Genomic DNA, 576,716 nt, shown 5'->3' on the forward strand with positions numbered 1-576,716 from the left:
AATGATAATGCTATGAATGTTTTTTTTTTTACAGATGGCAGTTGTGTTCCTATATGTTTCTTTTAATAAGGATCCAGATCTTACTGTCATCCACATTTATAAATCATGAGAATGGCTACGTCGTTTGCAATAACATCTAGACTAAGGGAATACATTTCACTGACACTGAACAAAAACGCAGAGTAGTACCTACTTTCATAATTCAATTTTAAAATGACCACTAGTTTCACCATCACTTTCAGTATGCTTATATGTTATCCATCAGTATTATTTCAAATATTTGCTTCAATACTTTTCTTTATTATTTTCAGTACACATTCAGTTAGTAGACACAAAGTTGGTAGATCTCCCATGTCTTATCTAAAAACATAGCAGAGTTATGCCAGCCATACACGGTTCGAATTTAAAAAGAATTTTCAAAAATCGTATCTAAGAATTTTCGTATGAATTTTGCACCATTAGTGGGCTGCAGCAACAGTCGATTTTTGTGTGGCAATCAAATTTGAGGAATCGGATATGTTGGAAATTTTTTGAAAAACTAATGATTTTCTAATCAATGATGGGAGAATTGTATGAGAAATGTGCAAGAAAAGAAAATTTACAGAGAAAAGAAGAGGTGAAATTGAAGGCTTGGTCGTCCGAATTTCGAAAATCAATGGTGGCATCATCGGATCACAAAAAAAAAAAACTTTCTGATTTTGAAAAGAAAATTTGTTCAGAAGTTGACCATGTATGGCCTGCATAACTGTAGAAAAAGATCAAGTGGTCCATCAAGTCTGCCCTGCTTCCCATTTTTTAAATTGTCAATTATCTCTACCAGAAAAGGAGAAGCTGTTAGTAGATATGTCTTACAAATAAGTGAAAAAATGTATATATTGTTTTAATATAAACATATAAACAATACATGATGTGTAGTTTTTTATTTATTTTAAGTTACCTTACCTTTTTACTTATTTTTAATTAGGTAATATTACATTATTTTATATAAATATTTCATAATTACCACTTGTAGCTAGCTAATGGAGCTTTGAGTCAGACCAAGGGCCTAACTAACAAAGTATTACAGTTTGCCAGAAAGATGAAGTTGTGGCTTAACATATTTAAAAGCCAAACATTCATAGCAAACAGCAAGTTCATGATGTATCATTTAAAAAACACGAATTTGTAACATAATGGTTTGGAAAAATAATTACACAGCTTGTTTTAATGAATCTTCTGGGTAACTGGAGCAGTGCAGACTTTTGGATGGGGTAATTGTCTTCCTGTCACTCTACAAATTACCGTATATACTCGAGTATAGGCCGACCCGAATATAAGCCGAGGCCCCCAATTTACCCCCAAAAAAACTGGCAAACTTATTGACTCGTGTATAAGCCGAGGGTGAGACATGCCTGTCCATCCCTGTGTGTGTGTCCGTCCATCCCTGTGTGTCCGTCCATCCCTGTGTGTCCGTCCATCCCTGTGTGTCCGTCCATCCCTGTGTGTCCATCCATCCATCCCTGTGTGTGTGTGTGTCCATCCATCCATCCATCCCTGTGTGTGTGTGTGTCCATCCATCCATCCATCCCTGTGTGTGTGTGTCTCCATCCATCCATCCATCCCTGTGTGTGTGTGTCTCCATCCATCCATCCATCCCTGTGTGTGTGTGTCTCCATCCATCCATCCATCCCTGTGTGTGTGTGTCTCCATCCATCCATCCCTGTGTGTGTGTGTCTCCATCCATCCATCCCTGTGTGTGTGTGTATCCATCCCTGTGTGTGTGTGTCTCCATCCATCCATCCTTGTGTGTGTGTGTCCATGTGTGTGTGTGTGTGTGTGTGTGTGTGTGTCCAGCCTACCTGTGTCCCGAGCCTGTGTCCCGAGCCTCCGTCCCGTGCCTTGCCTCCTTGCCTCCGTCCCGTGCCGTGCCTTGCCTCCTTGCCTCCGTCCCGTGCCGTGCCTTGCCTCCGTCCCGTCCCGTGCCGTGCCTTGCCTTGCCTCCGTCCCGTGCCTTGCCAGGATCGCCGCTCTTCGTCGGCGCCTCGGCGGCCATTCTAAAATTCAAAAGCCGCGCCTCCGCCTTCGCCTGTGATAGGCGGAACACTGAATTTCCCAGCAGCCTGTGTTCCGCCTATCACGGACATCGTCTCATCCTCGTCCGTAGTACGAGGATGAGCGGATGTCCGTGATAGGCGGAACACTGACTGCTGGGAAATTAAGTGTTCCGCCTATCACAGGCGGAGGCGGAGGCGGAGGCGCGGCTTTCGAATTGTAGTATGTCCGCCGTCTGTCTGCTCGATACGCTGATCGAGCAGTCAGACGGCGATGACTCGAGTATAAGCCGAGGGGGGCACTTTCAGCCTCAAAAAAGAGGCTGAAAATCTCGGCTTATACTCGAGTATATACGGTAGTAAATTTATGTAAGTCTGGCTTATATGGATCAGTTTACTCATTTGTATAGCCCTGGGTACTTTAAGGTTGACTAATGCTATTGTGCAAAACATTTTCATACCTCACAGTATACAGTTACTTTACTGTGTTAGAAAAATATCTAAAGAGAATACTGTATGCCCAGATGAACACAAGACATAATTATGGCCTTTTGTGTATCAACTAGGTTGTCTGGATTCTACCTTGGATATATTGTAATTTGACAGAACACATTTTTCAGTTTTATTATGTAAATGGTCATGAATTTTAGTCTAGACATTACAATAAAAAGCATAAGCAAGATAAAGGTATTTATATAAGATATAGTTTTATGTAACTATTATTTGGACTACTGATTACCATCTTTATTTTCTTTCTAGTTTATATAACTTTACATTTATTTGTGTTATTAAACTTTATAAATATGACTTGCTTAAACAATTCTATTTTTATTGTTTCATATAGTTATTTTATTTAAATATTGTAATTAGTTGTCATTTAAATATATTTAAAATGTGTTTTGATTGTAATTGTCTATCTATCTATCTATCTATCTATCTATCTATCTATCTATCTATCTATCTATCTATCTATCTATCTATGATAACTTTTGATTTATATATCTTTGTAGTTAGCTAGCTATTGCTTTATTGTCTTCTTTTTTATGTTCTATTTGTTTATGGGTTTTTTATGATACATTAACAGATCTATGCTGGTCAATGTAAAACATGAATTCTGAATCATTAATAGTAAAATCATTTTTTACTGGTTCATTTAACAACCTTAAGAATGTATCCCTAATTTACATTCTATGCTTCACAAATATGTGCTCTCTTTGTTTACTGCAGTGCATAAAAGTACCAATAGAAATGTTTGATTGTAAAAAAAATAAGATAACATAAACAAACAAAGTAAATATGTTTCTGAAAATATTTTAAAAGACAAAAAAATAAAAATCAATATACAAAGTTAAGATCCACTTAACAATTAAATAGGGGAATAAAAAATAAAATTAGCTGTGTATGTTGTAAAATAGTTTGTATCATGGGGCGTACACTGTTTTTATAGGCCTTACAGTCATTTGCTATCTTACGTTGTTGCAACTCTATGCAAGATATTTTGTTTTGATTCCGTTAAAATTTTTACAAATACATTTTAATTAATTTAAAGCTATTCTTTAAAACGATCCTCTGTAACCCCCTTCAGCTGTAGGAACCCTGCAAAATTCTGGAAAAGGTGGGTGGGTCACTTTGCTGGAGCTCGGTGGGCGGGGTCATGACATGACTTCAGAATGCCCAATATTGCTGACGTGTGGAACAGCCAATCCTGGGAGAGCTTGAGAAGAAAGGAGGAAGAATGTGAAGCTGGAATATTTCTCTCTGTCTCTGCTCTCATGCTAGCGCATGAGATAAAGAAATCAGATGTCAGTCACAGCAGTGGGGGATGTGGCGACACAAACTTATCTGTTTGTCGTTTTTTTATCTTAGATAAAAAAGACAAGAGGATTGTTCAGAGCTGAATTAACTTTTTGTGGCAAGACTGGGCTCAGAGGACTTGACATGCTGTACTGTATCAGGTAGAAGTCTTCATTTAAAAAAAAAAAATCAGGTTTACATCCACTTTAAGTGTCGACAGGTTCATAAATTAAGACACTGAGATTAAGGGATATTATTATTTTTAAATTATATATTATATATAGTTAATAGTTATATAGTTATAGTTATATTCATTTTAACAATAGATTTATTTGTAAACAATTGGTAGTAAAACAAGTAAAAAATCCCTTTCAATCAGTTGACTTAAAAACAAATACAAATGTACTTCATTTATATGCTTTTATTGCGAAGGACAAACTTTTCTTTCTTTCTTCAGTTTTACAGCTTACACTAGTTCAATGAACCAGTGATTGTTTTAAACATCCATTATGGTCATGGAAAAATGTATTTCTTTCAGCGTCTTTTAACGTGATTGTATATTTGAGATGCATATGGTTAGCTAGTGTAAAATGATTCCTTTAAGAAAGCATACCCTATATATTTAAATAATTCATGTAATTAAGAGATTAATATAGTCACATAAAAAGTTAGGTATACCGTTTTAAAAAGTACAGCTTAAATTGCAGATATCTCACTGTCTCTTTGAAATGATAAGGCCATTATCAAAATAAAAAAAAATGAGTTATAGACCATGTATGATAATTCAGTTCAAACAAGGACAACAGCACGTATTCATGTTTTTTTCTGAATATTTTTTTTTTATTCATCAGGAAAAAAAAGGAAAACCAAATTGTAGCCTTTTAAAAACATTGTGCACATATTTTCATTGTGAACATGTTGCAGTTTAAAATTCAGACACTAGATGACACTGTACACTAACTTATGGGATCAGTTTAAAGAATGAATAGCTGTATTTGTTAATACCAACTGTGTTTCTTGAAGCTGGGGTTTCGGCCATGATAGATTTCCTTTTCCTTATTGTGAAAATCAATTGAGAGTGCATGCCTTTGTACAAGGGAAATTATCATCTCCAGTCTGGGAATTTAAGAAATGTTTAATCCAAATCTGGATTACCAAGCAAAAAATAGGTTTATTCGTTTCTTTTTGCTACAAATGTCATGGGATATCATCTTGAGTCAGCTGCATTACATCATCCCAGAGGAATCCAAGCACGGAACGTTTGTTGGAAGAATTGCTCTGGATCTGGGACTGGACATAGGTGAGATTAATTCCAGAATGTTACGTGTTATCTCGGTGGATGAAAAAGAATATTTCCAAGTTAATCTACAGAATGGAATATTGTTTATTAAGGAGACAATAGACAGAGAGCTGCTGTGTCCAGAAACACCCTTCTGTATTATTCCTCTGCAGGTTATTGTAGACAAGCCTGTACAGATGTATCGTGTAGATGTTGAAATAGAAGACATTAATGACAATAGTCCAGCCTTCACTTCCATAATTTATAATCTAATCATTTCAGAACTCAGACCTACAGGATCTCATTTCCCATTAAAGGCTGCAGCTGATCCAGACCTTGGAACAAATTCTATTACAAATTATGAGCTCAGTGCTAATGATTATTTTGCATTAGATTTTCAGAAATACATGAACCAGATTAGGTCTTTAGAGCTTGTGCTAAAGAAACCTCTTGACAGAGAAAAGCAGTCTGTTCACAATTTGACAATGATAGCCTATGATGGGGGAAGACCACGATTAAGTGGTACGACACAAATAGTAATTAACATTGAAGATGTTAATGATAATGCCCCCTCATTTGATCAACCATTTTACCAGTGTAGTGTGGTTGAAAATACACCAAAGGGATCTCTGGTGTTTAAATTAAATGCTACAGATCTAGATCAGGGACAGAATGGTGAAATAGTTTATGAATTTAATAGTGTGGAGAAAATGAGCACAGTTTTTAGTCTTAATAAACATTCAGGCGAAATTCTGGTGAAAGGCGAAATAGACTTTGAAAAGATCAAAATGTATGAAATTCAAATTGATGCAATTGATAATGGGGATCATCCAATGATTGGACACTGTAAAATCTTAGTGAGTGTTATAGATGTCAATGACAATCCCCCTGAGATGACAGTGACATCACTTTCTGTTCCTGTTCCTGAAAATTCACCTCTAGGAACAACTGTTGCAATTATCACAGTACGGGACAAAGACTCAGGGTCAAATGGAAAAGTAAATTGTCAGATTTCTGTTGATGTACCCTTTAAAATCAATTCAGCATACACAGGTGACTTTTCACTGACATTAAATCACCCATTAGATCGAGAAAGTAAACATGAATATGAAGTTGTAATTATTGCAAGAGATGAAGGTTTCCCATCTCTATCAATTTCAAAAACTATAAAAGTTCCTATTAGTGATGTAAATGACAATGCACCCCAATTTCACCAGCTTGTTGACGTAATATTTATCAAAGAAAATAACCCACCAGGATCTCATGTTTATACAGCCTCAGCCTCTGACCCAGATATTGCACAGAATTCTTTTATCACATATTCAGTCAATGATGGCACCATTGATGGAATTCCCATCTCTTCCTACATCTCTGTCAATCCAGAAAATGGAAAGATATTCACTTTGGTATCATTTGATCATGAACAACTCAGTTACTTCCAGTGTCACATAACAGCTACTGATGTCGGTCTGCCTCCACTCAGTTCTACTCTAACACTAAACATTTTTATTGAAGATATTAATGACAATGCGCCTACATTTCCTGCATCTTATTCTGCCATGACAATTAAGACTCCTAAATCAGCCCACCCCGGAAACCTAATAACCAAGGTTAGAGCTATTGATATGGATTCTGGTTACAATGCCTGGGTGTCATATACTTTTAAGGATTTATCAGTCAAAGTGCCATTTATTATTTCTGAAAAAACAGGAGAAATTTGTCTTAAACGGCCATTATCAGATTCAGATATTGAAGAATACAGACTAGTCATAGTCGCACAGGACCATGGAAACCCAGTGATGACAAGTCTAACGGAAATCTTTATCTCCTTAGTGGAATCAAATGAAGAAATCAGCACAATTGATAATAGGGAGTCAAAAAGCAATAAGGAGGAATCTTCTGACACTAACATATACTTAGTTGTTGCTATTTGCATAATATCAAGCATATTTCTCATTACCTTAATCACCTTTACTGTTTTAAGATGGCAAAAGTACAAAGAGGAGATCAATGATTTAAAAGACAGTTACAAAATATGTTCGAATACTGGAGGCAGTTGGATGTATTCACAGCATACCCAGTATCGGGTTTGCTCAAACTCACTTCAAGGCAAAAATGACTTAATTGTTTTCACACCAAATATCTCTCAAAACCCAAGTAATGAAGAACATCAAAATCAAGAAAGTGTCAGACCAGCTTCTTTCTATCAGGTAAATGATTTCCTTATTATTACAGTATGTGTATTTTTAAATAATTTTCTCATGACCTCAAAAGCTTTAAACCTGAATAGCATGCAACTATCTAAATACTTAGTTGAAATGCCTACTGTACATAGGAACGCTTTAGCTGTCTTAGGATTTTTATTTTTAACCAGTCAGTTTTGTGATTTATATATGTTCAAACCAAAAGATGCACCAAAAACACACAATAATCTAAGGGGTTGATTTACTAAAACTGGAAAGTGCAAAATTTGATGCAGCTCTGCATAAAACCCAATCAGTTTTCAGTTTTTTTTGTCAAAGCTTAATTGAACAAGCTGAAGTTGGAAGCTGATTGGTTACCACAGGTGCACCAGATTTTACACTCTGCAGTTTTAGTAAATTAACCCCCTAAGTGTGTACTTTAATGATCCACAAATGGCAATTGTATCGCTACAATAATTCAATGCATTTTGTCAGCCTAAAAAAATCTACATTTATCAGGGCTTTAATATCTATCAGAGTGTCTACTGGACTCAAGCAATGGCAACTTGGGTATATCAAATTAGAGCAAAGGAGATCTCTGTTACAGTTGCAAGGTTGTGTAATGCTGGCACTTGTGCAATAGAGATTTGTTTGGTTTTAACTTATTCATAAACGTGTGTGAGGGGGTGAATTGCAAATTTCACCAGAAGAAATGCAATCTTTAATGTTTCCTCTATACAACATTATTTAATTTGATATATAACTGCACTTGTAATAGCATGGAGTTTAAATATGATATTAGTAAAAAAATAACAATTTTTTTGTATATTTTCTTGAAGAAATTAAGTGCTGTGTTACAAAAAAGATTTAGCAATGTGTGTTGAGGCACAAACGATAAAAAATCTTGACCATATTTTGTGCTAGAATACTTATATACTGTAATTCTTTAAGATAGAGTTGACACATTTTCTTGTCACAGGATACCTAATTTAACTAAGAAAACGTAACAATATCAGCAGAGATCATCTTTAACAATAATTGCTCTGTAGAGTAAATATAAACATATTTTAGCATTCAGGGATCCACTGCCCAACTAGTATTGGGAGAATCAGAGGTAATAGTCCCCACTATCTCCAGTAGCAGTCCCATTTAGCTCACCAAACTGTATCCCTTATCACCAGCATATATATATGCATATATATAAGGTGCACTTAACAAAGTAAGTAAAAGTCTGGTACTGCTCATTCTGCAGTTAAGCTTTGTGAGCTGGGCCCTGTTTGTATGATGTGCATACATAGAGTGATGTTACTCATTGCTAGAGCATTCAGACAAGCAGACTTCAATGGAGCCTTTGCATCTTTCTCCATGCTAACTGGTGAACAATGAACCAGCATTTAAAAAATTTAAACATTTTGGCACAAGAAGTGTTTTTCTTGTTTCCCGTGCTTATTTGGTGAAGTTTCATGTATTTTATGGTTTCCTGCAGTAGAAAAAGCTCTAAAGATAATTCTGAGGACAAACATTTAGTGAACTGATGAAGTGTTGGTCAGGGTGTAGCTTTAAGTAAACAAAAAAAATGTGTGGTGTCTGAAATATTATTCCATGAAGATCAACTATATATAGATAACATATATTTGACTTAGTTTATATCTTGACACATAATATGTTTTGTGCGCTTTAGATATATTTTGGAAAGTATGAATTGAACTGCTAAAGACAGAAATCAAACCTGATTCCCATTTAACGTTTTTTACTGTTGCATTTGCTGGAAACTTTTTTTTTATTTTCTAGGAAAAATGTTAGACTGCTCACTAAAAAGAAAAAAACTGTGTAATATGACATAAAAATCTTTAACTACCACTGAATAGTAGCTCCTAGCTACTGCTAAACCAGTGATTTGAAGGTGTAATTAGATGCATATTTTCATATATTTTAATGGTCTTAATATAAATATACTTTGTTGCTTATATTTTATCACTTTTCAATTTCACGGGGGCACTCTTTGCCAAGGGGGCACTCTTTACGTCTAGAGGAAAAGAGATTGCATTCTGCTGGGCTTTTTTGCCTTCCTCTGGATCAACTGTGGGTATAAAATTGGGTATATTGGATTGTACGATATTTTTTATTTTGTTTATTTATTGTTTTTATAGTTGAACTGGATGAACTTATGTCTTTTTTTCAACCTAACTATGTAATACATTCAAAATGGGAATATATAGGAGAAAATGTAAAAGGGCTACCTTGATAATATTTTGCTTTGGATTTATTCTTGTCAGAAACCATGAATCAGACTGAGACAGTCAAATCACACTTGTTTAATAATAATAATAATAAAAAGGTAAACAGAGTAAACTTGGTCAAAACATAGCCAGAGTTCAGGAACTGGATTGGATAGTCAGACAAGCCAAAACATCAGGGAGCCAGAGATGCACGTAGTAGAACAGCAAGCAGGATGTAGAGCCAGAAGGAATGTCAGCCAAGCAAGTCTTTAACAGGAACACAGGAGAGCATCTCTAGAGATGTGACCAAGGCGAAGACAGAAATCATCTGGGCTGGATGGCTTAAGTAGGCAGGACTGATGAGCAGGATATCATCAACAGGTGGGTCACTGTGGAGAGAAAGGAGCTGGCAATTAGCCGACAGCTCAGAGGACCACCAAGCATGAGGGGAAAATGTCTATGGAAATAACAAAGGGGAAAAGGGCCATGTATGTCCGAGGATAAGACCCAAGAGCGCTCCTCCAGACCATACCATTTGCAATGCACCAGATACTGTATGCGCCCATAGAACCAACGGAAGACAACAATGGACTGTACTTCATACTCCTCATAGTTCTCAACCTGTACAGGGTGAGGATGAGGCACAGAGGTGGTAAAGCTGCAGACCAAATGTTTTAATAAGGAGACATGAAATACATGTGAGATTTGCATATTATAAGGAAGGTCTAATGTGTAAGCCACTGGGTTAATCCTGTGAAGAATATGGAAAGGCCCAATAAACGGAGGTGCAAACTTCAGAGAGGGACCAAGAAGTCAGAGGTTGCGAGATGACAGCCAGATCCTGTCCGCAACCTGATAGGATGGCACAGACAGGCGCCTACGGTCAGCATGGAGTCTGCACATATCATTAGCCTGTTACAAAGCCTCCTGGACTTGTGCCCAAGTGGAATAAAGACCAAGGAGATGCTCCTCTAACGCAGCAATACTTTACGGAACAAACGAGTCAGGCAACATGGAAGGTTGGAAGCCATAGTTTGCCATAAACGAGGACAATCGGGAAGCAGAATTCAAGGCACTATTGTGAGCAAACTCCGCCCACAGTAAGAGGTCTGACCAGTTGGTATGATAGTCAGAAATATAGCAATGTAGGAATTGCTCCAAGGACTGATTGACTCGTTCTGTGGCTCCATTAGACTGCAGGTGATACACAGAGGAGAAAGCAAGCTGAATTCCCAACTGTGCGCAAAAGGCTTGTGAAAAACAGGACACCAACTGACTACCCCTGTCCAAGAAAATCACCTTGGGTAGCCCATGTAAGCGAAAAATCTCCAAAGCAAAAATGGGAGCCAGTTCCTTATAAGTGTGCAACTTCTTAAGTGGAATACTATGGGACATTTTCTAGAACCACCATAAGGATAACTGTGTTGCCCTGGGATTTAGGTAACTCCACAATGAAATCCATAGACAGGCGGGTCCAGGGCCTCTCTCCATTGGTTATGGGTTGTAGGAGGCCCACTGGAAGTTGCTGTGGAGTCTTAGTCTGAGAACACGCACGGAACAGGCAGCTACAAAGGCGGCTACATGGCTCAAAAGAGTTGATTCTTCCCAGGGTGGCCAGCAGCCTTGGGAGAATGGTAAGTCTGGAGCAGTACGGAGACTCTCTGGGACAAAGCAGTGGTCACAAGGTTTCTTAGGAGGAGCATGGACCTGAGTGACAATAATTTTGTCCCCCAAATGAGAAGTGAGACTGGTGTGAACCGTAGCCAGAATACGATCAGTAGGAATCACAGGAACCGGAACCGACTCCATCTTGGAAGTGGAGGAAAATTTTTGTGACAAAATTTCAGCCCTTACATTCTTTGTATCAGGTAAGAATGAGACAATGTGATTGAAACTAGACAAGAAAAGAGGCCATCACAGCTTTCTGGGAGAGAGACATTTAGCCTCACACAAGAATGTGAGATTCTTATGGTCAGTAAGAATGAGAACCTGCACAGTGGTACCTTCGAAAATTCTCTATTCTTTCAGGGCTAAAATGATCGCTAACAGCTCTCTGTCACCAATCTTGTAATTGCACTTCACAGGTGACAATTTCTTGGAAAAGTAGCCACAAGGACCTCTCAGAGGTAGAATGTTGAGACAGAAGGGCATCAACTTCAGTCTCAGAAGCATCAACCTCAAGGATAAAAGATAACATAAAATCAGGATGTGTCAAAACAGGAGCAGAAACAAAGGCAGCCTTGAGACTCTTAAAGGCCTTAATGGACTCCAGAGACCAACTCTGTGGGTTACCGTCCTTTATGGTCATATCAGTCAGGGGCTTGAACAGAGACGAGAAGTTACAAATAAACAAATAGTTGTCAAAACCAAGAAAACGCTGCAGAGGATGTAAATCCATGGGTTGGGGCCACTGTAGGAATGCTGAAAGTTTCTCTGGGTCCATCAAAAAACCAGCAGTGGAAATGACATAACCCAGTAATTTATCCTGTTTCACGATGGAATTCGCACTTTTACAATTTACAATACAGAATGTTTTCTCTTAGTTTATGAAGCATACAGCAAACATCTGTGTGGTGGCTCTCCAGGGACTTGGAAAATATGAGGATATTGTAGAGATAAACCACCAGACATAATTGCAACAAATCTCAGAGGACATCGTTAATAAATTCCTGGAAAACTTCCGGGGCGTTACAAAGGCCAAAGGGCTTTATAAGGTACTCATAATGGCCTGTTCTGGTATTAAATGCAGTTTTTCACTCGTCACCCTCCTTAATCCTCATGAGATTATATGCCCCTCTCAAATCAAGCTTTGTGTAGACCGTTGCTCTCTTGAAGCAGTCAAATAACTCCGTAATCAACAGAATCTCATAGACATTCTTAATCATGAAACACTGGAGACCCCTATGATCAATACAAGGTTTTGGTTCACCACCCTTCTTCACAAAGAAGAAACCAGCAACATACTACTCCATGGCCCTATCCTCCAAGACCATCAAGAGGTCAACTACGAGGGGGTATGGCACCAGGTTTAAGGTCAATTGTGCAATCATACGACTGGTGTGGAGGCAAACTACCGGCTTGACTTTTGTCAAAGACTTTTGTCAAAGACATTGCTATTCTTCCAGCAGGGAGGAGAGTGAAGAGGTGCACAGGACCTTGTCTACCTTCTGGAAGCATGTCTTACTGCATTGTGGCGACCAGGAGAGAAACTCAGCATGTAGCTAATCAAAAGAGGGGTTGTGCCTCTGTAACCAAGGATAACCAATAACCAGCAGAAACTTAGAGGAGGAAATAACTTGGAACTGGATTATATCATGAGCCCCTACGGCCATGGACAGTGGAACAGTATCATGAGTCACATGGCAGGCTGTAGGGGTCTCCCATCAAGAGCCTCAATAGCAAGTGGAGTGTCACGCAGCTGCAGTGGAATCAAGTGCTTTGATACAAAGGCAGCATCAATGAAGAGGCCTGCAGTCCCAGAGTCAATTAGAGCCTGTATCTTGATGAACGACTCAGCCCAAGCAAGGGTAACCAAAACCAGGGGCATATCCTTCTGGATAACTGGGGACAAAACAACGCCACCTAAGGGCTGGATGGGTAGGACAAGACTTATATAATGACCTGCCTGGCCACAATAAAGGCACAATCCCTTTCTCCTCCTAAGGGTTTTCTCATCCACAGAGAGATGTGTGAAGCCCGAGTGCATGGGTTCATCTTCACAGACCGACTCGGTACCCGAAGGCATGGGAGGTGAGGGAGGCAAGGGTGGGACAAATTTGCAGACAAATGTACAGGAGGCTTCCGCAAGTGCTCCTTAAAAGGAAGTCTTTCTCTGAGTCTGGGGTCAATGAGGAAGGCAAACGTGATCAACTTCTCCAGCTCAACGTGATAAACGTCTTCGGGCAGCTATCTCATCCTTGACAGTATCCAAGTGACAATGAGAAAAAGCAGCCACAAGGGCCTCATTGTTCCAGCAACCTCTGCTGCCAGAGTATGGAATTCATTGGCAAAACAGTTCTCATACACTGTTTTATGGACATGAAGTAGTTGGCAGCAGAAGCGGAGCATGCGGGAACATCAAATACCATTTTAAAAGAAGCCACAAACTCTGGGTAACTCAAGACAACAGGTTTTTGCATCTCTCATAGAGGGTTTGCCCGGGCCAAGGCTCTCTTGGAAAGCAAAGAGATCACAAAATCTACTTTGCTTCTGTCCATGGGAAATGCCTGGGGCAGCATCTCAAAGTATATCTCAACCTGGTTGAAAAACCCTCTGCATTGGACTGGATTGCCCCCAAATCGCTTGGGAAGTGGAGAAGAATCACACATACCTCTTATAGAGGTAATACATTAGGTGGGCGCCTGCACAGAGACTGGAGCAGCAACAGGGATGGCCTGCACAGGTTGTACCGGAGAAGCCACAGTAGGAGATTCCAGGTGAGCCGTGTGACTCAGGAGCATTTGTAATGCTATGGCAAACTGATCTATGTGGTGATTCTGCTCATCCAATCTGGAAAAAATATTACCAACAAGTGGATCCACTGCATCTTCTGAATTCATGGCCTTCGCCTACTGTCAGAAACCCCAAATCAGACTGAGACAGAAGTACAGTTAAATCACACTTGTTTAATAATAATAATAAAAAAGTAAACAGAGTTAGATAGACAGGATAGTCAGACAAGCCAAAATGTCAGGGAGACAGAGATGAGCATAGTAGACCAGAAAGCAGCAACTGGAGCCAGAAGGAATGTGAGCCAAGCAAGTCTTTAACAGGATTACAGGAGAGCGTCTCTAGAGATATGACCAAAGTGAAGGCAGAAATCATCTGGGCCGGACGGCTTAAGTAGACAGGACTGATAAGCAGGATATCAAGAACAGTTAGGTCACTGTGGAGAGAAAGGAGGTGGCAATTAGCTGACAGCTAAGCAGCCAACTTTGAGAAGGAAGGACTGAGCCTAGCCCTTACAATTCTGCTCTGTTCTTTGAAAACAACCACCTGACAACCACCTGAATCAGTGCACACCATGTAATCTTTCAAATCCCTTTTATGTTTATCAGGGATATATTGACACGGATTAGTTTATCTGTGCATAATTTATAGAATAAAATAACAAAATGAGAGACTAAATCAAATAACTAACTTGAACCCATGAAAATAACATATTAAGAATGTTTTGATAAATAAAATACCCAGTCATTAAAATACATTCTGCTAGATCTTTTTGTGATATCACAAAATCCAAGCAGGTTAATAACAATTATAATATATGAGAAGTCACATCCACTCCATTAAATGTTCACACCAGTGAGCTGGTGCACACACAGTACCTAGTTATGTAATGACACATTTTACATCTTTGAGAAGTCCTACCTTAAACTGCAAAATGGTTACTGGCATGAAAGTTTTTCTTGAACAGAGCTGTTCTCTTTTTCTTGCCATGATTTCCATAAAACATGTTTCATCAAAATTGCGACATCTTATTAAATACATATGCACCACATATTGCACCTATATCCCTTGCAATATTCTCGACAGTTTAAAATGTAAAATTGTTTTAAATATGGCACTAAAAGTTATTGGGAAACATTTTCTTTTCATGCAATATCAAACAATAGGCACTAGATGGCATTCTATACCAACTTATTGCAGCAGGGTAATGTGAATTTGTAGCATCATTGCAGTCTGCTGAACATTTTGCTGTTAAGGGTTTCGGCCATGACAGATTTTTATTACCATTTTGTGGATATTTTCTGGGAGTGAATGCCTTCTTTGTGGAAAAATTACTAACACCATCATTTTTGGATTCAAGAGATGCTCAGAAAACAGAGCTATGAATCAAGAAGCAGGTTGGTCCATTACATTTTGTTGCAAATGTCTTGGGAAGTGGTTCTCAGTCAGCTGCATTATATCATTCCGGAGGAATCCAAACACGGCACCTTTGTAGGAAGAATTGCTCAGGATCTGGGACTGGGTTTAGGTGAGATTAATTCCAGAATGTTACGTGTTGTCTCTAGAGATGAGAAGGAATATTTCCAGGTGAATCTGCAGAATGGAATTATGTTTGTTAAAGAGACAATAGACAGAGAGCTGATGTGCCCTGATACACCATTCTGCATCATTCCTCTGCAGGTTATTGTAGATAAGCCTGTGCAAATGTATCGTGTAGATGTTGAAATAGAAGATATAAATGACAATAGCCCAACATTCTCTTCCTCTGTGACTAATTTATTGATTTCAGAAGTCAGACCTGCAGGATCTCATTTTCTACTGAAAGGTGCTGTTGATCCAGATCTAGGAACAAATTCCATTACCAATTATGAGCTTAGTGCCAGTGATTATTTTACATTAGATTTTCAGAAATATATGAACCAAATCAGATCTTTGGAGCTTGTACTAAAGAAATCCCTAGACAGAGAAAAACAGTCAGTTCACAATCTGACACTCACAGCCTTTGATGAAGGCAAACCAAGATTAAGTGGTACAACTCAAATAATAATTAATGTTGAAGATTTTAATGACAATGCTCCCTTCTTTGATCAACCATTTTATCAGTGCAATGTGATTGAAAATATTCATATAGGATTCCTAGTGTTTAAACTGAATGCTACAGATTTAGACCAAGGAAAAAATGCTGAAATAGTATATGAATTTGGTAACATGGCAATGGAAGAAGTGAGGAAGATTTTCAGCTTAGACAAATATACTGGAGAAATAAGAGTAACTAGTGAAATAGACTTTGAAAAGACAAAAATTTATGAAATTCAAGTTGATGCTATTGATAAAGGAGAACACCCAATGGTTGGACACTGTAAAGTTCTAGTAACTGTTGTTGATGTTAATGACAATCCTCCTGAAATGACAGTGACATCATTATCTGTTCCTGTTCCTGAAGATTCCCCACAAGGGACAACAGTTGCTATAATTAGTGTGCATGACAGAGATTCTGGATTCAATGGCAAAGTCCAGTGCCACCTTTCTGATCATTCCCCCTTTAAAATAAATCCAGCATTCATGGGAGATTTTTCATTGACTGTGAATCAACCACTGGATAGAGAAAAAAAGAGTGAATATGAAGTTTTAATAACAGCAAGAGATGAAGGTTCTCCGTCTCTTTCAGTTTCAAAAACTATAAATGTTTCTATAAGCGATGTTAATGATAATGCCCCCAAGTTTCAACAGCCTGCTGATACTATCTTCATCAAGGAAAATAATCCTCCGGGGTCTCATATTTACACAGTATCAGCCTATGATCCAGATGTTGGCCAGAATTCTTTTATCATGTATTCAATAATGGATAACACCATTGATCGGATCCCCATATCTTCCTACATTTCTATCAATCCAGAAAATGGGAAAGTATTTGCATTAGTGTCATTTGACCATGAACAAATCACATATTTTCAGTGCCATATAAAGGCCTCAGATGCTGGTCTACCACCACTAAGCTCAAATTTAACACTGAATATTTTTATTGAAGATATAAATGACAACGCACCAACCTTTCCATTATCTTATTCCCCAATGTCAATTAAAACTCCAAAATCAGCACAACCCGGACAACTGGTTACAAAAGTGAGAGCTATGGACATAGATTCTGGATATAATGCCTGGATATCTTACAATTTTAAGGAGCCATTAGTAAAAACACCCTTTGTAATTTCTGAAACAACTGGAGATATTAGTCTAAAACGTGCATTGTCAGATTCAGATATTGATGAATACCATTTAGTTGTAGTTGCTCAAGATCATGGAGACCCAGTCATGACTTCAGTTACACAAATTGCAATATTTTTCATAGAAGTTGGTGAAGAAATCAAACTTATTGATAATCATTCAAAAACCAGTGATGAAGAATTTTCTGAGGCAAACATTTACTTAGTTGTTGCCATATGCATAATATCAAGCATATTTCTCATTACAATAATTGCCTTCACTGTTCTTAGATGGCAAAAATATAGGGATGAAGTTAATGACCTTAAGGAAAGTTACAAGATTTGTTCCAACACCGGGGGTAGTTGGATGTATTCACAACACACTCAATATCGAGTATATTCAAACCCACAACAGGGAAAGAATGACTTAATTGTCTTTACACCAAATGGTTCTCAACAAGCAAATAATGAAGATGCAATTCCACAATATCAAAGGCCAAATTCTTCATATCAGGTAAGGTAACACTTAAATGACTTATAATTGATCAAGCTCAACATACAATGCTCCTTCTTAGCCACAGCTAAAAGCAAAAAAATGTGTTTGGTTATAAAAAGTTTAATGCAAAGTTATAAACTATTCATTTTTAAATGTGACTTGAGTAGAGAAGCTCCTTATTGCCAGCTCAAATGTAATGGTTGTATGCATGGCACCATTAAAAATAGATTCTTGTTGATCCATCCTGCATTTTTCTGTAATGGTTTTAAAGTGATTGTGAATGTGAAGGATATATATAACAGCAGGGACCTCATAAACATGTACAACATCATACTACTGCACATGTGTAGGCTGACTCTATAGCGTCCATAGTGTCTGATAGAAAAAAGTGGATAATTCCTGAGGTGCCTTGCTGCCCTCTAGGACTGGGGTAGTCCTGACCATGCTGAAAGAATAAAAGAAAGAAGAGGGCACACTGGCCTAGTGCATTATCCAACAGATTTATTAAAATATATATGATAAAACCATAAAGATGTCTACTCACAGACATATGCGTCAAAACTCACACAGTAGTCCACGTGAGTGGCTAATCTCTCACACAATGCTTAGACTGCCTGGCCAAAAGAGGGAGTTCTGGATAGGACCCAGCTAGCTGATGCATTTTGAAGGTCCAACCTTCTCATAAACATGCTTTTATTGTACTTAATTGTTTCTGTTTACTTGGAAATGAAAAAGCTAGCAGTTTGCTGAAAACAGTTTTAAACATGATAATTGGATCAATGCTTTGCATCATGAATATGTGTATGATTCCCGATATCCACAGTTTATCAAGGTCAAAGTCAAGTAAAACATTTTTTGTTTGCATGTACTATAAATGGAGGTGATCAAGGTTCTCTAACCTGAAATAAATTGTGTTTATTTTATCAAATAATATATTTCTATTTAACAGACAAAATTCATATTCAAAATTATTTCAATTTTGCAAGTGTTTCTTTTTAATTTATACATTTTTCCTCATACAATATTATTTTGTTTCTGCCTGGAATGGTTCGATTGTTTTGTTTTGTAACTCTGTGCAGTCAGTCTTGTGGTATCAGCCAGTACCCCCAGATTCTTGGCCTTCAAAGTTTATTAAGTAACACACTGCAGCCTGCTAATAGGATAATTAGGGTGCAGCTACATACCTATGAGGTCATCCCCCTGTTGCTCTTGCTTTGACATGTTTGTTATAATAATCTGTATACTGCAGCAGAACCTTATTAGTCTTATTTCTGGGTAACCTTTCCATCTAAGTGCTGTTATACAGAAGATTGCAGGAGGCTTGTACCAAAAAAAAAATTCTGGTACTTACATTTGTGTCATTTAATAATATATTTAATGTTTGTTTTAAAGAATACATAACTGCATTAACTGTTTTTATCTCTGTCAGCCATTCAACTTTAAGGTGCTTAGTAGTCATTAATTGTCCTGCATTTTTTGTGGGTAAACGTGTCCATATACAGATAAGTATACAATATTGTATCTTAGTAACCAATAAATAAAGATGAGCAAAACCAGAATGTATTTCCTAATCGTATTGCTCAGGATAGGCCAATAATATTTATTGACCTTTTTAAAGTATAGTTAGGTCTACTAAACTGCACATACAAACCATGAGATAACATAAAAATACAGCAAGGAGATAAGGGTGCTCTGGTGGGGGTGGATAGCTGGTCAGAGGGATGATAATGATGAGATGGCACTTCTGGCAGCACTTTGGTTAGAGGAAAAGCTTCAGTCAGGTATTAAACAGAGAGGAGATAAGGGTGCTCTGGTGGAGGTGGATAGCTGGTCAAAGGGATGAAGGTGATGAGATGGCATCTCATCAACTCTCTACAACATGTATGAGAGCGCTTTACTGCTGCTGGACTACACTGCTCTCTACCACCATGTTGAGGGTGGACATATGCCACAGATGAGGACTCCTGATTAAATCATGTCTTTTAACACTCCAACAATCTTGTAAGTGCTTTTAACCCTTTGTGCACTTTATTAAATTTTGCATACTGCACTTAGAGGCACCTTTCTTTTCCTTTTTTAACATAAATACGTCCATAGTTAAAATTGACCCCAGCATTGCTGCAAGAATGCAAGACACTGAACACACAAAAATGGTTAATTTACTAAAGGCAAATAGGTATTACACTTTGCAAAACAAGTTGCATTTTTCAAAGGTATTTGCCCCTAAGCTTAATAAATGTGGTGAAAAATCACTTTACAAACGATGTCTAATCATATTTAAGGAAAATATATGCAGGATTTGAAAGTAAAGCTTACTTTACTTACAACTATGGGTATACCCTTTCTGACTCTGCTAAGATCTTCATTGTTTAGCCTGTTGGGCACCTGGCAGCCTCTTTACATATATATTCACTTTTGGTCCAGCTCTTCCCATGCATGCATGCTATGTTCTGCATTCATTCCCTTAGAAATATAATTTGAGCATTGGGGTGCACATGCTTTTCAACATACACTATTTAGTTCCTTTATTAATCAATGCAACATGCAAAGATACCTGAATTTCTGATTACCAGGTGAATGTTGCTATGTGGATTTTATGTTGACCTTACTAAAAGATACTTTTTAAATATTTAATACTATGCCATCTAGATGTAAAACAGTATACTATTTGTGCATGTAATGCACTTTAAAGTTGGGTTTTATATGATTATATGATATGATAAATTTGTATGATGTGGACACATATGCAGTAACTCCAAGTAAGGAATCAGCAAAATGTCACCATGGAACCCATGATAATATAATGCTTGACAGCTGATGGGTACAATCATAAAGCTGCTATTTATAGGGATTCTGCAGTATCCGGAGATACCCTCTTGTTGGCTGATTTAAAAGGATGAACCAAGATAGCCAAGGTAGATTTTTTTTTAGGCCACATACTATTTTTTCCATCAAGCTAACATAGCATTATGCATATACATGCACATTTGGCTAATGCAAGTTTAGGAAAGAAAAATATTTTGTGAAAAAGATTGTTTGGAAGAAAAATTGCCTGAATGCCTTTGTACGTAAATAACAGATAGTGTAACATGGATGGTGGTCTTTTCTGCCAGTGGAAATATAGTAGTGATGTGGTTTATAAATATTGAAAAGCTTACATTCCTACTTGGTAAATCTATTTAGTTTTATTACCACTTTCTAAACTAGTATATGTGGGCTAGTAATGAAATATTTGTTATGGTTCTACTGTTCATTTTTGTACAAAAAAAGTTATAAATGTGCCTAATTATCCTAAGTAAACTGTACATATTTTCTACTAATAAGATTGTTTTATGAAATAAATTACATTTAATGGGGGCATGGCCTGGCCGAGCACGTGTGAGAGAACCGCTCCTACAGCTGACTCTCTTTTATCAGCTTTATCGGTGAGATCCAGCAGTGAATATCGGCCAAAAAGATGGGGACAGCGTAACGCCTCGACATCAAGATCCCGGTCACCTCGAGGACATTCAGGAGGAAACACTCAAAATATCCCCGAAATGTTCCGTTCACAGAGAGGTAACATGGCACCTTCCCGCCACGTCCACCCTCAACCAGCTACACCACCACGATTGGATGCCATCCTAGTTTCGCGGGAGACTTCCCAGAAATCAATGTAAACCGAGAGTTGTCCCCACAACAACCGGTCAGCATACAAGATCTGAGGTGCATAGCGGCAGATATAAAGGACACATTGTCGGCCGCCATAGCAGACCTACGAGTCGACATCCATGCGCTCACGGACAGAGTCCTGGAGGTAGAGAAAATCTCCGCACAACATGACAATGTGCTTCGCAAAGCCACTAGAAAGATCGATCACCACACGCTTCAGCTGCGGGAGACACAACGCCACATCGAGGACCTTGATAATCGTGGCCGTCGCCACAACATAAGAATCAGAGGGTTGCCAGAAAGCATTGAACCGGATATCTTGGAACAAGAGGTAACGGCTCTCTGCAACTCCCTTCTGATCAGGCCTAGAGAAACTCGTATCGAAATGGAGAGAATTCACAGGGCCTTACGCCCCAAAGGCAAGGAGACTGACCCTCCTAGAGATATCATCTGCTGTATCGTAGACTACAGGCTTAAAGAGGAGATCCTACGACAAGCAAGGAGCCAACAACAGCTACAACACGGAGGTGTATCTATCCAAATATTTCAAGATTTGTCGTCCATCACGTTACAAAACCGCAGAGACCTGAAACCCTTGTTGGAAGTTTTACGTACACATGGCATACAGTACAGATGGAAATTTCCCTTTGGACTCTCTGCCACACATAGGGGGAAATCAGCAATGCTAAGATTGCCCGAAGACTTACGACACTTCTGTCGAACACTCGACATCCCGCTAGTGGAAGTGCCTAATTGGTACGCAGACTTCCGCACCTATTCGACAAGATGATCACCTCCGCCGCCCGAAGAACAAATGGAAGTGCAGGAACCGAGATCCCGTAGGCGGCGATCAATTTCTGGTAACAGATTACGCTGCTCTCGTCACGGGGATAGACCCGGTTACAGTCCAGAAGAATCCCCACGCTCTCGAAGAGCTCGCAGAGACTACTGATCTGGAGATGGGTGACATTTACTCCAGCAGTGAGATTGGGACTCACCTTACTCTGTACTATCGACTGGAGCTTTCAGGTACTCTTTGTTTGACACAAGGTTGCTTTGCTCGTTTGGAGCGGGAATGTTCTACTTCATTCGGTTTGTTTGATTGCCTACAGTTAATGAGACAAAAAAAGAAAATAAATTTACTCGACCTTCGGAAATGACTACGCATCAGAGTTTACTGCCTGTCGATCACCACAACAATATGACAGCGGGTTTATCGTCCCAAGGTGGCCCTACTCCTACTTACGTGAATAACTTCCTGAACATCTTACCATGAACACACGGACGATAATTTGAACACTGAAATGGTCCACAGATACCCAGCATATATGGATTTGAACTATACGGGTGGGACATAGATTTACCAGCGGTCTACACACGGATTGAAGAGACTTACCTTCCGTCCCACTCCCAAGAGGTTCAGAAACTGTGCATCATCTGAGCAAATGTTTGAGAAGCCTTTCCGAAGTCGACCATATATCACCCGGTTTGTCGATACGTTTATTATTGTCAGCATCCCTTCTCTATTGACCATTTTCATAGGTTATTACTAGACCTTACAGGTATATATATTATATATGCTCAGCTATTTTATAGGAAGCCGTTCCACGTTGCTAATTGCAAGAGACTATAGGATGGTAACTGGCAGATAGATCATAGCGTTCCTCGAGCGCGTATGCTGTTTTGAAAATAGATGGTAACTCACTAATATGGAGATTCTGTTTGGCCAACGATGCACTTCGAGTGAGGTAACTCGAAATGATTTTTACGACGATTTTGTTATCGGACTGCGATCTTAACTGGCCACCTTTAGAACCAACCCTAACTTACCCATCTTAACAGAGTCGATGGCCAAATTAGAATCTCCAGACCAAGCTCCAGCTATCATATAAGTAAATAATCTAGTTGAATGTTGTTTTACAATAGCTTATAACCTTTGTTGTTAAACTGGACTATGTCGCTTACACTTAGTAACTCAATTGGGTCTTAGATCCAAATGGGGATTTAGATTCGAGGCTACTGGCTATAGGTTGGGTCGATGGGTCTATACATCGGAGATAGAGATTCATCTTACATTATCAATAGGAAAGGGAGTACGCTTCCGATTCGGATTCGGCCGGTAAACGAATGGCTTGGCTTTCAATTGCTAATATACAGCGAAGCGGTCCCCTTATCACACGAAATTGGATTAATCTCATCTCCGATACCTACCCCCATCGACATCTGTAAATGTGATTGTGAATGTGACTGGTGCTATTTCTCCGATATCTTTCGAAGGGTCTATAATCTTAGACTGGATTTATGTGTGCCCCTACACGATTCGCACCCTTTCAGGATATAGCCGCTGTTACACAATTGTTACACAATTGTTACACAATCTCCCCATAAAATGTAGTGTTCGAGAGTTCAGCGGTAGTTTCACTGACTTTGAGATCAGAATATAGGTGTAAGGCCTTGGTCGACCCCCCAATGGTGCCGTGAGTGGATTCGTATATCTATTTACGGGTACGGATCCAGATCGCGTCACTGTAATTTTCTGGCCTATACTGACATAGTGTAGGTTAGCATAATATTCCTCACTTTTACAACCTTTAACACAGTCCTATTATCTCCAAATTGAATTTTCACCTCACAGCCTATACATACACACTTGTTTTATAGATCAAATTTTGCTATCAGTGTCCTAGTTTACGGACGGTAACTTAACCTCCTCGGCTCAAACCCCTATTGCTCATCCGGCGACAGCAACGCCAGATCGAGATCTACAAATTAACTTTACATCGCTCAATGTTTGAGGACTGAACATCCCCCAAAAACGGTCGCAATTACTATACACCCTTAAAAAAACATAAACAGCATATTGTATTTTTGCAAGAAACTCACTTCAGAACAAACAACATTCCCAAACTTTACAACCGACACTATCCCACAATTTATCATGCTACGACAGACGATTCCAAATCTAAAGGAGTTGCGATACTGATTTCCAAACACTGCCCCCTGACAGTAACGGATATCAAAAAGGATACACAGGGAAGATATCTTTTCATTAAAGGTACCGTACACAACAGACAGATTACCTTAGCGAATCCATATGCCCCGAACAAGAGACAAGTCAAGTTTTTTCGAGAGACACTTCATATCTTCACTGAATTTCAAGCTGGAATGCTCATAGTAGGGGGAGATTTCAATGTGACTTTAAATCCAACCCAAGACTCATCCAACGGAACGTCATCCCTTCCGTATAGAGCATTATGGGCCATTAAAACACAACTGCAAGAACTAACATTACATGACACTTGGCGTACACTCCACCCAAATGGTAGAGATTTCACCTTATACTCAACCCCACACGACAAATACTTCCGTCTAGATTATTTTTTCATTTACCAAAACGATTTGACGCTTGTTACCCACACATCCATAGAACCACTGATTATTTCGGACCACAATCCTATAGCCATGACATTAACCCTACCTTTCTCACAGACCCCGAGCCCGATTTGGCGACTGGACATCTCACTACTAACTGACATAGACATAACACAGAAAATAGCCTCCCGTCTGTCGCAATATTTCCAAGAAAACACTGTAGGGGAAACTAAGCAGTCGAGCATCTGGGCGCCACATAAATGTGTCTTGTGAGGGGAATTTATATCCGTAGATGCACACAGACACAAACAAAAAAACACATGCAAGAACTGTACGACAAGGTTTATAAACTAGAACGAATGCACAAGGCATCGATGGCACATAATACGCTTTCGGATCTACTGCGGGCGAGGGACGAACTCCGACAGGAGTTGATTAAAAGACTACAGCGGAAATATGTTCTCACGCAGAAGCTATTTTGCGAATTTAATAAGAAATCGGGTAAACTACTGGCAAAAGCAATACAACGTAAGAAAGCAGCGGCAACTATACATAAAATCATAGATCCTCAGGGCAAGACACATGTAACATCTGATAGAATTGCCAAGCAATTCGTAAAATATTTTTCTAAACTTTACAATTTGTCCCCAGAAGTCTCGACGGCTCAGGCTACCGACAGACAAAAATTAATATTTGACTTTCTCAACAAATACGGGACTCCCCAGATAGAGATAGACGATGTACAGACTTTAGACGGACAGATTACCATCGAAGAACTCAACTTAGCATTGAAACAATTAAAACCGGGCAAAAGTCCGGGTCCAGACGGCCTGACTGTCGGCTATTACAAAACTTTTCAGGAGATACTTTCCCCACACCTTCTTAACACGTTTAATTCTCTTTCCCCCGCAGACCCAGTTAATAAAGATTTACTTGAAGCTCAAATAACGTTGATTCCTAAACCCGGTAAAGATGACACCATTGTTTCGAATTATAGGCCCATCTCGCTCTTAAACGTAGATGTGAAATGATATGCCAAAATTCTAGCCAACCGACTCCTCAGGATTCTCCCACAAATAATCTCCCTGGACCAAGTTGGCTTTGTCCCTGGAAGAGAGGCTAGGGACAATACTATAAAAGCACTACATATTCAACACTGGCTTACCAATAATACACAACAAAAAGGTTTTTTTCTATCGTTGGACGTGGAGAAGGCATTCGACAGGGTGGCCTGGGACTATTTATCCGCTACATTACAAATGTTGGGGCTACCAACACACTTCCAACAGATGGTAGCGACACTATATTCCTTCCCCACAGCTAGAGTAAGGATTAATGGTTGCCTGTCGGACGCCTTCTCCGTGTCGAACGGAACTCGTCAGGGATGCCCACTATCGCCGCTAATTTTCATTCTTACCCTCGAACTCCTCCTACGAAAACTTAGAGAGAATGCTGATATAAAAGGCATCGATATCGGACATAAACAATATAAAATAGCAGCATATGCTGATGATATTCTCCTGTTCCTCTCAGACCCGTTAATTACATTACCGAACATATTAAAAGATTTCAAGCTTTTCAACAAATTGTCCAATTTGCAAATTAACTTTTCAAAATCAAAAGCTCTTAACATTTCTCTCCCTTTGTCCACAGTAGATCTATGTAAACTAAACTTCCCATTTAGCTGGGAACCCAAAGCCCTCACATACCTAGGAATCCAACTGCCTACCTCTTTAGACAACCTTTACGACTTAAACTACAAACCGTTCCTACAGTCCCTACAAAGCGACCTTAACAACTGGACGAATGGCAAGTACTCTTGATTTGGCCGTATAGCCATCATAAAAATGAACATTCTACCCTGCATTTTATACATAATGCAGACTGCCGATTAAACTTCCTGCATTATTTTTCACAACATACAAAAGGTTATGCAGAAATTTTATTTGGGACTCAAAATCTCCAAGAATAAGTTGGGATACAATGGCAATACCTAAAGCTTTAGGGGGTCTTAGTTTACCAGACATTCGTAGATATCACTCAGCATGCCACCTGACAAGAATCATCGACTGGCGCGTACACAAAGATACAAAAGATTGGATAAATATAGAGGACTCATTCGACCCCATTCCCGTAATGCACTTACCATGGATCTCAGAGGGGAACACGCCAAAAGTTTATACCACACACCCACTCACAGGAGCATCTTTGCGAGTGTTTAGGGACATAGCCACGCAATTACGTTGGACTCCATCTCAGGGTCCGATGACTCCTTTAACTAACAATCCAGATTTCCCCCCGGGAATATCCGTACGAGATACGGCGGGAGATTCTAATAGGCAGATTCTGAGAGCCTCACAACTAGTTTTCAATGGCACTATCCTCTCATTTCGAGAGATGTGTTCGTCCCTCCCCGACTATGATATTCCATTCTTTAAATTTTTACAACTCAGACACTTCCTCCAAAGTACCGTTCACATATCACACTGGAGTAGAAATCTGAACCCGTTCGAAACTTTGTGTGTGGGTACACCACCTCTCAGGCACCTCATTTCAGAGGTATACTCACTACTGTTCAGAGACCACAACTCCAAAGACATGCTAGCAGTGCGCAACTGGGAGAGAGACCTAAACTTAGATCTCACGATCGGGGAATGGGAATTGATCTTTCGTAACATTCATAAGAGCTCGGTTAACGTATCTACTCAAGAAAACTCATATAAAATTTTCGCGAGATGGTACCGAACACCGGACATTCTACATAAGTTCTTTCCCTCTGTTTCTCCATTATGCTGGCGATGCGGCCAAGAAACAGGAACTATACTACACATCTGGTGTGAGTGTACGCTAATTAAATCCTTTTGGGAAAAAAATTCACAAAATAATCGCAGAAATCTCATCGAGAACGCTCAACTTCACGCCGATGCAATTTCTGCTAAATTATGCTTCCACTCCACACATAAGTCTCAAGAACTCAATCATACCGCATCTGATAAATGCAGCTAAACAATGTGTCCCTCTTATCTGGAGGACTACAACACCTCCAACGGTGGCAGACTGGACTACAAGGGTTGAAAAAATTTCTGAGATGGAACAGTTAATCCATCAAGCTCATGACACCCCTTCTAAATATACTACATTATGGATGTGTTGGATAAACTATAGAACCTCCCCGCAATTCGGCGACCATAGTCGAATACCTTAAGCCCCCCAAAACATTATCCTCCTATTGGAGTAGTACTTTCCAGCACATGGAAATAAATACAATAGGAAATATATTTGTGGTTATTAGTACAAGTCGACATTTATTTGGGTCTGAATGAATCTATCCAAGAGTCTAGGGGAACATATATGTAAGGTGAATGCTATGAATTGAAAAAGTGTGTGACATCACCACTTAGGAGCACTTAGGAAAGCTTACCATAACTTGGACTACCACATACTACTCGAACGGATGTTTCCCTGCTCCCTCTGTACAGCAAGCTCCCGTAAGGGGTGCAGAGGTTGAGTCGGGAATATCTAATGGCATACATTTCCATAGGCAGTCTCGCATAATACAGATATAATACTCATTCCCAGCAGAATTAGATCTTGGCCTTACACATATCTTAATGAGCCTCTATCATCATCGGTAGGAAGATTGTAATATGGTTTAAGAGGACGATGTAATAGGACTTACACTGAATTCTTCTCCTTACTTCACGCTACTAAACTGTATAAAAGGATATGATGACTATATACAGAATGCTTTTGTAATATGTTCACTGTATGTAAAAATTGTATTCTCATACTGTGTTTATTGTAATGCTTTTCGCTTTTGACATTACTTAATAAAAATTATATTGGAAAAAAAAATTACATTTAATGAATAAAAGAACTTACTCAAAATGCTATTACATTTTTTATAACATTCCAATAGCTTATATAATATCTGAACATATATGAACATACTGTAAATTAAAACATTTTGTTTTACACACACGTATTACATGATATACATTTTGGTTGACAGACAATTGAATATTGGTTTGCTAAACACACGTTTACTCTTGTTAGATGCAGTATGAAAATCAGGCAGTAGATGTCACTCTATACCAATTAATTGCACCAGGACAAAGACAACATACTGTATTTTACCATTTTTGCCAGCTGGAAAATTTACTGTAGGGGTTTCGGCCATGATAGATGTTTTTTCCTGTGATGTGGATATTCTCACAGAGTGAATGCCTTATTTACCATCTTCATCAGTGATTTCAAGTCATGCTAAAGGAAAAGGATTTAAAAGCAAAATGCAGGCTTCTTCATTTGTTACTACTACACATGTTTTTGGATGTAGCTCTGAGTCAGCTACATTATATCATCCCAGAGGAATCCAAACACGGTACCTTTGTTGGAAGAATTGCACAGGATCTGGGATTGGACATAGGTGAGATTAATTTCAGAATGTTACATGTTGTCACTAGAGATAATAAGGAATATTTCCAGGTGAATCTGCAAAATGGAATCCTGTTTGTTAAAGAGACTATAGACAGGGAGATGCTGTGTCAAAATACACCATTCTGTACCATTCCTCTGCAGGTTATTTTAGATAAGCCTGTGCAGATGTATCGTGTAGAAGTTGAAATAGAAGATATTAATGATAATAGTCCAACATTTTCTTCCATTATGAATAATTTACTAATATCTGAGCTGATTCCTGCAGGATCTCGCTTTCCACTGAAAACTGCCATTGATCCAGATCTTGGAACAAACTCTATTACTAATTACGAGCTCAGTCCCAGTGATTATTTTGCATTAGATTTTCAGAAATATATGAACCAAATCAGATCATTAGAACTTGTACTTAAGAAATCTCTAGACAGAGAAAAGCAGTCTTTTCACAATTTGATACTCACAGCCTATGATGGAGGCAATCCTAGACTGAGTGGTACAACCGAAATCATAATTAATGTTGAAGATCTTAACGATAATGCTCCTTTATTTGATAAGCCATTTTACCAGTGCAGCGTAACTGAAAATGCTTCTAAAGGAAGCTTAGTCTTTAAACTGAATGCTACCGATTTGGACCAAGGAAAGAATGGGGAAATATCATATGAATTTGGGGACATGGTAATGGAAGAAGTGACTAGAGTTTTTAGTCTTGATAAACATACAGGAGAAATAAGAGTGAAAGGTGAAATTGATTTTGAAAAGACTAATATGTATGAAATTCAAGTTGATGCAATTGACAATGGGGATAATCCAATGGTTGGACATTGTAAAGTTCTAGTGACTGTTGTGGATGTCAACGACAATCCTCCTGAGATGACGATTACATCATTATCAGTTCCTGTTGCAGAGGACTCTCCACAAGGGACAACTGTTGCAATTATCAGTATACACGACAGAGACTCGGGATCAAATGGAAAAGTTCAATGTCACATTTCTGAACAAGTACCATTTAAGGTAAATCCTGCGTTTATGGGGGATTTTTCAGTGACAGTAAATGGACCCTTAGATCGGGAAAAAAAAGATGATTATGAAATTACAATTACTGCAAGAGATGAAGGCTCTCCACCTCTATCAGTTTCAAAAAGTGTAAGAGTTATAATAAGTGATGTAAACGACAATGCACCGCAGTTTATTCAACCTAGTGATACAATTTTCATCAAGGAAAACAATGCACCAGGTTTGTATGTTTACACAGCTTCAGCATATGATCCAGACATAGGCCAGAATTCCTTCATCACATATTCAATTGCAGAGGGTAACATTGATGGAATTCCCCTTTCTTCGTATATCTCCATCAATCCAGAGAATGGGAAGGTTTTTGCTTTAGTGTCTTTTGATCATGAGCAAATCAAATATTTCCAGTGCCACATAAGAGCAACTGATGCTGGTCTATCCCCACTCAGCTCTAACCAAACTTTAAATATCTTCACTGTGGATATTAATGACAATGCTCCAATGTTTTCTCCTCTTTATTCTCCAGCTACCATTATGACTCCAAAGTCTGCTCAAGCTGGATATCTGGTAGCTAAAATCAGAGCAGTGGACCTAGATTCAGGATACAATGCTTTGATGTCTTACAATTTTAGAGATCCAGGAAAAGATCCATTTATTATTTCTCAACTAACTGGGGAAATCATTTTAAAGCGTTCATTTGTGGAGTCAGATAATGATGAATATAGTTTGCAAGTGGTTGCTAAGGACCACGGTGAACCAGTCATGACAGCGCTCACACAAGTAATTATTTCTTTGGTGGAACCAGTAGAAGGAGTGAATTTTGGTAATCTTGATTTACAGAGCAACAATGATGACTTTTCTACCACAAATATTTATTTGGTTGTTGCAATCTGCATAATCTCAAGTATATTTCTCATCACATTAATTGCCTTCACTGTTTTACGATGGCAAAAATACAGAGAAGAGGTCAATGATTTGAAAGAAAGTTACAAGATTTGTTCCAATACTGGAGGCAGTTGGATGTACTCTCAACATACTCAGTACAGAGTGTGTTCAAACTCACACCAAACTAAAAATGACCTGATTGTATTCACTCCAAATAGTTCTCAGGCTCCAAGCAATGAAGAGAACGTGAACCGACAAAGTGCCATAATATATTCCTCAAGTAAGGTAAGGTCATTGTAGCTACATACAATTATATATACTATATATATATATATATATATATATATACATATACATGTATAAATACAGTACATAATAGAGCCTACGTATGTGTTTGCTATTTTTTTGGTAGAATATATTTAATAAAATAATAAACACTACAAAAAATATGTAAGCATATAGTGATATTTATATGGGATCTGTTGGAATCAAATGAGTAACATTCAAGGAATTTTTGTAAATTGAACAGACGTCCAAAGAACAAAGATGTTTTTTCTGAAGACTTTTGGGCAGAGCACCCCCACCCAAACCTAGAAAGAAAGCATGGTTGTGAAAAGGTAATAAAGCCTTACAAGTTAATGTGATTATTTCCCAGAAGTCATCAATTTTAGAACAAAGCCAAAATGTTAAAAATAATTCCCATTGAGGCAAGATATGGGCAAGATATATCTAACATGTTTTAAGAAAATTTTACTGAAGGTAAACTATAATGATTTAGAGTCAGTTTTACTGTTTTACAGTTTTATTTTATACAGGATACTCCAACAGCATTTAAAATATTTCTACTATGTTACAAAATAGAACAACATGTTTGTTGGCAATTTAATTGGTTGAGTTTTCCACACATTGTATGTTACACTTACGCTATCCTTTGCACACAGGGACGAATTCCAGTTGTGAGGTGTTTTATAAAAGCTTTTTGAAGGCTTGTAACAAATTACACTGCATGTTGTGGGTTTATGTTTGTTGCAGTATGAATCATTTGAGGGTTTTGATGCCTTCATTTATTTTTTTTTGAGACCTCTTAGCCCTTGTACACACGGTCGGACATTCCGACGGCAAATGTCCGATCAGACCGCGTTGTCGGATAATGCCACTGTGTGTGGGCTCCATCGGACTGTTTCTGCCGGAATATCCGACGGACAAAGTTTTAGAGCTGGGCTATAAAACTTTCAGACAACATGATCCGATCTGACTTTGCCCGATTGTGTGTAGATAATTCCGATCGGACAACTTGCCACGCATGCTCAGATCAAATTCCTAGACCAAAGCTATTGACTACTAGCCTGAACGTAGTTCTGTCATAATGAAATAACATCATCACGTTACATACGATCGGATTTTCCGACAACTTTGTCCGACCGTGTGTATGCAACACAAGTTTCGAACAAAATCCGTTAGACAAAATCTGACGGATTTTGTTTTTGGAATGTCCGACCGTGTGTACAAGGACTAAGTCTTGTACAATGAAAAGAAGTGTTGTTGGCTAGGATTATTCCAGAGTAATTTATACAGTGACTTTTACAGCAATTAAGGGGTATCTATAGAGTCAAGTTACAAGATTTAATAGTGGCAGATTAAAAGAGGGCATGTTTATTTTTTAGGTGTGATTATAACCATACACATTTTGGTGAGAAGGTAAAAGGAACAGAAAGAAACAAAAAGCCCTCCAAACAAATCAGCGCATAACTCAGGAAAACCTTCTTAAAATAGAGCAGGGCTATGTAATTCATTCCTTTATGCCCCATCATCAAAATGCACATCAAGAACCTCTGTTGTGTAGTACAAATATAGCCTAATATATACCCATTTCTTTCCAACCAAATCACTGGGAATACATGCAGTAACTTCTGTTCTAAGAACGCTTTACTATGATATACACATATTCATTTAATGTTTTTTTTTTTTTTTAGTTTATTTTATTACCTCTATGGGTATACAGTCTCATTGAGTCCCAAACATTACTTTAAAGGATCCATGGTTTCCCTACAATGCATTGACAATGGCCATAGAACCTGAAACTGCTGTATGCACTTTGGAATGAACAGATCTATAATATGTGACAATATTGCACTATACACTAGCAGTTTAGAATGTCAATTTGGCTTATGGAGCATAAAGAAATAATTTACAGTATCTCAAAAAAGTGAGTACACCCCTCACATTTTATGTAAATATTTTATTATATATTTTCATGTGACAACACTGAAGAAATTACACTTTGCTACAATGTAAAGTAGTGAGTGTACAGCTTGTATAGCAGTGTAAATGTGCTGTCCCCTCAAACTAACTCAACACACAGCCATTAATGTCTAAACCACTGGCAACAAAAGTGAGTACACTTCTAAGTGAAAATGTCCAAATTGGGTCCAGTTCGCCATTTGCCCTCTCCGGTGTCATGTGACTCATTGGTGTTACAGGGTCTCAGGTGTGAATAGGGAGCAGGTGTGGTAAATTTGGTGTTATCTCTCTTACTCTCTCATACTGGTCACTGGAAGTTCAACATAGCACCTAATGGCAAATAACTCTCTGAGGATATTAAAAAAAGAATTGTTGCTCTACATGAAGATGGCCTAGGCTATAAGAAGATTTCCAAGACCCCGAAACTGAGCTGCAGTGATTTAACAGGACAGGTTCCACTCAGAACAGGCCTCGCCATGGTCGACCAAATAAGTTGAGTGCCTGTGCTCAGCGTCTTGTCCAGAGGTTGTCTTTGGGAAATAGACATATGAGTGCTGCCAGCATTGCAACAGAGGTTGAAGGGGTGGGGGGGTCAGCTTGTCAGTGGTCAGACCAAACGTCGCACACTGCATCAAATTGGTCTCCTTGGCTGTTGTCCCAGAAGGAAGCCTCTTCTAAAGATCATGCACAACAAAGCACGCAAACAGTTTGCTGAAGACAAGCAGACTAAGGACATGGATTACTGGAACCGTGTCCTGTGGTCTGATGAGACCAAGATAAACTTATTTGGTTCAGATGGTGTCAACCAGGTGAGGAGTACAAAGACAAGTATGTCTTGCCAACAGTCAAGCATGGAGATGGGAGTGTCATGGTCTGGGTCTGCATGAGTGCTGCCGGCACTGGGGAGCTACAGTTCATTGAGGGAACCATGAATGCCAACATACTGAAGCAGAGAATGATCCCGTCCCTAGAGAGACTGGGTCGCAGGGCGGTATTCAAAGACAACCACTGCCTTGCTAAAGAAGCTGAGGGTAAAGGTGATGGACTGGCCAAGCATGTCTCCAGACCTAAACCCCATTGAGCATCTGTGGGGCATCCTCAAATGGAAGGTGGAGGAGCGCAAGGTCTCTAACATCCACCAGCTCCATGATGTCATCATGGAGGAGTAGAAGAGGACTCCAGTGGCAACCTGTGAAGCTCTGGTGAAGTTCATGTCCAAGAAGGTTAAGGCAGTGCTGGAAAATAATGGTGGCCACACAGACTTTTGACACTTTGGGCCCAATTTGGACATTTTCACTTAGGGGTGTACTCACTTTTGTTGCCAGCAGTTTATACATTAATGGCTGGGGGGTGAGTTATTTATAGACACTGTTACACAATCTGTACACGTGCATACTTTACATTGTAGCAAAGTGTAATTTCCTCAGTGTTGTCACATGAAAAGATATAATAAAATATTTACAAAAATGTGAGGGGTGTAACCACTTTTGTGAGGTACTGTGTAAGGTGTCTACCACTATCCTGAAGAATAATCCTCTTATTTTTAGGATATGTGATGGAACTAGATTTAAAATTTTTAACCCCTTCACCGCCAGGTCTGAACGTCGTGCGGACCTGACAGCGAGGGGTGTTACACACAATCCTCTGGTTGCAGCCACCTGGATTCTGTGTGAAAATGACTGGCAGACTCATGTCTTTCAGGTGAGAGCATTCATGTGGCTCCACTGCTGCCCAATCTCTCGCCACCCCCCGCCGAGCTCCATCATGCTTACCAGGCTCCACTTGCCAAGTCTCTCTGACTAGCTCAGCCGGGAAATAATGTTTTGCAATGCGATCTGCATTGCAAAAACATTTAGTGGAGTACAGGGGAGACCATATCTCAATAAAGAGAACCTGTCACCAAAAAAAGTAAACAATTATTTACTATTATGATTTACTATTTTTTTTTTGCAAAAAAAGAAAGTTACACCCAAGCACAAAAACGTCTTGACATTCACAACCTCAAGAGTATTCAGCTGCAATTTTCATAGAATACACAAGGTTTAAAAAGTGTGCAATTTTTTTTTAGTAAAAAAAACGATATTAGCTACTAGAAGGTGCTAAGTACTCCTAGAGAACTCCTATGAAAAACATTTGACCAGCACAGGAAATGGGCCATTAACTTTGTTTCTTTTTGCCCCAGTCACACAGAATGGATGTGCATGCACTTTAAGTAAAATACAATGTGAGTCATTTAAAAATACATACCATGGTGTGACTATGGTTTTATTGAAAGTAAAAAAAAGAAAAATACATTTGAATAAAAATATAATTACATTTGGTTTAGGGCAATTGTTGTATTATTATTTAATAAGTAATGCACTAATCACATGTTGGTTAAAGGGTGTCTTGCACTTGCATCCAATTTGCACTATTAATTGCAGTAAATTGAAGTGCCATATTTATTGGCGTATAACCCGCACCTTTTTCCCCTGAAAACAGAGGGTAAACAGTGCCTGCGTGTTATCTGCCGATAATATGTTTTACCAACAGGGGATGGGATCAGATGGTCTGCCCTGGGAGCCACCCATTGGGTGTCAGGCCGGCCACCCCACCTCTCCTGGCCCTGGCACAGTGCTGGCTGCATAGTCTAAAGTTTAGAGAAAAATCACTTGCCAGCCCCTTCTCCTACACTGCTCCTCCTGTGTCAGTGTAAAACAAAGCTTCTAAATATCTCGATAGCTCAATTTTTTCTGCCTGCTCTCCTCCTCCAGCTCCTCCTCCTCTGAGTGTAGCTTTAGATTGGAGGAGGAGAGCGACCACATGACCATCTATGTAATGTAAGAGGAGAGCAGTCATGTGACCAGGTCAGGTGAAAAAACTGAGCTAACGAGGTATATGGAGGCTTTTTTTTTACAAAGAGTGACACAGGAGGAGCAGTGTAGAAGGGACTGACAGTGATTTTTTCTTAAATGTAGAGTATGCTGACAGTGCTGTCCCAGGAGACTGCAGGGACAGCAGTCTCCTGGGGGAATGCGGGGGGGGGGGGCTGTATACTGGATGGAGGCTCTCAACTGTGCAGGGGGCTGTATACTGGATAGGGGCACTGTATTGTGCAGGGGGCTGTGTATTGTGCAAGGGGCTGTATAATGGATGGGGCTGTGTACTGGATGGGGGGCTATGTATTGTGCAGGGGGCTGTATACTGGGTGAGGGGCTGTGTATTGTGCTGGGGCTGTATACTGGATGGGCGGCTGTGTATTGTACAGGGGGCTGTATACTGGATGGGGGCTGTGTATTGTGCAGGGGGCTGTATACTGGATGAGGGCTGTGTATTGTGCTGGGGGCTTTGTACTGGATGGGGGGCTGTGTATTATACAGAGGGCTGTATACTGGATGGGGGCTGTGTATTATGCAGGGGGCTGTGCACTGGATGGGGCTGTATATTGTACAGGCGTCAGTATACTGGATGGGGGCTGTGTATTGTACAGGGGGCTGTATACTGGATGGGGGCTGTGTATTGTGCAAGGGGCTGTGTACTGGGTGAGGGGCTGTGTATTGTGCAGGGGGCTGTATACTGGGTGAGGGGCTGTGTATTGTGCTGGGGCTGTATACTGGATGGGGGCTGTGTATTGTGCAGGGGGCTGTATAATGGATGGGGCTGTGTACTGGATGGGGGGCTATGTATTGTGCAGGGGGCTGTATACTGGGCAATAGGCTGTGGATTGTGCTGGGGCTGTATACTGGATGGGGGCTGTGTATTGTACAGGGGGCTGTATACTGGATGGGGGCTGTGTATTGTGCAGGGGGCTGTATACTGGATGAGGGCTGTGTATTGTGCTGGGGGCTTTATTCTGGATGGGGGGCTGTGTATTATACAGGGGGCTGTATACTGGATGGGGGCTGTGTATTGTGGAGGTGGCTGTTCACTGGATGGGGGCTGTATATTGTACAGGGGTCTGTATACTGGATGAGGGCTGTGTATTGTACAGGGGGCTGTATACTGGATGGGGGCTGTGTATTGTGCAAGGGGCTGTGTACTAGATGAGGGGATGTGTACGGATGGGGGCTGTGTATTGTGCAGGGGGCTGTATAGTGGATGGGGGGGCTATGTACTGGATGGGGGCTGTAAAAAAAATTTTCCTTAAACTTCCCTCCTAACATTAGGGTGCTTGTTACATACACCTGTGCGTGTTATACGCCGATAAATACAGGTAATTAAATATTAAAGTGATTGTAAAGTCTCTTTTTTTGTTTTATTAAATAACAAACATGTTTTACTTATCTGCTATATGTAGTTGATTTTGCACAGAGAAGCCTGGATCCTCCTCTTCTTGGGTCCCTCTACTGTGCTCCTGGCCCCTCCCTCCTGTTGAGTGCCCCCACAGCAAGCAGCTTGCTATGGGGGCACCTGAGCTGAGCCACAGTTACCTATGTCTATTCAGACAAGGAGCTGCGGCCTGGCCTCCGTCTGATTGACAGCAGCGAGAGCCAATCATGCCAATCTGCTGTCTCATCCAATTAGGAGGGGAGTCCTGGGCAGCTTAGACACTCTTGCAACATTGCTGGATAAAGATGGGCTCAGTCAAGTATTAGGGAGGCTGAAGGGGGCTGCTGCACACAGAAGTTTTTTTTTTAATCTTAATGCATAGAATGCATTAAGATAAAAAAAAAACTTCTGCCTTTACAATCCCTTTAAATCCTAGTATTTAGAGTTCATGATTGTAATATGTATTTTTAGGTTTTGATTCCTTAGCAACAAACCATTAGGGTCCGTTCACACAGGGGCAACACGACTTGTAGGCGACTTGAGTGAGGCAACTTGGACACGACTTGAGTTTAGATCACAGCGCGACTTGGGACGACTTCAACACGACTTGTGATGACTTCAACCTGACTTGGGACGACTTACAAGTCGCCCCAGGCCAGGCGACTTTTACCGTGGCCAATCAGAGAATGAGCTCTGAAGGGGGAACTCCACACCAAATTTCTGAAAAAAATTTGGCGTGGGTTCCCCCTCCGAGAGCATACCAGGCCCTTAGGTCTGGTATGGATTCCAAGGGGAACCCCCTACGCCGAAAAAACAGCGTGGGGGTCCCCCCAGATCCACACCAGACCCTTATCCGAGCACGCTACCCGGCCGGCCAGGAAAGGGGGTGGGGACGAGCGGGCGGCCCCCCCACCCCAAAGCACCTTGTCCCCATGTCGATGAGGACAAGGCCCTCTTCCCGACAACCCTGGCCGTTGGTTGTCGGGGTTTGCGGGCGGGGGGCTTATCGGAATCCGGGAGCCCTCTTTAATAAGGGGGCCCCCGGATACCGGCCCCCCACCCTATGTGAATGAGTATGGGGTACAATGTACCCCTACCCATTCACCTGTGAAAAAAAGTACAAAAAAAACACAACACAGGGTTAAAATATTTTATTGCACAGCTCCGGGGGTCTTCCGTCTTCGGGGGTCTTCTCGCCGGACTCCTCCGCTATCTTCTTGTAGCTCTTTTGCTAGCGGAGGAGTCCGGCTTTCTTCCTCGCCGCCGGCCTCTTCTCCCGACTTCGGGGGTCTTGTCCCCCTCTTCGGTTCTTCTGCCGGGCCACCGCGCCTTCTTATAGCTCTTTTACAGGCGGTGGCCCGGTCTTCTGTCGCCGCCGTCACCGCCGCCGCCTTCCGTTCTTCTCCTTCTTCTTCTCCTGGAGATGTTGACTCGACAAGCTCTCCGGCCGCAATGCCACATGGGTTGATGTCACATGGTGACCCCGCCCCCTTACGATGTCACAGTCCCGGAGGATGCTGGGACTGTCACCATGTGACATCAACCCATGTGACCAACCCATGTGACATCAACCCATGTGACACCGCCCCATTGTCCCTATATAAGTGGCAGCGCAGCGCGTCCCTGGCATTGCGGCCGGAGAGCTCGTCGAGTCAACATCTCCAGGAGAAGAAGAAGGAGAAGAACGGAAGGCGGCGGCGGTGACGGCGGTGACAGAAGACCGGGCCACCGCCTGTAAAAGAGCTATAAGAAGGCGCGGTGGCCCGGCAGAAGAACCGAAGAGGGGGACAAGACCCCCGAAGTCGGGAGAAGAGGCCGGCGGCGAGGAAGAAAGCCGGACTCCTCCGCTAGCAAAAGAGCTACAAGAAGATAGCGGAGGAGTCCGGCGAGAAGACCCCCGAAGACGGAAGACCCCCGGAGCTGTGCAATAAAATATTTTAACCCTGTGTTGTGTTTTTTTTGTACTTTTTTTCACAGGTGAATGGGTAGGGGTACATTGTACCCCATACTCATTCACATAGGGTGGGGGGCCGGTATCCGGGGGCCCCCTTATTAAAGGGGGCTCCTGGATTCCTATAAGCCCCCCGCCCGCAGACCCCGACAACCAACGGCCAGGGTTGTCGGGAAGAGGCCCTTGTCCTCATCGACATGGGGACAAGGTGCTTTGGGGTGGGGGGGCCGCACGCCCCCCCTCCCCCAAGGCACCCCCCATGTTGAGGGCACGCGGCCTGGTACGGCTCAGGAGGGGGGGCGCCCGCTCGTCCCCACCCCCTTTCCTGGCCGGCCGGGTAGCATGCTCGGATAAGGGTCTGCTGTGGATCTGGGGGGACCCCCACGCCGTTTTTTCGGCGCAGGGGGTTCCCCTTGGAATCCATACCAGACCTAAGGGCCTGGTATGCTCTCGGAGGGGGAACCCACGCCAAATTTTTTTCAGAAATTTGGCGTGGAGTTCCCCCTTCAGAGCTAATAATTCTGTCAAAGTCGCCTCCGTATAGACAGAAATCCGACTTGGAGGCGACCTCCATTGAAATCAATGGGTACCGGTCGCCTACAAGTCGGATTCAAGTAGTACAGGAACTTCTTTTGAAGTCGGAGCGACTTCAGTAGCGTGCATTAAGACAGCTCTCATTCACTTACATTGGTTTTTAAATGTTGTCCGACCTGAGGCGACTTGGGGCGACTTGAAGTCGGATCCCAAGTTGCCCCAGTGTGAACGGACTCTTAGTTTCTACCATCCATATTTTTAAAACATAAATCTGAAGCATTAATTAAATTTTCAGTGTTTTATGTTCCATATTTTGAAAGCAATTTTTTTGTGTATAGGATGTGTTTTGAACATGTGTTATACTCTACTTTATAAATCTCGTAATATATTACATTAAACAAATGCGTGCTATATTTACTAATATGCAACAGAAAAGTGAACAAATTAAAACTACACTATGCTTACATGTCCATGATATGCAGTATTGAAACCAAGCACTAGATGTCGCTGTCTACCAATATTTATATCAAATGAAAGGAAATTCATCTCTCTGTTGTAAGTAGCTCTATTTTTTGCTGTAAGAATATCGGCCATGATAGAATGTCCGTTCCGTAGCATGGATTTTCAATCAGTGTGAATGCCTTATTACCTGGAAAGGATTTTACCTTCAGCATCAGTGAATTTAGGAAATGATCGAAACAAACCTGGATTATCAAGCAGGAAGAAGATTTGTCATGTTCTTATTACTACAAATGTCTTGGGATGTGGCCCTGAGTCAGCTTCATTATATCATTCCAGAGGAATCAAAACACGGCACCTTTGTTGGAAGAATTGCACAGGATCTGGGACTGGATTTAGGTGAGATTAATTACAGAATGTTACATATTTCCTCTAGAAATGAGAAGGAATATTTCCAGGTGAATCTAAAGAATGGAATATTGTTTGTTAAAGAGACAATCGATAGGGAATTCTTATGTCCAAATACACCATTCTGTATTGTTTCCCTGCAGGTCTTTGTAGATAAGCCTGTGCAAATATATCATGTAGATGTAGAAATAGAAGATATAAATGACAATGGTCCAGTTTTTTCCTCCAGTGAATACAACCTTGTGATATCAGAGCTCAGACCTGTAGGATCTCATTTTCCACTAAAGAAAGCTGCAGATCCAGATCTTGGAACAAATTCTATTACAAACTATGAACTCAGTGCCAGTGACTGTTTTACATTAGATTTTCAAAAACACATGAACCAGATCAGATCGTTAGAGCTTGTACTAAAGAAATCTCTAGACAGAGAAAAGCAGTCTATTCACAATCTAACAGTTATAGCTTATGACGGTGGCAAGCCAAGATTAAGTGGTACAACCCAAGTAATCATTACTGTTGATGATGTTAATGATAATGCTCCTTCTTTTGATCAGCCGTTTTATCAGAGCAGTGTAACAGAAAATGTTGCAAAAGGATTTTTGGTGTTTAAATTAAATGCCACAGATTTGGATCAAGGAAAAAATGGAGAAATATTTTATGAATTTAGCAGCCTGGGAATGGAAGAAATTATAAGAATTTTTAGCGTAGATAAAAACACAGGGGAAATTAGAGTGAAAGGTGAGATTGACTTTGAAGCAGCAAATATGTACGAAATTCAGATTGATGCTATTGATAACGGGGAACACCCAATGATTGGACATTGCAAAGTTCTAGTGACTGTTATAGATGTTAATGACAATCCTCCAGAGATGGCAGTAACATCTTTATCAGTTCCAGTGCCAGAAGATTCTCCCCAAGGGACAACAGTCGCTATCATTAATATACATGATAGGGATTCAGGAGCCAATGGAAAAGTAAACTGCTATATTTCTGACAGCGCACCTTTTAAAATTAATCAAGCTATTTTGGGAGTATATGCTGTGACCGTGAATGGGGTCTTGGATCGTGAAAGGAAAGATGAATATGAAGTTGTCGTAACTGCAAGAGATGAAGGTTCTCCTTCGCTATCAGCTTCAAAAATTCTTAAAATTATTATAAGTGATGTGAATGACAATGCCCCCCGTTTTTTGCAGCCAGCTGACACAATTTTTATCAAGGAAAACAATCCACCAGGTACTCTAGTCTATACAGCAGCTGCCTCAGACCTGGATATAGAACAGAACTCTTTTATCACTTACTCAATTGTTGACAGCACAATTGATGGAATACCCATATCATCCTACATCTCCATGAATCCAGAGAATGGAAAGATATTTGCTTTAGTTTCATTTGATCATGAACAAATCCCATACTTCCAATGTCTCATTAAAGCAATTGAGGTTGGTTTACCTCCCCTCAATTCAAACCTTACATTAAATATTTTCATTGAAGATATAAATGATAATGTTCCTTTTTTCTCTCCACTTTATTCTGAAATGACAATTAAAACTCCAAAGTCAGCAAAACCCGGACATCTGGTAGCTAAAGTAAAAGCGTTAGATCTTGACTCTGGATACAATGCTTTGATATCATATAATTTTAAAGAGTTTACTGGAAAAACAGCATTTGTCATAGATAAAGAAACAGGAGAAATAAACTTAAAACGTGCATTAACAGATTTGGACAATGATGAATACAGGTTTCACATTGTGGCCCAGGACCATGGAGAGCCAGTTATGACAGCTGTGACACAAGTCATCATTATTTTTGTGGAATCCGGAGAGGAGGCTCACTTTGACAACCCTGAGTCCAAAGATAGTTTTGAGGAATTTTCTGATACAAATGTTTACCTTGTTGTTGCTATTTGCATAATCTCAAGTATATTCCTTATCACTTTAATCGCATTTACTGTGATAAGATGGCAAAAATACAGGGATGAAGTCAATGAACTGAAGGAAAATTACAGGATCTGTTCTAACACTGGAGGTAGTTGGGTATACTCACAGCAAACACAGTATAGAGTATGTTCAAATTCACTCCAAGGCAAGAATGACTTAATAGTGTTTACTCCAAATTCCTCTCAAACTCATGAAGAACAAGCAAATCAACATGGGGCTGTACTTAATTCCTCACATAAGGTAAGGCCTAATATTTATAAAAAGCAAATATTACAACACAAAGGGCAAACACAAAGTTATAGGTGTTTTTGCTAGTAACAAATAATCACAAAATGAGAGATTCACGACTACAAATTAGCAAATATAACAATAAACTGGTAGTAAACAGAAAAAAAACTTGTCTGTAAAAAATACGTATATATTTCACACTGATATTAAAATTCTGTAAACATTTGATCTAATAAAAAAAAAATCATCATCAATAATCTGTTAATCCAATAATTTACAGTATTTGTATTTCTTATATTAATGTATTTTTTTTTATATATGCCTCCAAATGCAAATGTTTAATGTGATATTAGTAGTAATAATAATAATTATAATTGAAGTGTACCACGAAAAGTCTGGTATACATAAATATGGCCAAATAACAAAAAAGACTATGTCTTCATCCTAAACAAGGAAAATGTTCTATGTAGTCTACAGCACACCTAGGTTACAAATATATGTGTATATATTAAATGTGTTTTGTGGTTAAAGATGAGAAGGAGAAAAATTGTATACATGCAGTGTATTTTACAATTAGCTACACATAGTATTCTGAATTCTTAAACACCTTTCTTAACCATTGACCACCTAATAGCTCACTATAATAATGCATGCATCTATTCAACTCAGTTTGTACTGATCAATAATGTTTTTAGACTTGATATTAATTTCCATTCCTTCATAATATTTTCCTGCTATAAAACAGCTGGCCACTTTCACCAAATTAGAAACATATATTAGAGAATGAGTTACATTTCGTACACAAACGCTATGTTCTGAATGTCACACTTTTGTTAAAAGGGGCATAAAATCTAATTATTTATTAAAAATTAAGTTAACCTAGAACTCTAGTGGAATATTACTATCTGAGTAATATTCCCAAGATTTTAAAATGAATACAAGTTTTGATGCAGCTCGATTTGTTGTAACTGTTGATGATGCTGTAAAATTTTACTTATATTTTATATAAATTATAATTTAGTAAGTGAAAAATCCATAAGATATTTTTTTCATAAGGATACATTGCTGACTTGTTTGATAGAAGAAGAGTTTTTTTCTCTAATATTGCATTTAAATGCAAAAATTTGACAGACATACACAATTGGTGTTTTTTGTACCTAATTTATTCCTTGTTACCCTTTTACATGTCTTGGCTATTTTGACTTAAATCATTCTGTTATTGAAGAATGTAAAAAATGATACAGTTTTGTAAAAAAAAAAAAAAAAATTTTTGTAACTTGCTATAATTTAAATACTTAATCACTAAGTGTTTATTTTTACCTTTTTAATATTGCTACTTTGCAGATCAACCTTCAAAATGCTCTAATCTTTGCTTTAAATTAGTTAAATGTAGCTTTAGTTCTTCAGTTCAGTTTTGCATTTGCTATTTTAGCTTAACATGTTATTTAAGCTATTCATATCTATCTACAATTAACAGCTATACTATATTAAAGTACAAAGCAAGGTCATAGTTTTGAGGAGCAAACTTTCAAAAATTGCTTTTACCTTTTAAATAACTTTGCAGGATATATATCAACTTTCATTCAAATCTATTACTATTTCTGAAATTGCATTTTACATTGCATGTTTAGAGAATCCTCTATAAGTAGTATTTACTATTATAATTTATAATACTCCTAGCATGTAGTACTATATTATAATAATTATAGATTTTTTTATAGAATAAGCAGTGGTTGGGTAATTGTTAAGTTGAGTTAATTGTCTATTTCAATCATGTTCAATAATTTTTTTTTTTTTAATTTTCTCTGAAAATGCAAAAATTGTCTTGAAAACTGATTTATTTAGCTACTTAAAAAAATGACTACGTTACTTGCTCACCTTTGAAAATTTGACATTTGTTACATGTTAAAAACTCCTTATTTTGTGCATATTTTCTATTGGTAATTATAATGTTCCAACAGTTTAGTTTACTAACTGTATTTGGAGCTTAAGTGATTATAAAGGTTTGTTTTTTTATTATTTTTTTTTAAATAACAAACATGTCATACTTACCTCCACTGTGCAGCTCGTTTTGCACAGAGTGGCCCTGAACATCCTCTTATGGGGTTCCGTGGCTCCTGCCCACATCAGATGACCCCCTAAGGGAAGCACTCTCTTGGGGGTTATCTTGTGGGCGAGCTCTCGAGTCCAGCATTTGCATCCATAGACACAAATGCTGGACTTGCCTCCCCAGCACCCACGTCATTGGATTTGATTGACAGCAGCAAGAGCCAATGGCTGCACTGCTATCAACCTATCCAAATAAGAGCCAAGAACCCCAGGCAGAGGAAGAGCGATTCTCTGGTGTGTGAAAATCCAGGGCTCAGGTAAGTAAAATGGGCGGGCTGGGGGGCCGGTCACTGCCAGGTGTTTTTTTCACCTTAATGCATAGGGTAAATTAAGGTTGTAAACCCCTGTAATATATATTTTTGTAATTTTGCAACTTAAGAAAAAATATAAACAATATATTATATTCTTTCAATCTATCTATCTATCTATCTATCTATCTATCTATCTATCTATCTATCTATATATATATATGGTTGTGCATTACTAAGATGATTATTATTATTATGTACTAAATGCTAAATGTCAGGATCACTAAAGTGCGCCTGCTCCTGATTCCACATCCGGGTTTTGGCTATTGCATTCACCCTGTCTGTGTCCACCTGCAAGATGATTGATATGGTCAGTCACCTGTTATAAGCAAGCCAAATGCTCTGTTCCTTGCTTGTGATAGAGACAGTGATACCTGCATTGTTCCTGTTCAAGCCCCCCATTTATCTGCCCTGCTTTGCTAGATTGGATTTCCCTTTGTATGACCTGGATCGGATATTGGACTATTCCCTGAACTCAGCCTACCTTTTACCTGGACTGTCATAAAACCACGCTATCTGTCTGCTAACTGCAAGTACAGGCATACCCCACTTTTAAGTACACAATGGGGTTTATTTACTAAAGCTAGAAAGTGCAAAATCATGCTCACTTCTGCATAGAAACCAATGAGCTTCTAATCCCAGCTTGTTCAATTAAACTTTGGTAATAAAACCTGGAAGCTCATTGGTTTCTATGCAGAAGTGAGATGGATTTTGCACTTTCTAGCTTTAGTAAATAAACCCCATTGTGTACTTAAAAGTGGGGTATGCCTGTAGTCTGTTTGCTCTGTTTGCATTAGCCCTGGCATGGTGGCCAGGCACTACAGCATTGTGTATAAGTCCTGGGGGCAACCAAGTACAGGTAGGCCTTCTTGCCTTAAGGGAAGTGCTTGTGCTTTGGGGCATGTTCTTTCTCTTTCTTATTATGTTTATATGAAAAATTTTATTTCATTTTGAATGAATCCAGAATAAGAGGAAGGGATTCAATATTTAACTGGCTTTGAAATGTATTGGTCTTTCTGGACTGCTATTTTCAGCCTGCTGCTCTTATTTCCTCCCTTTATGCAAGGAATTGACTTGAACATGCCCAAAACCTTTTTTATTTTATAAAATAACTATAATAGGATATACATTTACATGTCTGCTAATGATCAGGGTTTTTTCTCAGTAAATAAAAATTAACCTCTTTAGGGAACATACTTAACTCAAGATGTTTTGTGAGATCTTAATGCATGGTTACAAACAATTTTCTGGATTTTATGGAACAGAACAAAAAAAAACACTGCAACCATTGTAACTTGGTTGATTAAAGTTCAAGAAGGCAGTGGTCAATAGTCCCCAGAAGGCAATGAGAAATCCAACGGTCCCAGACTCACCTAAATTTTGATGTAGTGCCTTGCAATTTGGCTGTGACCATCAGGAGGAGATCATCTTATGGTGGCATCTCTTCATTCACAAGTTTGTCATAGTCATTTTTGTCATATACATTCCATGCCAATGTTTTTATTCATGTATGTTAAATAAAAGTATATTTTTACCTACTCTGCTACAATTATATATAGTGCATTAAAAGTTCTGCTCCCAGGGGAATGTTAATTTATATTCTCAAGTGTTAAGTATTTATTCCGTTCCTCATCTATGGCTCACTTGTTTATTGTTTGTTCCTATGTGGGGAATGGTTGGAATGCTTGTTTTTTTTTCTCTAGTCCCTTCCCTCCCCACTTTCTGAAAACAGCAAACAAACACTTTTCTGCATTAGTGTGATGTTCAGGTGATCTATTACTCGATGGATGATTTCTCTGGCCCTGCTGCCCTCCAGGATAGGGGATATCCAAATAATCACAGAAAAAATATAGAAGAAGGTGCATCGCCTTTTTTTCAGTACCTCACTCATAATGTTGTTTATATCTGGCCCTGGCTGAGAAAGCCGCACCATGTGTCTTCTACTTCCCCCCTTTAGGCTTGAAGGTATTATTTTTGCACTGCATTTTTGTAGTTTTGAATTGCTATATTATTTATGATATCCTGTGTTAGTTTGTCCTTTTTTAGAAAAGTGCACCAGTTTCTGGCATATACTATTGGAATGTGTTTATTCATGATTATTGTGACCTTCTAAGGTCTCCTTTCTCCAGAGCTGTTTTCTCCTCTCTCTCTTTTTCTTTCCCTATATGCTTTCATATGGGTAGGTCTGGTGCTCCCAATTAGGATCATTTTTGTTTATCCTTTTTCTCCCCTTGGCTAATATTCACTTGTCTTTCTTTTATTTTAACTGTAGAGGGTTTAATGTGTCTGAGAAGAGACGCCAACTTTTATACCACTTTCATAAACATAAAACTAAGATTTTATTTTTACATTTCCGTATTGGCTCAGTTACGGTACTTAATATCAAATACTACCTTATTGGTATCACAGCACTAATCCAGGTGCCAAATCCACAAGTCTTTCATCCCTGAGATTGTTGACTGGGTCGTTTCATCTTCCTAAAATTGAAATTCGCTAATGTCATTTACACTCTTGCTAATGTTTATTTCCCTAACCAGGACCAAGTCTGCTTCTTTACCACTGTTGTCATGAAGCTTGACACCTTTTATACTCACACCTTGTTCTGGGAGGAGAATTGAACATGGTTACTTGACTCGGTCTGTGTGACTGATATCGCCCAGGCAATTCTCACCTTTATGATCACTCACACTCAAGATGATACTCACCCATTGGTTGAGTGGGAGGCTTTAACGTGCACCCTCCTGGGGTTGCTTATCAAGCATGGGACACAACTCAAAAAATGTGCACATGACATATCCTCATTACTTTCTACCATTTCTCGCCTGTAATCCTTCCATAAAAGGGATTTACATGCCACTACGCTTCTAAAAATGTATAATACCCGGCATGAACTCCTTCATCTTCTTGAATAATATTCTCATGCGGCTAGGGAAAGGACATGTAAAACTTATTACGCTCTTGCTAATAAATGCAATAGACCTTTATTGAGGGTCTGACACCACAGACCGCCAGGACTTCTATTGCTTTCATTATGTCCTCTGCTAATGTCAAGCTTCATAGAATGTCTGCTCTATCTGAAGAATTCCGGCACTATTAATCTTCTCTATGTGAAATCAAAACACTATATTTGCAATCATCCCCACACATATGGAATGCGTTGTGGTGATCAGGCATGATATGTGTTTTTTTTTTCCTGGGGCGGGGTTCCTTGCCTCAGCTCTGGAACAGACAACCAGTTATGGGTTCCATCTTCCTCGGTGCTAGCCAAGCAGTGCTTTAGCTGCCCTTTGAGTATAGACCCCTTTCTCCCCAATGAGGTCTTTTCTCTCCATAGGGGTAGAATATATTAACGAATACTACATATCTATTTGTATTTACTTTTTTACTTGTTTCATACTATTGTCCTGAATAAATAATGTTTACCAACCACTCTACCTCCACAAGTCAATTGCCTCATTCAAAGTCGTCCCATATTTCTTTCTTGTTTACCTCTTTTCAATGAAGTACAAGAATTAATGAACATCTTAATAATATAAAGAAAGGGTTCCCCAGGCATAGGCTTTCAAACTACTTTAGGGTGCATCGCAATAAAGTTCAGAGTTTAACCACCTTCTTTGATATTGACAGGGTAGAACCACATTTGAGAGGGGGAAGCATGACCCAAAGATTATCTAGAAATGAAGCCGAATGGATTTTTAGATTAAATAAACTCAATCTTGCGGAACAGTAAACACCTTCTGTCTCCACTAGGTGTCGAATTCCATGTATATGTAATTTTTCTATATATGGCATTTTTAGTATATCAATTTAATTAAGTATGAATTAGTTGAGAATTGGGTCAAATAGTATATTACTCATTTAAATATAAGTAATTTGTTACTGAATTGAGAGGATTGAATTGGTTTGGAGATCCTTCATTGGGCAGCAGTATATATGTGTCTGGTTATGTGACCCTTGATGATGTCAGACGTGCTGACAAAACGCATTGGGTGTGGTCAAGCTCGACATGGCACTCCCGCCCACAGTGGAACAAAGGTGGAGCATATAACGTGCATCCCTGCATCCACTTGCTTCTTTTTAATTTTGTACACTTGTAAATCTTTAAAATTCACTACATGTCCAGGCCCTGATGGCTTTACTCCCTGATTTTATAACAATTTTGCTGATCTTCTTACCCCTATCATGGCTCAGACCTTAACATCTATTGACAATGTTTACTCTCTGTCCTCTCAATTACTGCTAATATAGCTCTCATTCCAAAGCCTGAGAAGCACCCCTCCAGATGTGGGAACTACAGGCCTATTTCTTTACTGAATGTGGTCCTGCAAATTTACTCTAAGATTTTGACATGTAGATTTATTGCCTCTAGTGCCTAATATTGTTCACAACAATCAGGTCAGATTTGTCCCTCGGTGTGAGACCATACAATCCAGAAACATAAGCTCCAATCATGTATCTTATCATTTGCACAGAAAAGGCATTTGATAGGGTTGGTTGGCCCTTTCTCTTTCTTTGGAACAAATTGGCCTGGGTTCTTATAACTAAAGTTATGGCTCTTTATACTGCTCCATCCATTGGCGTACGCTTGGAGCCCTTTTGAATTTCCAATGGAATCAGCCAGGGCTGTCATTTGTCTTTCATTCTTTTTATACTTGTAATAGAACATTTGGCTCAAGACATTAGACAGAATTAATTTGTTTTAGGTATACCTACATCTATGACCCATTATAAGCTCTCCCTCTCTGCTAATGATTTAATTGTATATATTCAGCAGCTTCATACCAGTCTGCCCTCTCTTTTTCACAAGTTCAAAGGATTCAGTGATCTTTCTAACTTTAAAACAAACATCTCTAAAATGAAAACTCTCAACATTTCACTTACACCTGACATTCTCCGACTCCTGCTCTCTAACTTCCCCTTTCAGTGGTTCCATACATTTTTAGGTAATATTTAGGTACCATAATCCCACCCCATTTATTGGACACATACTCACTTTTTGGCCCTCTCTTATTCAAAATACATAGAGACTTGGACGTTTGTCATGCCAAACCTATTATTTGGTTTGGAAGAATCAACACCTTAAAGATGGACATGCTTCAGAAGCTCATATCTTCCAAACCCTTCCAATTGTTCTTCCTTTTTTGCACTCTTCATTCACTTTCCTCCCAATTTATTTGGCATAAAAAAATCTCTAGACTTAAGGTACACAATCTCTATTTGCCTAAACTTGCCGATGGAGCAGGTTTACTGGATTTTGAATGTTATTACATTTCCGTGGTCTTTCCACACCTACCTGATTGGTTCTCATTCCCTTACTCTAAGGTCTGTTCTACCATTGAAAGAGAGATGTCCCCATATGACCTCCGAACTTTATTATGGGGTTATGAACATTCTTATTCATTGCTTTCCTCTCTCTCCCCTCTCACAGCGACTCCCTTATGTATATGGTACAAATACAGGTCCTCGTATGCTCTGTCTATGGACCCTAGTCCCTTATCCCCATGTTTGACAATCCTACCTTCCAAAGAGGTTATCATTTGCAAGCACTCTACATGGCCCCAGGCCATATCCTCTCTTCTACTGGTATGGGTATATCCTGGTCGGGGATGGATTGGTTGACGGCATATCAGTTTTTGGTTTTTCGTAAACAACTCTGTTCCTCGAACCTCTATTAGTCATTCTCTCACTGATTTTAAACAGCTGTGCTCTTTCAGAGCCCCTAGACACATATTATCTATGATCTACAAGATTCCCTAATCTTCTACTACACAATTCTCTCTTTTTTCCCTTGCAGCGTGGGTCTTGGGGCAGGAAGTAGACTTGATTTTCCACATAAATCCAGTATATTTTGTTACTCCCAAGAAAAATCTACAAGATACTTACCAGATTGTACAGAGACCTGTTCTCTCTCCATCTCCATAGACTATTTGCACAGGTCTCTGAGACATGCTGGCAGTGTAGTCACACTAGACTAGGCATATGCAATTAGCGGACCTCCAGCTGTTGCAAAACTACAAGTCCCACCATGCCTCTGACTCTGGGTGTCATGCTTGTGGCTGCCAGAGTCTTGCTATGCCTCATGGGACTTGTATTTCTGCAACAGCTGGAAGTCTGCTAATTGCATATCCCTGCACTAAACAAACTTGCCTGCACATCTGGTGGAATTATAGTAAGATGAAGCCATTATGGAATATAATCTTTGACATTCGTAATGATATCTATGGCAAGTCCCTCTTTCCTTCCCCCAAAAGTGCCCAGAGAGTAAGGAACACATGCTTCCCCCTGCCACTAGCATGTGTACCAGATCCTTAGTATGTAGGGCAATGATGACTGGTTTGTTATTTCTCTATTCCTTCTCCTCACCCCCACCTTGTGCTATTCATCTGTTTTGCATTCATAGCACCTTTGTAAAATTTGATGAGTATATGCACTTTTTTAATGCTGATAATATCATATATCATATATATATTTATAGCACTGCTTTTTGCTTTATATTCCTATAATTTCAGCAGTTGGTTCCAATTAACACAGAGTAATTATTTTGCTTTGATATGCTATGGTTGGTTAAATTGTACAGCCAGTGGGCTCTTTTGGGCTACAGTTATTTTATCCATAATGATTTGACATAGATAGATACATTAGATACGTTACAGAGGAAGCAAAGCTACATCCTACACCAAATCATGTTGACTATAATCTTCATCATAGTGTTACAGTGATATAATGGCCTTTTTTCAATTGGTCACTTAACCAGCTGGTTGTGGTGGCCTGCTCCCTTCCTTCTGGTGTGCACCCCAGCATGGAGCACACATTCGACATTGTGATGTCACTGTTTCTATTGTGAACCTATCTTCTTCCTCCCTGTGCACACAAGGTACCAAGCATGGGAATTTCCAGACATGGATTGGGGCAGGGAAGTCATAGAAGGCTCCACCACATCCACACCATGCCCAGGGAATAACACATTTAGACACCATTAAAGGTGCATATTATGGGGTTTCAAAACTCTGCAATACAGACCTATAATTCACAAAGCTTGATAGTAACATATTTTAAAAACATAATATACATCATACAATATCGAGTATACATTACATATGCAGATACATTGTTTGCCATGTAAATATATAAATAATGTAGTCTCTAAACATTTGAAGTATAATAAAGAAGGCTGACCGCATGGAGAGAGTGCAGGTATAGGTACAAGTTGCTCATTTATATATAATTCTGATTTTGAAGTCTCTTTTAAATTAGATCCATTTTGATTCAAATTGTATTTTTTTTTATCAGAATCCCTTCCTCTGGGGTACAGGTGCACCCTATCAAACACAATAAAAGAGAGGCCTTTGACTTTATATTTATCTCTCTTGGCAAAATACCTACCTGTGTGGGTCCAGCTTTGTATGCCATATACTGTATGTGACTTATTGGTCTTTCCAATATGGAAAGAACCATAGTTACACTTTAGAAGTTAAATCATTCCAATAGTACTCCAGTGCACAAGGTGCTTTAAAGCATGACCCATCCTTTTGTAAAAGTCACTGGATTGTTTATTTCCAAAAATTAGCAATAAGAACAGGAGACACATCCAAATAGTCCTTGAGCAATGATAAACAGGGGTCACCATTTTCCAAGAGTAGAAATGGCTGGAGACTAAATACTTATGTAATGGTGTATTACATTTAAATGTGATGCTTGCACGCTTCTGAATAAAGTTGTTTTTAATAAATTGTCCTTTGATAAGATGTGCCAATATTTTTGTGAAATGTCTTGGATTATGCCAGCCAGATTTATATATTGTGTAATTATGCAAACCTTATTAAATGCCCTTTGGAACTCACCTTTGGAGCATTAATATGCCCTTTTGAAACATTTTGAAACATATTTACTGAATCCCCTCCTGAGGAGACAACTTAAATTTCAAGCCTCAAATTTAAAATCTCATTAGTGAAATTGAATTTGATATGTATATATTGGCTGAAAGGAAGGAGGGGTGAAAATGAACTGCAATGAAAATGTTGTTGCTTGCTGTAGACTTTCTGAAAATTTAGGTACAGTAAGAAAGGTAATTGATGAGCTGTTGTACAACATTGGAAATGTAAACCGTTTGTTAACCCCCACCCAGATACTGTTCCTTTTAAGCATGTTATACAGCACAATGCTTGTGCTGTGTCATTTGGTCCTGGATGATCCTGCCTGGCTATACCCTCCCCCCCGCAAACAGACAATGATAATCATGGCTGCTAAGCCCCTGGCCTTTTTACATGATTCCGTCAGTCTGCAACTCTCCCTGTGTCTGTGTCCTCCACCCCCCCCTGCTCATACCCACGCCTGCCCCCCGCTCCTGCTCCTCTCTATCTACTATAAAATAATTTTATCTCATCTGTACCTTAATAATATGTGTCCCTGTGTCTGTTTAATGTGAACAATCCCCCGATCTGTACCTTGTATTTGCACGGCTCCAGGTGCTTAGCTTATTGTCAGCTCTCTGTCTCTTCTCTCCCCCTCCTCCCTGCTGATGTCAGTGGGATGTCTCGGCCCCGCCCACTGCAGCTGTGAGTTGGAGAGGAATCAGCTGTGCACCTGGAGCGCAGCTTATATCAGTACATATAGGCAGATTTTTTCCAGAACAAAGGCACAGGGACACATCTTATTAAGGTATAGAGGGGATAAGATGATTTTATAGACGTGGATTAACAACAACCACTTTTAGATTAAATTGTTAATTCTTGAGGTGGTCAAATAATTCTTGCAATAGGACCACTGGGTCCTATTTTTTGCCTTAGAATGCCATGTTCAAGCATTTGGTCAGTCTTTCTAAAAAATATATATAAAATAACTTCTACGTTCTGCTGAATATGCTAGTTCCTTTGCTACCATATTGATCCAATGGTTTCAGTGTTTCCTGGGTAGTTACCCTGAATGAAGGAAGCAGATGAGCAGTTCTAACTTTCATGTTACTTATTTGAAAAATATTGAAAAAAAAATACTTTTAAATAGAGTCAGTGGTGTGCTTAGAAATAACAGCCTGCATTTTTCTGTAAAAGCTTACCTAAAGAGCAATATTCTTAATTTGTGTCTGATTGGTCAGTCATTAGACAATAATACATTGCTAGGTTGCTGCATGTATTAAGAAAGTAAGGCAAATCAGGATAATTATAGTCTCTTTAGTTAATTAAAATGCTTTTTTGAGTATAATTGATGTAAAATAAATGGGGCTGTTCAAGTTTTGTAGGTCGAAGGCCTATAACTGGTGGACAGGAGAAGTAAAAAAAAAATGGCACTATTAGTTTCATAAAACACAACTTGTAGCACATATTATGAAGTAATAGATCTATTCTATGAATACGATTTGGCATGTTATTAAAGTTGATTTATACTTTAGAAATGGGATGAGTGGTCTTGTGTTTGGCTAAGCACAGAGATACAAGGCTTCACAATGTTTTGGATTGGTAATTGAAATAGAAAGGTAGTTTAGATTTTAGACCAAAATATAGACATGAAATGCAACCTCTTACTGAAATGTGGGGCTCTTCAATATCATAGATAAGGAAATTAAAATGCAAAAATGGGTATTTAAACTGTGTTTGAATTGCATAGTTTGATATAAAATATTATTTTTGTTATCAATATTTACAGTAATTTCAACCAGTCAGGTAACAAAGAAGTGAACGAATAAAGTAATACAGTGCAGCGCTGATGAAAAATGAAATAAACAATGAGATTATTTCCAAAAAAATGTATACAATATATAAATGTGCAGATAAATACACAACACATTAAGATTGCCCAACAATAATGAAAAATATAAGCAAAACAACAGTGTTAAAGTGCATATAGTCCATATAATGTGGCAAAGAATAATGTGACTGTGAATCTAGGTGAAATGGTTGTCTGTAGATAATCCACCACCGTAAGGAAAGAGGCTTACCAGACAGGTTGAACCCAGCTAGGCATATGTCTGATGGATCAACCAAGCTTTTGGTGAAACACACCCAAGGAAAGGTACAGTAACCACGACTTCCAATATAGAACAATCTGGTAGGATCCATTAGACATGTGCAAAAGGAAAAAATTCGTTTAGTTTCGTTTCGTTTTAATTCGTTAATTCATTAATTTCGTTTAGTTATATTCGTTAACTTCCTTAAATTCGTTTTCGGATTTCGTTTAGTTTTCTACCGAATTCGAAAAATCGGCCACATTCGAAAATATTTCAATGAAATTCAAAAATATTTCTACCGGATTCCCATTGTGTTTGCATACCAAATTTGGGGTTTCTAGCTATAAGTGACCACGAGATATGTGGCCCCAAAATCGGGTCGCAAAATGTCATTCTCTGCTCTAATAACTAATAACATTTTGCGACCCGATTTTGGGGCCAAATATCTCGGGGTCACTTATAGCTAGAAACCCCAAATTTGGTATGCAAACACAATAATACTAGCACTACAACATATCCAAATTTGAAGTGTCTAGCACCAAGTGACCCCGAGATACATGGCCCTAAATTCGGGTCAAAAATATTTTCGAATGCGGTTGAAATAATGTCGAATCATGTTGAAATCATTTCGAATGCAGTTGAAATAATGTCGAATCATGTTGAAATAATTTCAAATGCGGTTGAAATAATTTCGAATTATGTCAAATTCATTCGAATTCATTCGTTATATTTCTTTCATATTCGTTGTAATTTGGTATTTTTTTATTCGGACATTCGGATGCATCCGAATGTCCGAAAGATGCAAAATTCGGCCGAATTTCGATTCGTTACGAAACGAATTGCACAAGCCTAGGATCCATTAAAATAGTGACGTCAATAGGTATCCATTCATCCTAATAAGGCATCCAGAGGATCCAGTGAACGAAACGTCGGCACGGGCTCTTCTGATGCCACTGCGTTACTTGGTTTTATTCATATGTTTTTAATGTCTTCTCAAATGTGAGTGACTATTTTACCATTTTTTCAATAAATGTTTTACATTTAAAACGGAATCACACTATGTGACCCAATTTTTCTGCTTTTTCCATATGTCATATTGAGAGGAACCGCTTATGAATTTCGGTCATTATACCTATGGTGGATACCTATTGACGTCACTACTTTAACGGATCCCTACCAGATTGAGCTATACTGGAAGTTGTGGGGGCTGTACCTTTCCTTGGGTGTGTTACACCAAAAGCTTGGTTGACCCATCAGGCATACGCCTAGCTGGGTTCAACCTGTCTGGTAAGCCTCTTTCCTTACGGTGGTGGATTATCTACAGACAACCATTTCACCCAGATTCACAGTCACATTATTCTTTGCCACATTATATGGACTATATGCACTTTATATGCACTAACACTGTTGGTTTGCTTAAATTTTTCATTATTGTTGGGCAATCTTAATTTGTTGTGTATTTTTTCTGCACATTTATATATTGTATTAATTTTTTGGAAATAATCTCATTGTTTATTTCATTTTTCATCAACGCTGCACTATATTACTTTATTGGTTTAATTATCTACAGATTATCTGATGTGCTGGCAGCTATCACTATTTGTATAAGACAGCTCTGTTTTCCTGAAAGGCTCCATGGCAGCATACGTGTGGGTAGCCCCGCCTCCACGATTACCCAATAGGACCCAACTCCCATAAATCTTTGCTCCTGGCCACTATCAGTGTTCCTTTTTTGTCCTCCCCAGTAGGACCAGATGGTTTCTTTCCTGGAAATAAAACTTCACGACGATCGATTGGCTGATTGACTGAGAAATTTTCCTCCGATAGGCCCTGACTGTTAAGCAGGGTATGGAGAGTATTTGCAGAGTAGCGCTGAAGAAAGGATTTCCTACCTGAGTGCGCACGGTCTGTGTCCCGTTGTTATGGGTGACCATTATCTGCTGGAGGTATGGCGTGTGTGTTCCAGTCCGTTCGGCCAGGTGATCGTTGGTGGAGTGGTGAGCCTTTTATCTATCCATGGCAGCATTGTATTTGTGTGTATTTCTTTTGTTTGTCTTGCGGTCTCCTCCATGCCGTTTGCGTTCGCTTCCGCGTTCCAGCAAACCTCTCTCCTACTTCCGGGTTATGCAGGCGTTCTGCGCATGTGCGAACCCGGTATGAGACCGAGGCTTGGTTCCCGCGCATGCGCGCGAGCGCCTCGCGTCTGACGTCGGCGATGACGTCACGGGCGCCAAATTTAAAAGGCTTTGGAAGCTGTCAGAACCCTGGGAATGTTTGCAGTGGTCGCAGCGACTTCCCAGGGCTGTCAGCGCGGCGGTTTAAGGTAAGAGCGTGTCCCTTAGGCTGGGGAAATGCTTTTTAAAAAAAAAAAAAAAAAAATGTGTGTTTTATTTTTCTCTTTAGTTGCAGTGTTTCTTAAACTGTGGGTTTATTGTGAATATGGACGCCTTACTGCCTCCTAGTGGCCAGCCCGCTCATGTTAGGTAGGTCTTTAGTATTTATGCTTTTTATATATTGGAGAGAGTGTTTGGCATAGGTAGGATTGACTGTATATCCTTTTCTCTCTCTGTCTGTTTTACCCTTACAGCCCTTCTGGGTCTGATCCACAACCTAACACTTCTAGACGCAGTGGATCATCAAGATCACACCGCCATAAATCCTCCTCAAGATCTAGCCAGCATAGGTCAAGATCTGAACAGCATAATAAGAATTATTCTCACCCCCCTGCTGCTCACTCCAGCAAGCGTACGGAAAAATCATGCTGGGGGTGCAGGATGCCTGTTCCTTCGGACGTATCCTTATGCGATCATTGCTTCTCCAAAGCTGCAGATGAAAGGGATGATGCAGACCAGCGTTTGGAGTCAATAGTAAGACGGGTTGTGAAGGAGTCTCTGCAGGAGAGGGACGCTCTACAGCTGTGTGAATCCCCGTCAGAATTATTGGCTCCTCCACCTGGAGAGAACCCATTGCAGGAGACATGGGAATCCTCTCAGCCAAGCCGCCTATCTGCTCCCATCTCAGATAGTGAATCTGACTGTGAGGATCCTGGTTTAGGTTTTGACTATGGACTGGTGCCTTCATTGGTCAAAGCAGTGAGAGAGGCTCTGAAGTGGGAAGACCCTGTTACTTCCCCACCAAAGCAGAGAAAGTTCTTTAAACAGCTCAATAAGGAGCGACAATTTTTTCCCTTCCTTTCAGAGTTGGGTGACATTATTACAGAGGAATGGAGCAAGGTGGATAAAAAGGGTTCCATGCAGTCAAAAATCCTGAAATTATATCCCTTTAAAGAAGAGGATGTGAAGCACCTGGAGTCAGCACCACTGGTGGATGCAGCGCTCATGCGTTTGGTGAGATATGTAACCCTACCCTTAGAGGATACGGTATCCTTTAAAGATCCTTTGGAAAGGCGGATCGATTCAGACCTTAAGAGGATATATCTGACTTCTGGAATGGCTTGCAAACCAGTGCTTGCAATGGCAGCGGTATCCAAGGCCATAGAATCCTGGGCTGATTCTGTAGAGGAATTCCTGAGGGGTATTTCTATTGAATCAGCAAAAGACTCCCCTATTCAAGAAATCAGGATGGCGTCTGCCTTTTTGGGGGAGGCATCTATTGATGTTATCCGCCTGATATCTCGGGATATGTTAGCAGCAGTCTCAGCTCGCCGTGCGTTATGGCTCCGTCCATGGCTGGCGGATCCAGCATCCAAACAGGCCTGGTGCCGTATTCCCTTTGAGGGGTCATCTTTGTTTGGTAACAAGCTGGATACTGCCATATCCCGGGCTACAGGTGGGAAATCTGGGTTTCTTCCCCAGGACAGACGTCTTCAAAATCAAAGGCGTCCATTTCCTAGAAGACAAGGCCCTGATCGTGCCAGGGAGGCGCGGAGCTATAGACCTGGTCGAGAATTCTCAAGGTCATGGAGATCCAGGCAATCTTCTTTCAAAAATACCTCAAAAGGGGGTTCGTCCGGCAAGCAGGATTCCGCGAAATCCTTTTGAAATTGGGCCCGCTCAAACTTGTCAGGTGGGGGCTCGTCTTCTCCACTTCAGGCATGTTTGGGCGGCCTCAATTCGGGATTTTTGGACTGTAAAAACAATTTCCTCAGGTCACAAGTGGGGTTTTATCAGCACCCCAAAGCTAAGATTTATTCCCACAAATCTTCCAGAATCAAAAGAGAAGAAACAAGTCCTATTGACCTACGTGAACTCTTTACTGGATCAAGGCGCAGCCGTTCCCGTTCCAGAAGAAGAACGTGGAGAGGGCATGTATTCCCCTTTGTTTCTGGTTCAAAAGAAAAATGGCACATGGAGGCCGGTAATAGATTTGACCCATCTCAATTCCTTCATTCGCAAAGAGAAGTTCAAGATGGAATCTCTGCTTACCATCCAGCAGTCCGTGTATCTGGGGGACTGGATGATATCAGTCGATTTGAAGGATGCTTACTTCCATGTTCCCGTGGCAAAGGAGTTTCAACAATACCTCCGCTTTGCAGTAGGCATTCAACATCTTCAATTTACATGTCTTCCCTTTGGGTTAACAACGTCCCCACGGGTCTTCTCCAAAGTTCTTTTGGCAGTTGTGGCCTTTCTCAGAGTCAAAGGTGTTCGTCTCCATCACTATCTCGACGACCTTCTTCTGCTATCCTAGAACAAAGATCAGCTCTTGGAGCACAAAGACCTAGTCATCTCCACTCTACAGGAGTTCGGGTGGCTTCTGAACTTAGAAAAGAGTCACCTAGATCCAACTCAGTCTCTTGTTTTCCTAGGGGCGCAGTTCAACACAGCAGAAGGTACTATCGCCCTTCCAGAAGAGAAGGTTGGAGTCATACGAGACAGGATTCATGCAGCCCTTGCAGCATCCCATCTCTCGGCTCTCCAATGTCTGAGGGTGATTGGCACAATGTCAGCCACCATTCCCATGGTAAAGTGGGCCCAGTGGCACACTCGTCCCTTTCAGAAGGGGTTTCTACAACAGTGGGACTTATCCAGCCAGACACAGCGCATATTCCTCACTCCAGCCATGAGGACGTCTCTTCTTTGGTGGCTACAGGGGAAGAACCTGCGCAACCACCATTCAATCATTCCCATCTCATGGGTCACGGTAACTTCAGATGCCAGCAACCGAGGATGGGGCGCTCACTGCCTTTCGGAGGTCGCTCAGGGCAGGTGGACGTTTCCATCACAGAGAGTCGTCTCCAATGTTCTGGAGCTAAGAGCGGCCTTCCAGGCGCTTCGGTCATTCCATCATCTGACAGCGAATGCCTCGGTCATGCTAAGGTTGGACAACACAACCGCGGTGGCTTACGTAAAGAAGCAAGGGGGAACTCGCAGCTGGTCCCTGTTACAGGAGACGGAGCCAATAATGAATTGGGCTCAGAAGAATTTGTCCAACCTTTCTGCAGTCTACATCCCAGGGGTGCAGAATGTTCAGGCGGACTTCCTATCGCGTGTCGAGTTGGACAACAACGAGTGGTCTCTACACCGGGAAGTATTCGATTGGCTCCTGACCTTAGGATTGTCCCTGGAAGTCGACTTGTTCGCTTCCCCGTGCAATCGGAAGCTTCCGAAATATTACTCAAGGTTCAGGGATCCCCAGGCATATGGGATAGATGCCCTCACAGAACATTGGAAGTTTCAGACAGCTTACGCCTTCCCTCCAGTTCCGGTGATCCTGCAATTCCTTCGGAGACTCAGGTCAGAGAAGGCGGAGATTCTCGCAGTAATTCCTTTCTGGCCCAACAGACCTTGGTTCCCTCTACTGCTGCTCCTCAGTTATCAAGAGCCAGTTCCCCTGCCTCTCAGGTCGGATTTGCTATCTCAAGGCACAAGGTTACATCCATGCCCATCATGTCTGAACCTCAAGGTATGGTTTTTGAGAGGGAAAGGCTAGAAGCTCTTGGTTGTCCGGAAGAGGTCATCCCAACCCTTCTCAATTCCAGACGCGGGAGTACTAATAGGGTATATGAGCGTATATGGTCCAAGTTTTCGGCCCATATGTCCTCCAGAGAAAATTCTTGCAGTTCTCCAACAATACAAGACATACTAAGCTTTCTTCAAACAGGCCTTGATTTACCTCTAGCTATCAGTTCATTGAGAGTCCAAGTATCGGCTATTTCAGCCTTTACGGGTATTTCCTGGGCAAACCATGCACTGGTACAACAATTCTTCAAGGGAGCTACTAGGCTCAGACCCCAAAGAAAACCAAGGTTTCCTAAATGGGACCTCCCTTTAGTGCTGGATTTTCTCTCAAACCTTGGAAAGGATTCTACGGAGCCTCTGTCCATAAGGGATCTCACTCTCAAGACCATCTTCTTGGTAGCTATAACCTCAGCCAAGAGAGTTTCTGAGATTAGGAATCTAGGTTCGGAAGAACCCTTTCTGACTTTCTTTCCAGATAGGGCAGTATTGATTCCCATGTTGGGATCGCATCCCAAAGTAACCTCGGTCTTCCATGAGAATCAGGAAATTGTGCTTCCCACTTTCAAAAACTCAGAGAGTCAGGATGTTCATCCTCTGGACGTAGGACACGCGCTGAAACAATATTTGGAAGTCACAGCTCCCTTTAGACAAACGAAATTTCTTTTTGTTCTCCCTCATGGCAAGAATAAAGGATTGCAAGCTTCGGCTAGATCTATCTCTACCTGGATCATTCAGATCATTCAGAGGGCGTACAGAGCAAAGGGCTTGGCTCCTCCTGAGGCATTAACAGCTCATTCAACACGGAGTATTTCAACATCGTGGGCAGCTTCTCGCCATGTGGCGCCTGAAGTTATTTGCAGAGCGGCCTCTTGGTCTTCTATTAATACCTTTGTTTCTCATTACTGTGTAGAGCCAGCGGCTCTGTCTTCTGTTAATTTTGGTTTGCAAGTTTTGTCGGTTGACAATGCTAAATAAACTTTTGTTCTTTGCTCGACATTTTGCCCACCCGGGTGTGTTTGGCGAGTTATTTCCCACACGTATGCTGCCATGGAGCCTTTCAGGAAAACGGAAAATTTATATCAAATACTTACCGTAATTTTCCTTTCCTGATAGGCTCCATGGCAGCAGGAGTTCCCTCCCAAATGTCTGGAGTCGGCTAGTTACGGAACACTGATAGTGGCCAGGAGCAAAGATTTATGGGAGTTGGGTCCTATTGGGTAATCGTGGAGGCGGGGCTACCCACACGTATGCTGCCATGGAGCCTATCAGGAAAGGAAAATTACGGTAAGTATTTGATATAAATTTTCCGTTTTTTCCACATATTTTTTAGGTAACAAAGAAGTGTTCAAAAAATAAAATGTATGGGAACCTTAACAATGACCATTTCTTATTTGCTGCCCTTTGGTTGTTAAATATATCACTGCAATTGTTTTCTTATATCTGTTCGATAAATGCTCAGCCTGTTGACCATCACAAATTCCTTTATGCTGTGTTATGTCAAGGATTGTAAATAGCCATCACATTTTTTAATCTTGGATTACAGTTGTGTTTCTCTGATTAATTTTTATTCAGGAAAGCTTTTTATGTTGCATTCATAAACTTGTGACTGTGCATTCATTGCAAACATAAAAAATACAAACCTTAGTAAATATGTTTACACTGCTCGCTTCTGTATTTTTAGTAAACAGAGTCTGTTCATCAGCCAATGGGACCCACTCACAAGTCATGCCAGCTCAAATGCATGTTCATTCTGAAAATACACTACTACATCTGCTGGGGGCTCAGTAAGCTTGGCTTTCTGTAAACAGTGTACCAGGGTCCAACTATTGACAATAAACCTATTTAAAAAAATAAAATAAAAATAATATCTATAAAATGCTTGAAATGTGATGACTGATGTATTTGTATCTTTCTGTTCATGCTTTATTGTTTTATTTAAAAAAAACGGTGAAAAATATATTTACACAAAGCTTAACAGTATACTGCACTGTAAAGTAACTAAGAAAAGTTGTAAAGCATCATATCTCTTACATTTTTTTTATGATCTTTGGCATGCATTTTCAAAGAATATAGAATACATTTTATTTAAAATAAATGTACTCACAACTTAGTTGATCAGACAAGATGCAACATGAATATCAGGCACTAGATGTCGCTCTGCACCAACTTATAGGAGGAGGGTGAGGACTAAATACATTTTCCTGTTGATGATACTGAATATTTTACTGCATCGACATCGGCCATGCTGGAATTTTTTTCTCTGCTGTGGATCTTCAGTATTTGTTCATACCATCTTTACTGAAAAAAATTACAACATTCAGCCTCTGTTATTTTAAGAAATGTCCAGCACAAACTTGGATTCTCAATTAATAAACAGGATTGTCCATTTTTTGTTGCTTCAAATGTCTTGGGATGTGGTTCTGTGTCAGCTGCATTATAGCATCCCAGAGGAATCCAAACACGGCACCTTTGTTGGAAGAATTGCTCAAGATCTGGGACTGGATTTAGGTGAGATTAATTCAAGAATGTTACGTGTTGTCTCTAGAGATGAGAAGGAATATTTCCAGGTGAATCTGCAGAATGGAATTCTTTTTGTTAAAGAGATAATAGACAGAGAGCTGCTGTGCCCAGGCATGCAGTTGTGCATGATTCCTCTGCAGGTTATAGTGGATAAACCTGTACAGATGTATCTCGTAGATATAGAGATAGAGGATATAAATGACAATAGACCAGCTTTCCCATCCTCTGTGAGTAACCTTGTAATTTCTGAAGTAATGCCTGCAGGGGCTCGTTTCCATGTAGAGGGAGCAGCTGATCCAGATCTTGGGACAAATTCTGTTACAAATTATGAGCTCAGTGCTAGTGATTATTTTGCACTAGATTTTCAGAAATATATGAATCAGATCAGATCATTAGAACTTGTATTAAAAAAATATCTAGACAGAGAAAATCAGGCTGTTCACAATATTACCCTTACAGCTTATGATGGTGGCAAGCCAAGGTTAAGTGGTACATCTCAAATCATTATCACAGTGGAAGATCTTAATGATAATCCTCCAACATTCAGTCATCCATTTTATCAAGCCAATGTGGTTGAAAATGCTCCAAAAGGATCATTAGTACTAAAAGTAAACGCTACAGATTTAGACCAAGGCAAAAATGGTGAAATTGTATATTTATTTAGCAAAACAACAAAGGAAGATGTCAGCAAAATATTTAGCTTAGACAAGCATACAGGGGAAATAAAAGTGACTGGAGGAGTGGATTTTGAACAAGCACAGATGTATGAAATACAAATTGATGCTGTAGATAATGGGGATGTTCAATTAGTTGGACACTGTAAAGTTCTAGTGACTATTTTAGATGTCAATGACAATCCTCCTGAGATGACAGTAACTTCACTTGCTGTCTCTGTTCCTGAGGACTCTCCTCAAGGAACAACTGTAGCCATAATAAGTGTACATGACCAGGATTCAGGATTAAATGGACAAGTTAGCTGTAATATCATTGCTTCTTCACCCTTCAAAATACACCCAGCATTCAAGAGAGATTTCTCTTTAATTGTGAATGGGAAGTTGGATCGAGAAATTACATCTCAGTATGAAGTTGTAATAGTAGCAAGAGATGAGGGAACGCCACCACTGTCAGTTTCAAAGACTCTTAAAATTGATATTAGTGATATGAATGACAATGCCCCAATATTTCATAAAAATGTTGATACAATCTTTATTAAAGAAAACAATCCACCAGGGTCCCATGTGTATACAGCATCAGCATCTGACCCAGATGTGGGTCAGAATTCCTTCATCACATATTCAATTGGTGACAGCACTGTAGATAGGGTCCCCATATCTTCCTATATCTCTATCAATCCAGAGAATGGAAAAGTATTTGTTTTAGTTTCATTTGACCATGAAAAGGTGACTTATTTTCAGTGTCAAATAAAAGTTACTGATGCTGGTCTGCCACCACTTAATTCAAACCTCACTCTAAATATTTTTATTGAGGATATCAATGACAATGCTCCAACTTTCTTGCCACATTTTCCTGCCTTGGCAATAAGAACTCCAAAAACAATTCATCCTGGAAACGTAGTCACTAAAGTGAGAGCAATAGATATTGATTCAGGATATAATGCTCTGTTATCATATCATTTAAAGGATCTCTCAGGAAAAACACCATTTATTATAACCCAGCAAACAGGAGAAATTGGATTAAAACGGGCATTTACAGATTCAGATAATGAAGAATATAGACTAATGGTGGTGGCACGAGACCATGGAGAGCCAATCATGACAGCAGTAACAGAAATTGTCATCTCCTTGGTGGAATCTGGAGAGGAAATACTTTATGATAATCAGGAATCCAAAGGAATTACTGAAGAATTTACTGACACAAATATCTACTTGGTGGTTGCTATCTGTGTAATATCAAGCGTATTTCTCATTACATTAATTGCCTTTACTATTTTAAGATGGCAAAAATGCAGAGATGAAGTGAATGACCTGAAGGAAAATTCAAAGATCTGTTCGAACACCGGAGGTAGTTGGATGTACTCTCAACAAACTCAGTACAGAGTATGTTCAAACTTACTACAACAAAAGAGTGACCTAATAGTTTTCACTCCAAATAGCTCTCAAATGTCAAATAATGAAGAACATGCAAACCAACCAGGGGCCTTGCTAAATGCACCACATCAGGTAAGTTTTAACCAAAATATTTTTCTCTTTACAGTTTACAGAACAGAATCGCTATTTACTCTTTATTTTTGTTAATATGATACATCAAATACACATTCAATAAAATTAACTACAGAAGATAGTAACAATGAACTGTAAGTTGGGTACCCTATATATTTTTTAAAAAGATAATGCAGAGACCTAGTGTGCTAGGGTGCCATATAAAAGAAGTACATGCTACAAAAACACTTGTGGTTCATCACTGCTCATTGTAGAGCTAGCAGAGCTTAAATACCTCAAATTGCAATGCAAACACCTATGCGGTCGATTGGAATCTACTAATTTCTAAATTACTAATTTCTACTAAAGTCATGGATACCCATTAGATCCCATGAGATTGTTGTTGGAGAGGTTTTTTTCTATTCTTTTAAGAATTTTTAAGGGTTGAATTTGTTATATGTTTCTTTATTGCAGTTAACAAAAAAGTATTTAATTTGACCAGAAATGTAGCCTTGCAGTATCAAAGAAGACAATGATATGATAAAGCTAAGTTATAATGATCGATGCGTTTAAAAGTGTACATGCATTACTGTTTGTAATTATAACAATTTAGTATTTATTTTATTTTTGAAGAAATTGCTGTGAGTTTTAATGATCCAAAATAAAATGAAAAAATGTAATTCTCCTAGGGAAAACTGTCCTGATGATGCCATCAGTGTAACCTCATGATAGTAAGGAGTAGGTGAGATATGCTTCTGATGATGTAAAACTACTGCCTCCTGTTGATGTAGTGCAAACTACTGGTAATTAGGAATTATATGCAGGTACATCTGATTTACAAAATATTAAACAGTGAGAATAGTGTACAATAGTGTGTAATGAAAGATTAAAAAGTAGTTACTAAAATTATACTTTTTTACTTTTATGTCTATTTGTCAGTTTTTAATAAAATATAAACTGTATTTTAGTAACAGTGTAGCAAATGTCCTTAAACATGTTTAGGTAGGAAAGTTAGTCATAGAATTATTGTCAAGTTAACTAGTGCATTCAGGTTCTAGGATATTTGATCTGGGCAACTTGGGTTACCTCTGGTGAAGAGGTTGAGTTATATTTAGTATTGTATATTTGTAGTTGAACACTTTTCCTAGGAAGCAGTTAAGGTTGCAGCTAAACAAATTAGTTATATGTACACATTTGATCAGAATATCAAATTGGGTTGATTCTCTAAGCTAAGTCAATTGGTGCTTTGCAAAGTGTATTTTAATTTAAGGAGAAAGAAGTAAGATTGACTAACTTCAATCATCAATTCATCTTCGATCAAAAATCCTGTTTTGTTTTAATTTTCTGTACAAATGATTGGTTATTTTATGCAAAGTAAATGTTTACTTTTCATTTCATCTCATTCACTTTGCAAATTGAAAATGCACCTTCAAAGTGAGCATGCTCTACTCTTTAAGTAAATCAGAGGCATTAGCCTAGTTATTTGACTGGGCCTGATTTAATAATGGATATGCATGTAATCTGCAATCATGCACAAATAACCAAATTGTATCCTTGAAGTATTTGCTATGTATGCCCGCTGTGCGTGTGGCATGCATAGACTTCAGTGACTTCAGTTTGTGAGGGATGTTACAAGGAGGCAGAAAAACAAAGTAAAAAATTCTGTCATGCAAAGTAGGTTAAAGGGCCAATAAGTAGTGGGTTTGTATGGATGATTCCTGGAGAATAAGGCTATCACTTTAAATACCCAGTTATGTGAAAAGAAAATGATTAAACAGGAATTCGTTTTTTACATGATGATGAGATATTAAAATGAATATTTAATTATTTTAAGTGAAGATTCTTCTCAACTCCATAAGTAAGTCAGCCTCATTAAGCTTTCTTATTGCATTAACTAGAAATATTCTGATAAATCATTACCTGGAAATTAATTACACATGCATCAGGAAGGTTAACCTGTAGTGAATATTTTGTAATCAACAATTTACTGCTTTATAAATATGCCCCTTTGTAATTTACACCCTGGGAGGAGGTTTGGTTAATGCCCTTGGTTGTTCTTTACAACTTGGCCATAGATGCAATATTTTATCCATACATATATTTCTGTAACCATTTACAAATATTTACTGAAACACATTTTAGGTTATTGGTAAACCCCAGGGCCTATATATATATATATATATATATATATATATATATATATATTTATATATTATGTATCATGGAGAATGTTCCCCATTTTACTTCTTCACCTCCTCTTTCATATCCCAATGGTTTTCATGATCAGAAGTAGAAGTGTCCCTGGGGGAAAAAAAAGCAACTTTAGGAAGTTACTTATGTTTATTATCAGACAAAAAATGTTGTCATAATATCAAAATGCGATGACTACTGTTGTATATGCCTTTAACCTTTGAGTCCTGATATTCAATTATACTTATTTTAACTATTTATAACATACAGTATGAACAGTTAAGTCAAGATGCTTCTATGGCACACATGTTTAGCAGCATTATGAGTTTACTTACAATGGAGGACAGTAATAATTGCTTTAAAACTGTCTTTCTCAATGAAATTCATCATGAGGCCACACAGAGTACAACTTATATTACCTGGTAGGGCTATTAAAACAGCTACAGACATGGATAAGACAGGAAAGAACAGGAGGAGTGGAAAAGTACCTATTGGAAATACTCCAGGTAGAGCATTTAGTGTTAGGATTGGAGGCACAAACAGCGAGGTTACCTAAAATTAAGATCCCCATGTTTACAATGGCATGAGTGGTGTGGAAAGAAGCTAAGGAAATAGTAGGGTTTAGGGATATTCTCCAGGCAATTCCTATCTGGAATAATCCAGCATTTAAACAGCTGAGAGGAAATCCAGATGGAAACTTCTGGAAACAGAAAGGTTTGATTGTATTGGAGCAGTTGCATGATCACGTAACTATGCAAACATTTGAATACCTGAATAAACAACATGATATAACTCATAAACATTTTTATAAATATGTAAAAGTAAGACATGATTTGCAGGCACAATTTGGCAAGCAGAATCTTAAGATATCAAAATACCCCCTTATAGGAATTCTGAAGTCACAGGGGCCGAAGGAAATTATATCAATATTGTACTCATTTCTATTACAAGTTAAAATAGGTAGATAACCATTGAAAGTAAGAGACAAATGGCAGGTTTTGATTCCAGAAATGACAGATAAGAAATGGGAGGAGATAGGCTCCTTGCATTTATTGGTATAGATAATAAGAAGATGACACAGTTGTATATACTGCACCTGATGTATCTTAGCCCTATTAGACTGGGTAGAAGGTCAACATCAGAATGTTTGCAATGTCATAAACATGAAGCGGATTTCTGCCATTTGATTTCGTCATGTAGGGAGGTAATGGGGTATTGGAGTCAAATAATAAAAAAATGATCTGAAATGATTTAAAAAAGTGCCTTGTACCCCTTAAGTATGTTTGTTGGGGTGTTGACTGATGAAGAATGGTCAGGACATGTAAAGATATTTTTGTAAAAACACTTTTTCAGGCTCGAAAGCAAATTGATAAGAGATGGATGCAACTTCTAACTCCTTCTATCAGAGAATGAATGACTGCAGTTAACCATATCATAGAATATGAAAAAGTTATGTATAAAAGTAATGGAAACCAACAGAAATATCAGAAAATTTGGAGTAAATGGTGTAGTATGAAAGGAACTAGTGAGAGAGTAGAATGATTAATGTAGACATTTGTAAATGTAATTTTTATTACAGTGTATGTTTTTGGATATGCAATAAAGAGTATGAAAAAAAAGAAGACTATCCTTCCGAAAGCCCTATACTATTTTGGCACCCTACCAAATATATTTATCTTCTATGCTCCGCCCTGAATATATAGGGACCCCATTAATCTTTCTCCTACATCCAGAAATATTAATATGATCTTTTGGACTCTTTGGAATTGGAGGACTGAGAAAAAAATGGTCTAAAATAGTAAAGTGTGCTTTTAATACAAATATTTCAAAAGTAATGTATACGGTTTGCTTTCAGTGGTATTGGGTACCAGCTCACATATCTCATGCTATCATTAATTACAACCATAGTTGCTTTAGAAGTTGTGGCCAACACATAAATGTAAAACAAAGTGGGCAGTCCTGCCTAAAGCTGACCACATTTTAAACTCTGTTCCAAATTATTCTTCTTAAAGATGTAAGGATGGCCCTTCTATACAATGTGATTCTGGGCATTTTTTTCATACCAACAAGGAATTAGCCACATAGCAGGAGATTAAGGGGGGTATGATCAACATGTATAAATACATACGTGGTCCATATAGTGAACATGGTGTTGCGTTATTCACTTTAAGGTCATCAAAGAGGAGAAGGGGGCACTCTTTATGTCTAGAGGAAAAGAGATCTCCAAAACCAGCGCGTGCACCAGCACATGCACCAGCGTGTGTCAGGCGATTTCCACTGGTTTCCTTACATTGCCCTCCCTTAAGGGCAGCCTCCGGATGCCTACTATGGATTTCTTCTCAGGATGGAGGTGAAGATAGGCTTGAATCAATCATGGATCGTGCATGGAAGTTCCCATGAATTGTCTTCAGGGACACAGCCCTTCCATTTAATAAGGAACTGAGTTTGGCCCCTGCTCTTCCTGCAATCCAGGACAGCTTCCACTTCGAATTCCTCATTCCCTTTAACCAACAGAGGAGCAGGAGTCTCAGATTCTCAGTCAGGAAAGGGATTAGCCATGGATCGTTTCAAGAGGAACACGTGGAACACCAGATGAACTCTGGATTTTCTGGTAGATTTAACTCAAATGCAACAGCATTTTATATGGAATGGGCCAATGTATCTTGGTCCTAACTTCCTTGAAGGGAAGGCCAGCTTTATGTTTGTGGTAGCTAGCCACACCTCATCTTTGGATTTCAGATCCAGATTACCTCTTCTTCTTCTATCATGGAATCTCTTGTCATCTACTTGGGATGTAGAGATAGCTTCTCCAGGGTTAGGTTGTTAGTTCTCCATAACTCCAGATGATCCTGTACTGCTGGTACTGGGGATTCTTGGGGAACATTGGGCAAGAAGGATGGGTGAAACTCGTAGTTAGCAAAAAAAGGAGTTTGCTTGATAGAGGAGTGTATTGAATTATTGTAGATGAACTCTGCTAATGGCAAAAGAGATGCCCAGTGACCCTGTGCAAAAGAAGAGAAACATCAGATATTGCTCCAGAGTCTGGTTCATTCTCTCTGCTTGACCGTTCGTCTAGGGGTGGTAAGCAGATGTTAAGCAGAGTTTAATGCTCAAAACTTCACATAAAGATTTCCAAAATCTGAAAGTAAACTGTACTCCACGATCTGATGCGATGTTGATGGGGATACCATGTAGATGCACCCCTTCCTTGACAAAAGATGAGGCAGTCTCTGCAGTGGAAAGAGTACCTTTTAGGGGCACAAAATGGGCCATCTTGGATAAGCGATCCACTATGATGAAGCTGGTGGTGAATCCCTCGGATGGGGTAACTCGACAATAAAGTCCATTAAGATCATGCTCCATAATTTATCTGGTACAGGGAGAGGTTCCAGCAGACCCCAAGCCTTAGATCTCTCTGTCTTGCTCCATAAGCAATTGGTGCAAGATCTCACATAGTCTCTGCAATAATGTATTAAGTCTGGCCACTAGAAGGAGCGAAGGATTAGTTTTGAAGTTTTGTTTACTCTGAAATGCCCTGCCAGAGAATGATAGTGGCACATGTAAAAGACTGCTGTCCGTAACTGTTATGGAACAAAGATCTGTGCACCGTGGAAGTAAAGACCCTCTTTGGTAGACAGAAGGCACAAGTTTAATGGTTTCAGGGTCCATGTTGATGCAGAGGAGCAGTCCTTCAGGATTAGGTAGAGGAGGAATGCAGAATTCACTACAGTAATTGGAAGGAAAAGTCACTTCCCCTGTGACCCAGTTGATGAGAGGGTTATGTGCCTTCAACCAGGGCTGCCCAAGGATTTCAGGAAATAGGGGAGATGTAATGACATCTAAACATAGCAGCTCATGATGCCCAGAAGCTTTGAGAGATAGGATGGATTCAGTCTCTAGAGTGACAGGTCCTGATTTGATACCTGAACCATCCACCAGGTGGGGCCGTGAAGTTGTTTTTCTAGGCACACATGGGGAGTTCATGCATGGTTGCAAAGGCAGAGTCCACAAAACAGCTACAGGTCCCACAGTCCAGGGCAGAAACAGCAAGAGTCTTTCTGGTTAACTGAAGAGAGACTGGCAGCAGGGTGGGGTATTGACTGGAACTTAGTGTTGCAACTGTAGAGGATGGAGGGAAGGGTTTCCTACGATGTCTTCGGGAACAAGTCTGTAGGAAGTGCCCCTCATCGACACAGTAAAGACAGAGGTTATTGCAGTGACGTCGAGACTGCTATTGTTCGGTCAGGAGGCCTAGGAAAGTTGGCATGTGGAACCTTCATGACATCAGAAACATTTTTAGGCATTTCCACTCTAGTGAGTTCATTCTTGAGGGCTTCTGACAGGCCAAGACGAAATTGGAAATGTAATGCCGAATCATTCCACTAGGTATCAGTACTCCAAAAACGAAAGTCTGAGACATAGTGCTCCACAGGCCTAGAACCTTGTTGTAAATGGCTCAGTGAAGTTTCTGCTGTCTGGTGACAGAAAGGATTGGCATATAATTGGGCTATAGCAGTGAAAAATGAATTGACCGAAACCAGGCTAGGATCGTGTTGTTCCTGAAGCTGAAATGCCCAGGCCTGGGGTTCCTCCAGCAACAGAGAGATGAGAAAACCCACCTTCACTTCCTCGGTAGAGCATGTCAAGGTAGTAAGAAAAAATACAGTTCACAGGCATTCTGAAAAGTCCTGAATTTTCTACGGCCCCCAGAAAATCATTCGGGCAATGGTACCCTGGGTTCAGGAAAGTAATATAGTTCAGCTTGGGCAAAAGTCATTGAGCAGAGGAATCCTTGATTCTTGGATGCTCGGAGGTGGGGGTCAAGCTGGATGCATGCTGGAGTTGGTTATGGATGCGGGAAAAGTCCATATGCAACCCTTGCACCACATGGGAGAGTGTGGTAACAGTTTGACAGAGGGTTGACAGCAGAGACCTCACTTTTAGACTCCATCACTGGCTGACTGGTACTATTATGTACCAGAAGGGAGACTGAAATTATGAGGTTGGCATCTCTTGTATCTCCAGCCCAGGTCCCGCTGAGAGTGAAACAGAAGGAGCCGAAGGACAGGAGGCACACGTGTGCCTGCAGATGGAGACCCGGAAACCTGTAGCAAGAAGTGGCAGCTGGTCACAGGACTGTAGTTGCAGATACTCGGGTAGTAGTGCTAGGCCAAGCAGGGCACCAGAGCAAGGTCACAGGAATAGCCAGGTTCATCAATAGGCGGGCAGCAGAATGTCAGGCAGAGACAGGTCAGATGGGGAGCCGGACTCGTCAACAGGTGGGCAGCAGGGTACTGGAACATCAGGCAGAGATGGGTCAAATGTGAAGCCGGGATCAGGAACCAGAGATCAAGTATAGCAGAGTTCAGAGCAAGGTCAACAGGAGCCAAGGTCAGTAACAGGAATCAGACAGAATAAACACAGGTTTCAGGATATCAGTAACACAGCTGAAGACCAGTCAGCACCGATCGGTTGCTGGGGCCCCCTTTAAGTAGGCCATCTGGCGCCAACTGGTGCTAAGGGCATGCTCTTGCTCACTGTGCACACACATGTGCATAAGCACACACAGGCATCTGTAGTTGCCTGCACGTGCGTGCATGCGCACCAGCACACACCAGCCAATTTCCACTGGTTTTCTTACAAACTCCCTCAAGAGCTGGTTTTGACCAGCTCAGAAGACTGGTTTAAAATTTTGGATTATTTCCTAAATGTAAATAATATAACTTGATACTAGCATTTAAAGGTAAAGTTGATCGGGGGGCGTGGCCTAGCCGGGGACAGAGATGGACGCCTGAATCCATTCCTCCGGCAGACAGGGAGACTCAAAGACGCACACAGGGCTCAATCTTCTTCATCCAGCGATGGGAAAGGGAGATCGCACCGCCGCGGGCCACCGGGACCCCGCCGAGACAGGTCAGCCTCCGCAAACGAGCATCCCAGCGATGTTCCGCCCGAACCAGGGAGAAGGCCTCAAAGCCGCGGCCTTGCTTAAGCCGCCCGCCCCGCTCGGCACCTCCGGAGGTGCGGCGGCCGGCGCGAACGGCCCCCAGAGCCTTAACAAAGACTTTACCCTCTCAAATCCTCAGGCTGTTTCCCCCCAAGCCCCCTCAGCCTCACAAACATTAAGTTTGGCAGACCTACAAGCTGTGGCCCTGGACATTAAAGCCACACTAACAGCCACATTAACAGCAGCCATCACTGACCTAAAAGCAGATATACAGCACATGGCAGTGAGAGTAGGAGCAGCAGAACAAACAGCAGCACGTCATTCTGATGCCTTGAGACAAATACAGAAATCCTCTGATAACCACCTATGTCACCTAATAGAAATGCAACGCCATATCGAGGACCTCGATAATAGAGGAAGACGCCACAACATCAGAATACGTGGAGTCCCCGAGACAGCAGACCAGAACCCCGTAATACAAACGGCTACCGCCATATTTAATGATTTGCTGGAGAGACCCCCCGATTCTCCAATCGATTTTGAACGAATTCACCGAGCCCTCAGACCAAGCGGAAGAGACACAGACCCACCGAGAGACATTGTTTGTTGCTTGGTAAACTTCCCCTTAAAAGAAGCCATTCTTAAAAAAGCTAGAGAAAGGAACAGAGTGCTTTTCAATGGTCACGAAATCAAATTGTATCAAGATCTCTCCAACATCACTTTACAGCAACGCAGGGCCCTGCGCCCGCTGCTAGACCAACTCCGGACCAGAGGGATCCCATACAGATGGAAATTTCCATTTTGTCTGTCCGATACATGGAGAGGTCATACCGCTCTACTTCGCTCCCCGGACGATTTGCAATCATTCTGGGATTCGCTCAACCTTCCCTTAACAGAAGTGCCTGAATGGTACAACTCCTTCCAAATCCACGACAATTGGTTAGAAGTGACGAACAACATGACTCCCAGAACACAGAGAAACAGAGACCGCCACCGGAGATCTCCGTCTGCGCCCCACCATGGAAGGGGGGCTGAACAAGGAAGCCCAGGTATCTCCCCTCCCAGAAGAAGAGATCGGGTCTACAGGCAAGATTCTATGGACACCTAAATTTCAGGAAAACGCATCCCCATAGGGTGAACTCAGTGTTACTTGCACCGCAATTCATCCGTTCAATCTTTGTTGAACTTTTTTCTTCCTCACCCCACCACAGGTCTACCTTATTCTTCGTCCCCCCATAACCTGGCCTATTTTGGCCAGCCATCACCCCTTGTTAATCGTGTGATCGCTACAATTGCACCAACAACACTCCTGAACTTTACTGGGTAAGAATGTTTACTCCCAAGAGGTAAGCCCCTTATGGGGTTATATGTGTTATCTTTTGAAGCCCAGACTATAGTTGCTATACATAACAAAGCGCTAAAAAAAGTTCCCTGGAAGCGCGTGTTTTTGCGAATGCGCAACTTGTTGGACAACCATTACAAACATACTCACAAGGGGAAGACTGTTCTAGTTACCATACATTATAAGTTTTTTTCTCTTATTTAATTTTTTTTCTCACAGGTGGGCTCTAAAACATTGGCCATGTATTTCTCTTTTCCGCACCTATATTCGCTCTGCCGACGGGTCATTTGAGGGTAACGATGTGAACCCAATATTGTTATGTAATGTTATGTCATGCTTTTAACTGACAGTTACAGGGCGTGTAGAATGCATATATTGGCTTGCAAGCAAGCGAATCGAGTTATTTTCGCTAAAGGTTAAATTTTGCTAAGCGACCCAGGGAGGGTTTGTACCCCTCACCAGTTTTGTTGAAAATGTCTTCCTGTTCTGGTTATGTTATTTCTTATTTTTCTCCGGACGCTTTCTCTAATGTTGTTGCGTCCTTCTACTATACACAAACTAAATGTTCCTGACCGGTAATAGTTTACGGTAGCACTTTGGTAAGAGAGGTCCATATGGAGTAAAATGCTCTCAGAATGTCTCAGGCCGTTATTTAACCTTGTTTAAGTAAAAGTGATTAAGAATGGTCCTCGGCTGATTCTGTCCCCAGATAAATTTGACAAACATTGCACCTCAATAGCTATTATACTGAGGATGTGGGGACATCATCTCGGGGTCACATCATTACACACCCTAGACAAAACGCTCTAAATGTCTCTCTCTCAGCGGTTAAACGGGGAGGGAAACTTGCCTACACTACACGAGAGGTCATTGTTATACACATCATGTGTTTACAGCGTGATAAAATGATACCATTAACAGCTTGTACTAATAAGACGATACTTTGCTCCTTCTCACTTCCCCCTCTTCTTCTTCCCGACAGTGAATCCCTGTCCTTTATGCATTTATAATTCTCACATCTGCTCCCTGGATGCCGGATCCAAACACCACATATTTAAAACTTTATATAGTGGAAAATCATTTGTTAATTGATAGTCCCCCACTGGACCTCGATCCCGCACAAGGAGCGAACCCTTGTTTCGCTTCTTGACCCCACCGGCATATACATATAGGTTGGGTTAGCCGGTCTAATCTGTCCTCCGGTTTCAATACCCCTTACCTTTTTTAGGTATTACCTATACCCCCCTCAATCCCCTTCCCACCTCCATCCCCCCCCCCCCCCCTATATTTTATTTTTATTTTATTTATTTTTTTATTTTTTTTCTTTCATATAACTTTATCTAACACTTACGGCAGTTTGTCGAAATGCCGTCTCAGGGCCCAAAATCCACAAATCTTTCACTTAAACTTTTCTTGATTAATGCTAAAGGTCTCAACATTCCAACCAAACGTTCCAAATTTCTCTCTGATTTTCATAAACACAGGGCAAACATAGTCTGTATTCAGGAGACCCACTTCAAATCCAACAATGTTCCAAGTTTCTCTGATAAACGTTTTCCTACAGTATTCCACTCCACAAATCCGGAGGGAAAAACGAAAGGGGTTTCTATCCTTATTTCTAAAAATACCCCCCTACAGATACAGGATACATTGGTTGACCCGGAGGGGAGATACGTATTCCTGAAGGGCAGATTAGCCTCCTACCCAATCACGATAGCCAACATTTACGCTCCCAACTCGAAACAGGTACCCTTCTTTCGTAAAGTCAAAGACCTACTAACGAACTTCGCTTCAGGTGTTCTAATTTTAGGAGGGGACTTCAACGTCCCCCTTAACCCCATTGCTGACACATCAAACGGCTCCTCGAGCCTTCCTTACAGAGCCTTGAAACAAATTAAATTACAACTGCACTCACTGACTTTGCACGATGCGTGGAGAACTCTCAACCCTCAATCCAAAGATTTCACCTATTTCTCACCAATCCACCAAAAATATTCTAGGATAGATTACTTTTATATTACACAAGCAGATTTGCCACTCCTGAAAAATGCATCTATAGAACCTATGACCTTATCTGACCATCACCCAATTTCATTAACCCTGACTTTCCCGGAAAAAATTATTACAACTAAAACCTGGAGACTGAATACCACAATACTAAAGGACCCCATTGATATTCTCCATTTTAGAAACATACTCAACGACTATTTTGCTCGTAATGATAATACAGACACTTCTAGCATCATTCAATGGGAAGCACATAAAAGCGTCATTAGAGGCGAATTCATTAAAAAATTGACATTAATCAAAAGGGAAAAACAAGCTAGAATTAAAACTCTAATAGAACATATACACAAACTTGAACTCCAACATAAAAAAAATGTGGCTGCCTCCACGTTTGAGGAATTGACAAAAGCAAGAGATCTACTCACTGAGGAACTGAACCTTAAAACCAAAAGACAATATATACTGAGACATAAAATATATTACGAGCAAGGTAACAAAAGTGGAAAACTTCTAGCTAGAGCGGTTCAAAGCAAGAAAGCCGCCTCTACTATTCATCAAATAAAAGACAATCGAGGCGTGTCATATTCCTCGAACGAGGAGATAGCCACCCAGTTTGAAGTGTATTATCAATCATTATACAATATTCCTCCTAACCCCCAATATCCCTCTGATTCAGAGGCCAGAGCAAAACTCATTCATGACTATCTTGAGAACCACAGCCCCCCGAAAATAGCAAAAAATATAGCCCAGGAACTCGAATCCCCCATCAATGGAGAAGAATTTGACAGGGCCTTAAAGGATATGAAAATAGGCAAAGCCCCAGGTCCAGATGGCCTCCCCCTACAATATTACAAAACCTTTCTTGACATTCTAAAACACAAATTTTTGAAAACCTTCCAGTCACTACATTCCGAACAAAACCCACCAAAACAAGTCCTGGAAGCACACATAACTGTTATTCCTAAAGAAGGAAAAGACCCAACCCTTGTCACAAACTTTCGCCCAATTTCCTTAATAAACGTGGATATTAAAATATATTCTAAAATCCTGGCCAACAGATTATTACCCTTACTTCCATCTCTAATCTCTTTAGACCAAGTGGGGTTCATCCCCGGCAGAGAGGGTCGCGACAATACAATTAAAGCTCTAAACATAAATAATTGGCTAATTTCCAAAAAAAAACAGGGTTTCTTCCTTTCTCTTGACGCGGAGAAGGCATTCGACAGAGTGGCCTGGGACTACATCGACGCAGTACTTAAAAATATTGGCATAATGTCTCGGATGAGAGCCTACATTGCCGCATTGTATTCAAATCCAACTGCACGAGTCCGTGCAAATGGCCACCTGTCGAATGCCTTCAACTTAAGAAACGGCACGAGACAGGGATGCCCCTTGTCCCCGCTGCTTTTTGTTCTTACTTTGGAACCACTCCTGAACAAATTTAGATCCAATCCAGATATAAAAGGCATTGAAATACAAGATCACTCTTATAAAGTTGCTGCTTTCGCAGACGATATGCTACTATTTCTATCACAGCCACATGTATCATTGCCCAACATAATACGAGAACTTGAATCTTTCCAATTAATTTCCAACTTAAAAATTAACCATTCCAAATCTGTTGCGCTTAATATCTCGTTGCCCCCTAAAGAGGTTGATCTATGTAAGAAAAACTTCCCATTTACGTGGTCCACACAACACATTACCTACCTAGGGATAGAGATACCCTCAAATCTAAAAGACCTCTTCAAACTTAATTTCACACCCTTGTTAAAAGAAGCACAAGAAGACCTTAAGAGATGGAACTCTCTCAACATTTCATGGTTTGGCAGGGCCTCACTGATAAAGATGACTATCCTGCCTAGATTCCTTTATGCTATGCAAACGATCCCGATCAGAATACCTTCTTCTTTTTTTGCCTCCTTCCGCAGGGCGTGCTCCACCTTTATTTGGATAAGCAAACCTCCTAGAATCAAATTTGCTAGACTAACCCTTCCTAAAAATAAAGGCGGAATAGCCCTTCCGGACTTAAAAAAATATCACCAGGCTGCTATACTAACACGTATAGTTGATTGGAACATACACCAGTCAATCAAGGACTGGGTGTCACTAGAACAAGCCCAATTTACCTACCCCATCAATCACCTTCCATGGATAAATCCCAAGTTCCACCCAAAAGAGATCAAGTCTCACCCCCTAATTGGCCCCACACTAGCAATATTTTGTGACACATTTAGGAAAAGGGACCCCACCCCCTGGATCAGCCCCCTAACGCCCCTCAGAAAAAACCCGGATTTCCCTCCAGGAAATCAACAAAAATCTTTCCTAATTAATTGGCCTCACAAAGCAGTGTTAACTAAACATTTTTTCAGGAGTGGGAAATTTTTATCCTTTGAAGAAATAAATAAGGACAATGACCCTGGTCTAATATCACACTTTACTTATATCCAAATCAAACATTACCTTTCCACAGCGGACATGGCAAATCTAAGGTCCAAAACCCACACGACCCTAGAAATCTTATGCTCAGAAACGAGCCCACAAAGACATACTATTTCAACTCTATACAATTCTCTATTCGAGGAGGGCTTGGGGTTCTCCAACGCATCCTGTCTAGCATGGGAAAATGATCTCAATATATCGCTTTCCAAAGAAAATTGGGAAACCATTTTCACATACGCCCATAAAGGCTCACTTAACGTCGCTACTCAGGAATGCGGGTTTAAGATTTTAACAAGATGGTACAGAACACCTGACATCCTACACAAATTTTACCCCCAGATCTCCAACAGATGCTGGCGATGTAATGGTGAGGAGGGCTCGTTAATACATATCTGGTGGTCATGTCCGAATATTCAACCTTTCTGGAAAATGGTCCATGAAACCATCTCATCCATCACCCCAGAGAAGTTGAACCTTGACCCAGCCCACTTTCTATTACATCACAACAAAATCCCTAAAAAAAAATACTTGAAATCTCTGACCATGATCATGGTAAACGCCGCAAGACTTTGCATCCCCCGCCACTGGCGATCCACCTCACTTCCAACGAAAATAGAATGGTTTAGAAAAATTAACTCTATTGAAACCATTGAGGAACTAATAAGCATCTCACAGGAAAGAATGTCAAACTTTACCTCAACCTGGCTCAAATGGATAGAATACAAAGATACTCAGGAATACAAATCTTCCAATGTGTAACAGTTATTGTTGAATTTTTGTCAGATATTTCTTATATTGATCCTCAGATATTTAAAGAGCTCAGGCCCGCTATGTGAATACTTCATTGTCCACTCTTCCCAATTTTTTTCTTCCCCCCCTTCTTTTTTTTTTTTTTTTTTTCTTCTGTCCCTTTCCTTCCCTATCCCACTTCCTCCCCCTCTATTAATGGCAGCAAATTGAACTTAGCCTTATATGTGCTTAGATACTTTAAATGTCCGTTTTTTGGATAATTCAGTGTTCATACTTGATATGAAGAAGCTACATGTGGTATCTATTTATAATCTATCACTTGTTGTAACATTCGCTATGTTCCTTCTTTAACATGTAAAAATATGTTCAAATGAAAACGATTTTACACAATACATTGTTGTTTATAATGCTCTGTTCTCTTTCAATAAAAACTTTTGTGAAATAAAAAAAAAAAAAAGTTGATCCAGGGAATATCAGATTGCCATTCATTTATTTCATTATGCCCATATTATCTTCTTTCAAGAATTATAGACCTAAACAAGGGCCTAGACCACGGGCACCCATGTATAGGCCCATGTAGGGGCATGTATGTCATGTATTTATTTAGTCCTTAAAACGTAATTTAGATTTTTAAAAGGATGTATCTTCACCATTTTTCACTCTTATCAGATGTTTTAGCCCCTGTGCAGACATACTAGTTGATACTCTCCTCTGTAAAACAGATACAACTGATTGAAATAGAATTGTGAAGACTTGAATCATCTTACCAACAGGAGATACATTTATATAGATTTTTTATTGCCAGAGCTTAGACATAGCATTGTGTTTTACTTTTTGTATCTAATGAAAATCAGTTGTTACTGCACTTTAATGCACGGAATCAAATGGTAATTGTCTTACATTATTCTGTTAACATTTGGATGCAGACAGTAAAATAATAGCACATGTCAGCTAGAGATGGAAGAAGATATGGAAAATAAAACAGTTTTTAAATTGAAAAATATAAAATAAACATTCCTAACCTGACTAAAAATCATAAATTGAAAATGTTTACTTGACAAACTACATTTAAAAAGGAAATGAAAAACAATATATTTATTTTTATAATTAAGTATACCGTACGTAAATATTTTAGTGGCACTAACAATTATTTTTGTGAATCTTTTGGCCTTTGTTATTATATCACAATTCAAAAGATAAAGGTGTTTACCTAAATAGTGTAAAAATAGTCATCAAACATAAAAAAATATATATGTTTTAGTCTTTAAAAATGTTTTACTCAGGAAAATATGTGCAATAATAAAGTTAGGTTTTTTATTTATTCAACAAAAACCTACATTATCAAGGCAGATCCAGTTTTTGTCTCTTCAAATGTTTTTGGATGTGGTCTTGTGTCAGATGCATTATATCCTCCCAGAGGAATCCAATCTCAGTAGATTTTCAGAATGTTGCATGTTGTCTCTAAAGATGAGAAATATTACCAGGTGAATCTGCAGAATGGAATTCGGTTTGTTAATAAGACAATAGACAGGGAGCAATTGATCGAGATCTTGGAACAGCTCAGTGCTAGTGATTATTTTGCACTAGAGTTCCAAAATTCATGAATAAGATCAGATCATTAGAACTGCATTTTGAACAGGCACAAATGTATGAAATACAGCCAGATGCTGTTGATAAAAGATATATGCAATTGGTTTAACTTTGTAAGGCTCTGGTAAGGCTCTGGCGACTGTTGTAGATGTCAATGATAATCTCCTCTGAGATGGCAGTAACTTCATGTGCTGTGCCTGTTCCTGTGGACTCTCCACAAGAAACAACTTGTTGCCACCATGAGTGTTCATAATCAAGTTTTAAATTTAAATGGAAGAGGTAGCTATAACATTGATTCTGTACCCTTAAAAATACATCCAGCATTCAAAGAAGATTTTTCCTTTTATTGTTATGAGAAGTTGGATCAAGAAATAAAATCTCAGTTTGAAGTTGTGATAATAGGAAGAGATGATGGAACATCACCACTGTCAGTTTCAAAACTCTTAAAAATGGCATTAGTGATGTTAATTACAATGCCCCAATCTCATGTATAAACAGCATTAGCATCTGACCTAGATATTGGGTAGATTTCCTTCATCACATATTGTATTAGTGACAGCACTGTTGATTGTTGATGAGCTCTCCATATCTTCATACATCTCAATGTCCATAGAATGGAAAGTGTTTTCTTTTCACCATTAACAAGTTATTTATTACCAGTGTCATATAAAAGCAACTGATGTTAGTTTATCTCTACTTAGCTCAAATCTTTCACTGAATAAGTTCACAAAAGATATAAATGACAATTCCCTTGCTTTCATGCCACTTTTTCCTGCCTTGACAATAAAAAGCCAAGGAAAATTCAGCCTGGACTCTTAGGGGTTGATTTACTAAAATTGGAGAGTGCAGTGCTGCATAGAAACCAGCTTACAGTTTTTTTTTGTCAAAGCTTAATTAAACAAGCTTGAAGTTAGAAATTGATTGGCTACCATGCACAGCTGCAACATATTTTGCACTCTCCAAATTTAGTAACTCAACCTCTTAGTTACTAAGCCAAGCACAATATATTCATTCAAGATACAATGCTCTGTTGTCTTATTATTTTAAGAATCTCTCAGGAAAAAATAATTTTGTTCTCAGGAGAGATTAGATTAAAGAATATAGACTTGTGGTGGTGGTTCAATACCATGAAGAACCAGTTATGACAGCAGTAACCAAAATTGTCACCTCCTTGGTGGAATCCGAAAAGGAAATTATGTATGACATTTGAAAACTGATAGATAATTACAAGATCTGCTCAAACATTGTGGGTAGTTGGGTAAATTCTCAACAAACTTGGCACACTATGTTTAATGAGGATAAAAAGAAGAAAACATATTCCTGACTTATGCCACCTACACACGACCGGACTTTCTGTCAGAATAAACTCTGACGGTCTTCCTGACGGAGTTCTGATGGTGTTTCGACTGAACTGACTTGCCTACACACAATCACACCAAAGTCTGTTCATTTTGAACGCGATGACGTACGACGGGACTAGAAAAGAAAGTTCAATAGCCAGTAGTCAATAGCTGCCCTTGCGTCGTATTTGGTCTGTCGGAATAGCATACAGATGAACGATTTTCGCAATAGGAATTGATTCTGTTGGAAAGATTTAAAACATGTTCTATTTCTAGGTCCGTCAGAATTTTTGAAAAAAAAAAGTCAGATGAAGCCCACACATGATCAGAATATCCAATGAAATAATTCCGTCTGACCTTTTCTGCTGGAAAGTTCGATCATGGCATTAGAGTGGCAACTGTGGATCTATCCATAATTATAGTGAAGTACATGACATTACCACTCTAGGACAGGGAATATGTTTTTCAAAGGATTACAAGGTGAAAATAACATTTAAAAAAATGCCTGAAAAAAAGAAAAAGTACAGGAAAAGCTGCAATATATTATAGTTTTCTGGGGGTTTAAATACACTATAAGTGAATATCTAATATTTTTTCACTGGCTAAAATCTGCCATGTCAATTTTTTGCCAATGCATTGAACTTAGTGTTGCTCAGAAGTGTAAGGCCCCCACTGTGGTGACGTTTCAGTATTACAAATTATATATTTTAGATTTTGTATTCTACCCTAAAATATGCTATATCACTTTTTTTTAGGACAGTGTGAGTTTCATTTGGTAACACATTTGGATACATATACTTTATTTCCTTAGTATCTATTAAGAATAAATAGTAAAAAAATTGACAAAACTAAATTTTTATGTAGTTTTGCCAGTTTTGCAATGTTAACATAATTTGCTTTAAAATATAATCATAAAAGTTTGCTAAGGAAAATTATATCAGATTAGTGTGAAATGTAGCAGAATAGTAAACCTCAAAGTAAACATATGTGTTTTGTTCCTTTTAGGTGCTACCTTGCTATGTACACAGCCCAAAAAAAACTGTTTGCCTTAACGGTTAGTGTTAGCCCTTGTACACACGGTCGGACATTCCGACAACCAATTCCGTCAGATTTTGTCTGACGGATTTTGTCCGAAACTGTTGCATACACACAGTCGGACAAAGTTGTCAGAAAATCCGATCATACTTAATGTGATGACGTTATTTCGTTAGGACGGGACTAAGTTCAGGCTAGTAGCCAATAGCTTGTAGCCAATAGTAGCCAATAGCTAGGAATTTGATCTGAGCATGCGTGGCACTTTGTCCGATCGGAATTCTGTACACATGATCGGACAAAGTTCGATCGGATCATGTTGTCGGAAAATTTTATAGCCCAGCTGGAAAACTTGGTCCGTCGGATACTCCAACGGAAACAGTCCGATGGAGCCCACACACTGTCGGATTATCCGACAACACGGTCCTCTCGGACATTGTCCATCGGAATGTCCGACCGTGTATCCAAGGGCTAACATTGAGATAACATTAAATATGTCTATAGACAGTTTGAATCTCGGCTGGTTCATCGGAGGCCAGCCAAGGTTCAAACCATGTATGGGCAGGCTGAATGTACACAAGTTGATTGATCAAACAATTTGGGTATAACCAGCCCATCAGATTTTAAACGCGATTATTGCCAGCGACTATTAGCCTCTTGCAGTAATGTTCTCCTGGTGGGGACAGCTACCCCCCACACACAATGGCTCGGTGGCAAGGGATTTCCCCAGTCAGGATTTTTTTTCCTGCAACCTGTAGTTTGCCCGGCTTCAGTTGGGTTGAAGGCACAAATTACCCTGACCACAACTATTTTTACAGGTACTTTTACAGCGAACACAAAAGTCATCCAGATCACCCAATGTCATGGCTAAATTAAACTTAGGTTTCATTTAGATGGGTGCAGAGACCCATTCTGCATGCAGGCTCCCTTCATTTTTGTTCCTGCATCTGCCACCAAGTGAATATGTATATATATATATATATATATATATATATATATATATATATATATATATATATATATATATATATATATATATATATATATATATCTATCTATAGATATATAGATCTATATATATGTAGCGGCATGCTCCTGAAGAGCACGCGCTATGTTTTCAAAATTAAAGCTTTACACAAACCACAGTTTGGTTTGGGCCTATTTGACTAAATTTGGCTTCGGTGTCAGTCTGACTAGACTGTGAGATGGTTAGCCTGGCCACAGGGGGGGCGCTGTCTCTGGTGGGAAGCGTGGAACTATGGTCTGGTTAGGCGCTTGAATTATTCCCTCTCGAAGTCAGGTCAGTGGGAGTGGCCCTCCCACTGTGCCCTCTGGGAGAGGGTATTTAAGACACGGACATTACGTGGTTCTGGGTTCTGGTCCAGTATGCTGTGCTGAGTGTATGGTCCTGGTCCTCCTGACCACCCCCCAGGAAAGCTATGGCCTAGGGTGCAGTTCCACCCGATTTTGATGCCTCTGGGCTGGCTAGCCCAAGGCAGAGGAACTAAGGAAGGATTCTGAGGTGGATGCGTGCTGTCTCCGGTGTGGGAGAAACCCAGTGTACTTCGAGCATTCCAGGGAGGACTCTTTAGAAGAATGCCATGCGTGAGGTTGTTTTTTCTTAACAAGAGCCCGGAAGGGCTGAATTAACTGAGAGAATCCGGTCTTGGGGATATCATCAAGTGGGCTGAAAGATCCAGGTATCCTACAAGTGTTCTACAGCTTAGTTTCTTTAAGTGTTTTGCAACAACTACAGTGATAAAGACTTTGTTCTTGAGTAAGCACCTTGTTGGCTGCTAGGCCTTGTGAGAGAGGGACTGTCCAACCTGAGTGCTCATCCAGCTGTGAATGGCTATTCTCCAGATGCAGTCAAAGTAAGCAAGTTCCTTAACGTTTATAGACTTTGACATTGAGAGTACCTGAACTTTCCTTTCCAGCCCTCTGATCCCAAGTTAAAAAGACTGTTCAATGGTTGACATTTGCAAATAAAAATCCATTCAATTGGATCTATTGTCAGTTTCAAGTTACTGGGCCATCTACCATGGGACATCCCCTAGACGTGTCACGAGGAGAACGAAAGGTATAAAAATAACCAGCAGCTCCTTCGGAGATTAGTGCTACATTAGTGCTACATATATATATACATATATACATACTGTACATCCACACACACACACAGTTATTGGCTGCAGTATGTGGGCTGTGCAGAGTTATTAGGTGGGCAGTGACATCATTCAAGATGTGATCGTACACACTGTGTTTACCTTTGCTTTTACCAACTGCTCTTTTGGAGCACTCTCTGAAAACATCACAAGTCCAGGGTCTGATTGTTTCAGCTGTTGGACATAATGCTGGAGGCTGACTGGACACTAAAGGAGCCACTGTTGACCAATCTTTTTCCGAATAGTGCAATACATGTGCAGAATGCTAGCCATTGCACATTATCTATATAAAAAAAAATATTTATATAAACAAGAGATACATTAAATGATTTAAAAGAAAAAAAAATAATATTCAACAAACAGTCTTGGCATTTCCAAAAAAATATTACTTAAGAATGTATATGCACCATTAGAAACAATATTTTATATTGTATTCTAAACATGTCACATATTTTTAAAAGGCAAGCATGACCATGAATTAGAAAAAAAAATGTACAATCTAATTGATCACACAGGATGCAGCTTGAATATTAGGCACTAGATGTCGCTCTGCAACAACTTTTAGCAGGAAGCTGAGGACTGAATATGCTTTTCTGTTTCTGATGCTGTATATCATAGTGCAACATCGGCCATGCTGGATTTTTTATTCTCTGCAGTGGATCTTCAGTAAATGTTAATGCCATCCCTACTGCAAAAAATTACAACCTTTTGCTTCAGTGATTCTAAGATATGTCTAGCACCAATCTGCATTATAAAGGAAAAACCAGCTTGGTTCATTTTTTGATGCTCCAAATGTCTTTGGATGTGGTCCTGTGTCAGCTGCATTATAGCATCCCAGAGGAATCCAAACACGGCACCTTTGTTGGAAGAATTGCACAGGATCTGGGACTGGATTTAGGTGAGATTAATACTAGAATGTTACGTGTTGTCTCTAGAGATGAGAAAGAATATTTCCAGGTGAATCTGCAGAATGGAATTATGTTTGTGAAAGAGACAATAGACAGAGAGCTGTTGTGTCCAGGCATACAGTTGTGTATGATTCCTCTGCAGGTTATAGTGGATAAACCTGTACAGATGTATAGAGTGGCTATAGAGATAGAAGATATAAATGACAATAGACCAGCTTTCCCATCCTCTGTGAGTAACCTTGTCATTTCTGAAGTAATGCCTGCAGGGGCTCGTTTCCATGTTGAGGGAGCAGTGGATTCAGATCTTGGAACAAATGCTGTTACAAATTATGAGCTCAGTGCCAGTGATTATTTTGCACTGGATTTCCAGAAATATATGAATCAGATCAGATCATTAGAACTTGTATTAAAGAAATCTCTAGACAGAGAAAAGCAGTCTGTTCACAATCTCACACTTACAGCTTATGATGGTGGTAAGCCAAGATTGAGTGGTACATCTGAAATTATTATCACAGTGGAGGATTTTAATGATAATGCTCCAACATTTAATCAGCCATTTTATCAAGCTAGTGTGATTGAAAATGCTCCAAAAGGATCAATGGTAATAAAAGTAAATGCCACAGATTTAGACCAAGGGAAAAATGGTGACATTTTATATGCATTTAGTAAATCAGCAAAGGTAAATATCAGCAAAATGTTTACTTTAGACAAGCATACAGGGGAAATACGAGTGAATGGAGAAGTGGATTTTGAACAGGCACAGATGTATGAAATACAAATTGATGCTCTGGATAATGGGGATGTTCAGTTGGTTGGACATTGTAAAGTTCTTGTGACTGTTGTAGATGTCAATGACAATCCCCCTGAGATGACAGTAACTTCACTTGCTGTGTCTGTTCCTGAAGACTCTCCACAAGGAACAACTGTTGCCATCATCAGTATTCATGACCAAGATTCAGGATTAAATGGAAAAGTGAATTGTAACATCACTGATTCTTCACCCTTCAAAATACACCCAGCATTCCAAGGAGATTTTTCATTAATTGTAAATGGGAAGTTTGATCGGGAAAAAAAAAATAAGTATGAAGTTGTAATCATAGCAAGAGATGAAGGCTTGCCACCACTGTCAGTTTCAAAGACTCTTAAAATTGATATAAGTGATGTGAATGACAATGCCCCGTTATTTCAGAAAATGTATGATACAATCTTTATCAAAGAAAACAATCCACCAGGTTCTCATGTATATACTGCATCAGCATCCGATCCAGATATTGGGCAGAATTCCTTCATCACATATTCTATTAGTGATATCACTGTTGATGGGATCCCCATATCTTCCTATGTCTCTATCAATCCAGAAAATGGAAAAGTATTTGCTTTAGTTTCATTTGACCATGAACAAGTGCATTATTTCCAGTGTCACATAAAAGCAACTGATGCTGGTCTACCACCACTTGACTCAAATCTTACCCTGAATATTTTTATTGAGGATATCAATGACAATGCTCCTACATTTATGCCACTTTTTCCTGCTTTGGAAGTAAGAACTCCAAAAACAATTCAGCCTGGACACTTAGTTACTAAAATGAGAGCAATGGATATTGATTCAGGATACAATGCTCTGTTGTCTTATTATTTTAAGGATCTCTCAGGGAAAGCGCCGTTTGTTATAGCTCAGCAAACAGGAGAAATTAGATTAAAGCGGGCATTTGCAGATTCAGATAATGAAGAATATAGACTAATAGTGGTGGCACGAGACCATGGAGAGCCAGTCATGACAACGGTAACAGAAATTGTCATCTCCTTGGTGGAATCTGGAGAGGAAATTATTTATGTTAATCAGGAATCCAAAGGAATAACTGAAGAGTTTACAGAAGCAAATATCTACTTAGTTGTTGCCATCTGTGTAATATCAAGCGTATTTCTCATTACGCTAATTGCCTTTACAGTTTTAAGATGGCAAAAATGCAGAGATGAAGTGAATGACCTGAAAGAAAATTACAAGATCTGTTCAAACACTGGAGGTAGTTGGATGTACTCTCAGCAAACTCAGTACAGAGTATGTTCAAACTCATTACAACGAAAAAGTGACTTAATAGTTTTCACTCCAAATAGCTCTCAAATGCCAAATAATGAAGAACATGCAAACCAACCCGGGGTTCTACTAAATGCATCTTATCAGGTAAGTTTGAATCTAGTTTTACTGTTTAAACAGCAAAATCACGATTTACTCTTTATTTTTGCTAATATGATGCATCAAATACGCAACCACTGAAGTTTACTACAGTAACAACTTCACAAAAATGGAAAATGGAAAGATGAATTCTAGTAGTATCAAAGAAGACAGTGATAGTGAGCTGTAAGTTAGGTAACCAAAGTATTTTTTGAATAGCTATTGCAGAGGCCTTGGTTGAAAAAAAGAAATACATGCTCCAAAAAAAACACGTTTGGATCACCACTGCTCATAGAAGAGCTAGCAGAGCTTAAATGTCTCTAGTCATAAGGCAATAATCTATGTAGAAAATTGCCAAACTCTAAGTTAGTCACAGGTATCCAATAGGTCCCATGGGATTATCCTTGAAGATTTTTTTCCTTCTTTTTAAGGTTTCTTAAGGGTTGAATGTGTTATATGTTTGTTTAATATGGTCAACAAATCTTACATAAGGCAGAATTTACATGTGACAAATCTAACTAACATTTTAAAGTAGACATGCATACATGCTTGTGATTATAAACATGTAATTTATCCTATTTTTAAAGAGGTTGCAATGGGTTTTAGTAAGAAAAAAATCTAAACCTATCAACTGAATTGAATTCACAATTATGTAGTATGACATTCTAGATATAATTCATTTCTGGCATATTAGATCTGTACTATTAATTACATACACCCTGGCTCAATCAACCATTTTTATTAAACAGTGGAATTAATGTATATAACACTTACAGTGGACATTCTGTATCTTCTCTTTTGCCTCGAAAAACTGGCCTCTGATAATACCATCAATGTAATCTCATGATTAGAAGGAGGAATGGGTGGGATATTCCCCTTATATTCTACTAATAGGCTTCTGTGCCTAGGTGCCTAGTTTAATGTGCAAACTACTTGTAATTAAGAATGATATGCAGGTACACCTGATTGTTTTACCACATATTAAACAGTGAGAATAGAAGATAATACTGTATATTGTGTACTTTTATGTCTATTTGTCAGATTTTAATCAAATATAAACAGGATTTTTATAAACGGCATAGCAAATAGAGCCATATATGTCCTTGAAAATTGTTTTGGGTAGGAAAGTTAGTTATAGAATTATTGTTAAGTTAACTAATGTAGTCTGACACTACTATATTTGGTCTGGGTAACCTGGGTTATCTCTGGTTATGAAGAGATTGAGCAATATTTAGTATTGTTTATTTGTAGTTAAAAACTTTTCCTAGGAAGCAGTGAAGGTTGCAGTTAAAAAAATTACTTATTTTTAAGCATTCGACCTGAATATCAGATCATCACATTGGGGCTGCTAACTAGGTTAAGTGTATATAAGAGTATCTAAATATACACAAGCATTTCAAAGGATTTATGAACAAAGGTAGTTAGATCTGCAATATATGTTTATTGATAAGATTGCTCAATGTATACAAATTAAACACTGAACAGCATTTAGAAAACAATGTACAGTTTAACCACTTCCCTACTGACTTATTCTAAATTGATGCTGGCAGGAACCTCTCATCCCTCCGGGCGGGCATCATATGATGTCCGCTTGTTTTCTCACTTCTTGTGCGTGTCCCCAGGGTCCAATTACAGCTGGTCACAAATGTCAACAAACGGCTATAACTCACCAATACCTGGTTCTCCTCCTCAGTGTGTGAGGTGATACTGAGCCCTGATTGCCCCCAAAATAAAGAGTACCTGTCTATAAACCCATGAGAGTATCTGTCTGTAAGCCCATCAGAGTACCTGTCTGTAAGTCCATCAGAATACTCAAGTACCTGTCACCAGCCAATCAGAGTACCCGAGTACATGTCACCAGTCCATCAGAATACAAGATTACCTGTCACCAGCCCATCAGAGTACCTGGATACCCGTCACCAGCCTATCAGAGTACCAGAATACCTGTCGCCAGCCCATCAGAGTACCAGAGTAGCTGTCTGCAGCCCAGTGTACCCAAGTACCTATCTGCAGCCCAGAGTACCCGAGTACCTATCTGCAGCCCAGAGTGCCCAAGTACCTATATGCAGCCCATCAGAGTACCCATGTACCTGTCTCCAGGCCATTAGAGTACCCGAGTACCTGTCTTCAGCCCATCAGAGTATCTGTGTACATGTCTGGAGCCCATTAGAGTACCTATGTACCTATCTGCAGCCTATCAGAGTACCCAAGTATACAGTGTCTCACAAAAGTGAGTACACACCTCACATTTTTGTAAATATTTTGTTATATCTTTTCATGTGATAACACTAAAGAAATGACACTTTGCTATAATGTAAAGGAGTAAGTGTACAGCTTGTATAACAGTGTAAATTTGCTGTCCCTTCAAAATAATAACGCAACCCACAGCCACTAATGTCTAAACCACTGGCAACAAGAGTACACCCCTAAATGAAAATTTCCATATTGGTCCCAAAGTGTCAATATTTTGTGTGGCCACCATTATTTTCCAGCATTGCTTTAACCCTCTTGGCCATGAAGTTCACCAGAGCTTCACAGGTTGCCACTGGAGTCCTCTTCCACTCCTCCATAATGACATCACGGAGCTGGTGGATGTTAGAAACCTTGCGCTCCTCCACCTTCCGTTTGAGGATGCCCCACAGATACTGAATAGGGTTTAGGTCTGGAGACATGTTTGACCATCCCCTTTACCCCCAGCTTCTTTAGCAAGGCAGTGGTTATCTTGGAGGTGTTTGGGGTTGTTATCATGTTGGAATACTGCCCTGCGACCCAGTCTCCGAAGGGAGGGGATCATGCTCTGCTTCAGTATGTCGCAGTACATGTTGGCATTCATGGTTCCCTCAATGAACTGTAGCTCCCCAGTGTCAGCAGTACTCATGCAGCCCCAGACCATGACACTCCCATCACCATGCTTGACTGTAGGCAAGATGCACTTGTCTTTGTACTCCTCACCTGGTTGTCGCCACACACACTTGACACCATCTGAACAAAATACGTTTATCTTGGTCTCTTTAGACCATGGGACATGGTTCCAGTAATCCACTGTGAGGGGCGTACTCGCTTTTGTGAGATACTGTATATCTGCATCCCATCAGAGTACCAGAGTACCTGTCTCCATGCCATCAGAGTACCCGAGTACCTGTCTCCAGGCCATCAGAGTACCTATCTGCAGACCATCAGAGCACCCAAGTGCCTATCTGGATCCCATCAGAGTACCAGAGTACCTGTCTCCAGTCCATCAGAGTGCCCAAGTACCTGTCTCCAGCCCATCAGAGTACCCGAGTACATATCTGCACCCCATCAGAGTACCCAATTACCTGTCTCGTCGGGTCATTTTGTGGGCGTTTCCATTGTCCTGGTTTATGTCCCTATATCCCAAATCTCCTTTCTGAACAGCAGCTAGCACAATGCACCCTAATTGGTCTCTACACCTAGCAAATGTATATTGGGCACAGCCTGATTGGAAGATTCAAATAAAGCTTCTGTTTACAACCCAATTGAGATGTGATAAGGAAAGACAGTGGGAGTAGAAAACTATTTACAGTAACACCAACAAATGCTGAAAAACACTCATTGTTTTAAATATATTTCCATCTAACTAAAAGATATTTCTAATTACAATACTATTTAAACTATCTGTTTCATCACATAAAATCATTATCCAACAGATTAAAAAAGTGCATTTTGTCTTTGCAAAATAGATTTTTGGTTAACTTAGTAAATGGGCTAAAAGTGTATATATGTACAGTGAATATATGTTGATTTTATTGAAAAATGGGATTTGCAAAGGAATGAATCTCTAGTACCAAAATGAGCAGCAATGAAACCATGGTGTGTCTAAAATAAAAAAATAAAAATTCCAGGTGCATATGTAATTACAGTTTAAGATTTTAAAAATCACTAACTTTAAAAAAAAGTCTTGCAAAGTCTTTCTATATGCATGGGTAATTGTTAATTTACATATCTTTATGTGCATGTGTAGACGTTCACTCATAAAGCCATGTACACAATTTAATACCCTGTGGATTGGCATGGAGATTTCTAAGATAATATTCTATTGATATGCTAGATAGCATGGTGCATGCATTTTTTAGATCTGATTTATTTTAGGTAAAATGTTGACATGCCCATGCCTTACCACATTTTATTGGAACAGAAGACACAAAAGAAGCATTGTGTGAATTTTCAACACACACAGAAAATATCAACACACTGTACACATTGAACATCAGCATACAATCAGCTAGGTTCAGTGATCATGATCCCTGTGCACACATACATTTAGGTACTTAAATGGGTTTGTGCTATAAATGTTCAATAGAAACTCATCCCTACCTGTTTATTTAATTTGATTGTCATATATCTGAGTAAGATACCTGAAACTAAACTCTGGATTAAAAAATATATATATATACAGTATTTTATTCAAGTATGTATTCTTAACTCAAAAAACATACCTTCTATTGCTCTCTGCCTCCTTCACACCTTAAATTCCTTTTTTTTTTTGCTGCTGACAACTTCCTGTTAGAGGGCGGCTACATTTGTTCTTTATGGTCCCACTGTAAGTAGGAATGTAGTAATTCTCTCCTGCTTGCTCCTAAGGTGAACTATGGACTATGGCTTATGGACTATATGATTTGTAGTATGCATAGAGCACTACACATGACTGCAACTAACATGTACTGCTCATTTTAAAGGAAGTGAAGAGGGAAAGGAGGAGTAGTTTGTGTAGGACTTACAAGGAGGCAGAAAATCACAGTAAGAAATGATTTCATGCAAAATAGGTTACAGGGCCATTAAGTAATGAATTTGTATGTATGATTTTTGGAGCATAAAGATAAATAAAGTTTAATGTCACTTTAAATACCCAGTCGTGTGAAGATAATTAAACAGGAATTTGTTTTTTAACATGACTGAGTAGTTAAAGTGAATATTTACTTATGTTATTGAGTTAGGATTCTCAGCTCCATAAGTAAATCAGTCTCATTAAGCCCTGTTCAGTGAATTATCTAAAAATAATACGACTACTCATTCTCTATATATTAAAAAAAAATGCATCAGGAGAGTTAACCTGTAGTGAATATTTGGGGAATTTTAATTTGCTGCTTTATTATTATACCCATTTGTAATTTTACCATAGACGGTTTGGTTAACGTCTTTGGTTGTCAATTATCACTTGGTCATAGATGTTAGCATTTTTTAGTTATATAATAACTGGCTTTATTAGTGTCCTCCTGATCAAATTATATAGCAACCCAAAGAATGCTATTAATGCTAATAAGTCACACATATCTTCTAAAACATATATAGGTTCTTAGTGAACCTCAGGGTCTGTAATACATGGAAAATGATATCATATATATATATAGGGCCGTCTTTAAGGCAGGGCAAAAGGGGCATCTGCCCTGGGCCCCATCATTGTTGTGGGGCCCAAAGCAGCTGCCTCATACTTGCCAACTATCCCAGTTCAAATTTCCTTGTCCCTTGAGGTTTTAGTTCTATGCGGTGTCCCAATATCTCAGTGTGAAGTTGTACTAGAGTTGCACAGCTCTGTTTATTGCCGTGTGCAGAGAACTCACCTGCAGACCCTGTGTTTACATGTAAATAACCTGCATTGATATGTAAATAGCCGCTGACCAGGCTGCATTGATATGTAAATAGAGGTAGAATTTATATGTATATCATGCCCCCAAGGTCATATCCACCATTGCTTCTGCTGAATGCTGTCCATGGGGAGGTAAATGGGCATGTTTGAAAGTCGTGCCTACAATATTAGTCATTAAGCCTAACATCAGCCTGTTCTGAAAAGGTAAGCAAATTGGAGGTGGAACCCTTTTTCAAAATAAAATGGTGCCACAGCACCGTGAATTTTGGTACATGTAAATACGCACATCTCAGCAGATGCGTGAGGGTCTCATTAACAATTAATAGCACTGCTGTGTATCTGCTAAAAGGCAGCATGTCTCCGTGGTGTCAGGAAAGTGATTTTGCATGCGTTCCCAACACAGGGGTGGGGATTATGGTAGGGGTGGGGGGGATTATGGTGTGGGCTTGGCCTCTTAATTCCACTGAAGGGAACTCTTAAGGTGTCAGCATACCAAGACATTTTGGACAATTCATGCGCCCAAATTTGTGGAAACAGTTTGAATTTGGGGATGGTGCCTTCTTGTTCCAACATGACTGCGCACCAGCAGCATGGTCCAACAAAAAAGGCATGAACAAATTTGGGGTGGAGGAACTTGAATGGCCTGCACAGAGTCCTGACCTCAACCTGATAGAACACATTTGAGATGAATCAGAGTGGAGACTGTGAGCCAGGCCATCTGGTCCACATCTATGCCTAACCTCACAAACATTCCCATAGACACTATTAAATCTTGTGGATAGCCTTCCCAGAAGAGTTGAAGCTGTTATAGTTGCAAAGGGTGGGCCACTTCAATATCAAACCCTATGGATGTGTAAAGGCAGGTGTCCCAATACTTTTGGCAATATAGTGTATATATACAGTACTTCTAACTTGGAGAAAAGTTACCCATTATCCTTTTTCACCTTCTATTTCATAACCTAAAGTAGTACAGCTTTTAATGATCTTGAGTAAAAGTGTCCCTGGAAAGGAAAGTTATTTAATTGTAATAAACCTTAAAATGATATCAGGGCATGACAAAACAATTATCAATTTCCGTAAAGACAAGATGCATCTATGACACTGATGTTACACAGCATTAGGAGTTTACTTGCAACAGAGGGTAAAATCTGATCTGTTTTGAAAGAGTGGAGACTGTCTCATAGCTTTGCAAAGCAGCAGTGGACTGGGCCTTCCTGGGAACCAGCAAGGTCCACTATGGTATCGTCTTCACTCTTTCCAAACAGATTGATTTGCCAAGATTCATGATTCCATGTCTATCTAGACTCTTATAATGTGGATTCTAGAGTTCTGGCAGGAGCACATTTTTTATCAATTACGGTGAAGGTGCACTTGGTGAATGATCATTCATTTCCATTTGGACATGTTTTTAAAGACTTTATTTCCATATATATTGCATTTATTGTTCATTTTCACATGGAAACACAACACGGACTGTTGTTTGATATTTTACTTGTTTTTCACTATTTTTTGTTCAACTAGCGTGGCAATTCAGATTTTACACATTGTTACACAATTTGTTCTGTTGTGTTATTTCTAGCAACTTTTTTGTCATTTTTTGCATATTTATTTTTATCACCTGCGCACAGTAATTTCTCTACCCATACTTACAACAGAGGTCTTCTTTATGACTGTCTTACTAAATGAAAATGAGTGAAGCTACACAGAGTACAACAAAGGGGCTAGGATAACTCATGCCACTGACTTATTCAGCTATAAAAGTTGACTATTGAGCTCTCTAAACAACACTTTTACAAAAAAAAAGTTAAGATTATCCTGGCAAAGATGTGAAAATTAGTATAGAACTTCAACTGTTGTAGAAAAATGTAATTATGAAATATGTATACGCAGTTTTCTGTATTTATCTGACTAAACACATGAAAAAAATGTTTTAACATTTTATTTCGTAGGCCCGAATATAAAAACAACAAAATGTAAGTTAATATAACATAACATAACAAAACATATAAAATAATAAATAGATCAAATGTGAAGGCTTATCTTCACAAATACAATCTAATTTTCCCTACCATTGGATGACCTCAACACTAGATTATGTGGAAATTAAAGTAACCCTTCACAATGGTTTTCTGCTTTCTGTGAATTCGAATCTCTTATTAAGATCCCAATACACCCTCCGACAATCATTACAATTTCCATACCTGCCATGGATCAGTAATATTAATGAGATAAAATTGACAATCGTTCCCAAAGTCCTGTACAATTTTCATACCCTACCCATTATTATCCATAATTTTATCCATGGTTACCAACAATACAGATCCTCACTTTTATCTGACCTTACAGATGAACGAGGGTACCTTACTCTACTCTTTTTGTGCAAAGAATGCAGGGAGGTCTGGGAATTCTCAATATAGAAAAATTATAAAAATTCACACACATTTAAAAACTCCTTATTACATGTTAACAGAGATCTGCACCTTTATGTCTTTTTGGAGCTACCAAATTGTGATACTATCCCACTTACAGCCTTTTTCTGGCTTCCACGCAAAGCTTGCTCACTTATGTCACAAGGCTTAAAACTATGGGGTTCTGTCTGATATTGAAACAAGTTAATGTTCCCTTTTAAACCTTTACTACCAATCATTTATAATCCAGTATTTCCCCTGGGCATGGATCAGCCAAGATCTTTTGCTTGGTGGACTACTCATGGCTTTACTCATGTACCACATTTCTTAACACCATACTCCTTTCCATCCTGGGGAACCTTGCAAGAACACTACAAATCACCTAACACTGAATATTACTGCTACCTCCATATTCAACATTGGATCTCATCACAGGAAGAACACAGAATTTCCATATACAAAAATCAATCTTTGAACATATCTTTCTGCACTCACCAGCTTCCCCCAGATTTATTTATCTTCTATACTCCCCCCTGAATACATGGGGACCCCATTCATCTGCCTTGTGCATCCAGAGTTTCGACTGTGATCTTTTGGACTTTTTGGAAATGAAGGATTTAAGTAAAATGTGAAGTGTTACTTTAATGAAAATATTTTCTTTCGGTGGCATTAGGTACCTGCTTGCATATCTCATGCTATCATGAATTACAGTGATAGATGAGGACGTGGCCAACATGTGGATGTAATATATAGCTCATGTTCCCATACAATGCTGACCACATTTTGTCCAGAAAGTTTGGCCTCCTGCAAACTCTTCCATAATATTCCCCCTAAAGATGCAAGCATGGCCCTTCTATGCCATATGATTCTAGGCATTTTTTTTACACCAACAGAAATTAGCCACATTCCGGGCTGCATAACAAATGATGCAATGCTTGGAAGAAGCCTATAATCCACTTCCAAGAAGTAAAAGAGCGTTATTTTGCCAGAACTCCGATACAGCATTGTGTTTACCTTGAATATAATAAAAATACATTGTTACTGCAATTTTATGCTAAGATTCATATGAAATACATAATATATAAAGGTGCATACAAAACTAGTGCTAAAAATATAATTAACTAATTAGTTGCACGTGGCGCTGTTACCTGTGTGCCTTTCAGTCAACACTCCCTAATCTTCTAGAAAATCATATCCCACATCATACAAAATGTGATAAATAATAAACACTTAGGTAAATACCCAAATTTACATTTAGATTAAGTGTACAGTGACATAAATGAACAAACGTGAATATAGTCCATCCGCCAAATACCAAAAAAAAATCTAAAATGTATAGAAAAATATATTATCTATAAAAATAAACCAAAAAAAAATTATATATAATATCCAAATAATAGAGAGTCTTTTTATAAAAGCGTGAGCAAATCTCCAGTGTTTAAGTCTCCTTATACACGTGACTCCTTCACCACACCATCCGTGCTTAATGACCCCCCTTCGTGAAAAAACTCACCAAATGCTAAGCCTTACACTCTCGTGTGAGGCAAAAGGGCTTGCAACAGATCTCTCAAGATGTAATTTGGATATCAGCACATCCGATTTTATCTTCTCCAATTGCGTACTTCAATGTGTATATATGAATACCTCAAAGAAAAATCACAGAGGGAGACCCCAATAGTGTAATACTGCAATCACTCTTTAATGTAAAAAATCGCACTCTTTATGCACTCACATGAACTTAAAAGGGTAAAATCACTTCAAAAGGATAAAGAAACTTGCTTCACAAATCCACTCCACAACAGCATTCTGAATACGTCGGGGCATTGGTGGTCACAGCGGACTTATTAGATACGGTACTGGATCACTTAATCTCACCCCTCCTCGTGCGTCCCGCCTGGTCCCACACAGCAGGTCCGTTCGAAAAAGGCGCCTTCAGATCAGATGATTCAGTTCACTTAGTCCTGTACCTCCTTCCCAGCTCCGTGTATGTCAGCTCAATGTTCACCAGATAGCCACGCCACTGATCTTACCAGAAAATGGGCATTTTGCAAGTTTCAGCTCACATTGATTTCAGTGAGGTTCTGGTTTGGCTTCCGAACGACTTTGAAGTTCGCCGAATCAGTGGCGTGGCTATCTGGTGAACATTGAGCTGACATACACGGAGCTGGGAAGGAGGTACAGGACTAAGTGAACTGAATCATCTGATCTGAAGGCGCCTTTTTCGAACGGACCTGCTGTGTGGGACCAGGCGGGACGCACGAGGAGGGGTGAGATTAAGTGATCCAGTACCGTATCTAATAAGTCCGCTGTGACCACCAATGCCCCGACGTATTCAGAATGCTGTTGTGGAGTGGATTTGTGAAGCAAGTTTCTTTATCCTTTTGAAGTGATTTTACCCTTTTAAGTTCATGTGAGTGCATAAAGAGTGCGATTTTTTACATTAAAGAGTGATTGCAGTATTACACTATTGGGGTCTCCCTCTGTGATTTTTCTTTGAGGTATTCATATATACACATTGAAGTACGCAATTGGAGAAGATAAAATCGGATGTGCTGATATCCAAATTACATCTTGAGAGATCTGTTGCAAGCCCTTTTGCCTCACACGAGAGTGTAAGGCTTAGCATTTGGTGAGTTTTTTCACGAAGGGGGGTCATTAAGCACGGATGGTGTGGTGAAGGAGTCACGTGTATAAGGAGACTTAAACACTGGAGATTTGCTCACGCTTTTATAAAAAGACTCTCTATTATTTGGATATTATATATAATTTTTTTTTGGTTTATTTTTATAGATAATATATTTTTCTATACATTTTAGATTTTTTTTTGGTATTTGGCGGATGGACTATATTCACGTTTGTTCATTTATGTCACTGTACACTTAATCTAAATGTAAATTTGGGTATTTACCTAAGTGTTTATTATTTATCACATTTTGTATGATGTGGGATATGATTTTCTAGAAGATTAGGGAGTGTTGACTGAAAGGCACACAGGTAACAGCGCCACGTGCAACTAATTAGTTAATTATATTTTTAGCACTAGTTTTGTATGCACCTTTATATATTTTGACAGTTTGTAACAAGTGGCAGCTAAGGTGTAGAATTTGTGTCATTTAAGCGCTGTGGTGATACACTAGGTAAAGGGTTCGGTGTGTGTGTATCTTTAATAATTTATATTAAATACATAAGCAGGCATATGTCTATGACATTATTCCGCTAACATTTGGATGCACATAATTGTATTATATGACATTAATTACATTTTATATATGTTACTCAAGTAATTTTAACTATATATGTTAGTGACATTGTGCATTTTAAGTAATTTCTATACAATGTATTATACACATATTTGCAAAGGGTTATTCAACATATATTTGCTTAACCACTTAACGACTGCCGCATGCCATTGTACGTCATCACAATGGCATGTACAGGCACAAGCACGTACATGTACGTGCTTGCCTTCCAGCGGGTGGGGGGTCCGATCGGACCCCCTCCCGCTGGATGCGGCAGTCCGGTTCGCTTCAGGAGCGATCCGGGATGAGGGGATGGCCGTTGGTTTCTAGCCATCCCCTCTCGATCGCTCCTGGCGAATGAGAAGCTTCCTCCCACTGTGTATTGTATACACAGGCAGGGAGGAAGTGATGTCATTCTCCTCGGGGCGGTCTTATTGACCGGACTACGAGGAGAGGACACAGTAAGTCTGCACCAAACACTACACTGACACTAACTAACACACAGGCACACAAACCCCCCCCCCCCCCCGATCGTGAGGAGTGAAATCAAAAATTTGCACCCTTAGAAACCCTGAAGGCAGTGATTGGTTTTCGGGGTGCCGTACGCAGCTAGACTCCCAAAAAGTCCAACATATGTGGTATCCTCGTACTCAGGAGAAGCAGCAGAATATATTTTGGGGTGCAATTCCACATATAACTATGGCATGTGTGAGCAATATATCATTTAGTGACAACTTTTTGTAAACTTTTTTTTTTTTGTGTCATTATTCAATCACTTGGGACTAAAAAAATATTCAATGGGCTCAACATGCCCCTCAGCAATTTCCTTGGGGTGTCTACTTTCCAAAATGGGGTCATTTGGGGGGGTTTTGTGTTATTTTGGAATTTTATGGCCTTCGAAACTGTGATAGGTAGTGAGGAGTGAAATCAAAAATTTGCACCCTTAGAAATCCTGAAGGCAGTGATTGGATTTCGGGGTGCCGTACGCGGCTAGACTCCCAAAAAGTCCCACATATGTGGTATCCCCGTACTCAGGAGAAGCAGCAGAATATATTTTGGGGTGCAATTCCACATATAACTATGGCATGTGTTAGCAATATATCATTTAGTGACAACTTTTTGTAAACTTTTTTTTTTGTGTCATTATTCAATCACTTGGGACAAAAAAAAATATTCAGTGGGCCCAACATGCCTCTCAGCAATTTCCTTGGGGTGTCTACTTTCCAAAATGGGGTCATTTGGGGGGGTTTGTACTGCCCTGCCATTTTAGCACCTCAAGAAATGAGCAATCATAAATTAAAAGCTGTGTAAATTCCAGAAAATGTACTCTAGTTTGTAGACGCTATAACTTTTGCAAAAACCAATAAATATACGCTTATTGACATTTCTTTTACTAAAGACATGTGGCTGAATACATTTTGCCCTAAATTTATGACTAAAATTGAGTTTATTCGATTTTTCTTATAACAAAAAGTAGAAAATATATTTTTTTCTCAAAATTTTTGGTCTTTTTCCATTTATATCACAAAAAATAAAAATCGCAGAGGCAATCAAATACCATCAAAAGAAAGCTCTATTTGTGGGAAGAAAAGGATGCAAATTTCGTTTGGGTACAACATTGCATGACCGCGCAATTACCAGTTAAAGCAGTGCAGTGCAAAATTGTAAAAAGACCTCTGGTCCTTAGGCTGAAAATTGGTCCGGGGCTAAAGTGGTTAAGGTAACACGGTAGCACCTTTCAGCTAGAGATGGAAGAAAATATGTCAAATAAATCTGTTTTCACATTGCAAAATATATAATGCAAAATAAATATTTCTAACATAAAGAAAAATTATAAATAGGAAATGTTAACTCTACAAATCACATGTGGAAATAAAATAGCCAAACAATATTCAGAATTAACTATAGACAAATGTTTTAGTGACACCAGCAATTATTTCAGTGAACCTTTGGGCCTTTGTTATATCACAGATCATATGTGTGGATAGCAGGGGCGGATCGGGGGGCAACGGGGCAATTGATCCCTTTTAAGAAAATAGTGAGCAGGCGGGCGGATGAGTGGACAGGCAGGCCAGTGAGCAGGCTGGTGGGTGTCATAAACCAGATTTGACCAGAATTGTGTCACTGCGACAGAGTGAACCAAACTTAAGTAGGTGAAAGTAAGTACGTTTATTACGGTAGATGCATATAAATGTGAATAGACCACCAATACAAAACAGAGTGAGAAAACTAAACAATCAAACAGTGATAACAAACCAACCAGCATATATAGCAAAACGAAATACCAGAAGTGTAGTCAAGCCAGGCCAGGGTCATAAACAGGAGATCAGCAGATGGGGGCCAGGAGTAAACAGACAGGGGCAAGGTGGAAGGGATCAGGCTACAGGGCAAGGATGCAGAGATATAGGTACAGATACAAACAGGTACAGTATACAGGAATCAGGGATCAGGTTCAGGATAACAGGTAAACAGGATGCAGATCAGGGCACAAGGACAATACAAGGGCAAGGTGTGTATGTACTTGCCGGGTATTTATACTATTACCTGCTATCAAGCTCAGGTAATGCCTGACTGCAGAAGGTAATATCTGATCCACACTGCCAGGATCCATCCACTGGTGGACACCAGTACTGCAGCCCAAAGATGACATAACACCAGCAAGGGAAAGCTATCCTGACAGTTCCAAACTGCTAGGAGACACCTGCTGGTGGACCTCAGTACTGCACGCCAAATGATAGATATTACCAGTGGATGGAACCTTTCCTGACAGTACTCCCCCTCAAAGGAGTGACCTCCGGATGAGCCAACTAGCCATTGCTGGGGAAAGTCCATGGAATCAAGCCGGGCAGCGGGCAGAGTCACATCAAGTTGGGCATGAGAAAGGTCCATGGCTTTAAACCGAGCAAAGTTCAGCTCAAGCAGGGCAGTGGGTACAGACACATCAGGCTGGGCAATAAGTACATCAAGCTGGGTAACCGGCACAGGAACCTCAAACTGAGTAGCAGGCACATTGAGCTGGGCAGCAGGCACATCGAGTCGGGTGGCAGGCACATCGAACTGGGCAACAGGCACATCGAACTGAGCAACAGGCACATCGAACTGGACAACAGGCATGGGCAAATCAAGCTGGGCAGCAGGAAAATTGAGCTGGGCAGCAGGCATAGGCACAACAATCTGGGCAGCAGGCAGGGGCACAGCAAGCTGGGCAGCAGGCATGGCACATCAAGCTGGGCAGCAGGCATGGGTACATCAAGCTGGGCAGCAGGCATAGAGATTTCAAGCTGGGCAGCAGGCACGGGCACATCAAGCTGGGTAGAAGACAGGGGCAAATCAGGCTGGGCAGCAGACAGTGGCACATCAGGCTGGGCAACAGTCAGGGACTCATCAGGCTGGGCAGCAGACAGGAACACATCAGGCTGAGCAGCAGACAGGAACACATATCCGGCTGGGCAGCAGGCTCCAAAGGCCAGGAAACGAGCAATGCACCCTCAGACCGAGCAAACAGGCACTGTAACCTCAGACCGGGAAATGGGCACCGGAACATTAGACCGGAAAACAGGCACCAGAACCTCAGACCGGAAAACAGGCACCAGAACCTCAGATTGGGAAATGGGCACTGGAACTTCAGACCGGGAAACGGGCACTGGAACCTCAGACCAGGAAACAAGCACCGGAACCTCAGACCGGGAAAAAGGCAGCGGAACCCCAGACCGGGGAACAGGCACCAGAACCTCAGACCGGGAAACAGACACTGGAACCTCAGGCCGGCAACAGGCACCAGTACTTCAGGCTGGAACGCTGGCTCTGGCTCTTCAGGCTGGAACGCTGGCTCTGGCTCTTCAGGCTGGAATGCTGGCTTTGGGACTTCAGGCTGGAATGCTATCTCTGCCACTTCAGACTGGAATGCTGGCTCTGGCACTTCGGTCTAGAATACTGGCTCTGGCACTTCAGGCTGGAAGACTGGCTCTGGCACTTCAGGCTAGAAGACTGGCTCTGGCACTTCAGGCTGGAACGCTGGCTCTGGCACTTCAGGCTGGAATGCTAGCTCTGGCACTTCGGGCAGAAAGACTGGCTCTGGCACTTCAGGCAGAAAGACTGGCTCTGGCACTTCAGGCTGGAAGACTGACTGTGGCACTTAGGGCTGGAAAACTGACCCTGGCACTTCGGGCTGGAACACTGACACTTTGGGCTGGTGCACTGGAAATTCAGGCTGGAGCACTGGCACTGACATTTCAGGCTGGAATATTGGCACTGGAAATTCAGGCTGGGATACTGGGACCGGAACATCAGGCTGGAATACTGGCACTGGAACTTCAGGTTGGACAGCAAGCAGAAGGTTGTCACAGTCAGGTTCAGTATCATTCGAGGTAGACTGTAGCAACTTGGCTGGTGAGGATGCAGATTGGGTTACTGGCAGGATTGTGTGTGTTGGAAAGAACTTCAATTTCTTTATTAGCTTGGCTACTGAAGTTCTATAAGTAACTGCAGGACTGTAGGTATTGGATGAAGCAGACTGGAGAGGAGGGCTAGAGAGGAGGGCTAGAATATGGCAGGGAAGAGGGAACAGTGGTTAGGGGAAGTTGTTGTAGGCAACTGAGAAGAGGCAGGTGGGTTCAAGGTGCAGGGAGCAGAAACAGGATATGAGTATTTGGTTGGGGGTAGCATGTACTGGGCTGCGACTGAGGTTGTCATGGGTGATGGGGAAACATACATTTGAGTAGGCAGGTGTCTGATGGCAGAGGGGGTTTGTTTGGCTGGGGGTGGTTGCATCATGTCAGACCATGCCAAAAGTATAGGTTGTGCAATTTGTAGTGTTAAATCTCCCTGTCTAACAAAAGACTGAGCAGACACAATGCACTCAGCAATCACCTGTGGGGAACAGGCCGAGTAGTGCTCACAAAAATTGGCGGGATTATCTTCAAAAAGCCACACTAGGGATACAACCTGATTCACACTAAAAGGAGGGGAGAAATCATCCTGGCCCTCTGGAATGCAGGGCAGGGCCAACTCAGTACAGACCTTGATCAAAGGCTGCACCTCCCCAAACAGTATCTAACTCTGATAGACCTGGGAGTGAGCCAAATGGATAGTTTCAAACAACTGGTCACTAGACCATCCTTTCAAAGCCTGGTGGCAATATTCACCACTTTCAGATGGCAGCAGAGAAAAATAAATAACCTCATCGGCATTCATGTTTGCAAGCAAACTGAATCAACAACGTTTCCCCTGTGCAACCACTTCTGGTCAGCGATGGCCCTGATATTCTGTCATAAACCAGATGTGACCAGAAATGTGTGACTGCGACAGAGTGAACAAAACTTAAGTAGGTGAAAGTAAGAAAGTTTATTAAGGTAAATGCATATAAATGTGAATGCACCACCAATACAAAACAGAGTGAGAAAACCAAACAACCAAACAGTGATAACAAACCAACCAGCATATATAGCAAAAAGGAATACCAGAATTGTAGTCAAGCCAGGCCAGGGTCATAGACAGGAAATCAGCAGATGGGGGCCAGGAGTAAACAGACAGGGACACGGTGGAAGGGATCAGGCTGCAGGGCAAAGATCCAGGGATACAGGAACAGATACAAACAGGTGCAGGATACAGGAATCAGGGATCAGGATCAGGGTAAACAGGATGCAAGTCAGGGCACAAGGACAATACCAGGGTAAGGTGTGTGTGCACTTGCCAGGTATTTATACTATTGCCTGCTATCAATATTTAGGTGATGCCCAACTGCAGAAGGTAATATATGATCCATACTGCCAGGATCCATCCGCTGGTGGACAGTACTGTGGCCCAAAAAAGACATAACACCAGCAGGGAAAAGCTCTCCTGACAGTTCCAAACTGCTAGGAGACACCTGCTGGTGGACCTCAGTACTGCACACCCAATAATAGATATTACCAGTGTATGGAACCTTTCCTGACAGTGGGTGAGCCGAGCGGGCGGGTGGGCAGGCAGTCATGCCAGTAAGTGCCCGGTGGGTGAGCGAGAGGGCAGGACAGTGAGTGGGCGGGCAGACTAGCAAAGAGATGACGTTATCTTTCACTGCCCACCCTGCCTCACTGCAGTTCCACCCTCACTGTGCAGCTGCGGGCAGCAGAGAGATTACATCAGAAGCCTATTTCTCTGCTGTAGCTATTGTTGCAGGATAGTGACAATATGTATCTAGTGGCAGGCAACATGGCAAATGACAATCCGCATCTTGTGGCAAGTGACAATCCACATATTGTGGCAGGGGATATGGCAAGTGACAATCTGCATCTTGTGGTAGGTGACATGGCAAGTGATAATCTACATCTGTTGGCAGGTGACATGGCAAGTTCAATCCGCATCTGGTGACAGGGGATGTGGCAAGTGACATTCCGCATCTGGTGGCAGGTGACGTGGCAAGTGACAATACTCATTTGGTGGCAGGTGACATGGCAAGTGACAATCGGCATCTGGTGGCAGACAACATGGCAAGTGACAATCCACATCTGGTGGCAGGTGACGTGGCAAGTGACAATCCGCACCTGAAGGCAGATAACGTGGAAAGTGACAAGCTGCATCTGAAGGCAGGTGATGTGGAAAGTGACAAGCTGCATCTGGTGGCAGGCAATGTGGCAAGTGACAATCCACGTCTGGTGACAGGTGACGTGGCAAGGGACAAGCTGCATCTGGTGGCAGGTGATGGTGGCAAGTGACACACTCAGGGCTCCCACTGATTCTGCATTATGGTGAGTTGAACCATTTCATTTATATTGCAATGTAATAATTAGAAGGAATGCACTTTAATCATCCTGACACCATATCAATTATGGTGCCATGATGATTGAAGTGCCAACACCAGCCATTTCCCCGACAATTTGGCCAGAAAAAAATATTTTCTGGCAGTGCCCCTCCCAAGACTAGACTCTGGATCCACCCCTGGTGGATAGCTCTTCTAAATATATAGAAAAATACTGAGTTTTATACATTTTAGAAGAAAAAGTTATTCGACCTCAAAAATAAATAACGCCTTTGAATGTTACATGAATGAATGAATGAATGAAGTGATCAAAGCACATTTCTAAATGGTAAATGAGTACCAGGTACTAAGTGAAATCTATCCAATATATACATAAGTAGAGTGATCCAAAGAATGTACAAAACCACAAAATGAACTCTATCCAAAATAGATATTAAAGTCCAAAATATCCAAATAATGTTGATGATAATGGTGACAGTGAGTAATGTCCAAACAGATGAAAGCATAATAAATCTTTTATATAATAAACACAAATGTTTCTTAAATGTCAATCTTCATGACTATACAGCCACTTAGTGCTCACAGAGCCCTTACCTCCATATTGAGTATGTTAAGCCTCAAGGATATCCTGTGATGGAAGCAGGTACACAGCACACAAATCTCCAATTGGTGCCCGTATGGGGGATTCTGAGTGTGGATGATGATCTGTCAGGTTCTAGCTTCTCTCTGCTGTAGACCAAATTTACCTCCGGATCTCCCAGTGACACGGTTACCATCTGGTATCGACCATTAAAGAAAGCATAAAAGAGAGCACCACTTCCGGTTTGCGCGAACATCTGGCCATGCCCTACACATTATATCATGACACGTGACTTCATCAGACTTTACAATTTGAATGTAACATGTTGTCTCTGGAAATGAGAAGAAATATTTCCAGGGGAATCTGCAGAATGGAATTATTTTTGTTACAAGACAATAGACAGAAAGCTTCTAAGTCCAGGCATACAGTTGTACATTATTACTCTGCAGGTCTTAGTGGATAAGCATATACAGATTTATAGGGTGGATATAGAGACTATAAATGAAATATATAGAGGAAACAATTGATGCAGATCTTGGAATAAAAATGAGCTCAGTGCCAGTGGTTATTTTGCACTAGGTTTCCAAAAATATATGAATCAGATTGAATCATTAGAACTTGTATTAAAGAAAATGAAGTGCTACATCTAAAATCACAGTTGACGATTCTAATGATAATGCTTCAACATTCAGTCATCCATTTTACCAAGCTAGTGTGATCCAAAATGCTCCTAAAGGATCAATAGCAATAAAAGGAAATGCCAAAGATCAGACCAGGGAAAACATGGAGATGTATCATACATATTTGTTAAAAAAGCAAATGAATATATCACCAATGTTTAGTTTAGACAAGCAGCATACAGGGGAAATAAAAGTTATTGAGGAAGTCGATTTTGAACAGAAATACAAAATATAAATAGATGCTATGTATAATGGTTTGGACATTGTAAGGTTCAGGTGACTATAGATGTCAATGACAATTCCCCTAAAATGACAGTGACTTCACTTTATGAAAAGCAATCCAGTTGGTTCCCATGTGTATACAGCATATATGTGATTTTTTACATTTTGAGATATTCTGATCATGGTCCTTGTATAATACATGTGATGTCAGGTTTTATTATTAGAATATTTAACTGGTAATAATATTGTACCATTGATAAGGTAGTGTAATTGCACAAAGTTGAAACTGCAAAGAGACAGCTTTATTTATGCTTATCGTTATGGTACACATTATGACATTTATCCTCGACATGTTAATTGCTATGGTATAACTCTATTGGTCTACAAGAGCCTGGCCACCACTACTTAGACATTAAGTTAATCTAGTGAAAAAACTTGATAAATTCAGCGCCAACTATAAAATCAAGTGATATTAGTAACTAAATACAATAAATAAGCAGCTGTCCCTGCTGAAGTGAAAATGTTCACTTTAAAAAACAAAAGCTGACAAAAGGCATGACACTACTAATCACTCAAATTAGTCCAAATAAAGTGAAAAATTATGTTAAAAAAACAGAAAGACCAAAACACCAAAAAATGTTAAAAAAAAGTGAAAAAAGTTATTTCAAAAAGATCCTCCAATCACTGTGCTGTAAAGTGTTTATTGACTTCTTATCCTGTAAGTGTGCTCCACCACAGTGTGCTTAAAAATGCACACTCACAAACCATAAACATTTATAATGCCCCAAACATTTAAATTTGGATATTCAGATGGAATGTCTCAGATCATTCTCCAGATGGTTATATACATGGTGGAGTGATGGCTTCCAAGTGCACAGGCACTCTAGGTATAATCCTCTCACTTAGCCAGATAAATCATAAGGCCAAAGAAGATGATATGCAATATACTGTAATATATTTTTTTTAAAACCCGAGAAAGACACATTAAAAATACACTTACATTTCCAGGTGCTTCGGTCAGCACCAACACTTATAGCCTAAAAGGTAAAAGCCATTGCCTCCCTGCTAGTGAAGAGCTGACATGCGTTCCAGGGACCGGACGTGCAGGGTTCCTATAAAAAGTGACATCAGTCAGGAAGCTTCCTGATGATGAACTTCCTGCAAAATGCATGTGCCATACCCTTTTTCAGTTTTTATTAAGATAATCTATATGTCTATCGACTTCAACAAAATTACAGCTTTAGCATTATAATATGGATCTCCGAAAACATGGCTGTCAATGTTTATATGCCATGTCAATGTTTACATGTCATGTGAATAGGAAAATGGCCATTAGGTCAATTATGTGTTGACTTCAACAAAATGGCTACCGCCTAATAAACATTTACATGCATTATACAAGGCCTCTTCCCCCCTGAGGAAGTCACATGATTGGGTTTGATTTTTTTTTTATGTGAGTGTATTGAACATTGAATAAATGAGTGCTGGTTTTTAATACTACACTATGGGAGCCCTGTATCTTTGCTTCTTCTACTGAGAGTTATGCAGAATGACCACATGAATAAATAAGCAAATTTAAAGAATCCACATTCCCATTCTGTAGAACAAGGCAAAGTGATCCTAATGCCACGTACACACGTAGCCGACCATCCGGCGGACTTAGTCCGCCGGACTTCCCGCCGGACTGTCCGCCGGACTTTCCGAACGGACTACTTGCCCACACACAGCACTTTTTCAGCGGACTAATACGGCGTACTAAGTCCGCCGTACTATCCGCCGTACTTTTGAAATGAACGGACTCGCCCACACACGCGGAGGAAAGTCTGCTCATTTTGAGCACATCTCCAGGTAGGCGGGGCCCGCTAAGGAGACATCGCTAGCCCCGTCACCTGGTATGGACTTAAAGGGGAACCCCAATGCCGAAAAAATCGGCACGGGGTCCCCCCAGGTCCACATCAGACTCTTGTCCTAGCACGCTACCCGGCTGACCAGGAAAGGGGGGGATGAGCGAGCACCCCCCCCTCTTGAGCCTTACCAGGCCGCGTTCCCTCAACATGGGGGGTACCTTGGGGAAGGGGGGGCCGCGCTGCCCCCCCACCCCAAAGCACCTTGTCCCCATGTTGATGAGGACAAGGGCCTCTTCCCGACAATCCTGACCGTTGGTTGTCGGGGTCTGCAGGCGGGGGCTTATCGGAATCCGGGAGCCCCTTTAATAAGGGGGCCCCCGGATACCGGCCCCCCACCCTATGTGAATGAGTATGGGGTACAATGTACCCCTACCCATTCACCTGTAAAATAAAGTACAAAAAACACAACACACAAGGGTTAAAATAGTTTTCTCGCCGGACTCCTCCACTATCTTCTTCTAGCTCTTTTACTAGCGGAGGAGCCTGGCTTTCTTCCTCGCCGCCGCCCTCTTCTTCTGACTTCGGGGGTCTTGTCCCCCTCTTCCGTTCTTCTGCCGGGCCACCGCGCCTTCTTATAGCTCTTTTACAGGCGGTGGCCCGGTCTTCTGTCGCCGCTGTCGTCGATGTTGTCGCCGCCTTCTGTTCTTCTGTTCTTCTCTTCAGATGTTGCCTCGTCGCTCCCTCCGCTCACAATGACGGGGACTGGGCGCGCGGCGACTTATATAGGGACATCGCCGGATGTCCCCGCCTATTATGATGTCACAGTCCCAGCATCCTCTGGGACTGTGACACCATAATGGGCGGGGGCATCATCCGGTGATGTCCCTATATAAGTCGCCGTGCGTCACGTCAGAGCCATTGTGAGCGGAGGGAGCGACGAGGCAACATCTGAAGAGAAGAACAAAAGAACAGAAGGCGGCGACGACAGCGACGACAGCGGCGACAGAAGACCGGGCAACCGCCTGTAAAAGAGCTATAAGAAGGCGCGGTGGCCCGGCAGAAGAACCCGAAGAGGGGGACAAGACCCCCGAAGTCGGAAGAAGAGGGTGGCGGTGAGGAAGCAAGCTGGGCTCCTCCTCCAGGGGCAAACAAGGCTCTTAGGTCTGGTATGGATTTTAAGGGGAACCCCCTTACAGGAAAAAAAACGGCATGGGGTCCCCCAAAATCCATACCAAACCCCTATGTGAGCACGCAGCCTGGCCAGTCAGGAAATGGGGTGGGGAGGAGCAAGCGCCCCCTCCTCCTTAACCGTGCCAGGCCGCATGCCCTCAACATGGGTAGGTGGGTGCTTTGGGGAAGGGGGACGTCCTGCGGCCCCCTACCCCAAAGAACCTTGTCCCCATACAGTATGTGCTCATGCTACAAAAATGCTATTGAATAATGTGAACCAGTGTTCCATTAAGTTAAAAAAAATATTTCTGTGTACACATAATTGGTTGATTACAGTGAACACAGCCTCATACTAATCTCTAAGCTCAGTGAAAATTCACTTTGCAAAGTGAACGTAGGTATAATTAATGGTATTTTTTAACCACTTGCCTACTGGGCACTTTTACCCCATTCCTGCCCAGGCCAATTTTCAGCTTTCAACACTGTTGCACTTTGAATGACAATTGCACGGTCATGCAACACTATACCTAAGTGACATTTTTTTTTTCACACAAATAGAGCTTTCTTTTAGTGGTATTTAATCACAACTGAAGTTTTTATTTTTTGCTAAATAAACCAATTAAGACCAACAAATTTGAAAAAAACTAACGTTTTAATAGTTTGTTATATAATTTTGCAAACAGGTCATTTTTCTCTTTCACTGATGAGGCTGCACTGATGGGCACTGATAGGCTGCACTGATGGGCAATAATGAGGCTGCATTGATAGGTGGCACTGATGGGCACTAATAGGTGGCACTGCTGGGCACTGATAGGCAGCACTAATAGGCGGCACTGATGGACTCTGACAGGTGGCACTGATTGACACCGATGGGCACAGATGAGCTCTGATAGGCAGCAATGATAGGTGACACTGATGAGGAAGCACTAACGTGCAATGATTCACAGCATTGGTGGACACAGATTGGCAGCACTGGTGGGCACAGATTGGCAGCACTGGTGGGCACATTTGAGACTGCACTAATAAGCAGGACACTGATAATCAGTGTCCGGATTATCAGTGTAAATGTCCCTTTTAGAGAAGCTGGTTATCGGCTCTCTTCTCCTCTCCTCATGCTGTCAGCATGAGGAAAGGAGTGCCGATTACCAGTTTCTTTTTACATCCGTGAGAAGCTATGATTGGACACAGATGATTACATGGTAAAGAGCCACTTAATTGGCTCTTTATCTCAATCAGAGTGCGCCGCCTATACCCCGCAGCGGACATGCAGCAGACACGATCACAGGAAACCATCATTTGACAGCCTCCCAGAACTAGCCGGCCATGCTGTAGCCATCATTCGGCTATAGCACAGTCGGCAGTTTCTTAAAAAGGTTTTTGAGGGTTTTAGTCAAATTATAATTTGAAATTCATTGCATGATTAATTCTATTAATACTAATACTAATTCTAATACTAATGCAGCATTTTTTTTTTACATTTATTAGGCCAGTATATCTGTGAATTGAGAGAGGTATATATGTTCTGTCTACAACAATCAATTGTGATCAATTAGGAAATAAATAAAAGATAAAAACATATTTTTACGGTAGTGGCTATGGGGGTTATTTACTAAAGGAAAATCCACTTTGCATTGCAAGTGCACTTGGAATTAAAGTCGCTGTAGATCTGAGGGAGACATGCAAGGGAAAAAAAACAGCATTTTAACTTGCACATGATTGGATGATAAAATCAGCAGAGCTTCCACTCATTTCAGATCTACCCCTTAGATTTAGAGTTACTCCACTTCCAAGTGCACTTTCAAGTGCACTTGCAGTGCAAAACAAATTTGCCTTTTGTAAATAAACCCCTATATTTTTTTGAAATTGTTTCAATATAACAAACATTATACTTTAAATGTCACAGTATTTAAAAGGTTCTGTTTTGTTATGTTAGCTCTTTGAGGGCACTCAAGGGACTGTAGTGTTAATTTTAGCTTAAACAGATGTTGCTACATACTTTTGGATACACCCAGCTAGATATTTCAGTTTTGGTATGTTAAGTTATAAATATAGGAGTTGAAATTTTGTTTTTTAAAAATGTATTCCAGTGGCAGTCATGATTATTTTAGCTTAACTACTTAGAGTCAAAAAAACTAGCTAACATGCTTTATAGGGTTTACTGACATTTATATTCAAAGTTATGTGTTAGGTCTGCCAAAACGTTCTAATATATTATATTATATATTTACATTTTACATTTATTTTACAATATATTATTTATATAGAATATTATAATGTTATTTATTATCACTGCTATAACTGCTGCCAGTTCAAGTTCTTTCAGAATGTCATACTTTACCTTTTTACACTGTACACAACAAATTAAAAATATACACTTCTGTTCACATTTGGGTAGGAGTATTATATTATATGACATGCATTAATAATCAATAGGTACATATTTTATGAGATATTTTTGTGATATATATTTGTATCTTATGTTGCATAAAACATGTTGAGAAATTTCTATTAAAAATAGATTATACACATATTCTAAGCATATTTTTCAATACAAAATATATAAAACTTTCTAAAGGAAAGAATGAGCTTTCACCATATCTCAGTTTAAAACAAAACAAAGCAATTCAGTTATTATCTAAAATATACATATTCTTAATGCAACTGCAAATAGAATAATAAACATGTATTTTAAACATATCATATCTTTTTAAAAGGAGAGCACGCTAATGATTTAGAAAAAACTTACCATCTTTTTCATCACACAAGATGCAACTTGAATATTAGGCACTAGGTGTCACTCTCCACCAACTTATAGCAGGAAGGTGAGGACTGAATAGGTTTCTCTGTTTCTGATGCTGTGTATCCTAGTGCAACAACGCCGGCCATGCTGGATTTTTTATTCTCTGCTGTGGATCTTCAGTAAATGTTAATGCCATCCTTACTGGGAAAAGTACCATCTTAAGCTTCAGTGATTCTAAGATATGTCTAACACAAACCTGCATTATCAAGTAAAAGGCAGCTTGGTCCATTTTTTGTTGCTTCAAATGTCTTTGGATGTGGTTCATTGTCAGCTGCATTATAGCATCCAAGAGGAATCCAAACACGGCACCTTTGTTGGAAGAATTGCACAGGATCTGGGACTGGATTTAGGTGAGATTAATTCTAGAATGTTACGTGTTGTCTCTAGAGATGAGAAGGAATATTTCCAGGTGAATCTGCAGAATGGAATTATGTTTGTTAAAGAGACGATAGACAGAGAGCTGTTATGTCCAGGCATACAGCTGTGTATGATTCCTCTGCAGGTTATAGTGGATAAACCTGTACAGATGTATAGAGTGTCTATAGAGATAGAAGATATAAATGACAATAGACCAGTTTTTCCATCCTATGTGAAAAACCTTGTGATATCTGAACTAATGCCTGCAGGAGCTCGTTTTCATGTAGAGGGAGCAGTTGATCCAGACCTTGGAACAAATGCTGTTACAAATTATGAGCTCAGTGCCAGTGATTATTTTGCACTGGATTTCCAGAAATATATGAATCAGATCAGATCATTAGAACTTGTATTAAAGAAATCTCTAGACAGAGAAAAGCAGTCTGTTCATAATCTTACCCTTACAGCTTATGATGGGGGCAAGCCAAGGTTAAGTGGTACATCTCAAATCATTATCACAGTGGAAGATGTTAATGATAATGCTCCAGCATTCAATCAGCCATTTTATCAAGCTAGTGTTATTGAAAATGCTCCACAAGGATCATTAGTAATAAAAGTATTAGCCACAGATTTAGACCAAGGGAAAAATGGTGATGTTTTGTATACATTTAGTGAATCAGCAAAGGAAGATATTAGCAAAGTTTTTAGCTTAGACACGAATACTGGGGAAATACGAGTGATTGGAAAAGTGGATTTTGAACAGGCACAGATGTATGAAATCCAAATAGATGCTGTGGATAATGGAGATGTTCAGTTGGTTGGACATTGTAAAGTTCTAGTGACTGTTGTAGATGTCAATGACAATCCTCCTGAGATGACAGTGACTTCACTTACTGTGTCTGTTCCTGAAGACTCTCCACAAGGAACAACTGTTGCCATCATCAATATTCATGATCAAGATTCAGGATTAAATGGAAAAGTGAGTTGTAACATCACTAATTCTTCACCCTTCAAAATACACCCAGCATTCCAAGGAGATTTTTCTTTAATTGTAAATGGGAAGTTGGATCGAGAAAAATCATCAAATTATGAGGTTGTAATAGTAGCAAGAGATGAGGGCATACCACCGCTGTCAGTTTCAAAGACTCTTCAAATCGATATAAGTGATGTGAATGACAATGCCCCATTATTTCAGAAATCTTATGATACAGTCTTTATCAAAGAAAACAATCCACCAGGTACCCATGTATATACTGCATCAGCATCTGACCCGGATATTGGTCAGAATTCCTTCATTACATATTCTGTTAGTGAAAGCATTGTTGATGGGATCCCCATATCTTCCTATATCTCTATCAATCCAGAGAATGGAAAAGTATTTGCTTTAGTTTCATTTGACCATGAACAAGTAATTTACTTCCAGTGTCACATAAAAGTGACTGATGCTGGCTTACCTCCGCTTAACTCAAACCTTACCCTGAATATTTTTATTGAGGATATCAATGACAATGCTCCCACCTTCATGCCACTTTTTCCTGCATTGACAATAAGAACTCCAAAAACATTTCAACCTGGACACTTAATTAGTAAAATGAGAGCGATAGACATTGATTCAGGATACAATGCTCTATTGTCTTATCATTTTAAAGATCTCTCAGGAAAAGCCCCATTTGTTATATCTCAGCAAACAGGAGAAATTGGATTAAAGCGGGCATTTACAGATTCAGATCATGAAGAATATAGACTAATAGTGGTGGCTCGAGACCATGGAGAGCCAGTAATGACAGCAGTAACAGAAATTTTCATCTCCTTGGTGGAATCTGGAGAGGAAATTTTCTATGATAATCAGGAATCCAAAGGAATTACTGAAGAATTTACAGAAGCAAATATCTACTTAGTTGTTGCCATCTGTGTAATATCAAGTGTATTTCTCATTACACTAATTGCCTTCACGGTTTTAAGATGGCAAAAATGCAGAGATGAAGTGAATGACATGAAAGAAAATTACAAGATCTGTTCAAACACTGGAGGTAGTTGGATGTATTCCCAACAAACTCAGTACAGAGTATGTTCAAACTCATTACAACGAAAGAGTGACTTAATAGTTTTCACTCCAAATAGCTCTCAAACACCAAATAATGAAGATCATGCAAACCAACCCGGGGCTCTACTAAATGCATCATATCAGGTACGTTTAAATAAAAATATAGATTTTTTTACTGTTTAAACAGCAACATCACTATTTACTCTTTATTTTTGCTAACATGATGCATCAAATATGCAATCACTGAAATTTACTGTACTATGAAGATGAAGCCTAGAAGTATCAAACAAGGCAGTGATAGTGAGCTATAAGTTAAGTAGCCTATTTTTTAATAGTTACTGCAGAGGGTGCTAGGGTGCAACATAAAAAGGAGTACATGCCACAAAAAAAAAGTATTTAGCCCCTTGGCATTTTTCATGTTTTGTTGCCTCACAATCTGGAATTAAAATGGATTGTTTGAGGATTTGCATCATTTCATTTATAGAACATGCTCAATACTTTAAGGATGTTTTTTTTATTGTGAAGCAAACAACAAATAGGACAAAATAATAGAAAAAGTAAATGTGCATAACTATTCACCTCCCTAAAGTAAATTCTTTGTAGAGCCATCTTTTGGGGCAATTACAGCTCCAATCGCTTTGGATAGGTCTCCAGGAGCTTGCCATATCTTACCACTGGGATTTTTGCCCATTCCTCCTTGCAAAACTGCTCCAGCTCCTTCAAGTTGGATGATTTGTGATTGTGAACAGCAATCTTTAAGTCTGACCACAGATTTTCTATTGGATTGAGGCCTGGGCTTTGACTACACATTTACAAGTTTCCCCTTAAAACCACTCAAGTGTTGCTTTAGCAGTGTGTTTGGGGTCATTGTCCTGCTGGAAGATGAACCTCCATCTTAGCCTCAAATCACACAGAGTGGTACAGGTTTTGCTCAAAAAAATCCCTGTATTTAGCACCATACATCTTTCCCTCAACTCTGACCAGTTTCCCAGTCCCGACTGCTGAAAAACATCCCCACAGCATGATGCTGCCACCACATTTCACTGTGGGGATGGTGTTCTTTGGGTGATGTGATGTGTTTGCGCCAGACATAGCATTTTCTTCCATGGCCAAAAAGTGAAATTTTTGTCTCATCAGACCAGAGCACCTTCCTCCATACATTTTGGGAGTCTCCTACATGCCTTTTTGCAAACTCAATATGTGCCATTTTGTTTTTTTTCTGGAAGTAAGGGCTTTCTTCTGGCCACTCTGCCATAAATCCCAACTCTATAGAACATACGCTTATTGTCATCATATGTACAGAGACTCCAGTCTCTGCTGTGGAACTCTGAAGCTCCTCCAGGTTTACCTTAGGTCTATGTGCTGCCTCTCTGATTAAAGCCCTCCTTGCCCGGTCCATGAGTTTTGGTGTGCAGACGTCTCTTTCCAGGTTTGCTGTAATGCCATGTTCTTTCTATTTGGTTATAATAGATTTGATGGTGCTCCTAGACTCCTGACTTGTACTTCTCAACAAGATTTTCCCTTACTTGTTTGGAGAGTTCCTTGGTCTATATGGCAGTGTTTGGTTAGTGGTGCCTCTTGCTTAGGTGTTGCAGCCTCTGGGGCCTTTCAAAAAGGTGTGTATATGTAATGACAGATCCTGTGACACTTAGAGTACACACAGATGGACATCATTTTACTAATTATGTGACTTCTGAAGGTAATTGATTGCACTGGAGCTTTTTATGGGCTTCATAGGACATGCCAATTATCAGTTTTTAATTTCTGAAAAATAGTTTTGTATATATATTTTTCTAATTTTACTTCACCAACTTAGACTATTGTGTTCTGATCCATCACATTTTTATAATTCAGATTTAAAAAAAATTTAAGGCTGTAATGTAACAAAATAGGTAAAAAGCCAGGGGGGGAGAATACTTTCGCAAAGGCACTGTAGATGATTGCAAACTACTAAATTACTCATAGATACCCACTAGATTCTATGAGATTGATATTAAAGATGTTTCTAATATTTTTATATTTTTTAAGGGTTGAATTTGTTATGTTTGTTTAATGCAGATAATGAAGAATGAAGAAAAAGTCTTAAATTTGACCATATCTTACATGTTACAAAGCTAATGTATAATATTTGGTGAATTGAAAAGTAGGCATACATCACTGTTTGTTATATAATAATTTCAAATATATCTTCTTTTTGAAGATGTTTCAGCTAGTTTTTGTGAAAATCATAAATTCAGACCTATCAAACTAATTTAATTTAGAAATGTGTAGTATGACATTGTACGTGTATATAATTATTTTCTAGTATATTAGATCTGTACTACTAATTACAACCACCTTGACTCAGACAACCCTTTCCATCAAATGGTGGAAGACAAGCAGTTTGTGAATTATATAGCATTTACAGTAGGCATTCTGTACCTTATCTTTTGCCTAGGCCTAATGTACTCTAATTGTGTCATCAGTATATACCACAATTAGAAGGAGGAAAGGGTTGAACCTGCACCATATGCTGTAAAACTACAGATATCTAGTTAATTGTGCAGACTTAGGAATCATAAAATAAAGGCCATTTATTTAAATGCTTTACCACATATTAAATAGTAAGACCAATGTACAAATGTATTAGGTAGAAAAAAAAAGAATCTTATGCATAACATAAAACATATATATTTTTACATTTGTGTCTATTTATCAGTTTTTATAAAATGTAAACAGGATTTTTTATTAACAATGTAGCAAATAAAAGCCTAGGTAGGCAAGATCATGTCAAGTTAGCCAGTGCATTCTAAAGCTGCTATATTTGGTCTGGGTAACTTGGTTTATCTCTGGTTATGAAGAGGTTGAGCAATATTTAATATTGTTTATTTGTAAATTAACACTTTTCCTTGGAAGCAGTAAAGGTTACAGCTAAATAAATTATGTATTTTACCAGAATATCAAGGGTTTGACTCACAATTGGGACTTACTGCCTAAGCTAAGTGAATCCTGTTTTGTTTTAATTTTGCTTACAAATTTGTAATCTTTGCAAAGTGAATTTGACCTTTTTTTCACCTCACTTTACCAATGAAAATTTCACATTCAAGTTTAAACATGCGATACTCTTTATTTATTTGGTCTGGGTAACTTGGGTTATCTCTGGTTATGAAAAGGTTCGGCAATATCTAATATTGATTATTTGTAGTTTAACACTATTGCAGAAAAAATAAAATTTATGTAATTGTAAGAATGTGCCCTGAATATTGGACCATAACATTTGGGCTGACTCACTAAGCTTAGTGAGTTTTTTCTTTGCAAAGTGAAATTTCTCTAAACTTCTGTCTTCAATCATCTAATCAGGGGAAAATTCTATTTTGTTTTAATTTTGCTTACAAATTGTTATTCTTATCAAAGCACATTTTATCTTTATTTTTTATTCTCAATAAATGTTTATTGAAAATTTTTGTAAAATACAAAAAATTGGAGAAAACTTTGAGGTACATAAATGATATATATAAACAGTCAAATACAGAGAGTAGTAATTTCTCTTGTTTAAGGTTTCAAAACAGATATACGCTCAGTTACAGTGCAAAAGTACCTAGCAAAGCAAAGTGGAAAGAGTGGAAGAGGGTGCATGCCCACCCATGCACCCTGAACACCGCTACACTGTGCCCATTTTATCTTTATTTTACCTCACTTTACCAATTAACAATTCACCTTCAAGATTGAACATGCTGTACTCTTTAAGTAAATCAGGATCATTGTCTTACTGATTATGAATCACATGGCCAGATTTACTAATGGATATGCATGCATAAAAGGGCATCCATTATACACAAACAACTAAATTGTATCTTTGCAGTGTTTACATTGCACTCATTGTTTACATGAGCATTGGCACACATAGGTTTCAGTTAACATATGCTGAATACTGAAAAATTTGAGTTGCTATGGAATGTACTCAAAATCTGCACCAGCTAAGACATAATAAAATAAATGGTTTTTTTGAAGCATCCATCTAATTGCTAATTTAGTGTGCACTGCAATCATTAACCACTTTCAGACCGGACCATTTTGCTGGTAAATGACCAGAGGTCTTTTTACACTTTGGCACTGCGCTGCTTTAACTGGTAATTGCGCGGTCATGCAATGTTGTACCCAAACAAAATTTGCGTCCTTTTCTTCCCACAAATAGAGCTTTCTTTTGATGGTATTTGATTGCCTCTGCGATTTTTATTTTTTGCGATATAAACGTAAAAAGACCGCAAATTTTGAAAAAAAATGATATTTTCTACTTTTTGTTATTAGAAAAATCCAATAAACTCAATTTTAGTCATACATTTAGGACAAAATGTATTCAGCCACATGTCTTTGGTAAAAAAAAAGTCAATAATTGTATATTTATTGGTTTGCGCAAAAGTTGTCACATCTACAAACTAAGGTACGTTTTCTGGAATTTACGCAGCTTTTAGTTTACGACTGCCTATCTCATTTCTTGAGGTGCTAAAATGACAGGGCAGTACAAAACCCCCCCAAATGACCCCATTTTGGAAAGTAGACCCCCTAAGGAAATTGATAAGAGGCATGTTGAGCCCATTGAATATTTTATTTTTTTGCCTCAAGCGATTGAATAATGACAAAAAAAAATTTTTTTTTTTTTTTTTACACAAAGTTGTCACTAAATGATATATTGCTCACACATGCTATGGGCGTATGTGAAATGACACCCCAAAATAAATTCTGCTGCTTCTCCTGAGTACGGGGATACCACATATGTGGGACTTTTTGGGAGCCTAGCCGCGTACAGGGCCCCGAAAACCAAGCACCGCCTTCAGGCTTTCTAAGGGCGTCAATTTTTGATTTCACGCCTCACTACCTATTACAGTTTTGAAGGCCATAAAATGCCAAGATGGCACAAAACCCCCACAAATGACCCCATTTTAGAAAGTAGACACCCCAAGCTATTTGCTGAGAGGCATGTTGAGTCCATGGAATATTTTATATTTTGCCACAAGTTGCGGGAAAATTACAAACTTTTTTTTTTTTTTTTTTTTTTTCACAAAGTTGTCACTAAATGATATATTGCTCATGCATGCCATGGGCATATGTGAAATGACACCCCAAAATAAATTCTGCTGCTTCTCCTGAGTACGGGGATACCACATATGTGGGACTTTTTGGGAGCCTAGCCGCGTACGGGGCCCCGAAAACCAAGCACCGCCTTCAGGCTTTCTAAGGGCGTAATTTTTTGAGTTCACTTCTCACTACCTATTACAGTTTTGAAGGCCATAAAATGCCAAGATGGCACAAAACCCCCACAAATGACCCCATTTTAGAAAGTAGACACCCCAAGCTATTTGCTGAGAGGCATGTTGAGTCCATGGAATATTTTATATTTTGCCACAAGTTGCGGGAAAATTACAAACTTTTTTTTTTTTTCACAAAGTTGTCACTAAATGATATATTGCTCACGCATGCCATGGGCATATGTGAAATGACACCCCAAAATAAATTCTGCTGCTTCTCCTGAGTACGGGGATACCACATATGTGGGACTTTTTGGGAGCCTAGCCGCGTACGGGGCCCCAAAAACCAAGCACCGCCTTCAGGCTTTCTAAGGGCGTTACAGTTTTGAAGGCCATAAAATGCCAAGATGGCACAAACCCCCCCCCCCCAAATGACCCCATTTTAGAAAGTAGACACCCCTAAATTTAGGGGTACACTAGTGAGACTAGGTAATAAATGGCGGGTGCCCTGAAACTATAAAAAAATAACTAACCAACCAGCGTCACCTGTAACAGTTATATGGTGATCACTGGTGAAAGGGTTAACTAGGGGGCAATCAGGGGGCTTTATGCGGTAGTATATGGGGGTCCCTGGCGCTATAAAAAGCTGCGGCGAACCTAAATACCTACCTGCCTAACTAGCGTCACCTGTGACACTAATACAGCGATCAGAAAAACGATCGCTTATTAGGCTGGGTTCACACTGGAGCGATGCGGGAACGCCACGAATGCGCGGCGGGTTCCCGCATCGCATGCCTCCCGGCGGCAGTTCACACTGCCCTATGCGAACTGCTGGGAGTGTCAGTGAAATGTTAATGACACCCCCAGATCAGTTCGCATATCGCAGTGCGATCTGCAAACTTGGATCGCATGGTGTGAACACCCATGCGATCCGATTCTGCTGCGGACCAAAAAAAGGGTCCCGTGCGAGTTTGCGGCGGGTGCGACACGAATTCAGCCATACTATCTGTATAGCTGAACTCGAATCGCACAGAGATCGGATGTGATTTGCACTGCAGTGCGGTGCGAATCACATCCGTTCTCATAAACCGCTGCAATGTGAACCCAGCCTTAGTGACACTGGCGACGGGGGGTGATCACGGGGTTAAACCTTTATTGGGGGGGTTAGGGGGGTACCTTAGAACTAAAGGGGGCTAACCCTAACTGCCCTAACAGTTATTAGTCACAAATGACACCTGCCGGGTGATCAGGGGGTTAAACCTTTATTAGGTAATAAATGGCGGGTGCCCTGAAACTATAAAAAAATAACTAACCAACCAGCGTCACCTGTAACAGTTATATGGTGATCACTGGTGAAAGGGTTAACTAGGGGGCAATCAGGGGGCTTTATGCGGTAGTATATGGGGGTCCCTAGCGCTATAAAAAGCTGCGGCGAACCTAAATACCTACCTGCCTAACTAGCGTCACCTGTGACACTAATACGGCGATCAGAAAAATGATCGCTTATTAGGCTGGGTTCACACTGGAGCGATGCGGAAACGCCGCGAATCCGCGGCGGGTTCCCGCATCGCATGCCTCCCGGCGGCAGTTCACACTGCCCTATGCGAACTGCTGGGAGTGTCAGTGAAATGTTACTGACACCCCCAGATCAGTTCGCATATCGCAGTGCGATCTGCAAACTCGGATCGCATGGTGTGAACACCCATGCGATCCGATTCTGCTGCGGGCCAAAAAAAGGGTCCCGTGCGAATTTGCGGCGGGTGCGGCGGGTGTGGCGGGTGCGGCGGGTGCGGCAAATGGCTGAACTCGAATCGCACAGAGATCGGATGTGATTTGCACTGCAGTGCGGTGCGAATCACATTCGTTCTCATAAACCGCTGCAATGTGAACCCAGCCTTAGTGACACTGGCGACGGGGGGTGATCACGGGGTTAAACCTTTATTGGGGGGGTTAGGGGGGTACATTAGAACTAAAGGGGGCTAACCCTAACTGCCCTAACAGTTATTACAGTCACAAATGACACCAATGCAAAAAAAAAAAAAAAAAAAATGACATTGGTGTCACTGTGACTGGGGGGCAGGGGTAATTGGGGGGGTGATCGGGGGGTAAAGGGGGGGTGTGAGTGTGCCTGGCATGTTCTACTGTGTGTGGGATGTGTTGGTGCAACTCACTGATCCGCTCTCCTCCGTGTCGGAACGAAAAATACCGACACGGAGGAGAGAATACATCACTTCCTCTCCTGTGTTTACATTACAGGAGAGGAAGTGATGTCACCGGGGATTTCCATTCGTCGGGAGCGATCGCGAGGGGGTGGCCATGAATGAATGGCCGTCCCCTCGTCCGGGATCGCTCCCGAACGAAAACCGACCGCCGCAGGCACCGGGCGGGGGCCCGATCGGGCCCCCGACCCGCGGGAGGCAAAGGACGTACATATATGTGCTTATGCCTGCCCGTGCCATTCTGATGACGTAGATCGGCGTGAGGCGGTCGGCAAGTGGTTAAAGGAGATTGTAAAAAGAACATATTTTTAAAATGTCTTACATTCATTTATGTATCCTTATGTGCACATGCATACATTTATATACACAAAGTCATGTGCAAGATTTAATTCACTGCAGATTAGTATTAAGATTTCAATGGTAAAATCCTATGTACATGGTGGATAGCACTACAGATTTGTTTTTTAGACCTGATTTTATGGCCAGCACTTGCATTTTTTTATAGTTTTTTGAACTCCCAAATTAGTTTTTAAAACAATGTTTTTATTTTCAGGTAAAAGGATGACATGTATATTCCTTATTGCATTGTATGCAACAGAACGCACACAATAAGCATTATTTGAATGTTCAACACACATGGAATGCTAGAAACACATTGTACACATTGGACATTAGCATTCAATTTAGCTAGGTTCAGGGATCATGATCACTTTTTATGCATACATCCAGGTACTTATGCAGGCTTGCAATACATATATATGCATTTTTTTTAATTTATCAGGCTCAGTGATGACTCCCTATTGTCAAATATCCGAGTAGGGTAACCTGCTTGAGTCCATTTGCTAAAGTGAAATTTGATATCTAGTCATGTAAGTGGTCATTTTAAACAAATATCACAGGTATCAGTATTTAGCTAACACAAATTTTTTTTTGATATAATAAAAAAGAAGAAAAGCATCTCATTCCACGACTTTTAACCACTTCAGCCCCAGAAGATTTGGCTGCTCAATGAGGCAGTTTTTTGCAATACGACACTGCGTCGCTTAAACTGACAATTGCGTGGTCGTGTGACACTGTACCCAAACAAAATTGACGTCCTCTTTTTCCCACAAATATAGCTTTCTTTTGGTGGTATTTTATCACCTTTTTTGCTACAAACAAAAGAAGAGAAACAATTTTGAAAAAAACACAATGGGGGGTTATTTACGAAAGGCAAATCCACTTTGCACTGCAAGTGCACTTGAAAGTGCAGTCGCTCTAAATCTAAGGGGTAGATCTGAAATGAGTGGAAGTTCTGCTGATTTTATCATCCAAGCACATGCAAGCGAAAATGCTGTTTTTTATTTTCCTTGCATGTCCTCCTCGGACAGCGACTGCACTTTTAAGTGCACTTTCAGTGCAAATGGATTGTCCTTTAGTGAATAACCCCCAATATCTTTTACTTGTTACTATAAAAAATATTCCACATTTTTTTTTCCTCAGTTTAGGCCGATATGCATTCTTCTACATATTTTTGGTAAAAAAAATTGCAATAAGCGTATATTGGTTGGTTTGCACAAAAGTTATAGCATCTACAAAATAGGGGATAGATTTATGGCATTTTTATTATTAGAATTTTTTTTTACTATTAATGGCAGTGAATTGCATTTTTTTCATCGGGACTGTGATATTGCAGTGGACAAATTGGACACTTTTGACAATTTTTTGTGACCATTGACAATTATACAGTGATCACTGCTATAAAAATGCACTGATTACTGTATAAATGTCAGTGGCAGAGAAGGGGTTAACGGTGTTCCCTAGGTGTGTTCTAACTGTGGGGGGGTGGGACTGAATAGGGGAAGAGAGAGATTGGTGTTTATACTTAGTATGAACACATGATCTGTCTCCTCTCGCCTGAAAGAACCAGGATTTGTGTGTTTACCCACACAGATCCCAGTTCTCGCTCTGTCACGAGCGATCGCGGGTGTCTGGCGGGCATTGTGCCTGCCGGGCACTTGCATCGGCTCCAGGCACATTTTGCGGGTGAGCATGCACCTCCAGCGGTGTGGCCAAAAGGCGAAGCAACATAAGATAATGTCATTTCGCCCATCCATGCCATTATGCCACAGTAAAACTGCAGCGGCTGGTTGGCAAGCAGTTAACCGGTTATTGGATTGGTTTGCAACAATATGGGCTGAAACATGTTTAAATATAAGTAGTTGAAACTGATATGTTAAGATTGATTTACTAAAAGAATTAATAATACTTATTATCTAAATGCATAAATTGTACCTGTGTTCACTTTAAATATCTAGTCATGTGAAGATAAAATTCATAAACTAGAATTAGCTTTTTATGGATGGGATTAAATAATTGAAATTAATATTTTCTCATTTTATTGAGTGAAAATTGTCTCTGTAAGTAAATTATTTAAGTCTTGTTTATTAAATTATCTGGAAACTATGAATAATACATTTTTGAAAAAGCAGCATAGAATTAAATATTTTGTGTCAAAAAGCCTTTTCTCACAAGCATGCTCTTCTGACAAGGAAAGCCAGCAAGCTTACTAAAAACATTATTTAGATAACCCATTCTAATTAGTAAATGTGATCTTGAGACTAATTTAAAAGTTTAAGAAAACGGTACCAATATATTATCAACATCCTTGCATTGTTCTTTAAATCTCATATAATATAACTATACTTGGTAATAGGGAATTCACAAATATGTTGCAGATATACATCAAGTTGACTTTTATATACTTTAGGGCATATTTATAAAGCAGAGAATGTGACATTCACCAAACATTAACAGGTGGTTAATCATTAAATGTAAAGTAAAAACACATATATCAGGAAGGTTAACCTGCATTACAATTGGGTAAATATCACATTTACTGCTTTACAAATATGCTCTTTTTTATTATTTACCTTAAAAGGTTGGTTAATACATTTGCTTGTCCTTTATCACTTTAATTTAAAATTTCACTTCACTTCCTCTTTAATATCCAAAAGTCGTACTGGTTTTCATGATCCTGAGTATAAGTGCCCCGGAAAGCAAAGGTATTTAATAGCAATATGCCTTAGAATTGTATTAGGCTATGACAAAAAAAAATTACTGAATGAGTTGCATTATGTGTATTTAATATCAGACAAAAACCTTTTGTCATAATATAAGAAAGTTAGGAATACACAAATATCAATCTTAGAGGCCTACTGTTAGATACATATTTAATCTTTCATTTTTGATATTCAATTATATTTTATTTATAGGTATTTATTTATAGCACATTTCAGCTACAGCTGGAAAAGAAATGTCAAATAAAACTATTTTCACATTGTGAAATATAAATATTTCTAACATAACTAAAAATTATAAATTTTAAAGGTTTACTCTATATACTACATTTACAAAGAAAGTACAGAAATTATAATTATAATTAAGTATAGTCAAATGTTTTAGTGACACCAAGAAATATTTTAGTGAATCTTTTGGCCTTTGTTGTTATAAAATGTGCAAATCATATGTTTATTGAATTGTACACATTTAAAAGACAAAGGGGTATTACCTCAAGAATGTAATAAAACATAAACAACGTATCTATTAAATAGTAATTTGGCTTTTAAAAAATAAAAATGTTAAGGAAAATACCTGCAACAATAAAATCAAGATTTTTATTTTTTTTAGAATGTATAATAATTTACTTTTAATATTTATTTTTCAAAAGAAAAGCATGTTTTAAATTTAAATTTACAATTTAATTGTTCACACAGATGCAACTTGAATCTTAGACACTACATGTCACTCTGTACTAATTTATAGAAGGAAGGTGGGAACTGAATATGCATTTCTGCTGCTCATTCTGGATACCTTACTGCAACAATGCTGGCCATGCTGGATTTTTTATTCTCTGCTGGTGGATTTTCAGTAAATTTTAATGTCATCTTTACTGGGGAAATTACCATCTTCAGTTTCAGTGATTCTAAGATATGTCCAACACAAACTTGCATTATCAAGACAGAGTAGTCTATTTTTTATTGTTTCAAATGTCTTGGAATGTGGTCTTGTGTCAGCTGCATTATATTATCCCAGAATAATCCAAACACAGCACCTTTGTTGAAAGAATTGCACAGGATCTGGGACTGGATTTAGGTGAGATTAAGTCAAAAATGTTACATGTTGTCTCTAGAGGTGAGAAAGCATATTTCCAGGTAAATCTGTGGAATGGAATTATGATTGTTAAAGAGCCAATTGACAGATAGCTGTGTCCAGGCATACAGTTGTGCATTATTCCTCTGTAGGTTATAGTGGATACGCCTGTACAGATGTATCTTATAGACATTGAAATAGAAGATATAAATGACAATAGACCAGCCTTCCCATCCTCTGTGAGTAACCTTGTGATTTCTGAAGTAATGTCTGCAGGAGCTTGTTTCCATATAGAGGGAGCAATTGATCCAGATCTGGGAACAAATGCTGTTAAAAATTATGAGCTCAGTGCCAGTGATTATTTTGCACTAGATTTCCAAAAATACTTTAATCAAATCAACTCATTAGAGCTTGTATTAAAGAAATCTCTAGACTGAGAAAAGCAGTCTGTTCACAATCTCACAATTACAGCTTATGATGGTGTTAAGCCAAGATTAAGTGGTACATCTGAAATCATTATCACTGTGGAAGATTTTAATGACAATACTCCAACATTCAATCAGCCATTTTATCAAGCCGTTGTGATTGAAAATGCCAGGGATTTAGACCAGGGGGAAAAAATCGAGACCTCCCGTATACATTTAGTAAAAAAGCAAATGATGTCAGCAAAGTATTTACTATGGATAATAATACTGGGGAAATAAGAGTAATTGGAGAAGTGGATTTTGAACAGGCGAAAATGTATGAAATACAAATAGATGCTGTTGATAATGGGGATATCCAATTGGTTGGACATTGTAAAGTTCTAGTGACTGCTCTAGATGTAAATGACAATCCCCCTGAGATGACAGTAACTTCACTTACTGTGCCTCTTCCTGAAGACTCTCCACAAGGAACAACTGTTGCCATCATAAGTATACATGACAATGATTTAAGAATAAATGGAAAAGTGAACTGTAACATAATTGATTCAAAATACATCCAGCATTCAAGAAAGATTTTTCTTTAACTGTGAACGGATAGTTGGATCAAGAAATAATATCTCAGTATGAATTTGTTATAGTAGCAAGGGATGAGGGAACACCACCACTGTCGGTTTCAAAGACCCTAAAAATGTATATATATATATATATATATATATATATATATATATATATATAGAGAGAGAGAGAGCTTCAGCATCTGACCCAGATGCTGGGCAGAATTTCTTCTTCACGTATTCCATTGATGTCAATCAATCCAGAGAATGGAAAATGGTTTGCTTTAGTTTCATTTAACTATGAACAAGTGACTTATTTCCAGTGTCACATAAAATCAACTGATGCTGGTCTACCTTCACTTAACTCAAACCTTACATTAAATATTTTTATTGAGGATATCAATGACAATTCTCCCACTTTCATGCCATTTTTTCCTGCAATGGTAATAAAAATAGCAAAAACAATTTCACCTGGACATTTAATAACTAAATTGAGAGCAGTAAATATTGATTCAGGGTACAATGCTCTGTCATCTTATCATTTCAAGCATCTCTCAGGAAAAGCTCAATTTGTAATATCTCAGCAAACAGGAGAAATTGGAATAAAACAGCCATTTACAGATTCAGATAATGAAGAATATAGACTAATGGTGGTGGCTCAAGACCATGGTAAGCCAGTTGCTATGGCAGTTACAGAAATTGTCATCTCCTTTGTGGAATCTGAAGAAGAAATTCTTTATGATAATCAGGAATCCAAAGGAATTGCTAAATAATTGACTGACGCAAATATCCACTTAATTGTTGCCATCTGTGTAATATAAAGTGTATATCTCATTGCTCCAATTGCCTTTACTGTTATAAGATGGTAAACATGCAGAGATGAAGGGAATGACCTAAAGGAGAATTACAAGATCTGTTCAAACACCGGAGGTAGTTGGGTATACTCTCAACAAACTTAGTAGATTATGTTCAAACTCATTACAACAAAAGAGTTACTTAATAGTTTTCATTCCAAATGACTCTCAAATGTCAAATAATGTAGAGCATGCAAATCAAACTGGAGCTCTGCTAAGTGCATCATATCAGGCAAGTTTGAATAACATGTTTTCTCCCTTTAAAGTGGTTGTTAATCCAATTTCCCACAACTAATCAGGGATACATTACATGGTTCCCTAAGTAGTGCAGTGCTTTTTATTTTGAATTTTTTTGTGTAAATACCTTTTTTTTTAGCTATGTCACATTTCCTCTGTCACTGCTTGACCCCAGCTGAGGGAGCCGACTAGGAAGGACACAGATTCCTTCTGGCGTATGCAAGATACGTTAGAAGAGGAATCTGTGATCTTCCACCCTGTGGCTGTGCAACACCAATTGGTGATGCACTGGTCACATGACTATGAAAAAAATAAATAATTAAAAACAAAACAATAAATCAAAATCATGTTTAAATGCACCAGAAACATTGCAGACATTATATTTATCTTGTAAAAACAATAATTTGATTCCTGTAAAACTAATTTTGTGGGTGTGGCGGAGATACTGGTAATTGACAGTAATCAATTAAGTGTGTATGGAAATGAAAGGGATGGGGATCACTTTTCCAGCTCATGACTATGTGTTGAAAGGAAGAGGGAGGGGGAGATAAAGATGGCACAGTGAAGAACAGGAGAGCTGCGGATGACACAGACAGGCACTGACAACTATCTCTCAGCTCAGCAGACATGATAATCAGAGTTTGCACTTGGGGAGGGGAGTCAGGACCTGGCATTATCAAACAGTTATTGTAGGAGATACAGAGGGATAATTTAAAAAGCAAAAGCACCATGCTGCTAATTGCACATTAAAGGGACTTTTTTTTGTTGGGTTAACAAATTTTTTCATTATGTACATTATTATGATCAAACACACATTCAATGCAATTAACTACAGTAACAACTTCACAAAAAAGGAAACATGTAAGGATACAGGCTAAAAATATCATAGAAGACTATAAGTTAGGTGATCTAGTTTATTTTAAATAGATTTTGCAGAGGTCTAGGGTGCTAATGTGAAATATTACATTGCCTAGTATCAGGCAGGCCTTTCCCCCCCAAAAATAGAAATCAAGTCTGTTGTGAAAGATTATAGTATGTACAGTAACGTATAGGAATATTGTAGCTTCTCTTTTGCCTAAGCCCCTTACACAATTGTATGGTATGCGCCTGGTGATGATGTAAAACTACTATTAGGCTCCTGTGTCTATGCACTCGGTCACATGTGTTGACTACTTGTAACTGGGAATCATATGCTAAAGATAATGTTTTACTGATTGCTTTACCACATTTTAAACTGTAAGATCAGTGTACAATATAATGTGTAAAACAAGATTAAAAAGCGATTAAAGTTATTAAAATGCCTTGGATGCCCTTAAACATGATGTAGAAATTATTAGGTGGACAAGCGTGTCACTGCGTTATTGACACGGTAACCAGTGCCTACTGAAACTACTATATTTGGTTTGGATGACTTGGTCTCAGTGACCTCTGGTTATTAAGTGGTTGAGCAATATTTATTATTGTTTGAATTGACGTTAAATACTTTTCCTGCAAAACAGTAAAGGTTGCAGCTAAATAGATTGGTTATGTGTGAGGACCTGGTCAGAATATCAAATCATAGCATTGGAGCTGCATTACTAAACTAAGTGATTTTTTTTCTTTGCAAAGTGAATTTTCACTTAGGTAATGAGGTAAAATTGTGCTAACTTCAATCATTCAATCACATTTGGTAAAAATCCTATTTTGTTTTTACTTTCATTATAAGTGATTGTGTATTCTTTTCAAATACATTAATACATAGATGTGAAGAAGTTCATGCACAAGTTCATGTACAAAATTTCAAACACTATTGAGCAGTGTCCTGGAGCCACACACTACTTCCAAAGGGTAAAATGAACACATGCACACATACACCCATGGAGGACATGGAGTAAGAAAAGTTTTTTTTCTGTATATACAATCATTATGTAAATTATCCTTTAGTTCTAAAAGATATACTAATACAGTTCCCATAACTAAACATTTTATGATGTCCAAATACCCCCTTGCCCTCTTGCCACATTAATACCAACATGTTTCTTACAAATATTTTAAACCCTAAAACTTTAGCATTATTTTTACATAGCAAACCCCCAAACTTGTTTATGATATTTCAAAGCCATTTTCATCCCTTTTCATTTTTGCTTAACTTCTTTTTTTCAATATCAGAATTATCAATATCAGGGATATATCATACAGTAAATAAGGAATTTGTTAAAAATGAATCTAAAGAGCTATTTAGCATTGGTTTCTATGCAGAAGTGAGCCTGATTTTGCACTTTCTAGCTTTAGTAAATAAACCCCATTGTGTACTTAAAAGTGGGGTATGCCTGTATGTAATTATTACAGCCCACTTTAGTTTCATATCCTTCATATGTTTACCTTACAAGGTCAGGTTCATGCCATTAATTGCTGTACTACTTGAATGGAGCTTCTATTTAATATTTTTTTTATTGAACTATTCTTCAGAATGAATGGCAGCGCATTTTCACTGGTGTGGTTACAAGTGCAGGAATCACTGAGATCCCCGCACCCACAGCCAAGCGCATAGGTGTGAACCTAACGTTACAGCCTCTCCTTCAAGCTATATAACATCCCGAAGAATCCTTTTTTTCTTGGGTATGCAATTATTTTGTAATAGGTAACAGCAATCTACTAAAACAAATTTAGGGGCTTTTTTCTGCACCTTCAATGTACAGTCCTGGACCTGAAACAATACATTATTAGAATTGGTGTATATGTATATGGCATATGAGGAAGGTCCTTTACCTCAGTTCTTCACCTTCTCCTTCAAACCTAAGCCTTATTTTCTACTATTATTAGTATTTACGTAAAAAAATGGCAGCATGTTCCAGATGATTCATTTATTGCATTATACATAAATCACTTAAATTGATTTTTTTTCTTCAGAAATTGAATCTCTCTTTAATCTCTTTTTTTTTTCTTGACTGAGGGTGTTATAGGGTGCAATAATTTATATTATTAATTCAATATTTTTGGAGATTATACACTTTATCTAAATTATTTATTTTATATATTTAATCAAAACAAATGGCAGCCCTTTGTGTCTCCTAGGAGCAGCGCAATGTGTTTGCAATGTGTTTGCGGGTAGTTGTGGGTGCAGGAACAGATGCAAACCTAGCCTGTTAAAGGGGATATAATTATATATAATTAATTATATATTTTTAGAGATTACACACCTCATTTAAATGAATTATTTTAGATATTTTATCAGAATTAATGGCAGCCCCATGTGTTTCCTATTAATAGTGCAATTTGGCTGCGGGTGCGGACAGAGATGCAAACCTAGCCTTAATGTATTTATCCATTTTATTTAATTTAAAATATTCAAACACAAAAAATGTAAGCACCTCGAATTAGCATTTTACATGCATGCACCATTTCTTCACAATGAAGAATATTTGTATTGTAGTTCATTTTATATTTGTGAAATGCTAGAATGTTTTACAAAGTAATAGTGAAGACAAATACAATGGGAAGGAACATGTAGGGAATACATTTTGGCAAGTATACACTTCTATTTGAGCCTCCATCTCATTAAATTTAGATGAAATATATTTGGCTAAGTAATTTTGAGTGCTTCCATTGCCGATTTGCTCAGAATACAAATATGTGCATGCATATTCTGAGCTATTGACTCCACAAGTGTTTTAGCAAAGATGAGGAGGATGGTCCTTTAAAAGATCATGGCAGGTACAATATTTCTACCTTGACCAATTCATTTAAAGTAAAGACAAGTTTTGTATAGTTTTTATGTTCTTATACTGATATTTTAAATCTTTTTTTAGCTAGTGATAATTAACCACCCTGGCGGTATTCCCGAGTGCGACTTGGGGCAAATTTTCACTACCAAAAGTGGTAACCCCGATCCCTGAGATTGCCTCACAGAATCCATGTACAGCTTACTTACCTTGTCCCCAGGATCCTGCGATGTCCCCCGCTGTATTTTCCACCAGATCATCCGCCTGATTCATCATTGTTCCAGGCTCCATTCCCTGCAAGCGTAGATTACATTACTGTATTAAATCATGTCACCTCCCTTTTGTCCAGTGCCCTGCCTGCAGTTTTATATTATATATACTGTACTTTCTGCCTGTAAACTTGAGAATGTCCAGGGCATCCAAAAAATGTCCCTTTACGTCAAAAGTGTTTTTTGACCAGCTAGAAAACAGCGATAGTGAATTAGAATCACTTACAGAATTGAGTGATAGTGATTTGTGGGGAAATTTGTCACACTGAAAGTGACGATAGCGATAATTCTGCAGCTGAGATAAGGGGTTTTTGATTACATTATTGAACACAATTTATTATTATTATATATGAGCATTTGCTATTATTATTTATAGTCATTTATTATGCTATAATTTATGATTTTGTGTTTCAAATGTTATCATACCCAGGGTGTCTACTAGACTTTGATAATGTTGCACTGCAGTCAGAAGTCTATAAGTAAACTTTGCATGTCTTGCTAAAAAAAATAGTTACATTATTTAGAGTGTTATATTATTTGACATTTAACCACTTCAGGACCGCCGTATTGCCATTGTACGTCAGCACAATGGCACAGGCAGGCAGAATCACGTACATCTACGTGATTGCCTTCCAGCGGGTGGGGGGTCCCATCGGACCCCCTCCCGCTGGTTACGGCGGTCCGATTCGGTCCAGGAGCGCTCCGTGATGAGGGGATGGCCGTTCGTTTTCGGCCACCCCCTCTGGATCGCTCCTGGCCAATGAGAAGCTTCCTCCCCTGTGTATTGTTTACACAGGAAGGAGGAAGTGATGTCATTCTCCTCGGGGCGGTCTTTTTGACCGGACTACGAGGAGAAGAGTAAAAGTAAGTCTGCACGAACACTACACTGACATGTAGGTACACACAGGCACACAAACCCCCCCCGATCCCCCCCCCGATCGCCCCCCGATCCCCCCCCCCCGCCCCCCCTCCCCCCCCAGTCACAGTGTCACTGATTGCATTGATCATTTCTTTACTGATCAATGCATTCAGTGTCAGTTGTGACAGTAAAAACTGTCAGGACAGTTAGTGTTAGGTCCAGGGTAGCCCCCTATCACCCCCCAATAAAGATTTAACCCCCTGATTGCCCCTAGAGTTAACCCTTTCACCCCCTTTTGCCAGTGTCACTAAGCGATCATTTTTCTGATCGCTGCATGTGTCGCTAGTGTCGCTAGGTAGCTAGTTATTTTTTTAGGTTCACCGCCAGGTTTTTATATCGCTAGGTACCCCGATATACTACCCAATAATGTTTTTAACCCCCTGATTGCCGCTAGTTAACCCTTTCACCCCCTTTTGCCAGTGTCACTAAGCGATCGTTTTTCTGATCGCTGCATTAGTGTCGCTACAGTCGCTAGGTAGCTAGTTATTTTTTTAGGTTCACCGCCAGGTTTTTATAGTGCTAGGTACCCCGATATACTACCCAATAATGTTTTTAACCCCCTGATTGCCGCTAGTTAACCCTTTCACCCCCTTTTGCCAGTGTCACTAAGCGATCATTTTTCTGATCGCTGCATGTGTCGCTAGGTAGCTAGTTATTTTTTTAGGTTCACCGCCAGGTTTTTATATCGCTAGGTACCCCGATATACTACCCAATAATGTTTTTAACCCCCTGATTGCCGCTAGTTAACCCTTTCACCCCCTTTTGCCAGTGTCACTAAGCGATCGTTTTTCTGATCGCTGCATTAGTGTCGCTACAGTCGCTAGGTAGCTAGTTATTTTTTTAGGTTCACCGCCAGGTTTTTATAGCGCTAGGTACCCCGATATACTACCCAATAATGGTTTTAACCCCCTGATTTCCGCTAGTTAACCCTTTCACCCCCTTTTGCCAGTGTCACTAAGCGATAATTTTTCTGAACGCTGCATCAGTGTCGCTAGTGTCGCTAGGTAGCTAGTTAACTAGGCTCCCAAAAAGTCCCCCACATGTGGTATCCCCGTACTCGGGAGAAGCAGCAGAATTTATTTTGGGGTGTAATTTGACTTCTGCCCATAGCATGTGTGAGCAATATATCATTTAGTGACAACTTTGTGCAAAAAAAAAAAAAGTTTGTAATATTCCCGCAACTTTTGGCAAAATATAAAATATTCCATGAACTCAACATGCCTCTCAGTAAATAGCTTGGGGTGTCTACTTTCCAAAATGGGGTCATTTGGGGGGGTTTTGTGCTATTTTGGCATTTTATGGCCTTCGAAACTGTGATAGGTAGTGAGGAGTTAAATCAAAAATTTGCACCCTTAGAAATCCTGAAGGTGGTGATTGGTTTTCGGGGTGCCGTGCGCGACTAGACTCCCAAAAAGTCCCACACATGTGGTATCCCCGTACTCGGGAGAAGCAGCAGAATGTATTTTGGGGTGTCATTTCACATATAACCATGGCATGTGTGAGCAATATATCATTTAGTGACAACTTTTTGTAAAAAAAAATTTTTTATTTTTTTTTTGTCATTATTCAATCCCTTAGGACAAAAAAAATAAATATTCAATGGGCTCAACATACCCATCAGCAATTTCCTTGGGGTGTCTACTTTCCAAAATGGGGTCATTTGGGGGGGATTTGTACTGCCCTGCCATTTTAGCACCTCAAGAAGTGAGATCGGCAGTCATAAATTAAAAGCTGTGTAAATTCCAGAAAATGTACTCTAGTTTGTAGACGCTATAACTTTTGCGCAAACCAAAAAATATACGCTTATTGACATTTTTTTTACTAAAGACATGTGGCTGAATAAATTTTGCCCTCAATGTATGACTAAAATTTAGTTTATTCGATTTTTCTTATAACAAAAAGAAGAAAATATCTTTTTTTTTCAAAATTTTCGCTCTTTTTTCATTTATATCGCAAAAAAAAAAAATCGCAGAGGCAATCAAATACCATCAAAAGAAAGCTCTATTTGTGGGAAGAAAAGGACGCAAATTTCGTTTGGGTGCAATATTGCATGACCGCGCAATTACCAGTTAAAGCAGCGCAGTGCGAAATTGCAAAAAGACCTCTGGTCCTTAAGGTGTTTATTGGTCCGGAACTGAAGTGGTTAATAAAAATTGTAATTGTTTAATGCTACATTAGCAAGTAAGAGTATATGTAGTTTTTATATGTAGCTGTATGGCACGTTACACAAGTTCTATAAATGTGCTATATACTGTAAATATGTAAAAATGGTGTCTCGTCATATGTTTGCTTTTAAGAAATGCTGAAGCGCATTTGCGTAAATGGTTTTTAAAAGATCGTGCTTACTGCAGGTGAAACTGTCATTCACATGGCAAAATATAAACATTCATATTAAACCTAAAAAATACAAAATTGGAAATGTTTTATCACATTTATGTCTATTACATTTATATTTTGTAATATTTTCTAAGAAGCACAGATTCTGGTGACTGATATTTTGGTGCATCTTTTTGCCTGTTTCACAGTTTGTGAAATATGATACATTAGCTTTATGTAGCATACTCATACATTTGACCAAGGAACCTATTAAGCATTTAAAAAAAGATATTATAACTATATAATAATCTTTTTATACTTATCTACCTTTTGACTTTTAAAAGATACAACAATGTATATTGTTTTCTAAACATGCCAATATAAAAAAGAACATACCTTTAAATTAACTTACAAGTTAGCTATTACTCTAGGTGTAACTTGAATATTAGGCACTGGATGTCATTGTACACCAACTTATAGCAGGAAGGTGCGGACTAAATACATTTCTCTACTGCTGATGCTGAAAATCTTAGTGTAAAGAAATCGGCCATGCTGCATTCTTTATTCTCAGCTGTGGATCTTCAGTAATTGTTATTGCCATCCTTGCTAATATCTTCAGTTTCTGTGAATCTAAGATATGTCCAACACAATCCTGTGTTATCAAGAGAAAAACAAACTGATCCATTTTTTATTGCTCCAAATGTTTCTGGATGTGGTCCTGAGTCAGCTGCATTTTATCATCCCAGAAGAATCCAAACACGGCACCTTTGTTGGAAGAATTGTTGGTTGTCTCTAGAGATGAGAAGGAATATTTTCAGGTGAATCTGCAGAATGGAATCCTGTTTGTTAAATAGATTATAGACAGAGAGCAGCTTTATCCAGGCATACAGTTGTGCATTTTTACTCTGCAGGTTATAGTGGATAAACCTGTGAAGATGTATACAGTAGATATAGAGATAGAAGATATAAATTACGGGGGGAGAGGCGTGGCCAGACGTGAATGCAGAAGGTCAGGCTGTATCTGAGCTCCGCTGGCCGGAGCAAAATCCAGAGCCATCCTGCTCCAGTGGCCTGGATTTTTCCCGACAAATACCGCAGCCAGCTGTCCGAGCACCTCCTAATTCTTTGCCTGCTGGTTTGGAGATCAGGCCCAAGGCCGACGCCATCCACAGGATATCAGCCGCCATCTTGCAGGCTACAAGACCTCCGGATCCCCCGCTCTCGATTACCGCAGCTGGCGAGAAGAGCGGCAATCCATCCTGCACTCACCAGCAGCGAATCCCATGGCCTAGGGGCAGAGAGCAGACAGAGTCTGAAGAAAGCCGGCCACACACAACAGAGGAAAGTGCTCTGGGAGCAGAGGTAGGTGGCGGCCATCTTGGTACACCCAAACCTCTCTAGCAGGCCCCTCATCCCCCCAGAGCCAGATCCTAACCCCCCAGACCATAATAATACCCCACTTGGGGAAAGTGACCCTGAGGGAGCCAGCTCCCACATACAGAGGGCGGACAGAAGCACCTTAGGGGACCTAAGTGATATTTCCCCTAACATGGGAAAATCCAACAAGAGCGCATCAACACCCCGCACCCAAAAAGACCCGGGTACCCAATTGTCCGGAAACATCATGGAGCTATTTAGAACCCGCCAGGCAGCACATCACGAGGCGTCACAGGCATCACAAGCTGCACAAGCTGCATCCCCGGCCGTACATAGCTGCTCCACAGACTAGATTATGGACGGAGACGACAATGGACTCACTACCCCACACCCTAGCCTTCTGGACATCCAAAGAGACCTCCAAAAGGTAGTCTTGGACATTAAACACACATTGACAGAAGCTATATCCTACCTAAAAGCAGATATTCATGAAATGAACAACCCACTCACTGATGTGGAGGAGAACTCCCGGATGCAGGCCACAGCAATCAGGCAAGTCCAAAAAACTTATGACATACACCTGCCACACATGTTTGAGCTGCACAGGCAAGTAGAAGATCTGGACAATAGGGGACGTAGGCATAATGTGCAGGTAAGGGGAGTCCCAGAGGGAATAGACCAGGCCACATTACCACAAGCAGTCTGCTCTATTTTTAATGATATACTTGACCACCCCGCAGACTCCCCCATTGAGATGGAACGTTTACATTGGGCACTAAGACCTCCTCCCTGTGACTTGGAACCTCCCAGAGACATTGTCTGCTGCATAGTAAACTTCCCCCTTTGGAAGAAATCCTCAGGAAAGCAAGTGACAGAGGGCGCATACTATTCAATGGTGCTGAGATAAAACTTTTCCAAGACCTGTCTCAGATTACATTACTCCGTGTGTACTCTGTAAGAATTGAAACACACAATCCACTCCTGACCTAATATCCCACCCATCCCTCCCACCTCACCCACCCAAACACATAGTTCACAACCCACCCCCTTCTTCTTTTTCCCCCTATGACATCTAAACCAATTACGATGGCCAACATTTACTGCCCCAATGAACATCAGCTATCCTTCCTCAGAGCCGTATGTGATTTATTATTATTATCCTCCTTCCAAGAAGGCATTGTGATACTGGGGGGAGACTTCAACATTCCAATGAATCCTCTCCTAGACACCTCCACAGGGATGTCTTCACTCCCATACTGTGCTCTGCGCCAAATTAAAATACAAATTCAAACCCTGACCTTACACAACACCTGGCGTCCCCTATTCCCAACTGTCAAGGACTATACATTCTTCTCCTCACCACACCAAAAGTACTCTAGATTAGATTACTTCTTCCTGTCTCAACGTGACCTGACCTACCTCTCCCAAGTGTCCATAGAACCAATGTTTTTATCGGATCACCATCCCATCATAATGACTCTCACTTTCACGGAATCAACCCCCAAATCCAAAATGTGGAGACTGAATCCCTCCCTTCTAAAAGACCCGGCAATTCTGCAACAGATACGCTCTCAAATCCAACTATACTTCAAAGAAAATCTATCCCCTGACATGTCCCCCCTTACACTTTGGGAGGCCCATAAGTGTTTCATCAGAGGGAAACTAATCTCCCTAGCAACCGCCTCTAAAAAGAAAAGTCAAGAACAGATTAAAACCCTTATTGAACTAATCCACAGGCTGGAAAGGACACACAAACAGGCCACTTCCCTATCAACACTTCAGGATCTCACGCAAGCGCGTTCCACGCTTTTAGGCGAGCTAGGGAAACGCACCAGAAGACGATACATCCTGGGCCAAAAAATATTTTATGAGCACGGTAACAAAAGTGGGAGACTCCTAGCCCGCACTATACAGACGGCCAAATCCCAGACTACAATCCACAAGATACGAGACAGCAAGGGTAACCAACTTTCCAGAAACATGGACATTGCCAAACAATTTGAAACTTTTTACTCTAAACTCTACAATCGGGCACGAGACAAGACAGGGACACCTAAGATAGGCAACCGTAATGACAAAATAAAAGACTTCCTATCCCAATACTGCCCTAAACCAATCACACCTCAACAAGCGCAAGCCCTGGAGAACCCTCTCTCTCCAGAAGCCCAGGGCCGGATAGTCTTCCTCTTATGTACTACAAAACCTTTACAGACGAACTGACGCCTTCCCTAATACAGACATTTAACGCTCTAGCAAACACCTCTCCAGCTCATATGCTGGAAGCACACATAACAGTTATCCCCAAAACTGGCAAGGACCCAACGCAAGTATCCAACTATAGGCCCATATCCCTACTTAATGTAGATATTAAACTTTACGCAAAGATTCTCGCCAATAGACTGCTTCCTCTTATTCCTGACCTCATATTATCTGATCAAGTGGATTTCATCCCCGGTAGGGAAGCCAGGGATAACACTATTCGCACATTGAATCTACATCACTGGCTTACCTCAACACTGTCCTATGGGTTCTTTCAATCCCTCGATGCTGAGAAGGCGTTCGACAGGGTGGCCTGGGACTATATGCAGGCAGTGCTGAAAGGAGTGGTACTCCTCCCACGCATGTGCTCCCATATTAACGCCTTGTATGCAAACCCCTCATCTAAAGTAAAAGTCAATGGACTCCTGTCGGACGCTTCTCCATCAGCAATGGGATGCGGCAGGGCTGCCCCCTGTCGCCCTTAATCTTTGTTCTTACACTTGAACCCCTGCTAAGCAGATTAAGAGCCAACCCTGACATTAAAGGATGCTTTGTAGGTGATAGAGAGTTTAAGGTAGAAGCCTTTGCTGACAATATCTTGTTGTCACTATAATCCCTGCGAATTTACATGAGGAGGTGTTAGCCCACCACTTCTTCCACAAAGGTAGACCACGCTAATACGAAAACCCAGATGCACTCTCCCCGACCCAAACTTCCCTTTCTGGTCTTATAGGCAATTGAGACAATTCCTCGCCTCGGCAAACCCATCCACCAAATGGTGTAGACAACTTTTCCCATTTGAACGCCTATGTACAAGCAACACCTCTCTGCGACATTTAATTTTGAGCATATATGTACTACTTCAAGACGGGCCTGACCAGACACAGACGGTACCCACACTTAGCTCCTGGGAAAAAGACTTGCAGATCAACCTTACAAATGAACAGTGGGAAGACCTATTTACTTGCGCTCATAAAGGTTCGATGAATGTAGCAATTCAAGAAAATGGATATAAAATCACAACTAAATGTTACAGGACCCCTGCTAGGTTACATAAATTCTCCCCTGCAATTCCCAATGCATGCTGGAGATGCAAGACAGCAATAGGCTCTATGATTCATATCTGGTGGGAATGCCCCTTAATACAACCCTTCTGGCAGGAAGTTCATTCCATTATTTCACAGGTCACCACTTACACCTTAAACTATAACCCCGCACAATATCTCCTCCACCTTACGACTCTCCCTAAACAGACCTACCTGAAATCACTAGCCATGCATATGGTTAATGCAGCCAGGCTGTGTATCCCTACTCACTGGCGATCTACTGATGTTCCCTCCATTTGGGAATGGCTGACCAGAGTTGCTAAGATGGAGATGGAAGAGCTGATTTATATCACACAAGAATGTCTACAGAAATTCTCAACTATCTGGGCTTGCTGGAAAGACTTTCAAACCACAGACAAATATAAGCCATTCTTTCCCCCACTACGTAGGGATACTTTACTTAACTTATAAAACAAAGAGGTGCGATGTCGGCGGGGGAAGGGGGGGTGCCGGGAAGGGCACCCACCCCCTCTCTATTTTCCCCCTTATACCCCTAATTTCTATATCTTTTCACCCCCACCCCTCTCTCCTTTACCCCCTCCCACCTACCCAATTAAACATTGAATCCTCCCATAGAATGCTTAACCAACCATTAACCTTGTAGAGTTGCATCAAGGAAGCCCTTTGCATTCCCACCCTGTCATGAGTGTCAGGATTAACACCACTCTCAGAACCCAAGTTAGACCTGATGATAATGGGCTCACGGGTTCGGCACCTAGCACCACCTGTCATGACTCCAGTACACCTCTTCTAATAGATAATCATATTAGTTCTACATTTGTTGACAAGCTATGACTATCTCTGTATAGCACTGTTCTATTAACCACGGCCAACGCAGCATTGCTATAGTGACTTCTTTCCTGCGACTCGAAAGGGTCGTGGCAGCACTCTTTGTACTTGATGTTTACTTGTCTCGCATGTCTGTATGCTGTGAATCTTTCAATAAAATCTTTTATGGAAAAAAAAAAAAAGAAGATATAAATGACAATATTTAATTTCTGAACTAATGCCTGGAGGATCTCGTTTCCATATATAAGGAGCAGTTGATTCAGATCTTGGGACAAATGCTATTACAAATTATGAGCTCAGTGCCAGTGATTATTTTGCACTAGATTTTCAGAAATACATGGATCAGATCATTAGAAGTTGTATTAAAGAAATTTCTAGACAGAGAAAAGCAGTCTGTTCACAATCTCACACTTACAGCTTATGATGGTGGTAAGCCAAGATTAAGTGGCACATGTGAAATCATTATCACAGTGGAAGTGTCCATGATCAAGATTCAGATCTCAATGGAAAAGTTAGGTGTGACATTCTTGATTCTTCACTCTTCAAAATACACCCAGCATTCAAGGGAGATTTTTCCTTAATTGTTAATGGGAAGTTGGATAGAGAAATAAAATCTCAGCATGAAGTTGTAATAGTAGCAAGAGATGAGGGAACACCATCACTATCAGCTTGGAAGACTCTTAAAATTGATATTAGTAATGTTAATGACAATGCTCCATTGTTTCAAAAAACATATGATACAATTTTTATCACAGAAAACAATCCTCCAGATACTCATGTATACAAAGCATTAGCATCTAACCCAGATATCGGGCAGAATTCTTTTGTCACATATTCGGTTGGTGACAGAACTTGAAGCAATCCCCATAACTTCCTATATCTCAGTGAATCCAGAGAATGGAAAAGTATTTTCTTTAGTTTCATTTGACCATGAACAACTGACTTATTTCCAGTGTCACATAAAAGCGACTGATGCTGGTCTACCTCCACTTAATTCAAATCTTACTCTAAATATTTTTATTGAAAATATCAATGACAATGCTCCCTCCTTCATGCCACTTTCTCCTGCATTGGCATTAAAAACTCCAAAGACAATTCAGCCTGGACATTTGGTTACTAAAGTAAGAGAAGTAGATATTGATTCTGGATACAACGCTTTGTTACCCTACCACTTGAAGGATCTCTCAGGGAAAATTCCATTTGTTATAACTCAGCACACAGGAGAAATTGGTTTAAAACGTTCCTTTACAGATTCAGATAATGAAGAATATAGACTAATAGTGATGGCTCAGGACCATGGGGAGCCAGTCATGACAGCAGTTATAGAAATTGTCATCTCTTTGGTGGAGTCTGGAGAAGAAACTATGTATGATAATCAGGAATCCAAAGGAATTACTGAAGAATTTACTGAAGCAAATGTCTATTTAGTGGGTGCAATCTGTATAATAACAAGTGTATTTCTCATTAAATTAATTGTCTTCACTGTCTTAAGATGTCAAAATGCAGAGATGAAGTGAATGACCTAAAGGAAAATTACAAGATCTGCTCAAACACTGGAGGTAGTTGGATGTACACTGAACAAACTCAGTACAGAGTATGTTCAAATCCATTACAACGAAAGAGTGACTTAATAGTTTTCACTCCAAATAACTCTCAAACACCAAACAATGAAGAACATGTCAACCATACAAGGGCCCTGCTAAATGCATTATATCAGGTATATTTGTATGAAAATATTTCTCTTTCTACTGGTTATACAACAATAAAATTAGTATTTCATTTTTATTTTTCCTAATATGATGCATTGAATATACATCAATGAAAATTAACTGCACATTTTATCCCACAAAAAAGGCCCCCTACCTTCAGTACATTCCACTGCCTCTGTCAGACTCTTCAGCCTTCAACAGTTCGAACTTCTTTGACTCTTTTAAAAGAAATGCAATCAGAGAGATATAGGGTGCTGCAATGGGTCTGATGGATAGTGCCACTAGTATCAAGCTGGATGTTTCATAGGTCATCATACACACACCAAGCTGTTTGAACAAAGCAGTTATATAATTACATATAATTGGGAGACTCTTATAATTGAGGGACTCTTTCCTCAAGTATACATTAAAAACTTAGTACACCAAGTCCCCTAGGTGCTCCAAATCTTTGCTTATATGTGATCAATAAAAATTGCTGTGGACAGGCAGCTGGATGTACTCATAACAAGCTTTGCACGATATCACTACACAACACAACAGTGGCAAAGTTTTGAAATACTGAAATTGGCAGCTGGCAGGGTAGGAAATGCTGAAGAATCTGATGGAGGCTAATTTAGTAATATTGATCCTGTATACTATCTGAAATAATTTTAATGCATTCTTTTAATTGGTGGTTTGTGATCCACTCCAATCCTTGGCATTTTCTGTGCACTAACCTGTATAAAAGGATGCTTTTTAGTACAATGCATCACTATCTTTAAGACCATGGATGAACAAAGCGATTGGAATATCAATTTGCCATTAAACTACAGATTTTTTTGCCTTCAATTAAATATTGGTAAATCAGTGGTCAAATTGACTGAAATACTTTTTACTGAAATGCCTCAAGTGAAAACGTATCTCATCTTTATGCTTGGGACATTTTGATGAAAATATTAAGTCAAAGTTGTAATTTTGACTAAATGACCATAAAGGCTAAAATCACTCTACTTTTTACTAATGAAGACTAAGTGTTTTCAAAAGTATTAACAAAATTTATTCATTTCAGATTTTTATTTAACAATATTGTTGACAAATACAAGGATAGCCTTAACCATGATAGGGTCTGGTATTTTTGGTAAATATGGTATTTTTGGTAAACATGGTATTTTTGGGATTTTATCCATTTTCAACAGAAATATCCTTGTTGTTTCTGTTTCTCTACTTTGGTCAATATATATATATATATATATATATATATATATATATATATATATATATATATATATATACAATTTATAATCCATTAACAGTGAAAAATGTATGCAATGTTTCACATTATATTTGGTTTGTATGATTTATTTAAATAACTGGAAGCTATAAATATATAATTCCTCCATGACGAGTCAGTAAACTTACATTTATAGGTTACCACAAAGATCAAATAAAACATCCTTGTTAGTAAGTGTTATTTTGACAGTGATTTCATAGAAAAGTAAACTAGTTGTAATCAGTTTCCTGGCATTCCTTCAAACAATTGTTATGATAGGATTATATTCAGGGAATTAGAAATTCAGGTATATAGGAATATTGCAGATGTAACCATTTCAGGAAGCTTTAGTTTGATACCTTCTAAATTGTTACATCGAGAAGTGAAGTTTATGTCTTTGGTTGTTATGTGCTAAACTACCATATCTTATATGTAATATTTTTTGCTGTAGAACTAATCATTACATTTATTGGTGTTTTCTCCTTATGCTTAGGTTCTTTGTGATTTTCACCACAGTGCAAGGAAGATGAGGCAGTTCAATTGGGTTTATATGTATACAGAATGTAGAGAAGGTTTACCATTTTAGTGTACCACCTCCTCTTAATACGTAAATGTGCTTAGTTTCCTGTTTGGAAAGGATGAGCAGTAAAGGATAAGTTCACCTTTTAGAACATGTATGTAGTATCTGAAGCCTCTAGCCTCTGCAGACATGGGCTAAAAACTGTAGTGCTTGTCTGCAGGAGTCTACCATTGCACCCCGGTCCACTGATCATGTGTGCAATGCTTTCCAGGCTCCTTAGGGAAAAATAATAAATTCATCTTTTTTTCCTGCACAAATATGTGCATTTATTATTTTTTCCCAAACTATGAATAAGATTTTAGGTATTTACATAAAAAGGCAACATAGTTACATAGTTACATAGTTAGTCAGGTTGAAAAAAGACACAAGTCCATCTAGTTCAACCACAAAAAAAAAATAATAATAATAATATCATACAGTCCCATATACCAAATTCTATACCCACAGTTGATCCAGAGGAAGGCAAAAAACCAGAGCAGAGCATGATCCAATATGCTAAAGCAGGGGAAAAAATTCCTTCCGGATCCCCCGAGAGGCAATCGGATTTTCCCCGAATCAACTTTTTCTATAAATGTTAGTACCCAGTTATATTATGTACACTTAGGAAATAATCCAGGCCCTTCTTAAAGCAACCCACTGAGCAGGCCAGAATCACCTCTGCAGGGAGTCTATTCCACATTTTCACAGCTCTTACTGTGAAGAAACCTTTCCGTATGTGGAGATGAAATCTCTTTTCCTCTAGAGTAAAGAGTGCCCCCTTGTCCTCTTTGTTGATTGTAAAGTGAATAACTCGACACTAAGTTCACTATATGGACCCCTTATATATTTGTACATGTTCATGATCATATCCCCCCTTAATCTCCTCTTATCAAGAGTGAATAAATTCAGTTCCTCTAATCTTTCCTCATGGCCGAGTTCCTCCATGCCTCTTATCAGTTTGGTTGCCCTTTGCTGCACTTTCTCCAGTTCCCCGGTATCCTTTTTGAGAACTGGTGCCCAAAACTGAACTGCATATTCCAGATGAGGTCTTACTAATGATTTGTACAGGGGCAAAATGATAAGCCATAACAATTTAGTACAATTTAAAACAATTTTGGAGAACTAGTATAATGCATGGTATGACACATGAGAGCCAAAATACCAACATTAATAAACATCAAAGAAACATAAATAACACACAGTACATTGTTTAATGGCTTTACACGACCACTATGTTCATTATGAGGGTAACCAATCAATAAAAGAATAACATGACATTTAAATAACCATCGAATAGCTTGGCTCAACCTCTTGGCGCTGAGCGCACGCAAATATACGGCCTATCGGCGGGCGGGCCTTGACACAGAGTGCCCGTATATTTGCATGCAATAGTGCAAATAGAGCTGTGCTGAGAGCAGGCATGGCCCATCCATAAAGGGTGCATGGGCACTGTCTCCCCTATCCATGCGTCCGGCCCCCTGATCTACATATCAGGGCACTGGACTATGGATTCCAATATGGGATGGGTGTTTTTTTTTTAAACACCTGATTAGAGCCAGATGCTCTAATAGGCTTTAAAAAGGGTGGACTTGGAGTGCAGAGCATTGCACTCTGAGCCCACCCAGTTATATGATGATAGCAAATTAATTTCTCCTCCCCACCAATCAGGAGGCAGGTCATGAGACCTGTTTCACGATTGGCCAAAGCACCAGGCAATCCTATTGGGTGCCTAGTGGTTTGGCGGAAGAGGAGACACACGGCAGAGGAAGCTTGAGGAGCAGACACCGGAGTCCCCGCTGCACACACTCCAGGAGAGGAGACCACAGCCCCACCACATGAGTGGGTAAGTGCCGGACTGCCTGCTGGGGGGTTGCTGTCTCAATGCTGTGCCACTGGGAGGAGGTGTTGTTTGTTTGCTGCCCTCCCAAAAGAAGAACACACCAGCCACCACTGGCCAAGAGCACACGCCTTGCGCACTCCTAACAGAAAGCTCCTGAATGCTGCTTGCAATCAGGAGCTTTCTGATCACGTGACCACCGTGACAGCTAATGAGTTGTCACATAACCATAAGCCTCTCCCCCTCCCACCATTCTAAACCCCTTAAGGAGTTGGCAGGAGCTGGCTCCAAGGGGTTAAAATGTTCAGGTTTATCAAAAACAAACTTGTACCTCCAGCATGATGCTGAGTCACCAACACCGTTAACAAACACAATGAAAAAGATCATACTGTAGATGGGATTTCAGTGTGACATACATCAACCCCCGGGCCGCGGCCCTCTGCCGGCCCGTGGCCTGCTTGCAGCCGGGCCGCGAAGGCTGCACTCTCTGATGAGTGGCGGCGGAGCAGGCAGAGAGATGACATCATCTCTCCCCGCCGATCACATCACCGCTGTTCCGCGCTCACAGCGGGGCCGCTATACGGAGGCGAGCGAGCAGTGAGATGAGATCATCTCCAACCGCCCGCCCGCCTGCATCGCCGCTCTTCCGCGCTCACAGCGGGGATGCTATAACGCTGGAGGTGAGGCGGGGGAACAGAGAGATGAGATCATTCTCTCACTGCGCGCCCGCTTTACTGCTCCTCTGCCGACACAGCGCGGCAGAACACTGATACACTGTTGAAGCTGAGGCAGGTGAGATCATCTCTCACTACCGGCGCCCCACCGCTGTTCTTCCTTACTACCCATTAGTGCAGGCTTGCCTCTGCACTAATGTGCACACCTGTGCTGCCACCACTGCAGTGAGAACAGTCATGTGATGGCAGGTGACAATCCACATTTGGTGGCAGGTGTCGTGGCAAATGACAAGCTGCATCTGATGGCAGGCAACGTCGCAAGTGACAATCCAAATCTGGTGGCAGGTGATGTGGCAAGGGACAAAAGGCATCTGGTGGCAGATGACATGGCAAGTGACAATCTGCATATGAAGGCAGGTGACATGGCAAGTGACAATCCGCATCTGGTGGTAGGTGACGTGGCAAGTGACAAATTGCATCTGGTGACAAGTGACGTGGCAAGTGACAAGCTGAATCTGGTGCCAGGCGACATGGCAAGGGACAAAATGCTTCTGGTGACAAGCGACGTGACAAGCTGCATCTGAAGGCAGGCGACGTGGAAAGTGACAATCTGCATCTGGTGACAGGCGACGTGGCAAGTGACATTCTGGCACATTCTGCGTTATGGTGAGTTGAACTATTTCATTATATATTACAATGTAATAATTGAAATAATGCGCTTCAATCATCCTAGCATCATATCAATGATGGTGCCGGGATGATTGAAGCGCCATCGCCCGATAAATTGCCCGTGAAAATCTGCATACACCCCCCTGGGCCTTGGCACAATTTTCTTCAACTACGCTGGTCCCCGGTGCCAAAAAGGTTGGGGACCACTGACTTACATTACAGTCTATGGGACATAAGTCACACTGAAATGGCCAAATTACTGCAGGAACCTTTTCAGGAGTCACTGCGACTTGAGTTGCAACAATTAGAACAGGTGCCGTTGACAAACATGGATTTTGACTTGTCATGCAACTTCACGTGGCAAGTCGCAGTCTTGGAAATGGTGGTCTTAGTGTTATAACAATTGTTATAACAATTGTGTTATTTGCATGTGCTTGCTGATTTATACAACAATTTGAAACTGGTGTCTACAGTGCTCATTTGTAACATACATGGGATTTTTACTTGTTTTTAGGGGATAGGGTGTTGAATATATTTTCATGTTGTTGTATTTAAAAATGATATATGTTTTACATGAGTTATGCATTCAAGTTATGCATGGCAGTCCTTTCTATGGTAGGATGCGCAGGAGCCTTATACAAACTTTAGTTTTACTTAGCTGTGGTGTATAGGGGTTACCCATTGCATAAAAAATACTCCATTCCTAAAACTTAAGTAACCACATATCCTTAAAAGTTCAGACCAACTATTTGGATATTTACCAAATTTAACAAAGGTGTACTTTGTCCCTCCAGCATTATTGTGGTTGTCCAAGTTCAGGCTGGTGATGTCACCCCCCCACTAAAGCTCATTAAATCATGTTCTAAAAACCCTGAAGTGAGCTAGATCAATACAGGAAAGATACATGAGATTAGGCATGAAAAAGACATGATAAAACTTTCTAAATCATAACACCTATATATAAAACTACCCAGTTTAGAATATATATTTCTGAATGACACAGTTAATATGTCTCCGGATTTTATTCAAAATGAAAATACACCATTTAAAATGCTTCTGATATCATTGACACCTACATACAGAGTAACACAATAAGGAGATGGGTATTTACAATATAAACACATTATATGATCCATAAGGTTTGTCCTTCCAAGCCCCCTAACCCCAAACCAATAACATTAGAAAAAAGAGCTGTCTAATAAGTTCTATGAATAACTGGGAGAATAGCCCAATGATCCAAATAACAATTTTCTAAATATCAATAAGAAATAAAAACATGAAATGAATAATAAAATAAAATCATGAACCAGAATGGGTGGACTTATACTCTGAACTATCAATTTGAATAAAGACTTCAGGAGGAAAGCTTCAATTACCAGTTTTCATGGCTGCCCCATAACAGAAGGAATAGGGATAAACATACAAATCTGATAGGCCAAAATTATCCAAAGCTTTAGACAATCATCTCTGAGACTGCAGTCAAGTAACAGGAAAAGGGATCAAGGTGAACTAAAAAGGATCGTGAACAAGGAAGTCTAATAGCAAGATATTCATTACTTCCAAATACAGGGGTTTTGCCACAGTGATCTCACCAAACCTAAAATCTCCCAAAATAATTAGAGAAAATTAAATCTAGTAGCTGAATTGATACAGATATAGAAGATTGAAATTGCTTGCACATTGTTAGGAACCATGAATCAGATTGAGATAAAAGTACAGTTATATGACACTTGTTTAATAATAATAAAACAAAGGTAAACATAGTCAAAACAGGAACCAGCAAGTCTTTAACAGGAACACAGGAGTCTCTAGAGATGTGACCAAGGTGAAGGCAGAGATCATCTGGGCAGGACAGCTTAAGTAGGCAGGACTGACGAGCATTATATTATCAACAGGTGAGTCACTGTGAAGAGATAGGAGCTGCCAATTAGCCAACAGCTGAGGGGCCAGCTTAGAGAAGGAAGGGCTGAGCCCAGCCCTGACAGTACCCCCTCCACAATGACCCCTCCCCCTCGGAGGACCACCAGGCTTGAGGGGAAAATGTCTATGGAAATCATGGGAGGAGGACAGGGGTATGTACGTCCGAGGATGAGACCCAGGAGTGTTCCTCCAGACCATACCCTTTCCATTGCACCAGGTACTGTATGCGCCCACAGAATCTAAGGGAGTCAACAATGGACTGTACTTCATACTCCTCATGCTTCTCAACCTGCACAGGGTAAGGACAAGGCACTGAGATGGTAAAGCAGTTGCAGACCAAAGGTTTTAATAAGGAGACATGAAATACATTTGAGATACACATATTAGAAGGAAGGTCTAATGTGTAAGCCTCTGGGTTATTCCTGCAAACAATACATAAATGCCCAATAAACTAAGGTGCGAACTTCAGAGAAGGATCACAAAGTCAGAGGTTCCGAAATGACAGCCAGACCCTGTCCCCAACCTGGTAGGAAGGTGCAGGCAAGCGTCTGCCATCAGCATGGAGTCTGTACCTATCATTAGCATGTCGCAAAGCCTCCTGGACTTGTGCCCAAGTGGAACAAAGACCATAGAGATGCTCCTCTAATGCAGGAATACTCTGAGGAACAAATGAGTCAAGCAACATGGAAGGTTGGAAACCATAGTTCGCCATAAACAGGGACAATCGGGAAGCAGAATTCAAGGCACTTTTGTGAGCAAACTCCGCCCACGGTAAGAGGTCTGACCAGTTGGTATGATGGTCAGAAATATAGCAAGGTAGGAATTGCTCCAAGGACTGATTGGCTCGTTCTGCAGCCCCATTAGACTGCAGGTGATACACAGAGGAGAAAGCAAGCTCAATTCCCAACTGTGCACAAAACGCTCACTAGAACCGGGACACAAACTGACTACCCCTGTCTGAGACAATCATCTTGGGTAGCCCATGTAAGAAAAATATTTTTGAGAGCCGGTCAACCACCATAAGGATAACCGTGTTGTCCTGGGAGTTGGGTAACTCCACAATGAAATCCACAGACAGGTGGGTCCAGGGGCTCTCTCCACTGGATATGGGTTATAGGAGGCCCACTTAAAGGTGTCATGCTGTCTTATGCTGAGCACACAAGGAACAGGCAGCTACGAAGGTGGTTACATCAACATGTAGACTAGGTCACCAGAATTGTTGGGAAATGCCCCAAACAGTTGATTCTTCCCAGGGTGGCCAGCAACCTTGGGAAAATGGTAAGTCTGGAGCACGGCAGTATGGAGACTCTCTGTGACAAAGCAGCTGTCACAAGGTTTCTCAGGAGGAGCATGGACCTGAGCAGCAAGAATTTTGTTACCCAAAGGAGAAGTGAGACTGGTGCGAACCGTAGCCATAATACGATCAGGAGGAATCACAGGAACCAGAACCAGGTCCATCTTGGAAGTGGAGGAAAATTGTTGTGACAAAGAGTCAGCCCTTACATTCTTAGTACCGGGTAAGAATGAGACAATGTAATTGAAGCTAAATAAGAAAAGAGCCCATCATGCCCTTCTGGGAGAGAGGCGTTTAGCCTCAGACAAGAATGTGAGATTCTTATGGTCAGTAAGAATGAGAACTGTCACGGTGGTACCTTCGAGGAGATGTCTCCATCCTTTCAGGGCTAAAATAATCGCTAACAGCTCTCTGTCACCAATCTCGTAATTGCACTCAGCAGGTGACAATTTCTTGGAAAAGTAGCCACAAGGATGCATAGCGCTCTCAGAGGTAGGACGTTGAGACAGAAGGGTGCCAACTCCAGTCTCAGAAGCATCAACCTCAAGACCAGCTTTGAGAAGGAAGGGCTGAGCCCAGCCCTGACACACATTCCTTTAAGAATTTTTTTTACCTGGGCATACCAAAATCTCCCCCCCAAAAAAAAAAAGAAGTGAAAATGCTGTCTGAAAAACTATTCATAACTAACAAACATCATATATGACATCTACTAGCTGATACTACTACAGATATAGAAGATTGAAATTACTTACACGTACGTTAAGAAATGATTTTACTTTATGAAATAAAGACATGGCAGGGCATCCAGAGAACTTAAGAAAAAAATAAATGCTACAGAAAGACAGAAAGGGGAAAAGTATAATGTGATGTTACTATACAGAAAAAAAATGACATCAAAATTAGAACATAAATGTGTTAAGAGCAACCCAGCGAAAAGACTATTTTGAAGGGTTTACAAACAAGAAATTATGCAAGTAATGGAGGACACCACAATTGCTATTTACATTGACAAATCAACCACAAAAGAAAGGAAGAAAAGGCTTTAAATAAAAAAGGATAAAGCAAAACCCATTGTAATATATTTAAAGCGATTAAAGAGTAATTACAAGTAATTATAAAGTCGAAACAAAATTCACCATTAAAATAAAAACCCCAAAAATTAAAGCTTAAAGGATTTAGCAGAAGTAGACGGAAAGCTGATTTTATATTAGATTTGGTTGATAAGGATACTTTACAAAATTTCCTTAACAAGACCAAAACCTTGTCAAAAGAATTATAAGAGGCAGAAGCTGCTGCCTTGTCATATTTATTGTTTAAAGCAGTGGTCTCTAATATGCGGCCCTACAGCTGGTGCAAAACTACCAGTCCCATCATGGCTTTGCATGTGAGATTCATGCTTGTAACTGTCAGCCTTGCAATGCCTCATGGGACTTGGAGTTTTGCAGCAGCTGGAGGGCCACCAGTTTGAGACCCCTGGTTTAAAGATTTACCATCAGCATAGTAAAGATGATGTATAAGTCTAAATGCCCCAGATTTATTTTTGGAATCACACCTAAGAGGGAGCAAGTGAATATTGAAACAGAGTGGGGAGCTAAAGGGTTCAGATTTTCAGCCAGAAACTTCTCAGCTTAAAATTTAACAATATCAAAATGCTTATCAACAGATGGCAAGTTATCCATCACATGATGCCACAGCCACATTCACTGTAGGGTGAAACAAAGAAATCAGAATAAAATCTCTCAAAGATTATTGCTACTATCTTGCAGTCTGGAAATGGACTTAAGCCTCGTACACACGATCAGATTTTCCAATGGAAAATCTGTGATGACAGGCTTTTATTTTCTAGTGATATCAATAATAATATTATTATCCTTTCTTTTTTTCTTTTTTTTTTTAGCAAGTTACCACAACACCATTATCCTGTAGTTTTTAAGATAAAAGATACAACTATGTTGGTGTTCCTTGTTAATTTTACATTGTATTTTTTTAATGTAACTGCCTACTCCTAAACTGTCATTTGAATTAAAACACATAGCCAAGTTTCATTCTCCACAATTTTTTTTTGTGCATTTAAAAAAGAAAACAAATAAAATTAGACATGCTATCTTCCAATAGAGCTTAACCAAAAAGTACATTCTATGCATCCAAAAATATAGAAAATTTACCAAATGAAATCATTATTCAACCAAAAAATAAAATAAAATCCTCACGCATGTGTCCTGCTTCTTAACCTCCCTGGCGGTATGATTATTTCAGATTTTAGGTGCTGGAAAGCGGTACAATTATTTAGCATGGAAATTTAGCGTTTTATATTGTAGGCCTGTAATTCTTAGAAATAATTTGCTTAAATCTGTCCAAACAAGAGTCTAATAGACATCCCAGGTATGATAAAATTTGAAATACGAAATCATAAATTATAATATATATATATATTTATGTATATATATATATATATATATATATATATATATATATATATATATATATATATAAAATAAAATAAATAACTATAAATAATTACAACAAATAATAATTAAAATTATTCAATAATGTAATCAAATCAAAAACACTGAAATATGCTGAGTTGCAGAATTGTCGCTGTCCTTACTTTTAGTGTTTGATGATGAATTTCCCCACAAATTACTATCGCTCAATTCTGCAAGTGATTCTAATTTATTATCACTGTTTTCTAGCTGGTCTATAACCACTTTTGATGTAAACGGACACTTTTTGGTTGCTATGGACAATCTCCAGTTTCCAGGCATAAAGAACTGTATTTATAATATAAAACTGTATGCAGGGCACTGGAAAAACCACTAGGGACAAAGGGGATGTGCAATTATTTGATACAGTACTGTAATCTGGAAGATTACAGTATACTGTATCTATACTGTGTATTTAACTTTTTGAATTTGGCACTGAACTCCGTCCCCATGCGTCGCAACGTTCGCAGGGAATGGAGCCCGGCGATGTGACAGATCGAGCGGAGGACGGCTCGCTCGTACAGAGGGGGGACATCGCTGGATCCAGGGGACAAGGTAAGTAAACCCCTCCATGGATCCAGCGATGTGGTCCCGAGTCTGGCTCGGGAATACCACTTATGGTATTTAAATCTTCCCCGAGTCAGACTCGGGAATACCACCAGGGAGGCTACTATAGGGGGTCACCAGTGCCAAGAGTTGGTGAAAGCAGGGGTCCGTCATCCAGAGATAATTCTGAGAATCATCCATATTATTTTTCTGGAGCTCCTGCAGCAAAGGCATATGACATAATTGGTCACCATTAATAAAGCAATCAAGTTTTGGTCCAAGAAATCCTTCTCCTCCTGTTCCTGGACTGGACTTGGGTCAAAGCAATAACTCCAAGGCCAATAATAAATAACATGTTATCTCCTCTGATTCCACAACATGTCTGGTTGATGAACGGCTGTTCAGAAAAGCACGAAATGAAAAGCACGAAATGAAAAGCGTGAATCAACACTCACCAATCTTCTACTAACATGAAATTAGCAAAAGGAACCCAAAGGGTGGTGCTAAAGAGCTGAAAAAACACATAGTACGTCACTATGTTCGTGTTTGTTGGCTGACAATTCCTTGTCGCTTGTAGACAAGACAAAATCCAGGCACACACCTTCGAACAAAAGTCAGAGGTTTTGTCTACGGAAAATCTGATCATGTGTACGAGGCTTTAGGCCAAGATTTCTGACAGCCCTATCTATCATCTGTGCTTTTTGGAGTAAAATTTTATGTGGAAGAAGTTGTCTTCCTAAAACAATAGTAGGTTGAGTGAGATTATTGATAAAAATAATTTATATGATTCATATGAATATGAATAATATGGTGAATATGATTCACTGAAGGCAAAATGGACTCCTTTATGAAAATGAGTCTTACTGGCTATGATTGTTTTTGTCTGGGGGGTCAAACATGGGACAAAATTAAATGTATCCAAGGCCCAAGATCAATAAAACAATATTTCTAAGATGAAAAGATTTATTATGAAAAAGGTCATCATAACTAAACCAGACAGAATGCTGAAACACAACACATAATTTATCAGAGAATATCCCCCCACCCACTGATGCATAGATTTAAAAGGCTTGCAGGCAGTTGTATAAAGATCTGGGGATAAACTGCCAAGATTGCTATTATATTCATCCCCATGAATACTGAAACCAAGGATAATGTGGGTTGACACACAGAAGAAGGCTTCTCTGAAACAGCTACGGAGCCAAGCCTCACCTCAAGCACTCTCTGCCTTTTCAAATAGCTTATATTACAAAGGGGAGATGGCAGTGATAACAGTGGTGTGGAGCTGGAGAGGAAAAAAACCAACAGTCACAAGTAAGCAAAGAAGGGGAGGCACTTCCTGTCTCTCCTGACCAAGTTAATAGTAATTCATTTAGAAATCGACCCCATTTACTCTCCTGCTACCAGTCCTCCCATCTGGGGGTTGATTTAAAAAAGGTGTATTCCCTGCACAGCCCCATACCCCTATGACCCCCCCTTCTCTCCCCCCACAGGGCAAAAAACACAGTTATGTGTTCCCTGTACATCCCACTGTCTCTGCTGTGCCCACCACTTTCCCTTGTAGCGGTGGAGACAGTAGGCTATGCAAGGGAACAAGAATGCTGGCAGATCAGATGTTCAACATATTTATAGGGTAAGTTGATTATTAACAGTTTGTGTACCTTCAATTTTCACCATTTCACAAGAAAGCACAAATTAAAATGTACAAATATGTGTCATTTATTAACTCAATATAGTTTTAGCTCTTATATTTAGTAAGAGTTTAACTGCTTCCAGACCACCCACAGCACATTTACTGTGGTAGGGCAGCCTGGCTGTGCGAAACAACGTGCCTGTACATTGTTTCCTTTGCCGGGTCTTGACCATGTGCACGCGCTGCCAGCGAACCCCTCCCGCTGTGATTGGACACAGCGTGAACCAATCAGCGGATCTGTCGGATCCACCAGGACCTGCTGATCATACACTAGAGAGGCAGAACAGCACTCTGCCTATGTAAACAAGGCAGAACACTGTTCTGTCAGAGAGGAAGAGGGAGATCTTGTGTTCCTTCTAATCAGGAACACAGATCTCTCTCTTACTCCAGTTAAACCATCCCCCCACACAGTTGGAAACCACTTCTTAGGAGCACACGTAACCATTTAATTGTCCTTGCTGTTAACTCCTTCTATGCCAGTGTCATTTATACAGTGCCAGTGCATTTTTTTTAGCACTGATCACTGTATTAATGCCACTGTTCCCCAAAAATTGTCACTTAGTGTCCAATTTGTCCATTACAACGTCGCAGTCCCACTAAAAATGGCTGATCGCTGCCATTGCTAGTAAAAATAAAACTGGCATTAAAATATCCCATAGTTTGTAGACACCATAACTTTTGTGCCAACCAATTAATATATGCTTTTTGGGATTTTTGGGACTAAAAACATGTAGCAGAATACATATTGGTCTAAACTGATCAAGAAATTAGATTTTTTTTAAATTTTTTACTGGATGTGTTATATAGTAGAAAGTAAAAAATATATTGTTTTTTTTTCAAAATTGTTGGTCTGTTTTTGTTGATAGCGCAAAAACAAAAACCGCAGAGGTGATCAAATACCACCAAAAAAAAGCTATATTTGTGAAAAAAAGGACATAAATCTTGTTTGAGTACAGCGTCGTGTAAACCCTCAATTGTCAGTAAAAGTGACGCAGTGCTGTATTGCAAAAAAAAGGCCTGGTCATGGGGGTGAAACCTCCAAGGGCTGAAGTGGTTAATACAATTTTTTACCTTTATGTTGTTATAGTGAGCGCTAATAATGATTTTAGTGTATTTTTATCAATTTGATAAACATTTGCGCAACTATCACAAGATCTACAAAATCAGTACCATTATCTTTTATATTGTTCTATGCTTTCAAAAATTCATGGGTTGGGGGTCTTTTAAAATCTATGAAAGCTGTAAATGAAAAATGACAGCTTACAAATTTTTGGAGCAAGTTGCTTATTTATTGTTTTACATACCTTCAATTTTCAGCATTGCACAAAAAGACACGTTTTAAAATGAAAAAAAAAAAATGTTATTTATTAATTTAAGATTTCATGTTTTAGATTACAAGAAATTGTATAAATTATGTTGCGCATGCCATTAGTAAGGATTTTAGTGTTAATGCAGTGATGAGTGTACCCACGCTATGGCAATGTGTTCTGTGCACTTACTGTAAGTGGTAGTGCATCAACCGTATAGTGATAAATTACACAATTATAGAAATAAAGTAGTCGATGTAGTTGGAGCTGCTGCTATAGTGAAAGGTCAATAGACCTCATGAACTGTCAACAAATAATGTAACTTAGTGCTGCATCAGTGCGAATAAAGTGCCAGTGTTGATCATTCTTTTTTGTGAAAATTCAAGGTGCCACTCTGTGCTCCCCTTCTGAATTTCCCACTCACTAACAGTATGATTCAAAACAGCATGGTATATATCCTTAACCAGTGGATAAATGTAGCTTCTCCTTTGATTACAAGGCTCTCAGCATAGTTGTAATCTCCTTGTGTCAGGGCCCCAGCTCTGGTGACATGCATCTTCCATGCAGAACTTACAGAGATTACAACTATGCACAGAGCCCGAGAATCATACTGTTGGTGAGTGGGGAATTAAGGAGGGGAGCATGGATTTTCACAAGAAAGAATCATCAACACTGGCACTTTATTTACAATGATGGACTACTTATTTTTCTAGTGAACGCACTGGCTCTTTATACATGTAGATGCATATATTTTAGCATATTAAGGGGTATTTTAAAGCTGTAAGTGAAAAATAAAAAAGTGAAATATCGCAAAATGGTGTAGCCACCTGTGATTAAAAGTGCCGAGCAGAAAAAGTGTTAAGGGTAAATACTAGACATGTGCACACTGAAATATTTTGTTTCGGAATTTAGTTTTCGTCCGAAAAATACATTTATTTAGTTACTCCCGAAATTAGTTTTTATTTATTTCGTTTTTCGTTAAAGCATTCGTCTGAAAATCCAAATGAATTAAAGTCAAATCTGTCATTGAAGGCTTATGGTGTCTGTCGAACGTTCAAAGAAGATTCGATGGAGAAGCTAAACGGTATGACTCCGTATAGTTTAGTTGCTCCATTGAATCTCCTTAGAACTTTTGACAGACATCATAAGCCAAAGATTCAACGTTTGTATGCTTTTTTTTTCGCTGCTCTGACGAATATTTGTCGTTCATGTTGAATGTATATAGTTCAAACAGAAAATGGACTGGTGATAGTGATCACTGATCAGATAGGTAACAAGATAGGGTATACAGAATCTATATAGAATCTCAATCTATAATATAGAATCTATAATAATAACCCCCCCCCCCCCCCCCCACAACACAGGCAGCCTCTGAGACTATCACAACACTAGCAATACTAGTATCACTATCAGGTTCACAACACTAACACAATAGCAGCAGATTATTATGAGAAAGTTAAGTTGAACTGTAGCTTGCTTCACTATTGTTCTGCTTCTATGCGTATGCTTAATTGCTAAATAATTTAGGATCTCTGGCAAACGGACCAGCTAAGTTTGACTGTCTTCTGAAATGTGAGATTGTTATTGTCAGCGTCATGTTGAATCTCCTATCTATACCGAACTGTTGTCACAACGAAAATGAAAATAAAGCATTAATTTATGTTGGATCTTTCGTTTTTCAGATTCTGCACTTTCGTTATCATTGGTTAAAACGATAACAAAAATACCTGAAATTCGGACAAAAATGCATTCGGACAAAAATGAATGCACATGTCTAGTAAATACTGTTGTGTAAGATATGAGAAAGTAGTTTTTTTTGGAAGCCCAGATTCTAGAAAAATTAGCTCACAATGCTAACTACATGAAAGGAAATCTGCATCTTACCCTTCAGGAATTGGCAAAGGGCCAGCATAGGGGGGGGTGGAAAAAAGGAGGTGTAAGATCCTGAGGTGGGTAGCTGCATCATGGTTAGAAGGGCAGAGGGAAAGGACTTAGAAAGGCTTCACCAGAACTGGTACATTCCATCATCTCCATGATGTTGGGGTTATCATGAAAGAAGTAGCAATGGTGGATTAATATGAGGAAAATACTCATATTGAGACAGACAAGGATGTAGCAAACCATTTAGACATTTACTTCTGTTAATCTTCATAGAGGTAAATTACACTAGCAGCACACTGGAGAATGATATTGGTCCTAGTGGGGAAAGTTAATTTTCTGTTTTTTTACAGGCAGATGAATCATTTGGCTTTAAGCTAAAAGCAATAGGTCAGAATGGTCTTCATCCAAAGTTCAAAGAGGTAAAATTGTTGGACCATTTACTGATCTTTTTAAATATATATATATATTTTTTTTAACAGAAGAAGCTCACAATGACTGGCAGACTGCTAATATTGTACCAATCTACAAGAAGTGTAGTAGGGAGAAACTGGCAGTTAAAGCCCAGTGAGTTTAACATCTGTAGTAGTAAAATTAACAGAATCACTCCTAAAAAGAAGAATCAATACTCCTTTAAAAACACACACAGTTTGCTGGATCCAAGACAGCATGGCTTTTCTGGGAGCAGCTTGTATCAGTTTAAGCGCATTTAATTTGTTATTCTATATCACAATTGTTTTGGACCAGGGTAGTGCTTTGGACATAGCCGATCTTTAATTAAATAAAGCATTTAATATGGTTCCACATAATGACCTCATAAATAAAGTCTTGGGAATCTCAGTAGATATGCAGTTGCCTAAAGGATAGATATCAAAATGTGGTTTTAAATGAAGTTTAGTTGTAATAGAGACCAGTCATCAGTGCTGTACCACAAGGCTGTGCACTATCCCCCATTCTATTTAATCTGTCTATGTTGTGAAGTGATTTACCTGAAGGTTTTGTGGGCAGGGTGTGCCTTTTTGCTAATGTCACAAAGGTGTGTGATAGGTTTGATATTCCTGGAGATGTTTGTAACATAGAACATGATTGGCTTTGCTGGAACGTTAGTTAAAACTGTGGAAACTGCAGTTCAACATATCAAAATGCAAAGTATTGCAAAATAATGCCATTAAGGAAAAATAATCCTCTGATAGAGTACAATATTGACAGTGTGTTGGCCAGAGCTGGGGCCTCACTTACAGAAAAAAAAAGATAAGATAGACCAGGTCCAGAAACAGGTAACAAAAATGTCAGAAGCTAAAGAATAAGACATCAGGAGAAAATTTAGAAAGTTAATATGCAAAGGCTTGTGGAAAGGAGGGAAAGGGAAGTCATGATTGAAACCTTTAAACCCACTAAGAGTATGAATAATGTTCAGGAGGACAACATGATCTCAAACTAGCAGGAAGAAAGTTCAAGACTAACCTTAGAAAACAATATTTTATTGAAAACATAGTTAAATGTTAAGTAACCCATGTTTGGGGTGTAACATGTTACTAAAGCACCTGCCCACATCCCAAACTGATCTACCAGTGTGACAGCATGCAGGGAATCCTCTTTCTGAACCCACTGCCAAAATTCAAAAACTACACGGCTGTGCAGGGCTTTACCCATACAGCTGCATCATTCATTCACAGAGTGCTATGAATGAATAATCTACACGTACCATCTGCCACTATGGCATATAGCTTGTAATTATCAATGAATTGTGAGGGGGCTGGTGAATGCTCTCAATTTCAGTGACCTTCCTGGACTTCAGTAACTTCCTGACAATATGGGAGGTATGATCAGACAGCTGTACTGATAGGCTGCAGGAGTGGGACAAATGCAATCCGCTGATTATGGGTGCAATGCTCTGCAGGGTTCTAAGAAATAACATAATAAATGCACATCTTTCTTACCTGCATTTATTATTTTTTTAAACTGAACGTATCCTTTAATGATTGGAGCAGACTTCCAGCAGAGGTAGTGAGTCAGTCAACAGTATTTGAATTTAAATATGCTTGGGACAAACATAGATCTATGCTCAGAAAAAAAGTCTCAAAAGAAAAGATAATAATTTGATGGATCACATTCTGATATCAACCACATTGCTTCTGTGTTTCTAATTGTGAATTATTTGTAAGCAATATTCCATATTTGCCATGACTTAAAAAAGGAAAATATTTCATCTTTTTTGGCCCAGATCATAACAGATAAACTTAACACAATATATAAATGTTACAAACACAAGATATATAAAACCATTGCCTTTAAGTCCATCTTACTAGGAAATTAGATGTCAAGAACGTATTTTACCAGTATTGATTTCCTGTCAGTTTCAGACATGTGAGCTCTGCATATCTTAAGAATAAATCAAATTAAAAGCATATTAAATGAATGCTTTTGTGCTGAGTGTTTCATTATTTTAAATTTAATATTTTTGTAGTTTAATTGTTTTGTGAGAGCTACATAAAGGCATAACTGTATATGTAGCTATATTGTACATTGTAGTAGAACATGTTTTATATATTTCAAAAAGGGCATTAAACCCGTTCGAAAGAAATTTAAAAATTACATTTCAGTTGAAAAAATATATAATTACCTCAAAGCAAACTGTCATTCTATTATAGGTGACACTCTTGACAGGTGATACGGGTTCATCCAATGCATGGAACCAAACTGGCAACTTGGTTTTTACCAGAGCACTCCACAAGTAGTGATGGGCCAGCAATCAGAGTTTCTTCTGGGCTACTTTTCTGCAAGTTGACACCAGGTCAGGTCCCTCAGGATCTTCACAGCAAGGGGTCACAGAAGCAGGATGTCTACTCTGTGGAGACAAGGTGTGAGATAATGGAAGGTCAAAAGTCTAAGCTTAGGTCAAGACAGGTGGCAGGTGGCAGGCAAGAGAGTAGTTAGTGTCCAGGCAGAGGTCGAGGCAAGTATAAGGTTACAGAATAGTTTGTGTCCAGAAATGGATGATGACATGTAAGTGAATACAGTAACAGTAGAGTCTGAAATGAGGGCAGTAAATGTGACCAGGGTCAGGCAATCCAGGCCAGCAACAAGAGCAGCTTGTACAATGGTAATCAAACATGCAATGTGGCTGTCAAAAGCACACAGCACCAGCCACCAAATAGAAGATGTTTAAATACCATTCAAGTCCTGTGAGCAAGCCCAGAGCAGGAAGAAATACAATGTATACTAATACATGTGCACCAATGCACACACAGGCTTACATGTCCAACCATCCATAGCTTAAAACTCATGAGCTGGCATTCACATGCTTCACATGGACAAGATGGATCAAGTCATCAAGCCCCTGGCTGTATGGATGCAAACTCTGAAGGTACTGTAACACAGTCACAACGTAAATGATAAACATTCATAGAAAACCTGAAAATCCTAAAGTGAAAAATGTTATATCAGCCTAGTACATTTATATTACATAATATGTTGTGGACTTCCACAAAATGGGAATGGTAGTGTACATAGTAGGACTTACACACCTGTAAAAGTAAAATCAACAGGGTACCTTAAAGAAAAGGAATGAGTGCTGTAACTATAATATAAGGGTTTCCTTATGAAGCCCCAAAACAGTAACAGTGAATATAATGAAAGTGAGAACACTATAAAGTTAGACTTAAATTCATGTATATTATTTAAATATTGTGGATGCAACTTGAATATTAGGCACTAGATGTCACTCTGCACCAACATATAGAAGGAAGATGAGGCTCAAATACGTTTCTCTGCTGCTGATTCTAAATATCTGTGCGATGACATCAGCCATGCTGGATTCTTTTTTTTCTGCTGTGGATCTTCAGTAAATGTAAATGCCACCCTCACTGGAAATTTTACTATCTTCAGCTTCAGTTATTCTAAGATATGCCAAAAACAAATCTGCCATATCAAGGGAAAAGCAGATTGATTCATATTTTGCTGCTCCAATTGTCCTGGGATGTGGCCCTGAGTCAGCTGCATTATATCATTCCAGAGGAATCCATACATGGCACCTTTGTTGGAAGAATTGCACAGGATCTGGGACTGGATTTAGGTGAGATTAATTCAAGAATGTTACGTGTTGTCTCTAGAGATGAGAAGGAATATTTCCAGGTGAATCTGCAAAATGGAATTCTGTTTGTTAAAGAGACTATAGACAGAGAGCTGCTTTGTCCCGGCATACAGCTGTGCATTATTGCTCTGCAGGTTATAGTGGATAAACCTGTGCAGATGTATAGAGTAGATATAGAGATAGAAGATATAAATGACAATAGACCAGCATTTCCATCCTCTGTGAGTAACCTTGTGATATCTGAACTAATGCCTGCAGGATCTCGTTTTCATGTAGAAGGAGCAGTTGATCCAGATCTTGGGACAAATGCAATCACAAATTATGAGCTCAGTGCCAGTGATTATTTTGCACTCGATTTTCAGAAATATATGAATCAGATAAGATCGTTAGAGCTTGCATTAAAGAAATATATAGACAGAGAAAAGCAGTCTGTTCACAACCTCACAATTACAGCTTATGATGGTGGTAAGCCAAGATTAAGTGGAACATGTGAAATCATTATCACAGTGGAAGATGCTAATGACAATGCTCCAACATTTAATCAGCCATTTTATCAAGCTAGTGTGATTGAAAATGCTCCTAAAGGATCTTTAGTAACAAAAATTAATGCCACAGATTTAGACCAGGGAAAAAATGGAGATGTATTATATACATTTAGTAAAACAGGAAAGGAAGATATCAACAGAGTGTTTAGTTTGGACAAGCATACAGGGGAAATCAAAGTAATTGGAGAAGTAGATTTTGAGCAGGCACAAATGTATGAAATACAAATAGACGCTGTTGATAATGGGGATGTCCAGTTAGTTGGACATTGTAAAGTTCTAGTGACTGTTGTAGATGTCAATGACAATCCACCTGAGATGACAGTAACTTCACTCGCTATATCTGTTCCCGAAGACTCTCCACAAGGAACAACTGTTGCCATCATAAGTATACATGACCAAGATTCAGGATTAAATGGAAAAGTTAGCTGTGACATTGTGGGTTTTTCACCTTTCAAAATACACCCTGCTTTCAAGGGAGATTTTTCCATAACTGTGAATGGGAAGTTGGATCGAGAAATAAATTCTCATTATGAAGTCGTAATTGTAGCAAGAGATGAGGGAACACCACCACTGTCAGTTTCAGATACTCTTAAAATTGATATTAGTGATGTGAACGACAATGCCCCATTGTTTCAAAAATCTTATGATACAATTTTTATCAAAGAAAACAATCCTCCAGGCTTTCATGTATATACAGCATCAGCATCTGACCCAGATGTTGGGCAGAATTCCTTTATCACATATTCTATTAGTGACATCACTGTTGATGGGATCCCCGTATCTTCATATGTTTCAATCAATCCAGAAAATGGAAAAGTATTTGCTTTAATTTCATTTGACCATGAACAAGTGACCTATTTCCAGTGTCATATAAAAGCAACGGATGCTGGTTTACCACCACTTAACTCAAACCTTACTCTGAATATTTTCATAGAAGATATAAATGACAATGCTCCTACTTTCATGCCACTTTTTCCTTTGTTGGCATTAAAAATTTCAAAGTCAATTCAGCCTGGTCAGTTGATTACTAAACTAAGAGCAGTAGATATTGATTCAGGATACAATGCTTTGATATCATATAATTTTAAGAATCTTGCAGGAAAAACTCAATTTACTATAACTCCACACACAGGAGAAATTGGATTAAAACATCCATTTACAGATTTAGATGAAGAACATAGACTAATAGTGGTGGCTCGGGATCATGGAGAGCCAGCCATGACAGCAATAACAGAAATTGTAATCTCCTTAGTGGAATCTGGAGAGGAAATTTTGTATGATAATCAGGAATCCAAAGGAATTACTGAAGAATTTACTGACACAAATATTTACCTAGTTGTTGCCATCTGCATAATATCAAGTGTGTTTCTCATTACATTAATTGCCTTCACTGTTTTAAGATGGCAAACATGCAGAGATGAAGTGAATGACCTAAAGGAGAATTACAAGAGTTGCTCAAACACCGGGGGTAGTTGGGTGTACTCCCAACAAACTCAATACAGAGTATGTTCAAACTCATTACAACGAAAGAGTGACTTAATAGTTTTCACTCCAAATAGCTCCCAAAACAATGGAGAAAATGGAAACCAACAAGGGGCCCTGCTAAATCCTTCACATCAGGTAAGTTGTAATAGAAATATTGCCCACTCTTCTGTTCATACAAGTTAAATATCAAGTTTACTTTTTTGTTTGTTGTTTTACAAAAAGCCAGTGACAATAAGTTGCAAAAGAGCCCACAGAACGTAACATCTTATCATCTTTTCATAAGGGAAATTAGAATTTTTTTTTTTATTTCCTGCAAAATGCTTCTTTATTTAAAAGTTACTTCTTTGTCAAAAACCTGATAGTAGTGGAGGGAAAGAAGCCTTTACTAGCATTAGCTAGTAAGTGGATCCTCCTTTGCAGCTGTTGTTGGCCTCCTAAAATCTAGTTCGTTTTTTCAGTTTTTTGTTTTTTTGGGTGAATACTAGAGGTTTTTTTTTTAGAAGCTGATGTTATGCTGTTACAAAATGTGACTTTATTCTGGTTACAGATGTGTAGCTAAAAGGTTTGCTTGAGTTATGCTGTAATTAATAAAACGTCTTTATAGTTACAATATACAAATTGTAAAGGTAATACAATTACGGGTATTTACTATATATTACAGGTAGTGGCTGTCAATATCATAGACCTAAGAAAATAGATGTATTTAATTATTAGTTACTTAGTATTTATGGGTAGATGTAGTAAACTTTGAACATATTGAGGTTGATTCACTAAAACTGGGAAGTGCAAAATCTGATGCAGCTGTGTATGGTAGCCAATCACCTTCTTACAACAGCTTATTCAATTAAGTTTTGTCAAAACAAAACCTGGAAGCTGATTGGTTTCTATGTAGAGCTGCACCAGATTTTGTACTTTCCAGTTTTAGTAAATTAACCCCATTATGTCTATAATAAATGAGTTGATAGAATGCAGAAATAATTAATTGAATTAGAAGTACTGTTATAACAGTAATTGATTGAACATGCTCTACAACAAGATTTATATGGTCTGTATCACTACATAACCTTCAAATATTAACTGAAAATGTGCCTAAAAATCATTTCTAATATCCAATCATGTAAAAAGCTAATTCTTGTTCTTTTTGAATAGTCAAATAGGTGTTTTTTTTTATATTATTTGGATAATTGAAATTAATTAAAAAACAATATTTTGAGGGAAGATTCTAAACTTCCTTAGTAAATCAGCCTCATATTGTAAAACAGTAAGATTACCTCTCTTTTTGCGTGTCAACCTATTTGAAAATGTAGCTATTAGTTCAGTCTTAAAAACATCTATACCAGGGGTCTCAAACTGGTGGCCCTCCAGCTGTTGCAAAACTAAAAGTTACATCATGCCTCTGCCTATGGTAGTCATGCTTGTAACTGTCAGCCTTGTAATGCCTCATGGGACTTGTAGTTTTGCAACAGCTGGAGGGCCGCCAGTTTGAGACCCCTGATCTATACACTATGCAAATACCAATTTACCAAGTCATTATTTAAATATGTTATTTTATCTCACAGTAAGATTCTCACTAAATGTGCAATTCACAGTATATACTCTAAATAAATATTACATTTGTGTGCAATTGTTATTTTTTTCATGCAAAATAGCCCTTTGTTCTAAACATTTTTCACATATTTTTTATGAGTCAGTACTTTCTTTTCAGGAAATATTGTTTTTATTTCCACTTCAAATAGCAACTTGTGTTTTCTTCATAGACCCTTCCAGTTAATGCTTGTTAAAGCTGGTGATATTCTGAGGCACAAATACCATTCAATATTTTTGGAAATTTACTTTAAGATGCAAAATGCCACAACAATTGATAATTTAATGCATGTAATAAACCATTATTTTAATTAGCAAATAAAGCATAGTAATGAAAAGAGAATTTGTGTTATGCTTTAGTAAATCATTCCAAACACATTTTTGCCATAATGCGTTGTCATGCTTAAGGAGTAACTCCACTTTTGTTGAAAAAAAAAACCTATCCCCTCTGGGGTTGTACAGTGCTGCACATAAACGAGTATACCCCCAAAAGATTTGTCAGAAAACCTTTCCTTTGCATTCAGAATCAACATTTTCTATGGGACACTATACTACAAAATACTCCCACAGATGGGAGCCATTGATTGCAACCAAGGTTTGTTAATTTGCACACACAAAATAAAAAGTTTTTTTACTTAAATTCATTCAAGACCATGTTGCAAAAATGAATACTCCCCAATGAAAATCTTAGTAGCAAAGCTAAATTTTAGACAACAAAATCCTTATTAACAAGAATTCAACTACAGGTGATCCTAATTATTCATTAAACAGGTGTTTAGGAGACAGTTGATTATAAAAGGGCATTACTTAACATAGAAAACCCCTTCCCATTTCATGCTATCGACAATGGCACCACATGGAAGAGAAATGTCACAAGGCCTGAAAAAGAAAATAATTTGATTACACATGAAAGGTGAAGGTTACAAGAAGATCAGCAAATCTTTACTTATCAGTCAGAATACTGCAGAAATTGGATATAAAAAATGAACAAAGATGGAACTGCAACCATCTTACAGAGACATCCAGACCATCCACAGAATTTAACACCTAGACAGGAGCATCTTCTGATGAGAAGGGTTGAAGAAAATGGCCATACAAGTTCATTGCAGTTAGCTAAAGAAGTAGAAAGCCAAACAGTGGTGATTGTTTCCCCAGACACAATACAGTGTACACTGCAAACAAAAAAATGGCATGCATGGGATTTGTCCATGAAGGAAGCTTCTCCAAAAGTCCATGCACAAAAAAAGCCCACCTTGAATTTGCCAGGGTCCATGCTGAAAAAGAATAAAACTACTGGGACTCTGTACTCTGGAGTGATGTGGTGATGGTGCCTACAGTGAAACATGGTGGTGGCAGTGTCCTTCTGAGGGGCTGCAGGAGTGCTTCTGATGTTGGGGAGCTGCATTGCATTGATGGTATCATGAATTCACAGATGTACTGCTCTATATTGAAAGAGAATATATTCCCATCACTCTGTGCCCTTGATCGTTGTGCACTTTTCCAACATGAAAATGATCCAAAACACACATCTAAGGCCCCTGTTGCATTTCTAAAGAAGAACAGGGTCAAAGTGATTCAGTGGCCAAGTATATCTCCTGATCTGAAGCCAATTGAACACCTATGGGGAATTCCGAAGAGACAAGTTGAGCATTATTCTCCATCCAGCATCCAGGCTCTAAAAGAAGTTGTTCTTGAAAAATGGAAAAAGATAGATGTTGCAATATGTCACCAACTTGTTCATTCATGCCTAGAAGACTTGGTGATGTCCTTACAAATCATGGAGGTCATGTAAAATACTAGAGGTAGTAGTTTTTGTTGTGGGGTGTATTCATTTTTGCATGAACTCTTTTATGTAAAACTGAAGATTTTTTCATCTAAGTTATATTATTAACCTTACTTCCATGTAATGAGATAAAACACATGTTCTATAAACTTCAGTTTTGTCAAAATTTGGGAAATTGCATTTGTGTTCATTGAGATGTTGATTCAAATATTACTTTTCAAAAGGCGTATACTCATTTATGCTGAGCACTGTACATTGCAGGAATTTTAACAAACTTTAAAGCAGATTCCTAATTTTTTGTTGCTGTAAAGAAATAGCTGTTTGTTTTACCAAACTGATCACATTCGCATTCTGAATGGGAGTGACTAGTTCATTAAAATCACCTGAAAATTTCCGTATTACAACACAGAATCTGCATCCATTTAAAAGTGATTAATGCTTAGGGAGTATCTCACCAAAACGTACATTTCAATTGCAAGGGATGCCTAAAATGTTACTGGTATCTTAAGCAGACTTCTAGGAAAATTAGTGCAGATTCACACAAGCAGGAAAAAACACATCTTTGGAGGTGTCCTGTACACCAACTGTGTACAGAATTAAACCCGAATTGCCATATTGTATTGAATTTTACAGGCAATTACAGTGCTGCAGATTGAAAGGGAAAGGACATTTTAATAATAGCAAATTATAATATGGCTAATGTTGCAATTGTATATGCTATACTGTTTTTAAAATGTTATTCTATTATTAATAATCATCATCATCATCTTGCAAAGAACAATTATAGAGAAATCCTCAATGATATTAGCAATGCAATTATCTAAAAATATGTCTTCATTTGTGATAGTACAGAAAAGCAGATAAGGCAGAACGGGAGTCTAAATCTAAAGGTCTAATGTATTTTCTTTTGAGGAATGCTTTTTTTCCACCATCATGATAATTGGGCAGGCACTGTATTTTATTTATAACAGTCAGTGTGCAGTGTTTCTACTATTATGTTTTTTTTTAAATGAATGATATCCACTTTGAGAGAATTTACTATGATCAATCCTTTAGGTGTTTTCTCTTAGTAATAATATTATAAGGAGTATCAGATATACACTACCTACACTAACGAATAAACCTTTTGGTAGTAGCTTTGTTTACTAATCTATAATATTTCTCTTAACTTATGTACATTGAAATTTGTTTAAAATTAATTTTTGATCTTTTAAAAATATTTATATTCATCAGTGATAGATATATATGTACATTACCATTTTCAAACTACTGGTCAGAGACTGCTAGGTGTGTGTTATGATATGAATTGTTTGAGGACGTAGCATTAAATATAAAGAAAATGTTGTTATATCGTTAAAGCCTCAGTAGTAGTTCTATACCCTATATGGATTCACAAAATTTTCTCTTGGTCTTTTTTTCTAATAGACTGCATTATAGCGAACAGTTTGCATTGTAACTGCTATTAATGTATTGGTTTACAGTCTCTTACTGAAGATTTAAAAACTTGTGTAGTTAGACAGCGCCTTTATGTTAACTAAATTTTGCACAACGTTATGTTTTGGGTGTCAATGTTAAGTCAACTGGTCACTTTGTTTTCACATATAAATGAAAAAAGTTAATTGTTCATGAAATGATCTTTTGTACATTTAATCTTAGAGTCTTTCAAATAAATGTTACTAATAATGCATACATAATATTGCATTATGTAAACTAGTACTTGTTTTGCAATTTTATAGAATACACAAAATGTATACTTATCGGAATGCCCTATCTTTATCTATCGTATTCACTTAATTAAAAGTTAATCTTCTTTATAATAAGAATGCACTACACATGTTGTACTAGACTACAGGGAAACATAAAGCATGTTAAAGAAAAAAATGATCACATTTAAATATTCAAGAATACAGTGTATAAAATACAGTTCCACAAAACAAAAAATAGGTGGTATTCAAAATATATACATAAAAATAAACAATTACTAATTCACATTTACAAAGTGATATTTTAGTTGTGTTAAACTAGATGCAATTTTAAAATCAAGCACTAAATGTCATTCGTAGCTGGGTCATGAGGACAGAAATGTACTGTATATCTTTATCACTGATCGCTAATTATGTTACTGTAAGTATATTGATCATGATACAATTTTTTCTACAGTCCAATGGCTATTTAGTAAACATGAATGATGTATTTACTGGAAAAATTATATTCATCATCTGTGATTTTAAGAAATGTCCAAGACAAAAGTGTATTGTCGAGCAGCAAGCAGACTGTTCCATATATATATTCTTAGAGGAATCCAAAATTAGAGCCTTTGTTGGAAGAATTGCACAGGATCTGGGACTGGGGCTGCAGCTTCCCCCAGAGCGATGAGCAAGAGCCCAGCGGCTACAGCCACTGTCAATATTCTCATTGGATAGAATAATAGCAGCGGGGCCATCGGCTCACACTGCTGTCGATCAAATCCAGTGATGTGGGAGCGGGGCTGAGTCCTACTGTCTACATCAATGGATGCAGCAGCAGGAATCAGGAGCACGCCCACATGGGTGCCCCCATGGAAACAGCTTTTCATGGGGGCACCTGGGGAAGGGGAGGAGCCAGGAGCACCCCAGAAGAGTAAAACCACTGCACAGAGCAGGTAAGTATAACATGTTTGTTATATTTATTTAAGAAAATTAACCTTTAATTCAAGACTAGTATGTGCTTGTTTTTTTTTTTTAAGTGGAAGTAAACCCATCAATTTAAACAGTTAAAAAAAAGGCATGCCGGGAATGCTAACTGCACATTGGCTGTGCTCTCAGCCAGACTATCAAACCATCCAATAGCTGGTGTCATAACGAATCACATGTGCAGCACCATAGCAGTTGAAGATCAAACAGAGGCAAAGATGGCAGCTTCCTTGGCTGAAAACGATAGGGGAGTTTACTTCCACTTTAATTAAGGAGGCAATAGACAGAGAGCTGCTTCTGTACAGGCATACAGCAGCTCTGCAATATTCTTCTGCAGGTTATGCTGGATAGGCCAATGAGGTTGTATTTTGTAGATATAAGAAGAAAGAAAGAATATAAAAGGGGCAATAGTCCAGCCTTCTTCTCCACTGTGAATAACCATATGATAGCAGAAGTATGGCCAGCAGAATATGATTTCCACACAGAGGAAGCTGTTGATCTACATCTAGAAACAGATTCTTTTGCAAAATATGAGTTCAGCAGATGTCATTATTTTGCAACAGATTTTCACAAACATATATGACAGACTATTAGAGTTAGTGCTGCAAAAATGTTTATACAGGGATACGTAGATTTTTAATCTTAATATTAATAATATTCAAAGAAGGGGGGAATTGGGAAAACGGGACTTTAAATGAAGCCATGGCTGGGTAAAGCCATGTGCCTCCATCCCTGTCAATTTTGACAAAAAACAAACAATAATGTAGCAAGGGGCAGCAAGATGTAAACAAGGAGGGTGGGACTTTATGTGAAGCTCATGATGACAAAATGAACAGTATGGTGGAAGATAACAATTGTTTAATAATACATGAAAACATGTTTGACATACATAGAATTGGACATACATAGAAATGCACCCATGACAGGGCGCCAAATTCTAAACCGGCAAAGACTGGTAATAACATGTCTACAATCATATATATTAATGGTAAAATTAAGTGGTCCATCAATATTCATAAGAGATATATGTTAGAAAGATAACAACTGCATGGTCAATAGTTCTTAAAAATCCCTATGAAGATAAAAATATGTCAACACATATCATAATATTCCATCTACCCTGACATAGCACACTTACGCAAATCATTCCTCTATTGCAGATAATTCACATGTCTGCTCCTGAAGAGTGGTTTTAAGCCACAAAACGCATCAAGCTGCTAGTTATTGTGAACAATTTACACATCCATTATGATATGTGTTGTTATTTTTACCTTGATAGGGATTTTTAAGAACTATTGACCGTGCAGTTGTTATCTTTCTAACATATATACTTCTTATGAATATTGGTGGACCCCTTCATTTTACCATTAATATATATGATTGTAGAGATGTTATTATCAGTCTTTGCCGGTTTAGAATCTGGCACCCTGTCATGGGTGCATGTATGTGCAATTCTATGTATGTCAAACATGTTTTCATGCATTATTAAACAATTTTTATTTTCCACCATACTGTTCATTTTGTTATCATGAGCTTTACATAAAGTCCCACCGTCCTTGTTTACATCTTGCTACCCCTTGCTGCATCTTTATTAATATTAATAATGATTTTAATAACACTTGCAGTAAATGATGGAGGAGAGCCAAGATTAAGTAGTATATCCTCACTGTTGAAGACTTTACTGATAAGAACCCCACATTTGATCAATCTTTTTATTAAACCAGTGTAACCAAAAATTTTGCTAAGGAGACTTTAGTGATCAAGCTAAATGCAACAGATTTGGCCTATGGAAAGAGCAATGAAATACAGTATGCATGCATTTACACAGTAATATATTTAGGTTTAATAAAGATGCAAGTCCTTCTAGTTTAACCAATGGAGAAAAAAATTGTAAAACTTAATTTTAAAGCGTCACCCATGGGGATTTTTAAGTCCCAAAGCCATTTCACAAGCGTGTGCAATTTTAAAGTGTGACATATTAGGTATCTATTTACTCAGCGTAACATCATCTTTCACATTATATAAAAATGGGGATACATTTACTGTTTGCTGTGCAAATATTGTGCGAGATAAAAAGTTGCAATGACCGCCATCTTATTCTCTAGGGTCTCTGCTAAAATACACATACAATGTTTGGGGGTTATGTGGAGTTTTCTAGCAACAAATTATGAATTTTTCATGTAGGAGAAAAATTTCAAAATTGGTCTGGGTGGCAAGTGGTTAAATCAACAATCTCTGGTGTTATTACTTATAAATGTTAATAGTCAGTTATATTCTCTGCATTTAGGATCACATCCAGCTAATCAATTGAGCTGGCTTGAATTAGTTCCTGACAGAGTCTATTATATATTTTCACAGCTCTTACTCTAGAGAAGCCTCTCTATATGTGGAAGTCAAACCTCTTTTCTTCCAGTTGCCCTTTTATCCTTTGCAATGACTTTACCACGAATAACTTTTCACCATGTTTACTATATGGAAGATGTATATATTTATACATGGTAAACATATCCCTGATAAAATGCTTTTTCTAAAATGCTTTTCTTAAATTAGGTTAATTTAATCTCACAACTGATTTTTCATATACCTTATCAAATATTATCAATTTGGCTGTCCTTCTCTGTACTCTGTTCATCTTCTCAATATACTTTTAGTGAACTGGTGTCCTTTTTGTGAACTGCATACTACAGATAAGGTCTTTCTAATGCCCTCTCTCTCTCCTAAGTGCATACCTCTTTTAATAAAATAAAGAATTCTGCTTGTTTTAGAAACTCAATATGGCATTGCATACTGTTATCAAGTTTGATGTCAAGTCTGATCTACCAGAAAATCCAGATCCTTCACAATTCTTGACTCCCCCAGCTGTAACACCCCCCCCCCCCCCAAGATGTATGATACATGTGTTAACTTTATTGAACTGCATAGCTTGGTGTCATCTGCAATCACATATATTGTACTTTTAATTCCAAACTCTATGTAATTTATAAATAGGTTAAAAAGTAAGGGTCCCAACAAAAAATCTACACCACTAATAATTTTAGTCTCTATTTAAAGTATATATCATTAATCATTACTCTGTGAATAAATTATTTAAGTCAGTTTTCTATCCATTTACAGACTGCATTTTCCATGCTGTTAGGGGTATCAGTGATATCAAGGGGTGCCACCGCTGAGTTTGTCATATACTGATCTTCTGATCTTTCTTTTCCATGAGCCCTTTCCACTCCCTTTAACTACAGAAACCCAGATTCCTACTTTTTCATCCCATCTTTCCCCCCAACCATCCACATCTACTAACTGCCCCCTCAGTGAGCAGAACACTCCTTTCAAGATTGTAAAGTCTCCTTGGTGTTGCAATTTGCTCATCCATATCTCTAAAGTAGACTTCCAGAAAGGCAGCATGATCAAATCTTTCACAGCAGTATTCATCTTGGAGATGTTGCTACATTACTTTATGTGGCACACATACTGTGACATACTATGCTCTGAACAAAACTTTCAACCTTGCTAGTACCCATTACCGCAGGTAAAATATTTATATTACTTACAGGAAGAGTAAAATGTTACGTACAGGTATGAAGACTTTTCTTTCAAATGCCTGTGTTTGAAACTCCATTATACAAATTCCACTTACTTCACAATTCCAAATGTGAGGGAGTCCAAATATGAGCCAGATATATTAAAACTGTTAACACCTAACTACTTCCCATAATTAGCCAATTGAAATGAAGACTAAAAAGTACTATTTAAAAAATGACAGAAAAAGAGAAAATGTATTTTATTTTTATTTTTTTTAATTTTTTTTTTAGAAAATGTATTTTAAATGTGCATATAAAAATATAAATATATGGGGTGTGGCCGGCCGGATCTGAGGAAGGACGCACACCGTCAGAGCTCCGCTGGCTAGAAGGCAGCTGCGGATTGCTCGGATTACCTACAAAATAGCCCATCTTGTCCGCCGGGACCTCCGCTACACGCCCATACCTTTTTGGCCGAAATCTGACCTCTGTGGACCGCGGGATTCGGCCCGTTACGCTCGCCCTGCTGGCCGCCATCTTGCGGCCTACTAGGCCTCCGGAGGCACCGCTCTTTCCTACGGGGCCCGCCGGGAGCCGCTCCGACGGCGGAGTAAAGAAATTCCGGGAGGAGGCACTCGATTGCTGAACCCACACAGGCGGACACCACCTGGGACCCCCCCATCCTGTCTCTACCTAGTCCGGTGAGTCCCTCAAGGGGTAGTTTGCGGATCCCCCCTTCCAGTCCCTCCCCCCCGCCGGGTGGGTGCTGCTACTGACTGTATTTGATTATCACAGGGGGGCTAAAGATTACATGTTTCTGCAGCAGGCCCAGTCAGTCTCCTCTGCAGCCTGATTCAGGCCTATTCTGGGTGTAGGCGACCACCTTGCTACACCCAGCACCTTATAGTTACGACCATCACAGCCTCATAGTGTGCAGGGGGAGTGGATTCTCCTGAAATTAACTGCACCCACCATCAGTTATCTTTATGATCTCCATCACCTTCAACCACTGTGACTTTTAAATGAGTTAAAGGGCCCATCTGCTCTCCGTGACCCCCGCAAAACAACACTTGCTACTAACAGCCCCGGGGGTAAGCTTTTCTCTTCTTTACAGTACCAAAGCACCCCATGGGAAAAATTGGCCAGCAACAGGAACATTACAAACATATCCCTGAACAGCGGACAGGGCCTATTATGGACCGTTTTGTTACCAGATCTCAACCTGCACCCTCCCATTCCCCCCGGATCCTTTTTCCACCATGGACTCGCCTTTGGGAATGGAGGGCTCTGGCGTTCCTCCAGCTGCTGACCCCCAAGCCCCTGACCCAGGTCTGCCTTCAAAGCAGGGAATCCTTACACCTGCTATCTTGGATGCCAATTTGGATGCCAAATTACATCTTTTGCTCCAACAAATTACAACTAATGTCTCGGCCGAGGTAAATAAACTTGCAGTGGAACTGAGAAAGGAAATTAACCAACTTGGTGAGCGTACAGACACACTCGAAAATAAATTTGATGAGATGGTCAGCTATGTCCAGGCTGTCGAAGAGGACAACCACAATCTGTGCCTCTCAGTTTCTCAATTACAGCTGCAACAGGAGGACCTGGAAAATAGAGAGAGACGCCAGAACTTGCGTTTTAGAGGTATCCCGCAAACTGTGGGAGACTCTGATTTACGCGCCTACCTCCTGGGCTTCTTCAACACTCTGGCCCTCTCGGTCGTGGACATAGACTGGCGCCTTGACAGAGCCCACCGCTCTCTGGCCCCCAAACCTCCTGCTGGAGCTAGACCCAGAGATGTTATTGTCCGGTTCCACGTCTTTGAGAGTAAGGAGGCACTGATCCAATCCACGCGCATCAAACCTCAAATTGTCTACAAAGGGGTGAAACTGCAGATTTTTAGTGACCTCTCTCCCATCACCCTGGCTAAACGCAGGAACTTCCGGCTGATCACCTCCTACTTGCAACATTACAAGATCCCATATTATTGGGGGTTCCCCTTTAATTTACTGGTGTCAAAAAATGGAACTCAACATACCTTACGGGACCTTCCGGAGAGCGAATCCTTTTTAAAGAGCCTTGGGCTCCCCCCCTTCCTGAGGAGGACATGCATCCAGTTGAAGCCCAGATTCGCCCACTTCCCAACACCCCAAGTCGCATCTGGACACCTGTGAGGAGCAAACCCAGGAGGCACCTCTCCACTCCTCAACGTCCACGGTTCTCCAAGCAACCCCCCTGAACTCCACCGCCAGATCTCACTTGGTTCAGTTTTGTATGCTGTTTATACTCCCTCATCCTCTCTTTTCCCTCTGTGAATTGAAAGGAGAGGATCCTGTTGCTATGAGTATATCAAGTCTGTCCCTTGGCTTGAATGTTCAAACTGGGACTATTTTTCCCCATCCCATGGGGTTCAGTTCTTACTAAAGACTGTATGTTGTCAATGCTATTTGTTAATTTTCCGCTTTCATAAGGAGAGTGGATGACCCTTCCACCTTTACGTCCGACCACCTCCGGTGATCGTCCGGGCATGACCCTCCTGGCCTGGCTTGATACCCTGGGTCCCCTGAGGTGCATGTTTCCCTCAGGCTCTCCAGATGTTCAATTCTTTTTTGTTTTTGTTCCCTTTTTCATTTTTCTAACGCTTTTGTTGATGTTTCTTTTTAACGTTTTTTGTTCTATTGTGTCCATTCTTATAGCTCAGTTACACTGTTTACTAGTGCACAGCATAGGCTGGTTTGGCCTCAGGTTATCCTGGTTCTGGGTGTACCTATCCCTCCCCCACCGCCTGGGTATAACTGACGCTGCTGACACATTCTGTCAATTAGAGTCGTGGTCCAATGTTACTTATTTTTGGATGTGCTGCAGCCTCCAGGTACTTACACATGCTTATTCATTTAGTCCGCCCTTATGGCTTTGAAGCTTTTTTCATATAATGTAAAGGGCCTAGGCTCTATACGTAAGCGTGGTTGGCCCTGAAGGAATTCAGGTCCTCTGGTGCAGACGTTATCATGGTACAAGAAACCTATTTTAAAGCCGATGGCTCCCTTAAGTTTGCCTCCAAGCACTTCACCACCTCCTTTCTAGCCTCCGATCCTATAGGCAGGGCAGGTGTTGCGATTCTGATCATGCAGACCCCCATGCAGACCCCCATGGCAGATACCTAATCCTAGACTGTCAATACTTTAACACCTCTCTGACCCTCGTGAACCTGTATGCCTCTAATGTTGGTCAGATTGAATTCCTTAGTGGCTTGTTTGATTCCTCCCATTCCCCTTCACAGCCCTTTATGATAGTCGGCGGGGATTTTAACTTGGTTATGTCCCCCTCTAGAGATAGGCAAACACTGTTCTCGCCAACACCCTCTAAGCCCTTGTACACACGGTCAGAGAATATGTCGAAATGAGTCTTATCGGACCGTGTTGTCAGATAATCCGACTGTGTGTGGTATGCATCGGACTGATTCCATCGGAATCTTCGTCCGACCCAATTTTCCAACATGTTGGAAATATTTCCCGACCAACTGGGCCGGACGGATCTAATGTGTAGAGCATTTTCATCAGACCAAGTGCCACGCATGCTCAGATCAAATTCCTACATCAAAGCTATTGGCTACTAGCCTGAATGTAGTCCCATCAAAACAAAATTACGTCATCACGTTCTGAAAGATCGGATTTTTCGCCAACTTGGCCCGACCGTGTGTATGCAACAGTTTCGGCACAATCCGTCGGACTAAATCCGATGGGAAAAATCTGATGGATTTGGTTGGCAAAATCTCCGACCGTGTGTACGTGGGCTAAGAAGGTTGCCTCTCAAGCTACCTCCTTCCGTCAGCTTATTAGATCCCACCGACTTTTCGACTCATGGAGGATTAAACACCCCACAGCTCAACAATTTACCTTCTATTCCCCAGCTCATAAAATGTACTCACGACTCTACCACTTCCTTATATCTGCTCCCCTCATTCCCCATGTGGTTGATTCTGAGGTGATGCCGATTACCTGGTCTGACCATGCCCCCATTACCCTAGATCTCTTGCTCACACAGGCCTACCCCAGATCTTGCCACTGGCGACTTAATAATCACCTTTTACAATCTGAAAGCTCCCACTCTGTCCTTGCGCAGAGCCTTACATCATTTTTCCAACTAAACAAGGGGTCGGTCTCTGATTTTTCCACCCTGTGGGAAGCCCACAAGGCCGTTTTTAGAGGCGCTTGCATTGCAGAGAGCTCTAGATTGAAGAGAGACAGAACCAAATATATTTGATCTCTAAATTCTGCTCTTCTCTTGGGCGTCCCCACGGTGGAGAGATTGCGGAGAGTCACTCTGCTTAGGGAACAGATTAAAACAGCGCAACTCGACCAGGCAGCCAAATCTCTGCTCTGGATGAAGCAGAAATTCTACGAATTTTCCAATAAGCCCCATAAAATGTTAGTTAACAAACGACGCCAGCGCACATTCAACTCCTTCCCTGAGTTTCTCTTCCGGCCCGACGGATCTAGGACCCATTGCCCTCGTGAAATCTCAAACACTTTTGGCGATTTTTACCATAAACTCTATAATTGTCTATCCCCTGAAAATCACTTTCACTTTACACAAGAGAAATTTAAGTCCTTTTTCTCCAACCTGAAACTTCCTAAGCTCTCGCCAACTGATTTAGAGGCCCTAAACAAAACAGTAATGGCAGACGAGCTCTCGGTTGCTATACGGGAGCTCCCTTCACATAAAGCATCTGGCCCTGACGGTCTCCCTTATTTCTACTATAAAACCTATTTGGACATCTTGGGACCGCACATGCTTACTTTATTTGATTCTCTACTAGAGGGCACTCCTCCCCACCCCCATTTCTCACACTCCTTTATCTCAGTGATCCCCAAGCTGGGTAAGGACCCCTCCATTCCAGATAATTATAGACCTATAGCCCTTCTAAATTCGGATTACAAGATATTTACGAAAATCCTTGCTTCTAGACTATCAGTTCTTGCCCCCAAGCTTGTTCACAGAGACCAGGTGGGGTTTGTCCCTGGCAGGCATAACACCCGACGCACAATCAACCTGATTGACCTTTTGGACAGGACCAACAAATCAGCACTCCTACTCAGTTTAGATGCCCAGAAGGCCTTCGATAGGCTTAGCTGGCCCTATATGTTCGCCACGCTCAAGGTTTATGGTTTTAATGGCCCCTTTTTAAATGCGCTTGAGGCTTTGTACTCAACGCTTACTGCCCAGGTACAGATGTCGTCCTTCTTGTCGCCTCGTTTCCCCTTGATGAATGGCACTCGGCAGGGGTGTCCTTTATCACCGTTGTTATTTATTCTATGTCTAGAACCCCTAGCCGAGGCCGTACGTTCTCATCCAGATATCCGTGGGGTGGCGATGTGACAGGGGGAGTATAAGCTATCACTCTTCGCGGACGACATCTTGCTAACTATTACCAATCCACAGATATCCCTCCCCTCACTGCATAAGCTATTATCATCCTTTGGGAGTATCTCTGGGTACAAAGTTAACACCTCAAAGACTGAAGCCCTACCCATACACATACCCGCCAAACAACTTTCTAGGCTGAAGGAAACTTATCCTTATAGATGGTGCAATGACTCACTCAAATACCTGGGTGTTTTTCTGACTCCTTCCTACTCCCACCTTTTTCGTGCAAACTTTCCTGCCCTATTCCCGGATATAAATAATTCCCTACTGACCTGGTCGAGATACCCTTTGTCCCTTCTGGGCAGGATCAATGTCCTTAAAATGTCGGTCTTGCCCAGATTGCTTTACCACTTTGAGACACTGCCGGTTGCCATTCCGGCCTCACAGCTTAAACTTCTCCAAAGACGTTTTCTAAAATTTATTTGGGTTGATAGATCTCACCGCTTTGCCAGTTCAGTGGTGTTTGCGCCTAGGGATCGGGGAGGTTTGGGGGCTTCGGATATCATAAAATATTACCATGCTACACATTTACGAATTATTACCACCTGGTCCTCTCTTAATGCCACGAGTCAGTGGGCTGCTATTGAGAAGGGGGTTCTATATTCCGGCTCACCCATGCTCCTTGATCTGGGGCGCTCCATCCCCTCTACACCCAAACCTTAGATGTCAATGTACGGCCCCAATGACCTTTACCCTGGACCTGTGGCAAAAGTGCATCAAAACGTACTCCCTTTCCTCACCCTGCTTCCCCCTCGCGAATGTGCTGTTTAACCCTATTATCCCCGATGGACTGTCTTTGGGAAGAATTTCCCTGTGGCTAGATCCCCCTTTTCCAACTTAGGAACCTGGTAACCCTGTTTCGTGTAGTCTTCATGCCTTCGAGACTTTACGTGAAAAATATGACATCCCCAAGCATTCATTTTACTTTTACCTACAGGTTAGGCACCTCTTTAGCTCCAAGTCTCCGACTTTAATCCTTGATAACCCTACGGCTTTTGAGCACCTTTGCGCTCAGTGACCCCACCAACTACATTTAATTTCCTCTATCCACCGAATCCTCCATGAGTTGACCCCCTTAAATGAACTTACACATCTGTATATGGGTAGGTGGTCTCGGTTGTTAGACAAACCTATCACCCTACAGACATGGGATAGGATTTGGTCATCTACCTTTAAATCCTCTAAGTGTGTTACACAAAGGGAAACAGCAATTAAAATCCTCATGTTCTGGTATAGGACCCCCGATGTCATTCACAAATATGACCCCTCAGTTTCGCCGCGCTGCTGGCGCTGCTGGCGCTGCTGGCGCTGCTGGCGCTGTGGGCTTGACATTGGGTCACTGTTTCATATTTTTTGGCAATGCCCCCTGATACATCCCTTTTGGATATTGGTGGGGTCATTGGTGGCGGAGGTGATGGGGGTGTCCCTCCCAATCAACCCCTTACACTGTTTGTTGGGTCTTCCTGTTTCTGGCCTACCTAAAAATACAAACAGGCTGGTCTCCTCCTTCTATTGGCTGCTAAGAGGCTTATGCCGTTGTGCTGGCTGTCGGGCGCAGCTCCCCCATGGCCTAGATTTCTTCAATTGGTGTCCGATATTCGGAGAATGGAATACCTGACGGCCTTGGTGCATGACTTGGTTCCCCAATTTGATAAGGTATGGGGACCCTGGGATCGGTCGGGCTATGGGGCTCCCCTGCCTGTACACCCTTCATGATCATAGCTGCCAGTTGTAACATCCCCTTTCTGACATCTATTCCCATCTCCCCCCCTCCTATTCACCTTCTCTATGTACTATCCCTGGCAACCCACCCCCCCCCCCCTGAGATTCACCATGATGACCATGTTATGTTTCTTTGTCTCTTTCTGGCCTATGGCCTTTTGTCAAACGAAATTTTTGTTTTAGTAAACTGTTTATTAATCATTCTACATGATATGGTTATGCAGACCACCCTTGTGCCTGCATATATGGACGTTATTCTCTGTCTTCTGTAGTCAATGTTTGTGTTATAATCTATATTCACTTCTGTTTATTGATTATTCTAATGCTCGATTATTTTGTACTTGATTTGAAAATTAATAAAAATTACAATTACAATATATATATATATATATATATATATATATATATATATATATATATATATATATATATATATATATATATATATATATATATATATATATTTCTTTATTTAAATATAGCTGGCTATCTACCCCACTCTTTGTGACCCACTGATATTGTCACTATTTATGGACCATATGAAAACAAAAAATCGATCAAATAATTTTCAATTAATTAAGTGAAACTTAATAATATCAAATTCACAAATTCAGAAACCACAATACATCGAAATGAATTAATAAACAATCATAATGAAATACCTATAAGCGAATAAATAATTATTAAATAAATAAAAAATATATATAAATATAATAAACAAAGTGATTGATTACAAATATATATATATATATATATATATATATATATATATATATATATATATATATATATATATATATATATATATATATATATATATATATATATATATATATATATTAAATGAATATAGTGATTAATTAATTATAAATAAATTAATAAAATCCCAGTGACAAATTGATTAAATAAGTGAAAAAAATAAATAAAAAATATGAAAGCAAAAAACAATGTGCATAAATAAGTGAACCAATAAACCCACACCCAACGAAAAAAAGTCCAACAAAGTCCTTGCAGTGAAAGGGATATCTCTTTAAGAGGATGCCAATCAATCGTGCGGTCCACCTTCACCAAGCCAAAAACCGTGAATCATCAGTAAGAATGCACGCTTACCAGATTGTGGTATGTAAACGCTCACTAAATATATAAGGTCACCCGAACTGCACCAATCCTGACTCATAATTATTGCAGAGCTTATTCCGGAGGGATCACGGAGGTTTTCATATAGGCAGGTAATACTTTTTATTTAGATAAACGAAAATATACTCACAAACATGTATCAGAAAAACTGCATAAATGCCGGCCGGCATGCAAGCGCCCATTCGTTCAGAGGGTCAACGTAATTGCATTGACCCTCTGAGCGAACGGGCACTCGCATGCCATATCTAAATAAAAATTGTCCGCCTGTTTTACGCTATGGGAGGCCTTTTCATTTGTGTTTTTCGAGTCACCATCTAAACCATTACCTGCCTATAGGAAAGACCCTGCTTGCCTCAAAACAGCTCAACTAATACTCACACAACACCTTTTGAAGTTCAAAGTTGTGTGAGTAGTAGTTGGGGTAACGATAATGGGGCAATTATCAGTTCTATGGGGACCACAGGCAATACAGGTGACTCATTATTTGCCCTCAGCCTGCAATTGTTGGGCAAGTTAAAAGTTGTGTGAGTAGTAGTTCAACTGTTTTAGATCAATTACAGTAGGTATCAGAAAAGGAGTACTCACCGAGGCCAAGATGCAGAGAGTGGTCGCTGTTGCGTCTTGGCCCAGGGCAGGTACCCAGGAAGGGTCCCGGAAGTAGTGGCAACAAGTCCGTCAGGCAATAAACAAAGTCCAGAGGCAGGCCGAGGGTCAAACACAGTTCAAAAGTCCCGGAATAAGTAATAATTGGAAGCGCTGAGACAAAGGGTAGACCAAGAGCAGGCTGAGGGTCGATCACCAGAGGCAAAGTCTAGGTACAGGCCGAGGGTCAAACACCAGAGAGAGCGAAAGTCCAAGAAACAAGCCAGGGGTGGGGACCAGGAGAGACTCAGCGTAGTCTAGATCTGGGTCACAACGGGTAAGCAGATCACAGGATAGCTGAAGCTACAAACCAGCAAATTATCTGGGTGCTGGCACTCCTTTTATAGGCCGGCAAAGGGTCACGCTATGCGTGCGCTTGTTCGCATGCACACGTGCCTCTCAGCGGAGCCGCGAATGCGCGTGCACCGTAGCGCAGTTCTATTGCGCACAAGTGTGCTCCAGAGGGCTGTTCCAGTGTGCATGCACACAGGGATGCGCAACTGGCGCAGCCTATTTTCCTGATAGTAGGTGACCGTGATATTGTGTCAATCTTGCTGCTTTTATCGGCGTGATTGACACCTTGCGAGCCCCGTTGTGGGAGCCAGCACCGAGCTGGCTCGCTCATCGGGAAAGGAAAAATATTTTTCTCCTTTCCCAATGAGTGACAAGCATTGCTGACATTGAGGCCAGGTTCACACTGGTGCGGGGATCCCCGCCAATACCAGGCACTGTGTTTGGTATGAATCATGAGGGGGAACTCCACACCAAATTTTAAATAAAAAAACAGCATGGGTTCCCCTCCAAGAGCATACCAGGCCCTTAGGCAGTTATCTTCTTTCAAATATTTCTCCCTTTGAATGTGCTTTTCATATTCTGCAGTTTTCCACCTTCACCCTTGTGGATTTCAGTTAATACAGTTGTGCAGTGACTCCCACCACCTTTCACCACTTTGCTCCTCAAGGCTCCTCAACTGATCAATCTCTTACCACTCTCTCCTCTCCTCACTGAGCTGGCTTTGTCTGAACATCATTTCCTCGATGCCCCCTCAGTATAAAAGAAACTCACATTGTGTAATATATAAAGGTCTCACATTTATTACATAATATTTAGTTACATTAAAACTTGAAACAGTGTGCTTTAAAAGATCATCCAAAGGGGCAGCAGCTACCTTATGCTCTTGTATGTTTCACAAACATAGTACTCTGTCACCTGACTCATCCTACATGTATCGTCATGATCACGTGACTTCCTCAGGGATTCAGTTAATTGTATTAATTTGAAATCACATAGGTGAAGGTGGATATGAGAAGCACATTTAAAGGGAAAAATGTTTGAAAGAAGAATAGCACTACTAATTTAACTATAGTCATCTGGGACTGTCACATTTTTATTTTTTTATTTTATTGTAGATGAGAAAGTTTGTCACTGACTAATGAAAGCAGTTTTGTGGTTTGAAAGTAAGGTTTTGGTTTAAAAACATGAATTGCATTGCACGCGGATAGGCACAGCCAACATTTTTGATTTTATTTTATTTTCAGTTGTGGGAACACAATTATTTGGTTGCAGCCATCAGACACAAGTTAGAAGTGAGGGACACATTAGGTTAAGGAGCACGGGATAATACACATCTGTTTTATAACATCTAGGATTAATTGATGAATGTGTTATATTCACTGGCACACAAACTGATATACTGGGAATGATTTATTAAGTCAGTGTTCACTTTACAAGTGAAGTTGCCCTTTGCAAAATAATTTTTCCCCTGAGTTTAGTGAATGTGGTGGTGAATTTTCACTTTACAAAGAATACCCAATCACAAGCAAAGAAAATAAAAAGGATTATTAATAGCACATGATGATGGAAGTTAGCAGAGCTTCACACATTCACTAAGCGGAGGTTCCCTTGCAAAGTGAGTAGCCTGTTTGTCTTTATTAAAGCGATAATAAAGTATTTTTTTTAAAATAACAAACATATCTACCTGCTCCTTCTCTTTTTTTGTCCCTCCTCGGCACTCCTGGCCCCTCCCTCCTGCCCTCCTGCCCCCCAGAGCAAGTAGCTTGCTATTGGGGCACCCAAGCCAAGCCGCAGATCCATGTGTCCATTCAGACATGGGGCCATGGTTCGGCCCCACCCCCTCTCTCTCCTCATTAATTTACTGACTGTGATTGACAGCAGAAAGAATCAATGGTGTCCGCTGCTGTCTCAGTCAATGAGGAGGGAGAGTCTTGGTAGATGAGTCTTTCATGCAACATTGCTGGATCAAGATGGGGCTCAGGTAAGTATTAGAAGGGACCTCAGCACACAGAAGGTCTTAATGAATAAAATGCATTCTGATAAAAACCTTCTGCTTTTAGAACCACTTTAAATCAAACCCATTTAGCCATATTTTAAGCAGGGCTCACTAACCAGAAATTGATGTTGGTGGATGCAAAAGCAGAACATCCAGCCTAGCTTGAGTCCTTCTCCACCTTTACTCTGTATTCTCTTTCATCAAGTGCTTGCCAGAGGATCTACTAAATTAACAGATGTAAGCATGCAACATTCAGTTTAGTATTTTGAAGCAAACTTAAATTAGTCAATTCATATTTGTTTTTCTAAATAACTATAAGGTAAAATTACAGTAAAGCTATAATATGATTTTTTTTCTGGCTATACTATTTATATATTTATTAGTAGAATATAGTTAATGAAAAAAAAGTAAATTAAAAAACTTAAACATTAGAAGCATACTTTACAGCACTAATAACATTTAAAAAATACTGAAGCTTAAGGTATATAAATAATAATATAAATACAATTCTACATACGGTATGTGTTAAAAATAAATACAATTAAATAAGAAAGCAATTTGTTTAGATAGTTTTGCTTATATTAAAGTAATATTGGTTGCAATATAAAAATCAGACACCAGATGACACTCCAAACCTACTTATTGTAAGGTGTAAAAGGAAAATATTCAATGTTGATGGCAGAGCTTCTTAGTGTAAGGATGTTGTCCATGATCACTTTTCTATTCCGTGCCGAGGATATTCTTGGAATTGAATGCAACATGTACTGAACCATTTATCACCTTTATCATCATATAGTACCAGAAATGTTCAGCCTAAAACAAGATTATCAACCATGGAACAATCTGGTGAATTTTTTGTTGCTACAAATGTCATGGGATATAGTCTTCTGTCAGCTGCATTATATCATCACGGAGGAATCCAAACATGGCACCTTTGTTGGAAGAATTGCTCAGGATCTTGGACTTAATTTAGGTGAGATTAACTTTAGAATGTTACGTGTTATCTCTAGAGATGAGAAGGAGTATTTCCAAGTGAATCTGCAGAATGGAATCTTGTTTGTTAAAGAGACAATAGACAGAGAGCTGCTCTGTCAAAATACACCATTCTGTATCATTCCTTTGCAGGTTATTATAGACAAGCCGGTGCAGATGTATCGTGTAGATGTGGAAATAGAAGATATAAATGACAATAATCCATCTTTCTTCTCTTCTGTGAATCATCTAATGATTTCAGAACTCAGACCTGCAGGATCTCGTTTCCCAGTAGAGGGAGCTGTTGATCTAGATTTAGGCACAAATTCTATCACCAATTATGAGCTCAGTGCCAGTGAATATTTCATGTTAGATTTTCAGAAATACATGAACCAAATCAGATCTTTAGAACTTGTGCTAAAGAAATCTCTGGACAGGGAAAAGCAGTCAGTTCACAACTTGACACTGACCGCTTATGATGGAGGCAAGCCAAGATTAAGTGGTACAACAAAAATTGTGATTACAGTAGAGGATGTCAATGATAATGCTCCATATTTTACTCAGCCATTTTACCAATGCAGTGTAACTGAAAATGCTCTTAAAGGAACCTTTGTGTTCAAGTTAAATGCCACAGACTTGGATTTGGGAAAAAATTCTGAAATATTATATGAATTTAGCAAAATGGTCAAAGAAGATATAAGAAATATTTTTAGCCTTGATAAACACACAGGGGAAATCACAGTAAAAGGAAATGTGGACTTTGAAGCTACAAGTATTTATGAAATTCAGATTGATGCTACTGACAATGGAGAACACCCAATGGTTGGGCATTGCAAAGTTTTAGTAACTGTCATTGATGTCAATGATAATCCCCCTGAGATGATGGTGACATCGTTATCAGTTCCTGTGCCAGAGGATTCACCACAAGGAACAACAGTTGCAATAATCAGTGTAGATGATAAAGATTCAGGATCAAATGGCAAAGTCAGTTGCTACTTATTAGAACTTACACCTTTCAAAATAAATTCTGCATTCATGGGAGATTTTTCCCTTACTGTGAATGGGCAATTAGATCATGAAAAGCAATCTTATTATGAAGTTTTAATTATTGCAAAAGATGAAGGGCTTCCACCTCTGTCAGTTTCACAAACTCTAAAAATTAATCTAAGCGATGTGAATGACAATGCACCCCAATTCCAGCAGCCTGTTGATACAATCTTCATCAAGGAAAACAACCCACCAGGTTCTCATGTCTACACAGCATCAGCCTTTGACCCAGATATCGGACAGAATTCTTTCATCACATACTCTATTGGTGACAGTACCATGAATGGGATTCCCATCTCTTCCTACATCTCCATCAATCCAGAAAATGGAAAAGTCTTTGCTTTAGTGTCATTTGATCATGAGCAAATTACCTACTTCCAGTGTCACATAAAAGCCACAGATGCTGGTTTATCATCTCTGAGCTCAAATCTCACTATAAATATATTCATTGAAGATATTAATGACAACGCACCAACATTCACCCCACTTTATTCTGCAATCACAGTTAAAACTCCTAAATCAACAAAACCTGGATATCTAGTAGGAAAAGTGAAAGCTGTGGATCTTGATTCAGGATACAATGCATTAATATCTTATAATTTTAAGGATTCTTTAGGGAAAACACTTTTTGCCATTTCTTACCACACTGGAGAAATCAACTTGAAACGTCCATTAACTGATTCTGATCATGAAGAATACAGATTATTAGTTGTGGCTCAAGACAATGGAGAACCAATCATGACTGCTGTTACTCAAATTATAATCTCCTTTGTGGACCCAGGAGAGGAATTAAAGTTGGAAAACTTTGAATTCAAAAACAGTAATGATGAATTCTCTGATACAAATGTTTATTTAGTAATAGCTATCTGTATCATTTCAAGTATATTCCTCATAACCTTAATTGCTTTCACTGTTTTAAGATGGCAAAAATACAGGGATGAGGTAAATGATTTGAAAGAAAGTTACAAAGTGTGTTCCAACACTGGAGGAAGTTGGATGTATTCTCAACACACTCAATATAGGGTTCAGAGTTTAAACCCAGTTCAAGCTAAGAATGACTTAATTGTATTCACTCCAAATAACCTTCGAACTCCAAGCAACGAAGAACCTTCATACCCACAAGGAGCCATTATAAATTCTTCAATTAAGGTAAGATTAACCTAGATGTGTACCATGCAAGAATTAATAAACCTGGAATTTTTGGAGAGTGTCTTCCTTTTCTGAAGATGGAAGGACAATCAAAAATTATGAAAATTGATCCCTGGATACAGACCCTGGGGCTAGCTTCATTAGCCCTAGTATCTTTACAGATTTTTCAGTGTTAATCATATATACATAAATTTGTAAGGCGGCTGCCTCTGGCGCAATGGTTTATTGCAGGTGTAGGGGGCACCCTCACCCTAACCCTAAGGGAAAGGGGGGCGCAGTTTGGCATCTTTGCCCTGGGCGCTGGATGACCTTGTCCCGCCACTGGTTCTTTGGTTCAGCTTTTCTTTTTGCCATAATGCTAGGGATTAAAAGTATTATTTGAAGCAGGTACTACAGAAGTGCATAGAGGGGTGGTCTGGGGTAGGCTTTGGCTATTTTCGTTTTTGTCTTATGCCACATCAGTGGCTCTCTCCCCACCACTTTTTTTTTCTTACCTTTAGAACTACAAGCCATTAATGATATATGCAATTTTATCTTTAATTAGAATATACGTTATTAACAAGTTACTGTTATTTTGTATGTGTATGCCCATGAGAGGTTGGAACAGAAATGTATACTACTATGCTATAATGTACCTTTACTACCATTTTCCCTTTTTTGTGTTTTTGGTTCTGTTTTGTTTTTGTAAAAAATAACAAAATGTCTATGATCAAAAAAAATTAAAAATATGAAAATTAAAAGTACTACAACAAGAAGGATTAGAATTGAAGACCAAAGTGGAACTTTAGTCAGAAAATTAAGTCCTGCTAGATCACTTCATGCTGGCTGCTTTTGCAGGTAGGGGTATGTAAAACATTAAAAGTAAATGCTTATACTGTTTAAAATCTAGCAAAACACTGCCTTACCCTGTTCTGCACATGCACAGTTGCTCTTTATTTTTAGGCACTGTGACAAAAATGTAGAGGCTGATATGCTTACAGCTGAAAGATTTACTGCGCTTCTGGGGTCTGGGCTTCAGCAAAATGGCAGCCTACAGCAAAAAGAAACAGGAGCAATGCTGGAGACAACTTACAGCACACACTAAGCTTGCTAGCATAAATAATAATGTGGAATATATATTCCTTGCTAAATAACATTCTTTTTAGCTTTAGCTTTTTATTGGGAAAGTTCCACTTTAAATTAATAGCCATAAAAAGGGGGGAATTAGGGAATTGGGACTATAAATGAAGCCAAGGGGCGGGTATGGTCACGTGCCTCCATCCCTATCATTATAAGGAAAGGGAGCAAAAATGCAGCAGGAAAAGCAGAAAAGATGCAGCAAAAAAGGTGGAATTTTATATGAAGCTCATGGTAGCAAAATGAATAGAATGGTGGACAGTAAAATATTTAACCACATGCCGACCAGTGTACGACAATGTACGTCGGCACAATTGCATGGCTGGGCAAATGGGTGTACAGGTACGCCCCCTTTAAATTGCGGCATTGTGGGTACACACCGCATTCTCCGTGACTGTGCCTGCGCCACGGATACTCGATGTAAACAAGTCATTTCCATGTTCTGCCTAGTGACACGACAGAGATCTACTGCTCCCTGTCATCAGGAGTAGGGATGAGCCGAACACCCCCCTGTTCGGTTCGCACCAGAACCTGCGAACAGACCTAAACTTCGTGTGAACTTTAGAACCCTATTAAAGTCTATGGGACTCGAACGTTCACAATCTAAAGTACTCATTTTAAAGGGTAATATGCAGGTTACTGTCCTAAAAAGTGTTTGGGGACCCGGGTCCTGCCCCAGGGGACATGGATCAATGCAAAAAGAAGTTTTAAAAACGGCCGTTTTTTCAGGAGCAGTGATTTTAATAATGATTAAAGTGAAACAATAAAAGTGTAATATTCCTTTAAATTTCGTAGCTGGGGGGTATCTATAGTATGCCTGTAAAGGGGCGCATGTTTCTGGGGCTTAGAACTGTCCCTGCACAAAGTGTCATTTGTGCAGGAAAAAAAGTCTTTTAAAATCACTTGCGGCTAAATTGTCGGCTCCCCGTAATACAGAGAACACTCAATGAGTGTTCTCTGTATTAGCCGACAATTCATTCATTCATTGATTAAAAAAAAAAAAAAAAAAGCGTGGGGGTTCCCCCAAATTCAATTACCAGGCCCTTCAGGTCTGACATGGATATTAAGGGGAACCCCGTGTCAAATTTAAAAAAAAAATGACGTGGGGGTCCCCCTAAATATCCATACCAGACCCTTCAGGTCTGATATGGATATTAAGGGGAACCCCGCATCAAATTTAAAAAAAAATTGACGTGGGGGTCCCCCTAAAAATCCATATCAGACCCTTTATCCGAGCACGCAACCTGGCAGGCTGCAGGAAAAGAGGGGGGGATGAGAGAGCGCCCCCCCTCCCTCCTGAACCGTACCAGGCCACATACCCTCAACATTGGGAGGATGCTTTGGGGGTCTGTGACCCCTCAAAGCACCTTGTCCCCATGTTGATAAGGACAAGGGCCTCATCCTCACAACCCTGGCCGTTGGTTGTGAGGGTCTGCGGGCGGGGGGCTTATTAGAATCTGGAAGCCCCCTTTAACAAGGGGACCCCCAGATCCCGGCCCCCCCTGTTTGAAATGGTAAGGGGGTACTTTGTACCCCTACCATTTCACAAAGAAAGTGTCAAAATGGTTAAATAAGACAAACACACTTTTTAAAAATTCCTTTATTAAAAATAAAAAAAATAAAAAAAAGATTCCAGCGGTGCTAATCCACTCTTGCTATCCAGCGACGGATCTCCGGGGTCCAGCGATGGATGATCATATCCAGCGACGGGGGATCTCTCAGTCCAGCGCTATCCATACATCCTTCTTCTGTCTCCACTCCGGAGACACTGCAGAGAGCCCAGCGCTGACGTTTCTTATATTAGGAGGGCGGGGCCACCCGTCACCTGACCCCGCCCCTCTGACGCTGGTGAAGGGAGCCAGGGGTTCCCCAGTGACGTGTGGGTGACCCCGCCCCCTCTGATGTAACGGAAACCTGCGTTACATCAGAGGGGGCGGGGTCACCCACACGTCACTGGGGAACCCCTGGCTTCCCTCTCCAGCGTCAGAGGGGCGGGGTCAGGTGACGGGTGGCCCCGCCCTCCTAATATAAGAAACATCAGCGCTGGGCTCTCTGCAGTGTCTCCGGAGTGGAGACAGAAAAAGGATGTATGGACAGCGCTGGACTGAGAGATCCCCCGTCGCTGGATATGATCATCCATCGCTGGAACCCGGAGATCCGTCGCTGGATAGCAAGAGTGGATTAGCACCGCTGGAATCTTTCTTTTATTTTTTTCATTTTTAATAAAGGAATTTTTCAAAAGTGTGTTTGTCTTATTTAACCATTTTGACACTTTCTTTGTGAAATGGTAGGGGTACTTTTGTACCTCCTTACCATTTCAAACAGGGGGGGCAGGATCTAGGGGTCCCCTTGTTAAAGGGGGCTTCCAGATTCTGATCAGCCCCCCGCCTGCAGACCCTCACAACCAACGGCCAGGGTTGTGAGGATGAGGCCCTTGTTCTTATCAACATGGGGACAAGGTGCTTTGAGGGGTCACAGACCCCCAAAGCATCCTCCCAATGTTGAGGGTATGTGGCCTGGTATGGTTCAGGAGGGAAGGGGGCCGCTCTCTCATCCCCCCCTCTTTTCCTGCGGCCTGCCAGGTTGCGTGCTCGGATAAAGGGTCTGATATGGATTTTTAGGGGGACCCCCGCGTCAATTTTTTTTTTTAATTTGATGCGGGGTTCCCCTTAATATCCATGTCAGACCTGAAGGGCCTGGTAATTGAATTTAGGGGAACCCCCACGCTTTTTTTTTATTTTTTTATCAATGAATGAATGAATTGTCGGCTAATACAGAGAACACTCATTGAGTGTTCTCTGTATTACGGAGACCCGACAGTTTAGCCGCAAGTGATTTTAAAAGACTTTTTTTCCTGCACAAATGACACTTTGTGCAGGGACAGTTCTAAGCACCAGAAACATGCGCCCCTTCACAGGCATACTATAGATACCCCCAGCTACGAAATTTAAAGGAATATTACACTTTTATTGTTTCACTTTAATCATTATTAAAATCACTGCTCCTGAAAAAACTGCCGTTTTTAAAACTTTTTTTTGCATTGATCCATGTCCCCTGGGGCAGGACCCAGGTCCCCAAACACTTTTTAGGACAGTAACCTGCATATTACCCTTTAAAATGAGCACTTTAGATTTCTCCCATAGACTTGTATAGGGTGTTCCGGCTTTTCGAATTTGCTGCGAACAGCCCAAATTGTTCACTGTTCGCTGATCAGGCGAACAGGCAATGTTCGAGTCGAACATGAGTTCGACTCGAACTCGAAGCTCATCCCTAATCAGGAGCAATGATCGCTGTCGTGTCAGTGGTAGCCCACCCCCCCAGTTAGAATCACTCCCTAGGACACACTTAACCCCTTGATCTCTCCCTAGTGTTTAACCCCTTCCCTGCTGTAACGCCACCCTGTGTGGGAAAGGGGTTAAAGTCGTTTAGGACATTTCCTTCCCGAACACCAAGGCAGCTACCAAACACTCCAATCAGCCGAACAAGAAACCCATACGAATAATTCTCCCCAAGACGATACGAGACTCTGTGTTGAGGGTCAAGCAGGAATGAATCTTTATTGAAACTAATTCAGGCTCTTTTTATACATTTGAGAATACTGCAGGCACCACAGGAACCATGGCCCGTATCCACCCACAATATCTCTCAAGAAATATGAAGATTTTATCACACAATGGTTACATAACGAGCCCCCAATACACATTATTCTGAGTGTCAATTTCTCCTCTAGTAGACAATAGATGAGTTCATTAGCACACTTAATAATAGGTGAAGGGAAAAATGCCTCAGACAAGATTAACACAGTTTACTAATCCAGACAAAAGCAACACCTTTAAGCAATAGATGGTCTGTCTCTTACAATGAACTTCCTGGAATTCCCACATTAGGAGTTATACTTCCTGGCCATAGACCTCACAGTGTCCAGGGGATAAAATCTTCATACAGTGCCTTGCGAAAGTATTTGGCCCCCTTGAACTTTTCAACCTTTTGCCACATTTCAGGCTTCAAACATAAAGGTATAACATTTTTATTTTTTGTGAAGAATCACCAACAAGAGGGACACAATTGTGAAGTGGAACGAAATCTATTGGATTTTTGAAACTTTTTTAACTAATAAAAAAATTAAAATTGGGGCGTGCAAAATTATTCGGCCCCCTTGCGTTAATACTTTGTAGAGCCACCTTTTGCTGTGATTACAGCTGCAAGTCGCTTGGGGTATGTCTCTATCAGTTTTGCACATCGAGAGACTGAAATTCTTGCCATTCTTCCTTGCAAAACAGCTTGAGCTCAGTGAGGTTGGATGGAGAACGTTTGTGAACAGCAGTTTTCAGCTCTTTCCACAGATTCTCGATTGGATTCAGGTCTGGACTTTGACTTGGCCATTCTAACACCTGGATACGTTTATTTGTGAACCATTCCTTTGTAGATTTTGCTGTATGTTTGGGATCATTGTCTTGTTGGAAGATAAATCTCCGTCCCAGTTTCAGGTCTTTTGCAGACTCCAACAGGTTTTCATCCAGAATGGTCCTGTATTTGGCTGCATCCATCTTCCCCTCAATTTTAACCATCTTCCCTGTCCCTGCTGAAGAAAAGCAGGCCCAAACCATGATGCTGCCACCACCGTGTTTGACAGTGGGGATGGTGTGTTGAGGGTGATGAGCTGTGTTGCTTTTACGGCAAACGTATCGTTTTGCATTGTGGGCAAAAAGTTCGATTTTGGTTTCATCTGACCAGAGCACCTTCTTCCACATGTTTGGTGTGTCTCCCAGGTGGCTTGTGGCAAACTTTAGACAAGACTATTTATGGATATCTTTGAGAAATGGCTTTCTTCTTGCCACTCTTCCATAAAGGCCAGATTTGTGCAGTGTACGACTGATTGTTGTCCTATGGACAGACTCTCCCACCTCAGCTGTAGTTCTCTGCAGTTCATCCAGAGTGATCATGGGCCTCTTGGCTGCATCTCTGATCAGTCTTCTCCTTGTCTGAGCTGAAAGTTTAGAGGGACGGCCAGGTCTTGGTAGATTTGCAGTGGTCTGATACTCCTTCCATTTCAAAATGATCGCTTGCACAGTGCTCCTTGGGATGTTTAAAGCTTGGGAAATATTTTTGTATCCAAATCCGGTTTTAAACTTCTCCACAACAGTATTACGGACCTGCCTGGTGTGTTCCTTGGTCTTCATGATGCTCTCTGCGCTTTCAACAGAACCCTGAGACTATCACAGAGCAGGTGCATTTATACAGAGGCTTGATTACACACAGGTGGATTCTATTTATCACCATCAGTCATTTAGGACAACATTGGATCATTCAGAGATCCTCGCTGAACTTCTGGAGTGAGTTTGCTGCACTGAAAGTAAAGGGGCCGAATAATTTTGCATGCACCACTTTTCAGTTTTTTATTTGCTAAAAAAGTTTAAAATATCCAATAGATTTCGTTCCACTTCACAATTGTGTCCCACTTGTTGGTGATTCTTCACAAAAAATAAAAATTTTATATCTTTATGTTTGAAGCCTGAAATGTGACAAAAGGTTGAAAAGTTCAAGGGGGCCGAATACTTTCGCAAGGCACTGTATTTCTTGAGAGATATTGTTAATGAATATTACTTTCCCATTTGAAGTAATCCAATCATATTCTCAGGGTTCATTCTTTTCTTGGTCACTCTGCGCCCAAAAGTGACTCCTATCACACCTGCCAGTGTCATTTACACAGTGATCAGTGAATTTTTTTAGCACTGAACACTGTATAAATGACAATGATCCCAAAATATTGTCAAAAGTGTCTGATGTGTCTGCTATAATGTTGCAGTCATGATAAAAATCGCAGATCACCTCCATTACTAATATATAAAAAAAAGCTATAAATCTATCCCCTATTTTGTAGACGCTATAACTTTTGCACCAACCAATCAATATATGCTTATTGCATTTTTTTTATTACCAAAAATATGTAGAAGTATACATAACAGCCTAAACTGAGAAAAAAAATAGTTTTTTTATATATTTTTGGGGGTTATTTATTATAGCAAAAGGTAAAAAATATAACTTTTTTCCCAAATTGTCGCTCTTTTTCTGTTTATAGTACAAAAAATAAAAACCATAGAGGTGATCAAATACCACCAAAAGAAAGCTCTACTTGTCGGAAAAAAAGGACGTCAATTTTGTTTGGGTGCAAGACCATGCAATTGTCAGTTAAAATGTGCTGTATCACAAAAAGTGCACTTCAAGGATTTACTCTGGTCAGGAAGGGGGATTTACCCCCTTCCTGAGCAGAGTAAATCCTTGAAGTGGTTAATAATACATAGATACATGTGTTCATACATTAAATTTCATATACATAGAAATGCACTTCCATAGTGGCAATTTCTAAAACAGTAATATCTGGTAGTAACATATTTATAAACATTAGTCACATGATAAGATTAATGAATCACCAACATTCATGATTGGATATACACATTGAAAGATAGCATTTGCATGGTTTATGGTCTTTCTGATCCGTGTCATAATAAAAATTGTATATATGAGCACATATCTTAATGGGCGTGTAATGCTCTATTTTAAACAAGATCACTTACAGGTGTATGTGCACTTAATGGCACAATGTCAGAGACCATGAGCCACCCGAGGGCATCAGTATTGGGAGCTAAGGGGGCATGTTCAGCAGTGGCACCCATCACAGACAATGTCCCAGGCAGATCCGGGCACACTGAGCACTCCTGTTGTCAATATGGTCTATTTTAAACAAGATCCCTTACAGGTGTATAAGGTGTATGTGCACTTAATGGCACAATGTCAGGGACCATGAGCCACCCGAGCACACCGAGCACTCCTGTTGTAAACATGGGAAGCATCAGTGATGAGTGAGTCAATCAAGTGAACCAATATTGGGGGCAATATATAATATATACAATATATAATATATACAATATATAATAATACATTATAACATTAAAAAAAGTATAAATATAATAATATAAAATCCCACATAAATCTACCAACATATGTTTATACATAGTCTTACAGATACAACCGGCCCCTTGAGGGCAACCATAATGCTGAATCGACTCACAATGAAATTGAGTTTGACATCCCTGTACTATGGAATTAATTCAAATGAAAACCTGGTCCAAAATTGCAACATACAAGAGAAAAGTTTTAATCGCACATATGAGCAATACAAACCCTACCTTTTATAATGCAATACAACTGAAATAATTCTAAATTTTTTTTATTTCTTGCAAAAAAGTATGCATATTATGTCCTTTAATTGTTTACATGCATAATGTTGTTTAGTTATGTCTGTAAACAGCCATGCAAATATGATACTGTATGGAGTATTTATACATCACAACATTTTTATAAAATTCTGTTCTGCAGTTAATATATTTGAGACTTTTTGATGGGTGTATAACCTTTTTTTACATGGCGCAGGAAAGAATTCCAGATTACCAGCAAGTCAAAAACCTGTTTAAAAAATGTTAACTGAATGCTTGTAATGTAAAAGATAAAATCATATTCATCATCTCTTTGGTTTGTGCATCATTCATTTTATTTTTGTATTATGTATTATTTACGGTACGGTACCTATTTAAAGTTGAGGAAATTTAACTCAATAGATTAGTGCATACATATTTCATAATCTTGTGGAAGTAGTTTTTAATCTTGAAGTCAGCCTTTACTATCATGCTATATCATATCAATTTCATAAAGAACTATGAATTCATCTAACATAAACTTTAATTGTTTTAAAGATACTTTAATTATACATTTCTTTGGAATTGCATTATAAGTTGGGTATACTTTTTTTTTTTACTTTAAAATACTATTGATAATTTCACCCTGACTAAAGTTAGAATATCAGGAAATAGGTCTTCAAATATTCTATACTGGGCTAGAAGATAAATTAAAACAACAATATGAATTTACAACTGTTATGTTGGATTGCTACAGCTAATATTGTTGTGGCAAACAGTGTATGTACAGTGTTTGAAAGGGAAAAAAATTGTATTATAAAGTTATTAAATCAATAAAAATTCTACCAACGCAACGTTTCATGAATTCCCATAACCACATGGCTGTACTGAGATCAATGAGCTGAATGGAACAATTTTTTTCAAAATTGGATAGAATTTTTTAATGAAAATTAGCCAAAAAAAGAAAACTTATGATGCAAAAAATATATCAAAACAAATCAAAAATGCATTATTTCAAACTAGTATGCCTGTTAAATGTTACAACCAGTCAGGTTTGAAATATTCCTTTAATCGGGGACTCTTGTACCAATGATATGTCAGTTTATAACAGTAAAAACCTGCTAAAGAGTCTGCTTTGTGCACTCATTGAGCCTCTTCATACAATGACAAGCTTTTTTGAGTGTTACAGCTGTTTAAAGAAATACCACTTGGCAAAATCATTTAGCTGTTTGGAGTGCCAGGTGTACTGTTGAAAATTGAATTAGCACCATGTTTACTGATGAAAGGCTGATGCATTTTTGGATCCCACACAAACACAATGTGGTCTAGGATGCTTCATCCTACTTAGGTGCCTAAATACATGCATTACTAGGTATATACTGAAAAAGGCTACATTGCATAAATTCTTGAATTTTTAGTAAGTTTTTTACTATTCTGTATGATCTTTACTACATAATATCAGGTGTAGCTTTGTCCTTTTCAGCAAAGCTCAATTATTATTATCTCCTGAAAATAAACATGTTCAAATCTTGTAATTTTACATGTTTGATGAAAAACTTGATGAGCTGATGTATTATGTTCAGTAAATGTCTATTAAACAGTTTACTTGCAAGTTGATCAACAAAATGTCATAGTTGTGGTACATTTCTCTTTGGTGCTTGGCAAGTTTAGAAAACAAATCAAATATGTGTCATAATGTGTTGTTTGTTCATAAGTGCATACTTTTTATTTTAAGCATCCATTATAATATATTTACTAGACAATAAATCATTTTTCGTAACTACTATATAAGCTTTATTTAAACATATTTTTGTTAAGAATTAGGTAAAAGTCTCAGATTCATACTCACAGAACCATTTAAAGTGGTTGAAACATCTTGTTTCAACACTAGATGGCACTCCACAACAATATATAACATGTGGTTGAAGCACATATTCTTCTCTTTCATTGCTGCGGCTGAAGATCTTGCTTGGAAATTTTGGCCACGATAGATTGTTTTTCTGTGTTGTTGATTATCAGCCTTCGTGGATGCTGTTTTTGCAATTGGAATTACTGAAATCGACCTTGGAGGTTTGAAGAAATGTTCTGTCAAAAACAGCATAACAATGCACGGAGCATATTGCTCAATTTTCTATTGCTTCAAATGTCCTGGGATGTTATTCTGAGTCAGCTGCATTATATCATCCCAGAGGAATCTACACACGGAACCTTTGTTGGAAGAATTGCTCAGGATTTAGGACTGGAGATTGGTGAGATTAATTCCAGAATGTTACATATTGTCTCTGTAGATGATAAAGAATACTTCCAGGTTAATCTACAAAATGGAATTTTGTTTGTAAAAGAATCAATAGACAGAGAGCTGCTGTGTCCAGATATACCCTACTGTATTATTCCTCTGCAGGTTATTGTAGATAAGCCTGTACAGATGTATCGTGTAGATGTTGAAATAGAAGATGTCAATGATAACAGTCCATCTTTTTCATCTAGTGTTACTAATTTAATGATATCAGAGTTGAGACCCACAGGATCTCGTTTTCTGTTAGAGGGAGCTGTTGATCCTGACCTTGGAACAAATTCTATTACAAGCTATGAACTCAGTGCAAGTGATTATTTTGCCTTAGATTTTCAAAAATACATGAACCAAATCAGGTCATTAGAGCTTGTATTAAAGAAATCTCTAGACAGAGAAAAACAGTCTGTTCATAATCTGACACTTACAGCCTATGACAATGGCAGGCCAAGACAACTTGGCACAACTCAAATTGTTGTCACTGTGGAAGATGCTAATGATAATGCCCCTGCTTTTAGTCAGCCATTTTACCAGTACACTATTAATGAAAATGCTTTTGAGGGATCATTAGTGTTTAAACTAAATGCCTCTGATTTGGATCAGGGAAAAAATGGAGAGCTTACATATGAATTTGGCAAGCAAGTGAAGGAAGAAGTGCGGAGAGTATTTCATTTAGACAAAAGTACGGGAGAAATCAGAATAAAAAGCAAATTGGACTATGAAACTGTTAAGATGTATGAAATTCAGGTTGATGCTATTGACAGTGGCGAACACCCAATGGTTGGACATTGTAAAGTTCTTGTGACAGTGGTTGATGTCAATGACAATCCTCCAGAGGTGACTGTGACGTCTTTATCAGTACCTGTTCCCGAGGACTCTCCACAAGGGACAACCGTTGCAATTATTAGTGTGCGAGACAAAGATTCTGGATTGAATGGAAAAGTTTACTGCGCCATTTCTGAACCTGTGCCTTTCAAAATAAATCCAGCTTTTATGGGGGATTTTTCTCTTACGGTAAATGGACCACTGGACAGAGAGAAGAAGGATTTTTATGAAGTTAAAATTACTGCAAGAGATGAAGGGTCTCCATTTCTTTCTGTAACAAAAACTATAATTGTTGAAATAAGTGACGCAAATGATAATGCTCCCCATTTCCAACAGCCTGTCGAAACAATCTTTTTTAAAGAAAACAATCCACCAGGCTCTCATGTCTATACAGCATCAGCCTCAGACCCTGATATGGGACATAACTCCTTTATCACTTATTCAATCACTGACATCACCATTGATGGGATCCCTATATCCTCCTACATCACCATCAATCCAGAAAATGGAAAAGTAATTGCTTTAATTTCTTTTGACCATGAAAAGGTCACCTATTTCCAGTGTCACGTAAAGGCAACTGATTCTGGTCTACCTCCTCTCACTTCTAACCTTACATTAAATATCTTTATTACTGATATTAATGACAACTCTCCAACATTTAGCCCATTTTTTACTGACATGACAGTCAAAACCCCAAAGTTAGCACAACCTGGCTTCCTTGTGACTAAAGTGAGTGCATTGGACTTAGATTCTGGATATAATGCTTTGATATCGTATAACTTTAAAAACCTGTCAGGAAAAACACCATTTATCATATCTCAGGAAACTGGCGATATTAGTTTGAAACGTTCATTTACAGATTCAGATCGTGATGAATACAGACTAACTGTGGTGGCAAAAGACCATGGAGAACCAATCATGACTGCTGTGACCCAAATCATTATCTCCTTGGTGGAATTTGGAGAGGAAATTACATTTAACAGTTATGAGTCAATGATCACCAATGATGAGTTTTCTACAACAAATATTTATTTGGTTGTTGCCATCTGCATAATATCAAGTATTTTTATAATTACTTTAATTACCTTCACTGTGTTAAGATGGCAGAAATACAGAGATGAAGTAAATGATCTGAAGGAAAACTATAAGATCTGTTCAAATACTGGGGGTAGTTGGATGTATTCCCAACACACTCAGTATAGAGTATGTTCAAACTCACTCCAAGCAAGGAATGACTTGATTGTTTTCACTCCTAATTCTTCTCAGTCTCCAGGAAATGAAAATCCTGAACATCAACAAGGGTTCATACTTAACAAGGTGAGAAAAATGTAAAACGCAGTGAAACCAGAACATGCTCTCATTATGTCAATAGTTCTGGAATATAACGCAATGTAATATTTGCTTTGTCCTAAATATTGTTGCCAGGATTCATTTTTTAAGATGAGAAACCTTTCATGAATATATTTTGTGGCTATATTGTGAGGCATAACATGTCCTTATTAGAGACTAGGGATGAGCCGAACACCCCCCGGTTCGGTTCGTACCAGAACTTTCGAACGGACCCCACGTTCGTTACGAACGTTAGAACCCCATTGAAGTCTATGGGACTCGAATGTTCGAAATGGAAAGTGCTAATTTTAACGGCTAATATGCAAGATACTGTCCTAAAAAGGGTTTGGGGACCTGCCTCCTGCCCCAGGGGACATGGGTCAATGCCTAAAATGTTTTTAAAAATGGCCGTTTTGGCGGGAGCACTGATTTTACTGACAATGAAAGTGAAAAAAAAAATGAAATATTCCTTTAAATATGGTGCCTGGGGGGTGTCTGTAGTATGCCTGTGAAGTGCCACGTGTTTCCCGTGTTTAGAACAGTCCCTGCACAAAATGACATTAAACGGAAATAACACCATTTAAAACTGCTTGCGGTTTTAATGTTATATCTGGTTCCTGCAATATGGTTGAAAATCATTGAGAAAAATGGCATGGGTAGCCCTCCCTGCCCATTACCAGCCTATTTGGGTCTTGTACGCATATTAAGGGGAACCCTGTACCCATATTAAAAAAAGGAAATGCGTGTGGCCCCCAGGCCCTATATACTCAGAACAGCAGTATACAGGTGGTGCAAACAAGACAGGGACTGTGTAGGTTTGTTGTGTTAAGTTGAATCTGTTTGTAATTTTCAACTGGTACATTTTTAAAGTGTAGCTCCAGTCAAAAAAACTATTTTTAAGCTTTTTGGAAAACATAGGGAAGGGTTATCACCCCTGTATAATTTGTTTTGTCGTCCATCTTTTTTCATCTCACTTGCTGCTGTCTCCTTGCGTTTGCAAGTAGGAGATGTTTGTAAGTTGGATGTTTGAAAGTAGGGGCCTGCCCTATATGCTCTGCAGAAATGGCGGAACAAGGTGTTGGTTTTGCCACAACATTGTAAGCCCTCAAAGTGACTCTTGGTGGGCGCTGGAGCGCCCTGCTGTGAACGATTATATCAAGAATTGTAATTACATGCCATTGTTGAACAGTGGTAGAAAAATTGACCTTTGGTGGTTGTGGTGCTGGTGCCACAACACTATAAGTCCTCACCGTTACTCTGGGTGGGCACAGGAAGGGGCCCTCCTGTGAAATATTATATCAAGAATTGTAATTACATGTCCCTGTTAAACAGGGGCAGAAAAATTTGGCCTTAGGCACTGCTGCTGGTGCCACCACACTGCAACCTCTTCCATATACTCTAGTTTTTTTGCTGGAATTAGCCCTGCTGCAAAGCATTGCATCAAAAATTGTACTTAAACGCCCCTGTTAAACAGGGGCAGAAAAATTGGGCCTTAGGCTGAGGTGAATATCGCGGTGTATACTGCGGTCAGGGCACGCAGACAAAAACCAGAAAACAGCAGAGATAAAGGGGTATATACAGATGTATACTGTGCTGTGCTGGAGGCACACACAACTTCCAATAACTCCTGCAGATGGCAATTGGGCTCAAATAGAGAACAGCTATGTAGGTGGATTATAGCGGTATGTACTGGGTACAGAGCACGCAGACAGCACGCACTATCTCCTAACACTACTGACTGCAAGCTCTATTATTAAAGATAGATCACTAGCTATATGGGTGAGGTGAATATAGTGGTGTATACTGCGGTCAGGGCACAGACAATAACCACTACACAAGAGCAAGATAGGAAATCAGCCAAAAACGATCGCTGTGTACTGTGTTGAAGGTACACAGAACACCCACTGCTTCAGATGCCAACACACTACACGAGGCCGCCTCAATGGCGGCCTTATATAGTGTGGGGCGTGCACTACACAGCCTGAGCTATCATTGGCCACAGGCATCCTGCCTGTGGCCAATCATGGCTCTCCTCGCTGCTGGCGCTGCGATTGGCCAAGCATGCGGGGTCACAGTGCATGCTTGGCCAATCATGAGCCAGCAATGCACTGCGCCATCGCAGTGCATTGTGGGCCGTGAGCGCCACACGAATTTTGACGCGAACGGACCAAGAGTTCGGATTTCGCCGAACGGACGAACAGCCAATGTTCGAGTCGAACGTACGTTCGACTCGAACATGAAGCTCATCCCTATTAGAGACCCAGCACTCACCAATGTTTGAACCAGCTGGAAAATGACAGGAGACACTTTTCCTTTTAGCTCCTTTCTGGTTCATAATATACCTGTATACCTATCTATAATATAATATCTGCAAAAATACCAGATTTTAAAGTGATTATAAAAAAGAAATAACAAACATATTATACTTACCTCCTCTGTGCAGTTGGTTTTGCACAGAAAAGCCTGGATCCTCCTCTTCTCTGGTCCCTTTTTGCTGCTCCTGGTCCCTCTCGCCTATTGAGTGCCCTTGTGGTCAGCAGCATCCTATGGGGGCACCCGAGCCCGGGGCTGTCTGACTGACTTTGATTGACAGCTGTGGTAGCCAATGGCACTGCTGCTGTTTCTCAGCCAATCAAGAGGAGTGTCCTGCATGGCTTAGACATTTGTGGACATCACTGGACAGAGATGGGGCTCAGGACAGTAATTCGGGGGTGCTGGGGAGGTCACTACAAACAAAAAATGTTTTATCCTAATGCATAGAATGCATTAAGATAAAAAAAAATCTGCCTTTGCAAGTTGTTCTGCCCAAACAGAAATACCTTAAGTCTCCAAGGTAGATTGTAATAATCTCGATAGAGGCCCCAATGACCAATTAAACAACACTGGTGACAGTGGGAATCCCTGTCTGGTTCCTTTAGAAAGTGGAAAAGAGGTAGAGATAAATACTCTAGCAATTAGGTTTTTATACATAATTGATACATAGTTACATACTTAGTCAGGTTGAAAAAAGTCCATCCAGTTCAACCATAAAAAATAGATTAAAATAAAAAATATTGTACAATCCAATATATCCAATTCTATACCCACAGTTGATCCAGAGGAAGGCAAAAATAAAAACAACAGAGCATGCTCCAATTTGCTATAGCGGGGGAAAAAATTACTTTCTGATCCCTCAAGAGGCAATCGGATTTTCCCTGGATCAACTTTACCTATAAATGTTAGTAGCCAGTTATATTATGTACATTTAGGAAAATGTCCAGGCCTTTCTTAAAGCAATCTACTGAGCTGGCCAGAATCACCTCTGGCGGGAGTCTATTCCACATTTTCACAGATCTTACTGTGAAGAAACCTTTCCGTATTTGGAGATGAAATCTCTTTTCCTAAAGAGTGCCCCGTGTCCTCTGTGTTGACCATAAAGAGAATAACTCAACACCAAGTTCACTATATGGACCCCTTATATATTTGAACATGTTGATCATATCCCCCCTTATTCTCCTCTGAAATAAAACTAAATTCAGTTACTCTAATCTTTCCTCATAGCTGAGCTCCTCCATGCCTATCAGTTTGGTTGCCCTTCCCTGCACTATCTCCAGTTCCCCAATATCCTTTTTGAGAACTGGAGCCCAAAACTGAACTGCATATTCCAGATGAGATCTTACTAATGATTTGAACAGGGGCAAAATGATATCTCTCTCTCTAGAGTCCATACCTATCTTAATACAAGAAAGGACTTTGTTCACTTTGGAAACTGCAACTTGGCATTGCATGTTATTGAGCTTATGATCTACCAAAACTCCTAGATCCTTCTCCACTACAGATTCCCCCAGTTGTACTCCCTCTAGCATGTATGATGCATGTATATTATTAGCCCCCAAGTGCATAAATTTACATTTCTCAACATTAAACCTCATCTGCTACATAGTTGCTCAATTAGACAGTGCATTGAGGTCAGCTTGTAAATTGGAGACATGCTGTAATGAAGTTATTCTATTGCATAGCTTGTTGTCATCTGCAAAGACAGACATGTTACTTTTGATACCAGACCCAATATCATTTACAAAGGTATTAAAAAGTAAGGGTCCCAACACTGAACCTTGGGGTACACCACTGATAACCTTAGACCATTCAGAGTAAGAATCATTAACCATTACTCCCTGAATTCTTTTAGCCAGTTTTCTATCCATTTAAAAACTGATATTTCCAAGCCTGTAGACTTTACCTTACACATGAGCCATGTGTGCAGAACTGTATGGAACGCTTTTGCAAAATCCAAGTATACCACATCCACAGCCACCCCTCTGTCCAAGGTTTTACTTACCTCTTCATAAAAAGAAATCAGGTTTGTCTGACCACTTCTGCTTTTCATGAATCCATGCTGTCTGTTGCTTAAAATGTTTTTTTCCAGCAAGAACTCGTCTATGTGGTCTTTTATTAAATGCTCCAGTATCTTCCCGACTATAGAAGTTAAACTAACAGGTCTATAATTACTTGGTAAAGACTTTGATCCCTTTTTAAATAAAGGCACCACGTTTGCCCTGCGCCAATCCAGTGGTACTATTCCGGTCATTAATGAGTCCCTAAAAATTAGATACAATGGCTTTGAAATTACAGAGCTCGATTCTTTTAGGTTCCGTGGGTGGATGCCATCAGGTCCAGGTGCTTTTTCCACCTTTATTCTGTCTAAATATTTCTGGACCATATCACTTTTGAGCCATTGTGGGACATTCAGGGCTGTGTCAATACCACCTCCATTATGGACATGAGCTCCCCAATGCTCTTTTGTATAAACAGAGCTGAAGAAAGTATTTAATAAATTAGCCTTCTCTTTGTCCCCAGTCACCCACTCTAGATTATTTTGTAAAGGCTAACTAACTAGACTAACCATGCCAGGTCCACTTTGTCAAATGTCTTTTCAGGATCAATTGTTATCTAGGCAATTTCTTTGTTCTTTGGATTATATTTCACATATTCAAGAGCAGCCCACACCTTACATAAATTCAAAAACGCTGAATGGCCTTTGAGAAACCCGACCTGGGCTGGTGATTTTAAAGTGGGTAAAATCAAGGATAGACATTCCACTATCAGTTTTGACAAAATTTTTAGATCCACATTCATTAATGAAATTGGATGATACAACTACGGCTGTTACATAGTTGCATAGTAGGTGAGGTTAAAAAAAGTCCATCAAGTCCAACCTATGCGTGTGATTATATGTCAGTATTACATTGTATATCCCTGTATGTTGGGGTCGTTCAGGTGTTTATCTAAGCCCTTGTACACACGGTTGGAAATTCCGATGGAAACAGTCGGATCGGATTATATTGTCAGAAAATCTGATCATGTGTGGGCTCTATCAGTCTATCAGTCTTTTTCCATCGGAAATTCCGGCGGAAAAAATTTGAGAGCAGGATCTCAAATTTTCCAACAACAAAATCCAATCTGACTTTTTCCGATCGTTTGTAGATAATTCCGATCAGACAAAGTGCCACGCATGCTCAAATCAAAGTACGAGAGCAAAGCTATTGGCTACTAGGCTGAACATAGTCCAGTCTGAATGAACAAACGTCATCACGTTCCGAAAGATCGGATTTTCCAACAACTTTGTCCGACCGTGTGTATGCAACACCAGTTTCAGACAAAATCCATTGGAAAAAATCTGACGGATTTGTGTGTACAAGGGCTAATAGTTTTTTGAAAATATTGATGCTCCACACTGATACCACTGCATGTGTAAGGGAATTTCACATCCTTACCACTCTTACAGTAAAGAATCCTCTAACTAGTTTAACCACTTAAGCCCCGGCCCATTTTGCAGCTAAGGGACCAGGGCCCTTTTTGCGATTTGGAACTGACAATTACATGGCCGTGCGACGTGGCTCTCAAACAAAATTGGCATCCTTTTTTTCCCCACAAATAGAGATTTCTTTTGGTGGTATTTGATCACCTCTGTGGTTTTTATTTGTTGCGCTATAAACAAAAATAGAGTGACAATTTTGAAAACAATTCAATATTTTTTACTTTTTGCTATAATAAATATCCCCCAAAAATATATAAAAATTATTTTTTTTTCCTCAGTTTTGGCCGATGCGTATTCTTCTACATATTTTTGGTAAAAAAAATCGCAATTAGCGTTTATTGATTTGGTTTGCGCAAAAGTTATAGCGTCTACAAAATAGGGGATAGTTTTATGACATTATTAATATTTTTTTTTTACTAGGCTCTTAAAGGGCAATGGGATCTGTACGTGCTTGTGCCCAGCTGTGCCATTCTGCCAAAGTATATCGGCGTGAGGTGGTCCTTAAGTGGTTAAGGTTTTTTTTTTTTTTTTTTACCACTCAGTAAGATACTTGTTATTGATAGGATCTAATCAGCTTCGCTATCAGAGTCCTTTAATTCTCTCTTGACATCATTGTGGCAAAATATCATTTTCTTTTTCCAATCTCTCTTTTTTTTTTTAAACTTCTCGTTGTTACTTATATTTATTTAATATTTATCCATTACAAAGGGAAAACCATATAGATTAAAAGAAAGAAAAACAGCAAAGAGAAACCATTTCACTGGCATCTACTTAATTCTCTTTACCCTCTTATTCTTGCTACCAATATCTTATTTATTTACGGTAACTCCATGTTAAAATTAAGTTTTACCACCCCCACCCTTCCCTCTTCTCTACTATCTGTTGACCTTCCCCATACCCACTACTCTTTATTCCATTAATGCTTGTGTATAATGCTTCGTCTTTTTAAATATTCTCCACTTTTTCCATGTACTGCAATATTTTTTCATTTTATTTTCCTCCATTTTTCTTAGATATTCCATGTTGTTGATATATTCTATTCTTTGAATCCATTCTCTGAGCGAGGGTTTTTTCACCTGTAACCAATTTTTTGGTATTATGGCTTTTGCAGCATTAAGTAAAACGGGTACTAATGAATTTTTTATTCTTCTTTTAAAATGCTTACTCGTTTTTTCGTCTGCCCCTAAAAACAAACACTCCCCTGGGGTTAAAGATATTTTTTGCTCTGTTATTTTCTCTATATATTCTATTATATTACTCCAATATTGATTTATTACTGGGCATTCCCACCAGAAGTGAAATATTGTTCCTGGTCTACCACATTCTCTCCAACATACCTTAGAGTTGGAGGAATCCATTTTATGTAGTTTGTCTGGTGTTAAATGTCATCTCGTTAAACATTTATAATTAACTTCCATTGATCTTATGTCGAATATGGAATCATATACCGAGTTGATGATTTGTGTCTCATCAACTTTATAGCCCAAGTCTTTTTCCCATTTAGCTATAAATGGGATATTTCCTTGGCCTTCTATTTCTGACAGACAGTCGTATAGCTGTGAGACACAATGATTGACTGTTGTTTTCCTTATGCATAATTTTTCCATTGGTGTTAACCTACTTTCATTTCTTATTGGTTTTGGGATGGAATTGACAAAGTGTTGAATCTGTAGGTATTCCCAATCTTTTAATATTTGCCAATTGTGCCTCCTCTTTAAGTCTTGTTTTGGCATTAACTTCCCCTCCCTTATGATGTCTTTTAATTGTAAATCCTTCAATTGTTTCCCTAATGGTGTCCCGTGTCCTGGTGAAAAAAAACTCGTGCCCTCTAGAGGGATTAGTGGTGAGTTGTATTGCCATTTATTTTTACGCTGTATTGTATCCCATTTTTTCAGTGCCGTTAAAGTGATTTCATGTGTCCTACTACTAATAAATCTAAATTTTGGTGGAATCCAAATGTTTTTTTGTAATTGTGACCCCAACAATATCTCCTCCATTTTTACCCATTTCTTTTTAGTGTTTTGGTTTGTGCTTTCAACCAATCTCGTTAAAATAATTGCTAAATAATATCTGTGTATATCTGGTAATGCCATACCTCCCCTATTTTTTTTTTCTAGTTAATAAATTAAATTTTATCCTGAGTTTTTTATTTTGCCAAATAAATTTTAGAAATAAAGTTCTTATTATATAAAAAAAAGCAATTGGAATGTTTATCGGAAGCATTTGCATTTTATATATTATTTTTGGTAATACCACCATCTTCAACACATTGACTCTTCCCATCCAAGATATCATTCCTTTGTTCATCTTAGTAAGTAACACCTTTACTTCGTTTATTAACAGGATGTAATTAGCCTGGTATAACCCCTGAATTGTCTTTGTTATTTTAATCCCTAGGTATGTTATTTCTTTTTTTTCCCATGTAAAAGGGAATTTATGCCGTATCTTTTCCTCTTCCTGCGAACCTAATCCAATGTTCAGGATAACTGTTTTAATTGGGTTTATTTTAAAATTAGAGAGGGCCCCATACTCTCTGATCTCCCTTATCAGGCCTGGTAATGACGTTTGGGGGTTGATCATATATAGGAGTATGTCGTCCGCGTATGCCGCCACTTTATGTTCTTCCCCCCCCCAATTTTATTCCTTCTATAACTGAATTATTTCAAATTTTTGTTAATAGGGGCTCCAAAGCTATCACATATAGCAAAGGCGAAAGGGGACACCCCTGTCTTGTACCGTTTCGCATATCAAAGGCGGACGACATACTTCCATTTACCCCTACTCTAGCTGATGGGCAAGTATATAAGTTATTTACCCATTTCAGCATTTTTGGGCCTAGGCCCAGTATCTGTAACGTTTCCATTATAAAACACCAATCCACTCGATCAAAAGCTTTTTCAGCGTCAATCGAAACCAGAATCATTGGAGGAATGGTTTCCTTATCCTTCCATATTAACAACAGCGTTCGAAGACTATTGTCTCGGCCCTCCCTTCCTGGTACAAATCCTACTTGATCTCCATTTATCAGATCTGGAAGTAGGTTTTTTATCCTTGTTGCTAACACTTTTGCATATAATTTAATGTCTGTGTTTAGCAGTGCAATTGGACGGTAGTTGGAGCAAATCGAACCATCTTTGCCAGGTTTTGGGATAAGTGTGATGTTTGCTAGGAGTGATTCTTTCCTCAGGAGCTCTTCCTCTGCCAGTTTGTTCCAAAGTTTACATAACTGTGGGATCAGCTGCTGTTTAAAATTTTTATAATATTTGATGGTAAAACCATCTGGTCTTGGGCTTTTCCCGTTGGGCATGTCCTTTATTGTGTTTTCAATTTCCTCGGGGGTAATCGGGTCCTCTAGGCTTTTAGACATCTCGGGAGTTATCCTTGGTAGGTCTATCTCCCTCAGGTATTCTTGTATTTTAATTTTTCTAGTCTCCTTCTGACTTTCAGTCTCCATGTTCCTGATTGAATATAGGGCGCTATAATATGTTTTAAACGCGTTTGCTATTTCTGATGTTCTGTATTTTATTTCACCTTTCGCGTTTTTGATCTTTTCTATATAATAATAGCTTTTTTATCCCTTACTAGTTTAGCCAGATGTTTCCCCGTCTTATTTCCCCACATGTATCTTTCTTTGGCCACAGTTTTATATATTTTTCTTACTTCTTGTTCCAATCCGTTATGTAGTTGAGTACGTTTGTGTATTATTTCTTTATATATGTTTTTATCGAGTTGAGATTTGTGTTTTTGTTCTAATAAGTAGAGTTCTTTTTTTAGATCGTTTTGCTTCTTTTCACTTTCTTTTTTTTTTCAGGATCCTATGGAAATTAATTTCCCCCTGATTAGGGCTTTATGGGCCTCCCAGAGTGTCGCCCTTGGGATCTCTTCTAAATCATTGACTAAAAAATATTGTTCAATTTCGTTTTTTTTTTTCAATAACGTTTTTTTCGATTTTGTCAGGTATACAATATTGATAACAGTATATTAAAATTAACAAAATATTGAAAGCAGATTGGAAAATGTAGATCTTTACAAACAGCAATCTACAGAGTTGTAAAACATAATAATTAGGTCTAGCTTTGAAGTAAACGTTATGCTAAACTGCGACATTCAATATCAAGGGTTACAAAACAAAATAAACTGAGAGAAGAGAAGAAAAAAAAAAAAATAATATATATATATATATGATAGAGCTTATTGTGAAACCCCTTGGGAGGGGGAAGGTGATACTACCACTATTTCAGTGACCATGGGCAATTCATGTATGTTAGTCAATAATAAAAAAAAAACAGTATCCAGTCACCCCAAATGGGAACTCACTGTGACTGGATACTATAATATAGTATAGGAGCAAAGTGTATGGAAAGTTGGTCAAAGGAATAGTGTGTAGGTATGATGTTATGACTAGAAAGTAATTACATAAAATAAACAGAAAATCTGTAACAAAACTATGTGCCGATCATAAGGATCCAAAGCTATCATATGTTGGAGGAAGAAAAAAAATAATAAGGAGTTTGAAAGGTTTATCTGAGAGGGGGAGGGATAGTGTCGTTGGAGAGAAGGTTACTTAGAAAGAGAGTAAGATCCAGGAGTGTTGGCAGATATCGACAGGTGTAGATATGGAAGGAGTCTCCCAAAGGAGCTCAGTGTATAATACAACAGGTGTTTCCTGAAGTAAGGAAATGCGACTATATATTCATATGTAAAAGGTTAGTAGGGGTGCGAGAAGGATTCTAGGAGAATAATAAGGGGTAATTATAAGTAAAAAGCACAATAATGACTTGGTAAATTCATTTAAATAATGAGGTAGATATCCTTCATCCAGTAAGCAAAGCGTGATATTCTTGTGTGGTGGTAAAGTGTTGCCAGCAGGACCATGTTTGTACAAATTTGGAAGGGGTGTCTCTTGCTTGATGGATCAATTATTCCATTTCAGCAGTTCTTTGAATGCGTTCAAACCAATCTCTTATTGATGGTGGGGTAGATAAGCGCCACTTTCTAGGGATACACATGTTAGCTGCCATGATCATGTGCATAGTCAGTGAGTGAAGGTAGGTACGTTTTGGTTTTGCAGGATAGTGTAAAAGAAATTGTGCTGGTGTGTAATCTAGTTTGTATGTGGTGATGGTTTGTATTAAAGCATGAACTTTCTTCCAGAAAGGTTGGATCTTGCTGCATGACCACCATATGTGCAATAATGAGCCGTGTTCATTTCCACATCGCCAGCATTGTGAGGATACAGAAGGATAAATATGATGGAGTTTGAGAGGGGTTATATACCATCTGGAAATGAGTTTATAAGCATTTTCTTGTGCGTAAACATTCAGAGACCCTTTGTGTACAATTGTGTATATTGTTTCCCAATCTCTACGTGTGAAGTTAATAGATAACTCATTGGACCATTTCATTGAGGTCCAATCGTTCCATTGCATTTGAGATGGGAACAGTAACGCATAGGTAAAAGAAATTAAGTGTTTATGTGGTTCAGACTTTTGGCACATATCTTCAAATGGGGTGAGAGCCCTGGACCATTCTATGTTTGGAGATCTCGAGTCAAGGAAATTTTTGATTAGAAGATAAGTCTCGCATGTAATTGTGTTTGGTCTAAGGAGGTTCGATAGTTCATTATAGGAAAGTAGATTGTCGTTTTTAAAGAAATGAAGGGCCCGGACCTGTTTGTAAGGCCACTGAATCTTCAGTAAGGGCGCCTGCATTCCCGGAGCAAATGCAGGGTTAAGTATGACCGGTGTCATTGGACCTGGGATGGATGAGATATTATATTTTTTGCAGGCCTTTCGAAATGTAAAAAGCGTAGAATGGATCAAGGGGTGTGTTTTGTGTAATTTTGGAGTGTGATTGCACGGTATCCAAGGTAATTGTGCAATTGGAATTTTAGATAAGGAATTTTCCAATTGGACCCAATCTTTGGTGGAGGCATGTAGATTCCAATCTACGATTCTTGTTAAATGGGCCGCTTGATGATATTTTTCCACATTTGGGAGACCAAGTCCTCCACTGAGCTTGGGAAAAGTGAGTTTGAGGTAGTTCAATCTGGGACGTATGGAACCCCAAATGAAATTGGTGCATATTCTTGGATACGTTGAGAAAAACGTGGATGGAAGCTTGATAGGGATCGTTTGAAAAAGGTATAAAACCCTTGGTAAGATGTTCATCTTGAGTATGGCCGTTCTCCCGAACCAAGAGAAAATACCAGCAGACCATTTTTTAAGGTAATTGGTAATATTACGCAGTAAAGGTTGGTAGTTTGTGTCATAAAGGTCTTTTAGAGAGGACGGTAGTTGGATTCCTAAATATGAGATGGTGTGAGCGTTCCATTTGAAAGGGAAATTGTTCTGGCACTGTGAGTATTGTTCAGAGGATAAAGTGATATTTAGTGCCTGGGATTTTGTAAGATTAATTTTGAGATGGGATAATTGGTTAAAGTGATTGAGTGTTGTCAAAAGATTCGGTAGAGTTGTCAGTGGCTCTGTGAGGAACAAGAATACATCATCTGCGAAAGCAACTAGTTTGTAGGTACAAGAATGTATATCGATGCCTTTGATATCTGGATTTGCTCTGATGCATCAAAGGAGCGGTTCCAAGGTGAGTACAAAAATAAGCGGGGACAGGGGGCAGCCCTGTCGCGTGCCATTGGAAATGGGAAAGGCGCTCGATAGGTGGCCATTAATGCGAATTCTCGCCGTGGGATTGGAGTATAGCATAAGAATATAATTAAGCATACGATCTGGGATGCCAATTGTTTTCAAGGATTCCGACATATAATCCCAGGCCACTCTATCGAACGCCTTCTCCGCGTCCAACAACAAAAATAATCCTTTTTGTTTAGATTTGGTGAGCCAGTGGTGGATGTTAATGGCTTTAAGGGTATTATCCCTCGCCTCTCTGCCCGGGATAAAACCTACTTGGTCGAGATGAATAAGGCCAGGGATTAGGGGAAGTAATCTGTTTGCCAGGATTTTTGCATACCATTTAAGGTCTACATTTAGTAGGGAGATCGGTCTATAATTAGGTACCAATAAGGGATCTTTGCCAGGTTTGGGGATGACCGTAACGTGTGCCATCAATAAATCTCTTGGGGGTAATGTAGATGTGGCGTATTCATCAAATGTGGTTGTGAAGATAGGTAGCAGCAGTTTTTGGAATGATTTATAATAACCAACCGAAAGGCCATCTGGTCCTGGGCTTTTAGCAGATTTCAACATGTTTAGAGCCAATTCCGCTTCTTCCATATTTATGGGTTTGTTGAGGTCTTCCGCAAGGGTGTCTGAAATGGGAGTAGGACTGTATTGTGTCAAAAATGCTTTAATTAGGGATGTTCGTTGATTAGATTTCGGGGGATTATCCAGGGAATTCAGGTTATATAATTTCGAATAATATGTTAGGAATTGTTGAGTTATGTCAGGAGTGGAGTGGACTTTATGACCCTGAGAAGTTGAGATGGCATGTATTGTATTGTTGGCTCTTTGAGATTGTAGGGCTCTAGCTAAAAGTTTGCTGGCTTTGTTTCTGAATTCGTAAAAGGATTTTTGTTTTAGAATGTACTTACGTTTGATTTGTTTGCCTAAAAGTTGTGTCAAGTCCTTCCTGGCTGTTATTAATGAGTGTAGGGCATCTAGGGCTAGTGATTGTTTATGAAGATTCTCTAACACTTTAATTTTCTGGATTAGGGCAGCTTGTTGTTGATCCTTGAGCTTCCGTTTTTTAGAGGTGGCGGCAATGAATGTGCCCCTGATCACACATTTTTTGTGCTTCCCATACAATTTGCGATGAGGTGTCATTTGTGTTGTTTTCGGCAAAGAATTGTTTAATGCCATTTTCAATGTCTGAGACAATGGCTTGATCAGTAAGTAAGAAAGAATCTAACTTCCAAGATTGGGATCGGGGGTGAAGTTCCGGGAAGGTTAGGCTCATTGATATTGGGTGATGGTCAGAGAGATACATAGGGTCTATAGATGCTGATTGAAGATAAGGAAGGGCGGATTGGGACAAGAAAAAGTAACCGATTCTAGAATATTTGGCGTGCGGAGGTGAGAAAAAAGTATAATCTTTTCCGTCTGGATAGAGTATGCGCCATGTGTCGTGGAGTAAAAGTGACTGTAGTTCAGATTTGATTGCTTTAAGGGCTGTATACGGTAGAGATGAAGCGCCGTTCGACGCGTCAACTAGAGGGTTTAGTGGGGTGTTGAAGCCACCACCCAATATCAATGTTCCTTCTTGAAAGTCTATCAGACGACGTTTTATGTCTCGAAATAAGGGTACCTGACCACTGTTTGGAGCATAGATGTTTACCAGGGTAATTTTCCGGTTTTGGCATGTGCCTTTCAAAAAAAGGAATCTGCCTTGGACATCTGCAAGAGAGTCTGTGATTTGAATAGGGGGTTGGTCTCGCCAGGAGTATAGAGACTCCTTTTGTTTTTGACGTTGTGTTAGTAGAGTGATATACTGTAGGGAAGTTTAAGTTGTGTAGTTTAGGGATAGAATCTGTTCGGAAGTGGGTTTCTTGTAAGAATATGATATCAGCATGGTGTCGTTTCATATATAGAAGGAGTTGAGATCTTTTTTCAGGCAAATTTAATCCCTTGACATTTAAGGAGATGAGCTTTATTGGGGTTGAATTTGATGTTGTTGGATTGGGAGACATTATACAAAAGAATGATAAATCAAAATAGGAAAATTGGATACGGGAGGGTGTAAAATAAAGAGTCTGGAGGTAGGATTGCTTGGGTATAGGATTGTCGTATGACGTATGGTCAGACTATTTGACCTTATAGTACTCCTGGGTATGTGTGTGGGAGGGGGTGTATCAGGAAAAAGAATCGGGAATGGATAGAGGGTATGGGGGGGAAAGGGGAGGGGGGATGTGGAGAGGGGGAGGTGTGTGGGGGGGAGAGAAGATGTGGAGGGGGGAGGAGAAGAGGAGAAGGGGGAGAAAGAGGTAATGGAGAGAGGGTAGGGAGGAGAGGGGGGGAGAGGTTGGGAGAGGGGTGATGGGGGAAAGTGAGGGGTTGGGGAGAGGAGGGAGAGGAGAGGGGGGGAAGGCAGGGGAGGGTTAGGAGGTCTAGTCATGGATCAAGAAAGCTGATAAGACTTCTTATTAATCACAAATACATTGGTACATTAGGCGTAACTAAAGAAGACTGTAGAATATGAAAGTAAAGTTTCAACTGTATCAAGTCAGTTCGAAAGGGATCCTCCAGTGTGTGGAATAGGAGAGACCATAGGGATTCTATTGAAGTCACACTTCATTCCTGTAATTGTGTTCGATTGCCAGAGGTAATTTATGGCAAGAGAGTGTGCTAACATCAATTCATTTTATAGAACATATTCTTAACTATACCCCCTATAGTTTCAGCAAGGAGATAAATACCTCCACATTACCATCCTCTTGCCAATGGAACAAAGGAGAAAATATGAATGTATGGATGTCTGGGAATAGTTTTCCTAAAAAATATCAGAGGCATGCCTAGTAAAGGGCACGTGACCGAACATAGAAGCTCAGTCTCGGATGTTGAATAAATGTTAAGGTGCCACTGTAATAGGAAGCAAAACTGAAGGTGTCGAATAGAGCAATATCTAGGGTGGATGAACCTTATTAAAGCACATATAGTATCCATTGTAATATACATCTCGGCTGGAGCGCATGGTGTACCATATCCTCAATGGAAGCGCCACAGCCCCGAGAGGGTATTTCTATGTGAGGTAACACACTGGCAGTTCTATCGCCTAGTGGAGAACAATATACAGTAGTAGGTACACGCGTAAAGCATTACATGTATCTTCATATGATCTTATCGAGAAAAAGCAGTGTGGGGAAAAAAAAAAATTAAAAAAAAAAATTGTTTCTTTTTGCTTTTTGCTACTTCCTTCCCCGCAAAGCCGTGTATATTGTAGAGACTAAGAAAAGAAGGTGTTTAACGATCTCTACGTGCTCTTCTGGGTTGTGGAGCAGAGGTAGGGCTGTATTGATGTGGATGCGAAGCAGTATTTGGGTCCATTCTGGTGATGGAGGGAGAGCGGCGTCTTCTGAAATGTGAGGCCTGGGTGTCCATGTAGTCTTCGTTCTGTGTCTTGTAAGTCGTGCTAGGAGTGTGGAATTCCGCATACCAATTCGGAACCTCTGTAAACGGAATGTCAAGAGCTCGGCAGAAAGATTCGAATTCTTCCGGGAACCGAAGCACCATTGTATGGCCACGGTATGTTGCAGATAAAGCAAGTGGAAATTTCCATCGATAGGGAATATTCTTTGCTTGAAGAACTTCCAGCAGAGGGCGCAAGTCCTTTCTTTGTCGCAGAGTTATGGTCGATAGATCCTGATAAATGGTGATCTTGCTGCCCTCAAATTCCAGCGATCTGTTTGTTCTAGCCTGTTTTAAGATGTTTTCTTTCAATTTATAATCATTAATATAGCAAATTATATCCCTAGGGGGATCCGAATCCTTGCCGCGTGGTCTGAGTGCCCTGTGGATACGATAGATATCCATGATGTCAGTGTCTGATCTGTCTAGTAGTTTATTAAATAAAGTGGAGACCGTGGAGAGCAAGTGAGAGTTTTCAATACTTTCAGGCAGACCTCTCACTCTGAGGTTGTGTCTCCTGCCACGGTTATCGAGGTCTTCCACATGCCTCTGTATGTCCCTCAGGTGTGCAGTGTGTGAATCTACTACTGTGGTGACCTTCCTGAGTGTAGAGTGCTGTAATGCTGTTTTCCTCTCCACCTCCTGTACTCTTCCCGCCATAGCCTGCAGTTCATGGCGGAGGTCCGTGATTGCAGAAGTGAATGTGTCCTTTATATCTAATGCCACCGCTTGTAGATCATGTAGCGTCGGGTGTTGTGAAGGAGGGGGACCCGCCGAAGTGTCGATATTTTGAGCGGGAGCCGGCGCCAGCACTATGGCATCTCTGGCCTGTGAGGAGGCTGAGGTGACGGCCGCCATATTCGCTCTGTGTGAGTGGAATGATTCCGGAATGTTCTGGGCAGTGCGGTTTCTGTTACCTCTCAGGGATCTCGAGCGGGAAGCGGAGTTAGTGCGAGAAGCAGTCCCCATACTCAGAACGGCAAAACGAGGTGAGAAACTCCCGTTATAGTTAATAAGAGGCCACCGTCTGACAGAGAGAGCGAGTTAAGCTGCCATTCCTCTTCAAGGCAAACCACGCCCCCATGTCCAATTTCGTTTTTAATGATCTCTTCTGTTTCCTCATTTTCCAATAGGGACTCCATATCCCTTTTCTGTATTCTCTTCCTGGATATTTTAATTTTATTATTACAGGCGCGTGATCCGACAGGGTTATGGATCCTATTGTTACCTCTAGTATATTTTCTAACAACTCATGGTCTACTAGTATGTAGTCCAGTCTAACATACATATCATATACTGGGGAATAATATGTGTAGTCTTTTTTTCCTAGATTGAATATTTGCCAGGTGTCTATTAATTGTTGCTGGAGCATTTTCTTTTTTAAGATTCTATGTTGTTTATTTTCATGTACCAAACCCTGTGAAGTGCTATCTATGGACGGGTCGATGGCAAAATTTAAATCCCCACCCAAAATTATGTGGCCTTGTTTATATGTTTCTAATATGTTCAGGATTTTATTTAAATATTTCTTTGGACCTTTATTAGGACAATAGATATTTACTAGTGTATATCTATTTCTTTCTATATATCCTTTTATGAATATAAACCTCCCCTGTGGATCCACTTTTATTTCTTCCATTTTCCTATTGACTTTTTTAGAGATCCCAATTGCTACTCCCCTAGAGCCCTTACATGGAGTATCTGCATAATACCATGTTGGAAACATCTGTGTATTTAACCTTATACTTAAATCTAATGTTAAATGCGTTTCTTGTAGAAAAACAATATCAACAGAATTTCCCTCTACCTCTCTCAGTATGTTATACCTTTTTTTTTTTTCATTTCAATTCATTCCTCTCACATTGTATGTAACTATTTTAATATCCGACATTATACCAGTCTAAACTTTTTCTGATTTTTTTTTTTTTTTAACTAGGAGTAGTGGTATCGTGTCAACAGATTTAACCCTCCCACCCTTCCCCCTTCCCACCACCCTCTTCCCCTTTAACCTCTCGTCCTTCCCCCCTCTCTGACCCCACTCCAGATGTAAAATAAACCTACTGGTCCGGGACCTTTTATCCGAAACTCCCTTGTTCCAGTTGTCCCTTGGCCCTAGGGTGGAATTCTGTTTAACGGTGCCGTCACCCATCTTGCCTTCCATTAGCAAGGTGATTATCCCGCATGCCAGGGACACTCCAACCCCCACCACCCCCCCGCCCCCCCACCCACCCCCAACTCCATCCGATCCACCTCCTCCCCTCCCCAGTGAAGCCAAGGGGGGGAGGGGCGAGGCAAAGACAAACAGGGAGAGGAGATCTACGGAACTGGGACTCCTCCTTCTCATTAATTAACGTCTCTATCTACCTCTCCCTCCTCCCCCCGCCTCCTGGTAGAGGGAGCCGAGGTTGTTTCCCATCTCCCCCCCACCTCCCCCCCCCCCCCCCCGGAACCGGAACCCCCAATTTTCTACAGAATTCTACAGTTTCTTCGGTAAATCTCAGTCTTGCAGTGCGGCCATTTTTTTCCCTATTAAACTTGCAGGGAAACCCCAGTTATATTGCACATCATTCTCAACCAAAACTGTCAATAACGGTTTTAGGGCTCTTCTCCTCTTCAAGGTTTCCTGTGCAAAGTCTTGGAATATCTGAATGACATTTCCTTCGTATCTTAATGGCGCTTTTGATCTTATGTTCCGCCATATTTGATATTTTTCCTCTTCGTTTTGAAATCGCACTATGATGTCCCGTGGCATTTCTTGTGGAAGACATTTGGGCTTTCTTACTCTGTGAACTCTTTCTATGTTTATTACATTAGTTATCTCTTTGTTCATTAAAGGGTTACAAATCTTCTTAATTATGTCATTCAGATCCTCTTGTTGTTGTACGGCTGGGACTCCACAGATTCTTAGGTTTTTTCTTCTGTCGTTATTTTCTTGATTTTCGATCTTATATGCTTGTTCTTGTTGTGCTTTTTTTAGTCCTTGTATTTCTGCTTCCAGGTTCTTTATTATGTTCGTATCTTTTTCCACTTTTTTTTCTACTTCTACTACCCTATCTAGTATATGTCCCAGATTCTTATGCAGTCTTTCCATTTCAGTTTTCATTGAATTTTCCAGAGCTGCAAACATGGATATTATCTCGTTTTTAGTGGGCAATACTTGGCAGTTATCTTGTTGTATCTGTTGCGTTATTAAGGGTTCTGCATCTTGGGCTAGGTCAGTTGTTGGATCTATTCCTTCTACTGGTGATACGTCGAGTAGAGTTTCTAAATCATGTGTGGAGATGTTTTGCGTTTGATATTTCCTTTTCTCTTTTTTACTCTTTTCTCTCTCCTTTTTGTCACTGCTTTCCACCTGTTGGGTTTTAGTGTATTGAGATTTTTCAGCTTGCTGCTTCTCTGTAGCAACTGTCTGTGTAACATACTTATTCATTGCACCGGGGCTAGTAACCAAGCTCCGACGTGGTGATTTCAGGACAGCCCCTGCTTTTGCTGTTTTTCCCTTCATCTGGCACCGTGTTATTTATACGCCTTTATTGCTCGTATTATCTGTGCCCTTCCACGGCTACTAAAATGTGGTTTTAAGGTATCTTTCTGTCGCAATGTTTACGTGTCCCCGTCTGATTGACGTTGATACTCTCTTATTCAGATCTCAACATGCGTGTTTTTTCACTCTATATTTTTACTGAAAATCTAGAGCAATCACGCAATATAGAGATCTGTCCCCTTTTATTTAAGGTGGATCGCTATTATATTATGTAGTTAGTTGTAATTACTTACATACTCACACTGTTACACCACAAAACACAGCAGTATATACCTTGTTATATGTTAACTTTTTGTCTTCACTGAATTTCTTGTCAGTCCTGATTATTTAACAGAAATTGAAAAGCCAAGTATTTGCCTATATTATAAAAGCACTTACCCCGTGGTTGCTTGCAGTCTGGTTTGTCTGCTTGATTTAATACTGCACGACGTTCAACATTCACATATAAGTTCTAGGTATTTTTTTTTTTTACTGACCTTCTTGGGAACCCCTTTTTATTTTTTTCCTTTTTCTTTCCACAGTACCTTTCAATGTCCTCTGTAAGCAGTACCTTACTTTGACCGCTAGATGGCGTCCAGAGCTCTTCGTAAGCCTTCCCAGAAGATTTACCTTCTTATCACTAACAGCACAGACGGTACTAACGATGCGCCGACATCCCCAGCGTTCATCCACTCCCATACCGGGATCTTCACCTGTAGACAGGGGGGTCCATGTATCCACTAGCCGCGCCGCTCAGCGCACACTGACATGTCCGGACCCAGAGAGGGAAGAAGGCGCAGGGGGAGGCAGGAGTGAGAGCGCACCTCGCCAGCGGCGGGGCTCCGCCGTGGATTAGAGCTGAAGAGCAGGGATCATAGGGGAACCGCAAACAGCTGCATTATTCGTGCGGCGAGGGACATGGAGCGCTCCAGCATGCTAGGTACGGCCACGCACCATTGTCAGACTCCTCCCCCGGAAGCGGCCTCCCTTAAGTGGTTAAGGTTAACCCTCTTTTCTGCTTATTTTAATGAGTGGCCACGTGTCTTGTTAAACTCCCTTCCGCAAAAAAAGTTTTATCCCTATTGTGAGGTCACCAACAATGGATCTATAATGTTGCTTCTTTTCCTTTCTTAAGCAAAACCTTTATATAGGCCTCTTTTCCTGTATCCAATAGTCTCCTCCATTCCACATGTTATTCACCTCAAATGTGACGCCCCCATGCCACCGCTTCCCTGTCTCCAGCCTCTCTACCTCCCACTTCTCTCTTTCCTCTAAAACAGCTCCCCTGCTCCTCTTACCCATCTCCTTTATCTCCCCTTCCCCCAGCAGTGATTTCCTCCCCCACACTAATCCGACCCCCCCAGCCAACCCGACCCCCTGTAGCTACCCTTGAGCCACCGGCTTCCCTCCTCTGCCACTCCTGCTTTTAGGTGGTGCAGGGGCTTGGAGGAAATCAAGATATGTCCTCCACCACTCTGATCACCCCCCACATTAACCTCCTTCACTGATCCATTGCTGCTGTGCGGCATTCCCTCCTTCCCCTCATGCCACCTGCAGCTGCTGACTGACATTATGGCAAGCTGACAGGCTGGAGAGCAGGTTGAAGAATGGTGTGGGTGAGGTTGGGTGGGCATGGTAAATTTGTCTTTACCTGCCCCCACCCTGTACTATAGCTCTCATGTCCTTGTGTCCACCAATAACTGAGTATAGTAAACCTTGTTTACTATATGACAGTTTATGTGCAGCTCAAGCTGCAGAGAAAGTCTCAAGAAAGAGATATTGGGGTCTGTTTAGACCTCTGATATCCAACCAAAGACCAAAAAAAAAGAAAATTTAAATAAAATTACAAAATTTTACAAAATATGAAAAAATATTGTAAAAAATCAAAACGTAAAAAAATATTTATATTAAAAAAATAGTAAGCCCCTTTTCACATGGAGCGAACTCTGTCAAACAGATCCACCTGCCCAGCTGTGCACTGTCCACTTATCCCCACTGAGCAGGCAGATAACAGGTCTATGCCCATGTACACAAGGTCGGAGATTTTGCCAACCAAATCCGTCGGATTTTGCCCGTCGGATTTAGTCCGACGGATTGTGTCCGAAACTGTTGCATACACACTGTCGGGCCAAGTTGGAGAAAAATCCGATCTTTCAGAACGTGATGACGTAATTTCGTTACGATGGGACTACATTCAGGCTAGTAGCCAATAGCTTTGATGTAGGAATTTGATCTGAGCATGCGTGGCACTTGGTCCGATGAAAATGCTCTACACATGATCGGATTAGGTCCGTTCGGCCCATTTGGTCGGGAAATATTTCCAACATGTTGGAAAATTGGGTCGGACGGAGATTCGGACGGAATCAGTCCGATGCATACCACACACAGTCAGATTATCTGACGACACGGTCCGATAAGACTCATTCCGACAGATTCTCCGACCGTGTGTACAAGGGCTATGTCCGATCCACTGATGCAGAGCAAACATGGGCACAGCCTACTGTTCTCTACGGGGCTGTGAAAAATGAAAACCTCCAGATTTTTAGAGAAATTCTTGTATTTGTCTGATTTTCATAATTTCTCAAAAAGGCGCAATTTAAAATTTACTAATATTTATTATTTATTAACTCAATACAGGTTACGCTTTCATATTTAGTAGGAATTAAGCAGAAATTTTATAAAACAAATTGCTGTGTTTATATCTGCTAATAAAGATTTTAGAGTATTTTTAGTGAATATATTGTTTCGATAAACATTTTCACAAATGCCACAGGCACAGGGCATTAAAATCAGTAGCCCGTTCTTTTTTTTCTACAGGTCATGTGCTTTCAGAAAATGTAGTTTGGGGTTCTTTAACAAACTCTGTAAGTGAAAAATGAAAACCTCTAGATTTTTGGAGAAATTTGTATATTTACATTTTTGTGTATGTTTGACTTTTACCATTTTGCAAAAAGGCGCAATATAAAATTTACAAATATTTGTTATTTATCAACTCAATACAGATTCGATTTTATATTTTGTAGTGATTTTGTAACATGTGCTGTGTGTTTTAGTGTATTTGTAGCTAAAATATTTGTGCAAATATCATTGTGCCCTAAAAATCAGTAGCACCTTATTCTTATTCTACTGGTCATGTGCTTTTAGAAAATATATGGATTGTGGATCTTTTACAAACTCTGAAAGTCGTAAGGGAAAAATAAAAAAGCAATGGAAAAATTGCAAAAATGGTCTTGCTAGCTAAGCTTAAAAGAGGAGCACAGGGCCTGGCAGCAAAAAGGTTAAAGCATTGATATATGTAGAAGATAGTTTTCCCCTAGTTAGATTTTCCCATAATGTTCCTGCTTTATTCCCTTATTTATGAAATTTTAATCTCGTATAGGCTTCAAAATGTAACTCCTCTTGTGATGCCCAGTAATCAGTGTGCTGTTTTGCCTTTATCCATCCCTCACTAGATTGTTTCGATGGAGAACAAGATCAATTTTCATATATTTATACCATAGTTTGGGGACTCTGTAACTTTCACATAGACTAAATAATATATAATCTGGGTTATTTTTACCAAAGAAGTATAGCAGAATACGCCTAAATTTATGAAAGAAGATTATTTATTTGCAAAAATTGATAAACAGAAACAAAGAAACGTGGGGGTTTTTTTGCTCAAATTTCTGCACTTTTTTGCTTATACAGCAAAAAATAAAAGAACCCAGTGGTGCTAAAATACCAAAAAAGTGGGGGAGGATGGAGCAAAGAAATGCCCCTGGAAAGCAATGGTATGCCTTTTGAAAAAAATTGAAAATAACTTTATTGTAGTCTCAAAATAGTGGGTAATCATTGTCCAGCAGGGTGGACAATAACATCAATTGTAGAGTTTTTCCCCAAATAATCCCTAATATAAAAAACACACACACATGAAATATTGACAACTTTGTCACACATAACGCACCAGTACTGAAAGCTTCATGCATACATACCCATGCATACCCAGACCAATAGACCTAAACGGAGCTGCTATAAATGTAAAGATATAGCCAGGAAGCTGATCATAATTAATCTGTAAACATATGGCTTTTCTAAAACTGATTTGATGAATTGATGTTGCTGCAAATGTTCATTGATTGAAAAGGTTCCTGATAAGGGTAAAGATTACTGATTAAACCGAGTCCATAGTGAAAAAAACGCACACTTTTATATAATATGAGGTCAAACCTTAGGAGTTTTGATGTGTATGCAATCAGGCAGTCCCTTGCACTACATGGTTTTGGTAAATCTGAAGACAAAAATCAGCAGAAAATCTGATAGTGTGTATGGGGCTTTAAGGTAACAATGAATCTTGCACCAAAATTACAAATATAAGTGAGCTGCTACCCCAAACTAAATGATAAATATCATAAGTGCATGTGAAACAAAAATTGATAGGGGGCGCTTGGTGTAACACCTATGGGATAAGATAGTTCCAAAAGTAAATGTGAGTAAAAATGAATAAAGTGAATAAGCACCAACCTGCCCATTAAATAAGTGACAACCCATCTACTGGACTCAAATCATCTGCGTAGTGGACCATTGCAATCAAATAACACAAAAAAAACTTATGCACATATATACACACACACATAGGAAATCAATCCTCTGAATTGTTATTGTGATATATTGTCTAAAGTGTCCAATAAAAAGTCCTCCAAATAATCAGAAGATATTAATTGAATCACATGTGAAAAAAAGAAGTCCAAAATATGATGAATCCTATAGGAATCCTCCCATCTTGGAGTTGAATGAAATACCTTCACTGACTAAGATAACACCCAGATGTGCTGAATATAAAGGTGGCAGCTTACCAGACCTAATTAATAAAAAAAAGTTACACAGGCATTAGCAAAATTTTGCTTGCTGCAATTGTGGAGACTGTAAATGTGGAGACTGTAGACTGGATTAGCCCCTCATCCCATTAGGGATCACAGATGGGACATGGAAAAGAGCGAGGAAAACTGCATAGTGTAATCCCATTTATTCAAGTTAAAAGACAAAACAAAAAATGCCAAATGGCTGCTTACATTAAAAGTGCCATCACCTGGCATGGAGGTTGGATGTGTAGCAAGATTAGGGTGTCTGCCCCACTGAGAGAGCTGCTGTGCATTCCACTTGTGATGGAGAACAACCAGAAGGGACCTGATGTAGTTGTAGAGCGTGACTAAGTACAGCTTTCATGTATGTTTCATCTAATAAGTCATCAGGAAGCGTCGTACGTCAGCTCCCTCCAATATCGATACCCACAGATGCCAACAAACTGTTTCAATGTGGATGTCAAGGTAAATAACTGTGGGGACATGGCTTGGACAAAGATGTGAGAAGATGTGCGGGTGAGGTGAGAGCTCTCTGACTCCATCCTGACTTTTCCCATCCTGAGCGGGTCTATCCTGGTGATTCTTTGCCCACATAACAACCCTGCTTCCTCCTGTCACTACAGCCATACTCGGAACTGACTTTCCTGCCCTGGTGACATGACTAAAAATAACAATGAGGACGCTGCAATGGCTAACCAAGCCTCCCAAGATGATGCCGGTGCCATGCCACAATGCTCAGTTAAGGAGAGGTTTCATTACACCACTGCTCACCTGGAGTACTTTGCTAGCACTCCTGCTAAAGACAATGGCAGGTCTCACTCCTCCCAGGACCCTATTCGCTTCCAATTAGCCCTGGAAGCAAATACACAAGCTGCTAGCTTTCCTGCCTGGGAAGAGTATGTGGCCCCTGACAGAGCAGGGAATACAATTTTAATGAACACTCTCTGCTGCTTCAGATACAGAACCAACGCTGGCTGATGAAAGCAATAACAAACATAATACCTCCTTAACTACTCTAAACCATGGCTTTGCGGGGATGAGGGAATATATTTCCCTAGTCAGACAGGACCTACGCAACTTTAACAAGAAAATTGCAGTAGTGGAGGAAAGGATCAGCACTGCGGAGGATTCTGTACACCCCTTGCTCTGCAGTCCTCTGTCAATGTCTTAGAAGACAGCTGCACATGATTCACGTTTAGAGGACATGGAGGACATGGAAAATCAGCTTTGCTGGAACAATGTTCGGATTGTAGGCCTTCCAGAATGCATGGAAGGAAGGATCGCTATGTATTTAATTGAGCAATGGCTCAAGAAAATGTTCAAGGGTTGAGAGTTTACTCCCTTCTTTTTTTTATCAAATTATTTTGTACTCTCTTCTTTGCCATGGAAAGGGCACATAAGGTCCCAGCCAGACCATTACCTTCTGGGTTAACCCCTAGAACATTCCTACTGCAGCTACTTAACTATAAATACAATACACTAAATACACTACAACATTCCTACTGCAGCTACTTAACTATAAATAGCTTGATATCTTGCAAAAGGCCAGACAGCATAAAGATATAGAAACAGATGGATCCAAGATATCCTTCTAGCCAGGCTTTTCAGCAGAAGTGCAATGTCAGAGTGCCAAATATTTGGATGTAAAACAAAGGCTGCATCAATTGGATCTTACTTTTTCTACTCTATATCCAGCCAAGCTGTAGGTGGTTGCTCAGGGCAATGCCCACTTCTTTGATACACCTACTGATGCTTCCCTATGGCTGGATGCCTACAAATGACCAGGTCACTCATCATTTCCTAATTCAGCTTGATACTTCTCGTTATGATGCCCGGCTTGACCCAGGACACTTTTTTCTACTTTACCAGGTTATTCAGCAAAGCTCCTCCTCACTCGGATGCACGCAGCAGCACAAGTTTATGACTATGGTCAGAGTTCATTTTATTCCTGGTATGTTACAGAGGGTAAAAAATGGCACTGAGGAATGCTGTGTCAACTCTTTAGTTCCTAACCATGAGTCCCCCTTGGCAGTGGCTCTTGTGTGGAGCAAATCTTTTGTGTGGTTCACCATGTTTTTACAGTTTTTTTTTGTGTCATTTTGTTTTTGTTTTTTTACATTCTACAGACTTATCAATGATGCATACCAGATGTCCTTTCCGTTTGATGTGGCTTTCTGTCTGAGAGAGAACTCCACGTGACTGCTCCATGATGCCAATAATGCATTGTTTTACATTACTGACTCCATTGTTTCTCCGTGTTTCTCAGTGCCCTATGTGGGTACTTTACTCAGCATTTAATTATCCCGTATGTAGTAATGAAAGAAGGTTCCTGCCTTAATATTATTCCTGTTATGGTATGTGTGCTCAATTGGAAGTTTCTGTCCTGGAATGTAAGGGGATAGTGATCTGGGAAATTACATAGAAAACGAAACGGAATGCTGGATAGACTCCGTGTAGGTCCTAAGGCAGCATACTATGTGAGTGAAATGTTTACATATGTTTTTTAAGCAAAATAAAGAAAGGAAGGTTGCGATAAAATCACTCAAAGTTGGAGATACATGGACTGATTATTGAGATACCGATTGGAAAACCCCAGACATATTCCAACAAGAGAAGTAATTGATCCAGGCATAAACTAAGGCTTTTTCATTATTGTTTTCTGGTGAGTGTTCATTTTGGAAGGTGGTGGTGTATCACGGATTGGTGGAAGTCTTTTCAACATGGATTTAGATTTGTGCATGTGGGTTTGATGAAGAGAATCACTATTATACAAAGTAATGTATAAATATTTTTCCAATATTTATACATTTATTTACAGTTTATTTTATGTTTTAATCAATAATATATGATATGTAATTGATGGATGTAGTTGGTATTTACTGATACAGGTATATTTATAAATTTTTTGGGGGTTGGTGCAGTTATCCACTATAATATTACATTGTATGGAGCTGATGGTGTCTAATCTTTTAGAAGTGTTCAATACTGTGCTAAAATCTGGTCAATACCCTCCCTCCATGAATGAGGCAATTACAAAAAAAAAAAAAACACAATGTGACCGAAAAATCTAAATTTTTCGGTTGGAAAAAGTTCCTATCCGAAAATTTATTTGTGTGTATGCAATTCCCACGCGCAAAAACTCACGCATGCTCAGATTCAACTATGAGACGGAAGCTATTGGCTACTGGCTATTGAACTTCCTTTTTCTAGTCCCATCGTACGTGTTGTACATTACAGCGTTCTTGACGGTCAGAATTTGGTGTGACCGTGTGTATGCTAAACAGCTTGAGGTAAATCCTGTTCGTGTGTACGCGGCATAAGTGTGGAAGCCAATGCCAGGCCAATGCCAGGCAGCAATATCAGCTATATTTTCTCAAGCAGCGACTATCGCCACCAGCTGTGCTGGAGCTCTTCATTTCTCATTGCAACTGCTACGTCAGGTGCTGGAACCGGTAAAAGTATTTAGATCTTTAATTTGAGTTAGTTTCTGCTATGAAAATGAAAGGAGACAAAGAGGATAGCTTGCAGAGCTTGCTGACCTTGGGACACAACCACAAAATATGAAGCATTGTACCTTTCTGTCCACATGTTACGAAATGTAAAGATGAGTATTGGAGTACATATTTAGCAATTCTGAAGGGCATGAGGTTCCATCAAAAAGGAATTTATATGAATTTACTATAGCTAAAATGTTGAATGAGTTTTGTCACAAAACTTTTTGACAAAAATTATATCTGCAAAATACTCAACATGTCTCTCAGCAAATAACTTTGGGTGTCTACTTTCCCAAATAGGTACGTAATAGAGGGAGTTTGGGACTTTAAAATGAAGCACTAGGATAATGGAGGTAGGTTTTAACCACATTGAAAAAATATATATAATTTTTTATTGATTGTTCGGTAACAGATCATAAAAAATAATAAAGATCAAATTCATAAAGTATATAGGCGTAAGTACAGTAGAAGCATGATATATAGTATTCACATATAGCAGCACATAGTAGTAATAAATAAAATAATTGGGTAATATGGCATGGTAGTGCCTATGACAGCAAAACCGACATCAGCAAGTACATCCACATAATACATATGCATCCCTAGATGTAAAACAAAAATAAATTTAGTATATAGTTAAAAAAGTAAATTCATAACAAATTCATAAAGTATATAGGCATAAGTACAGTAGAAGCATGATATATAGTATTCACATATAGCAGCACATAGTAGTAGTAAATAAAATAATTGGGTAATATGGCATGGTAGTGCCTATGACAGCAAAACCGACATCAGCAAGTACATCCACATAATAGATATGCATCCACTAGATGTAAAACAAAAATAAATTTAGTATATAGTTAAAAAAGTAAATTCATAATAAAATAAATATAGTTCCATATAAAGTATAACTGGGAAATCATTTCAAAAGCTCGACGCGTTTCGTGGGTGTCTCCCCACTCATCAGGAGCTGATGCGACCAAAAAATTCCTATGGAATAGAATAAAGAATAATATAATATACTAACCATATAAATAAAAATAAATTAATGGGGATTTAAAGCGTGTAAATGGTTAGCCAGGGCAGACTCACCAATCCGGATGGAAAGTGCAGTGTGCGGCAGTGGGCGTAGGGTGGGCCATGGGCAAGATCCCTCCCCGGGAACTGAGGCGGCATAGACATGGATGCGATATCAGGCGAAACTAAAAAGATACAGCAGTGTTGAAGAGTATCAGATATGGAATGTGTGGCAATTGTTGAAAACAACATATCTAAAAACAAAATGTTAATAGTATGTATGATTAATGAAAATAATGTGATGCAAAAGTAATTGAACATTGATAGTGACCCTCAAAGAGTACAGAGAGAGTGCTGGCCATAAGCCAAGTATATACTATGTAGTAAGTATATGCAGATGAATGTAAACAGTGAATGGTGTGCAAAAATTTAAGAAATGTAATAGTGTAAAAGAAAGTGTGAGTGTGCAGTTTAACAAAAAGTGAAGAAAATTGATGAAGGGTGTACATAGACCATGATAGACAAGGAGAGTGACAGAATTACCAGTCAGCAAGAAAAGAAAAGGTGTGAGTAGTAGGAGAAAAAAGATTTTTCACCTAAAAATCGCTCCTAAAACACCAGCAGACAAGATATTAGGATGAGAGATCCGTCCAGCCGGCGTCCTGCCAATAAGGTCTGCAGACACCAGTCAGGGCGGCTCTGAAAATAAAGGCCCCTTTAACTATCCACAGCTGATACTGATTGCACAACCAGCATGGAGAAAAAAAAAAAAAATATATAAGGTAAACTTTAATGATAGTAATGGTAATATTTATAAAAGCCAGTATAGTGGCTTAAGACAAAAGGTAGTAACCATGAGCATAGGCAGGGTCAAGTACAATCAGAACAGAGATGAAGTGTGAGTAGAAGGAGAAAAGAGATTTTTCACCTAAACATCGCTCCTAAAAACAACACCAGCAGACAAGACGGCCAGTGTGTGCAGACTCCATGCAGAGACCAGCTGCACACACAGCCATCTCCGAGTGGGGTTTAAATATGCCGCCAACGCCACGTGCGTGAAACATAGGGGGAGGAGCCACACCTAACCTGGATAAAAAAATCCAGGTTAGGTGTGGCTCCTAAAAACAACACCAGCAGACAAGACGGCCAGTGTGTGCAGACTCCATGCAGAGACCAGCTGCACACACAGCCATCTCCGAGTGGGGTTTAAATATGCCGCCAACGCCACGTGCGTGAAACATAGGGGGAGGAGCCACACCTAACCTGGATAAAAAAATCCAGGTTAGGTGTGGCTCCTCCCCCTATGTTTCACGCACGTGGCGTTGGCGGCATATTTAACCACTTGGGTACCGCGCTATTGCAAAATGACGGCAATAGCGCGGACCCACATTTTCGGGACTACGTCTATTGACGTAGTCCCGGTTACGAGCGGCCTGCGCGCCCCCTGAGGGGCGCGCGCGGCGCGCTCTGTGATCGGAGAGTCCGTGAGACTCGCCTGATCACCGATCCGTGTAAGGGGTCGATCCCGACCCCTTATCACGTGATCAGCTGTCAGCCAATGACAGCTGATCATGTGATAAAACGGAGCCGGTAATCGGCTAGTATTCCTCCTCGCGCTGACAGCGCGAGGAGAAAAAAAAAAAGCCGATCGCCGGCGGCCGTGTTCGGGACATCAGTCCCGATCACGGCCAGAAATTTAAACGGACACCTGCCCCCTGCCAGTGCCCACCTGCCACCCGCAGTGCCATCCTGAAATAAAGTAAGTGCCCCCCTGTCAGTGCCACCCAGCAGTGCCCATAGTGCCCACAGTGCCACCCAGCAGTGCCCACAGTGCCACCCAGCAGTGCCCACAGTGCCACCCAGCAGTGCCACCCAGCAGTGCCACCCAGCAGTGCCACCAAAATCTGCCTCAAAGGTGCTGCACCCCAGTGCCGCCCATCAGTGCCCAGCAGTGCCGCCCATCAGTGCCCAGCAGTGCCGCCCATCAGTGCCCAGCAGTGCCACCTATCAGAGCCACCTATCAGTGCCACCTATCAGTGCCCATCAGTCCCATCTATCTGTGGTACCTATCAGTGCCCATCCGTGCCACCCATCCGTGCCACTTATCCGTGCCACCCATCCGTGCCATCTTATCTGTGCCCATCTTTGCCCATCAGTGCCGCCTTATCTGTGCCCATCGGTGCCGCCTTATCTGTGCCTATTAGTGCCGCCTTAACTATGCCTATCAGTGCCCACCAGTGCAGCCTATCAGTGCCCACCAATGCAGCCCATCAGTGCCCACCAATGCAGCCCATCAGTGCCCACCAATGCAGCCTATCAGTGCCGCCTAATCAGCGCACTTCAATGAAGGAGAAAAATGACCCGTTTGCAAAATTTTATAACAAACTATTAAAACATGATTTTATTTTTTTATTTTTTTGCATCTTTTTTTGTTTGTTTAGCAAAAAATAAAACTCCGAGCTGTAACTAAATACCACCAAAAGAAAGCTCTATTTGTGGGAAAAAAATGATAAAAATTTCATTTGGGTACAGTGTTGTATGCCCGCGCAATTGTCATTCAAAGTGCATCAGCGCTGAAAGCTGAAAATTGGTCTGGGACTGAGGGGGGTTTAAGTGCCCAGTAAGCAAGTGGTTAAACCCCACTCGGAGATGGCTGTGTGTGCAGCTGGTCTCTGCATGGAGTCTGCACACACTGGCCGTCTTGTCTGCTGGTGTTGTTTTTAGGAGCGATGTTTAGGTGAAAAATCTCTTTTCTCCTTCTACTCACACTTCATCTCTGTTCTGATTGTACTTGACCCTGCCTATGCTCATGGTTACTACCTTTTGTCTTAAGCCACTATACTGGCTTTTATAAATATTACCATTACTATCATTAAAGTTTACCTTATATATTTTTTTTTTTTTCTCCATGCTGGTTGTGCAATCAGTATCAGCTGTGGATAGTTAAAGGGGCCTTTATTTTCAGAGCCGCCCTGACTGGTGTCTGCAGACCTTATTGGCAGGACGCCGGCTGGACGGATCTCTCATCCTAATATCTTGTCTGCTGGTGTTTTAGGAGCGATTTTTAGGTGAAAAATCTTTTTTCTCCTACTACTCACACCTTTTCTTTTCTTGCTGACTGGTAATTCTGTCACTCTCCTTGTCTATCATGGTCTATGTACACCCTTCATCAATTTTCTTCACTTTTTGTTAAACTGCACACTCACACTTTCTTTTACACTATTACATTTCTTAAATTTTTGCACACCATTCACTGTTTACATTCATCTGCATATACTTACTACATAGTATATACTTGGCTTATGGCCAGCACTCTCTCTGTACTCTTTGAGGGTCACTATCAATTTTCAATTACTTTTGCATCACATTATTTTCATTAATCATACATACTATTAACATTTTGTTTTTAGATATGTTGTTTTCAACAATTGCCACACATTCCATATCTGATACTCTTCAACACTGCTGTATCTTTTTGGTTTCGCCTGATATCGCATCCATGTCTATGCCGCCTCAGTTCCCGGGGAGGGATCTTGCCCATGGCCCACCCTACGCCCACTGCCGCACACTGCACTTTCCATCCGGATTGGTGAGTCTGCCCTGGCTAACCATTTACACGCATTAAATCCCCATTAATTTATTTTTATTTATATGGTTAGTATATTATATTATTCTTTATTCTATTCCATAGGAATTTTTTGGTCGCATCAGCTCCTGATGAGTGGGGAGACATCCACGAAACGCGTCGATCTTTTGAAATGATGTCCCAGTTATACTTTATATGGAACTATATTTATTTTATTATGAATTTACTTTTTTAACTATATACTAAATTTATTTTTGTTTTACATCTAGTGGATGCATATCTATTATGTGGATGTACTTGCTGATGTCGGTTTTGCTGTCATAGGCACTACCATGCCATATTACCCAATTATTTTATTTACTACTACTATGTGCTGCTATATGTGAATACTATATATCATGCTTCTACTGTACTTATGCCTATATACTTTATGAATTTGTTATGAATTTACTTTTTAACTATATACTAAATTTATTTTTGTTTTACATCTAGTGGATGCATATGTATTATGTGGATGTACTTGCTGATGTCGGTTTTGCTGTCATAGGCACTACCATGCCATATTACCCAATTATTTTATTTACTACTACTATGTGCTGCTATATGTGAATACTATATATCATGCTTCTACTGTACTTACGCCTATATACTTTATGAATTTGATCTTTATTATTTTTTATGATCTGTTACCGAACAATCAATAAAAAATTATATATATTTTTTCAATGTGGTTAAAACCTACCTCCATTATCCTAGTGCTTCATTTTAAAGTCCCAAACTCCCTCTATTACGTACCGATTACCGGGATGGAGGCACATACTTGTGCTTCATTTAAAGTCCCAAAATTCCCCTCCTTTTTTACTTTCCCAAATAAGCTCATGGGGGGGGGGGGGGAGGGTTGTACTATCTGGGCAGTTCATGGCCTCTGAAACTGATAGGCAGTGAGGAGTGAAATTAAAAATGTACGCCCTTAGAATGCCTGAAGCCAGTAATTGGTTTTCGGGGTCCTATAAGCGGCTAGGCTAACAAAAAGTTTCACACATGTGGTATCCCAGTACTCAGGAGACACACCAGAATGTATTTTGGGGTGTAGTTTCACATGTGTCCATGGCATGTTTGAGCAATATATCATTTAGTGACAACTTTCTGTAAAACAAAAAAAAATAATAATAATTTTCCTGAAACATGTGGCAAAATATAAAATATTTAATAGACTTAACATGCCTCTCAGCAAATATGACTATAAATGATAGGTAGTGAGGAAGAGAAATCACCATTTTACACCCTTAGCCCTTGTACACACGGTCGGAGATTCCGACAACCAAATCCGTCTGATTTTGTCCGACGCATTTTGTCCGAAACTGTTGTATACACACGGTCGGACGAAGTTGTCGGAAAATCCAACGTGATGACGTTATTTCGTTACGACAGGATTATGTTCAGGCTAGTAGCCAATAGCTTTGATGTAGGAATTTGATCTGAGCATGCGTGGCACTTTGTCCAATCGGAATTCTCTACACATGATCGGAGTATGTCCGATCGGAGCATTTTGTAGGAAAATTTTACCAACAAGTCATTTGGGGGGGGGTTTTGAACTGTTCTGGCATTTTATGCACAACATTTAGAAGCATATGTCACACATCACCCACTCTTCTAACCAATTGAAGACAAAGCCCTTTCTGACACTTTTTGTTTACATGAAAAAATATTTTTTTTGCAAGAAAATTACATTGAACCCCTAAAAATTATATTTTTCTGTAAAGCAAAGGCCCTACAGATTAAAATGGTGGGTGTTTCAATTTTTTTTTTTTACACAGTATTTGTGCAGCGATTTTTCAAACGCAACTTTTTAAAAAAAAAAACACACTTTTTTTATTGTAATGCACTAAAACACACTATATTGTTCAAACATTTGATGAAATAAAAAAGATGATCTTATGCTGAGTACATGGATACCAAACACAACATTCTTTAAAATTGCACACAAACGTGCAGCGGTGACAAACTACATATATTTTTAAAAGCCTGTACAGGTTACCACTTTAGATTTACAGATGAGGTTTACTGCTAAAATTACTTCCCTCAGTCTGACCTTCATGTTGATACCTCACATTCATGGTGCAATTGCTGTTTACATATGACACCAGACCTATGCTTGCGTTCACCTTTGCGCGTAAGCATGGGGGGGACAGGGGTGCTTTTTTATTATTATTTATTTTGCTTTTTTATTTTATTTTTAAACTGTTCCTGTAATTTTTTTGTAATAATTTTTATTGTTAACTCAGGGAATGTAAATATCCCCTATGATAGCAATAGTTAGTGACATACTCTTTTTGGGGTCTATTAGAACCTAGATCTCTCCTCTGCCCTCAAAGCATCTGACCACACCAAGATCAATAAAAATGCTTTCCCATTTTCCCAATGGTGCTGTTTTATGAAATGCTTGTAGCTTCCAGTTTCTTAGGCCATAGAGATTATTGGAGACATTCTAGTCTCTGATCAGCTCTATGGTCATCTGCATTCTCGGGATCCCTGTTGGGACAGGAGAGCCAGAGAAAACCATGGAAGACGGTGGGGGGGGACGACATTCTCTCCTACTGCTTCTAAAAGCAGTCTAGAGGCTAATTAGCCAATATGATTGCTTTTATATTAAAGCTGACAGCTGGCTGAAAAGAATGATACCAAGATGATACCTAAACCTGTAGGCATCATTCTGGTATAACCACTCAAAGTCCAGCAACATACCAATACGTCTCTGGTCCTTGTTGGGCATACATTGTAATTTTCTTTTTTTCATGCAGCCTGTGGGCTGCAGGAAAAAAAGACATTGATTGGTGGGTATGCCCTCCATTAGAATATCGCCCTTCATCCACCCACTTCTAATGATGGGCATACATGCACCATTTTTTTTTTAACTGTGGTGGTAAAATCCCCTCCTACAGCTCTGGCGTCGCTGATCGTTTCTGTCAAGATAAATATCAGTGCTGCAGCTGAATGGTGTACCTGCTAAGCAAATGATGGTTAACAATAATAAAGTAACATTACAGTATAACAGTAAAACATACCATACCTGCAAAGCAAATGTAATATAACATAGTAAAAATAAAATATTATAGTTCTAAAATACAGTAAGGCCGCGTACACACGGGCGGACTGTATGGCCTACTTAGTCCGTCGAAACACATTTCAGCGGACAGTCCGCTCGTGTGTGGGCTTCAGCGGACTTTTTCAGCGTGCAGTCTGGCGTACTAAGTATTTCGGAATTTCCGTAATTCTGTCCGTCATACTTTGGTTTCAGCGGACAATCCGCTCGTGAGTAGGCTAGTTCGACGGACTAAGAATGGCGCATGCTCAGAAAGGATTTACACGGCCGAAGGGTGCATTGCTGTGTATTGGACTTCCTATTTCTAGTCCCGTCGTACGTGCTGTACACGTCATCACGCAAGCTTTCGACGGACTGTTTGTGCATCCGTGTGTGGTCAAGTCCGTTCATTCGAAAGTAGGATGGACTGTCCATCGGATTGTATGATGGACTAAGTAGGCCATACAATCCGCCCGTGTGTACGCGGCCTAAGAGAGAGAGAACAATAGATATAGAACATTAGTGAGTGGACAGTAGAGAGGGAACATAAGAGAGAGAACAATAGCGAGAAAGAAGAAAAATAAAACCACATCTCATCTTTTGAGACCATGTGTTAGTGTGCCCTAAGACTGTGTAGTGCTGTACCCTATGCTAATACTCCACTAGTGTGTGGTAACATTTGATACAGAGACCAGGTTGGTCAGGACAATAAAAGCGGGTGTCACGCCTAAACCTGCAGACACAACATCTTCTTTGGGGTGTTCTTTGGGTAGGGGTACCAGGAAGGACATATGGAAAATGCCTCTCATGCAGCCGGCTCACTGCATTTGCGTTGGGAAGGTGGGCCATAGCACCATCTGGAAAGGATCTCACCTGGAATTTTAGGAAAGATCCAGTTCATCCTGAAGCTCTGTATAGCACAAAAATGTTCAGCAGAGACAATTGAAATAAGTATACAGACACTTTTGTACCAGCATCTGGCCTTATGGGCAATTAGGTACAGTACCAAGAACTGGTCATTGAGGTCCACCCCTCCCATGTTAAGGTTGTATTTATTGACACAGAGGGGTTTTTCCACAACACCAGTCACCATAGGCATTTGGACTGTCATATCTGCATGAAGGGAGGACAGAACAGAAACATTCAGTGAATCCATCCCCTTTACTTCTAACAAATTATTACATATCAGGCAGGTTTTCTCCCCATCTAAGTTGAGATTCTACAAGCCATTAGGGGAAGCTCCGCCGATTAGATCGCAGGGTGCCACATGCGCCAATTCCATAATCAAAAAGGTGACTAAAAAGTGTCACGCTTGTGTAATAATTGTCCACATACAAGTGGTACCCCTTTCCGAATAAGGGTGACACCAAGTCACACACAATCTTACCAGTGCTCCCTATGTAGTCTGGGCAGTTCTCCAGCTCTATGCGACTATCTTTTCCCTCGTAAACCTATAGGCTGTTGCCCTGTCACAGAGCTTATACATCTCTGGCACGCTTGCTGGGAAGATGCTGTTTGATAGACAAGTGGCCAGAAATCGTAATCAGGGACTCATGAATGCAGACAACTTGAGTAAACAAAGCTGCAAACTGTTGGTTGAAGTGGTTTAGGAGGGGCCGAATTTGGTAGAGCCAATCAAATCCAGGGTCACACTGAGGATGGCAGAGTTCATTATCATTGAAATGCATGACCCGCAAGATCTGCTCATATTGTGTTCTGGTTGTGGAGGCAGAGAACACAGGCATATGGTGAATTGGGTCAGTGGACCAATATGACCTCAACTCACTCTTTTTAGTTATGTCCATGAGGAGGGATAGGCCCATGAAGGTCTTAAATTCGGGGAGACCATAATAGGAATCAAATCCCTGGGAAGGGTCAACTGGAAATTTGGTAATAATGGAAAAAAACTGTGCTAACTTATATACAAATATCAACCCAGCAATGGCACCTCCACGGATCACCTAAGGTGCCATTGCCGGGTTGATATTTGGATAAATATCCACTATACAGGCTTTAACAAAAGCTTGCCTCTGGTAAGCGTGACCTCTATGTGGTGGTGAGGTGGTCCATGGAGGTGCCATTGCCGGGTTGATATTTGGATAAATATCCACTGTACAGGCTTTAACAAAAGCTTGCCTCTGGTAAGCGTGACATCTTTGTGGTGGTGGATCATGCATTGGTGGTGTCTGTACACTCATAATTCTTATTCAGTCCTCTTGTATTTCGATTTTATTGGACTTTATTTTTCACTATTTATACTATATTATTTGTATTGTTTTTCATTTATTATATATGATGAATAGGGGTTATATATATATATATATATATATATATATATATATATATATATATATATATATATCACGTTATCAAGTTAGCGCAGGGTTTTTCCGTTATTGCATTTTGGCTTGTGCATATTTCACAATTTAGAGCTGCTGCTGGTATGGGGTATTGTTTTGTAATTTTTATTTTTATTTTTACCCGGTATATTTTTTGTTTGTCTTATCAACTGGGGATTAGTGGCGATGAATTGACCAGCATACATAAAATTGACATTCAATAGCCGATGCGGCTCTTCTGCTTGATTCCAAACATGCGTGGAATTTTGTGCATCGGAATTGTCTGCACCCATTCGGAATTTGCGACAATGGATTTTGTTTTCGGAAAATTTGAGAACCGCTCTCATGTCCGATGGAGCTTACAAACGGTCAGAATTTTTTCCAACAACAAACTCACATCGAACATTTGTTGTCAGAAATTCTGACCGTGTGTATGCGGCATAAGCGTTCACAAGTATCAGGCCTGTCTCTGTGAATGCTGCAGTTATGTGTTTTGTAAGTGACAGTGATCGATTGATACGATTGGCATTGGATGCGATTGGAACTTGGGTGGGCTGGGCTGGGCTGGGCGGAGGGGCTAAATGCAGGTGCTAGCAGGTATCTGGCCTGATCCCGCTAACGCTGCATTTTTGGGAACCCTAAACTGCTGGGGACGCTAGTATAGATCTGATATGATCAGATACTGACCCGTATTACTAAGGGAGGTGTATGGTGCATGCGTGGGGGTTAGCGCTACTGCCACTAATCTGACGCTGCCTGGGGCGATGCAGACCCTGCCTAACACTAAAACCAAAGTTATATCACCCACCAGGTGATCAGGAGGTTAAAACTTTATTTAGGTAATATATGGTGAGTTCCCTGACACAATTAAAACAAAACTAGCTAACCAGCATCAACCGTGACACTAATACAGTGATCACTTTTGACAGGGGGTGATCAAGGGGGTTAAACCTTTATTAGGGAGAGATAGGGGGTCCCTAGACCTATCTGGGCCTACGTCAAGTAACCTAACACAGATTTTTGGCACTAATGACACCAGTACAGTGATAAAAAAATATTAACACTGCACTGGGTGACACAGTGACAGGGGATGAAGGGTTTAACTGGGGTGGGGATGATCGGGGGTGATTGGGGGTTGACAGGTGTACCTACATGAACTGGTGTCAGTGTAGTGTTGGTGCACTTACTCTGAGATGTCTTCTCTCCTCTCTCTCTTGAATGGAAAAAGTTCCACAAGGAGAGATGACATCACCTCCCCTGCTGTGTTTACTCTTACACATGCAGGGGAAGGATTTAATTCGCCAGGACCAATCACAAGGTCCAGGCCAGAAACCATTGGCCTGGGCCTGGAGATTGATTGATTCTGAAGCAAATTGGATGGCTGCGTGTGGCCCCAGGTGGCCACGCATGAGACGTATAGCTGCGACGCTTCACCCAGCCAGGCCAAGGTGCCACAGTATAACTGCGGTGGCTGGTCAGGAACAGGTTAATGTTACAGAGAGAACTCCAGATTGCAGAATGAGCCAGTCATGACATTGACAGGTCATATGGCCGGGCTGTCGTTTTCCTGGCTTATTTTTCCCCTTTACTCAGCAGTATGGAGTGAATTTGTTTTATTTATTTTTTAACAGATAATGTGATTGCAAGCATGTGATTGAAGTAATTGCTGCTTGGTAGGGATGAGCCGAACACTCCCCGGTTCGGTTCGCACCAGAACTTTCGAACGGACCCCAAATTCGTACGAACGTTAGAACCCCATTGAAGTCTATGGGACTCAAAAGTTCAAAATTAAAAGTGCTAATTTTAACGGCTAATATGCAAGATACTGTCCTAAAAAGGGTTTGGGGACCTGGCTCCTGCCCAAGGGGACATGGGTTAATGCCTAAAATGTTTTTAAAAATGGCCGTTTTGGCGGGAGCGCTGATTTTAATGACGATTAAAGTGAAAAAAATAAAGTGAAATATTCCTTTAAATATCATGCCTGGGGGGTGTCTATAGTATGCCTGTGAAGTGCCACGTGTTTCCTGTGTTTAGAACAGTCCCTGCACAAAATGACATTTAACGGAAATAACGTCATTTAAAACTGCTTGCGGTTTTAATGTTATATCTGGTTCCTGCAATATGGTTGAAAATCTTTGAGAAAAATGGCATGGGTAGCCCTCCCTGCCCATTACCAGCCCCTTTGGGTCTTTTACAGATATTAAGGGGAACCCCGTACCCATATTAAAAAAAAGGAAATACCTGTGGCCCCCAGGCCCTATATACTCAGAACAGCAGTATACAGGCGGTGCAAACAAGACAGGGACTGTGTAGATCTGTTGTGTTGAATCTGTTTGTAATTTTCAACTGGTACATTTTTAAAGTGTAGCTCCAGTCAAAAAATCTATTTTTAAGCTTGTTGGAAAACATAGGGAAGGGTTATCACCCCTGTATAATTTGTTTTGCCGTCCGTCTTTTTTCATCTCACTTGCTGTTGTCTCCTTCCGTTTGCAAGTAGAAGATGTTTGTAAGTTGGATGTTTGAAAGTAGGGGCCTGCCCTATATGCTCTGCAGAAATGGCGGAACAAGGTGTTGGTTTAGCCACAACATTGTAAGCCCTCAAAGTGACTCTTGGTGGGCGCTGGAGCGCCCTGCTTTGAACGATTATATCAAGAATTGTAATTACATGCCATTGTTGAACAGTGGTAGAAAATTGACCTTTGGTGGTTGTGGTGCTGGTGCCACAACACTATAAGTCCTCACAGTTACTCTGGGTGGGCACAGGAACGGGCCCTCCTGTGAAATATTATATCAAGAATTGTAATTACATGCCCCTGTTAAAAAGGGGCTGAAAAATTGGGCTGCTGGCACTGGTGCTGGTGCCACGACACTGCAACCTCTCCCATATATTCTAGTTGTAGTGCAGGAATGAGCCCTGCTGCAAAGCATTGTATCAAAAATTGTAATTAAACGCCCCTGTTAAACAGGGGCAGAAAAATTGGGCTGGTGGCATCACCCAGAACCAAAAATGTTCTTCCAACATATCAGCGGAGGAGGAAGAGGATAGACAATCAACATAACAGGACAGTCACTCAGCATCAGCATAGGTAGTCTTGAAGGGATGTGAGATTTCTAAGAAAATTATTCGGTTACATCAGCTTCAGGTGCTTGGTAGCTGTGGGTGATCCAAGACTGATTCATCTTGATAAAGGTCAGTCGATCAACTCACCCTGGCGCACCCTGTGATCGGTAACAAAGCCACCAGCAGCACTGAAGGTGCATTCTGAAAGAACGCTGGATGCAGGACAGGCCAGTAAGCCAGAGGATTTTCGGTGGGAAAGGTGTCCAAGTCTGACCTTGCCCCTAGCTATTCCTGCACCATGTAAATCAGATGCTGGCGATGGTTGCTGGAACCGATCATACCTTGGGGCTGCGGACTAAAAAATTGTCTGAAAGCATCGGTCAGACGGCCACCTTCTCCACCGCTCCTTCTGACCGATGCATCAGCAACACGTTGTCCAGGACCAGGAGTTTGTAACCTCCCAGTCTCTGGGAACGCATTGCACAGACCTTTCTGCAAGGCCTCCCGGAGATGTCTCATCCTCTGCTCCCTCTGCGATGGCAAGATAAGGTCAGCAACCTTACCCTTGTACTTTGGATCAAGGAGAGTGACCAGCCAGTAATGGTCCCTCTCCTTGATCCGAAGAATACGAGGATCCTTCCGCAGGCTTTGCAGGATCAAGGAGCCCATGCAGCGTAGGTTAACTGAGGCATTCGGTCCGGAGTCCTCTGGGTCACTAAGGACAACATGATCCGCAGCTACCTCCTCTCAGACGCGTACAAGTCCACGGGTTTCTTGGGACTGTAAATGATCCCTACAAGACTGCTGCTGCTGCTGATGCTGAGTGCCAGCCTCCACCTCCATGCTGACACAATCATCCTCCTCCTCCTCCTCCTCCTCATCCTCTTCCTGTGTGATGGGTGGCACAGCAGGAACACTGTCTGGATAAAGGGGGCCTTGAGAGGCAAGGAAGTCCTCCTCTTCCTGCCTCTGTTCTGCCTCAAGTGCCCTGTCCATTATTCCACGCAGCGTATGCTCCAAGAGGTGGACAAGAGGTACAGTGTCACTGATGCATGCACTGTCACTGCTCACCATCCTTGTGGCCTCCTCAAACGATGACAGGACAGTGCATGCATCCCTGATCATGCCCCACTGGCATGGTGAGAAAAACCCGAGCTCCCTTGACCCTGTCCTGGTGCCGTAGTCGCACAGGTACTCATTAATGGCCCTCTGCTGCGTGTGCAGCTGCTGCATCATGGCCAACGTTGAGTTCCACCTGGTAGGCATGTCACATATAAGGCGGTTCTTGGGCAGGTTCAACTCCTTTTGTAGCTCAGCCAGCCGAGCACAGGCATTAAATGATCTGCAGAAATGCGCAAAGACTTTCCTGGCCTGCTTCAGGACATCCTGGACATCCTGGGTACCTGCCCAAGAAACACTGCACCACCAGGTTAAGGACGTGAGCTACACAGGGCACATGGGTCAGTTGTCCCTGTCGGAGGGTGGAGAGGAGGTTAGTGCCATTGTCACAAACCACCATTCCTGGCTTAAGCTGGCTTGGCATCAACCACCTCTCGGCCTGCGCTGCAGAGCTAACAAAACATCCGCCCCAGTGTGGCTCCTGTCCCCCAAACAAACCAGCGCAAGCACGGCATGGCATTGTTTTGCCTGCGTATTTGCGTAGCCCCTGGAATGCCTACGGAGCACCGCTGGTTCTGAGGACAGAGCACTGGAAGAGGCCATGGAGGAAGAACAAGAGGAGGGGGGGAGAGAGGTGTGTCACAACCAATAGTAGCATTTTGGAGGCGTGGTGGTGGAACAACCTCCAACACTACTGCACCTTGTCCTGCATCCTTCCCAGCTGCCAGAAGAGTGACCCAATGGGCCGTGAAAGACAGGTAACGTCCCTGTCCATGCCTGCTGGACCATGAGTCAGCGGTAATATACACCTTACCGCTGACCGCCCTGTCCAGCGAGGCAAGGACATTGCCTTCCACATGCCGGTAGAGAGCAAGAATCGCCTTCCGTGAGAAAAAGTGGCGTTTGGGGACCTGCCACTGAGGAACCGCACATTTTACAAACTCATGGAAGGGGGCCGAGTCTACCAACTGAAAAGGCAGCAGTTGAAGTGCTAGCAATTTAGCCAAGCTAGCATTCAACCGCTGGGATGTGGATGGCTGGGAGTGAACTTCTTTCGCCGGTCCAGCAGCTGGGGCAGGGACATTTGCCTGCTATAATCGGACGTGGGTGTACTGCTAGCAGAGTGCCCGGAAGCACTTGGCTGCGACACACCTAATTCTACACCTTCATTCCTCTCAGAGCAGGTTTCAGAGAGGACTGAAGGTCTAGTGGGGTTGGAGATTCCAGCTGATGAGGAGCAAGGAGAGGTCCGCTTTGTTCTTTGGTGTGGGTCTTTGAGGTACGCTTGCCAACGAGCTGCATGGCAGGTCAACATATGTCTGGTCAAGCATGTGGTGCCCAAGCGGCTGATGTTTTGGCCACGCGAGATACGCTTGAGACATATGTTGCAAATAGCAGCAGTGCGATCTGATGCACTCGTCTCAAAAAAGGCCCACACCAAAGAACTTTTAGAATAACGCGCAGAGGCAGTGCCCTGCACAGGCGGATCTCTGCGGTGTGATTCAGTCGGTGTGCTGCCCCTAAGCTGGCCCCCGGAGGGCATCCTGCCTCGTTGGACATGTGCCTCCTCCTCCTCTCTCCTACCAGGCACCCACGTGGAGTCAGTGCCCTCATCATCCCCTCCCTCTTCATCGCTCTAGCAAACCTGGCACTATGCTGCAGCTTGTGGAACATGACTGCCAGATTGCTGTCCTTTTTGAGCATCCCCTCTCTCTGCATTCACGCTACTTTCTTCCTCTAGCTGAGTATCATCATCAGAGCCTACAAACACTGGGCATCCTCCTGGAGCATGTACCCAACACTGTGCTCAAAGAGTTCAGGAGACTCCTCAGGAGGACGTGGTGGGTCTAGGGAAGGAGTCACTGATGATGACATTGAGAGGAGGGAAGATGATGCGTTGGCAGCTGCTTTGCTTGTACCCTGAGCCTGGGTGAGAGAGAATGAGGAGGATGAAGAGGGCTTGTCTACCAAGTCGTTGGCATGTTGCGGCTCAACATGTCCAGCTGCAGAAAAGAAGGACAAGCGTGTCCCATGGCCACGTGCTGATGATGACGATGCACCGCGTCCACGACCAGCACTGTTGTCTCTAGACAGAGAGCCTGCTTGCCCTCTTTTATCAGCTCGCGCCTGTCTGCCTCTCCTTACTGGCCTTCCAGACATGGTAATGGCCTGAAGGGAGTTGGGAAAACCAGCAATTGGGTAGTGTATATTGTGCTGGAGGCACACACAACATCCACTAACTCCTGCAGATGGCAGATGGCTCAGTGGATATAACGGTGTATACTGGGTTCAGAGCACGCAGACAGCCCGCACAATCTCCTACACCTGACTGCAAGCTCTATTTAAAAAGAGCAAGATAGTTAGCTATATAGGTGGATATAGCGGTGTATACTGGGTTCAGGGCACGCAGACAGCACGCACAATCTCCTACAGCTGACTGCAAGCTCTATTTAAAAAGAGCAAGATAGTTAGCTATATAGGTGGATATAGCGGTGTATACTGGGTTCAGGGCACGCAGACAGCACGCACAATCTCCTACACCTGACTGCAAGCTCTATTTAAAAAGAGCAAGATAGTTAGCTATATAGGTGGATATATCGGTGTATACTGGGTTCAGGGCACGCAGACAGCACGCACAATCTCCTACTGCTGACTGCAAGCTCTATTTAAAAAGAGCAAGATAGTTAGCTATATAGCTGGATATAGCGGTGTATACTGGGTTCAGGGCATGCAGACAGCACGCACAATCTCCTACAACTGACTGCAAGCTCTATTTAAAAAGAGCAAGATAGTTAGCTATATAGGTGGATATAGCGGTGTATACTGGGTTCAGGGCACGCAGACAGCACGCACAATCTCCTACAACTGACTGCAAGCTCTATTTAAAAAGAGCAAGATAGTTAGCTATATAGGTGGATATAGCGGTGTATACTGGGTTCAGGGCACGCAGACAGCACGCACAATCTCCTACAACTGACTGCAAGCTCTATTTAAAACGAGCAAGATAGTTAGCTATATAGGTGGATATAGCAGTGTATACTAGGTTCAGAGCACGCAGACAGCACGTACAATCTCCTACAACTGACTGCAAGCTCTATTTAAAAAGAGCAAGATAGTTTGCTATATAGGTGGATATAGCGGTGTATACTGGGTTCAGACCACGCAGACAGCACGCACAATCTCCTACAACTGACTGCAAGCTCTATTTAAAAAGAGCAAGATAGTTAGCTATATAGGTGGATATAGCGGTGTATACTGGGTTCAGAGCACGCAGACAGCACGCACAATCTCCTACAACTGACTGCAAGCTCTATTTAAAAAGAGCAAGATAGTTAGCTATATAAGTGGATATAGCGGTGTATACTGGGTTCAGGGCACGCAGACAGCACGCACAATCTCCTACAACTGACTGTCAGTTCTATTAAAAAAGAGAAATATAGCTAGCTATATAGGTGGATATATCGGTGTATACTGCAGTCAGGGCACGCAGACAACAACCACTACAGAAGAGCAAGAACAAAAAATCAGCCAATAACGATCGGTGTATACTGTGTTGAAGGTACACAGAACACCCACTAACTCCTACAGACGCCAACACACTACACAAGGCCGCCGTGCTGGCGGCCTTATATAGTGTGGGGCGTATACTACACAGCCTGAGCTATGATTGGCCACAGGCATCCTGCCTGTGGCCAATCATGGCTCTCCTCGCTGACGGTGCTGTGATTGGCCAAGCATACGGGGTCACAGTGCATGCTTGGCCAATCATGAGCCAGCAATGCACTGCAATGGCGCAGTGCATTGTGGGCCGTGAGCGCCACACGAATTTGGCACGAACGGCCCATAACGTTCGGAATTTGCTGAACGGGCGAACAGCCGATGTTCGAGTCGAACGTATTTTTCGACTTGAACATGAAGCTCATCCCTACTGCTTGGTCTGCACAGTAGACTGCAAAGGACTGATATCAAGTCAAATGAAGGAACTTACACTGCTTGTATAAAAAATGTAAAAAGTACATTTAACACCTTCCCACCCAGTGTTCTGCCGAAAACCCCAACTCGTCAAAATCTCCAACCACATCACTTTCAGTGACTCTCCAGCAGCAATAATTAGAGATTTAAACAAGTTGGCTGTTTTCACAGAACACTAGCAGCATATATGCTATGGCAGTGGTTCTCAACCTCAGTCGTCAAGTACCTCCAACAGGCCATGTTTTTGGAATTTCTCTTGGATAAAATAGCTGTCCAAAATACCAAGCCATTCACTCTGATTTAAAGTACCTGTTCAAGATAAAGGAAAACCTACAAACATGGCCTGTTGAGGGTACTTGAGGACTGAGGTTGAGAACTACTGCACTATGGTACACGACGTGTTGGCTGTTTTGACGGAACACCGGGTAAGGAGGAAAAAAGTTGTCGGCGACTTTGAGGCGGCCATGTTGTTGGTTACTAGTGGGCGGACCAACAGTGTCCACTCATTATATTGTGTACCATAGTATATACACTGCCTCATCCAAATCTCCAATTACAGATGCTGGAGAGCACTGGAAGTGATGTGGTTGGAGAGTTTGGCGAATTTTGGGCAGAACACCAACCTATAGCAGAATGATGACCGGGCTGTGGCTTTACCATTCTGAGTGGATGTCATATGATGTCCTCTCAGAAAGCACCGCTCACCTGGCTGCAGGGCTATGCAGCGGAGCGATCTGTCACAGACTGTGTCCACCAAACACAGCCCATGACTGATCAGTGTGTTGCTCATTGCCTGTACCATATTACAACTTCAAAAAACCCACCATGCCTCTTACTAAATACCTTGGACTGTCTAATTTACAAAAAGGGGTCATTTGGGGGTATTTTTACTACCCTGGCATTTTAGGGTCTCATGAAATGTCCATCAGTACATCAGGATTGATCATATTTCAGATATACCATACCATAGTTTGTGGACACTATAACTTTTCCACAGACTAAATAATATGCACTGATTTGTTTTTGTTCTTTTTTACTCAAAGAAATGTAGCAGAATACATTTTGGACTAAATTTATGAATTACAATTATTTATTTGCAAAATGTTATATCAGAAGCAAAGAAAAACTATTATTTTTATTTATTTAGCAAAAGATAAAAAAATAACACAGTGGTCATTAAAAGATGTGTGAATTGGCAGCACAGTGGCACAGTGATGTAGTGGGTAGCACACTCACCCTAGCAGTAAAAATTGTTCTAATCCCATCCATGACACTACTTACCTGGAGTTTGCATGTTCTTCCTGCCCCTGTGTGGGTTTCCTCTGGGTACTCTAGTTTCCTCCTGTACTCAAAAGACATGCTGGTAGGTTAATTGGCTTCTATCCAAAATTGGCCCTAGTATATCAAAGGGAGTTGGGGACCTTGGATTGTGGGCTCCTTGAGGGTAGGGACTGATATGATGTATGTGTGGAGTGCTGCATAAATGGATGTGGGGTACCTTAAATACATAGGGATAATTGTAGACACTCACTCAGGATGGAGTGGTGTCTTTATTCAACCTTACTAACAATGTAACAGGGTTTAAGTGCCATGTATTGAAGTGGTTATTAAAGCGATTGTAAACTCTCATTTTTTTTTTCTATAAAAATAACAAACATGTTATACTTACCTGCTCCGTGCAGTTGGTATTGCACAGGGCAGCCCGGATCCTCCTCCTTTCAGGTCCCTGGCTGGTGCTCCTGGCCCCTCCCTTCTGTTGATGCCCCCACAGCAAGAAGCTTGCTATGAAGGCAGCTGAGCCAAGCTCTGTGTATCCATTCAGACAGGGAGCTGTGGCCGGCCCTGCCCCCTCTATCTCCTGAATGGCTAACTGAGTCTGATTGACAGCAGCAGGAGCCAATGGTGCTGCTGCTGTGTCTCAGCCAATCAGGAGGGTGAGTCCAGGACGGCGGAGGGACTTGTGGACACCACTGGATAGAGATGGGGTTTAGGTAAGCATTGGGGGGGCTACTGCACACAGAAGACGTTTTATCTTAATGCATAGAATGCATTAAGATAAAACCCTTTTGCCTCTATAATCCCTTTAATGGATAAATGATCACAGAGATGTAATATCTTGTGACAAGGGATGAGCCAGATATACTTGGGTTTGGTTGGCAGAAGGTTCACTAAAAAGTGTGTACGTTTTGAATATTGATTGAAAGTTTTCAACTCAATTTAAGTCAATAAGAACCAAATCTTTAAAATCATTCTGGACATTTCAAAGTGGAAAGTTAGCTTTACATAAAAGTGCATAGAAAACTGAGCACTGCCCTGGGGCATAAGTACTATAAGATTTTTTTTTTTTTTTAAATACCATTTGGCAAGGTGAAATGATTTTATTGATGTTTAAAGAGAAATAATAAAAGCACGCAATCCCTTTAACCAGTTAACAACTGGCCCATAGCCGAACGACGGCTACAGGGCGATTGCCTAACTCTGGGAGGGCGTACAGTGACGTCATCCCATAATTCCGCTCTCGCATGCGCCCTGGGGCGTGTACTCGAGAACATCAGTGCCCACCGGGCTCATCGCGGCCGTTTACCACGTGATCGCTCCGTAAAATGACGGAGCGATTACTTGTAAACAAACTGGCATCATGTCATGACGCCAGTTCCTCCCTCCCCTCTCTGTACCGATCGGTACAGTGTGAGCGGGGAGAGATCGTGGCAGCAGCGATGTGAACTAGATCTGTGCCCACAGCACTGCTCACTGACACTTAACACCTGCAATACCCTGCCAATACTCTGCAATTCCCTGCCAATACTCTGCAATACCCAGCCATACCCTGCCAATACTCTGCCATAAACTGCCATACCCAGCAATTCCCTGCAATACCCAGCCATACCCTGCAAATACTCTGCTATACCCAGCAATACCCGGCCAATACTCTGCCATAAACTGCCATACCCAGCCATACCCAGCAATACCCAGCCATACTCTGCAATACCCAGCCATACTTGTTGATACCCTGCAATACCCAGCCGTGCTCAGCCATACTCGGCGATACCCTGCAATACCCAGCCATGCTCAGCCATACTCGGCGATACCCTGTAATACCCAGCCATACTCGGTGATACACTGCAATACCCAACCATACTCTGGGATACCCTGCAATACTCGGTGATACCCAGCCATGCTCGGCCATGCTCGGCCATGCTCAGCCATACCCAGCCATGGTAGGCCATACGCGACCATGTTCAGTCATACTCGGCCATGCTCAGCCATGCTCGTGTCAGGAAACGTTCCCTCCGCTGGTAATATCAATCATTTGGCATGCAGTACTGCGATCCACCAGCAGGTGTCTCCTGCTGGAATTATGTCATCTTTGGTCCGCAGTACTGGTGTCCACCAGCGGAGGGATCCTGGCAGTATGGAGCAGGTATTGCCCTCTGCAGTCAGGCGTCACATGACTGACAGCAGCCATTATAAATACCTGGCAAGTTCATATACACTTCGCCTTGGTATTGTCCTTGAGCCCTGACCTGCAGCCTGTTTGATACCTGTTACCTGATACCTGATGCCTGTTTGATCCCTGATCCCTGATCCCTGATCCCTGTTACCTGATCCCTGTTACCTGATCCCTGCATCCTGCCTCCTGTACCTGTTTCCTTCTCCTTGTCCCCCCATCTGCTGACCTCCTATTTTATGACCCCGGCCTGGCTTGACTACGATTCCGGTACTCCCTTTTGTTACATATACTGGTTTATTTACTGTTTGGTTGTTTGGTTGTTTGGTTGTTCACTTGGTTTGTATTGGTGGTGTGTTCACATTTATATGTGTTTGCTTAATAAATTTACCTTCACTTATTTGTGTCTGGTTCACTTGTCGCAGTCACACAGTTCTGGTCACATCTGGTTCATGACAGAATACCAAGGCCATTCCTGACCAGAAGTGGCTGCACAGGGGAACCATTTGCTTCAGTTTGGTTGCAAACATGAATGCTGATGAGATCATTTATCTTTCTCTGCTGGCATCTGAGAGTGGTGATTATTGCCGCCAGGCTTTGAAAGGATGGTCTAGTGACCAGTTGTTTGCAGCTATGCGTTTGGCTCACTCCCTGGTTGATCAGGGTTATATATTGTTTGGGGAGGTGCAGCCTTTGATAAAGATCTGTACTGAGCTAGCCCTGCCCTGTATCCCAGATGGCCGTGATGATTTCACTCCTCCTTTTGATATGAATCAGGTTGTATCTTTAGTATGGCTTTTTGAAGATGATCCTTCTGATTTTTGTGAACACTACTCAGCCTGTTCCCCACAGGTGATTGCTGAGTGCATTGTGTCTGCTCAGTCTTTTGTTAGACAGGGAGGCTTAAAACTTCAGTTTGTACAACCTATACTTTCAGCATGGTCTGACATGGTTCAATCAGCCCCAGCCAAACAATCCACCTCTGCCATCAGATATGAGCCTACCCAAAAGTATGTTTCCCCATCAGCCATGTCAACCTCAGTTGCAGCCCAGTACACGCTGCTCCCAACCAAATACTCCTATCCAGTCTCTGCTCCCTGTACTTACCCTGCATTCAACCCACCTGCTTCCTCTCCGCTGTCTACAAACCCACAAGTTCTTTCCCCAGCTACTGGTACCTCTTCTCTGCCATATCACAATCCTCCTTTCCAGTCTGCTGCACCCCTTATTTACAGTCCTGCAGTCACCTACAGAGCTTCAGTAGCTAAGCCAAAGAAAAAGCGAAAGTTTTTCCCAACCAAAATGATCTTACCATTAACCCAACCTGCCTCCACACCTACCAATCTGTCCCAGCCCGGAGTGCCAGAGCCGGAGTTCCAGCCTGATGTCCCGGCCTTCCAGCCTGATGTCCCGGCCTTCCAGCCTGATGTCCCGGCCTTCCAGCCTGATGTCCCGGCCTTCCAGCCAGACGCCTTCCAGCCTGATGTCCCGGCCTTCCAGCCAGACGCCTTCCAGCCTGATGTCCCGGCCTTCCAGCCAGACGCCTTCCAGCCTGATGTCCCGGCCTTCCAGCCAGACGCCTTCCAGCCTGATGTCCCGGCCTTCCAGCCAGACGCCTTCCAGCCTGATGTCCCGGCCTTCCAGCCAGACGCCTTCCAGCCTGATGTCCCGGCCTTCCAGCCAGACGCCTTCCAGCCTGATGTCCCGGCCTTCCAGCCAGACGCCTTCCAGCCTGATGTCCCGGCCTTCCAGCCAGACGCCTTCCAGCCTGATGTCCCGGCCTTCCAGCCAGACGCCTTCCAGCCTGATGTCCCGGCCTTCCAGCCAGACGCCTTCCAGCCTGATGTCCCGGCCTTCCAGCCAGACGCCTTCCAGCCTGATGTCCCGGCCTTCCAGTCTGACGCCTTCCAGTCTGATGCCCCGGCCTTCCAGTCTGATGCCTTCCAGTCTGATGCCTTCCAGTCTGATTCCCCGGCCTTCCAGTCTGATGCCTTCCAGTCTGATTCCCCGGCCTTCCAGTCTGATGCCTTCCAGTCTGATGCCCCGGCCTTCCAGTCTGATGCCTTCCAGTCTGATGCCCCGGCCTCCCAGTCTGATGCCTTCCAGTCTGATGCCCCGGCCTCCCAGTCTGATGCCTTCCAGTCTGATGCCCCGGCCTCCCAGTCTGATGCCTTCCAGTCTGATGCCCCGGCCTCCCAGTCTGACGCCTTCCAGTCTGATGCCCCGGCCTTCCAGTCTGACGCCTTCCAGTCTGATGCCCCGGCCTTCCAGTCTGACGCCTTCCAGTCTGATGCCCCGGCCTTCCAGTCTGACGCCTTCCAGTCTGATGCCCCGGCCTTCCAGTTTGACGCCTTCCAGTCTGATGCCCCGGCCTTCCAGTCTGACGCCTTCCAGTCTGATGCCCCGGCCTTCCAGTCTGACGCCTTCCAGTCTGACGCCTTCCAGTCTGATGCCCCGGCCTTCCAGTCTGACGCCTTCCAGTCTGATGCCCCGGCCTTCCAGTCTGATGCCTTCCAGTCTGATGCCCCGGCCTTCCAGTCTGATGCCTTCCAGTCTGATGCCCCGGCCTTCCAGTCTGATGCCTTCCAGTCTGATGCCCCGGCCTTCCAGTCTGATGCCTTCCAGTCTGATGCCCCGGCCTTCCAGTCTGATGCCTTCCAGTCTGATGCCCCGGCCTTCCAGTCTGATGCCTTCCAGTCTGATGCCCCGGCCTTCCAGTCTGATGCCTTCCAGTCTGATGCCCCGGCCTTCCAGTCTGATGCCTTCCAGTCTGATGCCCCGGCCTTCCAGTCTGATGCCTTCCAGTCTGATGCCCCGGCCTTCCAGTCTGATGCCTTCCAGTCTGATGCCCCGGCCTTCCAGTCTGATGCCTTCCAGTCTGATGCCCCGGCCTTCCAGTCTGATGCCTTCCAGTCTGATGCCCCGGCCTTTCAGTCTGATGCCTTCCAGTCTGATGCCCCGGCCTTCCAGTCTGATGCCTTCCAGTCTGATGCCCCGGCCTTCCAGTCTGATGCCTTCCAGTCTGATGCCCCGGCCTTCCAGTCTGATGCCTTCCAGTCTGATGCCCCGGCCTTCCAGTCTGATGCCTTCCAGTCTGATGCCCCGGCCTTCCAGTCTGATGCCTTCCAGTCTGATGCCCCGGCCTTCCAGTCTGATGCCTTCCAGTCTGATGCCCCGGCCTTCCAGTCTGATGCCTTCCAGTCTGATGCCCCGGCCTTCCAGTCTGATGCCTTCCAGTCTGATGCCCCGGCCTTCCAGTCTGATGCCTTCCAGTCTGATGCCCCGGCCTTCCAGTCTGATGCCTTCCAGTCTGATGCCCCGGCCTTCCAGTCTGATGCCTTCCAGTCTGATGCCCCGGCCTTCCAGTCTGATGCCTTCCAGTCCGATGCCCCGGCCTTCCAGTCTGATGTCCCGGCCTTGCAGTCCGATGCCTTCCAGTCTGATGTGCCTGCTGTCCAGCCTGATGTGCCCGCCTTCCAGCCTGACGTGCCGCTGCCCGCCTTCCAGCCTGACGTGCCGCTGCCCGCCTTCCAGCCCGATGTGCCAGATTCCCGGTCTGATGTGGTTCTGTCTGCTGCCCTGCTTGAAGTGTCCATTACCCAACCTAATGTGACTGTGCGCATAGCCCAGCTTGACGCAGTGGACTTTCCCCAGCAACTGCTAGTCCGGAGGTCGCTCCTTTGAGGGGGGGTACTGTCAGGAAACGTTCCCTCCGCTGGTAATATCAATCATTTGGCATGCAGTACTGCGATCCACCAGCAGGTGTCTCCTGCTGGAATTATGTCATCTTTGGTCCGCAGTACTGGTGTCCACCAGCGGAGGGATCCTGGCAGTATGGAGCAGGTATTGCCCTCTGCAGTCAGGCGTCACATGACTGACAGCAGCCATTATAAATACCCGGCAAGTTCATATACACTTCGCCTTGGTATTGTCCTTGAGCCCTGACCTGCAGCCTGTTTGATACCTGTTACCTGATACCTGATGCCTGTTTGATCCCTGATCCCTGATCCCTGATCCCTGTTACCTGATCCCTGTTACCTGATCCCTGCATCCCTGATCCCTGCATCCTGCCTCCTGTACCTGTTTCCTTCTCCTTGTCCCCCCATCTGCTGACCTCCTATTTTATGACCCCGGCCTGGCTTGACTACGATTCCGGTACTCCCTTTTGTTACATATACTGGTTTATTTACTGTTTGGTTGTTTGGTTGTTCACTTGGTTTGTATTGGTGGTGTGTTCACATTTATATGCGTTTGCTTAATAAATATACCTTCACTTATTTGTGTCTGGTTCACTTGTCGCAGTCACACAGTTCTGGTCACATCTGGTTCATGACAGCTCGGCTGTACTCGGCCTCTGTATGAGGCCAGGCTGTGGAAGTCTCACACATGTGGTATTGCCATACTCAGGAGGAGTAGGAGAATCTATCTGGGGTGTCATTTTTTCTATGTACATGCTATGTGTTGGAAATATTGTATACATGGACAAATTTGTGTTTAAAAAAAAAAGCATTTTAACCACTTCCCGCCCGCTGGCCATCATATGACATCCTTGACTTTGTGCGGGGATATCTGAATGATGCCTGCAGCTACAGGCATCATTCAGATATCAGCTTTTTCAGCCGGCAATTCCCTACACCATAAGAACAATCATAGTGGCTGTTCCACTGCTTGATCGTTCTTATGGACTCCCCCCCCCCTCCCACCGCCCTCCAGTGCTTCTACTGACTCACTGCTACGATCTGAGCCAGAAAAGTTTATTTTTATTTTAAGTCTAGAGGTGAGATGTAAAGAGGACCTGTCATGCCATATTCCTATTACAAGGGATATTTACAGTCCTTGTAATAGGAATAAAAGTGATCAAAAAATGTATTTTTGGGGAAAATAAATAAAGTAAAATGAACAATACCATTTTTTTTTTTAAGTACCCCTGTCCCCATGTGCTCGCATGCAGAAGCGAACGCATACGTAAGTCCCGCCCACATATGAAAACGGTGTTCAAAGCACACTTGTGAGGTATCGCTGTGAACGTTAGAGTGAGAGCAATACTTTTGGCCCTAGACCTCCTCTGTAACTCAAAACATGTAACCAGTAAAAAAATTTAAAGCGTCGCCTATGGGGATTTTAAGTAGCGAAGTTTGGTGCCATTCCACGAGTGTGTGAAATTTTGAAGGGTGACATGTTAGGTATCTATTTACTCAGTGTAACTTCATCTTTCACATTTTGTAAAAACATTGGGCCAACATTACTGTTTTTTTTTTTAAAGCACAAAACATTTTTTTTTCCCAAAAAAACGCGGTTGAAAAATTGCTGCACGAATACCGTGTAAGATAAAACGTTGCAACAACCGCCATTGTATTCTTTAGGGTCTTTGCTAAAAAATATATATCATGTTTTGGGGTTCTATGTAATTCTCTAGCAAATAAATTATGATTTTTTCATGTAGAAGAGAAATGGAGATGGTGCTCCCTGCATGTTGGGCCTCTGTATGTGGCCACCCTGTGTAAAAGTCTCACACATGTGGTATCGCCATACTCGGGAGTAATAGCAGAATGTGTTTTGGGGTGTCGTTTGTGGTATGTTTATGCTGTGTGTGAGAAATAACCTTATAATATGACAATTTTGTGAAAAAAAAAGCAAAAAAAATCTTGATTTTGCAAAGAATTGTGGGAAATAATTACAACTTCAAAAAACTCACCATGCCTCTTACTAAATACCCTTGAATGTCTTCTTACCAAAAAGTGGTCATTTGGGGGGTATTTGCACTTTTCTGTTATGTTGGGGTCTCAAGAAATGAGGCCGTCAGTACTTCAGGTGTGATCAATTTTCAGATATTGGCACCATAGCTTGTGGACTCTATAACTTTCACACAGACCAAATAATATACACAAATTTGTACTTATTTTTACCAAAGATATGTAGCAGTATAAATTTTGGCCAAAATGTATGAAGAAAAATGACTAATTTGCTACATTTTATAACAGAAACTAAGAAAAATTGATTTACTTAGGCTTACTTTTAGCCGCACTGGACATCTCCTAAACCTGCACGGTTTAGGAGATATCCCTGCATTTGCATGTGCCGACGTCATCGGCACATGCGCACTTAAGCCAACTGAAGCAATGGCACATACATGCCGTTGCTTCAGCTGTACTGTGCCATTCCCGGCGGCTCCCGAAATGTGTGGGAGTGATGTCCTTGCGGCCTTGGCCAATCACAATGTCAGAGTCGCAGAGTCGAGATTTCGCCGGCCGGAGTGGGAGACAAGGATGGCTGCGGGAGCTTCATTCTCTGGTGAGTAATTCATAATGAGCTAGTATGCTATACTTGCTAGCTCATTATGCCTTTATCTTGCAGGGTTTTTTTTGCAATTAAATGCAGTTAAAGAAGGTTTACAGCCACTTTAAATTCCATGCTTGGGGTTACCCTTAAACCTACCTTTGAAGTCATCCATATGTAGGATGTATAAAAAGCACTACAAAAAAAATGACATTCACAATGAAAAATACAATTTAAATTACTGGCAAATTAAATTTTCTGGCCGCTTAATTTTATTGAGAGTTTCACATAGATGATAAGAAAGGATCACATGCAAAAATGGTGTCAGTTTTTCCCTAAAGATACATACCAGAATCATACCCTGATGATGGTCTGGCATGTTTTTAAAGGGCAAACTGCATGCAAAAAACAAGAAAAAAGCATGAGGTCCCACCAAAATCCAGATCCTTACCCAAGGAAGCAGCCTGGCTGGCCTGTAAAGGTGGGGATATGTGTGTGACCCCCCCTCTTTGAACATGCCAGAACATGCCCTTAACATAGTACATGCAAATCAATCAGCAGTCACATCATTCATAGATGTAGATCCATGCCAATCATATTGAATAATGCCCACCAATGTGCTGAAAGAAAAAATGCACCAAATCTGCCCCAATGGAGAGTTGTCACGAATGGCATTTCCCCAGAAATGGGGTGGAATATCCTTGGTGATGTAATTGACCAAATATGGACATTAACCACTTGCCGACCGCCGCACGCCGATGTACGTCGGCAGAATGGCACGGGCAGGCATAAGCACGTACATGTACGTGATTTGCCTCCCGCGGGTCGGGGGCCCGATCGGGCCCCCGCCCGGTGCCTGCGGCGGTCGGTTTTCGTTCGGGAGCGATCCCGGACGAGGGGACGGCCATTCATTCATGGCCACCCCCTCGCGATCGCTCCCGACGAATGGAAATCCCCGGTGACATCACTTCCTCTCCTGTAATGTAAACACAGGAGAGGAAGTGATGTATTCTCTCCTCCGTGTCGGTATTTTTCGTTCCGACACGGAGGAGAGCGGATCAGTGAGTTGCACCAACACATCCCACACACAGTAGAACATGCCAGGCACACTCACACCCCCCCTTTACCCCCCGATCACCCCCCCAATTACCCCTGCCCCCCCAGTCACAGTGACACCAATGTCATTTTTTTTTTTTTTTTTTTTTTTTTGCATTGGTGTCATTTGTGACTGTAATAACTGTTAGGGCAGTTAGGGTTAGCCCCCTTTAGTTCTAATGTACCCCCCTAACCCCCCCAATAAAGGTTTAACCCCGTGATCACCCCCCGTCGCCAGTGTCACTAAGGCTGGGTTCACATTGCAGCGGTTTATGAGAACGAATGTGATTCGCACCGCACTGCAGTGCAAATCACATCCGATCTCTGTGCGATTCGAGTTCAGCCATTCGCCGCACCCGCCGCACCCGCCACACCCGCCGCACCCGCCGCAAATTCGCACGGGACCCTTTTTTTGGCCCGCAGCAGAATCGGATCGCATGGGTGTTCACACCATGCGATCCGAGTTTGCAGATCGCACTGCGATATGCGAACTGATCTGGGGGTGTCAGTAACATTTCACTGACACTCCCAGCAGTTCGCATAGGGCAGTGTGAACTGCCGCCGGGAGGCATGCGATGCGGGAACCCGCCGCGGATTCGCGGCGTTTCCGCATCGCTCCAGTGTGAACCCAGCCTAATAAGCGATCATTTTTCTGATCGCCGTATTAGTGTCACAGGTGACGCTAGTTAGGCAGGTAGGTATTTAGGTTCGCCGCAGCTTTTTATAGCGCTAGGGACCCCCATATACTACCGCATAAAGCCCCCTGATTGCCCCCTAGTTAACCCTTTCACCAGTGATCACCATATAACTGTTACAGGTGACGCTGGTTGGTTAGTTATTTTTTTATAGTTTCAGGGCACCCGCCATTTATTACCTAATAAAGGTTTAACCCCCTGATCACCCGGCAGGTGTCATTTGTGACTAATAACTGTTAGGGCAGTTAGGGTTAGCCCCCTTTAGTTCTAAGGTACCCCCCTAACCCCCCCAATAAAGGTTTAACCCCGTGATCACCCCCCGTCGCCAGTGTCACTAAGGCTGGGTTCACATTGCAGCGGTTTATGAGAACGGATGTGATTCGCACCGCACTGCAGTGCAAATCACATCCGATCTCTGTGCGATTCGAGTTCAGCTATACAGATAGTATGGCTGAATTCGTGTCGCACCCGCCGCACCCGCCGCAAACTCGCACGGGACCCTTTTTTTGGTCCGCAGCAGAATCGGATCGCATGGGTGTTCACACCATGCGATCCAAGTTTGCAGATCGCACTGCGATATGCGAACTGATCTGGGGGTGTCATTAACATTTCACTGACACTCCCAGCAGTTCGCATAGGGCAGTGTGAACTGCCGCCGGGAGGCATGCGATGCGGGAACCCGCCGCGCATTCGTGGCGTTCCCGCATCGCTCCAGTGTGAACCCAGCCTAATAAGCGATCGTTTTTCTGATCGCTGTATTAGTGTCACAGGTGACGCTAGTTAGGCAGGTAGGTATTTAGGTTCGCCGCAGCTTTTTATAGCGCCAGGGACCCCCATATACTACCGCATAAAGCCCCCTGATTGCCCCCTAGTTAACCCTTTCACCAGTGATCACCATATAACTGTTACAGGTGACGCTGGTTGGTTAGTTATTTTTTTATAGTTTCAGGGCACCCGCCATTTATTACCTAGTCTCACTAGTGTACCCCTAAATTTAGGGGTGTCTACTTTCTAAAATGGGGTCATTTGGGGGGGGGGGTTTGTGCCATCTTGGCATTTTATGGCCTTCAAAACTGTAACGCCCTTAGAAAGCCTGAAGGCGGTGCTTGGTTTTTGGGGCCCCGTACGCGGCTAGGCTCCCAAAAAGTCCCACATATGTGGTATCCCCGTACTCAGGAGAAGCAGCAGAATTTATTTTGGGGTGTCATTTCACATATGCCCATGGCATGCGTGAGCAATATATCATTTAGTGACAACTTTGTGAAAAAAAAAAAAAGTTTGTAATTTTCCCGCAACTTGTGGCAAAATATAAAATATTCCATGGACTCAACATGCCTCTCAGCAAATAGCTTGGGGTGTCTACTTTCTAAAATGGGGTCATTTGTGGGGGTTTTGTGCCATCTTGGCATTTTATGGCCTTCAAAACTGTAATAGGTAGTGAGAAGTGAACTCAAAAAATTACGCCCTTAGAAAGCCTGAAGGCGGTGCTTGGTTTTCGGGGCCCCGTACGCGGCTAGGCTCCCAAAAAGTCCCACATATGTGGTATCCCCGTACTCAGGAGAAGCAGCAGAATTTATTTTGGGGTGTCATTTCACATATGCCCATGGCATGCATGAGCAATATATCATTTAGTGACAACTTTGTGAAAAAAAAAAAAAAAAAAGTTTGTAATTTTCCCGCAACTTGTGGCAAAATATAAAATATTCCATGGACTCAACATGCCTCTCAGCAAATAGCTTGGGGTGTCTACTTTCTAAAATGGGGTCATTTGTGGGGGTTTTGTGCCATCTTGGCATTTTATGGCCTTCAAAACTGTAATAGGTAGTGAGGCGTGAAATCAAAAATTTACGCCCTTAGAAAGCCTGAAGGCGGTGCTTGGTTTTCGGGGCCCTGTACGCGGCTAGGCTCCCAAAAAGTCCCACATATGTGGTATCCCCGTACTCAGGAGAAGCAGCAGAATTTATTTTGGGGTGTCATTTCACATACGCCCATAGCATGTGTGAGCAATATATCATTTAGTGACAACTTTGTGTAAAAAAAAAAAAAAAATTTTTTTTTTGTCATTATTCAATCGCTTGAGGCAAAAAAATAAAATATTCAATGGGCTCAACATGCCTCTTATCAATTTCCTTAGGGGGTCTACTTTCCAAAATGGGGTCATTTGGGGGGGTTTTGTACTGCCCTGTCATTTTAGCACCTCAAGAAATGAGATAGGCAGTCGTAAACTAAAAGCTGCGTAAATTCCAGAAAACGTACCTTAGTTTGTAGATGTGACAACTTTTGCGCAAACCAATAAATATACAATTATTGACTTTTTTTTTACCAAAGACATGTGGCTGAATACATTTTGGCCTAAATGTATGACTAAAATTGAGTTTATTGGATTTTTCTAATAACAAAAAGTAGAAAATATCATTTTTTTTCAAAATTTGCGGTCTTTTTACGTTTATATCGCAAAAAATAAAAATCGCAGAGGCAATCAAATACCATCAAAAGAAAGCTCTATTTGTGGGAAGAAAAGGACGCAAATTTTGTTTGGGTACAACATTGCATGACCGCGCAATTACCAGTTAAAGCAGCGCAGTGCCAAAGTGTAAAAAGACCTCTGGTCATTTACCAGCAAAATGGTCCGGTCTGAAAGTGGTTAACACAGTTGGTCAGTGACATCACAGCATTCCCCATGCAAGGTATTTTTCCCACCTAGAGGTCATGTGGCCTGGGGATGCGCAGATAAGGGTCTAGAATGGAGTGGATTTTGGAACCCCAAAGCTTTTTGGGGATGGGGTTTCTGTTAAAAAACAATAGTGAACCAGAAGGGATTGGATCAAAAATTTGGGGGAACCCCACACTATTATTTAAAAAAAAAGTATATATATATATATATATATATTTTTTTTTTTGATAATAAATTGCCACTATATGAAATAAGTGTGTGATGCCCAAAATCTATACCTGACCATTATCTTTCATGGGAGGTCTGGAATAGATTTTAAGGTGCACCCCATACAAAAAACAATTACATGGTGTATGAGACCTGAGAATGCAGCCTGGCTGACCAGGAGAGAGGGGCAGTGAGAAGTCTCCCTCCTGAACCATACCAGGCCACATGCCCTCAACATAAAGAGGTTAGTTTGGCAATGGGCCCCCAACTTTAACCACTTCAGCCCCGGACCAATTGTCAGCCTAAGGACCAGAGGTCTTTTTACAATTTCGCACTGCATTGCTTTAACTGGTAATTGCGCGGTCATGCAATGTTCTATCCAAATGAAATTTGAGTCCTTTTCTTCCCACAAATAGAGCTTTCTTTTGATGGTATTTGATTGCCTCTGCAATTTTTACTTTTTGCGATATAAATGGAAAAAGACCAAAAATTTCGAGAAAAAAATATATTTTCTAATTATGTTATAAGTAAAATCGAATAAACTCTATGTTAGGCCGCGTACACACGGGCGGATTGTCTGCCCAACTAAGTTCGTCAGACAATCCGACAGACAGTCCGTTCAAAATTTGAATGAACGGACTTGACCACACACGATGAGCAGACAGTCCGCTGAAAGCGCGCGTGATGACGTGTACAGCACGTACGACGGGACTAGAAAAACGGCGTCCTATACACTGCAATGCAACCTTCGGCCGTGTAAATCCTTTCTGAGCATGCGCCATACTTAGTCCGTCCAACTTGCCTACACACGAGCGGACTGTCCTCTGAAACCAAGTTTGGACGGACAAAACCAAGTTTGAACGGACAAAATTACGGAAATTCCGTAAGACTTTGTTCGTCAGACAGTCCGCTGAAAAAGTCCGCTGAAGCCCACACACTAGCGGATTGTCCGCTGAAACACGGTTCAGCGGACTAAGTTGGACAGACAATCCGCCCGTGTGTACGCGGCCTTAGTCATACATTTAGGGCAAAATTTATTCAGCCACATGTCTTTAGTAAAAAAAAATTCAATAAGCATATATTTATTGGTTTGCGCAAAAGTTATAGCGTCTACAAACTAGAGTACATTTTCTGGAATTTACACAGCTTTTAATTTATGACTGCCTATCTCATTTCTTGAGGTGCTAAAATGGCAGAGCAGTACAAACCCCCCCAAATGACCCACTTTTGGAAAGTAGACACCCCAAGGAAATTTCTGAGGGGCATGTTGAGCCCATTGAATATTTTTTTTTGTCCCAAGTGATTGAATAATGACACAAAAAAAAAAAGTTTACAAAAAGTTGTCACTAAATGATATATTGCTCACACATGCCATAGTTATATGTGGAATTGCACCCCAAAATATATTCTGCTGCTTCTCCTGAGTACAGGGATATCACATATGTGGGACTTTTTGGGAGTCTAGCCGCACACGGCACCCCGAAAACCAATCACTGCCTTCAGGATTACTAAAGCCTTGTACACACAATCGGAGAATCCGTCTGAATGTGTCCTATCGGACCGTGTTGTCAGATAATCCGACTGTGTGTGGTATGCATCGGAATGTTTCCATCGGAATATCCGTCGGACCCAAATTTCCAACTTGTTGGAAATATTTCCTGATCAACTGGTTCGATTGGACATACTCCGATCATGTATAGAGAATTTTGATCGGACCAAGTACCACGCATGCTCAGATCAAATTCCTACATCAAAGCTATTGGCTACTAGCCTGAACATAGTCCCGTTGTAACTAAATAACGTCATCACGTTCTGAGTGATCAGATTTTCCGACAACTTCGTCCGACCGTGTGTATGCAACAGTTTCGGACAAGATCCGTCGGACAAAATCCGATGGATTTGGTTGTCGGAATCTCCGACCGTGTGTACAAGGGCTAAGTGTGGTGTGTAGCAAAACATAGGAGTCCAATTAGTAACTATTATTAGGTTTCACCTACTACTTGTATTTTATGGTTGCTAAGCAATGCTAGATGTCACCAGCAAGTGTTACTGTGGGTAAAATGTATTGACTATCCCAAGGAGTTACAGAACAGAGGAACCTCATGTTGTCCATAGAAGTGTCCAGTTTAAAGGGAGGATTTCTGTCTCTGTAAAATCTGTGTTTCTATATTGCAGCGCCCTCCTTCAATAAAGTGCATTCAAATTATGGTGCATAAATAAATATCTGAAAACTGTTTAAAATCCTCTATATACAGTATAAAATATTTATGTGAGTCCATCTTTTATTTTAAATACATATACAGTCCATAAATACATGATTCAATGTCCCTGAAAAAAAGTGAAGTCTCTTCAGTAATTGCCTCTGATCACCACAGTGCCCTTAATCCCTCTTATGGGTATCTTCTCACCTGCTTGAATGGACCTCACTAATTAAAGGAGGTCTATCTGCGCTTTGTAGTGTTATAATGCCATGTACACACGATCAGACTATCCGGTCCACCGGACTTTCCGAATGAGCGGACTGGCCCACACACGGCCACGCACAACCGGACTTTTCCGGTGGACTAGGTCCTGATGGACAATCTGCCGGATTTTTCAAATGAACGGACTTGCCCACACACGGAGTATTATGAGGGGTTCCCACCATCCCTGTGCTGTGCTGACTTCCTGGGTTTTTAACTTTTAGGTTTGTTAACTTTTCATAACAATTATGAATTTTCATAGAAAATACTTCTTTCTAAGTCCACCAGACTTTTGGCAAGAAAAAGTCCGCTGGCGAGAACACACGGGCAAATTGTCCGCTGGATAGTCTGATCATGTGTACGTGGCATAAGTGGCACTGCTCCCACTGGCTGTCCAAATCTATAGCTATCAGCAGCTCTCAGCATGGTATCAATCATATACAGTAGGGGGCAAGAGGCAATAGGAAAGAACCATAGTGCAAATCACTAATAAATAGTATTTATTTACATAAAAATCCACTCACATTTCAGAAGTAAAAAACTGGCATTTCACAATACAATCCTCAGTATACACAGCTCCACTTAGTCCCAGCATGTTTAAGTCACCCACCTCATGCGTAGTGCCCAGTGGGCTTTCTCAAAGGTTCAGGCTTCAGGCACCTGAAGAAAAATAAAAGATGGACTCTATATATAGATGATTTTTACACTGTTTTCAGATATTTATTTATGCACTCTAATTTGAATGCCCTTTATTGAAGAAGAGTCACTTTTTTGTGACTATTATTATTTATTGCATTTTGTACAGGTGGTTGGATGCATAGCGATGCTAGCTGCTTCTTATGGTATATAGAGTTGAGTAATGGGTGGTTTATACACAGGGATAGCGTGGAAAGTTTTTTCACATTTGTGTTTCTATATTGCATTTGTTTCAATGCTTCATTTGTGCAGTGTCCCACTCTATGACTGGATTTATTGACACATAACCTTTTGCAACTATCTGCAATTAACTTTTAGCAATTTACTGTGTGTGTGGAATGACAAGAATATCATGATTCCATATACATTGCAGTGGTTTACTGCATTTTTTGGATTGCTCTTTTAAATATTAAATATATACCATTAAAATAGTAGATGTGTTCTTAAGACACTTGTACTGACAACCCATTTTGTTGCACACAGTATCTTAGCATACTTCATTTATAAAAACAGTAGATATTTAACATGGTTAATAAAGAGCATGCATTTTTGTTTTTTAATAATATTACATAGTGGTACATATAAATTACTCTTTCTTTACCTTTGCTTAGATATATGCAGTAGCATATTAACATGGCTGTATGCGTATTTATATGTTTCGTGATTTTTTTTAATCTCTGCAGAAACAGTAGAACACAGAAATTAAATATCTATCTACGCATCATAATATTTAATTGAAAGAAAAAAATGTTTCAAATAGAACAATGTATCATCCAGTAGCTTTAAACGTAAAATGTTACACATACCTCCACTCATCATAATGTATTTAATTTAAAGCAAAACATTTAAAATAGAACGTATCAGCAAGTAGCATTAATCATATATTTGTGTGCTCACACTTTTAGCCAATATATAGTTATTTCAAGGATACGTGGTGAGACCACAAGATGTCACTGTATATTAGCATGTCATATCCCAAGGAGGATTGAAATAAATGAGAGCCACGTCAATGTTCAGTCATTTCTTCACACCTCAAGCATCAGAACTGATACCTGGAGATTTAATTTTTCACTCTCCTTTAGGCACTTGTTGCATTCTTCTCACACTTATTCAATATTATTCAATATGGGATTCTCATACAAGTATAGGATCTTACAATGGTGGATATGCATGTCCGTGCACCTTATTTACTTAATTGATGTTGTAAATGGTCAAATAAGTTATGCAGTTTTGGAAGAACAAGATCAAGGAAAAGTAATAGGAAACTTAGCTCATGATCTACGAATGGACCCAAAGCATCTCTTCAATCGTAAGTTCCAGATCACTTATGATACTAAGATTAGGTATTTTGATATTAACCCCAAAACTGGCACTCTTTATGTTGCACATAAAATAGATCGTGAAGAATTGTGTAGCGGTAATGTGGATTGTGTGATAAGACTGGGGATTGTAATGGATATGCCACTCGCACTGTATCATATTGAAATAAATATCATAGATCTAAATGACAACGCACCCTTTTTTAGTAACAATGAAATCGTTTTAACCATCGCAGAGTCAACAGAACCTGGAACTTGTTTTCCGTTAGAGGGCGCTTTTGATCCAGATGCCAGCTCTAATTCTATCTGCTCTTATGTTTTAAATCCAGATGAATTTTTTGACATAGATTCACATATCAGTGACTACAAAACAACATCTTTAGTGCTGGTTTTAAAGGATGCACTAGATCGGGAGCAGCAGGCATTCCATTTATTAACCCTTACTGCAACTGACTGTGGGACACCAAAACTGTCTGGGATAACTCAAATTAGAATTAATGTGCAGGATGCTAATGATAATCCACCAATATTTTTGAGTTCAGTGTACAGAGTGTCAATACCAGAAAATTATCCCAAAGGAACTGTAATTTTAACCCTCAATGCAACTGATAATGATGATGGTGTAAATTGTGAAATTGAATATTCATTCAGTAGCATTGTGCCTATCAGGGTGCAGCAGCTTTTTCACATTGACTCAATAAGTGGTGTTATAAGCCTCAGAGGATTAATTGACTATGAAGAAAAAACATCTTATGAAATGCAAGTACAAGCTAAGGACCATGGGCAGCTGCCATTAACAGGACACTGTAAGGTCATAGTAGACATAACTGATGTCAATGACAATCCTCCAGAGATTAAGGTGACCTCTTTATCCAGTATAGTTAAGGAGGATGTTGAGCCTGGTTTTGTAATCGCACTTTTAACTGTTACTGATAAAGACTCAGGCAAGAATGGTCATGTAACTTGTCAAATACCTACCCACTTTCCATTTGTTTTACAAAGAAAATTCTCAAATTACTATTCTTTAGTTCTCAAATATACCCTTGACAGAGAGTCCATGTCAGAATACCGTGTTTCTATAAAAGCCACAGATTCTGGATTCCCTTGCTTAACTTCAAGTACTTCTATAAGTTTTGTGGTATTTGACGTTAATGACAACCCACCATTATTCACACAGTCCTCATATTCAATTTCTGTGCAGGAAAATATTCTTCCCGGCACAACAATTACCCAGGTTTCTGCATTTGACATAGACAGTGGTGAAAATGCTCATATTTCCTATTTTCTGTTATCAAACACAGCTGGAGATGTGTCTCCTTCTTGTTTAGTTAAAATTAATTCTGATTCAGGAAAGATATCTTCAGCCAACTCTTTGGATTATGAAAAACTGCAAATGTGTTGTGTTGTGATTGAAGCTAGAGATAACGGAACACCACCTTTAAGCAACACCGCTAGCCTCACTCTTTTTATTCAAGACCAAAATGATAATTTTCCCCAGGTGCTACCATTTCTGTCCACCATAGAAGTATGGAGAACTGCCAAAGTTGGACATGTAGTGACCAAAATAAAAGCATTAGATCGCGATTCTGGTTACAATGCCTGGCTTAGATATGAAATAGCTTCTCTCACAAACAGTTCCCTTTTTAGTGTTGGACTTTATACTGGTGATATCACTGTAGCACGAATGATTGAAGAAATTGATGGAGATTTACACAGTTTGCTGATTACTATAAGTGACCATGGAGAACCTCCAAAATCCACCATGACAGTTGTCACCATCACTCTTTTGCAGTCTAAAAAAGAACAGCTGGATGAAAATGTAATGTTGGTAAAGAATGAGCGGATCATTGCAGACTTCAATGGACATCTCATCATAGCTATATCATTTATTTTCAGTATGTTTTTGCTGATTGGTGTATCATACACAGGGCTCAAATATTTCAAGGCGTTCAGAAGTTTAGAAGTGCATTCTAGATCTGAAGACCTTAGCTGCATGAACAATGACTGGACTTTAATAAAAAATCAAAGTAACTTTACTCCTTTGTACTTCAATACTCAGCCAGCCACTAATACCATTCACAATCATGCTTGGGATTATTCATCAGATACAGGATTTTTTGGAGGACGGCTACAGGATGAAGAGAGTCCAAGCAGGGTAGACAGTCAGGTAAGAGGAATACAGATTTGGTCTTCATGTTCTTATCATCCAATTTTGTTTTTGCAGTATATTTTTTCTGCAATATACTGAATAAATACAGAAGTAAGGCAAATCTGTAGAAACAAAATCACACTGTTGTCTTAGAAGCATCATTAAAAGAAATATGCTAAACAAAAATGTATCACTTGATCAATTTAATTCTTAGATTCATCATTTAAGCTTCATAAAATCTGACAGATGTCAAAATATAGTGTTTTCCTTTTTCATTACACCATTCAAACTTCATACATTGTAATGATTTTGACTAAATTAATAAAATTGTCTTCAAGGCATTTTTCTTGTCACAACTATTGTGGATTTTGCTGTGTTTTCCACAAAATAAGGCTTGGGGGGTACATAGAAGAGAATAGAGTATTGTGCTGAATATTTGGCATTCAGTCATATGAAAAAGTACACCCCATGTACATTCATGACCTTTTTCACATATTTCAACAGGCAAACATTAGACCTTCATTCAAAAGACAATTCATGCCTACAAATAAGGTGAAATGCTTGAACATAAACATAATGAAAAATTAGCATTTTCTTTTATTTATTTAGCAAAACTACCAATAGATGTAATGGTGTACTGTGGAAAAATGTACTGGGGCCAAGTACAACCTTGGCCTCAGAAGTTAGCATTGCCCTCATTTAGTCAAAATTACAGCTTGTAATAACATTTTGCCTAACTACACACCAGTCTCTGAAATCACCTCAGTGGCATTTTCAAAATTTAAACAAATAGTTATTTATATCTTCCTAAAAAATTTCAATAGAATTTAAAACAATCAAACACCCTTTTGAGCAACCTAGAGCTAATCAATGCTTTATCGCCTGATATTATCAGCAGCAGGCACTTCTGATACTTCCAAACTCTGTGCAAAGTAATTACAATTCAATCAATTTGCTGCGCTTTTTAAACCAACTGTGATTTTTAGCAGGATTGTGACATTGTGGCGGACAAATTTGACCCCAAGTGACACTTTTTGGGAACCAGTGACATTATTAGTGATCAGTGCCAAAAAATGCACTGATCTTTATATAAATTACACTGGCAGGGAGCAGGTTAACACTAGGGGGATATCAAGGGGTTAACTGTGTTCCCTGAGTGTGTTCTAACTTTGTGGGGGATGGGCTTGCTGGGACAACTCAGAGATCACTGTTCCTGATCACTAGGAACAGCAGATCTCTGAGTTATCCCCTGTGAGAATGGGTATCCACCTTGTTTACATAGGCAGATGCCATTCTGCCTATCTTTACTGCAATCGCGGATGGTCGGTAGACATCGTGCACATGCCCACAATACCACATGCATGGACCAAAGTACAGGTATGCTGATAGTGCAGCTGAGCCACCTTGCCACAGTATATATGCAGAAGGCAGTTGGCAAGTGGTTAAGGTTTGGTTTACACTGGTGCAACATACGCTCTGACTTTGGGAGCACATGTCGCATGACATGCACAAATCAATGGTTCCTTATAAGAGCCATTTTGACTGGCCTGACACAAGTTGGTCAGACTTTGGAAAAGGGTTCGTGCAATAATTTGGGCTGACTTTGGTCCACTTTCAGCCCATTCAATATTTTTGAAGTCGGATCAAATACCGCTCTTCGTCCTAACCATCTGACTTGTGACATCTGACATGGTGATTACAGCAGCTGAAGAGGGAATTTATGTCATGCTGGAATTGTTTTGATTGGTCAAAGGACAAGTCAGACTATATCAAAGTCAGAGCAAAATCTTATCCTATCCATTCAAGTCAATGTAGGACTAATGTCACAGGGTAAAGTCAGATCGACAGTTGTAAAACAGCCGTGTTGTACCAGCGTGAACCTGGCCTTAAACCTCCTTATAAACCGATGATATGTAATGCACATATAATATCAAGTGCACATCAAGTAATTATGTAATAAATCTGTGTGTGCAAATAACAAAACAAAAAAATGTAATAACATATTTTTTTTAAATATACAATATTGTCAACTTCTTATCTCACAACAATCCCAATATCAGTGTTCATAAAGTGATAAGTGAATATAGAGTATGTGAACCATACAGTCCTTGTTACATGGTACAGTATCTCACAAAAGTGAGTACACCTCTCACATTTTTGTAAATATTTTATTTTATTTTTTCATGTGACAGCACTGAAGAAATTACACAGTAGTGAGTGTACAGCTTGTATAACAGTGTAAATATGTTGCCCTCTCAAAATAACTCAACACACAGCCATTAATGTCTAAACCACTGCCAACAAAAGTGAGTACACCCCTAAGTGAAAATGTCCAAATTGGGCTCAATTAGTGATTTTTCCCTCCCCGGTGTCATGTGACTCATTAGTGTTACAAGGTCTCAGGTGTGAATGGGGAGCAAGTGTGTTAAATTTGGTGTTATTTCTCTCACTCTCTCAAATCAAAGATGGCCTAGGCTATAAGAAGATTTCCCAGACTCTGAAACTGAGCTGCAGCACGATGGCTAAGACCATATAGTGGTTTAACAGGACAGGTTCCACTCAGATCAGGCCTTGCCATGGCAGACCAAAGAAGTTGCGTGCACATGCTCAGGGTTATATCCAGAGGTTGTCTTTGGGAAATAGATGTGTGAGTGCTGCCAGCATTGCTGCAAAGGTTGAAGTGGTGGGGGTTAGCCTGTCAGTGCTCAGACCATTTGCCGCACACTGCATCAAATTCTAAAGATGATGCACAAGAAAGCCTGCAAACAGTTTGCTGAAGACAAGCAGACTAGGGACATGGATTACCGGGACCATGTCCTGTAGTCTGATGAGACCAAGATAAACTTATTTGGTTAAGATGGTGTCAAGCGTGTGTAGCGGCAACCAGGTGAAGAGTACAAAGACAAGTGTGTCTTCCCTACAGTCAAGCATGGTGGTGAGAGTGTCATGGTCTGTGGCTGCATGCATGCTGACGGTACTGGGGAGCTACATTTCATTGAGGGAACCATAAAAGCCAACATGTACTGTGACATACTGAACCAGAGCATGATATCATCCCTTCAGAGACTGGGGCAGAGGGCAGTATTATATATATATCCAAAATGATAATGACCCCAAATACACTTCCAAGACAACCACTGCCCTGCTAAAGAAGCTGAGAGTAAAGGTGATGGACTGGCCAAGCATGTCTTCAGACCTAAATCCTATTGAGCATCTGTGGGGCATCCTCAACCGTTAGGTGGAGGAGCGCAAGGTCTCTAACATCCACCAGATCCATGATGTTGTCATGGAGGAGTAGAAGAGGACTCCAGTGGCAACCTGTGAAGCTCTGGTGAACTCAATGCCCAAGAGGGTTTAGGCAGTGCTGGAAAATAATGGTGGCCACACAAAATATTGACACTTTGGCCCCAATTTGGACATTTTCACTTAGGGATGTACTCACTTTTGTTTCCAATGGTTTAGACATCAATGACTGTGTGTTGAGTTATATTAAGGGGACAGCAAATGTACACTGTTATACAAGATGTACACTCACTACTTTACATTGTAGCAAAGTGTAATTTCTTCAATGTTGTCACATGAAAAAATATTAGAAAATATTTACAAAAATATGAGGGGTGCACTCACTTTTGTGAGATACTGTATATCCTCAAAAGAAAAAAAATATATCAAATAACAAAAAATTAAAAAAACAGTCACCACTCCTTCTGCGCAATCCTTAGAAGTGCTCATCTACTACATGTGATAGCACCCCACTTGTGCTCCCCTTCTGGGTGTACTCTCACCTCTATGCCAGTGACCTAACAATTAAGTTTGGTCAGTGTTCACTTTTAAGTCATCAGCGAACTAATGAGTAAAGATGTTCTGTCTCCCTTTAATCCACTTTTGCTGTGGGGATGTCTCTCACCATAGGATTCATGTATGCAAGAAAAAATACTCCCATAGTAATTTAAAATCAACATTTTATTAGAATGTTAACAATCACTACTCACATATTCAGGGTCCTTATAGTGCACCCCTCTGACCTCACTTGATAAATCAATGCAGTATGTTGACACCAGCCACTCATCTGCAATTCCTCCCTCTGGTTGCACTCACAGTACTGTCCACCTTTCCGCCCTGCCACGTATTATGCCACAGGATCACGTGGCTTCTCCAGGGGGGTTCTCAGGCAGAATCCTCCTGGAGACTTCTTTAGCATCAAATTATTAGGTCTTGAGCAGAATTTGCTGGAACAGCCATTCCTCTATAGATTTGTAATCACTTAAAACCTATGCCATATGATTGATTCCAAAGAGTTTCGCTATTTTTTTAATTTCCTTGCAAATCTCATAGGAATCTGGAACCTTCTTTATGAAGCGCTTAGAAAGCTCTATTAAAATGGCATGAAGACACTGCACACTTCAGTAGCAATGATAATACCAAATCTAGATGACATAGGTTTAAATAAGGCTCTACCTACATATTTCCTAGTGAGGTTGCACCAAATCTGCTTTCTAATTTCATGGATTTGAGGTGGTGGTAAATGTAGAGGTGTACTTATTTTTTGAATATGATCAATCTGCATTTTCATTATTTGTTTTATGTGAAAGATTACACTAAAAGTCACTTTTTTATGTAACATTTGCTCAAGTATATCACCTTCATCTATAGGTACTGTTTGAATAAATATCCAGTGTTTGCAATATATATTGAAAAAGTCAGCAATTTAAGTAAGGTGTGCTTATTTATTAATTTGGTCTTAATTAATCACCTCCCATTCAGCCAATATATATATATATATATATATATATATATATATATATATATATATATATATATACCGTATATACTCGAGTATAAGCCGAGATTTTCAGCCTCTTTTTTGAGGCTGAAAGTGCCCCCCTCGGCTTATACTCGAGTCACCGCTGTCTGACTGCCCGAACAGCGTGTCGAGCAGACAGACAGCGGCCATTCTACCTTTCAAAAGCCGCGCCTCCGCCTCCGCCTCCGCCTGTGATAGGCGGAACACTCAATTTCCCAGCAGTCAGTGTTCCGCCTATCACGGACATCGGCTCATCCTCGGATGAGCCGATGTCCGTGATAGGCGGAACACTGACTGCTGGGAAATTGAGTGTTCCGCCTATCACAGGCGGAGGCGGAGGCGCGGCTTTTGAACAGGGGAATGGCCGCCAGGGCGCCGACGAAGAGCGGCGATCCTGGCATGGGACGACACGGAGGCTCGGGACGGGACGACACGGAGGCTCGGGACGGGACGACACGGAGGCTCGGGACGGGACGACACGGAGGCTCGGGACGGGACCGGACGGAGGCTCGGGACACAGGTAGGCTGGACACACAAGGCTGCACGGACACACACACACACACACACACACACACACACACACACACACACACACACACACACGGATGGATGGATGGACACACACAGGGATGGATGGATGGATGGACACACACACACACACACACACACAGGGATGGATGGATGGATGGACGCACACACACACAGGGATGGATGGATGGACACACACACAGGGATGGATGGATGGACACACACACAGGGATGGATGGATGGACACACACACAGGGATGGACGGACACACAGGGATGGACGGACACAGAGGGATGGACGGACACACACAGGGATGGACAGGCATATCTCACCCTCGGCTTATACACGAGTCAATAGGTTTCCCAGTTTTTTGGGGGTAAATTGGGGGCCTCGGCTTATACTCGGGTCGGCCTATACTCGAGTATATACGGTATGTCTGGATGGGAGCAGTACCAATGTGGGTGGATATATTGATACATTTTCCTGCGTTGGCCATTCAAGCATGCTCACAGGAGTAGGCAGCTGTGTGGTCTGTGACTGCTGTGTCCATCAGAAACAGCAGATCAAAGACCAGGGTACCCGGCAACTGTGATTGGCCCTGGTGCCATGTGATCACTGTGACCAATCACAGCAATTACAGTAGTAAACAATGGCTGTCATTCATGATGCCATTGTTTACTACTGTGTGATCTCTGTGAGTCACAGTGGCCCGATACCATGTGATAGTTGTGACCAATCACAGTAGTAAACAAAGGCATCATAAATGATTGCTTACAGAGTGATCATCCCTGTATAAGCAGTCCCAGTAAAAAAAAAATAAAAAAAATCCTGAGCAGTATTTATATTTTTTTGTATTTTTTGTAGAATTTTATAACAAAAACTAAGAAACATTTTTTCAACATTTTTCGATATTTTTTCATTTATATAGCAAAAAATAAAAAAACCCAGGAATGATAAAATACCACAAAAAAGCTATATATGTCTCAAAATGTATATAAAATTAATTTAGGTACAGTGTTGCATGGCTGAGTAGTTGTCATTTGAAGTTTGACAGTGCTGAAAGTTGAAAAATGACCTGGACTGGAAGGGGGTGAAACAGTCCGGCTACTGCCTGACAGAAGATGTTCTATTTAACGAAACGTACGTCAGGCAAAGCAAGAAATAGTGGTGACGTCTTTACAGGCTGAACAGTTGAGTTGGCTTATACCTGAAGTGAGGGGCAAATACTCACTAATGCGTGTATAGGCCTTGAAAGGTCTTATTATCTGGCAAGAAGATATTTTTGTCTTATCTATCCCTTGGGGAACACGAGGTGATACACCTGTCATTAATTGGAAGGACACCACCTTTTCACCTAAGGATTAACTGGCGTTTGGAAACTTTCATCAATTTAAACATTTAATGTGTTTTGGATTATGTGAAGGAATTTAACGGTTCATATCCTCTGATAATACATTGAGGGAAGACTTTGTAATGTATATCACTATTTTAATTTATTTGCTTTTATGGTGTGTACATATTTATGAGTGCTGCTGTTATGTCACCTATTATCAATTATAATTAGATCACTAAGCACAATTTTCCTATATATACGGTACATTACATAGACCTGAGTGCTGCATTTTATACACTATATAAATGTGAAAAAACTTTCTGTGCTATCCCTGTGTATAAACCACCTATTTCTCAATGCTATATTTTATAGGAAGCAGCTAGCATCACTATGCATCCAACCAACTGTACAAAATGAAATAAATCTTTATATATATAGTCAGCCCTTTTTTTCAGGGGGAACTTGGTGGAACTCAGTTTCACCACCTCTGGCACAGACCCGGGGGGGGGGGGGCTGGCTGCTCAGCACAATCACTTTTGAACACAGAAGTCTGGTTTCTGTGTTTAGAAATTACAGCTCTGCACTCTGTGTGTAACCCCCCCTGAACTCTGCACTCTGTATGTAATGATATTTGATGTGATTTGGAGGGTGTGTGTGGAGGGGTTTTGGGGGGTCGTGGTTGAGTTCCAGCACCTATTGTTTGAGAAAAAAACACTGTTTATAGTGCATACATAAATATCTGAAAACAGTGCATACATAAATATCTGAAAACAGTGTAAAAAACTGTTTTCGTTTTAAATATTTATAAAGTCCATAAATAAATTAAACAATGTCCATAACAAAAGTGCCGTAACAAAAGTGCTGTAACAAAAGTGCCATAACAAAAGTGCCGTTCCAGACACCAGAAACTCTTCAGTAATTGCCTCTGATCACCACAGTGCCCTTCACCCCACCTCAACTTCTTGAGTGGACCTCACTAATTGCAGGAGGGCTATATGTGATTTGCAATGTTATGACCCTTTCACATATGCTGTTCATTTTTCATCCATCCGTTGGACATGAATGCATGTCTATATAAAATGGATGACAGTTCCATACACCAGAAGCTCTTCAGTAATTGCCTCTGATCACCACAGTGCCCTTCACCCCACCTATGGGTGTCTGCACACCTGCTCAAATGCACCTCACTAATTACAGGAGGTCTATATGCGCATTGCAGTGTTATAAGTGGCACCACTCCCACTGGCTGTATACTCCAAATCCATGGCTCTCAGCAGCTCTCAGCATGGTGTCAATCATATAGGAGGCAAGAGGAAAGAAAAGAACCATAGTGCAAATCGCTAATAAAAAGTATTTATTTCCATATAAAAAAATCCACTCATATTTCAGAAGTAAAAAACAAGCATTTCACAATACAGTCCTCTGCATACACAGCTCCTCCTAGTCCCAGCGTGAATACATCACCGCTCACCGTGGGTGGTGAGGTAATCATGATGGGACAAGGTGGAGCTGTGCATGTAGAGGATTGTATTGTGAAATGTGAGTGGAATTTTTATATGAAAATAAATATATTTTTTATTAGCAGTTTGCACTATGGTTATTTCCTCTTGCCTCCTATATGATTGACACCGCACTGATAGCTGCTGAGAGCTGCTGAGAGCCATGGATTTGGAGTATACAGCCAGTAGACACCCATTGGCGGAGTGAAGGGCACTGTGGTGATCAGAGGCAATTACTGAACTGCTCTGGCTCTACACTGTTTAAAGAAAAACAGGTCGACAATTAGATATAAAAGCTGACAATGACAGTCAGGGGGTTGTCAATCGAGAGAGCCTGTCTGTATAGACTGCTACCTCACTATATGTACGTCCCTTCTTCTCCCCTACCCCCTCTCCTTGCACATACCCCCGCCCCCACCCTCCCAAATGACAGCTCCAAAACCTAAGAAAAAAAAAGGCATCAATTACATTTAAAAGCTGACAGTGACAGTCAAAGCTGGCAAGTGAGGGAGCCTGCCTGTACAGACTGCCCCCTCACTGTATATACTGCTATACTGCCCTCCAGCCTTCCCCTGCCACAACCAGTGACTGGTTGCCCCTAAAAACCAATGCAAAAACACATGAAAAACTGACCATTTGCCAGTTTATATCCATTTTTCATCCAATCCTTTTTTTTAAGGTTGAAAAATAGGACCTTCATCTGCTCAAAAAAACAGATGTTGACGGAAGTGGATGAAAATGGATGAAAATAGATGATCATCCGTTGTCATCCGTTTTTACATAGACATGCCTTCATGTTCGTTTTTTTCCATCAACGGATGGATGGAAAACGGACAGCATGTGTGAAAGTGGCATAACATTGCAAAGCACATATAGACCTCCTTGTAATTAGTGAGGTCCATTCAAGAAGTTGAGAAGACACCCATAGGTGAGGTGAAGGGCATTTTGGTGATCAGAGGCAATTACTGAAGAGTTTCTGGTGTATGGGACTGCACTTTTGTTACGGACATTATATCACTTTTGGTTTAGGTTTTTTGTTATCCATTGTTATGCCGCGTACATACGATCGGAATTTCCAATGGGAAATGTTCGATGTGAGCTTGTTGTCGGAAAATCCGACCATGTGTATGCTTCATCGGAAATGTATTGTCGGAATTTCCGACAACAAAAAATTGAGAGTAGGTTCTCAAATTTTCTGACAACAAAATCCGTTGTCGTAAATTCCAAGCGTGTGTAGACAATTCCAACGCACAAAATTCCACGCATGCTCGGAATCAAGCAGAAGAGCCACACTGGCTATTGAACTTAATTTTTCTCGGCTCGTCATACGTATTGTATGTCAGCCCGTTCTTGGCGATCAGAATTTCCAACAACATTTGTGCGACCGTTAGTATGCAAAACAAGTTTGAGCCAACATCCATCGGAATTAAATCCAGGATTTTGTTGTCGGAATGTCTGATCATGTGTACGTGGCATAAGACTTTTGTTGTCTTGCCCTGGAATATATTTAGCTAATTTTAAACTGAAGGTTTAGATGGTCTTTAAATTACTTGAATTAAAGATAGATAGTATTTAAAGTTTACTTATATTTGCGCTAAAAAAAAAAAAAACAATCCTCTGGTCATTTTTAGACAATACATTTTGAGAAATAATTGTAGAGTTCCATTTTAACCTTCCTTTAAATGTGACTATCTTTGTTCAAATGACCTTAGAAATAATTTTGGATTTGTCTGTACTGCAATTCACCGGGTTTGTTTTTTTCAAGGGCGCTGTATGCCACTGTGTAAATCATTCGGACCGCAATGCTGTCACAATGTAAATGGGCTGAGATGATCAATCTTGCTCTTTCAGCTTACTTTACAATGACATTCTGCTTGACTTTTTTAAATTAATGCAGTGTAATATCCAAACTGAAGAAGTTGACCTTTTTTCAGTTTTGTCCTTTTTTATAACTAGACATATTTGTCTGTCTTTTAAATTGAATTACTTAATGTTATAAAACGTTGTCTTTTATGACCTCCCCTGCAGTACCAAATGTCATAGCAGAATGCAGAATAACCTCACCTTTGGTGTAGGGATGCACTGCACGCTGTCAACATGTAGTTTAACCCTTTTATGACCACCCAACACTTATGGCAGTAAAAGGGTGGGCTTTAGGGCCAGCATACAGCAAATATGCATCACTGGGAAGTTCGCTCACAGAGTCCTCTTAGCCCTAGGACCAATCTGTTGCAGACAGTTCTCCTCTGTACTACAGATCGGTAGCCAGTGAGACCAACTTCTGATCACGTGACCACTGTGATAGTGGTGATATGATTGCCGATCCTTCCTGCCCAAGGTACATTTTGAAATCTTCAAAGGGGCACCAGCGGCAGGCAGGAAGGGGTTAATATAAAGGAGATCTCAAAATATGAAAGGATAAGACTAATAAACTTGCATATCAGGTTCTATACACTTGTATCTTCTTTTTCTTCTTGCAAGGTGTAATTATGCAAGCACTGAAGGAATGAAATAAAAGTAGGTGATTTCAAGTTTCTTATTAAGTATTTTGTCATTTGTTTGACTGAAATATTTTTGAATAGTTGTTGCTTTCCTGCCAAGGATCATAAGGAGTAGGTGCTACATTAAATGTCAACATTTTATTTTCAAACATAATATACATGTGTGGGTGGGGGATATTGAATGAATTGCATATTGAAAATAAAAATGTATTTATTTATAACTACAAGGATTGAAGTTGAAGGAGTGGTATTAAATAACAAAGACAAATTAACATTAACAATACAAAAATGCTCTGTACTGTGAGTTTTGATGTTGGAAATATTCTCTACATATGGTGTTTAACCACTTGCCTACTGGACACTTTCACCCCCTTCCTGCCTAGGCCAATTTTCAGCTTTCACGCTGTCACACTTTCAATGACAATTGCACGGTCATGCAACACTGCAGCCAAATTATTATTATTTTTTTTTCACACAAATAAAGCTTTCTTTTGGTGGTATTTAATCAGTGCTGGGTTTTTTATTTGTTGCTAATAAAAATGTAAAAAAGACATAGAACATTTTGAAAAAATAAAGTGGTTTCTTTGTTTCTGTCAGTAAATTTTGTAAATAAGTCATTTTTCTCCTTCACTGATGTGTGCTGATTAGGTGGCACTGATAAGCACTGATAGGCTGCACTGATGGGCACTGATGAGGCGGCACTGAAGGGCACTGATTAGGTGGCACTGATGAGGAAGCACTAATATGCCACACTCCTGGCACTGATAGGTGGAACTGATAGGTGGCACTGATTGGTAGCACTGGTGGGCAATGATAGGAGGCACTGATGGGCACTGAAAGGCAGCACTGATTGGAATCACTAATGGACACTGATTGGTGTCACTGATGGGCACTGATTGGTGTTACTGATTGGCACTGCTAGGGCTGTAATCTTGGCACTGATGATCAGTGCCCTGATTACCTATACATGATCCCCCCTGCGAGGAGATGCAGCTGATTGGCTCTCCTCGCCACACACTCTGTCAGTGTGAAGCAAGGATAAACAGCACTTCCTTGTTTACATGTGACCGACTGTGAATGGCCAAAGCTGACCACATGGGGAAGAGCTGCATCATTGACTCTTTACTGGTCCCAAGTCCCTAAGCCTGATATTTCTTGCCTGCTGCCTATGGGACGTGGCTGTATGGCAACCGGAAGTGCCAGGGTATCTCTGGCATCTCCATCATATAAGATGCCATCATATGAAAGCATATGCATCATATGAACGTGATTTTACCTTGCCTGTTTGTGAGTAAATTACCATCGGGCTATGCTTTTTTATAAATGCTTTACTTAATTTGACGATATCACACTATTTGGAGTCTTGTTTCTCCTTTATTACCCGATGGGAAATGTGCACTGACGGAATTCATCTGAACCCTATGGTGGTTAACTGATTGATTGCCTAAACACAAGAGTGTGAGGCAAATCTTTCTAGTGAGTTTATATCCAAACTGGGGAGTGGAAACACATTTTGGTCACATGGTGTGGTGTTGGATGAAGTTATCAACTGTCGACCCATAGTTTTGACCCTATCGAGTGTGATTTATGGACTTAGCGGTACTGTTTACCTGCTCTCATTAATATTTGGTAGTTTCTAGTTTTATACCTACTAAAATCATTAAACAAAAATTCCTTTAGAGAGAGCCAGAACACCACAGCAGGGATTAATCCACTTTTTTAGGGGCAAAACCTATATAGAAGGACAATGGATCAGCAACTAACCTGCTTAATAAGGTTTATAATGGGCATATCAGTCTGGTCAGTATAACTGCACGTTAAATATACAGAGAACAGCAAGAAGCAATTAAAATGCTAAAAAGGTGATAGCAGTATTGAATTGAGTCTCCAATTAAATGCTATTAAGACCCCTTTCACACTGGGGCATTTTTCAGACGCTTTAGCGTAAAAAAAAGTGCCTGTAAAGCGCTTGAAAGAAGCCGCAACTGCAATCCCAATGTACAAGCCCGAGTGCTTTCACACTGAGGCGCTGCGCTGGCTGGGCGTCAAACAAAGTCCTGCAAGCAGCTTCTTTGCAGCGCTTTTGAAGTGGTGAATACACCGCTCCTAAAGCACCCATTCCCATTGAAATCAATGGGAAGCGCCTGTAAAACGCCTCAAAAGCACCTGAAAAGCGCTATTGGCAGCAGCGTTTTGTGGGTGCTTTTAACCCTTTATTTGGCCACTAGCAGGGGTTAAAAGTGCCCCAATAATGCTCAAAAAATGCTGGTAAAGCTTTGCTAGTTTAAGCAGCGCTTTACGAGCGTTTTTCGGAGCTGACATTGTGAAAGGGCACTTTAAAGCACTTGGGCTTTCACATTGGGACTGCAGATGAGGCTTCTTTCAAGCGCTTTACAGTCGCTTTTTTTAACGCTAAAGCGCCTGAAAGAAAAACGCCTGAAAAACGCCCCAGAGTGAAAGGGGTCTAACTGAAGTCACACCCTACCCATGGTAGGAGGGCTGTTGCATCTCCAACATGTGAAAAAAGTGCATCAGAAAAATTAATATAGGCCTCATTATTTCACCGCACCATTGTGAAAAACACCAGTGTCAATCTTAGCCTGACTTACAGCAGTAGTCCACATGTGATGTGTATCTGGCTCCGTCCGGTACTCCGGCAAGATGGCCACTGCTGCATGGCTTATATAGGTCCCCTGTCCTGCTGGCATGTTATGTAATGCTGGGGCATGGACATGCTACTGGAGCCTGCGAATGAGAACCACATTCTCCCGTCCCACCATCTCTCAAGACCACAGGGAGATCTCACAACCCTGCTTGGTGCCAACCAAGAAGCATGTCACTTCACAGGTGTATAGGGGTTCTGCGCTCCCATTCACTTCACAGCCCATATGTGCACAATACATATAGGCACTCTTCCTGAGGAAATAATGATAGCGAAACATTTTGAAGATCATGTATAAAGAATATTTCCAACAACAATGCTCTATGTACAGCACATTTTGGTATTACAGCCTACAGTATATACACATATGATGTGTCATTGAGGATGGGCTATATTTTCACAGCTGTAAGTTGTTTCAGCAAAGCATGAAGCAAGCAGGATCATCTTGGAAAATCTAACCAAGAATACTGATGAGATTAGGTAAACGAGAGACAGTCTAATATGGTGGGAAGAGATACAATTCACACCTAAAACAAGTGGATCTGGTTTCCTGACAACCTATCACATTTTTGAAGGCCCTGGAGCACCAAGACAGTGGAAACACACCAAAAACTTACCCAATATTGGAAAGCAAACACTACAACGTTTTTTGAAGGCCTTTTTATATTTCTAACACATAGCATGTACATGCCAAGAATTACACCCCAAAATACCCCAAAATACATGCTGATGAGCAAAGGGTAAACAAAAGATTACCTGTGGTTTTAGTGGTGAGTTGTCCACAGAGGAGAGCATTGGTCCAGGCAGCAGGCAGGAAGGTGGTCAGTGACAGCGTACAGAATTGTCAGGCAGCAGGCAGGAATACTTTCTATAGTCAGTACAGGCAACAGGTAGAGATATTGTCAGCACAGCCAAAGCATTGGTCCAGGCAGCAGACAGATATGTGGCCAGCAAAAGCCAAAAGAATTGTCCAGGCAGCATTTAGACACATGGTCAGCACAGCCAAAGTATTGGTTCTGGCAGCAGGCAGGAACATAGTCTCTAGTCAGAACAGGTAGCAGACAGAGGTGTTGTCAGATCAGGCTGCAGGCAGAGGTATGATCAATTAACAGGCCAGGGTAAGTCAGCAGCAGGCAGAAATATGAGGCTTAGGGCCTTGGTCAGGTAAGACCAGGGCACAGGGGTAGAGGCTTCTTCCCACTCAAATCTCTTCAAAGCCTCCGGTCTCCAGACCCTAATCTGGAAATTACAATGCCTGGAGAAAACCAAAAACTTTTTTTCCACTTGGAAAAACTATTCTGAAGAGTCTCCCATATGTGAGACCCCTTTGTTATCTTATCTACAGTAGCAGGGCAAAAGATCAGTCCAAGCGGCAGTAAAAAACATTGTCAATTAACATGCCAAAGTCAGTTCAGGTGAAAGGCAGAAACGTTGATATTTCAGGTGGCAAGCAGAGGCATCATCAAGTAAAGAGGCTAGGGTCAGTTCTTGAGCAGGCAGAGGTATGGTCATTTTAAGCGCCAGGCAGTACCATGGTCAAATAACAGGCTAGGGTCAGTTCAGGAGCAGACATAGGCCTGAGGAGTGTGAAGGCAAATGGAAGGAATTCATACTTCACTAATATTGTAGAGAAGTATAGTAATGGCAGAAACACTCACCTATGCAGAGGCCTGGTTGAGAAGAACACTGGGGACAATAACAACTTGTGTCTTGTCTAACTCTTTTTTATGTATTTGGCTTGTTTCTCTGGGAGGGACTTTATCAGGAAAATGGCTTTGCACTGCTGGGTGCTGATGAGGCTTCACTGATGGGTGCTGATGGGGCTGCCCTGATGTGTGCTGATGTGCATTGATGAGGTTGCACTGATGTGCACTAATGAGGTTGCACTGAAGTGCACTAAGGCACTGCCCTGATGAGGCTGTACTGATGGGCGCAAATAAGCTGCAGTGATTAGGCAACACTGATGGGTGCTGATGATCCTGCTCTGATGTACGCTGATGTGCACTGATGAGGCTGCACAGATAGGCACTGATCAGGCTGCACTAATGGGCACCGATGTGCACTGATGAGGCTGCACTGATGGGCGATGATGAGGATCCACTGATGAGGCTCCACTGATGGAGGGACACTGATTGGCACTGATGTGCACTGATAAGCTGACTAGGCAGCACTGATGGACACTGTTGTGCACTGATGGGTGCTGATGTGGATCCACTGATGATTCTCCACTGATGGAGAAGCTCTGATAAGCAGCTCTGATGTGCACTGATAAGCTGCAGTGAGGAAGTGGCACTGTAGGGCATAGTAAGGCGCTGTGGTGTAAAGAAACTCACTGTGCAGGATTGTATCCAACTCCTTTCCTCACACTTGGTATCGGTGTCAGGAGAGCTCTGAAACTGCCATGCTCACACTTTGTTTACATTGTGATCCCTGGTGATTGGACATGGTGATCACGTGGTAAAATGCCACTGGGATTGTCCACAGTGATCATGGACACTTTCTGATGCACGCCCCAGGGGAGTATATAGGATGCCATCCCAGAACTGGCCAACCGCGTGGTAGCCTATAGTATTGTCGGCAATTAAAAATGAATAAAAAATAAATAAAAGGAAGACTTACTAATACCCACAAACCTTGCAACAGCATTTTCTATGACAGGTATGTTCTAAACTGACAAGTCATTGTACAAAAACAGCACCCAACATCTCAGGTTTAAAGTGTCTGGGGGGTCAGGGGCATCTGCAGGATGTAAATTGGCTAACCTCAAACACTTCACACTCAGAAGACAATCTATGAGGTCAGTCAGGTAATAGGACAGCAGCTGTCAGACTTTTGTTAACCTCTGTACCTCCCATTGCTTTATCAATTGCAGTTTCCATACTTATATCTTGATTTGTTAAGGTATCAGTTGGCACTTAGTGAACATGTCTCCTAAGGCTCGGTTCACACTATCCCGACTCCAAAGTCATACGACTTTCAGCACAATTTTAGAATACGACTTTGAAATGACTTTGATGTGCCTTTTTCCACTCTGCAACATTGAAGTCATATCAAAATAAGACAAATGTAGTGCAGGAACCTTTCTAAAGTCAGACAGACTTGTGTAGTATCAGTTAAGACAGCTCTCATATGGAAAATTTAATTTCAAATGCCATGCGACTTAGGGTTTCACATAGGATTGTCACCTGTCCAGGATTCACCTGTCTGAAACCCCAGACACAATATTCAGACAGGGCTGTGGCTCCACACGTAACCAAGATAGTCACATCCGTTGCCATCCGGGAGCTGTGGGAGGCTGTCTGGGGGCAGGTTAGGCATCACTGGGGGGCGGGCAATGATGTCAGCAAGAGCAATTTGGCCACACACACAGTTTGCACTGCGTGTGCTGCATTACTATAATCCTTGGGCCACCTAAAGGTGTCCCAAGTCATTTATCATACTATAGTGTATACTGCAAGAAAAAAATGCCCTGCACCACTAAAGTGTTCAGGTTTGGCTTGAAGAAAAGCTGGCAACCCTAGTCTCATAAGTCAGATTCTACAGTATGTCACATCAGTGTGAACCATGCCTCACAGAGGACATGCTAATTAAGTTAGGATTTGGTAAGTACATCCTCCGGCTTTATAGTTACGTTTATTGAATTCTGTTGTAAGTAAGTGTCTACCATGGAATTACTACCCCCACTAAATTATAAGTACAGCAGAGAGTGTAAACTTGGACATCAGACCACTGTACAATGACTGATGTTCTCACACAGAGAGCAACAGTTGTAATCTATATACTGCTGCCTATGGGAGAGGGCTGTATCTGATTTAAAGTAAGATATCCTAGATTACTTTCTATGTTTCCATTTAGTTTGAAACTACAATTGTGGTTTAATGTACAGTATGTACAATGTAAGTTCCATACAGTATATAAATAGGAATAAAAATGATTTTTATTCACTCATATAATGAACGCAAGTACAAAAAAAAAATTGTGTGTGTCTTACATTCTGAACGACTCCCTCACCCAAAAATTCTAGAAGCTGTGCTTATATCAGAATAATGATAATTAGCCTAATATTGTGACACAGTGACAAGTGATTTTTTCCACTTCCAGTATGTATTCCTATAATTTTTTATGCACTATATGCCCCAAAACAAATGATGGTCTATATAATAATAAATGTATGCTACTACTTTTCCCATGGTTTTGAACTTTTCTTAAAAATAAAAGGTTATTTTTAGCTGGTGAGTTTATTGGTAAGAGGGCTGGCACAGAGGGGGATTACCAAGGATTGGCACACATTTAATATACCACAATTGACTTAGAACACTTGGTGCATGAAGCCTGTAAGAATACACACTGGAAGCAGATTACATTACCAGGACCTGTGTGGACATTATTTCCTTGAATCAAGTTAGTGGGCTGAATATATTTCTTGTTTATTTGCTTTATTTATTAGTTTTATACATATTAATGCATACATGTATACCAGAGGGTGTAATTTAATATTATCTGTGTGTCGCTCACTGTATGTACTTGGCAAGATCTAGGCATATGGCGATATACTGTATACTGTCGGGACAATTTGTAAAGGGTGTCATAGACACCCTTTAAAATTCCATCAGAGTAAAGAAACTGAAAATGCTTGTCAGAGACAGGTACATGAAGATGTATGTGCCTGCACTGAAGTTGAATTGTAAAAAATGGAAACTTGCCTCAGTGCACTTCCTCCCTCCCTGGTCTCTGGACCTGTCACACTGGCAGGTGCATGCTGAGGAGTTTTGTAGTAAGTGGGCAGAACCTGATGCAGAACTGAGAGACTAGATCCACATAAAGTCCAATGGACTTTTGATAGAAAGCAGACACAGCCTAATATCAGCTTTTGAATCCACATACCTATGTGCACTGTCAATCAAAAGTAAATCAGATTGAACGGGGAACTAGTCTCTCAGTTCCCCATCAGGCCCTGCCTGTCCAGTGACAAACCATTTCCAAAATATGGAAATTGCCATTTTGGGCAATGACATCACCACTATCCTATTTATTTACATTTAGACTTCAATAAGGGGCTCTCCCAGGTGACAACTGAATGGCGTTGGAGATAAAGTCCTAAGTGGATAGCTGTCACATATGTGGCAGCTTCCCAACAGGGACATACCCCACTCTATATGCCAGCTCAGAGCTGGCCTTAATCACTGCAAGTTTATTAAATCTAAAAACTGGCAGTAATTGTTTAATAATCTGTTGCTGTCATAGTGACAGGTTCTTTAGGTGGAGGTAGCAACATCAACCTGAATTTGTTTCATGTGTCAGCAATGTTATCTGTGCCACACAAGTGCTGAATTAGGCACAGGTTGTAATTAGGGAATCTACCACCACAAAAAGTGTTGTTAGGACTGTATTGAATTCCACTCTGTATGTCTTCCTAAATAATTAGTAATGACTGAGCTTATTTCAAAGAATATATATATATATATATATATATATATATATATATATATATATATATATATATATATATACACGCACACACGCACACACACATTTATACAGGTTTTCTTGTGGAGTGTTGCTTCCCAGTGAGAATATTTGAGGGCTTGTACATGTACTGTGTGTTAAGCATTGTAATAAAATTGTCCAATGTGATCCATATCACAACAGTAAATTAAAGATTGTTATCTTGCTGTCAGCATAGCTCGCCCTAGCTGGGTGCAGATGTAACAAGTCAGTTCCACATAAAATTATTAAAGTAGATTTAAACCCTACCAGAAAGACATTTGGATTGCTAAAGCTCCGTGTATCACAAAGAATTGTCATTTTTAATAAAGTAGTTGTTTCCACTCTACCCTTTGGTATTCATTCACAAAAAATAAAATGGGAAAGCAAATAAACACACACGTGCACACACACACACACATATACACTGTGACAAAATCCTCATTATCATCTCCCGATGTAAATCTAATGTCAATCACATCATACAACCATGGTGATTCAGCTTAATTTATGATGAACCACCCCCCAAGAACCCACCAACTCGTAGACTAGTGTCATGATAATACTGGTCACTAAATGAAAGCACCCTGGCAGGCTGCTGAATGTCACAAAAACAACCAGTGATGCTGGCTGACATTATTGATCAAAAATGTTGATAAACAATAATATTGAATAACAACCCACAGGATGCACTTCAGCTTGCTTACAATTTTAAACAAGCCAGTGCATGGGCAGCCATGTAGCTCTGGAATAACCGCTAAACAGTTTGATGGAAACAAAACAATCATTTTGAAACATGGTTAAACAAAAAGACAGCTTTCTTCAGCCAATGCCAAAAAACTGTCAAAGTCCCACAATCATAAACAAAACAGTGGGCTCACCACTAGGGATGAGCTTCGTGTTCGAGTCGAACATATGTTCGACTCGAACATCGGCTGTTCGCCCGTTCGGCGAATTCCGAACGTTATTCGCGCCAAATTCGTGTGGCGCTCACGGCCCACAATGTACTGCGATGGCGCAGTGCATTGCTGGCTCATGATTGACCAAGCATGCACTGTGACCCCGCATGCTTGGCCAATCACAGCGCCGGCAGCGAGGAGAGCCATGATTGGCCACAGGCAGGATGCCTGTGGCCAATCATAGCTCAGGCTGTGTAGTACACGCCCCACACTATATAAGGCCGCCAGCGCGGCGGCCTTGTGTAGTGTGTTGGCGCCTGAAGCAGTTAGTGGGTGTTCTGTGTACCTTCAACACAGTATACACCGATCGTTATCGGACAATTTTTCGTTCTTGCTCTTCTGTAGTGGTTGTTGTCTGCGTGCCCTGACCGCAGTATACACTGCTATATTCACCTATATAGCTAGCGATATATCTATCTTTTATAATAGAGCTTGCAGTCAGTGTTAGGAGCTTGTGCGTGCTGTCTGCGTGCTCTGAACCCAGTATACACCGCTATATCCACCTATATAGCAAACTATCTTGCTCGTTTTAAATAGAGCTTGCAGTCAGCGGTAGGAGCTTGTGCGTGCTGTCTGCGTGCTCTGAACCCAGTATACACCACTATATCCACCTATATAACAAACTATCTTGCTCGTTTTAAATAGAGCTTGCAGTCAGCGGTAGGAGCTTGTGCGTGCTGTCTGCGTGCTCTGAAGCCAGTATACACCGCTATATCCACCTACATAGCTCTTCTCTATTTGAGCCATCTGCCATCTGCAGGAGTTAGTGGAAGTTGTGTGTGCCTCCAGCACAATATATACTACCCAATTGCTGTTTTTCCCAACTCCCTTCAGGCCATTACCATGTCTGGAAGGCCAGCAAGGAGAGGCAGACAGGCGCGAGCCGATAAAAGAGGGTAAGCAGGCTCTGTGTCTAGAGACAACAGTGCTGGCCGTGGACGCAGTGCATCGTCATCATCAGCACGTGGCCATGGGGCATGCTTGTCCTTCTTTTTGGCAGCTGGACATGTTGAGCCGCAACATGCCAACGACTTGGTAGAGTGGATGACCAAGCCCTCTTCATCCTCCTCATCCTCTCTCACCCAGTCTCAGGGTACTAGCAAAGCAGCTGCCAATGCATCGTCTTCCCTCCTCTCAATGTCATCATCAGTGACTCCTTCCCTAGACCCACCATGTCCTCCTGAGGAGTCTCCTGAACTCTTTGAGCACAGTGTTGGGTACATGCTCCAGGAGGATGCCCAGTGTTTTGTAGGCTCTGATGATGATACTCAGCTAGAGGAAGGCAGTAGTGTGAATGCAGAGAGAGGGGATGCTCAAGAAGGACAGCAATCTGGCAGTCATGTTCCACAAGCTGCAGCATAGTGCCAGGTTTGCTACAGCAATGAAGAGGGAGGGGATGATGAGGGCACTGACTCCACGTAGGTGCCTGGTAGGAGAGAGGAGGAGGAGGAGGAGGCACATGTCCAACGAGGCAGGATGCCCTCCGGGGCCAGCTTAGGGGCAGCACACCGACTGAATCACACCGCAGAGCTCCGCCTGTGCAGGGCGCTGCCTCTGCGCGTTATTCTAAAAGTTCTTTGGTGTGGGCCTTTTTGAGACGAGTGCATCAGATCGCACCGCTGCTATTTGCAACATATGCCTCAAGCGTATCTCGCGTGGCCAAAACATCAGCCGCTTGGGCACCACATGCTTGACCAGACATATGTTGACCTGCCATGCAGCTTGTTGGCAAGCGTACCTCAAAGACCCACACCAAAGAACAAAGCGGATCTCTCCTTGCTCCTCATCAGCTGGAATCTCCAACCCCACTAGACCTTCAATCCTCTCTGAAACCTGCTCTGAGAGGAATGAAGGTGTAGAATTAGGTGTTTCACAGCCAAGTGCTTCCGGGCACTCTGCTAGCAGTACACCCACGTCCGATTATAGCAGGCAAATGTCCCTGCCCCAGCTGCTGGACTGGCGAAAGAAGTTCACTCCCAGCCATCCACATGCCCAGCGGTTGAATGCTAGCTTGGCTAAATTGCTAGCACTTCAACTGCTGCCTTTTCAGTTGGTAGACTCGGCCGCATTCCGTGAGTTTGTACAATGTGCGGTTCCTCAGTGGCAGGTCCCCAAACGCCACTTTTTCTCACGGAAGGCTCTCTACCGGCATGTGGAAGGCAATGTCCTTGCCTCGCTGGACAGGGCGGTCAGCGGTAAGGTGCATATTACCGCTGACTCATGGTCCAGCAGGCATGGACAGGGACATTACCTGTCTTTCACGGCCCATTGGGTCACTCTTCTGGCAGCTGGGAAGGATGCAGGACAAGGTGCAGTAGTGTTGGAGGTTGTTCCACCACCACGCCTCCAAAATGCTACTATTGGTTGTGACACACCTCTCTCCTCCACCCCCTCCTCTTCTTCTTCCTCCATGGCCTCTTCCAGTGCTCTGTCCTCAGAACCAGCGGTGCTCCGTAGGCGTTCCAGGGGCAAAGCAAGTACGCAGGCAAAACGATGCCATGCCGTGCTTGCGCTGGTTTGTTTGGGGGACAGGAGCCACACTGGGGTGGATGTTTTGTCAGCTCTGCAGGGGCAGGCCGAGAGGTGGTTGACGCCACGCCAGCTTAAGCCAGGAATGGTGGTTTGCGACAATGCACCAACCTCCTCTTCGCCCTCCGACAGGGACAACTGACCCATGTGCCCTGTGTGGCTCACGTCCTTAACCTGGTGTTGCAGCGGTTCTTGGGCAGGTACCCGGGCTTACAGGATGTCCTGAAGCAGGCCAGGAAAGTCTGTGTGCATTTCCGCCGATCATTTAATGCCTGTGCTCGGCTGGCTGAGCTCCAAAAGGAGTTGAACCTGCCTTATATGTGACATGCCCACCAGGTGGAACTCAACGTTGGCCATGCTGCAGCAGCTGCACACGCAGCAGAGGGCCATCAATGAGTACCTGTGCGACTACAGCACCAGGACAGGGTCAGGGGAGCTCGGGTTTTTCTCACCACGCCAGTGGGGCTTGATCAGGGATGCATGCACTGTCCTGTCATCGTTTGAGGAGGCCACAATGATGGTGAGCAGTGACAGTGCATGCATCAGTGACACTGTACCTCTTGTCCACCTCTTGGAGCATACACTGCGTGGAATAATGGACAGGGCACTTGAGGCAGAACAGAGGCAGGAAGAGGAGGACTTCCTTGCCTCTCAAGGCCCCCTTTATCCAGACAGTGTTCCTGCTGTGCCACCCATCACACAGGAAGAGGATGAGGAGGAGGAGGAGGAGGAGGATGATTGTGTCAGCATGGAGGTGGAGGCTGGCACTCGGCATCAGCAGCAGCAGCAGTTTTGTAGGGATGATTTACAGTCCCAAGAAACCCGTGGACTTGTACGTGGCTGGGAGGAGGTAGCTGCGGATCATGTTGTCCTTAGTGACCCAGAGGACTCCGGACCGAATGCCTCAGCTAACCTACGCTGCATGGCCTCCTTGATCCTGCAAAGCCTGCGGAAGGATCCTCGTATTCTTCGGATCAAGGAGAGGGACCATTACTGGCTGGCCACTCTCCTTGATCCACGGTACAAGGGTGAGGTTGCCGACCTTATCTTGCCATCGTAGAGGGAGCAGAGGATGAGACATCTCCGGGAGGCCTTGCAGAAAGGTCTGTGCAACGCGTTCCCAGAGACTGGGAGGTTACAAACTCCTATTCCTGGACAACGTGTTGCTGAGGCATCGGTCAGAAGGAGCGGTGGAGAAGGTGGCCGTCTGACCGATGCTTTCAGACAATTTTTTAGTCTGCAGCCCCAAGGTATGATCGGTTCCAGCACCCATCGCCAGCGTCTGATTTACATGGTGCAGGAATACCTAGGGGCAAGGTCAGACTTGGACACCTTTCCCACCGAAAATCCTCTGGCTTACTGGGTCTTGAGGATGGATCACTGGCCAGAGCTTGCACAGTATGCAATTGAGCTACTGGCCTGTCCTGCATCCAGCGTTCTTTCGGAACGCACCTTCAGTGCTGCTGGTGGCTTTGTTACCGATCACAGGGTGTGCCTGTCCACCGAATCAGTTGATCGACTGACCTTCATCAAGATGAATCAGTCTTGGATCACCCGCAGCTACCAAGCACCTGAAGCTGATGTAACCGAAGATTTTTTTTTTTAAATATCACATCCCTTCAAGACTGCCTATGCTGATGCTGAGTGACTGTCCTGTTATGTTGATTGTCTATCCTCTTCCTCCTCCTCTGATATGTTGGAAGAACATTTCTGGTTCTGGGTGATGCCATCAGCCCAATTTTTCTGCCCCTTTTTAACAGGGGCGTTTAATTACAATTTTTGATGCAATGCTTTGCAGCAGGGCTAATTCCTGCACTACAACTAGAGTATATAGGAGAGGTTGCAGTGTGGTGGCACCAGTACCAGTGCCTAAGGCCCAATTTTTCTGCCCCTGTTTAACAGGGGCATTTAATTACAATTTTTGATGCAATGCTTTGCAGCAGGGCTCATTCTTGCACTAAAACTAGAGTATATGGGAGAGGTTGCAGTGTCGTGGCACCAGCACCAGTGCCTAAGGCCCAATTTTTCTGCCCCTGTTTAACGTAACATTCGCGGCGGGCCCCATTGACTTCAATGGGAGGCGAACTTTACATATTTGCAGCCACAAAATAATTACTAGCTCTGCACACATAGTCCCACCACATGGCCAATGACATAACACATGCATGAGGTGAATCTGGGATCGACTACAAGCATTATTTTTTTATATGTGAAATTGTGACAATTCAGGATTGTGGAGTGCATGAAGGCAATGGAGGAGAGGGAAGGTCAGGGTAGGCAAAGAAGAGGGTGCAGGAGATGATCACCAGCACCGTGATATAAAGCACTGACACCTGCACCGTGATAGAGTCATCTGACAACAGCACCATGATAGAGAGCACTGACATCAGCAGCGTGACATACAGCAATGACACCTGCACCGTGATAGAGTGATCTGACACCAGCACCGTGATAGAGAGCACTGACATCAGCAGCGTGACATACAGCAATGACACCTGAACCGTGATAGAGGGATCTGACACCAGCACCGTGATAGAGAGCACTGACATCAGCAGCGTGACATACAGCAATGACACCTGCACCGTGATAGAGTGATCTGACACCAGCACCGTGATAGAGAGCACTGACATCAGCAGCGTGACATACAGCAATGACACCTGCACCGTGATAGAGTGATCTGACACCAGCACCGTGATAGAGAGCACTGACATCAGCAGCGTGACATACAGCAATGACACCTGCACCGTGATAGAGTGATCTGACACCAGCACCGTGATAGAGAGCACTGACATTAGCAGTGTGGAATACAGCAATGACACCTGCACCGTGATAGAGTGATCTGACACCAGCACCGCGATAGAGGGCACTGACATTAGGAGCGTGACATACAGCAATGACACCTGCACCGTGATAGAGTGATCTGACACCAGCACCGTGATAGAGAGCACTGACATCAGCAGCGTGACATAAAGCACTGACACCAGCATCGTGATGTACAGCACTGACACCACCACTGTGGTGGCCTGGCTCCTGCTCATCATCCAGGATAATGTCGTCCTTTTCATTCTCCTCTCCCCATCCACGCACAACAACAGGGATCCCAGAAAGGTTTAAAGCATGCTCTTCTTGCTCCTCCTCATCCGCCCCGGCACCATCCTCCTCTGACTCCTCTTCAGACTCCTGTTGTTCACTTGTCTCAGGTAGAGTAGCCCCCCCTGGGAATTCATCCAGCATTGTGACTTCCTCATCTTCCCGCTCCTGCTCCTCCACAGCTTGATCAATGACACGACGCAATGCACGCTCCATAAAGAAGGCATAAGGTACCATGTCACTGATGGTGCCATGGCTGCGACTGACCAGTTTGGTGATCTCCTCAAATGGCCGCAGAAGTCTGCATGCGTCGCGCATGAGCAGCCACTGGCGTGGTAAAAAAAAAAACAGCTCCCCAGAACCTGTTCTGCCGCAGAGTTCATACAGGTAGACGTTAACTGCACGTTTCTGCTGGAGCAGCCTATCAAGCATATAGAAGGTTGAGTTCCATCGCGTCGGACAATCGCAAATAAGACGTCTGACCAGCAGATTGTGTCGCCGCTGAATGTCAGCAAGGCGAGCCATGGCCGTGTAAGATCTTCTGAAATGGGCCGAGATTTTCCTTGCCTGCCGCAAGATGTCCTGGACCCCAGGGTATTTGACAATGAATTGCTACACGACCAAGTTTAAGACGTGTGCCATGCATGGCATGTGCGTAATTTTGGCCTGTTTCAATGCGCTAAGCAGATTGGCACCGTTGTCACACACCACTTTACCAACTGTCAAATTGAGCGGTGTTAGCCACTGATCTGCCTGTGAACGCAAAGCTGAAAGGAGTGCCGGGCCAGTGTGGCTCTTGGCTTCCAGGCACAACAGACGCAGAAAGGCATGGCAACGTCTCACCTGGCATGTCGAATAGGTTCTGGGGAGCTTGGGCGGCGCAGCGGAAGAGATGCTAGCAGCAGAAAAGGAGGAGTCAGCCGAGGAGGAGAGGGAGGAGGATGGAGTAGGAGGAGGAGGAGAAGAAGAGCCAGGCCTGCATGCAATCCGTGGCGGTAAAACCAAATCTACACGGGTGCCACGGGTTACATGCTTGACGGCCGTCAGAAGGTTCACCCAGTGGGCAGTAAAAGTGATATACCTTCCCTGCCCGTGTTTGCTAGACCACGTGTCTGTGGTCAGATGTATCTTGGCACCGACACTGTGCCAGAGATACATTCACTTGCCGCTGAACATGGCCATATAGCTCTGGGATGCCCTTCTCTGAGAAATACTTCCTTACTGGGACCTTCCATTGTGGTGTTCCAATGGCCACAAATTTGCAAAAGGCCTCCGAGTCACCAGTTTATATGGCAGTAGTTGGCGGGCTATCAGTTCTGACAAGCAGCCGTCAACCATTGGGCAAGAGGGTTATCCGGCGTCATCATTTTTTACGCTCGAACATTAGGCCCACGGAAGACTGCCTTTTTGCAGAAAAACGTGAGCTTGGCGTGATGGAAGGTGGAGTGGAGGACAATTGTGAGGAGAGAGGAGAAGGAGAAGTAGAAGACGAGGCTGGACGGTGAGCGCCTGGAGTGTGGCTTTGTGTGTTCCGTTGCTCCCACTGGGCTCGGTGATGGCAGCTCATGTGCCTTCTTAAGGCGGTCATCCCTAGGTGAGTGTTGGGCTTACCGTGACTAATGCGTTGACTGCAAAGATTGCAGATGGCAACACTATTGTCAGCAGCGGACCCGTTAAAAAAAGCCCACACTGCGGAGCAATGTGCCAGCATCCTGGGAGCGCCAGATGTGACCATACATGGTCGATGACTCCCTCCTGATATATTAGCAGTCTGCTTTGTCCCTCCTGTGCAATGAAAGTTATTCCTGCTTCTCCTCCCTATCTGCTGGTCCATATCTCCCTCTGAACTCCCTCCCCTTCCCCTCTTGTGGTCACCCACGTGACATCACTAGACACGTCATCATCGATGTCACCTTCCCCACTGCTATAATTAGAGATCTCGGAGTAGGCAGCAACACCGGTGACCAACCTCCTCCTTGGGCTGATCTGGGTACTGTCGTCAGACTGCTAAGTGGTGGTTGTTGCTACCTCCTCTTCCTGGTCCAATGCCAAGAGTGGCTGCGCATCAGAAATGTCTTGATATGGATCGGAAAATAATCCCTGTGACTCAAGCTGAAAGTATGTGGTGGTGGTGGTGTTGTTGGTTGTAGTGTCTTTGGGGGTGCACATAGCAGAGAGTGAAGAAGAGGGTGCAGATCGAGAGGATGAGGAGGGTGCAGAAGAGTAAGGCTGAGTGAGCCAGTCAACCAATTCTGGTGCTTCCTTTGACATAATCGCACGCACCTTCTGCAATTTTCCACTTTGGCTCAAGCCTGTTGCTCCTGCCCTACCCCTACCACCCCTGTGGAAGGGCCTGCCTCTTCCTCTGCCTGTCATTTTTTAAATGACCCTGTGACAAAACTCTCAGTCCCTATACTGATAAAGGACTGCTGCAGAATAGGGCAGCAGTCAGCAGTAGTGCACCTCAACCCAATATATTGTGGACCTATACCAGTTCTTAAGGATTAGCAGACTGTACCTTACTCAACCCTATATACTCTAGTACGCTATACCTTACCAGTCCTTAGAAGGACCTTTGTGGAACTAGTAGGTTGTGATTAGCAGACTGTACCTCACTCAACCCTATATACTGTAGTACACTATACCCTACCAGTCCTTATAAGGACCTTTGTGGAACTAGTAGTTTGTGATTTGCAGACTGTACCTCAGTCCCTATACTGATAAAGGACTGCTGCAGAATAGGGCAGCAGTCAGCAGTAATGCCCCTCAACCTTATATATATTGTGGACCTATACCAGTCCTTAAGGATTAGCAGACTGTACCTCACTCAACCCTATATACTCTAGTACACTATACCTTACCAGTCCTTAGAAGGACCTTTGTGGAACTAGTAGGTTGTGATTAGCAGACTGTACCTCACTCAACCCTATATACTGTAGTACACTATACCTTAGCAGTCCTTATAAGGACCTTTGTGGAACTAGTAGGTTGTGATTAGCAGACTGTACCTTAGTCCCTATACTGATAAAGGACTGCTGCAGAATAGGGCAGCAGTCAGCAGTAGTGGACCTCAACCCTATATATTGTGGACCTATACCAGTCCTTAAGGATTAGCAGACTGTATCTCACTCAACCCTATATACTCTAGTATGATATACCTCACCAGTCCTTAGAAGAACCTTTGTGGAACTAGTAGGTTGTGATTAGCAGACTGTACCTCAGTCCCTATACTGATAAAGGACTGCTGCAGAATAGGGCAGTAGTCAGCAGTAGTGCACCTCAACCCTATATATTGTGGACCCATACCAGTCCTTAAGGATTAGCAGACTGTACCTCACTCAACCCTATATACTCTTGTATGATATACCTTACCAGTCCTTAGAAGGACCTTTGTGGAACTAGTAGGTTGTGATTAGCAGACTGTACCTCAGTCCCTATACTGATAAAGGACTGCTGCAGAATAGGGCAGCAGTCAGCAGTAGTGCACCTCAACCCTATATATTGTGGACCTATACCAGTCCTTAAGGATTAGCAGACTGTATCTCACTCAACCCTATATATACTAGTACGCTATACCTTACCAGTCCTTAGAAGGACCTTTGTGGAACTAGTAGGTTGTGATTAGCTGACTGTACCTCACTCAACCCTATATACTCTAGTACACTATACCTTACCAGTCCTTATAAGGACCTTTGTGGAACTAGTAGGTTGTGATTAGCAGACTGTACCTCAGTCCCTATACTGATAAAGGACTGCTGCAGAATAGGGCAGCAGTCAGCAGTAGTGCACCTCAACCCTATATATTGTGGACCTATACCAGTCCTTAAGGATTAGCTGATTGTACCTCACTCAACCCTATATACTCTAGTACGCTATACCTTACCAGTCCTTAGAAGGACCTTTGTGGAACTAGTAGGTTGTGATTAGCAGACTGTACCTCAGTCCCTATACTGATAAAGGACTGCTGCAGAATAGGGCAGCAGTCAGCAGTAGTGCACCTCAACTGTATATATTGTGGACCTATACCAGTCCTTAAGGATTAGCAGACTGTACCTCACTCAACCCTATATACTCTAGTACGCTATACCTTACCAGTCCTTAGAAGGACCTTTGTGGAACTAGTAGGTTGTGATTAGCAGACTGTACCTCAGTCCCTATACTCATAAAGGACTACTGCAGCAGAAGGGCAGCAGTCAAGTATAATATTCTTTCTATATTTGGAAGAAAGAATATTATACGTGTACAACCCTATTACCATACCAGTCCTGAAAAGGACCGTTGTGGACCTAATAGTAACAGCTACTGATTAAACTGACTGTCCCTCACTGCCACACACAGCTTCCTGTCTGTCCCTATTTAAACTGACAAAACACAGGCTGCTGCAACAATAACTTGAATAGCACTCAAAACTATATCCTGTACTACTACACCATACCAGTCCTGAAAAGGACTTTTGTGGACCTAATAGTAACAGCTAATGATTAAACTGACTGTCCCTCTCTGCAACACACAGCGTCCTATCTGTCCCTCTCTCAGCACTGACAAAAGATAATCTGCTGCAACAATGACTTGAATAGCAGTGCCTCAAACCTATATCCTGAACTACATCTACACCATACCAGTCCTTAAAAGAACTTTTGTGGACCTAATAGCTAGCGATTTGGGTCAATGCAGTCTCTCCCTGCTCCACACAGCAACCTCTCCCTATAGTGACAGTAGAAAGAATGTAAAATGGCCGCCAGATCGGGTCTATTTATAAGTTAGGGGGAATGTCCAAGTGTCCATGTGCTGTAATGTCTCAATTGGCTGTCCTGTACCACTTGATGGATGTGTCATCATAGGTGAAAGTTTTTTTACACAGTAAACACGTAAGTCCGCCGGGCGAACAGCGGCAATAGTCCCCTGATCGGGCGGACCGCAAACAGCCGAAATTGTAAATGTATCATATAAATCCCTAGCTACTCTCACAATGGATTAATATGAATATAAATGATCAATGTGAATAGACATAAATCATGAATATTGTGAGCAGCTATATTGTGAATATTGTGACAACACTGAATAAATTACACTTTGCTACAATGTAAAGTAGTGAGTGTACAGCTTGTATAACAGTATACATTTTCTGTCCCCTCAAAATAACTCAGCACACAGTCATTAATGTCTAAACGGCTGGCAAAAAAGTGAGTACACTTTTCCAAGTACACATGAGTACACATGTCCAAATTAGGCCCAATTAGCCAATTTCTTTCCCCGGTGTAATGTGACTTATTAGTGTTACAGGGTCTCAGGTGTGAATGGGGAGCAGGTATTTTAAATTAGGTGTTATTGCTCTCACTCTCTCATACTGGTCACTGGAAGTTCAACACGGCACCTCACGGCAAAGAACTCTCTGAGGATCTGAAAAAAAGTATTGTTGGTCTACATAAAGATGGCCTAGGCTATAAGAAGATTGCCAAGACCCTAAAACTGAGCTGCATCATGGTGGCCAAGACCATACAGCAGTTTAACAGGACAGGTTCCACTCAGAACAGTCCTCACTATGTTCCACCAAAGAAGTTGTGTGCACGTGCACATGCTCAGTGTCATATCCTGAGGTTGTCTTTAGGAAATAGACGTATGAGTGCTGCCAGCATTGCTGCAGAGGTTGAAGGGCAGGGGGGTCAGCCTGTCAGTGCTCAGACCATACACTGCATCAAATTGGTCTGCATTGCTGTTGTCCCAGAAGGAAGCCTCTTCTAAAGATGATGCACAGAAAGCCCACAAAAAAGTCTGTTGAAGACACGCAGACTAAGGACATGGATCACTGCAACCATGTCCTGTGATCTGATGAGACCAAGATAAACGTATTTGGTTAAGATGGTGTCAAGCATGTGTGGCGGCAATTAGGTGGTGCATGGTGGTCGGAGTGTCATGGTCTGAGGCCACGTGAGTGCTGCTGGCATTGGTGAGCTACAGTTCATTGAGGGAACCATGAATGCCAACATGTACTGTGACATGCTGAGTCAGAGCATGATCCCCTCTCTTCAGAGACTGGGCCACAGGGAATACTCCAACATGATAACGACCTCAAACACACCTTCAAGATGACCACTGCCTTGTTAAAGAAGCTGAGGGTAAAGATGATGGACTGGCCAAGCATGTCTCCAGACCTAAACCCTATTGAGCATCTGTGGGGCATCCTCAAACAGAAGGTGGAGGAGCACAAGGTCTCTAACATCCACCAGCTCCGGACTCCAGTGCAACCCGTGAAGCTCTTGTGAACTTCATGCCCAAAAGGTTAAGACAGTGCTGGAAAATAATTGTGGCCACACAAAATATTGATATTTTAGGCCCAATTTGGACATTTGCACTTAGGGGTGTATTCAATTTTGTTGCCAGTGGTTTAGACATTAATGGCTGTGTGTTGAGATATTTTGAGGGGACAGCAAATTTACGCTGTTATACATGCTGTACATGCACTACTTTACAATGTAGCAAAGTGTCTGTCATTTCTTCAGTGTTATCACATGAAAAGATATAATAAAATGTTCACAAAAATGTATCTATCTATCTATCTATCTATCTATCTATCTATCTATCTATCTATATATATATATATATATATATATATATATATATATATATATCTATATATCTATATATATATATATATATATATATATATATATATATATATATATATATATATATATATATATATCTATATATATATATATATATATAAAGAGAGAGAGAGAGAGAGACTGAGAGAGATAGGGCAAACAAGCTTAAAAGTAGCATCACAGTAACATCACAGGAAATGAGCGCACTCTCATTTCCTGTGATGTCATTATCCAGATCCTCCATACATGTTATGTCACAGTCATGTGACCCCTGACAAAGTCAGTCGACTGTAGCGTAATGTATAGGGAGGAGTTGGGTGACATCATTGCCTGAACCGGGAGTTCATAATATTCATGATGTATGTTTTCTCATATTGTTAATTTATATTCATACAGTATAAATCCATTGTTGGGAGTATCTAGGGATTTAGTCCAGCACTATATTATCAGATTGTTATTTGTTTGATTGGTTCACTTAGCTGGAACCTGGGGCAGCAAAACCTTTATTTACTGTTTTTTCATTCCCACACTGCCAAGGTGGCCTCGAAAACCCAAACCAGGTTCTACCTTGGTTCCCCACAAAAGAAAACATACAGTCCCTCAATTGCCTCGCCTTTCATTATGACACTATATGCATATCTGTATATATATATATATATATATATATATATATATATTACATATGCTGTATAAATAAGTACACATAAGTACACATAAAAACATATAGTGGGGTTTTTCTCAAATTTGTCTGCAAAAGTGGAAATGCATGTTAAGCCAGTGAGAGAAACCCGCATCCAATTTGCAAAAGTGTAAACCCAGCCTTAAAGTGGTTGTAAACCCTTACAAACCACTTTGACAGGTAGATTGACAGCCTAGATTAAGGCTTACCTGTAGGTCCAAGAAATATCTCCTAAACCTATATGGTTTAGGAGATATTTACAAAAAGACAGCCACCGCTGTCTACGGTGCATGCGCAGGCGCACTGGGCAGGCCGCAGATCACGGCGATATGCCGCTCGTGTCGGCTCCCGTGCGCATGCGAGGGAGTGACGTCATTGCTGCTCCGGCGAATCACAGCGCCAGAGCAGCAAGACCCAGAAGTCACGCCGGGATCCATGGCAGCGGCAGGCATGAAGACGGAGGACCGCTTCGGGGGCTTCGTTCTCAGGTAAGTTATTCATAATGAGTTAGTATGCTATGCACAGCTCCGGGGGTCTTCTTCTGTCTTGGGGGGTCTTCTCGCCGGACTCCTCCGCTATCTTCTGCTAGCTCTTTTACTAACCGAGGAGCCCGGCTTTCTTCTTCGCCACCGTCCGGGGGTCTTCTTCTGACTTCAGGGGGTCTTGTCCCTCTCTTCGGGGGTCTTGTCCCCCTCTTCGGTTATTCTTGCCGGGCCACCGTGCCTTCTTCTAGCTCTTTTGCAACCGGTGGCCCGGTCTTCTGTCGCCGCTCTCATTGCTATCGCTGTTGCCGTCTTCTGGTCTTCTGTTCTTCTCTTCTTGAGCTGTTACCTCGTCGCTGTCTCTGGTCACAATGACAGGCACACGGCATGCGGTGACTTATATAGGGACATCGCCGGATGATGTCCCCGCCCTTTATGATGTCACAGTCCCAGAGGATGCTTTACTTTACCAACTTTACAAAAATTTACCAACAATTTACCAATAATACTTTACCAACAAAGCCAAAAGACTTTAACACTTCAGCCAGATACATCCAGTGTACTCGATCAAAGGCCTTCTCCACGTCAAAGTTAGGAGCAGAAAAGGTCTTTGCTGCACTTGCGCCAAGTGTATGATATTAAACATGCGGTGCATAGCGTCTGAGGTTTGTCTATTTAAAAAAAAAAACAGTTTGGTCTGAGTGGATGAGTGTGGGTGGTATATTAACGAGGCGTAAGGCTTTAGGTTTGGCATAGAGTTTTAGATGTTCAGTAATGATATTGGTCTGACCAGTATGAGAGAGTGAGAGCAATAACACCAAATTTAAAATCCCTACTCCCCATTCACACCTGAGACCCTGTAACACTAATGAGTCAAATTACACCGGGGAGAGAAATTGGCTAATTGGGCCTAATTGAGCTTGTTGGATCATTAATGGATCTTTTTTTTGCATAAACATTTTATTGAATAATGGATCTTTTTAATCAATCTTTTCTAACAGAAGAAGTTCCCCAGGACTGGCTGACAGCTAATATTGTACCTATCCACGAGAAGGGCAGCAAGGTAGAAGCTGGCAATTACAGGCCAGTGAGTTTAATACGAGTTGTAGTTAATTTATTGGAATCCCTCCTGAAAAGAAGGAACATTATTCACTTAAAAATATACAACTTGCTGGACCCAAAGCAGCATGGCTTTACTGATCATTTCAGACTAATCTGAATATTTTAACTATATTAACGATGTTTTGGACCAGGGTGGTGCTGTGGACATATCTTGATTTCAGCAAGGCATTTGATACAGTTCCACATAATGATCTTGTACACGCTAAGACTTAAAGGGGTTGTAAAGTAAAACATTTTATTTTTTTAAAATAACAAACATGTCATACTTACCTCCACTGTGCAGCTCGTTTTGCACAGAGTGGCCCCGAACCTGCTCTTCTGGGGTCCCTCGGCGGCTGTCTCTGCTTCCTCCCGCAGGTGCTTCTCACGTTAATGCGAGCTCCCTCGCATTGGTGAGAAGCACTGCGGGCGCGCTCCCGTGATACAGCCGGCGGCTATAGCCGCTCGCTGTATCACAAGGCCCCGCCCCCGGCGTGCTGCGTCATTGGATGTGATTGACAGCAGCGCGAGCCAATGGCTGCGCTGCTTTCAATCCATCCACTCCAGCCAATCAGCGGCCAGGCTGAGCGGCGAAGAGGACGGCGGGGGCGAGCGCGGGATTTTCGAGGGGTCAGGTAAGTAAAACGGGGGGACTGGGGGCGCCGGCAGTGTGAGATGTTTTTTCACCTTAATGCATAGAATGCATTAAGGTGAAAAAACATTTACCTTTACAAACCCTTTAACCCTTGGGTGGTTTAGTGGATATGCAGTGGGCTAAAGGTTAGATACCAGTCATAAACCATGAAATCAGACCTAGACAGAAGTACAGTTAAATCACACTTGTTTAATAATAAAAGTAAATAGAACAAACATAGTCAAAACATAGCCAGAGTTCAGGAACCGGAGGAGATAGTCAGACAAGCCAAACGTCAGGGAGCTGGAGATGAGCGTAGTAAAACAGCATGCAGGATCTGGAGCCAGAAGGGATTTCAGCCAAGCAAGTCTTTTAACAGGAATGCAGGAGAGCATCTCTGTGATGTTGACTAAGGCGAAGGCAGAGCTCCTCTGGACTGGATGGCTTAAGTAGGCACGACTGAGGAGCAGGATATCAGCAACAGCTGAGTAACTGGTAACTGTGGAGAGATAGGAGTTGGCAATTAGCTGACAATAAATATATTTATTTAAAAAAATGGTGCCACACTCCTGTGACCTTTGATCTCTTTCATGTTGTTTAGATAGATCTCCAGCTCCCCAGGTCTCATAGGCTGCCTACCCATGCTCCAGATCAATCAAAAGAACTGGAGACGTATGTCAAAATGTACAGTCTCTCCAAAATCTTTTGAATTATCCTCTGAATACGTAAATAATGATCTGAAATAACTCTATAGCCACTTGGAGTATGTTGGCGCATTGGATAGTAGGGCCAACTTTTGCATCAGGGCCCACAAGCTTCAAACTATGCCTCTGTCCACAACCCAGTGCCACAGCATGCAGTGGATGATGTCAGTACATGGCAGGGGGAAAATAAGAGCAGGCAGAGTTGATGTACAGTAAATGTAACTTGCTAGGAGCACCCATGCTGTGTGGGTATCACTAATAATGCTTGCATCACATAGAAGAAAAAGAGGCATTAGTTCTGGAAAAATAACAAGCAATGCAATTTATACACACATATATGTTAATTATCTTAATATTATATTATTAAAATGAGCATAAACTGTTAAGAGTGCTATTTAATTTCTGTCTTGCATGTAACTGCAAGACTTTTTTTTATTTACAAGAATGTATCTTCTGAAATAGACACACATTTCTTTTTTTTTTCAATGAATGTAATCATTTACAAATCCTGCCTTGGCTTTGCAGAGTCTGACACTGAATGGACCATAATGATGTATAACCATCATAGATTACACGTACTACAAAACACTGTTGCCTTGGTGACCAGAGGAACTGTAACCTAGCAACATTTCCTGTGTGTGTGTGTGTGTGTGTGTATGCGTAGCAATTCCAGCTCTTAAAATGGCTTAGTAGTTCATTCTGATCAATTTACTCTGTAGCACATTACAGTTGTATAGCTATGTAGGTTGCCTTTTGTGACTTTCAAAATGTCATTGTTAAAAAATATGGAAGAGAAATGGTGCAAAGTAAAATCATATAAATGTATATGTAAATCGTGATGCTAAAACAATACACAGAAAAAGATAAAATACATTGTGCATATTAAGAATATTTTTTTTGTAAAGGACTAAATAGTTTATTTGTTTTAAAGCACTCTGGGCCTGATTTACACATAAACTGACTCAGCTTCCCAGAGTGGAGGTAAATACCACGCTCTTCTCTAAATGGCAAGCATGGTCTAAGTATACGTTACTTTGCTGTCACACTGAAAAAAGCTCTGGTGGCATTCTTGTTGTAATCTGAATTGTGTTCTATTTCTTCAAGGTTCTCAAACTGGTGGCCCTCCAGTTGTTGCGAAACCACAAGTCCCATCATGCCTCTGACTGTGGGAGTCATGCTTGCAACTGTCAGCCTTGCAGTGCCTCATGGGACTTGTAGTTTTTCAACAGCTGGAGGGTCCTGAACTATAAAACCTAAGCATGATCAGGTGTGAGAATAACTCATTGTGACAGTGAGGCTTATCAACCCTAATTCATTAGGCAGAATTTTTAAGCATGGTTTCTGGGGTGTTGTTAAGAGGATGGCTCCTAATCAGGTGTGTATTTTATGTTCTAAGGTGCTCCATGCTAAAACCATTAAATGGCCCTTCATCTCTCTGAGCTTTCTTCTATCCTAGCCTACAGTTTACTGGCAGCCCTCAAAAATTCCACTCACCTGCTTGCATTTTGCGAGTGGATTTTGAGGGCTGGCAAGTGTGGGCTGCCTGGAGCGGGGGGGGGGGGGGGGGTGGCAAGCACGGTCACCAGCCTCCAGCCTGGGTTGTATGGGAGCAGTTCTCCCAGCGATTATAGGGTAAGAGAGAACAGAGCCGCCTTATTGATCAGGGTGCTGGGGACAGTTTTCATTTCACATGCCGTCAAATACAGCCCCTCCTCTTTGTCCGGCACTTTGATAGACAGATCACCTGTCCAATCTTGGGATGGGTGATCTGTCTATCACAGGTCCTCTGGACACTTTTAAAAGCTATTGAAATGAAAGCTGTTATGTTCCCCATGCTCTGATCAACCAGGCAGAGGGTCTCTTCCCCTGCACAGGTGGGCTACATTGGGGATACATGCTGCATTGGTGACACAGGCTGGACTGGTGACACAAGCTGCATTGGGGACACAGGCTGATTTGGTGATCCAGGCTGCATTGGTGACACAGGCTGCATTGGGGAACAAAGGCTGCATTGGTAACACAGGCTGCACTGGTAATCCAGGCTGAATTGGTGACACAGGATGCATTGTTTACACAGGCTGCACTGGTGACACAGGCTGTATTGGGGACACAGGCTGCATTAGTGACACAGGCTGCATTGGGGACACAGGCTGCATTGGTCACACAGGCTGCTATAGCAGACACAGGCTGCTATGGAAGACACAGGCTGCACTGGTGGGCACGGGCTGCATTGGTGGACATGGGCAGGCTGCATTGGTGGACATTGACAGGCTGCATTTTTGGTCAGAGATAAAGTTGTTGTTAATATTTATTTTTATAACTTAGTTCTGCATAAAACATTTAAGTGTAATTGTAAAGCCGCGTACACACGGGCGGACTGTCTGGCCAACTTAGTCCGTCGAAACACATTTCAGCGGACAGTCCGCTCGTGTGTGGGCTTCAGCTGACTTTTTCAGCGTGCAGTCTGGCGGACTAAGTATTTCGGAATTTCCGTAATATTGTCCGTCGTACTTTGGTTTCAGCGGACAATCCGCTCGTGAGTAGCCTAGTTCGACGGACTAAGTATGGCGCATTCTCAGAAAGGATTTACACGGCGAAAGGTCGCATTGCTGTGTATTGGACTTCCTATTTCTAGTCCCGTCGTACGTGCTGTACACGTCATCGCGCAAACTTTTGACGGACTGTTTGTGCATCCGTGTGTGGTCCTACTTTCGAATGAACGGACTGTCCGTCGGATTGTCTGACGGAATAAGTTGGCCATACAGTCCGCCCGTGTGTACGCGGCTTTAGACATAATTTACGAGGGCGTGTTTAGGGGTGGAATTAGGGGTGGGGCAGAGTAGGGGCTGGGCGGGGCAACTGGTGGCTAGTAACCCTTGAGCCCTGGCTAGTAGCTCAGGACCTGAAATCTTGAGCTGTGATTTACTGGTACATTATATTCTGAAATATATCATTTGGTAGAATAGGTGCACAACAACATAAAAAAAGACATTACATTGATAGGAAAAAAATAGATTGCTGCCCCTAGTAACTAAAAAAGATCAGTCATTTTATTAACTAAGCAAAATCAAAAATAATTATTGGTATTTTTTTTACATTATTGACAATGGGACAAAGTACTACATGTACTGTGAATGTAAGTGTTGTCCCTTGTGCTACCTGGTAGTGTTAGTAATTAGGGATGAGCTTGATGTTTGGGTTGAACATAAGTTTGTCTCGAACATTGGGTGTTCGCTCGTTCGCTGAACAGCGAACATTATGGGGCCTTCGCAGAAAATCTGTATGCCACGAAATGCCCCATATTGCACTGGGAGATCTCAGTGCATTTCTGTATGATAATTGCCCAAAGCATTTACCTGACCTGCATGCTTTGGCCATCACAGCGCGCTGAGTGAGCCATAATTGGATGCAGAGTATATATATATATATATATATATATATATATATATATATATATATATATATATATATATATATACACAGTGCATTCTGTGGTGTACTGTTTCTAATACACTTGTGGTGGGGTATACAGTATAAAATACAGTGCAGCCGTGGTACAGTTTCTACTACATTTCTGGTGGTGTACACAGTATCTAATACAGTGTGTACAGTTTCTACTACACCCTTGGTGGTGTACACAGTATAAAATACAGTGCAGCCATTGTACAGTCTCTAATACACTTCAAGCGGTGTACACAGTATCTAATACAGTGTAATGTGGTGTTGCAAAACAAAAAATACATCATGTCCGGAAGGCCACAAAGGAGAGATGCTCACAGGTCACCAAAAGAGGACAAGCAGTCTCTGTGTCTACAGTCAACAGTGGTTGTCATGGACATGTTGTATCCTCTGCAGGTGACCGTGGGGCACGCGGGGCATGCTTGTCCTTTTTTTCTGCTCCCGGCCATGTTATTGAGCCACAACATGCAGAAGAGTTGTTGGAGTGGATAGCAAAGCCATCATCATCCTCCTCATCCTCTGTCACCCAGGCTCAGTGTAGTTTGCCTTCCAATGCAGCTGCCAAAGCGGCCTATTCCACCAGCTCCTTGTCGACAATCACTCTTTCCGTAGCCCCACCATCACGCATGGAGGAGTCCCCTGAATTATTGCCTGGATGAGGAGGAGGAGGCTCAACTCCAACGAGGTAGGATGTCTTCTAGGGGTCAGCTTAAGGGCAGCCACCCTATTGCAACACGACGCAGAGCTCTGCATGTTCAGGGAGCGCTGCTGACTCCCCGCTGACTTTTAAAAGTTCCTTGGTGTGGACTTTTATTGACACATGTGCAGCAGATTGCACCATTGCTGTTTGCAACCTATGTCTGAAGCGGATCAAGCATGACCAGAACAGCAGCCGCTTGGGCACCACATGCTTTATCAGACATATGACGACCTGCCATACAGTCTGTTGGCAACAGCACTTGAAAGGCCCACATCAAAGAAAAAGGCTGGCTCCTCATCTGGGATCTCCAACCCTACTTAACCTCCAGTTCTCTCATAAACCTGCATGAGAGAAATGAAGGTATAGCAATTGCTGTCCCAACTACTTGCAGCCAATCTGCTAGCAGTACACCACCATCTGATTTTAGCAGGCAAATTTCCCTACCCCAGTTGCTGAACCATAAGAAGAAATTTGGTCCCAGCCATCCACATGCTCAGTGTCTAAATGCTAACTTGGCCAAATTGCTAGCACTGCAACTGCTGCCTTTTCATCTGGTAGACTCTGCCCCTTTCGTGAATTTGGGGAATGTGCTGTACCTCCATGGCAGGTTCCAAAAACACCATTTCTTTTCACGGAAAGCCATTCTGAGTTTCCTTACCGGCACGTGAAGGGCAATGTTTTGGCCTTGTTGGACAGGACAGCCAGCAGCAAGGTTCATATTACCGCTGACTCATGGTCCAGAGGAAATGGGCAGGGATGTTACCTTTCCTTCACAGTGTACTGGATAACTCTGCTGGCAGCTGGGAAGGATGCAGGACAGAGTTCAGTGTTGTTGGAGCTTGTTGGAGCTCTCTCCTCCACCCCCTCCTCTTCTTCTTCCTCTATGGCCTCTTCTGCAGATTTGTCCTCTGAACCAGCAGTGCTTTCGTAAGTCTGCCTAGGGGACAGGAGCCACACTAGGGCAGAAATTTTGTCAGCACTGCAGGGGCTGGCTCAGAGGGGGTTGACGCCATGCCAGCTTCAGTCAGGAATGGTTGTATGCGACAATGTCACCAACCTTCTCTCCACCCTCCAACAGGGACACTTGACCAATGTTTCATGTTTGTCACATGTCCTGAATTTGGTGGTGCAGCAGGTCTTGAGCAGGTACCCAGGCTTACAGGATCTCCTGAGGCAGGCCAGAAAAGTCTGAGGTCATTTCTGCCGGTCATACAATGCCAGTGCTTGGCTGGTTGACATTCAAAGGGAATGCAACCTGCCCACTAACTGCCTCATTTGTGACATGTCCACCAGGTAGAACTCAACGCTGGCAATGCTGCAGTGATTGCACACACAGGAGAGGGCCATCAATGAGTACCTGTGCGGGTATGGCACCAGGACAGGGTTAGGGGAGCTTGGTTTCTTTTCGCCACACCAGTGGCTACCGATTAAGGATGCATGCTTTGTCATGTCATTTGAGGAGGCCACAAGGATTGTGAGCAGTGACAATGCATGCATCAGTGACACTGTCCCTCTAGTCTTTCTGCTAGAGCACATGCTTTATGGAATCATGGACAGGGCACTTGAGGCAGAACAGCAGGAGAAAGAGGAGGACTTCCTTTCCTCTCAAGCCCCCCTTTATCCAGATAGAATTCCTTTTGGGCCTGCCAAACACACAGGAAGAAGATGTTGAGGATTGTGTCAGCATGGATCTAGAGGATAAGACTCAGCAGCAGTATTTAAGGGATTGGTAACAGTCCCCAGAAACCCAAGGAGTTGTACATGGCTGGGAAGAGGTAATTACGGATCATATGATCCTTAGTGACCCAGAGGACTCAGAATTGAATGCCTCTGCAAACTTATCCTGCATCACCTCCCTGATTCTGCAAAGTCTGTGAAATTACCCTAGGATTCGTGGTATCAAGGAGAAGGATCATTACTGGCTGACAACCCTTCTTGATCCATGTTACAAGGGTAAAGTTGCAGAATACATCCTGCATTCACAGAGTGAGCAGAGGATGAAACATCTTCAGGTGGCCTTGAAGAAAGGTCTGTGCTATGCATTTCCAGACCCTGGGAGGTTACAATTTCATGGTGCTGGACAACATGTTCAGTCAGAGAAAGAGCAGTGGAGAAGGTGGCCAGCTGACTGATTCCTTTTAAAAAAAAAATTGGATCAAAGAGTGCATCTGTCCACAAACTCCGTTGATAGGCTCACATTCATGAAAATGAATCAGTCTTGGATGACAAACTATCTTGGATAAGCACCTAATGCTGATGTAACTGATTGAATTTGCTATGGATGTGGGATCCCTTAAAGACTGCCTATGCTGACTATCCTATTCCTCTTCAATCTTGATGATGCTAGCTTCCAACTATATTTTTGGTTTAGAGAACCACCACCACCACCCAAGGCACAATTTTTATTTGCCTGTTTAACAGGGGCATGTAACTACAATTTTTGATCTAATATTTCACAGCAAGGCCCTTTCCTGCGCTCAACAAGAGTATCTGTGAGGCGTTACAGTCTTGTGGCACCACCACCCAAGGCACAATTTTTCTGCCCCTGTTTAACAGGGGCATATAATTAAAAATGTTGATCTAATATTTCACAGCAGGCCCCATTCCTGAACCCAACAAGAGTATCTGTGAGAGCTTACAGTGTTGTGGCACCACCACCGCACACGGTCCAAGTTTTCTGCCCCTGTATAAAAGGGTATGTAATTACGATTCTTGATATATTATTTCACAGCAGGGCCCATTCCTGCACCCAAGAAGAGTAACTGTGAGGGCTTACAGTGTTCTGGTACCACCAACAAAAATATATACAACAAACCAAGTCTAGTGCTGTCCCCACTGTTCACATTCCAACAGTAATCAGTATCAGATGTATATAATCAGCTCAGGGTGTTGCAGCTCTCCCACACATACACTGGGTGGTGGACAAGAATCTGAAAGTATATAGAACAGGAGAGAGCGCACGCCTACCCTAGTGTATTATTGTTTATTAAAAAGTTCAATGTGTAACAAAGGTTGCACTCACTGATATCCAGTATTTAATAGCATATACAGCTCCACAACAACCTCCTCTCCTGCTTCATCCCGAATGGTTGGCTCACTGGGATTTTCAGCATAAGATGGACTTCAGCATGCATAAGCCGCCTATTAGCTCTCACCACTCTCTGTTCTAAACAATCGCACGGACCTGCCGACGCTTGTATGACGTCACTCTAGACTGAGGGAGGGAGAGCGCAGTGATGTGACTGACACCTCTCATATGTTTCATTCAAAAATGCAGCAGACAACTTTTCGGAGGCATGGCCTCCTTCTTCAGGTAATGCCTCCATCTCATATTGCGTCATTATAAGCTATAACATCCCCGCCCTCCTTCACCATAAGCCATTGGCATCGGACTGAACAGGAGCTAGGGGTGAACAGTAAAAGACATATCTACAGAGAGGATAGGGTGTAATAACGGCATTTTAGAGTAAATCTAACTTTAATCTCAATTAAAAACATTCTACTTATATAGTATGTACTTTATTTCAAACTCATAATTATATAGTGCTTATTGTGACAAAGCCTAATATTAGGAGCATACTATACTACTATCATAGATAACAGTTTAAAATCACTTTGCAAAATCATAATCATTTTCAATAAATACATAAAATATAGCACATCATAAAACTAATTTTTAGTATATCCTCTTATAGGAATTAAAATAATTTATATATATGATATATAGAATACATTACATGGTATTTGGTGTTAGTCATTAGAAAAACATGTATACATACATACCTACCAAGCTACATCATATATAGTGCAGCATAGTGTGTATCTCATTATATAAAATTAAATGAAATACAATAAAATAAAATACATTGTGTTTCTCAATTTTTTTTTCTATATACCTGCGATGTCTCCACCATCTACCATTATTTACTTGTGCCTTTAGACTGACCCCAAGTTTATCCAGTGTCCAAACAGAGCCTGTGCTTGCCATTCCATTTCAGGAAGATGGTGTGTGGTTCAAGCCTCAGTTTCAGTTCGGGTCAGGGGCCAGATGTGATGTCAGCATCACTCAACTAGCCTCAACACGTTTCACATATATTATAATCTATGCAAAATGCATTGATTGTAGTTGAGCAACTATATAGCTGGAACCTTCCTTCTAGGCTCTTGTTATGTGGGAGTGAGGTGAGAGTTCTAGGAGGTGATTGATGGAAGCACACAGTCTACCTCCTACATTTAAAGGAGAACAGAACATAAAAGTGGATTATTTATTTTACTGCACTGGGATGTTATTTCTTAGTTATTACCAGTTACTTGCTTATATTGATTCACTTGGGATGTATATAATATTTATTTATTTTATATTTGATGTGTATATTAATTTATGGCTTTGTAGTGCATTTTTCACATTTACTCACATCTAGACTGTGCAGCACCATCTACATTGGAATCACTACACGTGCTGTACTTTGTCCAATCTCTCTAGGTGCCCTGTAACACTAGCTGTGGTGTCATAGGCAGAGCATCCTCCCTTGGTGCATGGCTGACACATCCCACCTTTGTCTGCATTTCTCTTGCCAATCCTTCCCTCGGGGAAGTGATGGTAGCCAGAGACAGGCACCTCAAAGCAATGAATCTCCTTGTTAGCTGTGGTGTCGGGGAGTTGTATACCAATGGGAGGTGCCCTGTCTGATATTTCAAGCTAGTGAGATGAGACAAAATGCTATGCATACCTACTGGCACTCAACCCAGCAATGTAAAAAAATAGTGATGATTTTCTTTAAGCCTGTTTCCTATGTTTTTGATTCAGTTTGAAGTGAGGATTTGAATCAGATTGGTTGGCTGAAGACAAGAGATTAAAGTGGTTCTAAACCTAAACAATTTTTACTTCAATGGATTCCCTGCATTACAGTAAAAATGCCCCCCCCCCCCCAATTGTCCTACCTCCCCTGCCTCTAAACACCTGATTCCCCTATAGATCCAGCCCTTTGACTGTTGGCAGCTCCTCCCTCCCCTTTTCCTGATTTCATAGACTTCAATGAAAGCAGCAGGAGCATAGGCTCCTGCTGCTGTCAGTCAAATCATGTGAGGGGAGGAGAGGGGAGAATGACTGAGCTGTGCTGTGTGTGTGTGTTTATGGATGCATACAACCTGACTCTGGAGCATGCTTGCATGGGTGCCCCCATAGCATGCGGCTTGCAATAGGGGCACTTGGAAGAGAGGAGGAGTGAGTGGACCGTGCCAACAGGGGACCACCAAAAAAAGGTAAGGGACCACTCTCTGCAATATAATTGCACAGAGCAGTGAAGTATAATATCCTTTCTATTTTAATTTAAAAACACCCTTTACAATCACAATATTTATTTTTCCAATTTTTACAGATCAGCCCTTGTGCAGCATTTTGGTTGACAATATCTCAATTTGTCAGTCAGTTCAGCAAGATCATATTAATATAAATAAAAGGGTTAGTATGGCTGATGAACATTTCAAATTACACTAACAGACACAATGTAAACCATAAACGTAGTAATAGGTTAAAATGTCGCTAACACACAGTTGAATGATTTGCGTTAATTGGTTTACCTGCTAAAGTATTTGTAATTCTGTTCAGCTACTTTTTAGGAATCATAGCTAGTCCCCTGACTACACTTTCCTCTATAGTATTCAAGCAATACAGCTTGGTCAAGGACTAGTCTATGACTGTATAATCAACAAGTAGCAGCTCCCTGTTAAAGCTGAACTCCTGGCACAAAAGCCTGATTATATATATAATCCTCAATAGACAACCACGTTTCCTAATAAACCCAGATATTACCTTGTAAAAGTAGTAATAGCATTAATCACTATGCTGTACAGATATCAAAATTATGGGAGGGGCTCTGCCAGCTCTGCCCACTGCAGGCTGCCTGCTGAGAAAAGGGGATACAAAACCAGTCACCCTACACAAGAAGAGTAAGCAGCAAAGACTGGTCTTTTTTACAGGAAGCTCTACACATAGGAAACATTTCACACTGGATTGTTGCACCACAAATCTGGAAGAAATAAAGCAAACCAAGACTCTAGTAAGAACACCATGGGGGTTATTTACGAAAGGAAAATCCACTTTGCACTGCAAGTGCACTTGGAAGTGCAGTCACTGTAGATCCGAGGGGGGCATGCAACGAAAGTAAAAAACAGCATTTTTGCTTATACACAATTAGATGATAAAATCAGCAGAGCTTATCCTCATTTCAGAGCTTCCACTCAGATCTACAGCGACTAGACTTACAAGTACATTTGTAGTGCAAAGCGTATTTGCCTTTAGTAAATAACCCCCATGCCTCTTGTATTTAAACAATGTTTTTTTTTTACGAAAGGCAAATCCACTTTGCGCTACAAGTGCACTTGAAAGTGAAGTCGCTGTAAATCTTAGGGGTAGATCTGAAATGAGTGGAAGCTCTGCTGATTTTATCATCCAATCATGTGCAAACTAAAATGCTGTTTTTTATTTTGCTTGCATGTCCCCCTCAGATTTACAGTGACTTTACTTCCAAGTGCACTTGTAGTGCAAAGTGGATTTGCCTTTTGTAAATAACCCCCAATATCTGCATATCCTGGAGTTCAGCTTTAAGGTCATCCTTGTGCTCTCTCCTCTTTTTAGCAAGCTTTTCTATGGTAGGTTGACAGAACCATGCAATGTGAAGAAACATTACATTAAGCATTAAAGGATTACAATTCTGCTTTTATATTTCTTGTTTTAAATGTTTTATACATAAATGAGATAACAGAAGACTATTGTGAACAGAAATTAAATTTATATATATATATATATAAATATATATATATATATATATGCAAATAACTGTATTGTTTTGAAATGAATGCATACAGAGATTTTTTTGCCTACTTTTTATCTACAGCGTAAAATATGACAGCTTAAAAGGAAAGAAAATATCTTCTGTGCTATGTTTGCTTTTAGAGTGCATCATGTATTAATCTGCATTAATCTCCACAAAAAAATGAAGAAAAATAGAGAAATCTAGGACACAAAGTAATAACAGTCAAACTTGTGGTAGCCAGAACTAATGAAACAGATGTCCATCATGAAATAAATCACTAAAACTGTATATCTGTGCCATTTGACTGTGAGAATCTTGTCTTTTAGTCATGACTTACAAAATGTTAATGCAATGGGGGTTATTTATGAAAGGCAAATCCACTTTGCACTGCAAATGCACTTGGAAGTGCAGTCACTCTAAATCTAAGGGATAGATCTGAAATGAGTTGAAGCTCTGCTGATTTTATCATCCAATCATGTGCACGCTATAATACTGTTTCTAAAATACAGTTTTTTTTAAATTTTCCTTACATGTCCCCCTCAGATCTACAGCAACTTTAATTCCAAGTGCACTTTCAGTGCACTTTCAAGTGCACTTGCAGTACAAAGTGGATTTTCCTTTAGTAAATAACTCCCATTATTTATTTATTTTTTCTAAATTAGAAAAATGTTTATTAAAGAAACAGATTCACAATTCAGGACATGTCATACATTTATGACTTATTCGGACACACAAACAATCTCTGGTATACAATTTCCCATGGGCTGAGGCCAGGGGTTTCCAACCATGGTCCCCACAGTTTTTTGAATTTACCGGGGCAGCCCCTGTGTAGGTAAATATGGCTTTCAAAAAGTAAAGAATTACCTACAGGTGATATCAAAGACTTACATATATGTAGGGGGATCAGGAGATTTCCAGAGTAACAGGGTAAGCCTTCAAGCGTGAAAGAGGCTCCTTCCTATGGCTATCCTAGGGTGCTTCTTCTCAACAATCCACTCAAGTACATTTAGGATACAGCATTTAGAATCCAGCAGAATATTTACCCTGAATACCGTGTATAGTGTATCCAGTACCTGTCTCCAATAGAGATGTAATTTGGGGCAATGTCACAGTAAATAGATTAAATCACCATGGTCTCTTTTACATCTATAACAGTGTGGCTCTGTACTGTAACACATCTTATAAAGCCTCAGGGAGGTATAATGAGACTGCAAAATAATATAGAGCTGAAAAAGTTTCTAGGCCACATTAAGCAAGCATGTTACTTCCTCCTGATAAGCCTCCTCCCATTGGTCAGCCATCATTGGACCCAAATCTCTCTCCCATTTCAATACCACCTTTCAAGTGTGCCCTTTATGGAATTCAGACAGTAGCATATATTAACATTGGGAAAGTAATTCCTTAGAGCTATCAGCCATTTGAATTAAATTAATTGTAGGAGATACTGTAAGTGCCACTCGTCTCCTTGCGCCTTAACTGCATGTTGTAATTGTATATAGTAGAAGTGAATATGTGAAGGTAAGGCATACAAAAAAGGTAACAGGAAACCATCTTTAACCACTTCAGATCCGCGCTATTGCCAAATGACGGCATTAGCGCGGACCTACATTTTCGGGACTACGTCTATTGACGTAGTCCCGGTTATGAGCGGCCTGCGCGCCTCCTGAGGGGCGCGCGCGGCGCGCTCTGTGATTGGCGAGTCCGTGAGACTCGCCTGATCACCGATCCGTGTAAGGGGTCGATCCCAACCCCTTATCACGTGATCAGCTGTCAGCCAATGACAGCTGATCATGTGATAGAACGGAGCCGGTAATCGGCTATTATTCCTCCTCGCGCTGACAGCGCGAGGAGAGAAAAAAAAAGCCGATCACCGGCGGCCGTGATCGGGACATCAGTCCCGATCACGGCCATCAATACAAGGGACCACCTGCCACCTGCCTGTGCCCACCTGCCTCCCGCAGTGCCATCCTGAAATTAAATAAAAGCAAAAGTAAGTGCCCCCCGTCAGTGCCCCCCGTCAGTGCCCATAGTGCCCACAGTGCCACCCACAGTGCCACCCACAGTGCCACCCACAGTGCCACCCCACAGTGCCACCCACAGTGCCACCCACAGTGCCACCCACAGTGCTCAAAGGTGCTGCACCCCAGTGCCGCCCATCAGTGCCCAGCAGTGCCGCCCATCAGTGCCCAGCAGTGCCGCCCATCAGTGCCCAGCAGTGCCACCTATCAGAGCCACCTATCAGTGCCACCTATCAGTGCCCATCAGTCCCATCTATCTGTGGTACCTATCAGTGCCCATCCGTGCCACCCATCCGTGCCACTTATCTGTGCCACCCATCCGTGCCATCTTATCTGTGCCCATCTTTGCCCATCAGTGCCGCCTTATCTGTGCCCATCGGTGCCGCCTTATCTGTGCCTATTAGTGCCGCCTTAACTATGCCTATCAGTGCCCACCGGTGCAGCCTATCAGTGCCCACCAATGCAGCCCATCAGTGCCCACCAATGCAGCCCATCAGTGCCCACCAATGCAGCCTATCAGTGCTGCCTAATCAGCGCACTACAATGAAGGAGAAAAATGACCCGTTTGCAAAATTTTATAACAAACTATTAAAACATGATTTTTTTTTTATTTTTTTTTTGCATCTTTTTTTGTTTGTTTAGCAAAAAATAAAACTCCGAGCTGTAACTAAATACCACCAAAAGAAAGCTCTATTTGTGGGAAAAAATGATAAAAATTTCATTTGGGTACAGTGTTGTATGCCCGCGCAATTGTCACTCAAAGTGCATCAGCGCTGAAAGCTGAAAATTGGTCTGGGACTGAGGGGGGTTTAAGTGCCCAGTAAGCAAGTGGTTAAAAATCTTCAACATGTTCTGTATCCCTATATTCCCCGAGCACCATGTTGCAGTTTTGCTAGCTCTGTATAGCAAAAGGACATAGAGTATTTTGGGACTTTAAATATATTACCATGCAAAAAGAAAAACGATCCTATATCATACAGTTTGTATAAAAATAACTTTTTATTACATACAATATAACAACATATTGTTGTCTGTAAAATACATTACAGAGATAATCACATTCAATTTTCTAATCTTTGTACTCCAGTATCTCACATGAGCCGGCCATCCGGGTGATCAGGTCCTTCCTTATAGAGCAGGACAGCACCCCCTGGCCTAATAATAAATGTGTCTTGGATTTACTTAGATTTATTTTGACTCTTAATCATTTTACTTTTATGGACCAAATGTACCTACAAAGACAAGGAGTCACGGTGGGCACTTGGTGTGCCCCGTCTTATGTGAGTCTTTATTTGGGGGGCCAGGGGAGATGGATCTTCGCTCATGAGCGATTTGATCGATGGTTAACTACATTGATAACTTGCATATTATCTGTATAGGATCTAAGGATGAATTATTATCCTTTTTGGATGCTCTAAATATTAACAAATTCAATCTGAAATTCACCCACAGCTCCTTTCTTAATCTTACTATCATGATCAATGATAAGGGCGATCTAGTGACTGATCTGTACCGTAAATTTACAATTTTACATGCCTCCAGTCTACATCTGACTCCTCTCATCTGCAGCATACCTTATGAGCAATATCTACAGTTACGTAGAAACTGCTCAACAGATGATGATTTCTTCATCCAGGGTAGGGATGAGCTTCGTGTTCGAGTCAAACATACGTTCGACTCGAACATCGGCTGTTCGTCCGTTCGGCGAAGTCCGAACATTTTGGTCCGTTCGCGCCAAATTCGTATGTCGCTCACGGCCCACAATGCACTGCGATGGCGCAGTGCATTGCTGGTTCATGATTGGCCAAGCATGCACTGTGACCCCGCATGCTTGGCCAATCGCAGCGCCAGCAGCGAGGAGAGCCACGATTGGCCACAGGCAGGATGCCTGTGGCCAATCATAGCTCAGGCTGTGTAGTGCATGCCCCACACTATATAAGGCCGCCAGCGCGGCGGCCTTGTGTAGTGTGTTGGCGTCTGAAGCAGTAGGTGTTCTGTGTACCTTCAACACAGTACACACCGATCGTTTTTGGCCTTGCTGTTGTGTAGTGGTTGTTGTCTGCGTGCCCTGACCGCAGTATACACCGCTATATTCACCTATATAGCTAGTGATCTATCTTTTATAATAGAGCTTGCAGTCAGTAGTGTTAGGAGCTAGTGCGTGCTGTCTGCGTGCTCTGTACCCAGTACATACCGCTATATCCACCTACATAGCTGTTCTCTATTTGAGCCCACTTGCCATCTGCAGGAGTTATTGGAAGTTGTGTGTGCCTCCAGCACAGCACAGTATACATCTGTATATACCCCTTTATCTCTGGTGTTCTATAATAAAGGCATCTGCAGGAGTTAGTGGGTGTTCTGTATACCTTCAACACAGTACACACTGATCGTTTTCGGACGATTTTCGATCTTGCTGTTGTGTAGTGGTTGTTGTCTGCGTGCCCTGACCGCAGTATACACCGCTATATTCACCTCACCTATATAGCTAGTGATCTATCTTTTATAATAGAGCTTGCAGTCAGTAGTGTTAGGAGCTAGTGCGTGCTGTCTGCGTGCTCTGTACCCAGTACATACCGCTATATCCACCTACATAGCTCTTCTCTATTTGAGACCACTTGCCATCTGCAGGAGTTATTGGAAGTTGTGTGTGCCTCCAGCACAGCACAGTATACATCTGTATATACCCCTTTATCTCTGGTGTTCTATAATAAAGGCATCTGCAGGAGTTAGTGGGTGTTGTGTGCCTCTAGCACAATATACACTACCCAACTGCTTTTTTACCCAACTCCCTTCAGGCCATTACCATGTCTGGAAGGCCAGCAAGGAGAGGCAGACAGGCGCGAGCCGATAAAAGAGGGCAAGCAGGCTCTGTGTCTAGAGACAACAGTGCTGGTCGTGGATGCGGTGCATTGTCATCAGAACGTGGCCATGGGACACGCTTGTCCTTCTTTTCGGCAGCTGGACATGTTGAGCCGCAACATGCCAACGACTTGGTAGAGTGGATGACCAAGCCCTCTTCATCCTCCTCATCCTCTCTCACCCAGTCTCAGGGTACTAGCAAAGCAGCTGCCAACGCATCGTCTTCCCTCCTCTCAATGTCATCATCAGTGACTCCTTCCCTAGACCCACCACGTCCTCCTGAGGAGTCTCCTGAACTCTTTGAGCACAGTGTTGGGTACATGCTCCAGGAGGATGCCCAGTGTTTTGTGGGCTCTGATGATGACACTCAGCTAGAGGAAGGCAGTAGCGTGAGCGCAGAGAGAGGGGATGCTCAAGGAGGACAGCAACCTGGCAGTCATGTTACACAAGCTGCAGCATACTGCCAGGTTTGCTACAGCGATGAAGAGGGAGGGGATGATGAGGGCACTGACTCCATGTGGGTGCCTGGAAGGAGAGAGGAGGAGGAGGAGGAGGAGGCACATGTCCAACGAGGCAGGATGCCCTCCGGGGGCCAGCTTAGGGGCAGCACTGAATCACACCGCAGAGCTCCGCCTGTGCAGGGCGCTGCCTCTGCGCGTTATTCTAAAAGTTCTTTGGTGTGGGCCTTTTTTGAGACGAGTGCATCAGATCGCACCGCTGCTATTTGCAACATATGTCTCAAGCGTATCTCGCGTGGCCAAAACATCAGCCGCTTGGGCACCACATGCTTGACCAGACATATGTTGACCTGCCATGCAGCTCGTTGGCAAGCGTACCTCAAAGACCCACACCAAAGAACAAAGCGGACCTCTTCTTGCTCCTCATCAGCTGGCATCTCCAACCCCACTAGACCTTCAGTCCTCTCTGAAACCTGCTCTGAGAGGAATGAAGGTGTAGAATTAGGTGTGTCACAGCCAAGTGCTTCCGGGAACTCTGCTAGCGGTACACCCACGTCCGATTATAGCAGGCAAATGTCCCTGCCCCAGCTGCTGGACCGGCGAAAGAAGTTCACTCCCAGCCATCCACATGCCCAGCGGTTGAATGCTAGCTTGGCTAAATTGCTAGCACTTCAACTGCTGCCTTTTCAGTTGGTAGACTCGGCCCCCTTCCATGAATTTGTACAATGTGCGGTTCCTCAGTGGTAGGTCCCCAAACGCCACTTTTTCTCACGGAAGGCGATTCCGGCTCTCTACCGGCATGTGGAAGGCAATGTCCTTGCCTCGCTGGACAGGGCGGTCAGCGGTAAGGTGCATATTACCTCTGACTCATGGTCCAGCAGGCATGGACAGGGACGTTACCTGTCTTTCAGGGCCCATTGGGTCACTCTTCTGGCAGCTGGGAAGGATGCAGGACAAGGTGCAGTAGTGTTGGAGGTTGTTCCGCCACCACGCCTCCAAAATGCTACTATTGGTTGTGACACACCTCTCTACTCCACCCCCTCCTCTTCTTCTTCCTCCATGGCCTCTTCCAGTGCTCTGTCCTCAGAACCAGCGGTGCTTCGTAGGCGTTCCAGGGGCAACGCAAGTACGCAGGCAAAACGATGCCATGCCGTGCTTGCGCTGGTTTGTTTGGGGGACAGGAGCCACACTGGGGCGGATGTTTTGTCAGCTCTGCAGGGGCAGGCCGAGAGGTGGTTGACGCCACGCCAGCTTAAGCCAGGAATGGTGGTTTGTGACAATGGCACCAACCTCCTCTCCGCCCTCCGACAGGGACAACTGATCCATGTGCCCTGTGTAGCTCACGTACTTAACCTGGTGGTGCAGCGGTTCTTGGGCAGGTACCCCGGCTTACAGGATGTCCTGAAGCAGGCCAGGAAAGTCTGTGTGCATTTCCGCCGATCATTTAATGCCTGTGCTCGGCTGGCTGAGCTCCAAAAGGAGTTGAACCTGCCCAAGAACCGCCTTATATGTGACATGCCCACCAGATGGAACTCAACGTTGGCCATGCTGCAGCGGCTGCACACGCAGCAGAGGGCCATCAATGAGTACCTGTGTGACTACGGCACCAGGACAGGGTCAGGGGAGCTCGGTTTTTTCTCACCACGCCAGTGGGGCATGATCAGGGATGCATGCACTGTCCTGTCACCGTTTAAGGAGGCCACAAGGATGGTGAGCAGTGACAGTGCATGCATCAGTGACACTGTACCTCTTGTCCACCTCTTGGAGCATACGCTGCGTGGAATAATGGACAGGGCACTTGAGGCAGAACAGAGGCAGGAAGAGGACTTCCTTGCCTCTCAAGGCCCCCTTTATCCAGACAGTGTTCCTGCTGTGTCACCCATCACACAGGAAGAGGATGAGGAGGAGGAAGAGGAGGAGGAGGATGATTGTGTCAGCATGGAGGTGGAGGCTGGCACTCAGCATCAGCAGCAGCAGCAGCAGCAGCAGCAGTCTTGTAGGGATGATTTACAGTCCCAAGAAACACGTGGACTTGTACATGGCTGGGAGGAGGTAGCTGCGGATCATGTTGTCCTTAGTGACCCAGAGGACTCCGGACCGAATGCCTCAGCTAACCTACGCTGCATGGCCTCCCTGATCCTGCAAAGCCTGCAGAAGGATCCTCATATTCTTCGGATCAAGGAGAGGGACCATTACTGGCTGGCCACTCTCCTTGATCCACGGTACAAGGGTAAGGTTGCCGACCTTATCTTGCCATCGCAGAGGGAGCAGAGGATGAGACATCTCCGGGAGGCCTTGCAGAAAGGTCTGTGAAACGCGTTCCCAGAGACTGGGAGGTTACAAACTCCTGGTCCTGGACAACGTGTTGCTGAGGCATCGGTCAGAAGGAGCGGTGGAGAAGGTGGCCGTCTGACTGATGCTTTCAGACAATTTTTTAGTCCGTAGCCCCAAGGTATGATCGGTTCCAGCACCCATCGCCAGCGTCTGATTTACATGGTGCAGGAATACCTAGGGGCAAGGTCAGACTTGGACACCTTTCCCACCGAAAATCCTCTGGCTTACTGGGTCTTGAGGATGGATCACTGGCCAGAGCTTGCACAGTATGCAATTGAGCTACTGGCCTGACCTGCATCCAGCGTTCTTTCGGAACGCACCTTCAGTGCTGCTGGTGGCTTTGTTACCGATCACAGGGTGCGCCTGTCCACCGAATCAGTTGATCGACTGACCTTCATCAAGATGAATCAGTCTTGGATCACCCACAGCTACCAAGCATCTGAAGCTGATGTAACAGAATAATTTTTTTTGAAATATCACATCCCTTCAAGACTGCCTATGCTGATGCTGAGTGACTCTCCTGTTATGTTGATTGTCTATCCTCTTCCTCCTCCGCTGATATGTTGGAAGAACATTTCTGGTTCTGGTTGATGCCATCAGCTCAATTTTTCTGCCCCTGTTTAACAGGGGCGTTTAAGTACAATTTTTGATGCAATGCTTTGCAGCAGGGCTAATTCCTGCAATCAAACAAGAGTATATGGGAGAGGTTGCAGTGTGGTGGCACCAGCACCAGTGCCTAAGGCCCAATTTTTCTGCCCCTGTTTAACAGGGGCGTTTAATTACAATTTTTGATGCAATGCTTTGCAGCAGGGCTAATTCCTGCAATAAAACTAGAGTATATGGAAGAGGTTGCAGTGTGGTGGCACCAGCACCAGTGCCTAAGGCCCAATTTTTCTGCCCCTGTTTAACAGGGGCGTTTAAGTACAATTTTTGATGCAATTCTTTGCAGCAGGGCTAATTCCTGCAATAAAACTAGAGTATATGGAAGAGGTTGCAGTGTGGTGGCACCAGCACCAGTGCCTAAGGCCCAATTTTTCTGCCCCTGTTTAACAGGGGCGTTTAAGTACAATTTTTGATGCAATTCTTTGCAGCAGGGCTAATTCCTGCAATAAAACTAGAGTATATGGGAGAGGTTGCAGTGTGGTGGCACCAGCACCAGTGCCTAAGGCCCAATTTTTCTGCCCCTGTTTAACAGGGGCGTTTAATTACAATTTTTGATGCAATGCTTTGCAGCAGGGCTAATTCCTGCAATAAAACTAGAGTATATGGCAGAGGTTGCAGTGTGGTGGCACCAGCACCAGTGCCTAAGGCCCAATTTTTCTGCCCCTGTTTAACAGGGGCGTTTAAGTACAATTTTTGATGCAATGCTTTGCAGCAGGGCTAATTCCTGCAATCAAACAAGAGTATATGGGAGAGGTTGCAGTGTGGTGGCACCAGCACCAGTGCCTAAGGCCTAATTTTTCTGCCCCTGTTTAACAGGGGCGTTTAATTACAATTTTTGATGCAATGCTTTGCAGCAGGGCTAATTCCTGCAATAAAACTAGAGTATATGGAAGAGGTTGCAGTGTGGTGGCACCAGCACCAGTGCCTAAGGCCCAATTTTTCTGCCCCTGTTTAACAGGGGCGTTTAAGTACAATTTTTGATGCAATGCTTTGCAGCAAGGCTAATTCCTGCAATAAAACTAGAGTATATGGGAGAGGTTGCAGTGTGGTGGCACCAGCACCAGTGCCTAAGGTCCAATTTTTCTGCCCCTGTTTAACAGGGGCGTTTAATTACAATTTTTGATGCAATGCTTTGCAGCAGAGCTAATTCCTGCAATAAAACTAGAGTATATGGGAGAGGTTGCAGTGTGGTGGCACCAGCAGCAGTGCCTAAGGCCACATTTTTCTGCCCCTGTTTAACAGGGACATGTAATTACAATTCTTGATATAATATTTCACAGGAGGGCCCCTTCCTGTGCCCACCCAGAGTAACGGTGAGGACTTATAGTGTTGTGGCACCAGCACCACAACCACCAAAGGTCAATTTTTCTACCACTGTTCAACAATGGCATGTAATTACAATTCTTGATATAATCGTTCACAGCAGGGCACTCCAGCGCCCACCAAGAGTCACTTTGAGGGCTTACAATGTTGTGGCAAAACCAACACCTTGTTCCGCCATTTCTGCAGAGCATATAGGGCAGGTCCCTACTTTCAAACATCCAATTTACAAACATCTCCTACTTGCAAACGGAAGGAGACAACAGCAAGTGAGATGAAAAAAGATGGACGACAAAACAAATTATACAGGGGTGATAACCCTTCCCTATGTTTTCCAAAAAGCTTAAAAATAGTTTTTTTGACTGGAGCTACACTTTAAAAATGTACCAGTTGAAAATTACCAACAGATTCAACTTAACACAACAAACCTACACAGTCCCTGTCTTGTTTGCACCGCCTGTATACTGCTGTTCTGAGTATATAGGGCCTGGGTGCCACACGCATTTCCTTTTTTTAATATGGGTACAGGGTTCCCCTTAATATGCGTACAAGACCCAAATAGGCTGGTAATGGGCAGGGAGGGCTACTCATGTCATTTTTCTCAATGATTTTCAACCATATTGCAGGAACCAGATATAACATTAAAACCGCAAGCAGTTTTAAATGGTGTTATTTCCGTTTAATGTCATTTTGTGCAGGGACTGTTCTAAACACGGGAAACACGTGGCACTTCACAGGCATACTACAGACACCCCCCAGGCACCATATTTAAAGGAATATTTCACTTTTTTTTCACTTTAATCGTCATTAAAATCAGTGCTCCCGCCAAAACGGCCATTTTTAAAAACATTTTAGGCATTGACCCATGTCCCCTGGGGCAGGAGCCAGGTCCTCAAACCCTTTTTAGGACAGTATCTTGCATATTAGCCGTTAAAATTAGCACTTTTAATTTAGAACATTCGAGTCCCATAGACTTCAATGGGGTTCTAAAGTTCGTTCGAATTTGGGGTCCGTTCGAAAGTTCTGGTACGAACCGAACCGGGGGGTGTTCGGCTCATCCCTAATCCAGGGTGATCTTCTAAAAAATAGATTAATAGCCAGAGGCTATTCCAGATCACTTCTATGGAAAGCTTTTATCAAAGCAAGACTAAGATCCAGGCTTGATCTTTTATACAAATCTTCCCTAAGCCCTCTGTCCATATGGTTAAATTTGTTACACCCTTTTCTGCTCATGAGCCATACCTACGGGCATCTATCTCTCGCCATTGGCATCTCTTGGTCAAAGACCATACACTTTCCAAATATGTACGCAAAACCCCCGAACTGGTGTTTAGATGACCAACTTCTTTACGAGTTACTTTAACATCTAGTCATTATTCGTTCACATTGGATCGTTCCTCTAGATCCACCTGTGGAACCTACCAGTGTGAGAGATGTAGTCATTGCCATTGGGTCATTGAGGGTAGAGGCATCCGGTTACCCAATGGACAATGGCATCAATCCCGATGCTAGCCGATTGTTATACCCAAGGTGTAATTTATTTAATGACATGTAAATGTCATGTGTTTTATATTGGCAAGACCATCCATGAATTTTGCCAGAGAATTAGGGACCATGTCTATTCTTCTGGCTCTGGAAGAATGATTACCTCAGTTGCTAGACACGTTGGTCTACATCAGGGATGTGCAATTAGTGGACCTCCAGCTGTGGCAAAACTACAAGTCCCATCATGCCTCTGCCTCTGGGTGTCATGCTTGTGGCTGTCAGAGTTTTGCTATGCCTCATGGGAGTTGTAGTTCTGCAACAGCTGGAGGTCCGCTAATTGCATATCCCTGGTCTACATCATAGGTTTAATAACAGCTTATTTTTATTTTTCATACTTGAGGTGATTCCTCCCAACCCTACAGAAGGTGATTGGGATAATATGATTTTGAGAGCAGAAACACTATGGATAGAGAGATTATCGGCTACTAATTATCCTGGAATTAATGAAATTAATTAATATAAACCTTTCTTATAGATACAATATCATTATGATGGGATGTGGACTGTCCTTGGGCATTTTTCACATATACTTCTCATTGTGTTCTACGCTTTCCCTTGTTCTCTGCTTTCCATTGAAGACCGTCTCTGTTGTTGTTGTGGAATGCTATCCTGATTGCTGGCCGGTTGTCTGTAATCTTTGCCGGGACCACATTACCACTATATGCCTTTTTGCTTTAATAGAAAAAAGATTTGTTGGGACTAGTTTACTAATTTTGTTCAATTTAAATCACTATCATTTTATATCCCTAAATAGTTACTTATTGGTTCTGTTTAGAGTATTCCTCCTGTGCTGTCTGTACATGGTTTGTAGAGTATGGCTCCATGCGGTGCTGTCTCCTGCCATTGGGTAATTTTTGTATTCTGAGCAAGTGTGTGATCTCCTGTCCTATGGCGTCCTTTGTCCATCCATTAGATGGTCCTGTTGGATGCCTGTTGTGGACAGGTGAATGGAATCCTAGAAAGAAATGTCTCTCTGTGTCTACTTGCCGTTTTCGCGGTACTGCGCATGCGCAGTCCGAGATCGTGTCAGGTGTTGTTATCGCCCGGCGCCAGTGTGCTGTGCTATGACATCACTTGGATAGGAGCTAGGCCTATATAATGGGGATCCTCTCCCATTATTTGGCTGTAGGATGGCACTGACAGCGGCGGTGTGATCGACTTGAAGCATTGATTGAGGTAAAGACTTATGTGGAGGCCTGGGCTATTTGCAGTTTGCTGCAATGCCCTATCTTGTTGTGTCTATCCCTAACTGTTCCTCTTTTACTAATCCTTAGGGACCTCTGGTTATGGTCAAGCCTGTTAAGCCTGATGTATTTCAATTGACTTCACCTTTATCTGATTTTCGGTCTAAATTATGAAATATCTTTTCTTATCTCAACCATCTTAGCAGGGTGTGTGTCCTTATTGACCATCTTGACTCCATGGTTTCAATGGTAGTATCAGCTGTGCATATATAAATTGAATACACAGTGTTTAGAGAATCCTTTTTGTTGATCTATATTTTATACAGCCCTCCCTCACCAGCTTCAAGTTCCATCCTTGGAGGTTCCCGCACTCTCAGGCCCTACCGCCATCTACCTTATCCTATGATGGACATATAATTGGTGTGTATTATCTGAGATATATACCCCATATATTAATTTTGTGTGTGGCTTATCTTGCATGTTGATTATGCAATTTGCAAGCACACTGTATCAGCAATTATTTGGTTTTGCTGTATTAGTTATACATCATTTTTTGCTTATCTTTGACAGTTTTGCATTCCTTGTACCATGACCTGGCTTCCACACTCACCCGGGAAATTGCCCTTCGGGGCCTGAGATGTCCTATTGGCTTGTTTTAGTCCTGCGTTGGTAAGCTATGTATGTCCTTTCCTTTTGGGACACATCCATTGGGTGGAATTGTATTATACATATTACAGATTCAGATTGCTGAATTGTGGAGTGGTTCACCTCTGTGGCAGACAGAGTTGGGTTCCATATTGGTCCAAATCTTTGCAACCATTATTGTATATACTCTTATTTACTGTTTTGAAGTTTGCTCATATATATGTTTGTTCTCTATAGAGATATCTACAAATATAAAAAAAAAACTCTTAGGCCGCGTACACACGCGGGGACTGTTCGCCCAACTTTGTCCGTCAAACAGTTTCGGCAAACAGTCCGCTCAAAATTAGCATGGACGGACATGGCCACACACGACGGACGAACAGTTTGCTGAAACCGTGCGCGATGACGTGAACGGCACGTACGACGGGACGAAAAATACGACGTCCTATACACTGCATTATAACTTTCGGCGTGTAAATCCTTTCTGAGCATGCGCGGAACTTAGTTTGACGAACAAGCCTACACACGAGGGGACTGTTCGCTGAAACAAAGTTTCAGCGGACAGTTTTTCGGAATTTCCGAAAAACCTTGTTCAGCGGACTGTTCGCTGAAACTGTCCGCTGAAAGCCCACACACGAGCGGACTGTTTGCCGAAACACTGTTCAGCGGACAAAGTTGGGCGAACAGTCCCCGCGTGTGTACGCGGCCTTATACTCCTGAAGAAGCGGTTTCACTGCGAAACATATAGAGGCTGAAATGATAAAGGACGATTATCTGATTCCCCCTTCACGGATGGATATATGTTTACTCTTTCAGTTAGAAATTCAAGCTTATGTGTATTTTCTCCCTAAAGGGCTATTTTACTCATGTTGTGTCTTAAATCAATTTATATTTTTATATAATTACATATGTGAGTCCTTACTGAAATTCCATAGTTGCTTCAAATTTGCTGCCTTTTGTTTCTTCAATTGATAGGACAAGGGTACATTACTACATATTTATCTGTTCAGGAGTGATAATGTATTTTATTTAAAAAACAAGCAATTCACAGACAGTTAAAAACAGATCTACAATAAAGCAAAAAGGAAGAAAAATAAGCAAAAGCAAAAAATGTTGCCTGTTCATAAGTTGTTGGCACAAATCAGATTATCACATTTATCTGAGTATAATCAAACACAATTCAATACATTCCTCATGTAACAATGAATTTGTATCTAAAATCTTATCAATCCATCAACCAGTGGCAGCCCGCCCATAGGGGGTACATGGGTGCCCCCCCCCCACCCCCAACAGCACACAAAAAAATAATCTTTAAAAAAATAAATGTAGAAAAAAAATTCCTTAAAGTGCACTGTGTTCGGGCATTGGACAGAGTGCACTATGGGAAGCACCACATCAATGCAATCACAAGATTGCAGATGAGGTGCTTCATTTGCAGGATTTTTGCCTGTTTTGTGGTGCATTCCATTGTGCCGAACAACTTCTACATGGGTGCTTTGTTGTTCTAGTTAAGAGGTTACTTCCGGTTTCCCTGTGTCAGAGGGAAACCGGAAGTGATGTCTGAAGCTCCGTGGAACGCACTGCCCGAGCGGAGCTGGTAAGTAAGGCTCTAAGGCTACAAAATAGGTGAACTGTGTCCACTCTGCTGTGTTAGGAAAGTGAATGACTATTCACTTTCCTAACACTGAACTGCCTCTCCACCAATCAGGTGCTTGGGTCTGTTACCTGTCACCTGATTGGCTGAAACCACAGCTGCCGCTATTGGAAGCCTATCACAAGGAGAGGACAGGAGATGAGGTAGGAGATGAGATGCATGAAGGACCCCACTTGTCACCCGATGCCCCACAGACACAGGGTAAGTGCAGGGCAGATGGCGAGCAGGCAGAAGGCACACTGGCAGCATTTGATGGGCACACTGGCAGCATTTGATGGGCACAGTGGCAGCGTTTGATGGGCACAGTGGCTGTGTTTGATGGGCACAGTGGCCGCATTTTATGGGCAAGGTGGCAGCGTTTGGTGGCACAGTGGCAGCATTTGATGGGCACAGTGGCAGCGTTTGATGGGCACAGTGACAGGGTTTGATGGGCAAAATGGCAACGTTTGACACAGTGGCTGCATTTGATGGCACAGTGGCTGCGTTTGATGGTACAGTGGCAGCGCTTGGCACAGTGGCTGCGCTTGATGGCACAGTGGCTGCATTTGATGGCACAGTGGCTGCATTTGATGGTACATTGGCAGTGTTTAGCACAGTGGCTGTGTTTGGTGGCACAGTGGCTGCATTTGATGGCACAGTTTGATGGCACAGTGGCAGCGTTTGATGGCACAGTGGCTTCATTTGATGGCATAGGGCCAGCATTTGATGGCACAGTGGCATCGTTTGATGGCAAGGTGGCAGTGTTTAATGGACACAGTGGCAGCGTTTGGCACAGTAACTGCATTTGATGGCACAGTGGGTATGTTTGATGGCAGAGTGGCAGCATTTGAAAGCAGAGTGGCAGCGTTTGATGGCAAAGTGGCTGCATTTGATGGCACAGTGGCTGCATTTGATGGGCACAGTGGCAACATTTGATGGGCACAGTGGCAACATTTGATGACACAGTGGCTGAATTTGATGGGCACAGTGGCTGCATTTGATGGAACAGTGGCTGTGTTTGATGGGCACAGTGGCTGTGTTTGATGGGCACAATGGCTGCTTTTGATGGGCACAGTGGCTCCATTTGATGGCACAATGGCTGCGTTTGATGGCACAGTGGCTGCAATTGATGTTTTTTTTCCAAAATGTTTTCAGTTTGTTTGCGCCCCCCAAACATTTTAAGCATCAGCCGCCACTGCCATCAACAAGACAATGTTAGTAAAGGATGGATGTTATCAAAGTAAGACTCAGCTCTTTGGGAGTTACATAAACCCAAGCAGTGTATTTATAAATATACATTTATTTTATTAAAAGACCATTTAATATACTGAATAAAACAAACACAATAAACTAAAAAAAAGCTAGAGGTAACATGAAGGGTACATTTATTTATAAACCACTGAATGTGAAATTTACTAAACATTCCCTGACGATGTATTTTCTTGGTGTATGTGTTGAAATTACAGTGATTGATGTTTGGTAAATGCCACATTCAGTTCATCTCTATTACATAGGGAGCGTTTTGTAGTTTAATTACATAAGTAACTGCAAAATACATTTTAAATCAGTGGCAGGAAGTTATAAGCCCACTGGTTTGTGACACCATAAACATGCCTTTTTATGTACTTGCAGAAATATACTTGGCCTGAAAAAATCTAACACAGCCACCACATAGAAGGGCACATTTTTGTTCTTAAGTTCACATATACACCACTTGTACATTTATTACATATACCAGACAGCAACATGAGAGATAATGATATCCAAAGTATAGTGACAAAGTAAATTTCATTTTTGTTATTTTGAGTATTTAGTATTATGAAAGATGACTGCTGAGTAGTGCATCTTGTTTTCAATTTTTAAACACATATCACCATTATGTGTACACCTTTTTATATTAACTTCGAGCTAACAGACAGTGCCTCATTTCAATCTGATGCAATACCTAGTTAACTGACTAATTATGTGTCTGTAGGCTGAAGCGTAGATCATGATTGGTTTCACTGTAGATTTCATTTGGAGAGAGCATCCCTAGAATCCCTGTTACGCTTACTCTTTTGCTTAGGTGAAATACTATGTAGAAACACACAGTACAAATATGAGTTACTGTGGTCCATTGTAGGTCAATCAAGAGAATCAAAAATTAGCAATCTTTTTTTTTCCCCTGAATATTTGCAAGCAGCTCTCAGATGTAGTTAATGAACTAGATGATTTTTCATAGACTCTGAGTGCATATATTTATGCAAATCAAAATACTAAAACTGACCATATATATCATACAATGTTTGTATTCTATATAGTGTAAAATTGCTTACATAGATATACTTAATGCCTATGTCAAGGATCATGAAACAACAATGAGATTCCAGGCACAAAAATCCATATTTATTCACAAACACTCAGCTAATGATAAAAGAACATCAGCCGTGTCGTTTCCAGAATTAAAAAAGAAAAATTTCACGCAGCATGCATCAGCTCAGGATTCTGCAGTGTACCCCTCCTGTCATTTACATACATCAGGAAAACCCCCTGTAAGGAACACAGCAAATGTTTCAAATGTTTAACCACTTTCAGACCGGACCATTTTGCTGGTAAATGACCAGAGGTCTTTTTACACTTTGGCACTGCGCTGCTTTAACTGGTAATTGCGCGGTCATGCAATGTTGTACCCAAACAAAATTTGCGTCCTTTTCTTCCCACAAATAGAGCTTTCTTTTGATGGTATTTGATTGCCTCTGCGATTTTTATTTTTTGCGATATAAACATAAAAAGACCGCAAATTTTGAAAAAAAATGATATTTTCTACTTTTTGTTATTAGAAAAATCCAATAAACTCAATTTTAGTCATACATTTAGGCCAAAATGTATTCAGCCACATGTCTTTGGTAAAAAAAAAGTCAATAATTGTATATTTATTGGTTTGCGCAAAAGTTGTCACATCTACAAACTAAGGTACGTTTTCTGGAATTTACGCAGCTTTTAGTTTACGACTGCCTATCTCATTTCTTGAGGTGCTAAAATGGCAGGGCAGTACAAAACCCCCCCAAATGACCCCATTTTGGAAAGTAGACCCCCTAAGGAAATTGATAAGAGGCATGTTGAGCCCATTGAATATTTTATTTTTTTGCCTCAAGCGATTGAATAATGACAAAAAAAAAATTTTTTTTTTTTTTTACACAAAGTTGTCACTAAATGATATATTGCTCACACATGCTATGGGCGTATGTGAAATGACACCCCAAAATAAATTCTGCTGCTTCTCCTGAGTACGGGGATACCACATATGTGGGACTTTTTGGGAGCCTAGCCGCGTACGGGGCCCCGAAAACCAAGCACCGCCTTCAGGCTTTCTAAGGGCGTAAATTTTTGAGTTCACTTCTCACTACCTATTACAGTTTTGAAGGCCATAAAATGCCAAGATGGCACAAAACCCCCACAAATGACCCCATTTTAGAAAGTAGACACCCCAAGCTATTTGCTGAGAGGCATGTTGAGTTCATGGAATATTTTATATTTTGCCACAAGTTGCGGGAAAATTACAAACTTTTTTTTTTTTTTTTTTTTTTTCACAAAGTTGTCACTAAATGATATATTGCTCACACATGCCATGGGCATATGTGAAATGACACCCCAAAATAAATTCTGCTGCTTCTCCTGAGTACGGGGATACCACATATGTGGGACTTTTTGGGAGCCTAGCCGCGTACGGGGCCCCGAAAACCAAGCACCGCCTTCAGGCTTTCTAAGGGCGTAAATATTTGACTTCACTCCTCACTACCTATTACAGTTTTGAAGGCCATAAAATGCCAAGATGGCACAAAACCCCCACAAATGACCCCATTTTAGAAAGTAGACACCCCAAGCTATTTGCTGAGAGGCATGTTGAGTCCATGGAATATTTTATATTTTGCCACAAGTTGCGGGAAAATTACAAACTTTTTTTTTTTTTTTTTTTTTTTCACAAAGTTGTCACTAAATGATATATTGCTCACGCATGCCATGGGCATATGTGAAATGACACCCCAAAATAAATTCTGCTGCTTCTCCTGAGTACGGGGATACCACATATGTGGGACTTTTTGGGAGCCTAGCCGCGTACGGGGCCCCGAAAACCAAGCACTGCCTTCAGGCTTTCTAAGGGCGTTACAGTTTTGAAGGCCATAAAATGCCAAGATGGCACAAACCCCCCCCAAATGACCCCATTTTGGAAAGTAGACACCCCTAAATTTAGGGGTACACTAGTGAGACTAGGTAATAAATGGCGGGTGCCCTGAAACTATAAAAAAATAACTAACCAACCAGCGTCACCTGTAACAGTTATATGGTGATCACTGGTGAAAGGGTTAACTAGGGGGCAATCAGGGGGCTTTATGCGGTAGTATATGGGGGTCCCTGGCGCTATAAAAAGCTGCGGCGAACCTAAATACCTACTTGCCTAACTAGCGTCACCTGTGACACTAATACAGCGATCAGAAAAACGATCGCTTATTAGGCTGGGTTCACACTGGAGCGATGCGGGAACGCCACGAATGCGCGGCGGGTTCCCGCATCGCATGCCTCCCGGCGGCAGTTCACACTGCCCTATGCGAACTGCTGGGAGTGTCAGTGAAATGTTACTGACACCCCCAGATCAGTTCGCATATCGCAGTGCGATCTGCAAACTCGGATCGCATTGTGTGAACACCCATGCGATCCGATTCTGCTGCGGGCCAAAAAAAGGGTCCCGTGCGAATTTGCGGCGGGTGCGGCGGGTGTGGCGGGTGCGGCGGGTGCGGCGAATGGCTGAACTCGAATCGCACAGAGATCGGATGTGATTTGCACTGCAGTGCGGTGCGAATCACATCCGTTCTCAAACCGCTGCAATCTGAACCCAGCCTTAGTGACACTGGCGACGGGGGGTGATCACGGGGTTAAACCTTTATTGGGGGGGTTAGGGGGGTACCTTAGAACTAAAGGGGGCTAACCCTAACTGCCCTAACAGTTATTAGTCACAAATGACACCCGCCGGGTGATCAGGGGGTTAAACCTTTATTAGGTAATAAATGGCGGGTGCCCTGAAACTATAAAAAAATAACTAACCAACCAGCGTCACCTGTAACAGTTATATGGTGATCACTGGTGAAAGGGTTAACTAGGGGGCAATCAGGGGGCTTTATGCGGTAGTATATGGGGGTCCCTGGCGCTATAAAAAGCTGCGGCGAACCTAAATACCTACCTGCCTAACTAGCGTCACCTGTGACACTAATACGGCGATCAGAAAAATGATCGCTTATTAGGCTGGGTTCACACTGGAGCGATGCGGAAACGCCGCGAATCCGCGGCGGGTTCCCGCATCGCATGCCTCCCGGCGGCAGTTCACACTGCCCTATGCGAACTGCTGGGAGTGTCAGTGAAATGTTACTGACACCCCCAGATCAGTTCGCATATCGCAGTGCGATCTGCAAACTCGGATCGCATGGTGTGAACACCCATGCGATCCGATTCTGCTGCGGGCCAAAAAAAGGGTCCCGTGCGAATTTGCGGCGGGTGCGGCGGGTGTGGCGGGTGCGGCGGGTGCGGCGAATGGCTGAACTCGAATCGCACAGAGATCGGATGTGATTTGCACTGCAGTGCGGTGCGAATCACATTCGTTCTCATAAACCGCTGCAATGTGAACCCAGCCTTAGTGACACTGGCGACGGGGGGTGATCACGGGGTTAAACCTTTATTGGGGGGGTTAGGGGGGTACATTAGAACTAAAGGGGGCTAACTCTAACTGCCCTAACAGTTATTACAGTCACAAATGACACCAATGCAAAAAAAAAAAAAAAAAAAATGACATTGGTGTCACTGTGACTGGGGGGCAGGGGTAATTGGGGGGGTGATCGGGGGGTAAAGGGGGGGTGTGAGTGTGCCTGGCATGTTCTACTGTGTGTGTAGAGTGTTGGTGCAACTCACCGATCCGCTCTCCTCCGTGTCGGAACGGAAAATACCGACACGGAGGAGAGAATACATCACTTCCTCTCCTGTGTTTACATTACAGGAGAGGAAGTGATGTCACGGGGGATTTCCATTCGTCGAGAGCGATCGCGAGGGGGTGGCCATGAATGAATGGCCGCCCCCTCATCCCGGATCGCTCTCGAAGAAATGCCGACCGCCGCAGGCACCGGGGGGGGGCCCGATCGGGCCCCCCACCCGCGGGCAGGCAGGGACTTATATATACGCCCATATGCCTGCCCGTGCCATTCTGCCGACGTATATCGTCGTGCGGCGGTCGGCAAGTGGTTAAATATGGGTCTCCAAGCTTTCTAAATGAAGGGCCAGTTTACTGTCCTTCAGATTTTGGGGGCTGAAATATGGCCAGTAAGAGTGCCATCAACGTCAGTGGGAATAAAAATATTACATAGCACCTGTGGTAAGTTGGTGTCAGAAGGAATACTTTTTCCCCACTGATTATGTCAGAGGGAGGAATAGAGCCTTTGTATAAGTAGGAAGCATAGTTCCCCAAAGGTCAGATGAAGGCAAGGACCACAGTTTGGAAACTATTGGTTTAAATCACACTCATCCCTCTGCAAGGTAACAAACCATGATAGCAAATGCTTCTCCAAAAACACTGTGATGGCCTCAATAGCACTTCACAGAGCTCAATACAGAATCATTTATGAATCTATGTAACAGTCCCTCGCCCTCCCAAAGTAATGAACCCAGAAGTAACTTGTTCAGGTTGCTTCACTAGTTAATTTTCAAGTTATTAAAACCAATCACAAAAGCAGCTACAATACACTGTAAGTTACCTATGTAATTTCCCAGATCATCTGCTGGTAAACATGCACTTGCCCCCAGCCAGTTCCAATTTCCCCTGATTACCATAGTCCAACTGTACCTTTTCAATCACTTTTTAGTCCCACCAGTAAGTTAATTTATAATTTCCTGGGGATCTCTCAATGCCCCATGGTCATTGAAACGTACCACCTACCTCCCACAAATTCTTACATGTTACAGGTTTTCTCAGTTCAGGGTGGCCAGTGGCAAGAGTTTGAAGTCCATAAACTTTAACTGTCCTTTGTGCTGAATAAGGCCTAGGTTAATGCTCACATGGTGAGGTAGGAAGCTTTTGAGGTTCTGTGTACTGGCCAAATGCTAATCCTAACTTGGCTTTGGTTGATTAATGAGCGGACACCTTCCCTAATACTCAAAAGAAGCGCATTCTGAGCTAGATTCTACCAGAGACCTAGCCAGGTTGAGCAAAAATCTGTCTTCTGCACACAAGGTTTTACATGCTGGATAGTGTTGACTTCTAGAGCGACAATAAAATTGTATATGTCTAATCTTGCCACAAGTATAGCATTTTTTCTTAGGTGCATTCTTTGATGGTTTTCCCTGCATATCAGGACCATGCTAACTTTTGCAGTGAATGCAGTGAACGAGGGTTTTTCTCCAAACATGCCTCTGCTGTGAATATCATATATGACAGATTTTTGCTCAATTAACTAAGATGGATAACTTATGTTAACATCTTATTTTGTTTCAGAATGGATTGAACATTTAATTATTGTAAGATGTATTTCTCACAAAAGATTTTATTAGGAAGTGTTTTTTTATCCCCACCACAAAATTTACGTGTATCATCAGCCAGTGTTACGGGTATCATCAGCCAGTGTTATATAAAGGAGATGACCTGTGTGGAAATTTTTGTAAACCGATTTTTATAATGGTTTTATTAAAACAAAAATATCAAACTGCTGGTTGGAAGCTAAACAGTGGGGGACCTTGAATGGAGAGTGAACAAGTCTTCCTTTTGACTGCTGGTGATTGCTAGTTTGCATTTTTAGGTTCTTTTTGGGGCTTTTCCTTGTAGTTTTATAACACCTTTTTCCTGACACCTTTTAAACATGTTTTTTTCCTTGCTTTCTTCAGCCTACTAATTAAGGGGAGTGGTTAATTGGTCACAGGTGTTTGAGGCCTATGTAACCTTGTGTAGAGCACATGCGAAATTGCCAAACTGCTGGTTGAAAGCTAAACAGTCTGGACTTTGAGTGGAGAGTGAAAAAGTCTTGCTTTTGACTGCTGGTGATTTCTGGTTTGCATTTTTAGATTCTTTTTGGGGCTTTTTCTTATAGCTTTTTAACATCTTTTTAACACCTTTTGTCTGACACCTTTTAAAAAGTTTTTTTCCTTGCTTCCTTCAGCCTATTAATTAAGGGGAGTGGTTAATTGGTCACAGGTGCTTGAAGCCTATATAACCTTTTGTCAAACTCATTGTGAGCCTGCTTATCTTTGAGTCTGCTGGAACTCTGTCCAAGTGTTGTCTGAGTAGTGTGTGAAGATCACTTGTACTTGTGTATTGTGGGTGCACACTGGTCTGCAAATACCTGTGTATTGTCTTGGTGAGTATTAGTGTCAGGAAGCTAGTTGTTAGATAATTTGGACCTCGTTAAATTAATAGGTACGATGTCTGGTGGGTGTGGAGAGGCGACTCGTTGTACATCTTGCAGCATGTATGCGTTCCTTTATCATCTGATCGAGGGCGATTACTGCTGTGCAAAATGTAAGCACATTGTTTCCCTGAAAGCCCAGGTTCTGAATCTGGGGAAGCAACTGTCAGCACTGAGAAGACCCTCCACACAAAAGGAGAGCCAGGAACATACATGGCAGGTGCCGGCAGGGGCCAGCACAAAGGTGGGTGGAGACAAAGAGTTGCAGGCACTAGAAAATAGTAGATGGGTGATAGTCAGGAAGGGTAGAGAGGAAAGTGCCAGGGAGGCCAATCCAGGGCTGGAGCATCTCAATAAGTATGCTCCATTGAGTGACATTGGTGAAACCAGTCAGGGACCAGCACTGCTGGAGCTGAGGGACTCTCCTAGCTGCCGGGGAAGAACTCCTCCAATGAGAGTGGGGGGGGGGGGGGAGTGAAGGGAAAGGAAAGACAGATTTTGGTGGTATTCTTAGAAGGACAGAGAAGGCAATCTGTAGCAAAGACCTGAAGCGCCGAACTGTATGTTGTCTACCGGACACTCGGGTTCGGCACCTAACAGATCTGGTGGACAGATTACTGGGGGGGGGGGGGGGGGGGAGAAGACCCAGCTGTCATGGTGCACATTGGCACCAATGACAAAGTCAGAGGCAGATGGAGTGTCCTAAAGAACTATTTTAGGGACTTGGGAGATAAATTGAGGAAAATGACCTCCAAGGTAGTTTTCTCAGGAATACTACTGATACATTGAGCCACACCAGACAGGCAGCGGGAGATTAGGTAAGTAAACAAGTGGCTGAAAAGCTGGTGTAGTAAGGATGTGTTTGGGTTCCAGGGGGACTGGGCCGACTTCTCAGTCGATAACAAGTACTATAGAAGGGATGGACTGCACCTAAATGAGAAGGGTGCAGATCATCTGGGAATTAATATGGCCAAAAAGTTAGAGTGGTTTTTAAACTAGGCAATGGGGGGAGGGTCCATATATAGAGATAGTCAGCATGGAACATATTCCAGAGGGTAATATTAGGGGCATTAGTGGTAGGGTAAACAAAGCACATAAACCCAAGGTAAGTATAGTAGCAAGTCCTAGTTGCAATCTCGGAACACCCAAGAGGATAGTATGTGATCAGTCAAAATATATTAATGCCATAAAGTGTTAACCAATGCCAGAAGTCTGCCAAGCAAAATAGGTGAGTTGGAAGCTCTGGTGCATCAGGAGAGCTATGATGTAATCAGTATTGCTGACAACTTGGCTTCATTCCTCACACGACTGGGCTATTAATATTCCTGCCTATGCACTCTTTCAGAAAGACAAGGTAAAAAGGAAAGGTGGAGGGGCCTGTCTGTATGTGAGAAGTGATCTCAAAGCGAGTGTGAAAGAGGATTTGGTGGATGGAGAGTGTGATGAGTCTGAAGCATTATGGGTGAAATTGCATTCAAATGTGTGTAGTTCAAAGTTAATCATTGGAGTTTGTTATAGACCATCCAATGTTAATGATGAGGTGGAGATTCAGCTCCTTCCACAGATGGAAAGGACTCCAAGGGCTGGGAAGGTGATAATAATGGGGGATTTTAACTACCCAGAAATTGACTGGAGTAATGGCACTGCTGGGACAGTTAAAAGGCAAAAATTTAAATAAACCTATTCAGGACAATTTTATGGTCCAGTTTATTGAGGCCCCAACTATGAATAATGCTCTGTTGGACCTGGTAATCTCAAACCATGCAGAGCGTATTGCTAATGTTCAGATAAAGGAACACCTGGGTAGCAGTGACCATAACATGTTTTTATTTGATATTAGCTGTAAGCAAAAATCACATACGGGAAAGATAAAAACACTTAATTTCAAGAGAGCAAATTTTCCAAGGATGAGGGCTGCTCTCCAGGACTTAGACTGGGAGAGAATATTGGCATCAATGGGAACAGAACAGGAATTCTTAAAAAAGACTGTTTGTGAACTCACTGCAAAGTATATTCCCATGGGCAAAAAGTTTAACCCTTTGACGCCGAGCGTACGCAGATGTGCGTACTCGGCTTCCGGGGGTTATACCGAGATGATGCCCGCACCTGCAGGCATCATCCCGGTACCGTTTTTCAGAGCGGGTGATTGGCTTTCCAGCCATAACAACCGATGTGGCTAAAAGCCGCTTGGCTGTTATGCCGGAGGAGTGGGAGGGGACTCCCCCCTCCTGCCGACTCCCGCCGCTCTTACCGGTGCTCCCGTTCAATCGGGAGCACCGGTGCAAGATCCGATGCCTCCGGCGGCTGGGGAGGAACTGGAATGAAGCTTCATTCCAGTCTCCTAATGGTAAACACGGAAGCGGCGTCATGACGTCACTTCCCGTTTACTCGGCTGCCAATGGCGCCGGTTTAAAAAAAATATATAGTATTCAGAATCGCCGAAAATGGCGATCTGAATACTTTGAAGTGTAAAGGAGAGATCGGGGGTCTTTTAGACCCCCGATCCCTCCATAAAGAGTATGTGTCACCACCTATTACTGTCACAAGGGATGTTTACATTCCTTGTGACAGCAATAAAAGTGAGACAATGTATCTATTTTTTTTTAAAAACAATTTATTAATTAAAAAAAAAAAAAAAAAATTTTTAAAGCGCCCTGTGTCCCGTGAGCTCGCGGAGCAATGAAAACGCATATGGAAGTCGCTCCCGCATATGTAAACAGTGTTCAAATCACACATGTGAGGTATCGCCGCGATCATCAGAGCAAGAGCAATAATTCTAGCAGTAGACCTCCTCTGTAACTCTAACCTGGTAACCAGAATTTTTTTTAAAGCGTCACCTATTGAGATTTTTAGGTACTGTAGTTTGTCGTTATTCCATGAGTGCGTGCAATTATAAAGTGTGACATGTTTGGTATCTATTTACTCGGCATAACATTATCTTTCACATTATGCAAAAAAATTGGTCTAATTTTACTGTTTTGTTTTTTTTAAATTCATGAAAGTGTCCCTTTGCCCAAAAAAGTTGCGTTTAAAACACCGCTGCTCAAATACTGTGTGACATAAAATATTGCAACAATCACCGTTTTATTCTCTAGAGTCTCTGCTAAAAAAATAATATATATATATATATATATATATATATATATATATATATATATATATATATAATGTTTGGGGGTTCCAAGTAATTTTCTAGCAAAAAATATGGATTTTAACTAAACACCAAATGCCAAAATAGGCTTAGTCATGAAAGGGTTAAAAGGCTAAAAATAAAACCTATGTGGCTCACGGCCAAAGTTAAAAAAGCTATAAACTATAAGAAAAGCTTTGAAAAATATAAAAATGAAGGAACACTAACACTAGTGTAGTTTAACCACTTGCCGACCGCCGCACGACGATGTACGTTGACAGAATGGCACGGGCAGGCATAAGGGCTTACATGTACGTCCTTGCCGGCCCCCGCCCGGTGCCTGCGGCGGTCGGTATTCGTTCGGGAGCGATCCCGGACAAGGGGACGGCCATTCATTCATGGCCACCCCCTCGCGATCGCTCCCGACGAATGAAAATGTCCCGTGACATCACTTCCTCTCCTGTAATGTAAACACAGGAGAGGAAGTGATGTATTCTCTCCTCCGTGTCGGTATTTTTCGTTCCGGCACCGAGGAGAGAGGTTCGGTGAGTTGCACCAACACACCACACATACAGTAGAACATGCCAGGCACACTCACACCCCCCCCTTTACCCCCCGATCACCCCCCAATTACCCCTGCCCCCCCAGTCACAGTGACACCAATTGCTTTTTTTTTTTTTTTTGCATTGGTGTCATTTGTGACTGTAATAACTGTTAGGGCAGTTAGGGTTAGCCCCCTTTAGTTCTAATGTGCCCCCCTAACCCCCCCAATAAAGGTTTAACCCCGTGATCACCCCCCGTCGCCAGTGTCACTAAGGCTGGGTTCACATTGCAGCGGTTTATGAGAACGGATGTGATTCGCACCGCACTGCAGTGCAAATCACATCCGATCTCTGTGCGATTCGAGTTCAGCCATACAGATAGTATGGCTGAATTTGTGTCGCACCCGCCGCACCCACCGCAAATTCGCACGGGACCCTTTTTTGGCCCGCAGCAGAATCGGATCACATGGGTGTTCACACCATGCGATCCGAGTTTGCAGATCGCACTGCGATATGCGAACTGATCTGGGGGTGTCATTAACATTTCACTGACACTCCCAGCAGTTCGCATAGGGCAGTGTGAACTGCCGCCGGGAGGCATGCGATGCGGGAACCCGCCGCGGATTCATGGCGTTCCCGCATCGCTCCAGTGTGAACCCAGCCTAATAAGCGATAGTTTTTCTGATCGCTGTATTAGTGTCACAGGTGACGCTAGTTAGGCAGGTAGGTATTTAGGTTCGCCGCAGCTTTTTATAGCGCCAGGGACCCCCATATACTACCGCATAAAGCCCCCTGATTGCCCCCTAGTTAACCCTTTCACCAGTGATCACCATATAACTGTTACAGGTGACGCTGGTTGGTTAGTTATTTTTTTATAGTTTCAGGGCACCCGCCATTTATTACCTAATAAAGGTTTAACCCCCTGATCACCCGGCGGGTGTCATTTGTGACTGTAATAACTGTTAGGGCAGTTAGGGTTAGCCCCCTTTAGTTCTAAGGTACCCCCCTAACCCCCCCAATAAAGGTTTAACCCCGTGATCACCCCCCGTCGCCAGTGTCACTAAGGCTGGGTTCACATTGCAGCGGTTTATGAGAACGGATGTGATTCGCACCGCACTGCAGTGCAAATCACATCCGATCTCTGTGCGATTCGAGTTCAGCCATACAGATAGTATGGCTGAATTCGTGTCGCACCCGCCGCACCCGCCGCAAACTCGCACGGGACCCTTTTTTTGGTCCGCAGCAGAATCGGATCGCATGGGTGTTCACACCATGCGATCCGAGTTTGCAGATCGCACTGCGATATGCGAACTGATCTGGGGGTGTCATTAACATTTCACTGACACTCCCAGCAGTTCGCATAGGGCAGTGTGAACTGCCGCCGGGAGGCATGCGATGCGGGAACCCGCCGCGGATTCGTGGCGTTCCCGCATCGCTCCAGTGTGAACCCAGCCTAATAAGCGATCGTTTTTCTGATCACTGTATTAGTGTCACAGGTGACGCTAGTTAGGCAGGTAGGTATTTAGGTTCGCCGCAGCTTTTTATAGCGCCAGGGACCCCCATATACTACCGCATAAAGCCCCCTGATTGCCCCCTAGTTAACCCTTTCACCAGTGATCACCATATAACTGTTACAGGTGACGCTGGTTGGTTAGTTATTTTTTTATAGTTTCAGGGCACCCGCCAGTTATTACCTAGTCTCACTAGTGTACCCCTAAATTTAGGGGTGTCTACTTTCCAAAATGGGGTCATTTGGGGGGGGGGGTTTGTGCCATCTTGGCATTTTATGGCCTTCAAAACTGTAACGCCCTTAGAAAGCCTGAAGGCGGTGCTTGGTTTTCGGGGCCCCGTACGCGGCTAGGCTCCCAAAAAGTCCCACATATGTGGTATCCCCGTACTCAGGAGAAGCAGCAGAATTTATTTTGGGGTGTCATTGCACATATGCCCATGGCATGCGTGAGCAATATATCATTTAGTGACAACTTTGTGAAAAAAAAAAAAAGTTTGTAATTTTCCCGCAACTTTTGGCAAAATATAAAATATTCCATGGACTCAACATGCCTCTCAGCAAATAGCTTGGGGTGTCTACTTTCTAAAATGGGGTCATTTGTGGGGGTTTTGTGCCATCTTGGCATTTTATGGCCTTCAAAACTGTAATAGGTAGTGAGGAGTGAAGTCAAATATTTACGCCCTTAGAAAACCTGAAGGCGGTTCTTGTTTTTCGGGGCCCCGTACGCGGCTAGGCTCCCAAAAAGTCCCACATATGTGGTATCCCTGTACTCAGGAGAAGCAGCAAAATTTATTTTGGGGTGTCATTTCACATATGCCCATAGCATGTGTGAGCAATATATCATTTAGTGACAACTTTGTGAAAAAAAAATAAAACAAAATTAAAGTTTTTAATTTTCCCGCAACTTGTGGCAAAATATAAAATATTCCATGGACTCAAAATGCCTCTCAGCAAATAGCTTGGGGTGTCTACTTTCTAAAATGGGGTCATTTGTGGGGGTTTTGTGCCATCTTGGCATTTTATGGCCTTCAAAACTGTAATAGGTAGTGAGAAGTGAAATCAAAAATTTACGCCCTTAGAAAGCCTGAAGGCGGTGCTTGGTTTTCGGGGCCCCGTACGCGGCTAGGCTCCCAAAAAGTCCCACATATGTGGTATCCCCGTACTCAGCAGAAGCAGCAGAATTTATTTTGGGGTGTCATTTCACATATGCCCATAGCATGTGTGAGCAATATATCATTAAGTGACAACTTTGTGTAAAAAAAAAAAAAAAATTTTTTGTCATTATTCAATCGCTTGAGGCAAAAAAATAAAATATTCAATGGGCTCAACATGCCACTTATCAATTTCCTTAGGGTGTCTACTTTCCAAAATGGGGTCATTTGGGGGGGTTTTGTACTGCCCTGCCATTTTAGTACCTCAAGAAATGAGATAGGCAGTCGTAAACTAAAAGCTGCGTAAATTCCAGAAAACGTACCTTAGTTTGTAGATGTGACAACTTTTGCGCAAACCAATAAATATACAATTATTGACTTTTTTTTTACCAAAGACATGTGGCTGAATACATTTTGGCCTAAATGTATGACTAAAATTGAGTTTATTGGATTTTTCTAATAACAAAAAGTAGAAAATATCATTTTTTTTCAAAATTTGCGGTCTTTTTACGTTTATATCGCAAAAAATAAAAATCGCAGAGGCAATCAAATACCATCAAAAGAAAGCTCTATTTGTGGGAGGAAAAGGACGCAAATTTTGTTTGGGTACAACATTGCATGACCGCGCAATTACCAGTTAAAGCAGCGCAGTGCCAAATTGTAAAAAGACCTCTGGTCATTTACCAGCAAAATGGTCCAGTCTGAAGGTGGTTAAATGTTACAATGAATATAACAGAATATGTAAAAAGGAAATCAGGGATGCAAAAATTCAAAATGAAAGACAGATTGCAAAAGATAGTAAGACAAACCCCCAAAAATTCTTCAAATATATTAATAGTAAAAAGGTCAAGTCTGAGCATGTAGGCAATTTACAAAATAATCTAGAGTGGGTGACTGGTGACAAAGAGAAGGCTAATTTATTAAATACTTTCTTCAGCTCTGTGTATACAAAAGAGCATGGGGGAGCTCATGTCCATAATGGGGGTGGTAGTGTCACAGCCCCAAATCCACAATGATTCAAAAGTGATATGGTCCAGAAATATTTAGACAGAATAAAGGTGGATAAAGTACCTGGACCTGATGGCAGCCAACCACGGATCCTAAAAGAATTGAGCTCTGTAATTTCAAAGCCATTGTATCAAATTTTTAGGGACTCATTAATGACAGGAATAGTACCACTGGATTGGCGCAGGGCCAATGTGGTGCCTATATTTAAAAAGGGAACAAAGTCTTTAACAAGTAACTATAGACCTGTTAGTTTAACTTCTATAGTTGGGAAGATACTGGAGAGATTAATAAAAGACCACATAGATGAGTTCTTGTAGGAAAAAAATATTTTAAGCAACAGACAGCTTGGATTCATGAAAGACAGAAGTTATCAGACAAACCTGATTTCTTTTTATGGGGAGGAAAGTAAAACCTTGGACAGAGGGGTAGCGGTGAACGTGGTATACTTGGATTTTGCAAAAGTGATCGATACAGTTCTGCACACACAGCTCATGTGTAAGGTAAAGTCTACAGGTTTGGAAATATCAGTTTGTAAATGGATAGAAAACTGGCTAAAAGACAGAATTCAGAGAGTAGTGGTTAATGATTCTTACTCTGAATGGTCTAAGGTTATCAGTGGTGTACCCCAAGGTTCAATGCTGGGACACTTACTTTTTAATATCTTTATAAATTATATTGGGTCTGGAATCAAAAGTTAAATTTCTGTCTTCGCAGATGACACCAAGCTATGCAGTGGAATAACGACCTTACAGGAAGTCTCCAATTTACAAGCCAACCTCAATGCTCTGTCTAATTGGCTAACCATGTGGCAGATGAGGTTTAATGTTGATAAATGTAAAGTTATGCACTTGGAGGCTAAGAATATGCATGCATCATACATGCTAGGGTGAGTACAACTGGGGAGAACCATAGTGGAGAAGGATCTGGGTTTTTAGTAGATCATAAGCTCAATAATGGCATGCGATGCCAAGCTGCGGTTTCCAAAGCAAGCAAAGTCGTTTCTTGTATTATGAGAGGTGTGGACTCCAGAGAGAAATATATAATTTTGCCCCTGTTCAAATCATTAGTAAGACCTCATCTGGAATATACAGTTCAGTTTTGGGCACCAGTTCTCAAAAAGGATATTGGGGAACTGGAGAAAGTGCAGAGAAGGTCAACCAAACTGATAAGAGGCATGGAGGAGCTCAGCTATGAGGAAAGATTAGAGGAACTGAATTTATTCACTCTTGATACGAGGAGATTAAGGGGGGATATGCTCAACATGTACAAATATATAAGGGGTCCATATTGTGAACTTGGTGTTGAGTTATTCACTTTACAGTCAACACAGAGGACAAGGGGGCGCTCTTTACGTCTAGAGGAAAAGAGATTTCATCTCCAAATATGGAAAGGTTTCTTCACAGTAAGAGTTGTGAAAATGTGGAATAGACTCCATGCAGTGGTGGTTCTGGCCAGCTCAGTAGATTGCTTTAAGAAAGGCCTGGATTATTTCCTAAATGTACATAATATAACTGGGTACTAACATTTATAGGTAAAGTTGATCTGGGGAAAATCCAGATTATTCTTGGGTATCAGAAAGGATTTTTTCCCCTGCAGTAGCAAATTGGATCATGCTCTGCTGGGGTTTTTTGCCTTCCTCTGGATCAACTGTGGGTACAGAATTGGGTATATGGGATTGTATGATATTATTATTTTTTTGTGGTTGAACTGGATGGACTTTTTTCAATCTGACTAACTATGTAACTGATGATGTATTAGGCTGACATCATGTCAGCAAAACACTGCTGAGGGTTCCTCCCTGGTGTTGTATATAAGAAACCGCCACCCTGTTGTCCATCTGCATTGTAACCAGTTTGCTGGATCTTCTGCTGTAAGAATGCTGTTCGAACTTCTAGTACATTCGAGACTATGCTTTTGGCTGGGAATCTCCACCTGCCCTGAACAGACTGTCCTTCACAGTGTGCCCCCCAGCCGACCTCATTGGCATCTGTTGTAACATTGATCCAGTCGAATGGACCTAAAGGGCATGAGTTCTTCAGGGTCTCCTACAGCCACCACTGTAGGCTACTCCTCATGCTGAAAGATACTGTTATCAGTTGTGTTAGGAACTGTTTCCTCTACTGTGCAAGGAACCCTTGCTGGAACTGCCACATGTGCCAATATGCCCAAGGGAGAATGGAAATGCCCAAGGACATGGTTTCCAACAGGCTGAAACACTGGGATGCTGACAGGTGGATGGATGTTGCCACTCTCAGGACCCAGTTCCTGAATGTAAATGCCTTTGCTGGTGGGATTGAGACTGAGGCATTGGTCGTATTGAAGAGTGCCCCTAGGTATACTAGTTGCAGGCTTGGGGCAAGCGTGCACTTCTTGGTGTTGATCATCCAACCAAACTTCTGTAAGGTGTCTATAAGAATCTCCCTGTGTGTCAGGAGTTCTTTCCAGTCTCTGGCCAATAGAATGACATTGTCTAAATTGACCCACATACCCTGCACTCTGAGCGGGGCTAATACTGCAATGAGAACCTTTGTAAATGTTCTGTGGGACGTGCATAGGCCAAAGGACAGGCTGATAAATTGCAGGTGTATGCGACCAATGGCAAACCTGAGATACCTCTGAAAAGAGGGCAGGATTGGGACATGTAGATAGGCATCCTGTAGATCCAAGGAAAGCATCCAGTCGCTGGTTGTACTGCCTGGAATATTGTGTGGATGGATTCCATCTTGAATCTTTCCAGAAGGATAACGCAGTTTAGCCTTTTTAGATCTATGACTGGATGCCAGCTTCCATCCTTTTTAGCGGACCATGAACAGGGTAGAGTAAAACCCGGTATATCTTCCTGAAGATGGAACCTGTATCACAGCTCGCTGTGCTTGCAAGGTTTGTACATATTGTAGCAGTACTGCTGCCTTCTGTGGAGCCTCCGGGATCTTGGTGGAGGAGAAATGATCCAGAGGAGGGGTGCTGTGAAACTGCTAGAAATGACCCCAGAGGACTGTTGCCTTCACCCATAGGTCTGTGCAATTCTCCATCCAGACAAATCTGCAAAGCCCGAACCAATGAGAGTGGCTCTGTACCATGTTATCACTGTGATTAATCACAACATCACATAATGTAAACAAAGGCTGTCATTAGCAGCCATGTCTAACTTATTGGCTGGGGATCAGGAAGCCCTCCTTTCTTTTATACCCTGTTCAATGTGAGAGGAAAGAAAGCCTCCTGACCACCAGCCAATTCAGTAACAGTGCCAACAGGAATAAACAATAAATTGACCCCTTTACTGTCATTCAACCCTCTCATGTCAGCTCCATCCTGTTTTCGATCTGACATGTGTATTTACTTTTCAACTCCTGCACATCTGTACATTAACCTCTTTACTTCTTGATCGCTCTGTGTAGGAACAATACATATTTATTTATTGTGACTAGGGTATCACCAAGTTCCACATTTTCACCCCTTCAATACTGGTATGACTCTTTATTTCAAAAATAATTATGGAAAAATAAACAGAATATTGAATATCAAATACTATTGCCTTGTCCAAGCAGCCAAGGATAAAGTTGCCTCTTTGATTGTGCTACATGAGTAGATAGACCCTTTCCCTTTAACAAACTGGCCAATGCCCCTCTGAAAGACATCTGGTACTGATGAAATGCTGGAAGCCTCAGGCCTCACCTGCCTCTCACCTCCTGCAATTTCTTCCCAGGCCAGCTCAGGAAAGTCCAGGCGACCTGGTCTACTCAAGTTGGTTAGCAGCTACTTCCCGCTTCTTGAATGGTGAACCTTCCAGCTCTGGGGTCTCTGAACCCCCAGGCTTTCCAGTTAAGTTCCTTGGCTTTCCAGCTCTAGGGTCTCTGCACCCCCCCAGGCCTTCCAGCCCTGCTCCTGTGGGTTACAGGTTGCAGCCTTTCTGGATCTTCTCTAGTCCCATCTCCCCCCAGGAAGCATGTGACCTCAGTATATATGTCTGGCCTGCCCCTGCCCATGCAAATTAATGATTTGGGCCAGAGCCATATACACTGCCTGCTCTTCAGTCCCTGCCCCACCTTCCTTCCAGAACATTATCCTGGACAAGCAAGGGAGGTCTTCCAGGTTGAAGAATAGGTGGTCACACCCTCCTCTATTCTCCTACTCCTCCTAAACCCAGATCAAACCCACCAGGCCTAAACAAGAAACAGTAAGGCACTGGTAATTTCTCCTAACATTAAACTGTTAGCACCCACCTAAAGGTGGTGGGCGCTACAGCTATTTAATTGTTTGCTGATTTGATCATATTGATCAAATTGCCCATCAAATGGATAATACATTTGAAGCATGTATTACCATGATAAATGATAGAGAGAGAAGCATGGTGGCAGCTGGGAGTGGGATTACAGCTACAGAAGATGACTGAGCACATATACCAGTTGGGTGCTCTCTTTACCCTGGGCACTGAATGATATTGTACCAGCACTAAGCACACATATGCTTACATTGGACCATTGTAATCATGTAGTAAAATCCATACCTGGAATTCAGTTTAAAGTGTAACCTTATGTAAGAAAAAAGCACTTGGCAAACATACAGACAGACATATTTGAATGCAAAAGAGATATACTGGGGTTGATTTACTAAAACTGGAGAGTGCACAGTCTGGTGCAGCTGTACACGGTTGCCAACAGTGGCAGCTAGTGGTTTTTTTTTGGGGGGGGGGGGTAAACAATCCCCTCACCATCACGTCACCCCTCCGGTCGGGTCACGGACATTCCCCACATATTTGGCTGCCCAGGTTACGCGGGTCACGGATGGCACCCCCCGTTGGTTAGTCAGTAAGTCGGGGGAGCACTTGCCCCATCTTGCTCAATTTCCTAGCCTCTCCTCCCTCCTCCTCCTGGCGGCTAATCGGATCACATCTCCTTTCGGCCAATCAGGTGATGGGTCTCATGACCCACTTCCTGACTGGTCGGGAGGTTGGTCAGTGTGAAAATAGTGAATATTCATTATTCATTAAATATATGTTATCCCGCGCTACCTAGTAACTTGTGCAGACAATTTATTTCTTGTGGGTGGCTGCAAACAACCAAATTTTGTTCCCACAATGCTAATCACCAAAGTAAATAAATAGATGTTGCTGCACCTATCCCTTTAAAATTGCTTGTGTATTATATCCTCCTGTGATATAAATAAACCATATGTGACCCAAACCTTCTCAGTGTCCTTATATGTGTGCTTTATAATGTGTATGTTAATACACTATTCACATCCAAACCACATACAGAAAAATATATAAAATATATATAAATGATTCTTTATGTGACCTTTTCACTCCAAATGGTGATACAGTAAAAAGATGAATAGTTCGTAGTGCACTTGTATAGTCCACACGTATTGCGCCAAATCTTTGAAAAGTGCTATCAGTGACTCCCACTACCATTCACAATTGCTCTCACCTCCACATTTGACCTGTCACACTCAAATCATGATTTCTCCCTTTGGGGTGCAAGAAAAATCCGTTCCTCTGTACTCCCCATCCAATGTCCTTCTAGATATCCTGGGCTACTTCACCATTTCGAGTGTATGGCCCTTTAAATCCGTGCTCCCGACACTGAATATAAACTCATCTGACAAAAGGTATCCTTATAGTGTAGTAAGTATTGGCAAATGTTAATTTAAAATAATATGCACTTACATTTAAGTTTAGCGCAAACAGCTTACAATGACAGCGGGACTTGTAGGTACCCACGTCACTTATGGTTTTGGCTTCGGCAAGGTCAACCAGCTCCACCCAAGGTATTGGGGAGCTCCAGGACACTGCATGGAAGGTGAATATGGTTCTGATTTAAAGTGGTTCTAAAGCCTTAAGGTTTTTCACCTTAATACATTCAGTGCATTAATGTGAAAAACCTTCTGTGTTGTAGCTCCCCCCCCTCTCTTATTCTTACCTGAGCCTGATCCAATCCAGCAATTGTGCACGAGAGCAGCAGCTCCAGTCACCTTTCCTTTCCTGATTGGACAGATTGATAGCAGCGGGAGCCATTGGCCGAGTCCCACTGTTTGTGTGAATGGATGCAACAGCGGGGCTCGGGAGCGGCCCCTCGTCTTCCGTGGCGGCACCCAATGAAGAGAGCGGCCTGGAGCACTGGCGGGGACCCCAGAAGAAGAGGATCAGGGCTGCTCTCTGCATAACATGTTTCCTATTTTTTTTCTTATTCAAATGTTTTATTGAGAACAAAAAGAAAAGAGTAATACAAACCTATGTCCAAGTGGGGACTAGAAACAGATGGATATAGTAGTGGTAGCTTTACGAGATCACAATGAGAAGAGAAAATGAAAAAAAGGGCTACAGAGATAGAACATAAGAAATAGGTAGGAGTGTCTCAAGTTGCACAGGCAAAACAGAAGTACATGTATAATACATGTAGTCTACAGTATCTCACAAAAATGAGTGCACCCCTCACATTTTTGTAAATATTTTATTATATCTTTTATGTGGCAACAATGAAGAAATGACACTTTGCTACAATGTAAAGTAGTGAGTGCATAACATTCTATGCATTAAGGTGAAAAAACATCTGACAGTGCCAGCGACCCCAGCCCCCTGTTTTACTTACCTGACCCCTCGAAAGTCCCGAGCTCGCCCCTGACATCCTCTTCGCCGTTCAGCCTGGCTGCTGATTGGCTAGAGTGGATGGATTGAAAGCAGCACAGACATTGGTTCGCTCAGCTGTCAATCACATCCAATGACGTGGCATGCCGGAGGTGGGGCCGAGTGATACAGGGAAGGGCTATAGCCGCTGGCTGTATCACGGGAGCGTGCCCGCAAGTGCTTCTCACCATGCGAGGGAGCTCGCATGAACATGAGAAGTACTTGCGGAGGGAAGCCGAGACAGCCACCGAGGGACCCCAGAAGAGTAGGTTCAGGGCCACTCTGTGCAAAACGGGCTGCACAATGGAGGTAAGTATAACATATTTGTTATTTTAAAAAAATAAAAAAATTAACTTTACAATCCCTTTAATATTCGCTAATGTTTTCCTGTTCCTCCTCTTGGCCAATCAGGAAGTGGATCCTGAGACCTGATTGTCTGGGAGTCCTAAGACCTGATTGGCCGGGAGGAGAAGCGACTACCGGGACACGGGAGGATAGGCAGGGGGGAAGCTGCAACCTGAATGGGGTAAGTGTGGGGCCGGCGCTAATGTTTTCCTGTTTCTCCTCTCGGCCAATCAGGAAGTGGATCCTGAGACCTGATTGTCTGGGAGTCCTAAGATCTAATTGGCCTGGGAGGAGAAGTGACTACCAGGACTCAGGAGGATAGGCAGGGTGGAAGCTGCAACCTGAATGGGGTAAGTGTGGGGCAGGCGCTAATGTTTTCCAGTTCCTCCTCTCGGACAATCAGGAAGTGGGTCCTGAGATCTGATTGTCTGGGAGTCCTAAGACCTGATTGGCCAGGAGGAGAAGTGACTACCGGGACTCGGGAGGATAGGCAGGGGGGAAGCTGCAACCTGAATGGGGTAAGTGTGGGGCAGGCGCTAATGTTTTCCAGTTCCTCTTCTCGGACAATCAGGAAGTGGGTCCTGAGATCTGATTGTCTGGGAGTCCTAAGACCTGATTGGCCAGGAGGAGAAGTGACTACCGGGACTCGGGAGGATAGGCAGGGGGGAAGCTGCAACCTGAATGGGGTAAGTGTGGGGCTGGCGGGCGAACAATGCGGTGATTGAGTGACGGGGGAAATGGAAAACGATCAAGGTAGCGCTGGGGGTGGTTGGTTGGCTGACTGTGGGGGTGGCTGGCTTGTTGGGGGGGCTCAAAGGGCTCCCCCTTCAAGAAAATTGAGCACCAGGTGCCACTGATAGTCGGCTTTTTTATGTTTATAGCACAAAAAAATTTAAAACAGAGGTAATCAAATACCACCAAAGAAAGCTCTATTTGTGGGGAAACAATGACATTTTATTTGAGTAACGCAGCGCAGTATCGCAAAAAAAATGGCCTGGTCATGATGGCAGGGGTAAACCTTCCGGAGATGAAGTGGTTAAGGCACATACCATCATACTCAGGAGCTAAAACATTAGTAAAATGTTTGCAGCCACGTGAATGTCACCTTAAAACAGCAGAAGGGGTTAACTTGAAGAGTGAGAAGAATTATTAGTGTGGGAAATTGGCTGCTTCTATAGAGAGGCAGGGGATTTCTCGCTTCCTATGACACTGAAAGGCAATTGTCGGCAGAGCATCTTTGCTGTAGACTGTGAATGTATTGCTGACATGTTGTTTTATGAAGCTGTGCTTCTCAGTGGAAGGCAGGGAGTCATCTAGCACAGAGGAGTCAGCTAGCACAGAGGGGCTGGGTCCATAGATCGAGCTGGATTCCACACATTGGTTCCTCGGGAAGGCGTGTTGTTTCATCGGCTGCTCCAGCTACGTGCGGCTCTGGCGCTGTCCACGATGCAGGTGCTGAAACCAAGCCCACTGCCGCTCTGTGCCCAGCCGAATGAATGAAAGAAAGAAGAGACGCTGCAGGCGCTGTCCCCGGCTCAGGCGCTGTCCCCGGCTCAGGTGCTGAAATCCAGCCGCCCCTCCTCTGATACAAGGACGACTCGGGCAGCCATGAAGCAAGCGTAGTGCTGAATTACCGCTAGCTGGCCCCCGATGTCTGCATCCTCCTCCCATCCAGGGAACAAAGCCATGGATTTATTGGGGAAGCAGCCACCTACAGTGTCACCTGCCTGCTGGCTGAGTATGGTAAAGTGCTGCGATTTCATGAGGATGTGAGAGTCAGTCTTATTGTGGGTTGGGGTCGGGTGAGTGCTGTTTACCTGCTGAGATGGCTTTCGCTAGGAGGTGTGTGGGGCTTCTGATGATGATGGTGAACGTGGTCACAGGGCAGCTTAGGTACTCAGTGAAGGAGGAGTTAAATCATGGGGCGTTTGTGGGCAATGTCATCAGTGACCTGGGTCTAGATCTCAAGCAGGTACCCACACGGAGCTTCAGTATCACATCTGGCAACGACAAGCAGTATTTTGATGTGAATCTAGGCAATGGAGTCCTATTTGTAAATAGAACAATAGATCGGGAATCGCTTTGTGTCCCAAGTGCCCCCTGTGTAATCAATCTGGAGGTCGTTGTAGGGAACCCCGTGGAGGTGCATAACATTGAGGTCGAGATATTAGACATTAATGATCATGCCCCTAAATTCCCTAGAAATGAATACAATTTGAGTATCAGTGAGTCAGCTGTGCCTGGAGCTAGGTTCCCTATTGAGAGTGCACTGGATCCTGACATAGGAAGCAATTCTATTCAGACCTATAAACTAAGTGACAATGATTACTTTGCACTGGACCTAAAGACATTTAATGGCAACAGCAAGCTGATTGAAATTGTTCTGAAAAAACCATTAGACAGAGAACAGAAGTCTCTTCACCAGCTGCTTCTCACAGCTGTGGATGGTGGCAGTCAGGCAAAAACTGGCACAGCCCAAATATTCATAAATGTGATGGACACAAATGATAACAATCCATTCTTTGATAAGTCTACTTACAAAGCTAGTCTGCTTGAAAATTCACCAGTAGGTACTTTAGTGGTCAAGCTAAATGCATCCGATCCAGATGAAGGATCCAATGGTGAAGTTTTATATTCATTCAGTAGCTATACCCCACAGAAAGTTAGGCAGTTGTTTACTATAGATGCAAAATCTGGAGAAGTTAGAGTAAATGGACCGTTGGACTTTGAAAAATCATCATCCTATGAAATCTATGTGCAGGCCACTGATAAAGGTCCAGTTCCTATGGCAGGACATTGCAAAGTGCTGGTTGAAATAATTGATGCCAATGACAATGCCCCAGAGATAGTTGTGACTTCAAATTATTCTCCTGTTGCTGAAAACTCACAGGAGGACACCGTTGTGGCTTTAATGAGTGTAAATGATCAAGATTCAGGGATCAACAAACAAGTTAGCCTAACGATCCAGCAAAACCTTCCATTTAAATTAAAATCATTTAAAAATACTTATAAACTGGTGACTGATGGTAAACTGGATCGAGAAAAGTGCCCTTCTTACAATATCACAGTGACAGCTACAGACTCTGGGAATCCACCACTGTCATCTCAGAGAACACTATATGTGGAAATCTCAGATGTGAATGACAACCCTCCAGTATTTGAAGAGCCATCTTACTCTATGTATGTTTTGGAAAACAATGCCCCAGGAGTATCGGTGTTCTCTGTAAAGGCCGTGGATCCAGATTCCAATGAAAACGCATTTGTTTCATACATGGTTCTTCAAGGGGATGCTGAAGGCCTCCCTGTTTCTTCATATGTTTCTGTCAAATCTGACAATGGAACTATATATGCAGTTCAGTCATTTGACTATGAAAAGCTAAGAGAATTTCGATTTGTTGTTCAAGCACAAGATGCTGGAAACCCTCCACTTAGCAGCACTGCTACTGTAAATGTTTTTGTTGTAGATCAAAATGATCACGCGCCAACAATTTTGTTTCCTGCCCCTACAAATGGTTCAAGGTCCATTGAGATGATTCCCCAAGCTGCAAATTCTGACTACCTTGTTACAAAAGTTATTGCAGTTGATTTGGACTCGGGACAAAATGCCTGGTTGTTTTATAACTTAGGCAAATCCACAGATCCTAAACTTTTTAAGGTGGACTTGCATACAGGGGAAATAAGGACTACAAGGAAAGTTGCAGATGACAGTATTACCAACTACAACTTGACTGTTATTGTAAGAGACAATGGGGAACCTCCTCTTTCCTCTTCCACCACTATAAGTGTGGCTGTTGTGGACAGGATTTCAAAACTTGTCCCAGGCTCCCGTAGACATGTCAAAAATACCACAAGCTACTCTGAAATGACTATTTATTTGATAATAGCTCTGTGTTCTATTTCATTTGTATTTCTTTTGACACTGATTGTCATTTTTATTCTTAAATGCTGTAAGTGTACTGTTGACCCATGCTGCACTGGTTGCTGCACAGGGTGTTGTATTGTTCAGAACCCAAACCCTGCAGACGCGTGCAAACAAGCCAACAATAACATTGAAACTAGAATTCCACCTGGATTGAAAGTACAGCCTCATTTTATTGAGGTTAGAGGGAATGGATCACTCACAAAGACCTACTGTTACAAGGCCTGCATGACAGCAGGGTCAGGAAGTGACACTTTTATGTTTTATAATACTGGTGTTCCAGTAGGAACGATGACAATGCCACATGCAGTGATTGCAGACAGAAACCTTACAGCCCAGAGTGGACAGAGACATAGTCTAATCATCTTACAAAGTGAAACAACTACTCCTGTAGAGGTGAGACTAAATATACTACTGTTTATGCTTACTGTGCTTTAAACCCATAATTTGTGTGCCTTTGTGATTTTTATTTGTTTCTAATATATAAAAGCATGTATGCTACCCCTAGGGCAAGTTACAAGAAATGGCACAACTCCTTAAATAACCTTTTCTATCATATAAAAAGTAGCAAGATGAAACACATTTTTGTATTTCAGCATTTATAATTAATGTGAAACATTACATTTTTAAAACAGGGCTATGGAGCTGTGCATCAGCCAGGTGAGTATGAGTAGTTTTGTGGAAAGTATAATAAAACTGACTTTTTAATACAAATTAGTGAACTTTTATTAAACAGGTTGTGGACCAGAACAATAATCACAAAAATATAAGTGGTAAATTATAGAAACTAGTAATGTGAGAAGCACAGAGACTGCCATGGCTTGCTGTCACCTCTTCTGAAAATACTGGCTGCCTGACTGTCATACTGACCTACTTGCTTTGATACTTTGAACCTGGACAAAATATGCAAATAAAAATCTATGACTTCTCAGGCTTTTCTGCCTTTTGCACTTGGTCAGTGATCCAAAAGATATTAAAGCCAGTGGTTCAGCATAATTGCCAGGACACTTGCATTTTCAGAAGGAATTAATGTATGATTTCCATGATAGGTAAGTCTCTGTGCACAGAGAAAAGTGTGTCCAGCACTGAATGTATTTTATGGCAAGGAGTGCTGGGGTGTGCTGGACTGTCTATCTATCGATCTATCTATTGTCGCCGGTTACATAGTTACATAGTAGGTGAGGCTTAAAAAAGACACAAGTCCATCAAGTCCAACCTATTTGTGTGATTATATGTCAGTATTACATTGTATACCCCTGTATGTTGTGGTCGTTCAGGTGCTTATCTAATCATTTTTTAAATGATTGCTGCCCCCTGCTGAAACCACCGCATGTGGAAGGGAATTCAACATCCTTGCCGCTCTTACATTAAAGAACCCTCTACGCAGTTTAAGGTTAAGCCTCTTTTCTTCTAATTTTAGTGAGTGCCACGTGTCTTATTAAACTTCCTTTTGCAAAAATTTTTTATCCCTATTGTAGGGTCACCAGTATGGTATTTGTAAATTGAAATTATATCCCCTCTCAAGCGTCTCTTCTGCAAAGAGAATACGTTCAGTGCTCACAACCTTTCTTCATAACTAATATCCTCCAGACCTTTTATTAGCTTTGTTGCATTTTTTTGTACTCGCTCCATTTCCAGTACAAGCTTCCTGAGGACTGATGCCCAGAACTGGACAGCATACTCCAGGTGCGGCCGGACCATAGTCTTGTAGAGCGGGCGAATTATTGCTTTATCCCTGGAGTTAATCCCCTTTTTAATGCATGCCAATATTCTGTTTACTTTGTTAGCAGCAGCTTGGCATTGCATTCTATTGCTGAGTCTATCATCTACTAGGACCCACAGGTCCTTTTCCATCCTAGATTCCCCCAGAGGTTCTCCCCCCCAGTGTATAGATTGCATTCATATTTTTGCCACTCAAATGCATTATTTTAATTTTTTTCTACATTAAACCTCATTTGCCATGTAGTTGCCACCCACTAATTTGTTCAGATCTTCTTTTAAGGTTTCCACATCTTGCGGAGAAGTTATTGCCCTGCTTAGCTTAATGTTGTCCGCAAATACAGAGATCGAGCTGTTTACCCCATCCTCCGGGTTGTTTATGAACAAATTAAACAGGATTGGTTCTGGCACAGAACCCTGGGGGACCCCACTACCCACCGCTAACCATTCAGAGTATTCCCCATTTATCACCACCCTCTGAACTCGCCCTTCTAGCCAGTTTTCAATCCATGTACTCACCCTATGGTCCATGCCAACGGAGGGCTGGTGGGGATCTATTTTCATGTGGGGGTCTATTGTTGCTGGGTAGGGCTATTTTTGCTGGGAGAGATCTACTGTTGAGGGAGAGGTCTATTGCTGTTGGCTTCTGGAGGATCTATTGATGCTGACTGCTGAGAGATCTGCTATTGCTGCTGGGGGTCTATTGTTGCTGGGGTGGTATTTTGTTGTGAGGTCCATTGTTGCTTGAGGGTTTATTGTTGCGTGGGTGGGGTCTATCAAATTCCATACAAATTACTTTGTAGCACAAAATGAGACTTGGTTCTGTATCCTCTAAAAGGGGCGGTACATGGAAGTGGGTAGGGGGTGGAACCAAGGGGCAAGGCTCAGAGGTGGGTAGGGGCAGAGATGAAGAGTGACTCAGAAAGTGGCAGTTCCTGCACCTATTCTTTGAGGGGAAAAAGCCATGTTACTGACTTAGGTAGCTTTTTATGCATTGAGATGCATTGTGATATAACCCAAATGCCACTACTGTATAATGTTGTTAATTAATATAATGTCACATAAAGTGAACCGCTAAACAAACAGCTACAGTAAATACACAAATAAAGTATGCTTATTTTTTTATATATATGCCAAATTCTTTTTTTATTCAGGCCCATCAGTTTTGTAATTTACATGTATCTTGCACGGCCAAGCAGGAGGCATACATATTCTCTGGCACTGCAGTTCAGCTTCTGAGTTCAGATTTGAGGCTTATTATTTAACCTCATTGATAATGACTGCATCTCCATCCCTAGTCGATAATATGTTTTCTACAGGTAAATTGCAATAATGCCTTATTTTGTGTTTTTAATTACTACTGAAAATCACAAAGTTACAGAATAAACTAAATAGGCTTAATCAGGGCCACCATCAGGGGGCACAGCCCATACTTTTGTAAGATGCCTATGTATCCTGAAGGGCCAGGCCACCTTACAGAGCAGGGAGAAGGCAGGAATGGATGCAGAACGCTTTGTGGCTGCACTGGCATTCTTTATATGTGTACTATGGAAACAGAGTCAGCAACTGCTGCTGCTCTGGATTTGAGCTCACATTGGGCTCGTTACTGCCATCGCTGGCTATTTCCTGCAATTACATGCCTCATGTGTGTTGCCTATACTGTATTCTGGACTGTACTTGGCTCCAACTCATCTCTGTGCCTCAGCGACATGTGTAAGCAAGAGCTGGGACTGGGAAGATCACCCTTTTTGTAGAACTGTGCGTGTGTTTACAGATGTGTGTGTGTGGTGGGTTAAAATATAAGCAGATGTTGGGGGGCTAAGTGTGTACAGGTGTGAGCAGGGGCTGAGTGTATACAGGTGAGAGGGGGCTGAGTGTATACAGGTGAAAGGGGGCTGAGTGTATACAGGTGTGAGAGGGTTTGAGTGTGTACAGGTGTGAGGGGGGGCTGAGTGTGTACAGGTGCGTGTGTGGGTTCAATGCATACAGGAGTGAGGGGTCAGATTCTGTACAGGTGGGATGAGGGGATTGAGTGTGTACTGTTAGGGAGGCTGTGTGCATACAGGTATGAGGAGGGCTGAGTGTGTACAGGTGTGAGGAGGGGCTGAGTGTATACAGGCGAGAGGGGGGTTGAGTGCATGCGGGTGTGAGGAGGGGCTAAGTGTGTACATGTGTGAGGGGGGCTGAGTGTGTATGAGTGAGAGGGGGAATTGAGTGTGTACAGGTGTGAGGAGGGGCTGGGTGTGTACAGGTAAGAGGGGGACTGAGAGTATACAGGTGTGAGAGGGTGTGAGTGTGTACAGGTGTGAAGGTGTGAGGGGGCTGAGTGTGTACGAGTGAGAGGGGGGATTGAGTGTATACAGATGTGAGAGGGTGTAAGTGTGTACAGCAGGGCCGCTGATAGGCCAGTACGACTGGCCCTGTTGTACTGGGCCCCGGCCAGCAGGGGGGCCCGGGCAACCTGAACAGAGACCTAATTAATGTTAAAAAAAATAATAATCCCCCAGCCACCTTGACTGAACACTATCTGTCTGCATACACCAAACCAACTGAACACTAGCCGTTCTTTTTACATTTTTTTTTTATGCCGATAGCTCAATATGCAGGGGGAGGGACTATTTTTTCTATTTCGGACACGGAAGAATGTCCTCTCCGCACCCGCTCCTCATGCTGGCTCAAGTTCCGGCCAGCGCGTCCTCTATATTGCCTTCCCTGGCGCGGAGTGATTCCTCCCCTTCTGCTCTGTTCTTCACTCGGACAGAGAAAAAGCAGAGAGACGAGCGGCGGTGGCGGAAGAAAAAAAAGAAAGGGCTTGATCTGGCATCTGACTCGCACTCCAGTCCAGACAGCAACCAGCAACAGGATGAAGGAGGAAGTGACTCCTGGGGCCCAGCTAACACAGAACACAGGTGTGTGCTTGCTTGGGGGGGTGGATTCAAGATCTACTACTACTGCAGCAGCATCTTTACATTATGCCATTGGCAACATGGGTGGCACTGTCTGCAGGTAGCACATGCGTTATGGGCAATAACGCATGCGGCATGGGTGGCACCGTTACAGCAGAATATGGCATTGGCGTCATGGGTGGCACGGTCTCTGCAGGCAGCACATGCATTATGGGCCATAACACATGTGCTGCCTGCAGAGACAGTGCCGCCCATGCCGCCAATGCCATAATCTGCTGCAGACAGTGCCACCCATGACGCTAATGCCATAACGCATGTGCTGCCTGCAGAGACAGTGCCACCCATGCCATTATGCCATTGGCAGCATGAGTGGCACTGTCTACAGCACAATATGGCATGGGTGGCACTGTCTGCAGCACATTATGGCATTAGTGGCATGGGTGGCACTGTCTGCAGGTATCATGTGCTGCCTGCAGAGACCGTGCCACCCATGCCGCCAATGCCGTAATGTGCTGCAGACAGTGTCACCCATGCCGCCAATGCCATATTGTGCTGCAGACAGTGCCACCCATGCTGCGCATGCCATATTGTGTTGTAGACAGTGCCACCCATGCCGCAAATGCCACAATGTGTAGCAGACAGTGTCACCCATGCCGCCAAAGCCATATTGTGCTGCAGACAGTGCCACCCATGCTGCCAATGGCACTTTGCCATCGGCGGCATGGGTGGCATTGTCTGAAGCACAATATGGCATTGATGGGCAGCATGGCATTGGTGCCACTGTCTGCAGCACAATATGGCATCTGGGGAAGGGCCAGGGATGGGGCTAAAGGAGGGACCAAGGGTGGAGCTAAAGGGGGGCCCCGTCAGGTAGGCTGTAGGGGGCCCCATGATTTCTATCAGCGGCCCTGGTGTACAGGTGTGAGGGGGGGCTGAGTGTGTACAGGTGTGTGTGCTGGTTCAATGCATACAGGAGTGAGGGGGCAGATTCTGTACAGGTGGGATGAAGGGATTGAGTGTGTACTGTGAGGGAGGCTGAGTGCATACAGGTATGAGGAGGGCTGAATTTACAGGTGTGAGGGGGCTGAGTGCCTACAGATGTGAGAAGGGTTAAGTGTATACAGGTGTGAGGGGGGTTGAGTGCATACAGATGTGGAGGGGACTGAGTGCGTACAGGTATAAGGGGGGCTGAGTGAGCACAGGTCTGAGGAGGGAGCTGAGTGTGTACAGGTGTAAGGATGGGTCTAAGTGTATACGGGTGTGAGGGGGCTGAGTGCCTACAGATGTGAGAAGGGTTAAGTGTATACAGGTGTGAGGGGGGCTGAGTGCATACAGATGTGGAGGGGACTGAGTGCGTACAGGTATAAGGGGGGCTGAGTGAGCACAGGTCTGAGGGGGGAGCTGAGTGTGTACAGGTGTAAGGATGGGTCTAAGTGTATACGGGTGTGAGGGGGCTGAGTGCCTACAGGTGTGAGGAGGGTTAAGTGTATACAGGTGTGAGGGGGGCTGAGTGCATACAGATGTGGAGGGGACTGAGTGCGTACAGGTATAAGAGGGGCTGAGTGTGTACAGGTGTGAGGAGGGGCTGAGTGTATACAGGTGAGAGGGGGCTGAGTGTATATAGGTGAGAGGGGGCTGAGTGCATGCAGGTGTGAGGAGGGGCTAAGTGTGTACAGGTGTGAGGGGGCTGAGTGTGTACGAGTGAGAGGGGGTATTGAGTGTGTACAGGTGTGAGGAGGGGCTGAGTGTGTACAGGTAAGAGGGGGGCTGAGTGTATACAGATGTGAGAGGGTGTGAGTGTGTAAAGGTTTGTGTTGGTTCAATGCATACAGGAGTGAGGGGGCAGATTCTGTACAGGTGGGATGAAGGGATTGAGTTTGTACTGTGAGGGAGTGCATACAGGTATGAGGAGGGCTGAATTTACAGGTGTGAGGGGGCTGAGTGTATACAGGTGTGAGGGGGGCTGAGTGTATACAGGTGTGAGTGGGGCTGAGAGCATACAGATGTGGAGGGGACTGAGTGCGTACAGGTATAAGGGGGGCTGAGTGAGCACAGGTCTGAGGAGGGAGCTGAGTGTGTACAGGTGTAAGGATGGGTCTGAGTGTTTACAGATATGAGGGGGCTGAGTGCGTACAAGTGTGGGAGGGGGCTGAGTGTGTACAGCCTTTACATGCACATTAACTTTATTGGCATCCCAGTCTTAGTCGGTAGGGTTTAATTTTGAGTTGGCCTACCCTTTGTAGCTATAATAGTATCAGCTCCTCTGGAAAGGCTGTCCAGAAGGTTTTGGAGTGTGTCTATGAGAATGTTTGACTATTCTTCCAGAAGTGCATTTGTGAGGTAAAAAGGAAGGCACACAATCACATGCTATGTGCAACAATTATAACAACTTCACTACCCTTAATGTGTGAAGGAGCTTATACATAAAAAGTATAGTAACAACATTTTTTAGGGTATCCATAGATGATTTCTGAAAATTAGAGCTGCAACTACAACTACCAAGTTGAAAATGAAACAGGGATTCAAATTGGGTGCTAGAGGCAGCAATAGTTAGCACAGCGAGTTCGCACAAATGTCCTTCATAAGTTTCTAAATAGATAGTAACACCTTGTAATTCCTTTCACATTTTTGTTAGTGCTTATACCGAAGAAAGCTTGCAGCTAGGGACAACTTTTAACTACTTGACCTACGGAAGGTTTTACCCCCTTCATGACCAGCTTTTCAGCACTGCACTAGATTAACTGTCAGTTGAGTGGTCATGCAACACTGATCACCACTGTTTTTTTTTATTATATAAATAAAAAAATACAGATTTTTTTTCAAATGTCTTCATACATTTAGGCCAAATTGTATTCTGCTACATTATTCTATGGTAAAACAAATCCCAATAAGAGTATATTAATTTGTTTGTGTGAAAGGTATATAGCATCTACAAACTATAGTATATATACTAGAGCAGTGATGGCGAACCTTGGCACCCCAGATGTTTTGGAACTACATTTCCCATGATGCTCATGCACTCTGCAGTGTAGTGGAGCATCATGGGAAATGTAGTTCCAAAACATCTGGGGTGCCAAGGTTCGCCATCACTGTACTAGAGTATACGCAGCTATGATACTATACTGGTAATGACTTATAGTGGGACTGTGAAAGTGTGGTGGGCAATGTGGCACTAACAGACCCTTGCTAGGAGGTATGCTAACTGACTTACTGAAAATGACATCAGTAGTGACACTAATACAGTGATACTAATTTAGATATTATACTGTACACCCTCACTGTACTAATGACACTGGCTGGGAAGGGGGTTAACATCAAGTGGCAATCAAGGGGTTAACTGTGTGCCTAACGAGTGTAATGTGTGTAATATGTACTACTTTTACTAATAGATCTGGCTGGTTTTTTTTCTCCCTGCTTTGCTGTGCGTACACAATTCTTGTCTCAGCCATAAATCATTGGCCAGGATCTTTGACAAAATTGTACTGTGTCCACCCCTAGCACCAGTCAGCAGGGGGTTCATGCATACTTGCCCCAAACCTGGAAACACGCCAGCAATGTTTATTTACATTGCTGAGCCTGCAGTTGCTGATCAGTTAAGTAAATCTCCAGTAGTAGTAGTTAACTTACGTTTTAAGCTTGTGTGCCCTTTCTTAGGTTTCTTACATTTCACAGTGCCTGAAAAAGGAACCTATGGAAGGTATTGAAAGCTTGCATCCTAAAAAAAACAACAACAACTATCCAACCATCCAACAAAGGACAGTATTTTACCTCCGGATTCTCTGCATTCATTGATGCCAAACATGGAACAATAATTAGTGCTCATAAACCATAGTATTTAATCAGATCACAGTTTACTGAAGTTAGAACCGTTATGCCGCATACACACGATTGGAAATTCAGTCAGCAAAAGACCAATGAGAGCTTTTCATTGGAAAATGCGCCCATGTGTATGCTCCATCGCAATTTAGATGGCCGAATTCCCGCCAGCAAAAATTTGAGAGCATGTTCTCAATTTTCCTGACGGAAATACTTTCTATCCGAAATTCTGATCGCATGTATACAATTCTGATGCGCAAAAACTCACGCATGCTCAGATTCAACTACAAGATGGAAGCTATTGGCTACTGGCTATTGAACTTTCTTTTTCTAGTTCTGTCGTACGTGTTGTACGTCACCGCATTCTTGATGGTCGGAATTTGGTGTGACCATGTGTAGGCAAGACAGAATTCCATCGAGAAAACCATCAGACCTTTTTCCGACCATCATTTTGGCATTAGGGGTTATTAACTAAAAGTAAATAGGAAGTTCATTTTGCAAGGGAATGTGTCCCAGAGATTACTGAATGGTTTTTTTTTGCAAGTGATTGGATATTATTTGCAAAACACCACATCCACTATATTCTGGGTCAAATTCCCTTGCAAAGTGAAAAGTGTGCCTTTAATAAATCTCCATTGTGTAGTTTCTAGTTGTATGCTATAGGTTACTGCACCTTGCATATGATCAATGCCCTTTTTTACTTTCTGGCCTTTGTCAGTGCAAATATTACAGTGCAGTAGCCTAGAAGTGTTTAATCTGATTACTGTTTACTACAGTCAGAGCAGTTATAGTAATTTATGTTTGCTGCTGTAGGTTCTTACACCTTGTATATTATCAAGGCTCTTACTTTAACACATATGCCCATCTGCCTTAGAAAATAACTGAACACTTACTAACTATATACTTACAATATGTATAGTGGAAGTTTCAAGCTTCAAGCTTTGGCCTTCAGTTCTATTACATGGCTTCTCTGTAAAATGTATTCAGTAACTTGTAGCCTTTTCCATATTAAAGTTTGCTTGCTAGGAGGATGTTACCCAATATTTCTACATTTTAGTCAATTTAGATGGAGTAAACAATTGCAGTTAACAAACCATTAGAAGACGGATGTTTATAATACATAACTTGTATTAACCTGTGGGTGGGTGGCACAGGCAGGCTGGATCACAAAAATCTACATCGCCAGCTGATATGTCGTTTTCTGGTACCCAGCCTTATTGAGTGGCAGGGGGATCACTTGATCACAATGTTACAATTTTTAAGAATGGGTTTCATTCATAACAGCTGTGCTTAGTATTGTTATGATGTGATTGGCCCTCAGCTATCATATGGTACCTGGACCAAATACAGCACCCGTAACCCATAGCTGTGGGCCAATCACAGCACACAATAGTAATCAGTGCCAATTGTTATGAATGTAACAGTGCTGTTACAGTGATCATCACATAAACAGCAATAAAACTGTAAAAAAACTGAGTAGTGTCACTTTTTTTTTTAAATACTGTCTGAGGTCTGTGTGGCTATTTACTTTTATGATGAAGTTTCCATTAAAAATTAAAGTTATAATTTAAAAGATGTTATCCAATCCAAAACTTAGCAGAGAGTAGAGTGTCATTTACAAGCTACTACATCTGCCCCTAAACTGCACTCCTTGGAGTTCATATCTCAAAACATAATAGAATGTTGGTGATAGATACAATAGCTGAATGTGTGCCAAGGCATTTATGATTCTGGAAGCCATTAAATTGACACACAGTTTGCCAATAACAACTTCTAAGAGCTTGGCAATATCCAGTCAGCTGGCTTAAAATCTACATTTACCATTCCACAAGCCAGCACTTAATAACTGTGCGTTAAAAAAAAAATTGCCTCTTTCGTCAGTTATCTTGCGCACAAATTGACTTTTATCAGTTAATGTAAAAATCATATGAAAGGACAGATCGATTCATTTTGTTTTACGCAAGCAATCTTTTATTGAGAGGCACTGATCTGTGCTATCCATATTCCTGTATGTATCAGATGACGTGTTAGAATGCCGCCTTGTCCTAGTCATCTCCTGTGTCTGCAAAGTGCAGTGTATGTGCACATGCAATATTCAGATTCATGCATTCACATCACTGAGCAAGGATGCTGTCACAAAGTGCAGTGTATGTACACATGCAATATTCAGATTCATGCATTCACATCACTGAACATGGATGCTGTCACAATTCAATATGTATTAATTTTGCAATAATACATAGGCATAGGCTTTATAGAGTTCACATTAATTATATTTTCACCTTATCTAGCATCCTTTTAGAAATTTTTTAATTGAAAACTTTTTTTTTTTGCAAAACTAAGATAACAGTACATTATCTCACGTACACAATGGAGTTGATTTTGTAAAACTGAGGAGTGCAAAATCTGGTGCAGCTGTGCATTGCCAATCAGCTTTTAACTTCAGCTTGTTAAATTTAGTTTGACAAGAAAAAAAACTGGAAGCTTATTGATTTCGATGCAGAGCTGCACCAGATTTGGCACTCTCCAGTTTTAGTAAATCAACCCCAATATATTTGTGTATATGTTGTCCCAGCTCTATTTGATATATATGTTTAAAAGTAGTTGTCGTAAACAATTTCCCATTATTTTTCTTTCATACAATACTTGCCCCTTTTTCATTTTTTTTTAGCATCGTGCTGATCATCTTCAGACTCTTTGTAGTCACTTCCCATCTGTATGCACTCTCTTCAGGAGCAGCTGCATTTCATTACTCTGAATTGGCTTGTAGTCTTCCAGGAGACAGGCAGTTACTCCAGGAGAGCTGGACAGGACTGTGGAAGGTCATTAACCCATCAGCAGGGCTGGTATCTGCTCCTTTGTGCAAGGAGGAACAGGATGAGCACTGCCAGAGTTCTACAAAATTACCTTCTATTATGGTTTACTGGTGTAAATGTCTCTAACCAAATAATCAGAAACATACTTCATGAGGGTGGCCTGAGGGCCTGACATCTTCTAGTGGGCCCTGTGCCCACTGCCCGGTACCATGTAGCATGATTGCCATTTTCCATAGAACACCAGAATTGGCAGGTCTGCCACTGGTGCCCTGTGATTTTTACAGATGCGAGAAGGTTCACCCTGAGCACATGTGACAGATGTGAAAGGGTGTCTGTAACATCATTCAGCATAACCGGTTTGTTGGTGGTTCAGTGATGGTCTGAGGAGGCATATCCATGGAGGAATGCACAGACCTCTACAGGCTAGCCAATGGCACCCTGATTGCCATTAGGCATCAGGATTAAATCCTTGGACCCATTGTCAGACCCTACTCTGGTGCAGTGGGTCCTGGGTTCCTCTTGGCTCAGGACAATGCCTGGCCCTTATGTGGCGAGAGTATGCAGTCAGTTCGTGGAGGATGTAGGAATTGATGCCATTGAATGGCCCCCATGCTCATCTGACCTAAATCCATTAGAACACCTCTGTGACATTATGTGTTGGTCCATCCAATGCCCCCAGGTTGCAGATCTGGGAGGAAATACCCCAGGACACCATCTGTTGTCTCATTAGGAGCATGCTCCAATGTTGTCAGGCATGCATACAAGCATGTGAGGGCTATACAAAATACTAAGTACCATTTTGAGTTGCTGGAATAAAATTTCAGCAAAATGGACTAGCCTGCAGCATAATTTTTTCACTTTGATTTTCAGGGTGTCGTTGAATTCAGCCCTCTGTGGGTTGATAATTTTTATTTCCATCAAACGATGTGGCATACTTTCGTTCCCAACACATTAACCAGTCCATATCAGTATAGATATCCAGCATAATATTTTTCCCCATTGAGATCTGGTGTGTTTTCAAAGTGATCCTTTAATTTTTTTGAGCAGTGTATATAAAAGTGTAGACAGCAATCACAACATAACTGGAGACAGGAAACACATGTGCTGTCTCCTGACATGTACTGATTTCTGTCTTTGCCTTTATACCGATGGAATAGAGGAGGTGCCTTTATTCAGTGTGTGGTGATCCTTGGATTATTGCTAAACATACCTTGTCTAAAAGGTGACAAAGCTGTAGTGATTTCACTGCAGAATAAACAATGTTGTCACCATACCAAAAAGAAGTGGAAAATCAACACATTTACTGGAAGATTCAACAAGTAACAAAAAAACAAAACAAATAACTGACACGGAAAAACAAAAACTGCTAGTATCAGACTGTAGCATATATGTATTTATTGCTTTTGCTCATTGTTCTACTTTAACTTTGTTTTTCTATGTGAGTTGCAATGGAAACTATATTGTTCAGTATACCAGCATCTTATATTCTTTTTAGCAAGCAATAGAATTAAATGGTCCATCCACTTCAGACTCAAATATCAGTCTAAAACATTTTATGGTCATTTTGGACACATTGACAAGGAACATTTTATGCAGTTGTTCCCCCTTCCCCTACAGTACTGCATTCTTAACAATAACAAATACAATTAAATACAATGTCTTCAATTTCTTATGTTGCTCTCAAATAATGCTCTTTTATCAATACGTTTTTTGTGTAACCATTTACTAGATCCAATTGTTCTGATATTGTTCACTCTTTTGGTTGTTTTATTTGCTAAGCATTAATAAAAATATTGAACAAGAAAAAAAAATACATGTGAATTCCAGCAGGGAGAATGAGGCCTCCTTGTAATATTTAGATATACAGTGTGAGTAGACCTAAGAACTGTCTGACCTCTAGAGCCCCTGAGAGATATAGTAATCCCTATGTTTATGTGCACTCCATCTGGAAAAAGAGCATACATGTGCACAGGGCCGCTGATAGAAATCATGGGGCCCCCTACAGCCTACCTGACGGGGCCCCCCTTTAGCTCCACCCTTGGTCCCTCCTTTAGCCCCATCCCTGGCCCTTCCCCAGATGCCATATTGTGCTGCAGACAGTGGCACCAATGCCATGCTGCCCATCAATGCCATATTGTGCTTCAGACAATGCCACCCATGCCGCCGATGGCAAAGTGCCATTGGCAGCATGGGTGGCACTGTCTGCAGCACAATATGGCTTTGGCGGCATGGGTGACACTGTCTGCTACACATTGTGGCATTTGCGGCATGGGTGGCACTGTCTACAACACAATATGGCATGCGCAGCATGGGTGGCACTGTCTGCAGCACAATATGGCATTGGCGGCATGGGTGACACTGTCTGCAGCACATTACGGCATTGGCGGCATGGGTGGCACGGTCTCTGCAGGCAGCACATGATACCTGCAGACAGTGCCACCCATGCCACTAATGCCATAATGTGCTGCAGACAGTGCCACCCATGCCATATTGTGCTGTAGACAGTGCCACTCATGCTGCCAATGGCATAATGGCATGGGTGGCACTGTCTCTGCAGGCAGCACATGCGTTATGGCATTAGCGTCATGGGTGGCACTGTCTGCAGCAGATTATGGCATTGGCGGCATGGGCGGCACTGTCTCTGCAGGCAGCACATGTGTTATGGCCCATAATGCATGTGCTGCCTGCAGAGACCGTGCCACCCATGACGCCAATGCCATATTCTGCTGTAACGGTGCCACCCATGCCGCATGCGTTATTGCCCATAACGCATGTGCTACCTGCAGACAGTGCCACCCATGTTGCCAATGGCATAATGTAAAGATGCTGCTGCAGTAGTAGTAGATCTTGAATCCACCCCCCCAAGCAAGCACACACCTGTGTTCTGTGTTAGCTGGGCCCCAGGAGTCACTTCCTCCTTCATCCTGTTGCTGGTTGCTGTCTGGACTGGAGTGCGAGTCAGATGCCAGATCAAGCCCTTTCTTTTTTTTCTTCCGCCACCGCCGCTCGTCTCTCTGCTTTTTCTCTGTCCGAGTGAAGAACAGAGCAGAAGGGGAGGAATCACTCCGCGCCAGGGAAGGCAATATAGAGGACGCGCTGGCCGGAACTTGAGCCAGCATGAGGAGCGGGTGCGGAGAGGACATTCTTCCGTGTCCGAAATAGAAAAAATAGTCCCTCCCCCTGCATATTGAGCTATCGGCATAAAAAAAAAATGTAAAAAGAACGGCTAGTGTTCAGTTGGTTTGGTGTATGCAGACAGATAGTGTTCAGTCAAGGTGGCTGGGGGATTATTATTTTTTTTAACATTAATTAGGTCTCTGTTCAGGTTGCCCGGGCCCCCCTGCTGGCCGGGGCCCAGTACAACAGGGCCAGTCGTACTGGCCTATCAGCGGCCCTGCATGTGCAAATTGCTTATCTGCTTTTATGAATATTCTGATGAAATATTTGACATCTGCCTGTCATGACAACATTGCCCTAATGTTTGGTGTTCCATTTGGCTGAACTTACTACTTTGGTTTTTCCTCTTAAATGTAATCTCTCTATTTCTGGAATGATTATTTTTGTTAGATAAATAGTATACAGGGATACCCCACTTTTAAGTACGCAATGGCGTTTATTTACTAAAGCTGGAAAGTGCAAAATCAGGCTCACTTCTGCATAGAAACAATAAGCTTCCAGGTTTTATTACCAAAGCTTAATTGAACAAGCTGGGGTTAGAAGCTCATTGGTTTCTATGCAGAAGTGAGCCTGGTTTTGCACTTTCCAGCTTTAGTAAATAAAACCCCATTGTGTACTTAAAAGTGGGGTATGTGTGTATTGACTTACAATCATTCATTTAATACCACATAATTATTGAACTTCATTTTTATGTGGCCAATGATATTTCCAGTCTTAGGAAAACAATGTAAAATAAGGCAGAATGCTAGCATGAGCTAAAATAAGAATGTAACATTGCTATATACTTCATTGTGTGCCACAATTGCTAAGTAGCATCTGTTGCATTACCATATTATTAAAAGTGAACAAAATGATTTCAAAAAGAGCTAGATCAGTGATCCTACTCTCCTGGATCGGGGTCCTTTTTTTATCAGGTGGTCACATCACATCTTTGAAAAACCCATATTAAAATCTGCCCAGGGACACAATAACCCTGAACTTCCAGAACATGTTTCAAGAAGTCTGAATCTGGAGACTGAAATGGGCTAAAATCTCAACCCAAATTACTTCATCAAAGCTAGGAGGTCATCAGCAGCATTTTCATTACATGTGAACAATTTTTTTTCACTGGGCTTCCAAAGTTATAACTGCATTGCTGAGAAACATCTGGTGGCTGTGATTCCTTAAACTCACTTGGGGATGCTCTCAAGCAGCCTCCAAACAGATAAATTGCATTAAAGGAGAGTTATGCTTACTGACTGGAATTCTTTTTTTACTTACTTGAATGTTAGAATACCCTGAAATTCAAGCAACTATAATTTTCAGAAAAGTTCAGCAATGGCTTAATCTCAAGCTCCAGGTTTCCTTTGACAGGTTTCCATTGATGCAGAGGGTGTTTTATCTGCTCTGCTTTATATGAGAGGATGTGTTAGTGTTGTGTAAGGGTTGACCACCAAATGTAAATTGTTAGATTTTAATATTTACCCAATCCCACATTAAAAAGCCAGAAAGTAGAGGTGTTTAACTATTTTTGAATCTGAACTCCAAACAGACAGCTAAACAGAAAGAGACATTTGCAGTTCGTTAATTAAGTTTGGTCATACCATTTTGCCCCTAGCTTATTACTGCATGCAGCATACTGATTAGGGTTTTGCTGTTCTCCCCCATCCTGTAAGTACCTCCAAGTTGTTAATTGTCATCACCATGCAAAGGGCCAGTAAAGCTGACTGGCTCAAAAGCCCCCCTCCCTATCCTATTGTAAATGCTGCAGTGCAAGTTATTATCGAAGGGTGATACCAATACAGATTCCGGTATTTTTTCTACCTCTAGGTAAAAGTAAATGTAATTATTTTTTTAAATAAATATATAACATTCATTTTTTTTTTACATGTCTGTGGTAACACTTTATCCAAAATACCACACATTTATTTGGTTATAACATAGTTACATAGTATAACATATTCACATCTTAAAGTACAACTAAAGGCTGAGATACGACAATCTAAACAAGCACTAAATCAAATTACTAAGTGGTGCACAGGTCTTATAAATAACCAAAACCCTTCTTTACCTTTCTTGAGTGAGCCAGCTCGGCCTTCATTTTCATACATGCTCCCCCTGTTAGAATCTGTAACTCACAGTTTCAGCAACAGCAGGAGCGCTGTCAGTTAAGAAAGCAGTGGGCAGTGCTAGGTGTGGTCAGGTGCTGGATTACAAGCTACAGGCTACTTTTAGTAGTGCACACTCTGTAGCATTTTTCATCCTAATGTAATACAAGCAGGCATATGCTACATTGAGTGGCAACTATTTGGAATTTGGGAGAAGTGCAGCATTGTTGCCACATCATCACAGGAAAGTGTGTTAGGTGGACTTCACTGGCAGGATCAATAGGTAACAGTGGGACTTTTCAGAATTACCGACAGAAAACTGTAAGTGCAGATGCACATATAAATAAGTGTCCCATAACACATGTATTTATAGAGGACCATAGTTTTACATTTACATAAATTGCCTCGTAATTCGATTTCAGTTCTTCTTTAATGGATAATTGCTCTGATGGTCATGATCCTTTGGCATGTGTCAGTTTGTTAACTGTAGCCTTGATTGCTAAGACATGAGCTCACACTGAGAAAAATAAAAGGTGCACATAATCTGATATTAAATAAACTTGATGGGATTTGCATTCTGTCTAAAGCTTTTAATTGTTGGTTCCGCTACAAGCAAAATCCTGGAATGTCCATTGTTACAGCTATTTCTTCACTGGATGTAGTTGAACTGTACAACATTCAGTATGTTTTTTAAAGCTGTCTGTCTATGTAGCATTGTAATCAATTTAATGTAATGGAATACAGAGGACAGGAGAGTCATTTGAGTCAGACATTGCAAATAGCAATAATTTTTATTTTGTTCTTGGCAAGCAGTGAAGCTAGTGTTGTTTTGAAATAGAAATCAGAGACAGAGAGTGCAGTAGAAAATTTGAGAACACTTAAATATTACGGCAGTGTAGTATCTTTCTTCCACATTCTAATATGGGTGTGCTGGTTACTCAGTGCCCTCTTCCCTTGATAGCATTCTTTGGTAGTCTCCCTCTCTGAATTATATTTACTCACCTTGGTGCTGCAGCTCCTTTTTTATTCTCAGCAGTCATTCACTACCAAACAGAAATAACAGATGTATTAACCACTTCAATACAGGGCACTTAAACACCTTCCTGCCCAGACCAATTTTGAGCTTTCAGCGCTGTCGCACTTTGAATGACAATTGCGCGGTCATGCTACACTGTACCCAAATGAAATTTTTATCATTTTTTTCCCACAAATAGAGCTTTCTTTTGGTGGTATTTGATCACTTCTACGGTTTTTATTTTTTGCGCTACAAATAAAAAAATTCCGAAAATTTTGAAAAAAATAAATGTTTTTTTTTGTTTCAGTTTCAAAACTTTGTAAATAAGTACGTTTTCTCCTTCACTGATGGGCACTGATGGGGCTACACTGATGGGCACTGATAAGGCAGCACTGATGGGCACCAATGAAGTGGCACCAATGAAGTGGCACTGATGAGGTGGCATTGATGGACACTGATATGTGGCACTGATAGGCGGCACTGATATGCGGCACTGATGGGCGACACAGATGGGCGACACGGATGGACACTGATAGGTGGCACAAATTGGCACTGATAGCTGGCACGGATTGGCATGGATGGTCGGCACAGATGGGCATGGATAGGCGGCACAGATGGGCATGGATAGGCAGCACAGATGGGCATGGGTGGGCACTGATAGGCGGCACAGGTGGGCACTGATAGGCGGCACAGGTGGGCACCGATAGGCGGCACAGGTGGGCACTCATAGGCGGCACAGGTGGGCACTCATAGGCGGCATTGGTGTTATACTGTACTAATGGATGCCAATCAGTGCCAAACAATAATGCATGCCAATCAGTGATGCCCATTGTGGGCACTGATTGGCATCCATTATGGGCACTGATTGGCATCCATTGTGCTGACTGGCATCCCTGGTGGTCTAGGGAGGATTACCTTTTCCCTGGTGGTCTGGTGGCGTCCCTGGTGGTCCAGTGTGGGCATCCTCAGGGGGGCTGTGCTGATAATCGATCAGCACAGACCCCCCTGTCAGAGGAGCAGCCGATCGGCTCTCCTCTACTCGCGTCTGACAGACGCAAGTGAGGAAAAGCCGATCACCGGCTCTTCCCATTTACACTGTGATCAGCCGTGATTGGACACAGCTGATCACGTGGTAAAGAGTCTCCATCGGAGACTCTTTACCGAGATCGTAGTTGCCGGGTGTCAGACTGACACCCCGCAACAACGATCGCCGCGATGCGATCCCCCGGGGGCGCGCAGCAGCTCATAATCCTGATCACGTCATATGACGTCCGATCAGGATTATGAAACCACTTTGCCACCGTCAATTGCCTATAGGACGGGCGGCAAGTGGTTAAAGTGTTTGTAAACCTCTGAAATGAAATATGAAAAGCATATCCCTCTATAATGTGTACTTGTCTCAATCCAGGACACTAAGTTTAATTTCTGTCTGCTGTCTTTTTCCACTTCTGTCTTCAGAAGTCACTTATGACAAGTTTTCCTGACACCAAAAGAAAAAAAAATCAAGGGGAGGGAGTTATAGTACATAGCTTGTGATTGACAGCCTCTCTTCTTTTCCCGTGTGCTGTGTGAAGAGGAGACTGTCTCTTCCCGCCAATCAGCTCTCAGAGCTCCCCTTACTGAGATGAGTAGAATATAACGTTAGATCCTCGACCCCTGCTTTCTGAAAGCTCAGACAAGCTATATGAATTTTGAACTTTGAATGGCTGTTGGGACGAGAAGACTACAGATAAACAGGTGCAACTTACACAGGAGAAATTTGCTTAATCTCTGTGTATCCCTCGAAGCTAGTCACATCTTTGGGTATATGTAAGGGTTTACATCTACTTAATTACATATGGCTACCATTAGATAGGTGATCAGGTTCAACTTTTGTTCAGACTATGCATAGTAACTAAATTGCATTTTTTGAAGAAGTAGTAAAAGCATAATCAAAAGCCATCTTTCACCACTGTAGCTATAGGCACTGTGGAGATATCCTCAATGTTAACAACAAAGGTACCTAAATATTCACTATTTGTATTATAGAGTAGAATCTTGACAGCCTGGTAGTTATATAATGTAAAAGCATGGCAAGTGTTTCTAAGCTGTTAGAATCCTATTGAAAACCTGACTTTAGAGTCTTTATTGTGATCTGTGAGGATCTTTATTGTCAATAGTCAAATTATACCAATAATTCGTACACTCCATTACTTTTTTCTAAAAAGGTGTCTGGGTACAATGTGTTGTGAATGTTATGGCAGTAAAATTGAGCAAACATCTAACTAATAGTGGGTTGATACCCTACTAAAAGCATGTGAGACCTGAAATAATAGTAAGAACACATACTTCTGGTGAATGGATAATTATACTTAGCTGGTGGACACACATGGTGTTGAAGTTTGGAACATTTTCAAGAGTTTGAATATTTTAGAAGGAGGATTTATAATTTATATGGCCCTTTAGTAAGCTGTGGTTGTTTTCAAATTTGTAGCATGTGTAATATACTGTAGAAAAATGCAAATTCTGTGTATTTATACAACAAATTCATTAAATTGAAGCTATAATTCTCCATGACATATTTGTTGGCAACTTTCTTGGCATAATATTGTAGTGGGTATAATTATACAATATTTCTATATATGAAGCATAGGGTAGTTGGGATGGCTTTCTGTATGATAAGACTTCTGGGCTACTTAAAAACTGTTTTAGTTGAACAAGGTGTGCAGGATGTTATCTCCACTATTGCATTGCATGGATTGTGTTTAGTGTCGACAGCCTGCATCACCGCAGATATGTGGGTCTTCTCTCTATACACTAGCTCATTGCAACACACCCACTTATCTGCAACCATGTATCTGCAACCACTTATCCAAGAATTAGCAAAATAATTTGCTGATTCTTAAAGAATATCTAAAGCCAAATCTTTTTGTTTCATTTTGGATAGAGTAGTGGAGGTTTAAACTGCTGTGATTTTTTTGTTTTTCCATCTGTGTAGGGAGATTTTCCTTTACCTTTTGCTTGTAGACTCAAAAGACAGTTTTCACAAGAACAGGTGTCCACATTGCAAGATGTTTCCTCTATTCCTGTTCTGAAACTCAAGTAACAATTTTAAATTTACCCTCACTTTCATTCCATGGGGCATTGATGGCCAGGACAATTAGAGAGAATGCATCTGATGACTTCCATCATTCAATCATGTACAAGCAAAAATTCATTTTTTTTTATTTTTCTGTGCGTGATTGGTTACTTTTTGCAAACTGAAGCTTTACCTTATTTACTAAGCTCTGAAGCAACTACACTTGTGCCACTGCACTTTGCAAATTGCACAGTCTAAATAAAACCACAAGACGTGCTACTGAGGGATCTATAACCTATGGTTTGAAATCTGTGTCATATTCTTTCTATGAACTATATTCACAACATCTCAGAAAGAGAGAATGCTGTTATTCCACCCACATTTGCTATTGTTATACATACTATAAAGAAAACAGTATAGTATGCTGGTCTGGAAAGCTTTGACTACATTTGCTTTGATATAAAGTAAAAAGCTACAACATCAAGTGAATGTGTGCAAGCTACTCATTCAAACAAAATCAATCTGTCACTGCTTGTTCAGATCTCATAAAGATTATACAGCTAGAACTCTCAGTAACTGAATTAAATATCTCATTAGTTTAATGTCTACTGGATATAGTTAGGTCATCTAATCATTTATGATCTTTAACCATAGTAACCGGGCTTTCAAATTGAAGTAGATCCATAAGCAATGATTCAGAGCAAGATTATGTGCTATATGCTGAGAATGCAGATGCCATTGTAAACATGAAATGGCATTTGACATTTTTATAAGCAAAATATGGAGTGTGAGAAATGCTTGACTTCACATGATTAAGGCTATTAATATTAATAATATTAACAGACCCACATCTTTTTCAAGGGTGTGCTTGTTTACTATTAAATGTCTTTATTATTTAATATATTATAAGTAAGAAAAGTTAAATAGTGAATCTGTGTCCACCTAAATGTGTTTTTAAAGTCCAAAATCTCTCCAAGATTTTAGCTTTTCTCTTTGGTGGGGTGCAAATTATCCTGGGCCCCTGAGTCTCTTTAGAGCCTAAGCATTTTTAGCACCACAGAGGGAATCAGTGGTGTGGTAATTCTGAACCCTTTATTTTAGAGCTTTGGAACAACCGTAATGAACCCCAATAATCAGAAACTTCCCATGCCAAAAACACGTAGTGTCATTCCCATTTACGAGGAGTCGGATATGATCACAGGCATTTAATATCATCGTTGCCACTATGTACCGTATATACTCGAGTATAGGCCGACCCGAATATAAGCCGAGGCCCCCAATTTACCCCCCAAAAAACTGGCAAACTTATTGACTCGTGTATAAGCCGAGGGTGAGACATGCCTGTCCATCCCTGTGTGTGTGTCCGTCCATCCCTGTGTGTCCGTCCATCCCTGTGTGTCCGTCCATCCCTGTGTGTCCGTCCATCCATCCCTGTGTGTGTGTGTGTCCATCCATCCATCCATCCCTGTGTGTGTGTGTGTCCATCCATCCATCCATCCCTGTGTGTGTGTGTGTCCATCCATCCATCCATCCCTGTGTGTGTGTGTCTCCATCCATCCATCCATCCCTGTGTGTGTGTGTCTCCATCCATCCATCCCTGTGTGTGTGTGTCTCCATCCATCCATCCATCCCTGTGTGTGTGTGTGTGTGTGTGTGTGTGTGTGTCCAGCCTACCTGTGTCCCGAGCCTGTGTCCCGAGCCTCCGTCCCGTGCCTTGCCTCCTTGCCTCCGTCCCGTGCCGTGCCTTGCCTCCTTGCCTCCGTCCCGTGCCGTGCCTTGCCTCCGTCCCGTGTCGTGCCTTGCCTCCGTCCCGTCCCGTGCCGTGCCTTGCCTTGCCTCCGTCCCGTGCCTTGCCAGGATCGCCGCTCTTCGTCGGCGCCTCGGCGGCCATTCTAAAATTCAAAAGCCGCGCCTCCGCCTTCGCCTGTGATAGGCGGAACACTGAATTTCCCAGCAGCCTGTGTTCCGCCTATCACGGACATCGTCTCATCCTCGTCCGTAGTACGAGGATGAGACGATGTCCGTGATAGGCGGAACACAGGCTGCTGGGAAATTCAGTGTTCCGCCTATCACAGGCGAAGGCGGAGGCGCGGCGTTTGAAGGGTAGAATGTCCGCTGTCTGTCTGCTCGACACGCTGATCGAGCAGGCAGACAGCGATGACTCGAGTATAAGCCGAGGGGGGCACTTTCAGCCTCAAAAAAGAGGCTGAAAATCTCGGCTTATACTCGAGTATATACGGTATATTTTATCCAATAGCATTATAGACACTTCATTGCATAAACTGTCTGATTTCATCATTAACACTGATCATGCATAAGGTGTTTGATCAACATCTATACAACCAATGTATAAAGTGTCTGATATCATTATGTACACTATGCATGTATAAGGTGCTTGATATAATCATGGTCACATACCATGTATAACATATCCAATATCATCATACAGTATGTACTGCCAATGTGTAAGGTATTTGATATCATTATGGACACTGCCCATGTATAAACTGTCTTATTTCATCATAGACACGCTCAATGTATAAAATCTCTGTTGTCATCATGGTCACTATACATGAATAAAGTGTCCAATATCATCTTGGCCCTACCAAGGTGTCTAACATCATCATGGTAATTTCCCATGTATAAAGTGTCTATTTTTGTTTTGTACTTACCTTAGGTATAAATCATTGGTACTCCCCATGTATATAGTATAATATCATGCTTTTCTAGCCATCACATTATCAGGTACAATTCTGGGTGGGACATCAGTCGGTGACACAACAGCAGGCAAAGGGCATAACTTTAGCACAAGCATATTGTCACATGCTTTTTGATGCAGAAAAGTATTCTTTTCCAGTTGAATAATAAAGACAATACACAAAACATATAATAGGTACATTACCATATACAGTAAGTCACCATTCAGCCCTTTTGATATGACATGATAAAATGTTTAAAATAGGATTTATATACAGTGAAGACTGCATGCTCCAAATTAAACACTTTATTTTCTATTGATTCAAATTGGTCATATTTCATGGTCTTTCCAAGAAAGAATGGTGCCAGAAAACAGGATTTTGAAGCTCTGACTTGGATCACTGTAATACACTGTATGCCAAATTAAGATGCATGCATTCTGCAGATAGTTGTGAGTGTCTGTTTTCCAATCTGTCCTTCTTAATTTTATCTACTTTGCGATCTAGAAAATTACTTAACAGATGACAATGTGTCTGACTCCAAATGTCATGTTTTATTACTCAAAACAGGTTTCTGCAAAGCAGAGTCTCCTGGAGAATAACCATTTTAACAAACACTAGCATGTACAGTACTTGTAGAAATATTTTTTTTATCACAGAGATTTACTTGTAATTCATTTTATTGTTTGATTTAAAAGGACTTGGCCATATAAAATCAAAACAGCATAGGTAAAAACAATACTGACATAGAGTGAGAATGATGAGTTGCAGTACCGTGGTATGCCAATAAGTGTATGGATTTTCTGTAATACAGATTCCTATTCCAAGCTTTGCAGCCACGGACCACGGATAGGATATGTTATTTGAAAATGTGTTTACCTCTAGTTGTAGTTTTCATGAGCTGAATTTATTTTGAAAATATGCTAGTTTTTTATTCTGTGGCCTAGCTGCTTATAGCACCATTAAGCATACAGCCAGCAGTACAGGCCTGTATTTTACTACTGGTTGATGATTCACCAAGTACTAAAGCTATAGGATGAACATGACATGTGCTAGATGCTACAAAAGAGTCAACAATATTGGATATCCAGTTTCTGTTGTGACACATCTGTTGAACATTTGACAATGTAGAACCTATGTGTGATATTTTACCAGAATACAGATGCTCAGTTTTGTTTTAAAAGATGCTTTTTAAAAGTGTTCTGTCTATATGTAAGCTTTGTTTTCCATTTGCTGTCTGAGTCCCTTCATCGGCTACTATCTTGAGATTTGAATCTTTTAAGTTTTCATAGCAGCAGAATGTGCCTTCTTGTCTGTTACTATTATGGATACTTGTGCATCAGACAGTACCTGTGGAGCATAATGCTAGTAAAATTAAAATGGAAATTACATGAAATGCATAATGAAAAGGATCTTTTCCTCCAGATTCTAAAATTGATTATTTTACAAATGCTTCGATGAAGGGCTAGTTGCAAGTGCACATTGTAACTTATCAGTTCTTGTGGTGGCTGCACTGGTTTTCATTTTTAGGCATTGCCCCTTTATTTCCACTTGTTGTTCCTGTATGTAAGTCTGTTATTTTTAAACATTATTTAACAGATGAAGCTGTTCAGCAAAAGTGGCAGTTAGAGGGTTGAGTCAAATAATTTAACACTGACCGAGGTACAAACCTTTATCCTCTCCCCAGATTTACAACACCAGGTGAAAATAAAGAACACAAAAAAGCCCAACAAAATATGCTTATGTGAATGTGCCAGATATCCAGTAACATATCATTGCAGGGTGCAGAAGCTGCAGTTAATGCGGATTTCAAACCCTGTGAAGTCTTCACTGCAGTAGCTTTTACTGCTACTACAATGACCCTCACTGTTTTTGGGTCCAGGAGCAGCTGCCCTGCTGTATTGTGACCACAGGGGGCCAACTGCTTGGCATAGGCACCATTTAGAGAAGGCCTGGTATTTTTCTCAATGAATACAAGCCATTCTTTGATTGGAGGAGGTGGAGGTCGCCATCCTGCATCTTCTCTTTGTATAATTAGAGAATGTTTTGCATTTGTTGGAAAAAATACAAGGGACTATATGAAAGGCATGGACCCAGAAGAAAGTGGGGGTCACTGTAGTAGCAGCCAAGTGTGAAATAAGCCAGGTATAGAATCTGCATTCTTACATTGTTCTGCATTCTTACATTGTTCCAACTGGACCAATGTAACTATGCAAAAAATGCCTGAAATGAAGCTTGTTATTCAACATTGGAAAAATACAATTATTACTAAAACCTAGAGCTGCAGGACACTGGCTAAAATGAGAATCACATTTTTTTTTCTTAGAATAAAGATCAAGATTCTCTCACAATTCTTGTGGCGCAACATCATCTTTCACATTATACAAAAAAAAAAATGGGCTAACTTTACTGTTTAGTTTTTTTTATTTATTTAAGTGTATTTTTACCCAAAAATTGCATTTGAAAGACCGCTACTCAAATACAGTGTGACATAAAATATTGCAATGACTACCATTTTATTCTCTAGGGTCTCTGCTAAAAAATATATGTGGGAAGGCTGGTATTTGTGGGAGGAGTCAGAGACTATATAACCCTCCTCCTCTGTCAGGGCCAGGGTTGGGGTTTTCTAGGTGGTAGCATGTCATTTCAGAGCTGCGGTCGGCCGCGGCTATGGTCCCCCCCTCTCATCCCTGGGTCCACACTGGCTTATGGAGGCCACCCTCCCCCCCTTTTTCAGCCCCATGTTCCAGCATGGAGGGGGGTGGCAAGCCGTCGGCAGTGGCTTCTCCCAGCGTTCAGGCATGGGGGCGGAGACAGTCCATCTCTCCTGCTCTAAATCTCCCCACAGTTTCGTGGGGACAGCCTGCAGCCCTCCTGGTGAGGGGAGGTGGTGGGCCGCCACTGGCGCCCCTTACAGGCACGCAGCGCCCGCCATTCTCCTCGTGGGGGGGATGTGATCGGCCGCGCCGGCTCCCCCCCCCTTGCATATGCAGTGCACCCGACCGATTCTCCTGGCGGGGGGAGGGGGAGGTAATCGGCCGTGCTGGCTCCCCCTCCCCCCACCATGCAGTGCACCTGCCGATTCTCCTGGCGGGGGAGGGGGGAGGTAATCGGCCGCGCCGCTCCCCCCCCACATAGGCTGCACACCCAAGGATTCGGCCGTTCTTCGCCTACACTCTCCCCTCCCTCAGCTCTCCAGCGGGCTGTCCACTCGGTATTCCTGCCGGGGGGAGGGGGGTTGATCGGCCGTCCTTCGCCCACATTCTCTCCTCCCTCTGCTCTCCTGAGTGCAGTCCGCCCCTCCCCCCGGTTTTCCTTCCGGGGGGAGGGGGGTGGGCGGTCGTCCTCCGCCTTGCGATCTCCCCTCGGCTCCGGGTGGCCAGTATGCAGCCGCCCGGTGCTCATGGGGGGAATGTTTCGTCCGCCTCCTCACACCTGCTTTCCTGGGCTCGGTCCTCTCCCCTTCTCCCCTCACGGGTACAGAGCACCCGCCATTTCTGCTCGTGGGGGGGAGGGGGAGGTGATCGGCCGCGCCGGCTCCCCCTCCCCCCTCACGTTAAAATGATGATGATCCGCCGATTCTCGGGGGGGTATTCGGCCACGCCGGCTCCCCCTCACATATGCCGGGGGGAGGGGGGTTGATCGGCCGTCCTTCGCCCACATTCTCCCCTCCCTCAGCTCTCCTGCGTGCAGTCCGCCCTTCCCACCGGTTTTTCCCGTGGGGGGGAGGGGGAGGTATTCGGCTGCGCTGGCTTCCCCCCCCCCCACATAGGCGTTTCCCGTAGTAAAGTTTTAGCACTGTGTGCAGGCTCTGACTAAAGTGATTTTAAACCTTCAATTATTTTTATTAACAAGCGTGTGGTAAATACCAGTCCAATTCTCCCCTTCTGGGTTCCCCCGCTGGTCATTTTCTCTTCAGCGATTGGTTCAATAGGAAGCTAATTCCTATGGGGTCATTCGTGCAGACCCCATTCCAAGCTACTCTGCCTGCGTGCACATAGACAGACAGCTTAGCTTGGTTCTGCCCCTCACTCCATCACAAACTGCATTATGTTTTCTGTCATAGCGTCCTGCCAGCGGTTTCTGTCATAGCGTTCTGCCAGCGTTTTCTGTCATAGCGTTCTGCCAGCGTTTTCTGTCATAGCGTTCTGCCAGCGTTTTTTCTGTCATAGCGTTCTGCCAGCGTTTTTTCTGTCATAGCGTTCTGCCAGCGTTTTTTCTGTCATAGCGTTCTGCCAGCGTTTTTTCTGTCATAGCGTTCTGCCCGCGTTTTTTCTGTCATAGCGTTCTGCCAGCGTTTTTTCTGTCATAGCGTTATGCCAGCATATTCCTGTCATAGCGTTCTGCCAGCGTATTTCTGTCATAGCGTTCTGCCTGCGTATTTCTGTCACACCGTTCTGCCTGCGATTTTCTGTCACACCGTTCTGCCTGCGATTTTCTGTCACAGCGTTCTGCCTGCGATTTTCTGTCACAAGCGTTGGGCCCAGCAATTTCGGTCACAACGTTCGGCCCAGCATTTCTGTCACAACGTTCGGCCCAGCATTTCTGTCACAACGTTCGGCCCAGCATTTCTGTCACAACGTTCGGCCCAGCATTTCTGTTACAACGTTCGGCCCAGCATTTCTGTCACAACGTTCGGCCCAGCATTTCTGTCACAGCGTTCTGCCCAGCATTTCTGTCTCAGCGTTCTGCCCAGCATTGCTGTCACAGCGTTCTGCCCAGCATTTCTGTCACAGAGTGCTGCCCAGCATTTCTGTCACAGCGTTCTGCCCAGCATTTCTGTCACAGCGTTCTGCCCAGCTTTTTCTGTCACAGCGTTCTGCCCAGCTTTTTCTGTCACAGCGTTCTGCCCAGTTTTTTCTGTCACAGCGTTCTGCCCAGCTGTTTCTGTCACAGCGTTCTGCCCAGCTTTTTCTGTCACAACGTTCTATCCAGCATTTCTGTCACAGCGTTCTGTCCAGCATTTTCTGCCCAGCATTTTCTGTCACAGCGTTCTGCCCAGCATTTTCTGTCACAACATTCGGCCCAGCATTTTCTGTCACAACGTTCGGCCCAGCATTTCTGTCATAGCATTCTATCTAGCTTTCCTGTCATAGCGTTCTGTCCAGCATTTCTGTCACAGCGTTCTGTCCAGGTTTCGTTCATAGCATTCAGTCCAGTATTTCTGTCACAGCATTCTGTTCAGCATTTTCTGTCATAGCGTTCTGCCCAGCATTTTCTGTCATAGTGTTCTGTCCAGCATTTCTGTCACAGCGTTCGGTCCAGCATTTCTGTCACAGCGTTCGGTCCAGCATTTCTGTCACAGCGTTCGGTCCAGCATTTTCTGTCACAACGTTCAGCCCAGCATTTCTGTCATAGCATTCGATCTAGCTTTCCTGTCATAGCGTTCTGTCCAGGTTTCGGTCATAGCATTTAGTCCATTTTTTCTGTCATAACGTTCGGCCCAGCATTTCTGTCATAACGTTCGGCCCAGCATTTCTGTCACAACGTTCGGCCCAGCATTTCTGTCACAACGTTCGGCCCAGCATTTCTGTTACAACGTTCGGCCCAGCATTTCTGTCACAACGTTCGGCCCAGCATTTCTGTCACAGCGTTCTGCCCAGCATTGCTGTCACAGCGTTCTGCCCAGCATTTCTGTCACAGAGTGCTGCCCAGCATTTCTGTCACAGCGTTCTGCCCAGCATTTCTGTCACAGCGTTCTGCCCAGCTTTTTCTGTCACAGCGTTCTGCCCAGCTTTTTCCGTCATAGCGTTCGGTCCAGCATTTCCGTCATAGCGTTCGGTCCAGCATTTCTGTCATAGCGCTCTGTCCAGCATGGCGGTCATAGTGTTTTGCCCCTGGGTTCCTGTCATAGCATTCTGCCCGGCATGTCTGTCATAGCGTTTCCGCCCCAGGTTATCTGTCATAGCGTGTCCGCCCCAGGTTATCAGTCAGTGTTCTGCCCCTGGAGTTCTGTCATAGCGTTCTGCCAGCATGTCTGTCATAACGTTCTGCCCCGGGATTTCAGTCATTGTTCTACCCAGGTTAACTTTAGCATTTCTGTCATGGCATTGTCGTGACATTTTTTCTGTCAGTATTTCTGTCATAGCATCTCTGCTCAGCGTTTCTGTCATGGTGTTTCAACCTCTGTGTTTGGCCTCAGAGTTCTCAGAAGGGCGTTGTTCACTTAGGACATATTCTGGTTAGGTTTGTCTGCATTGATTGTCATGTCTCATCGTATCTGTGTTCATGTTTGTACCGGGGTCAGTTAGCTAGGGCTCGCACATCGGGATCTGTCACGTCTACAGATCCATACGGGCTGAGGTTTCGTTTGTTAATTGATTGTTGTCCACAGTCTTCTCGCCCGTATTCCAGTCAATTACCTGTATCTGCGCTGCAGGTTACTCGGGCTCACTTGCCACTCACACATGGGGGGGGGGGTCTGTCGTCAGGTTCATGTATGCGCAGTGGTCTGGACATTTCTGCTCATGTTTCATAGGTAGACAGAGGGGCGTTGTTGTTCTCATGTCTGATTGTCTGTCATTTGTCTAGTTTGTGTTTTAGGTTGGGCATCCATACCAATATCGTCTGTGCTTGCACTCACTTCCTTCAGTTCGGCCATGATTGTGGGGGGGGCTAGCGGATTGGTGCCGATATCGTTTCGCCATTGGGTTCACCCTTGGGTCAGAAGCAGTCGTCTATTTTCTTCAGTTGTTGTCCTGTTGTGTTGAGGCCCTGGTTACCGCCCAGGGATGTGTAGTCAGGGTGTGTCTTAGCCACGGTCCTTGGGTGGTGGGTTTTATATTTTTGGGCGACGTCATCATGATTCTGGATTCCACTCACAGCTCCGAGCTTGTGTCTAGGAGGTTGCCTGGAGTACTGCTCAGGGACATCGGTCCAGTCATCTTGCTGATCCCCGGTCTGTTCCAGGTGGGGGCTTCAGTCACTTGGGCATGGCTGTAACATGCCATGGGACTTATTTCTCTGGGTTGGAGTCTGACTCTCCTTCCTCGGTTAAGGATTCGGTCTTGGTTGTTAGGTCTCAGGCTGAAGCATGACCTGTTCGCATCCGGTGGGACCAGTCTGTCTTGGTGTCTCCATGTTGATGATGCTCATTGCCATGGCACCTACTCCATCACATCCATCGGGCAGCCAGGTTTCCTCTCCTATCACTGGTATTTTTGCCACTCACCCTCTCACTTCCTCTTATCAGGTATGGGAAGGGGTGTTTCACGGTGCTTCTTCTGGTGTCTGTTGTAGGGGTTCTTCGGGTCAGCCCTTGCTCTCTTTTCCCCACGTATCCTCTCATTCATAGCAGTTCATTCTCATGTCCGGGTTACCTTGGGCATCAGGCTCATCCTATCCTTCACGGGACGTTCAATTGGGTTTGCATAGCTTGCAGGCTCTAAGGAGGTTCCTTCTCATCTCCAGGTCAGGAGTCGGTGGGTTCTACTCTCACAGCGGATACTTACCGGTTACTTACGGTTGGCGTTTGGGCATATGTCATTTATGGATGGGATCTTTACCTTCCCTCTCCCACCTAAACTTGTGTCTTTTTGCCCTCTTTTCAGGCATACTGACCATCCAGGCCATGGCACACCTCAGGCCTTGTTTCTTAAGTAATATTGCATTTCCCACTTGAAGACTCCGATTACAAGTGGGGAGGAGTCAGAGACTATATAACCCTCCTCCTCTGTCAGGGCCAGGGTTGGGGTTTTCTAGGTGCCCACCCACCCGTTTCCCCCAGTTTATTCACTCATACTCATAGTATTTTTTCTTATTCTTACATTCAGGGTATGCCCTCTTTTCAGGCATACTGACCATCCAGGCCATGGCACACCTCAGGCCTTGTTTCTTAACCACTTTCAGACCGGACCATTTTGCTGGTCAATGACCAGATGTCTTTTTACAATTTGGCACTGCGCTGCTTTAACTGGTAATTGCGCAGTCATGCAATGTTGTACCCAAACAAAATTTGCGTCCTTTTTTTCCCACAAATAGAGCTTTCTTTTAAAGGTATTTGACTGACTCTGCGATTTTTATTTTTTGCGATATAAACGTAAAAAGACCGCAAATTTTGAAAAGAAATGATATTTTCTACTTTTTGTTATTAGAAAAATCCAATAAACTCAATTTTAGTCATACATTTAGGCCAAAATGTATTCAGCCACATGTCTTTGGTAAAAAAAAATTCAATAACTGTATATTTATTGGTTTGCGCAAAAGTTGTCACATCTAAAAACTAAGGTACGTTTTCTGGAATTTACGCAGCTTTTAGTTTATGACTGCCTATCTCATTTCTTGAGGTGCTAAAATGGCAGGGCATTACAAAACCCCCCCAAATGACCCCATTTTGGAAAGTAGATACCCTAAGGAAATTGATAAGAGGCATGTTGAGCCCATTGAATATTTTATTTTTTTGCCTCAAGCGATTGAATAATGACAAAAAAATTTTTTTTTTTTTTTACACAAAGTTGTCACTAAATGATATATTGCTCACACATGCCATGGTTATATGTGGAATTGTACCCCAAAATACATTCTGCTGCTTCTCCTGAGTACGGGGATACCACATGTTGTCGACTTTTTGGAAGCCTAGCCGCGTACGGGGCCCCGAAAGCCAAGCACCGCCTTCAGGCTTTCTAAGGGCGTAAATTTTTGACTTCACTCCTCACTACCTATTACAGTTTTGAAGGCCATAAAATGCCAAGATGGCACAAAACCCCCACAAATGACCCCATTTTAGAAAGTAGACACCCCAAGCTATTTGCTGAGAGGCATGTTGAGTCCATGGAATATTTTATATTTTGCCACAAGTTGCGGGAAAATTACAAACTTTTTTATTTTATTTATTTTTTTCACAAAGTTGTCACTAAATGATATATTGCTCACGCATGCCATGGGCATATGTGAAATGACACCCCAAAATAAATTCTGCTGCTTCTCCTGAGTACGGGGATACCATATATGTGGGACTTTTTGGGAGCCTAGCCGCGTACGGGGCCCCGAAAACCAAGCACCGCCTTCAGGCTTTCTAAGGGCGTTACAGTTTTGAAGGCCATAAAATGCCAAGATGGCACAAACCCCCCCCAAATGACCCCATTTTGGAAAGTAGACACCCCTAAATTTAGGGGTACACTAGTGAGACTAGGTAATAAATGGCGGGTGCCCTGAAACTATAAAAAAATAACTAACCAACCAGCGTCACCTGTAACAGTTATATGGTGATCACTGGTGAAAGGGTTAACTAGGGGGCAATCAGGGGGCTTTATGTGGTAGTATATGGGGGTCCCTGGCGCTATAAAAAGCTGCGGCGAACCTAAATACCTACCTGCCTAACTAGCGTCACCTGTGACACTAATACAGCAATCAGAAAAACGATCGCTTATTAGGCTGGGTTCACACTGGAGCGATGCGGGAACGCCACAAATCCGCAGCGGGTTCCCGCATCGCATGCCTCCCGGTGGCAGTTCACACTGCCCTATGCGAACTGCTGGGAGTGTCAGTGAAATGTTAATGACACCCCCAGATCAGTTCGCATATCGCAGTGCGATCTGCAAACTCGGATCGCATGGTGTGAACACCCATGCGATCCGATTCTGCTGCGGACCAAAAAAAGGGTCCCGTGCGAGTTTGCGGCGGGTGCGGTGCGAATTCAGCCATACTATCTGTATGGCTGAACTCGAATCGCACAGAGATCGGATGTGATTTGCACTGCAGTGCGGTGCGAATCACATCCGTTCTCATAAACCGCTGCAATGTGAACCCAGCCTTAGTGACACTGGCGACGGGGGGTGATCACGGGGTTAAACCTTTATTGGGGGGGTTAGGGGGGTACCTTAGAACTAAAGGGGGCTAACCCTAACTGCCCTAACAGTTATTACAGTCACAAATGACACCCGCGGGGTGATCAGGGGGTTAAACCTTTATTAGGTAATAAATGGTGGGTGCCCTGAAACTATAAAAAAATTAACTAACCAACCAGCGTCACCTGTAACAGTTATATGGTGATCACTGGTGAAAGGGTTAACTAGGGGGCAATCAGGGGGCTTTATGCGGTAGTATATGGGGGTCCCTGTCGTTATATAAAGCTGCGGCGAACCTAAATACCTACCTGCCTAACTAGCGTCACCTGTGACACTAATACAGCGATCAGAAAAACGATCGCTTATTAGGCTGGGTTCACACTGGAGCGATGCAGGAACGCCACGAATCCGCGGCGGGTTCCCACATCGCATGCCTCCCGGCGGCAGTTCACACTGCCCTATGCGAACTGCTGGGAGTGTCAGTGAAATGTTAATGACACCCCCAGATCAGTTTGCATATCACAGTGCGATCTGCAAACTCGGATCGCATGGTGTGAACACCCATGCGATCCGATTCTGCTGCGGACCAAAAAAAGGGTCCCGTGCGAATTTGCGGCGGGTGCGGCGGGTGCGGCGCGAATTCAGCCATACTATCTGTATGGCTGAACTCGAATCACACAGAGATCGGATGTGATTTGCACTGCAGTGCGGTGCGAATCACATCCGTTCTCATAAACCGCTGCAATGTGAACCCAGCCTTAGTGACACTGGCGACGGGGGGTGATCACGGGGTTAAACCTTTATTGGGGGGGTTAGGGGGGTACATTAGAACTAAAGGGGGCTAACCCTAACTGCCCTAACAGTTATTACAGTCACAAATGACACCAATGCAAAAAAAATAAAAAATGCAATTGGTGTCACTGTGACTGGGGGGGCAGGGGTAATTGGGGGGGTGATCGGGAGTGAAGGGGGGGTGTGAGTGTGCCTGGCATGTTCTACTGTGTAGTGTCGTGTTGGTGCAACTCACCGATCCTCTCTCCTCGGTGCCGGAACGAAAAATACCGACACGGAGGAGAGATTACATCACTTCCTCTGCCTGTATTTACATTACAGGAGAGGAAGTGATGCAATGCTTCACTTCCATTCGTCAGGAGCGATCGCGAGGGGGTGGCCATGAATGAATGGCCGCCCCCTCATCCCGGATCGCTCCTGCACGGATACCGACCACCGCTGGCACTGCGGGAAGGCAGGGACGTACAGGTACGCCCATATGCCTGCCCGTGCCATTCTGTCGACGTATATCGTCGTGCGGCGGTCGGCAAGTGGTTAAGTAATATTGCATTTCCCACTTGAAGACTCCGATTACAAATAATGTTTGGAGGTTCTAAATCATTTTTGAGCAAAAAATACTGATTTTAACTTGTAAGCAACACGTGTCAGAAAAACATTTAATCTTTAAGTGGTTAAACTGACCTCATTTACAGACTAAAGAGCATTCCTTTGATCTAAAAGAACCAAATGATACTTTGTTTATAGTAATCTCCCAGCGCTGACAATGTTGATTTTTTATTTTTTTTGACAGCTGAGTGAGCAGAGAACAGCTTTGCACTTGTTACATGCTATATTAGGATTGTGAGGGGGTTGAATTGAGATAGTGATTTTTTAACGATTAATCGCGCAGCTCTACTAAAACCTAAATAAAAGCATATTCATTCTTCACTTGTTATCAGCTACAAAATTATCTTCTCTTCTTGTGTGTGGGGTGTAGTAGCAAAAACTTCTGAAATCTAAAGGCAGTATACTATTCAAAAAAACACTAAGGAGTTTGTGGAGCATGCTGGGTTGGTTTTCCATCACTGTTCATAGTAACATCCATGGCCTTGATGTCTACATGCATTAAGCCCTGTTGATATTTTCATCCCCTAATCACAACTCTAGTTGGATGCATGCCATTTAGTCTTTAATTATCTTCTTCTCTGACTCCTGTCTATTCACCTTCCATGATCAGGTTTTCCTCTGCATCCTCTTGCAGTGGAACATGACCAGTTGCTGATCCCTTTTCCGCTTAGCCCCTCAGCAATAATCAGTGATTCTTGAGCATTCCTCTGCCTTGTCCACTGCCCATCATAATTTCCCTTGCCCCCCTACAATGACAAGATAATTTTTACATATTCCCACAATGGTCCATGATCAGATCACACTCAGCCTTCTCTATCCGCTGTCAATAATCAGTTACCATTGCCTACTCTCTCTCCTCCAGTGATCATGTCTTCACTTTTACACTTTCAGTTGTACTCGAACAGCTGCCTCCTTACACTTTCCTCCATTCATTCATCTACTTTTGGCTTTCTGTCACACTCTCTTGTACATGATCAGCTCATTCCTCCTTATGCTTCTGTCCTGTACAGTCAGCTACTACTCTGCCTTCTCTGTCTATCCCAGTGTTTTTATTGTCAGCTATCACTCCTCTCTCCCCTCACCTCTTGACATGATTCATTGCCTCTTCCCTCTTTTATGAGACTCTGACATACTGCACTCCACCCTTTCCACAAGCCCAAGATCAGCCACCTTTCTATGTTCCCTTATGGTCCATGATCACCTTCCAATCTGCCTCTTTTTCCACTGGTCTGAGACCAGCCACCACACTGCCTCCTCTATTCCCACGCACCATGACCCATTTACACTTTGTCTTCCACCATGATCAGTTATAGTAAAATGGCACAACTCAGCAAATAATATGCGTCTATCTAAAATATTGTCAGACTGGCCAGCAATGTTATGGTCACACAGAGAACAAAAAAAATCTAAATAAACCTGTTCATAAACAAGTTTCACATTTGCTAATATTGTGTGAAAGATGATTTCCAAATGATGTTCATGTTTTTCTTTAACTACCATTCATGCTAATTCTGACATGTCTCATATAAAAATCGCTAGAAAAATACTCAGAACCCACAAACGTTATATATGTTTTTTTTAGCAGAGGTCCTAGATATCAAAACGGTTGTTGTTAAAAAAATTTATGTAACGCTGTATTAGTGCAACATTTTTTTAATGCAATTTTTCAGAAAAAATACACTTTAATTCATTTTAATTAAAAAAAAAACACAATATATAACCTGATTTTTTTTTTATAAAATATGAAAGATGATGTTACGCAGCGTAAATAGATACCTAACATGTCATGGTTTAAAATTGCGCACATTCGTGGAATGGCGCCAAACTATGGTACTTAAAAATCTCTGTGGGCGAAGCTTTCAACATTTTTACAGATTACCAGTTTAAAGTTACAGAGAACGTCTAGTGCTAGAATTATTGTGTTTGAATAATGTTTGCGGCGATACCTCGCATGTGTGGTACAAACACCGTTTACATATGCGGGCACAACATATGTATGTGTTTGCTTCCACACAGGTATCCTATAAACTTTTTATTATTGTTATTTATTTTATTTTGTTTTTTTAATTTTTACACTGCCCCAATAATTTTTTTGATCACTTTTATTCTTTTTACAAGAAATTTAAACATTCCGTGTTATAGAAATAATGCATGACAGGTCCTCTTTATAGAGACATCTGGAGTCTATAAGACCCCAGATGTCTCCTCTATCCTGGTAAGCTTGAGATTAAAAAAACAAAAAAAACATTGATCTCTGCTTTCTAGGGGAAAAAATGGCAGTGTTTACATCTGCCAGAGCTGGAAATATCATCATGACGTTTGCTTTGGAAAACTAAAGTCTATATATGTTATACAATATACAGTATCTGTATTAATCCCTTTCATTTTGTTATATTTTATTTTCCATAGTCTAAGGCAGTAAACAGTTAAGCAGCAGTTAACAAACAGATTACTTCCACTGCATCTCTGGGAATCTATGTGCTTTGGAGTGTGCATAAAGGCAAGAAAAAATCTTCACATGCTTTAGAAAACAGGAGACAGACAGTCTTAAGCAATATTTCTGGATTCTGCCTCTCTTCCAGGCTGACATGCCTTAGAAATATTACAGTGCACAGACATGGCCTTAGGTCTGTCTATATTTAGACATGGCAACAGTGTGCATTGTAGAGAGATATTTTTGTGAATACAGTGGGTCTAAATGTAGCTTTCACAAATTATTCTACTCTATGCATTTAGTTGTGTTTTAAGTCGGTTATTTTGCCTCTTTTGACATTCTTTCTAATTGATTACTTTCAGTATCTAGCGTGTTAATGAAAAACACAAATTCTCCAATGTTATTTTGTCATATTGGTACTGCCAAGTACTAGACTGAGGTTTTTAAATGTTTTAATCTGATGACATAGTCACTATGCTATATAGGTCACTACTTCACTGATATCATGAATGCACAAATTAGGAAACACTCTATTAGACAAAATACTAAGCACAAGGATACATTCATTACAATATATTTTTTCAGTTAATCATGTTAAGTCATAATTTCAATGAACATCGCGTGTTCCTCCATTCACCGAATTCCAAATAAAATGGGGCGTTCGCAGGAAATTTGAGCACCGCAGAATGCCCCATAATGCACTGTAAAATCGCATTGATGTCTGATGATTGGCCAAAGCATGCACTTGACCTGCATGCTTTGGCCAATCGCAATGCGCTCTGCTGTGAGAGCCATGATTGCTCAGGGGATCAAGTCCATGTCCCACACTATGTAAGGCTGCTTACATAGTGGCTGCACATAGTGTGATGAATGAGAGCAGCAAAATTACATTTCTAAAAGTAAAAATGTCATTTAAAACTGCTTGCAGTTGTAATATATTGTCAGATATCAGCAATATACATAAAAATCACTTAAAAAACTGGCCTGGGTTCCCCTCCCCAGTCCATTACCAGGCCCTTCAGGTCTAGTATGAATTTTAAGGGAAACACCAAAGCCAAAATTAGGGGGGCTTCCAGGTTCTGATAAGCCCCTGCCCGCAGACCCCCACAACCACTGGACAAGGGTTGTGGGGATGAGGCCCTTGTCCCCATCAACATGGGGACAAGGAGCTTTGAGGTACCCCATGTTGAGGGCATGTGGCCTGGTATGGTCCAGGAGGGGGGCGCTCTCTCATCCCCTCCCTTTTCCTGTGACCTGCCAGGTTGTGTGATCGGATAAGGGTCTGGTATGGATTTTGGGGGACCCCAATGCCCTTTTTTGTATTTTGACACAGGGTAGCGTAGATTTCATCTGAAGTAGATCTAAACCCACCCATAAAAATCTCATATAAGCTATATAATATTAATATAATTTCAATATTTTTAAAATTATAGTCTATAATAAAATTATCCTGAAGGATCTTACGATAAAGGTCCAGGGCCTTCCTGTTATGGAGTATAACTGTTTCCAGATTGTGTTTCTGCAGTGTGCTAATACACTCGGCAGAAATGGTCTACCTGATCCAGAGCAATGATGTATAGCTGACACATGTAGTGTGCATGTAGACTGAAAAAAAAATGGTAAAAACAGCATTTTATTTAAAAAAAACTGTTATTTATAATACATTGTGATTCTGATTTACTAAAGGAGTAGCCAGAATACAAATAAAAAAAAAATACACAAATGGAAGAAGCATCAGACCAAGTTATGAGTCCAATTTAATTTATTGGTTTGCACTAAAACAGCCAATGCATTTTGGGGACCAGAAAACATTCCTCTTTCATAAGAACTCTAGGTAAAATAATAAACTTAAACAGGCTACAGGCATACCCCATGTTTAAGTACACAATGGGGTTTCTTTACTAAAGCTGAAAAGTGCAAAATCAGGCTAATTTCTGCATATAAACCAATGAGCTTCTAACCCCAGCTTGTTCAATTAAGCTTTAGTAATAAAACCTGGAAGCTCATTGGTTTCTATGCAGAAGTGAGCCTGATTTTCCCCTTTCCAGCTTTAGTAAATAAACCCCATTGTGTACTTAAAAGTGGGGTAAGCCTGTAATAATAGGGCTTTCCTATGTGAATCTATGTAGGGAAGTTAACTGCTGGACTAAGAGATCTACTAGAAATCAAATTCCAAATGAGCAATCAAGATCTAAAGGAGTAAGAGCATGTTCAATTGCAAAGTAAATGTTCATTTAATTTAGTCAAAGGGGTAAAATGAAGTTAGTTTGCAAAAATTACCCAATAATGTTGGCTTTACTTTGTAAAGTTTAATGCATGAGATGATGTTTGGCTGACGTCAATCAATCAACCATATGCAGGCAAAAATTCAGTTTTTTTAAATTTTTCTGTACGTGTATAGGTATTTTTTTTGCAAAGCAAATTTCAAGTTTATTTCTCCTCAATCAGTAATAATGAATAATAAGCAAAAAACACTTTGTGAAGTGAAATTCATTGAGAAAGTGAAATTGATCTCCTATTTTATTAAATCCAGATCACTGTAGCCAGTGTGTTTACCTTACATCAATGTTCCTAATTCTGCTTTCAAGTGTATATTTAGAGTTCTGGTTGGGGAAGGCAGTACAAGTGACTTACTGCAATGTGTGCTGCAAAATATGCAGTGGTATTGTGCAATATTAAAACCCCACTGACTGATACTTGGCCTCAGTCTCTCAGACATCTCTTCCTAACTCAATATCAATAACATTGCTTCTCAACTAAATCCCTTAGTACATCTGGAGCACCCACTGATGCATTTGATCATTGCAATGTTCATAAAGCAAATCTTCAACAGCAGAAACTTTTAAAGCCATTAGGATTGATTTATTCAAGGCTCTTACAGTGTTATTATTATTCATGTGATCACAGGCAACAACATTGCTAAAGTGGAGTGCAAGTACTTATTTGATAGCTAATAGGGTGATGATAACAAGGAAAAAGTCATTTCCATTTAAAGAACAGCCCTCAAAGCTAATTACTGTCAAGGGTGGAGGCATCTATTTTTATAAATTAAAGATTCTGTCAAAAAAGATGCAAACAAGAAACAAAGCCCACAAATTTAGTACTTCAGAACATGTGTGTTACCATCTGAAGTCCGGCTTCAGAGGATTACAGAAAATTAAATTTGAGGTAATTTAACCCATTCCCACCGAGCATATGCAGATGTGCTTACTCAGCTTTCGGGGTTTATACCGGGATGATGCCTGCAGCTGCAGGCATCATCCCAGGACTGTTGTTTAGAGTGGGCAATCGGCTGAGGATAATAACCGATGTGCCTAAAAAACACTCGGTTGTTATCCCAGAGGAGCGGGGGACATCCCCCCTCCCTTCGCTCTTCCCAGGCCTCCTGGTGGCACGGGAGGGCCGATTGTCGATCTGGCTCTTCCGGCGGCTAGTAACAGACTGAAATGAAGCTGGAAATGGCTTCATTCCAGTCTCCTTGATGTAAATACGACAGCGACGTCACAACGCCACTTCCTGTTTACTCGGCTGCCAAGGGTGCTGGATTTAAAAAAATGTACAGTATTCAGATACACCGTTTTCAGTGATCTGAATACTTTGAAGTTCAAAGGAGGGATTTGGGGCCTTTTAGACCCCCAATCCCTCCATAAAGAGTACCTGTCACCACCTATTACTGTCACAAGGGATGTTTACATTCCTTGTGACAGCAATAAAAGTGATCACATTTTTTTACAAAAAAATACAATTTAATAATATAAAAATAAATAAAATAAATAAGGAAAAAAATTCAAACTGCCCCTGTCACTGCGAGCTTGTGCATATGTAAACAGTGTTCAAATCACACATGTGAGGTATCTCCGCGATTGTCAGAGTGAGAGCAATAATTCCAGCACTAGACCTCCTCTGTAACTCTAACCTGGTAACCGTAAAAAATTGTTTAAAACATCGCCTATGCGATTTCTTTTAGGTTTTTCGCCATTCCACGGGTGCATGCAGTTATAAATTGTGACATGTTTGGTATCTATTTACTCGGCGTAACATCACCTTTCACATTATATAAAAAACTTGGGATAACTATGCTGATTTTTTTTTTTATTATTATACATAAAAAGTGTCCCTTTTCCCGAAAAAATTGTTTAAAACACCGCTGCACAAATACCGCGTGACATAAAACATTGCAACAATCGCTATGTTATTCTCTAGATTCTCTGCTAATATATATATATATATATATATATATATATATATATATATATATATATATATATATACATAATGTTTGGGGGTTCTAAGTAATTTTCTAGCAAAAAATAGGGATTTTAACTTGTAAACACCAAATGTCAGAAATAGGTTTAGTCATGAAACGGTTAAAGTAGTATTAAACCCAAAAACAAAAGTTTTATAAATTGCATCTACCAATTCTTAGATGCAATGGCTGCATTTGTTTTCCCTTTATTTTCACCAGTTTATCCCGCCAATAATTATGTTATTTTTCAACTACCTTTAACAGACCAAGCTGTCCAGCAAAAATGGCTTGGGTTGAGATAAACCATTTACCACAGACGGGTACTTAGAATCAGCTTTTATTGGCTTATGTAAAACTTTTATCACAAAAGTAAAAAAAAAAAAGTTGAGGCTGTTTCTGATTAAAAAGTAAAGCATTAGCTAGAGTTTGACACAGGAAGTGTATTACTGGTCAGGACACTGGGTGAAAATAAAGAAAAAAAAAAAAAAAAACAAATGCAGGCACCACATTTAGGCCTCATGTAGACTTGCTGCTGGTAAACAGATGTTCAGAGGCAGTTGGCTGATTTTTTCAGATGCCCCTGAACTCATACAATGTTATCTTATCAGTACATGTACATGGGTTCATTTGATGTTGTTTTTAGGCAGTTCATTTTAGAGGTCTTTTTTGGAAAACAAAAAAAATGAATTCAGACACTGAGTTTAGTGGCATTTCAAGCGCTAAACGTATCTAAATGCGGCTAAACGTGGTAACTCTCACTTAGCCGCATTTCGTGTACTGGCGTATTTCCTTTTTGGCTATTTAAAAAAAATATATATTTTTTTTTAAACGCTTCTAAACACAAACGCGGCTAAACATGTAATGTAAACACGGCAAGACGGACGTTTTAAATGTGGGTTACTATCTGTCAAGTTAAATCGTTCAGGAGAGGTTGTAAAAATGTCCCATGTACATTAAGCCTTAAGGATGCAGAATATTCCATTTCTGTTTTGTGGTTTTATACTGATTTAAGTTAATTGTCAGGTTTAGCTCAATCATTGCGTGTACTGGATGGTATAAGAAGATTGACTTCATTGTTTGCCTGACATTGCTCTTTAAATGTAGGGCCTTGTTGTGTGATTCCAGCCCAGGACATAGAAGAAATATATAGTATTTAAAGGTTAACATGTTCAATATAACTGCGATGGAGCCTTGATACATGAATGGAGAAATAAAATGATAGAGTATAAACTAAGCTAAATTCTGGTTACCTATCTTCAACTTCCTTTCTTAACATTTTCTTATAAGGGAACCAATCAACCTAAAAAGCCATCCACAACCCTGCCTCCAGCTACACCACCAACATCAGCTCAACATACCAACCAAACAGGTCTCTTCACTCCTCCCAGGAACCCCTGTTCTCTGGTTCTCTTGTCACTTTCTCCCACGCTCGCCTCCAGCACTTATCCGGAGTCTCTCACATTGTCTGGAACTCTTTACTCCAATCTGTAAAACGATCTCCTACTCTATCCACCTATGCCAAATACTAGGCAGAATTGGAGTTATTTCAATTATTTGCAACCAGTTTTAATCATAACTGCGATGAAAAACAGACCAAATAATCAACACAACCTACCACCAACATTGTCCTTCAAAACCATGTCACTGTCGCAATTGCAGTTAGTGGTAGGTTGTCTTTATCCATTCAATTCTTTTTGCAATAAAATTCTATACAAGGAGTGGGAATATATAAGATTATTGTTGAATTTGACAAAACATCACTTAGAGTATGGCTAAGATTAGAGTTGCTGGGGTTCCTGGAGGCAATAGTATAAGAGAGGTATGACAAAAAGTTTAGAATAATATATCTCATTAAAGGATCCACTATTTAGAGGACAGCTCTGTAAAGCTAGATCACTGATCCACAAAACACAAATTAGCTTTGTGGAATCATCAGTCTAAACAGAAGGCATCACACTTTTGATTGTAGAGGTATACTGGCAGATGTCCATAGTGGCCACTTATATCTACCAAAATTCCCCACCAAAATAGAAGACCAAGGGTGTGGTTTAGAAAAGAGAAAAACAGAATTAACTAGAAGCACTCACCAGCCATTACCCTGGCCAGTAACTGGGACCTTTGATGACACAACATATATTAAATATATTAACAAAATGCTACTATAAGAAAATAATGTATAAAACAAAACAAATTGTTTACACAATTAAGTCTGTCAATGCCATAAACAAAGCCCTTGAGGGCTTGTTCACACTAGCCCACACAGAAAACTGAGCACATTTCTTGTGTAAGCTCAGCTGATGTCCATTCTCTATGGACAGTGTACAGTGCCTTGAAAAGTTATTCACACACCTTGATATTTTCCATATTTTGTCATGTTACAACCAAAAACGTAAATGTATTTTTATTGAGATTTTATGTGATAGACCAAAACAAAGTGGAACATAATTGTGATTTGGAAAGAAAATGACAAAAAGGTTTTTATACATTTTTACAAAAAAATATGTGAAAGGTGTGGCTTGCATTTGTATTCTGTCCAGTCAATACTTTTTAAAACCACATTTTGCTACTATTACAGCTGCAAATCTTTTTGGGATGTCTCTACCAACTTTGCACATCTAGAGAGTGACATTTTGCCCATGCTTCTTTGCAAAACAGCTTAAGCTCTGTCAAATTGGCTAGAGAACGTCATGTTCATGTGAACATGAATTTTCATGTCTTGCCACAGATTCTCAATTGGATTTAGATCTAGACTTTGACTGGGTCATTCTAACACATGTATATACTTTGATCTAAACCAAGCTCTGGCTGTAAGTTTAATGTTGTTCTCCTGCTGAAAGGTGAACCTTCACTCCAGTCTTTTACAGACTCTAAGGCCGCGTACACACGGGCGGACTGTTCGCCCAACCTTGTCCGCTGAACAGTGTTTGGGCGGACAGTCCGCTCGTGTGTGGGCTTTCAGCGGACAGTTTCAGCGGACAGTTGGACGGACAAAGTCTTTCGGAAATTCCGAAAAACTGTCCGCTGAAACCGTGTTTGAGCGAACAGTCCGCCCGTGTGTGGGCCTGTCCGCTGTACTTTCGAAATGAGCGGACTGTTCCCGCTCGGAAAGTCCGCCCATTTCGAGCGCGTGTACAGGTAGGCGGGGCCCGCGAAGGAGACGTCGCGGGCTCCGCCGCCTGGAATGGGCTTAAAGGGGAACCCCAACGCCGAAAAAAATCGGCGTGGGGGTTCCCCCAAAGTCCACACCAGACCCTTGTCCGAGCACGCTACCCGGCCGGCCAGGAAAGGGGGGCGAGCGAGCGCGCCCCCCTCCTGAGCCGTACCAGGCCGCGTGCCCTCAACATGGGGGGGGTGCCTTGGGGAAGGGGGGGCCGCGCGGCCCCCCCACCCCAAAGCACCTTGTCCCCATGTTGATGAGGACAAGGGCCTCTTCCCGACAACCCTGGCCGTTGGTTGTCGGGGTCTGCGGGCGGGGGGCTTATCGGAATCCGGGAGCCCCCTTTAGGAAGGGGGCCCCCGGATACCGGCCCCCCCACCCTATGTGAATGAGTATGGGGTACAATGTACCCCTACCCATTCACCTGTGAAATAAAGTACAAAAAAAACACAACACAGGGAAAAAATATTTTATTGCACAGCTCCGGGGGTCTTCCGTCTTCGGGGGTCTTCTCGCCGGACTCCTCCGCTATCTGTGTGTAGCTCTTTTACTAGCGGAGGAGTCCGGCTTTCTTCCTCCCCGCCGCCGGCCTCTTCTCCCGACTTCGGGGGTCTTGTCCCCCTCTTCGGTTCTTCTGCCGGGCCACCGCGCCTTCTTGTAGCTCTTTTACAGGCGGTGGCCCGGTCTTCTGTCGCCGCTGCCTTCCGTTCTTCTGTCGCCGCCTTCGGTTCTTCTGCCGGGCCACCGCGCCTTCTTGTAGCTCTTTTACAGGCGGTGGCCCGGTCTTCTGTCGCCGCTGTCGTCGCCGCCGCCGCCGCCTTCCGTTCTTGTTCTTCTTCTTGTTGTTCTTCTTCTTCTTCTTCTCCTGGAGATGTTGACTCGACGAGCTCTCCGGCCGGAATGCCAGAGCCGCGCTGTGCGGTCACTTATATAGTGACAATGGGGCGGTGTCACATGGTATATGTCACATGGGTTGGTCACATGGTGACCCCGCCCCCTTACGATGTCATAGTCCCCATGTGACATCAACCCATGTGACCAACCCATGTGACATATACCATGTGACACCGCCCCATTGTCACTATATAAGTGACCGCACAGCGCGGCCCTGGCATTCCGGCCGGAGAGCTCGTCGAGTCAACATCTCCAGGAGAAGAAGAAGAAGAACAAGAAGAAGAAGAAGAACGGAAGGCGGCGGCGGCGGCGACGACAGCGGCGACAGAAGACCGGGCCACCGCCTGTAAAAGAGCTACAAGAAGGCGCGGTGGCCCGGCAGAAGAACCGAAGGCGGCGACAGAAGAACGGAAGGCAGCGGCGACAGAAGACCGGGCCACCGCCTGTAAAAGAGCTACAAGAAGGCGCGGTGGCCCGGCAGAAGAACCGAAGAGGGGGACAAGACCCCCGAAGTCGGGAGAAGAGGCCGGCGGCGGGGAGGAAGAAAGCCGGACTCCTCCGCTAGTAAAAGAGCTACACACAGATAGCGGAGGAGTCCGGCGAGAAGACCCCCGAAGACGGAAGACCCCCGGAGCTGTGCAATAAAATATTTTTTCCCTGTGTTGTGTTTTTTTTTGTACTTTATTTCACAGGTGAATGGGTAGGGGTACATTGTACCCCATACTCATTCACATAGGGTGGGGGGCCGGTATCCGGGGGCCCCCTTCCTAAAGGGGGCTCCCGGATTCCGATAAGCCCCCCGCCCGCAGACCCCGACAACCAACGGCCAGGGTTGTCGGGAAGAGGCCCTTGTCCTCATCAACATGGGGACAAGGTGCTTTGGGGTGGGGGGGCCACGCGGCCCCCCCTTCCCCAAGGCACCCCCCCATGTTGAGGGCACGCGGCCTGGTACGGCTCAGGAGGGGGGGCGCGCTCGCTCGCCCCCCTTTCCTGGCCGGCCGGGTAGCGTGCTCGGACAAGGGTCTGGTGTGGACTTTGGGGGGGACCCCCACGCCGATTTTTTTCGGCGTTGGGGTTCCCCTTTAAGCCCATTCCAGGCGGCGGAGCCCGCGACGTCTCCTTCGCGGGCCCCGCCTACCTGTACACGCGCTCGAAATGGGCGGATTTGCCTCCTCCTTACGTGGGCGAGTCCGTTCATTTCAAAAGTTGAGCGAACTGTTTGGCAAACAGTTCGTTGAAACAGTGCGCTCGTGTGTGGGCAAGTCCGCTCATGCAAATTTTGAGCGGACTGTTTGCCGAAACTGTTTGACGAACAAGGTTGGGCAAACAGTCCGCGCGTGTGTACGCGGCCTAACAGGTTTTCTTCTAATATTGCCCTGTATTTGGCTCCATCCATCTCCCCATCAACTCAGACCAGCTTCACTATCCCTGATGAAAAAAAGCATCCCCAAAATATAATGCTGCCACCACCATGTTTCACGGTGGGGATGGTGTGTTCAGGGTGATGTGCAATGTTAGTTTTCTGCCATACATAGCATTTTGCTTTTAAGCCAAAAAGTTCAATTTCCTCATCTCATCAGAGCACCTTATTCCACATGTTTGCTGTGTCCCCCACATGGCTTCTCACAAACTCCAAATGGGACTTATGGATTTCTTTCTTTGTGGAGTGCATGGCTAATAGTTGTCCTGTGGACAGATTCTCCCACCTGAGCTGTGGATCTCTGCAGCTCCTCCAGAGTTACTAAGGGCCTCTAAGTTGCTTCCCTGATTAAGGCTCTCCTTGCCCAGCCTGTCAGTTTAGGTGGACGGCCATATCTTGGTAGGTTTGCAGTTATGCCATAGTCTTTCTGTTTTTGCATGATGAATTGAACATGGCTAGTGAGATGTTCAAATCTTTGGATATTTTCTTATACCCTACTCTGCTTCAAACTTCTCCCCAACTTTACCCCTGACCTGTCTGGTGTTTTCCTTGGCCTTCATGATGCTGTTTTTTCAAGAAGGTTCTCTAACAAACCTCTGATAGCTTCACAGAACAGTTGTATTTATACTGAGATTAAAGAGGAAGTAAACCCTGATGAGTTTACTTCCTCTTTCATTCCCTGCAAAGGCAAAGTATAATGGACTACTATGCATCACATAGTAGCCCATTATGTGTCACTTACCTGACACAGGAGCCAGCGAAGTCGCCGCTGTCCCCTGTAGTCTGCCGCATCCATCTTGTTGGTGGGGTCTCGCAGCTCCACTGCTGTCATTCAGCGAAGCCGCGATGACGTCACTCCTGCGCATGCGCACGGGAGCCGACACGCGCAGCAGCTCTGTCACTGAGAATGCAGCGCTCAGTGCGCCTGCGCGCCGCTGTCTACGGCGCATGCGCCGTAGACAGCGGTGCCCATTTTCGGGCAAATATCTCCTAAACCATATAGGTTTAGGAGATATTGCTTGGACCTACAGGTAAGCCTTAATCTAGGCTTACCTGTAGGTCAAAGTGGTTTGTAAGGGTTTACAACCACTTTAAAATACACACAGGTAGACTCTATCTGCTAATTACGTGACTTCTGAAAGCAATTTGTTCCATTAGATTTTAGTTTGGGGTATCAGGGTAAAGAGGGCTGAATACAAATGCACGCCATACTTTTCAGAAATGTATTTAAAAAAAATGTGGAAAGCCATTTTTCATTTTCCTTCCACTTTACAATTATGTGTCACTTTGTGTTGGTCTATTACATACAATCCCAATAAAATACATTTATGTTTTTGGTTGTAACATGACAAAATGTGAAACATGTCAATGGGGTATGAATACTTTTTCAAGGCACCGTATGCTGGGCCCTGTATTTTTACCATGCAGCTTTTTTTCTCTGCATTGAATTTTAGCTACAGTAAATAGAAACACACAGATAGACAGAGATGTCAGGGGTGTTGTTCAGAAAAATTAGGACATGAAGCATTTTCTCTCCTCTCTGCTCATTTGTAGTGTGCACAGTGCACATTGCCTTTGTGGAGACCTGTGTTTTCCAAGTGCATTGCTATTAAATTATTAACTTTCGGCAGATGAGCAAAGCAGTAATGAGAGTAAGGGCAGCTTTTATATTAGCATGCTATTGGACTTTTGTGAAGTCCCTGCTACTGCTTCTGTTATCAATGACAAAGTTGGTCTTGATCTATTGTGGTTTATATTTTCTGATCAGTGAGTATGAAAGAAACAGTATTATTTTTGCTGATTCTTGTATTTGATAAACCAACACATGCATTGAGTTTCCAAAATTAGGTTAGAATAATGTAATAGTGTACCTTCAGTTGATAAGAAATGCACAATTTAAGACCTGCTTTGACTAGGAAGAACAAAAATCTTACACAAGACAAGAGTGAAATCTAATTTGCTTTTTAATTACTATAACTTGCTAATAAGATAAAGCAGATCCAAGCAGCAGTCAGCCATCATGTCACTTTTTTTCCTCTGAAAAACCCTAATTTCCAATACTTATAGTAAATACAATTACCAGGAACTCGTTACTCCTAGCAATTATTACTACACACTATGCAAGAGGGACTCATTACTCCTAGCAGTTTATACTGCACACTATGCAAGAGGGTTTTATTACTCTTACATAAAGTACTTCAACAATGGCAGTTTTTATTATACCCTTTGTATGATAAAAGAGTAATTTACAACATGGGTACAGAGCCTTCTATGTCAAAGGGTGTGCTTGCTAAGCATTTGATCATTTTGAAATTATTAATTGGCTCCCTCTTTAGCTAACAAGCCCTAATATCTCTATCTCTCATTTACTTTATGACTTATGTAAGAGATTCAACACATCTCTTTGCCAAGTATTGTATAGAATTACGTTTGATTGACTAGAATTGGAAAGCAACAAAATTATATAGCTTAAATCATAGCGTTTTCTAGGATTACCAAAAATGTCTGGCATTCAAGTATGCAGTCTATATTGGGCAATCTTCTAAGAAATACTCTTTCCTTGAGCTTAAGCTCATGTTGTAGTGTATTTGTATCACCCAATGTAAAATGTTATATTATCGTGCTGTTATTTGCCTGTTAATTAATTGTGTAATATGCAATTATAGAAGATATGTCATTATCGGTAGAGTAAAGCCTCGTACATACGAGATTGTTGGCCAACAGAGAGTCAGACTTTTTTCTGAAGGGCATGTGCCAGGAACTTGTCTTGCATACAAACGGTACACAATTGTTGACCAACAAACACGAACTTAGTGACGTACTATGAGGAATTTCAGCTCTTGAACGCCACCCTTTGGGCACTTTCTGCTAATGTCATGTTTGATGAGCATTCCTTCATCATATTTACTACAGAAATCAGCCACTTTATTTATTAAAACAAATACAAAAAAAAGATTAGCAGTGAAACATGTTTCAGCAAATGTTTTACAGAAAAGTCACACTAGCAATTTTTATTTGATTGCTTGTGTAATGTTGTCCTTTGTGTGTTACAGATCAGGTTAATAGGTGAATCAGAAATTAGCAGTTTTTTTACTTGTATAGACAGCTGAACTATGTGGTGTCATGATGTGATAGAAGTACATATACAATATTCATTCAGATCAAACATCTGTGAACCACAGATACCCCTACTTCAATGAATGACATGAATATTGTTCATATCGTATTTGTCAAACTGTATGAAATATCAGCCTTCATGTTTCTTTAGATAATTAAACTGTAAGCAAGGAGCAAAAAGTAAATGAATACTGAAGCATTCTTTGTATTATGGACAACTAAGGGAAAATTATTTCTTGAAATTTATCTAGTTTATCTCTCATTTTGAAATTGTTTCACCACTGATCTGAGTGGCATCCTTGATTTAAATGAGTGTAGGAACAAAACTAAACATTTACACCCACATAGATGACTCCGTCATGTATGTAGTAGTTTTAGCTCACCTAGTTTATTCCTGTGGGCCTTTTATTTGTCTTTAAATACTACTTGATAAAATGTTTATGTTCCTTGCGTGTGATTGAGTATTCTTTGCTAAGCAAAATGTTGCCACATACACTAAGTTCTAAGGAAAATTCCCTTGCAAAGTGCAATTTCCCTTTCAAAGTGAATAGCCTTGTTGCCTTCAGTAAACCATCCCTACTGCATCCACATTTGTGCTCCCTACAGAGCCCTTAAAAATGACTTGTGCCACATTTCATAATTATCTAAACAAGACCCATTACAAAAGCTCAGAGGAAATGAGATTGGAAAGCTAAGAAAAACTAAGATAATGTGAAAGAAAAAGACCATTTAACTGCTAACATTCAGGCTAAAGAATATGTTTCCTTTACCGGCCTTAATATGTAGCTAGGTAAGGAAAACACAGATTACTGACTAGAGGGGCCCAGAGAGCTGAACAATAAGTGTCAAATGGCTGAATAGGGCTCCTAGACCACAGGTCATCTACCAGAACTAGTTGTGTAGTTGGCAGTCAGTAAAACAGATCACAAAGTCTCATACACACGATCAGATTTTTCATAGACAAAACCTCTGAATTTTGTACCAAGGGCGTTGGCGAAGAACTTGTCTTGCATACAAACGACAAGGAATTGTCAGCCAACAAACACAAATGTAGTGACATACTACATGGTTTTTCAGCTCTTTAGCAACACCCTTTGGGCTCCTTCTGCTAATTTCGTGTTAGTAGAAGTTTGGTGAGTGTTGATTTGCACTTTTCATTTTGCGCTTTTCATTTCACGCTTTTCATTTCACGCTTTTCATTTTATGCTTTTCAGTTAGTTTCTAAATGGCCGTTCATCAATAAGCCATGTTGCTGAATTGGAGAAAATAATGTGTTATTTATTATTGGCCTTGGAGTTATTGCTTTGACCCAAGTTCAGTCCAGGAACAGGAGGAGGAGGATTTCTTGGACCAAAAATTGGTTGCTTTATTAATCGTGACCAATTATGTCATATGCCTTTGCTGCGGGAGCTCCAGGAAAATAATCTGGATGATTTTTGGAATTATCTCCGGATGACGGACCCCTGCTTTCACTAACTCTTGGCATTGTTGACCCCCTATATTAAGAATAATGATTTGATTTGGTATATTTTCTATATTTTTGGATGCATAGAATGCACGTTTTGGTTAAGTTCTATCGGCAGATAGCATGTCTAGTTTTCTTTTTTTTCTTTTTTCACAATAAAAAAATTGTGGAGAATAATACTTGGCTATGAGTTTTACTTCAAATGACAGTTTCGGAGTAGGCAGTTACATTTTAAAAAAATACAATGTAAAATTAACAAGGAACACAAACATAGTTGTATCTTTGATCTTAAAAACCATGGGCTAATGGTTTTGTGGTAACTTGCACCAAAAAAATAAATAAATAACAAGCATAATAATATTATTATTGATATCACTAGAAAAAAAAAGTCTTTGAAAATGTGTTTGCAATAACTCCATCAGTATCACCAGCAAAGCAGCTTCATTATTATCCAATTAAAGAGGAAGAGAATGTAAGCTTCATTTCGAGATTTTATAATTTGCCACGTCACGAATGTTAATTTTCCATTACAAACTAGTTTACAAGACCGTCCGCTTCTGGCTCATCCTTGTTTCCGAGCGTGCGTGTTTGTACTTTGGACTTTTGTCTGACGGACTTGTGTATACACGCTAGGAAAATCCAACAACAGACATTTGTCTGTGGAAAATGTTAATGTCTGCCATCTAACATTTGTCCAACATTTGTCCACAGAAAATCCAACAACAATTGTCCGATGGAGCATACAAACGGTTGGCTTTTCTGCCAACAGCCTGTCATGACACAATTCCCATTGGAAATTCCGATCATGTATACAAGGCTTAACTGTCTTTCTGTATGGAACACCATCATAAGGCCACTCTAGACACAAATACAATAACTACAAATAAAAAATGTGCAACAATAATTTTACCACCAACAGTCTGAGCACAATAGCAGAGTTCCTGATATATCTTAGACCCCCTTCACACGGGGGTGTTTTGCAGGCGCTACAGCGCTAAAAATGGCGCCTGAAAAGCGCCCTGAAAGAGCCGCTGCTGTATCTCCAATGTGAAAGCCCCGAGGGCTTTCACACTTGGGCGGTGCACTGGTAGTACGCTAAAAAAAGTCCTGCTAAGGACTGGTAGGTTGTAATAAATTACATTTTCAATTTAGATGCACTTAAACAAAAACTTGTGAAAAAAATGTGTTGGTGTTCATTTGCTTTTTGACTGTTTGCAATTAGAGCATTGTGTCTAAGATCCTTTAAAATCCTTTTTATTTGTCTGTTTACTGAGATTCTGCTGGTAATGGAGAAATGTAACTGCTGACAGGATTCTGAACTTTTAGATCACCTTTTCCAAAACTAAACAAGATTTTTCATTCCTGTATATGGTAGCACAGTGTTTCTCAACCTTTTTTTTAAGTCGAGGCACCCTTTAAAATTCTGCACACTCTTAAGGGCGCCCCCTTCTAAAATGTAAACAACAAAACACATTTTTACATAACACAACAGCATCCAGACGCACATGACACTCGACGTTAGAGGCGATTTATTCTTCCAAAGTAAATACACCTTTGCCCACTGGTACTGACTAGTATTCCAATGTTTCTCTTCTCCCTCAGTTTTTCTCCCTCACTGAGCTAATGTGACATCAGTGCTGACACAGAGAGGCAGGGGGGAAAAAGATAATATTCAGGTGCATGGCATCCTCTTCATCAACCAATGATGTCATAGAAGATTGTAATGGTGCACAATGAAAACCTGTAGCTTTGTGTAACTAAAAGGCATGCTTGATCCACCCACTGGTTTGTATACAAATTTTGGGCATTTTTTAAGCCTTTTGCCAAGGCACCCCTAAATAAAAACCTGAAGGCACACAGGGTGCTTGGGCACCCTGGTTGAAAAATGCTGTGCTAGCCAGATGCAAAAATACAAAACAAAATGAATTGTAGTATAATGGTTCACATGATAAAAAATTTCATATAGATTTTTTTAAAAGGTGACTATATGCAAAGTGCACATGTACCTCACTACTACTCAGGTATCACTTAAATACAGTCAGATCAGTATAAGATGGTCTAATTGGTTATCACAGGATGCTATGCTTTGCACATTTTCACTTTGTGGTGGCCAACCTTTTTAATCCTTTTAAAGTCTAATAGCATTTTGATGTCCCAGACCTGTATCTAAGCAATGTGTTTCATCTTGATGGTTCACAGAAGGAATTGTTGTGTCTAACCACACTTGTCTTTGGTTTGGATATTTCTATTAGTGTTTTTGATTTGTATATTCTAACAGTGTTCACTTGGGAGAGCTTTACTTACAGAGCCTTGAAAAAAGTATTCATACCCCTTCACATTTTCCACAATCAAAAACAAAAAATAATTTTTTGAGGATTATATGTGATAGATCAACACAACATGGCACATAATTGTGAAGTGGAAGGAAAATGATTAATGGTTTTCAAAATGTTTTGCAAATAAATATCTGAAAAGTGTGGCGTGCATTTGTATTCAGCTCCCTTTATTCTGCTACCCCAAACTAAAATCTAGTGGAACCAATTGCCTTCAGAAGTCACCTAATTAGTAAATAGAGTCCACCTGTGTGTAATTTAAATCAGTATAAATACAGCTGTTCTGTGAAGCCCTCATAGGTTTATTAAAGAACCTTATTGATTAAACAGCATCACAAAGGCCAAGGAACACACCAGACAGGTCGGGGATTGCTGTGTGGAGAAGTTTAAAGCAGTGTTAGGTTATAAGAAAAGATCACAAGCTTTGAACATCTCATGGAGCACTGTTCAATCCATCATCTGAAAATGGAAAGAGTATGGCACAACTGCAAACCTACCAAGACATGGCCATCCACCTAAACTGACAGGCCGGGCAAGGAGAGCATTAATCAGAGAAGTAGCCAAGAGGTCCATGGTAACTCTGGAAGAGCTGCAGAGATCCACAGCCCAGGTGGGACAACTATTAGTCATGCACTCCACAAATGTGGCCTTTATGCAAGAGTGGCAAAATGAAAGCCATTGTTAAAAGAGACTCATAAGAAGTCCCGTTAGCAGTTGGACACAGCAAACATGTGGAAGAAAGTTCTCTGGGCAGAAGAGACAAAAATTGAACTTTGTGGCCTAAAAGCAAAACGCTAACACTGCACATCACCCTGAACACGCCATCCCCATCGTAAAACATGGTGGTGGCAGCATCATGTTGTGCAGCTGCTTTTCTTCAGCAGGAACAGGGAAGCTGGTCAGAGTTGATGGGAAGATGGATGGAGCCAAATACAGGGCAATCTTAGAAGAAAACATGCTACAGTCTGCAAAAAGACTTGAGACTCGGGCGGAGGTTCACCTTCCAGCAGGACAACAACCCTAAATATACAGCCATAGCTACAATGGAATGGTTTACTTTAGATCAAAGCATATTCATGTGTTAGAATGGCTCAGTCAAAGTCCAGACCTAAATCCAAATGAGAATACATGGCAAGACTTGAAAATTGCTGTTTACAGACGCTCTCCATCCAATCTGACAAAGCTTGAGCTATTTTACTAAGAAGAATTGGCAAAAATTTCACTCTCTAGATGTGCAAAGCTGGTAGAGACATACCCAAAAAGCCTTGCATCTGTAATTGCAGTGAAAGGTGGTTCTACAAATATTGACTCAGGGGGGCTGAATACAAATGCATGCCACGCATATTTATTTGTAAAAAAAATTGCAAAACATTTACCATTTTCCTTCCACTTAACAATTATGTGCCACTTTGTGTTGTATCACATAAAATCTCAATAAAAATGCATTTATGTTTTTGGTTGTAACATGATGAAATGTGGAAAATATCAATACTTTTTCAAGGCACTGTATATTTATTAGATATTTCTGTGTTCTAATAAAATAAAAAAGAAAAACAAACTTACTGTGGTTTTCTATTTTAAAAGCAATGTGAACACTCCTTAAGATTCCTGTATGAAGTAATATGAAACAGCACTGATAATGCTTAATAATCTACCATTGTTTTCTGACATGATTGTGTTTATACTGATGTTAGTGAATTAATGCTATCTGTTGTAGCAAAACATGTTATTGGCTGGGCTTCAGTATCAAGCTTCATCTGCAGCAGTGCAGCAGAAATATTTTGCTACAGCTTGAATTTTTTCAGCTTGAAGGGTTTGGAACCTCATTTTAATATAACGGATAGTTTCTTTGAATTGTTTCAGCTAGTAAGATTTCATGTTGCAGAAAATATAGTTTTACCAGTTGGTGCAGGAAATATCTTCTAGAAAGTATTTTCTAAAACATAGTCAGAAAAGCACAGCAGATTTCAGGAGGAAAACATCTGTTTACTTACAAAACTTCTAATGTGCTCTTACATTGTACATTTATCAATTATTTACTTACACATAAAAGGTTATCTGTTAAAAATGTTATATTACACAAGTTGACAACAGTGGTGCAGAAGAACTCCAGGTTTGTTAAGCAGCGAATCCTTTTTTATATTTAGTTGCAATGTTCCATTGTTGCATTATGCCTTTCAAAGCCATCTTTGCAATTGGCTTACTTTAAATATAGAGTCTCCAACTTCACATGCTGACTCTATGCTTTTTCAATGGGCCAAAATTTAATCATGATTTTCTCACAATGAGAGTCCAGTTGTTATTTATTTTTTGAATATTCTAAAACAAAAAAAAACGACTTGCTGAATACTTTAAAATGCTGTTTATGTTATCCAAAAATTTCCTTTTTATTTTTTCATAATTAAATATTTTTTTCTAAATCACTTTGAAACTTCAAAGTTTGCTGAAAGGTAAATTTATCACTGATTTTCATTGTTAAAGTTATTTCTATTTTTAATTGGCAAACACAGTGCAAATGTTTGATCCTTTATGTTGACATTTATTGCATAAATTAAAGAATTTATGACTGGAACTAAACATTTGTTCTCATTTGCTTCTTCAGCCAAAACATCCTAACCCAGACTGGCGTTACTCTGCATCACTAAAAGCTGCAATGCAGGGGTGAGTACATTTCATTTTATATTTTTAATTCACATCACTAAAACAGAGCTACACAAAACCAAGGACATTTAAATTAAAAGGGTTTGGTATACTAGGAAAATCAAAATGGTCACTTGCAGACATATGCTGATGCTTTAACAAAATGAAGATGCTACTGTTTAAATATTTTAAATAGAAACAATAGTTTGCTTGAATAAAAATGTGAAATTAGTTTTGACTCAGGCAGATTGAGGGGTACCTACATTTGGGCACACCACCTTTGGTCCCCCTCCATGCACAAACTCCTTACCCCCTTGTTCGCTGATATGTAATTTGCCTTATTATTTGCCCTTTGTTATTCTTTAACCACTTATCTACAGAGCACTTTCACCCCCTTCCTACCCAGGCCATTTTTCAGCTTTCAGCGCTGTTGCACTTTGAATGACAATTACGTGGTCATGCTACACCATAACCATGTACATATTTGAATAATTTTCTTCACACAAATAGCTTTCTTTTGGCCATAATTAATCACTGCTCGGATTTAAATTTTTTACAAAAAACAACAGAACAGTTTTTCTTTTCTGTTTCTTTCAGTAAATTTTGTAAATACGTATTTTTCCTCCGTGAGGGGAGGTGGCACTGATGGCCACTGATAGAATGCCCTGATGAGGTGGCACTTATGGGCACTGATGAGGAGGCACTAATATGCGGCACTGATGAACAGTGATAGGTGGCACTGATGGGTGGCACTGGGGGCACTGATAGCCAGCACTGGTGTGTACTGATAGGCAACGAGGATAGGTGGCACTAATGGGCACTGATGGCCATTGATGGAAGGCACTGATGGGAGGAACTGATGGGAATTGATGGGCTTTACTGATGGAAAATTGAACATTGATGGGCAGCACTGATAGGCCACACTGATGGGCACTGATTGATGGCTCTGGTTGGCACTGGTGGACACTGGTGGGAACAGATTGCTGACACTTCTGGTGCTCCAATTAATAATCAGGGCACTCTGTCAGTGTGAAGCGAGGAGTGATGATTACTGGCACTTCCTTGTTTGCATGTGACCGGCTGTAATTGGACACAGCCAATCACATGATTAAAGAGGTGTGTCAGGGTCACACTGTGTCCAAGAAACAGTGACATTGAACGCCGTTCTGCATGCCCTCGTAGGCACACGGGAGAAGCTGTTAGGGTGCGCCATCATATAACGTCCACCCAGAACAAGAGCTGCACCCTCCCTCCATCATTTGACGATGGACGGGCAAAGCAAAAACCTTTTTTTATGGTCTTTGGTACAGAAAGTCAAGCAGATCCAATATTTTTGAGTTGGATTAGGGGGTAAGGGCAATTCTTCATTAGAAAGAAACCTGTAGTGCCGACAGTTTTCTAATATGAGATATTCCCTAACTTAGGACAAATTTTCAAATTGGAACACCTGTTGTGGTAACAGTTGTTAGAGGTCACCCCATCACTTTGGAAATAACTTATTTTTCTTCCTGCTGTGTCACTGGGAAAGAAACTCTAGGTAAATGTCTGCAGGTTCTTCCCTACTTAATTCACAATTTAGAGAAAAAAAGATTGTCTTTACATATGCTTGCAGACTTTTTTGCATTCTCCCTATAAATAATGTGTTCTTTCTTATTAGGTACATTAATATTTGTAATACATATTACCATTGTATCATTACATAATATACATTAAAAGAGTAAATTCCAAAAGGTGATTTTTAAATGGCAGAAGAGAATGAATATCGCTAAATAACTACCTTATGTTCTCTTGTTTTTTCATTGAGACAGGACAAAGTTGAATCACATCTTGGGGAGTGGGGATTGAGGAAGTGTAATTTAGGAATTTAAACTGAGAAAATAAAAAAAGTTTGTGAATCTGCCTATGTAACACATTGATAAAGGTTTTGTCAAATTCACTTTAGTTTAAAAGAAAATGTCACCATTTCTTTTACTCCTCCACATATTAAAACAGAGGGAGCCTCATTCACCATCACTGTCCTTGTACAAAGCAGAACCTGCTATTTACTGTTTTTACATGAATCTAGCAGCCAACACTAAAGCTTGCAGCATACCCAAATAAGTTGAGTTTGGCAGGATTGGATATTTCCTAATGCAGTGAAGGTAACGTTTTGATACATTAAGTGAGAGAAGTGAAAATGTTTTCCCATCTTTTAAATAAATACATATTACTTTGTGGCAACTATACATATATATATGGATTAGAAGATAAAAATGTCCTATTTGATTTGTTATTGTCATACTGCTGTGCTTATTGTATAGGTTGGTTGTGTAGATGTTGGGTTTATGGGTTTTTTCCACTGCTTGGGTTACCGTGTGACATATAAAGGGGATTTATTTCCTAATTATATATGTAAAATGGTTTTATATTATGACTAAACATAGAAAGCGAAGAATCTCTGCATTACAGGGTAATATAGGGTCCCTTTATATGTGTATTATAAGACTCCCATTCTACATTTAATTTGCAAGTGACGGTGCAAAAAAGATTTGTTCACAATTACTAATCTGAGTAAACAAGAGAACATATATTTCATTCATAATACTGCACACGGGGTAAAAAGTATGTGCAATAGTGATGGACGAACTTCCGACGGGACGTTTCGCGAACGCGGACCGCGAACGCGGCCGATGGTTCGCGAACCGGAACGTTCGCGGCGGGCCCCATTGACTTCAATGGGAGGCGAACTTCGCAAACCTACAGGTCAAATTTGCAGCCACAAAATAATTAATAGCTGTGCAAACATATTCCCACCACATGGCCAATGACATAACACATGTATGAGGTGAATCTGGGATCGACAACTACAAGAATTCTTTTTTTATATGGGAAATTGTTGTGACAATTCAGGACTGTGGAGCGCATGAAGGCAATGGAGGAGAGGGAAGGTCAGGGTCGGCAAAGAGGGTGCAGGAGATGATCACCAGCAGCGTGCCATACAGCAATGACACCTGCACCGTGATAGAGTCATCTGACAACAGCACCGTGATAGAGAGCACTGACATCAGCAGCGTGACAAAAAGCACTAACACCAGCACCATGAAATGCAGCACTGACAGCAGCACCGTGATAGAGAGCACTGACATCAGCAGCGTGGCATAAAGCACTAACACCAGCACCGTGATATACAGCACTGACAGCAGCACCGTGATAGAGAGCACTGACATCAGCAGCGTGACATAAAGCACTAACACCAGCACCGTGAAATACAGCACTGACAGCAGCACCGTGATAGAGAGCACTGACATCAGCAGCGTGCCATACAGCAATGACACCTGCACCGTGATAGAGTCATCTGACAACAGCACCGTGATAGAGAGCACTGACATCAGCAGCGTGACATAAAGCACTAACACCAGCACCGTGAAATGCAGCACTGACAGCAGCACCGTGATAGAGAGCACTGACATCAGCAGCGTGACATAAAGCACTAACACCAGCACCGTGATATACAGCACTGACAGCAGCACCGTGATAGAGAGTACTGACATCAGCACCGTGATATACAGCACTGACACCTGCACCGTAAGCAGCCCCAGGAAGAAGTCAGCATAGCACAGGAATGGTGGGAGCCCCTCATAATGAGCATAGCACAGGGATGGTGGGAGCACCTCAAAATATGCACAGCAGAGGTACAGCCCCAGGAGGAAGTCAGTACAGCACAGGGATGGTGGGAGCCCCTCATAATATGCACAGCAGAGGTACAGCCCCAGGAGGATGTCAGCACAGTACAGGGATGGTGGGAGCCCCTCATAATAAGCAGCCCCAGTAGAAATATGACACCGCTCAACCTCTTCAAAGAGGAGGGTACGGGCATATAGTACGGTGTGCTTTTTTTGGACAAGGAAGTGAGACAAATGAAGAAAGAAGGTCTCTGTGCTCGATTAAAAAAATTGTTTATAGACATATACATGGTCTACTGGTCACATGTGTTGAATTCCTCCGAGATCCATGCCTCATTCATTTTTAGAAATGTGAGGTAGTTAACACTGTCGTGAGCTAGACGAGTACGCTTATCGGTCACGATCCCCCCTGCTGCGCTGAACGTCCTTTCGGACAGGACACTGGATGAGGGGCAAGCCAACAGTTCGATTGCAAATTGGGTAAGCTCTGGCCAGAGGTCAAGCCTGCCCACCCAGTAGTCCAGGGGTTCATCACTCCTCAGAGCGTCCACATCGGCCGTTAACCCGATGTAGTCGGACACCTGACGGTCTAGGCGTTCCCTGATGCTGGATCCGGATGACACCTGTCGATGGCTCGGCTGAAAGAATGACCTCATATCCAAAGTCACCAACACATCTTCAAACCGGCCTCTTCTTGCAGGCGCTGTTGGATTGGTACCCGCAACTCCTTCTCTGGGAGTGAGAATTGCTCCTCTGCCAGCGCACGCAAAGGCAGAATGCAGCATTTCTCGAAGCAAGGCCTGGAAGTGCTCCATTCTGCCAGCCCTCTGTGACGGCGGTAACATTTCCGCAATTTTGTGTTTGTGCCGGGGGTCTAGGTACGTTGCCACCCAGTACTGGTCCTTGATCCTTATGCTTTTTATACGGGGTCCCTATTAAAACACTGGAGCATGAAGGCCCCCATTTGCACTAAAGTGGAAGCGGTGTGGTGGCCTGGCTCCTGGTCATCATCCAGGATAATGTCGTCCTCTTCATTCTCCTCTCCCCATCCACGCACAACAGGGATCCCAGAAAGGTTTAAAGCATGCTCTTCTTGCTCCTCCTCATCCGCCCCGGCACCATTCTCCTCTGACTCCTCTTCAGACTCCTGTTGTTGACTTGTCTCAGATAGAGTAGCCCCCCCCTGGGAATTCATCCAGCATTGCAACTTCCTCATCTTCCCGCTCCTGCTCCTCCACAGCTGGATCAATGACACAATGCAATGCACGCTCCATAAAGAAGGCATAAGGTACCATGTCACTGATGGCGCCATGGCTGCGACTGAACAGTTTGGTGATCTCTTCAAATGGGTGCAGAAGTCAGCATGCGTCGCGCATGAGCAGCCACTGGCGCGGTGAAAAAAAAAACAGCTCCCCAGAACCTGTTCTGCCGCAGAGTTCATACAGGTATATGTTAAATGCACGTTTCTGCTGGAGCAGCTTATCAAGCATATAGAAGGTTGAGTTCCATCGCGTCGGGCAATCGCAAATAAGACGTCTGACCGGCAGATTGTGTCGCCGCTGAATGTCAGCAAGGCGAGCCATGGCCGTGTAAGATATTCTGAAATGGGCCGAGATTTTCCTTGCCTGCCGCAAGATGTCCTGGACCCCAAGTTTAAGACGTGTGCCATGCATGGCACGTGCGGGATTTTGCCTTGTTTCAATGCGCTAAGCAGATTGGCACCATTGTCACACACCACTTTACCAACTGTCAAATTGAGCGGTGTGAGCCACTGATCTGCCTGTGAACGCAAAGCTGAAAGGAGTGCCGGGCCAGTGCGGCTCTTGGCTTCCAGGCACAACAGACGCAGCACGGCATGGCAACGTCTCACCTGGCATGTCGAATAGGTTCTGGGGAGCTTGGGCGGTGCAGCGGAAGAGACGCTAGCAGCGGAAAAGGAAGAGTCAGCTGAGGAGGAGAGGGAGGAGAATGGAGTAGGAGGAGGAGGAGAAGAAGAGTCAGGCCTGCATGCAATCTGTGGCGGTAAAACCAAATCTACACGGGTGCCACGGGTTACATGCTTGACGGCTGTCAGAAGGTTCACCCAGTGGGCAGTAAAAGTGATATACCTTCCCTGCCCGTGTTTTCTAGACCACGTGTCTGTGGTCAGATGTATCTTGGCACCGACACTGTGTGCCAGAGATACATTCACTTGCCGCTGAACATGGCCATATAGCTCTGGGATGCCCTTCTCTGAGAAATACTTCCTTCCTGGGACCTTCCATTGTGGTGTTCCAATGGCCACAAATTTGCGAAAGGCCTCCGAGTCCACCAGTTTATATGGCAGTAGTTGGGCAGTAGTTGGCGGGCTATGAGTTCTGACAAGCCAGCCGCCAACCGTTGGACAAGAGGGTTATCCGGCATCATCATTTTTTTACGCTCGAACATTAGGCCCACGGAAGCCTGCCTTTTTGCAGAAAAACGTGAGCTTGGCGTGATGGAAGGTGGAGTGGAGGACAATTGTGAGGAGAGAGGAGAAGGAGAAGTAGAAGACGAGGCTGGACGGTGAGAACCTGGAGTGTGGCTTTGTGTGTTCCATTGCTCCCACTCGGCTCGGTGATGGCTGCTCATGTGCCTTCTTTAGGCGGTCGTCCCTAGGTGAGTGTTGGCCTTACTAATGCGTTGACTGCAAAGATTGCAGATGGCAACGCTATTGTCAGCAGCGGACACGTTAAAAAAAGCCCACACTGCGGAGCCATGTGCCGGTGTCCTGGGAGCGCCAGATATGACTGTACATGGTCGATGACTTGCTCCTGATACATTTGTAGTCTGCTTTGTCCCTCCTGTGCAATGTAAGTTATTCCTGCTTCTCCTCCCTATCTGCTGGTCCAAATCTCCCTCTGAACTCCCCTCCTCTTCCTCTCTTGTGGGCACCCACGTGACATCACTAGACACGTCATCATCGTCGTCACTTTCCCCACCGCTATAAGTAGAGATCTCGGAGTAGGCAGCAACACCGGGGACCAACCTCCTCCTTGGGCTGATCTGGGTACTGTCGTCAGACTGCTGAGTAGCGGTTGTTGCTACCTCCTCTTCCTGATCCAATACCAAGAGTGGCTGCGCATCAGAAATGTCTTGATATGGATCGGAAAATAATTCCTGTGACTCAAGCGGAAGGTATGTGGTGGTGGTGGTGGTGGTGGGGGTGTTGTTGGTGGTAGTGTCTTTGGGGGTGCACATAGCAGAGAGTGAAGAAGAGGGTGCAGATCGAGAGGATGAGGAGGGTGCAGAAGAGTAAGGCTGAGTGAGCCACTCAACCAAGTCTGGTGTGTCCTTTAAAGTAATTGAACGCACCTTCTGCAACTTCCCACCTTGGCTCAAGCCTGTTGCTCCTGCCCTACCCCTACCACCCCTGCGGAAGGGCCTGCCTCTTCCTCTGCCTGTCATTTTTTAAATGACCATGTGACAAAACTCTCAGTCCCTATACCGATGAAGGACTGCTGCAGTATAGGGCAGCGGTCAGCAGTAGTGCACCTCAACCCTATGTATTGTGGACCTATACCAGTCCTTATAGAATAGCAGACTGTACCTCACTCAACCCTATGTACTGTAGTACCCTATACCTTACCAGTCCTTATAAGGACCTTTGTGGAACAAGTAGGTTGTGTGTGAGTGATTAGCAGACTGTACGTCAGTCCCTATACTGATGAAGGACTGCTGCAGTATAGGGCAGCGGTCAGCAGTAATGCACCTCAACCCTATGTATTGTGGACCTATACCAGTCCTTATAGAATAGCAGACTGTACCTCACTCAACCCTATGTACTGTAGCACCCTAGACAGACCAAGTTACCAGTCCTTATAAGGACCTTTGTGGAACAAGTAGGTTGTGTGTGACTGATTAGCAGACTGTACGTCAGTCCCTATACCGATGAATGACTGCTGCAGTATAGGGCAGCGGGCAGCAGTAGTGCACCTCAACCCTATGTATTGTGGACCTATACCAGTCCTTATAGAATAGCAGACTGTACCTCACTCAACCCTATGTACTGTAGTACCCTATACCTTACCAGTCCTTATAAGGACCTTTGTGGAACAAGTAGGTTGTGTGTGAGTGATTAGCAGACTGTACGTCAGTCCCTATACCGATGAAGGACTGCTGCAGTATAGGGCAGCGGTCAGCAGTAGTGCACCACAACCCTATGTATTGTGGACCTATACCAGTCCTTATAGAATGGCAGACTGTACCTCACTCAACCCTATGTACTGTAGCACCCTAGACAGACCAAGTTACCAGTCCTTATAAGGACCTTTGTGGAACAAGTAGGTTGTGTGTGACTGATTAGCAGACTGTACGTCAGTCCCTATACCGATGAAGGACTGCTGCAGTATAGGCAGTGATCAGCAGTAGTGCACCTCAACCCTATGCATTGTGGACCTATACCAGTCCTTATAGAATAGCAGACTGTACCTCACTCAACCCTATGTACTGTAGTACCCTATACCTTACCAGTCCTTATAAGGACCTTTGTGTAACAAGTAGGTTGTGTGTGAGTGATTAGCAGACTGTATGTCAGTCCCTATACCAATGAAGGACTTCTGCAGTATAGGGCAGCGGTCAGCAGTAGTGCACCTCAACCCTATGTATTGTGGACCTATACCAGTCCTTATAGAATGGCAGACTGTACCTCACTCAACCCTATGTACTGTAACACCCTAGACAGACCAAGTTACCAGTCCTTATAAGGACCTTTGTGGAACAAGTAGGTTGTGTGTGAGTGATTAGCAGACTGTACGTCAGTCCCTATACCGATGAAGGACTGCTGCAGTATAGGGCAGCGGTCAGCAGTAGTGCACCTCAAACCTATGTATTGTGGACCTATACCAGTCCTTATAGAATTGCAGACTGTACCTCACTCAACCCTATGTACTATAGCACCCTACACCAGGTTATTACCAGTCCTTATAAAGGACCTTTGTGGAAAAAGTAGGTTGTGAATGATTAGCAGACTGCAGCAGAAGGGCAGCAGTCAAGTATAATATTCTTTATATATTTGGAAGAAAGAATATTATACGTGTACAAGCCTATTACCATACCACTGATACCAGTCCTGAAAAGAATCTTTGTGGACCTAATATAGTAACAGCCACTGATTAAACTGACCCTCACTGCCTCACACACTGCTTCCTGCCTGTCCCTATATAAACTGACAAAACAGAGGCTACTGGAACAATAACTGGAATAGCACTTTTGTGGACCTGATAGTAACAGCTAATGACTAAACTGACTTTTCCTACAGCAGACACACCGTCCTGTCCCTTTCTCTAAACTGACAAAAGACACTCAGGCTGCTGCAACAATCAGTAGCACAGCAAACCTATATACACCTAACACCTATACCAGTCCTTAAAATAACTTTTGTGTACCAAATAGCTAGCGATTTGGGTCACTGCAATCTCTCCCTGCTCCACACAGCAACCTCTCCTTATAGTGACAGAAGAAAGAATGTAAAATGGCCGCCGGATCGGGTCTATTTATAAGTTAGGGGGAATGTCCAAGTGTCCATGTGCTGTAATTAAATGAGGGTGTGTATCTATCACAGGGTGGTGTCTGTGGATACACTGAAAGGTCAAAATGTTCGAATGCCACGTCCTAGTTGTAACTTTGAAGAAAAAATAATTTATTAGAAAAATAGGGGGTTTGGGGATAAAAATTAAAAATAATGTGAAGGTTCTTTCATTATTTTTTATTTTTATCCCCAAACCCCCTATTTTCCTAATAAATTCTTTTTTCTTCATGTGCTGTAATGTCTCAACTGGCTGTCCTGTACCCCATGATGGATGTACACTGTAAACACGGAAGTCCGCCGGGCGAACGGCGGCAATAGTCCGCTGAACGGGCAGACCGCGAACAGCCGAAATTCACCGCGAAACGACTGCCGGGCGAACCGTTCGGCCATCACTAATGTGCAACACCAACAAATGTCTCAAGCCATTTTATAAACAGAACTATGTTACTAGGGTACTAGTTCACTTGTGGTAAATGAGGAAGGAGACAACTAATCTACTAGACTTTAGCATTTACTAATCATTTTTTGGAAACATATAAATCTTTTAGAAAATGAATAACATTCCCTATTTTTTTAGTAGAGGGGTGTGGATTTCCAAAGCCTACTTTCTGATCTTTCTAAGCTACGATCTTTCTAAGCCAATTAAATTAATTGTTTATGTTTCTGAATAAAAGCACTGTTTTGTCCTTCATAATTATCTAAATTAACAAATAGGACGTATTGTATTGTAATGTTTACCAATGTATTGTGTAATGGCAATGCATCAATTTCACATTACCCAATAGGAAGTTTAAACTATAAACTCTAATAATGTTAGCATATTCTTATATACCTTATATATAACAGATTAGGATATACTATTGCTTATAATTCATCAAAACGAATACACATCTTGACAGTCAATGACAACATTTTAACAATAATTAAAGCAGGAGAATCATATAGTCCATCTACCAAACTCACACCATGTGTGCAGTCCAATGTAACCAAACAGACCAAAAAGAAAATAATATGAACACAATAGGAATTAAGGTCAAAAGGTGGCATTGACACAGACAAATTAGAAAAATAATATACACATTTAAAACAAAAATCATAGAAAAGTATAAAAATGTTAGACAACCAAATAATGAGATCAGATATCCTTACTGCACCATAATGTTAAGAAAATATTGTCTCAGTATTCACAAGCAGGTAAGCATACATCAGCATAGCTCACTTAGTGATAATTGGCTTGGGTAACAAACCCATAATAATGTATAAATATAACTTCAGGCTATAACCACAGCCAAACCATCACCAAGGTTCTCATAGGAAATTAACATAAAATAGCCTAAATCAGCTATACTAGCTGACATATGTTCAATGTGTAGCGAAATAGCAAATAAAGCAAACGTCCATGCCCAGCGTGCTTATTTTTATTGCCACCTGAACTGATAATAGAAACGTGACACCTGAAAGTAAATATATACATAAATATATAGTTAATTGGTTGCATAGTGAAATTTACTTTGCCAAATTCCATTACTTATGTGGCTAAATGTAAACAAAAAGATAAAAAATAAATAAAAGAGAGGCCATGGTTACAATGCTTAAGTACTATAACTGATATTGTTTATTTAAGTTTCTAATTTGCTTAAAGCAGAAGGCAGAGTTTATGTTGCCCCATGTAACAATATTGTCACACTCTACAGACTCTATATCAGTATTCCCTGATGGAATGTCCCTTCAGTCCTAACTCACCTACTGCTGCTTCTGTAGTAACCCGCAAACCCCATCCTTTTACTCATGAAATGTTTGCTAGTTACTGGTGACATGGAGCAATTTATTGTTTTGGATTTTTACTCATCTATTAATGTGCAATGCTCCACTCTGTATTGTTGTGGACCAATGTGAAGCCATTCTATGCCACTGTTGTTATGATACATGTAAATGGACAGGTTGTAGGTATGGGTCCAAAAAAAGGTGTACATTCTTTGATGATGTTTTTCTGAGTAAATGAAACTTCATACCAGTTATTTTTCTTAACAGTGGCTCCAGAATTGTTAAATGCTCTCCAAGACACTGTTTTTGCTACTGCCTCTGCAAAATTGCAGATGGAGTGAATTTTTGGTATTAGTGTTTGAACCTTCTTTACAGAATTGTATTCAGGGTCAGAAAAGAGATCCTAGAAATTAGAAGAGTGTCTAAATCACCAGCCCAGCCAAAATACTGTATGTTTTTTTTTAAACATCAGTTAAAGAAGAAGCCTCACCAAGTTTTTTTTTCGGGCATGATGCATTTTTTCCTACCTTCCTAGTGGCCATGTTCCTAAGATAGCGCGGTTGTAAGACCCCCCTCCCCCCACTGTCATTTGACCTAATTAGTCTTAACTGACATTGCTTGCCTTGGGCAACAGGCACTCCATGAGAAAACAGACATGATGTATGCAGGGGGAGGAGTGTGCCAGCTACAGTGCCTGGAAATGAAAAAAGTAGCCAAGACAGGTGTATGAGGCTGCATTAAACACAGATTGCAGCACAGGGTAGATGAGTCTCACTCTGACTTACAAAGTAAATACTTATTTATTTATTTTCACATTTATTGAAGAAGAATGATTTACTATGTAATGATGGCCATACACACTTTGATTTTTTTTTTTTATCAAAATCTTCCAATGCCAATACCTGATCTATAGTTGGCATCTCACTTGATTGAAATGCCACACAGGGAGAAGTGGATCTCAATCAATAGCTAGCATACGATTATATGGTTTGGGATCTCATAGAGGATCTTACAGGAGGCAGAAAAATGCAGCAGGAAATTGTTTCATGAAACATAGATTACAGGATCATTAAGAAGTTCATGTGTATGGATTACTTTTTTGGAGGATAAGGATATTGTTCAGTGTCACTTTTATTTAACCTCCCTAGCGGTAATCCCGAGTCTGGCTCGGGTTGGGATTTCAGTACCACGAGCGGTAACCCCAAGCCAGACTCGGGATCGCATCGCTGGATACGGGGAGGACACAGGGAGAAGTTACTTTACCTTGTCCTCTGGATGCAGCGATGTCCTCCGCGCTGTGTGATCGAGCTGTCCTCCGCTCGATTCACACAGTGCCCAAATGCCGCCGAGCTCCGTTCCCTGCGATGTTATGGCACACAGGAGCGGAGATCGGCGCCAAATTCAAAAAAGTAAAAACACACAAAACACACACAGTACTGTAATCTTACAGATTACAGTACTGTATAAAAAAATACACACCCCCTTTGTCCCTAGTGGTCTGTGCAGCACTTTTATATTATAAATACAGTTTTTTCTGCCTGGAAACTGGAGATTGTCCATAGCAACCAAAACTGTCCCTTTATGTCAAAAGTGATTTTAGACCAACTAGAAAACAGCGATAATAAATTACAATAACTTGCAGAATTGAGCGATAGCGATTTGTGGGGAAATTCGTCATCAAACACTAAATCTAATGACAGCGACAATTCTGCAAATGAGCACATTTCAGTGTTTTTGGATTTGATTACATTATTGAATAATTTTTATTATTATTTATTATATTATAAACTTTATCATACCCGGGATGTCTGCTAGACTCTGGTTTGAACAGATTTAAGAGAGTTATTCCTAAGAATTACAGGACTACAATATAAAATGCCAAATTTCCATGCAAAATAATTGTACCACTTTCAGCACCTAAAACCAGAACTAATCATACCGCCAGGGAGGTTAAAGACCACCTCTGATGCCAATAACCTAGACAAAAAATAAAGTAAAATCTCTCAGAAGGGCACACAAACACCAATACAAATTGAATAGGTCATAATGCTTCCACATATTGCTGGAGAAAATGGTTTATTGCTGGCAGTGGCCCCTTGGGAATTCACCTAACTTCCATGGGGACAAGAACAGCAATACACAACTTGATAAGGTCATTATAATTTTCCCAAAAGAGAAAAAAAAATTGAGCAGGGCTTTAGGATAAGGTTGTAATATATGAATAAGTTAATTCCAAGGAAAAAATTATTTGACACAAACATAATGGGTAACATGATAATAATACAAGACATACTAATAATGAAAGCAAAGAACAGCAGAAAACAGAACCGGCAAGCAACCTCCGCTGATCTATTTCAATAAATATAACTGTAACTGATTTCAATGAATGGATGTGCTGCTGCCTTTTGCAAAACATCATACATTTTTTATTGACTTGAAACCCTGTCTAAATGGTCTGTATGTCTGTGTGTATTTCTACTTGGAGCATATGTTAGATACCCACCCATTACCTATCTTCTTTGTTTTCTATAGTGCTGTACATATGGAAGGAGCAGCAGTCTTACGTGGCGCAGCTGTAGGACTCGAACAACAGTGGCCAACAGTTTCCAGTGCAACAGCAGGTAAAGCACTCACCAAACGTCAAATATATATCAATCAGATAGCATTTTAAAAAGGTAGAAATCACAGAAACTAGAAGTGATTTGAATTCTTATACAGCAAGAATAACTGACCAAACTGGCAGTCGGGCAAAAGAAATAGAGACACAGGTATAAGAACATGTGCATATATAATAAAACTAAACAAGCAACAACAAAAAAACAACAATGACCAAGATACACAGTAAAGCTTTATTGTATACAAGGCTAAAGCTTTGTATGGCAAGGCTGGGGACTGGGAACAAATCAGTGCTAAGGACAAGCTAAGGTTGGGGACAGGCCTAGCATGAAGGTCAGGTTCACTAGATATCTGGAAAATCAGAGCACACTACAATGCCTAGTTGGGGAAAAGCTGTAGATGTGAATATACCTAGCATGCAGGCAAAGGTGGTGAATAATACAGAGCCTAATGTTGTAGGGAGGCACATGCATGCAGCTATTGAATACATATCCCAACAGATCCCAAGACACAATGCCAGTAGCAGGTGGAGAATGGTAACAAGCTCATGTTGCCATCTACTTATACAGGTAACCAAGCAGATTAAATACACCCTAAACACAAAATATATATCATTATATAACTTCTCAATAGAATAGGTAAGTCATAAATACATGCATATTAGCAACATTGAAAGACGTTATCAACTTTCATGCTTGCACCTTGTGTTTTTCACCTGCATAAGATGTGTATTGGACATGTAGTTTTGTGGTGTCATTTGTGGGCCTGTATGCAAGTCTTTAGTAGAGTAACTCTTCATATTCTTTTGTCAGCAATTTCTGTTTGTGTTCAAACATGAGGTATGACATGGCACTGTAAGACCTAACACTTCCTTTAAAGAAACCACATATCCCACAACCACTGGGTCTCTCAATCAAAACTAGTAATTAGACCTGAAACAGGCTCGGGAAGGCAGAACAATGAAGGGAAGACATGTGGTTTCACCACATTAGCATTTCCACCTTTGTAATGCAACACAGAGAATTAGTGAGACATTGACTGGATGCTGTGTGGCCCAGAACAAGAAATTGTCTGTCCCCTTAGTGAATAGGGACAAGCTAGGTGAATGAATAATTGGACATAGGGGAATCCATTAGCTATTACACTAAAGGCTGCAGCAGAAACATATGAGCTCATAATTACAAGATAAAAAAATGATACGATGAACATAGCCACACTAATACCAACTTAAAACAACTAAAATACTTGACAGTGTACAATACCTTTGGCCTTGTTCACACTATGTGCAGAGACCTGCATTATCTGCATCTGTCTCTGCAAGGGCACAAAGAAAACAGTTGTTGTTTATGTGTACTCTTCACACCACAACATTGGTGTAATGTGCATTTTTTTCTCTGCGGCAATTTACAACATGTACAAATATTTCTGCAAAGAAAAACATGCACATGACACCAATGTTTTTTGCAAAACAAAGCAATTGTTTTGTTTGTGTTCTCACTGAGACCTAGAAATATGCACGTTTCTGCACATGGTGTGAACAAGCCAAAAATGTTCTATGCAGATCAAATCTGTGCCAAACAAGGCATGGTATGTTGATAATTGGCAAACAATCAGCTGTAGGAAGCCTCAAGGCAATATTGGTGAGTAGGGATGAGCCGAACATTCCCCTGGTTCAGTTTGCAGCAGAACATGTGAACAGGCAAAATATTTGTGCGAACACGCAAACACCATTAAAGTCTATGGGGCGCGAATGTGAAAAATCAAAAGTGCTAATTTTAAAGGCTTATATGTAATTTATTGCTATAAAAAGTGCTTGGGGACCCAGGTCCTGCCCCAAGGGACATGTATCAATGCAAAAAAAAGTCTTAAAAACAGATGTTTTTCAGGAGCAATGATTTAATAATGCTTAAAGTGAAACAATAAAAAGGAAATATTCCTTTAAATATCGTGCCTGGGGGGTCTTCTTATATTGCCTGTAATGTAGCGCATATTCCCCATGTTTATAACACTACCACAGCAAAATTACATTTCTAAAGGAAAAAAATTCATTTAAAACTGCTTTCTGCTGTTTTAATGTAATGTATTGTCGGATCCTGGCAATGTAGATAAATATCATTGGAAAAAGTGTGCGCCCCCCCCTCAGTTCATTACCAGGCCCTTCAGGTCTGGTATGGATATTAAGGGGAGCCCTGCAGCAAAAATTTTAAAAAATGACGTGCGGGTCTCCTTCAAAATCCATTCCAGGCCCTTCAGGTCTGGTAGGGATTTTAAGGGGAACCCCATGCCAAAATAAAAAAATGCCATGGGGTCCCCTCAAAATCCATACCAAACCCTTATCTAAGCATGCAACCTGGCAGGCCACAGGAAAAGGGGGACCAGAGAGTGCACTCATTTTTTTTAAATGTTGTCTCAGGGTTCCCCTTAAAATCCATATCAGACCTGAAGGGCCTGGTAAGGATTTTAGGGGGCAACCCCATGCCATTTAAAAAACAAAATTGGTGCAGGGTTCCTCTTAAAATCCATACCAGACCTGAAGGGCTTGGTATGGATTTTTGGGGAGACCCCTACAACCCCTTTTGTATAGACTGGGAACATGTTAAAACCACTACAAAAGGATGACAGGGTGCCACAAAAACAGGAAGTGATCGACTAATGTTGTGATGACAACATTTAGACCACATTTAGTTATTAGAGTTAAAAATAGATCATCTGTCTTTTATAGGAATACAAAGGAAATACAAAAACAAATCCAACCCATACTTTGTTGTTAGTTTTTGAGTCATGACCTTTAACCACTTGAGATCCGCGCTATAGTCAATTGACGGCTACAGCGCGGATCTCCTTTTCCGGGACTACGTCTATTGACATCGTCCCGTGTACGAGCGGCCTGCGCGCGCCCTGAGGGGCGCGCGCGGCGCGCTCTGTGATCGGCGAGTCCATGAGACTCGCCTGATCACCGATCCGTGCAAGGGGTCGATCCCGACCCCTTATCACGTGATCAGCTGTCAGCCAATGACAGCTGATCAGGTGACATAACGGAGCCGGTAATCGGCTAGTATTCACCGGCGGTCGTGATCGGGAATCAGTCCCGATCACGGCCAGCAATGCAAGCGCCCACCTGCCCCCTGCCAGTGCCCACCTGCCCCCTGCAGTGCCACCCTAATAAAAAGTAAGTGCCCCCCATCAGTGCCACCCAGCAGTGCCCATAGTGCCACCCAGCAGTGCCCACAGTGCCACCCAGCAGTGCCCACAGTGCCACCCAGCAGTGCCACCCACAGTGCCACCCACAGTGCCCACAATTTGCCTCAAAGGTGCTGCACCCCAGTGCCGCCCATCAGTGCCCAGCAGTGCCGCCCATCAGTGCCCAGCAGTGCCGCCCATCAGTGCCCAGCAGTGCCACCTATCAGAGCCACCTATCAGTGCCGCCTATCAGTGCCCATCAGTCCCATCTATCAGTGGTACCTATCAGTGCCCGTCCGTGCCACCCATCCGTGCCACCCATCCGTGCCATCGTATCTGTGCCCATCTTTGCCCATCAGTGCCGCCTTATCTGTGCCCATCGGTGCTGCCTTATCTGTGCCTATTAGTGCCGCCTTAACTATGCCTATCAGTGCCCACCAGTGCAGCCTATCAGTGCCCACCAATGCAGCCTATCAGTGCCCACCAATGCAGCCCATCAGTGCCCACCAATGCAGCCTATCAGTGCCGCCTAATCAGCGCACTTCAATGAATCAGAAAAATGACCCGTTTGCAAAATTTTATAACAAACTATTAAAACATGATTTTTTTTTTTTTTTTTTTTTTTGCATCTTCATTTTTTGCAAACTCCAAGCTGTAACTAAATACCACCAAAAGAAAGCTCTATTTGTGGGAAAAAAATGATAAAAATTTCATTTGGGTACAGTGTTGTATGCCCGCGCAATTGTCATTCAAAGTGCATCAGCGCTGAAAGCTGAAAATTGGTCTGGGACTGAGGGGGGTTTAAGTGCCCAGTAAGCAAGTGGTTAATGTTTCTTCATTAGGGAGATTTTCACTGCATTTTGTCATAGAGGTACTAGGACAAGAAATGGGAGGGTACAGATGTCACTGGGGCAGGATGACACAGAAAAGCAAAAATCTTGACAGATTTGAAGGGGGGGGGGGGTATATTGGGACTTTAAATGAGGTGTATTAGGAATGCACCTCCATCCCTATACTATAGAAATACAAAGGATTTTTTGGGGAACTTTAAATGTAAGTCAAGTAATCACAAAGGTTGGATAAAAAATGTAGATGCATTTATTGACATAAACATATAAAATCCATAATAATGAGTATCGTATAGATATATAACAATAATTGTCATTTACATGCAATACATATGAAAGATCGATTGCTCCCTATAAACAATACAGCACATAGCAATTAGACCATGGTATAAAAATATGTGGTATCATGTCATAAAATAAATTGTATAGTATAACTTGTTACAGTGTAATGACAGTGTAGAAACCATATATTGGAATAAACCTAATGTAATTGAGACCATGTGTGGAATATACTGTATCCTATGAAGCTTGGTGTGTTTTGTAGATTAATTCTGACTCATCAGGACCAAATGATGAACATATTGATAAAAATGGAAATATAAACATTATGGTTTAAATTGGAACCCATATGATGGTGGGGGGGGGGGGGACAAAACAGGTAGAATTTGTCCACCTGGGGTAACTTACATATATATGGTAACGAATTCAACCTATGTGGTACTGGTAAGAGTCGCCCTTATTGTCTATCCTGGGAGCTGAGGTATAAAGATCTTCAAGAACACTAGGCATATACAAGACTATCCCCAGAAAGATGGAGGTCATCATGTTGTAGTAACTACTGTGCCAAGTACTGGTTTCAAAAAGTGTCTATAAGATAAATTGGTAGATATATGTGTAAAACAGGTCAGAATATACTGCCTCGAAATAATATAGAAAGCCAATCCCCTTGAGAGCTCTTGAGAAGCCCAAAAATCAGAGTGTGAGGAGCATGTCAATTACTGTGAACTAAAGTAAGACACATGCGGTGATATAAACATGATAGGAACTAAATGACCAGGCAGTAGACATGTGCATTCGTTTTCGTCCGAATGCATTTTCGTCTGAATTTCAGCTATTTTCGTTTTCGTTTTGACAAACGATAACGAAAGCACAAAATCCGAAAAACGAAAGATCCGACATAAATAAATGCTTTATTTTCGTTTTCATTGTTACAACAGTTCGATATAGAATAGGAGATTCGACATGACTCTGACAACAATCTGTGTCTATAGAACCTGTGTTCGAATGTGCCTAACCTTACCTCTATTAGTCCAAGATTATATAGAGAAAATATTTGACAGAGAAAAAAGATTTGACAGAGAGAAAAAAGATTCTGCAAGATACTGTCCTAAAAAGTGTTTGGGGACCCGGGTCCTGCCCCAGGGGACATGGATCAATGCAAAAAAAAGTTTTAAAAACGGCCGTTTTTTCGGGAGCAGTGATTTTAATAATGATTAAAGTGAAACAATAAAAGTGTAATATTCCTTTAAATTTCGTAGGGGGGGGTTGTCTATAGTATGCCTGTGAAGGGGCGCATGTTTCCCGTGCTTAGAATTGTCCCTGCACAAAGTGTCATTTATGCAGGAAAAAAAGTCCTTTAAAATCACTCGCAGCTATAATGAATTGTCGGCTCCGTAATACAGAGAACACTCATTGAAAGTCATTGATAAAAAAATAAATAAATAAAAAAAAAAAAAAAAGCGTGGGGGTCCCCCAAATTCAATTACCAGGCCCTTCAGGTCTGGTATGGATATTAAGGGGAACCCTGCCTCAAATTTAAGAAAAAAATTGACGTGGGGTTCCCCCTAAATATCCATAACCAGACCCTTCAGGTCTGGTATGGATATTAAGGGGAACCCCGCGTCAAATTTAAAAAAAAATTGACGTGGGGTTCCCCCTAAAAATCCATACCAGACCCTTTATCCGAGCACGCAACCTGGCAGGCCGCAGGAAAAGAGGGGGGGACGAGAGAGCGGCCCCCCCTCCCTCCTGAACCGTACCAGGCCACATGCCCTCAACATTGGGAGGATGCTTTGGGGGTCTGTGACCCCTCAAAGCACCTTGTCCCCATGTTGATGAAGACAAGGGCCTCATCCCCACAACCCTGGCCGGTGGTTGTGGAGGTCTGCGGGCGGGGGGCTTATCAGAATCTGGAAGCCCCCTTTAACAAGGGGACCCCCAGATCCCGGCCCCCCCCCTGTTTGAAATGGTAAGGGGGTACAAAAGTACCCCTACCATTTCACAAAGAAAGTGTAAAAAATGGTTAAATAAAACAAACACACTTTTGAAAAATTCCTTTATTAAAAATAAAAAAATAAAAAAAAGATTCCAGCGGCGGTAATCCACTCTTGCTATCCAGCGACGGACGGTCATCTCTCCGCCGCCTGGAATGGACTTAAAGGGGAACCCCAACGCCGAAAAAAATCGGCGTGGGGTCCCCCCAAAGTCCACAACAGACCCTTGTCCGAGCACGCTACCCGGCCGGCCAGGAAAGGGGGGCGAGCGAGCGCGCCCCCCCTCCTGAGCCGTACCAGGCCGCATGCCCTCAACATGGGGCGGTGCCTTGGGGAAAGGGGGGCCGCGCGGCCCCCCCACCCCAAAGCACCTTGTCCCCATGTTGATGAGGACAAGGGCCTCTTCCCGACAACCCTGGCCGTTGGTTGTCGGGGTCTGCGGGCGGGGGGCTTATCGGAATCCGGGAGCCCCCTTTAAGAAGGGGGCCCCCGGATACCGGCCCCCCACCCTATGTGAATGAGTATGGGGTACAATGTACCCCTACCCATTCACCTGTGAAATAAAGTACAAAAAAAAACACAACACAGAGAAAAAATATTTTATTGCACAGCTCCGGGGGTCTTCCGTCTTCGGGGGTCTTCTCGCCGGACTCCTCCGCTATCTTCGTGTAGCTCTTTTACTAGCGGAGGAGCCCGGCTTTCTTCCTCCCCGCCGCCGGCCTCTTCTCCCGACTTCGGGGGTCTTGTCCCCCTCTTCGGGTCTTCTGTCGCCGCTGCCTTCCGTTCTTCTGTCGCCGCCTTCGGTTCTTCTGCCGGGCCACCGCGCCTTCTTGTAGCTCTTTTACAGGCGGTGGCCCGGTCTTCTGTCGCCGCTGTCGCCGTCGCCGCCTTCCGTTCTTCTTCTTCTTCTTGTTCTTCTTCTTCTTCCCCAGGAGATGTTGACACGTCGCTCTCTCCGGCCGGAATGCCAGAGCCGCGCTGTGCGGTCACTTATATAGTGACAATGGGGCGGTGTCACATGGTATATGTCACATGGGTTGGTCACATGGGTTGATGTCACATGGGGACTATGACATCGTAAGGGGGCGGGGTCACTATGTGACCAACCCATGTGACATATACCATGTGACACCGCCCCATTGTCACTATATAAGTGACCGCACAGCGCGGCTCTGGCATTCCGGCCGGAGAGAGCGACGTGTCAACATCTCCTGGGGAAGAAGAAGAAGAACAAGAAGAAGAAGAAGAACGGAAGGCGGCGACGGCGACAGCGGCGACAGAAGACCGGGCCACCGCCTGTAAAAGAGCTACAAGAAGGCGCGGTGGCCCGGCAGAAGAACCGAAGGCGGCGACAGAAGAACGGAAGGCAGCGGCGACAGAAGACCGGGCCACCGCCTGCAAAAGAGCTACAAGAAGGCGCGGTGGCCCGGCAGAAGAACCGAAGAGGGGGACAAGACCCCCGAAGTCGGGAGAAGAGGCCGGCGGCGGGGAGGAAGAAAGCCGGGCTCCTCCGCTAGTAAAAGAGCTACAAGAAGATAGCGGAGGAGTCCGGCGAGAAGACCCCCGAAGACGGAAGACCCCCGGAGCTGTGCAATAAAATATTTTTTCTCTGTGTTGTGTTTTTTTTTGTACTTTATTTCACAGGTGAATGGTTAGGGGTACATTGTACCCCATACTCATTCACATAGGGTGGGGGGCCGGTATCCGGGGGCCCCCTTCTTAAAGGGGGCTCCCGGATTCCGATAAGCCCCCCGCCCGCAGACCCCGACAACCAACGGCCAGGGTTGTCGGGAAGAGGCCCTTGTCCTCATCAACATGGGGACAAGGTGCTTTGGGGTGGGGGGGCCGCGCGGCCCCCCCTTCCCCAAGGCACCCCCCCATGTTGAGGGCACGCGGCCTGGTACGGCTCAGGAGGGGGGGCGCGCTCCTAGCGTGCTCGTACAAGGGTCTGTTGTGGACTTTGGGGGAACCCCCACGCCGATTTTTTTCGGCGTTGGGGTTCCCCTTTAAGCCCATTCCAGGCGGCGGAGCCCGCGACGTCTCCGTCGCGGGCCCCGCCTACCTTCACACGCGCTCGAAATGAGCAGACTTCCCTCCGAGCGGGAACAGTTTGCTCATTTCGAAAGTAGCCTACACACGGGCGGACTGTTCGCTCAAACACAGTTTCAGCGGACAGTTTTTCGGAATTTCCGAAAGACTTTGTCCGTCAAACTGTCCGCTGAAACTGTCCGCTGAAAGCCCACACACGAGCGGACTGTCCGCCCAAACACTGTTCAGCGGACAAGGTTGGGCGAACAGTCCGCCCGTGTGTACGCGGCCTAACCAAACATATTGATTATAAAGAAGAAAATTTATAGAAATAGAGCACATAATAAACTGTAAACTACCTCACCAACAGAAGCTCAATGCACTCTTATAAAGATATTAATTGTATATACTGTATAAGTCCCCTTTTATTTGCATTAATCTAATTAGGAGAAAGACAGAACATGATAGGTTTATTGCCTCTTTGCCTCTTACCTGATCTATTAATTTGCACTTCAGCTTTATGTAAAAAAATAATTCAGTTTGTTTCAAGTGTTCATAATCATTTTTCTAGTTTACTCTGACAATATTATTACATGGCATACTTGATGGATTTGACAAATGGTGTTTTATTAACCACTTGCCGCCCGCCCTATTACAAATTGACGGCGGCAAAGTGGTTTCATTATCCTAACCTCACGTCATATGACGTGATTAGGATAATAAGCCGCTGCGCGCCCCCGGGGGCGCGCATCGCGGCGATCGTTGTTGCGGGGTGTCAGTCTGACACCCGGCAACTACGATCTCGGTAAAGAGTCTCCGACGGAGACTCTTTACCATGTGATCAGCCGTGTCCAATCACGGCTGATCACAGTGTAAATGGGAAGAGCCGGTGATCGGCTTTCCCTCACTCGCGTCTGTCAGACGCGAGTAGAGGAGAGCCGATCGGCTGCTCCTCTGACAGGGGGGGTCTGTGCTGATCGATTATCAGCACAGCCCCCCCGAGGATGCCCACACTGGACCACCAGGGACACCACTAGACCACCAGGGAAAAGGTAATAAAAATCCATAATCCTCCCTAGACCACCAGGGTGCCAGTCAGCACAATGGGTGCCAATCAGTGCCCATAATGGATGCCAATCAGTGGCCACAATGGGCATCACTGATTGGCATGCATTATTGTTTGGCACTGATTGGCATCCATTACTATAACACCGATGCCGCCTATGAGTGCCCACCTGTGCCGCCTATGAGTGCCCACCTGTGCCGCCTGAGTGCCCACCTGTGCCGCCTATGAGTGCCCACCTGTGCCACCTATGAGTGCCCACCTGTGCCGCCTATCCATGCCCACCTGTGCCGCCTATCTATGCCCACCTGTGCCGCCTATCTATGCCCACCTGTGCCGCCTATCCATGCCCACCTGTGCCGCCTATCCATGCCCATCCGTGCCGCCCATCTGTGCCAGCTATCAGTGCCAATTTGTGCCACCTATCAGTGTCCGTCCGTGTCGCCCATCCGTGTCGCCCATCCGTGTCGCTCATCCGTGTCGCTCATCAGTGCCGCCTATCAGTGCCACTTCATTGGTGCCACATTGGTGCCCATCAGTGCCACCTTATCAGTGCCCATCAGTGTAGCCCCATCAGTGCCCATCAGTGAAGGAGAAAACGTACTTATTTACAAAGTTTTGAAACTGAAACAAAAAAAAACATTTTTTTTTTCAAAATTTTCGGTATTTTTTTATTTGTAGCGCAAAAAATAAAAACCGTAGAGGTGATCAAATACCACCAAAAGAAAGCTCTATTTGTGGGAAAAAAATGATAAAAATTTCATTTGGGTACAGTGTAGCATGACCGCGCAATTGTCATTCAAAGTGCGACAGCGCTGAAAGCTCAAAATTGGTCTGGGCAGGAAGGTGTTTAAGTGCCCTGTATTGAAGTGGTTAAACTTGCATATTAGGAGTGATTTTGGCATGTTATTAATTAAAGGCTGGTTAATTCAAGTAATTTTACTAAGAAGCTATTAAAACAAATAGTATTCTTGATTACCCCACTTGCCTAAATGTATTCTTAACCTTATTACATTTCCTTTCAGTGTTTCTCATAAGAATCCATGTGAGAAATGTTTTGTGTCTTTGTCTCATTTACTGCTGACTTCAGTTAAAATAACATTATTAAAAATACATGAAGTCAGTGTTAAACCTAGAAGCCAAGCACCTGCCTTCCTGTTCTCTTCATGCATTTAACATTTTCTAGCTTGTTTTATATTTCTTCATTCCCTGCTGTATCTGACTTAATTAAGCTTCCTTGTTATTTTCACCGTTCCCTCACTATTTCCTTTCCCTTTATTCTGCCAAGCAGCATGGTTATAATAACTGCCAAAAAGAAGGTTTACAAATATGAAAATATGTTTTTTTTTTTACTTCTGTGAGAGGCTCTGGATTTCAGAGCAACACTTTCCATAAGGTGTTTATGGCTGCTTGACTGTCCACCCACCCATCCTGTAGAAAAGTTCACTGCTGCCATGCAATATGGGAGCCTCAATGGGAAGTCAAATTCCTCGGGCTTCACTGACCACAATTTTTTGTTTTAACAATTAAAAGAACACAACATGGTTGTTAGTTTGATCACTTTGGACCCTATGAGTTTACTGTTACGTTTACTGAATATGGAAACGTTCGCTAAAAAGGATTTTTAATGTGCCTATACTATTTAACTGGTTACTTAGAGTTTGCATCCATACACCTAGAACTGACAAGTAAAGGGGAGGCTAAAACATTTACATATTCTACTTTAAAGTTTGGTTTTAGGTGTAGCCAAGCTAGATGAACTGTAAGTACAGAGTACATGATTCTACCAAGAAAACCACACACATATAAACAGAGGACAAACAGCAATGGGGACCTGGCTTCATTGCCCTGGCAGGAGGGAGCTAGTCTGGAACTTTTTATATGTAGCTGACAGTCAACATCATGATGTGTAGGTCACTGTGCTGCCACTCTAGGACATTACCAATGTTAGCTGTGCAGAAATCCAGTCCTAAAAGCAGACAAAATGTTCCCTTCAATATTTCATACCGCCAGTGGCATTTACTTCAATAATTGTATGATGCAAGAGATAGAATGTAGTACAATAGTACATCATTATTCAGATGAACCAAGGTCATGCCTAAATATAGCTTGGTTGAAAAGTAAAAAGTTCACTATTCAACAAGACTACTGTTTTAAACAAAATGTTCTGTCACTTGGCTTGCTAGTCCTAAAAGCTTAAAGTAAATTTGATTTAAAAGGCAACTTTTCAATACATTATACACAAACTTTAGGTTCATGGTTAAATGCTTTAAAATCCCCTGGGGATATTAAGTATACCTAAAGCCTCAACTAGGAATAAATACATTACTTCCACCAATTATAATTAGTGCTCTGTATAATTCCAGTCAGTCATTATTTTTGATAAGATGGTTGCATATGTGTTTGCTTACCATAGAGAAATGGTTTTGGGGCATTGAAAAATGTAAATGTTCATGCATCATTTATATCACTCTCTGTCCTATTAGAATGATATACTTTGCTACTTTTGGCATGACCCTTACATATTGACTGAAATGCCACATACCTGCATTATGTACAAACACTGGGCTGTAGATAATGCAAAATCTGCAAGTGCTCTAATTGCCAAATATTCAAAGTCAACAGCAGATGATGGATACAGATGGATGAGGCAAGCCCGTTAGCTCAAATGATAAATAGACTGAATTTTTAATTATTTTGGATATAATAATTTGAAATATCCCGGAACACAGTACCAACAAAAAAATAGCAAAACGGTTAAAACGTGGTTAAAGAAACATTAGTTACCTTAAAGTCGAACAGAGAAAATTGACTACTGTCCGTGATACTTGATATTGAAGATCTCATGATATTGAAGGTCCCATTTGTGTGTGTGTGACACTTTTAGATAGATTGATCTGGTTGACATGGAATCTTACAACTGTACCTCCAGTAATGTGGTGTACCTCATCCAATGCAAAAGGTGCAGCAAAGGATCTTATGTTGGTGAAACAGGACAGAAGTTGCAAGCGATGATGAATTTGCACAGACACACCATCAAGGAACATAAAGAAGTTTCTGCACACCTGTGGGACATCACTTCTCACAACCGGACCACACTATAGAATACCTCAATGTTTTAGTTCTTAAATGGAATTTCAGAACTATCCAGGAAAGGAAAACGTTTGCACTAAGAATAATTCTTTTTGACACAAAAAATAATGGCCTGAATTTAGTTATTGGTTTCCTTACCCATTATACTAAAGTTTTACAACCCCCTCTGTGACCAGCATCCCCGATCTGCCTCCATTCTATAGCTCTCCCTCTGTCTTATCTCACTAATTCTGCTGCTATCTTTATTACCATTTATTTGTATGTGTTTGTTTTTCTTTCTTTTTTTTCTCTCTCTCTCTCTCTGTTCCCTCAGAGATGTGTTTTTTTGTTGTTTATTTTAACATTCTGCTTAAAAATGTGTGAATCAGTACTGCTTGGACCTTGAAGTAGGGGACATACCCTGAAAGCTTGTCCTGAAAAATTGTATGTTAGTGCAAATATAAAAAAAAAGTATCACGGACAGTACTCAATTTTCTCTGTCACAATTGCACTAATATGGCTACAGTCACATCAAGTCTAATGCTAAAGGCAAAATGTTTTTCTTTGCTATCTGTGTCCCCATTAGGGAGGTGACCCTTCACTTCCTGTCCTATAGTCAAGACAGAAAGTGAGAGAAAATCTCTCCAAAGTAAGGGAATCCCTGGCTGTCACCAGGATCATCAGATCCCCACAAAACATCTCCCCTCTACTCCTTTTTTGGGGACAGCCCAAAATGTAATATTTCCTTTTGCTTTTACACATGATGGTGAAGGTAAACATGACAAATAGAAAGAATAAATCTTAGTAACTAGACATGTGCAGAGTAAAATATTTCGTTTCGGAATTTCGTTTTCGTCCGAAAAAATTATTTATTTAATTACTCCCGAAATTCGTTTTTATTTATTTCGTTTTTCGTTCAAAAATTGCATTCGTCCGAAAATCCACATGAATTATGGTCGAATCTGTCTTTGAAGGCTTATGGTGTCTGTCAAATGTATAAAGAAGTTTCGACGGAGCTAGTATATAGCATACTTCGTGTGACTTTAGAACCCTATTAAAGTCTATGGGACTCCAACGTTCAAAATCTAAAGTACTAATTTTAAAGGCTAATTTGCAAGTTACTGTCCTAAAAAGTGTTTGGGGACCCGGGTCCTGCCCCAGGGGACATGTATCAATGCAAAAAAAAGTTTTAAAAACTGCAGTTTTTTCGGGAGCAGTGATTTTAATAATGATTAAAGTGAAACAATAAAAGTGTAATATTCCTTTAAATTTCGTAGGGGGGGTGTCTATAGTATGCCTGTGAAGGGTATCTGGGGGTCCCCTTGTTAAAGGGGGCTTCCAGATTCTGATAAGCCCCCCGCCCGCAGACCCCCACAACCACCGGCCAGGGTTGTGGGGATGAGGCCCTTCTCCTCATCAACATGGGGACAAGGTGCTTTGAGGGGTCACAGACCCCCAAAGCATCCTCCCAATGTTGAGGGCATGTGGCCTGGTACAGTTCAGGAGGGAGGGGGGCCACTCTCTCACCCCCCCCCCCTTTTCCTGCGGCCTGCCAGGTTGCGTGCTCGGATAAAGAGTCTGGTATGGATTTTTAGGGGGACCCCCACGTCAATTTTTTAAAAAATTTGACGTGGGGTTCCCCTTAATATCCATACCAGACCTGAAGGGTCTAGTATGGATATTTAGGGGGAACCCCATGTCAATTTTTTTTTATTTGACGCAGGGTTCCCCTTAATATCCATACCAGACCTGAAGGGCCTGGTAATTGAATTTGGGGGACCCCACACTTTTTTTTTAAATTTTTATTTAAATTTTTTTTATCAATGACTTTCAATGAGTGTTCTCTGTATTACGGAGCCGACAATTCATTATAGCTGCGAGTGATTTTAAAGGACTTTTTTTCCTGCATAAATTACACTTTGTGCAGGGACAGTTCTAAGCACCAGAAACATGCGCCCCTTCACAGGCATACTATAGACACCCCCCCCCCCCCCCTACGAAATATAAAGGAATATTACACTTTTATTGTTTCACTTTAATCATTATTAAAATCACTGCTCCCGAAAAAACTGCAGTTTTTAAAACTTTTTTTTGCATTGATACATGTCCCCTGGGGCAGGACCCGGGTCCCCAAACACTTTTTAGGACAGTAACTTGCAGAATCTTTTCTCTCTGTCAAATCTTTTTTCTCTGTCGAATATTTTCTCTATATAATCTTGGATTAATAGAGGTAAGGTTAGGCACATTCGACCACAGGTTCTATAGACACAGATTGTTATTGTCAGAGTCACGTCGAATTTCCTATTCTATATCGAACCGTTGTAACAATGAAAACGAAAATAAAATTATTTATGTCGGATCTTTCATTTTTCGGATTCTGTGCTTTCGTTATCGTTTGTCAAAACGAAAACGAAAATAGCTGAAATTCGGACGAAAATGCATTCGGGCGAAAACGAATGTCTATTAGTAACATGTGCACAGGCAGTAGAAAACATCTGACAAGTGTTCTAATCCCCCTCCAAGAAAAGATTTTGCCTTTTGTTATACTTTAAAGCAATTCTTTCATTAACATTCCAGCCCAAATTTACCTCCCTCCCTTCCCATGCCTAAACGTATCCTTAGAGCCACTCTAGTCCCTGCTGTTTTGATCCCCACCAATACTCAGCCCTGCATTTTTACCACATCTGCATCCTTGGTGTGTCAGAAAAATGAAAGCATCAGCTGCCGAGGGAGCAAGAAAAAGGGTAACTATTAATGATGTTTTCAATCCCCCTATATTAACCCTTTTACTATCTGGTCCATACAATGTATGAATCTTCAGAACTGCTTTCAGCTGTTCAGGTCCGTACACTGTACGAACCTGCATTCCTTCTTCTGCTATAAGCTCCTGGTCACTTTGCTGACCATGAGCTTATAGCAAAACTTCATCAAAATCATCTAATCCATCATCCGGAGGCCTTTCTGACCCCCCTGCACTCGAGCCACCTCACCCCTCAGTGCTGCTGGACCGCTTTCCCTCCTCCCTTTTCTGCCAGCTGCAGCTGCTGCTGGGGCACACAGGCAAGCTGTTAGGATGGAGAGAGGTTTGGGGAAGTTGGTAAAATGTGTTTACCAACCCTTTCCTTTCCTTGATTGGACACAGTGAGTAGTGATCAGTACAAATCATTACTGTGTCCATTCACTGTTAAAGCATAGTAAATAGTGCTTACTATGTTTCTGTTTGTGAATGAATAGGAGTGTCTGTACAGATTCCTATTCATTCAGGTGCAGTGCAGCTGAGTCTGCAGAGAAATGGACTGCCTTAAGAGACATCAGGGGTCTGTTTATACCTCTGGTATTTCACGAAAAGTACAAAATATTAGATACAATCGTAAAAAAAACCAAAAAAAAACATAGTAAGGTCTCATTCACACAGGGCATACTACAATGAATTCCCCACGAGGCTGTGCTTACCCGCATAGGGATGCACAGGTGCTCTATGCCTCCATGTGCAAGCAGTACTATTGATGTAAATCGGGATGTAGCAGTTGCACAAACAAAGATGCTGCTTCTAATTTTACATCCATGTGGTCCTAGGTGCATGTCCCTGAGCTCACACTGGCTGCATATGGGCATGCACCCACACGGATGTTAGATTGGGAGCAGCGACTGTAAGATTTTGTAAGTTATGTTGTGTTTACGTGCACTAATAATGATTTTAGTGTATTTTTTGTGAAAATAATGGATTGCTAAACATTTCTGCAATTATTGAAGGGCCTAAAAAAATGTAGCACATTTATTTATTCTGCAGGTCATGTGCTTTCAGAAAATGTATGGTGTGGGTGTAAGGATGTAGTGCTTGCAGTGCAAGGAAAGGGGAGAGGGGAAATGAAAGAGTAAATTTAAAACTATCCCAAAGTTCAACTTTAAAAAAAAAAAAAACACTGCAGTTACATATACAAAACAAAATTCCTTTATTTTTCTCTTAACTGATATGCACATACAGTACATGATCTGAATGCACTCCCCAATTTTATAATGGTGTTATTTGCAGTAAGGATGGTTACGCTGTGGAATGGTTTAATGAATAAAACAGTAATAGGAAAATCGGTAATTGGATTTAAAAAAGAAAGACTCTTTTTCTTGTAACTATTATTACCCAAAATTCAGAAGCATAAATAGAACCTTCAGGGCCCTGGTGCAGGAAACTATGAAGCCTGGGGCCCTTCTCTCTGAACCCAGTGGTGGAACACAAGAGCTAACTTTGCAAACTTTGCGACCCTGGTAGTTCTGCCACTGGTGTCAGAATTTCTTTTTTTTTGTTTTATTTTTTTAGCCCTATTGGGGTGTTTGGTAAAATATCAGGCATCAAACAAGACCTCTGTTGTTTCAACTCTTCATCCCTGCTTCTTCAGCAGCACAGACTGAATGGATAAGAATAACTCTGTACAGGACTTTCCAATCATTCACAAATCTAAGCATAGTAAAATCATTTACAATGAAGCATTTACAATGCTTCAGTTATGAATGGACAGAGTGACCAGTACCAATCACTGGCTCTGTCCATTCACAAAAGGAATGGGCTGGCAAATGGCATACTGTATTCATCAGCCTCTTGCCAGCTCTCCATTCTGACACATGCCCTGCAGCAGCCAGTGAAAAATGGAAAGGGGAAAGCCTGTAAAGCTGCAGCAGGGAGAGTGAGAGGAGGCCAGGGGAGCACACATGAGCTTGGGAGCAGAAGTTAGAAGAGGAAGCTGGATAAGAGGGATTGCATACAGAGGAACCCATCTCCTCCATTTTCATCCTGCAGCTGCTGAATGCCTGCAGGAAGGAGAAGAGGAGAAGCTGGCTTTCAGTGGCTGCAGAAGGAAAATGTGGGCATTGGTTCACATATATGCCACTCCTGCTGCCCCTTCTTTCTAGATGTACAGGGGGACCGCATGTGCCTTCTGGAGCATGGGGTTGTGTCGCAATTGCAACTCCTGTAGTTACGCCCCTGCCAAAATTATATTAATCGAGTATTTTGATCCCAGGAGTTAATACAGGTACTCTTGGGAATTATGTTTCCCTACAATGGGACAAAAAATGGCAACAGTATAAATTGTGAGAAAATAAACTTGGTAAACAATATTATTTATTCTGCCTTATTAAAATATAAATATTAGCAAAGCTTGTTTGCCCATATTTCTCATGTGGGTGACGCTTACTTTTGAACTCCTGTGACCCAGAATCAGCTGACAGCAGGTAAAGTCTTCTGTTGACTGACATCACAGACCCGCTGCAGTCTCTGAAAGGATCCTGACAATAATGTTAGGATCCTCCCATATTCCTGACAAGCAGCTGGCTCAGCCTCTCAGTGTTCTGCAAGTGCTGGAGGGGCAGAGAGGTGATTGACAGTCACTGTTGTCTGCTCAGAGTGGATTGAGAACTGAGCAATCAGTGGTCAAGTTCTCGGGCTTAGAGGTAGTGGAGAACTGCATTGGATAGATGCTGCATCAGAAAGGTAAGGTTTTTTCTTACAATTATGCACTTCTCCTTTACCTAGGTACATGCAACCATGTATAGGGATGAGGATTATATCCCCCCCCCCCCCCAAGCCTGTACTTTCAAAAACAATTTTTCACTGGCAACAATGATATTTTTTACATACTACTTTGCAGTTTACTCACGGATCACAGTCTACCTGATAAGGGCATCATCTTATATTTCTTTTAGAATGAATTGTGTGTAGTTGATAGGCCACTCAACACATTTCTATTGCCGCTGATATCCTTAAGAGTTGGATAACTTGAATATCATCCGACAGAAATGCAGATCAAGTGCACCCAGATTCTAAACACCATCCTCTATATTTATTTGAAAGAAAAGTTACATCTTCTGTGTAGAGGCACCACTTATATTGCATGGAAAATGGCTATGGAGAAGCTGCTGCATGCATACAGCATCCTCCTCTCACAAGATACCACAGGAGGTTTGAATCAGGCTTTTCTTTTCTTTTCTTTTCTTTTCTTTTCTTTTCCCCACTCCATCACTGGCTGTAATTGACAGCAGGGGTTAGCCAATGCTGTCTCTGAGCCAATGAGGTGGGAGAGAGCACTTAATTGAGATTGAGCTCAGGTAAGTATAAAGTGATGCTTATAGGATGCATTAAGTAAAAAAAAAACTTCATCCATTTTAACTGCTGTCTGTCAGTGTGATCAGCTAGCATAATTGTGTTGCTATGGACTTCTCCAGTAGAGCACTGAGAACTATGTTCCAGCAAGTTTTGAGGATTGTTACAATATTTGCAATCTTCAAGCCAAGCCAAACACATTCTGAAATGATAGCGCTATGAAGCTCTACATACATCTATCTGGTGGGCAGCCTAATCTACAGCCAAAGCGCAACCTATTGTCTCTAGCAGAGGCCTTAAAAGTATACCGTAATCATATTTCTCATCTCTTCACCTCTTTCATTTGAAATCAGTACAACAACCATAGTGTTACTGTTGCTGTAAGTATGTATAAATATATAGTTCAAACGCCAGTTTAGAGCAATTCTTTATAACAGAAGATCAGAACAAAACAAAAATCAAGGGGACCATTAAACAGTCAAGTGGCAGCCTCTCCTCCAGCAAAGGAGATTTCTCTGCTGCATTAGGCAGGGAGAACAATGTGGGACACTGCAGGTTACACATAGAGGCCTGCTTTTTATGAATGGCCAATATGATGTGGACTAACATTATGATATGTACTCTTATGTACTCTATTTTATTAAATTCACTCTAATGTTGCGTACACACGACCGGACTTTTCGGCAGACTAGGTCTGATGGTCTTCCATACGGACGAATGGACTTGGCCTCACATGAATGGGCTAAGTCCTTCGAAAGTCCGTTAGTTTTGAACGTGATGACATAAGACGGGACTAAAAAAGGAAGTTCAATAGCCAGTAGCCAGTAGCTTCCCGTGCATCGTATTTGGTCCATCGGATCAGCATACAGACAAACGGTTTTCCGAATTGAGTCCGTCGGATAGATTTGAAACATGTTCTCTTTCTAGGTCCTTCTGATTTATTTATGAAAAACAAATGAATCAGCCCACACACGATTGGATTGTCCAACGGACTGATTCCCGTTGGGCCTAGTCTGCCGGAAAGTCCAGTCGTGTGTATGCGGCATCAGAGGGCTTTTTCAAATAAACATAAAAAAAATCTGGTGTGCAAACTTAATTTTAATAAAGCAGCCTAATTATGCCCTAATATTATATTTAACCCCCCCAAAGGTGATCCTGAGTGTGGCTCGGGGTGGATTTTCAGAACCAAAAGCGGTAACCCCGAGCCACACTCAGGATCGCATCACAGGATCCAGGCACAGCTTACTTACCTTGTCCCCAGGATCCTGCGATGTCTCCCCGCACTGTGTGCAAGCCATCCTCCTCTCGATCTATCACAGAGCCGAACTGAGTTCCCTGTGAGCGTTGCGACGCACGGGGACGGAGAACGGTGCCAAATTCAAAAAGTAAAACACCCAATACATATACAGTACACTGCAATCTTACAGATTACATTACTATATCAATTTATTGCACATCCCTTTTGTCCCTAGTGTTTTGTCCAATGCCCTGCATGCAGTTTTATATTATAAATACTGTTCTTTCTGCCTGAAAACTGGAGATTGTCCATAGAAACCAAAACCGTCCTTTTACATTAAAAGTGGTTTTAGACCAGGTAGAAAACAGCGATAATAAATTAGAATCACTCGCAGAATTGAGCGATAGCGATTTGTGGGGAAATCCGTCATCAAACACTGAGAGTAATAACAGCGACAATTCTGCAACTGAGCAAATTTCAGTGTTTTTGATTACAGTATTGAATATTTATTATTATTATTATTATATTATTATTTGTTATAATTAATTATAGTTATTTATTATATTATAATTTATGATTTCATTTTTCAAACTTTATCATACCCGGGATGTCTACTAGACTCTTGTTTGGACAGATTTACGTGTGTTATTCATAAGAATTACAGGCCTACAATATAAAACGACAACTTTCCATTAAAAATAATTGTACCACTTTCAGCATCAAAAATCTGAAATAATCATACCCCCAGGGAGGTTAATACTGATGTTATAACATTGAAAGATGATTGTAGATTAATTACAAGTATCATTGTTGGTCATGGTCAATAAGGATATTTACATTAGCAACATTTTAGATTAAAAAGAAAAAATGTTAATTTCACCTCTTCATTTATAGCGGTGGTGTTTTTCATAATGGATTTTCATATTGTAAGTGCTAGAAATCTACGTGCTGCAGTATCAATGAAACATTCACATACTGTTTTTACCCTTTTGTCTAAACAAACAGTCTCCTAATTGAGAGAAACAGAACCAGGTCAGCTGCCAGATATGTTTATGTTACTTCATAGGTCCCTGTTAGCCTCTGGATAATAAAGAGACATAAGAGCAGCATAAAGTAATTGAATAGATAGATCTCAAACCTTAAGGAAATTATCAGAAAACCATATTCTTGTAAATCACTGCCTTGTATAAAGATAATTCATTACCCGTGGTTTTTACCACTACACAATGATTAGATGCATGACATGTGTTAACAGGACCTCTGATGTAATTTATAGTGTGAATAGGAAGAGAAAAATAATGCTTTTCAACATCTTTAATGCAGCAGGGGGAAATGTTGGTGATGTTTTAGAACTGACAAAGGATCTAAACATTCAAATGATGCTTCTTTAACCACTTGAGCTCTGGAAGCTTTTACCTCCTTCATGACCGGGCCATTTTTTGCTATTTAGCACTGCTCTACTTTAACTCGTAATTGCAACGCTGTACCCAAATTAAATTTATATATATTTTTTTCACACAAATTAAATTTTCTTCTGGTGGTATTCGACCATCACTAGGGTTTTTTTTTATAAAAACAACTTTTTAAAAAGAAAAACTATATTTTTTTACTTTCTGCTATAACATATATCCAATAAAAAATAAATTAATGTCGTCATAAATGTATGCCAAAATGTATTCTGCTAAATGTCTTTGTTAAAACAAAATCCCAATAAGTATATATTGGTTGGTTTATGTGAAAGTTATAGCATCTGCAAAGTATGGCATTTTTTTTACTTGTAATGGAGACTTATGCCGCGTACACACAATCGAAATTTCGGCCATCAAAAGGCCGATGAGAGCTTTTCATCGGAAAATGCGACTGTGTGTATGCTCCATTGAAATTTAGCTGGCTGAATTCCCGCCAGCAAAAATTTGAGAGCGTGTTTTCAATTGGAAAAATGATCGTGAATTCCAATCGTGTGTAAGCAATTCTGACACGCAAAAACATACGCATGCTCAGATTCAACTACGAGATGGAAGCTATTGGCTACTGGGTATTGAACTTCCCTTTTCTAGTCCCATCGTACGTGTTGTACATCACTTCGTTCTTTATGGTCGGAATTTGGTGTGACCGTGTGTATGCAACACAGCTTGAGTGAAATCCCCTTGGAATTCCGTCGGGAAAAACAGAGTTTTTTCTGACCAAAATTCTGATCATGTGTACGTGGCATTATAGTGGTATTGTGATAGTGAGAGGGGGAATCTGACCTCAACTGATGCTGGCTGAGAGGTGCACTAACTGACACTGACATAACCAGTGAAACTAATACAGTGATCAGTGATATTACTATACACTGACACTGTACTAATGACACTGGCTGGGAAAAGGTTAACATCTAAGGGGCGATTAAAGGATTAACTGTGTGCCTAACAATGTGTAATGTTTGCTGATTTTTACTAAATATATCTGTTCCTTCTCCCTGTAAAGCAGCCCTGTTTTTTTTTTTTTTTGTCGACACAGGGCTCTGGCCTGTGATTGGACACAGCTAATCAGCAGGTCTCAGCCATGCATCATTGGCTGAAACCTGTTGATAAAGTCTTATTGGCAAGGTACGTGATTTTGCCTTTACAGTGCATCTGGAAAGTATTCATAGTGCTTCACTTTTTCCACATTTTGTTATGTTGCAGCCTTATTCCGAAATTGATTAACCTCCCTGGCGGTACGATTATTTCGGATTTTAGGTGCTAAAAGCGGTACCATTATTTTGCATGAAAATTTGGCGTTTTATATTGTAGTCCTGCAATTCTTAGGAATAACTCTCTTAAATCTGTCCAAACCAGAGTCTAGCAGACATCCCGGGTATGATAAAGTTTGAAAAATTAAATCATAAATTATAATATAATAAATAATTATAAATAATTGTACCAAATAATAATATAACAATAATAAAAATTATTCAATAATGTAATCAAATCAAAAACACTGAAATTTGCTCAGTTGCAGAATTGTCACTGTCATTACTTTTCAGTATTTGATGACGGATCTCCCCACAAATCGCTATCGCTCAATTCTGCGAGTGATTCTAATTTATTATCGCTGTTTTCTAGCTGGTCTAAAATCATTTTTGATGTACAGTGACAGTTTTGGTTGCTATGGGCAATCTCCAGTTTCCAGGCACAAAGAACAGTTTTTATAATATAAAACTGCATGCAGGGCACTGGGCAGACCACTAGGGACAACGGGGATGTGAAATATTTACATACAGCAATGTAATCTGTAAGATTACATTATACTGTATGTATACTGTTTGTTTCACTTTTTGAATTTGGCGCCGATCTCCGTGCCCGTGCGTCGCAACGCTCGCAGGGCACGGAGATCGGCGGTGTGATGCATCGAGCGAGACACGGCTCGCTCGTACAGCGAGGAGACAACGCTGGATCCGAGGGAGAAGGTAAGTAAACCTCCTCCTGGATCCAGCGACGCTGTCCCGAGTCTGACTCGGGGATACCGCTTTTGGTATGAAAAATCCACCCCGAGTCAGACTCGGGAATACCGTCAGGGGGGTTAAATTAATTATTTTCCTTAAATATCTACAAACAATACCCCATAATGACAACATGAAAGATGTTTGTTTGAAATATTTGCAAATTTACTAAAAATGAAAAACAAAAAAAATCACATGTACATGCAGTAAGTATTCACAGCCTTTGTCATGACACTCAAAATTGAGCTCAGGTGCGTTCTGTTGCCACTGATCATCCTTGAGATATTTCTACAACTTGAATGGAGTCCACCTGTGGTAAATTCAGTTGATGGACAAGATTTCAAAAGGCACACACCTGTCTATGTAAGGTCCCACAGTTAACAGTTCATATCATAGCACAAACCAAGCCATGAAGTCCAAGGAATTATTTGTAGACCTCTGAGACAAGATTGTATCAAGGCACAGACCTGGTGAAGGGTACAGATACATTTCTGTAGCTATGAAGGTCCCAATATGCACAGTGGATGTTTGGAATCACCAGGACTCGCCCTAGAGCGGGCTGCCCAGCCAAACTGAGCAATCGGGGGAAGAAGGGCCTTAGCCAGGGAGGTGACCAAATACCCAATGGTCACTCTGACAGAGCTCCAGTGCTTCTCTGTGGAGAGAGGAGAACCTTCCAAAAGAACAACCATCTCTGCAGCACTTCACTAATGAGGGCTGTATGGTAGAGTGTCCAGAAGGAAGCCACTCCTCAGTAAAAGGCACATGGAAGCCTGCCTAGAGTTTGCCAAAATGCACCTGAAGGATTCTCAGACCATAAGAAACAAAATTCTCTAGTCAAATGCAGCAAAGATTGAACTATTTGGCCTGAATGGTGAGCCTCAATTCTGGAGGAAATCAGGCACCATTGAACACCTGGCCAATACCCTCCCTACATTGAAGCATGGTGGTGGCAGCATCATGCTATGGGGATGTTTTTCAGCGGCAGGAACTAGGAGACTAGTCAGGATCGAGGGAAAGATGAATGCAGCAATGTACAGAGACATCCTTGATAAAAACCTGCTCCAGAGGGCTCTGGACATCAGACTGGGGCAAAGGTTCATCTTCCAATGACCCTAAGCACACAGCCAATATAACAAAGGAGTGGCTATGGGACAACTCTGTGAATATCCTTGAGTGGCCCAGCCAGAGCCCAGACTTGAACCCGATTGAACAGCTCTGAAGAGATCTGAAAATGGCTGTACACTGACGCTCCTCAACCAAGAGGTCCTGCAAAGAATCTGCCCCAAAAAAAAAGATGTTCCAAACTTGTAGCATCATACTCAGAAAGACTTGAGGTTGTAATTGGTGCCATAGGTGCTTCAACAAAGGCTGTGAAAACGTATGTACATGTCATTTTTTTTCGTATTTTATTTTTAATAAATTTGCAAAGGATTTCAAACAAACTTCTTTCATGTTCTCATTATGGTGTATTGTTTGTAGAATTTTGAGGAAAATAAAAAAAATTAATCCATTTTGGAATAAGGCTGTAATATAACAAAAGGTGGATAGCAAATACTTTCTGGAAGCACTGTAAGAGCCGTCTGCATTAAAATGCGGGCAGGCAGTCGGCAAGCGGTAATGTTCTCCAATTAAAATGGTGTACAGTTTATTTCTTAAAGGATAAGTTCACCTTTTAAAAAAATAAATAATAAATGCACATGGAGCCTGGAAAGTATTGCTCCAGTGACCTGCTGATTGCAGATCCTGCTATCCTGCAGACTTTGTACGGGCAGGCAGTTTCACACTCACAGGAAGAATCAATGAACTACTACAGTGCTGAACAACACTGTGGTAGTTCATTGAGAACTACAAGCTGACAGCTGAAAGGATGTTGATATTTGTTCATCATTAATTCACAGAACTCTGTGAATTAATGATGCGGATGTGTCGTGGAGGGAGAATCATTAGGGGATGATGAAGTCACGTGTTTAGTGATGTAACACGTAGGGTGGGGCTGATTACGTCAAGCTGCATGACAAGAAGTTTATGATCCGCTATCTTGTAAATGTGTGGAGACCAGGACCCCTAGCGAAGGAAGCCAATGTCGCTGCCTCCGATTCCGATAAGCCCCCTGCCCGCAGACCCCGACAACCAATGGCCAGGGTTATCGGGAAGAGGCCCTTGTCCTCATCAACATGGGGACAAGGTGCTTTGGGGTGGGGGGGCTGCAGACCCCCCTTTCCCCAAGGCACCCCCCATGTTGAGGGCACGCGGCCTAGTACGGCTTAGGAGGAGGGGTGCTCGCTCGTCCCCATTCCCTTTCCTGACCGGCCGGGCTGTGTGCTCGGATAAAGGTCTGCTATGGACTTTGGGGGACCCCCACACTATTTTTTTGGTGTAGGGCTTCTGATCATGTGTACGCGGCATGAGGGGAAAGAAGCTTGTTGTCTGCAGTGCCATGCGGGAAAAGCGTTATTTGACCTAATATTAATTTGGGTCAAATACTGGATGTGAGGGTATATATATATATATATATTGCTGGTGGGGGGAGGAGCACTAAAGTTGGTGGAGCAATCACAAGTCAATTATATGTATTGCACATTAATCGATCAATTTGCGTGAATTACAGGTATAACCCACTTTTAAGTACACAATGGGGTTTATTTACTAAAGTTAGAAAGTGCAAAATCAGACTCACTTCTGCACAGAAACCAATGGGTTTCAAGGTTTTATTACCAAAGCTTAATTGAACAAGCTGGTGTTAGAAGCTCATTGGTTTCTATACAAAAGTGAGCCTGATTTTGCACTTTCTAGCTTTAGTAAATAAATTCCATTGTGTACTTAAAAGTGGGGTATGCCTGTAATTAGGATAAAAATAACATCTTTGGCACGTTTATGTGTCAGCACTAATTCTTTGAGCCACACATACTACACAGGAGGACTATACAGCACTTACTAATTGATTCATGACATTCGTTTATAAAGAAGGACATTATGTATGTTATTTATGTGAATATTTTATTGATGGAATTTGTTATTTTGATGTTGGTTTTGTTATACATTTTATGTTTTGAGCACAGTATCATAAGACAGCATTGCACTGAGATAATGGTATATTCCTATAAATATATATGGGAACATAGTGCTAGCTGCAGTATAAACTCATTTCAGTTACAAGACAATACATAATTGTGCTGAAATGTATAGAACAACTTGGTCTTATCATGTGTTGTAAATTGATAAGGATCAGTAACACAGACTGAATCTCCTTCTGTGACACTTATTTTTCTCCACATAGTTGCAGTGGCGGCTGGTGCTCAAAATTTTTGGGGGGGCACAAACAAAAATTCTGAAAAAACCCCATCAATTGCAATTGCAGCCTCACTGTGCCATCAAACGCAGCCACTGTGCCCATCAATTGGCGCCACTGTGCCAATCTAACGCAGCCACTGTGCCATCAAACACAGCCACTGTGCCCATCAATTGCCGCCACTGTGCCATCAAATGCAGCCACTGTGCCATCAGACGCAGCCACCGTGCCCATCAATTGCCTCCACCATGCCCATCAATTGCCACCACCGTGCCCATCAATTGCCGCCACTGTGCCCATCAATTGCTCTCACTGTGCCCATAAATTGCTCCCACTGTGCCCCATCAAAAGAAGATACTGTGCCATATCAAATGCTACCAGTGTGCCCCCCGCTGGCCTGCCGTCTGCACTTACCTGTCTCGGTGGGACAGCTCCTAGATGTCTTCTCCTGTCCTCTCTTCCCATCCTCTGCTATGATTGGATGCCTGGCGCCTGTCGTTTCAGCCAATCAGGTGGCGGTTTAGCATTAGGAAAGCAATTATTCATTTGCTTTTCTAACACAGCTGAGGGACTTGCGAGCGCCCAGGATGGCGCTCTCAGGTCACCTTTTTTTGATGCCTATTATAGCCCATGGCTCTAATCAGGTGCTTCAAAAACACCCCCCCGCTGCTGTAATTCAGAAGCCCTGGGCTCAAAATAGGGGGTGGCAATGGCAGCCATAGATTCATACAATGCATGAATCTATCTATTGGTGCTAGAGAGGGTAGCAGGAGAGAGGGGGCGGCGCCCATGCACTCTTATGGACACACAGCCACTGCATAGTTGCGTGCTGTGCAAATTAATTTATAAAATACCTGAATTATAATAAGACATGGCAAGTAATTGCAGGTTTGGTTTAATTCATTTAAATAAGAATGAATCTATAGAAAATTAGAGGAAGCCCAATATAATTTTGCTAACTCATTGCAAGTATTATGAATCTTTTCATGAATCATTACATAATAATGCTGGTTTAGCCAGTGACTTTTTAACTTGATTATTCTGCAGTAAAGTAGCGGAACTATCTATCCTGAAATACTGGAGAAAATATAGCAGCAATTATAAAGGTAAAGAGACTGTCATGAGAATAGATTGAAATACATTTAAAAAGACTGTCATCATCTATTCATGTAGCACATTAGGAAGAATAGCTAAGTATGTCAGAGAAGTGTAAAATTACAAAAGGAAAAGTTTGGAGCTGCTTTATAATAAGTTGTGGCCCATCCATACGGGCCCCTAATCCATGCGCCCGGCCCCTGATCTACATACAGGGCGCCAGATGCATGGATTTCAACTGGGGTTTTTATTTTTTTTGAAGCACATGATTAGAGCCTGAGGCTCTAATACCCCTTTCACACCCTTAGAGCCGAGTGTTAGCGGTAAAGTGATGCTCGTTTTAGCAGCACTTTACCCCTGTTTAAGCGGCGCTTTTTGGCCAGTAGTGGGGTGATTTTAATAAGGTGTTAAAAGCTTCCTTTTTGTGGTGCTTCAATGGGTAGGGCCTTTTGGGAGTGCTGTATACAGCGCTCCCAAACCATACCAAAGATGCTGTTTGCAGGAGTTTTTCTAAAACTCTGAAAGCACACTGCCCCAGTGTGAAAGGTCACACTGAAAAGAATAGGAGGTGGCTTTCAGGTGCTTTACATGTGCTATTTCTAGTGCTAAAACATGTGAAAACCGCCTCAGTGTGAAAGGGGTCTAATTGGCAATAAAAAAGGATGGGCTTCTTTTGCGTAGAGCCATCTTCCTTTCCGTCTCCCACAGGGGTGTGGGTGTGGGGCTCACTAACTTCCCATCTGACTCCCGCACACGCGTGGGGGGTTGGCCTTTATTTGCCTCCCCCCCCCCCAAATATTGAGCACCAGTCACCACTGTTTATAATTATGGGTGCCCAATGAAGATACAGACTTTTACAGACTAGGAATTTTTTTCATATTCAAAACAACCATTTTGTTCATAATAAGCTTAGAGCATGGGAGCAAAAATGTTGTTTGTAAAATGAATATGAGAAACCAGCAATATTCAAGGATGTATTTAGACACCATACCGCCCCTGACACACATAAATAATTGCATTATTTTGTAGAATCTCTGCCCTCGCATTAGATAATTATTCAAGTAAATACTAATACTATAATGTGCTATTGAAGGTAAGAGTCCTCTCAATATCGGCACCCCCTTTTTCCTGCAGATTTCTTGCTGAATTTAGCCACAAATGTCAAAAAGCAGAACAAACAGGAACATAATTTAAGTAAAAAAAAAAGCCGTCACGATTTATACATTGTGACACTTATACACATATAATCCTGCTGCCACAGACACCAAACCATTAAGAGAACCGCTCCTGTAAGATAATGGCAATAATATATAATGCACTGGGCTGATTTACTAAAACTGGAGCATGCAAAATCTGGTGCAGCTCTACATAGAAACCAAATTTTATTGACAAAGCTTAATTGAACAAATTAAAGTTATAAGCTGATTGGCTACCATGCACAGCTGCAGCAGATTTTGCACTCTCCAGTTTTAGTAAATCAACCCCACTGCATATAAAGTACACACACTCATGTATTTCCTTTCTGTGATTACCTTTTCAGGCTGCTTCTGTGCAGCCAATTTGAAAAAGTATGTCTTCTTGTGCATGTACTGTACAAGATAGACCACATGACATCATGCGCCTCATCTTGCACATGCTACAACATGCTATTACATCCAGCAAATGAGTTTAATGCAGTATGTCGTATGCTTGAGATGACTCACATTATGCCATACATTTCATCTCACCTACAGTATGTGCAGAATGAGAATATCCCAAGATATTTCAGCTTAGGTACAGGATCTCCCTGAAGGCGCTGGTGATGTTGCCTTCCCAAGGAGTATCTGTGCAGCTAGGGCTTTGTCACCAGTGCCTTCAGGGGAAACAGGAAGTGGACACAAAAAAGGGTAAGTAATTAAAAAAGCTATTTTTTATTTTTAATCGGTGTTAGATGATTTCAAATCAGCATGCAGTGATGCAGTGAAACTTAGTAAAAGGGTGAAAAGTATATGTTAAGCGTCTGATGGCAATTGCTGTCTTTTCAATAGTTATTTTGTCCACAAGCAAGCTTGTGATGCTAATGTGCAACTTCCCTTGAAAAGCAAACAAATCCCATCAACAGGTGAAGCATTGAGATTGCTGTGAAAAGAAACAAATACTCTTACTTGTTACACTTATTCATTACTTAGCATTCAGGCACTTAACAATAAAAAAATTACTTAAAAAAATAAAGACATTTTTTATAACGGGTTGAGTTTTTCTCGCATTCTAAAAAGTGCAAGTTTGACATGTTTTCTACAAATTATGTAATTTGTTGTCTGGGGTCTAGCGTACAATACTGGGGGAAAAAAAACGGTATTATTTTTAAGAAAACAGAACACTCTCCACTTTCTTCTAAATTATGCTATGTCACTGAGGTCCCCTCAATAGAAATATCCTTTAAATGATCTCCACCAGAAACACATCATTAGTAAATGGATAAAAATTCATGCTTCTGGGTTTTGGTATATATATAATGTGTCTTGACTTTTTCCCTACCTTTATCCCTCTACTAGCATCCTCTTCCTCTCCAGACATTAACATTGTGGTTCTTTGCCTCAACCTAACCATAGAGACACCTGCAGTACAAGTGTCCATGCAGTTAACCTCCCTGGCAGTATTATTAGTTCTGATTTTAGGTGCTGAAAGCGGTACAATTATTTTGCATGGAAATTTGGCGTTTTATGTTGTAGGCCTGCAATTCTTAGGAATAACTATCTTAAATCTGTTCAAAACAGAGTATATCAGACATCCCGGGTATGATAAAATGTATAATATAATAAATAATGATAATAAATAATAATAAAAATTATTCAATAATGTAATCAAATCCAAAAACACTGAAATTTGCTCATTTGCAGAATTGTCACTGTCATTAGATTTAGTGTTTGATGACGAATTTCCCCACAAATCGCTATCGCTCAATTCTGCAAGTGATTCTAATTTATTATCGCTGTTTTCTAGTTGGTCTAAAATTACTTTTGACATAAAGGGACACTTTTTGGTTGCTATGGGCAATCTCCAAATTCCAGGCAGAAAAAACTGTATTTATAATATAAAAGTGCATGCAGGGCACTGGACAGACCACTAGGGACAAAAGGGGTGTGTAATTTTTTATACAGTACTGTAATCTGTAAGATTACAGTACTGTGTGTGTTTTGTGTGTTTTTACTTTTTTGGAATTTGGCGCTGATCTCTGCTCCCGTGAGCCGTAACGTCACAGGGAACGGAGCTCGGCGGCACTTGGGCACTGTGTGAATCGAGCGGAGGACAGCTCGATTACACATCGCGGAGGACAACCCTGGATCCAGGGAACAAGGTAAGTAAGTCTTCCTGTATCCAGCAATGCGATCCCGAGTCTGGCTCGGGGTTTCATAGTTTCATAGTAAGTTAGGTTGAATAAAGACACCAGTCCATCCAGTTCAACCTGAGTGAGCTTCTACAATTGTCCCTTTCCCTGTACATTGCACACTCACATTGGTCCCTACCCGCAAGGAGCCCACAGTCCAAGGTCCCCATTCATATACTAGGGCCAATTTTGCACAGAAGCCAATTAACCTACCTGCATGTCTTTGGAGTGTGGGAGGAAACCGGAGTACCCGGAGGAAACCCACGCAGGCACAGGGAGAACATGCAAACTCCAGGCAGGTAGTGTCGTGGTTGGGGTTACCGCTTATGATACTGAAATCCCAGCCCGAGCCAGACTCAGGATCACTGCCAGGGAGGTTAAGGAACAAAGCACAGCTTCTAGCACTGACATGGTGGTTCTAGGGGCGAACTGACCATTCGACCACTCGGGCACTGCCCGAGGGCCCTGGGCCACTAGGGGGCCCCATCAGGGTTGACAACCTCAGTAAAACCAGGGACAGTATGTAAAAATCTGTGTTTTTTTTACATCTGTCTCTGAAATGTCCCTTACCAACATCCTTTTGGTCTAAAAATCCAGAGATTATAGCTGCCCCACCTCTCCAGTACCTTCTCAGCCAATAGAAACATGTCTGTGTATACTGTGTGTGTGTATACTGTGTGGCCCCATAATCTCCGATTGGCTGGGGGCCCCATAATCTCCTATTGCCCAGGGGCTCCATGAGTTGTCATCCGCCCCTGGGTGGTTCATCAGTGTCATTTGTGTGAGGATTTCATAAGCCACGGTCCTCCCTACATTGGTGATTCTCCACTGGTTGCACCTTGCCATTAGGACAATCATTGAAATGCAATTGTCACCCTCTGCAATGTTTGTCACTCTCTACCTAGCTGAAATACTGCAGAAAGTTGACTGATATCAATGGAGCAACAATGAAAATCACCTTGCTGGAACAAGTGATTAGAGCACAATGCAAGGTTAACTAAAATGTATGATTCTGTTGCTGGCAAGTTGCCACCAGTGATTGAATCTCTTGTGCAACAAGGGTTATAGGCGTTGGTATTAAAACCTAGGGGGTTATTTACGAAAGGCAAATCTACTTTGCACTACAAGTGCAAACTACAAGTGCAAAGTGCAAGTGACTGTTGGAGGACAAGGCAGTATCTACTGCAGTGGGTGAAGAACAAATGTTGGACAGTGGGGTGTGTACTGCTGAAGGTCAAAATGAAGGTGTAAGAGAGGGTAGAATAAGAATTGGGGAATGCTCGCTGGGGGGGGGGGGGGGGGGGGGAGGAGTGTTCTTTAAAGAATAGGAGTACTCAAAGTTTAATTACAAGAATATTTTTGTTGCAGGCAAATATTATATTTAATGGGTATATACAGTATGTGTATATCAAAGAGCACTTGCAAAGCTGTGACTTGGATATTAAAGACATTTACTTTATTCTTACCAAGAAAAAAATATTATACCAACTAAAACCATCTAAAGTAGACAATCATCTTCATACACCATTTTTCTTGATGTTATAGTTTCTCTAATGGAGGATATATCCTATGAGGATTATACTAAATATAATACTGTCCTGAACTTGTGAACCCAGCAGACAGTACTTAGGAACACAAGCTAGAGCTGCTTTGTAATTCAGGTTTGCTTTCCAGATCACTGCTTAGATGCTGTGTCTATTTTTTCCTCTTACTTAACTCTTGAAACGTTTGCTAAACACCCCAGCCAAAAATCCACTGCAATGCCTGTGCCAAGTTCGCAGCAAACAGTAATCAGGTTAGGGGCAAGGTCGTATTATTCCTCGCCTCATCCTTTCTCCCCTCCTGTGATTTCCCAAATGCATGTATGATTTTGCTAAATGAGGCAGCATAACATTAACCTGTGTGCGTAAGCCCATTGGATATGTCAACATGACATTGGATTGGTTTGCTATTGCTGAAAACATGAATATTTATACGAAGTAAAAATAGTGTTAAAATAGGGCTGAAGGCTGTGCCGCGGCAAATATCTTTTCATAGAGCAGATGCAGTTTTTTCTTTTTTTTTTAAAGGACAATGTTGTTGTTTTTTTGGGGCATGGAATTGAGAAAGACATTTATGGAAAAAGGCAGTGACCGGAATTGTATGAACTGGTGAATGAATGAAGGGTGGGGCAGATCTGCTCTGCAGAACACACAAACCCACGCTACACTGCAGAGGAAAAGCTGCATAGAAGAGAACTGAATAATTATCAGAGATTCATGAGTAATACAGCATTAGGGAGAGATAACATAAGCTATTTCTTGTTCAAGTACCACTAGCTTATCACCTTAATGTAGTAAACAGCAGATGTACCAGCAGCGTGTGAATACAATGATGCATATGTAGTAGGAACATGCTAAATATAGGCAGCATCCTCGTTGCAGCATATCACTGATCACAGGCACAGGAAACAGAATTCCTGCTATATACTGTAATTACTGAGAAGACAAATGTGTATTTAAAGGCACCAAAATGCAAATGATGAAGATGTCCTTATATTTGAGCTGCATTATTTTACTGTTTTAAATGACTTTTTTTTTTTTATATATACTCTGAGTTTTTGAAGTAAATCTTTTTTATAACACTGCTTGTTTTCAGTGAGTGCCTAATGAATATCTAAAGTAACGGTCCCAGACATTGATCTTATTTGACAGGGCAGATTTAGTACCAGATGTGTAATGCATAAAGAAGAAAGAAAGAGCCTCCCCTGTTTATGCTACGAGATTAGATGCTCATATTACACCTGGTCCATTGTGGTTATGCATATTATTAATAAAGAGCGTTTCACTAAAGCTGGATTCACACCTATGCATTTTTTGTGCTTTTCGCATTTTGCTAATTTTTCTCTACACTTCATTTATCATGGTTTCCTATGGAACACGTTCTGTAGTGCAAATCTGCAAAATGCAAAAAGCACAAACAATGCATAGGTGTGAATCCAGCCTAATTGTCTGCAGCTGCACCTGCTTGTTCAGTACATTCAGTCTGAAAATGCTTATTCAGAGTTCTCCTATTAGGCTTGATTCACACCTATGCATTTTTAATTTGTTCTATAAGAAACAATGTTCAATGGACTGTAGTGCAAATCTGCAAAATGCAAAAAGCACTAAAACTGCATAGGTGTGAATCCAGCCTTAGGGCAGAGAAGACAAATACAACAAAAATAGATATGCATCTTGAAGGCCTCAATCAGACAGGTGAACAAGGGAGTAGAGACTGCTGCGTCAGTTAGACACAGCATGGCCACGTACAAATTGAATAATAAGCTGTTGCCATCTTGTATGTGGAAAGAAATGCCGTCCCTGGACACAAACTCTCTGCTTCCAGGTCAGATTCCCTAATTTCAAGTAACTGCAAGGATAAACAGTTACATGCAAACAGTCAATTATATATAAAGGCACCTGCATATAAATTAATACAAACTGCCCTCCTTAAAGTGAAAAAGTATAATATTCACTCTGTGCAGAAATGAAAAAAAACGTAAACAAGGCGCTAACACAATCAAATCGCTACATAAATCAACAATTCAAATTCTACCTACACAAGCTATATTTGCCACACCATGTGTTTAAATCTTTTGTGTCTGGATGGATAATCTTCCAGTAGTGCCACCACAAATCACCACCACTGTGAGAAGTGCAATTACCCTGTTTCCCCGAAAATAAGACCTAGCGTGATTGTCGGTGATGGCTGCAATATAAGCCCTACCCCCCAAATAAGCCCTACCCTGTTTCCCCGAAAATAAGCCCTACCCTGACAATAAGACCTACAAGGACTTTAACTAGGGCTTATTTGGTGGGGTAGGGCTTATATTGCAGCCATTGCCGACACTCGCGCTAGGTCTTATTTTCAGGGAAACAGGGTACCTCTATTTTCACTAAAGGAATAATATATATCCTGCTAATGGGTCACACTACTCTCCAGTCGATCTTCCACAATCGCCCTAGGTCTTCAATCATCAATCCAAAGTCATCACAACATCAAACCAGAAAAGTGCTATAGTGTAGCATTTTATTATAAAAAGATGAGCAAAGATAACAAAGCATAGCACTCACTTGTAATTGTACCCAGACTTGGCACTAATGGAAAGTAGTATTCGCACCACCTCACCTTCAAAGGAAGTGAGGACACCCATGGGGCCTCGACTAGTTTTGCTGACCACGCCTTCAGGAAGCCACCAGTAAAAAGTGGCGGCACCAGCCATTGATTCTTACAGGGTAAAAATCTTGACCCTGTTGTTTGCATACACTGTGTGTGTTTCTCCACCTGCTTCCTGCCCTTATCTCAGGCTCCACTGCCCTTCCTGGGTGCCTGGAACAGCCATGGCAGATGACAGTGCATAGATTACTCGACACAATCTCATCTTTTAGATACATTTTTTAACTATTGGGTAATATATTGTGTTAGTGCGTGCTAAAATTACCTTTAGTGTATTTTTATTGGAAACAAGGGTTTCATAAACTGGTTTGTGTAACATAGAATTGCAACTACCATCATTATATTCAACGGGGTCTCTGCTTTTAGAAAAAAAATATACTGTTTGGGTGGTTTAACTAATCATCAGGCCTAACATGTGCATTTTAACATGTGTGCACACAAAATATGCAAAAATAGTTCTGTTAGCGGAAGGGTTAAAGGGATGTGGTTAGAAAGTTTCTGAGCTTATGCCTGTGCACATATTCATGTATATATTGCATGGCCCAGGGGTTAAGAACCACTGATATATGGGCTTTTACCTTTCGCAGGGGGGTAATTCTGGATGCTGCACTGCATCACATGGTCCTTCCTGCTGTCACTTTCTCAGCTCCTTATGGTGGAGTCTGAGTAGCAAGCTGCATGCCCGTATAAAAGATCAGCCCTGAGCTGCCCTTTAGCTGGGTCCCCTGCTAGAAAGCATGATTCTTAATTCATCAGTGAAACACCCAATACTCCTCCCAGTATCTAGGGGACCCTTTCCTCCTCTATGCACCTCCTTTCAGATACTCTTCCTGAGCCAGCACTGGTGTCCAGTGCACTATACTGTTTGGGCACATTCAGCTGACCACACACTGGACAGCCCCTTCTAATAGGGCTTGTGTAACATGAGTGACTAGCAGTGTAAACAAATGTGTATGTTGTTTCTGTATCATGCAGCAGTGCCCTCTAGTGAAGACACCTTGCAACAACACCACTTTTTGCTTCTGTAATATTCAGCAGTGCCCTCTAGTGCCAACGCACAGTAATAACACCACTTTCTACTTCTGAAAGCAGCTTGCTGCTTGTGAGCCACTGTTCTACACAATAACTAAATGTGTTGAAGGACTTCATACATGTACATTAAATACTAACAGTCCTGGGTTACTATTGCTAAAAACCAATGAATGAACCAGGTTGCATCCTAGTCCATATAATCCAGCATACTTACCTCTTTTTATGAAGACCCTAATAAACATGATAAAATAATGGCTTTCTGTTGCAAACTCAATTTGATTTATCCTTAATATTCCCAAGGTGTAGCTCTTGCTTGGGTAAACCATTAGGCCTATATACAATGGGAAGCCTATATTGCACCAGCTATATAAAGCTCATTAGATTCATAATATCTAACATGGCTAAAATGGTGTCTTTAGCCGCGTACACACGGGCGGACTGTCTGTCCAACTTAGTCCGCCGAAACACATTTCAGCGGACAGTCCGCTCGTGTGTGGGCTTCAGCTGACTTTTTCAGCGTGCAGTCTGGCGGACTAAGTATTTCGGAATTTCCGTAATATTGTCCGTCCAACTTTGGTTTCAGCGGACAATCCGCTCGTGAGTAGGCTAGTTGGACGGACTAAGTATGGCGCATGCTCAGAAAGGATTTACACGGCGGAAGGTTGCATTGCTGTGTATTGGACGTCCTATTTCTAGTCCCGTCGTACGTGCTGTACACGTCATCGCGCAAGCTTTCAACGGACTGTTTGTTCATCGTGTGTGGTCAAGTCCGTTCATTCGAAAGTAGGACGGACTGTCCGTCGGATTGTCTGACGGACTAAGTTGGCCATACAGTCCGCCCGTGTGTACGCGGCTTTAGTCTTCATTAAAAGCGTAACTCCATTCTTGTTGAGAAAAAAAAATTCCCCTCTGGGTGATCTATATACATTTCAAGGATAACAACCTTTGTTGTAGATGCCTCCATATTGTTATTCTGAAGAAATTACTGTTTGTTCGGCTAATTTGGACGCTGGTGGTAAAGCGGCGCTATTTTTAGCAGGGCTTTGCCGGAGTTTTAGCGGTGCTATTTGGCCTCTAGTGGGGCAGTTTTAACCCCTGCTAGCAGCCGAAAAAGGGTTAAAAGCGCTGCCCCATTGTTTTCTATGAGAAGGGGGGCTTTAGGAGCAGTAAATACACCACTCCTACAGCTAAAGATGGGGCTTGCAGGACTTTTTTGACCGTCCTGCAAGCGCACACACTGGAGCACCGAGGGCTTTCACACTGGAGAGACAGCAGGGGCTGTTTCAGGGCGCTTTGCAGGCCCTATTTTTAGTGCTGTAGCGCCTGCAAAGTGGCCCAGTGTGAAAGGGACATTCCTCTGTGCTGAGTGGGTGTAATGGAAGTGGTTTCATAATTATCAGTCAGCAGTGGCAGCTGCAGAGCTCTAATGAGGAAATCTGCTGGGCCTGCATCCCTTTGGACATGTTCCTATTGGGAGTATCTCACCAAAAGTGACATTTTTGCTGCAGGGGATGCCTGAAATCTGACTTGTATCTTAGGCAGACTTCTGGAATAATTGCTGAGCCAATCACACAAGCAGGAAATTATGTTTCTGGGGGGGGGGGGGGGTGTCAAGTACACACTCTGTGTACAGAACAACTCCAGGTAGCCATATTGCATTTTCAGAAAATTACAGTGGTTGAAGAATGAAAAGGAAAGGTAATTTTCTAATAACATGCAATTACAACATGACTTGTGTCACAATTGTATATGGTATATTATTTTTGCTTTATTTGCTATTTTTTCCCCCCACAAAAGTGGAGTTACCCTTTAACTAGATGCTGACCGCCGGCTGTCAAATGACGGCCAGGCGGCGCACCTATTGCGGCGGGAGACCTTCATATGACGGCCTCCCGTTTAAACAGGGAATGCGCGCGATCGTGTTTCTTCGGTGGCGGCGTGTCACGGAGACACCGCTCGCCACCGAAGGGGGTGAACAGCCATTGGTTATGGCTGTTTACCACGTGATCACAGATGGTCACACCCCCACTGTGCACGGCGCATGCGCGCGATCGTGAGCGCGCTGCGCGTGCACGTCGGTGGCGGCGTGTTCCCCGGGAACACTGCTCGTCATCGACGCTGGTAAACAGCCATTGGCCGGCTGTTTACTCACGTGATTGGCTGTGATCCTTTCACAGCCGATCACTAAAATGTAAACAAACCGAGGTAACGAGATGTTACCGGGTTCTCCTCCACACACACCGATCGTGTGTGAGGAGGAGATTGCGGTAACACCTCGTTACCGCCTACAGTGTACACCAACACACACTGATTGCCCCCCCCCCAATAAAGAGGACCTGTCACCACCCCTCATAGTACCTGTCAATCACAGTCCATCAGAGTACCTGTCACAGTCCATCAGAGTATTTGAGTACCTGTCACGGCCCATCAGAGTACCTGTACCCGAGTACCTGTCACGGTCCATCAGGGTACCCGAGTACCTGTCACGGTCCATCAGGGTACCTGAGTACCTGTCACGGTCCATCAGGGTACCCGTGTACCTGTCACGGTCCATCAGGGTACCCGAGTACCTGTCACGGTCCATCAGGGTACCCGAGTACCTGTCACAGTCCATTAGAGTACCGAGTACCTGTCACAGTTCATCAGGGTACCCGAGTATCTGTCACGGTCCATCAGAGTGTCCGAGTATCTGTCACAGTCCATCAGAGTACCCGAGTACCTGTCACAGCCCATCTGAGTACCCGAGTACCTGTCACAGCCCATCTGAGTACCCGAGTACCTGTCATAGCCCATCTGAGTACCCGAGTACCTGTCACAGCCCATCTGAGTACCCGAGTACCTGTCACAGCCCATCTGAGTACCCGAGTACCTGTCCCAGTCCATCTGAGTACCCGAGTACCTGTCCCAGTCCATCTGAGTACCCGAGTACCTGTCCCAGTCCATCTGAGTACCCGAGTACCTGTCACAGTTCATCTGAGTACCCGAGTACCTGTCACAGTTCATCTTAGTACCCGAGTACCTGTCACAGTCCATATGAGTACCTGTCACCGCCCTTCAGAGTACCCAAATACCAGTCACCAAGCCATCAGAGTACCTGTCACCAGGCCATCGGAGTACCCGAGTACCTGTCACCAGGCCATCAGAGTACCCGAGTACCTGTCACCAGGCCATCAGAGTACCCGAGTACCTGTCACCAGGCCATCAGAGTACCCGAGTACCTGTCACCAGGCCATCAGAGTACCCGAGTACCTGTCACCAGGCCATCAGAGTACCAGAGTACCTGTCACCAGGCCATCAGAGTACCAGAGTACCTATTTGCAGCCCATGTCTCATAGAATATACGTTGGGGTGTTTGCTTTCCAAAATGGAGTAATTTTGTGGGTAATTGCACTGTCCTGGTGGTCCAGGACCTTCAAAAGTGTGATGGGTAGGAATGAAATGAGATGTGTCATTTATGCTCCTAGAACACCTGAACATACTACTTCAATGTTCGGTCTCTCTATGTGACCAGGCTGTGTAAAAGTCCTACACATGTGGTATCGCCATACTCGGGAGGAGTAGCAGAATGTATTTTGGGGTGTAATTTTTGCTATATACATGCTATGTGTTAGAAATATCTTATAAATTGACAATTTTGTGTAAAAAAAAAATGCGGTTTAATTTTTTTCCACATATTCCAAAAACTTCTGGAAAAAAATTAACCATTCAAAAGACTCATTATGCCTCACAGATTATACGTTGGGGTGTTTGCTTTCCAAAATGGGGTCAATTTATGGGAAATTCCATTGTCCTGGTACTCCAGGGCCTTCAAAAGTGTAATAGGTGGTTGAGAAATGAGATGCATCATTTTTGCTCGTAGAACGTCTGAAGGTACTACATCAATGTTGGTGCTCTGTATGTTGCCAGGCTGTGTAAAAGTCTCACACATGTGGTATCGCCATACTCGGGAAGAGTAGCAGAATGTATTTTGGGGTGTAATTTGTTGTATGCATATGCTGTGTGTGAGAAATAACCTGATAATATGACAATTTTGTAAAAAAAAAAAATAATAAAAAAAATCTTCATTTTGCAAAGAATTGTGGGAAAAAATTACAACTTAAAAAAGCTCACCATGCTACTTACTTAATACCTTGGAATGCCTACTTTGTAAATAGGGGTCATTTGGGGGGTATTTATACTTTCCTGACTTGTTAGTGTCTCAAGAAATGAGGTACACCTGATGTACTGAAGGCCTGATCAGAAGTGATCAATTTTCAGTGATTGGCACCATAGTTTGTAGACTCTATAACTTTCACAAAGACCAAATAATATACACTAATGTGGGTTATTTTTACCAAAGATATGTAGCAGTATAAATTTTGGCCAAAATGTATGAAGAAAAATTACTAATTAGCAAAACTTTATGACAGAAACAAAGAAAAAGGCATTTTTTTCACAAAATTTACGTTTTATTTTATTTATAGCACAAAAAATAAAAAACCCACTAGTGATTAAATACCACTAAAAGAAAGCTCTATTTGTGTGGAAAAAAAGGACGCAAGTTTCATATGGATACAGTGTTGGATGACCGAGTAATTGTCATTCAAACTGTGAGAGCGCTGAAAGCTGAAAATTGGTCTGGTCAGGAAGGGGGTGTAACTGCACTGTACTGAGGTGGTTAAATGACAAAAATATAAGTAATCCATATGAAATTAAAACTTTTTTTATTATGTGAAGCAGGTTGTACTCAGATATTGAGTTACCCATAAAATATTATTAAGGGCATTATAACACTAATATGTTTTGACAAGGATTTTATTAGACCTGTGAGAATCAGATGTGCAGACGCTACACACACCGCTTCAATTTACAGATAAAGATCCGTAATGTTCTGTGGTAGACCAGACAGAAGTTTAATTTCCTGAAAAGGGGAAGATAAAGCTCAGCTCATAAGCAAATCTGGTTAACTCTGTGTGTTTAGGATTAGGATTTGCAGCGTCCTCTTTTCTGTTATTGGAAAAATAACAGTTTAGCATGCCCTGCTTTTGTAAAATCATTACATAATAATATTAATTACTGTGATTTGTGGCTTCAATTTGTCAACCATATGTCCTTGCTAGGGAAAATCTGTTTATTTAACAAACTGTCATTTTACATGTGTGTAGAAACAAAATATCTTTTGTACTGAGCTGCCTTGTATGTCTAATCTTACTAAACAGAGTGGGTGTAGAACTACTAAAGCATTTGTATGTGCTCATTTCTGCATCCTAATCAATGCTCATTTCTGCACATTTCTCATTATGAAGGCTTTTATTTTTTGTGTGAGTTCTAAAGGCAAACACTGCCTCCGCTGGCCACTGTTAGAAATGAAAAATTCCTGTTAAACAATTTCAGTCTAAATGCTGTAAATAGCTCTCCTTGACCTATGCAAAAAAAAAAAAAAACACACACGTATAACTACGTCTACTATTCAGAAAATGTGACCATCCATAAAACGTATATAAAATATATAAAGAACTATATAGTGTATATGATTTTGTAAATGTTCACCTATTTCATATCAGTGGAGGTGGATATACATGTTTAGTTGAATTGATAAAGCACTAGAAGGATTTATATAATACAGATTACACATTTCTTTAAATGTTATTCATGATTAATTAATAAAGCTTAAGCACATTGGGTTGCCTAATTAATTGATTAATTGTGTCTCTGGAATATATATTGTAAAGCACTGTGCAAACTGTCAGCACTATATAAATCCTCTATAATAATATAATAATAATAATATTTCCTATCACTTTATGTATATACAGTATCACACAAAAGTGAGTACATCCCTCACAATTTTGTAAATATTTTATTATATCTTTTCTTGTGACAACACTGAAGAAATTACACTTTGCTACAATGTAAAGTAGTGAGTGTACAGCTTGTATAACAGTGTACATTGCTGTTCCCTCAAAATAACTCAACACACAGCCATTCATGTTTAAACCACTGACAACAAAAGTGAGTACACCCCCTAAGTGAAAATGTCCAAATTGGGCCCAAAGTGTCAATATTTTGTGTGGCCACCATTATTTTCCAGCACTGCCCTAACCCTCTTGGGCATGGACTTCACCAGAGCTTCACTTGGTGATCTCGGCAGAAACACATCTCCAGTATTAATGTGAAATCACTCTGGATTAATGAGCACAGGAGGCACAGCGGACAGCAACATCGCCAATCTGGGGAGAGGAGGGTGTTAAACTTATTGGCAGATTTAAATTCACTAACTAATTTAAGCCAAATTCCACCTAGCACTTTATAATTACAGTAAACTGTTTTTTTTCCCCTTTTGGAATAAAAAATGTACATGAATAATTCAAAGATGGTCATTTCAGCCACTCCTGCAAGTGTTTAGTTTGTCTCATCCACGTCAACTGATAATGTCTGCTGGAGAGCTTGAGCTTTTGAAAAACAACAGACTTGCTGGCTGAGTCACCAGATGAAAATAGCTAAAAAAGAAAACACATGCAACCATTACATGTAAGAATTGTTGACCTTCAATATAATAAATGTTTGCTTTTGGGTTTAATACTGCTTTAACTACTTCTCTACCAGACCAATTCTGAACCTTATACATAAAGTAATCAGCCTTTTTTTGTTAGAAAATTACTTAGAACCCCCATTACATAACATTATATATAGTTTTAAGCAGAGGCCCTAGAAAATAAAATGGCGGGCATTGCAATTTTTTTTATGTCACATGGTATTTGCGCAAGAGGTTTTTGAAACACAGATTATGGGGAAAAAATCCACTTTAATTCATTTTATTGCACGCAAACACAAGTTTAGAGATACACAGGAGGTTTTGGGCTATAATTATTGCTCTGGTTCTGACCTTCATCATGACACCTCACAAGTATGATGTGATCACCATTTACATATGAGTGCAGGATTTACGTGTTCGCATTTCACATGAGCATGGGGGACACATGTTTTAAATTAAAACTTTCTTTTATACTGTCCCTTTAATTTTTTATCAATTGTATTGTTATCACAAGGGTCTGGCTCGGGGTTACCGCTCGTGGTACTGAAATTGTAGCCCAGACTCGTGATTACCACCAGGGAGGTTAAATCAGAGTCAATAGCTTGGTATTTTGGACAGCTAGTTTATTCCCAAAACATGGCTTGTTAGGAGTACTTGAGGACTGAGGTTAAGAACCACTGCTTTAGACCACACTGCAGTATTTTCATGCATCTATGGTGACTTTCATCCTTTACCTTTGTGGTGATCGTAGGTTTAAAGCTTATGAAACGACATATATCCAAATAGACATTAGTCTCTATATAGACATATATTGTTACATATTTTTACAGTGTTTTTTATTTTTATTATTTTTCTTTTGTCTTTTGGGCATCACATTTATTATATAGAGGTTTGCCATTGCAACATCAGAACAATTGCAATATGCACTAGGGCATCCGTTTGTAGTACAGTGGACATTTTTTAGAAATAGTTTTTTTTATATATTTGTGTAGAATAAAGTGGATTTATACAGTGCTTTGGTTATTAAGATATTTGTATATACAGACCCTTTCCATTTCTGGTTGAGTCCATAACTAGTATTTATATTCTTAGGTGCTTCATGTTGTTATGATTAGGGACTTTCAGATCATCTTTCTTTGAGGATTGAGGGGAGCCTTGAGGCTATCTTTTGTTGTTTTTCATACTGCTGACAATAACATCTTCTCTCCAAGTTGACCTGTTTCCATACCTTCACTTCAAAAAATTGGTCCCAAGACATTAAGACATTAATGACTGAAGACATTAAAGAAGGGATCTTTACCAGAAAGATAAATGTGTATATAAAGAGACCTAACCCACAAAGGTGTCTGTTCATGTCTTTGGTTTTGGAAAATGTAAAAGTTGATTGTACGATTGAAAGTGTGCAATGACCTTATAGTGATATGTAAATATGATTGATATCATTATCAATTTAGTGTTGTTATTATTATTTAAAGATAATGATGTATGTCTCCAACTTTACAGAACCCGAAGGAGGAGAAGTGTCTCCCCCAGTAGGAGCTGGTGTGAACTGCAACAGTTGGACCTTCAAATATGGACCTGGCAATCAAAAACAACCAGTGCCACAAATACCACCCGATTTTCCAGAGAATTTTATTATCCCAGGATCCCCAGCCATCATTTCTATCCGCCAGGATCAGCCATCCGCTCAAGCTCAAAAAAGTAACTTCATAACCTTTGGTAAAAAGGAAGAAACAAAAAAGAAAAAGAAAAAGAAGAAGGGGAACAAAAATCAAGAGAAAGCAAATAATAACGCAGCTGACAACAATGATCAATGAAAGGATACTGAAGCCAATTATTTCCCCCATTTTTGTAAGACATAATGTAGCAACTCATAAGATTCTTCCTATTGTTAATGCACCTTCCTACAAACAAAAAGACTTCATCATTCAAGCCTGAGAATCTATACAGTTTGTCAATATCATTATCAGATTGTGTCTTAAAGCTTTATAATGTCAAATGTTTAGTCATATAGTATCCAGCGGTTGTCTCTCACATCCAAAGAATGCCAATGCAGGTTGTGCATATAACAAATAAGTGACTGTTGAAGTGTTACTGTTGCTGGTGGTGAAGGAGACTTTCATTTTCTGGGTGAAGCCACTATTCAGCCTATCAGTTCATCAGGAATTAGTAATATTACTGTTCCATTGGTTATTTTATACCTCTGGAATACCTCTAGTTCCTGATCCCTTGTTGGCTGCATTCTTTGAATATTGATATACATCCTGCCAACAGGACTGAAAGTCTCCAGTCGATTCTGGTAACAAGTATACTTTAAGGTATATCTTTGTAAATAAAGTATAATGTACAGAAAAACATGTTATATTCAACCACTCATGGGACAAGATGCACATGTAAATTTACACCATATTTCTGAGTAAAAAAAGGATAAACCAATATTTTCAGAAATGGGCCAAAACACCCATTAACAATCAAATTCAACCTCAGAAAAAAAAAATATCTTTACAATTAATGTAGATTTCATACTGAGTATATTGATATGTATAATAATTTATATATACCGACCTTCAACCATTACGTTTTATCAGGCTCTTGACAACATTTGAATGCATCAAGCAAAATCTACATATAAGCTAATTCCTCAGGAATCAAGATAGTAAATAACATGTTTATTTCTGTTCCCACCTTCTGTTATTGTAAATGTACTCACTTCTGAAAAAAAAAAAATAATCACATATGCATACATATAAGATAAAGAAAAAAAACAGTTCACATGTAAATATACTCTTACTTAGCTCATACTTTTCAAAGAGTGCATATTAAGGGTGAAATATATTCTCTTCAAAGCAAAAAAGCAAATCTTATTGTGGTGTATTTTAAGGAAAATTATAATCAGGGTGCATTATACTATATGGTGTTTAAAGGAAAATGCTAAAAAACAAAACAAAAGAAAAAAAACTGAAAACAGACATTACAGAGTATTTATCTATACAAATCTAAACAAAATAATGCGTAATAGTTGTATTTGTAGCCCCCTGCTCTTTGAGCACAAGTTTATCTGAATGTACTGTCTGAGCCCTTGTACACACGGTCGGAGATTCCGACAACCAAATCCGTCGGATTTTGTGCAACGGATTTTGTCCGAAACTGTTGTATACACACGGTCGGACGAAGTTGTCTGAAAATCCGACGTGATGACATTATTTCATTACGACGGGACTATGTTCAGGCTAGTAGCCAATAGCTTTGATGTAGGAATTTGATCTGAGCATGCAAGGCCCTTTGTCCGATCGGAATTCTCTACACATGATCGGAGTATGTCCGATCTGAGCATTTTGTCGGAAAATATTTCCGGCAAGTTGGAAAATTTGGTCCGACGGATATTCCGACGGAAACAGTCCGATGCATACCACACACAGTCGGAATATCCGACAAAACGCTCCGCTCGGACACATTCCGTCGAAATCTCCGATCGTGTGTACAAGGGCTTAGACCACTAGAAATGTGTGAGTATCTGCAAGCACATGGCACATTGTTGTTTGCATGGGGAAATGGTCACTTTTTGATAATTTACAGCTGACACCCCTTTGCATTTTAATTCCCTTTTTAATATTGATGGAATGCAGAAGCTTAACCAATACTTATCTGAAGTTAAGAGCATCCTTGTTCCTAGTCCATAACACAACATCATGGAACGTTGTAGTAGAACTATTGGTGACTTACATGTTGACTGTTTACCAAGGATGCTGCAATAACAAATATTACCAATCAGCCTATGGTGGCAGCTACAGTTTTACAATGGAAAAGGCTACCAAATGTAGATATGTCATGTTTTAATATTTAAGGTAATGTCCCAGTTCTTTTATTACTAAAGCTATATTTACAACTGTGGGAAAAAATATATAATGGCCAAACTACTGAAACTAAACTCCATCTTCAAATAGCATACATACCAGTCTGATATCTTTATTTGTATGCACTCATTGATTGTGTATTATATCAAACCCAAGGGTAACAAAAAAGACATCTATGAAAGTGCTATTCTCCTCTAAGTAATATAAATAATAAATATAGATTGAGAAAGATAAAATAAAACAAGACAAAAGGTATTATGAATAAGTATATGTATGTTAGAATAATACGGTGTATATTTATACATGTACGGAAGGTTAAATGTACCTTGATGTTAATTTTCCTGGAGAATTACAAATAGGGATAGTCCCGTATAAGGGCTCAATGCCAATCATAATCTTGATAAGTATGATGCAAGTCAGATCATTAACACCTATCACAGATTGGTTGTTTATGTCTTCATAATAAAATTACACCACTTGAAAGGGCCACTAAACAGAAAATACAAGTTTCTTATTATATGAAATGTAATATAGTAGTAGTATAATTTTGTAACTTTCACAACAGATGATATAAAATGCCTCATGCCTTTAACTTCATAGTAATAAATATGATCTATGTATGCAAACAGTGTAGCTAAGTGAAGATGATTGTTATAGGTAGGCTCACATTGGTGGCATGTAATAGATGTATTAGATAGGTTATCTTTTGCAGACAATATATGCTTTACTTGTCTCTAGCATGTCCCGCAGCTAGGCCCACTATATCAGTGGTTGTCAACAAAATAGGTATGGGGGGCCTTAATTTTAGCTCCTGAACATGCCAGGTTTGGCTGAAGGCTGAAGACATGCTTCAGTAGACAGTAGTAGACAATAGGAGACTAGGGAAATGTTACATGTTGGTAGAAATGGTCCCTGCTAATATTCCTTCACAAATGTATGCTTTGACTCCCAGTACTGACTTATGGGGTCTAAAGGCTAAAGTAGGAGTATGAAATGTCAGCATGCAGCTCCAGGGCACTGCAATGATGATGACTAAGGATGAGCCAAATACCCCCTCCGGTTCGGTTCCCACCTGAACATATTGTGCTTGGGGGGTGTCCTTAGTATGCCTGTAAAGTGGCGCAGTTTTCCCATGTTTAGAACAGTACCACAGCAAAATTACATTTCTAAAGGAAAAAAGTCATTTATAACTGATTGCGGCGGTAATTAATTGTCGGGGCTCGACAATATAGATAAAACTCATTGAAAAAAACAGCATGGGTCCCCTCCAGTCCATTACCAGGCCCTTTGGGTCTGGTATGAATATTAAGGGGAACCCTGAACCAAAAATGTAAAAATAATTGCGTGGGGGTCCCCCAAAATCCATACCAGGCCCTTCAGGTCTGGTATAGAAATTAAGGGAACCCTGCACCAAATTTAAAAAAAAATGGCATAGGGGTCCCCCCAAAATCCATACCAGACCCTTATCCGAGCATGCAATCTGGCAGGCTGCAGGAAAAGAAGGGGGATGAGAGAGCAGCCCCCCTCCTGAACCATATCAGGCCACATGCCCTCAACATGGGGTGGGTGCTTTGGAGTAGCCCCCCAAAGCACCTTGTCCCCATGTTAATGGGGACAAGGGCCTCATCCCTACAACCCTTGCCCGGTGGTTGTGGGGGTATGTGGGTGGGGGGCTTATCAGAATCTGGAAGCCCCCTTTAACAAGAGGACCCCCAGATCCCGGCCTCCCCCCATGTGCATTGGTAACGAGTACATTGTACCCCTACCATTTCACAAAAAAAGTGTCAAAAATAGTAAAAGACAGGAAACACTTAGGGACAAGTCCTTTATTAGAAGATAAAAAAATTTAAAATGTCATGCGATGTTCATTCATCTTCTATCAAACCCCCCATGAGCCGAAAAAAGAAAAAAAAATCTGCAACACCTCCGCATCCATGGGCGGCTCCTGCAGAGTTCTTCTTAGACTTCTTCATGCAGACTACTAAGGAGACCCCCCAGACACAATATTTAAAGGAATTTTTCATTTTTTTTGTTTCACTTTAACCACTTAAGGACCACCTCACACCGATGTACATCGGCAGAATGGCACGGCTGGGCACAAGCATGTACCTGTACGTTGCTTTTTAAGTGCCCAGCCGTGGGTTGGGAGCGCGCCGCCGGCAGTGCGCTCCCGACCCGGTCCTGTGCTCCGTGACCGTGGCCACGGGACCAGCGGACCTGATCGCCACTGGTGTCCTGCAATCAGGGCTCAGAGCTGAAGAACAAGGAGAGGTCTGTGTAAACAAACCTCTCCCCGTGCTTCCCTGTGTGGCTGTCACCGATCGTCTCTTCCCTTTTATAGGAAAGGAAGATCAGTGACATCACATGCCAGATCACGCCCCCTACAATAAGAAAAACACATAACCTCATACATAACACCTACGCTGCCCCCTAGTGGTTAACTCCTTCACTGCCAGTGTCATTTACACAGGAATCAGTGCATTTATATAACACTGATTGCTGTATAAATGACAATGGTTCCAAAAATGTGTCAAAAAAGTTCCAATGTGTCCACCATAATGTCACAATCACAATAAAAATCGCTGATCGCCGCCATTACTAGTAAAAAATTTTTTATAAAAATGCTATAAAACTATCCCCTATTTTGTAAACGCTATAACTTTTGCGCAAACCAATCAATAATCGCTAATTACGATTTTTTTTACCAAAAATATGTAGAAGAATACGTATCGGACTAAACTGAGGAAAGAAAATGTTTTTTTTATATATTTTTGGGGGATATTTATTATAGCAAAAAGTCACAAAATTGTCGCTCTATTTTTGTTTATAGCGCAAAAAATAAAAACTGCAAAGGTGATCAAATACCACCAAAAGAAAGCTCTATTTGTGGGAAAAAAAGGACACCAATTTTGTTTTGGAGCCATGTCGCATGACCGTGCAATTGTTAGTTAAAGCTACGCAGTGCCGAATCGCAAAAAGGGGCTTGGTCCTTTCGCTGCAAATTGGGGGGCTTAAGTGGTAAAGCATTATTAAAATCACTGCTCCCGAAAAAAATTCTGTTTTTAAAACTTTTTTTGCATTAATACATGTCCCCTGGGGCAGGACCTGGGTCCCCAAACACTTTTTATGACAATAACTTGCATATAAGCCTTTAAAATTAGCACTTTTGTTTTTTCATGTTAGTGTCCCATAGACTTTAACAGTGTTCCGCGGCTTTCGAATTTACCCAGAACACAGCATATTGCTTCGGTGTTCGCCGAACTTCCGAACTACCAATGTTCAGCCCGAACTTATGCTAGGACCGAACCAATTCGCCCATTCCTAATGATGATCTTAGTGTGTTAATCCTTGCATTATTCTTACAAATAACCATATGAACAAATACAGTATTCCTGCATAGTCAGCTTCTGATGTAACACCAAAGTTTCTTTGGTTAGATGCAGCCATTTGGTGTTACAGCTCAGGTTTACATTATTCCTACCTACCCCGCATGGCCTAAAGGCTTCCTTGCAACCAGTAAAGGTAAACTGTACAGAATACAAGGCTTCCCCACAGTCAAATAAGAAATACTAAAAAGTAACTAAAATACTTGCACATATATTGCATTGGAATTTTGTTATAGGGTGACTTGTAGATAAGATTTAGTGGTCCTTTTATACAACGTGCTCAAGCATGTTATTGCAAACCATTTGACAATTGGAAGTGCTGCTTTGTAATCACATTTAAAAAGCTGCCTGAATCATCGTACGTCTCACCCAGCAAACACAGCTTTACTTATGTCAGTTCACAATGTGTTAAGCTGCTGCATGTGTTAAAGAATTCTTTGTAATTGAGAACACAAACATGACTTACATGTGCACTCAAAGTACAATGATGTTTCTTGAAACCATCTGGACTTCATAATAGACCCAAGGGTTCCTCCTCTTCAGATGACCTACTCATATTGTGTCATTGCAATCTATTGTGTGTTGTTGACTCTGACATATGGGTTTTGGTTTCATTTTTAACTTTCTTACAAAAAGAAGAAGATGATGAACTGGAGATCTTATGTACACTGATGTTAAAATATAAGTAATTATGCCCTATGCTCCTATGAAGATCTAACATATTTATTCTGTGCTTGTGTATGTGAATGCAAACGCTACTATCAGTTATAGTTGACTTTAACTGTTGAATGTAAACCCATACTTTTTATTTAATTTTTTGTACACTTGTGAAGAAAGTGAACTAGTGCTGATTTTAATTCACTGCTGTTTATCTTTTTTGGTTTGAAATTACACAGTAAAATTCTTTCTTAAATCAAGAATTACTAAAAATGTTGCCTCTTTTTTAGGTAAGTCTTAAGTAGAATACAGCAAACTTCTGGTTTCTTTGTTAAAACTTTAAAGCTGAAATTAAGGTATTGTTAAAAATTGACCTTACAGTTGACCCCTCCCCCCACCACACTGCAAGGAATAAAGTGAAATTATTACCTTACTGCTAACTCTCTGATGGTTTCATGTCTCTGTATAATAGGCTCCGGAAGGTGCTCCTCCCTGGTTGCAGCCCTTAGACATTATCAGTTGCAGTGCAGGACCAGGAGTCCTGCATTGCTTGTGAGGATGCCAAGGGATTGCACACATCTGGCATACAGCTTTTTAGTGTATATCCAGCCAAAACTTTTTTCTTCTCTCTACTGACAACAGACAGCATGTGAGCAAAAATCTCCAACAACAACATTAATTTGTTTCTTTGGTAGAGTAGAGACTCAGATGTTGTTTTATTTCCTATTACAGTTGTCTCTCTAAATTTCTGCCTGTTGAAACTTCTGTAACCAAGACAAGAAGTGATGGTAAATCTTTTAGAGACCTGGATGGCAATAAAAACCTTACTAGAGTTCTATTCCTGTCCCATTTTGAACTTAAAAAAGTATAAGCTTTACAGACACATTAAGATTTTGGGATTTGCACCATGGACAGCTAGATCAATTGATATGTACAACATATCTGATGTGATCAATGAAAGATAGGTTCTTCAATTCCGCATGGCAAACCCAATCAGGATCCATGTAAATACTTATCAAGTGGCTAATTGTTTTTTTACCTTCAGTCTATTGAGATAATTGAGTATATAGTATTGACAGATCTGGTTTAAGCAATGCATAAGGCTCCATGCACACTGAAGCTCAAAAAAAGCTTTTTCTGGACGCCAAATTGCTGGCAGAAAATGCTGGTTGAAAAACCTGCTTTTAACAGCGTTTTGTACTAGCGTTTATGAGCGTTTATGGGCGTTTTTAATAAAAATACACAGAGGACACTCCAAAAATCCCACAGTGCATTGAAAAAATAGAACGCCGAACACTAATTAAAGCGTGTTTATGAGCGTTTATGTGTGCTTATCAGTGTTTGTCGTTTTTTGGCAGTGAAAAACAGCACTTTGAACGCAAATTTCTGACGTTCAGAAAAAAGCCCATAAACTCCACTGCTCATTAAAGCTAAAAAAACGTCCATGTGTGCATGGACACATAGGCTAACATAGAGTGGAGTTTATGGGCTTTTTTAAAACACCCAAACTCCAATAAACTGCAATTTATGAGCTCCAGTGTGCATGGAGCCTAAAAATAATCAGCTTTTGTTTGAAACCTGTATGAGAAAGTACCCTGATGTCTCTGTATTTTTTTAGCGGTTTTATGGTACATTCCAGTCAAATATGAACATTTTGCATGTGTGCTGACTCAAGGGAACAGTCTACATATTAGATAACCTTAAAATATACACAAAACCAAAATGTTTCTTTTTGTTTCATTTTTCAGTAAATGGTTAAAACTAGGATTGGCCCGATACCGATACTAGTATCGGTATCGGGACCGCTACTGAGCATTTGCGCAAGTACTTATACACGCACAAATATTCCCAATGCCTAATCCGATACCTGGGATGGCAGAGATAGGCAGTGTGCAACAGGATGTCAGCGGGCAGAGTCAGTGGGCAGAGCAGAGAGCGAGTCCTCAAGCAGGTAAGCTGGCAGGGGTGTAGGGTGCAGGGTGCAGCCGCATCATCCATCAGGATCTGTGACCAGAGCTGTCACATTCGGTAACTGAAGTGTTGCTCTGTGTTGCCATTGTACACCGTTAGTGCCTGAACATCCCGACACCCATCTTGGTGCACACTGCACTCGACCACATTAAGCCAGCAGCGGACATCTTGTTACACCCAGCCCACCAAGATATTTGCTGCGTCTTTTATGTGGCCGAGTGCAGGGTGTACCAAGATGGGCGTTGCAGGCAGCATAACAAAATAGTCTTGTTTCCTTTCTTTTCCTCTCATGTCATTTATTTCAGTGCCTGCCCATAAGTGCCATCCACCTGTCAGTGCTCATCAGTCAGTGCCCATCAGTCAGTGCCCATCAGTCAGTGACATCCATCAGTGCCATCTGTTAATGCCATCCATCAATGCTATCTGTCAGTTCCCATCCTTCAGTGCCTGACAATCAGTACCCATTCATCAGTGCCACTGCCATCCATCATTCAGTACCACCTATCAGTGCCATCTTTCAGTGCCAGTCATCAGTGCGTGCCACCTATCAGTGCTCATCAGTCAGTAAGTGCCAGCCATCAGAGCCAGCCATTAGTGCGTGCCACCAATCAGTGCCCATCAGTCAGTGCAACCTATCAGTGCCCATCCATCAGTGCCACTGCCAGTCATCAGTCCCAGCCATGAGTCAGTGCCAGCTTTTAGTGCCCATCAGTCAGTGCCATCTATCAGTGCCAGCCATCAGTGCGTCAATGTCACGTGACATTAAAAAAAAAGAGTACTTGAAAAAAGTATTGGTACTTGTACTTGGTCCTAAAAAAGTGGTATTGGGACAACCCTAGTTAAAACCCCATCACGTATTTCACTAGCTGAGTCTCATTGGAGAACCTTCCCTTCACATACTCTTCTATAGGTGAGGGATATGCTCTCCTCGACAACTGTCACAAGGGTCCCATTGGAAGATTTTACCCTTTTTTTGTTCTGGTGGCAACACAACATTTTGGATTTCCTCTCATTTTCTGTCCTGGTGACAGTAGTCACTAGGGCAAAGAGAGCCACACCCCACAATGGGGACACAGGCTGTGATAAAAAAGTCCGTTGCAGCCCACACACGATCGAATAGTCTGCCGGAATCATTCCGTCAGACTTTGGATGTTGAAAAGTCCGCTCGTGTGTACGGGGCTTTACAGGGGTTGTAAACCCTCGCCTTTTTCACCGTAATGCATTCTATGCATTAAGGTGAAAAACATTTTTTAATGCATCAGCGCCCCCAAGCCCCCCTTATACTTACCTGAGCCCGAAATTTGTGGGATGGGAATGAGCACACCAGCTCCGGCCGGTGACTTGTGTCCTGATCGGATAGATTGATAGCAGTGCAGCCATTGGCTCCCGCTGCTGTCAATCAAATCCAATGATGTGGGCACCGGAGTCAGGGCCAAATCAGCTATGGATGCCAGATGATGGACTCGGGAGCACACCTGCAGGGTAATCCCCCAGGAAAGTGCTTCTTCCTGGAGGTTATCTGATGTGGGGAGGAGCCACGAGAGCTGCAGGGGGACCCTGGAAGACAATATCTGGGTCCACTAGTCTCCCGGCGATCGTGTCATGGAGCTGCAGAATGGGCATTTCCCCGTTCTGCCTTGTGACATGACAGAGATCACTGCTTCCTGTCATCGTGAGTTGAAGTCCATCCCCCCACAGTTAGAACCCTTAACACGTAACCCCCTGATCGCCCCCTAGTATTTAACCCCCTGCATTGCCAGTGTCATTTACACAGTAATCAGTGCATTTTTATAGCAGTGATCGCTGTATAAATTACAATGGTCCCAAAATAGTGTCAAAAGTGTAAAATGTGTCCTCCATAATGTCGCAGTCCTGATAAAAATTGCAGATTGCTGCCATTACTAATAAAAAAATTCTAATAAAAATGCCATAAAACTATCCCCTATTTTGTAGACACTATAACTTTTGCGCAAACCAATCAATATACGCGTATTGCAAATTTTTAACCAAAAGTATGTAGAATAACACATATCGGCTTAAACTCCCACAGAGGTGATCAAATACCACCAAAAGAAAGCTCTATTTGTGGGGAAAAAAGGACGTCAATTTTTTTTGGATGCAATGTCTTTCAACCACCCATTTGTCAGTTAACCACTTCAGGACCGCCGTATTGCCAATGTACGTCAACACAATGGCACAGGCAGGCACAATCACGTAGATGTACGTGCCTGCCTTCCAGCGGGTGGGGGGTCCGATCGGACCCCCTCCCGTTGGATACGACGGTCCGGTTCGCTCCAGGAGCGCTCCGTGATGAGGGGATGGCCGTTGGTTTTCGGCCACCCCCTCTGGATCGCTCCTGGCCAATGAGAAGCTTCCTCCCACTGTATTGTTTACACAGGAAGGAGGAAGTGATGTCATTCTCCTCGGGGCGGTCTTTTTGACCGGACTACGAGGAGAAGACTAATAGTAAGTGTGCACCAACACTACACTGACATGTAGGTACACACAGGCACACAAACCCCCCCCCGATCCCCCCCCCGATCCCCCCCCCCGATCGCCCCCCGATCCCCCCCGCCCCCCCTCCCCCCCAGTCACAGTGTCACTGATTGCATTGATCATTTCTTTACTGATCAATGCATTCAGTGTCAGTTGTGACAGTAAAAACTGTCAGGAGAGTTAGTGTTAGGTCCAGGGTAGCCCCCTATCACCCCCCAATAAAGATTTAACCCCCTGATTGCCCCTAGAGTTAACCCTTTCACCCCCTTTTGCCAGTGTCACTAAGCGATCATTTTTCTGATCGCTGCATGTGTCGCTAGGTAGCTAGTTATTTTTTTAGGTTCACCGCCAGGTTTTTATATCGCTAGGTACCCCGATATACTACCCAATAATGGTTTTAACCCCCTGATTGCCGCTAGTTGACCCTTTCACCCCCTTTTGCCAGTGTCACTAAGCGATCGTTTTTCTGATCGCTGCATTAGTGTCGCTACAGTCGCTAGGTAGCTAGTTATTTTTTTAGGTTCACCGCCAGGTTTTTATAGCGCTAGGTACCCCGATATACTACCCAATAATGGTTTTAACCCCCTGATTGCCGCTAGTTAACCCTTTCACCCCCTTTTGCCAGTGTCACTAAGCGATCATTTTTCTGATCGCTGCATCAGTGTCGCTAGTGTCGCTAGGTAGCTAGTTATTTTTTTAGGTTCACCGCCAGGTTTTTATATCGCTAGGTACCCCGATATACTACCCAATAATGGTTTTAACCCCCTGATTTCCGCTAGTTAACCCTTTCACCCCTTTTGCCAGTGTCACTAAGCGATCGTTTTTCTGATCGCTGCATTAGTGTCGCTACAGTCGCTAGGTAGCTAGTTATTTTTTTAGGTTCACCGCCAGGTTTTTATAGCGCTAGGTACCCCGATATACTACCCAATAATGGTTTTAACCCCCTGATTGCTGCTAGTTAACCCTTTCACCCCCTTTTGCCAGTGTCACTAAGCGATAATTTTTCTGATCGCTGCATCAGTGTCGCTAGTGTCGCTAGGTAGCTAGTTATTTTTTTAGGTTCACCGCCAGGTTTTTATAGCGCTAGGTACCCCGATATACTACCCAATAATGGTTTTAACCCCCTGATTGCTGCTAGTTAACCCTTTCACCCCCTTTCACCAGCGATCACAGTATAAGTGTCACTGGTGACGCTGGTTAGCCAGTTAGTTATTTAGGTTCCCCGTCAGGTTTTTATGTAGCGCCAGGGACCCCCATATACTACCTAATAAAAATTTGAACCCCCTGATTGCCCCTAGTTAACCCTTTCACCACTGATCACCGTATAAGTGTTACGGGTGACTCTGGTTAGTTTGTTTTTTATAGCATCAGGGCAGCCACCATTTATTACCCAATAAAGGTTTAACCCCCTGATCACCCGGCGGGTGATATCAATTAGGTTTTAGGGTCAGGGTCTGCGTCGCCCCAGGCAGCGCTAGGTTAGTGCCATTACCGCTAACACCCACACGCAAAGCATACACCTCCCGTAGTGCTATAGAATCTGAACAGATGAATATCTGATCTGATCAGATCTATACTAGCGTCCCCAGCAGTTTAGGGTTCCAAAAAAACGCATTGTTAGCCGGATCAGCCCAGATACCTGCTAGCACCTGCGTTTTGCCCCTCTGCCCAGCCCACCCAAGTGCAGCATCGATCGATCACTGTCACTTACAAAACACTAAACACATAACTGCAGCGATCGCAGAGTCAGGCCTGATCCCTGCCATCGCTAACAGGTTTTTTGGTAGCATTTTATATTTAAATCCGGAAGGCAGTGCTTGGTTTTCGGGGGCCCGTACGTGGCTAGGCTCCCAAAAAGTCCCCCACATGTGGTATCCCCGTACTCGGGAGAAGCAGCAGAATTTATTTTGGGGTGTAATTTGACTTCTGCCCATAGCATGTGTGAGCAATATATCATTTAGTGACAACTTTGTGCAAAAAAAAAAAAAGTTTGTAATATTCCCGCAACTTTTGGCAAAATATAAAATATTCCATGGACTCAACATGCCTCTCAGTAAATAGCTTGGGGTGTCTACTTTCCAAAATGGGGTCATTTGGGGGGGTTTTGTGCTATTTTGGCATTTTATGGCCTTCGAAACTGTGATAGGTAGTGAGGAGTTAAATCAAAAATTTGCACCCTTAGAAATCCTGAAGGCAGTGATTGGTTTTCGGGGTGCCGTGCGCGACTAGACTCCCAAAAAGTCCCACACATGTGGTATCCCCGTACTCAGGAGAAGCAGCAGAATGTATTTTGGGGTGTCATTTCACATATGCCCATAGCATGTGTGAGCAATATATCATTTAGTGACAACTTTGTGCAAAAAAAAAAAAGTTTGTAATATTCCCGCAACTTGTGGCAAAATATAAAATATTCCATGGACTCAACATGCCTCTCGGTAAATAGCTTGGGGTGTCTACTTTCCAAAATGGGGTCATTTTGGGGGGTTTTGTGCTATTTTGGCATTTTATGGCCTTCGAAACTGTGATAGGTAGTGAGGAGTTAAATCAAAAATTTGCACCCTTAGAAATCCTGAAGGTGGTGATTGGTTTTCGGGGTGCCGTGCGCGACTAGACTCCCAAAAAGTCCCACACATGTGGTATCCCCATACTCGGGAGAAGTAGCGGAATATATTTTGGGGTGCAATTCCACATATAACCATGGCATGTGTGAGCAATATATCATTTAGTGACAACTTTTTGTAAAAATTATTATTTTTTTTGTCATTATTCAATCCCTTAGGACAAAAAAAATAAATATTCAATGGGCTCAACATACCCATCAGCAATTTCCTTGGGGTGTCTACTTTCCAAAATGGGGTCATTTGGGGGGTATTTTTACTGCCCTGCCATTTTAGCACCTCAAGAAATGAGATCGGCAGTCATAAATTAAAAGCTGTGTAAATTCCAGAAAATGCACTCTAGTTTGTAGACGCTATAACTTTTGCGCAAACCAAAAAATATACGCTTATTGACATTTTCTTTACTAAAGACATGTGGCTGAATACATTTTGCCCTCAATGTATGACTAAAATTTAGTTTATTCGATTTTTCTTATAACAAAAAGAAGAAAATATCTTTTTTTTTCAAAATTTTCGCTCTTTTTCCATTTATATCGCAAAAAAAAAAAATCGCAGAGGCAATCAAATACCATCAAAAGAAAGCTCTATTTGTGGGAAGAAAAGGACGCAAATTTCGTTTGGGTGCAATATTGCATGACCGCGCAATTACCAGTTAAAGCAGCGCAGTGCGAAATTGCAAAAAGACCTCTGGTCCTTAAGGTGTTTATTGGTCCGGAGCTGAAGTGGTTAAAGCGACGCAGTGCCGAATCTCAAAAAGTGCTCTGGTCAGGAAGGGGGTAAAATCTTCTGGTGCTAAATTGGTTAAATAGGTCTCCTTTTGCCTCTCAATGTGATTCTAATTATATATATTTCTCCAGCTCTGAGGTTGGGAAAGGTCTTTCCCCTAAAACATGTTGGCTTTACTTGATGCTCTTGGCACAAAAACATTTCAAAGGACCTTCTCACTCCTCAATACTCTCCCCAGAGTTTAAACAAACCTTGGAAATCTTCACAGTATATTATTTAGGAATCCTTCAGCCACACTCAAGTGTGCACTGAAGTTGTAAATACTGGATTATTAATATATAATAATATATATTAATATGCATTATTATGTATAACTTTCCTTATATATTTGAGATATAGTGAGAATAACAGCATTCTTCAAATTGGGGAAACCATGAAGGTTAAACCATCATTTTGCGGTGGGGAAAGTATTTAGTAAGGCCATTAATATCAAGCAAGCACCTGTTTAGCAGACTCCCATAACTTCCCAATAAGGTGCAGTGTGGGCATTTGAGAATACGTTTTTAGATGCCTCTTATCTTTCAATAAAAGTAACAGGCTAGAATTCTCAAACACATATACTAAAGCATTGCAGGACCGATAATGAATTCCACTATTCCCCCAAACAGTAAAATGTTGAAAATGAGAGGATTTAAACTGTAACCAAGGGTTAGATGAGTTTCTCTCAACCCCTTTTCAGTTGAAGCACCCTTTAAAATTATAGACAATCTCAAGGCACCCTTTAAAATTATGGTCAGTCTTGAGGCACACCATTCTAAAATGTAAATAACTATTCTAATAGCTTTACACAATGGACTAACATCCACACGTATGACACCCAAGATTGGAGGGGATTTATTCTTTGAAAGAAAATACACTTTTGCACACTGGTACTGATTAATATTCCAATGTTTCTCTTCTCCCTCAACTTCTCTCTATCAGTCAGTTAATGTCAACCCACTGCTGAAGGAGGGGACACAAGTGGGTCAAACAAGGATACTATGGATGCAACAGACATCCTCCTTATTAACTAATAGTGTCATTGGTCGTTAGAATTCCAGTGTCTAGTGTCTAGAAATTCGTAATGGTGTATAATGTAAACCTGTGGCTTTGCATAACTGAAGAGGAGGCTTGATCCACCTGCTGGCTTGTATACAATTTTTGTTCAATTTTTAGACATTTTGCCAAGGTACCGCTGAAGAAATCTCAAAGTATCCTGGTTGAAAAAGGCTGGATTAGATACTGATAAGCCTCCCATATTTTTGGGACATTATAATATTTAGTTATTTTTTTCCAAATTACATCTTTGAATATCACATTGATCTATTTACAAATTCTAAAAGGGATCCAATGGGAGGGAGAAATGTGTAAAAAGTTCAATAATTGCAACATTCACATAATTAGGTTAGGCATCCCTGTAACCAAGAGAGGTATTTTACACCAGGAGGATATAATATATGTGTTTTAAACCAATGCAAAAACGACATTACATTAAAGAAGTGTATTTATTAATGCCATGGGAATTTGTACACCTAGATATGTGAATTTTGAGAAATTTTAGAATGGGAACCAGGGGTTAGTAATGACTCTGACAATTAATCCAATAGCAACAGCGTGGATTTATCTCAATTTACCAATAGGCGTGAAAACCTACCATCTTCTGTCAATAAGGGCATTGTACATTACAGAAAGGACAGAAAGGACTGAGTATCTGCTAGAACAAAAGGGCAGGACCAAAACTAGGGGGCAGGGGGGGCCCTGGCGGAAGCATCTCGGGGGTTACCGCCAGGGGTGCTACTCCCACTGCACTGGGAACCACTGCTCTAAGAGTGTCACTGCCGCCCAATCGAGTGTAATGGACAAGCAGGTCTCCCTCCTAGTCCTGCCCAGTGCCCACAACAACCTATGTGTTTTCTGCGTGAAGCATCCCAGAGAAGGCCCTGAACTGGGAGGGTGCAGAGGAGGCCCTGGACTGGACAGAGCGGCGTAACCACTGCCAGACCGTCGGAAGAGACGCGGGAGCTGATCTCGCGCTCGGGGAGAAGGAAATGATCGGAGGTCTGCTGGAGCGGTGAGGTGGCTGCGGGCTTGTGTGTCCCCCCTCTCTCTCTGTCTACTAGTCTGCCTGTATGCTGTGGACGCTGGGGAAAGGTGTACAGCGTGGGGATGGGAGACCAGAGGGGGAAGTAGATCTGGATACGACAAGTTTTTTTTTCTCCCGGATTGAAGTGCGGTTCAACAAGGTATGAGAATATATCAAAAGGGTTATAAAAGATCCGCTGCTGAAAGTGTGGGACTACTGTCTAAAACTGGGAAAGACTGGTAAGATTTTCCTGACATGCTTGAACAAATGGCCTCGCCTGACATCTTTTTAAACGTGTAAAGGAAAGTGAGTGGAGTAGTCCCCTTAAAGGAGAAGCACGAGGGGTACTGGAACTGTTTTAATTCCTTTGTTTGTATATCTGAGCGGTTTTTTCCTTTGGGTATAAAGGCATGGGAAGCACTGGGGAGGAACACTATGCTGCATTATTAAATTAAATGGTGGCACCGCTAAGTGGCAACCTTACCCCCCAAATAAACGGAAGGGCTATCCCAATATTAGGACTCTCTATAGGAGCCAATACATAAAAAGAACTGTGTACGGACCAGCAATGAAGGAACCAGGAAATAAATGTCTAAATATTTAGAAGCCCATTGAATATAGAAGGTGGAGGTTCAAGGGGACTATCGGGCAGGTAGACAGACCCGGCGGCCCGGTAATAGGGGACTAGAGGGGAATCTGGAAAACCCCGATAGCTTTCCACCAAAAATAATAATAGCCCTGAGAAGGGGATAGACACCCATCCGTAGAGGAAACTGGGGAAGCGAATAAGAAAAGGAAAGGAAATCACAATGAGCAAATCCACAAGTAAAATAAAGGGAGGTCCCTTGAAAACTCCCAAAGACAGAGGGAACGAGAGCTCAATAAGACAGTTCATGACACAGGGTTCGAGTCCTAGAGACCAGGAAGAATCCAGACACCAACACCCCAAGATCGTGAGGAGAAAGGAACGAGAAAATTAATTAGGGGAGACCCCAGACCAATCCTTGGAAGAAGTAGGAAAAGACAGTGATACAGAATTAAGTAAATTAATAAACAAAAGGGGACTTGATGGAAATGTTTACACAAATGGAAAAGTCTATAAAAGCAGAAATTAACCTGCTGTGGGCCGACTTGGGACATTTGTTAACAAGAATAGAGGTGACGGAGGAGAGAGTTGAGAATTTGGCCCAGGAGGTCACAAAGCTGAGAGAAACGGTCAAACTTTCCCAGCAAAATCAGAAGGGACTATTATATAGATTAGAAGACCAAGAAAATCGTAATAGGCGGAAAAACATGAGAATTCGATCAGTACCAGAATCTAGAGGGGAAGATCTAAACAAAATCATTAAAGTAATATTTGGTCCATTTCTGGAGAAAGATAAGGAGGAATTTGCAGCAATTGAGAGGGTACACCGGATCGGCCAATGGAGAAATAATGGCGCGAGTAGACCCCCGGGATATTATCGTGAGATTTAGGTTCTATAAGGATAAAGAAGACATTGGGGTGAAGTTGAGGAGAGGGATGATCCCGTTATATATGGACACAGAGTTACAAGTATTTACGGACTTGGCCCCCGAGACGCTGACCAGGAGAAGATTATTAAAACCATTGCTGGAAGAAATGAAGAAGAAAAATGTTAAATATAACTGGGGTTTCCCCTCATGTTTAATTGGTTCTGGGGACGGGGTGGTAGCGAGATTGAGATTCCCGGAGGAATTAGAGGAGATAGGTAGGAGAGCGGGTTTGTAGGGGGACTCCTGCCCCCCCTCCCTGCCCCCCTCAATTGTCGGGGGCGGGGAGGGGGGACGGAGCACGTATGTGGGTTCACCCTGGAGAGGGGACTCAATGATGGTTAAGTATGATAGAGCCATCAGCGAGTTAAAGGCCGATTGTGGGCTGGGGAGGGGGGAGGGTGGGGGAGAGGGGAAGATGGGATGGGGGAGGGGGGAGTAGCCTATGCGGGGGAGGGGAGAGGAGGGAGGGGCAGAGGGAGGAAAAGGGAAGTGACAGGACTAGAAGGGGGTAATAGATGTCGGTCATAAATTTTATGACATATAATGTCAAAGGGTTGAATACCCCAAGTAAGAGGCACAAGATCTTAAAAGAGCTTAAATATTATAAAGCAGATGTAATTAGCCTACAGGAAACCCACTTTGCCCATGAAGCGAACACTAAATTATATTCCAAAGACTTCCCAGTTTGGTACTATTGCGATGCTATAACAAATAAGAGTAGGGGAGTGGCCATAGGGTTTGCAAGGAAGGTGCAGTTCAAGTTGGAGGATAGATTAGTTGACCCGGAGGGAAGGTACTTAGTATTAAAGGGGAAACTGGGAGAAATGGAGTGTACCTTAGCTAATGTATACGCTCCAAACCGAGATCCTGCAAAATATTTGGTCAACTTCCTGGGTAAACTGAGGGACTTTAAGAAAGGTACGGTGATTTTGATGGGAGATCTAAATCTCGGCATGGACCCGAGACTGGACAGTACGTCCTGTGTACAGGGGACTAGTAGGATTCAACTCAAAAGAATCAAACAAAAATTACATGCATCCCAGTTAGTGGATGCATGGCGTGTACAACACCAAAACGAAAGAGATTATACGTTTTATTCCCCTGTGCACGGGACGTACTCCCGGATCGATTACATATATGTTGAACATAGATTGTTATAACGGATTGAGGAGACCAGGATCGAGATAACTACTATTTCCGACCATGCTCCGGTGGGAATGAAGATGGTAATAAGGGGAGAGGAAAGGTTACCTTTTTCTTGGCGTCTGAACGAGGGTCTACTCCAAGATGAGGAGGTAGGAAAAGAGATTGAGAAAGAACTAAAACAGTACTTTGATTTAAATAATACGGAGGAGGTATCGAGGCAAAATTTATGGGAGGCCCACAAAGTTTACATTAGGGGGATCCTGATATCTCAGGGGGCCAGGAAGAAAAAAGAGAGAGCAGCCAAAATAGGAACTATAATGGCGGAAATACACACAATAGGAAAACAGCACAAACAAAGAGGGAATCAAGACAAGGGGACCCTCCAAAAATTAATAGCGAAGAGGGACGAATTGAAAAACTTTATGGAACAAGAAACCCAAAAAACCCTCAGCCAGAGAACCAGGGATAGGTATTACGGGGGGAATAAACCCACCAAATACCTGGCAAGAAAGCTTCAAAAAGAAAAATCAAGGAATTATATAGAAAAGATTCAATCAGGAAAGGGAGAATTGGTCTTTAGATCAACCGAGATAGCGGAAACATTTAAAAATTATTATGAGAAAGTATACTCAGTAGGGCAGTTAGAGGGGCCAGTGGGGGAAGATAAGGGAACACAAAGAGAAGAGTTCCTGGAAAAGGCCCAGTTAAACAAAATTATGGAAACAGACAAGAAGGATTTGGACAGACCCATAACAGAGGAGGAATTAAATAGGGCACTTATGGAGTCAGCTTCGGGGAAAAGCCCAGGTCCGGACGGGTTTACAGTATACTATTATAAAAAATATAAAGAAATATTAATTCCGCACCTATGTAGCTATTTGAATGGGTTGGGTATGGACTATGAGTTGAGTAAAGAGGCAGGATCAGCTACCATAACTGTTATTCGGAAGGAGGGGAAGGATGAGACAAGGTGCCCTAACTACAGGCCTATTTCATTGCTCAATGCTGATACAAAGTTTTTTGCTAAGGTGTTGGCGAGAAGAATGAAGGGTTTGATGGGCACATTAATACACCCAGACCAGGTGGGCTTTATACCAGGGCGGGAAGGAAAGGATAATGGGGTGAGAACGGTGCTCCTTCATTCCCAGGAAAACGGGGGGTGGGGCCCCAGCCTACTCTGGTCGATTGACGCTCAGAAGGCTTTCGACAGGGTGGGCTGGGGTTTTATGCTTCAGACGTTGGGAATGATGGGAGTAGGCCCCAAAATGATTAAGAGGATTAGGACATTATATAGCTACCCGACCGCCAGGGTTAGGGTTAACGGTATGTTGTCCGTCCCCTTCGAGTTGAAAAACGGAACGCGGCAGGGATGCCCTTTGTCGCCCATTTTGTTTGTGCTGTCCCTGGAACCACTGCTTGCTACGATCCGTAAGGACCCACAGATTAGAGGATTCAAAATAGGAAAGGAAGAACATAAATTGGCTGCGTTTGCAGATGATATTTTATTTTACATCAGCAACCCAGGTGTTTCTTTGCCCAAATTAATGGAAGTCATAGTTCAATATGGTCAACTCTCGAACTTTAAAGTTAACCCAGCAAAATCAGAAATTTTGAATTTAAACATTGGTAAATTGGATAAAGAGGAGCTTCAAAAAAGTTTGAGTGTCCTTGGAGGAAGGAACTGAATTATCTTGGAATAAAATTGGCAACCTCTATAGATAAAATGTATAATGTAATAATATAATGTATAAATTAAACTATCTCCCCTTGCTAGAGGAAATCAAGAAAGAAAGTAAAAGATTAGCTAATAGATCATTAACCTGGTTAGGACGTATCTGCGCATTAAAGATGTATATTGTGCCAAAAATACTATATAAAATACAGATGGTCCCCTTGACAATTCCAAAGTATTATTTTTCTAAGATGAAATCCTTATTGACGGGGTACATCTGGAATAATAAGAAACCGAGAATACCCTTCACTACATTAAAACGAAGTAAAGAAAAAGGGGGATTAGCGGTTCCAGACATCCAGAAATACTACAAAGCTATCGTGCTGACAAGAGTAGTGGAGTGGGTAAGGGGGAATAATAAGGAGAAAAGGTGGATAGATATAGAGAACACTTTTAGTAAGGTACAGTTGAATAAGATAGTGTGGAATCCACCAAAATATAGGACACTAGATGTAAATACAAATGTTTTAACACTAAACGCACTAAAGATATGGAATGGGGTATACAAGAAATTGAATGGTCAGTATAATTCGCCACTTATTGAGTTAATAGAGAACGAATACTTTCCACCGGGATTAACAATTAATAGTGGGAAATGGTTAAAAAAGGGGAGGGTACGGGTAAACGATATTATAAAAAATGGGAAGATGAGGTCACTGCATGAGTTAAAAGATACAGGAGAAATAGGGAAAATAGATGAGTGGAGGTATCTCCAGCTGGCCCACTTTGTAGGGAGCCTACCGCAGCCATTGAAAAAGGAAAGTGAGCTTTCTCCACTGGAGAGGCTGTGTTTAACCGACAATCCAAAGAAGATGGTTTCTAGGCTGTACGAGCTCCTGACCGAAGGGGAGGGGCTGGAGAGCCCTCCTTATATACAAAAATGGGAAAGGGAATTAGGTTCACATTGTGATAAAGGTACACAGGGAAAAATTTTCAAACTTATTCACAGATCGGCAGCGGACAGCTTTACTGCACAAATGAATTACAAATGTATTTCAAGATGGTATGCTACACCAGATAAAATCCATAAATTCCAACCGAGTAAGTCAAGGGACTGCTGGCGAGGGTGTAAAGTGGCAGGGACGATGACCCATTTGTGGTGGAGTTGTCCAAAAATTAATATATACTGGAAAAAGATTTTATACTATATAAAAGAAATTACCAATACTATAATCCCGGAGGATCCGTGGATCGTTCTTTTCCATGGCACTAAAAGAGAAATTAAAAAATATCAAGAGTCATTAGTTCCGCACCTTTTGAATGCTGCAAAAAGAGTGATCCCTAAGAATTGGCAAAAAGTGGAAAGTCCACCAATCTGGGAATGGATTGACGCGGTAGAAGAAACCTACCAAATGGTTAGATGTAGGGATAGATATGACGATAAAGCCCTGACAATAGATAGTTGGCAGAAGTGGAGAGAGTTTAAAAAAACCTGGAGCTACGCTGAACAGGTTAGAATATAAAGGGACAATAGGAGGGGGTTTGGTGGCTGGTTGCTTTTTGCTATCTGATTTCTTTCTTTTAGTCACCTTCTGCTTCTCTTTTCCACCCGCATAGGAAATAAAAGAGGGGAGGGGGGGGGGGGCGGGGGGAAAGGGGGGGTAAAATAATGTAAAGATAAATGTGTGAGAATTGCTTGGGCCAACTACCAGGTATAGAAGGGAATAGTTGGGCTTCTCCTTTTATATATGATTTAATAAAGATGATTGTTGGCAATGTTATTATAAGAGGATGGGCTACAATGATGTGAAGACGAGGAAAACTAAATGAACGTCAAGTTGATTAGAGCCTCGCCGATAAATTCGCTGATGTAACAAAGAAAAAAAAAAAAAGAAGAAGCGGCAGTGAGTGCAATCACCAGGGACAGAGATCTGATTGTGGCCACGCTGTGTGGAGGTGTGTGTAGGGACGGTCAGATCCCGGGCACCCAGTCTATCACTGCTTCACTCCCTTCTCCCCCACTCTTCCCACAGATCACATGGAGCAGAGAAGAGGAGATCCTAGAAGAGAAGGAGGGAGCCGTGGTGCTCGTCTCAATGCAGCGCTGGTGCCAGTCTGAGCTAGGTGTCACCCTCTGGCAGGTGTCACCTGGGTGTGGGCTGCACCCCCCTAGCAATGCCACTGGGTATAAGGCTGATTACCCAAGCTCCAGTGCAAGCAAAGAGCACGGCACACCCAGTAGAGCCTCCCGCGGCAACTGGGGGAGATTTTAAAAGATCAGAGGGTTGGTGTCTAGGTGGAATAATATACATAAGGTAAAGATGCCAGGTATTTAATAGTGCCATTGAGTGAGTGCCAGTACAAGAGGGCAAAAATCCCAAAGTGATGATGGTGATGAGAGAGTGCAAGTGTGAAATGTCAGAAGCGGGGGGAGAGGGAAAGACAAAGGAGATGGAAAACGTTTTAAATAATAAAAGGACAGACCAAATATTGGAGTGGATCAGGGGTGGCAGATACACTAGGATGGGGAAGGGGGAGACAGAAATACAGACAAGAAGGGGGGGTTGGGTAAGGGGGAAGGGAAAAAGGAGACAAATGTGTATATAACGGGGGGGGGGGAGGTAAGAACAAAGAGGAAGAAGAGGAGAGATTGAACAGAACAGTAAGAAGAGAGAAAGGGAAAGGGAAAGAGGAAAGGGTGGGGAAGAATGCAGAACCAGGGGAACAAGTGTGTGGACAGAACACCCAATGCAAGGGAGTGAAGAGGTGTGCTCAAAAAATGTGCATCAAGAGTAAAAATCATAAACAGTGCCACCCATAGTGCAAATATGAAGGGTCATAAATAATTAATTGGCAGGAATGCCAAAATGCAGGACCCAGAGGAAAGGGTATCACTGGTATCAAGGTATGTAGGTATAAATGGGAGGTAAAGTAAACTCAATGCTTACTGCAAGAGATAAATAGTGCACAATCTCATGGTGCACAGGCAGCATGTATAGATCCTGTGGGGAGGATAGTATATTAGAATTAATGGATGATAGTCCATTTGAAGCCACAGCCAAGGCTTGGAAAGACATGGCTGGGATAGGGCCACAGGACAGATAACGCTAAAAAACTTACGGCGGTGGAAAATGATCAGAACCTCCTCCAGGTTCGACAAGAGCCTAAATGATCAGCAGGAAATACCTGCTATAAATGTCTCCCAACCCTGTGACGCGATGGCGGCGCCGATGCTGTCGGCAAAAGGCGTCACAGGGTCAAGGGATGCCCTTACTACCAGTTACCGTGTAAGGGAACACACCCGGGCAACCGAGTGCTATTTCAGGGCACCGGAGCAGGGGAAAAGAAACAGCCAAATTGATTACATAACAAATTAGACAATACAGGTGCAAATGTTAGTAATGTATACAATAAAAGATACATGCAAGCAATACATAATGGTGATGAAAATAATATACAATAACAAAAAGGATTAGGCAATTCCTCAAAGATGGCCAAGACAATGAAACAAGCCTTGATTTGTTGATAATCATGGCAACAAGGAGTATCAGAGGAATGCATACACAACAAGATTGTTATATATTGGAGTGACAGGATTTGAATAGCAATCGGCATTCATAGGTAAAAGAAAAAGAAAGAAAGAGTTGGCAAGTCAAGACACTATCTGAGTCATAGTCTGAGATAGTTTAATGGCATTTTTATAAAACATTTTTTTACTAGTAATGGCGGCAATGAGCAATTTTTATCATGACTGCGACATTATTGCAGACACATTGGACAATTTTGACACATTTTTTGGACCATTGGCATTAATACAGCGATCAATGCTATAAAATTGCATTAATTACTGTAAAAATGTCACTGACAGTGAAGGTGTTAACCACTATGGGGTGGGGAGGGGTTAAGTGTGTCCTGGGGAGACACAGAGCTCGCAGCAGGGGCTCCGCCCGTGCACAGCAGCAGTTTCAAAGTCCCCACATTGGTGGGGACTGGTTCCCATATATTGCCACAATTATTCATATATTGTAACAATTTTTTTTATTTTTTTGGGGACATGGATGATAATAATATATGCATCCCCCCCCCCCCACTTTATATTAATCACGGGCTGTATGGATGTATTAATTATGAGCAGCTGCTCTTTTTTCCCCTCCTCCCCTTTTTTTCTCTAAATCAGCTTGGTAACTAAATGGGCAATTGCATGCCTTATGTTATTTTTGGTGCGACTTGCATCACATTGGTTTGTTCATATGCCTGCAGACTCCCATCTCCCTGCCTTGCTCCTGGGTCCCCGGAGGTCTGTTGGGATCTGTGTTTCTAATCCTCTGCTCCTTCATCCCCTCTCGTGTTTGGTTAGGTACGGTTTGGCAACCCATGGGCATCAACATGCGTTTATGTGTTTTAACATCATAGCTGGTGTTTTTTATCTTGTTTTTTTGTGTTTTTATTGATTACTTATGTATTAAAAAATTGTTTTAATTGTTTCCTGATTTGTATATGTATATATTTTGTAGCGCAAATCGCTCCTGAAGAAGCGCTAAACTAGCGCGGAACATGTCGAGCTATCTTGCTAACTAAAAAGTCAGACCCACATATCTGAAACCACTCTCTGGGTCTCTGAATATTTTTCTACTACTGGAGACCAAACCAATGGCTTTGTATTGTTAACTATTGTATTATATACTTTACTGGAGAATATCAGTGGTCAGGCAATATGGGTCAAGCAACACTATGTTTTATTCAAATAATTTCTGTACCTATGTGACTGTTTTATGGGTATGACATTTTTGATAATTAAATAATAAAATATTTCTAATACTTTTTAGATTGAATACTCATGTGCCATATAAAGTCCACCCAATATTAGTCTTTTTTCCTTATGTAACCCATATCCGGATGTTGGCACATTAATACTGGTGTGTTTGTAGTGTCACCCTACGATACATACTATCTCCTCTAGACACTTCCTCATTCTCATGACGTGGTTAAGAGCTTTGTCATCATGATGCATATTTAGTATCCTTTTGTCATATTCATCGATTAGTTTTCCTTTCCATATTCCGGTGTCATGAGTTGTCTGGTTTCTAAAGCATTAATGAGAGCAGTATATGTCTCTGGAAGGCTGCAGAGGAGCAGGGCAACAAAATGGTTATCTATGTCCTCTCCGATGGCACGCAGCTGGTCTATGATCTCTAGCATAGCATTCATGTGGTTACACATTTGCTGGCCTTCTTGTAGTCTCATCTTGTACAACTTTCTTAGCAAAAACTGTTTTCTGTTAAGACTTGAATGCTCAAGCAGTTTTTGTAATGAAGTCCACATATCTTTGGCTCTTTTCTCTGTTCTTATGTGGATAAGCTGGTCATCTTCTTCTAGCAAGCTTGTAATTGCTTTTTCCTGGCTATCCTTCTTATCACATTCCTCTATCTCTCAGTCTGTGAGTCAGTCTGTATTCAGCACTTGCCAAAAGTCATCCTTGTTCAGAATCATTTCTAGTTTAAACTTCCATAGCTGGTAATTGGCATTGTTCAGCTTTGCTATTGCAAACTTCACAACTGAAGCACTTGCCATCTTTCAGCTTCCATACAGTATTCACTGACTTGTTGTACTCACTGAGTATTCTTTCAAGTGCATATGGGTGCTGCTGGGTGCCTGAGACCCATAACCTATTAGCAGGTTATTGAATAATGCGTTTGGAAGCTTGTTGTATGCAGAGAATACTTTACTCTCACGGAGGATTAGCAACGCATGTCTTACAGGAAACAGGGATATAAAAGTACACACCTAGATACAGACAAATATATCCTGTATTACATTACATTACAGACAAATACATTCCCCTATACCACAGAGAATACACATTATAACACTACAGTGCCGCCTGCTGGATAGAAGGGTATAATGTATATATATATATATATATATATATATGTCCCTGAAATAATTTTTTAGGACTTTCCATCTTCCTGTCACTTTGTCATTGGTGCCAATGTGTACCATAAGAGCTGGGTCCTTACCCAGACCCACCCATCAAACAGTCCATCCGATCCACGATATGCCAAACCCAAGCACCCGGGTAAACAACATACCGTACGGCGATTACAGTCTTTGAGACAGATTGACCTCTCTGTCCTTCTAATAATTAAGTCCCCTACTACCATTACCTGTCTAACCTTGCCTGTATCCCTACCCCCCTCCTTACTGGAGCAGTCATTCCTCTGACAGCTAGGGCTGATATCCTCAACATCATGCAACTTGGCATATTTTTTGGGGTATACCGACTCAGGACTAGCCTCCCTAATGCTCTTCCCTCTAACCCTCCTTCCAACTGTCACCCAGCTACCTACCTCTGGATCCTGTACCTCCATATCCCCCCCCCCACGTGAAGGAGGGGCTTCAATCCCAATTTTAAGTGTAGGTGTGTCGCCATGTCATTCAAGTGCACACACAGTGTGCAACAAACAGTCATAAAATGTATTGTAACGGGGCACACCATCCCCAGAAGGTCAGGTGGTCTGCAGAGTAGGATATGCAAGAAGTAAGAGGGCAACATGACATAAAGTCCATCATAGTACTTACTCACAATGGCAGTTTGATATAGTTATCTCAAATGTGGAGTGCTGTGCGGTCCTGGCTGTGCAGCAGTAAAGGATTAAGTTTAACTAGCTTATAAAGGAGTGGGAGGTCATGTGGTAAATGCCTATAGTACTAGTAATAGATCACACGGATAGGTATCAGGTGGTCAGGGGGCCCATCAAGGGTGATGAGTCTTACCGATCACCTTTATACCAGATGCGCATCAGGACCTCAGATGATCCCCCGTCACAGGCGTCACCACACAGAGTGGCACGATGACGTCAAACATCGCAAGGCCGCCGACATGCAGAGTGGACATTACGTCTTAGATCGGATGGCAGATGCACATGTGTGAACCGGTGTGAAACATGATCCACAGCACGGCAGAAAAGACTGATCCCAGAGGGATGCCCCAAGGTGCAAATCGCATCAAGGGGCTCCCACATGTCGGGGATCCTGGTGCTCACAGACAGCAGAGATGGTATACATAAAAAGGAGATTACTCTGTAAAAAACACAGAGACATATGCAATAGAGCATGGATAGAGAAAGAATGAAGCCCAAGCTGTAAAAAAAATACAAAATACAGACAAGTTAATGATGTAGATAACAGATATATAACTTGATGAGAAATCAATATAACATGTATGTTACACATAGATAATTCAAGAGGGGGGGCTGTCAGGGAGCAAAAATAGCCAGAATTTGATAAAGAAGTCTGTAACAATAGTATAAAGGAATATCCAGAGTGGATAATGAAAAGCGGGGGAAGGAGAAACATGAAAATGGAGGGGAGACATGGGGAGGAAAAGTTAAAGAGATGGGGACAAATTGTACCTCTTTGATCAGTTGAAATTACTAATTACTATTCCTGGTCATATATATGGATGGATAAATTGTCAGTATGTCTATATAGGTGGATATGTTTGGTGATATGGGTTCACATGTCCCTTTCGAAGCCTCCAGAGGAGAAACCCTGTAAAAAGGGCTTCTAATTGAAGGCCTCATTTAGGCCTGGTGGGGAGTGGGCATTTAAATCAGAAATCCACCTCAGCTCGTGCTGTAGGAGGAGCTTATTAAAGTCCCCGCCTTGTGGACTGGGGTGTATCCGATCCAACACCAAAATGGACACCCCTGGAAAAAAACCACTGTGGGTTTGTGCCACATGTCTTCCCAAAGGGAGATTGGGATTGCTGGTTTGCATAGCCCGAATGTGGCAATAAATTATTAATAGTAATAGGTTTTACCTATGTAATAGTAGCCACATCCACATATTAGGAGGTAGACAACACCCATAGTCTGACAGTTGGCAAAGTGTCTGGGGGCAAAAACCCAACCAATGGGCAAACATATGTTTTTTCTTGAGTCCATGTATTTACAATAGGCACCTTTACCCTCAGCTTCTTTAGCAAGGCTGTGGTCATCTTGGTCTTTATCATGTTGGAATACTGCCCTGCAACTCAGAAGGGCAGGGATCATGCTCTGCTTCAGTATGTCACAGTACATGTTGGCATTCATGGTTCCCTCAATGAACTGAAGCTCCCCAGTGCCAGCAGCACTCATGCAGTCCCAGACCATGACACTCCCACCACCATGCTTGATTGTAGGCAAGACACACTTGTATTTGTACTCCTCACTTGGTTACCACAACACACGCTTGACACCATCTGAACCAAATAAGTTTATCTTGGTCTCATCAGATTACAGGACATGGTTCCAAAAATCCATGTCCTTAATCTGCTTGTCTTCAGCAAACTATTCGTGGGTTTTCTTGTGCGTCATCTTTAGAAGAGGCTTCTTTCTGGGACAGCTATGTCTATTTCCCAAAGACAACCTCTGGATATGACACTGAGCATGTGCACTCAACTTTTTTGGTCGACCATGGAGTGGAACCTGTCTTGTTTAATCGCTGAATGGTCTTGGCCACTGTGCTGAAGCCGAGTTTTAGGGTCTTGGCAATCTTTATAAAGAGCAAAATTACTTTTTTTTCAGATCCTCAGAGAGTTCTTTGCCATAAGGTGTCATCTTGAACTGCCCAGTGTGAGAGAGTGAGAGTGATAGCACCAAATTTAACATGCCTGCTCTACATTCACACCTGAGACCTTGTAACACTAACGAGTCACATGACATTGGGGAGGGAAAATGGGTAATTGAGCCCAATTTGGACATTTTCAGTTAGGGGTGTACTCACTTTTGTTGCCAGAAGTTTAGACATTAATGGCTGTGTGCTAAGTTATTTTGAGGGGACAGCAAATTTAGTAAATTAGAAAATAGTGTTGAGGCTACACAAATATTTGGGGAAAAAAACCTTGCTCAATACCAGATAAAAGGAGGGGCACCCTCAGGCCTAAATCTCAAAACTTCCCCGATCTAACTACGAATGCATTCATCTGGACCTTTTTAATTAGTGTAGTAAGTGACATCAAACAAATGCAAATTTTACCATATGAGTCCAATATGACTAACCCTCAAAAACGAGCCATAAAAAATCTGAAGAAACATCCTGACCTAGTTATCAAAGCATCAGATAAAGGAGGAAATATCGTCCTATTGACGAAATTACAATATGAAAAAATGTGTTACGACATACTGACTAATGATAACTGGTATAAAAAGATCTCATCCCTAAATATAACTCGATACAAAGCTCAATTTCTCAACATCCTCAACAAAGGATATGAACAAGGTCTGATAGACCAGGACACATACAAATATCTAAATAATGCACATCCACGAGAAGCAACTTTTTATGCTCTCCCGAAAGTACATAAAGGAGTCACACCCCCCCCCCTGGACGCCCTATTATTTCAGGGATTGGTTCTCTAACTGAAAATACCAGTAGACTCATAGATGCAACATTGATGCCACATGTCATAAGTCTTTCCTCATACACTAGGGACACCCTTGATCTTCTGAAGAAACTGGAAGGTTTGGTGGTTCCTCCCGACGCCCTTCTCGTGACTCTTGATGTGTAAGCTCTTTATTCCAGTATCCCTCACGAGAAGGGCGTCGAGACGATACGCACCTTCCTCCATGAAGAACCACAGACCAATTGGAAATATAATGATTTCATCTTGACCCTCCTTGATTTTGTTCTTACACATAATTGGTTCAGTTTCAACGGATCCCATTACCTCCAGGTACAGGGTGTCGCCATGGGTATGTGCTGTGCACCGGCCTATGCGAACCTGTACCTGGGGGGGTGGGAGCGTGAAATTTTTTCAAATGAAGCTCTATCAACATTTACCGATTGTGTGATGTTGTGGATGCGATATATTGACGATATTTTTATAATATGGACGGGAACGATTAGGAGTCTGACAGACTTCATCGAATCCCTCAATACCAACACATATAATTTAAAGTTTACCCTAAATATGGATCCTCAAAAATAACGTTTCTAGATTTAACAATTTTTAAAGACAAGAACAACTGCCTGGCCACCAAATTGTATCGCAAAGAAACTGCAGGAAACACTCTACTCCATGCAGCAAGCGCTCATCCTAGCTCATTGGTAAAAAACATTCCCTATGCACAATATGTTAGACTACGTAGAAACTGTACTCATGCTAATGATTTCTACAGAGAGGCGGGTCTCCTGCGTACACGGTTGCTAGCCAGAGGGTATAGTAAATCCCAACTACGAAGGGCGTATAACCGCGCATGCAGGAAACCTAGAAACACCTTATTATGTTCAAAGAAACAATGTAACCTTGAAATACAAACTAACACGAGATTGATAACACGCTTCTCATCCCAACATGAAGAAGTCCGTAGTATCCTTACTAACCATTGGCATATTCTACACCAAGATTCGATAATCAAGAAATATATAGGTAAAAGACCTCAGCTAACATTCAGATGTACCACCTCACTGAGAGATCATCTAGTATCAAGTTTCTACTCACCAAAAGGACAAGAGACAAAAAACTGTAGTGGCCTATATAAATGCGGAACCTGTGACTTTTGCCCCTAGGTGAAACAGGGTGCGGAAGTCGCACTTCCAAATGGTGAATTTATCTATCTAAAGTCCAGAGCAGATTGCAAAACACAAGGCGTTATTTATTTAATGACATGCCTATGCGGAGCCTTCTATGTCGGAAAGACTATGAGATGTTTTTGGCAACGCATTAAGGATCATGTATATGTATCCTCCAATGGAAAAATGTTAACAACAGTGAGTAGACATATCGACTTATGCCACGCTTTCGATGCAACCTGTGTTTTTTTCAGTATTTTGGAGATTGTACCAAAGGACCCACGTGGAGGAAATTGGGATAAACGCATTCTGCAACGTGAAACGATCTGGATTGAGAAACTCAATGCTACTCAAGCCCCTGGCTTAAATGAGACTCAATCATACAAATCGTTCTTGTAGAATGCAAACCTTCCCCCCCCCTTTTTTTTTTTTCTTCTTTTTTCTTCTCTCGCTTATGAAAACAATAACCTGATGTGTAATTCAGCTAATTTTAACATGTGGATGTTTATTTTGCTGCATTTTGAATTGTATTTACATTGCATCAGGGTTTTATTAGTAATTATTATTATTGAGTAATGGTTTGCTAATTAATTAGGATTTTTTCTTTTCTGTAATAACTAAAATTGATTTGTAATGATTATGGTATGCTTATTGTAACCACTACCTTATTAATGTTCAGGTGTTCCTCAACTAATATTATGTTTCCTTTTTTTCCTTTTTTTTTCCCCCATGTTTCCCCCTCCCCCCCTTTTTCTTTCACAGTGTGCGACCACGTGAGCACGACCCCTAATGACCCTATGGGTTTCCCATCAGGCACCCTATTTGTTGGCTTAGACAAATATAAGCCCCACTGGAGGGGAGGGTCCTTGGTCAGGGAGATATCCAAGCTCGAAATGGCCTGGATTCATAAATTAAAAACATACACTCCGTTTGGCCTCAATGTGGACACCGATGTAAATGCCTTCATTAACAACTCATGAGGTGACCTGTTTTGATGTAATGTTTCCCTACAATGGTTTTACTGTATTAGTTACTGTGAAAAACCACCTGATTGCATTATTAATTTTTCTTGCTGCATTATTAATTTTTTCTAGCTGTTTACTTTGGTGTATATCACTGTAGAGCACATTCTTGTGTGACAGACCTGGCTTTGGGTCTGGCGGCCTTTTAGGTTACTGTTAGGTCTATCCCTCGACGTTGTTTTGGGGCACTCCAGAAAAGTCCCTGGGGAACACGCGAGACAAGAAGGCACTTGAAATACATGTCTACAGCAATCTCATTTCCTAAGTGAATTTGATTGCTATATAAACACACCGGGTAAACGCACTACCTTTGAGGTACCTTTACACCTATTTGTCCACACGTAATTGGACCTGTTGGCCGTATGAATGCTGCAGGAAGCGTAGAATTTCTGATGCATTCTTGTCCCTATTTGGGATGGCTTATTTATTTTTTCTATTTTTTATTATTATTTTTTTCTAATTCATTATTATAATTTTTTATTTTTTTACCTTATTGATTTTTAATCTATTTTACCCTTCTGTTTTGGCGATCCACACTGTACCCTGTTCCGGGGTTCAGGAGGCGCACCTTCATGTGAGGGCATCTGCCATGTTACTCTGCCGATAGGGCTAATACCTGGGAGCGAGGCTTGGCTTATGATCCTATAACGTCCACATGAAAACGAGGCTTGGCCCGCAACCATAGGACGTTCGTTGCGGATACGCACATCTGACGTTCGTGAGTGATAGTGAGGCTTGGCCTACGTTCTCTTTGATTACTATTGTTTGTGACGTCTAAAATGGCCGCTGACCCAAAATGAGGCTTGGTTAAATATATGGTTATAAAAGGGGTGACGTCGCACGCCGCCCGTGCCCCTGGACGACGTAAATTATTACGAAACGCGTAGGGCGGTGCGAACGTGTCAACGTCACCCCAAGTCGTGTTCGTTTTTGTGGACCAGGAAGGACGGGTTGGTCTTTGCGTTGGCGTGTATCCGGCCGGTGCACGTCTTTGTTTTGAACCTGCTTTTAAAGTCTTTTATGTAAGTGTTTACGTTCGCTTTTTAAGAATTAAAGTCATTTGGTTTTACACTATCTGGAGCCTATGTTTTCCCTTATGTGACATCACGTCGTGTTGGGAGTGAGTAACAGCCATAACCCCATCGTGTGGAAGATTCGTGACCATCTGAGGAGGAGGCGCTATCCGGACACCCTTTTGACTACTTCTGCTTGTGGTGACCCTCTGTAACGGGGGGTCGTCTGGATCTGGTAAGGAGCTGATTCATTTATTTCGGTGATGGGATAAGTACACCACGTCTTTGGAGAAGATTTTCAATCAGTGCATTTGCAATTCAGTCGTTTGGAACTTTTCTTTATTGCCGTACCTCATTTGAAATTTTTGTTTCACTGGTGTTCATTCACTATATGGACATTTATTTTTTATGTTTATTTTTTATTTAATTTTTCAATTTTTTGATATATGACTGTAATGTGTGTGTGGGTCTGATACTTTCATATACCCTAATCACATTGGGTATCTTGTGGCTAGCGCAGTTCTTCTTTTTTCTATTTTTGTTTGATATATTTTTGGTATATATTTGAATTGCAGCTTCCGTTCAACACCATTTGCTTCTTTTTCCCGTAGCGCAGTTTTTCCCCTCTTTTTCATGCTTATTGTAACCACTACCTTATTAATGTTCAGGTGTTCCTCAACTAATATTATGTTTCCTTTTTTTCCTTTTTTTTTCCCCCATGTTTCCCCCTCCCCCCCTTTTTCTTTCACAGTGTGCGACCACGTGAGCACGACCCCTAATGACCCTATGGGTTTCCCAATTGGGACGTGGGGTAATTGCGCTCAACCATGGGGGACCGTTTGGCCATGTACAGTCCCCCTAGGTATGTCCCCGCCCGATGCATCCCACTAGGTCCCTTTCAACTCCGCAGATCGTGGGGGAACTTAGTTTGATATTTCCCCCCCCCCCCGATCCGGTACAGGTTTTGTGACTGTGGCCGGGCATTCGCCTGGTCCGCGATCCAACGCATGCGCCGTATGCACGGACACCGCACTTCCGGTTGCGGCGTCCTGGCCGGCCGGATGTATCGGTGGAGACGCTGGTCGGGTAGATGAACGTAATTTCCGCACAATGCGGAATGACGTCACTACCGGGATGGACGCTCATAAAAGGACACACGTGGCTGGTGTCCATGAGCAGCGGCCATAACCTTTACAAAACAATCAATACTATAGGGGTGAACGGGCTGAGGAGTCTGCCTTTTTGTTCCCCCTTTCCTCTTCCCTCTTTACCCAGTGGGAACTTGGCTCGTCTTGTGTCTTTGGAGGGGATCACTATATTTAAAGGTAATTAACCTGTATAATTATATTTTCACTTTGACTTTTTTACTTTTACTCGAGACATTTCCTAACTTCTTCCCAACTATCACTACTATATTTCCCTTAAAGCACTGGTAAAATTTCACTCCTTATTTTTAGATTATAAAATAAGCTTTTATTAAGCTCTTTCTCTCAGTGCCTCTGTTGAGGCTTAAACAATCAACAATTCACCCCATGAACAAACTTTAATCCGTTTCACTCTTTATATATACTTTACACTTGGATTGTCTCATACTAAATTTTAAATACCTTTCCCATTATGCTTTTTTTATACAGCTCAGGGGATACCCAGAGTATTTATTACCATTTACCATCTGGCTACCTACAGATTTTGAACATCTACTAAAACTGTATGTTTGAAGCTCTAGGGCTCAACATAATGTTGAAGTGATCCCACCAATTGTAAATCTATTTCTTCATCTACCATCTAATTTTCACCCTGCCCCTTTTGTTTTTCCTTATTTTTTAGAAAAATGGGTGCCTGAATTTTTGTCAATCCTTGTGCCTGCCTTGCTGGCTTGAGTTCCCTATTCCTGGGATCTATTTGAAGAAATGTAAGTAATCATTGATGAATATCAAAAGATTTAAAATAAGAATGTTGTATCCACCCCCACACTGTGATGTCCTTCCCTGTCCCCCACTTCCAACCCCACCTCCCTCCCACAAACCCCCCCCCCCTCCCACCCACCCTTCCCCCCCTTTTTTTTTTGTCTCATGAAACACCTCAGCATTGGTATAGGTGGTATAATCAAATATACTATGTTTATTTGGATACATTTGGTTTTAATGTGTCTTTATGATTTTACATGTATATATATATGTGTTTTTTGTCTCTCATTTTATTTTACTCCTTTTTTTTCTCCTTACAATATAGAACATGTTTATCAGCTCCTGAAGAAGCGTCATCTAGTAGACGCGAAACATGTAAAGCACCAAAACATATGTCATTTCTGACTGTATGGTTGATATCCTCTATTTTATATTCATATAAATATGTATTTAGTTTTTTCCTCTTTGGAAATTTTGAGTGGACTGTACTACCTTTGATAGGATATCTTTTAGGTCATAAATGTGTATGTATAAGGAGGAACAATATTTCTCTGTGTTTATATAAAAAATTTCTTTTTTTCTGTTTTTTTATCTTTACTTTTTTGGCTGTTTATATTTTTTTATTCTTAATAAATAGAGATAAATTCTCTTGATTATATTGGTTGTGTTTACAACTTCTTTTATGCCTAAAAAGTCCAACTGAACCTACACATTTTTTCTTTTTGAGGTCTTTTATGTGTAAGGTTCTTTCATTCATATTTATTTTTTTCTCCCCAACTTTTTCCCCATTCCTATTAATGTCTATATTTACTAAGTGATAAACAGGACGTGGCATTTTGTTTAACCAGTGTATCCACAGACACCACCCTGTGACAGATACACGTTCCTATTCATTTAAATACTAATGTCACAGTACATGTTGGCATTCATGGTTCCCTCAATGAACTGAAGCTCCCCAGTGCCAGCAGCACTCATGCAGTCCCAGACCATGACACTCCCACCACCATGCTTGATTGTAGGCAAGACACACTTGTATTTGTACTCCTCACTTGGTTACCACAACACACGCTTGACACCATCTGAACCAAATAAGTTTATCTTGGTCTCATCAGATTACAGGACATGGTTCCAAAAATCCATGTCCTTAATCTGCTTGTCTTCAGCAAACTATTCGTGGGTTTTCTTGTGCGTCATCTTTAGAAGAGGCAGTGGCGGAATTATAGGGGTCGCCAAGATCGCCATGGCGACCGGGCCCCTTGCTGCAGGGGGCCTTTGAGGGCCCCCTGTACTCTTCGATAGGAGGGGAGGCTGACAGGAGCTCCCCGATCATCAGCCGAACTGAAATCGGCACTGCGTGGGGAGCTCCGTTCTCACATTAGCCTAAGTAAAAGCACAGTGTGTGCTCTTTGTCTCCCCCTAGAGTGCAGTACCCAGCAGGAAAAGCAGAGGTAAATGTCTGCCGTTTTTTTTGTTTTTTTTTATAATTCTATCTACTGTATTTGTCTTTATATATGTGTGTGTGTGTGTGTGTGTGTGAGCATGCCTGTATGTGTGTGTGTGTGTGTGTGTGTGTGTGTGTGTGTGTGTGTGTGTGTGTGTGTGTGTGTGTGTGTGTGTGTGAGCATGCCTGTATGTGTGTGTGTGTGTGTGTGTGTGCATGCCTGTATGTGTGTGTGTGTGTGTGTGTGTGTGAGCATGCCTGTATGTGTGTGTGTGTGTGTGTGTGTGTGAGCATGCCTGTGTGTGTGTGTGTGTGTGTGTGTGTGTGTGTGTGTGTGTGTGTGTGTGTGTGTGTGTGTGTGTGTGCATGCCTGTATGTGTGTGTGTGTGTGTGTGTGTGTGTGTGTGTGTGTGTGTGTGTGTGTGTGTGTGTGAGAGCATGCCTGTATGTGTGTGTGTGTGTGTGTGTGTGTGTGTGTGTGCATGCCTGTATGTGTGTGTGTGTGTGTGTGTGTGTGTGTGTGTGTGTGTGTGTGTGTGTGTGTGTGTGAGCATGCCTGTATGTGTGTGTGTGGGAGCATGCTTGTATGTGTGTGTGTGAGCATGCATGTATGTGTGCGTGTGAGCATGCATGTATGTGTGCGTGTGAGCATGCTTGTGTGTGTGTGTGTGTGTGAGCATGCTTATATGTGTGTGTGTGAGTGTGTGTGCATACTTGTATGTGTGTGTGTGAGCATGCTTGTATGTGTGTGTGTGAGTGTGTGTGCATACTTGTATGTGTGTGTGTGAGCATGCTTGTATGTGTGTGTGTGAGCATGCTTGTATGTGTGCGTGTGAGCATGCTTGTATGTGTGCGTGTGAGCATGCTTATATGTGTGTGTGTGAGTGTGTGTGCATACTTGTATGTGTGTGTGTGAGCATGCTTATATGTGTGTGTGTGAGTGTGTGTGCATACTTGTATGTGTGTGTGTGAGCATGCTTGTATGTGTGTGTGTGAGCATGCTTGTATGTGTGCATGTGAGCATGCTTGTATGTGTGCGTGTGAGCATGCATGTATGTGTGCATGTGAGCATGTATGTGTGCGTGGGAGCATGCATGTATGTGTGTGTGTGAGCAGTGAGCATGCATGTATGTGTGCATATGTGCATGCTTGTATGTGTGTGTGTGAGCATGCTTATATGTGTGTGAGTGTGTGTGCATGCTTGTATGTGTGTGTGTGTGAGCATGCTTGTATGTGTGTGTGCATGCATGTATGTGTGTGTGTGCATGCTTGTATGTGTGCGCGAGCATGCATGTGTGTATGTGTGTGTGAGCATGCTTGTATGTGTGTGTGAGCATGGGTGTATGTGTGTGTGAGCATGCTTGTATGTGTGTGTGTGTGAGCATGCTTGTATGTGTGAGCATGCTTGTATGTGTGTGTGTGAGCATGCTTGTATGTGTGTGTGTGAGCATGCATGTATGTGTGTGTGTGTGAGCATGCATGTGTGTGTGTGTGAGCATGCATGTATGTGTGTATGTGTGTGTGTGTGTGTGTGTGTGTGAGCATGCTTGTATGTGTGAGCATGCTTGTATGTGTGTGTGCGAGCATGCTTGTATGTGTGTGTGTGTGAGCATGCTTGTGTGTGTGTGAGGATGCTTGTATGTGTGCGTGCGAGCATGCATGTATGTGTGCGTGTGAGCATGCATGTATGTGTGTGTGTGTGAGCATGCTTGTATGTGTGTGTGTGAGCATGCATGTATGTGTGTGAGCAGTGAGCATGCATGTATGTGTGCGTGTGTGTGTGCATGCTTGTATGTGTGTGTGTGAGCATGTGTGTGTGCATGTGTGTGCATGTATGTGTGTGTGAGCATGCATGTGTGTGTGTGTGTGTGAGCATGCATGTATGTGTGTGTGTGAGCATGCTTGTGTGTGTGTGTGAACATGCTTGTATGTGTGTGTGTGTGTGTGTGTTCATATATGTATGTGTGCATGTATATGAGTGTGCATGTATGTATGTATGTGAATGTGCATGTGTTTATCAGTGGCGGAGCATCCAAAAGGGCGCACAGGTACTCTCCAGCCACCCCCTCTATGACCAATGGATAAATTCATGCATAGCATAGCATGAATCTATCCATGGCCACCGCTGCCACCCCCATATTTAGGTGTCTGGTCCCTTTTGGGGTGTCGGGTGCCTGAATTACAGCAGCGGGGGGTGTTTTTGCAGCACCTGATTAGAGCCATAGGCTCTAATAGGCTTCAAAATAGGTGAACTGCGAGCGCCATGCTTGACGCTCACAGTCCACCCAGGTGTGTTAGAAAAGTGAATTAATATTCACTTTCCTAACACTAAACCGCCTCTCCACCAATCGGGTCTGTTATCCATCACCTGATAGGCGTCCAATAGCTGCGCCTATCATTTCAGACAATCAGGAGGAGAGGACGGGAGATGAGGATGGCAGGAGATGCATGGAGGACCCCGCTAATGGCCTTTACCCGCTGCCCCACCAAGACAGGGTAAGTGGCAGGCAGACAGCGAGCGGGCGGTGGGGATTCACAGTGGCAGCATTTGATGTGCACAGTGGCTCCATTTGATGGCCACAGTGGCAGAGCTTGATGGGCACAGTGGCAGAGCTTGATGGGCACAGTGGCAGCATTTGATGGGCACACTGGTGGCATTTGATGGCACAGCGGCAGAGTTTGATGGGCACAGTGATGACATTTGATGGCACAGTGGTGGCGTTTGATGGTACAGTGGCTGTAATTTATGTTTTTTTCTGGATTTTTCAGTTTGCTTGCACCCCCCTAAAAATTTTGAGCACCAGCTGCCACTGGTTTATATGTGTGTGCATATGTGAATTTTCCTTCCTGCAGCTGCTGAATGCCTGTGGGTAGGAGAGGAGAAAAAGCGGGGGGAAATGGAGAAATCGGTTCCTTTATAGGGCAGCCACCCACTTGGGACCGGGCCCTGGTGTTCCACCATCGGGCTCGGAGAAAAGAGCCCTGTACGGAGGTGGGGGGGGGGGCCCTCCATGGTTTCTTGCATCGGGGCCCTGAAGGTTCTAGTTACGCCACTGAGAAGAGGCTTCTTTCTGGGACAGCTATGTCTATTTCCCAAAGACAACCTCTGGATATGACACTGAGCATGTGCACTCAACTTTTTTGGTCGACCATGGAGTGGAACCTGTCTTGTTTAATCGCTGAATGGTCTTGGCCACTGTGCTGAAGCCGAGTTTTAGGGTCTTGGCAATCTTTATAAAGAGCAAAATTACTTTTTTTCAGATCCTCAGAGAGTTCTTTGCCATAAGGTGTCATCTTGAACTGCCCAGTGTGAGAGAGTGAGAGTGATAGCACCAAATTTAACATGCCTGCTCCCCATTCACACCTGAGACCTTGTAACACTAACGAGTCACATGACATTGGGGAGGGAAAATGGGTAATTGAGCCCAATTTGGACATTTTCAGTTAGGGGTGTACTCACTTTTGTTGCCAGAAGTTTAGACATTAATGGCTGTGTGCTAAGTTATTTTGAGGGTACAGCAAATTTACACTGTTATACAAGCTGTACACTCACTACTTTACATTGTAGCAAAGTGTTATTTCTTCAGTGTTGTCACATTAAAAGATGCAATAAAATATTTACAAAAATGTCAGGGGTGTACTCACTTTTGTGAGATACTGCATGTACAGAATATTGCTAGATGATGTGAATTTCCATTGCATTTACATTGCATTTTTTTTTTTCAGTTTGTTCTTATAAAGACAGAAAATACAAAGTGATTTATATTGTCAATAGTTTATTAAGAGGTGGAAATTTAACAAACTTTCACTTTGCTATGAGTTGTTATTTTATGTGCTTCAAACATTATAAAGGGTATAGTGCCATGACAGTGGGATCTCCAGCTTGGGCCATTATTTACTTTATTATTAACAGTGAACAAGATTAGAGCAGATCATAGAAAGGGTCTTAGCTTGTTAGGCCGCGTACACACGGGCGGACTGTTCGCCCAACTTTGTCCGCTGAACAGTGTTTGGGCGGACAGTCCGCTCGTGTGTGGGCTTTCAGCGGACAGTTTCAGCGGACAGTTTGACGGACAAGGTTTTTCGGAATTTCTGAAAAACTGTCCGCTGAAACCTTGTTTCAGCGAACAGTCCGCTCGTGTGTAGGCTTGTTCGTCAAACAAAGTTGCGCGCATGCTCAGAAAGGATTTTCACGCCGAAAGCTATAATGCAGTGTATAGGACGTCGTATTTTTCGTCCCGTCGTACGTGCCGTTCACGTCATCGCGCACGGTTTCAGCAAACTGTTCGTCCGTCGTGTGTGGCCATGTCCGTCCATGCTAAGTTTGAGCGGACTGTTTGCCGAAACTGTTTGACGGACAAAGCTGGGCGAACAGTCACCGCGTGTGTACGCGGCCTAAGGTTTTGTTTTATCTATCAGAAAAAAACATGCCTCTTAAAGGGGCCTTAAACATGCCTCTTATGTTCCTAAGGGCCTTAAAGTTTAGAGAAGCTAGCCATACACAGATGGAAAAATCTCCACTGCCAGCTATTATAGTCAAACAGCCATGACACCCACAGCTGTCTGCAATTGATAAGATGCAGTCACTGTTCAGCAGATAATTATTTTCTACCCGGCTCCTTTGATTTTTTTTTTAATCAAATTTTTTTAAGCAAGGTAGTGCCAACAGGGTCACTCACGGCACAAAATGTTGTCCAATTCAGCGGGAAACCCTTCTTATCATTGCTGTAGCAAACAAAATAAAAAAACGGTCCTGAAAAGTGTTGACTAGAATGGACAGCAGCAACAGCATATACTGTAATAATTAAAAAAAAACTCTGGGTCTGTGACTGGGAATATAACTGATTAATTGGAGAAGATAGAGGTGAAGAAAGTGGTATTTGATACCTGAATATGGATCTTCATAGCAACATAACAATGTTATTTTATTTTTATTTTTTTATTGAAAGTTTTAACATAACAAAATTTAAGCTTGTAAAACTGTCAGGAGAGGGCGAGAAAATTAGACAGAAAAATACATATGGTGATGTATAGGGATGAGCCGAACAACCCCCGGTTCGGTTCGCACCAGAACATTCGAATGGACCCCAAATTCGTACGAACGTTAGAACCCCATTGAAGTCTATGGGACTCGAACGTTCGAAATTAAAAGTGCTAATTTTAACGGCTAATATGCAAGATACTGTCCTAAAAAGGGGTTGGGGACCTGGCTCCTGCCCCAGGGGACATGGGTCAAAGCAAAAAAAACTTTTAAAAACAGACGTTTTGGCGGGAGCACTGATTTTAATGACGATTAAAGTGAAAAAAAAAGTGAAATATTCCTTTAAATATCGTGCCTGGGGGGTGTCTGTAGTATGCCTGTGAAGTACCATGTGTTTCCCGTGTTTAGAACAGTCCCTGCACAAAATGACATTTAACGGAAATAACGTCATTTAAAACTGCTTGCGGTTTTAATGTTATATCTGGTTCCTGCAATATGGTTGAAAATCATTGAGAAAAATGGCATGGGTAGCCCTCCCTGCCCATTACCAGCCCCTTTGGACGGGGCTGTCCAGGGTAGAAGACCAGGATCCGGTCTCTACCTATAAAGGCGCTGCCAGGTACATGCGCCACGGTATTATTGTGGCGCTTGAGCCAGATCCTGACCAACCACGCACCTGTCCAGACCCCGCGCTCATCCAAACTTTTCCTCAGCCCTGTCTGGAGCTGCCCGTACCGCGCCAGCCAAACTTTGCTCACCCTTTCCACGCTCGCAGAGACCGCCCAGCAGCCGCCAGAGGTCCCTGCATTCAAGCTTCAGGCCGTCTATGGTCTCCCTATATTCACCACGCTTGCTGCTGGCTGAGCGGTCCCTGCGATTTCGTAGGTCGGCCAGTCGCCCTGAGCGCTGTGCATAAGTTGCCGCGGCCTTCTGTATAAGGGTTTTTACCCTCTCTCTCATTTTCTGGAGCTTGCTTGGGCCCAGGTCCAGTCCATTAACTCAGACTGTGTGACCAAGAACAATTTATCCTCCCTGGAGAGGTCTCTCACCCCGGGGGGGTTGTCTGAGACCCAGGCCGGGAAAGAGGCCCCGAGCCTGGGCTGGCCGACGCCATAAGGCCGGATGTCCAAGACAGCTGCGGTTCTCCACAGAGCTCCTCCACGCACGTCTGCTCTCCTGGGAAGCCTCTCCTGTGTGCTGGGTTCAGAGCACGCAGACAGCACGCACAATCTCCTAACACTGACTGACAGCTCTATTTAAAACGAGCAAGATAGTTAGCTATATAGGTGGATATAGCGGTGTATATTTGGTTCATAGCACGCAGACAGCACGCACAATCTCCTAACACTGACTGCAAGCTCTATTTAAAACGAGCAAGATATTTAGCTATATAGGTGGATATAGCGGTGTATACTGCGTTCAGACGATTAAAGTGAAAAAAAAGTGAAATATTCCTTTAAATATCATGCCCGGGGGGTGTCTGTAGTATGCCTGTGAAGTGCCACGTGTTTCCCGTGTTTAGAACAGTCCCTGCACAAAATGACATTTAACGGAAATAACGTCATTTAAAACTGCTTGCGGTTTTAATGTTATATCTGGTTCCTGCAATATGGTTGAAAATCATTGAGAAAAATGGCATGGGTAGCCCTCCCTGCCCATTACCAGCCCCTTTGGGTCTTGTATGCATATTAAGGGGAACCCCATACCCATATTAAAAAAAGGAAATACGTATGGCCCCCAGGCCCTATATACTCAGAACAGCAGTATACAGGCGGTGCAAACAAGACAGGGACTGTGTAGGTTTGTTGTGTTAAGTTGAATCTGTTTGTAATTTTCAACTGGTACATTTTTAAAGTGTAGCTCCAGTCAAAAAAACAATTTTTAAGCTTTTTGGAAAACATAGGGAAGGGTTATCACCCCTGTATAATTTGTTTTGCCGTCCGTCTTTTTCAGAGCACGCAGACAGCACGCACAATCTCCTAACACTGACTGAAAGCTCTATTTAAAACGAGCAAGATATTTAGCTATATAGGTGGATATAGCGGTGTATACTGCGTTCAGAGCACGCAGACAGCATGCACAATCTCCTAACACTGACTGACAGCTCTATTTAAAATGAGCAAGATAGTTAGCTATATAGGTGGATATAGCGGTGTATACTTGGTTCAGAGCACGCAGACAGCACGCACAATCTCCTAACACTGACTGCAAGCTCTATTATAAAAGATAGATATATCGCTAGATATATAGGTGAATATAGGGGTGTATACTGCGATCAGGGGAGGCAGACAACAACCACTACAGAAGAGCAAGAACGAAAAATCGGCCGATAATGATCAGTGTATACTGTGTTGAAGGTACACAGAACACCCACTAACTGCTACAGATATGCCAACACACTACACAAGGCCGCCGCGCTGGCGGCCTTTATATAGTGTGGGGCGTGTACTACACAGCCTGAGCTAGGATTGGCCACAGGCATCCTGCCTGTGGCCAATCATGGCTCTCCTCGCTGCCGGCGCTGTGATTGGCCAAGCATGCGGGGTCACAGTGCATGCTTGGCCAATCATGAGCCAGCAATGCACTGTGCCATCACAGTGCATTGTGGGCCGTGAGCGCCACACGAATTTGGCACGAACAGCCCATAACATTCGGAATTCGCCGAACGGGCGAACAGCCGATGTTCGAGTCGAACGTGTGTTCGACTCGAACACGAAGCTCATCCCTAGTGATGTACAATAAATTGACAAAGCAGAGAGGTTTGTTCATTACCCACACTTCTGCTTTATCTTCTGTATACATTCATGGGGACAAAGTGCCTTGCCAGGGGTAAAGCTTTGCTGTTACCCCTTGCAAAGTACCCTCCCAATGTTTGGTCTGAAATGGTTTAGGAGAGGGGCACACGCTTGCTGCCCTCTGTTTCCTTACCATACAGACTGCAGGCCTTAATAAGGGCCTGGTATAATGATGATCTGCTTCTGGCCAATTTTAAACTGGTGTATTCTCTGGAGCAACATAATTCTTAATTCTTATAGTAAAACCCCTACCCGAGGTCTTTGTCTCTAGTACATTTGAGCCAACATTTCTATAAACAATTATCTGCTGCTGGCCAATTTTGCACTGCTGTTTCTTTGTGATCACTTTCTTATTGTGTTTAAATACCCTACCCATGTTCTTTGTCTTCACTAAATTTGGTCCTAAAATTAATACTTCAAATTTCCTTCCTCATGTTCTAGTGTGAACATGTCTTTTACAGTAGAAAAGTTAAAATTTCAGCTTGAAAAGTGCACATCTGTGACTGTGATTAAATCTGTTTTTATTAACAATGAGGTCCAATACATGTGTACACATAGTTACAAAGTTACATAGTTAGTCAGGTTGAAAGACACAAGTCCATCTAATTCAACCTATAAAAGGGAAATAGAAAAAAATAACTTTAGTTCTTTTAGAACTTTGCTTTAGTCCTTTGTGTAAAAAGAACTGGCATACTGTGGTATAGATGTTCCCTCACTTTGGGGTTGATTTAGTAAAAACAAATAGACTGTTTGCAAGGACATTTTCCTCAGAGATTAGTAAATAAGTTGAAGCTCTGCTAAATTCCACCAGCCAATCATGTTCAAGCAAAAATGCTGTTTTTTTGTTTTGTTTTTTTCTTGCATGTAATTGGGTATTCTTTGCAAAATAAAATTTCACCACAATCTCTAAATTCTGGGGAAACTTTGGTGTTAGTAAATCCACCCCTTCTGTGTCTGACATAACCTCTCACACAGGAACAGAAAGTGAGGGAAATTCTTTCTAGATGAATCGTGATTAGCAGTAAAAAAAAACGAATAAAGCTCTAACAATTTGTTATTATATGCAAAACTAGACCAGAAATGTATGCCTTCACATTTGCATTAGAGGAAACCTAACATGATAGGTATCAATTGCTAAAAATGTAATTTGCATGCGTTTCATGCTGACCCTTCTGCTTAAATACTTTTACTATTAACCATTAACTAGTGTTTTAACACACAAAACTGAATAAATGTACTGCAGAACTAAACTGTATCTGAGTACCACAAACTGAAATTGCTATTGGATTCATTTTTATTATTCAAAGCAAACTCACCTATCCATCCATGTCTCCATGCTTTATTTTCTTGAGAATACACCCCTAGCATTTCTAGTTGTGGCCATCTTGAGTAAGGGCAAAATGTTCATACAAAATAATTGCTTATTGTAATACATCTGCCCTTAGTTCAAGCATGCAGTCAAGAAGGTGTGCTTAGCTGAGAAAGCTCCTCCTCCCTTCTCCCATCCTGAAGACTCCTGGGATGTATGACATTATGTTGGCCTTGGCCAGAAACCAGGATGCAACTGAAGAAATCTAAAAACAAAAAAGACCCAGAAAATTTCCTTTTAAATAGTTATCATACTTTTTCTTTCCTGATGGCCTGCCTCCTCTCCTATCCCATAGAACCACAGTCCCTAAATTTTGGCCACGTTTTATAACTAGCGTACTCATGGGACTCATGGGACACTGGGTGGGAACTCCTGTTCGCATGGGATCCATCGGGAAACAAAATGTATGATAACTATTTGATATAAAATAATTTTCTGTCTTTCTGACAGACTGCATGGCAGAATACGTATGAGAAATAACTAGCCAAACACACAAGGGAAAGCAATGCTGAACAAAAGTTTTAATTTGTACTGTCAACAGACATCACCTTCAAACCAAAATTGATAGTGGATAAAGAAGCAGAACTCTACACAATAATGAGCCATAAATGTGTTGATCGAGGACCATGAGGCTGCCCTACAGACTACATTGGGAGCCATATGCCGCAAAGGGGCCCAAGATGTAGACACCCTCCTGGTCAAGTGGGCTGTTACTGTCTTCAAAAGTGTTGATCAGGGACCACGAGGCTGCCCTACAGATTACATTGGGAGCCATAAGCGGCAATGATACCCAAGATGTAGACACACTTCTTGCCAAGTGGGCTGTCACTGTCTTCAAAGGTGTTGATCGAGGACCACGAGGTTGCCCTAAAGATTACATTGGGAGCCACATGTGGCAAAAGTGTCCAAGATGTAGACACACTTCTGGCCAAGTGGGCTGTCACTGTCTTCAGAGTAGCCTAACTCTCTGTGAGCCTATCGGATGGCCTGGACAATCAATGCCACAATCCTCCTGAATGAGGCATGTTCCCCTTTGTTTTTTTTTCAGGCAAAAGGGAAGCTGTAGCTTGTAGTATAGCCTCAGAATCTCTGAGCAATTCATATTGCTTTTTGAAACTGAACCAAAGAAAGGCACTGCTAAGAGTCAAACTCAGGATCCCCTGTTTGCTAGACAGGCACTTTAACCAACTAAGTCACAGCACAATCTTAGGCACGTGTAAAGGATGCATGCTAGTACTCTCAGGTACTAAAGGTTGTCAGAACAATTTCTTGGTTCTCCTGAAGACTGATGTTACCTTGGGATTTGCATCAAGCATAGGTAACAGCACCCCTCAATCTGGGAAGAACATTAAAAAAAGGTTCTGATTCCCAAGGCTCTTTACACTAACGTGATGGTCACAGTCAAGGTGTACTTGATAGCGAGATCTTTAATGGAGATATAATTAGCACACTCAGCTCCTGGTCCCAAAAGGGAATCAAGGACAAGAGGGAGGTCCCATTTTGGAAATTTTCAGCTTCCTCTGAAGTCTGAGCCTAGTTGCTCCATCGAAGAATTGTGAGACAAGAGAATGCCTAGCTCACAATACTGAGCTGACACTTGTACTTGTTAAAATAGATTTTGAGTTAATTTATTCAAATATTTGTAAATCTGCAGCTTTCATTGAAGTTGTTATATTGCTATGAAGATCCATATTCAGGTATCAAATACCCCTTTTTTCACCTCCATCTTCTCCAATTCTTCAGTCCTGCTGAATTGGACAACATGTCATGCCGTGAGTGACCCTGTTGGCACTACCTTGGTTAAAAAAATGTGATTAAAAAAAATCAAAGGAGCCAGGTAGAAAATTATCTGCTGAACAGTGACTGTACCTTATCAACTGCAGACAGCTGTGGGTGTCATGGCTGTTTGAATATAACAGCTGGCAGTGGAGATTCTTCCATCTGTGTATGGCTAGCTTTTCTAAACTTTAAGGCCCCTTTAAGAGGCATGTTTTTTCTGATAGATAAAACAAAACCTAACAAGCTAAGACCCCTTTCGATATGATCTGCTCTAATCTTGTTCACTGTTAATAATAAAGTAAATAATGGCCCAAGCTGGAGATCCCACTGTCATGGCACTATACCCTTTATAATGTTTGAAGCACATAAAGACAGGCAGGTAGGTTAATTGGCTTCTGTCCAAAATTGACCCTAGTATATGAATGGGGACCTTGGATTGTGGGCTCCTTGAGGGTAGGGACCGATGTGAGTGTGCAATGTACAGGGATAGGGACAATTGTAGACACTCACTCAGGTTGAACTGGATGGACTGGTGTCTTTATTCAGCCATACTAAACTATGTAACTATGTAACTATATAAAATAACTCAAAAACAAAGTGAGAGTTTGTTAAATTTCTACTTCTTAATAAACTGTTGATATAAAATCACTTTGTATTTTCTGTAAGACAAGAGAATGCCTAGCTCACGATACTGAGCTGACACTTGTACTGTGATGGAACTGACCAATAGGGTCAGATCTAAATCCAACTGGAGGAAGCCCAGAATATATTGTACTCCATGTACTCCACAAACATTGACCAGATTCTTTAATAAACTTTGTCCTCACTCTTATAGTATTCTTGAGAGTGAAAATGACTCTGGAGGATTAGCCCAGGCCTCCAATCTCCCTTTCTCAAGAATCAGGCCATCAGACACAACCGTGCTGAACATGGATGTAGAATTGCACCCTGCGACAGAAGATCCAGCCTAAGGGGAAGTGGCACTGGGTCCAGGTAGCTGATCTGTACAAGCGAGGGGAACCATGGCCTGTTAGACCAATATGGCATCACTGTCACTACCTCCACATATTCTGGTTTGAGTCTCACTGAACTTCCAATGATCCATCAGGTGATACAAGGCCCCCTCATATAATACTTCTAAAGCTAGTTTTTGCAGGTGAACAGATGGACTTCTGAATTGACTCCCAGGGACAGAATACACCTGAGAGCCTCCACATGGAGAGACCATTAGTTGAAGTCCAATTGGAAAGAAAATCAATATTCTGGAGTCCGGGGACAAAAGCTGTTGAGATATTGGCTAGATTCTTCTGAGCCCAAGACATAATTGACTCCCCTTCCTGTGATAGGGAAAGGCTGTGATTCCCCCTTGGCCTTTTTGTAGGAGACCGTTGTAGTGTTGTCTAGCCTAAGAGCACTGACACTCCCTTTGTCAGATGGTAAAAGACTTGTAGAACACAGAAGGCTGCCCAAAGCTCTAGAATGTTCGACACAATCTTGTGAGAGGGAAATCGCCACCTGTCTTGAGCTATCTCTGACAGCCAGTAAGCCCCCCATCCTGTACTGCTGGCATCTGATATAGTTGTGAACTAGGAAAAGGGGCAATGGAATGGCAATTGAGTAAGTTTCTCAACTGTAGTCACCAGGAAGGACTCTCTCATGACTGAGGTTATATAAAAAATATAGTGTAGCGCTTCAATAATAAGTGTAATCAACACAAATTCTATAAAGATAATAGTAGCAAAACAGAGATCACACAGAACCAAATGCCTAGAAATCAAAGTCCAACATAAAACAGTCATTCAACTGTGTTGATGGCGTAGAAGTGACCAAACCGTCACCTAGAAGGACAATGATGTACTGGACGAATGAGTTGATGCGGGTAAACTTGATTGTAAGCATCAAACTGAAAAGTGAATAAATACTTCTTACCGGAACGGTTGGACTCACACAGTCATATGACGGTTGAGTCTAGAAGGCTTGGGGTCACACTCTGGGACCAAAGACTGTAAGGAGAGAGGTCAGTTGGGCTGGTGCAGAAACTCCTGACGGTTGTAGGCTCGAAGGTGGATCCTTTCAGATGAAACCTCAAAGGTCAAGCCCAGACGCAGCTCGCTGTACCAACAATCCTGCCACCCCCGAATGGGGAGGGAGGTACTCGTAAAATTTTACACCAAAGCAACGGAGAGGGGAAAAAAGAAAAAAAGGCTCCACATGGTGCGGGTCAAACAATATAAAAAAGTTGATTTATTAAAGTCAAAAAGATAATAAATTGACTTAGTGATCACATAAAAAGCAAATTGAACTAAAAGCAATGTGGGGTACCAACAGCTCGCCCGACGCGTTTCGACATATGTGTCTTCAACTGGGGCATGGCCCAGTTGAAGACACATATGTCGAAACGCGTCGGGCGAGCTGTTGGTACCCCACATTGCTTTTAGTTCAATTTGCTTTTTATGTGATCACTAAGTCAATTTATTATCTTTTTGACTTTAATAAATCAACTTTTTTATATTGTTTGACCCGCACCATGTGGAGCCTTTTTTTCTTTTTTCCCCTCTCCGTTGCTTTGGTGTAAAATTTTACGAGTACCTCCCTCCCCATTCGGGGGTGGCAGGATTGTTGGTACAGCGAGCTGCGTCTGGGCTTGACCTTTGAGGTTTCATCTGAAAGGATCCACCTTCGAGCCTACAACCGTCAGGAGTTTCTGCACCAGCCCAACTGACCTCTCTCCTTACAGTCTTTGGTCCCAGAGTGTGACCCCAAGCCTTCTAGACTCAACCGTCATATGACTGTGTGAGTCCAACCGTTCCGGTAAGAAGTATTTATTCACTTTTCAGTTTGATGCTTACAATCAAGTTTACCCGCATGAACTCATTCGTCCAGTACATCATTGTCCTTCTAGGTGACGGTTTGGTCACTTCTACGCCATCAACACAGTTGAATGACTGTTTTATGTTGGACTTTGATTTCTAGGCATTTGGTTCTGTGTGATCTCTGTTTTGCTACTATTATCTTTATAGAATTTGTGTTGATTACACTTATTATTGAAGCGCTACACTATATTTTTTATTTTACCTGTTGAACTTTGTTTGTTTTTGGTGTTGGCTGCTGTTGTGGCCGTTGTGGCCATTTTTTCACAAATTATAGCGCAGTGTTTTCCCTTTTTATATTTTTCTGACTGAGGTTATATACTGTGATGACCTAAATTCTGCTTCCTGGCTCCTAATGCTTAATAAACCCTTTCTGGAAGGGCCGCATCTTCTGGAGTGTCCACTTAATCAGTGGAGCTGTAGACACCATAGTACTGATAATTGTAGACACTGAGAGACTCGCAGGTGGGAAGAAGACAGGGTCAGAAGTACTTTTCTCCGGATCACCGGGATCTTTTCTAGAGGCAAAGCAATGGTGCTCTTGACTGTATTGAACTTAGCCCTGAGGTACACAAGAAACTGGACTCCAGGTGGCTGAGCTCTGCACTCCAGACATTGCCCTCTGGCTTGGGACAGTAGGAGAAGGTCATCCATCTCTCATTCTGATTAAGGCTATAACAGCCAATAAGACTTTGAAAACATGCAAGGGGATGATAAAAGCCAGAATCATAGACAAGTGAGCTGGAGATAGTCTTGACCGGCAGTGAACTGAAGGAACTTGCAGAAGTCTTCTGGTCTATGGAATCGAGGCAGTTGCCTAGCTGGACCACCTGTGAACTTCTCCATTGTGAACTTTTCCTTTGGATGAAAATATTTTAGTTGCATGAGGTCTATAACCGGTCTCCACTAACCGTTCTTTTTCATGACCATAAAGAGGGTGAGTATATTTCCTTATATCTCTCGCATTCTGGAACTGGCACAGCAGCACCTTGTGACACCAGTGACTTCATGTAATAAAAGAGTATATGCTTCTTTTCCCCAGAGTGAGGCAAATCTGTGGAAATTAATCTGCGATAAAGAGGACTTCTGAAGGACCATGTGTGTCTTAAAGAGACCATTTTGATGGTTCATGAGTCCAAGATTAAGGCCTAATCTCAAAAAGACTAAGTAGCTGCTCGGCTACCCAAGGTTGAGTTTTTAGCGGACTCCTGAAGGCATGACTGGACTCTTCATCAGCTATTCCTAAAATTCCGACCTTGTCTGTAAAAGCGTTTGTCCCTCTGAACTATGTCTTCTAGACTGTGTCCTATTTTGGCCTAGCAGGCACTGGTCCTGAGGCAAAAACCTGACATGCCACCCATGGCTCGGGCCATGGCACTATCAAGCTTGTTACCAAAAAGTGAAGCTCCCTCAAAAGGGATCTTACAACACCACTGTTTAGAGGTGGGATCAGCCAAAGCCGCAGTCATAATAATCCCTGCCACCATGCAGATGATGTCGATTTGTCAAGCCTCACCATGGAAAACTGGCACCAACTTCAGCTCCTGAACTACTGAGTTTCTGGCCACTTCATCTGAAAACACTCTTTAATACTGCATCTTTCAAGAAGGAGTGACAAATTTTGCTAGCTCCATCAAGGCCTCAGCAATTAGAGAGGCAGCCTCTCTAATTGCTTAGGCTTCACATCCTTATCCTTGAATAGATTGCCCCATGACGACGTCAAACCTGTGACGGAACATGTCGGGACGTGCTGATGTCACTGCGTGCTACGTCCGCTGTCTATTAGCATGGGTGTGTGTATTGCAGCCGGCCGGCCGCAACTTTGTTTTATTTTATTTTTCTTTTTCCGTGCTATTGTTTATACGCTGTTCAGCATTGTATTTAATAAATATCCTGCTGGTTTTATCTATGGTCGTTCCATTTTTTCTTTTTTGAATGAAACCTCACCACCATTCAGTGCTGCAACTTTATCCGCTGCTAGTGGAGGAACATTTGGATCTAAACCAGATCTGGGGGCCATCCTAATGAAATGAGGACCTGCCGGTTCAGTACATCACCTGAGGAAACGGCCCTGGCTGGGCAATAGCCACAAGCATTAAAGCACTTTAATTTGGTAAGCGCATATTTAATTTGGTGGTGGGACGCACTTAGTAAGGTCACTACAATTGTGGAAATCATTTTTAGTGGTTATTTAACCATCAAGAGATGTGGAAATTCTTTGAATTATTGATTATCACATTATAGTAACGTCATCCTTGCCTTTCTTCACAGGAACTTTTACAGGCATTTGTGCAATTATAAGGACATTTCGCTTTTGAATCACTGATTATTACATTATAGGGATGTTATCCGTGTTTTTTTGTTTACAGGATCTTTTACAGGCATTTGTGTAATCACAAGGACACTTGCTGTTGTTGATATTTCATATATCATTTTTCCTCACTTATTATTTTTTTCACAGCGCAACTTTTTCTTTAAATTTATCTTGAATAGATGGTGCTTGGCCATCTTCATCAGAAGGTTGGTCTTTCTCGCAACCTTGCTCCATTCATCCAAAATGATGTCGCTTAGTTCCTTTAGGAACAGGAAATTAGAATGCTCTCTCTTAAGGTGCTTCAACAGCTTCATTTTGCACACAGCATAGAGGGAAAATGCTGCAAGCTGCCCACAGAGAAATCCCAATATCAATAGCACTGACAGCTGTTTAAATTTCCCTGCCATACTGAGATCACCACTGCCCACAGATCACATGCCCTGAGTTCCTGGGCAGGAGTAACCCATGGATGCTGGGCCAGAAGAGAGCATATCGGCTTGGAATGCAGAATGCTGTAACCGCCATGAGAGGTCGAGAGACACTATAACCAGGGAAGAAAAGTAAAGACACACTTAAAAAACATATACAGCTGCCATTAAGCCATAACAAAGATAAACAGTACTCATGTGATCCTGGGTCTGGAAAGGGGAGACAACTGCAGGATCCATCCTAGGAAATCCATAGCCACCCACTGATAGCAAGGCAACTCGGCCAGCCACACATCGCCCACTGATGGCAGGGACCTAGTTCTTCGGTGGCAATGTAGACTTGCATGCCCACCATGGAAAGGGGAAACAGCTGCAGGATCCATATTGGGCAATTCACGGACACCCACTAAAAGCAGGGCAACTCGGCCAGCCGCAAATTGCCTGCCAATGGCAGGGCCCTAGATCTTAAGGAGCAATGAATGCATGCCCACCACCACCCTGCTGATAGCTGGGGAATGCTGGAACTACCAAGGGACATATTATCCGGCAACCCTTGAATCAGACCTCCACGCTGAACCACCAGACTCTGGCCACAAACAGCTTATTAAAAAAGGTATGGAAGTACTTCCAACCAACAGGTCCTATGAGGAGGACACAAAAGGAATGTGGCTTCTGGCTTTGAGACAAAATTTATGGGAGTGGGGTCCCATGGGATAGGAGAGGAGGCGGGGTTAACCCATATGTATGCTGCCAAATAAATATAATACACTGTACCTTCCTATCTATGTATTAACCAATTAAGGATCGAACCTCTTTTTGAGATGTGTTGTTTACAAGTTAAAAACTTTTTTTTGCTAGAAAATTACTTAGAACCCCCAAACATTATAATTTTTTTTCTAACACCCTAGAGAATAAAACGGTGGTCATTGCAATACTTTCTGTCACACCGTATTTGTGCAGCGATCTTACAAGTGCACTTTTATATTTTTTTGAATTAAAGAATAATAAAACATTAAAGTTAGCCCAATTTTTTTATATTGTGAAAGATAATGTTACACTGAGTAAATTGATACCCAACATATCACGATTCAAAATTGTGCCCACTCGTGGAATGGCGACAAACTTTTACCCTTAAAAATCTCCATAGGCGACATTTAAAAAAGTCTAAAGGTTGCATGTTTTGAGTTACAGAGGAGTAGGGACGGCCAAACGGTTCGCCCGGCGGTCGGTTCGCGGCGAATTTCGGCTGTTCGTGGGCCGCCCGATTGGTGGACTATTGCCGCTGTTCGCCCGGCGGACTTACGTGTTTACTGTGTAAAAAAACTTTGACCTATGATGACACATCCATCATGTGGTACAGGACAGCCAATTGAGACATTACAGCACATGGGCACTTGGACATTCCCCCTAACTTATAAATAGACCCGATCCGGCGGCCATTTTACATTCTTTCTACTGTCACTATAGGGAGAGGTTGCTGTGTGGAGCAGGGAGAGACTACAGTGACCCAAATCGCTAGCTATTAGGTCCACAAAAGTTATTTTAAGGACTGGTATGGTATAGGTGTAGTTCAGGATATAGGTTTGAGGCACTGCTATTCAAGTCATTGTTGCAGCAGATTGTCTTTTGTCAGTGCTGAGAGAGGGACAGATAGGACACTGTGTGTTGCAGAGAGGGACAGTCAGTTTAATCATTAGCTGTTACTATTAGGTCCACAAAAGTCCTTTTCAGGACTGGTATGGTGTAGTAGTACAGGATATAGTTTTGAGTGCTATTCAAGTTATTGTTGCAGCAGCCTGTGTTTTGTCAGTTTAAATAGGGGCAGACAGGAAGCTGTGTGTGGCAGTGAGGGACAGTCAGTTTAATCAGTAGCTGTTACTGTTAGGTCCACAAAGGTCCTTTTCAGGACTGGTATGGTAATAGGGTTGTACACGTATAATATTCTTTCTTCCAAATATAGAAAGAATATTATACTTGACTGCTGCCCTTCTGCTGCAGTAGTCCTTTATGAGTATAAGGACTGAGGTACAGTCTGCCAATCACAACCTACTAGTTCCACAAAGGTCCTTCTAAGGACTGGTAAGGTATAGCGTACTAGAGTATATAGGGTTGAGTGAGGTACAGTCTGCTAATCCTTAAGGACTGGTATAGGTCCACAATATATAGGGTTGAGGTGCACTACTGCTGACTGCTGCCCTATTCTACAGCAGTCCTTTATCAGTATAGGGACTGAGGTACAGTCTGCTAATCACAACCTACTAGTTCCACAAAGTTCCTTATAAGGACTGGTAAGGTATAGCGTACTTGAGTATATAGGGTTGAGTGAGGTACAGTCTGCTAATCGTTAGGAACTGGTATAGGTCCACAATATATAGGGTTGAGGTGCACTACTGCTGACTGTTGCCCTATTCTGCAGCAGTCCTTTATGAGTATAGGGACTGAGGTACAGTCTGCTAATCACAACCTACTAGTTCCCCAAAGGTCCTTATAAGGACTGGTAAGGTATAGCGTACTACAGTATATAGGGTTGAGTGAGGTACAGTCTGCTAATCACAACCTACTAGTCCACAAAGGTCCTTCTAAGGACTGGTAAGGTATAGCGTACTAGAGTATATAGGGTTGAGTGAGGTACAGTCTGCTAATCCTTAAGGACTGGTATAGGTCCACAATATATAGGGTTGAGATGCACTACATGCACTACTGCTGACTGCTGCCCTATTCTGCAGCAGTCCTTTATCAGTATAGGGACTGAGGTACAGTCTGCTAATCACAACCTACTAGTTCCACAAAGGTCCTTCTAAGGACTGGTAAGGTATAGCGTACTAGAGTATATAGGGTTGAGTGAGGTACAGTCTGCTAATCCTTAAGGACTGGTATAGGTCCACAATATATTGGGTTGAGGTGCACTACTGCTGACTGCTGCCCTATTCTGCAGCAGTCCTTTAACAGTATAGGGACAGAGGTACAGTCTGCTAATCACAACCTGCTAGTTCCACAAAGGTCCTTCTAAGGACTGGTAAGGTATAGCGTACTAGAGTATATAGGGTTGAGTGAGGTACAGTCTGCTAATCCATAAGGACTGGTATAGGTCCACAATATATAGGGTTGAGGTGCACTACTGCTGACTGCTGCCCTATTCTGCAGCAGTCCTTTAACAGTATAGGGACAGAGGTACAGTCTGCTAATCACAACCTGCTAGTTCCACAAAGGTCCTTCTAAGGCCGCGTACACACGTGCGGACTATCCGTCCAACTAAGTCCGTCAGACAATCCGACAGACAGTCCGTCCTACTTTTGAATGAACGGACTTGACCACACACGACGAACAGACAGTCCGCTGAAAGCTTGCGCGATGACGTGTACGGCACGTACGACGGGACTAGAAATTCGACGTCCAATACACTGCAATGCAACCTTCGGCCGTGTAAATCCTTTCTGAGCATGCGCCATACTTAGTCCGTCGAACTAGCCTACTCACGAGCGGACTGTCCGCTGAAACCAAGTTTGGACGGACAATATTACGGAAATTCCGAAAGACTTAGTCCGCCAGACTGTCCGCTGAAAAAGTCCGCTGAAGCCCACACACGAGCGGATTGTCCGCTGAAACACGTTTCAGCGGACCAAGTCCGTCAGACAGTCCGCCCGTGTGTACGCGGCCTAAGGACTGTAAGGTATAGCGTACTAGAGTATATAGGGTTGAGTGAGGTACAGTCTGCTAATCCTTAAGGACTGGTATAGGTCCACAATATATAGGGTTGAGGTGCACTACTGCTGACTGCTGCCCTATTCTGCAGCAGTCCTTTAACAGTATAGGGACAGAGGTACAGTCTGCTAATCACAACCTACTAGTTCCACAAAGGTCCTTCTAAGGACTGGTAAGGTATAGCGTACTAGAGTATATAGGGTTGAGTGAGGTACAGTCTGCTAATCCTTAAGGACTGGTATAGGTCCACAATATATAGGGTTGAGGTGCACTACTGCTGACTGCTGCCCTATTCTGCAGCAGTCTTTTAACAGTATAGGGACAGAGGTACAGTCTTCTAATCACAACCTGCTAGTTCCACAAAGGTCCTTCTAAGGACTGGTAAGGTATAGCGTACTAGAGTATATAGGGTTGAGTGAGGTACAGTCTGCTAATCCTTAAGGACTGGTATAGGTCCACAATATATAGGGTTGAGGTGCACTACTGCTGACTGCTGCCCTATTCTGCAGCAGTCCTTTAACAGTATAGGGACAGAGGTACAGTCTGCTAATCACAACCTGCTAGTTCCACAAAGGTCCTTCTAAGGACTGTAAGGTATAGCGTACTAGAGTATATAGGGTTGAGTGAGGTACAGTCTGCTAATCCTTAAGGACTGGTATAGGTCCACAATATATAGGGTTGAGGTGCACTACTGCTGACTGCTGCCCTATTCTGCAGCAGTCCTTTATCAGTATAGGGACTGAGGTACAGTCTGCTAATCACAACCTACTAGTTCCACAAAGGTCCTTCTAAGGACTGGTAAGTTATAGCGTACTACAGTATATAGGGTTGAGTGAGGTACAGTCTGCTAATCACAACCTACTAGTTCCACAAAGGTCCTTCTAAGGACTGGTAAGCTATAGCGTACTAGAGTATATAGGATTGAGTGAGGTACGGTCTGCTAATCACAACCTACTAGTTCCACAAAGGTCCTTCTAAGGACTGGTAAGCTATAGCGTACTAGAGTATATAGGATTGAGTGAGGTACAGTCTGCTAATCCTTAAGGACTGGTATAGGTCCACAATATATAGGGTTGAGGTACACTACTGCTGACTGCTGCCCTATTCTACAGCAGTCCTTTATCAGTATAGGGACTGAGAGTTTTGTCACAGGGTCATTTAAAAAATGACAGGCAGAGGAAGAGGCAGGCCCTTTCGCAGGGGTGGTAGGGGTAGGGCAGGAGCAACAGGCTTGAGCCAAAGTGGGAAATTGCAGAAGGTGCATGCGATTACGTCAAAAGAAGCACCAGAATTGGTTGACTGGCTCATTCAGCCTTACTCTTCTGCACCCTCCTCATCCTCTCGATCTGCACCCTCTTCTTCACTCTCTGCTATGTGCACCCCCAAAGACACTACCACCAACAACACCACCACCACCACATACCTTCCGCTTGAGTCACAGGAATTATTTTCCGATCCATATCAAGACATTTCTGATGCGCAGCCACTCTTGGCATTGGATCAGGAAGAGGAAGTAGCAACAACCGCCACTCAGCAGTCTGACGACAGTACCCAGATCAGCCCAAGGAGGAGGTTGGTCACCGGTGTTGCTGCCTACTCCGAGATCTCTAATTATAGCGGTGGGGAAGGTGACGTCGATAATGACGTGTCTAGTGATGTCACGTAGGTGCCCACAAGTGAGGAAGAGGAGGGGAGTTCAGAGGGAGATATGGACCAGCAGATATGGAGGAGAAGCAGGAATAACTTACATTTCACAGGAGGGACAAAGCAGACTGCTAATGTATCAGGAGCGAGTCATCGACCATGTACGGTCACATCTGGCGCTCCCAGGACGCCAGCACATGGCTCCGCAGTGTGGGCTTTTTTTAACGTGTCTGCTGCTGACATAAAAGAAACACAAGAAGACATAAAAGAAACACAAGAAGAAACTGAGGAAAAAGCTGATTTTAAAAACAAATAAAAAAATAAGTCTGTGATAAACCCATATAAACTGAATAAGAATAATTGTCCGGTGAATAAACAATAATGGTGAATAAAAATTATTCCATAAACAGCGATCCAATGTGAAATCAATAAGTGACAAAATCCCTTAATCAAACAGAAACACCCTGTGAAGTGATCCACCACTGCATAAATTGAATGCTTACCAGAGGGCAAGTTACAATGAGCTTGTAAAGGTATTAAGGTCAGCCATGCAGCCACAACTCGTCTTCACAATATTGCACCAGAGGTATGTAGGACAGCTCAGTCCATAAGGCAAACGAGTCAGCAGGCAAAACCCAAAAGAAGAGAATGCTCAGAGCACTTTTTGAGATTCAGCACTGCATCGTTTTAACTGACAATTTGCACAGTCATGCGATGTTGCACCCAAACACAATTGATGTCCTTTTTTCCCCACAAATAGAGCTTTCGTTTGGTAGTATTTGATCACCTCTGTGGTTTATATTTTTTGCACTGGAATCCAGCTTTAGGTCTTTGTGTCCTGAAAAGTCCCCTTCCCCCAGAATGAGGTGAAAAAAGGAAACACAAGCAGTAAATCAAATGAAATATGATTTCAGTTTATAATTTTTTTTTTATTTAAAACATGTTTACACATTCTCTGGCATATCAATGGCCCCCTACCCGCAGAGTACTCTAGATACTTTTAGCGTACTTTGCGGGTGCTTTGGGGGGCAAGCCAGGACGGCCAGCTTCAAGAGCTGTCAGAGTTGTTGGATCCCGTAAGCCGACCTCAGTCCCAACTGAGGCCACATAGTTTGATGAATTTTTGTGTAAAAGGTTATGTAAAATGCAGCATGAATAAAATTACATGATTGAGTTTATGTTCTGCCATATTAATAGCAGTGAGGAATAAGCGGAACCGGCAATAAAAAGAAAAAAGAAACACACTACCAAAAGGTTGGAGAGTGCTGCTCACCCCTAAATGTGACAAAAAAGAAAAAGGAACAATTTCCCCTGTAGTGGGGTTTTTGGGCAGCAAGAAAATATATAATAAATGTAGGAGAATGTTGAATAAAAACGATTTTAAATATTTATTGGTACATAAAAAATATGACACATTAGTTAAAAAATTAACTCCACTGAACAGTTAATGAAAACTGAAACATAATACTGATAAAGAATGGGTGTACATATACAGACAAGAATTTCACATAAACACTGTACGAAATTGCAGACAGTGGGAATGTGACCTTGACGCGTTTCAACCCGCAATACGGGTCTTCTTCAGAGGGATAATCTGCTATGGAAGGAAAACATCATGAGTATATACATTGAAAATTACTTCAATATAGTATCTAGGGTTCTAGCATAGTTACCGAATAATGTGCATCCAGGTAGATGGAGAAAGCGTTCACAGTGGAAATCCTTCTCAAAAAATAATAAAATAAATACACCACTTATCTCTCTCCCTACATATGTATACAGGGGGCCCCGATGTTCCCAGCTGTCACCGCACACCAGAAAGAATTGAAAAGGCGGAGTCTGATGGTGCAGCTTACAAGAGATCACACTGTTCACTCCTCTCCAATGCAGTCCACTCCTGTCCCCCAGCGTAAAAGCTTCATCTGCGATGAAGAAGAACAGGAGTCCCACCACGTTGTTTGTAGGGGTGGCAAGCTCAAGCTGCCATTCTGGAGCTGTTTGTAAAACTCCGTCTGGGAGAAGACTCCACCATCTGACATCCAGTCATTTTTCCCCACTTCCACATACAAAAACTCATACGTCGCCGACACGGCTGCCAAGAACACTATACTACTATACTCATTATAATAGTATGACTCCCAGTTGTGGTGGTGGGACGATGTGGACATGTTTCCCATCTATTGCCCCTTCACAGTTGGGGAAGTCCCACTGTTGGGCAAACTGGGAAGCCACAGTCAGCCCTTCCTGTAGGAAACTGTGGAGTCAAACAAGAAAAAAAAAATTGTACTTTTGCACATTACATTGCAAGCAGATTAGACACAAACATACTTGGCCAAAATAAGTATACAAAAAAAGGAAAACACTGCGCTATAGTTTGTAAAAAGATGGCCACAACGGCCACAACAGCAGCCAACACCAAAAACAAACGAAGTTCAACAGATAAGATAATAAAAACAGTGTAGCGCTTCGATAATAATAAATGTAAACAACATAAATTATAAAAATAAATATAACAAAAATCACATAGATGTAAGTGCCTGAAAATGAAAGTCCAACATTAGGCGTTCAATCCACTATGTTGATGGCATAAGAGTGACCAAACTGTCACAGAGAAGAGAAATGATGTACTAGACGAATGTATTCATGCTGGTATACTTGATTGTAAAACATCAGAGAAAAGTAGATAAATACTTCTTACCGGAACAGTTGGACTCACACAGTCATATGACGGTTGAGTCTAGAAGGCTTAAGGTCACAATCTGGGACCAAAGAGTGTAAGGAGAGAGGTCAGTTGAGCTGATGGAGGAGCTCCGGGCGGTTGTAGGCTCAATGATGGATCCCTCCAGATGGAACTTCAAGGTGTTCAAGCTCAAACGCAGCCCGCTGTACCAGTACTCCAACCTCCCCCAAATGAGAAGGGGGGGTGTTTGTGAGGTTTTAAACCAAAGCAATGAAAGAAAAGAAAAAGAGGCTCCACATGGTGCGGGTCAAACGATAAAAAGACGTTGATTTATTGAAGTCAAAAGGTAATAAATGACTTGGTGATCACATAAAAAAGCAAAAATAAAATTAGAAGCAATGTGGGGTGCCAACAGCTCGCCCGACGCGTTTCGACATATGTGTCTTCAACTGGGGCATGTTGGAACCCACCACATTGCTAACAGATATATAGAGAATGAGAGAAAGGTTCCACCTAACAGGAGGCGGGGAATCCAATCTCAGACAACCTCTTAAAGCTGCAGTGTACATTTTGGTCGAATCAGAGTATACTAATTCAAACATTGTAAACAAATACAAATAACATCTAAAGATATCACTCTTATAAACTGTTAAAATAGATATTGATGACAATAAAGTCTAAGGCATAAATAAAAAGTAAACCATCATGCTCACATGTGAATAGCACTAACCATATTAAATTAAATTGTTCATAGCCTGATCTGATATATAGATACAGGGTGATTCAATTCAATTATAAATCATATACGGAGAACAGATCAAGCACTCATATAAAAAGATCAGACATGCGTTGTTAGCTATACATAAATAACATTATACTTTGGCCAGAATTTACCAGTTTACATTTCCATTATTCACAAACTCATCAGACTCATAAGATGCAGGAAGCCCCAATGCACATACAGAGCATATACAAAGAACACATCCAGTTCTAGTACCGAAACTCAAACATGCATTATCAATTCTGCAAAGGCTACATAGTACTAACCCAAAAACAAACTGGTTTATTTGTATTATATCATGGATGGAGATGTAAAAGACTCAGTAATAATGTCTGATAGAAATCTGTCAATATGTAATTAAAATGTCTCTTACTTGTTGTGCCAGCAGAGTATAACCTGGAAATGTGCATGAGTAACCATGGTGATAATTCATACATAATGATCAATGTTGTGAAATTCAGATCTAATGTTCTAAACTGTCATGACATACACACACACATGAAAGACTAAACCAATCACTCAGTCTGCATGTCATGTGACTAAATGTGGGAGTGATTGAAAGAAACTCACGTCAATAGGGTGGAGGTGTGTATGTTTATACATCATTGAGCAAGAGTGTAAGGAGGGGGTGTCATCCAAAACATGGCGCCAAATAATCCTTATTGTGCGCTCCACGTTGCGAATCAAAACAAGCAGCGTGAACGCTCATTGCGTACATGACAACGAAGTGGGGCGTGTGTATACAGGTGTCACATGTTGCATAATTATGCAAAAGTGTAAAGGGGGCGTGTAAGCGTGAGCGTCACGCTCTGTGTCTATGCACAGAAGTATGGAGGAGGAGGAGGCATCTAAACTTGGCGCCAATTTCGCACATGGAGAGCGTCACACGCCGCGGGGCGTGGTCGGCAATGGAAGGGCCAATCCGAGGGTGTATCCCTCTACACGTGCGCCATGACAAGTGACGTAATTACGTCATGTCATGCGCAGTGGCGGATCAGGAGTAAATACTACAAGATGATCACGGGGAATAAAAAAGATGTGACAACATCACGTCACATCCAATAATAAAGCCCGACGTAACCAAGACAACCGGAGAAGCGTCATGGCATATACGATCAAAGAAATACCCCAAACAATAGGGACACATTTACAAAAGCAAAAGGAAAAAAGCAAAATATCACTCCATGTTCAGAGTATACATCTTACTCAGGAGATTTTATCACTAATAACCAAAGATTATGATAGAAATAAAAATAAGAATAAAAAATATAAAAGGAATAATAACGCAAGTCAGGTGCAATGCATGCAAATTATTCGCGTAATAACCTATTTTTATATTTTAGGGTGCCTGAAACCTAAAAAGGCCTAGGAATATGATGAATGTGGCATATTCTCAATGAAAAGTGAGACTAAACAATAGTGTAAAGGGAGTGTTTTAAAGGGATATCCGTCCAAAATCCCACGTGATCTAGAAAAAATGCATAAAAAACGCATATATCTAGAATCAGGCAGGGGACTGAAATTGGAGAAGGGGATGTGTGAAAGGGGAAATATGATAGCAATACAAAGTGTGTATAGTGAATGAGACACTGTGTCTCAGAAAACACAGATAAGGAAAGATATTATAACTAGAGTGCCATATAAATGGGTGTAGAACTATATTGGTGTGTGAAACCAAGAAATGAAGAGATGGAAAAATGCAGCTATAAATCAAATGAATAACAAAGATAGTATGGGGCACTAGTAAACCATAGTGAAATAGTTTAGGCCTGGTTAATAAAGCTGTTGATGTCCCAGTCTGTGTTCATGCCAAAGGGGGAGTAGCACCTCAATTCATAGATCCAAAATGTCTCGAGGCGCGAGACCCCCCTCAGGCATGAATCGCCTCTCCAGTTTGGGACGAATTTGTCAATAATTTGAAAACGGGTACCCGTGGGGTCTCTATTGTGTTTCTCAAGATAGTGTCTCGGAACCGGGTGTTTATCACACCCTTTTTTGATTTTACTGAGATGTTCGTTGACTCTAATAGAGAAATTGCGAATAGTGCGGCCAACATATTGTAGGTTACAAGGACAGGTAATCAAATATACAATGTATCTGGTGACACAAGTGGTAAAGTGTTTCATAAAGTATCTGCGCGCAGTTGTTGAAGATGTAAAGGAGTCACTTTTCCCCTTACCCAGTATATTATGTAGGCAGACGTTACATTTTCTGCAGGGAAAGTAACCCTTACTCTGTGGGAAAAATTGTATCGGTTTGGGGATATCTATTACATTGGGAGCGATATCGTTTTGAATAGATCGGGCTCCCCTGTAGATGGTTCCAGCTTTATCTGGAATGATCCCACTCAAAACTTTATCACTTTGTAATACCTTCCAGTGCCTATTAATAATTCTCTTTATGTCGTTGTGTTGTGTGGAAAAAGTTGTGAAAAAAGACCATTTATATTTGTCACTTGTTACTGTTTTAACTTTTTTTTGTGTAAGAGAGGCCCTGTCAGTGTGTAAAGCTGCTTGAATCTCTACATCAAGAATCCGTGGATCGTAACCTTTGTCCTGAAACCTCTTGCGGATGGTATAAGATTGCGAAATATAATCACTGACATTCGTGCAGTTGCGCCTGAGCCTGAGAAACTGACTGCGTGGGATGGAATTGAGCCACTGGCTATGATGGCAGCTGTCAACAGGAATGTAACCATTCCGATCCGTTGGTTTAAAGAAAGTTTTCAGGACCAGGCGTTTCTGCACTACTACAACCTCTAGGTCAAGGAAATGGATGTTAGTTGTACTGGCCTCAAAGGTCAACTGGATACCACGGTCATTGGCATTAAGGGTTGCCATGAAGGAGTCAAGAGAAGGCCGACATAGGAGGAGGATGTCGTCTATATACCTAGCCCACAGTACCAGTTCAGGTCTGTTGAGGGCATAGACAACATCCTCCTCCCATTGGGCCATAAACAAGTTGGCCAAGCTGGGTGCATATTTGGCCCCCATGGCAACCCCTCTGTTCTGGGTATAAAAAGTACCCTGGAACCAGAAATAGTTGTGAGACATAGCAAATTCCAATAGCTGCATTAGAAAATTCCTATGTATCACGGAAAGTGTGGGATCCCTGGAGAGAAACAATTCAGCAGCTCTCAGGCCTAAATCCTGTGGGATACAGGTATATAGTGCAGAAACATCTGCTGTAACAAGAATAAGATCGTCGTGGTACTCAATGTTTTCTAGTAATCGAATTGTGTCACCTGTGTCCTGTAAGTAGGAAGGTATATTCCTTACTAGGGGCTGTAGATAGGAATCTATATATTTCCCTATTCGCGAAGTGATGGAATTTATACCACTCACAATAGGGCGGCCAGGAGGATTCACAGAGTCCTTATGTATCTTAGGGAGTTGATATATTGTCGGAATGCGTGGAGCCAATGGGATCATAAATTCTCTTTCTTTCTTATTTAGAATATTCAGAGAAAAACCTTCGTCTATGATCTCTATGAGTATTTTTTTGTATTTGAGGGTAGGGTCCCCTGGTAAGGGGCTGTAGGTGGTGTTATCGCTCAGTAATCTATTCATTTCCCCTATGTAGCGAGATTTATCTAAAACCACTATGCCACCCCCCTTGTCTGCAGGGCGGATGATGAGATTTTTCCTTTCACATAGAGATTTAAGGCCCTGTGCTATAGAAGGGTCTTGATGTGTCCTTTTTATGGGTAACTTGTCTAAATCATTTAAAACAAGATTTTTAAAAACATTGATAGATGGTGGTAGAATCCCTGGGTTGAACAAAGATGGATTGCTCAAACCAGAGTGTTTAACTGATGTAGAATTGGAAATCTTATTAGTTACACTTGGAAGAGACAAAAAATGTCTCTGAATGTGTAACTTGCGAATGAACTTATGCACATCAATAAATGTGTTAAATTTGTTGAGTTTTCTAGGTGGGACAAATTTAAGACCCTTATCTAGAATGCATTTCTCACTCGCTGATAATGTTACTGTACTTAGATTAAAAATGCCCGCACCTACTGAGTCCTTTTTCTTTTTGTGCTGGATGCGCCTCCCCCCTCTGGTGCCTCGTTTAGTTTTTGGTTTCCTCCGCGTATGGGGGTATCCCTGTGAAAATCCTGATAATAGGGGGGCCCTGATGGATGATTGCGGTTATATGGGGGTCTAAACGGAGGTTCATCATTATAAGTCATGTAAGGGGGAGGGTCGCGTTGAGAATCGTAATGATCCTCATCCCTAAGGGGTAGATAACGATTATAGGTATGAATTGGAGTACTGTGTGGGTAATCGTCCCTACTGTGACTATAGTTGTCATCCCTCCGAGATCTACTGTGTTCACGGGAAATATGTTGGTGGCCACCATTGTTATTTCCATGGTGTCTGTCTGGGCCATAACCCTGATTGTTTCTACCCTTACCCTTATGTCGAGGTTTGGAACCTTTCCCTTGAAAGTTAGGGTATTGGACTTGGGCAGGGGATCTGTATACATAGTTATTTGTTCTAGAAGGTCCGCTGGACCTGGGCGGAGGTTTTATTTTTGCTTTTTTATGTGATCACCAAGTCATTTATTACCTTTTGACTTCAATAAATCAACGTCTTTTTATCGTTTGACCCGCACCATGTGGAGCCTCTTTTTCTTTTCTTTCATTGCTTTGGTTTAAAACCTCACAAACACCCCCCCTTCTCATTTGGGGGAGGTTGGAGTACTGGTACAGCGGGCTGCGTTTGAGCTTGAACACCTTGAAGTTCCATCTGGAGGGATCCATCATTGAGCCTACAACCGCCCGGAGCTCCTCCATCAGCTCAACTGACCTCTCTCCTTACACTCTTTGGTCCCAGATTGTGACCTTAAGCCTTCTAGACTCAACCGTCATATGACTGTGTGAGTCCAACTGTTCCGGTAAGAAGTATTTATCTACTTTTCTCTGATGTTTTACAATCAAGTATACCAGCATGAATACATTCGTCTAGTACATCATTTCTCTTCTCTGTGACAGTTTGGTCACTCTTATGCCATCAACATAGTGGATTGAACGCCTAATGTTGGACTTTCATTTTCAGGCACTTACATCTATGTGATTTTTGTTATATTTATTTTTATAATTTATGTTGTTTACATTTATTATTATCGAAGCGCTACACTGTTTTTATTATCTTATCTGTTCAAAATAAGTATAACATTTATTTTAAGGTCCATTTATCAGATTCCTCACCCCCTCTGATGGCCCAATGTAAAAATTGTAGGGCGGGGGGGATGTTTTGGACAGGTAACCCTCTCCAATTCATTGAGAGCTGAATGCATGAATGCATAAATAATGTGTATTTCTTTGGCCAGCCCCTCCTTACTTAAACTATTGGCAGCCTACTGGACAAGTAAGAATTCTCATAATACAAAAATATGTATACACACTGTCCAAATTGAAGCACATTTTTACATTCTGCAATTACTTATCAAGATAATAGGAGTACACAACTTTAAACAGTACCATTTGAAAGTATTCAGGCAGATCCTTGCACTACGTGCTTTGGTGAATTCATCCATAAATATGACCACAAAAGAGGTAGGTATAGTGTGTATGGGTTTGGCAAAGTCAGAAGATAGACTAGTATTGGTATTGGTTGACTTAGCGGTTGGGGGAGGGGGTTCCAAATGAGTTTGGGCCCACAAAAAAAGCCTCTTATTCGGTCAGAATTCAGGATATTCAAGACCAATTAGAACCAGCACTTATAAAATAAAATAGAGGACCTTGAAAACAGGTCCAGATGCTACAACTTCAGGATAAGAGGTTTCCCTGAATCATTGAAAGAGGTGTATCCAGCAATTCAGTACTTCATTAGGGACTTGATTCCAGACATCCCAGAACCCCGCCTGGAATTGGACCAGGGCTCATAGTGCCTTACAACCACCATGTACATATGTACTCCCAAGGGACATCATAGTCAAGGCCAACTTTTACGCTGTTAAGGAAAAAGTGATAAAATTGTCCCAAACCTTGGCTAAGCTTGCCTTCCAAGGACACCCAATACAGATCTTTGCTGATCCTTCAATGTATACTGTACAGAAACCGAAATCTCTGAATCCCCCCTTCAAGTCTTGGCACAAAAAGAAATTTCCTGCAGATGGTACTTTCCGTTTCACCAGACTTTCTCCTATTGTAACAAAAACTATGGATTTTCATCTTGCTCAGAAGGAGACTACACCTACACCTGGTCTGATAACACAGGAAATCCACCTTCAGTCGAACAGCAGAATACTTTGCTCTTCTACAAACAGACCATCTCCTCCCAGTCATCTTACCCCTGTCTGGCAGAAACAGCAGTCCAAGAGGCCAAAGGAATCTTAACCACCATGATCTTATTGCACATGTCGACAACATTGTCTTCCTGTTTTACTCTTCCTTGACTGAGTCATTTGGAGGACCTTTTTCCTTCATTGACTGTTGCTTCTGCTCCACCCTGAATGATTTTATACTCTTCTTAGAGACTTAATCTGGTGGTGGGAAAGGGAGTAGGGCTTAAGCCCAAGGGCTGTCTTCTTCTTGGGATGGAGCACTGAGCCCTGTTAATTTTCACCAGATTTCTAAATTGCACTAGAATGTTATATAGGGTCATGTTCAGTGGGTCCCTTGTTACCCTGAGCCTCCCTGTTGGGGCTCTGTATTTCGCTGTGGCAGGGTTTTGGTGGGGGACCACTGTACAGGCCCGGATCTTGCCACTTTACTCTAGAAAACAGAGCTCTGATCAGTTGATTATTTTATTTTCTTCTCTGGATTCTCTAAGGTGGGTGATCGTAGTGGGCACTGATACAGATTGATGTTCCTTTCTTCAAGGGTGATTGACCTCCTCAGGTCATGGGCTGGGGAGTGGCTGGTCCCTTCCCAGCCCGGGTGGGTTTAGGGGTTTTTGGTTTAAGTTGCTCATTTATTGTCTGCCTTCATTGTCTCACTAATTTCTCTATTTTCTAACTCCCCTCTCTCTATCAGCTTCTCTCTTTCTTCAGATCTTCCAGGAAGTTTGCTCTCACCTACTCCTAGGGTCAGAATACAAGCATGTCCATTGATGAACCTCGATGCCAGGAAATATGTTCAAAATGGGTGAGCAATCACTTTGTTTCTGAGCAGTTCTTCCCTTTGATCCATGGCTGAATCAAGTTCTCCCAACACCCACCTCGAATATTACCTCTATAAGGGGTATGTATGGTTCCACTCCATTTCTTCAGCTATTTGGGGGCGATCCAGTTCAATGCAGAGTGTTTCCTAACCAGGCTGAGATGTGCTTTGAGATGCTGCCACAGGCGTTTCCCACTGACAGAAGCAAAGTAGGCTTCATGATATCTTTGCTTTCTGAGATAGCCTTGGCCTGGGCAAACCCTATATGGGAGACTCAAAAACCCATTGTCCAGAGTTACCCAGAGTTTGTGGCTTCCTTTATGAGGGTATTTGACATTCCTGCATGTTTCACGTCTGCTGCCAAAGGCCTGATGTCCATCAGACAGGGTACAAGAACTGTTCTGATAACACCATTGAGTTATATACTCTGGCAGCAGAGGTTGTATTGGAATAATGAGTCCCTCGTGGCTGCTTTTTCTCATGGTCTCTTGGATCACATCAAAGATGAGATAGCAGCCCAAGACATACCCACGGAGCTGGAGAAGTCGAGCATGCTTGCCATCCTCATTAACGCCAGACTCCGAGAGAGACCCTACTTTAACCACTTACAGACCGGACCATTTTGCTGGTCAAAGACCAGACCACTTTTTGCGATTCGGCACTGCGTCGCTTTAATTGACAATTGCGCGGTCGTGCGACCCGGCTCCCAAACAAAATTGACGTCCTTTTTTTCCCACAAATAGAGCTTTCTTTTGGTGGTATTTGATCACCCCTGCGGTTTTTATTTTTTGCGCTATAAACAAAAATAGAGCGACAATTTTGAAAAAAACGCATTATTTTTTACTTTTTGTTATAATAAATATCCCCCAAAAATATATAAAAAAACATTTTTTCCCTCAGTTTAGGCCGATACGTATTCTTCTACATATTTTTGGTAAAAAAAATCGCAATAAGTGTTTATTGATTGGTTTGCGCAAAAGTTACAGCGTTTACAAAATAGGGATAGTTTTATAGCATTTTTATTAATAATTTTTTATTATTATTTTTTTTACTAGTAATGGCCGCGATCAGCGATTTTTATTGTGACTGCGACATTGTAGGGGACATTTTTGACACATTTTTGGGACCATTGTCATTTATACAGTAATCACTGCTATATAAATGCAGTGATTCCTGTGTAAATGACACTGGCAGTCAAGGGGTTAACCAGTGGGTGGCAGTGTAGGGGTTAAGTGTTCCTAGGGGTGTGTTACTAACTGTGGGGGGGTTGGGCTTTCATTTAGTGAACACTGATCTCTGCTCCAATCACATGGAGCAGAGATCAGCGTCACTAGTTGCTAGGCAGAATGGAGAAATGCTGTTTATACGGCATTTCCTCCATTCAGCCGTCCCGTGAGATGATCGCGGGGATGCCCCGCGGCGATCGAGTCCGCGGGTCCCGCGACCAGACTCACGGGGGTCACGACCAGCGCGTTAGCGCGCCGCCGGCGGCGCGCTCCCGATGACAGGGCGGCATTGAATATTGGACGTACCTGTACGCCAATATGCCTGCCCGTGCCATTCTGTCGACGTACATCGTCGTGCGCTGGTCGGGAACCGGTTAAGGTGCGCTTGAGGAAGCCTCCTGTACATTTGTCTCCGAGCTTTACAGTCCCACCCTTGCCTCCCTCACCTCCCATAACTCCTGGTACCGAGTCTGCCAGTGAGGTAGAACCCATGCAGTTTGGCCTCACAAGTCTCTCTGTGGATGAGAGGACCTTTGGGAGGAGGAAGAGATTGTGCCTTTATTGTGGCTAAGTAAGTCATTTTTTGAAGTCTTGCCCTACTCTTCCGGGAAACACTTGCACCTGAGGTCCTGTAGGGGACAAACCTTAGGTGGCGTTGTTACATTCAAGCCCCTGGTACTCTTTCTTGGTCCGAGATGTCCATCGAGATACTGGCTCTAATCGGCTCTGGGGCTGTTGGTGCTGGTTTCTTCTTTGTGAAAAAGAAGAGTGGTGAACTGAGACCTTGTATTGATTATAGGGGTCTCAATCGCTTCACGATTAAGAACGATTAAATGCCTCTCTCCCAGAAGGGCGTGATTTGCTCCATTCCTATCAAGTTTCAATTACATTGTCTCATTCTTACCTGGTACTAAGAATGTAAGGGCTGATGCTTTGTCTCAACAGTTTTCCTCCACTTCCAAGATGGAGTCGGTTCCTGTTCCTGTTTGTTCCTCCCAATTGTATTCTGGCTACGGTTTGCACCAGTCTCACTTCTCCTTTGGGTGACAAAATTCTTTCCGCTCAGATCTGAGAAATTTTTTGACTACTGCTTTGTTCCTGAGATTCTCTGACTCCGTGTTCCCTTGTTAAAACAGGCACCACACTTTATTGGGTCTTTCTGTATTATCCATATGATCAACCCAGTGGCTTACACATTAGACCTTCCTTCTAATATGCATATTTCAAATGTATTTCATGTACCCTTATTAAAACCTTTGGTATGCAACCGTTTCACCACTTCGGTACCACGTCTCCACCCAGTTCAGATTGAGAACCATGAATATGAGATACAATCTATTATTGATTCCCATAGCTTCCATGGGCACACACAGTACCTGGTTCATTGGAAGGGGTACGGTCCGGAGGAACGCTCTACGGTCTGGTCCTCCAAGGGGGAGGAGTCGTTGAGGAGGGGGTACTGTCAGTGCCTGGCTAAGCCCTTCCTTTTCAGAGCTCTGTGCTCAGCTGTCAGTTAATTGCCAAAGTCTTCCTTCCACAGTGACTTCCCTGATATTAATTTCCTGCTCGTCAGCTAGAGCTGCTGTTAATATGAACTCCTCGGCTCAGATCTTCTGTGCCTTTGCCTTGGTCAACATATTTGGACTCTCTCTGCTGTGTTTTCCTGTGAAAGACCTTTGCTTGGCTGACTTCCCTTCTGGTTCCTGATTCTGTTTGCTGCACTCGACTTTGCTGATCTCTGGACTCCTGTTTCTCTGGCTTGTTCTGACTACCCATCCTGGTTACCGAACTCTGGCTATGTTTTGACTACATTTGCTCTGTTTACACCATTTTACCATTTTATTAAATATTGTGATTTTTACTGCACTTCTGTCTCAGTCTGATTTATGGTTCCTGACACAAAAATCTCAAAAGTATGACAACAATTTTTGCTTCAAGAATATCCAGTTTTATTGCTAAATATATACATAAAGATTAGACAGATTTTGTCCCTGGGAGGCAGGGCCCAGATCAAATTAGGAGAGCCATAGACTCCCATAGATAGTAATTTCTTTGCGTCACCCCCATTGGGACAGAGGTCCACCTCAAGAGGGTTACCTCCTCTCAATTGATTTTCAAAAAGCATTTGATTCTGTCTAATCTTATCTTTTTGACATTTTGGAGAGCTGTGGGTTTGGTCCCAAATTTAGGGATAATATCCACTCACTCTATTCGACGCCTAGTGCACAGGTATGCTTAATGGATAGATACTCAGAAACTTTTGATATTAAAAAAGGAACCAGACAGGGATGCCTGCTATCCCCTTTATTTCTGTGACTGCGATTGCATCCTTGAAAGTCTATTGCTATCATTGCAATTACAACTCTTCCTGACACCAGAGGAGTCCTCTACGGTCTCCAAGAACACAAATGCACTCTCTTTATGGATTAATTGCTTCTATTTATTACTTCTCCACTAAAATCCACCCCCATAGTGTACCAGCTACTTAGGGACTTTGGCATCACCTTGGGTCTTACAGTTAATATATCCAAATCCATCGCCTTAAATATTTTGGTCCCTATTAATTTAGTGGAGCGATTAAAACAACATTTCTCTTTTACATGGTCCTCTGACTCTGACCAAGTCCTTTCTTGGGAATAAAACTTCCCCAGACTATAGGCAATTATACTCAGTTAACTACCCTCCGATGTGCCGGAAATTGGAGGGTGATTTGCATACATGGTCAAGATGTGGTCTTTCTTGGCTGGGTAGGATAAATTCCATCAAAATGACATTGTTACCACGTCTATTGTACCTCTTTAGGTCCCTCCCTATACCTATAAAGAAACAGCTGCTTCTGAAAGTCCAATCACAAATCATCCGCTTTGTCTGAGGGAACATGGGTTACAGTTGTGCTAAAGAAGTCCTCTTTTGCCTAAAAACACGAGGGCTAGGACTCCCTAATCTTTGGTGGTACTACCAACCTGCCCAATTAGCGCAATTTTCCATAGTATATGCTGGAGGATCCAAACCTGATTGGGTCTCTATGCAAAGGCAAGCATTTCCCCTTAATACAATTGATTTCCTGCTATGGTGCAACCCTACATCAAGACCCTCAATCCTATCCCCACCTTATCCTATTCCTTTGTCTTGTTTTATACATTACACAAACATACTTCCCTAATCTCCTGAACAAGACCACTATCACACCTGTTCCATAACCCATCATGTTTTCCGGGCATGACTATACAAGCTTTCCATTGGTGGCATAATAAATTTCTATTCCGAATAGGCCGCTTTTTAACTCTATTTGGCTTGACAAACCTGAACCCCCCCAAGCCACACTTTACGAACAATGGTACTCCAATATCATGGATCAGAGGGTAGGCATCTCAATTATTTATTTCTTACTGGCAAACAGAGATGACAAACCATCTTATGCCCGAGCCTGGGAGTGTGATGTGGAGATTTTTTTGGGACCAGAATCGTTGGTTCCAATTGTTCCAACGATCATACAAAAGTATCATGAATGTGTCTCTGATCAAAGCAAATGTGAAAATCCTTACGAGATGGTATTGTGTCCCTTCCAGACTGGCCATAATATATGAAGATTCCTGTCCCTTATGTTACAGAGGGTGTAATCTGGTGGGCTCTATGTTTCATATGTGGTGGTTGTTGTTCTGCCCACTGGGCTTGTATTCAGTTTACCTGTGTTTACGTGCTTAAATAACATGTTGGTTTTCTTGATGTATACCAAGATAGTTATATGCAGAGCGCAGGCGCCACCTACTGCTCCCTTTCTGGTATAGCTTGCTGTTTTGTATAGTTGCATATTATATTCTCCTAGAATGTCTTAATAAAGTTGTTAGGAACCAGTGCATTCTGGGAGAATTCTCTAGAAGAAGTGACTCAGCCACCATTTTAGGAATTACCAAGACAGTAAGGCTGGTTCTCCTATCTCTCTGCATCACATCTTAGCAAGCTTACAAAGTACCGTATTTACCAGCAACATGCACAGGTGTATAACATGCACCTTCATTTTAGGAGGGAAGTTTGAGGAAAAAAAACTTAAATGTTAAATAAAGAACTTTGAAGCAAAATAAGAGTCAGTGCCCATCAATGCAGCCTCACCATTGCCCATCTGCAGCCTGATCAATGCCATATGCAGCCTGATCAATGCCATATGCAGCCTCACAATTGACCATTAATGCAGCTTGATCAATGCCCATCTACAGCCTCACAATTGCCCATCAATGCAGCTTGATCAATGCCCATATGCAGCCTCACCATTTCCATGAATGCAGCCTGATCAATGCCCATCTGCCACCTCACATCAGATTACTGCTGCTTTGGAGGGGACATGGAGGGATTGGGATTACATTTCAGATTCAGATTACATACAGCGAGAATCTCTTATTTACTCAGCTGCCTCTTTAATACAAAGTCCCGCCTCCTGGATTGGTTTCTATGATAGACAGAACAGTGGCCCAATGCTGGCCCAGGAGACGGGATTTCCTATTACAGAGGCTACTGAGTAAACAGGAGATTCTTGCTGTATGTAATCTGATGGCGCTCATCCTCCGCCCGCCTCTCCATTCCCCCCTAGGTGGCCCAAATTGCAGTACTGGCGTATAACACGCACAGACTATTTGCACCCGATTTTCAGGGTGAAAAAGTGAGTGTTATATGCCAATAAATACAGTACGTTTTTGTTATCCCATTATGTGTTATAGAGCATTGTTTCTTTATTATATGTAATATTGTACTGATTTATGTTTGTTTTATCAATTTTTAGTTTCACCTGGCTAGTTCCAATAAATATAAGATCAAAGAAATATATTATCTGAAGTTTATAGAGCAAGAAGGTTTAACTCTCTGTGCTAGAGATAGAACAGTGGTCTTGTCCACACATTAGAACATACTGGAACAAAATCTTTCAAAATCACAGGGGTGGTAGTCCCTCAGGAACCCACAATAGCTCTCTTAGGAGGTAGGGTTGAAAAAGTCTCCAAACATACGCAAGCCTTAATCTTCTTCATCATCCTGGGAGCCAGGATAAAGCTTGCAGGGGCATAGAAGAAACCATCGATCTCCTTTGTAAAAGCTAAGCGGAATATCTCCTGGATCATGATGCAGGAGCAAATAGTGGCTAAGCTACTAGACAAAACACAAACACATTTGAGGCAATTTGGGAACCTTGGACAGTCTATATCAAAATACCTCTCTGTCCTGGTCTCGCAGCTCAGTAGTAGGAACTTCCTGGTAGTCTTTTCTTTTCAGCCATCTCTCTCCTCTCTCGTCTTTTCAGGGTCACCCTGGTACCTTATTTCCTTTAATTTCTCTTCATTCCCTCCTTGGCAGACTTTTTCTAGAGGGAATTCTGTGTTTCTATGATTAATGTTACATGGATAATTGCAGAATTCAGAAGGATATACTCGACAATCAGGTCAGCCCTCCCATGATCTGGATGAACGCATGACTTTAGATTTATTTGGTTTGGGGTGATGATACACTGGCCTCTGGGCTGTCGTGAGGGTATCACCTTGTCCACAGTCTGCTCCCACAGGGGTGGTGTGGCGATATCTTCTCTGGCACACAGGGTCTGGATTGTCTGTCTAACCAGATCTTCTGTTTCATTTGACCCCTGGAAGTCCAGAAGCATGGAAGGAACAACATCTCTACATTCAGAGAAGATTACTGTTTTTGTCTTTTATACCAGTCTCATCCTTAATCTTGAATTTGTTTGCTTACACATTCATTATGTCCTTCAAGTTATGGTTTATGTAATTGTACTTATTTATTGTGGGCCCAGCAGGCCAATTTTACATATTGTTTTCATTCTTTTCATTTGTCAAAACTTAATAAACATATTGAAAACGAAAATCCTGGACGACATACCCCATCACAGCCAACTGTCACACTTTGTGTCACATTTATTCTCATCCAGTTTCAGTATAAAAAATGTCCAGGAGCTATATTATTAGGAATAACTAGTGTTAGAAATACGGTTGCACCAATACCAGTATCAGTGGCAATGCACAAGTACTTGTACTCATTCCTATGCTCCTATACTAAAACCAATACCTTCAGGCGGCGTACACACGCGGGGACTGTCTGCCGAAACTAAGTTCGTCAAACAGTCCGCTCAAACTTTTGAATGAACGAACACGCCCACACACGGCACTTTTTGAGCGGACAAATACGGCAAACTTTGTTCGTCGTACTAAGTCCGCGCAACTTTTGAAATGAGCGGACTCGCCCACACACGAGGCAACAGTCCGCTCATTTCGAGCGCGTGTCAAGGTAGGCGGGGCCCGCGACGGAGACGTCGCGGGCTCCGCCGCCTGGAATGGACTTAAAGGGGAACCCCAACGCCGAAAAAAATCGGCGTGGGGGTCCCCCCAAAGTCCACAACAGACCCTTGTCCGAGCACGCTACCCGGCCGGCCAGGAAAGGGGGGCGAGCGAGCGCGCCCCCCCCTCCTGAGCCGTACCAGGCTGCGTGCCCTCAACATGGGGGGTGCCTTGGGGAAGGGGGGGCCGCGCGGCCCCCCCACCCCAAAGCACCTTGTCCCCATGTTGATGAGGACAAGGGCCTCTTCCCGACAACCCTGGCCGTTGGTTGTCGGGGTCTGCGGGCGGGGGGCTTATCGGAATCCGGGAGCCCCCTTTAATAAGGGGGCCCCCGGATACCGGCCCCCCACCCTATGTGAATGAGTATGGGGTACAATGTACCCCTACCCATTCACCTGTAAAATAAAACTACCCAAAAAAAACACAACACACGAGATAAAATATTTTATTGCACAGCTCCGGGGGTCTTCCGTCTTCGGGGGTCTTCTCGCCGGACTCCTCCGCTATCTTCTTGTAGCTCTTTTGCTAGTGGAGGAGTCCGGCTTTCTTCCTCCCCGCCGCCGGCCTCTTCTCCCGACTTTGGGGGTCTTGTCCCCCTCTTCGGTTCTTCTGCCGGGCCACCGCGCCTTCTTATAGCTCTTTTGCAGGCGGTGGCCCGGTCTTCTGTCGCCGCTGTCGCCGCTGTCGCCGCCGCCTTCCGTTCTTGTTCTTCTTCTTGTTCTTCTTGTTCTTCTCCAGGAGATGTTGACACGTCGCTCTCTCCGGCCGGAATGCCAGAGCCGCGCTGAGCGGCCACTTATATAGTGACAATGGGGCGGTGTCACATGGTATATGTCACATGGGTTGGTCACATGGTGACCCCGTCCCCTTACGATGTCATAGTCCCCATGTGACATCAACCCATGTGACCAACCCATGTGACATATACCATGTGACACCGCCCCATTGTCACTATATAAGTGGCCGCTCAGCGCGGCTCTGGCATTCCGGCCGGAGAGAGCGGCGTGTCAACATCTCCTGGAGAAGAACAAGAAGAACAAGAAGAAGAACAAGAACGGAAGGCGGCGGCGACAGCGGCGACAGAAGACCGGGCCACCGCCTGCAAAAGAGCTATAAGAAGGCGCGGTGGCCCGGCAGAAGAACCGAAGAGGGGGACAAGACCCCCAAAGTCGGGAGAAGAGGCCGGCGGCGGGGAGGAAGAAAGCCGGACTCCTCCGCTAGCAAAAGAGCTACAAGAAGATAGCGGAGGAGTCCGGCGAGAAGACCCCCGAAGACGGAAGACCCCCGGAGCTGTGCAATAAAATATTTTATCTCGTGTGTTGTGTTTTTTTTTGGGTACTTTTATTTTACAGGTGAATGGGTAGGGGTACATTGTACCCCATACTCATTCACATAGGGTGGGGGGCCGGTATCCGGGGGCCCCCTTATTAAAGGGGGCTCCCGGATTCCGATAAGCCCCCCGCCCGCAGACCCCGACAACCAACGGCCAGGGTTGTCGGGAAGAGGCCCTTGTCCTCATCAACATGGGGACAAGGTGCTTTGGAGTGGGGGGGCCGCGCGGCCCCCCCTTCCCCAAGGCACCCCCCATGTTGGGGGCACGCGGCCTGGTACGGCTCAGGAGGGGGGGCGCGCTCGCTCGCCCCCCTTTCCTGGCCGGCCGGGTAGCGTGCTCGGACAAGGGTCTGTTGTGGACTTTGGGGGGACCCCCACGCCGATTTTTTTCGGAGTTGGGGTTCCCCTTTAAGTCCATTCCAGGCGGCGGAGCCCGCGACGTCTCCGTCGCGGGCCCCGCCTACCTTGACACGCGCTCGAAATGAGCAGACTTCCCTCCGAGCGGGAACAGTTTTCTCATTTCGAAAGTAGCCTACACACGGGCGGACTGTTCGCTCAAACCAAGTTTCAGCGGACAGTTTTTCGGAATTTCCGAAAAACTTTGTTCGTCAAACTGTCCGCTGAAACTGTCCGCTGAAGCCCCACACACGAGCGGACTGTCCGCTGAAACACTGTTCAGCGGACAAAGTTGAGCCAACAGTCCGCCCGTGTGTACGCGGCCTCAGACTTAGTTCACATATGTGCAAAGTGGTTTGCAGTATTATTTGAAAGCCCAGTTCAGGTGAAAAATACAATGTAAATTCTAGTGTATGAGATTATAAATCGCACCTGAACTGGACTTAAATCACACAGGACTTTTTTTTTAAATCGCACTGTGTGGTTGGCCTGCACATATGTGAACAGTCTGTAAAAACTCACTGAAATTGATGTGAAACTGATGTCACTGCAAGTGAACTCTGTGTAAGTTACTTTTTTAAAACCTCAGCTTATATAATAGCAGGCCTATTGTCAGGGATCAAAGTGATATTAAAGTCTCATTGTTTTTTCTTTAAAAATAACAAACATGCCATACTTACCTGTTCTGTGTAGTGGTTTTGCATGGAGCAGCCTGAATCCTCCTCATCTTGGGTACCCCTGTAGGCACTCCTGGCTACTCCTGTTGAGTGCCCCCACAGAAAACAGCTTGCCATGGGAACACCCTTCCCCCTCTCTCTCCTCTATGGCTAACTGACTTTGACAGCAGTGGAAGCCAATGGCGCCACTGCTGTGTCTCAGCCAATCGGGAGGGAGAGTCCCGGATGGCCAAGGCATTTGTGGACATTGCTGGATCGAGATGAGACTCAGTTAAGTATTAGAGGGGCTGGGGGGGCTGCTGAATACTGAAGGTTTGTTTTTTATCTTAATGCATAGAATGCATTAGGATAAAAAAAAACTTCTGCCTTTACGGCCACTTTAAAAAACTAGAGCAAGTTTCTGGGCCAAAAATCTAATTATATTTGAAAATACTCAACAAATAAGATGGAAAACAAATTCTTCACATGTTTTTCCCAAAAATATAGCTAACAGTTTACATGCGGAAATAGTAAAACAAACTTTTTTATTATTGCCCTTTATGTGTTAAAAAAAAAGACCCTATCACTTTAAGATTAAATTATCATGGTATAAATAGTGTACAGGAAAAAAAAAATATATTTCATATTTCACTCAAATGAAACAAAAAATCCAACAAATGTATATTAAAGCAAAGCTCCACCCAAAATGTTATCTCCACCTTTCGGGGAGAGGAGGGAACAGGTACCTGGTTTTGACAGGTACCTATTCCCACTTCTGAGAGACCTGGCTGCGGCAAGGTCCCCTGGAAGTTCAGCCCCCTTTTCCTGCCCCTGCCGTCGGGCCATTCGGATAGCGCAGCTTCGCACATGCACAGTAGGGAACCGGATGTGAAGCTGCCAGGCTTCCCTCCCAGTTTCCCTTACAGGCAACAGGGCAGCAGCACCCGAGAGCTGATGGAAACATTGGCTGTGGTGAACACACCGCTGAATTCCAAGACAGGTAAGTGTCCTAATATTAAAAGTCAGCAGCTACAGTATTATTAGCTGCTGACTTAAAATTGTATTTGTGAGGGGGCTAGACCTCCTCTTTAAGTCCCACAGGTAAATAAATAATCATATAAAATAATGTCTCATAGATGTGAAATCATGTAGGTCTTCTATTCTGAGCTTTGGAATGCTGAGCTTGCTTAGACCTCCATGATATTGTGGTCTGGGAGCAGGGGCAGCCCATCCATTTAGGGCGGCCTATACTTTAAGGGTGTACGCCCCCTGTCCATTGCCGCCCCCCCATCCATGCGTCTTCAGGACACCAATGTGGGGGGGCTGGTTTTTTTGAAGCACCGTTTAGAGCCAGAGGCTCTAATAGGCTGCAATATTGGGTGGGCTCGGGTCACAGAGAGTGCACTCCGATCCCACCCAGGTGTGTTACAAAAGCGAATAAATATTTGCTGTTGTAACACTGATCCTGCTGCCGGACAATCAGGAAGCTGGTTTTGACACCGATCATTCAATTCACTGAAAGGGCAGGCAATCCTTTTGGACACCTAAGAGAAGAGAAGGAGGAGCTGGAAGCCGCCATGGAGGAGAGGACATGGAGCCACTGCACTGCGCTGCTTGCCACCCACCACCGCCGATGTGGTAAGTGCCGGACCGACCAGCAACCGTGGGGGAGGGGTGTTAGGGTGCCACTCGGGTGGGGGGGTGGGTGTTTGTTTGCCGCCCCCCCCCAAAAAACACAAGCCGCCACTGTCTGTGAGTCCAGTAAGCAGCCTTATTACTCCTTTGGTGGAAGCACACTGGATTTATTCATAGAACACAGTACTATAAAGACTAATGTGTTTAATAAACAAATTATTATTTAAGAATATTAGAGACCATTGTAATAACCTTTTTCCAAAACCACATGGAATTAGAGCAGTGCTACTAATTATGGGTCAACAATCCATTTCTTCTTGCTGCCTGAAGCAGAAAAGGAATAGTTATGTAAAAATGCATAGATTTGTCTCAGTGTGTTAGGCCCTTGCACATGGGTGCTGTAGTTCATACCATGTGAATGAGCATTTTGTTTATGGAGTGTCCAGGTAGCCCGTATTTTTCTGAGGGTACACAGTGGCTGTACAAAAAGTATGCATTTGGGGCCACTTCCCCACCCCTGCTTGCTTTCACATTAGGATGAGTCACTGTTTCCCCATAGACAAAAATGGGCTGTCTGCACACAACTCTAGCCGTATTAACAAGGATTAACAAGGATTTCACCTGTATAAATGGGCCCTTAATCCTAACAAACAGAAGTATATTTAAGTTTTACAATATATAAATCTAAAATGTACTATGTTTTAAATAAAATGTGTATATATAATGTATGTGTATACAGTATATACAGTATCTCACAAAAGTGAGTACACCCCTCACATTTTTATAAATATTTTATTATATCTTTTCATGTGACAACACTGAAGAAATTACACTTTTTTTACAATGTAAAGTAGTGAATGTACAGCTTGTATAACAGTGTAAATTTGCTGTCCCCTCAAAATAACTCAACAAACAGCCATTCATGCCACAACAACAGCGAGTGCACCCTTAAGTGAAAATGTCCAAATTGGGCCCAATTAGCCATTTTCCCTCCCCGTTGTCATGTGACTCATTAGTGTTACAAGGTCATAGGTGTGAATAGGGAGCAGGTGTGTTAAATTTGAATTTATCATGCTCACTCTCTCATACTGGTCGCTGGAAGTTCAACATGGTACCTCATGACAAAGAACTCGCTCAGGATCTGAAAAAAATAATTGTTGCTCTACATAAAGATGGCCTAGGCTATAAGAAGATTGCCAAGACTCTGAAACTGAGCTGCAGCACGGTAGCCAGGACCATACAGCAGTTTAACAGGACAGGTTCCACTCAGAACAGGTGACCAAAGAAGTTGAGTGCACCTGCTCAGTGTCATATCCAGAAGTTGTCTTTGGGAAATAGACATATGAGTGCTGCCAGCATTGCTGCAGAGGTTGAAGGGGTGGGGGGTCAGCTTGTCGGTGCTCAGACCATACGCTGCACACTTCATCAAATTGGTCTGCATAGCTGTCGTCCCAGAAGGAAGGCTCTTCTAAAGACAATGCACAATAAAGCCTGCAAACAGTTTGCTGAAGACAAGCAGACTAAGGACATGGATTACTGGAACCATGTCCTGTGGTCTGATGAGACCAAGACAAAATTATTTTGTTCAGATGGTGTCAAGCGTGTCTGGTGGCAACCAGATGAGGAGTACTAAGACAAGTGTGTCTTGCCTACAGTGAAGCATGGTGTTGAGAGTGTCATGGTCTGAGGCTGCATGAATGCTGCCGGCACTGGGGAGCTACAGCTCATTGAGGGATCCATCAATGCCAACATGTACTGTGACATAATGAAGCAGATCATGAACCCCTCCTTTTGGAGACGGGGCCGCAGGGCAGTATTCCAACATTATAACGACCCCAAACACACCTCCAGGATGACCACTGCCTTGCTAAAAAAAGCTGAGGGTAAAGGTGATGGTCTGGCCAAGCATGTCTCCAGGCCTTAACCTTATTAAGCATATGTAGGGCATCCTCAAACGGAAGGTGGAGGAGGTCTCTAACATCCACCAGCTCTGTGATGTCGTCATGAAGGAGTGAAAGAGGACTGTATTGGCAATCTGTGAAGCTCTGGTGAACTACATGCCCAAGAGGGTTAAGGCAGTGCTGAAAAATAATGGCGGCCACACAAAATATTGACAATTTGGGTCCAGTTTGGATATTTTCACATTTTCACTACATGGGTGTACTCACTTTGGTTGCCAGCAGCTGTGTGTTGAGTTATTTTGAGGGGACAGAAAATGTACACTGTTATACAAGCTGTACACTCACTACTTTACATTGTAGCAAAGTATAATTTCTTCAGTGTTCTCACATGAAAAGATATAACAAAATATTTACAAAAATGGGAGGGGTGTACTCACTTTTATGAGATACTGTATAGTCCTCCTTCTGGCCATCCTTTTGCAAAAATTAATATATGCAGCAATGGGCCCTTGCAATGGTTTTACCTAGCCTCAGGTCCATATAGAGGTATAGACCTGATGGAGGAATAGAGTGTGGAGGGTTCGCCCGTGTGCTTTGCATAGTGCCTCCACTGTGGTGGCAGATGGGACACCTGGGATCACTCCTGGCCTGTGAGTGGAGTCCCACACAGCCATGCGAAACTGAAATCATTACAATTTGCCATAGGCAGAAACACCCCACAATTTAATTAAGGAGGTTGTTGGATTTTGGATATGGTATATGTGCTAATAATTCATGTTGCACCCTTCAAATAGATGTAACATGAAAAATGGTCTAAAAGGTGGGCTTCAATTTCATATTTATTTAAGTATGCTGCTCAGTTGTGCGCACAAGAATAACCTTACAACTAGCATTAAACTTACAGCAGTGCATAAAAGTATACAGTACCTGAATTTAAAAATGTTTACATGGTAAGATAATTAAACCTTAAAACATGCACTCTTTGCCTTTAAGGTAGATTGGTCAAAAGACACAAGTCAGGAATGTACTACCTAATTTATCAAGGAAGAAAGCTAAGTGCAACTGCAGATCAATACTTTATAGACATTCATATGTTAAGCACAATCTGAAAGCTTTTTTAAAACCTATTATCTCCCCATATTACTGGCTGTAATGCTGACCTCACTAATATGGACATAATTTTTTGTGTGCTCAGTGTGTGCTACTAAAGTATTAAGCATACTAACATTCTTAAAGTGCATATATTATATTTAAAACATTGTCATATTCACAGCAAGGATGATCTGAGATTCATGAACTAAGCTTGCTGAAAATTATGCATAAATTGATAGTTGTAAAGTACATTTTCTTTTTTGAAAGGGTAGTTTCTTTTTTTTTTATTATATTTTTATAAAATGTTGAGTAGAAAATGTTGCATGGGAAATGGCTTACATTGGTATACTGTATATATATTGTATATCTATCAGTGGCGGCCGGTCAATGGGGGGGCTTGGGCGTCCCCCCCAGCTGTTAAAAAAAGTTGTCACTTTAATGCCGCGTACACACGATCGGACTATCCGGGGGACTTAGCCCTGCGGACAAACCGCCAGACTTTTAAGCAGGGTCCGCCAGACTTTCCGAACGAGCGGACCTGCCCACACACGACCGGACTTTTCCGACGGACTAGGTGCGGCGGACATTTGAAATGAATGGACTTGCCCACACACGGAGGAAAGTCCATTCCGTTTTGCACCCAAAAGCACCCAATGCACCTCGTCCCCTTTAAGTCCATACCAGGAGACGGGACCAGTGAGGTATCAATCTCGCCGCCAAAGGCGGCAACATTGACTTCCTTCGCTAGTCCCATCTACCTGGAGCCGCATTAAAAATGAATAGACTTTCCTCCGCGTGTGGGCAATTCCGTTCATTTCAAAAGTCTGGCGGACTAGCACACAGACGGCCGGATTGTCCGCCGGACTCACAGTCCAGCAGACAATTTTTGAGTCAAAACGTCTTTTTAGTCCGCCGGACTTTTGGGGAAAAAAAGTCCACTGGAGCCCACACATGGGCGGATTGTTCGGCGGACTCTGGACTACCAGACCAAGTCCGCCGGATAGTCTGATCGCGTGTAGTCGGCATAAGACTGACCAGGCGCCAGACATGTGGCGGTCTATGGGAAGCTTCTCAGCCTGCAATCAGCTGATTCACGGATGGAAAGCTGATTGGCCCATGTTTAGGGTGTGGTTCGGGGCACAAGCGATGCGCCCCGAACACTCCCCACGCTACTGTCATTTGTCTGCCCTCCTTTCCTGTCTTTTTATTGGACAGGACCGGAGGACAGTGGGTGGTGCTTTTTGCTGCACCACTTTTGGTTTCCTGGCTCACTGCTGTGTGCTCTGGGAGTATAGTACCGGAGACCGGAGTTAAGGACGACCAGGCTCCGTTATAATGGGTTCCATATTTCCAGTATGGAGGCTCATGGCAGTGGTGCAGGACTGGCAGTATAGCAGAGGTTGGTGTTGGTACCGGGGAAGGGGAGGATAGTCAGGCTCGGTGCTGTATTGTTGGCGCTCCACCCCTTATCTTACCACGAGGGGTCTTGGGGTGACATCGGGCGGAAATGGGCTGGCAGCGGTTCGGGCAGAGAAGATGCTGAGATTCCCCAGCCAGAGCCCCATGGGACTGGGGAGGTGGCTGGCTGGCTGGGGAGGGAGGGGGGTGAGGTGGCCTCTGCTGCTTGGATGGCTGCAGTGTGAGCGGAGGATCTGCTGTGAGGCTGCACAGAGGAGGATTGGTGGGGATATGGCCGGGATCCTGAAGGTAAGAGAGCATCGGCTGATCTACAAATACTGGCCGACATCAGCCAATTAGTGTGAGAGATCCCCAAGCACAATGACAGACTGACAGTGATCTGAGTGACAGATGGGCACAATGGCTGCATTTGATGCAATTGATGGAACAGTGGCTGCACTTGATGGGCACAGTGGCTGCATTTGATGGTACAGTGGCTGCATTTAATGTGCATAGTGGTGGCATTTGATGGGCACAGTGGCTGCAATTGATGGGCACAGTGTCTGAAATTGATGGACACAGTGGCTGCATTTGATGGGCACAGTGGTGGCATTTGATGAGCACAATGACAGCATTTGATGGGCACAGTAAATGCAATTGATGGGCACAGTGGCTGCATTTGATAGCACAGTGGCTGCAATTGATGGCACAGTGGCTGCATTTGATGGACACATTGGCTGCATTTAAAGAGGATACTGACAGCATTTGATGGGCAGAGTGGCTGCAATTGATGGGCACCATGGTGGCATTTGATCGGCACAGTGAAAGCATTTGATGGACACAGTGGCTGCAATTGATGGGCACAGTGGCTGCATTTGATGGCACAGTGGCTGCATTTGATGGGCACAGTGGTTGCAATTGATGGACACAGTGGATGCAATTGAGGGCACAGTAAGGCTGCAATTTTTTTTGTTTCAGAATTTTTCAGTTTGTTTGGGCCCTCCCCAAACATTTTGAGCACCAGCCGCCACTGCTGTATATACATAGTCAAGTATCTTTGAGCTTTTCTAGTTACTGTGTTCCACTCATATGATTGGCTTATAAATCTAATAATCTCCACTTCAGTAACATAAACACCCCCCATTTACACCTAGTCCAGTCATAGAACACTTTGTATTCATTCAGAGAATGCAAGGTCTGTTGCTGATCGTGGGTGCAGGGCTCTTGTTAGCTCCTTATAAAATAAATAAATGCACATTTTTTTTACCAGCAAAAAAATTTGCATTTATTATTATTATTTTTTTTTGAAAGGTGAACGTTAGCTTTTATGCTGAATCACTAGATACACTGGAGAAATGCAGCAGAAACTCCTCCCCTAGGCTGTGCAATATGACTGGAGCCAAGAAGCTTCCATGGGCTTTTTCTATGAATGAGCCACAGGGAACATTGGCATACAAAAGAGCAGATGGAGCTCATTCATATACAAATCCCACCACCAGCTTAATTATATGCAAGTCATACACTGGTTACTTATACAAATCCCATTGTGGTTGGAATATTATTGAACTATGGGCACAGTGTACAAGTGCAAAGCCACCTGTGCATGGGAAGGAGTAAGAAGGGTAAAAATGAAGGACGTGCTGTTTCGACCGACATTCTGGCAAAATTGATAAAGGACTTCTTACATAGATATAACCCACAGGTGTTACCCACAGAGGATAGGCAGTCCTTGGAATACCCATTGTCATTAGAAGAATGGGTAGAAGCTTTAAAAGCCCCAAAGTCCAGCAAAAGCCCAGGGCCGGATAGCCTCATGACGCAGTACTACAAATGTTTCACAGATCTCCTAGTGCCCGGGTTTATAAGAGCCTTCAACTCTCTAAAGCTTTCCCTGCAACTCCAGCACCCTGTTGGAAGTGTATACAGTGTATATTGGTAATTCCCAAGGAGAATAAGGACCCCACTGATATAGCGAATTACAGGCCGATCTAACTTCTATATGTCGATGTGAAGATCTTCTCCAAATTTTGGCAAACCGATTAACTTCTCATGTCCTGACATGGGTGGGTCTTGACTAGGTGGGCTTTGCCCCTGGCAGAGAAGCCAGGGACAATACCATCACGGCCCTCAACCTACATCATTGGCTCACTTCTTCCAAGCACAAGGCCTTTTTTCTGTCAATGGATGCAGAGAAGGCCTTTGACTGAGTGGCCTGGGACAACATGGACCTAGTATTAGAAGCTCTGGGTCTAGGACACAGAATGAGGGCTGATATTGGAGCCCTGTACACAAATCCTAGCTCTAGGGTTCGGGTCAATGGTCACTTGTCAGATGCCTTCTCCATCCACAATAGCACCAGGCAGGGGTGCCCCCTGTCCCCAGTCCTATATATCCTCACGCTGTTACATTCAGGTGAATCTTGACATAAAGGGCATTGAAGTACATCAAAAAGAATATAAAATTGCAGCTTTTGCAGATGACATCTTGCTCTTACTCTCTTCCCCCTTAACATCTTTGGCTAACTTGATGCAAGCCCTTGAGCAATTCCGAATTATTTCACACTTAAAAATTAATTATTCCAAATCTTTCATGCTGAATGTCTCGCTGCCCTCCTCACGCGTTAACCTTTGCCAAGAGACTTTTCCCTTTCACTGGAAGGCGGATGACATTACCTATTTGGGTACTCGGCTCCAGGGAAACTTAACGGATCATTATGACAAGAACTTCTTAACTGACCTGAACGATATCCTTCGATGGGACACCTCCACAATTTCTTGGTTCGGGCGTGCCGCCATCCTAAAATTACGGTGCTTCCCTGCATGCTGTATAAGTTACAGACAATTGCGATCTCCTTGCCTCTCTCCTTATGTTGCGATCTATAAGAGGTTATGCAGGGAGTTTCTGTGGGGATCCAGGGCTCTAAGAATCAGTTGGGCGAAGTTTGTGCTCCCGAAATGGGGGGGGGGGCATTAGCCTCCTGGACATACAGAGATACTACCGGGCCAGACATCTAGCATGAGTGGTGGACTGGCGAGTGCATACTCGAAGTAAAGACTGGGTACGCCTGGAAAATATGATCACAGGAGCTGACCTCGGTTAAGTTCCCTGGTTCTCTAATACCGCATACACACGATCGGACTATCCAGCGGACCAGAGTCTCTGGCGGACTTTTCCTTCCCAAAAGTCCGGCGGACTTAGAAAGAAGTCTTAACTCAAAATTGTCCGCCAGACTTGGCAGTCTGGTGGACAATCCGCCCGTCTGTGTGCTAGTCCGCCGGATTTTTGAAATGAACGGACTTGCCCACACACGGAGTAAAGTCCATTCATTTTGAACGTGGCTCCAGGTAGACGGAACTAACGAAGGAAGTGAATGTCACCATCGGTGAGATTGACACCTCGCAAGCCCCGTCCCCCGGTATGGATTTAAATGGGGAACCCCTACGCCGATAAAATGGTATAGTGGTCCCCCCAAAGTCCATAGCAGACCCTTATCTGAGCATGCAGCCTGTCCGGTCAGGAAAGGGGGTGGGGATGAGCGAGCGAACCATACCAGACCGCATGCCCTCAACATGGGGGGTGCTTTGGGGAAAGGGGCGCCCTGCGGCCCCCCACCCCAAAGCACCATGTCCCCATGTTGAAGAGGACAAGGGCCTCTTCCCAACAACCCTGGCCGTTGGTTGTCAGGGTCTGCGGGCGGGGGGCTTATCAGTATCCGGGAGCCCCCTTTAATAAGGGGTCCCCCACATCCGGGAGCCCCCAAGGGGGCCCTTATTAAAGGGGCTCCCAGATTCTGTTTTTTCGGCGTAGGGGTTCCCTTTTAAATCCATACCAGATGACGGGGCTCGCAAGGTGTTAATCTCGCCGATGGAGGTGGTGACATACAGTGGTGTGAAAAAGTGTTTGCCCCCTTCCTCATTTCCTGTTCCTTTGCATGTTTGTCACACTTAAGTGTTTCGGAACATCAAACCAATTTAAACAATAGTCAAGGACAACACAAGTAAACACAAAATGCAATTTGTAAATGAAGGTGTTTATTATTAAAGGTGAAAAAAAATCCAAACCATCATGGCCCTGTGTGAAAAAGTGATTGCCCCCTAAACCTAATAACTGGTTGGGCCACCCTTAGCAGCAACAACTGCAACCAAGCGTTTGCGATAACGTGCAATGAGGCTTTTACAGCGTCCTGGAGGAATTTTGGCCCACTCATCTTTGCAGAATTGTCCTAATTCAGTTACATTAGAGGGTTTTCGAGCATGAACGGCCTTTTTAAGGTCATACCACAACATCTCAATAGGATTCAGGTCAGGACTTTGGCTGGGCCACTCCAAAGTCTTCATTTTGTTTTTCTTCAGCCATTCGGTGGTGGACTTGCTGGTGTGTTTAGGATCATTGTCCTGCTGCAGAACCCAAGTTAGTTTCAGCTTGAGTACACGAACAGATGGTCGGACATTCTCCTTCAGGATCTCTTGGTAGACAGCAGAATTCATAGTTCCTTTTATCATGGCAAGTCTTCCAGGTCCTGAAGCAGCAAAACAGCCCCAGACCATCACACTACCACCACCATATTTTACTGTTGGTATAATGTTCTTTTTATGAAATGCAGTGTTCCTTCTACGCCAGATATACTTGGACACACACCTTCCAAAGAGTTCCACTTTTGTCTCATCGGTCCACAGAATGTTGTCCCAAAAGTCTTGGGGATCATCAAGATGTGTTGTGGAGAAATTGAGATGAGCTTTGATGTTCTTTTTGCTCAGCAATGGTTTTCTCCTTGGAACTCTGCCATGCAGGCCATTTTTGCCCAGTCTTTTCCTGATGGTGGAGGCATGAACGCTGACCTTAACTGAGGCAAGTGAGGCCTGCAGTTCCTTGGACGTTGTTGTGGGGTCTTTTGTGACCTCTTGGATGAGTCGTCGCTGCGCTCTTGGGGTAATTTTGGGCGGCCGGCCACTCCTGGGAAGGTTCACCACTGTTCCATGTCTTCGCCATTTGTGGATAATGGCTCTCACTGTGGTTCGCTGGATTCCCAAAGCTTTGGAAATGGCTTTATAACCCTTTCCAGACTGATAGATCTCAATTACTTTCTTTCTCAATTGTTCCTGAATTTCTTTGGGTCTCGGCATGATGTGTTGCTTTTAAGGATCTTCTGGTGGACCTTACTGTGTCAAGCAGCTCCTATTTAAGTGATGCCTTGATTGTGAACAGGTGTGGCAATAATCAGGCCTGGGTGTGGCTAGAGAAATTGAACTCAGGTGTGGACAACCACAGTTATAGTATGTTTTAACAAGGGGGGCAATCACTTTTTCATACAGGGCCATGATGGTTTGGATTTTTTTTCACCTTTAATAATAAACACCTTCATTTACAAATTGCATTTTGTGTTTACTTGTGTTGTCCTTGACTATTGTTTAAATTGGTTTGATGTTCCGAAACACTTAAGTGTGACAAACATGCAAAGGAACAGGAAATGAGGAAGGGGGCAAACACTTTTTCACACCACTGTACACTTCCTTTGCTAGTTCCGTCTACCTGGAGCCACGTTCAAAATGAACGGACTTTACACCGTGTGTGGGCAAGTCCGTTCATTTCAAAAGTCTGGTGGACCCCCGCAATAGTCCGGTGGATTGTCCGCCTGGGCTAGAAGGATCCTATGTTATAAAAGAAAAGCCACAAGTGGATATGCAGGCCAAGCATTTTTTCTCTGGGGATAGTTTCCTGAGCCAGAGAGAACTGGCAATGGCATCCCCAACCAAATCGTTCGCCTTTTTTGCTTACCTCAAAATAATGCACTTTCTTTGATGACCCGAGGACAAGAGATCGCTACACAAAAACATCCACGGTGTTTGAGTCGCTGTGCCCTGGCCCGTCTCCCCAGAGGCATGTGATCTCAATTCTATATGCTTTAATGTTTAAAGAGCCCTTTACCTCCATGTGTACAGAACATGCCTTTTTTGGGGGGCCAGGATAGACAGATGATTCGAGAAGAAAAGCTGGGAGCGGATTCACTGGTATATTCATAAAGGATCGCTGAATGTAAACATTTAGGAAAATGGGTACAAGATTAGAACACGATGGTACAAGACACCAGATATCATCCACAAAATCTTTCTGACCATGTTGGATCGATGCTGGAGATGGCGCAGGGTACATGATGTGACTGCGGTCTCTTCGCTCTCCCTGGAGTTTTCACCAGCACAGTATCTTCTTCATTTCTCCAAAATTTCTAGGAAAAGATATTGCAAATCTGTGACGATCCACATGATTAACACAGCCAGATTATGTATACCCATACATTGGAGGGCCATAGTGCCACCATCTATGAAAGAATGGGTGGCAGGTATCAATCATATTGCAGCGATAGAGGAGCTAATATACACTGCACAGGATAGAATTTCCAGCTTCTCCAATACTTGGGAAGACTGGTTTAAATTTCGGAACTCCGCAGAATACTTGCAATGTGCTAGAAGGATCAGGCAGCATTCACCTGCACTCACAGTGACATAATCCTCCACTGATAGCCTGATGTATGCCTATCTTATCGCATGTGATGAGGTTGTTGAAATTGTATGCTGATTGTGCCTCCGGAGGCTTATCACGAATGGATAATATGTAACTGAACTTCAGTCAGAGCCGCAACTACTTGACTTCATGATATTTCCTTTTGTTGTTAATATTCTTGTAATGTCTGTTGGAATTTTCGTTTTTTATTCAATAAAATCTTTATGAATAAAAAAAAAATGAAGGATGGCCCCACACAATGTTGATAGTTCTTTTCTTTAGCAGTGCATTGTTCTATTGTAGTATTGTAAATGCTGTGTGTCTTTTTATATAAATAGTACATACTACAGGTGTGTCTCCAAAAACCATAATGTCATATTTACATGTTCAGTATTACAATAATCAGAAAACAAGACAAATATATCCAAAAAAATCATTATTTAGCTGATGACCCAAGGTAAATATTTACTGTACATCTCCCAGATAGATAATACTATTAAAAGGCAAGAATTGCGGGGGCGTGGCTACCGCGCAGGTGGATGGAGGTCTGAGCCGACAGCTCCGCTCCAGCAATGGGTCCCGAGCGACTTCCAGACGGCTCCGCAATACACTAACCTTACTGCAGGCTACCCAAAGGCACAGGGAAGCTGGGAGTATGTCTCGCAAGCGGAAGGATGTGACCAAGCCGAAGAAATTGGTGGATTTCTTCAAGCCAGTGGGTCACGACATCCAGCAAAATGTCGCCGGCGGAGGAGTCTCCTTCTCTCTCCTGCAGCTCCCGCTCAGCAGCGTCAAACCCTGGAGGGCAAAACACAGAAAACTGCCACTCCCCTGATGCATCTACACCAAATTCCTGCAGCCCTGTAAAATCCAAGCCACGGATGGCTGAAGACATCAGACAGGTGAGCACAGAGCAGGACTCTTTAGAAGACACCAGGGAGCTTGTAGACCCATTTACTGCCTTCCCCACTAATAACCAGCTAGTGTCAAACACCATGTTAAAAGACATGCTGCTCTCCCTCCATACATCTATGCGTGCTGATCAGCTTAAATGCATAAGCAACTTCAAAACAGAAGTAAGAGATATAGGAAGGAGAGTGGAGCATATCGAAATAGGGGAGTTTTCATCCTCACAAAATATATGCTGATCGACGCCCATAATGATCATGCGGATGAAATCGCATGGCTAAAGGCTAAAATTTGCAGACCTGGAAGACAGGTCAAGGAGGAATAATCAGAGGCATCCCAGAAATTATCCTCCCTGCGCAACTTTAACAATATGCCCATGAACTTATGAAAGAGTTTCTACCCTCCTTACCTGAATCGGAGATGCAGGTGGATCGCATACATAGACTGCAAAAGCCGTCGCACCTCCCTGACAACATACCTTTAGATATTTTAATGAGAGTTCACTTTTACCAAACTAAAGAACAACTCATGTCCACTTTCCACAAGCATCAGCACCCACCAGAGAAATATGCTCATATTCAATTGTTTGCGGATCTCTCACGGTTCACAATGCAGAAACGAAAATCACTCCTTCCTGTGACAAAAGCGCTGCGTAATCATAACATCCCATACCGTTGGGGATACCCGGGGAAGTTAACCGTCACTCATGAAGGAAACACCACAGTAGTAATCAACATAGAAGAAGGCCTGGATCTCCTAAGAACCCTGGATATCCTTCCTGCACAAACAACTGAGGTTTCACCCCCTAAGGTAACCACACACCTACAGTCAGATTGGCAAATGGTGTCAAGGAAAAAGAAAAAAAGAAAAAAAACGCAGGTCATGAGCACACAGTCTTGGAGCATGGAATCATCTATAGCTAACAAGGTCCCAGTTGCACTAAGGAGCGTTCAGTGCCCCCCCCCCCCCCCCCCTTTGAAGTAATAGACGGATGTTCTGTTCTCAGATTCACGTTGAAGCCTCCTTTTTTACTGAACAATTTTTTTTTTCAACTTGACTTGATTTTCTTATCCTACCCTCTCCCTATCTTCCTACTTATAGTCTGATCAACTTAACCAATGTCCGGGTGTGGCCACTACGGAAGACTCCCTTCTATCAATATCTGACTACAGAACTATGGCAAAAAGGCTTGGAGGTTCATATGTAAGGTACTGTCAATATCATTATTCACTTCCTAACCATGGCTCTTAATATAGTGTCATTTAATGTCAACGGGCTCAATCATCCAGCCAAGAGGGCCTCTGCCTGGAAAGAGGCGCTTAAGCTCCGCGTAGATGTTCCCTGTATCCAAGAGACCCATTTCATGGCTAATAATATCCCTCACTTCCAACACAAAAAGTATCCACACAATTTCATGGCCTCCGCTCCTACGAAACAAAAAAGTGTGCTTGACATAGCGGGACACCTATCAGAGTTCTTCTCTTTAAACGAGGGCTCGGTGGATGACCCGACTGTACTATGGTGTGCGCATAAAGCGTTCATTAGAGGGGTGATATTAAAGATTATTGCAGGGGAGAAGAGGCAGAGGACGCAAAAAATTAATCAACTTCTTGCAAATATTAAAACTCTTAAATTGTTAAATAAAAACAATGCCAATACTCAATTGGCCCAAAAACTCACCCAATCACGTTCTGCTCAAAGGCTTAGGGAAATTCAGATCTAAAATCCCATACTTGACACAGCCCCCTGATAACAGGAACATTTTCAACCCTAAGGAAATTGCAGATTCCTTCACTAATTATTATGCCTCACTATACAATCTAGAGAATGATATTAGTACTCCCCAACCAACTGAAGAAGCCATACAACATTTTTAGCAAAGATTTGTCTGCCTTATCTCTCTTCGGAGCAACTCTCTAGTCAGAACTCTCCTATCTTGGAACCTGAGATCAAGAAAATCATTAAGACACCCCCATTGAGAAAGTCCCCAGGTCCAGATAGACTACCTAACGATTATTATGGAACTTTCCATGACAACCTAACCCCATACCTGCAAGATGTCTATTCAGCTGCAGTGTCCTCTGCCTCTTTTCCTTCAGAGATGCTCAAAACTTATGTGGTCACAATCCCTAAACCAGGTAAAGAGCCTACACCCCCAGCCAATTTCTCTCCTGAATACAGATGTGAAGGTATACGCTAAGATACTGGCACATAGACTTCTCCCGGTTCTTCCCTCTCTCATTAATCCCGATCAGTCCGGTTTCACCACAGGTAGGCAGGCCTCTGATGCCACAAGGAGGGTTATCAACATTATGCAGTATGTGAGGGCCTGTTGGACGCCTTCTCTGTTCCTCTCTTTGGACGTGGAGAAGGCGTTCGACAGGATTCATTGGGGATATATGAGGCTTGCACTGCAGAAGTTTGGCTTTTCTGGGCCCATCTCTCTGCCATTTTAGCACTTTACTCATCGCCACGGGGAGCAAGTGTATTCATCTAATATGCTTTCAACCACATTTTAAATTTCTAATGGCACAAGGCAGGAGTGCCCCCTCTATCTTTAATATTCTCATTGAGCCACTGATGGAAGGGGTCAGAACAGACCCTGACATCACTGGCTTCAATGTGCAGGGTGGGACCCATGTTATAAACCTTTTTGTGGATGACATCACCGGCCACTTCCCTACAACAGGCACACAGTCTTGGAATTAGGTATCCCACCCCCCTTAGAAATAAATTACAGAAGAAGTTCCCCTATACCTGGAGCAGAGACAATATACCTTATCTTGGAATTAAATTAACAGCCAATTTACAACACCTATAGCTAAGACAGAACTGACTTGGTCATGACGTCTAGCCACGTTTAAAATGCTATTGTTGCCACAGGTCTTGTATCTCTTTCATACACTCCCAATCCCCCTTAGTAACTCTCATTTTAAATCCCTAAATCCTGTACTTAAACGGGTTGTTTGGGGTTCTAGGAGGCCAAGATGTGCAAAAACCTTACTGGTCAAACATAGAGCAGCTGGGGGTATGGGACTTGTGAATAGTGTGAGTGCAGTGCATACAGAATTACATAATATCTAGTGCTATATACAGTTCTGTATACTCCCTTTGTTTTTGTTTTTTTGGTTGCTGCGTTTTTTCTTGTTTTTTTATTTGTCCCATGCAAGCCCCCCTTTTTTCAAATTGGCAGTTGCAGATTTTCTGACTGTGGCACTGTTGTTCCCCCTTTTTGATTTATTTTTATTTTTTATAGTTTTTACATTTCTCTCAGCGGCTAAATTTAAAGTGCCCCAAATGCCACTTTTTATTGTGCATGCCATTACACATTTCCCAGTATCTATTAAATGTGGGTAATAAGTCTCCCATCATGTCTGAGAGGCCAGCACGGAGAGGCAAACGTTCCCATGCCACTATGAGAGGACCAGAAGCGTCTGTATCCACAGGCAAAGGTGGACATTGTCCGTCCTAGGGCAGGGCATGTTTTTCTCTGTTTAGTAATGCTGCCCATTAGGGATGAGCTGAACACCCCCCGGTTCGGTTCGCACCAGAACTTTCGAACGGACCGAAAATTCGTACGAACTTTAGAGCCCCATTGAAGTCTATGGGACTCGAACGTTCGAAATTAAAAGTGCTAATTTTAATGGCTAATATGCAAGATACTGTCCTAAAAAGGGTCTGGGGACCTGGCTCCTGCCCCAGGGGACATGGGTCAATGCCTAAAATGTTTTTAAAAATGGCCGTTTTGGCGGGAGCACTGATTTTAATGACGATTAAAGTGAAAAAAAAAGTGAAATATTCCTTTAAATATCGTGCCTGGGGGTGTCTATAGTATGCCTGTGAAGTGCCACGTGTTTCCCGTGTTTAGAACAGTCTCTGCACAAAATGACATTTTTAACGGAAAAAAAGTCATTTCAAACTGCTTGCGTTTTTAATGTAATATCTGGTTCCGGCAATATGGATGAAAATCATTGATTATACAGGCAGTGCAAACAAGACAGGGACTGTGTAGATTTGTTGTGTTAAGTAGAATCTGTGTGTAATTTTGAACTGGTACATTTTTAAAGTGTAGCTCCAGTCAAAAAATCTATTTTTAAGCTTTTTGAACAACATAGGGAAGGGTTATCACCCCTGTATAATTTGTTTTGCTATCCGTCTTTTTTTATCTCACTTCCTGTTGTCTCCTTCCGTTTGCAAGTAGGAGACGTTTGTAAGTTGGATGTTGGGCCTTAGGCGCTGGTGCTGGTGCCACAACACTGCAACCTCTCCCATATACTCTAGTTGTGGTGCAGGAATGAGCCCTGCTGCAAAGCATTGCATCAAACATTGTAATTAAATGCCCCTGTTAAACAGGGGCAGGAAAATTGGGCTGCTGGAACTGGTGCTGGTGCCATGACACTGCAACCTCTCCCATATACTCTAGTTGTGGTGCAGGAATGAGCCCTGCTGCAAATCATTTCATAAACAATTGTAATTACACGCCCCTGTTAAACAGGGGCTAAAAAATTGGGCTGGTGGCATCACCCAGAACCAAAAATGTTCTTCCAACATATCAGCGGAGGAGGAAGGGATAGACAATCAACATAACAGGACAGTCACTCAGCATCAGCATAGGCAGTCTTGAAGGGATGTGATATTTCAAAAAAAATTATTCGGTTACATCAGCTTCAGGTGCTTGGTAGCTGTGGGTGATCCAAGACTGATTCATCTTGATGAAGGTCAGTCGATCAACTGAGTCGATGGACAGGCACACCCTGTGATTGGTAACAAAGCCACCAGCAGCACTGAATGTGTGTTCCGAAAGAACGCTGGATGCAGGACAGGCCAGTAGCTCAATTGCATACTGTGCAAGCTCTGGCCAGTGATCCATCCTCAAGACCCAGTAAGCCAGAGGATTTTCAGTGGGAAAGGTGTCCAAGTCTGACCTTGCCCCTAGGTATTCCTGCACCATGTAAATCAGACGCTGGCGATGGTTGCTGGAACCGATCATGCCTTGGGGCTGCGGACTAAAAAATTGTCTGAACGCATCGGTCAGACGGCCACCTTCTCCACCGCTCCTTCTGACCGATGCCTCAGCAACACATTGTCCAGGACCAGGAGTTTGTAACACAAAATCTGGGAACGCGTTGCACAGACCTTTCTGCAAGGGCTCCCGGAGATGTTTCATCCTCTGCTCCCTCTGCGATGGCAAGATAAGGTCCGCAACCTTACCCTTGTACCGTGGATCAAGGAGAGTGGCCAGCCAGTAATGGTCCCTCTCCTTGATCCGAAGAATACGAGGGTCCTTCCGCAGGCTTTGCAGGATCAGGGAGGCCATGCAGTGTAGGTTAGCTGAGGCATTCAGTCCGGAATCCTCTGGGTCACTAAGGACAACATGATCCACAGCTACCTCCTCCCAGCCACGTACAAGTCCACAGGTTTCTTGGGACTGTAAATTATCTCTACAAGACTGCTGCTGCTGAGTGCCAGGCTCCACCTCCATGCTGACACAATCATCCTCCTCCTCCTCATCCTCTTCCTGCGTGATGGGTGGGACAGCAGGAACACTGTCTGGATAAAGGGGGCCTTGAGAGGCAAGGAAGTCCTCCTCTTCCTGCCTCTGTTCTGCCTCAAGTGCCCTATCCATTATTCCATGCAGCGTATGCTCCAAAAGGTGGACAAGAGGTATAGTGTCACTGATGTATGCACTGTCACTGCTCACCATCCTTGTGGCCTACTCAAACGGTGACAGGACAGTGCATGCATCCCTGATCATGCCCCACTGGCGTGGTGAGAAAAAAACGAGTTTCCCTGACCCTGTCCTGGTGCCGTAGTCGCACAGGTACTCATTGATGGCCCTCTGCTGCGTATGCAGCCACTGCAGCATGGCCAATGTTGAGTTCCACCTGGTGGGCATGTCACATATAAGGCGGTTCTTGGGCAGGTTCAACTCCTTTTGTAGCTCAGCCAGCCGAGCACAGGCATTAAATGATCTGCAGAAATGCGCACAGACTTTCCTGGCCTGCTTCAGGACATCCTGGACATCCTGGGTACCTGCCCAAGAACCACTGCACCACCAGGTTAAGGACGTGAGCCACACAGGGCACATGGGTCAGTTGTCCCTGTCGGAGGGTGGAGAGGAGCTTGGTGCCATTGTCACAAACCTCCATTCCTGGCTTAAGCTGGCTTGACATCAACCACCTCTCAGCCTGCGCTGCAGAGCTAACAAAATATCTGCCCCAGTGTGGCTCCTGTCCCCCAAAAAAACCAGCACAGCATGGCATCGTTCTGCCTGCGTACTTGCGTAGCCCCTTGAATGCCTATGGAGCACCGCTGGTTCCGAGGACAGAGCACTGGAAGAGGCCATGGAGGAATAAGAGGAGGGGGTGGAGGAGAGAGGTGTGTCACAACCAGTAGTAGCATTTTGGAGGCGTGGTGGTGGAACAACCTCCAACACTACTGCACCTTATCCTGCATCCTTCCCAGCTGCCAGAAGAGTCACCCAATAGGCCGTGAAAGACAGGTAATGTACCTGTCCATGCCTGCTGGACCATGAGTCAGCGGTAATATGCACCTTACCACTGACCGCCCTGTCCAGTGAGGCAAGGACATTGCCTTCCACATGCCGGTAGAGAGCCGGAATCGTCTTCCGTGAGAAAAAGACATTTTGGGGACCTGCCACTGAGGAACCGCACATTGCACAAACTCACGGAAGGGGGCCGAGTCTACCAACTGAAAATGTAGCAGTTGAAGTGCTAGCAATTTAGCCAAGCTAGCATTCAGGTCTAGTGGGGTTGGAGATGCCAGCTGATGAGGAGCAAGGAGAGGTCCGCTTTGTTCTTTGGTGTGGGTCTTTGAGGTAAGCTTGCCAACGAGCTGCATGGCAGGTCAATATATGTCTGGTCAAGCATGTGGTACCCAAGCAGCTGATGTTTTGGCTACACAAGATATGCTTGAGACATAGCACAGGCGGAGCTCTGTGGTGTGATTCAGTCGGTGTGCTGTCCCTAAGCTGGCCCCTGGAAGGCATCCTGCCTCATTGGAGATGTGCCTCCTCCTCCTCTCTTCTACCAGGCACCCACGTGGAGTCAGTGCCCTCATCGTCCCCTACCTCTTCATCACTGGAGCAAACCTGGCAGTATGCTGCAGCTTGTGGAACATGACTGCTAGATTGCTGTCCTTCTTGAGCATCCGCTCTCTCTGCGCTCACACTACTGCCTTCCTCTAGCTGAGTATCATCATCAGAGCCTACAAAACACTGGGCATCCTCCTGGAGCATGTACCCAACACTGTGCTCAAACAGTTTGGGGTACTCCTCAGGAGGGCGTGGTGGGTCTAGGGAAGGAGTCACTGATGATGACATTGAGACGAGGGAAGAGGATGCGTTGGCAGCTGCTTTGCTAGTACCCTGAGCCTGGGTGAGAGAAAATGAGGAGGATGAAGAGGGCTTGGTCATCCACTATGCCAAGTCTTCGGCATGATGCAGCTCAACACGTCCAGCTGCTGAAAATAAGGACAAGCATGTCCCATGGCCACATGCTGATGACGATGCACCGCATCCATGGCCAGCACTGTTGTCTCTAGACACAGAGCCTGCTTACCCTCTTTTATTGGCTCGTGCCTGTCTGCCTCTCCTTGTTGGCCTTCCAGACATGGTAATGGGAAAACCAGCAATTGGGTAGTGTATATTGTGCTGGAGGCACAAAACACCCACTAACTCCTGCAGATGCCTTTATTATAGAACACCAGCAATAAAGGGCAGATACAGGTGTATATTGTGCTGTACTGGAGGCACACAACACCCACTAACTCCTGCAGATGCCTTTATTATAGAACACCAGCAATAAAGGGTAGATACAGGTGTATATCGTGCTGTGCTGGAGGCACACAACACCCACTAACTCCTGCAGATGCCTTTATTATAGAACACCAGCAATTAAAGGGTAGATACCGGTGTATACTGTGCTGTGCTGGATGCACACAACACCAACTAACTCCTGCAGATGCCTTTATTATAGAACACCAGCAATAAAGGGTAGATACAGGTGTATATTGTGCTGTGCTGGAGGCACACACAACCCACTAACTCCTGCAGATGCCTTTAATATAGAACATCAGCAATTAAAGTTTAGATACCGGTGTATACTGTGCTGTGCTGGAGGCACACAACACCAACTAACTCCTACAGATGCCTTTATTATAGAACACCAGTAATACAGGGTAGATACAGGTGTATATTGTGCTGTGCTGGAGGCACACAACATCCACTAACTCCTGCAGATGGCAGATGGCTCAATTAGAGAAGAGCAATATAGGTAGATACAGGTGTATACTGCGCTGAAGGCACACAGACAACACCCACTAACTCCTGCAGATGGCAGATGGCTCAATTAGAGAAGAGCAATATAGGTAGATACAGGTCTATACTGTGCTGGAGACACACAACACCAACTAACTCCTGCAGATGGCAGATGGCTCAATTAGAGAAGAGCAATATAGGTAGATACATGTGTATACTGCGCTGAAGGCACACAGACAACACCCACTAACTCCTGCAGATGGCACATGGCTCAATTAGAGAAGAGCAATATAGGGAGATACAGGTGTATACTGTGCTGGAGGCACACAATACCAACTAACTCCTGCAGGTGGCAGATGGCTCAATTAGAGAAGAGCAATATAGAGAGATACAGGTGTATAGTGTGCTGGAGGCACACAATTCCAACTTACTCCTGCAGATGGCAGATGGCTCAATTAGAGAAGAGCAATATAGGTAGATACAGGTGTATACTGCGCTGGAGGCATGCAACACCAACTAACTCCTGCAGATGGCAGATGGTTTAATTAGAGAAGAGTGTACAGGTGTATACTGCACTGGAGACACACAACACCAACTAACTACTGCAGATGGCAGATGGCTAAATTAGAGAAGAGCAATATAGGTATAGGTAGATACAGGTATATATAGGCAATATAGGTAGATACAGGTGTATACTGCACTGGAGGCGCTATACTGCGCTGGAGGCACACAACACCAACTAACTCTGGCAGATGGCAGATGGCTCAATTAGAGAAGAGTAATATAGGTAGATACAGGTGTATACTGCGCTGAAGGCACACAGACAACACCCACTAACTCCTGCAGATGGCAGATGGCTCAATTAGAGAAGAGCAATATAGGTAGATACAGATGTATACTGTGCTGGAGGCACACACACCAACTAACTCATGCAGATGGGTGATGGCTCAATTAGAGAAGAGCAATATAGGTAGATACAGGTGTATACTGCACTGAAGGCACACAGACAACACCCACTAACTCCTGCAGATGGCAGATGGCTCAATTAGACAATAGTAATAAAGGGTAGATACAGGTGTATACTGCACTGAAGACACACGGACAATACCCACTAACTGCTGCAGATGGCAGATGGCTCAATTAGAGAAGAGCAATATAGGTATATGCAGGTGTATACTGTGCTGGAGGCACACAACACCAACTAACTGCTGCAGATGGCAGATGGCTCAAATAGAGAAGAGCAATATAGGTAGATACAGGTGTATACTGCGCTGAAGGCACACAGACAACACCCACTAACTCCTGCAGATGGCTCAATTAGAGAAGAACAATATAGGTATATGCAGGTGTATACTGTGCTGGAGGCACACAGCATCAACTAACTCCTGCAGATGGCTGATGTCTCAATTAGAGAAGAGTAATATAGGTAGATACAGGTGTATACTGCGCTGGAGGCACACAGACAACACCCACTAACTCCTGCATATGGCAGATGGCTTAATTAGAGAAGAGCAATATAGGGAGATACAGGTGTATACTGTGCTGGAGGCACACAACACCAACTAACTCCTGCAGATGGCAAATGGCTCAATTAGAGAAGAGCAATATAGAGAGATACAGGTGTATACTGTGCTGGAGGCACACAATTCCAACTTACTCCTGCAGATGGCAGATGGCTCAATTAGAGAAGAGCAATATAGGTAGATACAGGTGTATACTGCGCTGGAGGCACGCAACACCAACTAACTCCTGCAGATGGCAGATGGTTTAATTAGAGAAGAGTGTACAGGTGTATACTGCGCTGGAGGCACACAACACCAACTAACTCCTGCAGATGGCAGATGGCTAAATTAGAGAAGAGCAATATAGGTATAGGTAGATACAGGTATATATAGGCAATATAGGTAGATACAGGTGTATACTGCACTGGAGGCGCTATACTACGCTGGAGGCACACAACACCAACTAACTCCGGCAGATGGCTCAATTAGAGAAGATCAATATAGGTAGATACAGGTGTATACTGCACTGAAGGAACACAGACAACACCCACTAACTCCTGCAGATGGCAGATGGCTCAATTAGAGAAGAGCAATATAGTAGATAGAGGTGTATACTGTGCTGGAGGCACACAACACCAACTAACTCCTGCAGATGGCAGATGGCTCAATTAGAGAAGAGCAATATAGGTAGATACATGTGTATACTGCACTGAAGGCAAACAGACAATACCCACTAACTTCTGCAGATGGCAGATGGCAGATGGCTCAATTGGAGAAGAACAATATAGGTAGATACAGGTGTACAGGTGTATACTGTTCTGGAGGCACACAACACCAACTAACTCCTGCAGATGGCTGATGGCTCAATTAGAGAAGAGTAATATAGGTAGATACAGGTGTATACTGTGCTGAAGGCACACAGACAACACCCACTAACTCCTGCAGATGGCAGATGGTTTAATTAGAGAAGAGTGTACAGGTGTATACTGCACTGGAGACACACAACACCAACTAACTACTGCAGATGACAGATGGCTAAATTAGAGAAGAGCAATATAGGTATAGGTAGATACAGGTATATATAGGCAATATAGGTAGATACAGGTGTATACTG

The 576,716-nt window shown here is 42.0% G+C and overlaps 4 protein-coding genes and 2 long non-coding RNA genes across 6 annotated transcripts; 5 read left to right on the top strand and 1 right to left on the bottom strand.

Moving 5' to 3' along the window:
• The first annotated feature begins 4,955 nt into the window (after positions 1–4,955).
• Positions 4,956–9,000, top strand: LOC143962183 (protocadherin alpha-13-like). The gene is made up of 2 exons (XM_077471516.1): positions 4,956–7,313; positions 8,968–9,000. The coding sequence occupies exons 1-2, from the start codon at positions 4,956–4,958 to the stop codon at positions 8,998–9,000; spliced, it is 2,391 nt and encodes a 796-aa protein (XP_077327642.1).
• A 6,316-nt stretch (positions 9,001–15,316) lies between these two features.
• On the top strand, positions 15,317–22,094 carry LOC143962185 (protocadherin alpha-5-like). The gene is made up of 2 exons (XM_077471517.1): positions 15,317–17,676; positions 21,251–22,094. Exons 1-2 carry the CDS (start codon positions 15,317–15,319, stop codon positions 22,092–22,094), a joined length of 3,204 nt encoding a protein of 1,067 aa, XP_077327643.1.
• A 6,842-nt stretch (positions 22,095–28,936) lies between these two features.
• Positions 28,937–31,306, top strand: LOC143962186 (protocadherin alpha-3-like). The gene has a single exon (XM_077471518.1). The coding sequence runs from the start codon at positions 28,937–28,939 to the stop codon at positions 31,304–31,306; it is 2,370 nt and encodes a 789-aa protein (XP_077327644.1).
• Positions 31,307–87,384: 56,078 nt separating this feature from the next.
• Positions 87,385–480,053, top strand: LOC143962187 (uncharacterized). The gene is made up of 6 exons (XM_077471519.1): positions 87,385–89,861; positions 104,948–105,440; positions 115,319–117,681; positions 415,508–415,566; positions 429,052–429,140; positions 473,397–480,053. Exons 1-6 carry the CDS (start codon positions 87,501–87,503, stop codon positions 473,708–473,710), a joined length of 5,679 nt encoding a protein of 1,892 aa, XP_077327645.1. The 5' UTR covers positions 87,385–87,500; the 3' UTR covers positions 473,711–480,053.
• LOC143962996 (uncharacterized) lies at positions 233,216–233,972 on the bottom strand. The gene is made up of 3 exons (XR_013270855.1): positions 233,912–233,972; positions 233,391–233,500; positions 233,216–233,288 (listed from the first exon to the last, which is right to left on the bottom strand). It is a non-coding gene; the product is annotated as an uncharacterized LOC143962996 (long non-coding RNA).
• LOC143962997 (uncharacterized) lies at positions 236,301–237,080 on the top strand. Its single transcript, XR_013270856.1, has 3 exons — positions 236,301–236,383; positions 236,726–236,904; positions 237,007–237,080. It is a non-coding gene; the product is annotated as an uncharacterized LOC143962997 (long non-coding RNA).
• Positions 480,054–576,716: the final 96,663 nt, after the last annotated feature.

The sequence above is a fragment of the Lithobates pipiens genome, unplaced genomic scaffold, assembly GCF_037356315.1.
Source record: "Lithobates pipiens isolate NorthernLeopardFrog02 unplaced genomic scaffold, aLitPip1_a1.2 Scaffold_8, whole genome shotgun sequence".
NCBI classification, from domain to species: domain Eukaryota; kingdom Metazoa; phylum Chordata; class Amphibia; order Anura; family Ranidae; genus Lithobates; species Lithobates pipiens.

Coding starts and splice junctions, on each gene's coding strand:
- LOC143962183 (XM_077471516.1), top strand. CDS start 4,956: ATGTTTAATCCAAATCTGGATTACCAAGCAAAAAATAGGTTTATTCGT. Junction 7,314..8,967: donor GACCAGCTTCTTTCTATCAG/GTAAATGATTTC, acceptor TGTGCGCTTTAG/ATATATTTTGGAAAGTATGA.
- LOC143962185 (XM_077471517.1), top strand. CDS start 15,317: ATGCTCAGAAAACAGAGCTATGAATCAAGAAGCAGGTTGGTCCATTAC. Junction 17,677..21,250: donor AATTCTTCATATCAGGTAAG/GTAACACTTAAA, acceptor ACCCTCAACCAG/CTACACCACCACGATTGGAT.
- LOC143962186 (XM_077471518.1), top strand. CDS start 28,937: ATGCTAAAGGAAAAGGATTTAAAAGCAAAATGCAGGCTTCTTCATTTG.
- LOC143962187 (XM_077471519.1), top strand. CDS start 87,501: ATGTCTAGCACCAATCTGCATTATAAAGGAAAAACCAGCTTGGTTCAT. Junction 117,682..415,507: donor TACTAAATGCATCATATCAG/GTACGTTTAAAT, acceptor TTGCTTCTTCAG/CCAAAACATCCTAACCCAGA. Junction 415,567..429,051: donor CTAAAAGCTGCAATGCAGGG/GTGAGTACATTT, acceptor TGTTTTCTATAG/TGCTGTACATATGGAAGGAG.